Here is a 551,398-nt window from a genome sequence, read left to right on the forward strand (position 1 = left end):
AATGTCAGAAACATAATTTAAACAATACTTACTTTATGGACATAAAGCCAGTAAGCTGACTGTTGAAGACAGCCAAACTTGAGCAAATGGATTGGGGGCTTCCCATAGGAACTGCCCATGAAATTTGTACAGGTGATGAGCTAAGGTCAGGATCACCTGGGAATAATGCTGGAGATGTTCTTTGTTCTATACAGGTGTCATTTTTCCTCTATACAGCACAAAGCCACTTGGGTGTGTGGGGTGTACAAAACTGGTGAATTTAGTGCTTCTGATAGTTTTTAGAGCAACCTTGTGCCCAACGGTTCTTTTTCTATGCAATATCTGTTATGTCAGTTCAAAAGGCACTTTTAATCCTAGAGAGTGAAAAGTTTCCCAAAGAAGGTGAAAACTGAGGTGTACTCAAAGAACTGCATTTGCAGGACATTTGGGTATGTGCCCTGTTTTTTGTTGAGGGAAAAAGAGAAGTCCAAAAATACAAGCAATTTAGTTTTAAGCCAAAGGTGATTCAATCAAATCAAATGCTAAGATTTTAGCAGACTTCTGGGAGGAGAAGTGGTCTTTTATTATTGATCAATTTAACCTTGTGAATTTGAGTTGTAATATTGAAAATGAACAGAAATACTCAAGTATATTACTCTCAAATTTGATGTTCTTGGTTCTACGTGGTACTGAGATTGTACTTCTGCAACAAAGGAATTTCACTTGAGCATGAGTAAGGAATTGATTGAAAATACTCTGAACTGAGGGGATTTTCTTCCTAATTAGTGAAAAAATAACGTGGAAAAATTACCTTATAACCATCTACCAACTCCAAGGAGCCAAAAAATAAAAATAGTGCTGGTTTCTTTAAATGATTTACAACTACTATGTTTCATTGCCGTGGAACAGCATAAATAGACAGTCTAGTGGCAATCCTTTAACCCTGCTGATTTTAGAATAGCAGATATTATTAATGAAGTGTTTTTGTATTTGTGAAAATTTCTTCAGCCTTTCTGTAGTTCTTAATTAAATTTCAGCAACTCTGCCATGCAAATAAGTAACACCAAGTTTGGAACAGAAACCATGTCAAAAGTATTTCCTTCTCTGTTAAAAGCACGTGGGTAATGCCATTGAACTTGGCTTTGAGAATTGTATTCTAAATACACCTAATAGCTGGAGTTTTTGCTTTATAAAGTGCAATGTGAACCTTCAGGGTGTTTCAGCAAGATAAATAATTAGCAGTGGATTAAGGAGGCCACAATTAAAGGGAGCAAAATTAGGTAGTGAGTCTACAGGATTTCAATGAAACCGTATAAAAATGAGATTGAATAAGTACTTAGAAACTGATAAACAATTATCCATCATTTTGGAGAAATAAAATTCTCACTGAAATAAGAGTGGCTTAACAAGGTTACTCCTCCATTAAGTATCTTCTTGTTCTCCCTGGGGCTAAAGTTCAATTAATGTCAAACTTTCATTTGGTGACATAAACACATTGGATCCTCAATTTTTTGCAGCACATTCAGTATAATTCTCAGCTTTAAACACTATGGTGCTGATCTGTATGGCATGCACAGCTGATATATTTAGGTTATTTAGAAAAAAAATTTCATATGTCTCCTCTCAAAAAGGATGAACCAAAATATAAATAAATCAGGTCCAAAATTTGAATGTTGAAAAGTTCTATAGTGTAAAGTCTATAAACTTTATGAAAAGAAATAGCCTGGGTAATGAAAGCAAAATTACTAAATCAGCAAGCTGTCCCACTGGGGCTATATTCCGTGTTTTTCTGCACTGTGCCATGTAGACCTACATTCTGTGCCTGGGTTAATATCCAGTCCTGAAACTGCATTTAAGAAATGATTGCTGACATAACGTTAGTTCTGCGTCTATTACTCTTATCAGAACAAATATAGATGTTGATTGATTTAAATTTATGAAGTGTATTACTATTTATTCTTCCTAATAGCAAAATAGATATTTGCAATAAATAAGAGATGACATTTATTCCCTCTGCACTTCTGTGAAAGTAAAAGAAGTTTAGAAGGTGCTGGCGACTCCATAAGGACACAAAAAGCTGTGCTATTGAACCCAAAAGCATCCCCATAGTCTCTGCCACCTGTTCTTAAGTCTTGCAACCAAAAACTGACTAAGTCCAGGCAGTCCAACAGAACTTAATTGATCCCCCTGTGCTGGCATCGTGCTGTATCAGGGCCACCACAGAACAAGGATGTCTTTTCATAATATTTTAACACCTTCCAAATGTCAATATGAAGAAACTGCATTTTCTTGCCGAGTATATAATGTTTGAGTTGTAGTTCTTTTTGCAGAAACATTATTCACAGTAGTTGCTTATTAAGTTACGTGTGCATCCAGCCAGACCTGGCAGTTTATGCAGTATCAGGGCTTTATATGATGTCCATGTGTTCACACGTGATACGAATGAAAGACTGAGTCTCTGTGAAATCTTTATTTTCATTGATGTTTTATCACCAACTCATGTTCAATTTAATATAGTTTTGAAAAGAAGTGGTATTTACATATTGCAGTTCTGTAAATAATATTATAATCTTCCTTTAGTATTTAACAACTTCATTGTCAGAGCTGCAAAAATGGCACTGGTAAAATTGTGTTCCTTGCTCAAAAGGCAGGATATTTTCAGTTATGCCAAATGGGTCAAGGCTGGAAACTTTTATTTCTTTGTAATTTTAAAAATTTCTTTGTAATTTTGTTCAGTCAAGGTCCCTGATGTTCCAGAATATGAATGAAATCTATCATTATGTATGTGAGAGATTTCTTCATTCTCGTCTGTTTTCCAAAACCTGAATGCTTTCTCTGTACCACCACTATCAGTTCTTGCCCTCTGGCAACAAGATCAAAATGAAAGTGAAATAAAAGGGAATAGAATAAGAATAAAGAATGCAAAAGAAAGATGAACTGGGAGAAGAGTAGATGAAATGATTAAAGAAAGGGAAAATAAGAGAGATGACAGATGTAAAAGTGATGTGTAACAAGGTTATGCATATTCTCATACAAATTTAACGGAGACACCAAATGAGTTTATTTCAACTTACTTGAAATTCTGTGTGTATGTATTGATTCAGCATGATGAGAGTAGTCAAATGCTCATTATATGTCGATAAAGTTCACATTCACTGTGCAGGAAAGTCTTAGACTAGTTTCTCAAGGAAGAATGTACTAATCTACCACTGAAAACCTAGAGGCTTCAAGGAGCCTCTCTCTAACCATCTGACTACCTTGGAATACAAATATTGGAGATTAATGGGTTTCTGTGGAGAATGAGACAGCATGGAAAAGATATTAGAAGCAGTTTGCTGATATGAATTACTGCAGTGGCTGTGTTGCTGATGACCACTGCACCTTCCCCAGAGGCAGCAAAAAGGGAGGGTTCAGGCCAGGCCAGACCCAGGGAGATGACTCAGGTACCCTTGGAGATGCAGATGTGACCCAGCTGAGTGTCAGATTCACACTGCCTGCTTTGAGAGACAGGTGTTTCTCAAAGCCTGAGACCAGCAAAGAGCTGTCTAAAAGAGCTAAAAGAAATTAAAGCTGTGCAGCAGCTACTCCTGGTAGCTGGTATCCCTGTGTATTCAGAGCTTTCCTGTTTTACTAGGCTGCTTTCTTTGGGTGAGGTAGTTAATGGATTTTGTTCTATATATGTATATATAATGCTGGTGAGCTTACATAATGACAGTAGTCTGAAAGGAGGAATGGCACACAGTCCACAGGAGGGAGCAGGCACTCCTTTAAACGATGGCTGATCCAGCGTGCTGTAGAAAAACAAGGATCCTCTCTGGGGATTCAGTCTGAATGCAGAGTCTGCACTGTGAGAGACCTGTATTTAAGCCTTTTGCAAATTGATTTTCTGCATGGTTTTTCAAGGATCAGTCCTGGCCTAACCCTGTGGAGAGATATGAATTAATAGCTCCTGTCTTTTGAGGGATATCACTCAAGGAGTTTGTAGGAGATCTTATCAACTGTGCTTATATCCTTATTTTCCATGTGCTGCTGTTCAGCAAGTTCAACCTCCAAACAACCAATTCTGTTCTGCTGTTGAGAATTCTCACAGATAAATTTCTTTCACTAGAGAAGTGGTTCAGGTAAACCCAGGAGCAAACTTCAGAAGGATGAGTAGAACTACTAGCAACAGCAGAGATAAAGTGACATGGCTCACTTGATAATTTTTCATGTAAAATATAAATTTGAGCTTTAGATGGTCACTGTTGGCTTCATAATAGAAATGGGCATTGTAATGCTTTCTACTGCTAATTCTGGCTGACATTTTGTAAACATGTTTTTCTCATTGATAATTCCTTTGCTCAAGGATAGACAAGGGATTGAATAATTAGGGTGTTTGAAATCATGATGGGTACAGGGAGACCTGTGTGTTGAGACTTGAATTTCACTTGTGACCTGCAATCCTACAAAATAAGAAACACTTGGTTTTCCAGCCCTGTTTTAAAACTAAAACAAGAACAATTGTTTGTAATAGTATTACATCAGCACTGGAATATAAGATGTGAAGACAACATGACTTTTAAGTTTGCAGGAAACTTGATAATCCTGATGGATGGTAATCCTGCCTAGGAAAAGGAACCTAAGTCAGGCTTTTGAGGCTCATTTTAAACTGGTCTTGCAAATAAAACAAAAGAAGTGCAGATTTTGAAAGTCCATTAAGTGTACCTGTAAGGTTAGCATTTGATCATGCAGAAAACAATTAATTTGTGTTGATCTGTATGTATGTTTATCGAAAGTATGTGGTTTTAGATGTATGTGGCCACAGGGACTTCCTCTGGCAATTGCAATCAAATTTTGCAGTGGACACTATAATAATATTTTTTCTTTTTAAAGTGTTTAAAGTTTCCTAGAACAAAGGCTTTTTTTTTGCTTCCTTTTTTTTTTTCTTTCTATCTCTTCTGTAGTGTGCTGAGGAAAAACACGGATATAAACATCCTCTTACAGGGTATGCCCTGCATCTGCTGTGAATTGACAGCTCTTAATTGTTTGCTTGCCTATTTGGACTTTTAAATTCTGTTCAGCCTTTCTTTCTTAATTAAAAAGGGAAAAAGTCCTATGACTTTTAAGTAAAAGTTAAGTTGTACTATCAGAACCCACCAGTAACTTCACACATTGCAAGAACTTGTCATTTTCTCATCCTTCTCCACCACCACTGCCTTCTCTCTGCTCTAGACTACGGTTCCCTCTGCATCTGCAGCCATTTGTAGTGTTTTCTGGGAAGTAAATCCAGTCACACAGGCAGGAGCAAATCCAACAGTTTCATTGGCAGAGCCCCAGTAAGCCTGAACTACATTCTGCAACAGATGTTGCAGTATTACTGAAAATGCCGGGTCCTGAGCTGTATCTTCATGACTTTAAAACAGTACTGTATGCACTACCTGTCATTATCTTCTTGTGAAAAAAGCACATAAATACAGAATAGCAACTACAGAGAGATATTATAATTCTTTAGACCCAAAGTCCATCCACCTCTTCAGAGATAATGCACTATTTGAGGGGAAAGCAGCAGTTTTGTCCAACTCTTCCCTCTATCACCTTGAAAACAGGGAACTGATAATTGCAGTAAACTAAGGATGTTGGCCCTTCCTCTGTAATGATCACTGTCATCTGTGTTTGGATCACACTGATAAGGGATTTCTGTCTCTCTGCCAGGGAAAGTGGTTAAGGGCTCTGGATGTACCTTACTGATTTTTAGGAAGGCAGAAAAAGCTAGTTTCTCATTTTTTGATTTACTGTATTTCTAATGACACAATGTTGCATAGATTTTTGGCAGTTATATCCCCATAGATAACATGGCTAAATAATTACAGAAATAGTGACAAGAACACTGATATATGAATCCCCAAGGGAACTCAACACCTACATACATCACAAGTGTATGACTTCTGATATAGCAGGGAGAGTCTCTTGGGGTGTTTTGAAGCTTTATAACCATCTCTGCTTATTATAACCAATCTGGCTATTTTGTTCTGATGGCTACTAGTTTTTTCAGGAATGTGCAATGCTCACCAGTGTCACATTTTTCCAATGGCAGTGCAAATCGTGCTACTGTTTCTCTGAACTGACACAGCTCAAACATATCTAATGTTACTTTTGTATTTATTTTCCACGTGGCTGGGTAAATACACAGTCCATTTACTGACTGATCCTTCCTTTCCCACTCAAGATTTCTTTAGGTGAAAATAAATCAAGTAGTTTTGAGATCTTGCTCTTTGCAGCTTGAATTGTTTTTTCATTACATAATATGGGAACTTGAACTGCTGTGGCAAATGAAAGTTCATTCTTTTCTTTCTTGAAACACTTTTCTCCACAGAAGTAGCCCATATTATTTTTTTTTAGTCTATATGGCTTCAAAAGAAAACTGTCTAGGGTTTTGTCAAGATAGCTGGGAGAGATGTGTAGCCCACAGTTTCCTTTACATCTTTTGAGAGAGAGTTTTCAATACTTCTCCTTGGAATTCAGAAAGTTCTTCTTTTTTTTTTTTTCTTTTTTTTTTTTTTTCTTTTTCTCTAGTCTGGTTTTCTAGTTAGCAAATCAATGTGCAGAGCACAATAACCTCTCACCAGTTTTGTACACCCAGTCTATACACCAGGTCACATCTGTATCCAGCTTTTGTGTGACTTTCAGTCACATCATTAGGTAGAGAATTTGGTGGCCAGCACAGTGTCATTAACAGTGTATCCCAGGAAGGCAGTTTGATTTGTTATTTGCTACCAGTTTTACTGAGACCAGCAAAACCTGACTCTGTCACCTTAATACATTAATCTATTACTCATTGGCTAATAAGGACCTGAACCCAATTTCCAGAACTGCTGAACTTCTGCAACTTCGGTCGAGGTAATTGACATCTAAGGCACTTAGGGACTGTGAATAAATTAGTATTCAGGTTTTTAATGTTGTTTTGAGCAGGTGTTTAAGAGCTAGATTGGTTGGAGTTAAACAGTCAGACCAATGTCTTGGTGCAAGCACCAGAACCGCTTGCAGAAGCACACCTGGAGGTGAGATAATCGTTATGGCTGAGCCTTTCAAAGCACCATATGATTATTAGGAGGGAAATAAGATAGCCTGAAGTTGCTTGGTGTGAATAGTGCAAGTGGGCAACAGAGATGCTTAAGCAGCACAGAGCACAGCAGGTATAAAATATGAGGTAGCACTTACTGTAATTTAAACATATTTTACATAAGTCCTAGTATGGTATTTAGACTGCTCTTAGGAATATATATTGGTCTTAGGAGAGCTAAAAATACTGGAGTCACAGAAGAAACATGCTGAAACTCTAGTTAAAGGAAGATCATACTATTCTCCCGTGGACTCCATCTAAAGGTAAAACCTCTTCATTATATGGTTACCTTACTGGTATTCCAAACCTATTGCAATTTGTGGCAAACATTTTGTTGGTTCCTGATAGGATCAAGATCTCAACTCTGCATTAGTGGTAAAAACGAGTTCACATACAGAGGCATTGATCTGTTAACAGCATAACCCGGGAAGAACTCACATTAGTGTTTTAGCCAATTCATACAATGGGCTGGAGCTACTGCTGGTTTTAGTTGGCTTGTGGCTCGAGGAACACACTGACAGATGGGATACACTGGGCAGGATTTCTAGAACTGTCTATGTCTCATTGTAGCAGTGGTCATGAAGACACCTTTATGTTCAGGAGTGCTCTCAGGGCTGTTTGAGTTGGTGCATGACTGAGGTGTAGTTTCTTGACTGAAAAAAATGATGACAATAAGGTGTTTCAGCTAATGCTGAGTATTGCCCTGAAGTATTAATTACATGAAGTTAATGGAATAGTTCAATATCTTACTCTGTGATATCAGTATGATTACATAAACCCCTTGGTTTCCAATGTTATAAAATAAAAAAAAGTAACTCAGAGTCTTCTCAAGTGGAATGAATGTTCTTCCTATCTGTGCTCTAGGCAACAATATGACCTGCCTATGGGACAGCCTGTACTAGCAGAGAAAAATAGAAGTCATGCAGGGACCAAACCCAAAGCTGTACTTTCAGAAAAATGCTATAAGCACTGGCATGTTCTGAAGAGTTTCAACAAATGTTGAAAGAAGTCCAACAAACACAAACCCCACAAAAGCACAAACATGAAAAATCAGTTTGCCAACTGCAAAAATTCTGAATCCTTTCCTCTCACCTTATTCATTTACCCATAGCCTCAGTAAGTATTAATTGGCAGTTTTTCGGTAGGGCAGGTTCACACAAATTTGCAAGTAGTTCTATGACTTCCCAGAAGACCTCTATCAGAAATCAATAATTCCATTGAATGGGAAAACATAAGGTTATCAAGAAATAGCTGTACATGTTGGAGGAGAGTTGCTATAACCTATCCCCTTGTCAGAAGATCAAACACTGGTTTCAGTGCTGAAAACTAAAATAGATGTTTCCCATTTTCCTCTTCACCTCTTTGTGAGGTGCTGACTATGACAGGACTGTGGCAAAAGACAGTACTTTGGTAAATGTAGAGGACTTTGTGATACACTTAGGAATGAATAAAAAAGGTTTTTGACACTTCACTTCCTTTTCAGATTCTCTACCATCTGCTTGCAAATAAATATCCTAGCTTGGTTGGTTTGGGGAGTTTTTCCCTTCTCCTTTCTCTTGCTCTGCTTATTGCTCCTCTCTAACTTCTGTCTAGAGCCCAGTGACAGTCTCACTCAAGGCACCTCTTTACCTTCTGCGTTGTCTTCACAACATTTGTGTATTTGTCTTGTCGTACAGATGTGCTGATAGTACACTCAGAGTAAAGAGAAGGGCTGTGAAATCATACCAGATGTAAATGATGCAAGAAGTGAAAACAAGGTGTAATGACTTATTTGAATTATGCTCCATAGAAAGAGTGAACATTCTTTCATAAATATATTTTCCACTTATTCATAGCTTATACCTTTCCTTACTCCCTGGAGAGGTGATGTATTGAGCCTTGCTTTAAAAGTAAAACAGGAACTGAAGGTATTGAACTGCCTTTGTTCATATTAGTATTTCTAAATGCTGCTGTACTGAATCAAGTAGCTGTTGTCTAGAGAGCCATGATGTTTTATACTACCTTTCAGGCCTTTATCTTACACAGAAATAACAGCTCTTTTCTAAAATAATAAAATAATAATTCAGCAACTGCAATGTGCAGTTCAACAATATTAGAAATCGTGTGCTTGTCTTATATGACTGTGTTAAAGTTATAAACATTACAGAGAATGGCAAAGATTGATGATATAATTAATAATGTACTTAAAGTTAAAAGGTAAAATACTTTATTTGCTCAATGGAAAGGAAGAGCAAAGCTAATACTCAGAGAATACAAAACATGTTGTTTCTAATAAGGGATATATTTAAAAATAACAGCAACCTAAAGATCAAATCACAAAACATGGATCTATGCCCATTTATCTTCAAGTTTATTTTCATAAATAGATGCATTTGGACAGTAGTCACACCTTTCCTTTGGCTCATTTTTTTTTTTCTTCCTTTTTCTTTTTTTTCTTTTTTATGTCAAGGCATTTCTCCTGTCTTAACATAAACTTCACTGCTCTGAAAAAGACAGTCAGTACTATGGACAGACTCCACTGTGAGTAATTTGAAATAGGGAAAGATCCTAATTCCAAAAGGACACACAGTTGTGATTCTTCCTAGAGACATTTTAGTGTTTCCAAATGGATGATGTCATGTTTAAGTGTTGTAGCTGAAATGGGTTAGCCATGTCTCACATACCATTGTCATGAAAAGTTTTGTTGGACAAATAGATTCACCTGGTAACAGTTACTGTGTTCAGACTCAGCTGCAATGCTGGGTTGAAGAATAATTTCAACACAGGGTCCCTGTTGTGAAGTTTAGTGATTTTTTTTCTTTAATTATACTTTGAAATTTAATTTTAAATATTTTTTTATTCGACTAGTTGGCCATTCTTGTCTGCTACCTGCAGTTTAGAGAGCCTGAGACAGAAGGGAATAACCTAAATGGCCCTGGCAGCAAATGAAATTACAGCATACTGAAAAGGTCAAAGCAGTGGTGCTCGCAATGGTAATCTACAGAATACATGAGGCATTTCATTTCAAATATATCATTTTTCTGTCAGAAATTGCAAAAGAGCACAGCAAATGACAAGAAATGAATCCATAACTGTTGGAATGAAATTGGAAAGGAGTTTAGACTCACCATGTTCCAGATAAAAAAATAACCATATGTACATTATTCTCAACAGCTGCACTTGAATTACAGGGAGAGCTGGTCCCCCACAGTAGACCTGTATGCTGGTCTTCTCCTCAGTAACAGCCTTTCTCCTATTTTGTTGTGAATAATAAGGCAATCACACAGAATGTGTGTTCAGCAAGTGTTTTAAAAAGTGGAAATTGTTCCAGAAATGTAGATAGCATTCACAGTGGAACCTTTTTAATCAAGGGGAAAACGGTAGACTGTTTATTGTTACAAAGAAAAGAGAACAAACTGAGCTCTGCTGCCAGGGCTGAGGAACAGAAACAGATCTCAAAGAGCACATTGGATGCTGTCTGCTCCTGCCATTTCAGGGGGCTGTCTGGCCAATGGAACATTTGGTGTTCATGTTATTTCCCTTTGCAGCTCATATTTCCCTGACTGGTGAAAACATATGAGGTGTAAAATGTCATTTGCTTTTGGGGATACTTAGCTGCTACAAACAGGAAGCAAGCAGGTCAGGGAAATACCGTGAGCCAAATTGTTATAGGGAGAGAGACACAGAGCAATGCTGAGGGGTTCTGTCACAAGCCATTATGCTTTTATAGTAGGTAGAATCCTCTGAGACAGTGAACTGAGAGATGATGGCCAGCAGGGATTACTAAGTTTTCAAATATGTAGTGAGAACTCTGTGCATGGCAAACTCTCCCCTCAGTGCTGTGTAAGGCAGGAGGACAGAGTGCTTCAAGCAGTGGTAATTGGCAATCCCTTGTGCTTCAAATGAAATGGTGCCTTTGATGCCAGGCATGCTAAAGCATATCTTTGCATTTAATTCATCTCATCAGTCTTGACTGCAGTTGTCAAAATTTTGCTGTCCATGGGGATATGATTTTCAGTTTCCTCACTGGTGATGAAAAGAAGGCAATGATAGGTGATGTTTTATCATCCCTCTTGTCTTTTGGTAGCTCCTAATTTGGAAAGCACTTCCCTCTGTGGGGCTGCAGAAGCAGGACAGGTCTGTGCAAAGGTAGTTAATGTGTCCCAATATTGCTTATCCTTTCTCCACGATGGTGCAATGCTGGGCACGCTCAGCACCCAGAGACCTGACTTTCAGAGGCAGGCACCTGGAGGTCGACAGGTCGTGGTGGCTGCTAGGCCAGAATGTCTTCCTCAGGGAAACATTTCCAGGTTGTTTCTTTGCACAATAAAAACTTCCTATTTGTCTGTTCTGTATTAAAACTTAAAGACTGCTGGGAAGCCAAACCCTTTCTGCTAAGGCATTTCTAGGTTAATTCCCGTCTTTACACCACATGCGTGCATTTGTTAACTTGTGAGATAATTTTATATCCAAATGGTTTATGCCTGGGTCTGTTCTGTGGTTTACTGTTTAAGCTTGGCTTCCAAACAGTATTTCTGGGAGTTACAGCTAAATGGCATAACTTCCAAAGGTGCACTCTGTATGGCATTCTGCATTGGGTTTGTTTTGCTTTTCAGTGTTAGAAGTGGTTTACAGAGATGTAATTTTAGATGTGGGTTACTTCACCAAACTTGCATTGCTTTTGCTGCTGTGTGGAGTCTCCTTGTCCATTCTCCAATTACTCGACTGTGGCGAATGAAATGGCATGATATTTTTATTGGAATTATTAAACTGAGCACAAAAGGATCACAATCCAGATAGATTAAGTTGTTCCATACATCTTTTATTGCACTCAGTCTGTTTGACTTATTATTAAAAGTAATGACAATATGTATACAACACTATCATCTTACTGTTTAATTTTAAAAATGTATTTTACATAATAGACTTTACAGTTGGGGAATTGTAATGTTAAAGGTAATTCAGATGTTTATTTTACTTAAAAATAACTTCAGTTTATCACATTAAAAATAAAAAGAATAATAGATTTCCAATCAATATTTGGAGATTAAGTATGCTTATTAGCATTTAAAGTAACTTTTCCTAACTGAGAACAGGACAGCACATAATGCTGTTGCAACCTTTTCTAAAGGAGAGGAAAATGATATGGAGCTGTGGTCTCAGAGCCCTTGAAAGCAGGGGAATTCTCACGGTTAGATGTCCTAAAAAAAGGAATATACAGTGAAGTCAATGGAGTTTTTCATTACTGCCCCTATAGAAAAGACTCTTAAAAGACACATTCAACACTGCTTCTGGAGAAAGAAGATATTGATCCAGGAGATATTTCCATTATCTCTTCATTGTCATAAAAAATTACTAGGTGTGCATGGCCACTCTCTGCTTCAATTTGCTGTGTATGTAAATGCCCTCCTTGAAACAGCAGGATTGACCACAGCAGAGAGTGGCAGGTGATCTGGAGAGCTCACCTTGGTCTGCCTCTCTGCCTGTGGGCAGGACAACCTGTACCCAGCATATCCCCCTGACTGGCACTTGTCTAACTTACTACAAAAATCCACAGCAACAGAGATGTAGCAATCGAGTTCAGTGGTTTAGCTGGAAAGTTTTTCTAAGGCTTTTTCCTCCATAAAGTCATCCCATGTTGACCCTTCCCCTTTGGACAGGGGAGAACAATATCTTACCCATGTTCCTGCAGTAGCTTTCAAATAGGTATAACTAGTACCTCCCCTGAAAATATTCTTTTCTCAAGCCTGATAAACCTCAAGTTTGTGATATGGATAAAAGAAGCGTTGCTGTGTCTATTAGTAATTTCTTTAAAAAGTAAGGTAAAGAGGAATTAAACTATTGAAAGCTGGCAGGTCTAGAAAGACTAAGTAATTTATAGGAGATAATGAAACTTGTATTGGTAAATGGTAGGGTAACTGTTTAAATAAGCAGCCTTTTTAGTAAAAACCCATACATCATTTTTCCCTTATGTAGCTGGAATGCTTTTAAGGCTCAAGGTCTGAATTTGGATGGATAGAGATTGAGTGGCAAACAATTCGCTGATGCTATGAAACTACTTGAAATGCTGGGGGGAATAGTCCTGAACTGACAAGCTTGTTTTCCTCTGTTCTCTTTTTGTGACAAAGACTGAGACACATTTATAAGACAGAATTTTCAAGGAGGAGGAGTAATCCCATGATCACAACACTCCTGAGATCTGTGGGGCTCTGCCTGTAACAGCACATCAGATATGGCCAGGACATAGACTTCATTGTTGCTGTGCAATTTTCCTTACTGTTACTCTCCATGGTCCCAGGGCCAACTCAAATTTTCCTTCACAACCTCGAGCCATTGCAGGGAGGTTGAATGGAAGATGGGCTGTTCCCAGCACACAGTTTAGAGAATTCAGCCACGTGGATGTAAGCTTTCCCATCCTGGCTGGCCTTCATGCCAGAGGACTGGATCTAGCAGTAAAGATGCTGTGAATTGGGCTGTTGGTTAGAAAATGCTGGTCTTTTCTCACTAACCAGTGACTTTGGTCACTGCTGGACTGTAGGTTATTGTAAATGGCCTCTCTGTAAGTTGCCTTCCATTTACCTTTTTATATTCTTAGCTCCTGTTCATCAAAGACCTTTTCCAAGTTCAGCAAATTTGGTATGTTCTTGAGAAACAGTTTAGTTTGGGTTAATCAGTGCCTTCTGAAGAACAATTTTCACAGACTAGCAAGAAGGGCAAAATTTGTCTTCACTGATATTTCTCTGGATGTTGTGTGTTTCTAAAGGTAGATCATTAACTGTTTCTCTGATGAACTTGGAAAGCATGTCAGCAGATAAAATAAATGAGTTAACTTTGTCTGATAAGTTTTTCCCTAACAAGGTGAAGTTTATTTTTTGTTCAGTGGTGAATAGCAATATTCTGAAGTGAATGGAAGCTTATTTTAGAGCTCAGCAGGTGTTCAAAAACAATTACAGTTATTTCCCACATTGATTTGTTTACTCCATCTTTTTGGATAAAATTCAATCTCCCCAAGCCCTTTTTAAAGGAAGTTTCACTGTTGCCTGCATTGTTATTTCTAACCTCTACTGCTTCCACTGTACTCTTGCCTTCTTTCTGTCTCACTCTCACAGGCTCATCTGTGTTTGTTTCTCAGTGCTACCTCTCATGTCCAGAATGGCAGAGCTTTTCCTGTATTTCAGACATCTTTTTTTTCTTCATCAGAAACCACTTTTGTCTTGCTGGTGCTGATGTATTCGCACCACCACTTCTCTTCCCTTGCACTGTCACTTTCCTTATTGGGAAATGCTGGAACTAATTTTCTGTGTTTTAATTTATAGAAGAATTAACACAATAATCACTTCTAACATGAACCTTTTAAAATTTTCTTTTCTATGTAAAAATGTGCATGTGTGTTATTAATACTTGCCCATGCTTATTTTTCACAATAATTGTTGAGCCTTAGTATTAATTATTAAATAAAAATATATTTTCAATTTCACAAAAATAATTTAATTTTATAAAGGTGCAGTTTTCTCAAATGCCCAGAATTGTATAATAGGCAATATGTGGCACAGTGTTAAGAAGAGGCATTCTGACTCAGGAACTTGTCAGAGGTAGATATATTTCTACGTGAGGCTCCTTTGGTAAAGAGATTAATGTATGACACAATTCTCCAGTAAGCCCAGGCAGGGCACTACAGGCAGAGCTGCAGTTTGTGTCTGACAAATAGTCAGCTTTCCATCCTTCATTCATCCTCTCTAACGAGGGTGCACAGAAAGTCTTGGCTTGTTTAGGCTGGCAAATGCAAGTGAAAGTGAAGGTTACTGTCAGGAAAATCAACACTAAGCAAGAACAAGTGTTCAAACTAAGGAATAAATTTATATAAACTTTCCAACAGTATATTGAGGCTGGAAATCAGAACATGGTTTATAGTCATCATACAAATAAGGTTCTGGAACAGCCTTTTAGTAGGAAGGAAAAAGCCCAGCTGGTATTTAGGAGGAACTTGATCAATTTAAGAAAGAGATTGGGATTTAATTATTTGTGGTGGTAGAGAGAGCTAATAGTCAAGGCAGTCTCTTCCAAATCTTGTTTCATATGAAGTATCATGCTCAAAGTTTCCTTAACCAGTATGTCACTTGGAAAGATGGAGTGCTTTCTTTCATCGGTTTTATCCTGGTGTCTAAAATACAAACTTAAAAATTTAACAGTGAATAATTTTGTTGTTACTCCTCACTTGGCCAAAACTTTCACTTACATCAGAGGGAGTTGTGCTGACTGAGAGTATCTGGATGTGTTTCCACATAATAAGTTCACGCCCCACTAAGACTGAATCTTCACTGTACATGAAAATAAATTAGAAACTGGTTTTGAGTAGATGCAAAGAACGTCAGATGCAAGTGTTTCATTAATGTAAGCAGCAGTCACATTCTTAAAGTGTGTGGTGCTGGGAAATTTCCTCCAATGAAATGGGATTGCTGTTTTATTGGAAGGCCAAGATTTTCAATAGCACTGTTGACAGTGACGCACAAACCTGTTCCCAAGAAAACTTTAGCAATAAGCATTCTCCTAAATGCATTAGCATAATTAGTATTTTAGAGGCTGTTATTCTCAAGATATTAAATTATTATTTTATTCTATTTGTTTGGTTGGTTGGTTTTGGTTTTGAGGGGTTTTTTTGTTTGGTTGGTTGGTTTTTTGGTTTAGGAAAAGGAAAATTTAGATGGCTGCTGTCCTATGCATTGTAATTTAAATTTGTTGTTTGAATCAAGGATTGAAATAAAACTGAATATTTCTGGGTTTATGTCAATATTGAAATACTAAGGGATCCTTTGAAAGTAGGTCTACTCTGAAAGCTCGAAAACTTTCCCAGATAATTTGGATGGAAGTCATATTAAAACTCAAAACTGTTCTGAGAAAATGTTCAGAACCAAATCTCCTTCAAATTCCTTTCTGTGGGATTGGGTTTTAAATGCCATGACATGATAGGGGCAGATAAAAGTATTGTAACTTGAGCCTGTCAATAGGATAAAAGTAAAGTTTTTCTGCTTTTGTGAAGATTTAGGTTATGTTGGCAGCTTGTTCTAAGTATTCATCTGCATGTACAGCAGAACTTCTTCTACAGTCACCTGGGGGACCTATATTTTAAAATTTGCCCCAGTATGTCACCATGAGGAAGCATATGATGAACCTTTAAAATACTTCATATTGCAATAAATGTAATACTAAGCAGAGATCATTTATACATTATGTATGGTAATGCCTCAGGAATATCACTCTGGAAGAAAGTCAGAAAGGAGTGCAGTAGAATACTAAAAAATCTTTTCAGATTAAATTCAACTTTATCACTTATGGGAGACACATCCCACTGAGGTGAGCAATCTCTTCACATCATTACATTTCTATTTCTGCCATTCTTTAGGCAAAGTGCTCATGTGATTGGATTAGACCGTCTCCTCCTGCTCTATATTTATGTGTATAACCTTTGCTCATGTTTTTTGAGATGGGTGTGTGTGTGTGGGCAGCCCATTCTGTGAGATCTGAGACTATTTTCTTCTCTTTCTGTCTGTAGCCCTGCTAGTAGAACAGCATAGAGAGCTGTCACACACTTCACTTGAATTTAACTTTCTGCAGACTTCTGGAAGTTTTTCTCTTCTCCAATAGCTAACTCCTACCTTCAGGACTTGTCAATTCAGATATTTCTGAAAGGAAAAAAAGGACACAAAGGGGAATTGCTTGAATATTGTTAAGATTACTACTTATCAATCTTACCATCTGGCAAGCTATCATCTCTTCTACAGAACACAAGCACATAAAAGCAAGGAAAGCAAAGAACATTATATATTGTTTCTTGCCTATATAAACTAATGCTACTGGGATCCCTGTCTCCCTGTCCTCAGATGCTGTCTGAAATGGTCAGGCCACCTGTAATGGCAAAATAATTAAATTATATGAGGATACATTAGGAAAAGGGGGTGGTCGAGAACCTATACAAATCCATACCACAAAAGTGAATAAACCGTTTTTTTAATTAATTAATTAACTTGAGGATTTTTATTTAAAGGTGATCAGTACATTTTATTCATCTACATCTATGTTTTAGCAACTAATTTGTGTCTACATTTAAAGCCTACTTAAAGGAGTAGTCGTAGTGTCAATTAAAAAGCAGTAGTGAGGTGAAACACCCATTTATTGAAACTTATTTAGTGCTAAAAATTTATGTTATTAATACATTTGGTATTCTTAACTTTGCCCTACTTCAAGTTCAGATATGTGGGTTCATTCTAGAGTAGTTGAACACAATAGGAATTGTGATCAACCATTATTGATTTTCTCCTGTTTAATAAAAGGAAACCAGATTTACTTAAATGATTTCGTTAGAGGGAGACTCAATGTGAGTAATTCTGTGCTCCCCACTCAATCTTGCCATCTCTCCACTACACAGAGGGTGGGTTTCCTCATAACTCTCCCAGCATCTCTTCTGGTTAGAGAAGAGTTGATTCCTGGCAGATAATAAGCTGAGGGAGCTCAGACTGCAGCATCCAAGGAGGATGGGATGCTGAGAGAGTTCAGCTTCATCAAATAAAAAAAAGAAAAGTGAAATTCCTTTGTATGTTTTGCAGTCAAGGGAGAAACTCTACTTTTCCACCTTCCCCCTTACATAAGTAACTCTGGACCAACTTTTACTTCTCTCAGTGTTTCTATTTCTTGATGTTTCCAAAGTTGTGTCTGTCAGTCCATAAAGAATAGTGAAGTCATCTCTCTCATTTGTTTTGCCTCTTTTACCTGTCTGAATTTGAGAAACCCAGTGTGGAGGAACAGATTATTTTCATATTATTTTTAATTTCTAAGAGTCATAAAAAGATATTTCTCCAGTGCTGGTTCAGGTGAGGCAAATCTGACAAGCCTGCCATTTTTTCAGGTGAATTTTATGCAGTCAGTGCATTTCTATATGCAGTGAATCTTGCAAGCTAAAGGTATTTCTTTACCTAGGGAGGGTTACAAAATATAATTTCATAACTGAGGTACACAGCATTCCACAGTAATACAGGCTTTTTCCCTTTGAGGCAATATTAAGCTTTTTCTTTTAGTCCTTTCTGGCCCTCGTGACCCAGTGGCATGGCTCTTTTCTAATAAATTTTGTCTAAGCCTTCCACTCACACCCGTGACAAATCTTTGCTTAATTCCCATGGTGTAGGTAAGTAAGTGCAAGTAGTTTGAGGATGAAGAGGCAAGGGCAGCATCTCTTGGAGGAAACACAGTGGTTTAGGAAGCCCTCACAGCCTCAGTGGGTCTCTCTGGGGATATGGTAATGGCAGAGCACTCCAAGCTCCACAGTGGCCATTGCATTGTCCTATCTATAATGTGCATTTTAATATCCCCTAATTACACATCTACTCAATTCAGTGAGTATTTAATTAACTGTTAGCTAATTAATTAACTGTTTGCTTGAGAGATATCATAATGCTTCTTCAAATGGAGTAAATAGGTGATAAGGGAGCTTTTGAAAGTGTAACTTAGGGGCTTCATGTGTAAATATACATTATATGTATATACACACATGTATCAGGAATTAAGCAGGAAGGAGACTTGTATGCAGAATGCTTTGAGAAACATTTATGGTGCTGAACTCTGACTTGTGACTTATAAACTTCTGGAAGGAATGGCTGAGACTAAGGAGTTCCTGAGTAATTTTCCTTTAAATGCTAAGTAGGACACAACTGCCTTTTTCTTGATGCTTGGGTACAGCAGCAAATATTTGCATGAGGAAACAGATATTGGCTTTTGAAGTGGAAAATTATTTCAATCTGTTTTGAATAAAATATTTCACTATACCTTAGAAAAGTCTCCACTTTTTTTTTTTTCTAGCTTGTTTTGCAGAAATATTCTTCTTAATATTCAGTGAAAAGTCAATTATTTCAGCAGGGATTTTCATAGTCTTTGTTTTCAAAATATTACATCATGCTCTTGAAATTACTTGAATAGCACTGCTGTGGCTAAATTACTACATAGGATGCTCTGTAGAAAAAAAAAACCAAGCACTCAGAAACTGGAGCACGATCAAATTTATGTAACTAATGCAACAATTTTGTTTTGAACTTTCTTCTAATATCTTTAATCCCATATGGTAACTTTCTAATGTAGACAATATCACCTGGTGTAATGTTTTCACAAGATTGTGTTTAAGAAAAATCAATATGTTTTAATAGAAGCTATTGTTTGTTTGTCCTTCAGTCAACTAAATGACCAGTATGGAATCTGAAGCAGTTAGAAAAGACTTGGGTCTGCTTCAGTCTATTCATGAGCAATGGTTTATCGAAATTGTAAGAGAATAAAGAGATAAAAGGGAATGAACACAACAGTGTGAAGAAATAAACAGAAGAAGATAAAATAACTTATTAGTAATGTAAGTCGTACAGGATTGGGTTTTTCTTTGGCTCACTAATAAAGCTCTGAAGCAGCAGTAAAACAGGAGAGCAGCCGTGACCCTGCTGTGCTGGAACTGGTTTTGAGAGTAAAGTACCTTTCATCCTCCTGCCTGGGTGCACCGTGTCAGGTATTACTAAAAGCACTTCTTGTTTCTAATCACTGTGAGAAGTCCGTGCCCAGTTTCATTTCTGTGGTTTATTTCCTGCTTGTAATTCCCTCCTGCTGCTCTGTAGTCCAGGCCTAGAATATTCTTAAGCAGAGCTGATCTAGACTTTGCCAAAAAGATTGCACTGTTGTCAGAGCGTCGATCTGACAGTTGTCTTTTACCAGTCCAGCACTGCAATTTCTTTGAATTTTCTACTTCCATATTAATTTTAGGTATTCCTAAAATTCCTTCCATATTAATTAAGGTATTTTAGGCTGTTCCCAAAATCAAAATAGTCAATGTGTTGGAGGATAGCGTTTATGGAATCATAATTGTCAATGCGTTGTCTGGAAAAATGTTTGTCAAGGTGTATTAGGGAGAGTTCTAAAACATACTGAAATCTTGAAACCATGACACCGTTGCAATTGTGCTATTGTCCCATGTCCTCTCAGTTTTACCTTTTTGAGCCCTGGAGCCTCAAGCCTGTACTTTATCTTCCACCTGTTCTGTAGTGCCTATTGACTGCTAAACATTTTTGACTTTCCTATTCCTATTTAATTCCATTAAAAAAAAAAAAGATTAGAGGATGTGCTGTCACTTTGTTCCTTCTCTCAGTATAATTTACGATATTTACTACTTAAGTGACGTGGGTTGACTGATGCTTGCAATTGATGGATATAATCAATCAGTAGGTTAAGCTGTAGCAACTCATTAACCCACTGTGTCAACTGCTTGTGTATTTACTACTTCTCTGCCATCTTTAGTAATTATCATCTTAGTGCTGTTCAACAAATGACTCCTACTGGGTGGTGTAAATCTGCTTACTTTCTTAGAGCTTTTGGAGGTTCTAGGAAACAAAATAAGATTATATGTGTCCCATTTTTTCTCACTGTCATCTCTCGTGCATGTAAGTGCACAGTATCTGCTTAAACAGTTCCTTCATTTGGTAAAAACATTTGTGCATCCAAGAAGTCAGGGCTGGTTTTGTGCGTTGTCTCAGCTAATAGCATTGTGGTGTCTTTGTAGCCTATTTGCTAACTTGGTGTTGCATTTAATTTTAATTTTAAAAAGAACATTCTTTACCGAAATACCAAAGTTTTCACTGCAGTTGCTCCAATGAAAGGCATTTCAAGTGGGAGAGAAAATGGGAAACGAAGCAAGGTGATAGACTTTGGCATTTATCTTTAGTTCACTGTCAAAGAATCCTTTAATGTTGAGCTATGGTCATAAATGAGATGTGAAAGCTGCTTCACAACTCAAAGATACATAAATATTCATTTGAATTTGGATTATTAGTTTTTTAAACATTGATGCATGTTTTGCATTAGACTTAACACTGACTCTATTGTACAATTATTACATTACAGCTCTGATATCACATTAAAAATGTAGCAAATGTGGAATGAAAGAAAAAGCCTTTAATCATAGTTTCAAGTTCAAACAGTGGGTGATAACTTTTTAACTCACTCCGTAATATGAGAAATAGTAGGTTCTCTTCAAAATTGTTCCCCAAAAAAATCTTCAGTAAACAGGATGGATGTTTTGCAAACAGTTAGCAATTCTGACATAATTAACCAAAATGTTGCCACATCTTGAGATGTATTTTCTCAGTGCAGTGCCCTGCAGAGCATGTTCACAGCAGTGCAGTGCTGTGCAGGGCTATGTAGTGGCTCCTGGCAGTGGTGCTGCAGCCAAAGCTAAACTGCCTGGTGTATTTTTGCTGTTGATGTAATTTCCTCACAGCTACACGGGGAACCTCCTTTCTGTGTTCAAGGGAATATTGCAGGCAAGCCCTGGGGCAGAGAGTGAAGCTTTTCCCTGAGATTTCAGGGAGTCTAACACTACAGCAGAGCTCCTGGTGGATTTTCAAAAGAGCTGAAGTTATTTATGTAACCAATAAGGCTTTTCCACCAACACTCAACTTTAAATGTGGCTTAAGTGAAACAAAACCCTCTACCCCACATAGCAGCAATAGGGTAGAGAGGGTTTGTGCACTGTGGGAGCTTTCTGCAGGAATTGAGTTACAATTACAGTGAAGGAAACAACTGTGGGATAAATACATGAACTAGGTTATTGCCACAGCATCGTATATGACTACAAATATAAGGTTTCTTAAAGGCACCGGCCTTGAAGTCCCTGTGATACTGATATATACACTTTGGGATAGTCTGAGGTAAATGGATAAAAAAAGTAGAAGCTCCATGTGGAAGGTGCTTTGGGGTCTTTAGTGACTGAGGAAATAGAGGCCCTGGCCTCCCAGCCAGGCACATTTCTGTCGTTGCTCAAGGCAGACAGTGGGAATGGTGGAACTGCCCAGGCAGGGAAATGTGATTTTTAAATGTGAACCTGAGAGAAATATGTAATATGTGTTTATAATGACCCTCAACAACCAAATAAGCCAACTTCTGGAAGAAAATGGTAACAAATTCTTAGACAAGAGGAAATTACCTTATTAGATTTGTCTACCAAACCTCTTTACTTCTACCTTTGTGTGTGAACCATAGCAAAGATTTTTATTCTTTATCTCTTCACACTTCTGCTTGTTCTTAGTGGCCTACAGGTCAACAAAACCACCACCATGCATTCTACTGAGAATCTGCAGTAAAATTTCTCTCCCTAAAAGTCTCTTTTCAGGACCATCAAATTTGAGTCTTTGCCACAGTGCTTCAGATAGGGTGTGTTATTGCCAAAGACAATTCCAAAAATAAAATCAGACATATGGTACTTGGTAATAATGAATGAGCATCCAGGATTTCAATTTAGTTTTGGTAAATGCTCAGGAATCTGGGTGTTTGTCTAAAATAGAATTAAGCAGGCGAAAAACGAGCTGGAAATTTTCCCCAGATGAACTGTGTCAGAGACTTTTAATCTCTTCTGAGCTTGCTAGAAAGAGTCATCTTTTATTCTGCAGTTTAAGTAATTATCAGATAGCCTGTGTTTTGGTTTTGACTTCCTTCTATTGAACTTTAAGCAAGTTACTTCTTTATTCTCTGCGCTTCATCTATTTTTAAATAGGTAATATATCCTTTGCTTCATGGGGTCATTGTTAAAGACAAATCTTCTGAAATTTCTGAGCAGTAAAGCACTACAGTTATGTAGAAGAACTAGACATGTATCTCAGATTTGATCTGAATTCCTGTGGGAATTCTAGTTTTAGTATTACCCTTGGGTTTAAAATTTCAAAGAATTTGATGTTGTGTAGTGAAGGGAGAGAAATTAAAAGAAAATAAATGTACCAGCTTCTGTTTAAGCTAATGAGATCCTATGGTTTATTCATGACCACCTCTTATTTAATCTAAATTACCTCTTTTATCCCAAATATTTAGTGAGTAAAAATCTATTAATTTAAAAATCTGGTTTTTTACTTTCTTATACCATACCCTGTACTTGATATTGTTGTTTACTTCAACACCAACATGTTTGCCAAAACAGAATTTAGTATAGGGTCACAGATTGTCCCTTTATAATAATAAAAATTATACAATGTGTTACATTTGCATGTATGTGGACATATATATTGGGAGTGCAAGTAAAGGGAGAAAGAAAATATTAGGTCCACATCATTTTAGTCTTTTTCATTCTGTATGATGGCAATTGTTAATATATAATAAAACCAAAACATGTTGAAACGGTTTTACATACAGTAAACACATCAAAGAAACAAACTGAGTTGAAAGCAAAATAAAAATGATCAACAAAGTTGAAACTAGCAGCTTGTCCACTGCATATAGGAAAATATAGACTACAACTGATTTTCATTTTAGAGGTTTGTTGTGGTATTCTAGATCTAGTTTCAAATATCTTTCTTAATTGAATTATAGCAGGTTTTTAGTTTTGCCATGTCAGTGGTACACAGTCCCTAGTCCTCATATGCAAATAAGATTCTGCTCACTTTGAAGGTCACAAGACCATGTGAATAGTCATAAATGTTATATGTCATAAATGAAATAGTTACTGTCTATTTCTCTTATTACATTTGGGTTCTCATTCATGCAAGCTACTGATGGTATTTAATTGGAATAAATTAATTTAATATTTATCAGTCTTATTTAATAGTTCATGGGCTAATTTTGAAAATAATAATTAATTTTTCCTGTTGTATAAATTTACCTGTTGTATAAAGTCTCTTGTAGCTCTTGGGCATTCAAAAGACCAAATAACAGACACTTTTCCAACCTCTTTCATATTTAAAAATGTATTTTAATTTATTTGGTTAATGAGATTCCCTCACAAAACACTCAATTCCTTAAAGAGAGGTGAAATTAAGTCATCTTTTGGAATGTGGTTAAGTTCATTCTCACTGTTTTTCCTTGTTTTGTGCTAATTTGCAATGCAGAACAACTCCAAATTCTTTGGGGAAGAATGAAATCGGCACTCAGAACAACAGTGCAACTGTGGGGTTGGGCTGGCATAAAATACAGCAACACACAAATAGTGCATAGCATATATTTCTGCTATAGAGAGGGTTTATGTGCTCCCTAGTTAATTCCTTTACCCTCCCCTGTCAGCAGGTGTTCTCAGTAGTGTTCTTCTAACCCTTCTTGGGAAACAAGACTGGGGACTTGAATGCATTATATTAATCACTGGTCTTCTCTAAAACAGGGTTGTATTTACCTGCTGGCAGATGAGGTTCTGTTTCTCTGAATAAGTTTATCTTATGCCTTGGTAGAGGAAGGAATATATCGTGGTTGATAACGCCACCTTTTCTTTATACTTTACTTCTGATCCTAAACTAGTAGAGTTGAACAAAATCTATCACATCACAGCAATAAAAAGCAGGTGCAAATTTGCTCAGAATCAAGACCCTCTTTTTTTGGGAGTTGATCATTGAGTCAAAGTACCATTTTTTCCTCTGCAGCATCTGGCTCCCTGATTAAGTTCTTGGATGATGGGGTAAAAGTCTTAGATGCTGAGTCCACCACATCTGTTGGCAGGTCCTTGAGGCACAACAGGAAGACTTCTGTGCAACTACATTTGTTCTGAATGTGTTCTGAACAGTGCTGGTCCCACGGAGGGACATCTGGAAGGACAAAGGTCTATGTCACAGGGAGCTTTCTACAATCAGAACTCACTGCCAGCTATTAAGACCACAAAGCCAGTAGAGAGGGTTCTTGACTTTGGCAAAAAACTGGTGTGAGAAGGTTCAAAATCATAACATGTATTCTGCCTTAGATCAGCATTTGGAAAAACCTGCTGAAGGCTCAGAATGTTAATAATTTAAAAAAAAAAATAAAAAGGAGCTCTTACAGTAGTAAGTACTGATATGTGCATGGGTACAACTGCTAAACAGTAATGTAAGGGTTATTTTTCTGGAATAACAAGTGCAGAATTAGACACAGGAGGAGAGCACAGCTCCTTGCTCTGGAACTGTCCTGACAGAATCTTAGGGCAGTTGAGTAGACTATTTCCTGGATGAATTTTAGAACTGTGAACTAATAAATCTTGAGCACATATACCAGAGTGTTATGAAAGAGAAAGGAGTCCTAAGTTAAATGGATCCTCGATAGTAGTCCTATTCTGCAGTCTTTTTCTGATATGTGCTGTCTTGTCCATCTTCCAATCTACTTCAACTGACTTATAAACTGCAATTTTAATTTCAAAGAGTATTAAATAAAATTCATCTCTCTTGCTGTTATCAAGCTCTTATTTTAATAATTTTAATACTTTTCTTTAGCAAACTATCTAAATAATGTCATCAGGAACTCACACAGTGTAATCTGAGACAGTTTAGAAGATAATAGAGGGCTTTTTTTCTGTTTATTATTGGTCATGTCAAATTGTAAACACTGACAAAAAAAGGGAAAGGCTTCTCCAGGCAGGTCAAACGCTTACATCCCATTAGGCACTGCTTTTCTTTCTTTCTCTCTTTCTTTTTTTTTTTTTTTTGTGGTTGTTTTTTCTCTCAGTGTTAGTGAAAACATGCTCTGAAAAGATTCCAAAATGTTTCAAGACTAATGCTTTTGGGCTATGAGAGATGAGTGAAATATATGATACCTTCAGTGCTGACACTTCCAAATGCTTCTCTCTAAATAAATTGCATTGAAATTGACCTCTATAAATCCTTCTTTACATTAGTTGTTCTGGAAGAATCTGTCAGTTTACACGACTCTCTCTCTCTCCCTTTTTTAAAAAAATTTTTTTACAATAATTTTTTTTAGGGAGACGGGTTTTGTATATGTGGTGAACATGTCAGTGTGTTTGAAAGAATAATTATTGCACTTAGTACTTGACACTCTGAAAACAAGTAATGAAGTAAAAAACTCATGAAATATTTTTACTGCATTTTTATACCATACTTTGTGCTGGTTTTATTGTCTGAGCTGGATTTGTAATTTCCTCTTGAGAAAGGGTTGATGTATGATTTTTTTTTAACTGATTTTCTTATGCATACAGCCTTTGGGAATGAAGAAAGACTTTTTTTTTTTACACAATTTTGTGTAACCGTGCTTTTATTCTATCTCTTTAACAGGCCAAATAGCCTATTATCAATAAAACTCCAAATAGCTGTAAGAGAAACTGGCTTTTTAAGACACCCTTGTTAAGATAAAATGCCAAGGGATTTATTGGCATAGTTCAGGCAGATGTTTTTAGAATTGCAATCATAAGAAATTCCTGCAAAGTGATAAGCAATTATTAAGTTGGACAGTGACCAATGAATGTGACATATGCTATGTAAAGGCAAATTAATTAGAAATGAATTCACATCTCATTTCTCAGCAATGGGCCAATGCTATTAGCTTATATAACCAGATACACTACAACTCAGTGCTCTTTTAAGTACTGATTTGCTGTTTGAAAATGGAATAAGCTGCGTCTGACTAGAATGCAGGAGTCCAAGCTGGGAGAAATCTGCATGTCACTGCAGTCAGTGAATGCTTCATAATATGACCAAAACTTTGCTCTCTTTTTGGGGATGGCCTGGCCATCTGAGCATCCACTGGAAAGCAAACCATGCATGAAAACAGAGGATACCAAAGGTCTGTTACAAAAGTGAAATTCATACAGGAAAATAATTTTGGATCAATCATATCCACTAAGCTGGTGCTTTGTCCATTAAAACAGAGCCACAATCTCTTGGGAATGGAGAACGGGGCAGATATTTCAGCCTGGGATATTCACAGAACATAACAACATACAAGTCCCACATCTGCCCTCTGAGAAGTGACAGCATAATGCATTCAGTACACATTCTTTGCACTGACAGAGATTTTTAACTTTCAGTGCCCTACCAGAGAACAGGCAGAATCTGCAGTCATATGATTGTGACATTTTACTGCTTGTTTTATTTAAGAGTAGGGAAAGAATTTTAGCCTGTGTCTTATTTGTCAGAGATCACAGGATTCATGTTTTTTTAACCATAAGATTCAGTTCACTTTGTAAGATTAGCATGGCTTTTTCACTCTGAAGTTCATTTTCAATTATAGTAACTTAGGGCATTGGTCATCTCATTGTTTCTGCTGCTAATTTTTTTTGGCACATTATAATTCCAGTGCAGGCAAACTTCGTGGGTTGCACCTATGCCTGGTGTATAGAGGATACATCAACATTTCTGGTACTTGATTATTTTAAAAACAAACAAACAAACAAACAACCCTGGAGTGGAAAGGGAAAATTGGCAAATTTTGATGGGAGACAGGGAAATTGGAAAACCAAGGTGCAGGCTCCTGGGATGTGGGTGTAGTTCAAGCAGTGGAGGTGTTATTCAAACTACAGTATTTTGTTTACACTCCTATTGTACTCCATCAGTTAAAGGCTTAGGTTTAAGGGTTTTTATCAGTAGCCAGTAAGGTAAGATTCCAGGGCTGTACAAACATGCTGTTGTTGAGGAAATTACAGACACAGCCAACAGATTTGAATGATATCTTCCAAACTAACAGAGACAGTTGCACTCTCAGTTTCTGTGTGGAAGCAGATCTCCAATATCAGCCCTTGGCTAACAAACTTTATCACTGTCTTCTTTCAAATATATTGATCAAATATTTCCTTGGGAAGGTGTTTGTGGAGGAGAGCAGCAGCTGTCTATATTGTGAGCTAATGAGCAGCACTGCAGCACAGCTCACTGTGTAGATCTGCTGGCTATTTGCCATCAGGAAATCAGGAAGGGATATACCCATTGGACCTGCTGTAGGAAGAAACAAGCCAGGGGAATAAAGGAAAAGATTAGTGCGAGAAATGGTTTATTAAAGCTCATTTGAAACCTAATTTGTTCCAGCTCATCCACTGAGATCCACCTGGAGGTGATAGATTTTTGTTGTTGTACTGAAAGTACTGAACTTTAGAAGTCATTCTATGACTATGGGAAATGTAATCACTGGGTAGATAGCTAAGAATTTCCTGAGATACATTTCAACACTCATGACTGTCATTAGTAGTGTTTTCCTTTACTTATTTTTGTGAATTAGTATTTTAGCAAACAACAAAAGACTGCTGTTCAGGATTGTAAATAAACCCCCCATCTTTCAAGCAAATAGAGAATGGACTATGAGAAACTTGTTAAAAAAGTATGTAACAGGTTAACTGGTGTGTGTGAATGCATTGTGGAGTTTTATTCAGACTCCTACATGAGGAAGCTCTTCCAAATTCAGATATTCATCTCCATTTCCATCCATTATGGAATTTGCAAAGACTTCTGGGATCAGCAGAAAAAAATAATTCAGAAAAAAAAATGTTAATGTAAAGGTTAAAGCAAGGGAGAAAATCAAAATGTCACACTTCAAAGACAGCCATTGATTTGGGCAAGTATGAATATAAGACCCTGCTGATAAAGTATTGGTCTGGGGTTTTCTCTTCTCTGGTGTTTTTCTGTGTTTGGCTGCTCTGATGTCACATCAATGAATTGTGTAGTTGCTGCTGAAATCTGCATTGCTTCTTTCCAGTGTGGCCAACTACAGAAGTAATGCAGAAGTATCAGCTAGAGAGTTCAACTATCTGTAAGAAGTAGGAGCAGAATTTGCAAAGTGTAGCATTTATAAACTGTCAGCAACTTTTTATCTTGCAAAACATTTACCAGCTCATTATTTGCAAATCTCCTTATGATTACAGAAGTAATAAAAGAGCAGGTGTCACTACATGTAATATCTGCAAGAATCTGATATTCCCATTTCATATTCAGGTTTGTAAAATCCCTCAGCCATGTACTTTAAAATTTAGGAAATAACACTACTCAGATAAGTTTATGGAAAACAGATGTGGAACTTTTTGTCTGTGAAAAACATCACACTATCAAGTTCGTGTAAATTACCAATATTTAAGTACTCTTTGCTGATACTTCCCTAACTAATAGTTGCCAACTTCATTAGGCATAAGTTACCATTAGTTATCAGATCCTCTTTCATACTTATTGAAACTTTGGCACATGGGAATTCTGTTGAGAAACAGCTTTTTCCCAAATTCCAGTTACGTGATACTTGTCAAGACTGTACTTGTCACACAGAAAAGGTTGAATTCAAGCATATTGCCAAAGGATATGACCTTGTCACCTGGAACTGCTCCATGTCAAAGGAAAGGTTCCAGCCCTCCAGGGAGAGAAAGCCAGGCTGTCTGTATCATGGAAGGCAACGTGGTGATGCTTTGCTTAGGCAAGTAATAACTGTTGTAAATGGGAGAGATCATTCACCAGACATGTGATGTTGTGGGAAAAGGGAAAACCGATTAAGAATAGAAAGGAAAAATCAAATCACAACAATAAACCACTGACTCTATAGCTGAGCAACGCAAGCTTTTTCTAAAAAATAAACAAAAATATGTAATTATGTATAATATGAAACACAATATGCTCCAGTATAGACAATACAGAAACCATAAGTTAATAAAAAGTACAGGCAGAATCTCAAAGACAAATATAATGACAATTATCTAAAAGGCTGAGGCAGGCAAGATTATTCTGCTTTTTCTTAAAAATACCGTTTTCCCTTACTCAATGTCATACTAATTTCACTTTCATTTCTTGTATTCCAAATGCTCCTTCTTTCTATGTTCTGTATGCTGCTGAGAAGGATCTCCTGCTCCCTACACTACGTATAGCTGGGAGGAAATATGTTGACCAGGCAGTTACTGGATGGATTTAGTTAGTATAGTAATTCAGTTAATTACCAGGGGAATTTAGTTACTATATGAGCTTGGTCATTGTCACTAACATTCCCAGTCCCCTCCAAAACAGAGGAAAGATGTCTGCCCTGATATCTGGCTTCTGTTTCTTGCATTAAATGGATGCTAAAGCTGCAAGAGAGTGGTTCCTGTTGTCCTGCAAAGTTACCAAGCCATTTCCTTCTTATGAGCTGCTCTCCCTTTAGTTGCAAAGTAGATGTTTGTTTATCCTTAGTGTCCCAACACTTCTGCACTTCCAAATTCTTGTCATGTAGCTTTTTTCTAACAGCTTGAGGATGAACATCATAGGAAGGTAATCAGATACTACTGTTAAGGGTTGTGACTTTCTGCTGTGAAAGCCGTGAAATACACCTTGATTCTTTTTTTGAGAGGAGGGAAAAGTAAAAATTATGGGATATATTAATTCACGCAGCTTTAAAGACAGCTTTAAAATGAATTTGGCTGCACTTCTGCTTCCTTTTGGCCAACAACCATGTCACAGGGAACTATTGTTTTTCCTAAGGTCCTGCTTCCCTCCTGTCTCCCTCGCCACAGGGCAGTGTCCTGCCCTGTCCTCGATGCCTTTCCCAGGGGCAGCTCTGGGTCCCCTGAGGGCTGGGCTGTGTCCCACCATGGGGCCGTGCAGGAACCATCTGGAACCATCTGGAACCACTCAGGGCTGTGTCATGTCCTTGCCACCCACACCCAGTATGTGTGTTATTTGACAAGATGAATAATTTTTGGTATTTCAGAAATCTTTGGGGTGCCTTGGCACGTAGCTTAACCTTGCAGGGCCAGGCATGGTGTAGGTGAACATCAGCACCTGATAGCAGCAGGCACAGGCTCAGAACATCTGATCCCTGCAGACTTTGTCCCAGACCTGTGTGCTCACTGCCTCGGGATTTCTCAGAGTACAGTCTCTCCTACCTTTTCCTGGAAATCAAGCTAAAGATGACTAAGTAGAATGTTTGATATATTGGTATGTAGTGAAACTCAGTGTTTCTTATGTGTGTTTTATCTGGGAATTCAGAGCAGCACTGGACATGCCACAGTGAGGGCTGCGCCGCAGCAAAGAGCAGCAGGCAGCCTTTAGACACGTCTTTCTAACCACAGGGTGCCACCATCGCTCCAGCCCATGGAAATTGTGACAGCAACACAAAACGTGTCACCTGCAGATTTGTATGGACATGAACTACTTTGATCTAGTTTTCAAGTGTGATGTTTATGCACTGATATGTTATAATCACACAATAATATTTTTCTACCTTTGAGATGATTTAAAGGATGCGTAATCTATTCAAATTAGGGAAAAGACTCCCCAGATAATTTAGCAATTCTCAGAAAGTGATATTCATACTTTCCAGCATCATATTGGCCTGAGTTGCTGCCTCACTGTGCCCATGTCAACCACAGGAGCCACCAGACTGTTCATGCAAATAAACAAGCAATGAGATGCATATGTTCTGTTAAGTGACTGTGGTGAAGGAATAGCTGTATGTCTGCATCTGATAACATTTTCCATAGGCAATAACAGCTGCTGGAGTTAGTGAAACTAGTCTGGATGTTGTGTGGCAGCTCATCAGCATTTTGAGTTGCAAACCCAGAAGATTAAACATTGCTTTAGGAAAATCAGAGCTTTACTTTAGCCAGTGGCATTCTGAAGCAGTAACTGTTATTTTCAGGTATTTTCAGTGAGGGTTGAGCAGCTTGATTCCCTTTTTTTTTTTTTTTTTTTTTTGTTCAGTAATATTAGTTATGGGTGTCCACTGAAGCTAATGGATCTTTGAGAGATTAGCCTAAGGACAAAAATTTATTCCTCATATTATGAAATCCAATTAAAATTTGGAAAGTGCATGAAAATACTGTTGATAGCTATAAAGCTGAAAGAGTAATGGAGTGGAGAAAGTTTTTCTGGATTTCAAGGACTGCTTAAACGTTTTTCACTTCAAATTAATTGGATTGCATGCTAAGACAGCATAGGGAGCCAAAGTTTGAAGCCAGGACACTGACAATGAAGTTCTATTCTCACTGGAGTACAGAGTTATGCATTTTATAATTTTATTTTGGCCCTTCAGGCCTTTTACATCCTGGTCTGTCCTAATTTATAAATAATTTGCTGATAAAGATACCTCGGAATTCATTCCATAAACAACAAAACTGATACTTTTATTTCAGGGTAACATATCTGAGTGTTAGACAAGAAAGTTCTGGTAGGTTAGATGTTCAGATGGTGAAGGTAGTGACAATAGCCTGAGGTCTGTTTTGTTTTCTGTCTAATCCCTGACACTTACTTTGGGGGGGGGGGGGTAATTTCATAAGAAATATTCTATCTGTTTTAAATAGCTGGTTAATTTAAGTTCATGAGAAGCTATGTTTCTGTTCCTGTTCGTGTTTGTAGGCCATGTAAAAGAAGAAGCAACAGTGATTAGATCCAAAATGAAATGAATAGACTATTTCTAACAGATTGCAACTTAATGAATGAAATCTTAATGGCAAAGAGGCTTTCTAATCATTGCACAGCATCACAGCAATTTCAGGTCTGGGCTTCTATGATCTATTTAGCTTGTGGGGATTTGTAAAATGAAAGTATTTCACAGGTGTGAGACTGGCAAAGTTGACTGATGAAGCACAAAGGTGTGACAGACTGCTGATAAATTACTGCTGGAGAGAAAGCCTAGATGACTATTAAGCCAGAAATACTCTACTGCTCTGACCAACCAGATAGTCCCAGATAGCCTTTATATATGCAGTTCAGTCTTTATCATTTAGGTAGAATCCAGCCCTTTACATCCTTAATGTTACTACTGTCCTTCAAGAAGAATTATTAGTTTATTTTGCTAGAACCAAATTAATTCCTCTGTAAGAAGCAGCAACTACCTTGCAGGCAACCTAAAAAATGAAGTTTCATAGCATTCATTTACCTTACACTCAAGAAAGACAGTAGTGTTTGGAACTTTTTTTTATTTCTGTCTTGAAAAAAGGATGTCAAACTGCCTTTATTCCACATTTAAGACTATCTAACTTGTGGTCTAGTATATGGTGGGACAAATTATGTACAGAAAAATTGTATTCAGAAATTTTTGCGTTCTCTGCCTTGATTTTGTCCTAAAATAATTAGGTCTCAGGTAATAGAATACTGTCTGTGAGTCTGAAGGAGGAAATCTTCAGCTCTCCAGTTTCATCATGCAGATGGAGAGAGGGTTCTGTGTGTCTGGGAGAGAGGATCTGTTGGAGCATTTTGCATTGAATGGGAGTCTGTTTTTGGAATCCTTGCTTTTCTATCTACCCCACAAAACCAGCAGAAAAATTAAAGACAAAAAACAAACCACCACCTACCAAACCCACAACCAAAAATGCATAAAACATCATCCCAGTTTTTTAGTTAGGGTGGTTTTCTTTCAGGTTTGCTTCAAAATTTAGGCTGTTTCAGACAAAATAGTGTGTCCATGGCAGACTGTTGAGGATCACCCTGCTGGCATCTGTATCTCTGATATCCCAGAGGCAGGTCTGGGATTGTGCAAGTCTTTATAGGCCTGAAAGTTTTCAAAATTCAGGTCTTTTGTTTGCAAGAATAGTAGGTATGTTTTATAGCCACTTGAAACCTATACAGGCTTCTTAAAAACCTGCATTTTAAAATGTTTGATTGTGAAAATCACGTAGTGTGGTGGGCCCATGAGCTCCGTTTTCAGGCCAGAGTTATGTTTGCATAAATGTGTATGGAATTTACAGATAATCTGAGAATGAGTCTGGAAAAATGACACACCAACAATTTAATCAGTTGCCTACATACTGCAGCTGATTTTGTTACCAATTTCACTTGAGAAATGCATTATTTCTGTAATTTTTACTAAGCTTCTTAATGTCTGAACCAGATTTTAGACTCTCAGAGAGAACCGGTGTTTGAGCTAAGTCTCCATAGTAGAAATTCAGCCCAAAGGGGTTTTTCATGGCCAAATTATGAACTGCTGGAAAATAAATTTCATTTTGAAAATGTGGATTCAGCCTTCAGTGGCAGAGTACTTTGCTTTTCCTGCTAATAACGTAGTGACCTATATGTGCAAAGTTTCTTAAAGTATTTCTTGAGGCAAGTTTTTTCTGCTCTGGGTAGGATGGGATTTATTATTTTGTGTAACTTACTTGGCTCCAGTAAACTGTTTGATTAAAGACTTCTGGAACAGTAGCAGATGCTCAGAAGTAGAGTTGATAAAACCAGGGAGTTCTAGAAGTTGATGCAGTTTAGTCTTGGGCACACTTTTAATTTATGCAAGTATAAGTTTAAGACATTCTTTATGTATTTTTCCCAGAATGGCTCTAGAGAGAGTAATATTTTGTTTTCTTTATGAAAAAAAGTAATCTCCAAATCTATGTAAAATGTAAAGTTTTTTTTGAGACTTTCATTGAGGGTGGGAATCAGTCTGTGATGAGATACATCCTATGGGAGCAGGTCAGGCCTGAACAACCGTTTTCATACAGGCTATTGTATAAAAAGAAAAGTTAAATTAGTCACTGTCTTCCTCAAGTTATAAGGACCAGAGGAAGCTGTACAAAATCCGTACTACCATGCACTTAGTTATGTATTATAAAGCACCTTTTTTATGCAGCTTATTGAAATGAATAAGAATCTTACAGGGATCAACCTATTATGTTTAAAATAAATATGTTTTGATCTGATCCCTGTAAGACAAATATGGAAGAAAAGGATGCATGCTGTAAATAGAGGATAATACTGTGTAATGAGTCCTTGCAGCCAGAGGTTTTGGCCTGTTAAGTTAGTTATTTCATCCAGAAAAAAATGATAAATCATGTCAAGATGGAGAAGTACTTTCATTGCTTAAAAATGAAAAGAAAATCTGATTTTAAAATGTCAGGTTTAGGATTTATGAGCAGGATTCCCATAATCAGTCATTCAGAATGAATTGTATTATTTAAGATGTATTTGCAGGCAGGCAAGCTGAAAATATTTTTGTGTACAATGCCAAGTCAGTTTACACTATCTCTCACATCTAAATTGCTTTTCCACCCTATGCAGACAGAAACACACACAAACACACACAGTTTATTAGTGCCGAGTTCCCTTATGAATTAGTTATAAACCATGACAACAGTGCAAAACACCAGAAGGGGAGAGAATTTGAGTTTTTTTTCTGTGGTATCAACAGTGGCTGCAGACCACTGAAGATGATGGAAACAATAAAACCTGTTGTGGAGTCGCCGTAGATGATCTTTAGCAGTAATAATACTTAGGGGGTGACCAGCTATTGGGAATAGGCCCTAAAAAATCAGCCTATGCTGAGTCTCATCCTTCAGTTATTTAGGAATATGACAGTTTTGACATACTTCCATGAGACAGCAGGAAGGAAAAAAGCTGGCCCAAACAACCAGGCAGATGTATTTGTTCAGCTATGCCAGGGTAACTTTTGATGTTTAAGGAAGGGATTTTCCTTGGTTTTGTCTTTTGCATATAGCGTTCCATAGCCCACAGTACTACAGAATAACAACTAAAATGCATTTAGTGAGGCAAATATGTAAATAACAACTATGGTAACTGTAATAACTGTAAATAACACACTTGATCCTTTTTTGGGTCATAGTGTGTCAAGCTACTGGAGTGTCTATAACTTTATCATCTTTCAGGGCATTCTTATATTAATTTTTCCTTATCCTTTTATCATTTCTTTTGACTTTTTGACATGGGATTTTTTTCCTGAAGACCAGCTCTCTGCAGAGATCCAAAACACCAAGGTTTATGTTCTTTGGGAGGATAGGAATGACTATGAGCCAAGTCAGTGCAAGAAATGATATGACAGCACCACCTGTCTTCACAAAAAATCTGTTTCAAAAACTTCTTTCCAGTTTGCATATCTCACTGTAACTGATAATGCAGAGATTTAGAGATTAACATAATCCTATAAACATCCTTTGTGTAAAGTGATTCTTGTAATGGCACAGGGGTTATGATGGGTTTATGGTTTCAGAGAAGCATGTGTGGGGACACTTACACAAATTACTGGCTTGTGTAAATGGACAGTAAATATAAGTTCCAGATTATGTGAAAGATAAGCCCAGAAACACAGACATGCAAATTGGATCCTGATATAAGACAAAATATAAAGGACAAGAAGGGAGGAGGAGGACAGAGACCAGATTTTGGAACACAATATTCTCTTTTTAAATTTAAGGACACTTCTGTTCAAAGGACTTTACCCTCTTCATGCAAAGGAAGTCTCTAATGTTCTGATAATGTGGGCTCTGGCCTGTTGTCTCATGTTAAAGCTGTGATTCTTCTGTTGTTTATTTGACCACCCTCATTCCCGAGGCAGTACTTGATCCCTCCTCTCTTTCATCACTGAGTTATAATTTTACCTCGTGAAGGTTGAATTTGGCTTCTAGAAAATCTTCTAGATTTTTCTGAGCTCAAGGAGACTAAGAACATCATAATTGTTGCACTGTCTGTTAAGTCTTGCCAAAAAAAAAAGTGTTGAGTTCATACTGCCTCCTTCTATGAGAGGGATACATTGGACTAAAGTTGTTAAGAACGAAACAGAACAGCTGAAGTGGTCCTGCTTCTACCTCTGCTATCCTGTAAGATATCACAAACAGTGGGGAGTTGGGAAGACTAGTTCAGATGATGAAAACATGATGTAATTATTTACACAAGCAGTAATCTTGCTTTCAGACGGACACACAGAAGTTAATCTGAAAGCTGGTGAACCAATTCTTGCTGCAGGTTGGAGAACACTGTAAAACCAAAACCAAATAAAACTCAGTACAGCAAGGAAAAGTAGGAGGTGGAATTTTGGGGTGTCATGCCAGACCTCAAAGTGCTATCACTGCCTCCTCTTCATGGGGAGAGAAATGGGGAAAGAATCTGTCTCTGATGAAATGACTGAACCAATGTTTTAACAGCTGAGAATATGCCTCTTCTAAGCTACAGCCATGAGTTGAAATAGTGCCAGTTCTGAAGTGAAAAATTCCAGGGTAAAACTCACTACATTTTTAGTTCCTGAGATGGGATTCAGTACACAAGAAAGGTAAGTTACATGGCAGTAGGAAATCAGTTTATTTCCCTCCATATCTCTCCGTGCTGCTCTGTATCGCTATTTCCCTCTGTATCTCTCAGTGCTCTCTCTATCACTCTGGACATACACTATTTCTATACCTGCAGTTAGTGAGAGTGGACTGTACAGCAGATGAATTGGTTTGGCACACTCGGTTGCTCCATTTCTTCCTACTGTGTTTCTTCAAACAAAACCCCAGCTTGCTCTCCTTGCAATAAATGGGTGAGCCCTCGTTTCTAAAAGGAAGTCGGGCACTGCTAAGCTTTTTGGCACAGGCACACATCTCATGGTCAAAATTTAGAGTAGTCTTGCCTTCAAAAGTATGCTACTGATTAGATTAACTGAAATTTTAATTTATATACAGCCGTTGGGCTCAAATGAATGCCCAGGTTGCTTGAGAGAAGTCTGCTGAACACCTGCTGCTTAGTACACCTGCCTACTTCAAGGCTGCTTTGCACTTCTATTCTTCTACTGACTTTTAAAGTTCAGGCTTTTAACCAGGTACTCAAACTTTCACATTCATTTTGGACTACCATCCCTTTCAAATTTATCAACATGTTTTTATGGGTCTTATGTTACTGGGTTGGTAAAAAAACCTGAATGTTTCCACTGGGAAGTAGAATTGTTCTAACATTGCAGAGTATACCATCAAATTTGGGTTGTGTTTGAAGCCAACAGCCAGCAGCCACAGTCTTGTTGCTTGCTTTCTTTGTGAAGATCAACAAGCAACAGTCTCAGCATGAGTGATAGTATCTAAGGTAAACAGTATGTGAAGCTTTAGGGCATCCTCTAGTTGTTGCCAAGACACCGATGCTGGAAAACACAGGTGTCAAGTCAGATGCAGTTTATTTAGGAGTTTGGAAGCAGAAGCCCATGACAGCAGCAAGATGTAGAAGCTCAGTTTGGGTTCATTTGTACTAAGGGGCAAAAGGAAGAATAGCAGCACCTTGACAGAGCCTTCAGCTGTCTGGAGGAAAGAGGCAGCAATCAAGAATGAGATGGGGAGGGGGGAGGAATTGCTGGATTTTGAAAGCCTTTTAACCTCTGACTTGAGAGAAGAATGTGTGTCAAATTTAATGAAACAAGGAGACAGCTCTGGAAGGGCCTAATGGTGACACTTTTATAAGACAGCAGACAAAGAAGCTGTCTTTGCTGAATGGAAGCTGACAGTAATTTTTCTTTTCACAAAAATGGCAACTTAGTGTAGAAGAAAATAAAAATGGTAATGTGTAGTTATATGTACAACAAATCCCGCTGACTCCTACACCAGAACACTGGAAAATGGTATTGCTGGTGGCTTTCCATCATTTAATAAGTCTGTTCACACTCCTTATGTTTCCTTTTAAATTTGGTTTCCTGGTTTAGTGATCCCTTTCACAGCAGTACTTCTCTATCATGAGCCAGCGGGGGGAGAAGCTACTGTTACAGAATATACTGCCTATTTTAAACCAACTATACATTTTCTTAAAGCAGAGATGTGAGTAGGTGCTTCCACTTATAAATGATTGGACATTTTATCTATCCTTCATAAACTGGGCTTGATCTCCTTCTGTCTACAAGCAAATTTGAAACTAAATCTTACAGTAATTGTTTTTGCTGCTCAGTTGGTGTTGTATAGGTGTTGTTTATTTTTTACTGTGCTGCCAAAACGTAGTTGATATTGAACAAAAATTTGCATATGATTCAATCTATCACACATTGAAGTGTGAGAGTTGTTTCTCACATAGTTAGTCTGTTTTGTATTCTCCAAATTACTGTACAAACAGCATATTAGATTCTTACAAGTTTTGCAAAAATACTGGCTTTTAAAGGCTTAGGGCCTAACAAGTGACATGTTAGGTGGATTTGGAGAAGGCAGATTAAATCTAATGTCACAAATATGGAGAATATTCGGTCAGCGGGTTCTTGCATATTTTAGTTGCACAATGGGTATGTAATATGTTTAGAACAAATGCTTTCAGCTGGAATGGGTTGAAAAATTCTCAAAAAAAATTAATCATCAGAAAATTCTGTTTTGTAAAACCTGAAACATTTCAGTCTACATGTTTCTCAGTGACTTACTGTCCATAGATCCAAGGAAAGCTCTTAAGGGACTCTGCATTTGTAGCTTATTGATTTGTCTAGAAATTCTCTGCAGACAACAGAAACATCACGTTCTGAATAACCTTGTGTGTACCTCAGATTTATTTTTATTAATAAGCTGCATAATATCAAAGAATAGTAAGAAAATTCCCTATAAACTCAGATCTCTTGAGGATCAGTTGCTTTTACCTTTTCTGTTCCATGGACATGAGCTAAACAATCCCATGCAGAAATTAAGGGGGTGTGAATAATTTTAGTTCTGACTTCAAATTCTTTGAAGTCTTTTCTAGATAAAAAAAAGTGAGATGAAAAAATGAGTAAAGGGTATGGTCCTTCATGATACAAACAAAGCACTTCAAGTGTAGACATGCTTTAGCCAGATTTAGTTCAAGAAGAATATTAAAAGAACCTAAGATGACACTTAGGTTTTTAGAAGATAAAGTCCCATTCTCTGGGGATTATTTCATTTAACAGAAATAATAACTTGTCATACATGTGGCATTTGATAACTAAAGAATATGCTGACACAGGCCAGGCTTCCAGGGAGGGCTTTACACAGAGTTGGAATAATGTCTCCAGCTGCTTTATCAGAATAATGCAACTGTCTTAGAGTTTGAGGCCTTGGTATATACTTTCTGCTGCAGATACTCTGTAGAGACACCACGAGGTTTCTCCTCCTGAAAGTGTGTGACGCAACTGGAGAAGCTGCTTTTATTAAGAAATAGGAGGAATTAATATTAATTTGGATACTGTGACTGTCTCACTGCCTTGATTACAGTTTCTGAGTTGTATTAGAGGAAGTTTAACCAAGGCCAAACAAGAGGAGCCAAGTGTTATTGATACAGGAATGCAAGCAAATTATGAAGATGAAGCTGAGGTATCCACATTCTCACAAATTGGAGTAGAACCATAAGGCAATAAAGTGTGGCTCACACACAAGTCTTCTGGTAATAAACTTAATTGGCTTTTTTTTCCTTATAAGAGCAAGCTGCAGTATTATTAGGATTCATCAGATGCTGCTGATGTAGTCTGACAGAAATATTTTCCTGAATGCATATTTAGATCTTGGGGTAAATATTTCATTGTTGCTTATTATACATTTTTATTACTGCCAGTGTCTTTGCAAGAAAATATGCTCTGATTTAGAATCATATAATCTGGTTTGGAAGGTGCCACACAGGACTTTAATCTACCCTTGTGCTCAAGCAGATCTAATAAGATCAAGTTGTGCAGGTACTTCTCTTGAAACCTCTAAGAAAGAAAATCTCACAACCTGATCTAGAATTTGACCACTCTCATGATTCAAGTAAATAAAGCAACATTTTCTTGGGTCTAATTGCAGTTTTCTAGTTAGAATTTCTAGCTTGTGACTATTGCCCCTTGTCCTGTTGCTGTGCACCTCCAAGAAGACTCTGGCTCTCTTTTCCCTGTGCAATGCCACATAAACAGCCCCTTTCAGCAGGGCCCTGATAAACACAGGAAATACGAGTTGCTAAGAGAGATATTTCTGTCTTGCACATTAACAGTTGCTCCTTGGTTGCTTGGAAATTAGATGCTAGTGTTGCTGTCATCCAGCTTTTTGCTTCCTGACTTAATCCTGGCCCTAGCTGCTTTTCTTGATCCTCAGTTTCTGTTTTGATGCCTGTTACTGAACAGTTTGCCCTGGTTCATATGATGGCTCCAGGTCCTGGGTGATGCTGCTCTCCTCGTGTGTGTGTGGCAAGAAAATATAATATTAAAAAACAAACAAACAAACCACCACAAACTAAAAAAATTCAGAGTGAAATGTAATACTTACAATATTCAAGCCAGTCAAACCAGTAAGTACCACCATCAAGGTCTGATGAGTCCGAACACCCAAATTTCATCTTAATGCAATAGAGTTTTTGATTAATCTTGCTTCTGTAACAAAGAGTTCTCCAGCTAAATAAATACATGGTACTCTCACCATAAATGTATTTGTCTTAAAAAGTTTGAGATTTAGGAAAAACTCGTGGAGAGAGTCACTGCACAATTCTGATAATTATTTACTAGCTAGAAAACAAACACAATTTTTTTTAAGTGCTGGAAAAAGTTGTTAAGATAATTGAGAGGACAAGTTGTCCTCAAATCAGTGTACACCTGTAATTAACTCTCAGTTGATCTTTCTCTCCAAGAGTTTAATAAGATGTGCTAAAAGAATATACCCTTTAACTTATAAGCACCAGTAAGAAGAAAGGTATCAGGTATCCTGTCAGTCTCCAGATAGTTTGAAATACTGCATCTTTTGGTTCTCTGGAAGATAAGCTTTAACTTTTTCGTCTTTAATGTGACATCTTTTTTCCTGTAAGCGGAGTGGCACTGCAGATGGCAAAATTAGCTGATGACAGGATGGTAGAAGTGAAAGAGTCCTGACTACTTACTGATACAGGCACTGTTTTACCTTACAGTGGCACAGATCTGAGAGGGCTAGTTCTGAAATGAAATTCTCACAAAAAATATGAGACCATGAAGATATGGAATAATGATGAGATTATAAATAAAATCTGTATGTGTATGCATTTTCTATAGGCTATTTTTGCATTTCTGTAATAATTTGATTTCTTATGGGCAAGATTGGGTCATGTTAAAAGACAAACTAACCAAGAAGGCTGGCAATGGAAGTTAAGGAGTGCTATGTGTTGACAATTCAGGCTGTGGTGTCTTTCTCAGTTTCTTTAGAGTTAAGAACTGGTATGGTTTTGCCTGTGTAGAGTTCCAGTGCTGGATTATTTGAAAGAGAACGAGACTGGCATTGGGACTGAGGGCCTAAGAATGTCATTGTATGTAAATAAGAATCCATTCCCTGAATTTTCCCTGTTGTTATTTTTCTTTCTATGTCATTGTTTGCTACCATTTGGATCCACTGAAAGTTATAGAAAGCTACTCTTACAAGGTTTGTTATTGGCAAAAGTGTACCTGGAAAACCTATTTCTAACTTTTGACAGTCTTTCTTTGCAAAAGTATTCAAGCTTCAGAAAGGATTGTCCTTTAAGATAAAACAGTAACAATAAAAGCAAAACCAGAGACCTTGACCCACATAAGATAAACAAAGGAAAGAGAGCTTTTCAAGAACACCAGTCAGTTTGCTCCTAAATCTCTTTGTTACAGTGATTTGTGTTCCTAAATCCGAAGTTCTGAAAATCTCTAACTTCTATTACCTCTATCATTTGACATGTTGCTAACAGCAGAAGAAAATGAAAGGGAAAATCTTGTTATGGGAAATGTCTAGCTGCTGGGGCAGATAAAAGTAAGTGTGGATTTGGCTTTTACTGGATAATGTACCACCTGTTCCCAATTGAAGACTGAAATCTTGTTACACATACTAAACTATTCCTTCTAGTTCTTAATTACCTTTAATCATTTTGGTATAAATTAACTCTCTGGCCATTCTATCTTTATAAACGTTTGCTCCCACTTCTAATTGTAAAGGTTAGGAAATCTCCCCAGTGGTAAGTTATGCTTTCCACTAAAAGTTAATTGATCAAATGATTCACCATGACTTCTTTGTTCAATCAGTTCCTGATTTACAAACATAGAGAAGAAAGTTCTTGTCTGCCATAGCCTCTAATGCTGGGCCCTACCTGTTCACTTAAGCTGATGTTGTAGATGGCCAGTAGCAGTGAAAAAGACAGCTGGAATGATTTTTATTTCCCTGTGGGAACAAGGGTATTTTACTTTTCTGCAGCCAGTTTGTAACAGAAAAAAAGATAGTGAAAAATTAATTCTCTTTCCTAGCATTTTAGGCATTAGTATTGATGCCAGTTTGGGATTGAAAGAACCTAATTTTTCTGCAATTTTATGAACAATAGTTTAAACAAAAGGCAGTTATTATCACTCTTTGATGTTTCTTCATTGCCCTACTGCTGGTTAGTGGGGTGGATTTGACATGCTGTTTAAAATCTGCTATTGATTATTGCACTGACAGTAACATAGGGAAAACTGCTATTTAGGAAAAATAAAAATGTTTTTGAGTTTGAAAAAGAATCTCATAATCTTTGAATACTTTGTGAAGATATCTTCCTCTCACTCAAACAAGTTGTCTCAACACAGTTCTTAATTCTGTGTCTTGAAAGAGAGAAATATAGAAACACACATTCTAGCTGACCTCTACTGCACAATTTCTGAATTCAATACCCCAAGAAAGTTTCTTTTCAACAGTCTATCTCTTTAGCTAACTAGCTCATAGCAAAACTGAGCTATGAAAATAAGGACAAACTTAGAAACTAGAAAGAATAAAGTTGACCATAGCAATATTGTTACTCTTTTGGGCTGTGCAGGGTCTTCTCATTCAATCAGGCAGCATTCCAGTTAGGAACTCCACATTTTCTTATCTCAGAAGACCTCATTCTAGTACATCTTAGAAGATCCCTTTTATCTGCCCACTCTTATTCTCACTGCAATTTTCTTATCCATTACTTCTCCATTTGTCCTTTGAAAGAAGATTTCACAGAAGCAAGTAGTTTTGATTGACAGTTGGAAAACACTCCAAGAGTTTTTACTGATACTGGAGCTCGGTAAAAATATCCTTTCACACATTCACAACATGAGTTGCACCAGGGGAGGTTTAGATCGTATATTGTGGAAAATTTTGTCAGTTGAAAGAGCTGTCAAATATTGGAACAGGCTGCCCAGGGCAGTGGTGGAGTCATCACCATCTCTGGAGGGATTTAAAACCCATGTGGATGTGGCTCTTGGGGACATGGTTTAGTGGTGGGGTTGTCAGTGCTGGGTTAATTGTTTGACTAAATGATCTTAAAGGTCATTTACAACATAAATGATCCTATGATTCTGTGAGCACCAGATTCCAAATCTACTCTGGAAAGTACAAGGGAGGAAGCACACAGAGACTTCACTTGCTGGAAAGTCATTCTCTGGAGCTCCCCATTTGGCCTCTGTCAAAGGAGGATTTTAGGAAGACAGACCTTTGACAGATTCAGTTCGATCACCTTGTGGTTTTGTATTTTTAGGATCCAGGCAGTGCTCAAGAGATAGAAATTTATTTCTAATGATGAAATACTAATTAATTGGTTGAAATATCAGAAGCATATTCACCATTCAAACATATTTAATCACTGCAAGTGCTTGAGTTTTGAATTTAATAATGTAATAATTTGTTAGGTACTTCAAATACTCCTTTTTCATTGCTGCTTCTGGTGCCTTCAGTGGCCCAAACTACTTGCAATTCATCAGTGGTGTCTGAAAAAATGTTTTATCAGAATTCTGCCAGAACTTCCTAATTAGGTGTAATTAAAATGTTCCACAGTGATAGCTAAGTTAAAAATCTTCTTTTGTAAGCAACAGAACTAATGAAGATTACTTTTCTGAAGATTTCTTACATGCCTAAGGAAGCAGCTTCATGTCTTCATAAATCCCCCCATTAAATTCCTACATTGTCCACCTTGTTGCCTTTATGCTTCCCCATAATGTTCCCCAGAACATGTCCTGAAGCTTCTGTGGTACTCTGCTCCTTTTTGTGTCCCACATGGTTCTCTGGGCAGGAGGCAGCTGCCCTTGGCCAGGGCTGTGTGTGCACTCACAGGCCAGTCAGCAAATCAGACAGAACAGCTCATCTCATGCTGCACATTCCTTCCCGTTATCCATCTGGAGATTCTCATAAAACTCAAAAAAATCCCATCCCCAAACCAAAAATCCCATCCCCAACACCACCCCCTCGCCCCAAAAAACAGCCTCAAATCTCAAACCCACCGAAATCCTCTCTGCCTTTGAGAGCTCTTTCAAAGTTTGTGATTTGGCCAGTAAATTAAGAATGTGTGAAAGTGTGAAAGATGAACAGATGATGTGATTGTATAAGTCTACTTTCATTAAGAAAACAGGGCTTAAAATTCTGGTAGAGCCTTGCTGGTAGCTGACATTCTGTCTGGATCTGCTCTGGCACAGTCTGCTGTGGTTTAACAGACGATGTATCTTCCATGCCTCTGGCTCTGATGCAGCCTGTCAGAATCCTTTTGGGGACAACAAAGAAAAGTATTGATTCTGTTTGTTTGTTTTAAACAGTAGCACAACAATTTCCAAAATTGTGTCTGAAACCTCTATTCCCTGGCATATATTTCCTGGAATTTTGCTTTCTGTAAATATTCGTACGTTGTTCATAGGAAACAAAGAAGGAGGATACAAATGTAAGAGTGGCACAGTTTATAATTTTGAGAAAACAGTCATTAAAAAAAGACTGTGTTGGGTTTAAGGTTCTCTAAGTATTCTGAATAGTTTGTCTGAAATGTCAAAAGAACAATAACAAAATAATCACTTGAGGGGGCCAAGAACTTCTCGTAAAATTTTTTTTCTAAGTATGTCATAGTATGTAAATTGCATATATTTAAGAGGAAGTTATATATGCATCTGATTTTTTTTGTTTTAAAGATGTAAGTTTGCTTAGCAGCATTTTTTTCTAGGTTTTCTGTTGTTGCCTCACTTTTAGGGATTACACAGATTCAGTCTCCTTAAACTCAAGCAGTGATCCTTTTAATAAGTTGTCTTGGAATGACATCTGTGAGCCTTCATTTAACTACAGGGTTGGTTACCACCTTTACACTCCGTGTCTTTTAGGGTCTTCTCACTGCAGATACACCTATTTCATCTTTGTGGTGTGATTAAGAGAAACACCAATAGAATGCAGCATCTTTACTCCCTGCAGTCTTATTCAAATAACCATCAGGCTTCATACTTATATCTGAAAGTTCATAGCATCTAAAAGTACATAAAATAATGATTCATGCTTATTCTGTTGTTTATAATTGAAGAGGTGACTAGGACCTAATTATTATTATACACATAGGCACTGCTATCTAACCAGTAAGTACTTCATATGGGTCATCCTTACTCACCTTATCTCACCCTACAGGAGTTGTCTTAAGAAAAATAATCCTACATCAGATGTCTATGAATCATATCTTACATAATTTGTGATATGTATAGAGCCCCTCTGCCATTTCTTCTGTTGAAAATTCCGTATCTCAGCATCTTAATTTAAGGCAGGTTGCAAAGAGAGAGCACAGAAATCTTTCACACAGGTACAAAGCTTTTTATCTCCCCATAGCTTTATTTTTATTAGTTTTGTTTTTATCTTTTCTCCCCGTGTTTCCATATATCAGTGGTAGTGCTGAATACTAATGATAAATAATGTAGGCTCAGCCACCACTACATGTCAGGAATGTAGGCACTGAAGTCCTGAACTGTATTCTCTGTGTGCATGCACAGGAGACCAAGGTGCTTTTTCCTAATTATTTGCTGGTGTGTTGTTCTTCCCCTGGCTATAAAGGTTAAGTCAATTTTTTCTGATTCCTGGTAGCTGCTTTTCAGTCAGCTATGCTGGGTGAGGAAAAAAAAAAAGTAGAGGTTAAATTGCATGAGAGTGGAATTTCTGTGTTAACATGTTTAAATCATAGCTCCACTCTGATGATAATTTGAGTGTATCATATTAATAGAAGCAGAGTAAATTTAAAGGGAGTCCATTTAACACCACTGAAATTACCCTATTAACTTTCTAATACAAAAGATTTTTTTTCTTTCTTTTGCACTGTGACTTTTATTGCCTTCAAAAGTCTTTGTAGATGGTACCTGTGAATCACCAACAGATGATTCCCCACCAATGGACTACTTTTTCTCCTGAGAAAACTAATTTCAGCACACTAGGGAAAGGAAGAAATTCTCATGTCTTACCCCCACTGCTAATAATGGCATCTTCCATGTTTTTGCACAAGGAATTTTCTTTGCTTTTCCAAGGCACAAATGAATGAAATAATTAATTCACCGACCAGGTCATGAAATTGGGCTCAGTAGAGCAGATAATGCTAATAACTGCATTAAACCTTGCAACTGAAAGCCGAATTTAGCCTGGGGTTTGCAGAGCACTTAAAGGCATGCAGTGAACTGCATGTGTGTGCCTTCGATTATCTCTGAGTTATAGAGGCTGGGAGCGGTGCAGGAACATTACAATTGCTTCCCCTGGAGAGATTTGGATAATGCTTTCCATTTAGCCAGAACTGTGGGAAGTACTGAAAAATAGCTGAACAAGTGTTGGTAGCATTTGTATTTCCACATTGAGCTTCTGATTGTATTGATTAGGCTCTGATACAATAACACAGTTCCTCGGGACATGATTACATTTCATTCTGTCTCAGTACCCCCCACTGTCCCTGAGTTTTGTGGTGTATGTAGCAATAGATTTCTTGGATTGTAGAGGGGGGAAAATATCACGTAGTAGTTAAGCCATGTAAAGAGTGTGTGAATTCAACTGCTGGCTGCAGGTGGATGCAATGAAATGCCAGGATATTTTGGGAGCAGCACATCCCCAAACAGTAGGACCACCTCCCAAAGTATAAAGAAATAGTAGTGATGGTAGAAAAGTTTGGCACCAAAACACATTTAATGAAATAAAAAGGGAATTCCATATCAAGGTGAACGTGCATCTTTGGGATCAAAAAAATTTGAACTAAATGCCTATATATTTTTCGGGAATATTCTCTGAAGTTTACGTGTTTGTTAATTCTAAGTCTTAATTGAAGCAGCAAACCTGACCTAGCATTCTCAAACTCAGGTTGTAGGGATATTACAGATAAAATATAAGAAAATATGTCATTGCAACAAGCAGGGAGGAGTGTGTTTGAGATAGGACAAGAAGGAGAAGGCAGAGGTCTGTGGACATTTGAAATAAGAATGATACATTCAAAAGAGTTGATTGTTCACTCCTCTGCCACCCCTTTGGCTAGAAATTCAGTTTAAAATTCAGTATGCTCACTTTTGATGATGCTTGCCTTTGATGCTTAAATTAGGGATGGGTGGTATACATGACTCTGCCTTTAATTTGGATGAAGATTCATGCTTTTGAAGAGAATATCCTCATTATCTCTGGTGCTTTTGTTTCAGAGCATGCCAGCTGGTTTGTTCTCAGATAAAACTAAATTAGAAGATGTACTCACAGAGTTCACCTGAGGTGCCCCAATCATTAATGAGCACTTAGGCTATAAATATTCCAAAGTAAAATCCCTAAAACACATATAGTCTGGATACTGCATCCTCAGCACCAACATTTTACCTTCTGCAGTGATCTGCACTAATGCTCTCTAACTGGTGTTGGAGACCTGGCAAGGAATTTGGTGTTTGTGAGTGTGCCAGCGTGAGAGTGTGTGACATGAGGGAAATGGATCTCTTTTTCTCCCAGCAGAGTATTTCCTTTCAGAGGTTTTGAGTCCTTTTCAGACATGAAAAAGACATACATCCCCATGAAAGAAAAAACTGTGTTTTTATGGAAGTATTTGAAAAATAAAAAACCTTCATTTCTTGCCTTTTGATCAGTTAATATTTGTCTAAATTGTGCCACATGGCTTCTGTGTATTTTTTTGATTATGGAAACTTTTGTATTTCGGTGGAATTGCACTCAATTATCTCTTTCATCCAGGAATAAATGCAAAGGGTCAAGGTGATTGAGATTTTCTCTTATTTCCTGCTTATTAAACCTGTCTAAAAATGTCACTTTTTTGAAAAATTCTTGGAGCTTCTAATGGCAACTCTTATTCACCTTAGTTTCAAATGAGAGTCTTGGGGTCGTGTCTTAATAAGGTTGGCAATGAACTACAAGCAATTCTCAGAGTTAACACTTGCTAAAGAATTGAGGTAATTTTAAAGCATATCTGTCCTTAAACTTATCGTGTCTTTAGTAATAAAAATGAAAGAGATAGTTCAAGTTAAAGCTTTTTCACAAGATTTTCTCATGAAATTTGGCAAGACAAGTTTACCACCTTAAGTCTTAGAAACATTTCTACTAAATATATCATAAAATATATCATATTTATATATCATAAAAATAAAATAAAAAAGCAAGATGATTTTCTTTTCTGAACCTGGAAGAAAAGTCCCCAAGTCAGAACTGACTGGGTTTTTCAGCAAGGATTCTTGTAGGATGTGAGATGCTATCCAGACTAAAGGGAACAGTGTGATTCTTGCATACTTGAGTTCACAAGGGTTATATAGCTATACATTTTTTGCCTTTGAATGTTTTTGTTGAGGCAATGGAAATTCTGTTTTCTAGATTAACATGGAATATGGGAGATGTCAGATGTGACTGTTTAGGCTTTGGATATCTTTCCATGGTGGTACCATTATTTCCATTTTGCAGACTGGAAGAAGTCAGCACATGCAGAGTGAGCTCTTTAGAGATTGATGTTGTTCTCATAATGGCAATTTCTGAGTGTCCATGAAGCAAATCTGTGAGCAAATTAAGGCAACTTGATGCAAAAATAGATCTAAACCACTTTGAGATTTAGCCCAGCAATATTTACTCACATATGCATAGGTAGTGCCTGTTATTTTTTTATGCATCCCATCAACAGACAGTATTTACCAGAACAAGAGTCTGAATACAAAAAGTAGCCACACTATAATAACCAGATTATGGAGCTTTTTACCATGACCAACAAAATAATCACCTGGTCATTATTTCTGGTGATATATTACAGACATCAATGAAGTCCCTTATTCATCAGAAAGAAAACTCCTCTCTGTTTCTGAATAATTATCTTACTTTACCATAAATCTAGACTAATTTTGTGAACGATAGCAGAGAGACATCAATATTAATAGTGCAAAATAGACAGAAGTGGATCACCCTGGTAACTGTTTGAGACTAAAAATTTTTTTATGAAGGTCATAATAAGACCAATCAACTTCTTATTTTTATTTCTTATTTTCTTCAGCATCAAAGCTGGTCTGGCAAAAAAAAAATTAAATGTGTAGGGAAACAAAAGTGCCTTATAGATATTTTACCAACTGGTACCTCTCTGATAAATTAGGTAAATCTATTATATGATCTCTTTTCCACTCACTGTTGGAAACAAGCATAAGGCAGGCTGGCTGAAAGACTTCTGTGACCTATAAACAAAACACTGTGTGTTGGTAACAGGGATATTCTTGAGTGACTTGAAAATTGTGATAATGACTGGAAAGGTTAAGTGGTCACATTTACCTCTAAAGATTGAAGCAACCAGTCCCAGGCAACACAAGTACAATTCAGGCCCCTTGCCTGTATGATGTAGTGGTACCATAATTAGAACTACCCAGCTCGAGAGCTTTCCCTGGTCCAGGATGTCATAGATCACTTTCATGAGCAGCAGCAGGGCTGTACTAAGGCACAGGCTGCCTGGGCACCTCTGGGATATGTCTGTATTTTGTGACCTAGAGGCTCTGTGGGACAGCAGAACCTTCAGGCTGTGTGTGTAGGAATATACAGTTTTACAGGAATTGCAGACTTTTGTATTTAGCCTGCCTGCTGAACTACAAAGGGACAGATCAGCTGCCCATAAGCAGGATGACCCACTATTGTCTGAGGGCATGAAATTTTTGTGAAATATTTCTACCTCTTTGCAAGTTTCAGAAGGAGCTGTCATGTGCATGTTCTCCGTGTTTGTATAACCCCAGAAACATTTGACAGGATGCACTCCCTAAAATTAACAGGATAAAATAAATATATTTTTGCATTATTATTAAATATTTTATATAGTCATTAAAACCACAAGCGCTGCCAGATTCCAGGAACTTTACATATCCTAAAATTATGATCCAGTAAAAAGAAAACTACTGCAAGGTTTTCACACCAGAAAAATCTCCACAGGACCTAACCTTAAACTCCAAGGAAGCAAGCAAGGAGGTAGCTTATCCATCCTCTTTTGATCCTTCTTTCTTATTAGCTTTTTCCCTGTTGTCTTCTGTTGCAAATACTGAAATCCTTCCTTTCAAGTATTTGTTGCTTTTGTCACTGTAAGAAAAAATGTGAACCCAGTGCTGAGACAATCAAATAAATCCTTGAAAGTGTTAGAAATCAAGTTGCAGCTGTTTTTCCTGTTTATTAATGTGAGTGGCTGCTTGTTGTAATATTAGGCAAATATTTGTCACTAGTTGATCCATGCATTCGGTTGCTAACACCTGTCACTGTAGCATCCAACTTCTTATTAACTGATTTCTGTGCTATTTTCTTTATAATATTGTTTTTAGCTGCTGATATACTTTATGGATAGTTGTGCAAAACAGCAGTCTACTCCAAAACCAAACTTGAACAAAGGTTTTGCATCTCTAGTGAGGTGAAATGTACTGAAGGCTAAAATAAAATGATCAGACTCTGGATGTGCAGAAGAGAACAAGTACTGAATTAATTTACTGTCCTCAGCTCATACCAGCTTATTATAGCTGGGCAAATTCCTCAGCCATTTGCATAAAAGGACAAATTTTAGAAAGGTGTACAAAGCATAAGTAATCTGCTACACATCTATAAAAGAGCCAGAATTCAATGCCTCTCAATGAGAGTCTGATAAACAACTTTACAATTGCTTCCACTGCAGTGTAAATTAGATTATCTACCTGTTATCTGAAAAGTGCTGTGAGGGTACAATCTACCAGGGACACTGAAAAATATGTGCTACTTGTGAATCATTTAAGGAAGAACCTCTATAATTTGTGGCCTGGAAATCTGCACTAGTAAAAAGTTTTCATGAAGGAAACCTCAAAAGCTAAAGAATGTTATCATAACTGCTGCCCACAGGGGAAAGCACTCAGTAGGGTTTTTCACCTTAGTAATCCTGCTCTTCTTAGGTGTTCAGATACTGTCCTGCTGCCTCTTGTGCCTCTGATCATTTGTCTGCTTTCTCACTCTGAGTATTTACTATTTATTCCTCTTTCCCAATGCCATCCCTTCAACAGCACTGGCAAGAAAAATGCTCCTACACAGTGGACATCAGTGCCTTAGGAAATAGCCTTTCAATTAACCCATGTCACGTGGGTTGTGCTTATTCTAGGAATAGGTAATTTACTACTGAAGAAAGGCTTTTAAACTATAATTCACAGTAAGAGGTGGATGGGTGTGATGTTCTGCCCTCAAGCCACTATCATATAAATAAAAAAGGGAATGTTTGTACTAAAAGAAGTAGAGTGAGCTACTGGGGAAGACTTTTTCTTTTCTTCTGCAATACTTTTTGAGAGCTTTGAGCAGTCACATAACCAAGGAAAGGAGAGCTTACTCAGTGTGTAGCATGATTTTGCTCAAATACCATATCCTGTAAGCACTAGAGCTGTTTTGCTGGAATATGTCTGACTCTGGATTCCCATGCTTACCCAGAAGGATCCTCCCTGAGGCTACAGGAGCTTCTGGAGCTTAGGCAAAGTGGGTAGAGGTCAGGCATGTGTAGCCAAGGGTCTCCTGAAGATAGTGTGGAAATGAGGATAAGATGGAGGAGTATTGGGTGAACGATAGATTGTACAGGAAGGGTGGCAACAAGCAAGGTACAGTCCTGGGAAAAACTAGGGTATCAGGGTCCTGATGAGCACTGAAACAGATTAATTCCTTGGTTTTTATAAATCTCTGGGGCTGTCTGTGATTTTGGACTGGGGGAAGTCAGAATTCATTTCGTATGTTTTGTAAACTGTTTTAATGATGGTGTAGTTTTTGGGGGTCTGCAAATTCTCGTGAAGCTTTCTGAGTTTCTAACAAGAAACAGGTGTTAGTTTCTATTGCTGTGAAGAATATGTGCTCAATATCCCTTAAAATATCATGTGCATTGTTATTGCATATCGTTTACCTTAGTACTGATAATGCTGACATTTTTTTCTTAGTTCTATAAAAACAATTTTGGGTAATAAAACTATTTAAATAGAAGAAACCTGCCAGAAATGCTTCCTATCTGTACAATTCCCATAATAGCTATGATAAATGCTGGTGCCATCATTGGATTAGAGCAGGCACACTAGACAGACTGTGCTGTACCCTCTTACAGAAATTCTGACTAGAGTTTGATTTCAAACACACTAAAGCAGAAAACCTTTAGCTTTATGAAGCATGGTTCTCATTTCTTTACGGGCCATTTCCTTGCTTGTAACTGTTTTGCATCTCTTTCACTGCAGAGCTTTTTTAGATAATTCAACAGCTTAATATGCAGACTCTTTTAAAAAGAATGTTGGTAAATCCAGCTCTTCCTTCTTCACTCTTCCTTCTTCACTCTTCCTTATTCAGTCCCTGTGCTCTTACTCTCCCCAGCATTTATTGTCAGCATTTATTGCTTACATCTATTTCTGAAGATATTGTATCCACAACAGTTTCCCTGCTTTCTGTATTTCTGGTGTAAACAGAATTATAGTTGAATTGAAAACCATTCCCTATCAGTTTAGTGTAACTTCAGATCATGCTACAGCATTTTACAGGTTGTAGAGAATAATTGAATCGCACAGACTGTGCATTTAGAAATCAGTTCCTGTCTCTTGCCACACAAATGGTAGCACTGATTTGCATGTGAAAAGATCCAAAGAAAGGTTGTGAAGACATTTCTTTTTTTTAATATCAGCAAACTTGCAAAAATGAAATGCTTGCTCCCAGCTCTCTGCAGCATGTCGAGTCAGCAGTAGGCAGTGCACGTCTGCTGTTATAAAAAGAGTAGATGAGATTCCTGCCATTACTTTAGTTAAAAGATCAAATGTGTGTGAAACAAAGCTATTATTCTGCCATGTCTTTATGCAGAAAACATTACTTTTTGTATTGCATTTGACAGTGACTTTTCTTATATTTGTATGGTTGTAGAAGTTAATGTCTTAATATTGCTTAGTCATCAGTTGGAAAATGTAGCATTTAATTATTTGGAATTTCGAGTTTGCTAATATTTCAAAAGGAAGATAGCACCAGTATACTGTTCAAAGACTCCACAGTAAGGTTTTTATTACGTATCAATAACTCCAGCCACAGCTCAGAAAATATTGTGTGGGCTTTTCTAATATGAAATACATCTTTAAAGTGTTTTCTTAATATTCCTCTCTCATGCACATATTCTTATACAGGAATCATTTTTAAAAAGAAAGGAGAAGAAAGTTTGTAGAAGATATAAGATAGACTTGGTGGCAAAAGAGAGGCATAGAATCACAGAATGGGTCAGGTTGCAAGGGACTTGTGGTGTGTTCATCTAGTCCAACCTCCCTACTCAGGGAGGGTCTTTCTAGAGTACATTGCACAGGTTCACATCCAGAAAATATGAACTTTCTGCCTGATTGGTCACTTTACTTTTTTTTCCCTCCATTTCTGGAATGAGAAGGGAAAGTAAAACCTATGATGTAAATTCAGAATATGTTCTTTGTATTTTCTTGTGTCCTCTTCGTGTATAAGTCCAGTGTTCTTAAAAAAATACAGCAAACAATTCTCAAAGGATTTTCAGGTTTCCTGGTACAATTATCATTTTTGTGTTGTAACGTGAAGGGTTATTATCAGTTTTGCTCAACCCAGTCACGATGACATTTTGCTTCCTGAAGGCTGCACTGATGCTCAGAGCAGCTCTCTGAAGTATGGCAGTGTATCCTGATCAGTTCAGCATCTTGGCAGGTTTTCTGGCAGGAAGCAGAGGCAATCTTTAACTTTTTTTTTTTTTTGTAATTTAGGCAAGTATAGTGTGCTTGCTTTATGATCATGAGTGTGCTACTTTTGATATTTGAATTTCCAGAGCTACAATTACAGTACTGTTACCCACTGATTTTTTACAAGAATCAGTGCAGCCTATTCAGGGTGTTCGTGAAAAAAAAATAAAAACCAGAAGATGAAGTTTGTATCTACTACTATAAAGATCAAAAAAAATCAATGTTAAAAAAAAGCAAGTCATACTCTACTTTTTCTCTAAAAGAGCCATATGGTATCCAGAACCTTAAATTATGAGATTGTATATATATTTAACAAAAACCTATTCTCACTTCCAGGTTCCATAGAATCTGAAAAAATCTGATTTGCTGCACTAAAATGGCTTAAATGGGAAAAAAATAGCAATAAATAAGTTTTTATTTTAGATATTTAGTAATGAATTCACCCAATACAGTGAGAACTATGGCAGCATGGTAGGATTTGGCACCACTATATTATCCTTATGCTCTTGTAAGTTTATTCAAAAGAATTACTGAAAAGTGTTGGTTGCCGACAACTTTGTCCTTATTTATCCTACACAACAGGGAAAATAAATCTGCTTTTATCTTTTGTTTATGGACCTTAAAAAAAGGAAAGGTTAACACACAGTGGGGTTTTTGTTAACAAAATAACATGACTTTGCAGGGAGGAATTTCAGAGTGAACAGTTTGCCAAGTAAATGACAATTTTCAACAGTCACTATATAGGATACATGCTTTGTGATCTGCTTCATTTTTAGCCTGGGAAAACAAGCACAGGTGAAAAAGACACTGACTTTCTTTGCTCAGCAGATTTATCTCTATCTGATAATGATTCTGCCATAAATCCTGGCAGAATTCAATTTTAATTTAATTTTAATTCAATTCTTGGACAGCAGTCCAGTGTCTGTGCAACTGAAGAAACAAAGAAAGAGAACTCGTGTTCCTCAAAGTTTATCATAATATGTTATTTATAGGTCATGTGTTTGTTACCTATAAAGCTTTTTTAATGCACAGATGGAAGACCCTTCTATCCTGATACATTCAGGTAAAAAAACCACTGATTAGAAGGAATTCTGTAAAGAGAAGAAAAAGAAATGCATGAGGGGAAGAAGAGGTTAAGGGAGGGAGAATATTAAAAAAAAAAAAGTGCAAGCTTGTTAGTGTGGGCATTTCTTCCTGTTCTGTGACCTCAGCACCTCCTAGGGGTTTCCTTCTTATTGGAAAAGAATATTACAGTGAGTTTTCCAGCACTGCAGAATACCTGCTCAGCAGCCAGCTATCTGTGAACTCTCTTCTCTGACCATGCAGGCATTCCTCTTTCTTTTATTTTCTTTTGTTTGTTTCACATATCATTTAGTTCTTACTGCATAATGCTACAACGTGACTTTAATACTGATGACAGTGATAAACCACCCCAAGTTCTCAACATAATCTGATTCAAAGTTATTATATTATCTCTTCCACTTAGGTAAACAAAACAAAGCAAAACTCTTATTTTGTGGTATATACTCTTTTGGAAAAATCAGTCAAATTCAACAGAACTTGTATTGGACTGTGATGTACATCAATAGCTCTGTGAACTCAACAATGAAATTCAACAGGAGCATTATTTGTTGAGTTCCAAACTGGCTTTTTTTCCTAGCCATGGGTTATTTCATGGTACTGTACACCTTTTAGAAGAACAGGGAAAATTCCTCCATGTTCATTTTTTTATTATTATTTGAAGAATGATAAATTCAAAATCTCTCCTAAATATTTTTTATACCAAGACAAATCACTGTGGGTCACCTTCACCTGAATTTGCCCTGAATGATACACACAAAGTTCCTTATTCTTGCTTTTAATGAACTTTGTATATTTGAAGTGCATATATACAATATATATACAATATATACACAATATATACAATAAGAATAGTAACTTCTGGAACAGGAGATGTGTTATCCTTTTGCTTAGGTCGACAAGAATTGCTGTACTACTTCAGTGAAGAAAGGAAAAAGAGTTCTCAGTTTATTTTCTGATTTGTTTTAATCGTGAATTTTTCCTTTGTTTTGCATTTTTTCAGATGTTGACAATTTCAGATCACAGTTATGCCACTGAGTTTTCATACTTTGTGTCACAGAATAAGCAACTTCTCAACATTTTATTGGGTATCAAAGCCCTCCATAGGAAGCAGAACCCTTTCGTGCTGGTCACCAACAAACCTAAGCCAGAGCATTGTCTATCCTCTCTTTCCCACAATTATTCAGATAGAATTTGCCTAATAGCCACTATTCACATTGCCTTGATGAACTAGCACTACCTGTTTGTATGGCTTAAGTTACAATTAGTGGAACTTAGTTCTAAGGAGTTTTTGTAGGAAACAAGATCTCCTTCATTAAAAGGATATACATAAACACACAAATATAGCTAACCTGACTTTTGACTTTGCCTCTTTGTTCAGGGTGGTTTCCAGCCTCTCTCTTGTGAGGATTTTTTGGTTTTGTTTTCTTGTCTTGTCATTTCCACGCACACACATACCCCAGACAGACATACCCCACACATTCAAAACAGAATTTTACCATCTGGTCCAGGCCAGCAAATCTCCCTGTAGCACAGCATGCTGCCACTTGCAGGAACTTTGCTTGAGCCAAATTTAGTGGTGTCATGAGTGGTGTAAATTACATGCCAGTAAATCAGTGCAAGTCAGCATGAAGGCAATTTAGATACTAGAAAGTGTAGGTTATAATAGGAAAGAATCCAATTTAGGTATGAATTACAATGGAGTGTTGTGTAGCTGACCACTTTCATAAGTTATACTTTTAGGCTCTGAAATCATGGTGTGGAAAGCTGCATCTAATGGCATTCAACATAACACATCATTTTCTATACAAAACCCCCAAAAGCTCTATAGAAGCAAGAGAGGAAGAATATTTTTACTGATGACCACAATTACAAGCACAAAACAAGGGGAGGCAAAGGATGCTGAATCTGTGATGTATAAGAGTAGGAAAGCATTGTTACTTGTTAAGCAGATGTTTTGACCTTACTAATTTGCTGATGAATTCTGCCTTTCATTTCCATTTGAGAACTGTCTCAGGATACTGCTTTGTGATCTTAATTCTCCTAATTAAGGCCATTGCTTTCGTATCTACATTTAAACTAAAAAGTTATTAAAAAGAAAAATATTATTGAAGTGGCCAGATTAAGCACACAGCGTGTTAGGGTTCAAGCCAAAGATTTTAGATTCTGCAAAAGGTGGATGTATTTCACCAAACTTTAGGCCTCCATTCCTTTACACACCCTGTGGGAAATACCTGCCTCCTGAAGGTGATTTCTCCCTCCTTACTGCAGTTGTCCAAAGCAGGCCCTTCCTGTGTCTGAACCCAGGTTTCTCTTTCTGTTCACTTGAAAAGAAGCTCTGATGGCTACACCTGACTTGTTCATAGCGCCTTTCACATTTCCAGCCTGCAAAAGCCTATTTTAATCCAATTTATGGCATCTATGTCAGCCTGTTTTATGGTTCATCTCTACCAGCTTTACTGGTGGAAAACCATGTGTTAGGAAATTGTTAGGCTTGGGTTTACTTCACTGAGCCTGGGGGCAGGAGGATGATAGAGGGTGTACCTACATTAACCTGAAGGCATAATAAGAGCAGATCTGTGGAGTGAAGCTGTTGGTGCTGAGGATTCAGTGCCCTCATCAAATGACTTCTGTGAACCTCTCAGGTGAGAGCTGTGCAGGTGGTAAGACCAGGCTGACAAGTGGAAGGGATGCTGTGGTTTGGTTGGTTATACTCAAGATCAAGCAAGAATACTCATGAATGTTCTTCAGGCAAGAATGTTATGAATGTCCTCTTACATGATGGAGGCCTTGTACGTTCCTCTTGATGAGGAAAAAGATTTTTGAAATGTCCTTTTTTGAGTGGTTCACTCTTTGACAAGATGAATGTTTTACAGAACGGGATTCCTTACTTGTGCCTGCATTCAGCGCTGCAATTCTAAGCCTAGGTAACAGGCACTGCCTGCATTTTGTTGTATTTCCCTGCTTCTGATGATATTTGGAATGGTGATTTTTGGAAAACATTGCAACTTGTCTTCATATATATATGATTTAGCACTTCAAGATAAAAGCCTGCCCTTTTGAGCAACCAGCTGGGAAAGGATTATAATAGACTACACTTGGTGAACTACTAGCATATATAAACAGCTTTTTTTTTTTTTTTTTTTAAGTTCTCGTCTTCAATATTTAGCAACTTTTCCAGTCTTTCTTTTAAGTGGCACCTTCAGCAAATTGCCAGGCAGGTACTCCGTTTGTGACAAGATGATGGAAGAGGAACATGGTTAAAGCCAAATGACAGGAGGGGTCCACCTCAGGTGTCACTGTTGTAATGTCTGCCCAGGTGCCCAGTCAAAAAGACAGACTCATTTTTGGCATTTAGTTCCTTTCTGTGAAAGGTCTGTGTGAGCATTCGTGATAAATGAGGGTGAGGTTTAACAAATGTTCACCACGAGGGAAAATACGATTTTGTGAGTCAGAGCCCAGAAGCAGGTAAAGGTCAAGGAGAAAATGTGCTTTATTCTGAGAGCTTCTCATGGGCTGACTCAAAAGCTGCATGGTCTACAGTCGTTCAACTTTATGATGTCTCATGCAACTTTCCCTACTCTGTTGCCTTATTGTGGCTGAAAGCAATCTAATTCACAGAGAAAAATAGGATTGTTATACAGCTAAAATGTATAGCTGCTTAGGAAAAAAAACCAACAAAGACCTTATGAGAAAAGTGTAGTTTCTTTTGGTACCAACTGGTTTCCTGTGAGTCAAAATGAGATGAAAATTGAGGACAGCACTGGAGAGAAGCACAGGCAAGGTGCTGCTGCAGGGATTCTAATGCAGCCTCTAACCTCTTGGGCCATTATTGTACCTTTACAGATCTAGTTTCCTTCTTCAGTACACACGGGCCTGTTATCTATGAGTAACTGTATTCATTTCCTCAGTTTGACTGTTTCTTAGATAAAAACATCTGCTAATTTCTCACAAAGCCAAGCTTTTGGGTAACATGTTTGACTGTCTTAAATGTCTCTTACAAAATTGTAGTATTTTGTTCCATCATATATCAGTGTTTCATTTGCTTTTGGTACCTACTTGATACCATGTTTTCAATGTTTTTTCTTTAATTTGGGGTTGAAAATAATCAAGAAAACTGTTAGATTATACTCACTTTTTTGGTAATTAAAAATATACCTCGTCAGTTTATTAATATGTGAAATACCTAAAACTGACTTTCTAGTTGTAAGAGGAAAAGGCTGAAAATATGAAATATGAGCATTGATGGTGAATGAATGGATGTAGACAAATAGAATGCAACAATATATGTACTATGCTATCTATATCAGTGAGTGTTGATTTGGAAGGCTGGCAGCAAATTAATGTTGATCCAGCTGTATGCCATTGATCACTTCAATAGAAATGGAGTTTGGCTGGAAAAAGACTATAACTCTTAATGAAAGACTTGTTTTCAGTACAATCACAGGCAAAATAGATTTTGTTGTTTTTGTTGTTGTTGTTTTTGGTTTTTTGACAGCAAAATTAGCACTTCTTTCCCAAAATATTGAATTACAGAACAGAAACTTGGACCAGAGTTCTCCCTTGCTTACTAGATTGCCTAATATATTACATTTTCTGACTGTTTTAAATGTCTTTCTGTTCCAAATAAGTCTGTCAAAACTGGTAATACTTTCTTGAAATACTTGAAGTTCAGTATACAGGTATATTTTAATAAAGAAAACAAAAAGGTTCTTAAAATGAGCCATCTGTTGATGCAGCAGAGAAAGCAGGCCCAGGTTTGTCAGCAATAGACACATTTATGTTCACAGCCTGCATTTTTCCACGTTTTCATCTGCTGTTTCCTGATTGTTAAGGGGTCAGAGAGGGTTGAGTTGAATTTTACTTTATTCCATTTCTGATTTCACCAGGAAAGAGTTTCACTGATCTAAATAGATTGAAAGATTAGCTGAAGGTCTTATGCTGCTTCATAAAGTTTCTTTGAATTCCTTGTGATTGGTTCCTGGAATAATTTCAAATAAGTCTTTGTCTTCTTCCTTCTGCTGCGTCTGTTGAAGTGTTTAAAGTAATGAAGAATTTATCTGGGCTTTTTCTGAAGGAAGTCCTGCCTTCTGCTATTTAAGGTGCAATTTTTAGATTTACCAGTCATTATTTCAACTGCTGATCAACAATTGTAGGTATGACCTGAGCTGAACACATACATAGCTTGATATAGATTGCTTGACCACCTCAAGGAGAAATTTTATTTTTCAGCTGTGGGTCAGCTCCTGTTTATGTGACTTTCCAGTGAGGATTTCTGGGAAATGTTACTCTCTGTTTATGCAAGATTAAAAATGTGAATCCTCTTGCCAGTCTTCTGCCCATATAGTGAGATTGTGGGAAGCTACTGCTCTGATGTTGCGTGTTCACAGAGCTTTATTCCTGAGTGCTACATAAATGGGAATAATCTGCATTGTTTAAAGGGTCATGGGCCAGGGTTACAGTGCTGAACACAATCTATCTTGTCACCATTTAATTCATGTAGATTTAAATGATTTATTATTTTTGCCTTGTTGCACACTCTTTACTTATTTAGCATTTGCTTTTTTGCCTATTATTTATTTTTAACCACTATGGTGAAAGGCACTGTAGTTGGTCCACTCAAATGGTGCCAGTTATAGAAATGAAGGAACTGTGCAGGACTCAATAAACAAGCTGATTATGGTTAGCTTAGAATCAAAAGAATATTTTCCCTATGAGAGGCCTAAAAACTTGCTTGTTTGTTTGTTTTATATTTTTTGTTTGCTTCTCTGAACAAGATTACTTAAAAAAAAAAGTAGCAAGGAACATGAGGTTTCTCCAAGCACCAGTTAAACTGTCAGTTGGCAGTGACGTGGACTTGGTTAAGTCTTTGAAAATGGTGAAAAAGGTGACCTCTGACACCCTTCTTGGAAAACCACATACCTGTGTGGGTGAGGCATTAAACTGATGCTTTAATACTGTTAAAGGTAGTAGGTATTTCTGGAAAAAAAAAAGTTTATGATCCTGTTCTATTAAGAAATATGGAACTATAGCACACTTGGAAATTAGTGTAACATAATCTGCTGAGGGAATGAATCAGTTGCTGGACCTGCCACAAATTCTGACTGTGAGTGCAATCGACCCGTTCCATTTTTTGCTGGACAAGGTCAATCTCTACATCTTCTTATGAAATACAGTATATCAAATACTACTGCCCTACATATATCTAGTCTTATAAGTGGCCCTAGCAGGTCTAATATAAGCTGGACACCAAAAATTTCTAATAGATGTTTCTCCCAAACGTGCTGAGCACCAGGGCAGGGGAAAAAGGTCAGAGAGTTAGAGAAAAATGTAGTCACCATTCTCAGATTTATTTCTGCAATTGCAACACAGTGAAGAGGAAATAAGAGCTTGCACAGCTCTACACATTTCAAATTCATTTAGCCAGAATTCATATATTCTTCATTCGGTACTTTCCCTTGTGCAAGTAAGATTCAAGTTTTTTTGGCAAAGGGACAGAACTACACTGCTTTAATCAACTGCTTTAATGTGACTGCTGCTCACAGAACCAAATATGACTTTAGGTATTGTAATGTCAGTATTTATCCAGAAAGTGCACTGAGCTTGCTAGCTAACTGTATAGAAGAAACATACACAGTAGCAGCTGCTGCCTTTGATTTTCATCAAGCTCTTTATTGATACATACTGAAAACTCTTCTATTCCACAAAGACACTCAGCATTTTTATTGCCATAATTTGTGGGCAGTCTGAGGTATCTTGAAGTCTGATTATCTTTCAGTGTTTGGGATACTCAGCAGTTTCCAAATTCAGAGCTCTACAAGATCATTTGATGATTACTGAAACTGTTGGTTTGCAATCACGATTTTAATAGGGAACTGCTTAACCACACATAGAAGTCATTAAAAAACCCCAAAGACAACATGTCTTTCATGTGTTTGCTCTTTATCAGTGTTCCATATGTTTATTCTCTTGGTCTCTTGCCCTCAGGATATGCAGTTTAACCTCTGCTGGTATTTTAGCATCACTGACAACTGAGTTACTTTATGGTGCAGAGTAACTCCATTAATTAGTTTTCTATTTCCCAGGTTCTATTTGAACATGTCAATGCTGTATATTTGATGCTTCAGTGATGAATTCTTTTCCCTAGTAGGAATTTTAATAGTACCTATTACTGTGTCAGAAATGGACTAGTTCTGCTAAGGTCTACTATTGAGCATTTCAGTGATGTCAGATTTTGAGCTTTGACATCATGTTGACGTGAGCTAAGGCTAAGCAAAAGAATCTGGCTTGGCTTCTGACAAAGCAAAAACAATGTTGAAGTAATACCATTCTATTAACCAAATTTTTGAAGAATCTAAAATTAGAAAAGCTTTGGGATTCGCAGTGGCAACATGTCACAATGTGAAGCACTCCAGAGATGCAAGAAATTGTACATCTGGAAACAAGCATAATGTAATATTAAAATTTTCTGCTCTTTTGTTATTTTGGCTCCTTGGATCCCTTTGCCACAGGAGTTCTGACTTGTTAAAGAAGGAAGTAAGACAGCGTGCACTGCAACTTTTTGTCATAATTATTTTGTTCAAGAGCCTTAATAGTGTTCAGACTGTTATCCCTGGGGTTAAAATTGGCAACTGAAATGCACTGAACACTGGTACCTGAATAATAGCCCTTGCAGTTGACTATGTCACCTGCCAGATTCTCAGTGACACTGGTTTCAGTGAGGGAGAACAATACTGCATGCAGTAGAATTTTGCAGGTTTTCTGCAGAATAGATGAGAGCAGAGTTCAGTGACCTCAAATTCCAATTAGTGGTTGACATCCCTTGTTAGAAAGTTGTCAGTAACTTCTGTTTTGAAGTTGACTTCATTATCTGCAATATAACCTTTAAAACTGGGGACGTGATGGCCATTTGGCTAGGTCTTTGAGAAACTTTCTCTCTGAAGGTCTGTTTTGCAGACATCCTGGTTTTGCTGCCTGTTAGAAGAGCTCCTTTATCTTACTGAGTAGCAATCAAATTAGGAGGTGGAATACTGTATTGCTAAGGCCTAAGGAGGGCTTTTTGTGCAAGATCCAAAAGAATCAAAATGCTGCAAACAACCAGATTATACAGCTAAAATCACAAATGAACATATCCTCAAGTGCTGAAAGATTGCTGCTTCCTGGCTTCCCACTGAACAGTTTATTACCTACAAAAATTGCACTTTTACATCCCACTTTGATATGCTTCTCTTTTCATGTTTGCATAGTGTTTACTATTGCCTGTTTTCTCAGCTGTGCCTAACCTTGTCTGAAGTTTTTAATGCAGCAGTTCTCGCCTTTGTCAGGAAACACATCTCTTAGTTTTTTAACTGTTAATTCACACAAAGCCCTGGAAACTGTGCTCTCACCTCGGTTGTGTGAATTTTTCTGCTGTTACAAGTCAGTAACACTAACACTGCAATCTGTCTGAAGTTGCAAATGTACCTGAATCCTGTACGACTGAACACCAGGTCACTCTCAAGTCTCCCAGAAATCTGTGATAAATGGCTAGCTGTACATCTCCTGTCAGCTTTGATGTTGCAGCACAGAGAGCAGCTATATTCCTTGCTAATACCAACAGCAGTAGAAGTATTTGTTTAATTTTTTTTAGACCTAAAGGTCTAAAGCTGTGTATGTTCTACCATACAAAGCTACAGGCACAATTAACTGCTCACCAAAATCCTAGTTAGAATGGTTAGAACTTTCCTCCATCGTGTACTTTCTTAAAACTCTTGCACCTTAAGCCTTTTCTTACCAAGTGGAGGAGTATTGCATATCAATCTGAAAATATACTTTTGCCTCTTCACTTTGTATGTCAATCTTATATCAAAATATTCCTCAGGTCAATTTATACATCTGTGAATGCGGCAGGAGAAGGCCATGAATTACTTCTTCTGGATTATGCAGAAATAGATAATTTATAGTTCAATAACCTGGGCATTATAAACAGTTCCAGTTATATTAGATATAAGTTAGTTTGACAGGGTACTCCACATGGATCCATGATACACGGTTGACAAATATCTTTCCTAAATACCAAGAACAGTTCAGCTGAACATATCACTGGACTGTGCCGATCACAAATGAAGTCTCCTTCAAAGCCTTCAGTCAGCACCCCCTCAGCAAGTTCCTTTCAGTTTACACCCTGCAGCACTTGAAGAAAGTGTATATTTAGCCAGTGACAGAGCAGCAGTTTTGAATAGGCAACTTCATCTTGGTCACTTCCCTAAGGCGCCAGATTTGCCAATTTGTTAATGCCCTTTGCCTGGAGCAATTTCATACTTGGTTTGTCAAGCACATTTGTTATGTATGTTCAGGCAAAGACTGCAATGAAAAATACCTTATCCTGCAAGTGCTTCCATCTCTTCAGTTCCAAACTTAGAGCTCAAGCTTTTGCATACCAGCAGTAACTGATATTTAGCTCTTAGCATTTTTTTATCTAAAGTTATGGAAGACTTTCAAAAGAGGAAGGGAATGTCAGTAAGGAAGGAGAAGCAAAAGTATCTCAGGTTAAGTGGGACAAAAGTCACAGGAAAACGCAGTGTTAGAGACAAAAGTATATAACCAGAAGTGGTAAAAGCAGAGAGGAATGTATTCAAATTTGGAATAAAGGTCATAGAGGACATAAATGTCCCAATGTTAATGGCTATTCCTATGTTAATAGAAATTGTGTATATAATCATATGCATATAATGTACATATTAAGTATATATAAAATATATAGAAAATAAAAATATATTCAGATTGCAATTGCATTTTTAGATTGACAAAAAAATCTTAATTTTGTCCATCTGTGTGTTCAAAACAAAATGAATAAGACAGGCTTCCAATGGAGGAGCAGCAGGCTTTTTGGACAATGTAATAATTGCATGTAAAAATTGACTGGTTTTAATGTAATGATACAAAGATCATAAAATTAACTAAACCCTTATTGATTGCATAGAATAGGTAGGGAAGAAAACTAGAGGGTTGTGTTTGAAAAGGGGTAATTTTCTTTTTAGCAAAGGCTTGAGTCCAGCAAGAGTCAGCCTAATCCATTAGTTTGGGAAATTTAAGAAATGCATTAAAATGGGTTAATTCAGCATATGAGGATATTGAATTCTCTTAAATCTTGAGTCCAAAAATGGGAATCCTGTACTCAAGACCACATTTGTGGCTGTCCCTTGAATAGTGCAGAGAAACAGCTTTTTCCTAGAAGAGAAAATAGACCAGTGCTCTTTTCCAGGAGTTTTTCTCATAGGCTTGTTTGACTTTTTACCCAAACTTTACTTCTGGGTAAACTGTGAGCATGCTGACCTCAAAGGAAGTGAGGGACTATTGAGATCATTTGGGAAGAAGATTTTAAACTGGAGCCTGGAAACTAGCACTCCCCATCCTTGTCCTAGCTGTAGACAGCCATTCATAGACACATGTCCTGTTGTTTGTTTGGAAGGGGTTTAACTCTTGGAATAGTTTGTTTATATTGTGACAGAATTTTTCTAAAGAATTTTTCTATCTCGTCTGAACAGGTTTAACACAGACCATGGGTATTTCTGGAAGTATTTTGCCATCCTTTTGGGAAGTATGGATTTAGAGATAAGTTAAAATGAGTCAACTAAAGCAAAAAAAAAAAAAAAATCTATATTTAAACAGGAAAAATGTAATTAGACTCACTACTGTATAAATAGCCCGGGATGCAGAATAAGTAATTTCAGTTCCTCCAGCTCAGTTACTGCTTTTGTTTGTTCTTGTCTGTTCTACAACAATCTCGTGAGATTTTCACTATCCTATTAGGAGCTCTAGTTGCTCCCAGTATTCAGAGTAAATGTACATTTACCTTCCAAAAGCTGGTTTCTGTGGGTAAAAGCATGCTTTGAGAGCAGCTACTGTTACTGACTGATGTAAGTGGATTCAGACTGGCAATCCTGCTTTAAAAGACATGCTAATAGTACCTCGTCTGCAGAAAAGCAGTATCACCAACACTTTGAGAATCAATGAGATATCCTGATACACAGTTTATATTTTGGAGAAAAATAGCTACTTGAAAAGCTCTTGGGTCCAATTATCAGCTGGTTCAGCCCCATTCCATTGATCTTAATGTTTCAAAGGGAATGGAAGCTTTGAGACCCTGACAATACAAATCGTTGTGTGCAAAGAATACTCCAGATGTAGCAAATGTATAAAATAGGTAAATGAAATATCACATACATCTATCGTCTGTTTGAAAATTCCATTTTGTTTTGCACAATCACTTATTTAACATGCTCTCCTCCCATCCCCTCCTTTTCTTGATTGGCTTAACATCCTAAAATAAGTAATTTATGATTGCAGTCTTATGGATTCAGAACAACTACCTGGATCTGTGGTTATGGTCAAACTGCATGCAAATAAGAAAAGAAAATGAAAATGTTGGCAAGTGATTTTAATGGTTCACTTTTTGTAACTCCCATTTTACAGCTGATTCACTGGCTGCACTGCATCAGCTTAGAACAACCTCTGAGGGAGGGGAAAACAATTTCATGTGCTGAACTTTATTTCCTAGTACTAATCAATGGAGGAATATTAAAGCAGGCTAGAACTGATAATTTTATAACTACCTTTTGTGGGGTTTTGTTGGTACCATTTCAGTAGTCAGGAGACAAGGCAAGATCCTGCTCCTTACACTGTCCATGTGCTGACTTTGAGGGAGCACCATTTGCCAACAAAACAAAGGAGAAGTAACTGAGCAAATCAGATCTTCTGTTTTCTTACTTTACCACCTTACATTGAGAGTCAGTATTGAAAAAACCACACAACGTAATCCTAGGTTCACAAAAAGCAGAGTAAAGGTGTCTGACATTTCCACATGTGTTCACATGACACCCACACGTGGCTGCCTGGGCGTTCAGTGGCCTGATGAACTGCTGGTTTCCAAAATTTGGAAAGAGAAAAATAATTCAGCTTAACCGACCTTGTAAATATTCTTTTCTACAAAAATTACAGGAAAGGGTTAAAAAAAAGGACAGCCCAAGTGGTGTTTTCTAACGGAATATGGTATTAGTGATATTTTAGAGTAGGAAATAAATGTTGCATGGATCCATTGATTGTCCAGTCTGCAGTCTCATCATGTTTTGGTGTGATGAACTGTTTGTTTCATGGTATAAGACCTACATCAAGTGTGATTATCACTTAATCAATCTTGAGTGATATAAGGCATGTAATGGGCTACTGGATCAATTAGGAAGTTAGATCACTTCATCAATACAGCAGTGCAAGATTATTTTAAAAACTGATCTCCTTTCTTTTACATAGTGTGCTTTATATGTCCAAGGCAAAACTGAGGTCAGGCTTAAATTATACATGAAACTATTTTATTGTCAAAGCAGCAGTCCTAAAATTGAAATTAGGCTATTATTGAGTTATTCAAATAAAACTAAACATAATACAAACAAATGTTGGTACAGAGTGCCATTTTTATGAAGTATTTGAATCAAGCATTTGTTCTAATTCATAAAAAGTTTCTAAGCAATTGCCTAGTACCCAAATTCATCTTTCTTATCTTGAGTTTCACCCCTCTAATTTGAATAAATGCAGCTTATTAAAGAGTGCTAGAGCAGTCTGTTTTTGTGAAAAGAGAACACGGTTGTTGGTGAATTAATTAAAAGATGATATCTACAATTGCAAAACATATTATGAAAATTTTCAAGAGAACATCCTAACTCTGTAGGAAAAAGATAAATAACTGGAAAGGGAGATATTTTGAATTAATAGGATTCTTTGGTCTTTGAAATTACTACAAATGAAGTCTTTGAATAGCTTCTGGAATTAATGTTGGTATGGTATGGTGTGTTTTTATGTGATGTCTTAATTGTAGTAATTAATCTTATTTTTAAATCTTCTGATAATATTTCTGATGATTTTTCACTTCAAAGTAGCTGCAAAGACACTTTTTTAATTATATGAAATTTCAATATAAATATGTAGCATATATAACTGAACAGTTGCAAAGATAAACCTCCAGGAAAATGTTACAATTTTGACAGAAATTAGTAAAAGCAGTGGCAAAATATCAGTCAAGCCAGGAAAAGATGTTTTCTGAAGCAGTAACACTGAATGAAGTTGTCACAAAGGGGTCTTAGTACATAATGTGCTCTCCATTGGCTTGATAGAAAAGCTGTTTGTAAGACAATGGGAACCTTTCCATGGGCTTCCCAGCTGACTTTGAGTCAGATCCAGTAAGTTTTGACATGTTTGTCTTGAATCCAGATGTTCTCTTTTGTGCTAGCTTGTCTTAAGTTGAGCATTATTTTTAAAATAACCTAAATAGTATTTTTATCTAAATATTATTAGGCCTGTAGGTGTACTAACACATCTTTGCCATTGGAAAATCTCAGAAAACCAAAAATTTAAAAAAAAAATTTAGTATTATGATAGATAACCATACTCATTTGTTTTAATATCTGCAGGAATTCTAGCATAAATTTCATATATGACTTCTGTAGTCCTTTTGCTGTTTGAATATCTGTGGATTGTAAAATCTAACAAAATATTTGGGGTTTTTGCATATCTCACAATTTTATTCTTTGAGTATGTCAAGGCTATTGGTAATCATATATGAAAAAAAGGAAAGACTATATACGTAGGATTGCTTAATTTATCTTTTTTTTTTCTTTATATTAATATTTTTCAGTCAATATGGCAAACAGATACTGGATATCAAAATCGTCTCAAAAGCATTCTTTTGGCTGCAATTTCATTCAAAATCTTTTGGAAAAGCAATTACCTATTTGAGCCTGATGGTTTGCTCCACATTTTTAGCTTTTGTTCAGTTTGGAACTTAAATTGTGATCTGATCCCTTGAAAACTATCTTCCAAAAAGAGCTCCCATGAATATGCTTCTATAAAGTTTCCTCTCTTGACTGCTAGGTAGTAACACAGCTGTTGAGTTCTTCAGCAGGAGAGTTAAATGGCAAATTAATTTAGAGAGAATCTACAAGTTTAAATCTCTGCTTTTGCTTGTCTGAAGTGCAGATTTTTATCATGGGTTTTGCTACAGCATCACATCCATAGCAAAGCTTGGGAGCCATGGTAAGAAAAGCTGCCCTAGGGTGCTGTGTGTAAATATGACAGAGATGACCAATGTAAGAAATATATGAACAACTGGTATTTAATGAGCTTTTTGCTGTCAGGATGAACAGGACAAATAGGAAAAAACACTCTATAGACAAATGGAAACTCCTAGGAGAGTGCAAAGGTCTTTAATAGTTTCTGTGTCTCCTGAATGATCAGGTCTGAACTGATATTCTTTGTATATGAAGTTGTGGCATTCAGTGGTATTTGTAGCAATATATATGTAAAAGGTTTTAAAGAAGTAAAAATGACCAGGTGTCAGGGATAATTTGGAAGGTCACAAGTCTACCAACTCTGTTGGGTATTAGGTGATATCAAGGAATTCCTGACTGAGGTATATTTGAAGAAGGTAGGAAAGAGCACTGCTTCAGATGGAGATGAGAATGATATTCCTTATATTCCATAAAACCCTTTTTCAGTGTTATACCCAGAAGCCTAACTTTGAAGTTTGACAAGTAATTCTCGCATCTATTTTAGTACTAAACTTTTCTGCCACTGATCTGTTGTGATGGATCCGAGGAAACCAGCAAGTCTGTGCTGCTCACAGGTGTGAATTTGGCTTAGTGGTGTCCATTCCCACCCAGCGGGGACAGAGGTGTCTGGGGCAATTGCAGGGAAGCTGGAGGCTGACAGCAAGGGATGGCAAAGGCTGTGGTAAAGGATGGCTGGTCAGGCAATGCCTTTTCACTGGGAGAGCAATCAGCAAAAGCAGTAACGTGTTCTTTGTGCAAGGAATAAGAAGCAGAGGTACTTTTTTGTTCCTAGCAAGCCCTGGAGCACCACAGCTCCAAAAAAATGTTACTAATTATCAACAAAGGGAACTTTAGTGGCAAACATTGGCACATACACTGTCAGCCAGAATTACTGAATTATTTAACACGTAGAAAAGGCACCTTACTACAGCAAATATGACAGGAACCATGTGTCTATGGACTGTAATGCACCCAGCTCATACATGCTTTTCATGGGAGGTATATGTTAGAGAGTTTGGAAAGAAAAATGGCATGACCGTGTTGGCAAAGAAAACCTAAAGGAGTATATATGAATAGCAAATACTAATTTTCACATCCAGACAGAATTAATTTAGAATACTCTCATGTGTCTGTAATAGAGTTATCCAGCAACATAATGCTTCAGAAAGATCTGTGTCATTTCTAATCTGTGGAAAGGAGCCAGTTGGATACAAGCTTTAATTAATTATATATACTGATTGAAACTATTAGAAATAGCTAAAAAAATAAAGTTATGAAAATGCAAAGCCATTTACTGTTTAGATTGCAGTGAAATGAAAATGTGAACTGCCAATTAATTTGGAACGCTACTATAGGAGTAGAATTCTGAAAGTATTGGTATTTCAGAATAAAATATTTCTCTAAACATTCAAAATGGCAGTAGCTTCACTTTTGAATTATGTATTATCTCTGTCAATATAAATTTATTCATCTGTAGACTCGGCATTAACAGGAACATTTCAAACAAAGATAAATACTTGGAAGAAAAAGCTTGCTTCTTAAAATGAGAAACACTATGTATTACATTTAGTTTGTCAAGGAAATTATGATAAATAATTCCTAGCTCAAAGCAGAAAAGTGTGATTAAGTGATTTGAAGAACTAGTGGCAATATCCATCCTAATTACTTTCCCCGTGGTTGCATAAATATCTTCTGAAAGCGTGGCCTTGCTCACAGCGAAACACAAATGTGATAATCGACACTTTCAACCTGGGGCAGCAAAGACACCTCAACAAACAGCCTGGTTCTTAAAGGCTGCAGCACAGTTTTTGTGCATGTGTGTTCTTACTGCACATGGCAAGGAAACACAAGTTTCATTTTGTCCTTAGAGGAGTCAAGTTTGCTCCTAGAGGGAATGATTTTAGAAGAGAGTCCTACAATAGCAGGCAGCTTTGAAAAGACTTTGCTTTCTCTTCCCCCCTCACAGAACAGCAGAAAGGGGCAGTAAGGGGATTAATATCTTCATGTTTAAAATTAATATTTCAAGCCAAACCACAAAGGTAGAGAGAAGATCTTATTTTTTTCTATAAAAACTTGAGGTTTAAACACTGTGGAGGTTGGAAGAGCTATTGTAGATGATGAACAATGCTGACATAACAAAAAATGAGTACGCAGTGCCCCTGAATAAATTTATGGTGGAAATTAGGAAGAACTATGAATGGAATTAGGATCTGGAGTGGCCATTTACAGGAGCAGAGGGGACATGAGCACATTTGGGTGTTAGGATGGATTTTATTATGCTCAGAGTTATGTGATGTGGCTGTCTGCAGTAGCTGATTGGATGACTCTGTTATGTCTAATGTGCTTTACCCCATCGTTTCAGAGATTCATTCCACCCAAAGAAAGCAGCTACCTTGGGAGATGTAAGCCAGGAGACAGTGACAATGTTTTAGCCAGGTTGAATTTAATGATCACAACTGTAATGAGGCTTTGAGTTTAATCTAGTACATGATAGGTAAAGGATGACATGATTTAAGCATCAAAGCCATGCCTGCCTGTTGTGGCAATTATTTGTTGGCAGCTGTGCCAGTATATCTGTTGTGAGGAAGAAGATCCCTTTCATCTCCCTAGATAAAAAATAGATTTTGCAGCTGAGCACTGAAACCTTATCAAATTTGTAATCAGTAGTACATGTAATTAAATGCTGGAGATATTTACAATTTAAGGACGCCACTGAAATCTTATATAGAAAAACTGATGTCTAAGAAGGTGAAAACACATTTTGCAGACTATGTTACAGTGCTGATCAGATAAGACAGCTACAGTATGTAGCTCACTAGCTTCTATGAGCCTTTCATATTTTAGACTTTGTGAATATCTTTCTTGGCACTAAAAGAGGCGTCTGATTCGTTTCCTATTTCTAGAATTTTATCTAATATTAAGACAGAACCTTAACTCAAAGTTTTTGGACAGAAAGTCTGATAATAAGTGCATTTCTGACAAAGCATCTTTTTTCTTATTAAACAATAAGAAGACTAATTTAATTTATTAGTTGTACCTATTTTTAAATACCTATTTTGACTGATTTTGAACAGGAACTTTTAACTCAGTATTATGGCACTCTTGAACTGCAAGGTCTGCCTTGCTTATGCAAAGTAACTTGTTGTTTCCATATCTAATTAGACTGATGTTTAACATCATAGAGAAATCCCCTTTTGTGGTTGTAGAGTTATGACTCCTAATCTTTATGTTTACATAGTAATGTAGTTTCAGTATCCAAAAATTCCTTCACCTGACACTTGGGTCTCTCTTTTAGAAAAAAAATAAAACTTTTCTCATATTAACACTTGTCTCATACAGAGAAATTAGGAACAGATAAAATTTTAACGGGGTCTTGTTTCTTGTCTTATAGGAGAAGGCTCGTTCTTGAGAGGTGTATAAAAGACTATCTTTCCAGGTAGGAAAGGACAGCTATTGATCTGTTAGAAGAAGAGTTAAAATCAACTCTGTTCTAAACTGAGGTTTTAAGAAAATCCATAAGGCTGAAGGTAGAGGTTTGAATATGAATAAAACCTTAAGGAAGATTTAGGTACTCTAAATTAGGATCCTTTGCTCGTAGAAGCCAAGTTCCAGGATACAGGATTTTGAGCTGCACTACTCAGGGCCTAGGTGTCCTAATAGTTTAATAGCTGGTGACAGAAGAACGTAATAGTTATGAAATATAGGAAAGTATAAAATAAATAAACATAGGGTTTTCATTTTATTTTCCTTGCACTTGCCTCTAAATCTTTGGTAGCAGCATTGTCCATATCTGGCTGGTATCAGAACATTCTAGCTTCATTTTCATCCTAGAATTCATCTGCTGTTTCTGCCAGTCTTTTGGGATAGCACTTCACTCCAGCTCATGTGTTCCATCACGACAGTGGGGCAGTGCTCTCTTCTCACTACCTGGACACATATACACTCCTTAGGGGTACCAGTGAAAGCAGGAGTGTTCTCCCACTAAGGTTCATAAACAGTGCAGGAGTCTTTAATAGTGAGAGCTGGTATGAAAAAAGTATCTTCTGCTGATTAATGTTAAACTAGAGATTCCCTATTATACAGTGGGATAGAAAAAGAGGTTCTCAGTTCTTCATACCTATCCTTAAATTTACGGGATATTGGGGTCCAGATGTGCTGATCTAACATTTTTAGCTCAATGCTCTTCTTTCTTGTGCAAGTGAAATGTATTTTGGAACATCTTCACTGTCAGTGGCTACCTAATAGCAGATGGCAGTTCATCTCTTTTTCTAGGTGGAGAAGAGAAGAAAGCAGAATGAGCACGGGAACTCATTAGCACTTGTCAGGTTCTTGTTAGCTTCTCAGGACCCAAAATATTAGCTCAATTTCGTTCTGGACTTTGCCATATATGTTTAGGTACCCTTAAATGTCTGTTGACAAAAAAAGGCATTATATGGCTGACAAAATGTTGTGAGAGCTGTGTAATATTCACATAGGATTCACTAAGAATTAAGTCTTAACAGCATAGCTTAACAGAACTTGAAACATATTAAAAATCCTTGCTTGTGTTCCCATAACGTCGCATTTCATTGAAGTGTGCATAGAAAAAAAGTAGTGAAAGACCATGTTCTAATATTAATGTTACTGGAAGTTCATATATTTCGTTCCCAGGTGCCTAAAGTTTGGCATCTAATCTGCATTTAATATTAAGATGCATTTTCAAAATTAGTTTCTAATTTAGATGTCTAACAGTGAACATCCACCACGGAGTCAGGACTAATCAGAACTGCAGCTTTCACCTAAAAAAAAAACTTTTCAAGGAACTAGTCTAATTTAGAAGGTGAAGATAATTTGTGAATGGTGAAATACTCTGTGCCCACTACTTTTTTTCTCTGAGGGTGATAATGTTATTTTAAGTGGAAAATTCATTTGAAGTCCCTTACAAAAGATGATTTTTGTCAGCTGATAATAATGGGGGTTGGTAATAAAAATCAATTGCACGTGTTTCTACGAATTAATTTCCACTGCATGTTGTGAGGATGAAGAGATTGCTATTATTCATTGATCCATAAGGACATACATTTTCCTATCCTGTGACCTGTAGTCTTCTCAGGGGAAACTGAGCTCATGCCTGTGCTGCTGTAAATACACTTTAATGCATGTGGTGGGGAAGAGCTTCCAAGGGAGAGAGTTCTGCCCAACTCTCTGTTAGTACATTGTGCACCCAATGTTAAAACATGTGTGTTTTCCCAGGATGGTTTATTTGTTTGGTCAAGTTTGACCTGCTGTAGTTTTTATTTTATTTCACACTGTTTGTTTTCTTTTGTACCAGATCTTTAACTTTGCTCCAGGATTTTTTCTTTGTATGGTCCTTGGCTTTAACTTCAAGTTTCACAACATAAATCCTGTTTTTATCTCCCCGGTGCACTTTGAGATCTGCATAGTTAAATGGAATGAGGAAATTAAATGTCAGTGCGAAGAGCTATACTGACCTTTACACTTTCTTTTTTCCTTCTGAAAAACTTTCATCACGGTATCCATCCTCAGCACCTAGCACAGTAGATTCTCTGTGCTTGATTATTGACTTGTTGATGTTTCTGCAATGAAGTCTTCATGCTTGAAAGGCAGTGCAAAATTAATTAGTATCTGTGAAGGGAAGAAATAGAGCTATTAAGGAAATAATTTTTAAAACTCTTGGTGAATCTGTATTCTATATACTGGATAGAAAAAGCCTACAGAAAAATGTGATTCCAAGGACTGAGATGATGTGAAATAGAATTTGAAGGTACTAAGTCGATGCCTGTGATACCATTATGTAATAAGAAGTCTAGAGACAAGGACGTGTAGTGATAATGGCTTTAACCTGATGGAGGACAGGGTTAGACTGGATTTTAGGAAGAAATTCTTCCCTGTGAAGGTGGTGAGGCACTGAATAGATTGCCCAGAGAAGTTGTGCATGTCCCATCCCTGGAAGTGTTCAAGGCCAGGTTGGACGGGGCTCTGAGCAACCTGGGATAGTGGAAGGTGTCCCTGTGCATGGCAGGGGATTGGAAAGAGGTGATCTTTAGGGTCCCTTCCAACCCAAACCATTAATGGTCATCCGCATTCTCAGTAGCTGCAGGAGGAAGAAGAGAATTGAGCCACTGAACTCTTTGTCCCTTGCAATGGTGAGCAAGATTTGCTAGGGAAGTTGCAAGGGCATGGAAATTTCTGTTTCCTCTTGCTTGGTCGCCTTCCTCTGAGTGTTCCTTAAGCCACAAAATTATTTCGATTTTAATATAAAGATTTAAACTTGGTTTCAAATACATCATAATACATCATAACTCTCAGAATTACTTTCCTCCTTGAAGTTATGGTAATTTTCTTTTGAGAGAGGAATGGCATAATTTGAATTCCAGTGTGTGACACTCTGAAATAATGTTGCATGGTAGATTACTCCTATAGGCATTTAACAAAGTTGTCACATATCACACATCCTGGAAGAGAGGCTATAATGGGAAGGTTGCAGATGGTAGCCTATTAAAATATATTCTTTAGCAAGCTTGGCTGGCCAATGAAACTGAGCCAAGCAATGTGCTCTCAGAGAGATTTTCTAGCTGAAGTTATTTACCTTCAAATGTACAAGGTAATGAGAGAAAGTAGGTTATAACTGCCTCTTGAAAAGAAAGACAAGTACAGGACTTTTGTAAACTCATACCTGCCCTGGTTAATGCATACAGTCCCCAGGATAAGTGAAATTATAATAAATGGAACAACACATTTCACAGTACAGGGGTAGGTATTGCAACATCTGCTTTTAGGTGCCCTGTGCTGCTAGAACTCAGCCCAGAGCAGTGAGTTTATATTCTGCTGTGTAGCCTGTAGGCAGGAGGAACCTGAGGGAGAAGACCCCAATTAGGAGCCTGAGGAAGAGAGGACTGTATAAAGTAGCCGGAATAATATATATATATATATATTTGGTTTTATAAGTGTTTAATTAGGTTTTATGATAAAGAAAATAAAAGGTGGTTTGTCCACTCCTTTTTTTTTTTTTAAATGTAACATTGAACTTGTAGTGATTATTTGCTAGAAAAATATAATTAGTCTTCAATTACCATGAAATTGTCATCCATTCCCTTTCAACATCTCTGGCACTTTCAGTTCCTCTAATCAGTGTCGTGCTGACTAGTCTCACATTGGCAGGAGGTGAGAAAACACCCTTGAAATAAGAATCATTCTTCTCTGTTGAGTACCAGGGTTTGCATTTGAAATTGAGCTAATGATACAGCTAGCTAGGAGTTGCTTTTATTGGGCGATGAAATGAATATTATTTGATTTTAGTTCCATCCAGCCCTTTGTGCGAAGCTTAATTGAGGGTTTTTGATCAGATGAGTAGTGGTTAAGATTGCTCAAGGTCTATCCCGAAAATGTTTTTCACTGAAACACTGAGGAAATGTCCTCAGCTTTTCAGTTGCACTTCCATCTAACCAGGGAAGGAAATTGAAATAATGGAAATGTGATTATATATTGATTGTATTGTTATATAAAAGATGGGGTGGGGTGGCCCTGATGTATTAAATTAATTTACAAATAGGTCTGAATGAAACTTTGAATGTACAAGTTGTCTGGATTTGCCAGAGGTAATGTAGGTTTTCCAAGTTTTAAAAGCTCAGCTTAACTCTTGTCTTCATGCAGATGGTGACCAGGAATGACGCAGAAACCCTCTTACTGCTCTGTAACTGTCAGCACTACAGAGTTTAGCAATAGTTACCCCCTTCTGCAACTTTGAGATCGTGAATTGTGAGACTCTCTGCATGTGTGCAAGAAAAAAGGGTCATTATTCTGCCTTCCTTCCTGGTTGTTATGAAAAGGACACGGTAGCATTGCAGAGGTTCCAGCACCCTAAAGTCATACTCTTGTAGCAGAAGTTGTTTTTTTTTCCTTGTTTTTCTGCGCCCCCACCTCAGTCTGGGTCTGGGAAATAAGAATTGAGTAAACTTGCCATTGGCTGATTAGTTGAGCTCATATTTTCCCAGTATTTATGTGTTGGTTGTCTCCATCCTCCGGTAGGTCCCAGGAGACTTCACAGAGTTCTGGTCTGAGCAGACACAGCCAGACTATCACTTCCCATGTTAATAAAATGTAAATTATTTCATTAACATAATATCACACTGAATAGGCTGTTTAGAATATCCCATTGAATAGGCTGTTCTATCAGCTCACTTTCAGTGTTGTATTAATGGTGTGTCTCTGAGGATGGTGTGTCTCTAAGGCCCTAAATCCTGTGGTCCTTAGTGGTGCTTGGGACACAAAGGCCCTGTAATGTAATTCTCAAAAGACCATTTTCACGTGCTGTGTTAAGTACTGTGGATGCCTTTGTTGACAAATACATTTGCTGGTAGGGAAAGGGAAGCGATTTGGGTTTGAGAGAGAGCAAACATTCCTAACCTCTGGATTTGTATTACCTTGGACTTTTTAAATCACTCTCTCAGTCTCACTTCCTCACTCAGAAATAACTAATTTTTTTTACTTTGGGAGAAAATTTTGAGAAGAGGCTAAGAGTAACAACACTGTGAGCAGAATTTTCTGATAGACCATCTAGCGAAACTCCACCTGGAACACGAGGCAAAACATTTCTGTAGCCGAGCAGAATTCCTGATGGATTTGTGAAGGATAAACAGTAATCTAATCTGGAGCTTTCTGTAGCCCCTGAAGTTTCCTGAGGTGCACAGCACAGTTGGTCTGTTGTGTTTAATTAAGAATAAATTGGGCTGAGAGGGCTTTTTTATTGTTTTATTTTATTTTAGCTACTTTTAATGTGTTTAACTAATTCAAGTAGATGTTTGGCTGGATAAGCTTCTGATGATTTGATTTCTAGTTTTATAGCAAAAGTGGGACGCGAATGAGGGCTTGCTTGAAGTTTATTCCTCAGTGAATAATTCACTAGGTAAGTGGTTGATGAGAAAAGACCTGTACAAAATAATATCACCAGAATTTTTTACCAAATTGCTCCACAATGTGATGGCCTCATCTACTTCTAAATTCCTACCATAGGGTACCTTTAGGGTGGAGTAAGTTCGTGGAAATGCAGAAAATCCCAGTCTGCTTGACTGGGAGACACAACTCCATGATTTGTCCTCCAGATAGATTTCTATTTTATTTTTTCACCAGTGACAACAAGACTGATGAATATCATTCCCTAAAATGATATTCATTTTTAGAATTGTTAGAATTTAACAAGTAGAGGTAACTTGTACTGCAGAGTTTTTAAAAGAATTATCTAAAGCATTTTCTTGTCCACATATCTACTTCTGAATAAACCTTGGGGGAAATTAAGAAGGTATAACTGCCCAAAAGAAAGCTAGGCAAGTGTTAATATTAAAAAGAATATCACTCAGGCATATGTAAACATATATGAACACAGGTGAATTAGGGAAAAACTTAACTCTTTTAATGAATATTACCTTTCAAATTTCCAGATATCACTCCTGATAAGTTATAAAAAAGATTCACCAAGATTCACTTGGCATTTCTGTTAGAAAGTCCCTTTACAGATGTCTTATTTCAGTTCCATATGAGTTACTTGTTGGGAATATATTTTTGCATCATTATAGACATTTATAGAGAAGTTAAGCAATGTTAGATGCTTTGTCTGGTAGGAAGAAATTTTAAACATCAGGCCAGTATTATGAACTTCTAAACTCAGGTTTGATTTTGCTGCTGAAGGGGGTGAAAGTCCTTGCCATAGTGGTATCTAACACAGGCAAAATGTTGTCAGGGTCTCTAAATGGCAGGACACAAATTCAAAGAAAAAAATTCTTGTGAGCTCTTGGACATCAAGAAGCTCCCTGTGGTTGGCAAAACCCTTAAGCCATGCCTTATGAAAGCTTGGAAACTATCACCATTCCTGTACTCTTCTCTTTGCTGCTGATCCCTGGTCAAGACATTGGGTAGCACAGTAGGCAGAGCTTTTGTAACCTGCCCGTCCTTACAGAGATCACTTTGTGAGCTGCAATACAAAAGCACTCAGCCCACCTGTTGTGCACTGAGTCCAGAGTGCTTAGAATTCATGACCGAAAGCCACTGGTTCTTTAGTTAAAGAGGAGTTCTTGGAGCATCGAGTTCTGCATCGTTAGTCTGTATTGTCTCATGATGGTCAGAAATTGCTTTGAAAAATTGGTTTCTGGATGGTTAGGTTTTCTTATGACCCCATTTTGACTTCTCACCTTCAGGTAAACAGTGCTGGGAGAACAAGGGTTTGCCCATTCAGAGCTGGCTGTGTAAATCAGGTATATATTCATTAAGATTAAAATGAAGAAATAGTGCTTTCTGTGAGGACTTTCTGATGAAAAGCTGAACGTTTCAAAGGGTAAAATTGCCAGCAAATACAATGTCATTTCTGCTCAGAGTGCTTTCTGGGGAAAAAAAAGGTAATCCTAGAGAAGTCACTGATATGTCTAAATGATTTTGGGAATGCATGCTTTGAGACTCTTAAAAAAAAAAAAAAAAAAGAAAAAAAAGAAACCTTTTCCCCTTCAGCTTATGAGTTTGAGTCTTGTGATATATTCTTACTGCATTTGAGTTACAGTAGAATTAATGACTTGATCTTAGATTTACTATTATTTATTTCCTGCCATGAGCTGCTAAAAGCAAGTAATGCAAAAATCTCATGGTAACTAACACATTCATAAATGCAAGGGCACGTCGTGGAGATTTTTATTTGCAGACCAAAATCCCAGAATTTATAGAGTCTGTCTTAGTTACTATTGTGAAGAAGGGGAAAAAACCCCCAGTGAACTCTATTAAAAAGATTGATGTATGGCTGCAAGAGCTCTTGACAATTGAAATTTCTCTCTGAATTGTTGTTTAACATATGTATGGCAAAAGAAATGCAGGGGAAGGAACCAAATTTTCTTATGACTTTTTGAAGCACTTTGAATCTAGCAAAGTAATAAATGGTTGAAACACAAATTCTATGCAGCTGAGAAAGCAAAACATTTTACAAAGCAAGAATTCATGCCAGGAAACAAAATCAAAATGATTTCCCAGGTATTTGAGCTATAGGTTTGCTATATGGCCATGGTAGTGGGGTCTGGTCATGCTGCTCTGATCTCTTGTTGAGCTGTTAATGGGACAAGACTTTTCTGTTTTGAGCTTTCAGTCTGACAGATTACCTTCCTGTGGCATGTATATTCCAGGAAATGTCCTTTTAAAGTTCTCCTTCTCTTCCTTAAGCTGAAATATTCCTCACTGGATAGACTGGCAATCCTGTGGACACCCTCTAATGCTGGGAATCATTGGAAACAGTTTTGTCCCTGAAAAAAATTTGCAATACATAACATATTCACTGTTGATTTAAATTTTGTATAACACCAGCTGCTTAGGTCAAAGCAGTACTTTCTGAACACCGTGGTGTCATGATGCTACCTGGTAAGTTATTTCTTTTCCTCTCAGATGTTTACACCTTTCAGGCAGGCTGTTACTTTTTCTTGCTTTGCTGTCACTTAGATGGATATTGAGTACTCTGTTCTCCTACACACATTAACATTCCTGGTAATGTTAGTGGAAGCTTGAGGTCCTCAGTAGCACAACAGGCAAGTTAATGTTCAATCTTTCAGTGTAAATGAATCCTCTCTGATCTCCAGTAGTTTCAGTTGTCTTTTACTGTACACAGCTTAACCGCTGAATTTCAGAGCCTGAATTTTCTTCCAGTTACGCATCACTTCTGAATCTGTTTTCTATGCCAGGAGCAAGTAGCCAAAATCTTTACATGGACATGTGTTTTCCCGATATTGTAATTTTTATTTGCTAATATCTAGTCTGTCTTTTCTCAAATGTATTTATATATACAGAGAGAGTTCTGCTTCTATTTAAAAACTCTGTATTATCTGGATGGTTTTAGCTTAAGAAGCATTTTGAGAGACTAAAAGTTGTGAGTTTGCATTTATTAAAAAAAGAGACTTTATTCAAAACATTTTGTTAATTCTTTTTTTAAAACTGTGTCCTCTTCTAATTGTGATTGTAGAACCTCCTAGCTTTTAGAACATATTTCTCAGCAGCACTAGATCATAACATTATAGTCCAAAACAGAGCAGTGTTAACAGGCTGTGTTTATAATTGTTTACATATTTATCGCTCTGCTTTATTTTCTTAAAATGTTGTGAAATGTGTTAAAATAATACCTGGATTTGGGTGCTTCAGAATTTCAGTTCATCTGTCAAGTCACTTTTACACATTGTACAGAGGTGCAATGTGAGTCTCTTCCCATTCCAAACACTAACTATGTTATAAAATTGGGAATATTTTCAGTCAGAATTGTCAAAACATTCATGACCCCAAAGACCACTACCTCTTCTTGTGTAAAAATAATATCTTACTGATGGACCAATGTTCTCCAAAGTTCTGTAATGGTCTTGAAGAAGACACTGCAGACCCTTGAATAATATTGATATTAATTACTCCCTGATGGGTTATGCAGTAAGTGGGTGATAAAGCATTGTCATACCTTGACTTAGTAGTTGATGCCCCTCTGTCTCTGGGGTTGGCTGTGCAGGTGGGCCAGTTGCTTGCTTTGTGTCCATACAGGTTAGCCATCTGCACCTCTCACCCACCTCCCACCTGCTGGATAATTTATCATCTATGCAGGGAGTCAGAGATGTCACTGACCAGCTCTTTGCGTGCTGGGCTGATGTTGGTCTTGATTTCATCACCTAACAAAGAGAGTATTTCCTTTCAAATTGTTGTTATTTGCTTCAGCCCAACTGTTTGCTTGGCTTTGGAGGAGGTGGTTTGACAGCCACCTTCATCCTGTAACGTTTTATTCAGCAGGGTTGGTTACAGATACTCCAAGAGATAAATGGTGGTGAAATTAAATGACGGCTCATCTAATATTCAATTACATATGTCTTTCGTTTGTTCACCTTGGCCACCTGCCCAACACAAAGAGATGCTTATTGTTCCCTAAATAAATTACTCTGGTTCTAAACTGCTTTGCAATTTGATATAAGAGTTCTGTGTTTGTTTGTTGGCACAGGCTGCTCTAAAGATATTCAACCGTCTGTGGTTTGGCTTCTGTTATACTCATTACCTTGAAAAGTAATTATGCAAATATCACATTGCATTAAATACAGGCAGGTTTTTACTTATTTATAAACATCTCAAAATTACAATTTCAGAGCATGCAGCTGAAAAATGTCTACACAGATTGAGAGATGGTGCTGCCTCCCCACCCATTGCTGAAACAGGGCAGCAAGCAGTAGATAAGCAAAATTGTTCCATTCTTTGCCTTGGCTGCTTATTGAAAGGAGGAGTGAAGTAAATTGGGCTGTGGACATCCAGTCACCATGGGATTTGGCTATGCTCACAGTTCAGTGCCTGCCTATTGCATGTAAGGAATTTAACACATTTTTTTTTTCTCCCATGAAAATAAAGAGGCAACCCAGAAGAAAAAAAACAAAGAGAGCTGAGATAGAGACGTTTGAAAGATAATTTGTTTGAAAAGAAACATAGGCTTCCATCAGCCCCACAATAATTAATAAAAACCTTAAAGCTTGTGGATTTAGACAGGCTCTGATCTCTCAGTGATATTGATAAAATGTTGCCCTACTCAAGTGATCTGAGTCAGTGTTTACCTGAAATGGGAACTGGGAGCTTTACTCGGCTGTTGCACAGCACTGTGCACTGCAAATGGCATCTCTTAAGAACTGCTGGGTACAGAAGGCTGCTATCACCATGGATAGCCAGGGGATGCACAGGGATTTTATACAGTTGATCCAAATTTCAGTCTTATCCGTCTGCAGAGAAATATCCTAAAAGGAATACCAGATGGGCGAGTACCTGGGGAACTACAGGCCATCAGCAAAAACTCACACATCCTTGAAAAATGTGTGTAATGCTGCTGTCTGGGGAAGGGGTTTAGAAAGTCAGGAGTATTAAAGGAAAAATTGGGCTTTAATATATGGGGAGCTGACATTTAGGTTTCAGCAAAAATCTGGCAAAAGTTTTAGACTGCAGGTGCTTTTAAGGTGTGATGATGAGGCCCCTTTTATGTTTAAAAATAGGCTTCTAAAATCAGACAATGCTGTAATCGTTTGAAAGGTTTGAAAAGACAACCTTCTTTTAAACAGTCTTTACTCCTATCTAGGGACTTTGTTGAAAGAAAAGCATGCTGTCGAGGAAAGAGTGCAAGATCTTGGCAAGAACATACACATTAACTGAAGCATCACTAATAACTCACTGGTTAGCACAAGACAGAACTAGGTGCACCCAGTGTTCAGATTTTAGCTTTCTTGCCTTTTTGTTTGGATTGTTCTTTTACCACATTAGCCACCCATCCAGTGAGTAAAATACTACCTTGCAGCAACTATGCAAAGCTAAAGCAGAGCTTCAGAACTGAGAGGTGCAATGGAAAAATGATATATTATTAATAAATATGCCTAAGTTTTATTGTTTCCCCTAAGGAAAGTAATAGGAGGTCCAAGATTTCATGGGCAGTATTCACATTATTTTCCATAAACAGATTTGTTCTGTGCTAAAGATAAGACACAGATATACAAATGCAAAGCAGTTTAAAAGAGGTAGTAGTGGCCCTGATCTTATATCCATTGCTGTGTAAATGCCCTAGGTGATAGGACTGGGACAAAGGGAAAAGAGGGAATCTACTCTCTAAGAGTTATGTGCCACTGACATCTGAGACAGCTTATTCTCTTACCTGAAACCTCAAAGGACAGCGATACCTATATGTACATATTCAAGGATTCTGACTTTTAATTCTGTTTTCTGTGCTGTAACTAAACCTTTCCAAAATTCAGCAGTTCAGCTTGTGTTAGTGGGCTAATGTATAATTGGGAGTTACTGAGACAGGTCTTGGTATAGTTTATTGCAACAGCTCCTTTGAGCCTATTCACTCAAAGTCTGTTCTTGGTAGAGAATTTTTAATTCGCTCTTGCAAAGCCCCGCAGACCTTAATGGCTGTGTCGTTATGTGTAACCATTTACATGATGGGCCGTAATAGGTTCTTTGGAATGGCTGTAACCTATTGTGTCAATTGGATTTTCATGCATAAGTACTAAATTTGTGTGTTGAATGTCTTTCCGTAGCATAACCTGAAACTTTAACCGATGTTATTTATTCCCTTTGTCTTTCCAATTTAGTCATAATGCTTTTTTACTGTGCATATTTAATTTTGGGGTATAGAAAGGCTTATGAATTTGACCAGTAGAAATAATCTATCTCGTGATGCTTGTCTGAATTTCTTTTGCAAAGCATTCATGAATACATCTGGAGTTTTTGGGGGAGAGAAAGGTGGGAGAATAAGAAACAAAACAAAAAATATGTTTTGTGTGCCATGTGCTGATACCTGGACAGTCTTTTCCACTTTGGCATAATACTGAGGTTGATAGCAACTTGTGCATATATCATCCTCAGTAATATATTTATGTTTCTTGCGTTCTGTGTGAATTTTGGTTTTTTATGAGTCTTGGATGATTTTGTTTTCTGCCTCGTATGGTTCCCATGACTAAGGAAGTAGAAGGATTTACAGTATTCCTTTTTTCTCGTTTTCATGAGCCTTGTTGTTCCTTCTTTTAACTCTTTGCCTGCAGTGAAATGGCTACCCTTGTCTTATTTTTCAAGAAGCAGAAATATTGTGATAGCTGCTACTGAAAAAAAGGCAGAGTTGATACACAAATCTCCACAATTGCTCTCCACCTCTTCTGAGCAGGAATTTTGCAATGGCTTAGATGCTAGGGAGGCACACTGGAAGCAGTAGCCAGACCAGAGCTGGGAAGGTGGTTTGCTATCAAGATTAGCATCTGGTAAGCAAAGGAGCAACCAGTGCTTGGTAGACTTAAGGCTTGTTCATTGCTCTAAAGCTGTGTAAGAAGTATATCACACTGAGCTCCTTAAGCCTTTACCCACAGATAAAGAAATGGAGGATAAATGATGATAAATTTTCTTCTACCACTTTTTGCTTATAGATAGGAGTGTAATCTGATTTATTTATACAGTCACTCCATTGACCATGTAATATGGATGTACATTTTATAGTCATTCAAACTCTCTGGCTTAAGAAGTATTTCTAAATACTACACACTACAAAAATTACAACTGTTATGATTGATTGGGAATGAGAAGTATTGTATTTGAGGAATATATTATTTGAGGTAGAGGGAAAACTAAGAGCTGACAATGCCAAAGGAAAGGACTCTGATATAATTTTGTGTATTTCTTCATCAAAAAACTCAACGAAGATCACATAGTAGAAAAATTAGCACTAGACAAGAGCTGTCTAGAATAAAAAAGAAAAAACTTAATGAACCCATCACTTAAATGAACCCAATATTTTCAAAGTTTCAGGCCTAATAAAATTCACCCAAGGAATACAGACAAATGTCTGAAATATTCATAGTGGTTTTAGGAGTTCTTTTTTGAGAACACATGAAAAATGTTGGAAAAGTTACTGGACCAGATGAAATTTAAGATTACACAGTTTAGAAGAAAACCTAAAAAATCTCATTTTGGTTGAGACACATTTCGCACAGAAAAAAAGGCTTTCTAGTGCTTGCTAGAGAAATCACAGCACTTCATGCCCCTTTACACAAATCTCAAAGGTGTTAAGTGAATCACTACAAGATGCTTTAGAGGGTCTATTTGTCACAGATATTAAGGAATTACAGCAGCACTGTCACTATGGTCTGCTTGCATGGTCTTTTACAACCTTCTTCTTATTCCTTCTCTATGAAGCCTTGTTGTCTTATGTCATTCTTTGGAACCAATAAAAGTTTGGCATTTTACAGAATGACTGGAAATAGCAGCTATGGATTATCTGCCAGTGATTTCCCTGCAGCCCTCCTGTGCTTTGTCCTCATCCTGGTGGCTGCACTCATTTCTCCACCTGATGGGTTTTTGTTGCTGGGTTGGCTGACTCTTGGTTCCCCTGGCACTCCCTGTCAGGTGCTTTTTCCTTGGGCTCTGACTTTTTGAATGTGATTATTCCCAGAGTAAGAGTCTTCATCTCCTTAATGTGAGGTATGTCTGTGCTGCTATTGAGACTGTAGAGAAGGAACAAGTGTTTGAGTTTGAGCACTTCAGTGTCAGAACAAGTGCAACAGCTGCAAACCAATATATTTAAAATTTAGGACCATGCTGCATTAAAAGATGCTGTACTGCATGTTAATCAGCTGTCTGTGCTTACAAACCAGCCAAACTTCGAGTTTGTTTAAAAAATATTTTTCTATAACAAAATTGGACATGAAAAGAACTGTGCTTGTTAATGCCAAATCTTTGTCCTAGTCTACAGTGACTTGGTGGGGTGGTGAATAGGAACTTGCCCAACTCTACACTGTTCCATTGGTGTATCTGCTTTCCTGACCATATTATTGAGCTTCAGCCTCACTTTTTAGTCTGTTTTTTATTTTTGTGTCAGTTCTCTGCTGGACATCCTGACTCCTCTCCTAATTAGCCTGGCTCTAAGCAGTAACTAGCTTATTAGGAGGTCCAACTGAGAAGTGAAATATGTGTTAATAACTTGGCTCTGCTTAAAAGAAAAAAAATATTAAAAAATACTCTATCACTTATACTGCCTAGGGGAAGTGGTGAAAATACAAATGAAGTGGATGGAGAGGAGAGTAAAGGCTTTATGGAATAAGCAGTGGTGAGCACAGGGAATTAAAGCTCTGGTAAGCAGAAGCTCCCTGCAATCAGGGAAGGAGCAAAGTTTCGCCTTCACCCCAGAAGTTCCTCCTTCTCACCAGGTTAGAGGGTTTATAATATACTTAAGAGAAAAATAGAATAAGTGGTTTTTAGAAGCACTCATGAAGAGGAGGGAAAAAAAGGGCTCCCAGCAAAGAAAACAACAAGTGTAAACACTTCATCTTTAATTGAAATTTGAAGACAATTCTTGCTACTCTCCTGCAGAGGGGAGGGAGAATATGCTGCCTGCATGCACTTCAGAGGTGAAAAATTTCTTGAGCAAAGTTGCTTGCTGTGTTTCTAAGCTTGCACTTGAACTGGAGCTGGAACTATTGTGTCACAGACTGTTAACTCTCAGTTTTGCAGCTCTGGCGTTTTTTTCTTTCTTTATGTCCCTGTGCTTGTTGTATGCTTATCTCTTGTGGTGGGTTCACCAAGGTGCCCACCAAGCCACTTCAGATGAACAGAGGGAGAGAAAATGTAAAAAAGACTCATGGGTTGAGATAAGGACAGGGAGAGATCACTCATCAGTTACTGTCAATGTGCAAAACAGACTCAACTTGGGGAAATTAATTTAATTTATTACCAGCCAAATCAGAGTAGGGTAATAAAAAATAAAACCAAACCTTAAAAGACCTCCCACTCACTCCTCCTTCTTCCTGGGCTCAGCTTCACTCCCAATTTCTTTTCGCTTTCAATTTCTTCCCCTGAGCAGTGCAGGGGGACAGGGAAGGGGGGTGCAGTCAGTTCATCACACGTCTCTACCACTCCTTCCTCCTGATGCTCTTCTCCTGCCCCAGTGTGAGTTTCTCTCTTCACATATCCACTGGTCTTGCCTGGAACCTGCTTCAGTGCAGACTTCCTGTGGAGGTCTGAGCCTCCTCTGGGCATAGAATCATAGAACGGTTTGGGTTGGAAGGGACCTTAAAGACCATCTTGTTCCAACCCCCTGCCAGTAGACCAGGTTGCTCAGAGCTCCTTCCAGCCTGGCCTTGAACTCCTCCAGGGATGGAGCATCCACCTGCTCTGGCAATGGGTCCTCCACATACTACAGGTGGATCTCTGCTCCTCCCTGGTCTGCACCAAAGGCTGCAGGGGAATCTCTGCTCTGGCTCCTGCAGCAGCCTTTCGCCCTTCTTCCTTACTGATCTTGGTGTTTCTCTCACATATGTCACTCCTCTCTCCAGCTGCTGTTCTGCAGGAGTTTTTTTTCTCCCTCCTCCTTCTTGAATATGTTGTCCCAGAGGCTTTACCACCATCTCTTGGCCTTGGACAGCAGCAGGTCCCCCTTGGAGCTGGATGGCGTTGCCTCTGTTGAACATGGGGTTTCTCACAGAAGAGAAACATAGCAGTTTCTCACAGAAGCCACCTGTATCTCCCCCCACTACCTTGCCACACAACCCCAATACACCTCTTGTATAAGAATATTAGAGAAATATTTGTGAAGTTGCATGAGGCTCATCTTTACCAGTTTTCTCATCAGTAGTAAGAATGCACAAGTCTGACGAATAGTATTTCTCACTGAAAATTCCACCTTTTACACCATAGCAGACTGTCCCTGTTTAGGGACAGGCTGTTTTTTCTGTTCCCTGTTTAAGTTTTGCATATTTCTCTGTCCATTGTTTTGGAAATGCCTATGGCTCTCTTAAATGCCCCCTGTCCTACTTTACATATCAAAACAAGAGTCAACAAAGTTTTCCATTGTTGACAGTTTTTCATTCAATATTCATTCGATTACTTACCAGGGATTTAGAGAGTGAATGCTTCTGCCTAAAGGCTTACATTGTTATACCAACTATTTCAATTATTTTTCTCTCAAAGTATTTTCATTACTGTATTACAGTAGGGGACCAAAATGTATCAATGCAGTTGTAAATTTAAAAATAATTAAATCATTTGGCTTACAGTTAGAGGTGATGATAATAGTGATTATAATTAACTGAATTTGCTTTTCATAGTTGATTGCAGAAAATACCATGTAATTGCTAGCTAATGTGCTCTGTGTCTACCTCAATACTTGATCCACAGACATTGTGGACCTTATTAATGTACCCATAATACTTGGTGCAAATAATGGTAGTATGCTTTCTATTTAAGAAACTTTATAGAATGAATCCTGTTTTCTTCAAATTAATTAATATGAGCTTGTATTGCAAACTTCAGTGTGTACTGTACCTGCAAGCAGTCCATTTGTAGCAGGCACTACTTGCTGGGAGAACATAATGAGTCACTCTAAGTCAAAGTTTTCCCCCCGCTTGATTCTCTGTCTGAATGATAAAAGTTTCCAAGTAGGAAAATGAATTTGCAATTTTGTAATTAAAACTAAAGCGATCAGTAGCTTCCAGCCTGGCTTCCACAGGGGGCTGTTCTGACGCAGAAGGAGGTGTTTCTAGAACAGCAGGTAAACCACAAACACTGTACTGAGTGATAATAACAGGATGTAGAAGAAAGTTGCATTTGGCTCTGCATTTGGTTCTTGGATTTGAAGACACATCGTCACAGTTTGCACCACCTTCTCACTGAAACAGCAGTGCTAAAAGATATGGCTTCTTAGATGTATTAGTTTATTAAGATTACAACAATGGGATGAGTTTGGGATTCATTTGACCTCAGTACAGTCATTTTACTATGAGAGCAGTCTGCTCCAAAGCATGGTTATGACACTGAGATGGAAGAACTGACAGTGGAAAACAGGACAGGATAAAATGTATTTTAGGATAAAAATAACTGTATTGAACAGTGAGAGAGATTAAGCTGTTAAAAAGCTTTGTGAGTAGAAATAACAGTGTGTAGCTGAGGCATGCAAAGCTAACTTACTGTAATAACAGCTGGATTATAAATGAACAAAGTGTTAATGGTCAATAATTCCTCTATCCTCTTATGGCTGCTAAGCAAAGGAAAAACAAACTGCAGTTTGATCTATGGCCCTTAACAAGTAACTTAACCTTGCAGTGCTACAGATTTGCTGCATAACTGTTTTTAGGATACTGGTTACAAGCCTTAATTTTTAATATTTTAACCTCTTTGAGATTCCTAGGCCTGAGAACATTACGTATATGCATACGGCTATTTTAATAAATTAATTAATGAGATTGCCTTATGTTGAATCCTACATTTTTTTCCCCTTTAAACAGTGAATACCAGAAGCTGTTCCATCTAATTAAGATGTTAGACACTGATCTCACCCCCTGAGATGCACTTGCTGTTTTCCTGGGGATCCCCACAGGAGGTAGTGATGCTTTTGATGGCACTGCAGCAACCTGCAATAGAACACTGACAGTGCAATGTAGGATGCTCTGCTTGAAGTAGTAGACTGAAACTCTAAGATGTCACAAATCTAGGTCTTTCTATATTGATCGTATGTATTAGATATTGCTTTGATACCTTGATGTCTTCCTTTTTTTAATTAGCTGCACCTGATTATTTTGTTATTAATAATGGAAATGTGGCTCAATATGATATTGCAGTGTTTCATATACTTTTTGCCCTTGAAGTGTCATACAAACCATGTGGCTTCACAAGTTTTTTTTCTCTGTAATCTTTCAATTTTTTTACATAATCCCATCATTAAATAAGGAAAAAACCCCTACATAAGCCAAATCTACATGAGTTAAGGAGTTAAATTTAATTCAGTGGTATGTTTCATGTATCTCACTTCCTCTCCATGACCAATATCTGATCTTTTCTTTCCAGCAGTGATGGTTCTCCCTTTTTTTTTCACTTGTCTTCATTCAGCTGACTTTTCTTTCTACACAATTTTTATCTTGTTGTTATACAATTCTAATAAAGAATTTGGCTTACGACTGGAATCTCAAAGGAGCAAAGTATGAAAACTGGTATAAATAATTTTGTTTCAACTAAAAAAAAAAAAGGCTCATTAGTCCCTGTTGCTTGTGAAACTCCTATGTTCTTACATAAAGTAGTGGTGGTGAACTTTTTCACATCCCCTGGCTGCTTTGAGGAATTCTATCAACCAGTAATGAGTGAGTGGTGTTCAAGAAGATGGGGATTAACAGCACAAAGTTTCTGTATGCTGCAGAGTACAATAGGCAAGGAAAATATCTCAATTTTCCTGCTACAGGATGATGAATGACAATGATTAGCATGAATCTGAAACTGTTTCCCACAGCATTCTCCTGGACAAACTGGCTGCCCGTTTCTTGGACAGGTGTATTCTTCACTAGGTGAAAAACAGTCTGGATGGCCTGGCCCAGAGAGTGGTGGGGAATGGAAATGAAACCAGTGGTCAGGACTGGGGCCAGTTTTGGGGACAACCTGGATGAGGATATCAGTGCACCCTTGGTTGGTTCACAGACAACGCCAAGTTGGGCAGGAATGTTGATCTGCTGGAGGGCAGAAGAGCCCTGCAGAGGGATCTGGACAGGCTGGATTGTTGTGACAAGGTCAATTGTATGATGTTCAATGAGGCAAAGTGCCACATTTTGCCCAGAGGGCCAATGGAACCCTGGCCTATATCAGTAATGGTGTGGCCAGCAGGACCAGGGCTGTGATTGCCCCTCTGTACTGGCACACCTCAAATCTTGTGTGCAGTTCTGGGCCCCTCACTACAAGAAAGACATTGAGGTGCTGGAGCAAGTCCAGGGAAGGGCAACAGAGCTGGGGAAGGGTCTGGAGCACAAGCCTGATGAGGAGCAGCTGAGGGAGATGGGGGTGTCTAGCCTGGAGAAAAGGAGGCTCAGGGAAGACCTTATTGCTCTCTACAGCCAACTGAAAGGAGTTTTTAGCCAGGTGGGGGTCAGTCTCTTCTTCCAAGTTACAAGTGACAGGATAAGAGGAAACAGCCTTGTGTTGTGCCAGGGGAGGTTTAGATTGGATATCAGGAAAAAAACATTCACCTGTCAAGCCCAGGAATGGGCTGCCTAAGGAAGCGGTAGTCACTGTCCCTGGAGCTATTTAAAGGATATGTAGATGGGGTGTTTGGGGATATGGCTTAGTGGTAGACTTGGCAGTGCTGGCTTTTAATGGTTGGACTTGATGATCTTAAAGGTCTTTTCCAACCTAAACTATCCCATGAACTGAAAAATTGAAACACTTTGTATGCAGACCTGATAAAAAACTGGATATTTAGATCTTTGAGTAAGATACAAATAGTAGGGCATGTTTTCATAGTTTTGTTTCTAGCACACTTAGTCCTAGTCAGTAGAAGATATTCTTTCTTCCTTATTTTCAGCTGCATTCTTCCCTTCCTGGTCTGTGAGCACTATAGGACTGTACAATGGAGAGTAAGTACACTTACTACATAAAGTTTACTCCAGTTTATTGCAGCCAGTTCTATTTTATTGAAATCCTCCCTATCTTTCTTTGTATAACTTTACTTTTATTAGGTACAAAGCTTTTGCTTTGGGGTGGGATAAAATTTGTTGTACCTGGTGGAAGTAAACTCCTTAGTTGCTATAAAGGAGTTCCAGCAAACTCCCCAGAGAGTGGGAGGAACACCAAAGATATTCTTAGTGTTCAAAGGGATAAGAATAGTTTTGCCATTAAAGCTGGTACATTTGTGAGGCCTTTTTGTGCAGAGTGTATGCCTGGATACTGTCAAGAAGACATTTCTTTCTGTGGTAAGGGAGTGCTTGATTTGCTATTCACAAATGATAGTGAGAAAATGTGGTGTTGAACAAGGCAAGTTGCTGCCCCAGAGTTGCAATTTGTGTGGTATTAGAGCTTGACTAATTAGCAGATGCCAGATCAGGGGTTTGTCTTCATTCTCATTTATTACTCTGTATTTATCCCTAGAAAGGAATTAACATAATTCTTCCTTTGTCCTAAACAGACTTTTTTTTAAAGTGTCTTGAGTTTTGTGAACAAAAATGTTGCCTTTCCACATAAAAATGTGAATAGTAAGAGTCTTCTTTACAAGGAGGAACAGAAAGGAGTATTCCTTCAGCTAAATAGCAGCAGATGAAAAATCAGACCAATGTCAGTCACATGAACCTGTCTTCATTTCCTTGTAACTACTTTTTTCTTGTACTTTCATTTTCTTCTATGGTTTCTGTTGAGAATTTGAAAGCAAAGTTTGTCTTACCATACTCGGAAAATCAATCAGGTCTGCCCAAAGAAATGACTCAGACACTAGCTAGTGTTTACAATCATCTTTTTTTCCTTGACAAATCTGTTGGAGACTTCAGACTATAATTGTAATGGAATTTACAAATGGCTAAATGGGATGATTTTAATTTTTTTTTTTTTAATGTGCCTTGATTAAAACTGGTAAGTGAACGCCAGCACTACTTCTGTTCTGCAGATCTGCTGCTTGGGTAACTTTGAACAGAAATTATGTGTCTCTTGTTTATGCTAAAGTGTTTCCCTTAAGCTTAAATGGCAAAAAAAGCATTGTTTAGAGCAACAAATCTTGCCTGCAACAAAGCTTGCTATGCTCTGCAAGTATATGTAAAAATGTGAGGAGGAATTACTGCATCCTAACCAAACATCTGTGGGCCTCTATCATTTTCCTGTTGGGGAATGAAGACTCTGGTCTCTGAATTCCCAGTGAAGATACAAGTTCCAATGAACCTGTGCTGGAGCAGCACAGCTGCTGTGCTGCATTTGGTGTTCCAGCCCATTATCTATTCCAAAACACAACTGCCATTGTAAATCAAGGTATCAAAATGCCTGAACCACTCAAACTGCAGTAGTTTGGAGTACATTCTACAGTTCAGTGCTTTTTTGGGGGGGTAAAATGTCTGACCGTGCAGTGGATTGAAAAGTGTGTTTCAGAAGAAGTAGAGAAGCAGCAGAGAAATTGTAAAGCAGCAGTCAGAAACAGTGCTTTTAAAGACTAGAATTATGTAGGCAATCATGTATTGTTTTTCTCACTGTATAATTTCCCTTGAAGGAAAAAAACCCAGACAAAACTCCAAACCCCAGCCAAGCTCATACAACAGTGTTTAAGATAGATATGATTTCTTAAAAGCAATTTTTTTCAGATTCTGAGACTAGAACATGCAGCATTGAATAGCACAAGCCAAAACCCATCAAGATAGCTGGGCAGCCACTAGCAAGTTAATTTTCTATTGTATTAGTGCAATGTGAGAAATATGAAATAATCCTAGTGCTATTTTATTGTCTTAAACAGAATATCCAGAGATTTAACTGCAAGTCTTATACAGAAATGTACATATTACTCAAAAAAGGCAGACTTTTTCTTTTCCTTGGTATAGTAGATAGATGTGCTGCTGATTTCTGTGGTGTTAGAATTTAAGGATATAGGCTTATTTTATGTTCTATTTCAGAAGTGTGTATGTGCTACCATTCTATGTCAAGCCTTTGATGAAGTTTAACATTTGTTTTTCAACCTTCTAATGGAGAAGAATTAAAAAAAAAGTGAAATTAGGGGGCAAGCTTACCTACTACTTGTAAAAAGGTAGTTAACACATTGAAAAGCTAATATTTTATTAACTGAAAAATAGGTCTTTTTCTAGTCTGTCTAAAAAATAGTTGCCCTTAAGCTATTGATAAAGCAGCATTTAAAATAAGTTCCCGACATTCTCAAGATATGTTTCTTTCATTTGATGTCTGTTTAAACTTGCATAACAAAAAAGCAAAATTAATTTTTGAAGCCTGAAGTATCTTTATGGAAACCTATGTTATGGAATAAGGGAAAATTCATTAATTCATTCAGAACTGTAATGTTTATATTAATACAGCTCTTTAGTCTTGAAATGGGTTTTACTTTTGACCCATTTTTGCAAGGAGATTTCAACACATTTTGTTCATTAGAAGCATTTTGTCACTATAATACAAGATCATATGGCAGAGAGAAGTGAAGGTGAATCAAAACATATGGTTTCCTTTTTCTTTTGCATAAGAATCCTGGTGGGCATAAAAGCTGTGTGCCAGAGGCATCAGTGAATTGTGATTTGATGAAAGCCAATCTGTTTGACAGGAGCTAATTTGCACAAAAAAATTTTCATAAAGTTGCTATGATCAGACCTCCACTCAGAATAAAAATATGATCTTTATAGGGCTTTGTATCTCAAATTCTTGTCAGGAACATTTGCTTTAGTAGTTGACACTGTTGATGAGACAGTTAAATCTGTTCACTGTAAAAGTAAACAAAGGAACTGTGCTTGTCTTGGTAGTGTTTCGATTATTTAGAAATTGTATTTATCCCTGTAATTATTTCATCTTCAGACTGGGGTAGCAGTGGTTTGTTATTCATGGTACATAGCTGACAAAACTATTGCTACATGCAAAGAGAAACTTGCAGTGTTTTTCCCACCATTCTCAATGTATTGTATCAGTATTTTAATCTCTCATGACTATAGTAGAGACTAATATGTAAAATGTTGGATTATGGGCCAGTCTTATCAGCATCTAAAGCAAGAATGTAAATGCATGTTGTTTTATTTAGCAAATGAATTAAAAAAGTATTTCAGGTCTCCAGTGGCTTTTGTGTAGTGAGTTGTTTAGTTTGGAGCATGTGCTTGAAGTGTCCTCCCAGATCAGTGTAAGTGCTCATGTGTGAGCTGTGCTGACATTGCCAGGCTTCTGTTTTAGGAAGTGTTGTGATTGAAACTTGGGCCTTGACTATTTGCACCCACTCTGGGATGCCTCCAAAATGGACTCTTTAGCCTAACTGAGGTGATTTCTCCATCGTATTTAAAACTTACTTCTTGAATCTTAGTTGTGCTTTTAGCTCATATAAAGCTGAGGCAGTCTATTTTGGGACACAAACTTTAACATAGTTACTATGGAGTAAGGTAGCCTCCCTAATTGTCTTCCAACCAGGCTGACTATACCTTCATTGTCCCGAAGTATATGTACAAATACAAATGTTTGGAGAATGACCCAAAATTGAATAGAGAAAGAGGAAAGCAAATACGAATAGAGAATTCATTCACTTCTCAACAGAACAAAGGCAACAGACCATACTGCTGTCCTAAACTGCTGTCAGAAGGTTATGAGGAGATTGAAGGGTATTCCTAACGACAGATTTAAAATTTGTCAGTATTTCCAGTTCCATAAAGAAGTATTAGTTTGTCTGAATTCTCAACTTCAGCATATAGTATCCTTTCACCTACCTGTTTTCTCATTTTGTAACTTTAAAACAATGAACCATTACATTCAGCAAATGACTTTTGTGTCACAGTGTTTAACTTAATGCATTATTACAAAATCTGATATTACTTTATTCCAAGTAAGAGCAAAAAGGCGACCTTTCCTCTAGAGACACCAAGCACTGCTTGTGTCAGACAGCTCAGCACTGTCTCCCTTTACAGTAGGATGTGTCCTCTAAGGCAGTGAAGGCAACTGTGAAGCACAAAGCAATTTGTTTTACATAACTAGCTGTACTGCAAGAGAGTCTGGGGAGCCCAGGCACAGATCAGGACATTGTAGGAACCTGAAGCTAATTCACTGACAGCAAGTGAATTTGGCTTGACTATGAACTAATAAACCAAAGTTCTGAAGATCTAGTGAATAGAGTGGGTGGGAGTGCACTTCAGCATGCTTGGGGTCGTATTTTGTATTTATTTTTGATGAATCACTGCAACCTCTTCATTCTGAGTTTCTGAAATTCAGAGATAGATCATGTGATTGATAAACACCTGCTGGTGTCACACCAAAAATAACTTCCCCCAAAATGCTATTCACATGCTTCTAATATTACCGTGCAAAAAAAATGAGATTAGAAGAAAAATTTATCTTGTTTTCAAGAATATTTCAATTTCTTATTTTGGCCAAAACTTGTTTTTCCTAGGAAGACACAGAGAAAATGATAGTGAAGGCTTTTCATGCCAAGAAGCAAACTTAACCGTCTCTTTACATTAGTCTAGGCTAGACAAATTTTGCCAGTTTTGCTTCTAAGAGGAAGGTAGTAGTTTTTTCCAAAGAATTTATAGTATAAGTGGGACTGAATAAACACTGTAGGTGGTAGGCAAAGGCAGTGAACCTTGAGAAAGCTATTTCTTTCCTTCAGTGACGAAACAACTTCATATTTCTGACACTTCTGATTCTTTGGCTCCTAAATATGATATAGAGAGGTGTGTGAACTGCAGTTTATAATGGTTTATAAAATGCAGGCATAGACCTATGTTCCATAATGCCTAAACTGGCTTCTTCATCTTGACTGCATTTAAGCAGTCACTAGACAGTAAGTTTTCTTTACAGACATGTTTCAACATGATCAAGAAATTTTAAGTGAAGAGTGAGGCCTAAATATCTGGAAAGAGCAGTCTCAATGTGTGGCAAATTGAAAAATGTTTTTTTATGTAAAGATAGACACTGAATCTTGGAGTATTTACTAATTTCAGGATCGTTAACTCCTTTCCTTGCATACTGGCTGTAGCTGTATTTCTAGTAAAATGTGAGTAACTGTACAATGGAATGCATACCTGGGGCAGTGGGAAAAAGAGGTACAGTGGTCTGTGTGATGCAGTCTGGGTGTTGCTGTATTACCCAAAGTCTAGCTTGAAATCTCTTGCAAAGAAACAGCTGCATAAGTAAAGTTGTCACTTGCAGGTTTAAGGTCTGCATAGTTACTGCAGTCTCTGCCATGAGCAGGGATTTAACTCCCCTGCTGGCAGTGACACTGTCAGCTCTGCTCGTGACTACACTATTAGCTTTATCCAAAACCCTTCCTTGCAAAGTTCCTCCTTTGTGAACATGCTTTCTTCTAATCAATTAATATTTTGTGAGTGTGTTTTGTATACCTTTATTCTTATGAACATCAATAACCACACATTGAACTCCAGGTTCAAGATGTAAGGTTTCCATCTTGTCACTTCCCGGCTTGAACAGCTGCTACCCAACCAGCAGAGGGTAGAGCTGTCTCTTACTGACCCGGGTCATGTACCAGCACTTTCCTCATCCCTCTTTTATACTGTTTCAAATCACTTTTAACACTGAACAATGAGTCTGGGTAAGATCATCTCACCACTGTGCCAACATGACATGTCTAGAGTGCCTTTCAGTAAAGTAAAGTAAATGAAGGATCTTTTTTCCTGTTGGTAGGCACCATTCTGAAATATGAGGTTATAACACACCTCTCTTGTTCTGGCTGCAAAACTGATAATTTCCAGATTTACTCTTTTGTTATCCTTAATATCTGACTTCTAAAGATCATACTGTGGTTTGTAGAGAATACACAATCCTTACACCCACAATGAATGTTAGCCATCAAACTGGAGCAAAATCAGAACAATTCTGTTCAGAAATAGGAACCTGACAGTGAAATATCTCCAGAGCCAATCTCTTGCTCCCTCATTCAGAGAATCACCTGAAAGACTTGTAGTAAGCTGCAGTCAAAGGAAAAAAAATATTGTATCATGTTTCTTTTCTCTGCAACCTTTAAGATAACAAGCCTGAAAATTTATTTTTTAAAGAAAAAAAAAAGTGAAAGTGTTTATAGCCTTGAAATTAATTATTTTTTAATGCATACATATACTGACAAATATATGTATAATGAAAATAAACTTCTAAAAGTCTAATTTGTTTCCAGTTACATCATGGGGTGGGAGTGAAGAAAAAGAAGACGTGGGTAGAAGATTTTAGTCTTCAAAATTCTTAGTGTGACAAACTTCATAAAGACATCAGAAATACATAACAAAACTTATAAAGTACTTATGGAGTTCAGTAACTGTGAAAATTGTAACTGCTGGTATTTCGGGTAGTATAAGAGTTGTAACTTATTACAAAAAATGACATTTTTATTGCAGTTGCTGTCTGTAACTGCTATTTTGTACACAAAAGGAAGAAGCATGCCTGTAAGAAAAGTAAAAGGCTTTAATAGTGTCTTGAATGGAGATGATGTGAGACATTATTTTTTCTCTTACATACTCTACATGTCAGTAAGTTATAAAATAAAGGTTATTTTTAATTTGATTCGTTTTAAAGCCAAAGTGTGAAATGTTCACATAATCCTGTCTTTGTCCATAACCCATGACATATGTCTGGAGTCATAAGAACTCATAATGTAGAGTTAGAGCACGCTGTAAACATTTCCTTCTGTGGGTTATTGCTTATCTGTATGACAACAAAGTTAATACAGCATAAAGTGCATGAAGAAATTATGTCACTATGTGAGTTAGAGAAGTTAGAGCATACCATTAATTTGAAAAGCTTTCCACATTTGTTTCCTTCCATGCCATTGCTGTAACAAGCAGATTTCCTGTGAATCCTTCCATCCATGTAGAAAAAGTTTCAGAAGGAGTCAAGATCCAGCTATCAGATCCCTTTCCCTAGCTCATGTGAGAATGATTGTGTACAATTTGTCAGAGTGATGCTGCTGAATGTGGAATATGTAAAACAGCCTAACCAGAAGAATATATTTTGTTTTGAATAAACCATTGCTGATGTGAGTGTAAAGTTCTCAGTTTCTCAGCAAAATGCCTTATCCTAATAGCTAAATAATCACCATCTCCTTTAGGGGTATGGATAATGAACAGAAAAATCTAGAGAAGGAACTGTTTTTATAATTTCTAGGGCAGAAAAATTGTAAATATAGTTAAGACATTGGTGATCCAGTTTCAGTATTCCATAGTAGACCCCTGAATCTTTTCCAACACGTTCTCTCTTTTCCCTCACTTCTCAGCTCACCTCCTCTCTTTGCTCTGTAAGGTTTCCAGTCTTGTCATTAATTCTGTTTTTGCACAATGCCTGGTACCATAAATCCCTCACCCTGGCTGAGATCACAGTGTACCACTTAATTTTGTTTTGGCACAGAGTAAATACTGTGCTTTTATGCTGAACAATGCCGGTGTGTGCCAGACAAATAGGAATAGAGGGTTAGGAAGATATGCTCCGTTAAAACCAATGGAATTGCCAAGTGCTCTTTTTCAGGCTTAACAAGAACAGTCAATTCCTCTTCTCTCATTAAAAAACTACCACAGACAGTGAAGGTGTTGGCAAAGGCAGAGATGTATAGCCTGGAGACAGTAAAGGCAAATAGATTACCTAGAGTTGCAGTACATGGTGTGAGATATTACTTGAAGATTCTGTGGACTTCACAGTTAAAAAAAGTGTTTAATATTTGTTTGGGGAAATAAACCTTTAATTTGTCTATGAAAAGTAGCAAGAATAAGATAGAAATATTGACTCCTCTGGACAGCCATTGTGCAGGCTGTGGCTGCCCACAGTGCATTCTGCCTAGCTCACAGCTTTCTTCTCTCAGCAGCAAATTCCCTACAGTATTTGTATAGCACAGTAAAGAGAAGTGTTTTGATTGGGTTTTTTCCCCCCTCTTGACCTTAGAATTAATAAATAGTAACAAAAAATTTTAACCACAGAAGCGATAAAAATTGTTGTTGATCCCTTTCAACCCTCTGTAATCTATAACTGCAGCCAAAGCTTGAGCTGAAAACTGGGTTGTCTGCTTCCTAACCCAGATTTTGCCTCAGTTGTTTTAGAAAGATTTCTACTGTTTTGAGGTGTCTTTGGTAGCCAGTCTTTCAGTGGGAGAATTGTGGACAGAAGGAAGCATAACATAGACCTACCTGGGGCATATTCACAATGACAAGAAAGCACAGAGGTCAGCACTGTGGTGACAGCAGTGGGGACTGATAGTTCACACAGAGATGCATCTTTTATTCTCTGAGAAAATTGTGTCCCTTTATCTCTAGCCATGTATTTCTAACATTTCTGCTCTTCTCTGCTGCCTTGTTGCCCTACTTGTTTCCTGTAGTGGCAGCACAACAATAAGGATTTCATTAACAATAATGTACATCTACAGAGTTTTATGAATTGAAAGGCACTCTAGATCTGGTAATCTGTTTTCTTGCCTTGCAAGGTGAAGGGCTGCAAGATTTAAATGTAAGTTTTGCAGAAGAAACGCAAACTGGAGGTGACATAAAACACGAGGCATGGAAAAATACACTCAGATACAACCAATCACACTAGAATATCAAATGCAAAATGCTTGTAATTCAGCACTAACATCATAGTATTCTTGATGTAGGGTTCCATGCATTCTGTAATTTCTTTGGGGGGAAGAGTATGTAGAGCAAAATGCAAAGGAAGAAATCAGAATGATTTCTAACATGCTTTTTGATGACTAGTTTGAGCTAAGATGCACAAACATAACACCTTGGAGATATACTTTTTAAAAAAATCAATCATGTCCATTGATAAATTCTCCAAGTCTTTCACTATAATTTGATTTATAACAATGTAGCATAACTTGAATTTTTGCCTGTGTAAAAACAAGATCAATGTAAAGTCACTATTACAAAGATTTATTCACGAGTACACAATAGATTCTGTCTGCCTAATTAAGTCTATTGTATCCGAACCAATTCAGTTGGGTTAAAGTTTGTGCACAGACAAAAAAGCCTGGCAAGTGCTGCATCTGCAGTACCATTTAGTTATGGCAATTTGTCAGTGGCAGTCCTAAATGATGAGATGTTAGAAACACAGGCATTTCCTTAACACTGACAATGTCATTTCAGATGTCCTTAATGACATTATAATCTTTTATTGTTGTTGTTTGCTATCTCCTTCCTTCCCAGAAATGCCTCCGAGGCTTTTCAAAATAACACAAAACTCAGAAAGTAAAAGTCACACATAATTCTTTGCCTGCTTCCTCACAGCTTTGTCTATAGAAAAAAACTTTGCAAAGGAATAGGGTTTGCCTAAAGAAAATTAAAAGGTATGTGAAGTTGCTTATCTAAACTCCTAGTTCAATGACACAAAGATGAAAGCTCTCCATTTCAAGGACATCTATTCAATTTATGAAGATAATTACTATGATTACATCTGTGTGTCTACATTGTGAGTAATATTCTGGGTAAGAGGAAACAGTTGGTGTCAGAGCTCACTAAAAAAAAGAAAAAAAAAAGAAATTAAAACCTGCCAAACTTTTATTCTCTCTGTATTCCTGTGGTATCCGTGTTCAACTGAGATTAAAGAACTTTACAGCTTTGTGCAGAGTTCAATCATTTTCTTGGAGGGAAGGAAATGTAGCTGGCAGCTGTTTAAGGTTATCTGTTGAGTGATTTTGTAGCATTAAGGTGACACAGATGACCCAGCTAAGATACCATGTAGCTTTTTAGGTTGCTTCTGGTTTGTGGTTTTTTCCCTCCCACAACTTTTTTTTTATTAGTTATTTTTATTTTTTCAACTCTCCTTTACTTTCCTTGTGTCTAGCATACAGTGTGAATTCATGGTGGCTAGAGACCAGCATGTCTGGCAGGGAGACAGTGAAGTTCTTGGTAGCTCCCAACTTAGACCTGTATTAGTTTGATTTCTGGAGATTATTTTATCTTGCTGCTCCAATAACATATTGTTGCACTTCTACCTTGAGATTGGCTATTTTTCATTCTAGAATTTAATCTACTGAATCAGTTTGATGTTGGTTTCTTTCTGGCATGCTGTCCCAGTAGAATGGAATATTTCCCTTACACCTACTATATCGCATTGAAGAAAAGACAGCTCACAAGCACTTGAGTTGGGAGGGGCACTGAGAATCTATGGTTTATGTGCCCAGATATTGTGGAAGTTGGGATGGTAGAGACCTGTAGGCATTTAGAAGCATTAAGAGGACAAGATAAAGAGAATTCTTAGTGAGAGCAAAAGAGAACCTAGAAACCTAGTCAAAAGTAGCTAGAGCTGATAGTTTGGTTTTTGAATCCATAACATCCAAATACATCAAGAGAAAGAGAAGATGAAACCCAATTGGAAAATAGGGTCTTTGGATGAAGTGGGGTAGGATACTTCAGGAGCAAAATGCCATTCAATTAGCTTTTTACTGATGTGGTAAAAAATATAGACTAAAAGAGTAAAAAAAGTTAGTAGTAGATGAGACTTGGAAGTCAATTGCAAGAACTGTATTTCCAGGAAAAGCAGAAAAGCTATTTTTTCATATATTTAATTTGTTTGTGGATACTAAATCGTGTACTTTAAAAAGCACATGTGTCACACAGGACTGAGGCTCACTGAGTGAAGGTGCTTCAAAGCCCTATATCTGTCCACTTTTACCCAAAGCTTCTGGAAATACTACTGTGGTCAATATTACTATTCTTCAAAAGGATCAATGACCATTTTCATTTATTTGATCAATGATGTAGAAGTGAAAATACAGGTGTATTTCATTTTTAGCAAAATATGATGCTGCTGCACCTGAAGCATAAGAAAGGTATCCTTTGTGGTGTGTGCAGTATGTACCATTATGTTTGTGTGTCAAAAATCTTAATATCCCGTATGTGTGTGTTTTATGCATATTTCCTAGGGATTTTGCAATTCCATTTCCATTTCTTTCTCTGTTGGAAAACAGAACTGTAATACAAAAGTAACATATTTTGTTTATCTTTGTGTGTCTTTGTTTACATCTTCTGTCTGAAACAACAAATTAGTACATTGTTTTGTCCCATACAAATGTTTTGGTATCCAGGTATCCCACTTGCTCATTAGAAGTTGGAAGATCCCTGCAATTAGACCCCAACTACATTTTATTCCAATTTTTTATTCCAGTAGATAGACTAGAGCAATTCAATTGGAAGGGATCTGTACCATCATCTAGTCCTACTGCCTCAGCATTCCCCTTTCATTCTCAAAGTCAATAATGACAACTTCTGCAGCTACTGTGCCCAAAAGGAGCCATAAGAAATTGATTTTAAAAATTGCATTTAACAGAATGTAGATACATGACTATTTAGACTCTTTAGAATGGTCTTGCTGTGTGTGGTTGCTGCTCCCAAAGTTATGAGAGGAAAATTCCACATAAACTAAACACTGAATAAATGTGCAACCTGGGCCAGTTCTGAGGAGTTCATAATCGAAGCAAGAAGTGGAGATATGTTTCTTATTCAATTAAAATAAATGGAAAAGCAATATTTAAGAGCTGTCCTAACTCCCAGGACTATTATGTAGAGGTAATACATGGTTTACCCAATATGTTGAAAGACAGCAGCTGTTGTGGTGTTTTATTCCTATGTCAGTGGCTTCTGGATCCATTTTTATCTATGTTACAAATGTCTCTCAGAATGGTAGTATTGACTAAAAGAGAGCTTACTTATTCTTTGAACTTTTATTCTGTAAAAATGAAAATAAAACCTCTAATTGATTTTTGCATAGAGCGTGGAAAAGCAAAGCCCTGCCAAAATCATCCCTTGTTAGGCATCAGTTCCAGTTCCAGCTATTAGAATGAAACCTTTCAGATGAGACATTTGCAAGACTTTGTTGTTGTTGTTTTGGTAAGCTCTAGATTGTTTTAGACAGTTAAAAACAAGTCCCAGACATAGTGTTTTATAAACCAGACATCTTCCTATGTCAAGGATGCTTTGGTGTAATTGCAGTGAACGCTGGGATAAAATTACCATCTTACAGCAGGCATTTGGCAGATAAATAAATGCTGGTTACAGGTGAGAGCAGCATAGTACAGTGGAGCATCCCTTGCTTTTCCAGCTAAGCTATGTTGTATCTATAGCTCGACTGCTCCCATCTCCTTGCTCACCCCCACACTGTCCTTTCCTTCGTGTGTGAAGCAGGGATATATTTCTAGAGCTGGAGGAAGCACAGCCATGCATGAGTGAAACTGAGCCTGGGGTGATCTGCAGGGGAGTGATTGTACAGAGCAGGATACAAGATAGTGATTTGTGTCCTGCTGGGAGCAGGAGCTGCAGTGTTGCAGCACAGTACTGAGCGAGCTCACCTGTGAGCAGCTACACGGAAACAGGGAATTGTTACTGGACACTGGGCTTGAAGTGAGACTGGGCTCACTTGTATGTTCATCCCTGTTCTCAAACAGCAATATTTTTTAATTTAAGAGACACACAGCCCCACTTAAAATCATCCAGTACAACTGGAGCTTTTTAACATGAAAAGAATTATTAAATCTTGATAAATGTGCAACTTTTCAGGGCAGGTCGAGGGCGGGAGGTGTTTTTTAGCGGGAAGAAATTGGCAGTAGGATTAAAATGAATTTTTTATTTGTGTAAAGTCTTACTTGTGACTGCTCCTTTCTGGCCTGTGTCGCTTGGGAGCAGGGGAACTGCCATAGTGCATCAGAGCAGTTATTTGTCAGTGGCAGCATGGCCCTGCCAGCAGTGACCGACATCAAATCCTTGGGAAGAAGGCAGGGGAAACCTGCCAGGAGGCCAGAGAGGGAAACACTGATCATGAGGAAAGGGTTTTTTTTTTTTCCTCCCTCCTGCTTTTGTTTTGGTTTTATCTGGCTGAAATGGATTGAAACAGCTCCAAAGCTTCACCTGTTTGAAATTGCATCAACAACTAAAGGAGCTACTTAAATAAGAATGAAAGGGAAAAAAAAGTGTCCAGCTGCATTAAAATGTGGATCTAATGCAGTGTAGGAAAAAATACTTTTCTTGTTTACCCTACTAAGAAAATTATTATAAGGAAAACATTACATGTGCTGCATCTCCCTCCTGCCTTCCAACCTTCACCCTCTTTGACTGCCTTTCTCCACAGCTGATAAATGTGTGTGTGCTTCAATGTTCTTTAAAGATAAGCTTAGATTCTGCTTCCCCTATGTTTCCAAAGGGAGATATTTCAAGGAATGCTTTATAATTTGCCCAAATCCAGGGAAAATCTAGGGACTGTATGTAACCATAAATACTAAACACATCTTGTGATGCAGAGCAGTAGAGTAATCCAGAAGTTTTCCACCAAAAGTGCTGTACTATGTATTGGAAGGTGATGATGACAAAACACTTAGAATTGAAGAAAAATATATTTCTCTTAGAGATTTTTTTTTCTTCCCTCTGCTCTGAGCCTCTGTTTTCATATTTTCAAGAATTGTTATAATGCCAGGCAAACTGTTGACAGAAGGTAGTTAAGATCTCTACATTGAGCCTAAATGCCAAAATAGGAAGAAATACCTTATTTTTCAAGGAGAAAAAAGTCTCATAAGACTGATTTGTATATGTGGAAGACAGTAAAAAAAGTGTTTAATAAATTCCTCTGCAAAGGAATGGAGTCTTTGTGGGCTTGGTGACTACCATGGATTTCTTTTCAAATTGAAGGATAGTATAACTAATAGTGGATATATTGGTTCTGGTGCTAACACGTATCCATCACTGGATTAAGGTACAGAGATAGTTCCAACTGTTATGGTGAGAACTAACCAAGTCTCCTTCTTTTCAAACGAGGATCCTTAGAAATTGGGTTATGAGCTACTTCTACTCTGTATCTTGCCCATTACATCTTGAACAAGCTTTTTGTATTAGGCACAGAAATGCAGCTTCAATAACAACAATCTTCAGTCTGCTGGAATATTTTAAATGAAAGCCAGTTGTTTAAGGTGACACCACTCCCTGGGTGGAGACTGTTTGTAGGTAGAATCCTCTTTCCATACATGTTGTGCTGACATGTTTTACTCTTCTTTGCAGTAACCAATCTGTGTATTTCATGTGTTGGAAAATACCAAAGGGTTTTCTCTTGTAGACCATTGCAAGTTGTCCTTAGTACTGTCAGGTTAAATGACCATGAAACACAGTGGATTTTTAAGTAGGTAATGAGCAGTGAAGAGATTGATTGATTGAAAAGTTTGCAGGGTAAACAGGCAGAGAAGAGGGATATGACATAAAGAAGAGATCACATGTGCAAACAGTTGGCAAAGAAAAAAGTAGAGAATATAATAGGGCTAAAACACCATAATACAGAGGAATGCAGTACTGGTAATGATTTGCATTCCTGCAGCATCTTTCATCCTGAATCGTCTTCAAACACCGCAGAGATCTCATCACTCATCCCTCCAAAGCAGTCACCTTTCAGGTGAAGGTGAGAAAAACAGATCAGAAATATATGGAGAAGAAAGATTGCTAAAATCTAGAGAAGGAGAAGGAGAATAGGCAAACCTATTTTTCAAGAATGTTTTGCTAGGCATCCTACTCATAAACAAGTCATGGTCCTGCACTGGAGGCATGTATATTACCTCATAATTTATATTGTGTATGGGACCTCATCTAGGGAAAAATGGTTGTCTCATCTACAATGAAACTTGAAGACACAACCCCCTGTGTACTGGATTTTGGGGCTGGTCCTGCCACCCACAGTCATCATCTACTGAGCATGTCCTAGTTTCCCCAGGGGATGGCCACGAGGGAACTGTGATCTCCAGCCAGTCTCTGGTTTGGACTGTGGATATAACACATTAGAGAAGAAATCCACAAGTCACTTCAGACAAAAATATCATTTCAGTTATAACTGATACCTTAAAACACTGTGTTCAGCTTTTTTAAAACAGGAAAAATATTAAGGCAATACCAATTTTGCCTATTGTTTCCAAGAAATATGACAGGCTTGTGAGTTGGAAGGATTAGAGTTGTTCATGTTGTGGGTGCAGGGTCTTTCATCTCCTGTGCACCCACAGGCTGCAATCATTCCATATGCCATGGGATACCCTATAACAGACCTGCAGATATAGGTTATCTTCTTGGAAAGAGAAGTGTTATCATATAATTGTACATACATTCATGCCCCCAATTCCCAAACACAGGCAGGAGGACTCTTTTTTCCCCCTCCTCATTACATATTTCACATTCCTAAAGAACAGACTTTCATTTTGCAACCAAATAGCCAAAGCCATCTTAGACTGTCAGAAAGAGAGGCTATTTCAGCTCAGGAAACAGCACTTCAGCCTGACACTTAGTTCAGTAATTCAATTAAGAGCACAGGCAGTTTAGGACACATTCAACTGCATGGTGTTGCATGGAGCTGTGCTCTGCCACACGGTGGCACAAGAAGGGCCAAACATTAGATCTTCAGTTCTGCTGATTTTTGTATTCAGCACATGCAGTGTGCTGGGTGTGCGTGGGCTGCTGGAGAAAATTCTCTCCAAGTTGCTGCGTAGCCGAGTCTGGACGCTGACTGATTACACCTGTCACATTTCATTTTTAGACAGGTTCATATTAACCTTCCTTTCTGCAAAGTGTAGTCCCCTCTCTCATTGCCTCAGACTGAATTTCTGAGGAGACACCTTGTGTTTCCCCTTTGAAAAAAGGGCAGGAGGGTGTATGCTGTTTAAAAAAGTGATGCCAGAGGACCTGAATCTTCTCCACGTCTCCTTGCCCTGTCCCTTACTGCCATTCTTCCAGCATCAAGATATTCTGGTGTGTAATTCAATTTTAAATAGTAGAAGCTGCACAGTTCTTATACATCCTGGTCAACTGGTGCATGAAATAAAGATACATGCACAGCCCTGGAGACAGATGCATGTCCTTTGCACCTGAGAAAAGCAAGTGACTGTTACCTATTTATTTAAAAATCCCCACTCTGTCTTCCAAATTTCATTTCACTCCATTCAGATTGAAATGCTCCCTTCTTGTTGCTTCTATTTGTATAACTTAATACTTGACTTCACAGTAAGTCTGCTGCAATTTTTTGGGTTGAGGAACAGGGAACACTTTCTGTTCCCACTTTGTCTTCTGGTTCTGAGATTTATTCCCACTATCTCTGTATTTTTATTTGATAATTGATACTTTACCTCATCTGACCTGACATTCTCTCTCTTTACTTTGTACCCATTTTACTGATATTACTTTATCACCTATGTGTTTAAGTGCTTAACTAATAATTTCTGTAATAAATTAAGCTATAAGAAAAAACTATTTTCATTGTGAATAAACCCAAAATGTACAATCCAGAATTGCATGTCTAAGGGGTTTGTTACACAATTTTGTTGTTGTCTGGTGAAGAATTAGCTTTTAAAGATTTTTAAACCTTTTGAAAATGTCTATACAAGGTGATGGTGTGTCACTGACAAGGCTTCAAGGATTATTAAGAGCGATTCTGCTTAAATTTTTGCAGCCTATATGTGTGCTAGAATGCCTCTTATGGGTTCTGAAGGGATCCCAGTACAATCTGTAAACTCTGAGAGACTCTAGTGAACCAGTGAATACTATTCAGTAACATCCATGAAGATGAACATGACTGAACACTGTGTTTGGGCAAAAGTAACATGTCTGACGTGTTTTCTGAAGGATGAGGGTTCTTAGACGGGAAATCTGGAATTCAGTTTATTCACTCAGGGAAATCTGTAAGACCAAGCTGAAACAGTTATTCCTTGATTGGGCTAGTCTTGTGATGCTTCTATAAAACAGAACAATTCAGATTTTTTTCTGTGACTTGCACCAAATCTCTCACTCTTTGACTCAGACTTTGTATATTTTTGTCAGCGAGGCCATACTAACTTATTCTGACTGAAAAATTCCCCTGCTATTTAACTTTTACCCAAAAGTGTTTTCTCTACCATGGAGTTCTTAAATGCAGCTGTTACTTGAGATGTAAACTCACTCTATGATGTAGCAGAGACAAGTTTTCAGTCTTTACTCAACAACTTTGCATAGGATACTGAGAGATTTCCTATTCATCTAGCAGAGGAATTTGTTACCATCCTTGAATATTCTTCAATCGTTACAGCTGTAATAGTTCTTAGAACATCATAGCCTTTTCTCTCTCTCCTCCTCTCTTTCTTTTAAGTTTTGATATTCTGAAATGTGTGTCTGTCCCTTAAAACAGTAAAACTTCTTATTGTTTTCTTGCAAACAATTCGGTTTATTCAAAAGCTCAAAAGAGACATTTGTAACAAGGCCAAGGACATGATTTGATGAGTTCTCCAGATGTCAGTGAAATGACAATGCTGCTGTTGCAGGAAAAGAAATGATCCCTGTTTCTTTAGAAATCACTGCTGACACATTGAATAAACACCAAAGTTATGTGGTGTGCTTCTGGGTGCAAAGTTGCTTCTGTGTGAAGCAATCTTTTATTATTCTTTGCAAACAGGATAACTGCATTTCTAAAAGGCCTCTGTTATCTGTAAGCAAATTATTACTATACAGAATAAAGCTCCAGTGTTAAGCCCCATGGGATGTGGTTTATAATAGACTCAGGACAGCACATATCATGGTGGCATCAGTCTCCTCTAACTCAGAACTATCTAAACTTTGAAAGAGGTAAGGTTAGTTTATTTATTAGATAAAATATTACCAGAGGGCAATAAGCCTTTTGTTTAATTTTTGACCCGTTTTTAATTTTATTAGTACATTTCAGAGAGTTTAGAAGACAAAAATTTTGAAATAGTGAACTGCTGGATCACAAGGTGACAATCAGCATCAAGTTGCCAGCTTCATCAATGGGCAGGATCTGTTGAAGACAAGTAATCAGCCTTTATCAGGGTAGATGGAAGGAGAAAGCGAATATGGTGACACTGGCAATAATAAGCATCAAAAAGAGAGATTTCTTCCTAGTATACTACAGAATATCAGTGATATAATGTCATCTTACAATGCTTAAGAAAATAATTTTATGAAAGGAGAATGACTAAGGAAAAGGGGGGTTTTGTCATGTTATAGTCCTCAGTCTGTTGCTCAGTGAATGTGAGTTGAGAAGACTGATAATTTGAATTTACAGGAAGCATGTTCTAAACAGCACACAAATCTGCACAATGCTCGAGATTCAACAAATTGCCCTGGGTCAAGAAATAAAGTTGCATGTGAAGAGTGATTTGTTTCACTTCCTGAAAATCAGGCTGGTTTGTTACAGTATTTCTAGAAAGATACACAGCCATTTCCACCAAGGATTTCTATCCCTGTCCTATCAAATATACACATTATCAAATATTCACCCTAGCCTATCTTGTATACACCTATTATGGTGCTCTTTTCTTGTCATAGCTGTTATAATTAATTCCTTACAAGTCTGATAAGGCAGCAGAACTGGAAAGCTGGAATTTTTAGCCATGCTTATCTGTAGATGCACTGCTTTGGGCAGTGTAGAGTGGGGAAAAAAAGTAACCAAATTTGAAACAGCACTGCATTTTACCAGAGCCGATCACAGAGGAAAACAGCTCACTTCACAAAGTTTTAATCAAATCAGGATCAAAGTAGTTAATTGATTTATTAATGACAATCATTAACCAGCAGTCAATGAAGTGCATATTCAGGATCATTATCAGCAATACAGCATAATAAGCCATAATGATAGATGTTTACAGAAGGTTTATAAATACAGATTTCCTCACACCCTCCTGTGACTAATCCAAACAATTTACAAAATGCCAGCAGAGCAACTACTGGTGTTTTCAGGCCTGGTTTTAATGCTGCTCTCTTCCTTTGCCTCTTTCCCACTGCTGCATATTTCCCTGTGAATTTGCTCCCCATGTGCTGTCAGAGAGGTGACAGCACCCTGGAATCAGGTTCAGTTCTACCTTCTGGCTCCAGAACAGGAAAGGCACCTTGAGCAGAGCTAAGCAACCAGACTGGAGCTGGTACTATTTTTATTTATCTCTTTGTTTATCAGGAGCCTTTTTTTCCCCCACTAAACACATTTTTACTGCCTTGTCTCTAATTTATTCTATGTCAGAGACTAAGTACTAGATATTTTTTTTTTATTTGTGATGTGAGCCTTAAAAATTATAGATGATTCTATTTCCTGGGTAGATGTTATTGAAGAGTAACCAAGCTCAAACTCATCACTAGTCTCTAAATGTTCTTGGGGATATGGATGGGAATGATTATTCTTTGTGGATGACCTATAAAATTTCTCAAAATGTGGAATTGGAGATTTATATTCTTTTGCTGTACATATTCTCTAATTTACTTTTGCTAGTAATACTCTCTGGACATATGGACAAACAGAAACACAACTAAAAGCTTTTACTTCTAAATCAGTCTTTTAACTCTTTCCTTGTTTACAAAAATAATTTAACCACATTCTCAGCATCATTGAATTATTAGAATTTCTACAAATATGTGTATTGCTCATTATGCCGAAAAGTAAGTCTTCTTTGTGGTCTATTTAATTATTAATTACTGGTGCAATATTTATCCATTTCTTATCCATGTATCCTGTGTTTGTAATAAGCTCTGGTCTATCATTATGTGTTTTATAATATGGAGGATTTGGAGATTTTCTGTGTTAGATACCACACAAGCCTGAATTTTCAAATTTCTTAATTTCAGGTGCCATCCTTAAGCATCTAGTAAATGTCTGATCTCCCAGGAGTACTGAACAGTTAGTTGTAAGAATCAAATGCTTTTACAGTGACTGTTGTATGTAATCTTTTTGGTTTGTTTGTTTCCCCCCCTACTTCATGTATTTCATATTAAGGAATTAGGAAATTAAACACTGGATAATTTTTTTTAGTCTTTCTCACATTTTTCTTTCTTTTTCTTTTTTTCTTTTCTTATCATCAAAATGAAATACTGTCCATATTAAACTTTCAAATTTGGAAATTAAAATGAAATGAAAAACCAAAATGAAACAGAATTCTCTCTGAAATTACATCATGACTTATTCTTACATTGATCAAGGTTTTTGCTCTCTAAGCTGCAACTCTGTGTTCTGAAATGTTAACAAGATAAAGTTAAATCCTCTTTCCATTACTTTTAAAAAAGACTGGCATTTGTGCATCCAGATTTTCAATATTGTGTATAAACAATTAAAAATGCAAATATGCCCCTGCAGTTGTGGGTAATTTATAGCTGCAGTTAACATAACTATGGAAAAGATAAAAATGATGCTGCACTTACCAACTGTACCCAAAATTACCCAAAATCTGTGCAGGTTTTTTTTTTTTAATTGGGCATACACAAGTTTTTTCTCATGTTGTAGTCAGACATATCATACATTAGTGTCCACTGTTATGTCTCCCTTTATTAGCTGGACTCCAGATTTTAAGGAAACTTTTACAGAAAAATTTGTTTGCAATCCTGCTCCAATTATTCTAGGTGCGCCATCATGTTTATGGTAAACTTTCCAATAATTTTTTTTCTAATGTATAAGTAAAACACAACTACTTTGGTTTCAGAAAGTACTATACCCAAGTTTTAGTGAATTGCTCATGAGTAATGGTTTTCTTTTTTCCTCTGTCCTCCTTTATTTTTACCTTTTTTCTTTTTAACTTCCTTTTATCATTCAATTACCTGAAGGAAAACTGTTCCAAAAGCTCTTTCCTAGCATGATGGTCAGAAGATAACCTTTCAGCATAAAAATGGGATAAGCTTTTTCTAACTATATTTACATGTGGGGCTTTTTTCTGCTTTGGTAGTCAGAGAGCCGTGTACAGGTCTAAAATCCCCTGGGCAGCAAATTCAGAGGAGGTCAAAAGACATAAAAACCCTTAGAGCTGTAATCAAAAATTATTGTCACCTTCTGTTGGCTTTGATCAGCAGGACAGTCTAGAGACCAAGGTGAAAAAATTCGTGTGTTCTGTGGTGACAGTTAAATGCAGGGAAGTAAACAGACATTTTGTGTCTTCCCTGAGCTGCTGTTCAGTGTTGGAAGCACCTGGAATCTATAGATAGTTCTCCTGCACCATGTGGTTTGAGATAAAGCAGAGTGTGATAACCCATAAACCTCAAAAAATTACTGTTTCAAATCAAAGACTGGTATAGGAGCTACATAAAGAATGGGAAGATGAAAAACATAAACAAAACCAAAAATTGGTATGTACGGTTCAAGGTGAATTAGAAGGTTTGTGAGATACTGTAGAAAAGTGTCTATAGAATATAATCAGAGTGACATCCACTGCAGTGAGGAGGAGTAGCATCGTGGGCATGGAGCATGCAGGTGGAATATTCTAATTGGTAGAAATCAGTCACTGCTGTCTGGTGAAGGTAAACACATCCTTGGCGAGTCATTGCTAAACTGGGTGATTCTAAAACACGAGAGAGCTGAGGAAACACTGCTCTGCCAGGACTGTGTATGTGTTTGTTAGGCCTTTGTGAGTAATGCTGCAAAGGGGCTGAGTTGTGACCTGGTCCTGAAGAATGTGGTCAAAGCTGAGGAAAGCTCCAAAGGCAACAGGGTTGCTACTTGCTGAAGAAATTATTCCTAAATAGAGCATTTGAAAGATACAGGACTGAAACCTGGTCAGTTCTTTTTCTGTAAAGTCCTTCAGTGAGGTAAGACAGTTATTAAAAAAGGAAATGCTTTTTCCGAGTCACAAAAGCTGTGTCCGACTTTTTGTCCTTGCACAATGGTGCACATGGAAGACGTTATTGTCTGTTACCTCTGGGATTAAAAATGCAGGCAGAACTACAAGTCCTAAACACACCAATTATTAAAGTAAAACTTTAAAAGAAAAGAATCAAAGCTATTGGTGATCCCTTCTCCTGAATATAAAAGACTTTCTGTAAAGTGACTGATCTTGCCTTTCATTTTCAGCAGCTGTTTATCAGTGTTTGACAGCACCATTTTCATTATCAAGTTCCAGCAGACAGTAGCTTTGGCTCATCACCATGTCTCCTGGGTATTTCTTGGCCATGTGATCAAACAAGGCATATTTCTCAACTTAGCTCCTTTGATATCACATAAGGTATCATTCTTTGGAGTCATGTTCTGGGTTGCAAGTTGACGAGAAAAAGGATTCAGCAGATGCAAAGCAGCATGGGTACCTTGCCTTTGACTTCAAGGATAAGGTATTGCCTTGGAACCAATAAAAAATTAGGCAGTGCCATCCCTGTGGCTATCACTCTTCTGTGTGCAGTTTCTGAATAGAATATCTTTTAGCTGAGGGGTTATTCTGTAAGGGGAAGTTTAGAAAAAACCTGAGACTTAGCTCAGTATGTACAAAGATACTAATGAAAATCTACCTCAAGGTTATTTTGCTCATCATAAATTCTCTTCCCATTACATTTGCTTTCTAAAGTTTTATTTGTTGTCCTGGTTCAGTAAAGTACATACACATTCAAAGCACTGGAGTAGCTCTATATAGAAAAAAAATATCACAAAGCTGTTGAGCTATTTTAGCTTTGTATCCACATGCATTCCAATTTACAACCCAAACGGGACTAGGAAGTGAAAATTAAAGAATAAACTTGATGGTTAAACTAAATGTTATATAAGAGTTCTCAGTCTATCCATCCAAGTTGTTAAAAGTGTTCCACCTCTTATTTTGGCAAAGTTTGTGTGCTAATGTGCTTCTGCTGTGTTCTTATCCATGCTGGAAAAATTTGTAGCCCAAGGCATGCTAGATGTTGTAGAAACATGAGTTAAAGTAATTTGCTCTTTTATTTCTCTGTAGTGACTTATTCTAACTAGCCAGAACAGAGTTCCTTGTTTTTTTCATACAAGACTATCATAAGAGTAATGCCAAATAAAAATAATCAGAACTTTACCATGATAAACCTCCTTGTAGAGTTTTCATTCCGTGCATAGTACACATAGTGTAGGAACCCTAAGTAATATTTGCTTCACATAGGCTTTCAGCAGTGTAACTTCAAAGGTAAGGAAAAAAAAAACAAGAAAAGAGAAGGAAAGATGAGATCTAGTTCTTTCTGCTGGGATTAGATATAATTTGTCTTAAAAGATCTTTCCATGAATAATATTCCACTCATGTTTTGCAGTGAAGAATTGCATAATGTGTTTGTTTGCAGTTCCTTGTTGTCTAAGAGGTAATTACTTCATAGCATTTTGTTGTTGGGGATGACTTGTACGTTACTGGAAGAAAAAGAAAATGTCAGGATTGGTCTTTGGCTTTAATTAAAAACTAGCACACAGAATATTACATGTTTCTCACTTCATAGGGGGAGTGTCATACAGTGCAAATTATTTCAAATTTTTCTTGCATTTTGTACAAGTAATTGCTGTTTGAATATGTTCTTTTGCAAACTATTCTAGAAAGGAATAGTTGCTTGTATTACCCTGGAACCACCAAACAGATGTTAAGGCTGCTTACCTATTTAGGCTGTTACAGTCAGAATTTTGTTCAGACAGAAATGAATAAAAGCTACATAGTTGAAGGAATATAATTAATTTGTTGGACTGTGTAGTGACTCCAAAGGAGTATAACCCTCAATGGCAACTTTTTAAGTGCACCTTTAAATTAGCTGGAAGATCCGAAGTCAAAAACAGGCTGCAGTGGCTATTTTGAGGAGTGCTGTGTATTTTGCTTGTCTGAATGAACCTAGGAAATATGCTGTTTGCCTGGCAAGGAATCATCAGAAGTGTCTCTGTGAATGACTTAGTTGCTACTCAGGTACACCCAGAACATTCTTTGTCTCAGGAATTCTGAGATGGAGACGTTAGAACAGTGGCAGGGTGACTGAACAAAGGAATAACTAGATGATGGGATAAATTTGGGTCAGAAGTTCTTTCCTCCCCATTGTATTCAGATCTTTGTGTAAGTGTCATATGCAGACATGGCTTTTCTGCTCCCTCCTGTGGAAATACATCCTGTGGAGATGTACAAGGTGTGTTTGCTGTGATCCTACATTTTTCTTGTTTAAGAGAAGGAAGGTCTATGTTCTTATCCCACTTTGGTGTCCTGTTGTCAGCCTCTGTCCATCAGGTTCTCAGTCTGCAAAAAGAAAATGGTTTCATTTAGCTTAAATCTTGACATGTAGCCTAAAATTTCCTAAATAGCCCTGGCTGTGTTGCCATCTGGTATCTCCAGTCTCAATTTTTGTTCTGTAGTAGAAAACAATCCTCAGAGATATGAAGGATTTCATTTTTTACATTTTTTCTGCATGTATCAAGAGGGTGGGCTCTTATTTAAACAGAATCAGTATATATATACACACCAATCTCATTAACTTTGACAAGTATTATAAACTGTAAATTACAGAGGACACAGACCTCTTCAAAATATAACCCTATGTCAGCTTTTTTTGTTAAAAGAAATTTCAATAAATCCTGCATTGTGTGGGAAAATTTCTGAATATAAACCAAAGAAAATACTTGCTTATGCCCTTGAGAATCAATACTTTCAGATTTTATGCAGCTCCAATTAAATCATAGCACACAACGGATACTCAGGCTCAAAAAACTCAAAGTTTTTTATGTAGTACAGTGTTCATCCTTCACTGCTGGCTTATTCATGAATAATGGATATTTTATTTGTTATTTAGATAAACAATTCTGTGCCTGCTCCACAATGTTCTGCTGTTTGTTGAAGTTGTCAGAAGTTGCCCATAATACATGAAGTTAAATAATAGTTAACAATAACAAGGTCTTTTGGTATCTCCAGAAATGAATGGGAAAGCTAATGAGGACAGAGCTTCTGAAGTATGTCTGCTTCCAGTTGCTGGGGTTAGCAGCAATTTTGGTATCACATAAGTGGACTTAAGAATTTCTCCTCTAGAATCCAAAATTTAAATGCAGTTGCAGAGATAACATCTCCATCTGCTTTCTCTTTGGTGGGGAAAGAAATTTTGTCAACCGTCTTCTGTCCATCTCTTGTTAAGCTTACATATACACTTTTTGCTTGCATGCCATAAAGTCAGAAGAAGCATATCAAACTGGATCTTCAAAATAAGTTTTGTCTCCTTTGCTCATTGAACTGTCCATAAAAATGTTAGTGAAGCTGTGTGTGCTGTTATTAAATCACTTATATATCGGTCTAGCCTACGAATTTGGGATAATAAAGCAAGATTACTTTTTCAGAAACTCGTTAAACTTTACTGAGTTGTATTACACATGTAATAATTCTAAGCTTTCTACTGCAGAAGTAGAGATGAGCAGTTTGTTCCTCTCTGGTTTAACCGTTTCTTTATTTCGATGTATCTGGTTTTGCAACTGAGAAAGGAAGATACATGTGGTTCCTCTACAGGCTTCTGAAAACCTGGAGCTTGCAGAAGGTATGACTGCAGAGTGAGGTGAGGGCATGCCTGGATGATGAAACTGAGCCAGAATGGGCACAGGATCAGAATAGATGTAAGGACAGGAATTATTCTGGTGTGTGTCAGCAGTTATGCTGAAAGCCCTGCACTGCTCAGGCTGGGGCTGCCAATTCCTTCTGTCTGTTGCTGCATTTTCATTGTTGCCTCCTCACACACAGACAGGAGCAGCACACACAGCCATGATCCATCTTTGGTTTGCTGTGGAGACATGGTTCCTATTGAAAAATTAGCAACTCTAAATTTAGAGCTGCTTTGTGAGTGCAGAACTTCTCAAAGTTTGGCCCTACAATCCTTTGGGCTCTAATTCTGTAAAACAGGGTTAATCACAATAGTTTTTTAACTACATTTTGAATTTTGAAGTCTTAGTGGCAGAGACTGCCTTTAATAGAGTTCCACTGTCAGAGAAAATATTGAGATGCCTCTTGATTAGATGTAATGAGTAACAATCATACACACAATGCAAATATATCTTAAACATTTCTAATTTCTCTTCCCTTCAGCAAAGGGAAGCATTCTCTCCCATGTTTATTTTATCTTTTGGGCTTTTTCTATTATGGTTTGTTGGCAGGTGAAATGCTATTTTTTTTTTTGCCAGATAAGTTTTACACTTCTGTAAATCAGGACGTTATAGCTTCACGAAAAGATTTTCTTTCTATTACTATTTTGTTCACATTAGTATATTCCAAGCATTTTTAATAGTTTCTTTCCTGCAGAGGAAAACCAAATCAAATCTACATGTAGTCACTCAGAGCAAATTGACTGGAAAATACCAGTTTCTGCTGTAGTTAAAAGTAATACTATGTTGTTATAGCAGGAAAGGGTAAAAAAATCTGCAGAGTAACTGAAAAGTGTGTCTCATAAAGAGCTGCATGAAGTTATTTTTGCAAATATTCAAAAAATGAGCCTGTACCCTTTCTTCAAATATATACCTGATTTTTCAAAACTCATTTATTATTGAAATGGTAGCAAATAACTAATGCCACTTATTAAAAAGTGACTTGTTTTCATAAGAATTTGGAAATTATTTTTGTTTTTGGTCTGATGCAAACAAGGTTATTCTAACTTTATGTGTCTGTTATATGGAGCAGAATTTAACTGTATGAGAAACAAACATCTTGTATTCTAATTGAATTGAACAAATGTATACAAGAGATTCATTTCTTTATTATTGCATTTTTCAAGAATAGTTGTCATATGCAGACACAACTCTTATTTCTTTTTCTCTCTGACAATTTCAGCTTCGCATCTCTGGGGAAATAAATCAGCAGAACCTTGTCTGTGCTTTTTAGAAGCTGGAGTCTGTGAGAAAAGAAGGAAATGCAGTATTGCTTCTGCTGGTTTAGCCAGCCAAATTTATTTCTTTCACCAATATTTTTTCTGATTCTTTAAAGATCTCTGTTGACCTGCTGTTCCTTTGGTTTGCTGGCATGGAACAGACACAGAACACAGCATTGCAGCCCAGAGGGGCCTTTGCTCCAGGAGCCCTGTTCCTTTCCGTGAGGAGCATTAGCTTTCTGGTTTGAAGGGTGCACAAGCAGTTAAGTTGGCTGGTGATGGCTGCAGCTCACCCTGCTGGGCACATTACCCCTGAATTTCCCCTTGATACAGGATCATTTCAGCTTTGCCCCGTGTTCTGTCTTATCTGTTTCACCTGACAGCTGCTGCTCTGTTGATATTCAACACTTCCTACCTATGTAAGGTCTCATCCTCTTTCTTCAGATACCAGCAGTGGAAAACTCTGGCATTAAGGACCATACTGGTGATCTCTTCAGCACTCTGGCAAGGCGTGGCTGTGTAGTCGGTTCAGATGATCCAGCTCTGCCTGTGCTCTAAGTTAGAGGGGTATGAGCCAGGTCTTTGCTCAAAGGAACATCTAAGGTCACAAACAGGCATCCCTCATTCTTTTTCAGTGGTTAGATTAATGAGACTAACAGATAACAATTCTAACAGCTTTGAAATAGGTTTGTGTCCCTGGCTGGAGCACACCTCTTTCCCAGTTCCCAGGCAGAGAGAAGTGTGAGTTAGAATGCTACTTTGTAGACAACAACTTTTCTGTTTCTGTTCCTGTCTAGTCCGGGTACTCTGCAGAGTCTTGTCTCGTTCTACAGAAGGTTTACAATTTTCTCCTCATGGAGACAGGTAATATCAACATTTTCTGTTTTTTTTTAAGATGGATCTTGTTCAGCCACCCATTGCAATACAGCTTTTGCTAAACTTCCTTGTGTTCATGCAGTAATTTTTTGGGTGAGAAATACTGATTATACTTAATTTGTGTTGAATTTTTGTTCTTGAGTGAATACAAAAATTAAGACTGTGATGCCTGGAGATGGACTCATTGGTAAGCTAACTTGCTTTGACAGACTTTTTTTAATACACTTACGTAGAACTAATTGTATGGGGGTTTCTTGTTCTCTGGTACAAGTTTGCCTTCACTCATGACAGCTGACAGCATGATGTAAAATGTCAAGAGTAATTAGTTAATACTTGCTAAAATCTTCCTGAGAGGTCATTGGTCATCCAAAGCAGCCATGCAAGAAAACACATAAGCACATTTTCACTAACCTTTAGGGAATAAAGTGCTGAAGTAATCTGCAAAGATACATAGTCTATTTTACTATACATAGGGGATACCTTTCAGTAGCCTCAATTCCCTTGAATCTGCTTCACGATTTTCTTAAAACACTTTTAGTCTCATGGGCTTAGAGTTCTGCCTTCTCTTTTACCATTGACTTGTAAGCAATCTTGACGCTAAAGCTTTTTTTTCTCTTGTGTTTTTTTTTTTGAGAATGCATCCGGCACTTTTGCTGGATAAAGATGAAAGAATTCCCAGGGCAAATCTAGGCATGTGCAAGCTTAAACTTTGGGTTCTGTGATCATTCATACCACTGACATTTCATTCTGTTCAATTTCAGGGAAATCCTATTTCAAATACAAAAGCAGGGTGAGAAAAGACCAGAGGAGAACTCATCTAAAAGCTGAGATGAATGGCCTTATACCCACTTGTAATTGTACATCACCAGCTTTAGGTAATAGGGTGTTATATTTTTGCATTTATAAAAGGATAATTGGCTATTCTATTTCTATCAAATATATTTTGAATACTGAGTTCCACTTGACAGTTATGAATTTACAGCTGTATGAGTCCACCTGTTCCTATTTTTTTTCCTGACAACAGCAAAAATTGGACTAGAAAGGTTCTCAAAAACTAAATATTTGCCAGATCTTTGAACTCAAGCTTTTTCCACTGCTGCAATATTTTAAAGGGAAGATAAAAATTAGCTGTATGTTCTCCTTATATTGTCCTCCATCTTCTACTTTTCTAGTCCTTGCAAAGGATTTTGAAGCCTTTAGATGCTGCTACTGTCTCTGTTAAGACATTCTCCTGGCCAGGTTTTTCTGGGAGAGTCAAGTGATGTTCTGGGCTAAAAGAAATGTCCATGTGCTTCCTGAAACCAGCCACCCAAAAGGCTGTTCTGCTGGACAGAACTGAAGCAAAGGAGATTTTGTTAGGACTGTTTGATTGCATCCAGTTTAGAGATTGTAGTGATAAAACAGTTTGTCAAGAACAGTTTGTTATAGTGGCAGCACCGCAGAACAATCCAGATACTACCTATAAACTGCAACAAAAGGATGCAGTGGGAAAGATTTTCAATACAAGCAACTTAAATCCTAAATTAATTTCTAAAATAAAATATGATAAATAGCCTGCCTTAGTGCATCATACATTCATATTGATAGTAAAAATAATCCTAAAAGCTATGTTATTGAACAATTAGATTCCAAAGTTCCTGATTTTAGAACAGTTAAGTAGCTGAAAGTCAAGGAATACAAAATTACTGGGGAGTTTCCTTTCAGCCAGGATGAAATTAAGCAGGTTACTCTGAGAGCTGGTTGAAACCATAAGTTTAATTAATTAACGGTTCAGGGCACAAGACTTCTGATAAAGCAGACTCTTTGTGGAAAAGAAAAAACAAGAATAAAATGAATTTTTATGCTCCCAATAAAATTAATTAAGTACTGATTGCTTTTAATAGGTTTTACCCCTGCTGCCTTGCCCACCTTAACCTGATTTGCTAATTAGACTACATGTCATCAAGAGATGATCGAGTCTCCTTGTAAAAGGAGTCCCTGCAGAGACTGTCTGACTGCCTTAGGCTAGAAGTTTTCAAAACAGAAAGAGTGCAGCAAAAAAAAAAAAAGATTGCAGCTCAAGAGAAAGCAAAATGAGTGAGTACAAAAGGAACATGGATTTTTGAAGCAGTTAAGTTACTAAGATGCGGCTATAATTGTACTATTTTATTAACCTTCTAACTATACGGTGAATTTTCTTTCTTCATCATCTTTATAGATACCACTCTGTGTTCATTAAAGTCAATGGATGAGCTTTTATGGGCCAAATTTGTAAGGTTGTTTCGACAGATAGATTCCTATCAGAATTAGGCTCCTCAATGCTATTTAAAGTCTCACTAGGTGCTAATCTACATCCCTAAGCAGCTTTAAAAGTCATCACATAATCATTTTCATTAGGTCTGTGATCAGGTCTTCATCATCCAGGCTAAAGGAAAGAAAGGTTTGGGTGATCTGAATAAAGCACAGAACATACGTAATTTAGACAGCAGGAAAATACAGTGAGAGTTCATGAGTTCAGCTGTGGGGTTTACTTAGTTCATATTACTGAGACTCTTCGGAGACTCCTTTCATTTTTAAAATTGTTCAAGTTTGTTTGGCTACAGTAGAGAAAAAGTTGTTTAAAACTAACTTGATTCATAGAAAACCAGCAGCACCTGTGGATGCCAGGTAGGCTTCAGTCTGCAGCAGGAATCTGGGGGCAAAGCAGTGGATGGGGGACAAAGGAAGGCTGAATTCTCTCCAGCAACCTTTTTTTCTTCCTGAGCTAAATCCTTAATGTTACTATTGAAAAGTGGGTATTCAAATAAGCACTTGTAAGTTCAGAAAGAATTGTCAGGTGTGGTCAATGCGTGGTCAGTCTTGTCTCAGACATCAGCACTGTAGCCCAAGGTAAGAATATTGGAACAATGCAAAGATATCGTTTCGTCTTCTGATGCAACCCTTTCACTCCACAGAAATGTGCAAACCTAGGAATTCTTGAACTGGAGACAATATTTTCCTACTTAATGACTCTTGAGCAAATCATAAATAGAAAAAAGCCTCCATCAGCTTCTTTTTGAACCCTTTGAGTTTTCCTCTGTCTTTGGAAACCTAACCCATGGAACCACACCTGGCACTAGCTTTTCCTCTGGTGACAGGAGAAAGAAATGTGATGCTACAGCCACCAGCAGAGTGACCAGGGAAAGTAGAAAGCAGCTACATCACCTGCTTCACATAGGGCATTCATGTTCTATGACCTCTTAGCAGCCTTGTGCTGGCCACAGATTTGTCCTGTTTCTGTCCTTCGGTGTCTGTTTGTCCCATGGGGTAGTCAGGCAGGTCAGGGAATCTCTGTCAGGTTGAATTTTGGGATAGTTGCTGAAAACAAAGATTCTACAGAAGTGCTGGACTTGATCACCTCCTAGACCAATGAAATTAAAGCATTATGGAAGCTCCTTGGACAGGAAGATTAAACTTTTTCTATTAAATTGAACTCCTTGGTCAAAGAAGTGGAAGATTCAAAGCAGACAACGTATCAGTGGTTAGAGAAGGTAATTATCCTTGAGGTAGTAAGAGAAAAAATCATGGCAATTTAAAGCTTTTACCCAAGAGAACAAAACTTTTCCTATTAGAAAATCTTCTAGTAGTGCCTTAGAGATTTGAAAAAATCAAGTTCAAATACAGAATAAAGATGATCATGTACTTCTCTACACTTTATACTGTGTGATCCTGTAATACATTAACCCAACCCTTCTTTTTTTTTTTTCCTAGTCATGCATTTAACAATGTGGTAAGCTGCAAGTAGGGTGGTTTTTTTCTTAGGTTCTTTCTCATGGATTAAGAAACAATTTTTTTTTTTTTGTGATGTTAGGAAGAGGGAGTCATGCACACATAAGGTGTGCAATTTTAGTATTCCATGTGAGAATTGATCACATTTAGATATGATTTGGATAGTCTGGTCCTGATTCTCTGCCCTTTGTACTGATTTTGTATGGTAGCTAAAGTGATGCTCTCACACTGTTGGGGTCCCTTCAGGTAAATGTGCTTGAACCCCTACTATCCTCACATTCCTAAGGAGGATCTTTTGCTTTAGTGAATACTATTTAAGTTTTTTTGCTCTGCTGATGACATCATCATGTCAAGTAGTGTCCTTTGAATTGAAAGGCTACTCCTGATCAAGCTAGTTTGTCAGTTGGTTTCAGTTGTTCCACATTGCATTTCCATTACTGATAAGTTTGTGGATGGAATGATTGCCAGCTCTCCATAAGAACATCTGGTTAGGGATGTTATTGGCTTTTTCATTTTGTTCTGAACAGCAATTCTATCATCATGGCTTAAAAATTATCATGTGTTTATTAAGGCATATTATCATGTCCATGTTCATGTTTTTAGCACTATCATTCTGATTATTTTATTCTGCAGAGGGTGAATGTCAATTTACTGTTTGTTCTGTCACTTTGGATCACTGGCTTAACCCTAAGAAATTTATGAAGGTTTAAGAGGTATGAAGAAAACAGGAAGAATTGGGTGCCTTTGGAATTTATGTTGCACATTTGTCTAGATCTTCGCCAACAAACTGTGTTATTAACCTGTATTATTGAAAGGTAGCTTCATATCTCTGTTTCTCCCTTAATGTGCTTCTGTACCAGGGCTTACAAGAAAATATTACAGCTGGTAACTGGCCTCTCTGGATATTTTGTTTGGAACCCTAGAACTTTAGAATCCTTTTAGGCAAGTCCTGCCCTTTTATGGACACGTACCAAGCTTCAGGGATCTGCTGACTGTGAGAGTGTCTGCCATGTAAATTAAACAATGTGGATTAGCTGCAGTGTCTTCAGATAACTGCTGGCCAATCTTAATGTTTGGTTGTCACGAGAAAATGGAAAAAAACCCCCACAATTATTTCATTTTCAGACCAGAGATAAGTAGGAAAGAAAAATATGATCCTGGTACTTAGTAATACAGTGAAGGTGTCTGCAAGGTGCAATTTTCCCTCTCAAAATAAGTAGCTTCAAGTAATGCATAATAAATATCAGTGTGAGCTGTGAAAGTGATGAGAGCACTGTTGAATTAATAAGGATGCTTTTTCCCTGTAAATTTGTTTCTTTCATTATTTCATTCTTTCACTTATAAATCACAGGATGTTTGTTAAATATTCTCTTATTCAAGCACAAGTATAGCTTATCAAATACCATACCTAACATGTCTTGTGGTCTTTTCTGCATCTGAGGTTTAGCATAAGAAATGTCAGAAGAATAAATGCTTTATGTTAGACTTGGGGCTAGAAATATAACAGGCTTTCAGTAATGATATATGATCAGAATTATGCAAAGATGATGAAAAGATCTCAGTGGAATTTTGTTCAAAAATGTTTCCCTTATGGGAGCATCCTATGAAACCAATTAAGAATAAACCCAAGAGGATTCTGTTGAATTTGTTCCAAAGAGATACTGTATGTAATAAAGAGCAATTGCTCTTTTTGTAGGTTTTTTTTTTTAATTATCCTTCAGAAGATCATGAATAATTATACCTCTGCTAGCAAATCTCAGAGGCTGGTTTTAAAAATCTGCCAGAATTTCCCGGAGGAATTAATTTCTGTAGGTTTGTTTTGTTCAGTATGATCATATTCTTTTGGACAATTACTCATTTCTTTTGTGATACTTTTGAGAATTGAGTATTTTCACATAGGCTTGAGGTAGAAGAGCCATGTTACTTTCAAAATTTTGGTTCCTTCAGAAATTCACTTCACGTTTATACTTGAAAAACCCCCTCTACTACAATATACACAAAATATTGGCTGGTTAATAGCCAAGATGGTGATCAGCTACAATTTTTCTTAAATTGCTAAGAATGTCTGTGTATCCCAAATGTTGTTTGTGGTTTTCTCACTTAGTTGTCTCATATAATCCCTGTTCTCTGTCTGTTCTTTTATCAGGATTTTGCTCAGTACAGTTCAAATCTGTGCACCAGTAACAGAGATGTGTTACTTAGCCCTGTGATGAAAGTATTGTATGATTAAGCTGGTTTGTCCAGGCTTGTTCCTGTAGCTCAGCACAGTCCCCTGTGCTGTGCCATGTAAACATAGCCAGGGAGCTGAGCCCTGGATTGACTTCCATGGGCCATGACATGTGGGCAGCACACTGGCACTGAAGAACTTGACTGGTAGCTGATGGCAGCAACTTGTCCTAAAATGTCCCTGTGCTATGTTTGTGAGTCTCTGCTCTTCCAGATGCAAAAGCTTTTATAGGGCAAAAGGATTAGATGTTTTTCTGGTGGTTAATAGTTCTTATCTGGAAATTCAGTAGTTGGAAGGAGTAGTTTAAGTACTGGTAGCTCCTTGGGGAGGAGAAAGGAGACTTTACTAAGGCAAGCTTTCCTGAAGGGTTAGGGTCTCTCCTACCATCATTTCCTGCACTTTTCCCAAATGATTCTATTACTTTATATTCTATAGAACTTTTACTGTAAAGGATAGTTGCTATGTTTCTTGTAAAATCTGTTCTTCATGTATTCTGATTTGCATAAAATACACTATTAGGGGACCTGTGTAAAGCTTTGCTGCAGAGTAACTGGAACCTTGAGCAACCCTTACTGTCTTCTGAATGTATGAAATGTTCTGTTTCAGGTTACTTATTTGGAAAGCTTGGGTAACTGTGGATTTAACACTGGAGGTCCTTAGAAAGGACAAGCTGAATGCCACACTTAATAGAATTAGGAACTTATGGAATGTGTAAAATACTATCATTACAAGACTCAAACAGTTGAGATTTGAAATATTTCTGGACTACCTGCCTCTGCTGTACAATGGCCAAAATAGGCTACCTCTTCCTAAAGTATTTATGTAGCCAAGGAGCATGACTAGAGATGCAAGTGACATTAACTCAAAGAGAAATGAAGAGTTTAAGCAGTCATGATAACCCCAAATATATGATAGAAGGAAGAAAAAATTAGTCTCAGGTGCTAGGACTTGGTGCAAAACAATGGAGCTATTTAGAAGCAAAGTACTTACACAGTAAGTCAGGAGATACTGGGTTTTGAGCCATTAAGGGTCAACAATTCCTCTACAGAAACAATAAAGTAGGAATGCTGTAAGTATTCCAATAAAGTAGAAAATGAACCTTTCCTTGGCTTGCCAAAAGAAGCAAACTGGATGTAACACACAGACTCACTGTTTTCTCACATTTGTGAAAGCTGAGTAACTGGAAGAAGACTTGGCAATTGAGTAGCCTCTGCATGTAACTCCTTAAAAGTCAATCACAACCCTTGTAAACTGGAGCTGGACAAAATGAATGCACTTAAACAATTGTTGCTGCCTGCCAACCCTAATCAGGCAGCATTGATCAGTCTTACACTGCACAGCACTAATTGCTATAGTTAGTCACCCAGTCCTCGTGCCACTTCCCTCACAGACTCTGCCTTCATATTGTCCTTTTAACCAAATTCTCCCACCTCCTTTTCACTCAGATCTCTGTTGTTCTGTAAACTGCCACCTTTTCATACTAATATCTCTTTCTTTGTGTGCTCTTATGGATCCATGGTAATGTTGAGGGGGACTGTTCCCCTCATTCTACTGGACACCTGAGCTCAGAAATAAATTAACCCAAGGTAACGAGCCATTCTGTGGTAACTTCCAAAGAGTGGAACCACCTGGTGCTCCTAGCCTTACAGAGACAGAGGTCTGACCCCATTTGGAACATGCTTTGGAATAAGAGGAGATAACGTGAAGCTAAAACCAAGGCTCATGCTTTGTACTGGCTCTTCCTGTGAACCTTATAGCTGTGATGAACACACTGCTCCTTTCAGTTACAGCTCCACTTTCTCTTTGCTGTAGAAAAGCAATCACTCTTAAGGCCCTGATGAACTAGGGCTGCCTCTCTGTCTGTAACTTAATTGCATGTGCATTTGTAGCCTTTGCTCTGAGCACATATGTTAGAGAATGAGGCACCTGCAGTGCTCATGAAAGAACAGACCAGGCCAATGTACGCCCTGCTCACTGAGCCATGGCTGTGACCCACATGGCCAGAGAATGTCACAAGACAGCTGCTTCCAGGGTTGGGCTGGCTGTGCAGTACACACACATCTCCTCTGGGATGCCTGCCTGACATCAGTGTGACTGCAGGAGGGTATGGTGTGTTTGAGAATGGTTAAGGCAGACCCATTGTAGTGAAAGTACCTCAGTTACACCTGGCAGTGCAAGGCAAGTTGGAAGGACTTTCTCTTTTAACTAGCAGGTTTTATGCTAGAGATTTGTAAAAAAAAATTGATTCTGAGAATAAGTGTTTCTTTCAGTGCAGTATTTACTGGCCTTTTGTCTAAGCCTGAAACAAGATAAGTTTTATGTAAAGGGAAAAAAAATTATATCTGTGGGGGAATTATCATTCTAAAAGAGGCACTTGGTTCTGAGGTGGATATACAGTGGAAAAAAATGTTCTCTGTCTTGCTGACACTTCTAGGAATAAAAACAGTTGTTCTCTTTGTCCTCCAGAACTTTATTGAACCAGAGCTTCAGAACCTGGTTCACTTCAAAGTCATGCTTAATGAAGCATAACTTGTATTAAGAGCAGCTAGATAGCATGATAGAAATTTCAGCTGGACCACAGAATCTGACAATGGCTCAAGTAGCAAATACTGGCAAAGCCCAGTTTGTGATGCAGTCCAGAGATTTCAATTCACTTCCTAATGACACTGCCCATGAATCACTGCCCACATAAACAGAAGCCTGTTTCTGGGTATCAAGCCCCCTTTACAAGAACCAAAGGATGTTTTAACAACAGTATCAGTGAGGCACAATGCACAAATATTTTCAGAGAATCATGTTACAGAATATGGAAGAAAAAAGTCTGGCAAGTATTAAAAACCAGCCTGAGAGTTTTTAAAAGCTAGGGGAATATTTTTAATAGTCAGCTCTTCATTTTTGAAGATATTAGAGGGGCTTTTGATGTCTTGGATACTCTCGGGGCTTTTGTAGACAGCACTGAGTCTGAGCTAATAAGCTGTGTAAAATACAAGGTGACTGTAGGGAGTATTGTACAGAGATACCCAGCCTGACTTTATACCTAAAGCAGCTCAGGCACAGCAGCCTTGACTAGACCCAGTTCTGTGCTCTGCAAACACAGCTGCTCAGCTTCTTGGCAGACCATGGAGTTAGTGCACCTGCATTTATTTGACAGCACACCTGAGGTGTTAAGCCCTCTCCAATCCATCTGCCTTTGCATCAAGCCATCTTGGGAGCTGCTTCACCTGTTGTACTGTTTATTCACAGATAAACTGCTGAAGGATTAATCTGAGTTGATTGTACTTGTCAAATCAGAGAGGCTAATGAGTGGCTTATATTCCCATCTCATCCTCTGTACCAAAAGATCCAAAATACCTTACAGAGTTAACTAATCAATATATAAAGTGCATTACACAACCAACATGTGTTTTGTTTCATCTAGTTATTGATCTTTGCTTGTTGACTGAATAAGAGTCTTAGTTTAACACTAGATGTTTACTGAGAACTACAGGGGAAGAAGGGAAGAATAGTATATGAAGAGACATAAATTCCACTGAGGTAGAAAAACAGAATCTGATAACTGCATCTGATACAATGCCTAGTTTGGATTCTTCAGTTTCTAAAAGTCCACAAGTCCAGTATTTTGCTTACACAAGCTGTTAAAAAAACCAACAACCAAAACAGAAGCAAGTGTATTAATAGATGAAATCTAGATACTAGGGAAAGAGTATGAGTTCTGTCATTCAAGAGGTTCACAAGGGATCTCATCAAAATATGTAAATATCTCAAGGGAAGTTATAAAGAAGAGGGGTCCTGGGTCCTTCCAATAGTGCCCAATAACAGGACAGAAAGCAATAGGCACAAAGTGAAACACAGGAGGTTCCCTCTGAACATCAGGAGACACTTTTTTACTGTCAGGGTCGCTGAATGCTGGCAAAGGCTACCCAGAGAGCCTGTGGAGTCTGTTTTCTTGGGGGTATCAAAAACTATCTGAATGTGGTCCTGGGCAGCCTGTTTGAGGTGTGGGGGATCCTGCTTGAGCAGGAGTGTTGGTCAAACTGACCTCCAGTGGTCCCTTCCAGACTGAACCATGCTGTGGTTCTGTGATATGTGATTACCTTCGGAGAACCAGGGCAATAGTAAAATGGTTTAGCTTTTAAACTGTGGTGTCTTACCTGACATAGTAGGTAGTAATAATTTTGGGGTCTTGGGGAATCTGTGTATCTCATACAAATTTCTAGCTATGCCATGAATCTCCTGGTGTAGTCTGGTCAAAAACTTTTAAGCTTCCTTGGATTATAAACTATGTTAAACACTCATCAAGATTATTCCCAATCTTCACTAATGCCAATACCACAAATCTCATTAAAGTTTTTGCAGTTCAAATGTCACCTTTTAGAAATCTCAAAATGTTTTTCCTAAAGAAAAACCGATATTTAGTTTTTAAAAACAAAAAAATCAGTGGTGTAAAAAAAAAAAAAGTCTGTAAAAACCACAATGCTTTTCTGTGTATAAATGTCGTATAAATGCAGAGTGGTCTCAATTTTCACACATATTGTTGCATTAACATGTACCAACCACCTCTCTTGCTCCGTATATGGATTTGCTGAACACACAATTGCTTTCCTTGACTGTGCATATGAGCAAAAACTCTTTGCATGAATTGGGTCTGAATGCTCAATAATTGTATTTTAAATTGGAGAACATTATTTGTTATTGTAACCTGATCTGCACAAAAATAAGTACAAAAGAATGCATCAATCCCTTTATTTAAGACCCGTATTTTTTTCTGCGATTACACAAGGGCCTGAGAATTGGACAATTTCCCAATTCAGAGGCCAACTAGCAAACCTACATTTTAACCTTTATTGGTTTTAAAAACTGTATTAATAGTCATGTCCAGTGTCCAAAGCAAGGCTGAATCTTTTTTGTCAGCACTCCAGCAAATCACTCCTACTCTTTCACCCTCCAGACTCTGATTTATTGTTTGTTTCTTCCTTTAGTGCTCCGTCATCCATCTCCACATTTACAGTCAAGCATTTACTCCTGTTGCCTGTGATGGTCCTGAACCTTCTCCCACAGCTCCAGCTGCTGCAAGTGGTAGGATGACAATGTTTTTTCCTTCTTTTCACCTCCAATATTAGCAGACTTTCCAAGGAAGAACAGGTTCCCTGTCAGTTCATGGGCCTGAGTGTGTGTCTGTCCTGTGGGTATTGATTTTCATCACATAGAGTTTCTGAAGCAGTTGCTGAACAAAGATGATGTTTCTGGATGAGACAGTCCAATGATGGCCAAAATGGTTTTCAGAAGGCGATTGTTCAATGCCTTGTGAAAGCCAACCTACACGAAAGTGCCCTAAAATTCAACCAGAATACAGAGCAGACATGTCTCAAAATCCTAGCTAATTTCTTGCTCTGTCACCCTCAAATAAAGGTAGTAGTTAGGTTTCATTTCCCCTGTGATAATTATTCCACTTAGAATGGATGTATTTACAAAATAGTATAATAAATACCTGTCTTCACTGAAAATCAGCAAGCGAAATAACTTGTGTGTACTCTAGACTTTTGAGACAGCATAAATAAAATTGATGCTTCCTGCCTTAATAGGCTTTTTACCTCAACAATTATTTTGACTAAGTGCCTCAGCTTTGCCTTGGCATTTACTTAAGCAGCAGAGGGCACATGTTCTGCAACAATACTCCAGTCTCTGAATGAGCTCCCTCAGTTATCCTAAATGGGACTGAAACCAACTGTTTAGGACAAATGACATTTATTTATTGTGAAAAGAAACCTAAAAAAGACAATGCTGCCATTAAACCAAAGAAATATATGGGATACAGACTTTGAACTCAAACTTCTCTGCACTCCTTTCCCAGTTTCAAGTGTCTCATCAGCTCTGTGGTTGTTGTTCTCCTCTAAACATGTAGGATGGTAATACAATGCTGGTAGCTGACAGCTTTATCCTTGGATGTAAGCTCTAGTTCTTACCTTTTACTGGTCTCAGAAGTATTTTAGGTTTAAAAAAATAAAAAAAAAAGTCACAATATAGTAATCCCTGGAGTGAGGCCTTGTCTCATCTTTGGATTGTCCTTGTAGGAGGACACACACCTTGTCAGAGTGAAAGTAGGCATCAGCATTTAGATTTTGCTTTTTAAAACAAAGCTTCTCTTTGCTAGGAGAAGCTATGATAACTGTGCATTTCAGAACTACTCTTGCTGTTCTGTCTGCACCTCTCTGCTTCTTACTGTGTTTGATTTTGTCCTATCAGGAGACATCTCCCACTAGTATTATATATCTTCAATTCTTGTTTGTGTAAATCTGTGGCTTCCAGTATGTATTGAGGAATTTAGGACTGTAAGAGTAATTGCATAGGTAATATGGTAGAAAGTATTTCTTAAATATTTTTGGAAATTCATAGTGCTTCTTTACCTGAAAAAAGACATTTCGTTGTATGAAATACTTTAATAATACTCAGCTTAATATTCAGAGAGTTCAGAGTAGTTTAATGAATTTCTACAGATCTCCTAGACCACTGTAGGTCTGGTCCTAGTGTTTATGAAAACACAGATTTTTATAGTCTTAGATAAACAATATTTTTTTTACATTAGGCTTACCCTAATATGTAGAGACTGCCATATCTTTTTGTCATGTATTTAAGGAGAAAACTATATTCAGTTTAAATAAAGAATTTCATTAGGACTTGATTGTGACTACTGCAATTATCTGCTTTCTCTGAACAGAGGTGTTCACTGTTAGGCAACTGGATGTCACAGTCTGATTCAGTTTGCAAATGAGCTGTGTGAGAACAAGAATTGCTTGTAATGGCAATATTTATGATCTGCAGTAATCGTATTCAGTTAGTCATCTTGCTATATAAGCTGTTATGTTGCACTGACCACAGGCAGGGTGCACACACCATGCAGTAGAAAAGATAACTAGAAAAGTTTTTTTAGATCCATTTCATAGGTGTAAAAAGTGAAGAACAAGGGCGGATGAAGAATCTTATGAAGATGAGAGGCAAAAAGGTCTAGGTTGGCATATTTGAGGCTCATCTCTATCTGCTCTGCCATGTCACATTCCAGGTAGCATTCCAAGTGTCCTCTGTGCTATAGTCTATAAAACATGCAGTAGTAAAGATTAGCCCCAAAATCTTACAAAGAAGGTATTAAACAGGCCTCAACAAACAGCTAAAGATCAGACAGGCAGTGGAAAACAGTGAGGTAAAGCCAAGCAGCCTGATAAAGAGCAATCCCTTCTTGAAACTTTTATTCCCTACAGAATGGCTGTTTCTATCTTGAATAATATTATCACTCATGAGTGACACAGAAGAAAAGTTCAGAAATGGGAGGGGTTCTTTTACTTGAAGAAAGGCAGACTGTGGATGACTACTGCAGGTTCTTCCAAGCATTTAATCTCCAGAGAGATTAATTGAGTATTTGGTTCTTGCTGGATTTGTTAACAGTATAGCTAATTGAAATGGTGATTCCTGTTGTCATAAATATAGAAAGAAAGAGACAGAAAGGTGCTGCAGTTTAAATGCAGAAAGCTCTCAGATACCACAGTAAGGGGGAGACACAAGAATTTGTGTAAAATGAAGCAGTACAACCAATCCTCTCCATAAACTGAGCCAATCATCTCTTCAACAAAAAAATACTTTTCTTGTTCTAAAGATGTAACTGAGCTTGAGACATCACTGAAACTCTGTCTGAAATTCTAGCATCTCATTCCTGCCTATTTTATGTGAAGACATAAACTTCACAAACAAGATCCATAGTTTTTGTCCTCTTCATTGACCACCATATTGAAAGACAGCAAGAGCAGATGGAATCCTTCCTTTTCCTTTCCTTTCCTTTTCCTTTGAAAAAGCAGCTAGCAGAGCTAGAAAGGGTTAAAAATAAAGCCCTGCTTATAGATTTTTAGTAATCTCAGAAACACTGCTGCACTCTTTCACTAAATGGTAAATTTCTAAAGGTTTTGCTTACATTTCTGCATGAACTCTGTTTTTAGGATGATGTTTGCAACAATGTGCCTAAATATCTTCTTCCTTCTTTTATCCGTGATTACGTTCAGGGAAGTTATAGTTCTTTCTTTATTTTTTAAGGTCATACTAGAAAGACATTTTGAACCCTCTAATTTAAAACACAGGAAAAAAAACCCTGTTTTTCCTCACTCTAAGGTCTGTAGTAATTTTTGTGTCTAACACACATCTCAGTCAATGTCTCTTTGTAATGCCATTAATTTTACAGCACATAACATTTTACAAAGTCTTGGGAAATTTGGAGATAGCTGTGTGTTAATTTTGTTTTACAAGAATCTTTTACACAGATTAATTTTTCTTTCTGAACTCGTGCAGCAATTTTTATCACTCATATATATTTGTAAATCCCTTTTTGGTGGTGCTTTCATTTGAGGAGACATTTCTGACTGAGAAGTTAGTAGGATTCACACAAGTCCCACTGAAAAAGTTGCTGTCTCTAGGAGCTTCCCTGCTGGAAGGCACTCTTTGATTCCCTTGGTAAGCTTTCCCCTAAGTCCTTTCATGCAGAAGCAGCCAGGGAACTTTAAAAACTGCCTGTGGTCTTATTTACTACTCTGTCTCATTTTTGTTGAGAAGCATCAGAATGTAACTTCTTTCTTGGGGAGAGTGACAGAAGAGGCAGGAGGACTGTGAGCATTGCTGACCTGGGCAGGGAGCAGTGTGGAAGCTGGGAGAAAATGTTTCACAGAATCACAGAATATGCTGAGTTGGTTGGAAGGGACCCACAAGGATCATCAAGTGCAAAGTAGGGCTACTGTGTGATTCAGTTTTCTTTCTTCCCTCTTTTATTTTATCAACTAATGACACACAAGAAGTATAAACCTAAATTGCACTGAAGGATGAGGGGAGAGGGAAGGCAGTCAGGCATTGCTCTCTAAGGAGGGAAGGATAATTAGATTTAAAAACTCTTTTTTCTATTAAGAAAATAGAACCTTGGAGCCACGCAGGCCGATGGTGGGCCCAGCCTTGCTGGTGGCACACTCAGCACAGCTACTCCTAAGTAACATTTCAGACCCTCAGGAAGTTTTAATATTAAAGAGTGAAAATGACCAGATTTAATCACATGTTAAGCTAAAGGGGATAACTTTTCAGGACTGCAGGAAGTATTATTTAAATATGTCTTCTTGGCCCTCCTTAGGTAAAGAGGAAATGGATTTTTATACAAAAGTCATGTTTATATGAATTTGGAGTATGAGGGATTTATGAAGACCTGGCTACTGTAAAATTCATTCCTCTTGTAGGCTGTTAGCAGTGACAATTAAATCATAGACCAGTAGATATCAAGAACTATGAGGCAAATCCCTTAAGCTGATGTGCCCAATGCTATTAGCTTAACTTCTGTAATAATACAGCTGTGTTATTCTTCTAAACTCAAAAATTGTACACAAATAGACAAGGTGGTGATTGGACAGAGGTTGGACTTGATGATCTTTTGAGGTCTTTTCCAACTTAAATGATTCTGTGATTCTGTGAAGAAAAAAATGTAAGTTATTTTATAGGGTATTTTATAGGTTATTTTATAGGTTATTTTATAGACTAATTCAAAAAATTACTTAGGTACATAGTTCTCCTCTCATATATAAAATGGATTTTGTTATGCAGTCCAAATAACAACAGGTCAATAAGATGTTAAAAATCAATATCTGTCATCTGTTTATACACATTTAATTTGCTCTCAGTCATTACATACTTTGACTTGCAAGAAAGTTGTGTTTCGTAAGACTTTTTTAGGCTATTGCATATTTATAGAGAAGTATGATAATGCTTTATGACGTTTTGCATATACTTGACCCTAGTACGTGCAGATTTTTGACTGCATAGGCAAAGTTATTTTCAAAGTATATGCTTTATCCACTGTGTATGCTATATTTAAATAGCAGTTAGAAGAGTATTTCTGTGTTCTTTGAACTGGGGAGAGTTTGAAGTTTCCAAAACTCCAGCCAGCCATGGGATGCTCTGCCAAATCAGTAGTGCAAAGTCTACTGCTGCTTTCAGCGTTTGTTGTGTTCAGCCCAGCCCAGCAAGGGTTGGAGGAGACAATGATTTGGATGTTCATGTTAAGCTTTTGCTTGTCACTGAGACTTCTGAAGTGGGAGGCGATCCCTTATGAAAATTCCAAAGAGCTGAATTGCATCTCAGCTGAATTTGGGAACTGAACTATACGTGTGGCTAATGAAGTGTCTATGTTGAGCTTTTACTGTGTTCTGGCTTGTAGATCATACCTCATGAAATCAGTGTAACATGCTGTTAAAGGACCTAAGGAGCCAACAAGGAGGGGAGCTTTAGACAGAGCAGAAGGGAAGAAGCAGTCAGGTGTATTCCTGTATGTGATAAGATCCCATATATCACTTACATGTGCTAATGCAATTCATAGGCAGGGGACTCAAAATTATATTTTTTCCCTTTGTACTATTTCACATTTTATGTGTGTAATACATGGCATATTCATCCTTCTCTTTAATATTTTATCATCTTTGATCACACCAAAATGAAGTGTAAAAATAGATGGTTATTAAATGCAAATACCAACAGCTCTTCAAAAAGTTCCCTTTCCCTTGATTCCCTATTTTCAGCAGCAGGATGAAAAGTTATGTAGATGTTCTAAAACTGGACTGAGTTTTTTGACATATGGCATATTCCTCCTTAGGAATTAGCAAAAGAGCTGACAGATATGGACCAGATATTTAACCTTTACCACCAGAGGCGTGTTAATGTTCAAGGGTTATTGTTCAGGAAATGAGAACATCCCGATAATGGGTGAAATAAAGATTACAGAACATTACCTTTTATGTGAAATTCTAAAATTATATTTATTGGCCAATTCACAGAAAGTGCCATAGTGACCACGAAAATGAATCTGGCTTTATACATGTACAGGACGAATTTTAAAATAACAGATTTATTTCGATTATGCATTGAATCAGTCATGTGGAAAACATATGGATATTAACAATGTTGAATTCATAAATGACTGTGCAAATTGACATGGCTTTTTGAAAGACACCACTATGCCATGGAAGGGGTTTTGTACAACTTCTTCCCGCTATATGTAAAGTTAGGTTTCATGTATTATGTGTCAAAATTTACTGTACATTTTCATATAGAAAGGATTGGTTTTTTTTTTTTTTACACAGCAGATTTGTATCTGTTCAAAAATAATTTCATATTCACCTTTGATATTGCATATAGTCATTTAATTCATCATACTGCATAAATGGTATAGATTCATGCTTTCAGAAATGCAATTAGCATCTGCAACAAGACATTTCAAGATGTGGTTTATGGTTGTTTCACATAAACATTAAAATATTTCATATAAGAGCATCTCTCCTGAACTGAAGAGTCTGTTGGTTTGAGACATATTTAAGGAGTCACAACCATACAGCATATCTTTATTTGAATCCCTTCTCTGGTATATTTTTATTATCAATAGAAGTGGCCACAACTACACAGAAATTGGACTGCTAGGAAGCAATCCCAAGCTACAAAATACATGCTACCAACTGCAGTTACTGCTCCTCAACAAGAACTAATACACCAACATGGAAGTAATCTGGGAAATGATAAACTGTTCTACATTTTTGCAGGCAGATGAAGTATCACTTTTACTGTCAAGCTATGATGAAATATGGAATAGAATTGTCCCAACCAACTAGAGCACAGCTGTTACATTCAGCATGATGAGAATTTCTCACTCTTCAAAATCCTACACTCTCAGTAACATATAAAAGTTTTAATAACTATATGGTTAATTTTAATTAGAACAATCCCTTTCACCAAACTGCAGCAATACTCAGGGTGAATTTCTGATTCCTTCTCTGCTGCTCATCACATTTTAAGTCATGTTTTACAGTTCCTTGCTCAGGAATTACTCTTCTTTTTCCTCTCCCTTTGTGTTGCAGCCTCCTCACCTTGCAAGGCTCATTCATCTTCCCACTTAGTCTATTAGACTTTGGTTACTCTTGGAGCAATGGCTCGTTTTGGAAAGGTGAGCAGAGAAGTGGCAAGTGACCTAAACCTTCTGATGGCAATTTATCTCTTCCTACAATATAGTTTGCACAATGCTGATTGCCGCCTGCTGGGGACAGAGATGTGCTGAGGGAAGTGTAGAGTTCCCTAAAGTCACCACTGGAAGCCTTTGTGTTCCTGCTCTCCCTTTCACACCAGTCTTGTAGACAGAGCAAATGAGGATGAGGGTTTTACTTCCCTCGGATCTTAGTGATGCAGTGGGCCTTTGAGCACAAGGATTTCAGTTCTGGGTTGGCTTCCAGGTGCACAAGGCAGGAGCAGAAGGAGGAAACAGATCAATTAAAAGACCCAAGCTGACTGTGTACATCCTTCCTGCTTGCCTGAGTGATCAGGGTTCTGAGCCAGAGAACAGAGGTTTGCTTGAGGCGTGCTTGCAAATGAACCATCTAGTCATCATGCCAGTCAGAGACCGTAAATGCATCACAAAATTGCAAAATAATGCTTGGCAGTAATCAGAAGAGCTGGCACAATTCTATTTCTTTGCAGCAGTTTAGCACATGGCTGGAAATCTTGAGTACTTGTTTTAGAAAGCAGGTGCATTCTACCAATGAGATTTGAGGAGAAGCAACACAATCTGTCTTAAATGAACATATTCATAATAGTTACTGTTTAGTGTAGGGAGACTTAAAAGCATGGGCACTTGAATGACACTGTCTGTTTTTACATTAATGATAGCAATCTCATTTTTAACAAATTACAACTTTGTATTATTGTCTGATTGGCTCCAGCATTTATTGGTTGGCTTTGTTAAATCATACTGACATAAAAGACACTGCCAAATTCATATAATGAGAACTCATCCATAGATTACAGAAAAGATTTTTTAAAAAAAATCAAGTTTCAGTTTATTGTTTAACCTTTGACAACCAGTGACACACACCAACACAGAGCACTTAACAGAGTGAACTGACCGTGACTAATTTAAGGAAATTCCAGGGGCTTAGTTTTTGCATTAATGATGTTTCATGAAAAGCTAAGAAATACGAGACTGAAGGAATGAACTGGGACAAGGAGGGATTCACAGCATCTCTAATAAATGAGCAAAGGCAACGAACTTGATAACTATCTAAAAATATTCAAAGGATATAAATCATGGTTAGAGGAATTAGTTAGAGTGGTGCAAAAGGGTATAACTGGGACTAATGAGATAAAAATTACAAAAAGGATTATTTAAATTCATTTTCAGGAAAAGCTTTCTAGTGGTGAAGACTCTAGAACAATCTCCTAAGGGAAGCAGTAGAAGCCTCAGGCTTAAAAACATTTAAGTAGGTTGAAGCACCCCCACCCCTAACACTAGAAAATATATTCTAGGAACAATTCTGCACTGTTAGCATAATACTCTACCTGCACTACTTTTTCTGTCTACTAATTCCTATTTCTAGGATTTTATGAGTCTAGAAGCAACTTCTAAACACACTGAAATTCAGATGAAACAGTTCTTAGGAAGCCTAGCCATACTGTGTATTACTCTGCAAAGCAATAACCCACCGTGGTAGATCTTTCCATCCCTGTTGTGATGACCCTTTGTTCAGAACTGCCTGTTAACCACAGTCAGGAATTTACTCAAGATTCTGGTGGTGCACTATTTGTAACAGAATATTTAAAACTCTCATCTCTTTTCAGATGCACCTCACATTTTGAGATCAGTTTGTGGAGAAGCCAATAAAGGTGCCAACAGCTGATTCTGAGAATGAAGGTAATAACTTCAGATCTCGAATTTGTTTGCGGACGATCGTTACCCCTGAAACCTTTTTGTATTATGTATATTTTCAAAAATAAGGAGTCTTAACTATGTGGTCACTTAGGAGATTGTATCAGCACAAAAAGTTTATTTAAGGGCCTTCACAATATGTAGTATAGTCTGTCTTGGGTGTCTCCAGTTCTCTATCAGCCTACAGAGTATGCTGGTTGTAGAAAATCTCTAAAACTAATCAACACAGTTGTCTATGTCCAAAAGCTCCACTTCCTGTCTCAAATTAAAATGTGTGGTACCTGTACCCTTGAATTTGAGTCACAGCAGACAGAATGTTTTGCCCCAAACTCCCCCAGGCCTTTCTTGGCCCTAAAATTTCCTACTTTAATCTCTGCACAGTGTAGCAACATCTCTCCCAGTCTTGCTCCCTCCCCAGCTCTGCTGGAGGTAATGTAACTGTAACTAAGGAAGCAGCCAGACACAATATCAACCATGCTAAATACCTGGAGGTTCTAGTTTGTTACCACAACCACCACCTCCATGGTGTGATTAAGTAGGTGATTTTTTTTTTAAACATATATATATATATGTGTACACACACATGTGCATGTGTGCATACACGTGGATGTCATCTCAGAACCCTTTAACATCCCATATTCATTCTCTTTCTTGTTCATTCTGATAGCTGTAGTTCTGGACATGAAAACAGCATGTTTTCATTTTCTTACCATTTGATACTCAGACTTTTAATGTCTCTTTTTTTCTACAAGATTAAATTCCAACTTTTTTCACATCAGCTGTAAACTTTAACTCTTTCTGTTATTCATGCAGTATTCTCTTCTATCTTCTTGTTCACTCCTACCTAAATAATAACTCGATTTTATAAAAGAACTGATTTTTCCAAAGAAAATCACATTCCAAAGAACCTGCCCAAAAAACACATTCCAAAGAACCTGCCCAGCTAAAACAACCATCCACCAACATCTATACGTGTGCACATTAAGCAGACTGTGGACAAGAATTTACTGCCAATTTCAGTACTGGTTTGGAATGTCATGGTAGTCACAGACTTGGCCAGGATTGTCTGATCAAATCTTTTGTATCTCTTTATATATTTAGGGGAGGCAGCAGTAGAAACTAAAAAAAAACCTGTAATTTTAATTTTTTTTTTCCTTTAGGATATCCTGAAATCTTCAGCCAAAAATAGATTTATGGCTTAATACACCTAAAGACACTTGAAAGAACTTTATATCCAATCGGGAAGTTACACGCCTCTGAAAACCCAAAACTATACCCAGATTTATACAAAAAGAACAAGTAGGGCTGCAGAAAACCTTTTTTCTCCCATGAAATTTTCTGGGTTTCTTAAGTACGAGGATAGAACATGGTTGTAAAACCTTTGTTCCCTATTTGGAGACAGCTTCTCTCTGCGTCTGGCAGGCTTTATGCACCTTGCCTAAGGAAAGCTGAACTCTTTTATTGCACAATGTACTTAGCTGGGAAAAAAAATCCTCCTGCTTTGTTCTCAGAATAGATATAAATAGTGACAGTACTCGGCCATGTAGCTTCAACACCTGATGAATGCACAATTTCCCCACAAGTTAGTGCTGAAAATAGGCATGAGGGCTTTTCCTGAACACTGTTTTAATGATTGTAGTGCTTCACACTATTGAGAGTGTTTCTTTACAGGCAATAACTAATGAAGCCTCAACCCAAAGTTCTTGACTGTAACCATTGTGTCTTTCCTTTGGCAGTTGCTCCACAATGAGGGATATAAGCAGAGCTGCAAGAGAATTATTGAACCATAACACCACCAAGCTCTTTGATGATGCTTTTCATCTACAGGGCTCAAAGTGCTTTGTGAAGGATGTCAGGCTCACTATTCCTATTTGCCAGCAGAGACATGGAAACTGTAAATACCGAACCACTGTTGATACCTACTCAAAAGGCAGCAAAATGCCTCTAGGGAAAAAGGTTACCTGATCTGGTATCTGCCTTTTCATCAGCAGGAATGAAGTTATGAACATACAAAACCTTCTGGATTAATTTGATTCTGCTAAGCTTCAATAATGTGGACTAGAATTGTTTATTGTTTTAAACCCCTTTGTTAGACAGAGGTTTATGAAATTAACAATTATGTCTTCTTTAGGGAAAAACAAACTATACCAGGCTTGAACCTTGCTACTCCTACAAAGGTAATGAAGTATAATTACTTCCTGAGATACCACTGGAGTAATTTTCCTTATATATTTAGCAGAAATATTTATTGAGATTCAGTGTGTCGAGAGTATGAGTTTCGCTCTGCTGTAACTTTAGTGGTCATCTTTATTCTTTGTGTCTTTATTCTTCATACTAACAAAAAACCAGCTGGATTCTAGGAGAGACTAGAGCTGAAGCAAAGTCTGATCACTGGATACACAGTCTTTCATTGGTTCATCTAAGACTGACATCTTCTCCACTGGAAATCTGAAACGTGCAGCATTAGGGAACCTGATACATTCCAGTTTGCACCACTCCCCAAATTGCTTGTTATGTCTTTCTCAGTTTTTTAAAAAACATTTGGCCCAAATGTACAAGACTCTTACAGGATCACTATTTGCTCCTGAGTGCTGTCAAAAGTATTTATTTTCTATTACAAAGTGTTGCATGGTTTGGACATAAGCACGGGAGTGCTGGTTTCTGTGGGAACCCCGCGATCTCTGAGGGACAGGGCAGCTGTCACTCTTACACTGTTTGCAGTGGCACTTCTACACTGGGAGCTTTGCAGACTGTGGGCAATGAGGTTGTGGCATGAACAAAGCCTGTCATTCTCTGTGCCTGAGGAGGGAAAAACCTAATGTTATTGTGTGTTTGGTGATACTGGCTGAAGCTTGAGGAAGATTATATAGCACAGCATCATGCATAATTAATAGGAATAAGTTTAGTGATTTAAAAGGTGGTTTTAGTTCTGCTGTCTTTGACAATCTTTTTGATCTTTGTTTTTTGTTGTTTGTTTGGCTTTTTTCTCCTATCTCCCTTAGATCTGCCCAACTGCTGAAGGAGAACTTTTTTAAGTTCAGCAAAGGTGAGCAGCTACAGGGATCACCTAGAGGTGCATTACCCCAAGACTTGTGGTCAAAAGTAAGTGAAACATCTAGATGAGTCTACTGCACATTCAGGTTCCCTCAAATATTCTCCCTGTTTTTATTCACTTATTTTATCAGGGCAGAACTTGGTGATCCAGGATATCCCCAGTCTCAGGGGGGATATCAGGTTTTAAGCTATTCATTCTTTCACTTAGTCAGCATGTGTGAATTAAGGAAAGAGGAAGCCCTGGAGATGTACTCAGTTTTATTTCCTCTCCCTCTCTAAGGGGATGTTTTTGCAAACATCCTTAAGTTTGTATCCCAGTCTGTATTCCAGGATGCCAGGAGCAACTCAGTCCCACCAGACCTTTACCTGCTGTCACCCCAGTACAGTCTTCCATTCCCCTGTTCTGCTAAGCCTGGAGGGTTGGAGTGGGAGTGCTGTATGTGCTGGCACCAAAACTTTCAGAGTGTTGTGTCCAAAGTGCTGGGATCCCTACCGGGTAAAAGATTAAAGCTGCCTCTGAGGTTACAGGTCAGGGAAAGAGACAGCTGAGACACAAAACAGGTGCAGGGCTCAAAAGGCTTTGCCAAAGAGAACTAAGGGCTGCTACTGCATTACCCTCTGACTGGTCCTTCACCTGGGGCTAATGATCTCCAATGCCATTATTTTCAGTTTAAGGTCAGGCTGGGACAGCTCCTGCAATGGAGACAGTGGATTTCATCCCCACAGGAGGAAATTTATAAGCCTCTGATCCTTTCTAAATCTTATTTTCTTCCAGAATGAAGTAAGGATGGTGCACAGATGCTCAGCAAGCTCAGCACCACAACATACCAGAAATGGAAACTAACTGCTCCTTCCCATTAGCCCTTGGCAAGGAAGATCACCACCAGGTAAAAAGCAGTCATGCCACCACTGCAGAATATTATTACCTGTTTGAATGAACAAATAGCAACAGTTTATTTTAATTATTTTAATTAGTACATGGCAAGAACCCTATATGTCTATTTCTGGTTTGAACTGGTGTCAGCCAACGTAGTAAATACTAAGATTAACCTCGACAACTGTGCATTTTAAGGTTTACTTGCAAAGATAAAACACCTGTAGAGGGAGCAGAAGTGAAAAAAAAGAAATGAGAGTTATTAATCAAGAATGGCCATTTAGGCAGTTATATTAATTCAGATAACATCGTATATCACCATCTGGAATTTGCATTTGTAGGTTTTGCAGCTTTTCCTAGCCTTAGATTAGAATTTTAAAGATGTAAAGGCATCATTGATGTGATGTCATTTTAGACCTGTGCTGTCATGGATTCCCGTATTATGGGTACCTCTTCAGAAATGTTTTCTTTGGATACACTTGTTTATTGCTACTGTAAAAATATGTACCTCATGACATTGAGGTGCTGGAGTGAGCCCAGAGAAGGGAATGGAGCTGGGGAAGGGTCTGGAGCACAAGTCTGATGAAGAGCAGCTGAGGGAGCTGGGGATGTTTAGCCTGGAGAAAAGGAGAGGCTCAGGGAGGACCTTCTTGGTCTCTATAACCACCTGACTGGAGTTTAAAGCCAGGTGAGGGTCGGTCTCTTCTCCCAGGTAACAAGTCACAGGACAAGAGGAAAAAAGCCTCAAGTTGTGCCAGGGAGGTTTAGATTGGATATTAGGGAAAATTTCCTCATTGAAAGCGTTGTCAGACATTGGAATGGGCCGTTCAGGGCAGTGGTGGAGTCACCACCCCTGGGGGGCTTTAGAAGATGTGTAAATGTGGCACTTGGGGACATGAGTTAGTGGTGGGCTTGGCAGTGTCAGGTTAATTGTTGGCCTCAATGATCTCAGAGGTCTTTTCCAACCTCAGTCATTCACTTCTTCCAGAGAGGAAGGGAGAGACTCTTGGCTTTTGATTAGGGGAAAAAATCCCACGTGTGTGTGTATGTGTGCACACATATGTGTATGTGCTCTGTTTTTTTTGTTGTTGTTTTTGTTTTTTTTTTAGCAAGTAGTTTACAAAAAAAATAATTCATGGAGAGGAGGAAATACTGTTAAAATTGTTTTAGAAAAAGTGATATTTTTCTGATTTTCTATAAGTAGGCTTTTGCTCAGGAGTCCACTGCTGTCAGTGCTATACAAATATTCTAGGGGGTATTTTGTGAACAAGTATCTCATTCCCACTAACATTTTGTGAAAAGGATTTTTCTGTTTATTTGAATGAAAAAGCTGCATAATGCACTCCAATGAGTAATCTAAAATAAGTACAGTGAAACATTTTAGTTTGCTGACTATCTTATAGCAAACCAAATTTTAGTGATAACACACATGCCTATATTACTTTGCTTAGGTTTAAAAATGTAGGTTTATTTACAGTAGAGAAAATACTTTGTTTGCTTCTTATGTAATGTATGAGTACATCCTGAAAAGATTTGCTTCCAGTAACAAAAAGATAAAAATCTATTAGATGGAGAAACACACTGATGAATTCACAAACATAAAAGAATTAAAGGCTGTCAATAAGGTTGTAAATTGCTGTTTTCAAGTTGCCCTAAGGTTTGCTATGTTAAAAAAAAAATAATAATAATCAGGAATAACAGAAACTTAAAAATAATTTAAATCCAGTTTTAAATCTGAAATTGACTTTAAAATATCTACTTTTAAATATTTTTTTTCTGAGCAGAAAGATTTGCTGATATGCACTGATAACAAGCACCACAAAGAGCCTGCTTCATGTCACTAACAAAAATTACACTAGGAAATGATTTAGGGTAGTAGGGTGCTAGGAAATGATCTAACATAAAATTTTAGTTCAGGATATTTAGAAATATTAATATTAATTTTTTACTAAACAGAAATTTTGGACATTTTTAGAATAGTCATTTCTGCAGATAAATTGTGTTTGTGGGCTTGATTCTGCAAATATTCTTCTAAGTTTAATACATGTGAGAGAATAAAAATGAAACAGGACTGCTAACATAAGAAAACTCCTGTATTTCCAGTCTTAACAGTCATGTGACAACATGACTGTTGGCACAATAAATAAAAGCATTGAAGATCTCGAATTTTAAACTTAATATAGAGTTTTTTCATTTACTTTCTAGTTCTTAAACTACAAGGCCTAGTTGCTGTCAGTATTTCCCTTCAACTATCAGATGCAGAAACTGGAATTTAAAGAACTCCCAAACCCACAATATTTTCTCTATATTCCAAGATATTCAGGAGCTGCTGATAATTTGGTATTGAGGGGGATGGATACCCCAAAGATTGCTCCATTTACTCTTTGCAACACCAACTCAGGGGTGCTCGGGAAGGTCCTGTTGTGGTAAGACTGCTTGTTTCTCTGGGGGAGAGGAGCATAGGAAGCAGCTCATTCTAAACAGCAAATTACAAAAGCAGAAGTCAGTGATGAAATTGTAAATGAAGTATTTAGGGGAAAAAAAAACCCAAAACAACAGACAAGCCACTAAGCAGCATTCTCTTCCATGCCATTTTGTTTTTATGCATTAGAGCAGCTTTCCTAGCAAGTGCTGCAGCATTTGGGATGCAGAGCAGTTGAAGATGCAAAGGTACTTATGGAAAGGGGACAAAAACCACACCACACAGATTTATCAACACATTGTACGTAGCTTTGCCTTTTTTTTTTTTTTTTTAAACTTTTTAAACAGTGTTTAAGAAAAATATGCTGTGTTACCATAACAAACTAAAATACTCTCTCAACCTCTTAAGAGTTTAGTTTTTGTTTTCAATTATTTTGGTTCCAGGTAGGTTTTATTTCTCTTTGTTCTACTTTATAAAACCTTTTCTCAACATAAATGGCTTCAGGAAGAAGAAATAAGGGAGAATTATGAGCACAAAAGAGAGCTGACAGTTGTGTATGTTGTTCCTTTCTTTTGTGCCACTATAGGTGGGCAGGGGTACAGAAGAAAATAGGGCATAATGTTTTGTAGTCAGACAGGAATTCCAGCTGGCATTCACTAAACAAAAGGGAACATTTTCCTCATCTAAAATAATTGTTTAAATCCCAGCCATACATAGCTATGGAATAATGGGGTCACTTATTTTCCACTACTTCAGTGTGATGCTGCAGCAAGCTAATGATTTCACAGGACAGACAGTTTAAAGCATCGATTTGCTGCAAATTGCTCAATCCATAACTAATGAGCAGCTCTACGGATTTTCAGTGAATCAATCCCATTAGAATTTACAGTTTGCATAAGATCATATTACTGCATCTGTGGACACAGAACAAGTTGGGTGGTTTTTTGTGGGTTTTTTTTGTAACCTTCAGCAGCCCCTTGTTGCTGGTTTTTATTAAACTCTCTTAAATTTCTGTCGGTAGGTTGGACAAAAATCCCTCTCTCGAGGGTCTGACAGCATGCCTGAAAAAATACACTGTCCACTTCTACATAGGCACACACACATTCCATGTGAGGTCCTAGATATTCCCTTGTAAGGAACAGTTAAATCCAAGAAGGCAGGACGAGACGACAAATGGAATTCAGTCTCTGTCCCCTGTAGCACTAAAACCCTGTCCCAATTTAGAGGTGGATTATTTTTTACACCTGTAGGAGTGTGAAGTCAATTGGAAACTGTTATTTAGACCCATACAAGTAATTCTTCATAATAAGCTGAAATCTCTCTTGTGTGGAAAAAAAAACCAAACCAAAGGCAAAAACCTGTATGGGTCGAGTGACAGGACTTTTGTCACATATCTGTAGTATAGAAATAGGAAATGAGAACTATGCTTGCTAACAGGTCAGATTCTAGTTACTTTATTATTCCTGGATAGGCCAGTAGGTTTGTACCATGTTTTCTCCAGGCTTTGTAAGAAAAGGGTCTGTTCTATCATTACCAATTACTACAACAAGATCACTTCAGGCAAAACAGGCAAGCAGAAGTTCAAATCCTGTCAATGAATTCATAGACTCTGAAAAACCATTGTATTGGTTGTTACGAAAGTGTGATATGGCTGCAGGGCTGTTAGTATGGGAGTGTTGAATCATCCCACTCCAGCTGCGCTTGCCTGGTGGCATTCTGTTTGTCTCCCTTTTGGACAATCACTTCCTCTTCCTCCTCTTCTTCCTCCTCCTCTTCGCTTTCATCTGATTCAGCACTGGTTGTGTCTTCCTCTTCATCTTCTATGTCTTCTTCCTCACTCTCCTCTTCTGTCTGGTGAGGCTTTTCATATTTCTACAGTACATTTAAAGAAATGAAAGAGAGACAGTAGGAGAAAGGTGCTTTCTTGCTAATCAGTGGCTGTGAGAATATGAGCATGTAGTCCACATTTAGAAATGCTAAAATCCTGGGAAAATCTGATTTCCACCATTATGTGACTATGAGGCATCAAATCTGTTATGATTGGGTAGCAAATATTCAAAAGCTAATGTAAGTAGAATAGAATGTCAACAACCAACATCTTTGTTAGTCATGCTGCCAAAATTTAAGCCATCAATATCAGTTTCTTTAAACTCTGATCATTTCCCCTCCTTTTAGTGTATTAGTGCTTACATTCAAAGGTTAAACCAAAGAAACTATATAATCTTGGGTACTTAGGGTACAAACATGGATGAAGTGTTGTTGTACCCAAGAATTCTTCACCATCCTAATTAGTGATTATATATTACAACAAATATTAAGTTCCCAATTATATATTATCATGGTTTGCAGAGCTGAAAACTGAGATGGGGTCCTGAGTGCATATACAACTGTTCTGCCAAGCCTGGACAACTGTTCTCTGAAAGAGGCTTAAAACTCACTGCTGAGTGAGCTACCAGCCCAGGCAGTGACTGCTGGCAGTGCCATGATCTAACATTGTGCCTCGGGTATGTACCTCCATGGGGTTGACGGTGATGGTCAGAGCAGAATCATCCCAATCCATCTCATTCTCTTTGCTTCCCTCGTGGTCTGCAGAGCCGTGCTGGTGAGCTGTGCGGATCCGGTACACGCCCAAGGTTATGACAAAAACGAGGATGCTCACACAGATTATGATCACAATGGTGGCCACACTTGGAACAACTGCAACAAAAGGTGGAAAAACTTACATTTGTGGAACAAATCGCCTAAACCCCACTAAATACGCTGTGAATTTTTAACCCACAGCATCTCTTCCCTTGGACTGAGAATCAGGACAGCCATCTGCCATGTGCCTGGGGCTTCTGAAAGTGTTGACAAGTGCCCACCTACTAAGGCAAAGCATACAGGAATGGTGCTTACAGATACCTTATAATGAGCATTATAAATCATAACTAAAAAGTGAGCATGCCTACCATTTGTTCTTCGAGCCACTTTACTACAGAAGACAAGTATTTAATCAGTGCAGAACACATTAGTTTCAGAACAAGTGCTTTTGCAATAAGGTTCCCTTCTCTTACTCATATGTTGACCCCGTCTGATCACAGCTGAGGCGTCAACCTCGCGTGGGAGAAAAAGTGCATCTCAAAGCTTACAGAGGTTTCAAACACTTATACTGTGATTTGAATCTCATTCTCCAAGAAATAAAATAATGCATTGCCACTACACTTGCTTGTGTTACAGCCTTTCTGGGAGACTCCTGAGGATTCAAGACATTGTTCCTCACTGTTTGGTTGCACTCTGGGAAGCCTCTGCCTCCACCTAGCCACAGGAAGAAATTGCTCTGAACTACCATATATCAGCTCCATAAATAGGTTAGTGCAGAAGTGCTGCCACTTTCTGTGTACCCTTGTTCCTGAGGTACTGCAGTTCCAGGAGCTATAGTAGTTCTATAATGCATTTTATCATCTAGCCCTGCCCATAAGAATGGAAGTCTGAAATCAGAACAATGTTAAAGAAGAAAGAACTAGTTTGCAACAGTTCACTTGCTAAAAATTCTGTTTCATTTTAGGGAACTGTCTGTACAAGTGTAAAGAAAAATACAGTAATCGTTTAAGCATATTTGTATATAATTACTTATAACCACCTACACTTTACATCAGCTTTACTTCTTTACATATGTATCATTCAGCTAAAAAGATTTCAGAATCAAACCTTTAAAGAGGTATCTCTGCCCTGGGTTTGACTTTATTGAAAAGGTTTCAGATTTCATATATATTTTAAAAATATATTTTAAATTCTGTATTTAATATATGTTAATGGCCACTGCACATGGCTAGGTGAACCTGTCTTCTCTCCAGAGAGCTGCAGACTGAGGCCTTGACAGCAGCTAACAGAGCCATCAAGGCAATTATATATTTAAAAAATAATACAAACATTTCTTCCTTTTGTTTAGAAAAGAGCAGGCAGAAATTAATATGCCATAGAAATACAGATGAACAAAGACAATATGACCATAAATATTACCCTTCATACCATTTAATACTAGAAAAAAGACATTTTCCTAACTGTGTGGGTCAGAGTACAAAACCATTAATGAAGACCTTAAAAAAGGATACCAGCTTTTAATGAGAGAATAGAATTAAATGTTACCTTCTTTTACACTTGTGCAACAGTCTCTGTGAGGCTTTACAAGCTGTAACTCTGGACCTCCGGGCTTTTGCTTGTTGCCCAGGCTGGCTCACAAGGGAAACACTGACATACCTGAATCATTATGAGCAGCCTCTGTAAAGGTGTCACATACCTGAGTTGTGAACAGCACTTACACTCCCCTCAGGGTGCTGAACAGATTGGAGAAATTGTGGTTGTACTATCATATGATTTACATGGTCCATGAAGTTGGAGTTGGAGCTGTGTAGAATATTAACCTGGTACAAGAGAAAAATAAGGGATTAGATACTAAAAAGTTTTTTATATTCCAAGCCTGCTGGCTCCGTATATTAAGTTACATGAGCAGATAGGAAGAGTATTACATAGATCTTAAAGGCCAAATTAACTCTTTTTATGCCAGTAAAAAAATACACAGCTTGATATATTTCTAAGTTCTATGATGAGCAATGCATTCTAACATTTCTAGCTGTTCACTATGAAGTGGCACAGAACAGGATTTTATTGACTTACCTGTCTGAATAAGGAATTATTTTTTCTTTTCTCTATACTAATTAGCTTTTAGGCGTTATCTAAATATAACATGTAAAAACTTTATTTTATTAACAATTATTAAGTTAATAACTGCTTATAAAAACAATTAACAAGTTTTGACCCTATTGCTAAGAAGGCCCTGCCCGTTCCTGTGGTAACTTGGTATCTGGGCTCTAGGCTGGATAAGAGAGTTCCTCATAACAGGTCCACCAGTCCTGCTGAGGTGAACCAGCAGTAATCTCAGTCCCTGAGCCACTGTTCTGCATTGGCCTTAGAACCAGCACACGTGGACTCCACAGAGGTATCTGAATATTCTTGTGGTTACTGACCAGTCTGAGTGGATCCAAAGCATTCTGTGTAACAGGAGTAATTCTCTGTGTTAGTGGAGTTTGAGAGAGAAGGGTCGTCTCCTCAATTCACAGCAGAATAGAGACCCACACTGAGGAATGCCCACAGAAGTCGACTTCCTATTTGAATGGAACTTAGCATCTTTTTCTCTTTTTCGTTACACTTACCCGAGCGTGTCAATCACTTTACATATTTTAAAGAAAACACCATGCTGCTGAAGCTAGGCCAGTGCTCAGCCTCAGTGCTAGATAAGAAAGCTTGACTGCATAACTGCTTACCTCCAGGTTGAATTCGTTGCTCGTGTAACGCCCGTTTAGCTCGGAGCACTTGACCCTGAACTTCCTGTCGAAGGTGGCAGCGGTGTCCCAGTTCCGGTACCGGATCTGCCGCAGAACCTGCTCGTAGTTGAACATGCTGTCCACACCTGCAGGGGGGGCAGAGCAGGGACAGGCTCATGTAACATTGAGCAGGGGAGGCCATGTAACATTGCTCTGTGGAATACATGAGAGGCTAAATGCTCACAGCAAATGTGAAAGTTGGCAGAACGGTCCGAAAATGAGAGAGCGTCAGACACTCCCTGATAGAGCCTCTGGCTGATCCTAGACTATGTGAGCAGAGTCTTTGGAAGTGAATGTAGATCCATAATGGAGAGAGACAAATACAACAGCAGAGATACAAAATAAATTACTTAATAAAAAGAAAAAATTGGCCAGTGAGTTACCAGCGCTGTACAGGAGGAATCTCCTCCTACCCACATGTCTCCCAGGCAACCAGCAGTAGGGCAAGAGGGCACAGTCTTCAGCTGCAGCAGGGGAGGTTTAGGTTAGACATTAGAAAGAAATTCTTTACAGATAGAGTGGTCAGGCATTGGAATGGGCTGCCCAAGGGAGGTGCTGGAGTCACCGTCCCTGGAGCTGTTTAAGAAGAGACTGAATGTGGCACTGATAGACATGGTCTGATAGACAAGGTGGTGCTGGGTCAAAGGTTGGACTCGATGATCTCAGAGGTCTTTTCCAACCTAGTTAATTTTGTGATTCTGTGTGATTCTGTGTGATTCTGTGATGGTCCACAAGAACCCCACATTAAAGAAAGCAGTGATGCCGTTTTCCTTATTTGGGGAGTAGCAGGAGGGATGCTGAGATTCCAAAGGATAAATACAGCACACCCAGAGATCAAGAAGTGACTGTGCTTTTTGAGATGCAGTCCCTCTTGGAATATTTTTATGGCTAGTAAACCACAGATTTCTGCATAATTTCTTACATATTAATGCTTTCATTCCAATAACATAATTGGTGTGACAAAATAAGGGAAAGCAAATTCAACTAACATACCGTAGATTGAATATCCTGCTGTGGAATTTGTGGCATCTAGATGTTTTCCTTGGAGCTCCACATGATCTAGTTCTAAACACTCTTGTTCAGGATCTAGTTCTGCGCCCATGACCAAAACATCACAGAAATCCAAGTTGTGGAGCATTTCCTCTACTATCACTGGCTTATCAGCTGTGAACCCACGGCACATATCATGAAAAAAAGAGGGAAAAGAAGATAAAGGATTACAGAACAGCTCAGTCATTTTATGTGCTTTGCATCAGGGCTTTCAATTTTTGCAAAGATATCCAAACTGTTTTGTGCTGATATTAAATACAGGATACTTGAAACAAATCAAGAGAAATGTCTTGTCTGTTCAGGTGCCATGATGATGGAGGCCTACAAATACCTAGTGAGATAGACAGAAAATATATTGCTCTGTAATGAAAGGCATCCAAGAACATCACTGGAAGTAGAAAACTGAAATTTGATCTTGGAAATAAATCCATGTAAAAAATTCTGGTTTTCAATACTGTATCAATACCAGGTTGATGCCACACATTCATTTTTTTTCTCAAGGAGAACCAAACAGGAAAAATACACATCAAATATATCTATGCTTGGATGATTCTCTCAGACACTCTGCTGCCCATAAAGAATTTGCATTACAAAGACATGACCATCTATCCAAGAGCAGGGTATTATCATAAATGGCAAGATCCTGTGTTGTGTGACCTAAAGAAATGAAGTTATAAACTGACTATCCTTCAGTATGTACGAGTTAAAAAAAAATAATTCTGTCACGGGAAAAAGAGAAATGTATCAAGTTATCATTTAAATTCTCTGATCAACTTAGCACAGAGCGTGTGGCAGGACTGCTTAAGTAGCTCCCTGAGGACACTGCAGACACAGACACTGCAATCTTGGAACTTACTGCCCATTTTGTGCATCTCATTTTAGAGATGCCTTTCCTTCCTTTGTACTTACTCCTAGTACAGTAAATTTGGGTATCCGATCTCTAGGTGCAGCTCTAATCTGCACAAAAATGCAGACCCAATCCAAATTTTCAGGCTTCAGGGAATCCATGCCCCTAAACTTGTAAATCATCACCAATTTTATCTTCCCCAGATCTGTACATCTAGTTACTGCTTAGTCTAATGCAACAAATACTTTTTAGAATGATTCCTCAGATTACTAGACCTTTCATTTACCTTGCACACAAACATTCAAAACAAAGATTCCTTTCTAGACAATTATTTTAAACCTAATAACAGTCACCCAGCCTTGAATAATAATACACACATTGCTCAGCATTAGAATAAATTGTCATCATTGAAAAACATCTTTTAAAATTATTATATTTACATTTTACAGTTGGGAAACTGAGGCATGAGATTACCTTCTCAAGTATCATCCACAAGTCAATATCAGGGCTCGACACATAAGAACAGACTAAAAATTCAACTATCAGTCAGTTACTGCTTTTCACTTTATCAGTACAATTAACAAAATTCTGTTACAAATAGAGAGATTCTAATGAAAATAAGTTATTCAAGAGAATATGAAAAGAAGATTTTGAACTAGGGAAGACACTAAATATAAAATCTGGTTTTTTGAATCACATTTTGATTTGTCACTATTTAACACATTTTTCAGTGTATTTAATTGAATTTCTTCAGTACATCATTACTGTGGCCTAACATTGCTCAAATTAATCTGGGTGAATTGACTTCCTCTGCATGACTTGTTTGCACTATCCCTTAAAAAATAAGAGGGCTCATGTTACAGAATAAATAATAACATTTAAAAGAAAGACACAAACCTCTGTCATGTTCTTTTAAGTCCAGTGGATGCTCCATTTTAGTGACTGTGCTGACAATCCTGATGTCAGGTAACAAAATAACACCTCTTTCACTTTCAAACTGTGCAGCTGGTCTAGCAAAGTGATCCATCCCAGTTATTGTAATCTTGGGCTCATTGGCCTGAAACACCATTACATAGGCATCTATATCTGGGATATTAATGCAGACATCTTCACCAAAACATCTGAAAAAATATATTATTCGTTAACTGCTTGTAAAACATTGTACATCAGAGGTGTGTGGCACTTGCACTGCCCAAACCCCACCTGGTGGCTCTCAGGTCAGTCTATCCCACACTGTGACACTGCCACAATCAAGGACCTGTACCACCATGTCCACAGGCCAGCAGGGAGAGGAACAGCTCTGTTCCCCTCATCCCCTCCCACTCTGACAGCTACTGAAATTATGTAGAGACAAGCTCAGTCTTTCATAAGGGCACTCACTTATTATGAGAATAATATTTTGATGTTTAACTGACATTTAACGACAGTAGTGAATAACCATTCATCAGAAATAATTAGATGATAATATAGTAAACCTAACATTAAATTCTGAAAGTGATATCTAATGAATATAATATGGTTATCTTGTCACATGTGAATAAAAGGGCCTAATTATCCATTTAAATTGGTCCCCTGTCAAATACTGGCACCCTCCAGTATTTACAAGGCAGAAAAGGTTCCTGTACCAGCATTTTCATCTGAATCAGCACTGTGCTTTGGAAGTGAATCTCCTGACAAACTCTACCTTATTTCATCCTGGCACAGGGCTTGGGCCAGCCTTGGAGTGTGCAAACTGGACTGATTCCAGTGAAACTGCATCAGAAAATGCTCTATAAACTGTTTGGTCAGCCCACAGCACTGGACTAAACCTGGTACTTAGTGAGAACTGTGCACACAGCAGGTGAGAGTCCACAGAACAGGTGTTTATTTTCACTCTAGACCTGCTCTCCCTGCACTGCACAACTTTCTGTACCAGAGGCATGCCCCAAGGGAGCCCAGGAGTGGCTCTCTGGCTATGTAGAACTGTAAACATTATTGAGCAGGTTCTGGCACAAAAATGGAAGGACACAGATTCCTGTTTAACACCCATCACCAGTATTTCAGTGACAGCAGGCATATGAGGATACAGACAGACAGACTATTCCAAGTAAAGCTACAAATCCTGTCCTGTTAGATGTAATAGGCCTGCTTTAAAAAGTCAGGGCTCTACATATCTCAGAAGGAACTATAAACATTTAAAATGAAAAGTAAATATGAATGCCATAAATTCAAGTACTGTTCAGTCCAGACTACATGTTCCAAACTATAAACAGAATGCAAGTACATTACATTAACAAGAAAGGTTCCTTAAAAGGATAATATCAAAAGAAAACCACCATGTGCATTGGCATAAAAGTAAATTAAATTAATCCTTTATGCTCAATAACAAAACAGTATGATTTATCAATTTAATTTAGCCAAAATTCTTCCTTTTACATGTCCAAAGAAAAAAGTAATTCATTAAAAATGTTCCTAATCTAATCAATTCAGCTGAAGTATAACTTACTGGACTTTAGATGAGACTTTGAGACGCCGTACGCCTGCAGTAGGGAACTGTCTGGAGTTGATGTATGAGACCTTTCGGAGAGCTTGATTTATATTCTCAATGTCATCTCCTTCCATGACAAGGACTGACTGGGAAGGGTTGAAGTGATACTAGGAGAAATACACATAATTAGTATTTAAGGTATCAGGTACAGAGTACAAAATAAGACATTTTTAAGGAACATTGCACAGACACAAGTTTAAAATCTAATGATTTAAGAAAAAAAAATCATAGTAGTTATTGTTGGCTGAACCCACATGTTGTTCCCTAAAACATGTACTTGTGTCAGTCTCATATCTGAAGGACTACTGTTATAATTAATTTTGGAGTAAATGTCCTGGTTTTTGCCCAGCCTTATCAACTTTGCTGGTACTATTTCTGCAGCAATTTCTGATACTGTATATTTTTGAACCCTGTAGAGTTCAAAACCTTAACTTACCACTGTGATTATTATTACTATATAAGCTTTTTAGGTTAAACACGCCCTCCATATAAAAACATTGGCTTGAACCAGACTAGCATGTGGAAGCATATTTTAGCTGCTTTCTCTGTGGCTTTATCCTGGGCTACCTTTCTGAGATATATTTCAACGTGAATGAACAAAACAATTATAACATTTGCCTCCTACATCTTCATTAATGTCAGACACAATAAAGGGGATTCTCAGTTCTGTCTCATGATCAATAAGGGTGTCATGATTTAAGATGGAGCTGCTGCTTGCACAAAGCCAGCTGTTCATTTGAGCCAACAAACCCTGCAAAGTCGATGGCTGCTCTTGTAGCCCTGAACCTTCTCTAGTCTATCGCACTGAACACAAAACAGCCTTGCTGACCAAGAAACTTTGCTGCTGTTGTGACATAGCAAATGATTGATTTTTCTCTTCATCATAATTTATCCTGATTCCATTTTTTGTCTCTTAATTGGTTCAGCAAATCATCTGCATTGCAGAGAAAACCAGCTTAACCCCCTTGATTTTGTACCCTACTCCTGTCAGCACAAACCACAAAGAAATGCACCCTGTTACCACGTGTAGTCCCTTCCTGAAGCTGGATATTGATTATATGAACATGTTCTATTATATACGTCTGCCTACACTTCCTTACAACAAGAAAGGTTAAAAAGCAAAAGATCAAACAGACTGTGAAGAACAGAATGAAGCTCAGGGCTCTCTGTCAAACAGAACATGGAGGACTGGGTTTAAAGCTGTGCAAGAAGGTCATAACACACTGAAGGGTATTTTTAACAAAGAGAAGAACTAACATGAGTCACAGCCTGCATCCACTTCTTTTTCCTTTCTGTAAGCTAGCAGTAGTAGGGAATAAAATTAGCAAAAGGAGACTCTAGCTGCCAGAACAGCTGGAATGCTGCCAAAAGGACTGGAGAAAGCCCTAATCTGAGCCATTTTTGTCTTTCTCATTAAAAAAGGCTAAAAATAGCAACAGTTTAGACAGTGTTTTTGGGAGCTGTTACAGATATCTGAAAATTAGGCTGCAGACCAAAAATGTCCAAGACTATCGTGTCAGAAACTGTGTGACAGCTGCATTGCTCTTTCTCAGGTGATTAAAGGGTGAATCTTCACGAGTCCCAAGTGCCCAGCAGAAACACCTTCCAACATCAGTTATGCCAACACTGAATCTGCAAAGCATCATGTAAATAGCCCCACAGAACCCATCACCTGTGCAGCTGTCACACGTGCCTGTCTGAGATCAGGTACGTTTATTTCTGACACCAGAACACCCTTCTCTCTAATTTTCTGTTCAAGGTCAGGCAAACTGCTCTGCTTTTATCTGAGCTTCTTTCTGTCAGCCCCCAAAAGAAACCCTACCACATTCTATCTCTGACTGCTCCTTTCATGTTTGCCTCCTGCTGTTGAGCTTGCTGAGGCAGTAAAAGCAAATCTGTAACTTTAAAAAACCCACTGTGCCTCATCTCTATTTCAGAAAATGAAAATGTTTTGAAGGTTCGCAAAAGGAAGAAAAGGCAGAAAACAAGCCCTCGTCTTCCTTTTCCCCACACCACTGCTGTACTGTAAGGAAGCCAATCCCCAATGCTGCAGCAGCAGTGGGTGATAGAACAGGGATTTTTCCAAGCCCATGAAACTAGAAGACTCAAATATTGTCAAGCTGCAGAATACAATAGTGGAGGACTTACTATGCTTTCAAGCACCAAGGATCAAGTGTACACTGCTTTAATTCATGTAAAAAAACCCAGCAAAGAACTTACTGTTGAGCATATACTCTTGGGTTCCAGGAGTCCCTACCTGCTCCTTGTATGCACTGCCTTTTAAAAACAGGTTTTACCTATCCCTGTGTCGTGTTGCTGTGAGAAGTAGCAATGTGAAATTCTTAATGATGTCCTCGGTAGGATGATAAAACAGCAATTCTTTGGGGTGTTTTGCTCATATATAAAAGTTAGAGCCAGCAAAACTCCTCCTTCTCTTAGCACTTCCAATTTGCATTTTTACCCTTCTTTTCAGAAAACATATCAGCTGTACTACACACTGCAACCCATCACCCAGACAGACACTAGAGTGTATTTCAGGTCAGCCTGCTATCTCATACAATGAGAGGTTTAGCTAATAAAATGTAGTACATGGCACTCCCACTGCATCCTCTGCATTAAGTGTTACAGCACCATCTTCCTCCCAGCTGAGAAACACCACACTGAAACCACACTGTGCACTTTCACAGGATGCAGAGCCTGCAGCCAAAGTAACTTCCCAGTTTGGAATTCGAAGCTCAGCTCCTTTGGAAGGTGGTATCTGTGTGCTAGGAAATAGCTTTACAGTGCATTTACACAAAAAGCACAAGAACACTGGTCACCTAATAATGGCACCAGTAAAATGCAGCTCATGTGAGCATTACAGAAGTTACAGCCAAGATCCTACATATGTATCCAGAGAACAGAGTTTGTCTGAATGAATGTAAAGTAATCTGGCCACTATGTCAATTGAAACAGGATTTCCCTCCATTTGTTGTTCTCCAACCTCAGAAAAAGTGCCACATTACCAGTAAAGATATTCATATGCATAGTGAAGGTGGATAATGATTTATATGCAAATCTCTAAATTTAATTTCTTGACTTCAGGGTTTTCTATTGTCCAATTTTCACATACCATAATATCTTCCTCTTTGAACACACTGAATTTTTCAATGCTATTGCATTAGGACTTATGTTTTCCTCTGTTTTAAAACTACTTGAGATCAAAATTCAATAAATTTTGTCTATTTCTGTAGAACTACCAAAATAAGCATGAGAACACAGCCTAGTAATTCACAGGGACTCTGAAATATCAGCAGTGCCTCACTTTCTGAGCATCTAGCTTAGCAATAATGGAAACATTTTTCTTTGCAGTGTCACAGCTCTTCTACTGTTCTGCTTTTTCTTTGCATGATTTTATGGGAAATTACATTGCTTCTGGGAGTACATTTGTACTGTGTGTACTCTACCTTGGGCTCTGCACTTCATAAATCAGACCTAAATTTTTATCAAAGATGATGTCAGTTCATCCCTCACCTTTATTCCTTGGCCAAGACTCTCAAGAGAATTAATATCCAGACCTTCCTTGCAGGCCTGCAAACAGGAAATCACTTTCTGACTCTCAATTTTCCCTGGCCTGATAGTAAGACTGGCCAGGCTGCCATGGAAATACTGAGCAAATCTGGGCTTGGTGACTTCACCTCCTGCAAGAAAGCAAACACAAAATGATTATTGATACCAATACACAAACCACACACCTAACAATTCACTTTATGTTTTAACACATTTAGAGAATTTATATTCATTTTTGCCAAGTGTCTTTGAGATCTCATTTACTGTGGTAAGTGGAATGCCTTTGTGGGTTGTTGGGTGGGTACCTGGTAGCAGCCTGTCTTTAAGATTCTTGTTTTTTCAGGACTGTGTTCAGGTGTTTATAAAGCTGAACCATAGCTTCCCAAATGTGCACAAGGAAGTACATAATTTTTAAAAATAAATCGATTAATTTATTTAAGTAATCAAACACCAGTTTAAGAAATGCTTAAGGTCCAGAGTTTATTTATACAGAAAGTGTATTTGCAAGTGTTCCATTACAGGATTACTTACTGTGTTTTTTGGAGAAGAAAGGCAGAGGTATCTGAAGTTCTCAGTCATGGCTCTGTGTAAGCAAACTGCTACAGTCCTTATAACGAGCTGTCTCTCAGGATATGGTGTAAATTCCAGCAGTGACTGTGGGCCAATGCACAGCACTGCACTCAAAGGCTGACAGTGCTGCCCCTGGCCCAGAATGGTTCATTTGGTGCCAGATTTTGGTCTTGTCACTGTATCTTGTGTTAGACCCTCCAGCCTTCACTCCAGGCAGCTTCAAAGGAACACTGATCTTTAGGAGCTGTCAATAAAAGGTGATTACAGACTGCCTGCACCAGTGATCGTAGCATCTAAATTACTCTTGGGACATTTAGTGATTTACTCATCCTCCTTTAGGAGAGTTTTTAGAGCTTGTCTTTCCTGCAGGTGTTAGATCTCACAGTGCATGTGAATTACTGCCTACCTTGAGCCTAGGAGGACTGAGGGAGCCACACAGCAGTGAGACATGCAGACTAATTGGATTAGCAGTTGCTAAGCTGTTGATAAGCTGTTGTAATTGTAGATAACTCATGTCTACCGTGTTTGTAGCTTCAGAGTCAAACAACCTGTTTTTGCCAGGCAAGTTACCTCAGGCTTGAACTTTAACTTGGAAATTTGTGTGTGGAATGGGGTTAGGATAGGGATGAAGTGGCAAATTTTCTTTAGGCTGATGTTCCTGCCTGAACATCACTTCTGGTCTCTGCAGGATAAGCATTATGAAGAAGGCTTGAGTTATTTTATAGAGAGAAGAAAGTATACACTGGTGTACTGAGAGGAAAGAGGTGTCCTACAGGCTTTTTCTTCACAGAAGTAGATGGGTTTTGTTCTTTTTTCTTAACATTGCAGCATAAACCGCCTTTCTTTTTTTTACCCCAAAGGAAAGTCCCCAGGAGATTATTCTTCTGCACTCTCTCATTCATCTGTCCATTACACAGAAAATTTTCTCTGGGCAGAGTTTTGTTGAACTTTATTGTATGCAGCAGCTAAAGTTCAGCCTTTCTGATACTTACCAAGACAATTATTTGGTACATAGGTAGTGCATTATGGGGACGTTGGCCTTTCAGCATAAATGTTGTTATATTAATCTGTTTACACTGTCTTTAAAAGAACATGCTGCCACTAATACAGCAGCAATGTATCTGGACAGAAAAAGGTAAGCCAAATTAAAAAAAAACAAAACCCAAACCTCTCCCTAAAAAGAAGACAAGGAGAAAAAAAACCAGTCAAGAATGTTCAGAAGAAAAAGGAATTTGTGTTTTGAAGCTTCACATTCTCATATCACTAACAGAATTGTGAAAACAGCAAGTTCCAAGGCTGAAACTCCAGTGATAATGGCCTTGAGGTAATCCAAGTGTCCTAAAATTTATTCTACTTCTCTTTGTCAGGCTGCAGTGAAAGACACAGTGACTTGTAACATAGCATCTCCAGTTTCTATCCAGAGGTCAGGCCATGCAGTTAACCTAGACTGTCTCAGCAAGTTTCATAGGACTTTTTTGTTGTCAGGGTCTTTACACTTCCTTGTGAGATACTGCTCAGATACAGCTCACCTCCACAGAGATGCTACCAAGATCTGAGAGAATAAGAAAACATACTCCTCAACTATGTTACGTGTTGTGTTTCACTCAGCTCTATGTTTATTGATTACAATGGATTAATATGCTGTGAGTGCTAATTCTTGGGGGACAGTTAAGTGGTTAAGACTTTGATGAATGATATGGCCAAGAGAGGAAAACAGAACCTTCTCTACTGTCAGGAAATTAAGTTAATGTCTGTAACACAAAATAGACTGAAACCAGACTATAGAACAACATCACTGATTCTCATAACAGTTCCTTGCATGACAAATTTTTGAAGCTGCTGGGTTTTTTCCATTCCTTAAATGTAAATGTTGTGGTCATCATCACAGTTGTGAGGCAGTACAGGCCATGGTATTATGCAGACCTTGATGATAAAACTGTGCATTGCTTTTCCCACCTGACCCAGCACGCACCTCCACTCCCAAAGTCTGGCACACACAGGAGGATGGATGTTGGCTTTTTGGTATTAAATCAACCCTCATAAAGGGAAGATGGTGTCAACAGACTGTGGGAGGCATCCAGAGGAACCATCAACATACATAATTATTCACTATAATGCTGTTCACTGCTTAGGCATTGTCAAAGTAGTATGCATCACAGTTTTCACTTGCTAAAATAATAACTCTTTTCCGGACTGAAATTCTTCTATGCTGGTTCTGATCTCTTTTGCTGCCGGAATTATTTAGGTAACTAGAATTATGTGATAAAATTTCAAACACAGCAGATCAAACATAGAAGCAACCTATTTAATCCTAGATAAGTAGGTTGCAGATGACCATGTTACCTGGGGAGAGCTCAGTTGGGATGACTCCCTTACACACCTGGACGAAAATAAATGCTTCTAGTATACATGTCACCTTGTTACAAACAGGTAGAGTCTCCCAGATGGATGACAATTTAGAAGGGTTAAGAACTACTGCCTGACAAATACCTAATCCCAGACAGGAAGAGATTCTGTTAGATATAACATTGGAGAGTCCAGGGGAAATGGAAGAGTCTCAGAGTTCAGACTTCATGGGGTTAAGGTGCATTAAGTAATGAAGCTGAGCCTGCTTCCATGACACTTTTGTTTTTCATTTTGCATTGAGTTGATATGAGGTGTGACAGAATTTGATTACTACCAAATTTTAGAGTTGTTGGTTTGGCTCCAGAGATGTAAAGTGGTCTTTGCATTCACTTACCAGTCTCCAAAGAACAATCAGGCATGTCAAAACAAGTGACTTTATTGAGCTTACAGATTTTGTAGGCCTTTTGCCCTACCCTAATAATGAGCAAGTAATTATCAGGGCAGTCTAAGTCCAATGGGAAATGATGAATCAAGAGAACTTCCAACTGCGATGTGATTCTTAAGATATTATAGACTCTGGTTACTATACCGAGCCAGATAATTAAAGAACAATCGATTATTCAGGGTCCCAACATAAAGATTGAAATGAATCTGGGAGCAGCTGCAAGACATTCTGGCTCTGAAGTCCTCAGTTCCCAGCCTCCAAATTTATGCCATCTTTTTGTTATGGCAGTTTAGGGAGCTGGGTTTAATTCCCAGACAAGTAGATCGGCTGTTAAACAGGATGAAACCTAACACAGATTTCAGAAGTCCCAATTAGTGACTTGGGTTTTTATACTCCCAGAGCTTCTCAGCACAAAAAAGTTTTAGTGGGTTTTTTTGTGTGTGTGTGTGTGGGTTTTTTTGTTTTCTTTTTTTTTTTAATATTACTTAGATAAAAATTACTCAGAAATTGCTCATCAAACATGGCACTATTTAAGTCTGCCCCTGCTCTGGGAAGATATCATAACCTGACAACCTCACACAGGCTGCTTTAGGCTTTAAAGCATTATCTGAAATACGACAACTACAGAGAACACAAAGGGCTACCTGCTCTAAAGTATGCATATGCTGACCTATCCCTGTGCAATAGGTCCTTAAATCAAAAGCAGGTATAACTTACAGTATTGAAGACAATTTTTCTCAGGATAAGAAAAAAACTCCATAATCTCTCGAAATTAAGCCAATACATTTTTGTTATTTCCAGGGGAACTGTTGGAAATTCTGGCAATCATAGAAAAATGTTACAATCATATATCTCAGAGTAGATTGCAGTCCAAGCAACATTAGTGTTGCCCAAAAAGCTATATTCCTGTTCTCCAAAAAACATTCTCATGCTGGTGTATAGTGTTCCCTGCAGAAATTCTATTAGATAAGGGGCATATATCTGGGCTGAATTGGTGACAGATTTGAATGCAAATTCAGCTCTCCAAGAAAACACACTCCTAAACTAAACCATTCACATCTGTTTGTATTTCTACTGCAGCTAAAATTCAGCAAAGATCTGTGAAGTGCACAGAAATCTGCTCCATCTTTGTTTTGAGGAAGACAATACAGCCAGAACACTGCTGTACTTAGGGAAGCCTCAGTACAGAGATGTTCAGCATCATGTTATGTCGAAATCCACCTAGGTGCTCTTGCATTAATTTCTTTGCTTGTATCACTCCTGAGAGGTCTCAGGTTTGTGCAATCTATGTCAGCCTCCAAGGCAGGATCCAATGATGTCAGATGTACAGTAGAGGTTATCTTTATCTGTTGAATATCCTAATTTCTGGGGAAAGTCCAAGGTTGAGTGATACATGCTGCTGCTACACTGCCCAGTTTATTTGTCTTTCCTTGATCTGATCCCTCTTTAACTTTTATGGTTCTTCTTGCCTTGAATAGTCAGTCAGTTCTCTGACTGTACTTTGTGGTTTCTATGCCAGCAGAGGGCTGGCATACAAGGTTAATAAGGTTACTTCACAGAAGGACATTGTAAGAAACCTGGTTTCCAGTTTAGGTTAAAGAAAGAGGAAAGTGACAGGACAATACAAAAGAAAAATAGAATAGAAACCAGAAATTACTTAGAAAACAGGAACTACAATAGCCTTCTGTTGTAACCATGATAACAGAGTTTGCCCATTGACAGGCTTCTCCTAAAGCCCTTCCCTGCACAGAGTCCAGCATAATTACACTGTGAGGCTCCAGCACTCTCGAATGAGTGGCATTATTAGAAACAGTGACTTACAGCCATGGTAAGCTACAGCATAACCTTGTGACAACTCATTAACTTGAGCCACTACTTTCCTGACAGTGCTTTAGGAATGATACATAAACTCCTTCCCTCCCCAAATGCGTTGTATGAACTCAAGACCTTATCTTTCCAGAGAAGCCGTGAGGAAGCCTGTTTTCAGCCTGTGCTACAAAAAATTATTAGACTACCAAATCACGTAACTTGTTCTCTTCTCTTGTCTGCTTTTGCCACTGAATGTATAGCAATAAAGGGATCAGAGTGGGAATCTATAAACCTTGGTTTAATGGAAGAAATTTCTCACTCCGTAAAAGGGTCCATTTGCTATGTCCTCAGATAAACCAAATCAAAAACAATGAACTCGGAGGAGAACTTACTAGGGTGAGCTCTTGTAGAGCACGCTCCAGGATAAGCTAATGATTTGCTTGTATTGCTTAGGAGAAGGAAAAAGGATTGCAAAAGCTAAGATGGAGAATAAGAGCAATTTTGTAGTAGATCAGGAAGCCTGATTCTATTTTTGCTGTGACGCAGATTTTTTTAAGTGAGCCAAGGAAGTGTTGTCTACCCTCTTGATACTGCACTTTATCCTCACAGAGACAGGGTAACTATTTCCTGCTGCAGAACTGTGTTACCTCCTTACTGTTTGAAAAGGGCTTGACCATCTTGAGCTAGAAGGGCAAAGCTAAAATATCCTTATTGCTAAAGAAGAGAGTAATGAGAACCAAAGCTGAGCCTGGGACAGTCCTCTCCTATCCCAATGGACCATGTCTGCTTCCAGCATCCATTCAGGGAGGTAGGGGCTCAGAGACAGTGCCAGGTCACACTTCCCACATGTTCTCTTTGGTGGTTCTTTTGTTCTGGGAAGCACACATGCATCAAGTCAATTTTGTCATTTAGATACCAAGAGAAGGAGTGATTTTGCAAAAAGTTTCTTTCACTGTTAGAGACAGAACAGCAGTTTGGCTTTAAATAACTTGACCTACATCAAAATCATACCCTTGACAATCATCTGTGAGACCACTGATGTGACCAAAATTTTAAAGATGCTAAATTTAAGTTATATACTTAACCCTGAGTACCTGCAGAGAAAGCTGTCAAACTTTACCAGGGTACAGAAAGGTCTAATTTCAGGAACAGCTGCACTAACACTTCAAACTGTTCATTTTTGCCCTCAGTTAGCTCAGTAAGAGTCCAGTTTGCTTAGCTCTGTGGTCAGTATTAACCTTTTCCAAGCCTTGTGTCACTGAAATCACAGCTAAAAGTCAGTTAGGATTTGCTAAGTATGAAGGCTGGCACTCTGTTGGAGATGGGCTGCAACAGGTCCAGAAGTTTCTGTTTCTAGCTCTCACTGCTCCTGGGTCACATGTAACTGAACCAACACAAAGTTTAGCCTAAAGATAATGCTTTAACTCCCACCCTCAAATAAACTACCCCCATTAATTTGTAGCAGTATTAAACATGACCTACCCAAAACAAAAAACCAATTCACTCTATGCTAACCATTGTGAAGGACCCTAAATCAATGAGGTAGCTCTGCTTAGATCTTCCCTTTAATGAGGTACCTGAAGAAAGAACCAAGGTTTTTAAGTTAAAAAGGAAGATTACACCACAGTAACATCCAGAATACCTAATTTTAATTAGATAAAATGGATATTGATGATGCTAGAACAAACTGTACAACATTCTTCATGCCCAATGTGTCATTAGATTTGGGAACTATTCCCCAGGCTTGGTTTCAGGTAATTAGGTGACTTCCTGGGCTGCAGTAAACTTTACCCAGTGCCTGACACACCCTAGCAATGTTCTCTTCTATCACCTTCAAAGCCTGACTTTCTGCTTGTTCAGCCATCTTCACACTCTGCTTGTCTCCAAGACTCTGCTCTTCAGGAAAAGGCTAATTTTTCCTCCTTTTAGGAGAGTCTTAGCACTCAACTCACATTATTTAAAGAAATTTTGCATAAAATCGGGAACAAACATATCAGGCACACTTTTTACACTGCTGAGACAAGGGTAAAGATGTAGGAGAGATTTGCATATTCCACCTTGAATGCTGACACAAAAATCCCACCCAAACCAAGGTATAGTGAGCACATCATAAGCTAAAGTTTAAATATATCACATAAGCCTGAGAGATTGCACATTTGGTTTGTTTTCATGTTATGGTCAGGAGAGCAGCACCGAACTTAAACTGCTTTTATATTTCACTTGAACAGCTGAAGGTAGAGATAAAAACTAACCTAACTTTTCGTAATGGATGCTATAAACAAGGCTATAAAAGTCAGAAAACAGTTACTCAGGCATTGAAATATTAATAATAGGAAATAATAATCTCAAAGAAAAGCATTCTCTTTCCATGTCTAAGATTCCTGCATGATATAACTGAGAAAGACAAGGAGGTGGTGCAAGTAGAATACTCACTATGTAACCTCAGGATGAGTACCAGTGTAAGTGATGAAAAGACCAGGGCTGAAAGAGTTACGAGAGTTACTCAGAGGATACTCAGTCTCCTAAAGAAATAATTCCCAGTTTCCAGACCAGAACTAAAAATTTTCATATTTGAAAGGGTAAACCCCTCATAGCAGTAGCAGATTTTCCTATTAGTGCTAACAGAGTAAATGATAATTCTTTTTCCCCTTGATTTTTCATTGTTCTCTAAATACACTCTTCCTGCTCCCTGCCAGTTCTTAAGCTGCCCCACAGTCACAATGACTTACATTTTGCTGTGAGCAAATCAGAACTGGTGTGTTAAAAAAAAAAAGGAACATTCCTCATTCTGCTTTATTTAGTTGTGCCAGTGCTTTGATGAAAAGGCAAGGAGGCAACCTTGGCAAAACAGAGCTAGAAACTTCTCATATCCTCTTAACAAGGAGCCCCTTGAATGGCTTATGACACCAAAATCACTGCATGTTTTACTAAAATAAATCACAGATTGTTGTTAGGCAATTTTATAATGTTTGAAGTTGTAATTGTTTAGACTATTCTTACTGGATAAAATGTATTATCCTAAGTAGACCTAGTTAACAGTTTCACAGAAAGTATTTACAATCAAATTACTTATTTGACAGAGCCACTTTCTCCTGAAATACACGGATTTTGAAAATTATCATTTTGAATGGAATAGATTAGTTTTGTATGTTGAATAATTACTCTTTCACAGACTAAAATAAAGTGCTGAATCTTATTAACAAAGTGACTTTCCACACCACTCATTTAAAATCGTTTGAAGTGATCAAAACAAACTCATTAAAAGATAAGCTTTGTCAAAAGCAGTATCTTGAAATCTTGTTTCACATGAGCATTAAAAGTTCATCTTTTCGCCTGACACATGACAGTTTATCAGAATCTTTAGCACACTATCTTAGCTAAATCTTGACATTTTCATGAGGTGGAAAATCTGTTTCTACTTTTCATGAGTTCCAATTCTCTCACTATTAGAAGAGCAATAACACAGTCTTGCAGTAAATATTAACAACAGCAATAGGTGCATTTTCAGTAGTTTAAATAATGTGTTTCACCAAAGAGGGAGAAGAATCTTATCCTGAACGGTTATTCACTAAGCCATCAAATTATTCAAGGCAAAGATAAAAATGTTTGAAAACAATTGCAACTTTCTATTCATTTAACAGCTTACATACTAAATATAGCCTGTGCTCTAAACATATTGTAAGCTTAGATGAGAAGTTTTGCCTTAATTTCTTCTCTTGACAATTTGTGATAAGAGACAGAAGTGCAAAGGGAACAAGATTATCATTGTTGTATTCAGTGCAGCACTGTGGCAAAGGAGTGGATTCCCACCAATACTGACACTTCTGGGAAAAAATCACCCAAAACACTAAGGACTGCTATTAGAGAGTGATAAAAACACAATGCGTGCGTGAAAGAAGATAAGGGACAGAAGTAATACAAATAATGCACAAAAATATTTAGGTAGACCTATGCAGAAGAACCTGGTATAAATATGAAGTAAGGGATTAAAGTAAAATTTTTTTAGCACACTTCCTGAGAAATGCTGATTTTTCAGAAGGCAACACTCAATCATTATTCACAGCCTCTATGGCATTTGCTCATGTCTGGAAGGAACTGAATTTACAAATGACATTTGCATTTGGTAACTCTGGAACTTTGATTTTAAAGTACTGCACAAATACTACCTAGAGAAAAAAATCAAACAGGTCCAACTAAAAGAAAATTCATGCAAGTCAAATTTATATCTGTCAGCTATTCATCCCAGTAAACTACTGGCCAAACCAAAGTTCTGGTTTCTGAAAAGTTTGATAGATACTTCACGTTTTATATAATCAACCTTTTAGCAATTTATTTACTATGCAATCAGCAAGAAAAATAAGATTATTTTTTGTTCTGAATTGCTAATTCCTAATTATCTGTTATTTGCTGTCACATTACCTTGCCAACAAGCCCCGACCGTGAGCTGCATGGCAATGTGGGAGGGGTGGATGGGCCAGTCATTGGTCACCAGGTAAGGTTCATATGTGGTTCCATCCATGTACAGTGTAACAACGGGAAACTCCACATTGACAATGTAGTAATGCCACTCTTTATCACATATCTGAAAGACAGAATGCAAGAAAAATATTATTTAGCACTTAAGGTGACTAATTGTTATATCCCATATGTTTTTTTAATTGCATTGTTTCAAAATTTCACTCATGGAAAAGAAATAACATTATTGTAATTTATATATCTCTAACATTAATAAACCTAAAACAAACAAACAAAAAAATACTCGTGGTATACTTGAAGAATATATAGAGGCATCTTAAAATACACTCTTTGAAAACAAGACATGGATAAAATAGAAAAATCAGACAATTCGGTATTTGCTCAGTATTTTCAATATCAGATTCCTAATGTCTATATCCACTTTTAAGAATATAAAATTTGTGTAAGAGACGCTTACTTAGGATGTATCAGCATAGTTACTGAAGATCTCTATGAGCTCCAAATTAAGTACGAAAATATATAGCACTTAGTCACTGGATTGGTGAGTTCTTATCAATGATTGCCATTATGAACTTATCACATTAGTACTTAGAACGTCCTGTGCAGCACACCAGGACTGCTGCAGTGCTACAAGGACCTCAGCCGTGCTGTGTACACACAGACAGCCCAGCAGTCCCTGTGTCCAACTGATCTGGGCAGGACACTCACATCTTCTCCCCGCTTCATCTTTTGCCCTCAAGCTTCTTGACAGATACTTGGGAAAATTAGGATATATATGGTTTCACTGATACACATCAGCTTTGAAAAGCAGTGGTCATATTTACAGCATGCTTTCAACAGGACAATATTAGTGTCAAATCTCGTATGAATTTCTGAGCTGGACAACCAGGGATTACTGCAAGATGGCCAAATTCAGTTTTAGTTCAGAAATATACACCTAGATGAACCCAAGCCTCTAAAGAGGAGCCTGGTGTGTAAATATCAATGTCTGCCCAATTATTTTTTTCCTTTGTTATATCTTGCAGATTGAAAAATTCAAAGGAATAAATCACATCAAATTGGTAGGATAAATGAGCTGTTTTTAAACCAAAGCAATAGTTACAACAATGCTATTTTCAATTCTGGAGAGATACTTGTTTTGATGTATTAAGAAATGAAAGTGCTTGAATGCAGATATCCTTGCTGTTTCACAGAAGCAAACAGAAAAGTGATGTTTAAACATAACACTTTGTCCTTGGTCAGGTTAAGTGCTATCTGCTGCAATATCTGCCCTTTGAAAGCAAAAGCTAATGTTTTGTTCCAGAAGACATTTCAACAAGCACTTAATCACTTCTATTTCAAATGGATACATTTATTACTGCAGACATCATAGCTCCACAGCAAGAGATAAATGCAGCAAGGGGCTGCTACAGCCTTCCTTTTGTAAGCAGCAGACAGCACAAATGTTTTCTGAAGGTTAAATGAACTGAAACCAAAATTGAAAGTAAATAAATTGGAAGACTGAAAACTTTACTGAACAAACAGCAATCACGTATAGTATTCTGCAGACCTCCTTTTCAAGGAAAAACAGCTTGCCAAGTCTCCTGACCCGACCATTAGCATGTGATGCATCACAGCCTCATGTGTCAGACATTTTATATAAAACAACTTATACACCTGATTTTGAGAGACCTTGTATGGAAAAAACTACAGGTATTAATATTTGACACTTTTCTGAGAACTGTTTCACGCTATTTCTGTTTTGCAACCCTAAAATGCATCACTTGGGATGCCCCAAGTGCACCCCAGCGAGTGAGCAATCCTCCTCATATTTAATGAAAGCAAGAGCATGTTAATATAGCAAACCCAAACATTTTTGGTCAGCTTGGGCAATACAGATCATTCGCCTCTTTGGCTATATACACAAAGACAACCTGTGCTTCCAGAAGTGTTCCAGCGTCTCAGTGAGGAGCCATGTACACCCATCACCTTCTGATGAGCTTCCTGAAAGCCCCTGAAGTAATTTCAGCAGCCCCTGAGTCTGCCCACGCCAACAGCTCTGTATGTCCTGCCAGCGCTGCCCAGTGTGCAGAGTCCATCCCTCTAGAACTGGGAAAGCAGGCATTGCTTCCATCTGCTGCTTTGTGTGACTGCTGAGGAAGTGTTCTCAGAATACACTCAAACATCCACAACAGAAGCAGCAAGGAGAAAAGCAGAGCAAAGGAAGCTCTCTGCTTACTGTAAATAGCACTACTTACTGCAGGTACGAGACACAAACTCCTTTCTGCCTGAGTGGTCTGAACCACTTGTTTGAAGAAAGCATCTTCATCTAATTCCAAAGAACAGAGCATGTCATTCTATTCACTTGTTTATGCCTTTTGTAGCCTCTTAACACACTCTGAACCTCTCATCTCTATCCTTAGTCATCATTTATAAGACAACTGGGCCTAGTTTAGGCCCCTTTATACAAGTAATACTCATATAAACTGGAGTGAATTCAGAGGAGAACCAAAAAAATAGTCAGCTCTTGCCATGTGAGGAGAGGGTGAAGGAAATGGGCTTGTTCAGCCTGGAGTGGGGCAGCATCAGGGGACCGGTCACAGCAGCCTTGTAGTGCCAAGGGAGGAGTTACTGGACAGGCTTTTCCAGGTGTGCTGTGACAAGGGAACCACATGGACATTCACTGAAAACACAGCAGGTTCCACCTGGATATAAATTGAAATTCAACAGGTTCAGGATGTAAAGCAAGCCTTGTGGACATTCAGACAGTAGAGCAGGCTGCCCAGAGAGGTTGTGCCTCCATCCTTGGAGATTTTTCAAGGGCTGGTCCAAGCTCACAGCTGCCCCAGAGACCTCCTGTGATGTCTCTTCCCAGCTAAATTACAATTCTAATTCCACAAACACCATTGTGCTGAAGATTATAGAAGGGCAACACTGTCACTCTGATGTGACTTTTTTTTTTTCAAAATGGGAGATATTCAAAGCCTCTTAGCTACAGGAATAAGGTTCAAATTCATAAAATTCAGGCTTGCTGTCTTGCAGGTGACTCTTGTAACCTCCAGGCCATGAGGTACAGCAGCAACACTACCACATTCCATATTCCTCTGGCCATAGTTTGAAAAAGAAAAACCAACCCCTCAAAAGTTTTTGACAGGTGCATATAGATGTCTCCGTGTCTGATGAGTGATGATTTTCTTACATAGACAACTCCTCTCATGACATATTTTGAGGAGGTTATGTGGGCATTATTTCTACACGTACATTCCACTATGTTTTAAAAAACTGGATGTCATTTGTCATTGATGTTGACAACATGGACATTTATGAATCAGATCCTCTTATAAGGATAACAAATGTTTAAGACTTTATTTGAATTTTGCACTCGTTTCACATAAAGATTAAAAGATATTGTGTCTTTATACCAGCTTTGATAAGAAGTAAGAGTCTAGAGAGTAAGGAATAAAATTTGTACATTCCTTTTGGCTACTCTGGTGGACTGCACAAAGGGCACATATTAAGAGGTGTTTGTAACTGCATAAAATGAAGGAAAATCCTCTTCCAAATTAGCTTCATGCTTTTGGAAAACCTGTGCCTGGGTGGAGGCAAAACAAATTCTGGCTAAGCAAGGCCTCTGAAAACTTGCTGTCCTACCCCACAGATGTTGTCACTTCCTTTGTTCCACTCTTGCTTTGCCAGCTTTAAAGTACTTCTCTTCTGCTGATGGCTCACTGTTAATGTGAACTAGGAGACTCATGAGAATAAGAACTGAACTGTTTTGCAAAACAGATTTTTAAAATTGCATTTTAGAAATAAACCATCCCACATACTAAATTCTCTATGGAAAAAAAAGATCCCAAATTACTGGTTTACATCAATCACAATATTTCCACTGTAAACTTACTTCAGAAATAAAAGAGAAAATAAAATAAAAAACCCCCGCAAGCAAAAAGGCGAAAGTACAAACAATTTCATTTAAAAATACTAAAATGCCTTCACTCCTAACTGGAGCGCTCTTTTCCAACTTTCATCATGGTTTGGCTAGTATCAGCAGAGTGGGAAACACTTCAAGTTATGCTAAGTTTTCTTTTCTGAAAGCATTTTCCATTTCAAGTATTGGCAAACAGCCCCTCAAACCCATTGCACGCACCTGTTCAAAATATGTACGGCCTTTATACCAAAACCTTCAACAGTGGAACAGTGTCCTTATTTGCCAGCATTTCTCCTTAGAGCTGGGGCAGGTCATCATTTGTAAATACACAGAGAGAAGTCAGGCTCTGCATTTTTATCTCACTTCACTAAACAAGACAACAAATGCAGGGACTCTCCCTTTGATCTAATCGTTAATGGCATTAGCAGTACCCACCCAGCCACAATCCCCAGGTCAACCCCCTGCCTTGTTCTGAAAGCAGCCACATGCTTTGAAAATTTGCTTCAAAGCCTGGCACCCATAACCCTGGTTCAGAGCACAGAGCAGATGGTATTTGGATGGGGAGAGGGATATTATTCTGAGTTTAAAAAAAATACCATGTTATTCTCTTCATCTCCAAAATAATCCTTCTGAAAGAGCTTTGTGAACCTTTACAGAACTTGGCATTGCTCTCCTTCTGTTAGTTCCACTAATTTTGGTACGGTTTTTATATACTTTGAGATAACAAAATATTATTATTATATAATTTTGGACATATTTTTATAGCACTGAGAGAAAGCACTGCACTGTTTGCAAACAGAGCTCAAAGGAACAGACCTAAAGGTTCTGAAAGACTGTTTCACTACACCTTGAATTGGGACTAAGGAATAGTGTCACTGTAAGCAAAGAAGCCTAAAGAAGACACTCATTTGGAAACAACTGGCAGTGAATTTCAAATAAAAGTGAAAAAGTTACATATATTTGCAAATTTTTTTTTTTTAAAAAAGTTGTATATTTACATATGCAAATTCAAAAAAAATTAAGCATTTTTGGCAGTCGAGTCACTGTGCACAAGATTGGTGAGTTTGGCATGAAGGCAACCCACAGGTGAGCACAGAAAGGACTCTGCTCTCCCACTCTGGGGTTTCTAAGGATTGTCTCTAAAACAGGATCTTTAAAGACATTGAATGAGCTTTTATCTGTTCTTTTAGGAACTCATTTATTACCTTAATTGTTTTCCTAATGTCAGTTGTCACCCACAGACTTCTACAATTAAGCCATGTTAGTGTAAAAAAAGGAAAGAATGTACCTTGGGGCATTGCTTTTGCTCTAACTGCTGCTTTCTGTTGATTTCTTCTGATAAATCTTTGCCTTACATTTCAGTAGCTGAGCTACCTGCAAAAGCTGATTAAGTGATATAGGGAAATAAGTTACACAGTTGAGGTTTTTTAGTTCTTTTTCTCATTGTCTATAAACTTCTGTGATTTCTTTTTTTTTTTTTTTAATTATCCCAACACCACCAAGAAAAAAAGATTCACTGCTAAAAATGTCCTAGACTTGTAGACTTCAAGTATGTAATTCAGATATTCAGAATTAAGGATGGGCTTGCTTCACTGTTAAGCTGGGTTACCTAGTGCATTTCTGTTTTCTGATATAATGAACAAAAAATTATTTCTGCAGGGAATATGTAGTCTTCAAAGTAAAAGTTTGCTTTTGGGAGAATCAACAAATATATACTTGAAGTTGGCTTTGTGCTACAGTATAGTCTGCCAGCATATTCATTTTGGGGAAGAGCTTTTGAAAATAAACAAAAGCAAAGTGCAAACACTGACTAATCAAATCCATCCAGGAATATAAATTGCTATATCTTGTAGCATTATTTATTCCACCCCAGTAGTAGGCTCTGTGCATTAGGACAGAGATTTGCCACATGTTTGGGCTTTACTCAATCTAAGCATTGCTAAACTGAAAAGGACTAAAACATCTGCAGGAAAGGGTCTGGATATTCTTGACCACTAAGTGGAGCTGTGCAGATTGCAAATATGTCTCCAATATCTGCACAACCTCTTCAGACAACTTTAAATAAAGCTTGAAAATATCCATATTATGTACTGGGTTGTTTGTTTTCTTTTTCTTTTTTTTTTTAATAGTCTCTTTGGGTTTCCTGTTCTACATTTATCCTTTAGAAGCTCCTTCACATGACACTTCTTTTTCCCCTTGTCTGTAAAATCAATATACAATGTCTCTGAAGTGACAACAGATACAGTATGTAGGTAGTTAATTAAGGGAGGATGGAAGAAAAATATACTGTATATGGGAAAAGAAGGCATCAATATACTCCCACCAGTTACCAGGTGATACATCAAAAAGCACCATCGGAATCTACCAGTTCAGTGTTTTGTCCACAAGAATATTGCTGCATACTTAATCTCCACATAAAACCTTCAGTTTGAACCCTAGTCCTGCTCAAATGTTGATCACAGAGTCTCTCTCAGCAAGTTGCTGAATTCTGACAGCTGGTGGCAGTGAAGTAAAAAAACCCCAACCAACCAGACTGCTTTGCTGTGGACCAGTGATTTTATGCTTATGAGACTGGAGCATCTACTACTACTATAAGCACTAGTACTCAATTGTTAGCAGTAATGATTATAGGGTGGAGTAATTTGTACTCCTTTGTGAGGAAGCTTTTCCATAGCTATTGGAGCTGTACTGGAGGTTGGATGTCCCCAGTACACATGCTGATGTGATGGTAGCTTCATATACAGGGAGTTAACCTGGAAAATTAAATAAACATTCTTCTACATCTGCATTTGTAAAGGACCATGTATGATCAGTCCTAGAACAAAGCAGATTGAACATTGTGCAAATTAGTTCCTTATTTCTAGGACCTCAACTAAGAATCAGAAGAACATTAACCAGAGAAGGGAGCAAAAGAGACTGCCCTGCTCCTTATGCAACTCTGAAGCAAGCTGATGCTTCCTCATAGACTTTGGGGAGGAATCTAGAAACTCAGCTTGTGTTTCCTACCTCTGGCTGCCCAGATAAAAGGAAGAGAAACCTGTTGGGATTATACTGAGGTGGGTGAAAGCCACAGAAATGTCATTCTCGAGGCTCCACTGACCATGGCACATGTGCGAGCTCCCAAATGAGGTACCAGTTACACGCCCATAGACAATATGAAACCCTGACAACAATGGCCATAGCTCTCTTTAGATGTCACTATACTGACACCTTAGTTAGGAAGCAAAGCAAAGCAGAAAGATTTTCCACAACAGTGCATTTTGAAAAAAAGGAAATGGAGTTGAAGTATTGGGAAGCACTTCTTTGCCCTTACAATCTCAATAATTGAAAAGATAATGCAGCTTAATGATGATTGATTTAAAATAATAGTTCATATACCTTATAAAAGAAGCATTTCTTCAATATAAACTACTGAGTTTGATAGTTTAGAAAACTATCCATTAGAAAAACACACCATATTTTCTCATGTACTTTGCTCAAGTAAATGTTCTATGCAAATAAGTACAAATTTAATCCCAACTGATATTTTCAACTGTTTACTCACTGCCTAGTCTATATTTTTTCTTCTGCTTAATGTTTATACAACTTAAACATTTACTTTCACTTAAAAAAGAAAGTTTACACAGACTGTTTAGGAAACAGCCGTAAGATTTGTTTGGTATTTTAAAGAAAATATGGATAAAATATTTGATTAGAATACCTTGAGTTCTGCAATTTGGTATGCAGTATGATTTATTTAATATGTCAAACAGTAGTGCAGGTGTCCATTAAATCAGAAAACTTGGTGAGGGAAGTATCATCTTTTACCAATTTTTTTCCCTTGAGAAATACCCCAAGAATACCTATTTATCCAAACTAATTCCTGGAATACATTTATATACATGTTTACCAAGTATATTTCTTTATAGCTAGTGATGTTCCCGCAGGAAATGCCTTGTTGTATTTAATCAGAAATTCTTATTTACCTTGTAGTGACAAATAAAAGTAATTATTTTTCTCTCTCCTCAGCTCTTTCCCCTCCACGTACATTCAAATGAATGCAGAAGGAGAAGAAGGACCTAAAAGAGGTGAGTCTGTATTTAGCACCAGACTTACAGATGTAAGACATGTTCTGATCTTTGATTTTCCTGAGAGAAAACTGAATCTTGCAGAACTCTGCAGTGTATTTTATTTGGAGGTTGACAGACACAGCAAATGTCTTTCATCTCAAAAAGAGGGTGAACACAGACACTACAAGTCCCCCTGTGGCAAGTGGGGTAAATTTTTCATTACTGTGAGTTGGTTTTAATGTGATTTGTGTATGTCATCAGTTTAAAAGAGCTCTGACTCTGAATTTTCCAAGATGTATTATCTGGTTTTTTCTGAACTACCTGCCCCATGTGCTAGAGGAGGATGTTAATTGTAGTGCTGACCTCTCTGTTAGGCAGGTTCTCTTGTCATGCTGCTGGCATTCTGCCAGGCAGGGAGATCTCTGCCTTTCATCTTGGCATCCTGTGCCCCCTTTTGTAATCACAGTCTCCACTCTATTATTCCATCGCTTAATGAAGCCAACTTAATTCCAACCACAGATGACATTTGAGTCATCTGCAAATGAACCTTCAGTGTGTGAAAACAGAAAGGATTTTAAAAAATCTCACGGTAAACTTCTACTCATTAATAGCAGAAAAAGAAAGGACAGGGAATGAAATAACAATCAAAGACATCTCTCAGCTTTTTATTTTCCAGTCCCCTGATGAGATCCTGCATGGCAACACTGCTGGTCTTTTTCCATCAGAAACCATTCTAATATGAAATATATCTGGCCATTTGCCTGGATAGATTCTTCTCCTGTCTTACTCTTAAAAGACACTTATCAACTCTGGACTGAACCTGAAGACTTTTACCTTACTGTAAGACTGAGAGATGGTGGGTGGGGAAGGGTATATTAAAAACAATTCAATGGTGCCATCCTTTGCAGCTTTTAGTGGTACATATATATGTATGAATGTATGATATATAAAAATATGCATATGCATACATACAAACAGGGGGGAGTTTAGAAATACATAAATATTCTGCAACCTTGTTTTTTAATCTGTTTCATTTTAGGTTATAATAAAGTTTTAAAATAAAAAGGAAACACTGTTTTCAAAAAGTCCACATGGTATAATCACTGAAATGAATAAACTCCAAAGAGCTTGTATCAATGTATTTTCTCAGACTAATGTGTAGTATTCTACCAGCTGTAAATCTACTACTCTAACTGTAAAGACTTCAGGGTACTTTCACAGCTTGTAGCTGAACAAATTGATTTAAAAACTGTTAAAAAAAAAAAAGAGAAACTATAAGAGCATACAAAATAAATGTTTTCAGAAACTAAGTATTTAATAACTGGGCTGAAATTGAGGCTAAACTACTGAAGTGATACATAGCCAATGAAAACTGATAGTTCTTAACTATACTATTAAATAAAGTTACTACTGATATTTCTTGAGCTACCTAATAACAAAGTCTTGATAGATAATATAAAGTAAAATAATTTGTAGAAATTATTATAATGATCCCATAAAGAAATAATCATGAAATTAGGAAGTAACATGCTGACTATTCTTCACCACTAAGGCAATTTTCCTGGCCATTAATATCTCTCTTCCTCTCTCTACCTCTGGCAAATAAGCCCAGTTAACACTATCTGAACATGGTGATCTGGATTGGGCAATCCCTCTTTCCAGGCTCTCTCAAAGGAATATTAGGTAACTTTGGGGTTTAGCCGTCCTCTTAAGGAAGAAGTATTTACTAGGTATCAGAAAATGTTCATTTTACACAAAAAAGCCCACATTCATTGGACTTTCTTAGCATTTTTTAAAAATTCCTTTAACAGTGGCTAAAAATTTAAACATCTTCATTAGAACAAATATAACACTTTAATAAATGCATGCATTTCCATGAGCATTCTACTCAGAAGTTCCCAAACCAAAATAAAACACAGCATGGTAGAAAATTAAAAGAAAAGAACCCAGAGTAAAATGAAGTTTTTATGCCTGATATTCCTCATATGACAGAACTTCCACAGATCTCAAAAGTGCCACTCCAAATTTGTAAAGAGATCATGAGCTCATTGAATCTCTTCAAATCCTGAATCCTTGTTAAACCAAAACATTTTTCTTTAAGAAAATGCAAATTATTACTTTTGACTTGCACATTCATTCATCAACAGAGTAGCATGAAATGAAAAGGTGAGTAAACTATTTATATAGCAGTGTTTAGCAGTAGATAAACTCTATGCTGCCCACACCTACAGCAGGCAATTTCTGCTCAGCTTTTCATACTCAACTAACCATAACCAGCTGTGACCAATTCTGTGCTCTCTGATCTCTTTGACTGAGAGATGCTATTTTTGAGCCATATGCTTTATAGCTCCTTCTCTCTTGTCTTTATAGATTTTAAAAATAAGTATACAGGCCACAAGCCACCTGGGGCTAGAAGAAGAGGCAATAACTTCTCTAATTTAGGTGTGAAAGTTGGCTGTGCATTTTAAGTGTGTCTCCTCTTCATAAAATAGGTAGCTAAATCCCCTATAAAGTCAATGAAAAAAAACCCATTACTTTGAAGAGTTTCAAAGAGACTGACAGTCTCTTTAGCTTTCATCAGCAGAAAATCTTCAAAAGCCCATTCAGTGACAAGAAAATGAAGGTCCAAATTTAGTGTCTTCAGCCAGGCTACATATAATATCCCAGTTCTATTAATGTGGGAACTTAAACTATGCTCTTTGTCAATTTTATTCAAAAGATCATCCCACCCATTCATATATTTTTAGCAGCCAAACCAAAAGCAGCATTTTATTGGACACACCCACTGCTTCCAAATATCTTCCCTTTTAAATGGGGAAGTTACACTGATGGTCCTTGTGAGTGGCTCTCAGTTAATGTAATGGTTACTGCCATTTATTTGCAGCCCATACCAATATCCAAAAAATGAGTTACCTCCACACAGAAAAGAATAAATAAAACTGTTAAGGATAGTTAATGCAAAGGACTTTGCTTTGGAAATGCAGCTTGGCCATTGTCAGCATGGATTTGCCCTGGGAAATCCATTGCTGAGGAGAGCAAAAAAAGAAAGAGATGAAAGAAGCATTATACCTCCCACCATGAATGCTGCAGCTTGTCAGGCTCAATAAAATACTTCCTTGGTCCTATCAGGGTGGAAAACTGCTTCTTTCTAAATGGAAAGAATGATCAATATTCTGAGATGAATGCACTTTCTACCTAATAATGAAACATGGGAACATTTTTTCAGATCAACCATTACCTACCTGAATCTGAGGAATGAAAAGAACAACCAAAATCTTAGCCAGAATAAACATTACAAGCTTAATTTCCTGCCCCCTAATTTAAAGGGCTTCTATGATTATTTTATTTATATGCCAGATATTGATCTACACTATGGTTTGTCAGTATAAATTTTCTGTTAAATATCTCTTTACATTACAGAAACTACTATAAATGTGATATATCCAAATCTATATATATGATCAGAGATTAAAAAATGCAAAGGCTTCAGGAGATAGCCCTTGAGAATTATACACAAACAGAACACATTTACCACTTAACAAATAAGAATAACATTAAGGGAAAAATATGAAAACCACCAGATCCTTTGACCCCCTACCTAACTGAAAGAGCCCAAAGACATCATTTGTTTCACAGCCTGAGGCCTGATATCAGATTGACATTATTTTATTGAAGTTTTCAATCAATTTTTTGAATTTTGGCTATTAATGCTTTTACAAGGAGTGAAACTGTTTTATTTCCAAACACTACACGTTATGTTCATGAGCACATCAACGGGAAGTTACCAAAGAGATTAGGGGTAACATTGAAGCCCAAATTGTGTTAGTCTTACATTTTTGCATTATTAATGTCCTTTCCAAAACTGAGAAAAAGGAGGTTGTCACTGTTCAAAATAGGATGATATATCCTTCCCTTGCTGCTGGTGTCTGAACAAGTACAGTGCTTGGTTCAGTCAGTTCTTTGGACATTATGAAGGTACAGAGGGTGTGATTAGTGCCAAGTAGACTCCAGAGACAAAGAAAACAGGCTGGTTGGGGTTTGTTTGCTTTTGAGAGCAAACACTTGTGCTCAACTCTAAAAACACATTCTGAAGAGACCTTCTGTCTCCTCCCTCTCACACATTCCCACCTGCACACATCACTCACTTTGTTAGACTCCCTTTATCAATTCAAATCCCAGAGGAAGCATTATGTGCTGGGTTTAATTCATTAAATAAATATCCAGACTTGATACCTCTGTTCTCACCTACCATCTGGAAAATGCCAGGATTCCCAGGTTATTCTGCACACAGAAGAAAGCCCTCCTGAGAGCTCTCCTTTAGGCAAGGGTACTGCTGGCTCTTTGAAGGCTTTCCATCGCCTGGCAAATCCCTCTTCAAAGGTTTCCTAGCTCGGAAGGAAGTGTTGAGACCACTTGCAAGGGTTGCTTTAAACCTACTCAGCAAAGGAAGACAGAGCTGACACAGGCACTGAACACCTTTCACAATTTCCACGTTTTGAGAAAGGTGATTTGCTTGAAAGATATTTGCTGTGTTGAAGGTGCACAGTGCAAATCAGAGATGAAAGAATTTCTGCTCTTACACAACTCTCACATTTAATTGAGCGGATACCTCCAGAGAAGCACTTGGTGTGAATCCCATGGAACCTACCCCTTAAACAGTTTTGAATATTGCTGCAGCCTGAGATGGAGGGACCCATAGCAGCAGAAAGACACATCAGAAATAGATGCTCCTTCTCCGTTCAGATTAGTGTTGGATTCACTTCAGTTCCAGCAGGCAATTAGGACATAATGCAGAGAAAAGCAAAGGATATTTTGTTTTTAATGCAACTAAAAGGTTGCAATGAGTCATATTTGGCTACCTTAATAATTTCTGCGAAGAATGGTTGTGTATCCACACTTCTGTATTTATACTCAGGGATAAGTCAGGAAATTATACAACCCAAATATTATACACAGTCTCTTTACTGAAATGGGGACTTTAATTACATAGCTGGCATTTTGCAGAGAGGCTGATTATATGTTATATACCATACTGAGGTAATTAGTTATCAGCTATATTTGTGACTTTGCCTGAGAATGTTGTTATTTCGTCAATATATAGCTTGCTTTCAGTACTAATCATGATCATGTTCTTAGTGTTTTTATGGGAGGAAACAAGTCAGCATTGAAGGTCTGCATCCCAGAATAGTTATGGGTTGACGTTAGGGACATGAAACAAATAGACTGTGGGAAGAAATTTTCAATATCAGTGTTGCACAAACCCTTAAAGTTTTATGGATCTCATTAAAGTAATTATTTCAAGGTTCAAACGTATTCAGAGTTGAACTGGCTGAAATTTTCCCTGTGAAGCACTGTTTTGCTGATGGAAAATGACTACTGGATTGCAGACATATTCTTAAAATGAAATTACTATTGCTAGAAATGGGACAAGAGGTTCTTCAGGAAAAAAAAACACAAACACTGAAAAATATGCCTTGCAGTTTTTTCAAATAGTTCATTCAGGTGTTAATTTTCAAAACTGTAAATAACTTTTCTTAAAGAAAAAAAAAAAGAAGAAAAAAAATCTGAGTATTGAGGACAAAACGTTCAATATGCTCCCCTAAAGTATTTTATAATAAATTCAAACCAATTAATATAGAAGTCTTACATGACATGAAATCACTGTAACTGCTGAAATACTTAAAGATAAGTCCAGAGGTGAATTGTATGCCAACTCAGGGCTGTGTATTTCTGAAATCAAAACACAATTAGTCCACTTGAACTAGAAAGTGATGGTGAAAGAAAGGAAGAAGAGTCCTGCAAAGTCTGACAGTCACCAAGCTCCCTTACAGCAGACATCTGAAGGAAACTGGACTTTCCTGTCACCTCTGCATACAAAGTACAATGGTCTTCCACTGCATACACACTAGAGTCAGATTAATAACAGAATTTTCTGTTTGAATTGTAATACACTGAACTGTGATCCCAGTTCTCCTGTTGACTTTAGCTGAGCGCTGGCTGATAAGTTACTGCAAGGATCTTCATTAAATCAGCCACATTTGGTTAAATATTCAGCATATGGAAAATGAAGACTGAATTTGAAATCAGGGTCTGTGTGCTGGCCATGGAGCATGACAGCAAACCCTTACTCAGGAGCGCAGCCAAATCCAGGAATGTCAGCAGAGACGCCTGAGTGAGAGCGTGAGGCCACTTATGGAAGAATAAAAAATGCCATGCAGGCTATGCATCCAATTACAACAACAACAGTAAATTACTCTGAACAAATCTGAGTCCACAGGTTAATTGGAATAAAAAAACTGAAAGGGAAAGACTGAGCTGGTAATAAAAGAGCCATTGTAAGATTGGAAAATAACTTAGCAAGACCCTGGACTCTGATTAACTGCTCGAAAAAACGCAGTAAAACTCTCGAGTGTCTTGAATCCATTAACTGTCCATTTGGAAGAACACTAGCACAGGTCTAGGAAGATCTGTGCAGTATCAGTCTGCAGCTTTTTCTCTATTTTTAAGCAGGCTTGAGTAAATGAGGAACTTAACTAGCTGCTGTGAGGGTATTTTAAAATTGGAAGATATGTTATAATACACTACTAGAACTCTGTGCAACATCTGTGGCATAGGGATGTTTCTTTTGGGAAATTTACTTGCTGATGGAGGATTGTTATGACTTTAATATGCAAAATACTTAAAACCCCCTAAAACTAAAAACCATCCCAGCTATTAATAATAATACCAAAGAATGTCAGGAACTTTCACAAAATTATGATTCAATAAAGTCACAGTTTCTAACGTTAAAGTTGCACTTACACTTCCATTTGAAAACAACTTCTGCCAATGAAAAATTCAAGTGAGGATCCTACTTTTGCCTGCCTAGGAAGCTTCTGTAGGGTTAATTTCCTGCTTACAAAGAATCTGTGACTCTAAAAGTAAAAAATGCTTTTAAGACACAAAATTATTCATAAGGATTTCCATTTTCTAGCCAGCACTAATACTACTACAAAACTATAAATGGATTGATAATTATTTGTAACCTAATCGGGGCTGAGATGATGGCTAATGCTAAATTTTGAAGTAATCCTGGCTTTGTCATGCTCTGGCAAAGCTGATGGCTCCAAGTGCAACCTGAAGACTGCATTTTTAAATGGTGGCATTGAACTAAAAACCTTCACAGTTACCCTGATCTTATTTAAAAGCTGCTGATGTTCCCTTTGTTCTTAGAGAGTGAATATTCATTTGGTAAGAAAGCAAAGGTTTAGATTCTCAGCCAGTGCAGGAGCAGCTGCACTGAGAACTGCACAGATTCACACCAGTGGAAGCACTGGCTTATAATTTCTGCAGGTGCTTAATGCAGCCCTCAGGAATGTTTTATTTTCTGCAGCAAATAAACACACTAATATCATAAAAGTTCAATATGGCAAATAGATATCAATTCTTCTGAAAGCCTGGTGAACGCAAAAAGTGTTTTTTAAATCTATGTTTTAAGACAGTCCATATTTTTTAAAAAGTAGAGCTCTTTATGAAAAGTGAAATTGATCTTTCTTCAAAATCATGTAAATCAAACATTTGGTTTACCCACCACAGTCATTCCTAATGCATCCCAGGAGTTCTGCAAATAAGAATATTGATTTCAATGATCTATGGAGGTGGTGTAGTGAGAACTGACAAATCCATACTACAGCTAAATGACTCCTACAGTCTTGGGTGTGGAGTTATTTATATGGTTACTCTCACATGACAAATTACTGATATAAGTTTTATTAAACCATTAACAACCATAATAATATACTTTTAGAATATTAGGCATTACATAAAGGATCATATATAAGGCTGGAAGGAATTTTAAGATGATATAAAAGTCCATCTCTTTCTTTGCCAAGGTTGCACCATGTACAACCAGGACAAATTGAATAATAAATATAAGAAAATAAAATTTGGTGAGTAAAGTATTGAAGGGTAAAGTTCTACTTCAGATTAGTAGATCAAGTTCTACTTCCTTTTTAATGGACATTTCAGTAGAAAAGGATTTGATTTCTGTAAGCTTCAGTTTTCTAGTCTAATAACAAGATGGATTTATGGACAACAATGCAAATGGAAGATTTCCATTCTGTTTTCTCAGCGCGGCAGACTGAGCTCACTGGAATCTGACCATAACGTGATCTACCCTTTTATTGCATTTGTCAGAATTTCCCATTATTAATATCATGCTCTTCTCAACCCAGCACCTGCTCTTGAGCTGTGCAAATGATTCCCTCTTGCCGTTGATTCTGCTTTGGATATTGGTCAGGAAAGTTTTCCCTGTAAGACCATATTATTTCCTGCTGTCTACCAACCTCTATTCCGTAAGAAGCAACTCCATTGCCCTCAGAAAAACACATGCCCTGGGGTATCTTCTGCACAGCACCAGCTGGGCAGAACAACCTGCTGCATTCTCTGTGGCCTAATGAGCTGAAATAATCAGTGATGAGCTTCATCAGACTCTCATTCCCGGAATCCAGCATTCCTGGAATGAGGATTCCTATTTCTTGCCTTGGTGGGTGCAAGTAAATAACTGCATTAGGAAAAAAAAAACTAGAGCTTTCAAATAAGAACCTTTCTATGTAACATACATTCACTGTTGCATTGTGACAACACTGTAAGAGTTTGCAAACTAATTTGCATGCAGGCTGTGAGCTGCTTTTGTAGCCTTGAAACTCGTAATGTGTAATACGGATGTTCACAATGGGTTTCAAAAATATGGATGGCTTAATTACAACTTTAAATAATGAAATTGCTTAATCATACTGACAGATAAAAGCACCTGAAAACCCTGATTATGTACTGTATTTGCAGCATGTCTTTGTGCTGTCATGCTGTAACTTCCATGTGTCTTAGTAAATTAGATCCGTGGTTCATTCATGATGAAATAATTCTATTATAATCCACCTTGCTTGTCACTAAATTGCATCAAGCAAACATGTCAGTTCAGTAACACTTGATGACTACACCCTGTGTTTATTTTTTAATTGTATAACTAGAAAAGCTGCTCATTTTTTCGTTTTTACATAATTTTTCATCATGTGCTTAAACATACGCCTTTCTAGCCTTTGACATTGCCAAAAGACTACCCAGATGTGGAAAGCAAATTAATGGAAAATCAACACCATCCTTTCTTCCTGAACTATAGACATCCAGAAATCTCTAAGACTGGAATAAACAGCTCGTGCACATACACAAATGAATTTATATTTATTTATGGCACAGCCTCTTTTTCTCCTAACCTGCATTTGGGAGGACAAAGGTGTCAGTTCTACCTTAGTGAAATGCTGCAACCACCACCTGAATGCTCCAAAGCCAACCTGCTTTTCTTGAAAGATAAACAGAGGTGCCTCAGAAAATTGCCCAAGTAACAGCTCTGGCTCTTCAGCAACATTTTCAAACCAGTTTGTGCACGTTTTGTAGAAACTCTGGTGGCACAAGTGATAAATCAGGGACAGTGTAAAATAAAAATATTAGCAATAGCTGAAAAATAAGAAAGCAAATGTGACTGTTCACTTTCACATTATAGTTTGATAGGGAATTTCAGTCCTAGGCTTTGTATTTCTAGAGTTCCCAGAGTACTGTTGGAACAGAGCAAACTAACAGACACTTTAATCCAGCTTGTTTAGGCATATCAATAACTCCCTATCAAGATATTCTCTAAGAATTTTTGGGGCCTTTCCAGAGTGTGCTGAAAGAGCATTATACTTGTTATTATCTCATTATACTACAGCCAGTTTTAAATTCCTTTTTATTCTGTGCAGAATTTCCTTCCTTTTTTTTTTTTTTTGGTCTGATTTGATCAAAAAAAGTAGGTGTCTTAGGGTCTAAAGGGCTTAGTGGTTGCAGTAGTTCTAACTTCCCTTGATAACAACCATAACTACATATCTGAAGAATACTTTCCCATGTAAGAGTCAAAAGACAACACATAACAGGTATCATTTTCATGAGAGCTGTCCTCACTCATCTTAAGTCTTTGGGAACAGTAGGACAGCACAAACAGGTCTGAAAATCCCAAACCGTTGTAATAAAGCTGCCACGGTCAAAAAATTGAGACAATTGCAAAATACAGAACATAAAACCAGAAACATATCCAAGTAATTTCTAGCAAATGAAAATATAGAAATGATAAAATACTCAGCTTGGTTGTTCCTTAAGGGTTGCAGAAGTTTTACAGAAGCACAGAGCAGTCAGTGCCTTTCACACTGGGCTGGACTGCAGAAATCAGAAATGCACATCACCAGATCAATCTGTAGGCAGTACTTCAGAGCTGGCCCAAAGGAAATTTGTATGTCATAAAGCAAGTCCTGGACAGCCACTGGGAGCAGTTTGTAATGATTTTGTTATTAGCAGTGATGTAGCAGTTCCATTAAAAACATATATTAAAGGAGCTTCTTTCAGTTGGGATCTCAAAGAAAATTTTCAGGAATTTATCAGCACTGGTGACTCATCCTTGTGCTACCAAAAACTGTTTTGAAGCAAGATGCTGAATAAAAATTTGGCAAAGACTTTTTAAGTTCTGGAATTATTTCATCTCTGTTGCAGGATTAGTGTGATTCGTTTATCATTTCTCTCTTACTGGTTCTATAGGAAAAAATCTTGATTTCTCTCCGTAGTTTTATTAAAGGTGTATGCATAAAGCAGTGCATGTTGGAAAGCGTGGGACTGGCAAGCCTGAGGTCTCTTATCTAAGAGGGGAAATTTCATGCACAGAGATGATGGAAACTTGCACCATCCTGTCTCCTTGGTGAACCCTTAACCCTCTAGGACTGAGAATACCGTGTTCTGTCCCTCAGTATTCACTCATTTTCTCTCTCTCTGAGAGGGAGGCCACTTACAGTTTTCCTGATGTGTATGGTGTTCTCAAAACCAGATGCACACAACTAATCAGTTTCTAAAAATCCAGCATATAAGAACAACTTTCACTCAGAAAAATGCTGCTGTTTAAAAAAAAAAAAGTCCAGATACCAAATCAATGTCACTTTACTCTCTTAGCATGCAATATCGATTTCTTCAGAAGTCAGTTCCTTGTCTATAATGTCCTTGCACAGCAGCTGGGGATGAAGGGCTTGACTGGACATGGCTCTTTCTGTGGGTAAAGACCCTACTTGTGTGTGTGTGCTCGGTGAAGTGATCAAATGCAAATGGAGGCTTTGCCTTGATCCTTCAGCATCCACGTGCTCACACAGACACAGATTGCAGCATATTCAGATTTATCTAAACCTCTTTCTCTACTTCCTGTTTTACAAGTGAGTGTTTGGGGCTTTTGCACAATTAAAAGCACTGCAGGTTTATTTTGGATTATTCAAAGCAATTTATTTCATCTTAGAAAAGAAACAGTAACTTTCTGCATGTTTATCAATTTTTTGCTGACTTAGAATGACTCCAGATCATGCAGCACATTCCCTGTTTTTTAATGGGATCAATACCAATTTTGCCTGTGGGCTGGAAGACTATTTTCAGAGTGATAACATCCTGAAAATAATTTTCCATTGTGAATAAAAATAAGTACGTGAAAAAATTGTTAATTTCTGGCTCAGATGCCTTCTTCCACTAAAAAAAAGTGTTCCTATTTTATTGATTTGGGGGAAGGAAAAACGCCTTTTGGCTTGACTATCCTCATATTTGTATGAAAAATGTAATATCCGTGATGAACAGAGTGTGAAATACATTGTGCACTGTCCTATTTAATGGTATGTTTTCCACTGTCACCAAATGCTTGAATGCCTTGGTTCATTATCCAAACTATTATTTTGATTTGGTTCACAGTTTTCCAAGAATTTCAAAGAAACAGTTTTTATATTTTATATATTATTATTAGATGGTCCAAATGTATAGTTGTCTGCCCAAATAATTCACTTAAAATTGCATCTATCTTTCTATCCATTTGAGACAGTGATTTAGGTGCCTTTTACTGACTTTGGTAACAAAACTTTTTGTAATAAGGTCTCGGGTTTAAAAAGTGTCTAATAGTTAAATATGAGAAAAGAAATCACAAAAAAAACCCAGATCATGATACTCAATTTAAACCTTTGCATGGGAAACTCAGGAATAAGGTCATGATTCTGAAACAAAGGTAACACCTGCATTTCCAAGGAAACTGGAATAAGTAAAGGGAAGGAACCACTTCTGCCTGAGCATCTGTTGCAGTTGTTGGGGAAAACTACAGTTTCTATTACCCAGCATTACAGACTTGAACTGGTTTTCTTTAACATGGTTCTTTCTGTACCTTTTCCCAGATTACTGGTAATGGATTCTCCCGTAACTAAGATAGTTAATTTCAAAAAGGATGAAACTGGACAATCTAATTTTTTTTCCCCCTCGTGTTTCTTATAAGTAATAAGGATGCCTTCAGTGTAAAGTCTGTTACCTCTGATTAGCAGCACCTTCTGCAGATTCTCATCTCCTGTGTTAACCTGTCACCCTAAAGGCACACAAGCCCTGGGTTATGGCACTATCAGGTTGTGCATCCTCAGCACAGGAAGCGAAAAATTCACCTTGCAAAGGCCATTCAGTCTAATGTGACAAATAGGGCTAAATACACCAAAAGCCACACTGCAAATAAGTCCTTAGGTTTATGAACTAACTTAAAGACACAATCTTCCTGGAGATAACTTGGCAGCCACTACTGTGTAAAGGTTTCAGGCACTTTTATGCAAGACTGTTATGGTCATGTGGTAACATGAGGCTTCAGATGCACTGCTCGGGTGTAACTACATAAAATGTTACATGGATCCTCGTACTCAGCCAAGAATGGAGTCTGCTACTAAGCTGTGTGCCATACACATCCACCACAGAAATGAGAGCTAGAAAATTAAATTAAACTTGGAATGACAATAAGCTCACCTTCTTGGTCAGTGCCTTGAAACAATGAGTAGTCTTGTGGAGTAGATAGAGCCCAAAGCAGCTGGTATCATAAATTTTACTGTTCCACAGTAAGAATGATAAATGATTTCACTAGTTCATGCTTCACCCTATTCCAAGGTCACCAGATTCCCCTCAGCAAAAACAAGCTATGGATTGTTGTCAGGCTCATAAAGTGAGCTCAGCAATAAAGCGCTCTTTTACTGTGCTATGTCTGTGCTTCCTACCAGCTGTGGCATTGTCTTCCACATCTAGAACACTTAAATCTGCTTTTTTAAGTTTAGCCTAGCTTCTTTTCATATTGAATGGGATCATAACTTGTTTTTTGATGAGCTTTTAAAATATCCTGTGCTTTCTAAGGTAGATCATTCTGGGTATATAATTAGTAGCTTGCATAATTTTACTACTTGGAAGTGAAAGCTTCTGACTGCCTTGTCTTCAAAACCATGCAAGTTCCTTACATATGTTTTATTTTCAGTTTCTTTTAATTTACTCCACCGTATTGGGCAGATGGAGCATGAAGAAGAAGTAAAGAAGCAACCATTATGAGGTCCCTTCATGACAAAACTTACAGCAGTATCACCAAGACAGTATAAATTTATCTTCATGGAAGTCTGGTCACACAACCCATAAAAAACTTTATTTATACTTTAATCTTACTTTCTTTTTCAGCTAGAAAGAACAGCTGAAAATATACAGTGGAAATCAACTGACAGTAGCCAAATGAAAGGAAATCAATCATGTGACCTAAAAAATCTTTTCTATCTGTAGTTTCTATCATGTAGGAGTTTTCGGTAGAAGTTAGGGAGGCTCATGACCAAGTTACAAGAGTTACACACAAATTTCAGTTGTTGAGAGGACATTCTCACTGTAATGTTATTAGAGTTGACTGCACTGACTGATAACACAAACTTTGTATTATCATTAATTTAGATGCTTAGCAAAGAGTTTAAAAATAGAAATCCATCTTCAGTGCTCAGAACAGCATTATCTGAGGTGACATCAGTTACTCCTGACTTGCAATCTTCAACATGACTTATTATAAATTTGCTTTGAGGCACTGTAAGAATTCATATCAAGTACAGCAAAAACTGATTCCAGACTGGTCAGTGTAAATGCAAAGCAAGTACTATGGTCATCACATGCTTTCTTACCACACTCATCTGATAATCACAATGAAGATCAAATTTTGATATATATATATTTAGAAGCTGAATTAGAAAAGTAAACATTCCTATATATCTACATCTTCAATAGCATAGTTTGGACTCAGAAACATGAAAAAACTTGCTTTGAGAAAATGCTGCTTTGCTGAAGTCTGTCTCCTTTTATCTAAATGATCTTTATCCTGCTTAAGATTAATAAAACTATGAAAGGCAACTCTTATCTCTTTGATAATAATTTTCTTGTGATGTACTCTTAATAATAAGGACACATTATATACAGCACAGCAGATGAAAGAAGAAGTCTGCAGATTGGCTTTACACTACATTACAAATGCCTGTGTGTCAGCATAGTCTTTACTGAAAAGCTTTCCATCACTTCCATTGTGCTGATAAATCAGATTTTAAAAAATTATAAATGGAAAACTTTTAGGGAACTATATGCAATGTCATGTCTCTATCCACTGCCAAAGGATATAAACCTCTACTTACCATTTAAAATTATTCAATTAAAAACCCTCATGTATAAAATGACTCAACCAAGTTAACCCACTTAGATCTTTTTATGTGGATCCCAACTGGAGTCGTAACAGTTACAAATTGCAGCGTAACTGCAACAGACTCCAGATTTCCCAGGGCAGCTATGGTGGGATTGGAGTTGTTCTCTATGGTTTGGAGAGGGGGATACAGATAAGAGAGGAGCAGGGTACCTGATCCAGTTTCCAGTGGAATTCGGCAGGCCGGAAGGTGTCGGCCTGGTCGAAGTCCTTGCGCAGCAGGAACACGAGTCTGCAGTTGTGGACGTACAGGGCGTAGTGGTGCCTGTTCATCTCTGAAAGGAGGGACCGACACCATCAGTGACCTGAACCATCACCAACACTTTGGGTTAGGGGAATGTGTTTGAAAGCATTATACACATAAAAGACAAATCCCAACCAAATTAAAAAAAAACCAAACAAACCACCAAAAGAACTAATTTATATTCCTATAAAATATTAAGCTATTAGAGCGTCCAAAGCAGGGCAATGAAGATGGTGAAGGGCCTTGGGGGGAAGCTTTATGAGGGATGGCTGAGGGGACTTGGTCTGTTTAGCCTGGAGAAGAGGAGACTGAGGGGAGACCTCATTGCAGTTACAACTTCCTCGTGAGGCAAAGAGGAGGGGCAGACACTGATCTCTTGTCTGTGGTGACCAGCGACAGGACCCGAGGGAATGGCCTGAAATTGTGTCAGAGGAAGTTTAGGTTGGATATTAGAAAATGGTTTTTCCCCCAGAGGGTGGTTGGGCACTGCACAGGCTCCCCAGGGCAGTGGGCACAGCACCAAACCTGACAGAGTTCAAGGAGCGTTTGAACAGCACTCTCGGGCACATGGTGCGACTTGGGAATGGTCCTGTGCAGGGCCAGGAGTTGGACTCAATGACCCTTGTGGGTCCCTTCCAACTCAGCATATTCTGTGATTCTCTGAAAATCTACAGCTGTGTTACCCAAGAGGAGAACCAGTGTTTGATATTTAGGCAGTCATCAGTCTCCCCAGTAAGCTCTTAAGTCAGTGATGCTTAGGGTGGCACCAACCCAGCTTTTTTCTCAGACCAAATTAAATGAGGAGAAATGGTAACAATCTACTAATGTTGATATTCCCTTTGCATAACATTTTTTCAACACATAGACTCACCTGTCTTGTCAGAGTTGCAGAGAATAGTCTCTTTCTCAGCTCTTAATCCAGGACTAGGTCCATGTTTCATCCACAAAGTGATGGTGAATTGATCAGTTAAATTTTTCGGGACTATTCCATCTGGGATTTTCGCTCCTTGCTTTCCATCAAATTTAAAAATTATGTCATTGCTATCCATGACAAGCCCAGCTGTCCAGTTAGTTGTTGTACTGGGAGATGGTAACAGGTCAATGGCACCGGAGGAAGCTCCTGCAAATTACATATAATGAGTAACAGGATGAGAAACTAATGAAAAAGCTGTGAAGATTAATGTAATATAGGCCAAGGTTCTGATTCCCACTCTTTAGATTATTTTTAATACCCAAATGGTCCTATTAGCTTTGATGCCAAACCACATAAACATTCTAAAATATCAAGCATTGTAAAGCAGCAAGATTTTTCTAGATTAAAGGTATTGCACAGAAAACTAGAGAAAATATTTTAAAGTTATCTTTCTTGGAAATTTTCATTATTTTCTATAATGCACTAATGACATTTCTTCAGTTATTTCAAGAACTTCTAAGACTAAACCCAAATTTTCTTCATTAATCTTTCTTCCCTGACAGTATGAAGATACATGTTATGTGGGGATGATGTGCTGTAAAATGCAGGTGAGAAGTCACGTAATGTCCAGTAGACAGCCACAGATATTCACAATAAAATTGTTATGAATGTCAGTACATATGTAGCATTCACTCTAAAACAGATAATATCACTTTAAGGCTGGTTTATGGCACATACTTGATGGTTGTAACTCCATGTGTTCTTATCTAATGATGGACTGAGATGGAAAACACGGTGGTGCCAAGCCCTGATAAAATAGCACATTTCTTTACAGCTTGTGTTTGCTTACAGCTTAACAACTGTCAGGCACTATTAAAAACATGTAAGGAGCTACCCAGAGCATCTATCTCGCTGGGGAAAGACAGCATTTAGCAGAAAATGTGATTCCAAGAGTAAAAAGCACAAACAATCTTTGTATTCTTGTTGATGCTTTGTCGAGTAAGAATATGGTGAACAAACCGCGACTGCATAAAAAATCCCCTGCTAAGACACCTAAGATACTCTTCCCTCCTTCAGCATCCAAGGAGAGAAAAAAGATCCCAGCTCTCTGCAGGAGTGCAAAATTTTAAGCCAAGAGTGTGTGGAAATGTATCATATGGATTTTAAAAAGGTATTATAGTAATGATATGAAAACATTCACATCACTCAGTAACTGAATGCCTTGACAATTCTCCAAAATTTATTACTGTAAAATGAGGCTATTTTGAAGTGATAGCGATATCAAACCTAACACCTACATGCTTAGAGTTTGAGCACAAAGTGTATTTCTTTTATAAATTCTAATTCTGGATAATACACCACACTGCATTGCTTAAATACCCCGATGTTACCAACAGGAATACATCAAACTCAGTTTATCCAGATGGCACAATTTGTGACAAACTATGTTTTGTTTTCTTTCACTCAAGTCACTAAAAAATAAAATTATTTGCACAGAGCACAAGAAACATCATCATTTTCACACTCAATAGTCTTTTGTGCTAATTTTTATGTTCATTTTTTTAAACTTACAGAAGGACCAGAAATTCCTTGCACCATGGTGTATTATCGAAGGAAATATGTTTTTAAATGAGCATATCCTTATATTAGGTAAATTATGGGTGTAAATAAGCTTCATCTCTCACTCTATCTACTCTGGCCATGAAAATTTGGAAAGATCTATTTTTTCCAACAGAATGAATCTGAGGGGAAACTCCAAAATGGAATTCTCTCATATTCACAGAACCATAGAATAGTTTGGGTTGGACCAGTCCTTAAAGATCATCTTGTTCCAATCCCCCTGCCATGGCAGGGACACCTCCCACTAGCCCCACCCAACCTGGCCTGAACACTCCCATACAGCTTGTTAAACTCTGATTTGTCAAGCTGCCCAGGTAAACTACTTTATTTTCCCAACTTAAGGACAGGTTTGTGTAAGAGCATTTGGGTAATCAGTACAGAGCTCAACAGGTTCTACTTTATCTGCCCATATTTTTATGGAGATTTACGGGTTAGTTTGGAATCTCATCCTGTTAGTGTGTGTTAATCCTGCCCTGCGAAAAACCACTGGATTATGTGCTTGGGAGATTTAGCTGGAATAAATATGCTTTTTCTATCTTCATAAATCCAGCCGGAGTCCCAGGCTGCTCGGCCATGTACACAGACAGACCTGGAGCAGTGCAAGCAGGATGTATCTGGAGGCGTTCCCAGAACAGTCTTGTCATGCCATGGATCAGTGCACTCCAAAAATGTAGTGACTGATGTCCTTCTCTTCTACAATGCTTCCAGAATAATGCAGGAGCCACTGATGAAGCACAGTTTTGGACTGACACCCTCGAGGTAACCCTGGCATATTAAAGTGCTTGTTTTCACAAGCAATTTATGCAGTTGGCCCCACCTCCTCTCCCAGTCCAGCATATTTGGGCTCCAAACTTTGTGCCAGGATAAGCACAGAGTGATGCTGCCTGCTGCCAGCCTCCTGGCTGAGCTCGAAGCTAATCAGCCAACAACACCAAGCCTAAATTATACTTTTTGATCAGATCGATTTTCTTTGAGCTTCTTGCAAAGCTACACAACCCAGGATAAAAGAGAGAGGGCGGAATCCTACCCGGAGCACGGACTTGAATCAGTGTTTCCATGTTTCAGTTTCCCAATTGCCATAGTTGAAAATTAGCAATCCCATTATTTTCTATTTTATCTACATTTAGAAGGAAAGAAGATAGCACCATAGCCATCTTTCCACTAGATTCCAGGCTCTTTAACCAATTCTTGGTTTTAATGTGATTTATTCTCGATGTTTTTGCAATCCAAATTGTGCCTTTTAGACAGTCTTTACTTTTTATTATTGTCAGATGACAAAGTGAAAAAATGCCTACTAAAATGCTTTGAGGCACAACAATAATAACTCCTTGACTTTAAAAATGACTCAAGTGTAATTCAATCATTTAAGCTGCCCACCCTGACCATCAAAGTGAGTGCAAATCACGGAGTTATGGAAAAGCAGACTTAAACCATACACTATACAACAATGAATTTTAATGTACTGTCCTCAGCATCTGTATTCTCCAGATTTCCAACAGATAAATGAAGAAATGAGCACAGGATTTATAAACTGGGTCTTTAACTATACAGAGAGAGCCCTGCATTTTCTACAGCGCAGATCTGTGTGTGATCACTCAGTTCTGCACTCTCTGCAACTGCACAGTGATTTTTTTGCTGGTAGAAAAAAATTCAGGCTTTTCTTCTTTTTCAAAGAACTTTAGCACCCAGGCATTAGTTACAATAAGGTAATTTCTGGGAGAAAAATGACTTCTAGAAATAATGTAACGTGCTCTTGCAGGAGTTCTCTCTACCTTAAGGCTGGTAAAAAATATTAAATACCAAAGTGCAAGTCAGTCTAAGTGCAATTCTGATGTAAAGCACATTGTCACTTACAACCTTTTTATCCAAGTCCTATTACAAGTTTCTAGCATGTCTGCTCTCTATGAAGATATAGAAAACTTGAACAAAAAAAAAATATTCTTTCAGCAGTGAGATTTTTTCCCCCCATTTACATATACTTTTACACTATCTATCTTCTCAAGTGCTTTCTATTCTGTTCCTTCATGGATGTGCTGAGCAAAAGCTGGAAGTTCATCAGTAACTTCTGTCCTGCCTGCAACTACTACAATGGCACTGACAGACCTACTGAAATGGTTTTGATCATTCTACTTTTCACCAGCTTAGGCCTACACATGGTGCAGACTATGAATTATAGTTGGACTAGTATTGGGAAACACCCGGTTTATTCAGGAGAAAAGAGAAAGACTTGCAATTCTCTTATCTATTGCTGACATGTCAGCAGGTAAGGCAGTGAAGCCACACTGCCAACTGAACCCCTCAGGCTTTGCACAACCTTCCTCAATTAAGGAATTTTACAGCAGCTGAAGGTACCTACTTTCAGCCCTACACTTACAATGATAATATGGTTGGATATAGTGTTTTATGTCAAGGTAATGATTTGGTGCTTTAGGTCCTGTTCATAGTGATCTGCTCTGAACGACTGTGCCATTTGCAGTTCAGGTCTGTAACAGGATAAAGCAATGCTCCTTTTTCTGCCAATACAGGTTCTTAGAGGAGGCAAAAGTACTTCACTTTAGCTACAACATATTTATTTTTATTTAAATATTAGTATTTTATGAAATCAAGTCTTGCTCAGCCTCTCAGATTTAATCTTATTAACAGGATGAAGATGCATACCGTTGGCAGATAGGTTGTCATCTGCTTTTCTAGGATCCCAGTCAGATGGAAAAAGATACAGGATTATAATTGTGATCGTTTCTGTAATCTTAACTAAGCAATTTTCAGGTTTAAAACATTCAGCTTTTATGACAATGCTATTATTCCTATTAACCTTTACTTACTTCCCCCATCTCCACTAGTAATTTGTAATCATAACCACAAAATATTTTTCCCTGGGACTTGATCTCCATTTTTTATAATTTAGTAACGCTGACTGATAATTTTTATTTACAAAATTATTTCATTAAGTTTAGTGTATTGACCTTAACATATATGTGTGGTCATCAAAGCAGATGTAAGCCACACACCAGAGCACCTCAGGCCAAAATCCAAGCATTTAAATGGAAAAAAATTGTACAATTGCTACTGTAGCTCAGACAGGAAACAGGGAAAGACACATTGTGGAGAAGATGAGAACTAATGTTCCACACCATCAGGGCTTCAGATGAGGACTCTAAGAAAACAGAATTTTAGAGGAGAAGGAGAAACAGCAGATCTCAAAAGCCAAAAGGCTTAATATGTAGCCATTGCTTTGCCATGTACAGAATCTTGAAGTCTGAAAACATACAGCAGTATCTTCAAGTACTGAATCTATCTTTCAAATATAATATGTATGTTTTACACCAAGTTATTAAAAAGCACGAAAAGGGAAGAAAATAATTAGGAAACATTTCTCCACTGGCCAACTCTTAGCTGAAATTCATGTTTCTTAGATATTTTTGCTAAAATGATTGCCCAAAATATTCTTTTACTTTTTGTTTGTTTGTACTCTGGCACAGCACCTAGCAGAACAGAAAGCTGAGTCAGGAAGACTCAAACAAAACATAGAGATTCAATTCCCTTCAAATCCCACAGTCTTCCTATGATGGCAAATCTACACCTGAAATCTCACTACACTGTAAACACCAGTATTTGTAGCAGAAGGAAGAAAGAAGGAGAAAGAGGTAGAATGAGGAAGGAGAAAAATAGAAAAGGGAATAGGAGCAGGAGAGAAAAAAATCAGCAGGGAGAAATTATGAAAAAGACTTGAAAACATGGAAAAGAAGAACAGAGCACCCGTCAAATATCACCACTCTCTATATTTTCATTGCTACAATCTGAAATGAACCAGCTGAGCTAAACCCAAGTACTGCATGCTTACAGGTCATAAGGAATTGGTGCTTTATCTGGAAAAAATATTATTACTCAACTGAAAAACATATTCATACCACATAATTTCTGCAGAGACTTTTCTGAGTACGTTTCACGATCACAGCCCTTTCCAATGTAGTTGGTCTGCAATTCAATGGTGGTGTGTATTGAGGAAACTGGTCCATCACATGTTTCCAGATGAATGCTGGGAAACAAGGGGATGCTTCCCGAGCCAGGTTTGTATTCAATCCGTTTGTCCCAGTCTGAAAAAAACCAACAACAAAAAACACCAACAAGATTCAATCATGATTAAAAAAGTGAAGGGAGTTATGTAATTTTAAATGACACATTGTTCTCAAAGGTCACTGTCTAAGGCCAAAAAACATTCTGAACTTGGCATCAAGAAGTTACTGTATGAAAAAAACTTGGATTTTGGCCCTCTTTTTATAAGAGTGCCAGGATCAATTAAGTAACACTAGTGCTGCTAGAGTCCCACAAGCATGAGGTACATACATACCCTGACAAGAAGTGCTAATTGGTGTCAGTCTGGATCTCCAGTGTCCATGTCCCTGTGACAGACTACAGGCTGACTCTACAGGGATGTCTGCTGCACTGAGTTTGGTCACATTTCATTGTTTTGTGATACAGAACAAGTATCTCTAAGGACCAGGCTATATACATCAGTCTAATATAACACATCTGTAGTGCCACTTTTTGTCTTCAAGCATCTCACTAATTTTGTGAAGTATTAATGACAGGAAGTTACAGCTGAGTACTGCTCATGCTTTCAGCCAGATCTGACTAATCTGTGGTTTTTCTTATGCAGATGTCTCACAGCCCACAATATTTAAACAATCCCTTGCCTTAGGCAGCCACCTGTTTATGCCATACATACCACTATGCTGCTCAACTGGAGCATTTAATTTTTTAAATCCAATTAATTATGGTGTTTGCAACCTGCTTCAGAGAAAACCCAAACAAGCAGCAATAATTAAAAACATGTATTTCAGCTATCTTTGCAGTTCATATTTTCACCGAATCATAGAATGGTTAGAGTTGGAAGGGATCTTCAAAGATCATTTAGTCCATCCCCCCTGCCATGGGCAGGGACACCTTCCACTAAACTAGGTTGCTCAAAGTCCCATCCAACCTGATCCTGAACAATTCCAGGGATAGGGCATACACAGCATTCCTGGGCAACCTGTGCCAGTGCTTCACCATCCTTATAGGAACAAATTTCTTTCTTATATCCAATTTAAATCTACTCTCTTCCAGTTTAAAGCTGTTCCCTCTTGTTCTTTTGCCACAGACCTTGGTAAAATGTTTCCATGTGCCTTTCTGACAGGACCCCTTAAGCACTGAAAGGTAAGATCTTCCTGGAGCCTTCTCTAGACTGAACAATCCCAACTCTCTCAGTCTGTCTCCACAGGAGAGATGCTCCTGCCCTTTGGCCATTTTCAAGGCCTTCCTCCTCGTTGCTCTAACAGGTTCATGTCTTTCTCATTTGGTCAAGTCCAGCCAAGTTACCACACAAAGTAAGAATGTCATATTAATATGGAGATGCAAATAGTTAATTATTCTGAAGTCACAAAACTGTTCAGCTCTGCTGTCTAATGGGCACATCTGTGTGTCTGTGGAGCTTGCCACAAGAAGTGGCATCATGGCATACTCTCACATACAGAGCTGAAGTTTCTCTCACTTTTTTTGTCCCCTGTAAAAGAGAACTCCATAAATGGAAAAATTCTAAGTACTGGCAGTCAATGAAATCTCTGAAAGCAAATGGTCAGAGACATTCTTTCTAAATACCAGTGGAAAAAGAGTAATAGTCTATACATAAGTATATATATGCATTAAGTAGGTGGAGGAATTCGGTCTTTTTCTACAGATTGTATTTCAGAAAGCTTGAAAAATAGTGCTCTCTCCCACTGCCTTAAACTGTATTAAACATTTCAGAGAAAATCCAAACATCCGTGTGAACATTTTGAAATGTAGGGCAATCATTAGTCCATAGTCCAGACAAAGAAAGGATGATACAAGTCACTGGTTTGTATTTCAGAATTCCCAGATCTTCTTCATGAATTTTAATCCAAATGGTACTGATGCAGCATTTTGTTATGAAGAGGAAGCTCAGGCTTCATGGAACATTCTGAAAACATGTTTAGTATCTATTTGCACTAAAATCTTTAGGACTTGTACATCACTAAGACAACTATGACTACTTTATTGCCTGTGCACACATCAGTTGAGTTGCTATTTCAGTTGTAATATTCAGGTAATTCAGCCCATTTGTTCCCTATTAAGTTAGATTTGATCTACAGTATTGCATAATTTCTTGGCAATTGTCAACTAAGACAGTTCCATTACAATTTCAAGTATCGTTGCAGCAATAGATTTCTCTTCCCTATTCATCACAGAAACTTGAGGTTAACATTTTTCCAATTGAACAAGAGCAGCAAATTCCTTCAGATACTTCAGGTAAAAATAAAATAACTTGCTAATTTGCTGTTTTGTATACAAACTGGTAATATATGAATTATTGATCTTTATAGTCTCTTATTCATCAGTTAAGACATTATATTCCTCTGCCCAAAAGAGAAAATAAAGAAAGTCATATATATATATGAAACATTTCTGACTATTTCAGTAGCTTTCAGCCCATTTTAATTTCTCAGCTATATCAAATTAACCGGCACTCATGCAAAATATTCATAAGTGAATGTGAGATGTGACTGAATTTTTAACTGTAATATATCTGCAACTGCACACTTACCCCCAGTTATATGAAGAAATTCTTATAAAACCCACGCCATACAAAATGCCACTGCTCACAAGGAAGAATAATGGAAGCCCTCTGTTTCTGCCACATGGATTGGAAGAGGTGTTTTGTTCCATGGTATTACATTTCAGCTTGGCAGAAGTGGTAATTTGTACCCAGAGATCATAAACCCTGCACGTTCTAAATCACTCACATTTATCTCAGCTCTAAATTGTTAAACATCAACTAGACTTGAACAAGTGTCTTTGTAACTGGGCCCACTGCATTGTCATAGGCCAGTGCTCATCCTAAACCCCACCAGCACTACTTTCACTGACTTACTGCAGATTTAGGAGTCTGCCAGGAAGTTCCTCTCCATGTTGAAGGCATTCCCAGGCAGGCATGAGGCAGTATTGGAGTATGATACAACCCTGTGATAGCAGGACAGCTCTCAAAGGCAGCAACAGCTGCCTCTGGATCTCACCACCAGTAGTTAGGAATGTTGGAAAGCACTTAAATTAGAACAAGCAATATGGTGGCAATATGAAGAGCTTATTTTGAGAATAACCCAAGTGTTTAATTTCATTTTGAATGGGGTGAAAACTGTTATTTTTCTTTCTTCCAGAATAATATCCTACCTTGGATTTACTAAAAAGATCAGCACCTTCCCTTCAGGAATGCAGTGGCACTTTTTCCATTCCTCTAGAACTGACTCAGAGGAAATGTCTCATGTAACCCGAGTCTGCAAAAGCCTCTGAATTCGGATATTTAAAAGATGTATCTTAAAATGTGTCTATTATGCAAACAGTCAAAAGATATACAATCCCACCTGAACTGGTAGGCTGCACGTAGATTAGCTAAACCCAACCAACAGGGCTCTTCCTTTGACACAAACCTGCTACACCACCACGTTACAGTACAAGTTTAGGAAGGTAAGTACTGTCTCCCCAGTCAGGGGAGAAAACTAATCCCATGGGGGAAATCTGAATAAAACTAGCACTGTTTAGTCCTGAAGCCTTTGTTTGGATTTTTAAATTCAGCAGGCTTTTGCTTGTCACTTGTGGCACAAAGCTGCTCCGGACAATATAAGAGAGTCCCAGCTGGATTAGACCTACAACACAATATTAGAGTGTAAACATCACCATGTCAAGTTTGTGGCTCAGATTTCATCAGTTATAAGCAAACTGTGTACACTTGGATCTTCATCTCTGAAATATTCAAACGATTCCAAGATCAAAATGGATCAAACTTCAGTGAGAGTTTGAGCCTTTAAAATAAGTCCCAATGCACTAAATAAATATCCCTTTTAACAGAAAGATAATGTAGAGACTTACCTTGATCTCTACACTTAACATTTTCTATACATGACTGTCTTTCTTTGTGATCCATGTTTTAAATTCTGATTAATTTCTAATGCTAGTTGACACTAAGAAGCATTTAATCTGATTTTTTTCCTTGAAGGAGGATGGCACTGGTGCAGAGGAGTGATCTGATTCATGTCTCCTACATGTGTGTGGCTATAAACTTTGATTCCACCTCATGACATTAAAAACAATGGCAATGTAATTAAAGACAATTGTAACTCAGTGAAATGCAAAACTTCTCTCATGCTGGACTGATGATGTGCATCTTGGTGACTAAATGAAAGATAAAATTTATGTGGTGCTGTTAGTGAGTCTCTGCAGCATCTCTGTGTAATAGCTGGAACATAAGGTTCCCAGAGCAACGTAATTGGTATCTCTTCTGTTTCCTCTGCAGCATCTTCACATCTGTGCTATCCATGTAGTCTGGAGACTTGGCTAGAGGTTACTCTGCTGCCTTTTTTATGGTTTGGGGTTTTTTGTATTGTTGTTTTTCTGGGGTTTTTTGTTAATATATACACTTCACAGCTTTGCTGAAGTGTGGGTTTTTTAATTAAACATTTTTCTCTCTATTAATTTGAAAATCTGAAACAATTCAGAATAAATAAAAATTAAACAAAACAACACAAAACCACTTCGCAAACAAAATCAGAATGTCTTCATAATTTTGCCAAAAGTACACTTGCTGTCATGATCTCTGAAACTCTCTGTATCTTAAAAGCAGTAGCCAGGCAGCTGTAGATGGTGTACAATGACATTTGGAAGAGCAGTGCACTGTCCTCACAAAACTACAATTTTCTTTCAATGTCATGAATTTACCAGAAAGTGCATCTTGCCAGAATATCACGTGCTGCAGCCCCTCAATAAACTGCTGTACAGTCAGGCATTCTCCATGTGGGAAAGATCAATGGCCATAAGACATTTCCAAAATGGAAGCACTTTGGTACTTGAATTTCTACTTTGAGCTCAGATAAGGGACTTTTTCGCAAAACAGACCCTGGGTAACAGTTCCTGCATATTTTCTCTTGGGCAGCATTTTCTCTATATTTAAGGACTTACAAACTGTGCCAATCTCAAAAAATTAATTTCAAAGGATTTTAATTTCCATATGGAAAAACTCCCCAAAACTCAAAGACACACAAAGCAATCACATTAACTGTTCAGTTCCTTTGTTTCCTGATTAATCCTCCTCAAAATTCTGAAAAAGGAACATCTGTACTGGCAAAAAAGGAAATCTTAGCCTTGCAACAGATTTATCAAGAAATTCTGAATTCTGTTTCTTGACACAGTTTAAAAGGGGACAAAACTGAGCTAACATTATTATTTTAATTTTAAATTATATCATGAATGTTAAAATGGATCATCTGTTATGCTGTGTCATCTCAGAAGGAAAGTCAGCAAAAAGACTGGAAGTGCCTGCATGCCTGGCCCTTTCTTAGATCCCTTTGTTTCTGTGAAGATCCTGAACGGCTTAAAAAATCCAGACCAGTCAGGTTGTCTAAGCATTTTCACGTTCATGAAATGGAATATTTCACAAGGGAGTGGATTTGGTCAGGTGTCCCCTGGTTAACTGGCCACAAATCACAGTGTGACCATCAGCAGGATCAATGGCTCAGTGTGATGCCTGGAATATAATACAATTGCTAGGTTTTAAAGGGTCAAGCAGCCACCACTAACAGAAAAAAAAAATTCTCTTTAATTAAACACACACATCTATTTCCCACATTTTAAATTAACATATGCATGTATATAATGTACTTATATCCATACATATATGAATACACATACACGTATACACACATGTACATATACATAAAATATTAATGTTTTTAGCCAACGCTGCAAAGTAATCATTAAAGTTCAGATAATTTTTAAGAGGAGAAAATATCAGTTTCACATCCAGCACCACCAGTCATAAAATAAGTAAAAGAAGGCTAATAAACATTTTTAGGTTTGACAGCCAATCTACAAGCCAGTAACATACAAGTGACAGGACTACTAAAGTATGTGAAATGAGTGATTTATTAAGGAAATGATAATCAGAAGGTCTGACTCAGTTCAAGGTCCTCCACAGCAAAGAGAAGACTCAAGTGAATGTCCAGAGCTCTAAGGCACCATGCTTTGCTAAGAGATTTGAATGCATATCTCAAAGCATAAACAAACATTCATATACACCTCTTCTGTCTGCAGCATGTTGGTAGTTTAAAAAAAACCCCACAAAACAAAAAAAGAGACAGAAATTTGTACTAGTACAGGATGGTAGCAAAGTCTGCTGTTGGAGGAGTTAGTGAACCATAATGGCATAGCTGTTGTGCTTGACCTAGTGACACTGAATTCTCCATGAAGTCATAAAGTCCCAAGCCCTAATGTGCCTAATTATGCAAAATAAGCACATAACCATCTAAAAATATGAAACAACAGCCTAGGTTAAGCTGTTATTTGCTGTGAGATTGCACTTGAACAATAACAGATATTTCCTGCAGAGTCAGAGCCCCATGGGCACTAATAAGCCCTAATGAACCTCCACAAGCCTCACCAGGGGCCTCCCTCTGCACCAGTGGGCCAAGAGCCCTGTTTTAGCTCAGCCCCATCAGGCTTGGCCTGACTCATGGTACACAGGGGTTCTGGTCTCCAGCTCAGCCCCAGCGCTGGCCAAGGGGTCTCTTTATCCAAAAGTCAAGCCTGGACTTGGTGTTCTGGCTTGACAGCCCAACCTCATCCCTATCGACCTGCCTCCCGACCTGATCCCAACTCTGTGGATACACTTCCCGAGACCTGCCTCCTCCTCTGAGGACTGGGGCTGAACCTGGCTCCCCTCAGTGGGGTGAGGGGCTGCCCTTGGTGAGGAAGGGTCTGCCAGCTCCGTTATTACAAATGGCTCCTTTTCTTTAGGAATTAACCTTGCTCTTGCTGCTCCTTTATACCAGCTTTAGAGGTGGCCAGGGAATTCTAAGGGCTCTACTGAAGAATGTGCAAAATGCTTCTCAGATTCTGAGACAGACTCTGAAAAAACTGCATGGACTAGTGACTGAAATCAATGAACTGAGTATGTCAAAACTTGTGTGGAAAGTCTTCAATTCTTAAGGCTGTGGTCTATCTAAGAATATGTGGAACCTTATACATGCAGAGAAAAAAAAAAAATCATAGCGAAAAGCTTCGAAGCTAACTGGATATCCCTTAGTGCTTTAGGTTCTGGGAAGAGGAAAAGTTAATGGAACCACCAGCTGCCAGCTACACCTTGGAGATAAGAAATTTCTCAATGAAATTTCTCAATGAAAAAAATTTCTTCAACGAAGCTCATGGAGATCTTGCAGTTAAAATTAAAGAAAGGAAAAGACTTTTTTTGTGGTTGTAAATATAGAAATGGGAACAAAGTCATCTTCCACAGAGGTACATGGAAATTAGAATCTAGTTAAATAGCTCTAAAACAAATGGTTACTTGTATCAGTTAAGATAGGAAAGGCAGGCTTTAGTATTTTAGCTGTCACAGATATACAGAACTGCCTACAGAGAGGGCAATAATGGGTTACTGTGAAAATGCAAAATTCATGGTACACAGGGAAGTAACTGGTAACAATCTGGGTGAGTCTGCCTTGGGAGTGTTATTTGATATTTCCATTTGCTGTCTTGGCTCAAAACCAGGACTGTGTTAGTTACTTCTGCTAGGGAAAAGAACAGAAGGCAATGCTACATTAGAAGTCAATACAGAAAGAGGATATCCCAAACACAGAATAAGATGACCTTGAGAACTGGTGTTACAGAAATAGTGCTTAGCAGTAATGATACAAAGTGCCAGCTCATGCTCAGGAACTTCAGCAAACTGGTGAGACATCACTGAAAAATGACAAGTAGAAAAGGAGCTGATCCTATTAAGACAAGAACAGCATTTCCATGACCCACCAGACTGATACAGCCAGGCAAAAGAAAGGTAGTCTTGGAATATATAAAGCACTGTATCTTCAGTAAGAAACACATGAAATCTCCTGGAGTGCTCAGGGAAGATGTATTTAGCTGTAATGCATACACAGAACTTACTGAGGGAAGGAGAGCAAATCTTAGACTGAAACAGGTACGACTGCTTTCTCTAAATACATCTGGTAGTCAAAAAAAACCAATACTGTTGATACAAATACATAAACAAGTATGAACATATGTAAATTTTAAGTTTAGAAATCAATAGTACTCAGAAGTCCAGTTAATTTTCAAATGCCTGGAGTGATTATTTAGAATGGGTTTTCTACTAAAATGGTGCCATTCAAGTTAATAGCCAAATGTAAGTATTTCATTATGATTACCTTGTTTGAAGAATGTATGGCTAATGCATGCACAGCAGTGCCAAGCCTAGATTGGCATAAAGACTCCCTGCTTTGCAATAAATTTAATTTTTAAAAATATTGGTAAATATCTTAGAGCTAAGACAACCCAGGCATTGTATTTCAAACTGCTAGGTATGTGCACAAGAATAATAGAAATTAATTTATATTTATTGCAGAAAATACTTAGCCCTTTAAAATAGTTCCTGAAGACTAGGAATATTGTTCTCATAAGCGAGGTTTCTGCACTTGACCACCCTCCTAAAGCCAATTGCTTTAGTAATCATATTCCTCCTTGTTAAAAGCGCTGGCAGCACAAAAGCCAATACAGTTTTGGTTTTTCTCAGTAATTGCACCTTACTAAAAGCCCACATGAACACTCTCCTGAAATCACTCAGCATCTACTGCAAATAGCACCTGTGATGTATGTTGACTCAGTGATCTAAGATCACTCTGCTACTAAAATAAAAGGTCCTGCCCTTCTCTGTACAAAAAAAAGATTTTATTTCAGGAGGAAATACAAGCTGACCTGACCTGTACACGGGCTCTGAATGACTATTCAACATTAAAGAGGTGGTAGGAATGTGCCTTTTGGTGGTGGCAAAGCCCTAGGTCACCCAGGTCAGTTTGTTTCTAAAGTAGCCTCTTAGTAGAGAGGAGGCTTTTTTGCTGAAAATGTCTGTGCGGGAATGCTTGTTGATTGTATATTAATGTCTGTCATCAGAGAGTAAGGAGCAGCTCCTGGATTTAATGAAGACTCCAGTGCTATTACCCGAGGGAATATTGACTAAAGAACAGCACCTTGGCTTGTTGAGTCTTATTTGCTCTGCTATACATGTCAGTCACATGGAGCAGGCCTCGAGAAACAGCAATAATTTTGTACATTGTTTTATATAAAGCCTATTCTCCCCTGTCCTAGCCCTGCACAATGGAGGTTATTTGAAGGGCATCTACACTGAAACCTGTTGCACTGAAATTTTTAACACTGAATCTGCATTAGACTACTACAATCTCTATTCATGACAGTTGCATAAAAAAGTGCACAGTATTTCAAATTACAAAAGCCATTAACTTTTAAGAACTAGGTGCCAATGCTATAAATTGAAATTCAAAGTATTTATTTGTTCAAGCTAACACTGAAGAACAAGAGAAAAAAATCACATGTAGTATTTTAGCAACTTCTATATTATAACCAAAGACTCAGAATATTTATCTTTTCTGTCAAAAAACCTCCCATTATTTTACCTCCCTTAGTCATCCAATCTTTACAAACATAGCATTATTTCATAGAAGATGGAGCATACCTGCTGGCTGCCCCTTCGTGGGGAGGTCACAGAGTGACAAACACATGGAAGAAAGGACAATATAAATATCCTCCATTCCTAGTCTCTTTAAGTACTGGAAATAATCTTAGTAAGTTTTGCTTATTTGATTTTTTTTTTCCTAGCAACACTTAATTTTTACAGATATTGGATCAAAGTGGAAAACAACATCACATCTATGAATTTCTTCATCTTTAAAAATAAATAGGCATAAAAAAATCTCCTCGAGGGAAATGTATAAATTTCTGGGAGTATTATGTTGCAGCTCATTTTCAAGTTAAAATTAATGACTTAGTAATTAAGAACTAAAGCCCTACCTACCCAGTTGTTTATCTAAAGACCTTATACTCGGAGTAGGAAACATATTCCCTTGCACTTGCTGCTCTTTGACCTGGGGACGTGCCAGGGAGGTGTCACCTGTTTGACAGATGGTAAATTATAATCCCATATGGATGACATGGAATAAGATGGAGCAGAGCATATTGAGCTATTTCATATTCTTACTTTACCTATGAGAAAGGCCTATCATAAAGCTTCATCAGACCACAAGGGAGAATGACTATTCATGCCAAATTTCCACAGAAATAAACAAAAATGAGTGCTATCAAGGCATATCCTTTACTATCTGAGATGCTTTAGACAAGCTGCTTTAAATTCTCACATACTGGATTCTTTTTTGTTGATTTGTTGCTTTGTGTATATGCTATTTATTTGCTCACCATTACAGGAAAAAACAACAACCTGCCAGCCTCTCATATTGAGTACTTAGTGTTAACCCAAACACGAGCCACACACAGATCTGACTTGTAGAAGAGAAGAAAATAAACTTTACATGCATAAAAGAACAATGGCTGAATTCCAGCTTCTCATTAAAATCTTAAATACCTTATAAACACTATATATAAACAAGCATCAAAAAAAACCCCCAAGCCAACCAAACCTGATTTGAGGTTGTTTCTACCTGGTATCTATCAGCACCCCATGGGACCAGTAACAACCATCTGTCCTATAATGATATTTGAACTATGAAATAAGTATGACAATACTGGGCAATACAAACATCATTAAACACCATTTAAACACCATTAATAGGCATTTTTGCAAAAATTATTCAATCAGTAAAATATCTAATATGGAAGTAATATGGAAATTTTAAAAAATAATCATCAACTGCACCCATTTTAATAAAAATTCCAAGCTAATCTGAGAGTATTTCATTTATTTGAGATAACTCCATGAAATGGAGACAGAACATTTCTACAGTGTAAAGAGCCCATATTGGTTTTATGGAATAAATCAGGGGGTTTTGAACAATAAGATCAGTTAGAAAATGTGGAAATAGTTCATAGGTATAATATTTTTTTCAACAAAAATGTTCTTCAAAGTACTTGGGTAGGTGGGGAACTAGTACATGCCTGAAGAATTAAAATGTAGTTCTGCTCTCAGTGAGGCCTGGGAAAATGGAATCAATGCAAACATGTCATTACAAGGTCCTCTAGACCAGGGCTTCTCCTTTTACAAAGAAAACCTTTTTTTCCTTCTAAATGTCAATCTGCCAATTTACCTTTAAGCACAACAGCCAAACTGATTTTTTCCTTCTCAATCATTCTGGTTAAAAATTACAGTTATGAAGGTCAAGTTAGTCCTGAACGGTATCTGCATAATATGGTTACATCCAATTGGTTTGTCCCTAATCCAGCCCTCATTTTCATCTTAATTCCTTGTAATTAGTGGCATATCTATCTTCCTAGCACATTGCCAGCTGGGGTTTTCTCCATTTCAGACAGAGTGTGGATCCTTATAACCTTTTTAGAAAATCAGTTCCTCCTGAAATGTCTCAATATGAAGACAGTAATCAGCATAGAAAATGCCTTTCACTCCCACTGCCAGGTGAGTGTGTCCTGACTCATAAATGCTCCTGAAAGCCAATTTTGTACCTGGAACAAAGATAATCTGAACAACTCTGGCTCACGTGGGAAAAGTACCTTCTCATGGTGGCTTCAAGAGTTTTATTTAAAGGAATAGTAAGATAAAGGCAAATCGTCAGCATTTTTTTCACTTTCCAGTATGTTCAGACTGAATTATAAGGTAGCATATTAGAATAGAAATTTGTCTTACTCCCTTTTTCTAGTCTGTTCTTTGTTCTGACTAGAGAAGAAATATAAAAAATGTAAACAACCATAGGATTATTATCCACTTTGTTGGAATGGAGCATAAGAAATAGCAAGTTTTACATACAACTGTAATCAGCACCCCACTTTCCTTCCTGTGAGGGGGAGGAAAAAAAAACCAAAGAAAAGAAATTTGAACAACAAAAAAATTAAAATAGATAAGCTATTAAATCTTACCTTGCCAGCCTGGCTTGCACACTGGTTTGACATTAACTCGTACTAAGACATCTTCTGTTGCATGTTTTTGCCCACAGTCAAAAGCTGTTACCATTATCTCGTACTGGTGCTGTTTATCATAGCTGAGTTTCTCGGTGTTCCTGATGTTACCTACAGATTTAATGCAAGAAAACATTCAGAGATTCATTCTTGGCTAAGCATACACAGACTGCAACATTTGGGTCATGGTTAATCAAGTCCTTTGTGACTTCAAACTCTCTGAAGCACATGGGACATCCACAGGCAGGACAGTTAAGAGGAATAGGAAGTATTTTCTTTCAATCAGTCAGAAAAATAAAGAAGTTCTTATGTAAATATAAGGTGCTGGGGATATAATGTGGGCATGAATATATTAGAAAACATGTGCTCAATAACACTTTCTAAAGTAAGACAGTAAGACTAATTAGCAGTCACATCTTGAAATGTAAAGTATGAGTAAGTGCACCCTCCTCTTCCACATTGTCACAGAATACATTGCTTTAACATGTCAGCCACATTCCTGAGATCCACTGCTGAGCATCTGCCCAGCCTAAGGATCTTCCTGTTTTTCCAAAATATATTACCCTTCGGATAAGAGACATTTTTAGCCCTTTAACTCCTTTCCCTGGGTTTTAAAAATAGAAAGAGCCCCAGAATCACCGTCTGCATTAGAGTGTTAGCAGTATTTGATACAAGAGCACAGTTATCACATGAAAATAAAACTCAGACACAACAGAGATTATCTGCTGAACCTGACACACATATAAAGGTGACAAATTACCTGTTTCAGGAATAAAGACATTGGAACTTTCAGAAAGCAAGGGAAAGATCTTAGAGTAGTTCCTGCAGCACTGGAAGAGTACTGTGCAGAGTGTATGTTTTTGCTGTTAACAAGTTCAGCATTTTAATTCTGTCCATTTGCACTGAAATTTACTTCTTATACAAGCTGAAACTTCAGCCTGTTTAATATGTTTCACACTTTTGCTCAGGGTTGTTTGTTACATCACCTCTTTGAGGATTTTTGTTCTAGAATTCAAGAAATGAACTTACACTGGATCAATGCTACACGTAATAACTGCTTACAAGCAAGGATCAGCAAAATCAAGTTGTTTGGGCAAAATTTGAAATGGGAGCCCTCAAATCCTGGAATTTAGTCAAATACAGTGAACTGATTCCCACAGGTGCTGGTCAAAGTATCTGTTGTTAGGCATGAGACGTTAGGCATTGTTTGCAGGTTTGGGGTTTATTTTCTTTTTTTTTTTCTTTTCATTCAAATGAATGAAAGACAGGAGAAAGCAAATAAATGCAACTGCTTTAAAAAAGTCTTTCACTAGACCTCCATTAGTTTGACAAGACTATTAGCAGGTGTCTCTGTCACTGATGCACACTCCTTGTCAGAGCCCACCACTTTTCTTTCTACTACTACTACATTAAAGCCAACTTTATTAGTTTAATTGAAACTGTCATGCCAGGCCTGAAGAAAGGCTTCTTTTGCGTTTATCATCATATTCAGGTTCAAAATCTGTAGTCTAAACAAACCCTTAGTTACAGCTGCAGTTAAAATCAGGCCCAATATCCCATTTGCTGTTGGCTTTGAGTCTCCCTCCCTTTCAGAGCAAGCACAGAAGATGACAAGCCCTCTTATTACTTTTATGTCTCAAGTGGAGAAACAGAAGACCTGCTGAAGGCTAATATGGAAACAGTTCTGTGTCCTACAGCTTCTGTGGTTCTGTCTCTGGGGTACACTTCATCTCACCAGGCATGTTTAGTTCTGCCATGTAGACTCCTCTTCCCTCCACAAAAGCAACTGCAATAACAATACCAACCACCTCATTGTTCTTGAATTAGCAATTGGCAAAACAATTTAATCTGCCTGTTTTACGATCTTGAGTTGCTTGATTAGTAGCTGCCTAAGAGCATTTAATGAAAAGCTGCCACTATGTATACTTAATTACTGATTTGATATCTGCTCAGTTGCTCTTTCCTTTCTGCATTATATTATTTCTTACATGAATCTTTATATTTCTCTATTTGCTTCTCTTTGGTATTATTTTAGTCCATAATCAGCAAAGACAATTCTCAATAAACCCAAATTGCTTGAACCTACATAAGCAGACTGCTAGAACTTATGTGGCACATTAACTGTCCTATAAGATTTATAAATTGTTACAACATATTTACATTTCACTAAATCTCTCCTCCAAGATTTGTATTCCATTGTGGTCTTTTAAGATTTGGACTACAAAGATCTTCCCTATTATGTGTTATTCTGGAAGGTCATTTGGATGTCTTGCAGATGTTACCCAATAGTTTATTGATTTCCTAATAATTTTTTTGTTACCTCTGATCTTTTATGATTGTTTGGTTTTTAACAATTTAATCAGTATGACTAAAAAGTAGACACAGAAGGGAAGCACTATAAATACAGACTAATTAAGGTTTTAGAGCCGATAGTCTGAAAGTTTCTATTTACATGTCACCCAGAGACAAACAGGGAATTTAATGTTAAAAAGAGAAAAATGTAATGGGAGAAGTAAGTATATTTCTACACAGTTCAAAATTAGGCCATAAAATATTCTTTTTTTCCACTCTTCCTAAATATCTGCCTTTTCCTGGAAATACCCAGAGGTATAACAGATTAAAAATCCAAAAACCAGATAAATGACTACAAGAATAAAACAAATCCTGCCTGAGGATACAGACATTTACAGCTGTTTCTTCAAGGCCAGTTTTGGGGATAGGTTGATACAGACATCCCTCTTTTATGGCTGTCTTTCACCTTACTTTGGAGCAGTCACAAGAATGGGGAAAGATTTGGCTCATTTACTATGGCAGTTCCCCCTTAAATTCCACACTTACTTCCTGTGTGCATAAAAAGTATAAAACTGAATCTCCTGACTCACAAGAGCTGAGGGATAGTGTTACATGAGTGGTCTGACTCGAGCCTGCTCACAGGATTGGCAGGTCAACATCTCCACGGGCCAAGAGCCACCAGGAGCTCTATTTGACCATAAATCCACTGAAGGATTAGAATTTCCTCTTGTCAAAGAGGTTAATTTTTCAACAAAATTGGAAAGAGTCTGTGGTTTAATAGAAAAATTAATAGCAGATGCTTAGCTTTAAAGTTTCGCTACTTTTCTGACCACATGAAGTTTACACAGCTCCTACCACAGGTCTCAGTGCTGTAAAGGATGACCTTGTGAGGTCCAGTTCACCTCTGTTCTCTAAGATATGTAACCTGATAGAACCTGTACTGACTGGACAGATAAGCCAGTATCTCATCCTCACACTGAACAGTCTGAACACATATTTGAGAAGTGCTTCCCAGTGGTGGGTGGCAAATAATAGTTATCCCCATTTTAAAGATGAGAGTAGGTCAGAGCTGTGGCAGAATTTGTATCTATACCTGAGTTCTCTGATCATCTGACCATGATCCCTGATAAAAAAATGCACAAGATGCATAGAAATGTTGTTACCTGGCATTACAACAGATCTGAATTGTGGTTTAATTTTTCTGTCACCTGAAAAAAGTCTACACAAAATTGAGAGAATAACTGACATGATGATTGGGACTCTCTGCCAGGAAGAAAACTACACCAATCTGCATGCAATAGTACTTTAAAACATATTATAACTTATACCTTTAGGCCCAGTTCTTTGCATAGCAAAGCATAAATTTGTCCTCTGCCTTTACATGATTGTATTTTATGCCTAAGAGTTCATTACCCTCCAAGTTAGGCTCATCATATACAAGAGTCAATTTTATTAGTGCTATGGTTTCATAACACAATGTAATTTTATTCACAAGGAAATCACATACCAAGGGCCAGAGTTGCCAAATGCAAATGGGAAGCTTTATATTACATGCCTTTCGATGCCTAACTTACAAAGGCTTAGGATGTGTAATATAAATTTTCAAGACAATGAAATGCTCCATGTGTGGAAGTAGATACAAAAAATAAGTTCTGTCTAAAAAGACAATGATCTGCCAAAATAAAAAGAGCTGATGGAATAGCATGTTCATCTTTCTCCAGACCTGTGTTTTTGGTTCATTTCATATGTTGGTGGTGAAAAAATCCACCATTTGGGACAGACAATGGCATGTTTTCCTCACCACCACCCACCACACCCACCTCACCCCTTCTTTTTGAGCCCCCTGCAATATTTAGGTTTGATTGTAGGCATCTGGTTATACTCTGGCTGGGCAATGAAATTCCACACTTACATTACTAAAAAGCAGAAAAAATTATAACCTGCAGAAGACACAAGAACCCAGATTTGTAGTTCACAATGGGTAAAAAAACCTATTAACAAGAATCCTAATTAGAACAGTATTAGCAGGCAGTCCCAGGCATTTCATACACCTATTTTAGCAATCCTGTAGGGGAAAAAAATGGGCACATTGCCAAAGAATTTGCACCAGAGAAAGTTTATATCAGCTGCCATAGAGAGACATTCTCAGCAGTGAAATGTGTTGGAACTCAGCAATATATTTCTGTCACAAAATAAAAGTGTAATCATCTATTCTAACTCTGTCTCTAATCCCAGTAGGTTTAAGCAATTACCATTATCTTAAAAATTTGCAAATTAGACTGCAATTACTGTTGGTTGTGGCAGCACTGTTCTTTTAGTGAACAAATAGATCAAAAAATATTAATTGAATTCATGGCCAAGAAACTGCAAGTATTACAATCTTACACCAATTATTCACTGTAGGCTTTAAAGTCATGTTTAAATCAATGATTTTCTCATTGCCTTTGCTGAAAAGCAGGTCCCAGGCATGAGGACAAAGATGTAACCAAGGATTCCTGACATTTCACATGCTTTTGATCATGCCTCTGACTGTAAAAAACCCATGATCACGCCTGAGGCAGCTGCACTGTGTGATAGGAGCTGAAAAAGCACAAGCAGTAGAAATACCTACTCTGTATCCTGCTAATTTTAGTGTATTATTTATCCATGATATCTGTCACAAACCTGGTATGAAATTATGAAACTTGTGTAAGTACCCAGGCCCACAGGAGGCAAATCCCACAGAGCTCTGGAAAAATAATAGTTTCAAACAGAAACATGGAGAACTTCCTTATATGACAAAATGGGAAATCTCACAGGTAGAAAAAAGTCCACAGAGAGGAAAAGCTTCTAGGGAATTGCTCATTTCCAAATGCCCCCTTCCTGTAAAAAATCCTTTGTGCAATTCTCTGGCAAAAGATTACTGTGCCAGATGACCTCATTTACTCAAACACAAACATACTCATCATGATTATACCTCCTATATCGTATACTTGCCTCCCAGTGTATAATAACATTTTCCCCAATGTCATTACAATTTATTGATGCCAACAGGTTATTACCTTGTGATGCTCAGCTGCTCATTGTGCAAGAACTGCACAAATAGAGATGAATAATTTTTGAACAGGGTAGAGAGCTTTTATAAAAAATCCCAACATTAAAATGTCTGCTCAGAGAAAACAGGAGCTCCATGCATGCTTTCAATTTCCAATTTGGCCAAAAATCAGATTTAACTTCCAAGCAGTGCTCTTTTCTTACATATAACATGGATTAAATGCTTCTGCTAGGGAAGATAAATCAGAGCACTGGTAGGTATGCACACAGGGTGCTTGTTCCCAGGAAACTATTTTGTGTTGTCTGAAGCAAGTGGAGAATGGGAGGGAAGATGTTCCACACACTTTTTATGGAACCCAGCCACCACTCCCAAACACAGTGTCATGTTCTGTGCTGCTCCCTGGTGAGAAGTTGGCTGGGGAAAGGAGGAAGCTGACACAGAGGGCCATCAAGCTCAAAAACTGCTGCATGTGGAAAACTTTATATGGTTTATTATTTTCTATATAATACTACATATATTAGAAAAACAACTAAAACCAAAACCCACGAAAAATGGTACTAATTCTGCAAAGCACATTTTCTTCCATACTGCAGAATAATGGACCTGCTTCAGGAAGCCCCACAAATGGGCACATCTGTGGACCCACAACCCTAAAATTTTAACGATCAATAAATGCATCTTGAATATTGTCAATTCTATATTCAGGGTCTGCTCCAGAAAGCTCAGAGGAATGGGGCTAGCTAGAATCCAGTGAGTAAACCCTGTCAGGTAGGACTACATGCTGCATTAGGAAATGCCATCACTTGGATGAGAAACTAGATCTGAGACAATTAAGAGGATGGACTGAGTGACAGAGGAACGTGCTGCTCGTCTAAAACAGGTGGTTTAATTTCCACAGTAAATTTCTGTGCTGTTTTCTGCCCAAACCTTACCTAAAAGGGCTGGAATTTCCCAGCGTAACAATTCCTTCATTCTCAGTGATGAGCAGAGGATTACTCTCCTGAGTTAACACTCAAGCCAGGTTCCCAGGTAGTATAAACAAGCAATTATACCATCTACAGAAATTGTTGCTCTCTGTCCCAGAACTAAGGACTGTTCACTCTCCACACTCACCATTCCTGTCGATGGCAAAGGGAACATCTGTTGTGACAATCTCATAGTTGCAGATCTGGCTGTACTGGGGAGAACAGTCCTCATCTATGGCCTCCACCTGCAGGATGCTGTCATAGATCTTCCCCTCTGTCACAGTGGCCTTGTACACGCTCTCCTTGAATGCTGGTGAAAACTCATTGACATCCTTTACCTGGATGTGGACTACTGCCCTAGAATAAGTAAATAAGACATCAAAGAGAAAAATTAATTTATCGTGGCACCTCACTAACAGTTTCTTCTGAAAACACTTGAAAAGACTAACAAAACATATCTAGAAAACTCTGTAAGTACCTATTAAAATGAGATATTACTGAATTTCTATGTTTAATTTACCCAATTTGGTATCTTAATGTGGCACTAAGTAAAAGTCTATTGCCACTGCTTGTAGGGAGAGGACTTCATGGTGCTCTCTATTAAAATCACTCTGTCTCTTAAAATGAAGTAAATGATACCATTACAGTGTAAAATGAGCAAAGAGAGAGGAAGAAAATTACAGTAGTCTTGCATATTCACTGCCTAAAAATGGTCAGTTTATGAACATTTTTCCTATTAAATAAGGCTTCTTCTGCTGATTATAATTATCTAATCCTTTAATTAGTTACAACACTGTACATGTAACCCATTGAGGTCTTTAGTATTTAATGAGTAAACTCTAAAGGCCTTGCTTTGAAAAAATTTGCTCTCTAGTTTGATAGGCAGAGTAACAGAGGGATAGAGAAATGAAAGGACTTTTGAGATCAGTGGCAGAGCCATTAGTGTAGCTAATGTGGGGTGTAGCTTAGTGTGGGGTTTACTGTAAAAAACATTACAAGAAAGGGTAACAAAGTCTGGTGTTGATGGGCCACATTTCACTTAGTTGAGATTAGACCCAAATTTTCCACAAGTGGAATGTATCAGCTTGTTACTGACATGAGAGAGGGAAACATGATAAAACTTAACACTATGAAGCAAAACCTGTTTCTGTGATTTGGTAGTTATTTGATATTGCAGGCTTCCTTCTAAATGCGTATTCTTTTTAAATATCCTGAAAAACTTCAGCATCCATTATAGACCTAATTAAATTTTTAATTATCATGTGTCCTGGATCAGGAAAAGGAAGAATGATTACTATAAATCATTTACTTAAATGGCTCTCAGCAAAATGAACAATTTGTACAGCACTTATACATCTACATGTAAGTTAAACTCATCTTTAATGACAAATGGTCTGGAGATTAGTTCCATGAATGAAAAGGGAAAAAGAAGGCCCTGTACCACTTAAGCTTATGCAGAGAACTGGCTCCAGAACAAAAAGTACCACCTACTGACCTTCAATACACCTCTCTTTCAGAGGATTTTAGTTCCTCTGAGACTTGCTGTCCAAAAGCTGAGGTCAGAAACACACTGTCCAAATGCAAACCCTGCTGCAGCTCAGAGACATACATATACTAAAAGAAGAGGGTCATTTATCTGTTTTTACCTTTTGAAGTGAGATGAACAGAGAGAAAACCTATTCAAAATTTGTAATTATCAGTTAAAAGCCAGCTTCTTGTCCTGGATGATCTGTTTAGTCAATGTATTTAACATGAAAGCAAGAATGGAAAAAAACCTGAGATGCATTTCTCCACTTGAACAGGAATTCTATTAAAAGCTTTAACTGGAACCATTGTAGAATGGGTCAAACTGCAGCAAGCAAAAAAGAAAAACATTTTCTAAAAGGAACAAGGAATGAAAAAAAATGGATGGACATTGCAACAATGTTTCATCTTTGTTATATTTGCTTTCTACCTGACAACAATATGAAAAGGAGCCCTTCAATATACTACAGAGCAAACGTATGCCTAAGCAAAAAAAAAAATTTCTCCTCATTTTCACCCACTTGTGAGATTTCTTCCAGTTGGTTCCACTCGGTCCTGATCCACAGTCATAGGCCTGGATGATGAATGTGTATTCCTTCTGCAGCTCACAGTCAATAGGACTCTTTGCTCGAAGACGACCTTCTCCAGACGTCTTGTTCAGCACAACAGCTTCAAAGGGCATTTCTTGTCCATGGATCTTAAAAGCACATATTTCACCTGGGAGGAACAGCATAAAACAATCATAACTGGGGGGGCCTAAGTCTTATGCACTGGGGTGACACTTGAGAAGTTCAGCTGTATTTCACATGCTGCTATAGATGGGGAAAATACAGACTCAGACATTGGTTTATAATACATCCAAAGGGTTCATTAACCATGTGCTTGTACAGTGTGATGTGGAGAGTGCAGCTCTGGCACTCCCCTCTTCCTCTGTCATTACTAAATGGTTTCCTAAAGTCCTAGAGACCATTCCACATGGTACTAACAGCAATCCCGAGCTACATTATTTTTGAGCTAAATTAAGAGACTGTATTTACTTAAATAAAACAGGAAAAGAAAATAAGATAATGTTTTAGAGGTAGCCTTTTTTTAACTGTTGGCACGCCTTCTTTGAGCCACTCGAGCTGGCAGGTGGTAGCAGATGTTCAGATTCTTGCAGTTTAGTTTCCCAACAGTGAAAAAACTAATGGTGCAGAACATGGGCACATTCAAAATATATCTCGCTCTATTTACAGATATACATCATCTTTGGAACAGAAGTAGCTGAAGGAACACAGACGAGTGTCCCTTTTGGACATCTCAGGCACCCACCCACATTCACATGCTCATACATGAATGCCTTCTTGGCAGCAACTCACTCTGCCTCCAAACTGCCTCCTAATATAATGGATCCATAGCTTCTCTCAGAGGAATACTATATAACAAAACAGATGATACTGCAAAGAGTAAAAAAAATTGATTTGGACGCAAAAGACAACATAAAGAATCTTGTGAGAATATGAGTCTGGAAGGGGAAAAAAGACCCAGTTTCTGGTGATCCTTTTTTTATCCTTCATTACGATAGGAAGGATATGCACACCTAGTTCATTTTTAACCACTCCAGAATTCAACTTTAAAAATGAAATATTTATACAAAGACCAATGTGACTTAAATATTTTTATGACACATTAAACACATGCTCTTTTATGAGCAAGTCAGGCTCGGGATATGCATTATAGATTCAAAGCTGTCTCCCACTCACATAATCCTTTTCCATTTATTTCCAATTTACAGTTGCAGCCTTCTAGAAATCTCCTTGCCAATCATATCTAAGTCAACTGCCAAATTCTAAATTAACTCCGAATCTATGACCTCTAATTCAGGCCTGGCTCCTCTTTCTCTATTTCTATTATAATATATTGTTTATTTTTGTAGAAGAGAGTAGACAGTGACTTTATAATAAGGTGCTGGAGTTCATAATTCCTATTATGTGTGATAAAGAAAAATGGCAAAGGTGTGTGTGGAGGGAGCGTGGGGATTAGGTACATTTAGAGTATAAACACAGGCTTTTTAGGATATTCCCTCAACTGCCATCACATAGGGTTCCCTTTATTATAACAGGAGTTGAAGCTTTGCTCAGTCATACACTGACATTTCGGCAGACGAATCCCATGCTTTCCAGTTGCAATCAATCCTGTGAATGTCTTTACAGGACCAGAACACAGTTGTTTTAGCAATTATGAGGTAAAGTACATTAAGTATTTTCTTGGATATTTGCTTGTTCCAACCCCTCACTCAAGGGGCATAAAAGAGCCACGTGGTTTCCCAGGACAGACAAAGATGTGCTCTTTTCCAGGCTCTCTCTTGTTTACCCTCAATGAGCCCAAATATTTGGGCCACAGAAGGAGGAATGGATCTTACCCTGAGAATCAGACTGTGAAAAAGACTAATACTTTGCTTATCCATAAAAGCAGGTTCCAAAATGTTTACGAACTGTGCACAGGAAACAAAGCATATGATTAAGAGAGGGCTGAAGTGAAGCAATTTGTTCAGCTTTAATTGTGGGCACTGATCACGGAGTTTAAATCTCAGTGCTGTCACGCACATCTTAGAAAAAATTATCCAAGTTTCTTTGTAACTTCAAAATGAAACATCCATCTAAAATGATGTTGGGGATTTCAGTTTTATTTTAATTGAATAAAAAAAATACCAGTGTAAATGCAGGAAGGCTAATGGAAAATACTATTTTTTATGTTCTATAAAACTGGCCTTTGTAGTTTCTTAATAAACTTTTCCTCAGATGCACAATTCACCAAGAGAAATCCTAACTTCAGTGTTTTGTGTTTATTATTTTATCGATTCACTGTTTGATTGCAAACAATACAGCATTTGCAGACATCCAAGCTACTGTTCTTAAAAAACAGAAATAGCTCAGGGCAGAAAAAAGTTCTCTCAGCCCTAATCTGAACATTTATCACTTTTTCCTCTCCAAATACAGAGGCCTGATGCAAAGCAATCATAGAAGCAGCACACGTTCCAATTAGTTCTCAGCAAATATTTTAGAAGTCTTTATATCCTGCTCCTATTCTAGACACTCCAGCTTTATATAAAACTCTAATCTTATCTTTATATCCCCACTTGCCAAATATAAAATAACGACAGCTGCCTGGATATGGTGAGATATTTGTAAACACACTATGAAAAGCCCACATACACTTCCAGAATGTGGCTACAGCAACCTATTAATATGAAAACAATTGTAAACGTTTTTAAAAACTAGGTAATTTTTTTTTTCAAAAGAAGGATTCTGCTGCTGTTTCCAAAGAAATGAGTTAACTGTTGAAAAATGAAAATGTATAGATTCATAATGCCTTTTAAAAGGTGTCTTAATGACTATATTGCAAATGGAAATGATAACAGAGTTTTAACAAAGCAGAAAATTAAATGAGGTCCACCTTTATACTGCAAGACACACACATTGACAGATATATAGAACTACTGCTACTACTAGGCATTACAAATAGTGTCTTTAAAATATAACAGGTACTATTTCTCATTGTTAATGGCTTTATTTCAACCCAGCTGAGCTAACCCCAGACCTATACAATGCCAATGGGAATTGTGCCAAGCTTATCTTATTTAATGGGTTCTCGGGTAAGTGTGGTTGTATAACTCACTGGAGGAAAAGGACACAGGGTTTCTCATTCAGACTCACCACTTAAGTTCCAGTACAACTACAGTCAGGACTTTGGCACCACCTTCCTTTCTTCTCCTTTGCAAGGCTGGAATAATTAGAGTGCAAACTGGGACACTGTTTTTCTCGCAACAGACAACACAGCAAAATAATGCACTTTAGTCTTCATTTCACTTGAATGGGTTTGGGAACAGGTCGATATAGAATTTTGTGATCATAAAAACAGTGGTGGCAGTGAGTTGCTAAAAAAAGGGTAAGTTGATGATACCACATAAAGGTAGAAGCACATAAAGGTAGAAGCACATTCATGAAGTCCTACAGCAACTGTGTCCAGGGTACAAGGACTCCTTTCTCCCATGGACAGGATGTATATCCTGTGGGTTTCCAGTTGCTTCCCATAAAATCTTCTGGGTGCAAGGTTGAACTCTGCTGAGAGTTGTTTCATTTTAATATGTTTTAACTAAATTCTGGACATGTTTTTTCTTCAAATCATTCAGACTAAAATTAGCCATAAGAATCTATTAATATTGAAGTCTACATTGTTTTAGGTTGGAAGCCTTGGTAGAGATCCACATGTTATTACTGCAGGGACAATAATTATAACATTTCCTCTGTATAAATTATAATAGCCTGAAAAAACCTACTGACAGTTCATAACTTCTGAAACACAACTAACAAATTTATCCACTGTTTGGAAATTGATAAAGACAGTGCTTCCCATTGAGTTACATTTACATCCAAGATTTAGTGATTATAAGCCTTAATCAATAAAATTGCATTAAAAATTACTGCCTTTTATACAAAACACATGGAAACTCATGATTCTTTCACTAGAAATAAAAATTTCCCATGTTACTCCTTTAGGAACTACACAGACTCATTCACTGAAATCAGTTTCAGCAGTTATTAAAAAGCACTGCATGCTTTTTGGGCCTTTCACAGCTACTTTTGCTTTTCCTTCAGCCTTCATTACACCACAAATACTGAAGACTTCAGGTGAAAAGCTGCAATCTCTGCCATTTCATCATTTGCATCAATAGTTAATAAAAGGCAGCAGCTGTATGTGAATCAGCAATCACCAAGTGCTGGTTCAGTCGGTTGTATGAGGTTCAACAAGATGAAGTGCTGGGTCAACACCACCCCTGCAGCTCTACAGGCTTGAGGCAGAATGGCTGGAAAACAGCCCTGGGGTGCAGGTTGACAGCAACTGAACATGTGCCAGTGTGTGCCCATATGGGTAAGAAGGCCAATGGCACCTGGGCTGTGTCACCAGTAGTGTGGCCAGTGGGACCAGGGCAGTCATTGTCCCCCTGTACTGGGCACTGGTGAGGCCCCCAGAGCTGGGGAAGGGGCGGGAGCACAAGTTTGATGAGGAGCAGCTGAGGGAGCTGGGGGTGTTTAGCCTGGAGAAAAGGAGGCTCAGGGGAGACCTTATTGCCCTCTATAACCACCTGAAAGGGGGCTGTAGCCAGGTAGGGGTCGGTCTCTTTTCCCAAGTACCAAGTACCAGGATGAGCAGAAATGGCCTCAAGTTTCACCAAGGGAGGTTTAGATTGGATATTAGGAAAAAATTTTTCACCAAAAGGGTGGGTGAGGCACTGGAAGAGGCTGCCCAGGGCAGTGGTGGAGTCACCATCCCTGGAGCTATTTAAAAGACATGTAGATGTGGCACTTGGTGACATGAGTTAGTGGTGGGCTTGGCAGTGCTGGGTTAATGGTTGGGCTCAATGATCTTAAAAGTCTTTCCAACCTTAATAATTCTTAATTAGATGCTTAGACAATCATATGACTGCTCATGGAACAGAGTTCACACTGTTGTGTTCAGGTCTATGTGAATGTACACACATGTATTTGTTCCTGAAACCATTTGTTAGTTCCAGCTACATTTCAAACAGATGAGCTGTTTCCCTCAAATGCTATGAAATTATGCAGCTCCACAATACAGAGATGCTACAGAATCTGTGTAAGGGTCACATCTCACTAAACAGCAAGCAGAGCACAGAAAAACATTCTAAAAGCTCGATAAGAGAAAAAGCTTCAGTTCTATCTTGTACCTTTTAGGTACCAGTAAATCAACAATGAAGCTCAAACCTGCAGGAAACCTAAACTTCATTAGTTCACTGCTGACAAAATTACTAATTTACATTCAAATCCTGTTCTGATTTTGTTACTCTCTAGCCTTTTATTGTATTTCCATGTGTGTTTTTCTCAGATACACAAATCAACATAGATGATCATTTATTTAGAACAAAAGTTGCAGCCTTATACTTCCTGAGGTAAGCACAGAGTCCCCAAAAGATCCCAAAGTGCCTAAGAATCAAAGCCATAAAACCACACACAAATCCACTCAAACCCTGGAAGAGACAAATGCTCTGTTCAGGACAGATGCACATCAAGTTTCAATTCCAGAAAGGACAGCAATGCCATGACCAAGGTGTTACTGTGACCTCTAAAGTTGTGCATATGAGTGACAGTAACACTGCTTTTTCTTATGTGTGTCCTTCAAGAATTTAATTCAGATGTGGGGATCCATCATGTCATAACAGAGGCATTTGACAATCATCACTAATGAATCTTATTCATATACTACATGCCACCATTAGGCTTCCAAGAATTTTATACATGGTATAAACTTGCTTGTGGTCTGACTTTCCTTTTGCTATAACTGAAAGTTTGTCAATGAAACTGAAGTACTCTGAGTACGAATCAAACTTCAATCTTTAATGCTTTACATCTCCCTCCACATATAGATGGACATCCAAACACAGGCACACCGTTCTTTGAAAATCTGCCATTAAAGATCTCTCTTGGCAGTTGGATGGAAGCCTGCAAACAAGCAATGCACTCAGGGCACTATTCAAATTGATGTCTGTTTTCTCAGAAATGCAGCAGGGACCCACTGCGTTCAGTCAATGTCAGGTTTCCCAATAACTTTGTTTAGGGGTTGCTGTTTCTCTGGTTTTTGAATCCACCCTTCCAGGATAACAGCTGAACACCAGTTTTTCTGCTGGAATCCTGCAAGTATCTCCTGCAGTGCAGAGCAGACGACCTTTTGAGTGTCTCTGTGCCACTGGGAAGCTTAACTGCTCTGACAAGTTTTTCTATCACAAGTTCTAGCTTCTGTTTAAATAATTACAGAACACAGGTTACCTTTTGAAGGAGGAAAGGGCAGTTCTTTGGGAAAAGGAGGCAAAATAATGATTAGAGGCGTAAAATATCTTTAAGGATAGGAAAAAAAATTAAGTGGGGTAGTAACTACTGTATATGCTTTTCCAGCTCATTGAAGTCCATGCTATTAAACTCATGCTGAAATACTAAAATCCAGCAAGCAATACTGAAATCATAAACAGAGGGAGGCATTCATACCTTAATATAATACCAAAAATTATTGTTTCCTCATATCTAATTTTATGGGCAACATGCTCTGCAAAGCAAGAGCATAAATCCACTGCTACCCTTCCTGTTCTCTGGATTTGAAACTGGAAAAAGGGGGAGACTGCACTTGCACTTCAAGTGATTCATTGTCGCCATAAGCTCACACCAAATGAACCAGACTTCATTCTTATGCTGAAGCAGGGACTCATTTCTCAGGATAAAAAAGTAGTTCTGTGAGTAGCAGTGTTATCTGGGTTTCCTCCTGGCTCCACAATAAGTTTCCCAAGGAAATCACTTTAGGTCATGAAGACACTCAGCAGCAAAGCACCTAAAAAACCTACTTTACAATTTTGTTCACATACTTCTTGTTTAAGAAGTGTAATTTTTATGGACACACTTTGATTATAGTGATGACATTGCTCTGTTGGAATACCCCCCCACTTAGATGTATAACACATCACACTCAGATCTGCACATCACACTAGAGATCCTGGCACTCCAGCTTAAATGATGGAGAACTGATATATGTTTATTTGAAAACTGCAAAAAACATAGAGCTGGATTAGAAAAATATGTAACAAGGAGAGAAAGGGTTGTGCACATAAAGATGTGCTTAATTAACTAATGGCTACACATTTCTCAAACACCCTCTATTCTAGAAGCATAGAAATATAAAGTATTGTCATTCATTCCTCCAATCAATCAAACACTTGAATTTAAGCAAATTCAACATTAATCAAATTAACATTCTATTGCAAATAATTCCAAACATTTCTTAATCTTTTCTTTTTTCTGAAATCTGCAAGATTCGAGAGAGGAAAAAATAAAAAGCAAGGAAGCATGATTTTAGGAACAGTACCAGAAAGGTATACTTTCATAATCAATGTGTGCTTTTATAATCATTACTCCATGCCCACCTGCAGCAATGGAAGGCTTGTGTCAACCTCATGTTTCATGTTTGCAAGCATCCCATGGATTAAGGAGTGCTTCCCAGTATCACAGACACACTCAGCACACACAACCACTGCTGCATTCAGTAAGAATGCTGAAAGGCACAGCACAGTCTCTTTAACAGTTTCACAGGCACTACTGAGAAATATTTGTCTTGGCATTTTGTAGAATACCACATTATAATGAACTGCTGGAAAAATTAATCCTGCAACCGTGCAGTTAAGTCTGTAAAAAAAGCACATTACTAAAAGGAACTTCATCCTCCAGGAGCTAAATGGAGCATAATTACACAGTTCCCAACGGGCCATTTTCTGGTCTGCTTTTTCACAGGTGTCAGTAACAGTCATAAACACACACACACAGGTCATTGCCTTCACACACACTACCTGCATTATTTGAGTGCTGTTCACTTGAGGCTGCAACATCTGCAGTCAGTGATTGCAGCAGATGAAACATTGCTTTGCTTCAGACAGTCATCTTCCAGGAAACACAGAAGTCCAGATGCTACCACTGTCCTAATTCCATGTTTGTGTCTGAAAGATGGATCATGAAGCTATTTCACCTCTAGATTACTGAGGTCTATACTGAGAAAAATAGGAGATAACTTGCCTAGTGAGGCTCTGACCCAATTTACTGTGTATATCCTTTGAAAAAAAGTGGACCTATTTTTACAAGAGTATCCTAAAGGCCTCTGCATGTAAGATTAAAAAGGTTATTACAATGCTTGCAATAATTTCTAGCCACTACGTATTACTGAGTTGTTAAAATGCTAAAAAATACATGAAAGTACCTAATGATGTATAATGTGACTTGATTTTCAAACAAAACAAAGACCTAGAGTTAGGAATGTTGGATAGCAAATATCTACTGCTTACAGAATTCCAACAGTCCTATAGGAAAACCTAACACAAATATTTCCTGCAGCAGAATAGGTGCACCTACACGACCTGTTAGATTTGTCTCCCTTGTGAGATATACAGAGATAAATAAGAAAATGAACAGCACCATGTCACACTCAGAGCAGAAAATCAGCAGCTGTTTAGTCTAGAGAGGACTCATCAGACTGACAGAAAACCTTACTTTTTTAATTAAACTACTTTACCCAGGGCCCTATATCAAGGCAGACAATTTCTGAGATAAAGAATCTTGGAAATATTGCATTTATTAAAATTATTATTCCTCTGAATAATTTTAAAGGTATTGTTTTGGGGGCAGAGTTGGCTAATTCAAAGCACACAGTGAATGATCAATTAGTTTTTCCTGTTTCTTTTGATTAAAAGGCTTGATTTAGATCTAACTTAAGAACTATAGCAGCAACTTGGGACTGGCTAGCACATAATTTAAACAGCAGAATCAACCAAGCAAATCAAAGGAGAAGCAAGTAGGACTAAGGCTGTCCTGCAATATTAACAGCCATAATATAATTCCAAATATGTAGACCAAACCAGAAATTATTGTTTGGGCCTTGCAAAAAGTGAGCCAGAAAGAAAGGATTGACCATTGGTTGTTATCAATACAGCTGTGTCCCTCTTCCAGCATGCCATTATTTTGAGATAGTTATTCCCTCTTTTTTTTTCCCCTCAGATTTATAATTTTAAAGATCAGGTTGATGGTAACAGAATGCCATTGACAAGTGTGACAGAATCACCTGAGAGCAATGGTTGTCCCCTGAGGCTGGGGGCAAATGGGGCTCAGCAGCCAGTCCAGCAGCTCTGAGCCAGAGCCAGGCTGTCACATTCACATGGTGCTTGTTTATTTTTTTTCTTTTCTTAATGAAGTGAGGACCAAGAAAGTGAATTTTTATGAGAATCTTCTCCGAAGTGTGTATGCAGACGTGTCAGGTTTGCAAAAATAAGAATTAGAGGTGCAATGCAAAGTACCCTTGAATAATTGTGGAACTTTCAAGGCATTGGCAGCCTATGAAGTGAGTTAAAAGGGAAAGTATGGAGTTTGGATCTTTTCACTGGCTTCTTGTTAACATGCACAGTAAAATATGTCAGAGATGCACTAGGTGTCTCAGGACTGTTTTACCTTATGCCCATGAAAACACATGAGAGAGAACACTGTAAATGAGAGGTTAGGAAAGGGATAAAGTCCTTACACATCCCCAAGTTTTCACTCATCTATTTACTCAGTTGTGGCCTCTTCTTACAGAAGCAGATTAAATAAAAGATTTAGGAACATTAATTTAATCTTGGCATGGAGCCTGGGCACAAGGGTTTAATCTGTGCATCCTGCAGACATGCAGCAAAGTAGAGCACTGAGTTTAATTGTTACAAGAGTACCATATGGTTCGTCCTGATCACAGCTTTTTTTCATTTATTTTTACTTCCACTTGTCTGCCTTTAAACAATCTGAAATATCCAGCTCCTAATGTAAGTTCATAATTTGGACTGGATCTCTAGACATGATGAGTTACTTTGGACACAAATGCTTCTACTACAAAGCACCATCACAAATGAAAAGTAACACAGCCAAAATTACAGCACCTGGCTTTTAATCAGAATGGAAATCACATAATGAAGATAATAAATTCATCAAAAGAAAAAGTAAATGCACATCTCACTAGAAGATCATTTGCACTCTAGTTTATGTGGACAGAGAATTGCTATTGCTACATCGAAAAAAATATATTTGGTTGATCTTATTCCTCTGAGCCTCATGATCTCTTCCCCTTTTGTTCTGTATAGTTTATTTCTTACCACGCCTCTATAAAGAGAAGTGTCAGTGCCTTTTGATACTGGGCTGGCCTTGAGCAAAAGGTTGCTCCCCACCAGCACCAATAAGCCCTCAGTGAGCTTCAGCCACTGACTCACAGACAGTTCATGAGAAAGTTTGTTTTTCAGACACAGAAATCCACTGCCCAGCACAGCTTTGTGTAGGACTGCCTTCTCCTCTTCATGCTCAATATTTGACACATTAGAGGTGTGAGAACCTGAGCTGTGTGAGCTGACTACCTCAGCACTTCCAGAGCTGCCCTTGAGCAACTGCTACTTGACATTTTGTTCCTTATTTCCAGCTTTTCATTCTGTTAATAACAGCACAAACACCGGAGCAGTACAAGATCTCGGATTTTTCTGAGACAGTAACTTATACCTACTCAGAATTTAGTAACATCCTTGATGTTTAAGGCAGGACTGCCAGCAATAACAGGTGCTGACATATTCTGTGATGCAGATGGGACTCCAGACACCAAAACAATTTTGGAGGCACAGACCTGTGGCACAGTATTTATAATGGTAGGGGATATTGTGCTCCAGTAAATCTCAGGCTGATTGCAAACATGACTCTTTCATGTAATGGTATGATTAGTGGTACTATAAAATAACTTTTCCTATATAGAAACTTAGATTAAGTTTTTATACTCTCAGACACAAAACCAGCTCTAATGGATACACAAACCACAGCTGATCTGAGCCTAAAAACAGAGAACAACCATTAAGAACTCCATTGTAAAATCAGGGGCTCTGTCTTCTAAGATTTTACAGTTGGATATCTTATTCACATTAATTATTCAACAATGCAAGGAGATTTGCTATTTATACAGTAAATTCAAAGGCACAATGAGTCCAACATGCTAGGGCTAGGGTTTGTGCCTTTTATCATCTAACCCACTGAAAACCCCTACCTATTTGCTCTGTCTCTTAGATGTTACCCTATTTGTTGCCCTCGTGCTTTCTCTTGAGCAAGAGCTATACAGGTGTTGTTCAGCAGCTTTGAAGATGATGTTAGCTTTTTTTTCCAACGTGAAATAAAAACTATTTGAAACTTTCCATGAAACTGAGCTGTGTCAAAATTGCTGTTTTCAGAGAAAGGTCAGTTTTTCAATTCAGTCCTCTCAAAAACCCCATCAGCACTGCAGAATGGCAGAAGTATCAAAACATCCACAAAACACTTCTACTTCAGTAAGGTTATATTTTTGATAAACCATATTTTTACCAGCTCTATTATAAATATTTCATGACTTTGTTCTTTCTCTTTGATTTCTGCTCCCTTTGCTGCCCACTTCTGGCTATATTAGTCTGAGAGGTGCTTGTGACACCATATCCACCTGCACTTTGTGCCTTTATTTTTTAAAATATCTTAGAAAAATTACTCTTCCTTGCTTCTTTATACATGTAAGAGTATAAAGGGGAATGGCAGTCCTGAAAACATGTAGCAGTTGTCATAGATTATGACGGGTCTGGGATTTCATCCTTGGATTTAATTCATATTTTATATGAATTTGGACCTTATAGGAATTTCTAATCACTAGACTTATTACCCTCAAAATATACATGATCTTGTAAACATCTCAGTACCTGGGGATGTAGCAGGGTCCTCCCCCCCCCCTTCTGCCTCCAATCAGCCTCTAAGTCACTTGCTGCTCATGGAGAACTGGAGTCCTGGAGTCACACAGGAATGACAAAACCCCTAAAATTGGACTAAATTCAATGGAACTGAATTCAGTATGGAGCAAATCTGCCATGGACATATATTTCAGTTTCATCTCTGCATGGAAATATTTGTGGATTTACGACCTATTCCTTTAAATTACTTAAAAACGTTGTTTCTTTTGGCATGTTTTGCATCTCTAAGAGTTAAGACTTCTGTGGGAGTTTCGAGAGGTCTGAATTTAATTATAGACATAAGTCTTTGCATAGCAAACCCTTTTAATGTTTTATAATGTGAACTCCCAAGGACCATTCTGTATATGGTTTATGAGATATTATATTTAAAAAAAAAAACAACTAAAAAAAAGACTAACTGAAAATATAGTTGAAGTTAAAAGTACAACCGAGATCTTACTGATTATTTACAAATTTTGCATTGATGTCAAAGGCAAAAGGCAATGCCTTGCTGAGTACTGGTAAAATCCATGATTGCTAAAGGCTAAATTAACCTTGGTTAACTGAAGTGCAGTAAAACTAAACCTTGTAGTAGAGAAATGAACCCAGATCTCACAGTTACCAGCAGCTGTTATGGATAATAATGCAGTTCTTACTGAGAAATTATCTTTCTCCTTAGTTTGTATTCCATCCCCACTTTCTTTCTAGAAAGTGAAGACCAAAGCTTATTTTTTATGCTGTAAGAGCTATGACTGAACTTTCATTGCAACTTAATGTTTAATTTGAAATTAATGAAATGAAGGATGCAACTATTAAAACCCAACATGTGCAATACAGAGCAATAAAAATGTAACACTATGAAAATTCCACAATAATAAATCATTTCAGCAATTCAAAAAGTGCAAATAAATATCTATATAGTTTCTATGTAACTGCTCCTCGACAGTGTAAAGAAATAAGTTATATTTGCAGTTTCTGAAGTAAATTATTTTGAATATATCTAGTAGGAAACACAAAGTATTTTATCAAGATGTGCAGTTAATTCAAAGCCAGTTCTCTGGTTACCACTCAACACTATTTAGGGGTATTTGCATTTACACCTTCACAACTGGCCAAGCAGAATTTGGCTGTGGCAGTACTACTTCGCAAATGCTCAGCACTGGGAAGCAAGCTCTGTGTCGACATAGTTTTTAGAACAGACATTTACAGACCTGAATTTTTAGGTCACAAATGTGTTTTTGGAAGGAGGAATTAAGTAACTCCTTGTCAAGGCGTTTGTTGAAAGCAGCTCCACTGTTAGCTTTGCCCTGAAAATGCCCATATATTTTGGAACACTCTGACTTAATTTAAAAGTGCTATTTTCTCTCTTTGAATATGATGCAAAGTTGTCTTTAGAAATTACTAATAATAGCAGTATTTTCTGTACTAGTTTGTTTTCTTTACTCAAAAGTCATACCCACTTTCTTTCATGACACAAATAGCCACTTAGAGTTTTTCTCCCATTACCCTGCAGCACATAACACTGAGTGAACTGGATCACGCTTCTGCTTGCACATAATTAGCAAACTTGTTTACTGAAAAACTCATTTCCAGATATATTGAGTAAATGCTGATCCTCGGGACTTCACTGGAAACTGCAGGTGGTGACAAAGCCTAAAGACCAGGCCATCTGTCATAATCATATTTGAGCTACATAACATAATTTTACAAGTATTTTTAGGGGCATATTTTGAACAGAGAGGATCGAATAGTTGTCAGTGAGAGCCCAAGGAAATCTTTAATCACAGTAAATACTTAGATAAAATGTTTTGTCTCTGTAAGACTGGGCTGAGTTTATAGATGTAACAGTTAAAAAAAGCCTGTGATTTGTTTGCAAACTGAACACAAAGGAAAATAACAAAACAGCGACAAACAACATATGGCTTTTAGAACTCAACTACTCTTCCTTTAGTACATAGAGATGTTTGCAACTTAGGCATTTTTTGCAAAATACACACTCGAAACAGTTTTACATGGACTAAAACTGCCCTTCCTGTGGGTAATCTGTCCCTGGGCTCACTCACTCAGTGACCTCTGTCCCTCAGGAGCCTCTCCAAGTTCCTTCTATCACCATGAACAGACAGGGAGACCAGGGTAAGAAAACCATTAGGACAGCACCTGATACCCCACAGCAAAGGAAGGCAAATGAAAATAATACAGGAAAATGAAATAATGAAATAATACAGGGAAGCAGCCATGCTCATGCCAAGGCTGTTGTCTGCAGGACAGAGTTGCACTCAATGAGATGATGGGGGCCACCTCACAAAACCTTGCAGCAAATGGGAACAACTTGGATTCAGGACTGAAAATTGCCCACTTGCTTACCCACTGGTTTTCCTTGGCTGCTCCATGGGTCTCTGGGCAGGGCACTCCTCTCCGCACCAGAAGGAACCCAGAGAAAAAAGGTGGTCTCTAGCAGGTAATTCTCACCAGAGTGAAGTTCTTCAAATAGTTCGAAAATGCATTAACATTGCTTTTGTGGTTAATGAAAAATAAGCAGCCTCAACTGGCAAAAAAACCAGCAACGACCCTTGTCATCCTCCCAGTATTGTTCCATAATTAGCACATTATGACTGTCAAAATTACTTATCCAGATACAACGACAGCTCACTTAGCAGATTATAACTACTTAACCAGGCGTAATTGTACAGAGATATGCAGTCAAGTAACCATTGAAGAATTTTGAATATTATAGGTCTGATAAATTAGATGATAATGAAAGGAAAGTTATTAAAGCACTTCTCATTTTTCACAAGTTGTGATTTTCAAATTATCAAGTATGCCAACTTTTACATCTACAAACCACATTCTGTAAATGGGGGGGAAAAAGCTTCCCAGCTGTGGCACTAGTACAAGTTTGTGTGATGGTATCTGAAAGGAATCCATTTGGCACATCTCAGGTGATATAGCAGCTCCTTCTCCTCTTCACTGGAATTCTGGGAATTCTCAGAAGAGTGTGTGTGTGCACACGTGTGTACTGCAGAGAGCAGCTGGAAAAACAACAGCAATTAAAAACCAAGCATTCAAAAAATTTCTGCCTCAAAAGGAGGTGAATCCTTGGTATCTGCTCCTGAACATCAGGGAAGTCAGTGAGACTGAGGAATAACTAGAACTTTGATTAATTGTGGGCCAGGCTTTGTAGGTCTTTTGAAATGGTTTCTTTTGGTTTACTTTCCACGGCGGAACAAATGTGTAAACATTCAAGCATTGACACACGAGCTGCTTCCATGGCCACCCTCTGCCCTAGGCCATAATGTCAGGGATTTTTTTGGTGGGATAGAGCTGTAAATGGTAAGAGGGCAAGAAGAAAACATCAGTGTTTCTTTTTTCACAGCTTTATATTCTGGGCAGTAAGGCAAGTAGATAATGACTTTTTTTGGTTTTAATGATGAACTGAGTGATGTACTAGATCTCTCTCACATCAGTTCATTCATAGCATTGTTCCACTGACCTCAGAAAACTGTTCTCTGTTTTTACAGCTGTAAGGGAACAAAATAAGCACAATAATCCCCAGTGACAGCTGCAAATGAGACCTTTTGAGTGGAAATTTCAGAACATTAATGCATTTTTTGAATGTGAACAACACACCAACATTTATTGTTTCAATAGTGTATATACACTGTAAGTGTGAAAAACTGTGCAAGTCTCACTGTGTAAATTCACTGGAGATCTCAAAAGCATAACTTAAATGTTATTTTTACCAGTACCAGTCACTACTACTCTGACCTATAAATCAAAATTACATGAATACAACCACACCCAAAAAGTGATTCTGTTGTCCACGACAGAGGGATATAAAGGTGTTTTTACACAATATCCACAGTGTCTGATCCTGAATTATATTCTCTCAGCCTGAAAACAGAAATAAAATACAGATGTGGAAAAGATTATAAGACACAACCACAGCACGACTTTGACAGGAGCTTTGAAAGATCTTTGAAAGATTGTGCTATCAAGGAATGAGAGATCACTTTGCTTTGATCATAAGGCAAAAAAACCCAATAAAAGAATCAGAAATTCTTTAGGTAATACTGGATTTAAAACAGAGAAAGCACTAATTCACAATCACAAGAACCAACTTAACACAAAACTGATGACAGAATATATATTGCACATATACCAGTAGAGTGAGAAAACCCAATAATATTCTTTATTACATTGATTCTTTGCTCTCCAAAGAAGCTCCATGAAGCAGCCACCAGGCAGCCAATGTTTTGTTAGAGTATTGAAAATATTTAGTCACAATCATCCTCACATGTTTGATTTCTGCTACTGAGTAGCACTGTTTGTAGAATAACAAACCAGGCAACAATTATTCTGAGATACTCCATGTGTTCTCAACTCCATTCTGACATATCTTCTCTCTTCTCTGAGTGAGAGGACAATCACAGTGACTTGGCAACCTCACTCCCTGTTACTAAGTGAAGTTTTAATAAGGAGCATCTTTTCTTCCTTAAAAACAAAATGAAACCAACCAAACAAAACCTCTTCAGATGAGAAAAAGAATTGAAAAAATAGTTTAAAAATACAGGGGGAGGAAAAGACTAACCATTCCCACAAGATCCATTCAGTCTCAGACTCTCTGTACGACAGATTAAGCAGTCACACGTTGATTTTGTTGGGAGTTCAGTAGTTTGTTTGATAAGGTGTTTGATTTGTCAGATCATTCCACTCTGCTCCAGATACTTAGTTTTCTGTACCTGTCATTCCTTTGTCTGATGTCAGGCAAAGGATCAAAAGACTGACAACAAGGAAAAGAGCTGGAGTGTCTGATCATACGTAGTGCATGGCATCCAATTATTTCATGCAGCTCGCTTAAATTATTCAAGTCCCTCTTCTGTTGTTTATCACCTTGTGAAGCTTTCTTTCCACAGTTTTTATGGTAGCTGATTTAAAAGCCATAAATACAAATAATGGGGCGATGTAGATTAATTGTGGAGTTAGCTGACTCTTCAAAGCTGACTCGTTACAGCATTTCATACTCAAATCACAGAGTTCTGCCTGAATTGAATAGAAACATCTCTCATACCAGAAGGCTGAATCAGATTGCAGAGGAATTTAGTTGCCTACTCCCAAATGATTTTGTTCTCTGTCAGGATTAACTTAACAGCTGGACCTCACCATTACTTTTCAATCTGCTCTAGCTGACAGCAGTGAAAGGTGCTAATAAAGAAGCAAAATGGGTGAAAAAACACACGGGATATAAAGCAGTCATTGCTCAAAGACCTGGGTTACTAATTTTCTCCCTCAACAATCTATCCTGCTCAGAATAAGAATTCAAGCACATTATGGCTCTGAAAATGAAAGAGTCAGTTATTTTTTCTCTCTTAAAAAAAAACCTGAAAGACGAATGTAGAATGAAAAAAAAATTAAAGCATGCAGAACATTCATAGGCAAAACATACTATGGAGATAAGAAGTTTCCAATTATCCTAAACGATATGACACTTTCTTTTAGAGAAGGCTTTTTTGTGCTGTTCCCTTTCTCCCTTTTTAATTTTTTAATACTTGCTATGAATTTGCATTATGTCCAACAGCCTGCTACTGAATTCACAGCATAGGTGGACATCAATATATCTGCTTTGAACCAACTTCCCATCTCCTGGCATTATAGATCTGCAGACCAGAGAAATGCTTGATTTTCAAAGGATTATTGTGAGAATACATTTTAATGACTCATGAAAATTGCTTCACAGGAAACTCTGCCAGCCGAGCTTTCTATCTCTAAACAGCCACCAATCAGGTCCTAAAGAAGGAATGTCATTAAAAAGCCCATTTTTCTGTGTATTGCACATAAATTCTTGACTATATGCAGGTGTAGATCTCCCAGGAAAAAAGCCCACATCACATCTCTAGGAAAGAACATCCCTCTTAAGGTTTCTTTTTAACCAACTTTCAGCTTTCAATCAGTATGGATTTAATGTTCTCTTCAATATTACCCAAGACAGTATGAAATATATTGAGTGTTTTTCTTCAGATAGAACAGAATCATCTTCTTCAAAGAATGATTCAATTCTTTGCTATAGTCAAAGTAGCAGTAAATGCATCCTATCAGTCCAGCTACTCTGGATTCATTTTTTCAAAATAGATTTCTGCTTATAGTGGTATTTATTTTCTGGTTCTCTGTAAGTTTTCCTAGTGAACAGTTTGCAGTTTTGAATCCATTTATCCATACCAATTCTCCATAAAAGACTGTAAGCAATATTTTGCAGAATAGGAAATACAGCATCAATGACTTAAAATTAAATGAAGCCACTAGAGAAACAGTGAATTTTACCCAAACCACTGTCATCAGAACTGCATTTTAAAGCTGTTGGATATTTGCTATTTCAGAACAAATGCTTTTTATTTTTTTTTTCTCCCTAAACCTTGGTCTCACCTGCTGTGCTATGGAAATCTCTAGTCATAGAAAGCATCTGAGGAAAATAAAATATTTCCTAACCCCCAGGCTTCCTTAGACCCCTTATGGGATGTTGATTGGAAAGACAGAAACTTGGTCTAGTGGGAGGTGTCCCTGCCCATGGCAAGGGGTTGGAACTAGATGATCTTTAAAGTCCCTTCTCACACAAACCCTCCTATGAATATGTTTCTGACAAAAAGATCCTTGAACCAAAAAAGTCTGCAGTCTATTAATATGGAACATGGACTTTTGAGACTTCATCTAACAGACAGTTAAGTAAGAACAGGAGCTCAAAAATGAAGTCAAAATTAAAAAATTTAAAAAAAAAAAAGGAACAAAACTAAAATAACAACAAATATCCCAATCCCAACTCAAAATCAATAACAAAATCCCATAGAAATTTAAGACATTTGAGCAAAACAAAAATATAAAAATGTAAATTGGGCATAAACATTTATCAGGAATGCTTTGATACCTCTAGGACCATTTGCATACGTAAGAAAAGGAGCAATTAAGCCTGGAGCAAACTTAACCACAGACAGTGTCACAGACTGTGCTGCTCAACAAACATGAGAAAGTATGAGCATTTCTACAACCCAGAGAAGTCTTGCAGCTTATGGTCACACAGCACATGTAATTTATGCCTGTGGGTGCTGGGTGCTCTTCAAATGGATGAAATGAATGTCACGGTCACCTCTCCCACTTTAATATCACAGGAAGGACTGAATAGGTAGAGATGACACCTAAAGGACACTTGAGTGCTCTTCCCTCCAAAAACCTATGGGTGAGGACAGGAAGCAAAGACTGTAGAAGATTAAAGAAATGAGCAAACCATAGCTTAATTGAAGGATTGTGACCTTCTGAGTGCGGCTTTGCATTTACAGGAGCTGGACCTGCCAGGATGAGGCCCTAGATTGCATCTCCAGTCCCTAAAACACAGCAAGGAAGATTTGGCCCAGCCTTCAGAACTGGGCTTGAGGCAATGTTTCAGTTTCAAACTAAAATAATGCTTAAACTGGACCAGGACCATGTCCCACTGACCAGCTGGCACTTGGGAGCACAGCACATCCTTGATTTGATCAACTGGTCTTGACTGCAACTTGTTCAGCCTAAGGACATAGTTGGATGCATGGAAATAAATATCTTCAGCAGAACTGAGCACTTCTCCCAGTGACAGCTGGATTTGCCTGAACACATAATTCCTTAGAGGTTTAACTGTTAAATGTTTCTAGTTGTTTGAGATATATTTACAAAACTGGGAAATAGGGATGGGAAATAATTCTTTGTCAAACAGAATGTTTGAGGAATTTTTTTTTTTTTTTCAAATTAGGAGTTGTTTTCTTTTATTGAAACTTAAAATGCATTCTAATCTCTTTTCTCAATTGTCCAGTTCATTAACTGAGGGAAAAAGGTATTTATAGGTTTAATACATTACACAAAATTTCTGTAATATGTTGGTGGCACCTTTGATATATATGGACTATATATGACACATTTAAGAGTGCTGCTTAAATGAAATTATTTTAAAAAGGAAGCAAAATTTCCAGAGAAGAAGTTATGAAAATAAGAAGTATGAAGGAAAAAGATATATCAGGTAATGAGATGTATTTCAAAATAATCATGGATTTTAATTTACCATTTAATTAGATACTTTACAACGGGGAAAAAACGTGATGAAACATGCAGTGCATTAAGGGAAAACTATGCACAGTTTCAAAACTACAATATGAAAAAATTAGATTTTCTCCATTTCTATGCAGTTCACTCTGCACAGTAATACATATTTTAATATTCAACTTCAAAGGAGTGTCCTTAATGGCAGTGTTTCAGTTTTTTCAGGAAAGACAGATGAGAACTAGATGAAATGGAAACACAATGGGAATTCTGCTATGCCAAAATATATATAATTCAATTAGCACACATGGCTGAAACCTCAAATGAAACTAATGAATTGCAATGTCCAATATGCCTTTAAAACAAGATTTAAACTAAGTCATTATTAATGGAATAATTAATGTTCCTAGTAATTGACAGGCTCTGCTGTAGTTGCCATTAATTTATTCAGTTACATGACAGGTTGTTCTTTAGTATACAGAGACTGACTTTGATATGTGTTTTCCATTAGGCAGGAAAAGGTTAAGCAGCAGATGTAAATGGATATTTAAACCAAATTATGTTGCAGAAAATCAGTCAATATTTGCAAACTACTGCTTTTGTTAATAACTCTCTCTACTCCTCGGTTCTGTGATAATTGTGGATGTGTCTTGGTGGATGGCACCTGGGAATAATTCACCGCATTTTACTAACTTGGCAAAATCTTTTCAGTACTTTTTATATAGGACACTCCATAAGAGTTCACTGCCCAGTAACTCACTGGATTTCAGAGTCACTTTGTGGGCAGAGTCTGTAAAGGCACAGTTCAAACACATTTTGCCAGCCAACTCTCACCTATGAAACAGGAAATGCAAAAACAAATGCAGAGATTTCATTCTATTAAATATAGGACCAACATTTATTTCTCCAACCCATGAACCAGACACCTGGAATGACAGCTCTGGGAACAGGGACTCATCAAAAACTGCACAGTTCACACAGAATCTGTGAACACACACAAAACATTGCAGTCTGTCCCAGACCTTGGAGACCTGGCCAGCTAAAAAAAGGAGGAAGGTCAGTCACAATTTCCAGCAGCAATGTCATTTGCTAGAGGGTCCAGTTGACTCCAAGTAAAAAGAAACAGCAGAAGAGAAAACCCAACGTGATGCAACTTCCCCAACCACTATGTCAATGCTTTTGTTTCCATGGAGAAGAGAAGTATAATATGGCCCCATTTAAAGAGCTTCTTTTCCATGTGAGAACATTAACTTCAAATGCTAGAAACAAAGATATTTCATTTGTGAATTAAGTATTCATAAATGGAATATTCATTTATTAATATAATCCATTTCTAACTGTTGTATTACTGAAAAAGTAGTTTGAAAGTATAGAAATCATCCATGAATTTTAATTATAGTCTATCAGAGTCTGGGATTCACTCTTCACTTTTTGTAAAGTGACTATTTCACAGACTAAGTCACTGCTCCCACAAAAAATGTGTTATAATTCCCTGATTTGGACTCTCAGAGACCAGAAAAAATCCCCAAACCAACCAGTCTGTTGCCTTTGTTCATGGACAGTTCTACTGCAGTGATTTGATGTGCTCATGCACAGGTTAAGAATTCCAGCATGACCTTTGAGCAGGTCCTGAGCAGGAAGTTTATTTGTTCCATGTGCAATGCCATGGGCTCTGTTTGGCTCAGGGTGCAGTTCCCTGCAGCACAAGAGTAGCTCTAAACAAAAATTAACTGAGGTGGTAGCAAGACCTCGTCCACACACTTTGTTCCTGGTGGAAGGAAATTCAAACCAGCTTCTGTTTGCCTGGACCTCTTTAGTTCATTGATGTGATTCAAGGCCCAAATCACAAACAGCTGTTTGACTAAGACACAGACAGGTCCACAAAACTTTCACCAAAATTCCCCAGGGATGGAAATACATAAGACCAAAGTTGCCACCTTTTTTCAACTGCCATTACAAACAAGTTGGTCACTGAGAGCAGTAGGAGCTGATCTTACAAATCAGCTCTATACTTTCACCTGAATAAAAGAGTATGTGCATATGCTAATCTTACTGGCAATGTTCCTGTAGAATGACAGAAAACATGTACCTGCTAATAATGGTAAAACTATTTTCTTTCTAGAAGGTTTACGTAATGAATCATATTGAAATATTATTTGTTTTTAAACCATGACAGATCTGTTATGGTCATTTGTCTTGAATAAAGCCACATGGGAAGTGAAGATTATTTTAATACTGTTGGGTTCTCGTAAAATCAGTAAACAAAAAGAGAGTTCCCAATGCCCAGAAATGAAAACTACATAATTTTTGGAAAGGAAATGTCAAGATACAACCTCACATTATGGGGAAATATTTTTCATCTGGAATTCATTAGCTCCTGACACACACTACTAGTGTAATAATTTACATCTCTCTCCAGTTACTAAAAGTAAAATCTGCAGAAATAAACTATGAATACTTTAATTGGCTTTTGTGTTGCTGGCTGAGATTGAACATGAAAAGAAAATAGGAAAAATTATTTAATGCCAGTAAGTTGATCATTTTGGATCAGCAGTGATTGTCTGCAAATACCTTTTAAAATGCAGAAATAGAACTTGAAATAATTCTTTGACATTTATGATACATGGATTTCACAAAAACCTCTTGAAATATTTATTTGTTTACTACTAAAAAACATATAGTACACAGGCAACTTGCAATTTACTAGCATAGTAATATTATGCTTTTGGTTAGATATCAAAAAATCATAAAAAATATTCTGAGATGGAGTTCATATTTTAGTTCCTATTTTCTGATTGACCAAAAGGGACAGAAAAGACCATAAGCAAAAACCAGAATTAGTAGCAATCTTCCCTTTCCCATAAAGGTCTTCCATGATTTTATTACAGCAGAGAACCAAAGCAGGTGTTCTTTTACTTAATCAAAAGAGGGAATGAGAGAAATCTTTTGAACCAGTCTAAAAGACCTGTAAAACAGTCTCACAAAACACTACGGCAAAACAACCCACAGACAAATGTAAACTTATCAACAATATTGTTTATTTACCTATCAAATGTGTTCCATGTATACAGGATTATCTGACTGAATGGCCTTTACCGGTTTTTAGCCTGTACAGATTTTCTTTCCTTCTCCTGCATCTAAATCAATATGCAAATATATTGGCATTTCTTTAACGGGACTGTATTTCTTGTTCCTGCACATATGACCGGATTTGAAAGCACAATGAAGTCCAGTGAAGCCAACCCTCTCATTTCACCATCTTATTTGTCACAAATCAACTTTCAAGAGCCAGAATTTATCTCCCAAGGGCTCTGGTGAGGCAGGAAGCCCCTCAGATGACACCTACTTACTGAGCTTGCCAAGTGACACCAACACACAGCCTTGGCCCCTACTCTCACTCTCACTCCATGCTACAACAGGGCTCTTCCTCAGTTGTTCATAGAAAAATACTCACAGGAATATGGTGTGAAACAGATTGTGGATTGAGCCAGGTTAAAAATAACTCTTAAAAACAACGCCAAGTCTTCACATTTTGACACAACCCTCAGGGGCTTGGAAAAGCCTTTTTAATGCTGTTTTCACATCCATAACCAACCCACCCATGCAAAAGCAAATACACTAGTTGGGCTTTGAATTTAATTCTCATGCTCATTTGTGCTTCGGCTTCACAGACAAAGAACTATAATTTAGGTTTGTAATCTCACTGAAGACTTTGAGATTAAATTTAAGTATAACTAAAGGCAGGAAATCATTAGTGGCATGTCTCAGGAGCTAACATAGATTGACTTTCAGTTCCCAGGATTACAAAAAAAAGTTTAAGTTTTTTTTGTGGGGGGGGTTTTTTGTTTGTTTTGGCGGGTTTTTTTGTGTTTGGTTTTTTTGTTTGTTTGTTTGGTTTGGTTTGTTTGGTTGGTTTTTTTTATTTGCAAGGCAGATTTTCTTCATTTTTTTGCTAAGAACTGAGATTTGGTGTTGGTGCCAGTGGAACACGGCTCCTTTTTTCAGATAAAATCATGCTATTTCCCATAAGAGAAAAACTGGATACTTCAGCTGAATGATCACATCATTTTATGAGCCAGAATATGTACCTTCTCCCTTTCCTTTCTCCCTCGTGTTGAAGGAACAATGAGATTTTTTCCCTCTACTTTTCCTATAACTATATACATATATATAGTTATAGTGGTCTAAAGGCAAAGGGAGAGGACCTACAGATGTCAGCCTTTCTTTAGGGAAAGGAGTCAGGTGAGGAGAGCAAGAAGCTGTACAGTCCATTTCAGTGAGAAAGACTATGCTGAAATATAATAAATACAAAGGAAAAGTACCACTTACAGCAGGCAGTTAGTATAGTTCAAGATGATTTAGATTCATCAACATGAAATTAGATGAAAGGTAACTCAGAAAATATTGTTATTTTCAAACCACATTCATTATTCTTGGCTGCATCTTAACCAACAAACAGAAGGTGAAATCGTTTTAAAAGCTTTGAATGTGGCATGGTGTAATGAAACACTATCTATGATGGAAAATCCCCATAAATAAATTCCAACGGGGTTGAATAAAATAACAATTGTGGGAAAAAAACACAAAAATTCACCCAGCTAAACCTTCTAAAATCTTTCAGCAGGGTTGTTTTACAAACAGTTGAAACAGAAAGTCAAGTACTTAGGTATTACCCAAAGAGAAGGCAAGTACATAAGCAGGTGGCACTGCCATACCAAGATGACAAACTCACAGGTCTCGAGTCCCTGTTTTCAAGTGCAAAATGCAATGTTCATAAAATGCTTACAAAATTTAAGAGCACTTGAGAATGGATCCTCATTAATCACAGAATCATTACAGTCGGAAAAGACCTCCAAGACCAGTGAGTCCAACCTTTGACCAAACACCACCTTGTCAGCTAGACCATAGATCTAAGTTCTTGAACACTTCCAGGGACACTGATTTCACCTGCCTGGGCAGCCCATTCCAATGCCTGACCACCATTTCAGCAAAGAATTTCTTCCTGGTGTCCAATCTAAACCTGCCCTGGTCCAGCTTAAGGCCATTTCCCCTTGCCCTGTCTCCAGTTGCCTGGGAGAAAAGGCAGATCCCTGGCTGGCTGGCTGGCTACACCCTCCTTTCAGGATGTTGTAGAGAGCAATTAAGTTCTCTTGAGCCTCCTTTTCTCCAGGTTAAACACTCCCAGCTCCCTCAGCTGCTCCTCATAAGACTTACAATAATGCATCTTCTAATACAGAAGTTGTACTGCTACGTAGGAATTTGTTCTGTTGTTCATGTGCAGAACACTAAAAACATTCAAAGAAATATTGAATCATTAAAAATGAAACAAAGCATGAAATAGGAACAGCACAGACATGATGCTTCAGCACTTTGAGTTCTTTGTTGCTATTTTCTAGCTACCACAAATTCGAATTCAAGAATGATTTCATCAAGAACAATTGGGGTTGGGTAAAGAGGAAGAGAATAATGCTACAAGGAGCCTTGTGTGCATTGCTAAAGAGAGCTGGTGTTAAGTCCAATGGATGCTTGCTCCTTCTCAGCTATGTGGCTTGGGAGTCCTGTGTAATGTCACGTTATGTACCTGTGTCAGCTGTGCAGTGCTCCACTTTCCCCTAGCTTTGCAAACTCCAAGTAAACCCAAAACACTGTTTCCATTATTTCCCTTTTTCATTCTCTATTTTTTTTAACATATCTGTAGAGACACAGAGTATTTAAAAGAGTAATGGACTCCAGAGAGAAATAATGGCAAGTAGATGCAAGAATATACATGTGTGCATATGTGTCTGTCTCTCATAGGTAAAAGCAACAATCATAGTGATTCTGCAACCAAAATTAGAGCTTGTCCAAGGGCCAAAGGCTTATTTGTTTTACAAAGAAACCAAGCATGATTTCTTAGAAGTATTAAAAAGCTTAATTGGGTTGCAATGATGGAATAAGCCCTTTCAACAACTTGTATAACAGCAGCTCCTAGCAACCAGAGTTATTCCAACCTCACACTCCTACCTGACAAAGTCCAGATAGGGGACTTAATCTATGATAAAGTTCGTAATATCCAAGCAGGAAATTGCAAAATTATGGGCAATTCACTTCCTCTGTACAAATAGCCCTATTTCCACCACTGGTAATTTTGAACTGCAGAACAATAACACGCCAAGTTTGTGTCAATCACGGGTAATTCTGAGATTAAATACGTAACAGGGACCCTAAAGGCAAGCATACTCTAAAAGCTTAACATAGTTTTGATTTTAAATGTTGTCATCCAACATTTCTTTAGTGAAAAACCTCAATAGTATTTTGAAGTAGAGACAGCATGCTCTTTACAAAAATATTTTTTCCTGTTGTGTCTTCCTAATGGAAATAATATTTGAATTATTTTGTTTTGCATTGTCTTTCTAACCTTTAATACTTAGAACCCAGTATTAAGATATTTGCTGTCTAATATGTGATAAAGAGAATCAAAACAGGTCCTCTCAATTCAACAACCAAAATGGACATGCACTGCTCTATTTAAAAAAGTGGTTTGTGCCATTCTAATTTTTCACACCAGTTAATTCTGCAATTGCCTCAATTCTATGAATCACCTCTGACACCCTGACAACACCTAACAACATTTTCCCTTCCATCTCACAAATTAGCAGGAGAATCTCACAGGCTTTTTGCCCTGCTATTCTTCTGTCCTCGTCCCCTTTCATCACAGATCACAAAGCAGAGACATGCTACTTACCTACTCCTTTTACCAGCCTCAGTAACACATCCCATCCTGTCCTTTGCAGAAAATTGCTTGCCCAGCCTGAGGAGTGCCCATCTTTCCAGAGTAAGGGCATATCATTTTTCCTTGCCTCATAAAAAAACTCAACCAAACAAAACCAATCCCCATCCTTTCCATCACTTGCCTATCCATACCTTTCCCTGGCTACCTGGGGGCCCTGATGATTCAACGTGCTGTTTCTCAAAGCTGAAAGTCTTTTAAAAAATTCCACCCCATCCACATCCAGCATTTCCTGTGATCTCCTGAAGCCGGGACATGAGTGTCCATTTAAAATGGGCAAGTGTTTGGCCTGCAAGTCCTCATGCAATGCACATTTGAGATTCTCCAAGCTGTCAAAGATAAGGACCTTTCCAGAATTTGTACTACAACACACACTCGTGTTTCATAAACTTGTAACGTTTCCTGGGTTTGAGACATTACTCCACTACTATCTTTTTTTACAGCTGGCTAAAAAACTTCAGATAAGCATCTAACGTGGCATTAAACAATGCTAAATATGATCTAAAATGTTCTCCATTTTTTTCTTTTCATAATGCATTAAGCAACATTTAATTAGTCATCAATAACCTCAACTATATTTTACACAATGCTGAATATATGGATTCTGTATTTGTACACCTAAAAGTTAAATACAAACTGAACATGTGCTTTTTGGTCTCAGCACAGTTTAAGGTATACATTTCATAACATTATGCTGTTTGCTCCATGAGAGTAAGACTAAAACATTAGAAAGAGAACATTGCTGAAAGAGACTGTTCAGCTTGTTTTAGCAGGGCCTGGGATGTGATTAAGAGACAATATTTGCAAAGTGCCACTAAAATTCCTTTCAGTTTTGGTTACTTTCTTATGAAACTTATTTTCCTTAACGTTGTAAAAGCATGCAGGTGGCATTATTTAATTTTTATATTATGCCTGAAGGCTGAAAAATCAGCTGAAAATGAAACTCTACTTTTTTTGAGGCAAGTACCATGAAAATTATGGAGGGACTCAATAGTCATACAACTGAAGTGGTTGTATATTAAAAGGGCTTGTCACACAAGCCCTTTTAATTGGTTGTATATTAAAAGGGCTTGTCACGCACAGTTAAAGACAGCCTTCCAGCTCCAGTGCTTCCAGCAAACTTTTCATACCTGTACATTGTTTCTTCCCCTTTGGTTACCACCATTGCACTTATAAATTTAAGTAGAGCTTTTTCAGGAGAAAGCAAGACAATTCAATTGTTAGCCTACTTTGGAGCCAGCCTGTGAACAGGTAAGACTACCTATGTCTATAAATTTACCTCTTGCTCTCGTGTAAAGAGGCAGCACTGTGTTAATCACACACCTGCTGCTTCCCTGCTCCTGCTGCTTCCCTGACGGCCACCTCCAGTGCTGCCAGTGGCACAGCAGGGACCAGCAGGAGAGCTGCTGATGGTGTGCAGGTTCAGGATCTAAAACTGCCTCAGTTTCAGCCATCTTCCTCCAGAAAACAGATGTGCAGTTTGTAGACCAGAAAAGGCAGCAACGGTAACCTCAGCAAGATACAAAATGTAATGCCAGGATGTACTGTAACTGTGGAGCAGGAAACTTGCTTCCTACTGATCATGTAGGATGCAAGTGTTCAGGGTCAAATGGAACAGAAAAAGACTGCTGCAATCACACTGCACTAATGTGTAACTGAAAAGATACAGATGGAGAGACAAAGAAAAAGCTCAGAGAAGTGCAGACACAAGTATGGTACATAAGTGTGCTTTTACAGTACAGAAAGCAGCCATCTGACTTTCATCTGACCTTTCATCCCTACTACTACATAGAACTGTACTTCAATTATGAACTGAATGTGGTCCTCTTAACCCCTTTTTTCAATTTTTCTTAAAAATGCCTCAACGTTTGTACACAGACTGTACACACAGTGGCTACACTGAAAAAATATTTAGGGCTGGCTTAAGCCAGACTTTTAAGCAACAGTCCTCAGTTTAAAATATCAACATTGCATGGGAAAATGAACCAGTTTCAATAAACAAATGCCACCACCACCATTCATTAGGCAGATGAAATTCATTCCATGAAGAAAGGAATGACTGATGAATATTTCCAATCGATAGTCAAGATTTGAGGTATTTCCCAGGTCACAGAAGGCACTTGATATTTCTCTGCAAGGTAACCTCTCTCCTACAGCCCATTTCCTAAATGCAGGCAAGGGGAGAGCAACACACATTGTTCTTCTTGACTTCAGGAAGGTTTTCCACACTGTCTTCCATAACATGCTCATTGACAAAGTGACAAAGTTCAGGCTAGATAAGTAGACAGTGAGGTGAATAAAGGTCAAGATTGGAGCTCCTAACATACAAATACATGCTCACTTTAAACCTGGGATTCATCTTGCATGAACATTTGGATGACATTTTACATCACTGAGAGGAAACATCTAAGCTTAGAAGAGGAATATTAAGGCACTTTAGAGTCAGTGAGAAGTGGGAGAAGAGAAACAATTTTTCAGGTATGCTGACAAGACTTGCTTCACTGTCAGGATAGAAATACAAAAATTTACAGGAAACTGGGAGAGAATTAAGCAGAGCTGAGCAAAGGATTCAGAGAAAATAAATACTGCAGAGCTCTGCAGCAATGTGTGATGTGTGCATGTTCATTATTTAACAGTGTAATTTCTTGGAAAGGCATTTTAGTAGGAAATAAGCAATGTGCCTTCTTGGACTTGAAATATGACCAGGCTGTATTGAAATTTAATATCCTATGCAAGATACGTAGAAGTAGACATCCTGAAACTGAGCAAAAAGTGCGACTATGTCGTGATTCAACATCTCTTAAAACATGAAAATATTTACTGTCTCAAAGGATGTGTGAGAAGACATGTTATGGGGTTTTATATATTTAAATTGGTACATTACCAGCAGAACAGTTGCTTTCTATTAGAATTAGACCAAAATCTGTTCATTCCAAATGAAGATTTGATTTTGCCATTTCTGTGTTTTTGATATAAAAATAAGAAGGTAATTTTTTTCAAATCTTATGGAAAAGTGGTTATCTGAGGGAAGGTAAAATTGCATGAAATAGCAAACAGTTTTGTGGGGAAAAAGGCTTCAAAGAAACATTTTCAGCAACTTCACATAGCTCTGATGAATACCATAATGAAAGAAAATGAAGGCAGACACTACAGAATTGAGTTATCAAAAATCCAGATGAAAGCATGTAGTGTCTTTTTGTTAGTGCTCTCTGAGGAAGTAGAACATTCATTTACTAGAAGGAGGGGTATTACAGATCCTGCTTTGGGGAGTTAGAAGTCATTTAGAATGACAGTGAAAAAGCACGTGTAAACCAAGATATCAGACTGAGAAACTACAGAAGCACCTGTATAATGACATATTTCCAAGCAGTTTGTTCAGTAGTGGTGAACAACTGTATATATGGAACAAGATATTGTCTATAGCAAATGTGCAATTGCCTCTCCCGGATCTCTGCAGAGAGGCTAAAATGTGGGTTTATGTGTTTTTTCAAGAATGCTTTAGGAAAAACATGGGGCCTAATTTTTTTCTATCAAAAATGTTCTTAGAATACATTTTCAAAGAGTACATTTTGAAAAGATTGCTGCATAACATTAAGAAAGCATAGCCTATATGTTAACACTACAGTTACAGTCTTGTTAAAAAAAGCTTATTAGATTTGAAATTGATTGAAATGTAAAGCTACTTCATCTATACCACTGCTGCTCTATATGTAGAGTGTGTACTTTAATATACTTTTTTTTTAAAAAAAATGTCTGTTCCTCCTTTTCTTGTCTTTGGCATCTCTTTATTCAAGTATTTCTGTTGGACAGGGTACTCATTCTGCTAAATTATTAAGATATAGAATGAAAACTATGAAAAGATTACACAGGTTTCTACTCTAGTGTTGTGTACATTTTAATAATTTCTTCACCATCTTGGTTAGTTATGTCACTTCATATATTATTTGACAGTATGCAAATATTGTAGAGTGCAGGAAAATCAACTGGCTGCTGGAAGCTTTCAGTTTTACTCTCTAAAACCTTTTATTGTCTACTATCTACAGTAAAACAATGATGCTGATGCGTTTTTCATCTAAGCCACAAGGCACAGAGGCAGCAAAGAGCACTTTTTATGCTGTGTGTGTACACATGGTATTACTCTTCTCCTCTTCAGTAAGCTTGAATATGCAGTATGGTCTTCATGCTTCCAGCAGCCAAAGAGGTGAGTCTTGTTTCTGTCTGCTTTGAAACATGAATATGTTTGTTAGGCTGTAAGTTTGCACACTTAAATACTGTTTTTTTCATGGGCAATCAGTATGTTTGGGGTATTGAACACTCTGCAAATGTAATCCAACAGTTTATCGTATGTGAAATGATTAAGGTATCTCAAAGAGATGCAGCTTCTTTACACATGGGAGAGCCTTCTATGCTGTGCTTCTCCTCAGTCTATATACTCATGAGCCACAGAGCTGGAAAGGCCTAGACCACTTCCAAAAATGTCACTGGCAAATGGTGAGGCAGCAGCAAAAAGGTAGCTTTGCCTCATGCTCATAAATAGCTTGATAAATGTTCTTCAGCCTCTTCCAGAATTTTTTTTTCTTGTTCCTCTTGAACAGAAACAGAAGTAAATAACTCTGAAGAGTCCTGGTCTGCTTTCTGGGTTAGAAACCCTGCAACGTGGTGGGCCAAGCTATGCCCTTATCACTCGTATCTCCTTTTCAGTGCAGCATGAATATAAGATGTATCTGACATTTTGTGCACAAAAAAGTCTCTCCCTTGCTTTAAGTGGTACTTTAAGCACCAGTCAGCTGACCTGCCATGGATCATGGATCAAGTGCTATTCAGATTAAACTAAGCATTGTCAAGAAGAGTTGTCTTCTAATATCTGCTGCCAGCAAAACATCTTGTGTTGCATATCCTGCCATCCTGTTATTCAAGTATCATTTTATAAGAAATTACAGTCTTCAACCAAGTAAGGCTAATTCAGCAAGAGTTATTTTGAGTAAATATTGCAGAGAAGACCATCCTGTAGTAAATAATCACACAGAGGAAAACTGTTCTCCAGTCAACAGGATTAAAGTCACAAATAACTGCTAATGAGACTCTATAACTCAGGATCTCTCCCCCTCTTCTCTGTTCCAACACATTCTCACACGTACATGGCATTTGGATCTTGGTCCAGAACATAAATATCTCAAGTACATCTCTGCTTACTATCACCTGCAGTCAATCACTGCATTCTACATGTTCATCCATTATTTAATTTCAATTACCTTTTTAATGGCCGCTCTATGCAGAAAGAGAAAATTACACTGTATCAAAGGAAAAACAAAAGCCTACTTGAACATAAATAACTACTTAATGAAGAAAAAAAGCATAACCAGCAGCAAGCAAAGCAGTTCTAGACACTTTTGTTTGGTAGATGCAGGAGAAAATAAACTAGATTTTGTGAAAACTTTCACTTCATTTGGCACTGGAGAACCATCCACAATAAATGACAGCAATAAAAACTGAGAAGGGAATAAGCCAGTTTACCACTGAGTAAATAAAGCAAACTCCCTGATTTAATTTTCTAAAAAACAAAGGGAGCCATAAATTCTGTATCTGAAACACTGAGTTGAAGCAGGATGTAATCTCTTGCTCCTGGGACTCCTATCAGCAGTAGAGAGTTTAAAGTCAAGTCCCTTTTCCATAATGTTTAATGTGATCACATTCCAATTCCTCATCCCACTCATAATGGCATGGAGGTAAGATGTTGTTAGCCTTGCAAGCCCTACACAGCATGAAAGAGGGAGCAATAACTTTCTCCCATCAATGTCCAACAGTTACATCTTGCATTTTCAGGTCTAAGAACTGATCTATTCTTTACTTAAATGCTTGGATCCATCTTACTACAAATGCCCAATGTCAAATAAACACTTCTGTATGCCTTTATTTAACCATCATAAAAATCTGTCAGCTATCTGAATTAACGGACTTACAGAATTTTTTTCTTAAATAAGAATTAAAAGTATATCTGAAAAGTGATGAGTGTACAATCTTTCTGAATGGGAAGCATAAAATGGACAGAGTGCAGCAATGGATTCAGAGATTCAAGAGCATCTTGCTTTGACACACTTGAACAGATCCTGCTCAAAACTAAAGTGGGAAGATAACAGCAGGACAGAAGGATGTTACAGGACAGATGAGAGGATGAAAGGGCAGGATAAGGCATGTACTGATATCTGGGCTCAGGTGCCATAAGCGCAGGAGGGTAATGCAGAAAAACTATGTTAGCAAAACAGTGGAGAGTCTGAAGGGGTAAAACAAAATGAATCCAGCTGTGGTGCCACCAACATGCTGTGGTTATTTTCTGAACAGCCTAACTATCATTAAAGTGCTCCTCATGGACTTAGAATAGAAGTATAAAGGGACTCTTCCTTTTTTTTCTTTTTCTCCTCACAGCAGTGGCAGATAAGCTAAAGGATGAACTGCTTATAAACACAGCTTTCATATCCACCATGGCTCTGGTTATTTCCCAATTTTAGACATGTTTCTCCCTTGTGCAATACTTTCCCCTAAATGCAGTAGGCTGTCCTCAGTGCACATGGGTCCTTGACCTTACTATTGGTCAGGGGTGGTGAAGGTACAGCCTGAGCACAGATTAAGCTCTGGGGTAACAATACACACATCAAACTATGCTATTTCTCCACACTCACTTTATTTTGGGTGTCTTTCATTGACATTTTAAAGTGAATGGTTCTGTTGGGACAGAGTCCTCCTGCCAGTAAAATAAAGGGCGGGGACATGAGGCCAGAAAAAGAGAGGAAAGAATGGAAGCAAGAGAAGAGAAATTACAAGCTCCTGCTTTACCACTGTGTGGTGTGTTTAACCACTTTAGACTCTTGCAGGTGAAAGCACCAGACAAACACCCCTTTATAGTAAATTACATCATCAGCTGAGTGGGGGAGGCAGCATTTGTGGCTCTTGGTTAAAAACAGAAGGGAAAGACTTTAGATTTGTGCTTTGAAAGCTAAAACGCAGAAGACAGACATTGCACATGAAATATAGTCTAAAGTAGACAAATTACACAGACAAGCATATCAAAAGCTATTGGAATAAACACACACGAGCATCATTCTGGTATTCCAAGAGTTTTAAAGACCCAGAAAACTCCAGTAAAGAGCAAGCCTCCTGCACACAACTGCAGCACAACATTTATTCCTAAATGTGAGGATGTGAGCTACATTCAGGGTTACTCAGCAGGTGACAAATTTAGAGTAGAAAGATAATAAAAGTAATTCTTCATATTGAAGTGGCAGTACCAGTGATATTTAAGCCCAGGAAGACTGAAATAAATACAATCCTGGAGAATGGTTTTGTTGCAAATACTGACTGCTGGGGAGACAAACTTACAAAGCTTAGTACCTATTATGTTGCAAAATTTATCTTGCAAGGGATTCTTACATAAAAGCTACATATTTAGACTCTGATCAAGAAAAGTGTTTTACACAAGTTTTAGCTCATGTGTAAGTAAACCTGTAGTTGCCATTTATTTATAATGAGAATGCAAAGAGTACTAGATTTTCTTTTCTTATAAATATGTTCTATTCAACCTCTAAATGAAACATAGTTTCATCCTATTTCTCTACACAAAGTAGCACTGGCATAATTTCCAAGCATATATAAATATTTCCAGCTATTTCTCATGTCTTATTCCAAGTCAAACCCCTAATCCCCTTAGTACAACGGAAAAACTTATTTTAAGAAGTTAAGTTTTGAAATCTTAGACATTGTACCTCATAGAATGCTAGAACTAGGTCTAAAAATAAGGCAAGTTTCCAGCATCAATGAGAAGAATCAATACTTAAAGATAAATGCATCAGACATGTAAATTCCCTGAAATAAGCAGAAAATTCAAATGAGCAGGAAATTATTACACTGATTAGGGCACTTAGTTAGTGAATTAAGCTGTGGGTTTTTATTTATATTCTCTAATTAATGCTAAAATAGTAACTTGCCTTCTTTGAATTTCTAATGGCATAATTACTAGGAAACAATAATTGAATCTTTGAGAAAACTGAAAAGCAGAATCTTTGAGAAAAGCTGTAAAACAGCGATTCTTTACTCATACATATACAGAATGAAAGTCCCTTTCTATGAACTATCCTGCGACTACTTCTGAATCTTTCTTCTTCTTAAATGTCTAAGAAATACAGAGTGATCTACTCCAGAAGGATATATCCTTACCAAAACTATGTATTATGTCCAAGATGATGAAGACATAACTCAGTGTTGTTACATTCACGTTACAATTCTGTTCATCAGCAATTCAGGTGCCCAAATGCTTCCATCAGTGTTAAAGGACCAAATAAACCAACTTTAGACAGTTTAACTGACCCCCCTCACACCCTCCAATGAAAGAGGACACATCCAAATGTCTGTGCCAGTAGTTAAGAAGCTGAGTCCCCAACACCTGTGATGCCTTTGTGCTAAAGGAATACACAGCCGAGGGTTCCAGGAAGGCATTAATTACTTTGTATTAACTTTTGAAGATAAACTTACGGTAAATCTATATATACACAGTATGTGGGGAGGTGAATGAAAACACACTCGGTGTGGTACAACAATCAATAGCATCCAATCCTCTCTCTGATGGTGGCTTGTTAGGGCACAAGACCATTCTGCATATACACAACAGAGCAAACACCACAGCCTACACCTCCCAGCTTCAAATTAGGCAAGTTCTGCATTGACAGGGAGGCTTTATGCAAGAACCCTATTGCTATCATATATTTGCAGAGAACAGCAACTACAGGTAAATATTTACTTCTCAGGCAGCACAAACACATACAAATTGTCCACACAGATACTTGTGTCTGAGGTGAGAAATGGATGACAGCAAAGACTCTAAACCTGATGTGCACAACTTAGGACAAATGAAGATTATCAGCAGCAAAACTAGGGATCATGCAAGTTTAGAAGTGATGAATACAATCCTACACATAAATGCACTAACTCTTTCATTGCACGCTGGTAACAGCATTTCATAAAACCACTCTGAAAGTACTTTTCTTTCTTACTAGATGTTTGTATGGGCAGAACAGGACAGAACTGGGCTGTATTATTCCATGCCTTCATAACTGTTTTTACACATCCTCACTGTAACTACTCTTACAAGACAATGGATTTTTACAGACCAATTCACAGACACACTGAAACTCTTCAATTATTTACACTACCAGAGGAGTGGCCTTAAGCTGTACTCCCACAGTGAAACATTTAGGTATTTTATAAAGCCGATGGATGTGTACCCAACAAAGTGTGTCCGATAACTGAAAAACAAATTGATAAAAGGAACAAGATGAAGAAAGAAAATACAAAACTAGCTGATTTTAATAACGTTACACTTTAGGTTGAAATCTTCAGTGTAAGGAAACTCATGGGAAAAGTTGACAGTGCTCCTTCAGATTATGGCATTAAATAAGCTCTCTGCTTTTCATTTTTATTTTTTATAGGCTTTTTTTCACTTTTGGTGTAGACAAGATAAACCTCACATTAGATTCTCTTTTCTTTCCTGATGCTTCAGGTCACAGTTGGAGTTATTAAACTTCTGATGTATTATTCTACCCACTGCCAAAAGTTACCAAAGATGTGGAGCTCTTGGGTAGTGTGGAATTCATAAACATGGCCTGGAAAGAGAATCTGAGCAAACTCAGGTTATTGTTCTAATAAGTCTTATCAGAGCACAGCATTTTCCACAAAATCCTACTAAAAAAAATCTCCATAGCAGCATTAAACACAACATGCCATGCTGCTGGTAATGCTCTTCCAGCTTATTGAATGTACAGGCTATAAACTTCGTGGAGCCTTGGAACAAAATTTCCCCTTCATTTTTTTTATGTGGATACCAGAAAATGAGCAGGATGACTGACTAGTTAGGACTGTGAATTAATTTTATGACTATTTTGCCCTGCAGCTGTTTCTCTTTAAGATTCTGCTCTAATAAATAGCAACCTCACAGACACCTCACACACTGGAAAAGTTCTAAAGGAGCTCAATAGATTGGGATCAGGCGTGCAGAGAGCTGGGCAGGCTCAGAGCTCCCATTCCAGGAAATCTGGTATCACCCTCTTGTGCACCTTTGAAAGTGTCCAGTAATGGAACTGCACAGCTTTCCTGGAGCCAAAGAGCCAGCCCAGAACAATCCATGATGTTTCAGTGTGCAGGCTATCCCAGACCCAAACTTTCTCCTGCAGCTCTTGCTTTGTCTGCAGAAATTAGTTTCAAAAGACAAATATTTAGGCTCTGTGCAGGCAGCAGTGATGCTGTAGATAATATGTATTTACACAAACTGCTTTATCATCAAGCTTTTAATTCCTACATATTGGAAAAAAGCAGGACATACCACTGCTACAACTCTAATAAAAACGGAGTTAGCCAGATTTTTAAGTAGTTTGCTGAAAACTGAGCCCAAGGTGCCATATGATAACAATCTGCACAATTTATTTGTTCTACCTGCTGCCCTGATAGGAATGGGTAGAATTTATTCTGCTTTCTAGCATGAACTGGCCAGGGCAAGACTGACCAGAAGAGCAATTGTAGTCATTTGTTATAATTAGTAACTTGAGGCAAGAAAACTAAGGCTAGAGGTTTGGTTCAGGCTGAAATACAATACTTACTTCTCTTGCCTAAAGGGAGAGAGAAAATTGTCAGGGAAAGACAAAAATAAAGAGATGACAACACGGTGTTTTGAAAAGCACTGACAATAAAGCAAGTTAGAGTCACACAGGGAGCTGTGCACCCAAAACCAAGGGAAGATCCATGGCTATGTGCCCTGGCTTTGCCCCGGGGTCAGTAAGAGAACACATTTCATCTTCTGTTTGCCTGCCTGAGACTCCTATAAGCTTCTGAATGAAGATGAATTAGAGAGGGGTCCTGAGTCTATGAGCTTATGTTCCACCAATTTCAATTCCTCTGTTCTTTCCTGTTCCAATCAAAGCTCACCAATTCTGTTCCTTCACCAAATCCTGTGACCTTCCTGCACACATTTGTGTGTTTACACACATCATCCACGGGGCACCAAAAGCAGCAATCTACCACTTAATTTAAATCTAGTCCCAGTATGTGACATAAGCCACCAAACCTTCACATGCAGCTGTATTAATCAACCCCTGGGAGGTAAACCTGACATGTTTATACAGATCAGTCAGAGACTGGACAAGACTTTTGCTCACTTGCATTGAAACATGAGAAATGAAAGGAAAAGTTATCACAAGTATGTTTCCCTCACTCATAGCCTTGGGGACATTTATTTGCAGTTTTTCATCATGCATCTGAAAAGCTGGTGTTTGATAGGCAGGGTTGCAGGTGCCCAAGAGGAAAAACTGGCAGTAGGTGGTGGTTTGGGTTTGTTTTGTTGTTTTGGTTTTGGGGTTTTTTTTTACTAACGATGAAAACTGTTACATTACATTTAAACTGCTGTGAAGATTAATACCCATAGAGCTTGTGTAATAATAGCTTACCTAGCAAGAACTTCTGCTTAATTTATGCGTGCAGTGATGTTTCTTTCAAAAACTTAACTGTTTTGCACAGTATCACTATAATACATAGTTTTGTATCTAGAAATCAAACTCGCAGAGATCACAATTATTTAAAAGATCATTTTGAATGATTATAACCCTGCTTAAATATATCCATTAAAACAGTTTTACTATCAATTACAGGAATCAAGAATACATAATTTTATTTGACTTGTGACTTCAGGCACACAAGCACACTGCTTTTTGAAGGAATTCATTAAACACACAGGAACTGCTCTTGCAATACATACAAAGCTGTGACACTTGTACCTGCATTACCAATATGTGTTATGTAAGCAAAGCATCATATTCTTTACCCCTCTGAAGCAAATTCAGATATTTCGATTTTACATGATAGAAAAGTACTTTCAGAACTAGTTTTTGCTTTATTTTCTTCACTTCTACAAAGCATCTTCTGAGATTTACTTCTGGTTTGTCATTGGTTCCTACCACAGGGACCTTACCATAACCTAAATGAATCCTTCCTAAGGAGGACCATCCGAAAGAACCTCTCTGAACATGATCAAATAAAATGCTAAATTTGACACAAAGTAAAGAAAAGCTATTTTAATACAAAGAGGAATCTAGAGAAACACAGTACAATCAGGTAGCCTGCAACATAAATGATGGAGCTGCACGATAATGTTTCTTTTCATATAAGGCAGAGAGCTTTATTTCTCCAGGCAGATGTGATTAAGAAGGAAGAAAAAAAATGAAAGAAAGCAAGTTCAGACTGCATGAGACTGGACTGAAACGGCTTTAAGGTGCAGAATGAGAGGAGGTTGGAACAAAGCTCAAAACAGTAAAGGAAAAACATCCAGTGCAAGACAATAAAATAAATAAATAAATGATAAAACATGTTATTATCAGCATCAAAAAGGTCCTCACAACATCCATCCATATTCCCTCAAAGGGAGAACTTTAGATGTCACCCATTCTTCCCTGGGTACCAAGGACAAAATCTTCGATATTTTATCTTTCATTAAATTTTGGCATATTTTTTCCATTGAATTCAGACTACAGGTGTATGCTTTGGAAGAAAGCTATCAAAATGCAACTCCTTAATTCTTTTGCAGAAAGAAAAGCCAACCTCACCATCTGAAATTTCCACTTGCTAAAAGGTTCTTCCATTCTAATCCAGTCAAGTTGGATGGATGGAATTCAAATGGAGAGAACTAAGGTCATATTTGGGCAGGCGTTCATTTAGATTTTTGTTTTTCAGTAATGTCCTTAAAGAGTGAGGGATTTTCTGTCCGATTTCTTACTCTGAGAGCCTTAACACCCCCCACCCCCAAAAACACAAAAGAGAAGGTGGCAGCACTTCAGGGAAGAGAAAGCTGAGGATGGTAACAAAGAATTTGGAGACTTAAGAGGTGTCCAGTTCCTTTGACTCTAAGAGTATTTATAGAACAGATTGCAACAGAGTCACACTCAGCTAGAGCTTCCTAGTCATCTTCTGACCACGTGGAAATTCTGGAAACAGTGTGAAAATAACAGATGACCTTTTATTCCCAAGGAGATTTTCTTTTAGTCATTAAAATCACGCAATGTAGAAGAACTGGTCTGATGAAAAGCTCCTTGGAATAAAAACCATCTCTTCCTTCACATTTTAGTATGATTGAAGCCTGGTTTAATCCAGGGCCATTTTAGAAAGGATATTTTCTTTACTACCACAACAAAACAAACAAAAAAGCTATGAGTGACATGGCAAAAAGGGAGGCTACGCAAATTATTAGTTTTATAGGCATAGAGAAAAGTAATAGAATTTTTATCTTGCATTAAGGGGAAGAAAAAAGCATCAGCAATAGAGGAAATGCAAAGGCATATTTTACAGCCTGAATAAACTTACTGTAGATCACAATCACAGGAACTTATTTCTTTAAACTCTTGAACAAGATGAGAGTTTCTCAGTGAAAAAGGAATTTTACTGTATTAGCCACTCTGTATTGACTGAACAAAGACTGAAGTATTTTTTTTTTTAAATAACATTAAAAGAATCCCAACCCCTCCAAGCTTTGGGGCACAGTAGAGGTCATATAGACCCACTTAACGTAGTGTGAAAATTACTATTTACAAGGGCACATTTGCAATGTGTCCATGAGAAAAACAAATCATAACAAGAAATGCAGTAAGAGGTTTGCAGACAGCAAGATAATAGTTCTATTCCTTCAGGCATAGGAATTCAGTGTATTGAAATATTCACAGGCTATATCTGGGTGCAATAGCTACAGAAGGATAGGACCAAGTTTCGTATACAAATTTTCTATATTTGGGGTTCTGTTTATCAGTAATTCAAGGAATGTATCTCGATTACAAATACAGTTCGGTCACATTTTTGGTATCTGGACAAGACTATGGTTACTACAGAATAAAGCATTTAATGAGCTGCAAGAAAGACAAAACATCTTTCAGAAGATGCTCTACAATGTCAACAGAGGGATTTTCCAGAGCAGAGACATCAGCTGCATGGAATACAGAGACATGAAGGGGTTCAAAAATGGATGGATGCAGCCCTTTGTATTAGAGGTTTTTCCTGTCCTCCCTTGCACATGAACACTAAGCAGTTTACCAAAGAGCAGATGAAATACATACCAGATAATACAAATGCAAACTAGTAGAAACCTGAACATTCCAGTATGTATTTAACTCTCTTTAAGAAAGACAAGGTGCTTTCTGCTCCTTATAAAATTCAAGAAAATTTTGCTCCTGGATTTTATGAACCTAAACTATTCTTGGGTTAATTTTATTTGCTATTACGGATACTTGAGATACTGATATAGTCACAAATGCTAACAATTTGCTATCACATTATAGCTGAAAAACTGACAAATTCACTAGTTTATTCCAGCCCACAAAAATTCTAATAGCTATTGTATCTAAAAATGAAAAGAGAGTCTGGAGGGAAATTTCCCCTCCTCTCCAATCAGATACAGCCTGAACAGCAAAATGTAGCAGACAGTACTCTGTATCACAAAGAAAGTGTTTTCCAGAAGTGTCCACTGTCAGGAAACAAAGGGCACACTCTCTCTTTAGGGATCAAGTCTGTCATTTATTGCCTACTTATCAGTGCCATTTATCTGGAGATACTAATGCAACCCAGGAACAGACAGAGCCCCTCTATCAACCTCTGCCATCTGGTGATATTCCTAAGTTTAATGATTCACATTACAAATTAAAGAATATAAGTACCGTGACAACAATACTTCCAATTCTGCTCTCAGGACATCCCACACACATCCCTGCCTCATTTATCTGGGCTTTCTGTGAGGAAGGATCGCAGAGCAGAAGTGACTCTTGTACCTGACTGAGCCCAGAACAACGAGCTGAGCCTCCCTGCTGTTCACCCCAGACTGCTCACCTCTGCAGCACACAGCATGCTAAGGCCAGGGCAGGAAAAAAAGAAGTTAGGCTTCAGATATTTTGCAGATGTACTTGGATAGGAAAAAAAAAAAAAGCTAAGAGAGCTGGAACAGAGGCAAGATATTCCAAACAGAATCCTTCGGGGAATTTTACTCTCCCAACCGCTTTCTTGTCTGTTGTTCATGCATCCTGCCATGAATACTGCACAACTGAAGGCCCTACATACTCTTTCTGTCAGCCAAGCTCCCAGATATACCACCAAGTTCTAAAATTAAAAGGTGAACACCTTATCTAGGTTATCCAGATCCCATAAATTTGTAGAGGTATAAAGAATGCTTAACATGTAATCCTCATTTGTTCTAACAGATCTCAAACACTAAAGGCTCTGTAGCATGCACAGTGCCCTCTTACTGTTTGAAACATTTAATTTTTCTCTCATAGAAATCAATCAGCAGTTTTCCAGTCATTGTCAGTGTAGCAAGGGCAGACTTCCACTTGTTTGCCTTAAGGAAATCTATTCTGTATATTTATATATCATGGTGTTAAATCTTAGATGCCACATCTCTCATACGCTTCAAACTCCAGTAAGTATATGGGCACTAGCAGCAGGCTGCACCCTAAATGAGTTATGGGGGAATTAAACTGTAACTGTAAACAACCAAGGTCACTAATGAGCTGAGACAGAGCACAGAATTGCTGGCTGCCTTTCAAGTTTATGGGAATATTCAAATGGATATGTTAGACTTGAGACCAGAGAACCAGATCAGTGTAATAATTAATTCATTGTTTATTTGGAAGTTGTTAGAAATTTCAAGGGTAATATCCAGAATGCAGGAAATTGGAAGCTGTGTCCATTCTGTGATCCAGTATTTGTCACAGCAGGAGATTCAGAAGCTGTCACTGAGGTCACAATTAGACATACAAATGTGAAGAGACAACCATCGCAACACAAAGAGCCACCACACATTAAAATCTCTTGCAAATGCATCAGAAACACAATGTCATGTTAATCCATGTGTAAGAAAATGGCTTTGATGCCCAGAAGTTGTCTTTGCCACCAAGGGGAATTGCAAATGGTGTCCTGATGACATTTGTTTCTGTAAAAAGAAAAATCAAGAGGGGACCAAGGCACATGCTCTCTACTGGGACAAGTTCAGAAGGGGAAAAAAAAAGGCAATTATATAAGCAGAAATGTTTTGACAGATTAGTACCATTTCTCTATACCCTGGAGCAGTAATCTGGAAAAAGAACTCTGCATTATTTTTGCCAGATCTACTGGTGAGTAGAAGGCTATGGAAACATGTATGCATGACCTTCAGCTTCAGATTTCAGGCTGTCACCAGACTATGAGCAGACAGACATGATGAGTTAGGGAGCTGCTCCGTGGCCAAGTAACCCTTAAGGCCCTAACAAGTCTACAGGAAATAAAGACATTTTTGCTCCTCTCCATTTTTAAGTATGAGCCTGCTCAAAAAGATAAGTGATTAGAGACATCTACTGAGATCAGAACTTTATCATCTCACTATGTCAGTGCATCCAATTTGCCTTTCCAAAGGGAAATGTATGACACTGACTTCCAGGGAAAGGGTTCTCAAAGAAAGCAAAAGAAAGATTTGTCCCAATTACCTTCCGCTCAGATGGGCAAACATGAATGAACTTTTAATTTGCTCTGTGAATCAAAAGACTGAGTCATCTGGTTTGGTCAACCATATCACAAAAACCACTTTATATTTAATATGATACTTTCCTACACACAGTACAGACCTGTCCTCCCATCCTTTGCACCACAGGATCTGTTTGAAGCCAGACTGTTATTCATGAAGTCCAATATATAACATAAGTAGCATTGTGGCCATTGCTATCAGCAACACACTTGTTCACAGTGCAGATATAATTTTGAAGTTCTATCAGTGTTTATGGAACACATAAGCCTTTGTCATTTTTTATTTAGTCCTATTAAAATAAATACCTTAATAAGTAGACAACTAACAGGTAAAGCAGGGTTTACTGTAGTAAAATAAATTAAAGAGTGTGAAGGAATCTATTCCTTAATATTAGTGCTTGTTAATCTCTTTTAGTTGTTCTCCCCTACCATAAAGGCAAAAGCTACGGATTCAGAACACATTAGCATTTGACCTGTATTCCAAATGGACTCATCAGGAATTTAAACTACCAATAGTAAGGTGATCCTAAAATTGTTACATTACTATAGAAAGAGCATTATGTATTTCATTAGACTAGTAGTTCCAAACAATGCTCACTTTGAAATAACCTTAATGTGTCCAAAAACCTTGTGCTAGTGTGTGTTTCATGCTAAGGCTAATATTATACCTTTGGAGTCCAAATCAAACATATGCATTTGAACTGAAAAACGATGCATGCTTTCTTAAAAAAAAGAAAACCCAAACACCAGAGAAAACAGGTGTGTGTTTTTTCCCCATTTTTAAAAATAAATGCTCTGATTTGTTGTTTCATTATTTCAAATTCATTTTAGCCAAGCCATTTCTTCCTGGTCAAGAAATAACACATAAAAATTCATTCAATATTTACATATTAACAACAGCATTATCGCTTCACCAAAATTAAAATAGAATCATGTAAGAAAAGGAGTGTTTTGAAACCCTTCAGTACAACACTGGCAACACACTCAGGTACACCCATGTGCAGACACGCAGAGCACAGAACACTCACAGCACAAGAATGTTCCCCAGCACACAGTTCTCATCACAGCTGGCACACTGTAATCGTGGAGATGATCCACACCTTGGGACCAGTCTGAAACTTTGACTGAAAACTGGGTAGGCAGCCCCCTGGGCTTGACTTCCCCAGCAGAGAAGTATGTGCTGCACAGATGAGCTCCAGTAAAAAAGATGATGGTTGAAGCTGAGGAACTTGATCTCACACCCTTGAAACTGCTGCTGCCAGTTAACACAGCTGAGGAGGGGATGGGGAATACTCGGGGATGAAGACACAATAAACAGATTCCTGGGGAAAACTCCTAATTTTACTCAAGTCAAAGCCAAAAAACTTTGAATGTAAGTCTGTCCACATAATTTAAAGTTTATATAGAAGATGTGATATCCGTCATCCAGGTCAAAAAATATCTGAGGTGCATGCCCTTATGCCTGTAGGGTTTTATAAAACTTGACATTTAAAAGTTAGTAATAAAGTGTATAAAACTATTTGCCCCTTAACTAAAGATTATTTATTCACATTTAGGCAAAGTTAAATTCTTACAAAGTTGTATAATTCACATTAGTTGCAAAATCTGATCCTGAGAATCAGTTCTTTCTTAAAGTATGAAGTATGTTTTCTCAGATGTAGTTCTTGGTTGACTTACAATCCCTACGAAATCAAGGCTAGAGGCAATGAGACAGCTCAAAATAAAACGAAACCTCAAAAAATGCTTGCTTCCCTGATTATCCTTATATTTTCCTGAACACGGTATGTTAAATACTCAATGTTCAAGCTGCAAATTTCAAAGCTGATACAACACATAGTTCCAAATCCTTGAAAACAGAAGTTTACAAAAGAAACTTCAACAGACCTTGAACAACAGCACCTCACAATTCCTTCATAATGCAACCTGACTGCTATTGATTTAAGGCTGCTCTGTATTCTGCTTAGCTCTGCCTCTTCATTTGAGTTTCTTGTATTATCCTCATTAATTAAACTGGTTTTGTGTTAGTGCAATGACAGCTGAGCAGTACCTTTTGAATACCCAACTACTGTGCCCTCTTTAGCAGGGAGTTTCCATGACTGCTAATGACCAGTTTGTGTCCTAGTGGGTACTTTTGCATCACTGCAGGTTTTGTGTGGTGGCTTTCACTGTGCCCATGTCAGGCCTTCAACTGCCAGAGCAATACACTCAGGTGCTTATGTGAATTTTATCCTCAACAGGATTCACGTTACAAAGGTATTTTTGTTGTTTTGACATTCAAAAACATTTTAAATGCTCACTATGGGTTCTATTTACCAGTCTTATAAATACAAAGATTGCTTACAACTCCAAGGCACAGTCATAGGAGACAGAGGTTACAATCTGCTGTGTTCACTGACAGGAAACATTATCTACCTACAGCAGAGCACAGATCACAAACCAAGTAAATGACTGGGGTTCATTTAAGTGCAACTTACTCTATTCAACTGATTCTGGTTTGTCTTAATTGTAAAAAGATGGCTTCAACACTTCCCAACTTGGGCAGTTTGAAGACTTGCCATTTGAAACAAAAATTTAGAATTAAGTGTGTTAACACTGATGCTCGTGCTTGAACGTGGCTTCAAGATTTACTGATAAACACTTATTTCCAAACTCTTTTTCCTAGTGATATATCTACAGAGAGAATTCACATTTTAAGGTCCAAGTACAGAAGTGTAGTAGTTTTGTGTAAGCAACATAGCAGAGAATGTACACCAAGTGGTCTGCATGGATTCAAGTAGATATTCAGTCAGAGGACTCAAACAGCTACGCAGGGAATCTGCAGTTGTGCCAAATGCAGGAGGTGACAGTCAGCAGCTCAGTACTCAAAATAAATCAGTTACTTTCATTTGATAGCAGAGAAAACATCAGCACTCAGTAGAGCACTTTTTTTTTCCTTTTCTGATGAGAATATTAAGAATCAGAAAATAAAATATAGTTTTTAATTCAGACCAGAAAAGAGAAATGAGGAAAAATACTGTTGTACAGTTTTGCATAACATAAGACTTGGATCAATACCTTTACAGCAAAGTAGAAACCCCACTGAAATCTTATATTTATAAAGATATGTCAGCATTCGGATTGCTTATTATATCATTGTATCTTCCAACTCAAAAAGTGTTTCAAACTAAAATGTCAAATAGTAGTGTTTTGATGGTCAGTTCAAATGTTATCCAACTTCTCAGGTTTAAGACCTGTGGAGCTGGGCATCTGAACTGGGAAAGGTGCAGTGCAATATCTGAGTCCACCCTTCTCAAAAGAATAAAGCACTTCACAGAAGTCTCAAACATTGTTATCAGCACTTCATGTGTTTCCTAGAGAACCAACAAGCCAGACACCACATTTAACCTTCCTGTTTTCTTGATGTGCAGACCTCTCTTCTCATTTAAAATGTGGAAGTCGCCTGAAGCTTCTGCCATTATGAATCCCTCTACAGTTCTTACTACTAGCTACTGCTGTGATAATCCAGAATTCTTCCCAAAATATCAGTGCTACTTTCCATAGGGTTTTGTTGTCGAGTTTTGGGTTTTTTTTTGGTTCTGGGCTCATTCTAGATTTCCAAATAGCAAGTAAAGTAGAGTGCTTTTTGTGATAATTAAATATTTTCTTTTACTGACACATGCAAAAGTTTACCTGATACTAGATGACAGCATAAGGTGTACAGAAAATTTTATCCTAAAATCACTTGGGAAATGAAGTTAACTTAGGTTACAGCTTCATATAATTGAACTGTGCTTCTTAACCAGAACCTACAATACACCTTCCTAAAGGAGAAAAAGCTTTTGCTTAGTCATGAGCTCTAAAGAGCATACTTTCATTTCTCTTTCAGGATCACCTATGACTGGCTCAAGTTCAACAACATTTTTAAGCAAAGGGTCAGGTTCAGTTCCAGTTCAGGAGGAAAATAAAACAACTAGTTTGAACCAGTTCTCAATTCAAGGTTGTGCTCAAGGGAGCTCAAGTTATGGGTCTACATTATAGTTCAGCTGAAAAAAATAATAGTAAGGAAACTAACTTTTAGCTCGGTTCAGTTCACCTCTGTGACCTAGGTATTAAACAATTTGAAGCTCAAGAGGCTTCCATTTCCCATCCAATCAACATCCCCAGTGCAATTGCAGTCACTTAAGTGATTGCCTTTCAGGTTGCCAGGGAAGAGATGAGAAGTTCTCAATGAGTGGTGCTCATCCCTCAAAATGTGGTATGGTTTGGGTTTTATTTTCATTTGTGTGGGGTAAAAAGCAGGGACAAATGATGGTTGTTGAAAACAGCTACCATAACCACTGATCACTGTAGCTCACACCTCCTGAAAGGTGAAAATAAACAGCCAGAAAGGTTTAACCACTTTAACCTCGTGCTTTTCAATGAAGACTCCGAGTGTAACACACCAGCAAAAAGAAGTCAGCATCTCAAATGGATCACAAGCTGTGGTTGGTTGTATTGGGTTTCCTCTGCTACTATACCATTTTACACATGGAATAAACAATGTGTACTCATATACTTAAAATGTATGTGTTTCTCCCCAGTCTGGTGAAGCTACATTCTCAGCTCTTTGAAAGATTAGGAACTTTAAATAGAAGTGACCTTTCTAATGACTTATTCACTAGGCAGCTTTTGCATAAAAATGCTGTAACACTTCTAATTAGACACATAGTACTTTTAGTATAAATTGAAATGTCTGTAACAGAGATCTTCCTACATGGAGGAGGATAACACTTCGCAACCCAGCTTTATGAAGGAAAGTAACAAATCTTGATTGTGGACTCTCTGCTAGAGGTTTCCTGGAGAAGAACTGAGTCACACGGTCCCCCTTCGGCAGGAGGAGAGAGTGACCAAGTTTCCTCTCTGTGTGCCAAGGCAAAAAGACCTTCATTTCGAAACTCCTGCAGTTTATATGGGCTCGGGGAAGGGATGTGATTGAACCAAGGTCCAGTTCCTTTGTAGCCAGTGCTCTGCTTCTAATGTGTCTGAGTGCAAAAGGTGACAAAGTCCACAAAATTCTGTGTCACTGGATGCTCATCTTTATGCTGCAAAGTTTTCAGGTAACTCTTTCTCAGGTTTTAGGGGGATATGGAATATCACTGCCCAAGCAGTGCTCCTAGAATGCCTTTGCTCAGAGCAAATTCATTCCTCCCAGCAGTTAGCCTTTTAAGCAATGAACTACACCAATCAGCTTACATCCATCATCCTGGAATTTCACACCTAAAACCTCCCCATTATATTCTAAAATCTTGCCAGGCAAGAGTCAATGCAAACTGTACAACCTCCCTGTAACTTCCCTGCACAAGGCTTTATCTATTTCTATGTATGGTACATTGCACACTTATTACATTTAACAGCAGGCCCCTGTCAAGTTTTGCCACACTTTAAAGACAGGTAATTTTGAGTCCTAATGAGTAGTGTTTAAAATGGTTTAAACACTATTTATTAATAGGAATGGAATTCATTCCATGACTGTCTTTGCTGCACCGTGGTGATAAAATTTTAAGTTCTGTGGCTTTTCTTTCCCTCAGCAATGTGGAAGAATAACAGGGGCAGCAAAAGAGTACTTAAGCAATAAACATTCTGCAGAGTCATTGATCCCATAAAATATTACAACTGCTAAAGAATGTAATTCACACTGTATTTTATCAATTTTCTTCAGTGCAATGAATGATCCGATTTTAGCATTTTTACAATACTTAATTCTCCTTCCATATAACACTTTGCTGGTATTAAAAAGATTTTCTTCTGCAAAGTTTTGAGTGAATTCCTTTTCTTTGAAGTTTAAAAGAAAAAGATGCAGATGTCAAACACTGTATGTAGCATCTCTAGGACAATAAAACAGCTTGTTTTTAATCACTTTTTTTTCATAGCATACTAGAGGAAAAAAGATGAGGTTTGTTTTTAACTATTTACCTGCCTGTTTTCAACTCCCATGAAACTAGCAGGGAATGAGGATAAATCTTGGCTTTTAGCAAGATTTAATGTCAATCAATCTATTATGTCTGAGAATTTTACTACGTGGAAATGTACCCTAAGAGAGACAAAAATGCCAAAACAAAATTCCATAATATATTTCCTGGAACATTTCAGGACGTGAAATGTTTTTTATGCTACAGGAATTATTTTTAAAAAATGTACGATTTAGCTTCCTGTTAATATTTCATGTCAGACCAGGAGCCTGTGCCACACAGGAATTTACCAGTGGCCCCCATCTTGCTTTGCTTCAGTTCACATCACACAGTGGCTTCAAACTCACTGTCAAAAACAAGTTTTGTGCCATTCTGCCAGTTACAATCCCTCAAAATCACTTTGTCATTTCTTCTCTGTCTCGTCTCACCTTAATTCTTTCACAGTTTGGTTCCTTCACCAGCAACTAAAGAACTGCAGCAATGGAGACACAGGACATGCCCTACAAATACACACAGCGGGAGGTCCAGAACAACTTCTAATTCCAGAAAGCTACACAACAGTAATAGCTCAGGTGACCCATTTTTCACTAACATAATCTCAAAGGATACAAAACTAAACTGCCATTTCAAGAAGAATGATCTTCATTTTAAAGCCATTTTTTTTTTCATCACAACCTATTTTTTCTAATTCATTAATTTATTTTAATGAAGGAAGACCAGGGGGAAAAAGAAAGAACAAAATCACTAAAATTACTGGTCTACTACTAAAACTTGGTGGGTTTTAAAGACATATTATTTCAAAAGAAAAGCTGTTTTTTATCTAAACACTTGTCCTTTAATCCTAAACATATAGTTTGGTGAGGAAGACTTAGCAATTTGTAGGCAGTTCCATGCTGATGATCTCATCCTACACAGCACATGCTAGGAATGGTGTGTGCTGGCTCATAATTTGAACACAAAATCCGTATCACAGAAAATGATCCATTCTCTGCCCATCTGTAGCTGCTGTGGTCCCTTGTGGGCTAGAGGAGAAGAAAAAGAGTGCTTAAAGCACAGAGGCAGCAATAAAATTTGCCCTTCTTTGCTTTGTTTAGCCCCAAAGAGCAAATGAAAGATGATGATGTGACCATAATACAGCAAAAAAAGCAAGGCAGGTGGCAAGATTTAGGGTTAAGAGGAAGGCTTGAAGGGGATGGATAAGAGATAATAGGAAATCATTTATCCTTGAGTAAGGCAACATTTTTATTTTTTTCAGAAAGGTTCTGATTCAGGAAAACATTTAATCCTGCTATGCTGAACCAGGGGTTCTATCTCTGCAGTGGGGCAGATATCCTTCAATCTCAGTGTGAGGGTGAAGAGACAAGGAAGTAACGTCGTGCAATGCCTTTGTAATGGAAAAACTGCTAAAACCAGTAATGGTTTTACAAGCCCAATGATTTCACAGCATTAAAATCTCTTATACACCTATGAGATGCTCAGCCTTTCGACTATCAACCTGAAGAAGGTTTTTCCCATATTCCAAAAGAATAATACCATCAGAACCAATGCACTTCTATAATATAGGGAAGAGATTGTCCTTATAGGACTTGCTGCCAGGCACCTGCTTTGGTGTTTTCTGAACCCCTCTAACCAGGTCATTTCAGCCAATTGCAATCCATTCTGTTTAAGGCCATCCTATGATGTGAGGAGAGCATGCCAAAAGCAAAATGATACCACTGTGGGAGAAGAAAAAAGATCCAGCAGGGATCTGTTTGGAGAGTAATACTGCTCAAAACAGCAAAGGCACTTCAAGCGAGTTCACCACAGCCAGCAGCCAGTCCCAAGGAGACAATGGCTGGAAGCTCCTGAAGCAGAAAGGGGGACCCTAATGAGAATCTGTTTTGTGTGAAAAGGTGGTGCTGAAGGATTCTTCCCTATCTCCACCAAGAAAGAGTCTCCCCTCCTTTCTCCTAGGCACGTAGAGCCTATGTAGCAGTTCAAATTCCTCAAAGGCACAGGTACCTGTAGTCACTGCACAAACAAGTTAAAAAATCCAAACACCTCCATAACTGGAGTACAACTCATCAAATCCTTAAATTCATGTTATGACCCTCTGTGGTACACATGCCACATCAGGTCTCAAGGTGTGGCTCTGATGGAGGCAGTGCCCAGCTGCAGTGAGCAGCACAGCATTCCAGAGGGAGGAAGGGCACACTCCCAGTGCTCACAGATCCCAGCTCACCCCAAAAGGCACAGACTGCAACACCAGGTACTGCTGCACACAAAATGAGTGCCCCAGCCTTGATTAAATAATCAGAGAACAGATTGCAGACTGTGCTGCCTGTGCTGTTCCCTTAAATCACCCTCACATTAAAAAGAACAAGTGGGAAGGAAAATCTGCACTGAAATCCGTGAAAAGATTTCCTGCAATTTGGTCATTTGTGCAAAAGGGAGAGTTGAGCTCCAGATTTGTGTGTTAGATATTTTTCTTTCATAAAGCTGATCTTTAATTAGTATTGCAGACTAGCCACAGCGAGGGATGCTGGAATGACTAGTAAAATGTCCCTATCCAAAATATGCTCATACCAAAGAGCAGATGGCTTAATAAAGAAACTATTACGCAGCACAAGGATTTTCTACAATAACATAATGATTCTCTTTACTACTGGAATTATTAATTTCCTGGGATGTTTGTGATAAAATCTAGTTAAAGACTTGGCTGGGCTAAGCATTCATTTCCAACCAAAATGTTGCTTCGTTTTTCTCAGTTCAAAGCCAACTGCAAGAATAAAGGGTGGCAATGTTGTTCTAGAATACTCTTCCAATTTAGGATCATAACTTTGATATCACAGTAGAAAAAGGGAGGTGGTTTTATCCATCAGTAACAGATGGAGATCACAGTCCTACAGTAAATTCCTTGTGGATGATCTCTTCAAGGGATTCTTTGAGAACAGAGAAAATGGTTATTTCTAGATGTTGTGCATTCTGGTTTGACAGAAGCCTCATTCCTGAGAAAATTATATTTGGTTCACCAGTGAGACCTCTGTTCAATTTTTTCGGGTCTTTATTACCACTTTTGCCATTAAAGTTCCCCAGGTTTTCGCGACTTGAAATGAAAACTTCCTTTTTCCAAAGAGACCAGAAAAAAAGTAATAAAAATAACTACTTGCTTTCTTTTAGCATTTCATCTGGAAAATATGCCTAGAACTATCTGCTGTATTATTGTGTGCTGCCAAAAAACAATCTGTGACTGAGTACTATAGGAGGAAGTAGTCTTGGACGTTCCTTATCTTATTAAGGAATGAAATGGGGACCAAAAAGATGCTTTGGGGGGGAAAAAAAGATGGGAGACGAAGAAAAGAGCCATTATATTAATTGCAGACGTAAATAATTCAATCTTAAGTTTCATCTCTGATTCAGATGAGAACTCTGTCTCCTGCACTCCAAGTGAAATCTCTCTAATTTTCTTTTTCTTATAAATTCTTCTGCTAAAGATGGTTTTATCTGGTTAATTCTGAGCAGAAAGATAGACACTCTCGACAGTCCACTGGTGAGGGCACTTGCTTGGGATAAAGGAAGATTCAATTTCCTGTTCCAATGAATATTTCACTGTTTCTTCAAAATACAGCAAGGGAAGAAAGTGCTAAAAACCACCTTATTGGTTAGTGTACTTGTTTTGGACACTGAAGACCTCACCTGAGTGCTCTGTACCAAGGAAGCCTCCTGCCTGCCCACACCACCTACTCATCCCAGCACCATCCTTCATGTTCAGACTCTCTTTGCCCTCTTGTGACCAGGAAGGACAATTCAAGATTGATGAAACTGTTCAATTTAAAGTAGAGAATTTCCATTACAAACAGAATGAATCTACATAAAATAATCTAGGGCTACTGAATAATTAGATACAGATGGATTAGACTTTGAACTCATCCCATAGTCTGGAAAACTCTGTAGACTTCAATAAACTTTATTGATTTGCTTCTACATCAACTATATCAATCTAAATCTGATTGATAAGGGAGATATAGGCTATTTGTCCCCTCTTATACCACAGAATTCATCTGTTCTCACAGGTACTGAAAAAATATTCTATTTCTACCCATTTTGTTGTTAAGTTTCTCATGTGTAAAAATTCTAAATGCATGTACATCTTCATCTATTCTCAATTTACATGTAAGTACTGAATTACAATATCCAGCCCTATACTTGGATTGTTTGTTGTAAATTGTTTCTAGAGGAAAAGCAGAACAGGATAATTTAAAGAAATTGAAGTTACTTAATGCATTAAGCATTTTTAACATTTTAAACATTAAGCATTTGGTAAACAACTGGTAAAATGCCTTGAAAACATAAATTACCTAAATCAAAGAAAACTAAGAATACATAATAAAAATTAGAATAGTCAGACCTGTCAGGAAGAGTTCTGAATAGGAAAAAGGCAAAAAGTGAAGATTAAGGATAATTACAGCAGAACTTTCCCACAGAAAAGTTACTTGCACTGAGTCTGCTTTCCAGACATCTCTCAAAAGAGAAGATAACAATTCAACTCCTGCTTTTTGATTTACTTTCCTTTATTTTGCCAGTTTCTAAATCCTCTTTTATATACTTCCAGATCACATCTATGTTGCACTTCCTTTCAAAACACAACAGATTAGGGAGAAAATAGCAAGTATCAAATAAAACACAGAAAAACACTTAAGCCTATTAAATCAAGAAAATAAGATAATATATAGATATATAAGAGAATATATGGCTATATATATTTATTTTCATTTAACAGTCGGGTCTATATATTCATTTTTCTAAGGAAGATGAGAAAATTCTGTATCAACAACAAAGGTTTGGACTACCATTAGTCTCTCTATCACTTACTTTAAACAAGATCACAAAAGAAAACCATGCAAACCCAGGAACAATCTCCCTACAAAAGACAGACCTTTTTCTGTATCAAATCAGTGGTCTATAAACTCATGAGAAAAGAAATGTTTTTCAAGTGAGTTAAAAGTGTAAATGTTGGCAACTAAAAATAGTGTAAAGGAAACCAAATTCTGAGACACCAAGTGGGGGTATTTTTCTATTTTTTTTTCCTTTTTCTTCCCAATTTTATAGATAAACAGATGTCTCAAGAAAAGATGAGAAACCTCAGCTTTAGAACTCTCATCAGACCCTGTAAATATTCTCATCTAATCTGTTTTTAAGACACTACCCTGGGAAACAGCAGGATACAAAAAAAGGATGAGCTGTTAATAACATTTTCGTAGGAGAAACTGAACAAAAATAGAAATAAACAACAGAATGACTGAGGTCAAAATGAAACTTGCAGTTCAATGAATGCAATTTTACAGCCCCAGCTGCATTGATAAGTCACAGTATCATGCTGAAGACTATGTGGATTTTTCCACTGGTGGGGTTGTATGGGGGTTAGTTGGATTATATCCCAACTAAAAATGAAAGCCATAAAGAGTCATTTGGAAGATGGTGGTTGCAGAGCATTCACTTCAACTATCCTGCATCAATTCCTACAAAATGTAATTGGGTGCAGAAGCATTAAAAGCCTTGAATTACCCAACAAGGTATCAGCTACAGACTGGCTGGTATCCAACAGAACAGAAACATCTCTAACACAGCATTTAAGACTATGCAAGTTCATAGGCTTTGGGAGACACGTGTGAAATTACTGCCCTATATCAACGTATGCTTTTTCATAGAAAATACATAAAGGAGAACTTCCTTCTACAGTAACTGAATAGTTTTTGAAATGCTGGTTGGGTGTTTTTCTTTACTATTTTTTAATTTATTTTGCCCCAGGCATTGTATAACAGTACTGCAGATATTTACTGCAAGTATTTCAGCAAATGCCTTAATTTTACATGAAAACGTCTGTGAACTTTATTAATAAATGATGTCATTCATAAAGGTAGGTTACTATCTAAATATTGATGCTCAAATCAGTTTGGTAAAACTGCATTTCTTGTGGTAACCATAGACATTACAACTCCTGAACTACATTTGATAACACAGTGTTTACTCATCTTTAAGCACAGAGCAAATAACACCTGAAACTTGTCCATTTCAAAGCACAACTCAGATAGAATCTGACCCCATTGGTCAACCCAACCCATCTCTGGTTAACTTCGTTGGAGTCACTTTTGAAATGCCAATTGAATTATTTACATCTGAATTGACCTTTTTTTAAAATTCATGAAATTCAACTCAGATACCTTCCCATCCAGACTGTTTCCCGGAGATTTTATTCTCAAACTGTACAGTGGTGTCTTTCTCTTCAAATGCCTTTAATTTTCAAGCCACACTCACCAAGTGATATGTACCACTAGGTGTTAAACTCTACTTCCTTTGAAAGCAGCAAGGAAAGTCCTTAAAGATTTCTGCAGAAGCACTGATGTTCATCTTCCAGCACTCTGATGTGACCCTGCTCTGTCCTTAGAATTATGACAAGTCTGGTAGTCTGTACATGTCTCACAAAATGTTTCTTATAGCCAGGGATGGCAGAACACAAACAACTAGAAATGTAACCTCTGTCACCAAGGCTCAGACACTCCCCAGGAGCAAGTGAAAATGAAACTCCACACCGCACTCCCACACCGCCACCAGTACAGCAGCGTGGCAGATGTCTTGCTAAATGAAATCAATGCTCCTACAAATAACATCAATCAGAAATACAAAAAAGAACAGAACCAAAAGATGACACTCTAAGGGCTCTTATTGCTGAAAGTGCATTAACACAAAAGAAAGCGGCAGCTAAATGGGCGCAGTACCGGATATGTCAATTAAAGAGAATGGTCTTCAAAATTCTCCCTAGGCTTCCATGTTTAACTGAAGATAAAACAGAATCTCGACAACATTCTTACTTAACCTACTAGAAAAGTAAAAATTGCTAATCAACTATAACAGGATTTTGAAGCAGAATTATAGTCTTAGCAAATGAGAGCCCCAAAGAGAAAAAAGTTTATGTGTCCAGATTGATAAGATTAGCAAAAAATAAAAATAAGAGAGGTGTTAGTACAGTAGAACAAAACTCTATTATGCACCATAATTAGATGTCAGCACATATTCTGCAAGCTTACATGCTAATTTTAATTTCTAGGGCAAACTGGTTTACATGTTTGGACATTTAAATTGATGCTATACAGTGTAGTCATGAGTATCAGATCTGAAAATTAACCTCTTTTGACAGGCTATTATTTAGGAGTGTGATTCTGCAACCACAAGTGAACCAGGTTTGGATATTGCAATAGTTTGGATGGAGAGCGCATTTATCAGCTTGTCTGGCATATGAATAGAGGTTTGTAGAGCTTAGGACAAGCAATCAAACATCCCTGCAAAGTTTCAGTCATGGTCTTCAAATTAGTAGAGTTCAGCCAAGAGTCAAACGACTACAACTATTTGTGTCCTTGTAGGATCGAACTCCATGAGTGCAAGAGGCTCAAGTCAGGATAACTGGGGGTTGCTGCTGGTCACAGTGTACGACTGAAGAAAGAAACATCCATACAAATATCCCAAAATACTATAGTCATCCCTAGTAATTAAGTAAGCACATCAACTGAAAAAATATTACTGACATCCATCTATTTCACAGAAGATCACGTCTGAACTGCACCAACACCTTTTCTATGGAATGCTTAGAGAATTCATTCTTATTTGTAGAGAACATAAAAGATCTGTCCCATAACAGGCAATGATTTTATGCCTTCTATGCCCTTTGAGTGTGAGGGTAATATCCAAGGATTCAATTACTCTTTAACTTCTATTTAGAGGAGAAAAATTTTTCCACTCCCCCTCCCTGTCACTCCCCGTTAACTTGATTCTGTTTCAGTTGAGTATTTCTACCCAATGTCTCTGTATTACATAAAAATTAACTGCCTCCAGATAAGTATGGTTCAGTTTGCCTGATATTATAAAACACTGACGATGCTGATTTATAGCATCACTCAATCAAAAGGTTCTCAGAGGATGGTTGAGTGGCATTTTAATTTCATACAACAAAGAAAATTCTAGGGTGCCACTAGAGGAAATTTAAATAGAAGAAAATTATTACCAAGCATGGAAAAATGGTACAGTGTCATATTCATTCATAACCCAACAGAGACATAAGCCTACCAAAAGCTTGGGTTCAGTTTTATGCAAGTACTCAAACTGATTTTAAAACAGTTTTGAATTTATGAACAATCAAAAAAGATATAATTATGGGCATTTTAAAAAGCAGAAATCAAAAAGCTGTTTAATGCTGAGGTTCCTACACAATGTGTAAGAGAATTTTGCAAAGGCATTGGAGTGAGAAACTAGTTTATTCTGGCTAATGAAAAACATATTTGATAAGCTATTGATAAAATGCTTTCATTAAAATTGTATTAAGTGTATTATTTCAATAAAGTAGTATTTTATTTATTTTATAGTTAATAAATAATTTATTTAATAAAATTAGTCTTTTATTTAAAAAAAAAACAACAAACTGTTGTGACAGGATAAATTCCATGAAAATTCAGGGCCTCTTTCGGTGCTCACTAAAAGTGATTTTAAGCCACAAGCCTTGACGAATTGTCCAAATACTCCCATCATAAACCCTTGATAAGAAGGATATTACTCAAATGACTTCAGAGGGTAAATCTAACTATAGACCCCACAAAGCAATAATCCTGGGCTACTCAGCTTATTGTGCTGCCCAAGAGCCAGCACAGTGAAAGGTTTGGAAAAAGCCCCTCCTCCAGGAGCAGTCTGTGAGCTAAAGCTGGGTCTCTCCCAGCAACACAACATTAGGCTGCCATTTTGGCTGACAACGGCTGTATTTTCCAGTCAGCAGCACCACGTGTTCCCAACCTTACTGTAACCACCATGACCCTAGGATTTCCCACTCCACCTTCTCAGCAATTTGTGAAAAATCAGGAAACAGAGCAATACAACAAAATCCACGCACAAACTCCTCTCTGATGATGCAGAGACAAAACAACTTCTCCAGGCTGTGATGCCACAGCCAGTTGATAAGTTAGTAGGAGATTCTGAGCCCTTCAAACAGCCCTGGGGCAAGTGGTGGCAGCAGGGAGGGAGGACACAGCTTCCACAGATTTTGGGAGGACTCACTGTCTCAACTCAGTGTTTCGAGATCCGTTTGCACAAACAGCAAAAATGCATCTTTACTATTTATTGCAATTGCTCTGAACCAGGACTATTATGGAAATGTGAGCTAGATTCCATCTCCAAATAACCAGGAGATGCCAGCTAAGTTTCAGTTCCAAAAACAATTTATTGGCAATGGTGCATGAACCAGAATGAACACAGCTTGATTTACATCTCAAGCTGAGCCTGTAGCACTGACAAAACAACAATAACAAGAAATCCTGAAGTGCTTTACTTGTAAATTAAACAAGTGTATCCCAGAAGCACTTCTCTGCAACAAACATCAAATGCTACATTGCTGCACACTCAGTTTCAGGTTATTTTATCTTTCATCTTAAAAAACAAAATGCATTTCCCATATGGAAAATGCAGAACTCAAAAGCAGACAACTGGTCTACAGTGATGGCCTCTGTATTCTATTTCTGCCCATGTAAGAAAACAGCTCAAGTCAAGAGTTAATCATCCCTTAACACATAAAAATAATCTTCATTATATGACACCATACCATATCTCACAAAGAGGTAATTTGTAGTAGATGGTAAAAATTGATGATGGCACATGCCCCAGGATGTTGTTTTGCTTCTGAACCTCACTGGAAGCCAGAGCAGTAGAAAAACAAATCCAAACAAGTATATATTTTAAGGAAGAGCTAGAACAGATGACAATAAAGCAGATTATGTGAACTGAAAAGTTAAAATCTAGATTAGTTTCTGACTTACTATGGAACCTAAACTTGTTCAAATTTGTATTTTATTGAACTGATACATGTACAGATATAATTTTCCAAGTGTCCTTTCCAGGTCACCATCACTGAAGTATATTAGACCATAGTCTTTGACATGCAGTTACTTTTAAATAAAAACAGTTTCAAAAGAAACAAAAAAGACCACTGGTCTGTGCAGGAGTCTCAGAATATCCAAACAAACTATTCCATCAATTCAGTTGTGGAAACAATAATCCAGGTTGGAAGAGCAATGAACATCTCAACAGGAATAATATTTTACACCAATGTCTGTGTAAAGAAACAGGAATTATATTTCATCGAAATGCTGCAATGTCCAGGGATTTGATCTGATTTAACAGGATTAAGCTACTTTTCCTCTCTCCATTCTGAGCAATGAGAATGAGAAGTCCTCCATTTACCCCTACAGAGAAGGCCAATATTTCTTGTATCTCACTGAGTTTTCCAAGGCACAGCAGCTTCAGCTGTTCAGGAGGGCTCCAAGCTCTGGAGAGATTTCTCATCTCCTGTATCTTCTGGCTAAAGCATTTACTTTCATCTCCTGCTGTATCTGCTCTTTTCAAATTAACCGTGATACTGCAGTACAGGTAGTAGAATATGTTTTCAAAAAGCTATAGCACAAATTGTCTCTGCATATAACAACATGGAGGGAAAACTACTTTCATCACTTCAGGGCACTTTCTTGGATATCATTATGAGAATTATCTTATTATGTTAATGCTTTGCACTGAAGCTCTAATTAGTCCAGGATCTCTAGAGTGATACTGAAAGGAACAAACAATTAAGTACCAGCTAGAAATATTTAGGCATAAGGAAAGAAATGAGAAGTTCTGGGAGACCACCATGGCCAGTCTTTGCGAACGAAGATTTGGGAAAGGTCTCTACCCACATTTGTTACAAGGGCTTTGCAAATGCAGGTAAGGCCTTTGAGCCTGGCAATGGATTTTTTAGGTGAGACACAGTGTGGGCTGAACTGAGCCCAGGGTTCGGAGTTGTCCTTCTCTCCTGTGTGTTCCGGGGCTCCCCTCTCATCTCCCACGATGGCACTGTCCGTACAGGCAAAGCTCCCATTCTCTCGCTCCTTTCCACGGCCGGGGTCGGTCGGGCCTGTGCTGCCACAAAGCACACATTCCGGGCTCTGAGAGACCAGCCTCAAAAAAATTAACAAATCCCTTTATATTGATTGCAATGGCAGAAACGAGAGGTTTCTCTCTGGTTTCCCATAAAATAGAACTTGCCCCATTTAGAAGCATGTCACTGGAAAGAGGGGAAAAACACCTTTGAGGATTAAATATTAGTGTTTCTGCTCTGCGTTTTATAAATTATCTTACCATTTCAGCACTGATTAGACCAGTAAAGACACCACAGCAGCAATAAAGCTCTGACTGAAACAGTGGCACAGTTAGTAATTAAGGATTTGGGGGATTAGGAGATTTTATTCTCCATCAAGCTCCTCAAATAAAAAACCAGGGAAAAATATTTTAAGATTATTTCCTAGCAGCCTAATCGAGAACTGGAATTGAGTTCAACAAAAAATAGAAACATTCGTGCTTTAAAGATTTTCACCACAGCATTTCAAAGACTTGGGTAGGAGAAAAACTCTGAAGAACAACTTGCAGTCTGTTGTTTAGGCTTAAAAAACAGTACTAGAACACTTGCCATGATTAGCATAATAGACAGTTGAAACTACTGTATGCAATGTATAAGAAAACTACTTAGTTTTGATACCAGCTGTTTTGAACTCCACTGAAATAGTGGGTACATGACTGAGTCATTTAATTGAATAAAGACTAGTTTATAGTAGCAAAAGAAATGGCAAATAATTACATTCAATTAATTCACTTGGGATTCAGCTTGTTTTCTGCTTCCTTGATATTAATGAAAAGAAATCTAATTTGTTCTACATGGCAAGAGATGTAATTTAGATGCTTATTAATGCACAGTTCTGGTAGTAGCTCTCTGAGAAATGTAGTCTTTAAAATGTTTGTTTGGTAACTCCAGGAAGCTATAAGTGTAACAAAACATGTTTTGCATCCAAGTATAATAAAATGGGGAAAAAACTGTTTCTCACTGCAAGCAGCAGATCTGTAGACTTTATCTGAACTTGGAAAGAGATCTTTTGTAATGGTATGACTTTTAAAACAGATACATCAATACAGTATTTTTTGAACTTTACTGTAAATCACACTTAAAATTAAGCAACATGACAAAAAACTCTTACAATTTGTAACATTTCAGAACTACACACTCTGGGCACAACCACAACCTCCTTGAAAAAATATTACTAATTGGTTTTGTCCTAATTATTTAACAGCTATCTAATCTGTTTTTACTAGCATAACCCTTTCTGGCACTGCCTGCATTCTTGCCACCCAAAGAATACTTCTGTTGCTTCTAAATTTTTCTGCTGCACATGTAGGAGTGTTGCAAACATTGTACATGTTGGCTGCAGCACAGGTTTAAATACAGGGGGAAAACAAAACATCATCAAATACTGCCTTGAAATTAAGCAAATGACAAACAAATATCAGCTTGTGATCTACAAAGTAAAACACAGAGAAAAGAACAGCACGACATCAGAGTTCCTATGATCACAGCTTCTAGTCTGATGGTAACTAAGTCTGAAGAATCAAAAGAAATAGATTTCTTACGCAATGCTTATTTCTCAACTTAATTTTTCACTACTAACAGTACAAAGAAAAGGAAGATGCACTGTGGAATAAGGGAGGAGACATAAAAAAGAAAAGCTTATTCCTTTAGATACACTCAAATATTACATTACCATCACCCAGTAGACACATGTGAGAAAAATCAGTGTGATATTAAGTAATTAGTGTTATTTTCTAGGCAGTGGTAGGTATGACAAGCAACTTCATTTCTGCTATAATCACTGATATCTGTACAAAATAAATGTACAACACGACTGCTATTTAATACAGAATTCTGACTGGGGAGAGAGTTACCCAAATGGAAACATGAAGTGCAAGTCAGTGAAGAACTAAGTAATTTTGCCGTAATTTCCATTTAAGTTGAACCCAAGGAATCGATCTGGTTACAGCAAAAACTAAGAGAAAGTCCCCAATGTGATCTGATGTGGCTCCATGACCTCCCTAGCAGAACCATACCTCCCAGGAGAGACACTGGCCTGTCTCTGAGGCAGCACCACAAACACTCCCAGAGTGTGGCCCACAGGAGGCACAACGATGCAAATGTTACCCTGATACAGAGATGAACACCGACTTAAATCCCCACAGACCACTTCATTTGGAATCACTTGAAGAAAACACAGTGGAAAACACTACTAACCACTTTAACTTCTGTTCTGAGGGATGAAAAGAAATGACAAAATTTCCTGAAGAAAGAAACACTTTCCATCAGTTCATTTCATGAGAAAATTAGTTTTCTTCATCCTCCTCAATTAACTTCTGTAGATGGCATGCACACATAGTGAGACTTTCAGGAAGAAGAGAGTTCTGGAGCTCTGTACACTGCCAGTGAGAGGAACATTCACAGTATTATTATAGTCATTTGTATGCTATCTATTCCAAGAACCTTTCTGCTCTCAACAAGTGGGCATGGAGGCATCCAGATCAGGTCCCACACAATCTTTGTGCTGGACAGTCATTGCCTTCCTTCTAGTTTTAATTTTAACGTATTTGCAAATCATATGTACACCATAAGCATTACTTGAAGTCGGTATATTTTTAGCTTTAGGGTGAAAAACAGAGTAACTATGTCAATGAGGTTATATTTGAGTAATGTGCATCACAAGATTAGTCTGTTTTTCTCCCCAGGAGTTTTTGTTTTCAAAGCTGATAGGAAAGAATAAAGATTACTATGAAATTTCTCTTTTCTTTACACTCTCGGAAGTCTGTGTTTGCCTCTTATAAACTTTTTCTTTTTGTGCTGACTATTTCCAGTTTTCATACTATACCAGAACTTTTTTAAATGAGCATTAGTTCATGCAAGTAAAAGCTTATTTTCACAGAGTGTAATTATTATTTCTTATTATTTTTTGGCTGTTCCTACAGATATTTTGATGGAAGAGCTTCATTGCACAGATCAGGAAGAGTTTACATTTATTTACATTTTCTGCCCACTTATTTTTCTGGTGCCATATGGGGTATGGATGCCATTAACTGCATTCACTTTAACAGCAGATTTTGTAAAACAGGAGCATGTTATGGATTTTACCAGGTTTTGATTTACACTGTTTGTTGCCTTTTAAAGGCTGTGTACTCAGGCCATTTGTGCACTGCATTTCATGGAGTTTTCATACACGGGGTGGGTTGTACAATACTTGCAGTAGAGTGGAAATTTCTTACCTCAGCCTCCAACTAAATTCATTCTACTATCTGTCTGAATGCAGTCTGCATCCAACAAATGTCCCCAGGGGTCACTTACTCTGGAAGTCATGCCAGGCTTCCAATACTGACCTCCTTAGCTTTTAGCTTGGGAAGGACAGGTTTATATTCCAGTAGGGGTCTTTTGAAGCAGAGAGGGTCTCTCAACATGTGCTGGATCAGGGCCAACCTGGCCCAGGTGTTCTCCTGTAGAACTTGTATTTCTCCTGTTTGATCCCACACTGGTAGGTGTGGCTAGTTTGCTCAGTCCAGGAAGTTCCAAATTAGTCCAGGAAAGTTTCTTGCAATACTAATTCAAGCCCACCAGCTTATATGAATATGATCAAAACCAGATCTACACTTCCCCTGGGCTCCTGCACAACAGACAACTCTCATGCTTCGAGGGCAGCCTTGAAGATCAACCAGCTATCCTCAGTCCCTTTATGCTTCAGGGCAGCCTCCCATGCTCTGCACGTTACCTGCCATCAATATTCCCTGAATTTTAGAATGAGAAAAACCTCTATCTATTGCTCTGAATCCCTAAGCTTTTAAATTCCCTGATTCAGGAGTTTAATTTCCAATTAAAGCTGTAGTCACTAGGGGAAACAGAAAGGAGGGACAGGAAATAATCCCAAAATTTAAAAAAAAAAAAAAAAAAAGGAAAGAAAAAAACCCACAAAAAAAACCATTTGCCATTTAAAGTGTCTCTTTAAATTGGCATATGTACACATATACACTTCCATATATAAATGAAAAAGACTTACAGCTATATGGATAGAACTCTCCCATCATGCTGACAATTAAGCTGGTGTATTTCTAGAAACTGAAACTTGCTTTTAATGAGTGCTACAAACTTTTATTTTTTTTTTCAAACTCCATTGTATTCCAACTAATTGTCTAGTCCCTAGCTGCTAATTAGCTGCAAGTCAATAACTGAAGTTTCTGTCAACAGTATTTGAATTTCAGCTATAAAGCAATGAAAATTCTTTTCCACCAGCACACCTTAGAAATTCTTCCAATTAGCTGCCTTTTGTCCTGATTTATTCCTGTGGGATGAATATAGTCCTGAACTTTATTTGTTTCTGTACATATATAACCAAGATTATTTTCCAAAAGCCTATTTATGTTTTCCTTTTATAAATCACCTCTAATTTATTTCCACTAAGCTGGTTGCCCCTATAATGTTAAGTAATTATTATCTTGAACACCATTTTGTAATAAAACCTAATTTGCAATAATTAGAATGTAACAAAAAATAAATAGGTATCACTAACAACCTAAAGACATTTTGCTTGGATGGTAAAATAATAATCTATAAAAGTTTTCCTCTTCAAAGTAAAGATCCAACATACACTCTTCAAAATAATATTTTAATTATATAAAATATATAAAATATCTATTATTCATAATATTATATATATATAATTCATAATATATAATATATTATACATAATAAATAATATGTATATTATAATATAATTATAAATTTAAAATATATTTTAAAATTGAAATATGATTAAACTTAAGACACAGTCCAAAACTGCAAACAGAAAAAAAGCAGTGTCACTTTTCCTCAAGGCAAATATTCAAAATTCTGAAGGCAAAATTGAAAAGCCAGTAAAAAAAAAAAGTCACTTTTTGGTTTTAGGTTTGTCAGATTTTTTTTTCCCCACTCAGATCTTGCAACAACACAAGACATACAAAACAATTTGTGAAATATTTTTGGCTGTAGATATAAACCTACTGGAGCTGTTTCCTCCTTCTATTTGCTGGCTTTAGCCATGTGTCCTCCTGAGGAGAAGACATCTTTTATGGAAGGGTATTAAAGAAGACAGAATTCACTGAAGGGAGTTTTATAGGCAAGCATATCAAAGCATTGTTTTGCAGCAGAAAAAAAATATAAAGGAATGGAAGAAAAAAAGACAGGAGAAGCATTTTCTAGGCTATTTTATCAGATATTAGTTTTGCTCTGGGATCACTGTATCAGATGGGTGGCATTGCAACACCATGTTAAATATTGCCTTGGAGCACACACAGCAGAACTAGATTCCAAGAAATTTACCTGTGTATGTATTTGGATTGATAGAAAATTGTAGCAGAACCCATATTTGATCAAGAAAAAGGAAGAGATGCGCTTCAGGAGCAAAATTATACATAGTCCAGGTTTTGCTATTCTATTTGTACACGGAGCTCAGAGGGGGCAGCAGAAGCATTCACAAACTTGTAGAAGAAAAAAGGGCTATAATGAACTTGGGTTCAAAGAAATTACAAATCAGTAAAAGGTCCTCTTAGCAAATAATTGCTTCTCTCCTTAACAAGGATCAACATAACCCAAAAAGGATTTCACCTTCTTTATCAGAGAATAAAGATTCTCTGCACAGAAATACAAAAACATTCTTCTAAAAAGAAGACTTTAGACTTTTGCTTGTCAAAATACAGGATATGATGGCCCTCTACTAAAGAGAGAAAAAATATCAAGAAGGAACTGAAAATAAAAACTGATTGGAAAGCAGAGGTAGAAAAGTATTACCTAAACAGCAAGGTGCCTAAATATTACCTAAATGGCAAAATACCTTTGACAGCACATCTAAATTCCTAGAACACAGAAGAATCCCTTAAGTCTGAAATATTACAAATGTAGGCATAAAGTCTGCTAAAGTCTGCAGTGGGAGTTTTGAATGAGAAATGAAGACAGTACTCTGGATGGCTAATCCAGGAAAGGTTGATCCAAAAAAGGTTGTCTGTTGCACACTCTTAAAATATAAAGTACAAGAAGTGTTATCTACTATTCTTCAGCACATCCCACTTTATGATCCGAACAAGCTCTGTTAATATGAAATATCTACACTGCATGATGCCCACACATGTTCGGAAATAAAGGCTGTATTTCCCCTCTAGCTGCTATAGCCAGCTCTAGACTAAGGACTGGGGGGGACCCAGACACCTGCTCTGAACAAACTGAAGCAGCACACCAGGATACTGCACCCTAGTGACCAAAAAAGCTTAGTATTTATTTCTTAATTCAGTAGAACTCTGTCTTTAGCACAGTTCCTAATACCATTATGGATCAGAATTGGACCACTGGATCAGAATCATCTGACTTTCAAGGACAACTATTCTTCCCTGAGAGATTGTTTGTGTACAAGAAATAAAGCTCCACTTTGTGGAAAGCGGTGATCAAGAAACTAAAAGGAGAACAAACTTTTGATTTAAAATGTTTCTCATTTCTTGGATTTCAGCTAAAGCTTATGAAACCATTGGTAGGACCGACCAGTGCAGCGATTCGGGGTGTGAGGGAATGAGGTGTGCTGTTAGAAGTACTATCCATGCCTGATAATACACTAAAGCTCCAAAATGTCAACACTCAGGAAGAAAACCACTTTTCCCCCCACACTGCTTTCGACATTAGGAAATTCCTCCTTCTCATTAATTGCATCACCAATTTATTTCCAGTGATATCTTGATCTTGCTCAAAGCTATTTCACCCCTTTTTGGAGCACCCCCAAAATACTGGTCCACATCCTAGTCTTGTCATTGAGCCTCAGAAGATGGCACTGCTCATTCTGAGCAGAAGCCAATTCAGGTTAAGGACTGCAGATACACTTTTCCACAAGATCAGCCACCAACACAAGTTTAATATCCCATGTTTCTTAAGGTACAGAGAAGTGAGGGGTGTGGAAGATAAGCAGATAAAAAAATTCGTTTGGTTTAGGCTAATCTGAAACCTTACATTTGTCTTCATGCACCATCTCCACCTGTCTTGGAAGAATTCAACAATAGCTTCAGTATTTTTACACTCATTCTTCTACCACTGAGCAACAAGTTATTATAGCAAGCCAATTTCCAGCTAAACCCACAAAATGTGATGGACTGTGCTTCTAAAATGAAAAGTGCATGAAGTGGTTGAGATCAAAGCCACAAAGGAATTTTTATTTTTCTTTAACTAGTTTCTTCACTTTAAAGGCCTGTTTTGAGATTCCATCCAACTTCAAATACACCACACAGTATAGAAATACAAGTGGGAATGTTCCTAAACAATTTTTAAGCACTTGGGCCATCTACCTTGCTGATAATGCCTTTAAAATATAAATCATACGACAACAAACATTAGTTCCTCCAGGGTTCTCTTCAAGGCGTTATCTCACACAACTCAGCGAGGTTTAATTTATCTCAGTCATCTTTTTAGGTTAAATCAGGAGTTTGTAAAATATGCCTTCCGATCAGTGCCTTGGATTACTCATATTATTAGAGTTAGAGCCGGAAATAAGATTCTTGGCATTCCAGTTATGACTTGTTTAGGAAATTGATATTGGCGTTTTCTGCATCATTTGCTTTTTCTCCACTGAATTACTTTCCTGTGTTTGATTCTCCTAAAGAAATTTCAACCTTATGGGAGAATAAAACTAATTAAAAAACCTGGCAAATTTAACTTCAGGCAGAGTCTGAGCTTCCTCTTAGAATTAATGTACCTATTGATCTGTTAAAATAATAAACTAAAAGTTGCAGTCTATCACAGAAAATAGTAAGGTATTTGAGGTCAAACACTAATTTATCCTTTAAAGGAGAGCATCATGTTTCTTATACCATATCTGGGTTAACCTGACAGTTTTTCAAGACAGGATGATAAGAATAAACAGGAATTAGGTCCCAGGAAATACATAGGGAAAAAATTAGTCATGTGAAAAACAGGTGTTTTTTTTCTTTACACAGACAGAACACCTGTAATAGTATAGAGAAATGCAAAGCATTTATTCCTTTCAAGGACATATTTTAAACAGTCTAGTGAAGAGTTTTTTGGGGTTTTTTTTGACCACATTAGTTAACAGAGTTTATTTTAATAAAGTAGTCTTAATTCTGCAATGTACCTGTGAACTTTTGTCCTCTTCCCAAATCTTTCCTGAATACAGTTGCTGCTATTACACAAGTTAGGAAGAAAAGGTCTGGTTTAGAATTTCAATATCAAAGACAAAACAAATCAATTCTAATTTTTCAAGAGATGAAACTGCTGATGCAGAAGGTCATTAAATACTGTCTGCTTTTCAGTGGCACTGGAGCCCAGAATAAAGGATCTTACAAAACAACAATCACCAAGTCTAACATGAAGAGAAAGGAGGAGTTTCTGCTGGGGAGGGGGAGTTTTATATATTCACAAAAGCTACATCCTCTTTACTATTCACATGTTACCAAATATATCCCAGAGATGCAAGTTCTTCAACAATTTATGACTAAAAACTCCAAAGCAAAATTAATCTTTGCTGCCAGCTGTCCTCCACTATCACCATTATGGACCTTAATTTTAAATTAAGGAAAAAAAAAAGCCAAACATTTTCATTTCAACCAATTCAGACATCTGTTTCCTTCTGCTACCTTATCCTATGGAATCTTTATCACAATACTTACAACAGAAACACATTCAAAATTATCAAAATTCACATAAGTTATATTAAATGGAAGCAATAAAAGTACTGCATGGACAAAACCACAGGCACAGTGTTAAACAGAAGAGCAGGGAATCTGAAATTGCTTCTATGGTTTAGGTCCAACACTGGACCACAATCTGCAAAGATGGCAACTTACACATTAATTCTTTTTGGAATAATTTGGAAAGCCTTATCGCATAGTTACCAGTACCCTAGTTTTGTTGGATTCTTCATAACACCCTTGAATTTGTATTTTCCTGACTAAAACAGCCTGGGTGAATATATTAGATATTTGTCACGATTTTAAGTCAGAGAGAACTAAAAACATCATTTTGGTTTACCTTCCCTATTTTGTTCATTTTCTTTTCCTACCTATTCTCTCTCCTTTTATCCTTTAGTTGCCTTTTGTTTAACAAGAACCAGGTTTATCCAGACCAGACCATTTTTCACAGCACTGCTCTGAGCCTGTGACCAATGAGGCAGTCAAGAGCATTGAACTAAACAGTTCGATGTTAATTCAAGTTTGTCAGGTCACAAAATTTCTGATAAGACTTTGAGCTGAGCGGCTGTTTCTGCAGCAGTAGTATTGTACTAAAAATGAAAAACAAACAAATAGGATTTTTTTTTTCACTTTTATTATTGGTTTCTTCTCCTCTTGCCTGTGTTTGTCTTGTTTTCATATAAAAGAAATAGGCTTGACTTCAGTAATAGCTCCAATCCTTCCCAAATAACTGTCTCTATTAACCCTCCCTCAGCCAACCATCTCTACAAGGAGCACTTTTTACTGTCTCAAAATATATTGTGCCAGTTGTTGCTACAAACTGCAATTCCTTCTTTCCTTGTGTCTTTAGAACTCATTGAAACCATCTGCAATTATGCACTACCCTTGGGATTAAACTGGCCAAAAGCCTGTAACTGCCAACCATGCTTAGCTGGCCAGTGTCATGGGCAGGCTACTTGCAACTCTTTTCATCTATAATTATGATTGTATTCAGTGTTGCTCCCTTTAAAACAACGTTGTTTCTCTAATGCAGCACTGTATAAATTAATTTTCAATATCTAAACAATTAAACCAGGTAAACCAGTTTCCTTTTCTAAACTTAATATATTCCACAGACTGAAACTGGAAACTCCAATATCAACAGTTCTCTTACATAAATACTTTGGCAGGCTCATTAGTCAATATACACATTCACTTCCAAACAAGTGCACAGAAATTAGTGTGTAAATGCCTTGTAAGTGAATGAACCAATTCTCAGACATGGAACTAATAATAAAAGAGTATTACCCACAATACAGTTGTTAACACTGCTATAATTAGGATTTTAACAATTGGAGTTACTATCTAAATTTTGATAGTCGTCTTTTTATAGTCACATTAATTAGGAGAACATTATAGGGTAAGCTGTACCAAATGCTTTCAGTCAAAAATTATTTTTTGAAGTTATTACACTATGTTGAAAAGTAGCCTTTCTAAAGCAACTTGCATACTATCAAACTTGTGTAATATTTTCAGCCTTTAAAAATGTAAAGAAGAGCACCCAGTGACCTGCCCCAGATGACTGCTCTGGTGTTAAAGAGGAGGATCCCAGGTGGGGCACTGACACTGCTCCACTGGTCAGTGTTCCAAGCCTGGCCATACCCACTGATCTGTCCACTCCTCCAGACTGCAGCCACGGACCTGGATACAAGTGTGTTGTGAGAAAGGGTGTCAAACACCCAGCCTGAGTCGAGCTAAATGCCATCCACTGCTCTCTCCTTGTCCACAAATCAAGTTATATTACCATGGAAATTGGTGAGGCACAATTTACTCTTGATAAACCCACACTGATTATTCACAATCACCTCTTCTCCTTTAAGTGCCCAGATATGACGTTCCAAGAGGACTCAACTTATGATTTGACTTGGGACAGAACCTGTGGTGAGTGACCTTCTATTACCTTCAGACATCAGTGACACAAGCACTTAGACCACACTTTGACTAGGAGATCATTTAATTCTATATAGCTGAACATGGACTGTCCAGCTCTGAAATTGGATTCAGAACTCCCACAGGCTGCAGTGCAACCCTGCCTTTGCTATAATTTTTCCATTTTTGAGCGAGTGTTCAAGCCATTCATGAGCAACTGAAAGCTGCCACTGTACTATATGACAGGATATCTTTATTACATACTCCAATTATATTGAATATTTTTGTTAGCTATTACATAACAAAGCTTTGATATTGTAACTACACGTCAACCCGTGTGACAAACATAAAAAAATTTAAATTTACTGTATTATGATAAAATCATTTCAAGTGCCTTAAAGCAAAATGCAAATCTGTCATCCAAGACAATTAGGAAACAACATTTCTCTTATTCTAACTACCTATGCTTTTTGCATAAAAGTCACATCAAGATCAACTGTCATTCTACAATATCAACATCCATCAAATGACAACATCTCCCATCATCAACTGTTTGTTATAATGGAAACAGAGTCCCCAGAATACAATACTCTAGCAGGATAAATGACTCCTGTTTTGGAAATAAATGTCTCTGCTTCACCTCAATATTTATTTCCTACGAGTGCCAAGGGGATGCAAAGACATTCATCCAGCAGGGGGAGGACATTATCCCATTGCAATGTTCTATTCTGATATTCTCTCTTAAATAATCCAAACTCCATTATCAATATCCCTGATCTATAAAGCTTCATTTTTCAATGTAGGCACTGTAGGCATGGGATGAATCCTAGAAGATACTCATGTGATGGAGCCTTAGAGAACATGTCACCTGGAAAGAGGTTTTACCATTTCATGGCCTTCTGTCCTTAGCAAATATCAAGTGTGCAAGGAAAAATGGGTCACACTTAACGTTTTTAATGTTTGATTCAAGTAAGGGCCAATGTCAATTTTTTTATCAGTTTGGTGAATTTGCTTTTAGAAGGCTTGTGTGAATATATTCTAAGAAGGATTGTGCTTACTTTAAGGTCATCAACATAAAAAAGAAAGCCCTATGTATTTATTTTAGTGCTGCAGAGTTATTTCAACTCAGAAAAGCATTCTGTGAACTCATAATGGTGCTCCAATCTGCAGAGATATGAGCAAAAATGCAAGTCTTTTGTAGGATGAAGCACTCAGCTGAATGCTTTCCTCTGATATAAAATGCAACTAAAGCCCAAAATACTGAAAGTATGCTCAGAGTGTACAAAAACATCACCATTTCAGCTTCAAAAAAGGCCTCTGACCTTCCCTTTCATACCTGTCACTGTCAGATTCTGAGAAGTTGGCCTAAGCATTCTTCTAACCTCCCCTTATTCAGACTGTCTCCAGGCTCAGGGTCACTTTGATACAATTGATGGGAAAAAGAAAACCTTTATTCCACCAGTGACTGAAAGAAAAATACGATCTATCTCCTTATAGGAAGTGTGTTGATTGTGTTATAGAGTTTATTATAAAATAGTAATAGAAATAATTAAAAGTGAATGTTCTTTGTCACACAGAGGAGATGGCAACATGCGTGCACTGCCTTTTTATATATTTCTTCTCACAGAAGACATGCAGGTTGATTTATTCAATAAGAATTTGAAATAGTAAACACAAATTAGGATCACAGCTAAGAGAATAGGAAAATGAACACATAACAGTCTACATCTATTTGGAAGCAGAGAACACTAAGAATATCATCTTAATGTTTTGAACTTCAGAGCATTTTCCCTGTTCTTTTGTGCATTATAAATCCTACTTTTCCATGTCCAGTATAATGAAGGTGTAGAACAGGTGACTCCTCTCTTTAGGCTTAGCTGGAAACAACTTCTCAAATCCCTTTGAGCCATTTTTTATGTTTGGTCCTGCTTTGGGGTCGAAGCTTTCTTAAGTTAAAAAATGTGGTTGTTAAAGCATTCCACAATAGAACTACATCCCCAGTGAGGATATTATCTTTAAGGTTTAATTAACATTCACTGTCAGTTCCTACATAACTAGAGCTTCAGCTTCCAGATGCTTAAAATCATTTCATTTCACAAATTTGCAATACAGCCAACCTGGAATTAATTTCCAATTAAAAATAAAATAATAACGTGAATTTCATATTCATGTAAGACAAGGGGAAAAAAAACACAACAAGAAAAACAGAATCAAACCAGGAAGCATACTGCCACTGAAAACAATATCAAGATTTTTACCTGACCTAAAAATATTTTAAGCACAAGCATTCTATTTGACGTGTGTGTGGAAATATATTCAGCTCTATAAAATGTCTTTAAAGTTGGTATAAAACTTGGAACCATTTCTAGGTATCCGGTGCATATACAGGAAAATGTTTACATCCCCCTTTCTACATTTGGCAGGGGGAGGGGAGTCCTCAAAAACTATAGCTTGACAAACATAAGAAAACTTCATGCAAAGCACTGATGTTGTCAAAAAGGAGAAGGGCCCAAACCAAAAAAACAGGCTGATGCATAAAACACCAACATCAAACTGATTTTCCAAGTGCTACATGACAAGCAAGCTGGACAGAAGAGGCCACATCTTTTGCTCCATGAACTGAAACATGCAGCATCCATGTCATTAGAAAATTTTTTAGAGATACTGACATTTCAAAAACTGCTCTTCTGCATAAACATCCTTTATAAGATTTTATAACACACTTAGGAACTACTGCTTAAGATTTCTATGGTCCTTAAGATTTCTATGGTGTCTAAACTCAATGGAGTACTAATTGTCATTTCAATACTGTTTACCAATATTGACCCACAAGTAAGTCTATACTTGAAGAGATCTAAAATAAATACTACAAAGAATTTTAAAAACATCCCCACTGATACTTTATATTTGTAGGCATCTCTCCATCCCCAAAGACAGACAATATTCAGTTATTTTGTATTTTAGAAGTCAGATATGTCCATAATACTTGCCTATTTTACCCAGCATATTAACTGTATATGCCACAACTACTGTAAATTCATCACATGAAGTGCAAGCAGTAAAGCACATTTGAAGGAAATAGTAAGACACTTTCGAAAGGAATATAAAAATTCGAGCTTATATGCTATTTTCTTTTTATTTGCAACTAAGTTTTAGAATTTAAAGCAGTAAAACTAAGATGCAGGAGGACACAATAAGTAGATACTACCTGGGACAATTAGATGCTTTAACCTGAGGCATCTTTCACATCATCTTAAACAAGTTAGACTATGCAGCAAAGTACTTCTAAGAGATCATTAAGGACTGCATCAGCATTATGCTACATTTCACTGAAATGCAGCCACCTCTTGGAAAAACACAAACATCTATTTAGCAGTACATACTCTCCAAATTAGCTAAAAGTTCCCAAAACTGCTACAACAGGGCAGGCAAACAGAGCTTAAATTGACCTACCATCCACATCCTTGAAAAACTCAGCTCTGTTTAAGTGCCGCAGAAGCCTGAATTTTATTTGTGCTCATAGGGCAGATTCCTGTGACAGCAGAAACTAATAAAGTAATGAGGTTTTACTGTGGTTTCATCATAAAATGCATGGACACAAACATTTCTGAAACCAGAAAGGATTGAAACCCACTGACTACATACAACTGTCAGCATGTTCCAATTCAATTGCACCCAATAAGGGGATATTACCAGTCAATGTACAACTTGCCTCATCAAATTTTGTCCCAGGATTTCAGAACAGAATGAATCTATAAATGTCTGTATCAGACACCTGGAGCATGTACAGGGCACACATAACTGCAGAGGTATGTGCAGAAATTCTAGGGCTGGAAATAGATAGTTCATGATCCCCAATATTACCTGAAAAATCAAGCAGAGGCCCCAAAGGTGGCACATGTAACCACATTCCCCTCTGAAACACTGGGCAGCCACTAGTGCCCAGCTCATGGCACACCACCTTGTCACGTATTTACATAAAATTTCATTAGCAATTCAATGAATGCAAATTGCAAGATGATTTGTAAATGTTCCCCCCTAATTTTAAAACACTGCATAGCAGTACTATGAATTATATGGGTAAATCTGTACTATAGCTCAAGGAGAATAGAGAATATGTTTATATAAATCTGTTCAGATCAATAAGGCTTGAGTAACAACTAGACCCATAAAGACACAAAGAGACTTCAGGGAACTTACTTTTACTATCAAGGAACTACCTTCGCACCTAATTTAAGCATACAATAAACTTTTACATTACTAGGATTCTTGTTAATTGTCTTGTTATATATTTAACATTTGTAACAGCTCTCACAAGTAAAAAATTAATAATTGATTATCCATTATTTGGAAAATAACCTAAAGTGTCTAATATATATAATTCGCACATACAGAGGAATCTTCTTTTTAATGAAGTATTTTCTGAAGTCCTACAGGAGCACCTTAATCTAAATGTCCAACATTTAGCCTCTGTGAGATTAATAATAAAGTATTAAAATCATTAAGATGAAAAAAGGTATAGCTAAATAATACTCACTCCCTCCTGATATTTAGCACTTTACTTTTAGCAGAAAAGTATATTACAAGGGGTAGGTTACAAATAAAATAATTAAAATAAATCATCTTAATTGTTCACTTATATATTCCATTAGGACTCCATAAAGCACACTTCCATACAACTGAATAAAACCTAAAACTCCATTCTGTGTTAGCCTTCACATTTTTCAAGGAGAGTTTTTCTTAAAACAGTGCTGGGGCTAATTTACAGAACTGGATTAAAAGAAATATATTCACCCCCTAAAATAACCCACAGGTTGATGCCAACAACAAAACAACAGGTTGCTGCCACATTTGTTGTGCTCAAATTCTCCACAACCCCAGAGACCACTATCATAATCACTATTTTTGCGCATTATAAAAATTAAAAATTGTCACTAAATATGTTCTAAAACCTTGTCAACTTGATATACTTTGTTGCTTTTCTTCTTCTCTTCCTAAAGATTCCACTTCTATTCTTCCCCAGCTCAAATTATGTATTTGCTTATTATGGCAATCTAAGCATGTCTTTCTTTCACTTCCATTTGTTGAGTTTTACCTCACACTCCACGCAGTCACTTCTTCAGTATAGGAAGTTTGCTATATTTTTTTGCTGCATCTGTACAGTTCCTCCTGTTCCTCTCTCTTTTGGATGTTCTGTCCACACAGACACCCAGCTAATGGCAGAGGAGCAGAGTAGATCCCCTGCTACCCACAGCAAAGCACCTGTAGATTTTTTGGCAATTAATCTCTTCATAAGCCACATTCTGTGCTGTTTGCACATAATGGGGTTTCTTGGAGGAAACCTTTGGGCTTCCTTTTAAATATGCAGCTCTCTAAGTACTGCTAAAGCTTGCTAAATATCCCTAATTAACTGACAAAATGCAAATATTTTCTTCCCATTTTCCTGCAGCAAACTTACTGCTGCTGCGACTGGGGGAGAAGGAATCCTGCAACTGGTGTTTGGATTCTCTTCCAAGTCCTCCTCTAGCACGTCTCACAAATTCCAACACAGGTGGGATGTTGCCAGGGAAGAGCAGAGTGAACCCAAGGTGATTTCTGCCAGGTTTACTCATGTTTAAAAAAGTTCCTTACACCACATGCAAATCAAAGCCTTATGTAGCAGAGCTTGCTTGGCTCACACAAGAGTTCACGGGCCTCAGGTTCCCAGTTGTAAGAGGAGTGAGTCTGAGTAAGGAGCTGGTGAGTGTTTGGGGATACAGCACCCCAGGCCACAGACACTGAGCACCCTTTCCTCCACAGTGACACAACATGCCAAACTCCCCCATGTTCCTGTTCCTGACACTTGGCTCCTTCTATTTTATTGGATAAGGAAACTCATCAGAAAGGCTGCAAAATTCAGTTCTGTGAAATGTTTAAAGGATCCTGGGATGGCTCTAACTCCAGCCATGCTACATCTTGGAAAACAAACAAACAATGAGCTACTGTGCTACTGTTCTTTTAAAGGGAAACATTGCACCGGAGACACTCAATTTACCATGTAAATTTTTCTGTTCAACACCATGGACTACAAAATTCCTAGTGTTCAAAAATCCTATGAGCAGTTGTCAGATTATTCAGAGTATGCAGCAAAGCATGTCTTTTATATTTATCCTCCATAAACCTCCACACACATAGCAGGCCATCACATTTCAGCAAAAATATCTCAGTACAAACAAGACTGAAACAAATAGTCAAAAGGAACATCCAAGTGCAAAGCAGCAAAGAGCTTGCTCTTCTAAAGTTATCAGTTTTCATTACTGAAGTACAGAGATGAGAGACACAAGAGAAAATGCCAGATGAAGTCATGCAAACCAAGAACTGCAAGCTGGGAATGTAAGATGGCCAACTACAACCAACACTGCACTCAGAAATAAAGACTGCAAAGTTTAATATTAAATTTCTGTGTACTTCCCTCATTTTAATAAACATAAACTGCTGGTATTTACTCCTGCTTATCACTCGTGGATGAAGGTATTCTGAAGAAAAAAACCAAACCAACAACCACCAACACACATTTGAGGGCTCAGACTGTACAATGTATTTCCCTGAACTTCAGTTAAGTGTTGATCAAAATATGCTGAAACTTACTGTTTTATATACATGCACTTACCAGCTTTGAATTTAGTTGGTGAAGAAAAACACAAACAAGGTCATGGTCTAACAAAGTTGCCAATTAAGTCATTCACAAACAATTGCAGCATCCCAGGAAGCCAAGACATACATTCCCTATATGCACAAGAATTATCTCAAAGCACTCCAGGGTACCTTCTCATTTAGTGCAGTATAACTATTTCTACATTAATTTTGTTACACATTATTAGTATCACAAGAGCATCAGAACTAAGGTGACATGAAACTACAAAGAGCATTTCTCCTGGTAGGTGTAAAAGTGAAATCTTCCAGCATTCATAACAGGCCTCTGGTTCAACATCCCATGTGGAAACTCCAGTCACTTAGCACCCCTACACAGCTGAATCTGTGCTTCTATTTTTGCCTAAATCAACGAACTAAATAGTCTGAAAATTACATTCAATATTTTATGACCATTTTAAACAGTTCTCCCTCCTCCTACCATTAAAGATGAAAGCATTTAAAACCCACCACACAGCTCTTCTCCTTAAAGTATATTCATCCATAACCTAAGGTTGGGAAGATGAACAAAAGCTTGCAGAAAGTGCAAAGTTATGACACATTTCCCTGTGAAGCAATTTGAAGGTTCAGATATAGCACTCCATTCATTTTAATAACAGCTTCAGGAAATTGAAGGAAAAGTAAGTAAAAAAAAAACAAACCTGTGCAACTTTTAAAATTAAACTCTCTCATAACCTGCAAGACATTACTATGATACAGCTGTGCTGCTTTTTCCAAGAACCACTCCCTTCGTCCCTTTCCAACAATCTAAATAAAGACAAAAATAAGGATATAAAAGAAAATAAAAAAACTGACACACATTGAATTTCCCTCACTTTCACCATTTCATTCCCTTTGTACTTAACAGATTACTAGTGACTACATTCTCATTCAAGGAGAAAAGCCTTCTCTTGTCCTTAAAATGACCACATAATAATTATGCTAAATTAAAGCTCCCTGAAACGCAATGGTAGTTTTTCTTATACATTCTTAGAGCTGCTAAAATAATGGAGCAGGTTTGATTTTCTCCTGAATTTTAATGGGGAAACAATCTAGTAAGAGAGCAAATGAAAAGAAAAGTTTAGGGGAAATGACGAGGAAAAAGATCCACCTGAAGTTTTACCTTCACACAAAGCTAATGCAGTCTGAGGGCTCCAGCTAAAAGTTCCCCCCATGGAGGCACAGCTGACCTGCCCTTGCCCCCAGCCCCATCTTCCCAGTGTTCTCTCAGCCTGGCTGAAGAGGAGACTCTGCTGGCACAGACATGAACCATGAAATGCTCAGCTCTTGGCACCGATGGAGCCAGTGAGCCCCTGGGGTGCTGTGGTGTCACCAGCACTAACCCCACGCTCTGTCTTGGGGCTCCTCAACCCCACTGCCTACTCTCCTCTTACACACACCCCACCACCTCCCCAAGGAAGAAAAGTGTGGGAAAGAAACACAAGGACTTACCTGTGCTCAACGTGCTGCAGAGAAGTCCAGATTCACGAAGGCACAGCCACATATTGTGAGGACAAGAAGACTCCCTGAACTGCCCCATGCCCCAGCCAGCACACCTGAAATCCTCAGGGCCCCCCACCAAAAGGGAGGAGCCCTGTCTGTCCATAATTGCCATCAGCTGGCACTGCCCAATTGCCATCAGCAGGCACTGCCTCATTCCCATCTGTACCTCTGCCTGCAAACCTCCAGAACTAACAGCTTCTGTGGCACGTTTGTTCGTGCTGCAAACACATATAAATATCAGAACACTTAATAACAGTCAATCCCAGATGATAAGTGAGATGAAATATTAAGAAACCCTCACTTTACAGTCAATTTAATTAGCATAAACATTCTTTTTGCTTCATTTGCTACATAAATGCTTTACAGCAAAGCTAACAGTGATGGTTCTTCAGACAGCAGAGATGAACCTTGTCATTTCCAAGTAGGCAGGCTGAAGTTCTCCAATTCTTAAGTCAGAAAGAGTTTATATATTGCTACAAATACTTAAAGCTACCTGAAAGGATCAAACTAATTTCTTACTACTCGAATATCCATGTGTCACATACCTCTGAAAAGAGCCAAGTATACTTTACAGTGTGCAGAAGGTACATATGCTGGGATATCTATTCCATTTTTAGAACAGCAGTGAACAAATATGAATGACTTCAGGCTTCTTGGAAAAGAAACCTGAATAATCTAAACAGCCTTCGAGTTTTTAATATTTTCAGCTTTTTACTCCTCAGTGAAATTTGTTGTGTGAGAGGGATAACACAGCTGGAATGAATTTTACATTTTTTCTAAATGCAGCTGAAACACATAAGCAGTTGATCACTTTTAAGGGGGGTCAGCTGGCTGGCTGGGCAGGGCAGTGCTATTGCTGTATAAATGATGATAAAGGCAGAGATGTAATTCTTTCTTTTTTTTTCATTTAATCTTCCAGAGTGCTTTCCCTTTTGCACACAGACTAAGTGGTATTTTGTTACTGATGTTTGGACACAGAACACATTCTGCAGTGCTTCCATAACAAATTCCTCACAGCATTCACCAGTGTCAATACAGTTATAAATCACTGCTGCAAGCAGGCTGAAGGGAATCCCAAATATGTATGGAAGCTTATCTGTAGGCAACAAAGGTGTGTTTGTAGGAAAGACTCTTTAGTGGTTAAAACAATACCTTCAGGTTTGTTCACACCGCTTTCTTATTCCCTGAATACAGCCAGGGGAAAATCAAGAAAGACAATTCTCTTAACATTTTTTTAACCACATCCCTAAAAAATACTGACTCTTGCTTTACAAATCTGTGGTTTCATACAGAGAGCAATTTTGTACAGATACAACGTTTACTTCTTCCCACAGCTCTACCTTTAATGATGTTTAAAGAAAGGTAGATAAATTCTTGCCTTTGCACTCATTGTGTACAGTGGCTAAATGAATTTAGCTGGAATACAAAATGAAAAAGGGACCTCTAAAATATAGATGGTGTCCTTCAGATGACAAGTAAAGCAGTATAGAAAGGCAACAATTTTCAATGAAGTGCCTATAAAGCAGACAGTTCTGGTACATATGAAGGAACATACCTCTGTCCCTGATGGAGCTTAATTTGCTTTTGCTTACTGCTAACTCAATTTCACAGGAATGATTTCTCTGACACTCAGAAGTGTTCTACTGAGGAAAAAAACATGCCTTTTGGATGTACACTAAGACATGTGACAACACCTGGACACCTCTTACATGTAGATATTCCTTCCTCACAATTCCTTATGCAAAGACAGCTCTTTTCTATCTAGTGAGAAAAAGGCAGGTGCCTTTTCACAAGACAGAGAAGCTTCTCACTTTTGCACCTACTTAAATTCAGGCTTGGAGTCACAGAATCAGAGAACAGCTGATAATACTGTTAACAGTCTCTTTAAAATATTACTATTACATCAGTGATGGGAGTTGTTAAGTGCTCAGGGTTAGGGCAAGATGAGAAGCTTTCCTCCCACACCGGTAACTCTTTGCCACATGTTTTCAAATACAAGAGTGCTCAAAACAGAACTTGAATGCTGGAGTTTAACCTGGCCATCTAACACTAAAAGTTAGGCAATTCTTTGTTGACAATCTTTATTTCCATATGTTGTGGAACATAAGCAATGCTCCAGTTCTTAGCTGAACTAAACAATTGCTCCTGCTCTCTGTATTTCTGTGGCCTCTTGGCAGCATTACATTAGCTGTGTATCACCACACTCTGTGCTCTCTTTTGCATGGAAGGCCCTGAGCTTTGCTTCCCAGAGGCCCATTTGCATTCAGAGGATAAACCACAGTGTGGCTGTGGTAGAGTTCTGACAGAACTTCCCAACTAGGAAATCACCAGTATGATTTGAAAGCAATTAATCCATCTTGAGCTATTAATGCAGTACTCTCAGTCCAACTCTGAATCAGGTTTGTTTCCCTACCTTGGTCTAACAAATATCAGCTTACACGCACTCCCAATGAAAGTGGAAAAGCTGACAGGAGAAAATATTGATTTTATTTTAACCCTTGCTCCAACTCATTTAGTGAGGAATAATGCTGTGCTGAACACATGCCCCAGACTTTGCCTTTCTAGGTTCTACCTCTCTAAATTAACATCCTGGACACTGTGGCAGCTACACAGTAGAGATCAGATCACACAAATACACTTCACTTGCTTGGGATTTTTCACAGCACTTTGCATGTCTTGTAGAGGAAAGAAAACACAGGTACCATGGGGTACTATGTGAAATAGGATTCTGCTGTATCCAGATAAAAATTCTTGCATTTACAACTCAAAATAAACATTGTCATTATTCTAGTTTAATCAACCAAACTCATACCTTTTAACTGCAAAGGAGATTAGAAAAAACCCCCATTCTTCAAGTCTGTTTCCAAAAGAGATGATAGAGATGCTACAAGGTCACTTCCAAAGGTCTAGCTCATCTTTCTTACCATTAGTTAAAATTGGATTCATTCTTATGACTTCATAAGGGAACTTCTCAGTTTGAAGCCTTTTAATGTGGCATTGGTAGAAACATCACTGTAAAGACAAAGGCTCAAATTTCCAAAGTCATACAGGAACCAGGACTGAATGTGTCTGAGGGACTTCCTGTCCCTCAGAATCAAAATTCTTTCAGGAAGCCAACAGGAGTTTTAATGCACTTGGATGCCTCTGGCTATGTACTCCTTCAAATTAAAATGGTGACATTTCATTTACATCCATTGGACTGTGATTTTTGGCCTAAGGTATGACTAAGATGGTCATACTAACAATGACATGATTTTTCTGTGGTCAGTCTACAAATCATGAAAAGAAACATAACCTAAGATTGCACAACCACTGAAAACCTTTTGTAGTCCTATCTATATTTAGCAGGTTAATTGACCTTTTTATTATTCATTAATGCAAAACATACTTGATATTATTATTTCTATTAAAAGGTTTCAGTAAATGACAGCGGATATCAGCATGTTTAATGACAATAATGTGTGTTTCAGTTCTGCCTGTCACTGCACAATTAATTCAAAAGAGTCTACTAGCAGATACAAACAATAATCAAAACAGAAAAAGTGGTACCTTAAACACAGGCAAGTTAACAATAATTTGGTTAATTTGGACTGACTATTTGGAGAGCAAACTTGTCTCTTTCTAGACCTTTACCTTTACAAAAGCAAATATAAAACTGCCAGAGATAACTCTGTAGAGAAAGTACAGAATGAGGGGGTAAAGATGCTTGGAAATTAATCTCTTCAGGAGTTATAAGAAAATTCTGCAGGAACCAGGAGAAGATGTTTGACAGACCTGGATATGTAGAAATCTGTTTTATCACCTGTTGATTCTGCTTGGTATATACTTTTGCATCAATTATGCTTTATTTTGAAAAAGACGGTGTTTAAGGTGATTTGACTGTTTGTCACAGGCTCCAGGGAGAGCTTAGTGACTGATGTGATTTCCTATGTTGTCACCAGGGAAACAGTGATGCAGCCTAGAAATGATGATTTATTCCTGTGGTTTGTCTTAGAAGTCATACAGCCAAAATTTGAGAGAATATGTCTAAGTCTTCTAAACCTACTCTTCTTAAAATACATTGCTTTTTGTCAATAAGGGAGACGTAGAATCATGTGGACAGTGTTCTCTAGTCCAGGTATCTTTATGATATTATGTTAAAAGACTTTTTACATTTGAAATAGGGGAAAAGGGAACAATTGGTCTTATCAGATTTTCTAAAACCCTTTATCATGCCATCTCCTTGTTATTCTATTCAAGGACTTTTTTAAAATTACTATTATTTTGGGTGTGTGAGGTATTTCAGCCACTTTAATAGAGTTTATTTCAAGCACGTTCACTGGGATGTGGGACTGGTTAGAAAACACTGAATAGCTTATCCTAAAAATCTATTCCAACTGAAAGTTTAAGCTAGTACTAGTGCCAGTTTAAAGCTGCCTCACAAAAACTCCACCTTCTCCACTAGTACAGTGAAATCTGCTGCTGCATAAAAACTAAAGGAATTTAGATTCCATATAATTCCTAATTCATGGTCTACTTGAAGATATCCTAGCAGCTTAAAAACTTGTCAGAGTATTAATACCTCTTAAATGACCTCACTGCCAGAGTTCCTACAACGTTTTCTGTTATTCTTCTTTGCTCTTAATTAATGTCCTCTTGTAAATGTCAGCCTGAACAAGAGTGCAGTAGTGTAATACTCAATGAGATCTATCTCAATAAAAACAAAACAAAAAAAATCTTCAAAAAAAGAGGAAGATGGTGCTTTTCAAAACTCTAATTAGAATGGTATCAGTGTTTTCTCTCTATAATTTTCATTTCACCATTTTATTGCACCTTTCTCTTTTCCGCTTGATTTTTCCTCCTAATTAAATTTATTTTCCATTTTATTTTTCAGTTTCATCTATAATTTACAATATTTCATTCCAGGAGCACAATTTCTTCCCCTTTCTCTATTCTCTTCTGGCAGGTTTAGTATTAGAAATCATAAGGAAAAGAGTATAAGGACAACATCAGGCAGATGATTTATCATAAAGATTACAGGTTAATAGGCCAAATCAAAACCTGTAAGAAAATGTATGAGACACTCTCTATGTTTTAGTGAGCTCCAAATGTTACATCTGAAAAATTATGATAGGTGATAATTGAAATATTAATATGGTGATAAAGCCAACTGGATATAGGATGACAATATCCCTAAAGGTTACAAACCAAAAACTCGGATTCACACAGAAAATAACCTGAGCTACTTCAGACATTGAATTCAACATGACAGAAACCACTTCAAGCTTCACTAAAAAGCAGAGGATCCCACATCTGGCAACTGGGTAAGTGAAGACCTACAGACCCTCCAACACATGCTTGAGGGAAAGGAAGGGGCATGCTCGGATGAGGTAATGGGGTCAGCTATTTTTCCCTTGAATCCTAACAATGCTCATCAGTGCAGGTAGGCTCTACTATCCTTGAAGAATGCATGTTCTCCACACTCCTACCTGCAGTGTCTACAGACAGTGACTTTTCAATACAGTCATTGCCTTTGAACAAGCATTTCATTCACTCACAAACAGAAATCACTCCAAGCTGCTGAACTGCCAATGGGGAACAAGTTACAATCCTTCAGCCAGAAGGACTATGTAGACTGAGTCTCCCAAAAATACAACTGCTCTTTGTCAGTATTTTAAGCTCAAGATTTCTTTATTGTTATTACTTTTTTAACTCTATCCTCTTTATTCAATGCAAAATAGGAAAATCATACACATTAGACTTAAGTGTGAAGCCTCTTACTCTGTCAAATGATACAGAGAACTGCTCACAGAAGCCTTTCTGAAAGATATTCCTGAGAGGGAAGAACTCTTGTTATGCTTCAAATAAAGCTGAACCAGCCAATATCTCCAAGCCTCCTGGAATGGACTTTAAATGGGATACAGAAAACTTTTATCCCTGAATATCGTATTGCAGGTGCTTGGCCTTCATCCCTTGATTTTTCTGGTAATTCCTAATAAAGGATTATCCATTTTTTAAACCTAGCTAAACAAACACTGAACGTGTGAGCAGCTGCAGAGTTTTTCAGTACCTATACTTTATAAAGATAATTCTGTCTCCACAAAAAGGAGGACTAGGGTATCCAGGCAGAGTTATTGCCATCTACATGAAAGATGCCGTGTTCTGCTTCTTCATTTCTCTGAAGCACACATTAACAGCTCTACCAAAGAAGCTAGACTGTATAGAGGAACATCTTATGGGCTCAAAAGCACCAGGTTAATAACTCCAGCTCACCTCTCTAACACCAGACTACTACCAGCTTCAGAGCTTTACCCACTGTGAGATTTATCAGAGCCCTGGGAAAAGAACTGAGGAAGTGTTTATCTCCCTCCTTCTGCAGCATAGAACAATATTTTGCTAAGGTCACAGAGAAATCTGTCACCTAAACAACAAGACACCAGTGCAGAAGCCCTACAAGCTGTTAGCACTCCAATGCCATTTTTTCATGGCATAAAAGTACAATGGCTTTCAAATTATAGCAATGTTAAATTAATACCATCATCCTCAACACAGGTACATAAATGATCTAATAGAACCTCTGACTTCATTTTGTTCCTTGAAGCCATGAAAACCAGACTGGTGCTGGGCCTTCAACCAGAAGGGCGAGGCTGCAAAATCAAGGGCTGAGTGGAGCAGAGGCCATTGGCAGCTGTGCTCACGGTCAGCCCCTGGTCTGCAGAGACAAATGGCCTGAGCCACCCTTGGCATTACTGCTTCAGGGGGAAAATGAGTGTGAAATCCTCCCTCCCTCTATTTATTGGACAGTTGGCTGTCCGGTGTAGACCCACATGACATCCCAAGCTGCAAACAGCATGTTCATGGCCAGACTTCAACTTTGGTCTCTAGATCGTGACACAGAGGGACTCCTGAGCTCATGAAAATGGTACCTGTCTGAAGTATTGCCAATGCAATACTCTTTCAGAAAAAAGGAAACAAACCTTTAGTTAATGGTGGTGTGAAAACCAAACATATGGGGGTAGTTATGCAATAATTTTCAGCTACCTTAAAACTAATTAACATAAATGTGAATATCATATAACCCAGAAACATAAGCGATGCAACTTATTTCTGGGACTCTAAAATGTCTCTGTTCAACAAAGAAAGGCTCGTATGCCTCATTTTCCTAAAGCACACTAGTTCATCCTTTTTGCTGCTTTAATTTGAAGTATTGTTATTTTGTCATTCAGTGTTCACTACCCCGCTTAATGTAAAGTCATAAAGTCTAGAAATATGGCAGAACCCATCAATCTTCTTGCTTTTATTTTTATTATTTTTTTAATTAAAATTAATACTCATATTAATGTAATGATCTCATAAAAGGGAATTTAATTTTTTTTTCCAAATTAATTAAGTTCTACTGAAGTCATCTGCTGCCCCATCAGCAAGGCTTCAAAAATTGATAAAAGCATATGATGACAGTCCTTGTAAACAATAGCTGGTCCTCATAAGACCACATTAAGCTCTCTATTCCAGTGAATTAAGAAGCATGAAATAATTTTAATGATAAAAGTTAATATTTAAACAGAATTATCATGCCAGCATTTTCTCTACCAGTGGTCTCTCTCACTTAACTTCTGTTCTTACAGTCTGTCTAGCAAATTAAGGAGAATCCTGACATTCAAGAGATGTGATATCAAAACGTGTGGCTTAGCAGAAATGAAGAATGTAGTAAAAAATTCGGTGTCAACCCTAAAAAAGAGATTACAGGGAATTAGGTCTTAATAGTCGTTACAATATGGCATTCTAATGATAAAGTGAATTATAGATAAACAGAATATATACCAATCACAATCTCTGCTATTTATTGTTTTAAAAGATATTTTTAAACTGTGTTTTCTTTGAATAAACAGCTTTGATGAAAAAGGAACAGCTAAATCAAGCAGTACAGCTGGCTGCATAGCATCCAATATTACATTTGCTAACATTGTAAAATATGCCTATATGAAGATGTTTTTATTAATGTACCCACCCTCTGCAGAAAGATAATTAGGAGAAAGAAAACTCTGAGAGAATAGTGATACTTTTGTGATGTGTGGGTTGCTTGTGTATCTGCTGTAACATTTCCCAAGGCTAAACCACTATCTTGCCATTATCCCACTGCATCCATACAGGAACCCTATGACTTATTTTTTAATCAGTGATGAGAAGAACACAAATAAACAAGCCATCCTTATTCTTGTAAGTCTAAAAACTGCAAAACTACAAACAAAACAAACTACGCTTTATTTATTGGAATAAAAAAAAAATCTACGAAGAAACGATTAGTGCAGTTTTTAAATACTCAGGGCTCTCTACACCCTTCACATGTTACGAATCTTACAGCACTCAGTGCTGTTGAAGCACTTCTCATCAGGGAGCTGGTAGTCATCAGAATCTCATTATTCAACCAGTCAGCATCCTGATTGCTATCATCCAACAATTTACTAAATCAGATATGAACATTCAGTGAACCACTATCATAGAAATGGGAGCCCCTCAGGGAAAATACCTTTGCTATTGACTATATACAGACAAAGTGCTGTTCTTTCCCCTCCCCATATAAAATATATAACAGTTTCTGAGCCAGGGATTTATAGTGCCTTATAATTTATAAGCAACTGGGTTGGCTAGCAGCTGCCAGAAAGATTAGACAGTTGTATAATCATAAGGAAAATCTATTCAACTCTCCAACTAGTATCAATTCATTTTAGCAAGAGCTAAAAAAAATTGTAAAGGTGAGCCAAAAAAATATATTTAAAGGAAAGGACAATGTAAAAGAGTAGAAAAAAAACCATAAAGAATGGTATTATTTATGTCTATTCATAAGAAATTAGTTACAGTTAAGAGGTAATTATATGTTTGAATAAAGCACCTCTATGAAAGTCATGCTAATAAAAGCTTTACACCATGGTATTTAGCTATAGCTGATGAAAAGGTCAGAAAATAGCCACAGTAGCCTGAGTGGATTTTGAATCTGGACCTCATTTTGGTGTGGATGTGAAAGTTTGTGCCCCAGGGAGTGGATTAGAGGGAAGGGCTTTCTCACTGCACCAAGGAATTCACTGCTGTCCTTTCCAGGCATGCCTTACATTTAGCACTATTTTCAAAACGACTCAGATTTTCCCCATACTGCATTAGATCTTTAACTGCTCAGTAACTGTTTTCCTTTCAAAAACAGCTTAATGCAACATCGAGCCAGCCCTTAGTCATCCCTCCACCTGTGTGAGTCTCCTCCTCTGTCAGCCACCACCACGTACACATGCTCTGGCTCTTAGGGCAACACATACCTAAAGTAAATGCACAGCATAATTCAAAAGCTTTTCTAATCAAATGCAGTTATGCAAACACCATTCTCTGAAGTTCAAATAAATATAAGAGTTTCAAGAATTGCCATCTACGTACAACATCCCTGTTAAAAGCCCATAGTCTATTGTCTTATTACTCCCCATCTTAAAACATGTGCAATACTTGTGATTCAGGGAGGATCTGTTTGAACCTTTCTCTCTTCCTCATCAAGTCTCAGGACACAGGCAGAAGAAATCAGCCTCTTCTACTTGCAGTGCAGAGGTTTTCAAAAACACACAGACATTTAGTCTGTGCCTTGAAATAAATCACAGCCCTCAGTAACTACCAGTTTTCAAAACAGCTGATTGAAATGCAAACTGATGCTGTGAGAAAGATCAAAATCACCATGTACTAGAAATGGGGCTGGACATGTCCTGCATCTCCCTGTCCACGGACTTATTTCCTGAAAATTCTGCTTCTCACAGCATAAGTTGCAAATGCAATCCATTTTGTCATCAAATAGACACTTTGGTGACCAGGACAGGAGATACCTATACTCCATCCCCTGATCAAATTAAGAGAGAAAATACAGGAGTAAATCAGAATTCAGGTTAGACAAATAAATGCCCTGATATCAGGCTGACTTCTTTGACACTGGTATTGGCAGAAATTCTTGCATTTACATGGAGCATCATTCTTAATTGCCTAAAAAGGGAAGAAAAAAAAAAATCTACTGATGTTTTCTATGCTTTATTTACAATCACACTTTGCAGAATTAGTGCCAGGCATGAATTGCCTTGTCAACCTGAAGTTGCATTCAATGCTATAAACCAGTGCCCCTTTTGGTAAAGAACTATATTATTCTACCCCTCAGAAAAAACACATCCTAAACAACATGTGGAGACCAAGTGGACCTGTAGCAAACACATCTCCTTTCAAATAGGATACTAAGCTGTTCTCACAGCTGAAAGGTCTAAAAATAAAGTCATTTAAAGATTCTGAGCCCAGTGAAGTTGATGTGCTCAGTTACACAGAGCACTAAGAGCATGCCACACCAAAGCTTTCTATTGCCAGAAGTCTCTCTCTGAATACTGAAAAATTCAAGAGATTTGTCATCTTTAAAGACCTCAGCAGATTTAACTGACCATACCTGAGAATGATCCAAGGCTACCAAAACTATATCTCAGTCAACAGTCAAGAATTCAGGGGTATACTTGGGGTTTCCCCTTGCACACAGAACACGTAACAGCCACAGTTCAAATATCAGGGAATTAATAGTAAGATATCTGTAAGTACAATATTTGCTTTTGGAAAACCTAGACAAGACAATGTTCAAGGTATGTACTGTGTTACTGACTATCCTTATGCTGGATAAGAAAAGAGATTTTAACTTTTAAATTGCAGAGAAAAAGACTGATAGGGCTTTTATTTTCTATTTACATTTCTATTTGATTAAAGTATTCCAGGCAGTTTGCCTTCAAGACATGGGCTCTTCAAAAAGACAGGCCAACAGTTTATCTTGCAGAGTGACAAAACAGGACAAACAGAGCAAACAAAACAAAAGATAGTTATATTAAAACTAGATTACAGTTATGAGGAAGTGATTCTCTACAAACCACACCAAAGAAAAACAGTGTAGACTGAGACATGTATGACATTTTATAAACAGATATTTTATGAAGTAAATTACGTAAGAATGTCTTTTTAACTCATCTGAAAACTTGTTAAAGCAGAAGAATATTATCTACCTTAAGGACAACCAGTTAAAATACCCAAACAGCCTTTTCTTAGCACCTTACAATTTTTGCTGTGTGGCATCTGGGAAATTGAAAACAAAACTGAGAGAAGTGCACAGTATTTAGATTTATTTTTTTTTCATTTCTTTTAATGTACTGATAAGAGTTTTCCATGGAAAAATACTTGTTAAAAGAGTGAGACTTCAAGTAGTTTTTGTTATTCTTCTATTGCAATGCTTGACACCAAACTGGAGACTCCACGACATACACTTTTAACCCTTTAAAAAGATGGATTTCAAATCCTTCATAAAATAATCAGCAGCAGGCTGGAAAGTGCCTTAGAGACAGTTTGCTCCAGCTTTCTCTCTAAGAATATTAGAGATATTTCTAACCCAAACCTTTTTCAACATTCACTTTAAAACTTCCAATAACAGAAATGCCACAATTCCCTGGCCTATCTAGTCTAATAGTTAATCATCTTTAGTACATCAGAGGATTTTATAAAATAAAAATTGTAAAAGATCAGAAGTTCTCTTGCTGCAATTTCAAAGTACTACCCTTTGTTCACGTCCTGGTAGACAGAGAAGCGTATTCCAGCCTTCCTCTTATCAACTCATATATCTGAAAACTCCTTTGTTCCATCATTCCTCTCTTCAAGAGACCAAATAACCCACATTCCTCCTAGGGTCAGACTTCTTCAGGGCTCTGTGCCCATGCTTCTTGCACTATAGCATCACAGTGTGTGTGTACACAGAAAACCACTGCTCAGAACTAATGGGCATATCAAGAAGTCATATCAACACTCCCTTGTTTACACATACAAGGAAAGGTATAATAGATGTAAAATCCAGCTATTAAAGTAGCCTTTTCGTGTTTTATCTTCTTTGTGAAAACTACTTGAAGAAAGTCAAAAGTGAGATTTGATCCTACGAGACAAACCACATTTAAGTCATTTAAAGACCCTTTGAACAGCAGTAAAGGGAGGTTTTTTTGGCCTGAGATCATCTAGTAACAGGCAAGCATGAGAGCAAGGAAGGTTCAGCCAGAGGAATCACTGGTTTACAGGAGGAACAACATAGGCAATTGATAATTTATGATCTTGAAACTGGAGTTTATTTTCAGTGACATATAAGTTAGACGAGAGTTGTGTGGTAAGAATGAGCCATGTTATCCCTGAGTCCAAAGGGAATTTCAACAGAATGCTTGCACCTTCAGGTCATGCTCTCTACATGCCTCTCAATGAGATTCCTGGTAATTAAACAATATTGATGGAATCAAGAATGCTTGATTGGTCATATTAGTTTGTCTTTAAAAAGAGAAGAGATTTCCCTAATTACAAATAAGAGCCTGATCTAATTTGTTTTCTCAGGACATGTTGGTATTTCAGGCCAGTGCTCCAAAAAAGGTGCAGGACTATGTAGAACCTTTGCCATTTCTAGTGAGCATTTTATTCTGTGAACAACTAATTACACTAAAGAACTATTTGTGTGAAGATGTGTTCATCAATAACACCTTGCAATGAAAGCAATCATCTCAGCTGCTTTTGACTTCCTTACTTTTCCACTGCCGTGAATTCATTTCAGAGACAAGTTTAAAGGAGGATTTTTATACACTGATGTTTGCTCATAACTTAAGCAGCTGAGCAATTCCTAATTGATGTAGTTGTTGGAACAACATTCAGTCTGAAAGAATTGGACAGAAATGGGAATTGGATTTTTTTTCCAATAATAGTAATGTACAATTTTTACAGATTGGTGTAACTGATTATTTTATAACCTGTTCATTTGTGACCACCTATGCAATCCTTTGCAATCAGCATATTTTTGACTGAACTACAATCCTAAAACCTATTTTAATTCAAATGTTTTAGACATTTACACAACAAAACAATCACAAAAGCAAACCTTTATTTAATATGAAAGGGGAAAATTATTTTTGTATAAGAATAGAAAAGTTCCTTGACTAAAACTATTTTTATTAGGTATAATATAAATTCACCAATGGTATGTCAAAATCTGCAGGTTTCTAACTAAACTCAGCAACCAAAAAATTAATTCTGCATTGCTAAACATGTCCAAAGTGTATTAATACTACAGTTATCATTTCTTAAAAGGCCAAACAGTTATATGCCTTTATTTTTTATTGAGGCACTTAATCCTCTGAGAACTGACAAAATGGATTTATAATCCTTATTACTTTTTGACATATCTCATCCATACGGTTTACGTACAAATACTCAATGATATTGATTACTTAATGAAAGCATTTATGTGAACATTCAGAAATATCCTAGTTAAGGACCTCAGCTATATTTCATTTCATGAGGATGAATGTGTTTAGTTGTAAATCCATCTGCATTGCTTTGCACATACAATAAACAAAGCTAAAATTATGAACCAATAAAGTTAATAAAATTTGCTACAGCAAATTTGCAGCAAGAATGGATACACGTTTAATAGTTTCTGCAAGCATTTTAAGCAAACAGGTACATGGAGAGCCAATGCTGAGAGAGCTTAGAGAATCAACTTCAAAGAAGTGGAATTCATTTAATTCTCTGTATGCTTGAGAGGGTTAAGATAAGGCCATATAAAGGTACAAAGTTTATTGGCTGTGTGAATATGTCACTTAAAAAAATAAAAAAATCCTAAACCACAGAAATATGCAACCAGTGCCACCTATGTTTAAAGAATTCTTCTCTTCAGTACATTTCAAATATAAGTAGCCTCACCTTGCCAAACCCCTGAAAGGTCTCCAAGTAAGGAACTATGAAGATGTATGTATAAAACAAAGAAATAAGGATCTTAAACTTTGATATTTTTTAATTCCAGCGAACTGATTCTAATCTGTTCTGAACATTGATATATATACCTACATCAATATTTAAAAAACCCAAAAACCCCAGAGAGACCAGCCTACAACAAAGCTGAGATATGTCTGGAGTTTCAACTCCGATACCAAAAGAAAAAAAATGGTAGAGCAAAACTCTGGATGTTTAAAGCTTCTACTCTATTTTAAAGCTTTTATTATCATACATTATTCATTTCTTTCTAGCAGCATTGAATATCTTGAGGATATTCATATCCTACTCCTTACTTAAACTAAGAGTGCTAATCATACTGATCTTTGATTAAGGCTTTACTCTTCTGATTGTTATTTTCCTATGTTGGCAGCTTGATAGATATTACCATGTACATTTAAGTAAAATAATTAACTGAACTGGTTTTTCTCCCCTCTGGAAGTATTGTTTATGCTTGCTTCCCCTAATTCCTAGCTTTAAATGGAAGCATTCCATTTATAAAAAAAATTGGCCACTATGAATTGTAAAATTAAATATTTAGGCATCTTAGTAGAATGGATTAAATGTCAACTGTGTCATCTAATACAAGGAAATATCTATTAAAAATACATTTGATAGTAGATATTTTCTCATAACACTAGAAAGCTGGGAAACAAAAAATTCTCAGTGTATTGCCAAATTGAAAACCATGCATAATTCAGCACTCAAATTGAATTTTAATCTTTTCATAATGCTTCGGGAAATATTTTATACTTATGAAAAGTAAGGGAGATAAAGAACATTACAAACCAAATAATTGGTTTTATGTTCAGGCAGAAATTATGAAATAGCTAATAGAAATAGGTTATTTAAATCAGAGATAGGAACAGGAGGCACACTGGACATTACAGATTCACAGCCAAGTTTACACGATTGTTGAAGGAAATTAAAAAATATGGTTATGAGGAATTCAGGAAACTTTTCATCATAAAAGGGAATAGTGAACCCCTTTAAGATTTGAAACAGGACAAGCTGAAAGAAGCAGCTGCCCCTCAGTAGACACTGCTACACTTTCTTACAATGGTCTTTCAGAGCACCACCTTGTAACTAAATCCCTCCCTGCACACTGGCTATTGCTGCCTCCCCGAGCGCCCCTTTGCACAAATCACCAGTCTCTAGTAAAAAAATATTTCTTTCAAACCCAAGGACAAAGGGGATTCTCAGTCTGAGACCTATAGGGAACAATACTTCCAAAATTACTGCCTCTGGATTGGTAGAAGGGTCACTGCCAGTAACAAAAAAGCAAACAAAAACCATTGCAGTTGGTGTCAACACCAAGAAAGTTTCCAGCAGAAAGAACCAGTACTGGCATTTCATTCACACTGTGAAAGAACAGTGTTTCTTTAGAGACGTAATACAGATGCCCTTCTTAAATTTATTCTGATTCCATAGCATTAGTCAAACTACCAAAGGATATCTATCCTAAGGACAGATATAAAGGAATATTTGATTCATGAGCAATCCCACACCCCACACAGTTTGGCTCAATAGGCCTACAAGAAGATATTTATAAAAAAACCAAACCAGTTGTTTCACTACCTCATCCACTTCAAACTACTTTGAAAACACCTGCTCGACAGGACACATTTATCATACCTTTCAGGCAGATTCTCCCATTCCTCCTCAGTTATCATGACTTGGAATAATTATTTGTTCTTATTTCCTCTTGTAGTTTTGTACTGTAGTCTTGAACTTCCACGCAAAGCAATTCCTCAAACTACAAGATAAGTCTTTGGCAGCAGGAAAGGATATCTACCCCTTCTTCAACTTTGTGGCCCACATATTTTTGAGGTCTCTGATGTGCAAACCAACTTTTTCTACATGTTGTGCCTTGGGGAAGAGCTGAGATCTGGGTCCCTGTTTCATCCAGACCATCCTGCAGATGAGAGTGCCAAGGTAAACACTTAACTGTAGGTTTGTAGGGACTTCAAAACCAGGACACCTATTTGAATTAACAGTGTCCAAGATTTCCACATCCTGACACAAATCCCAACCGTGCTTGGATATTACTGCTGGTTTCAGCAGATGGCTGCACATTCAGAATTAGTCATGGTGCTAACAGAGTTGGCAAAAAAAAAAAAAAAAAGTTTATTTCTCTTTTACTACTACTTCTGCTCATTTTCAGCCACAATGAAGATCCTGGTCTCATACCAGTGATAAAGATTAGCTGGTTTGCTGCAGCAGTTGATTCATTTTGCTTCATAGGTAATTGCATTTTGTTTGATAGTCAATTTTGCAATTCTTCAAGGGCTTGAAATTAGGAAGATAAGGCCCATCAGGAAAGTTAGCCCCTACTTGCTGAGCACAGGAAGAAGGTTATGCAGTAGAAATATACCATTTTTACAGATGAGACTGGGAAAAAAGCCAAGGAACTGCTGTCAGCATTTCAGTAGAAGAAATGAAAACTAGATCCAGGACTTGAGTCATCATTAATAGAGTAGAGGGTTCAAATAGGTCTTTAATATTTAATTCTATATGTATAATTTTAAATCCATTACACTTTTGATATTTGCAGATCTAACAGTCATTTATTTGCTGCACTAACATGGCCACAATCATGAAATAGAAGATGAAGTGCTATTCCAGAAAAACTGGAGAGGGAGGGAAGGTGGTTGGGAATTTTGGCTCAGATCAAATATTTAGCTGTTTCTATTTCTCGAGAGCAGTTGGGATGGTCAGTTTTCCCAGAACAGCACTATTTTGTGTCACATACTTTAGACAGACCAAAAATGAACATTGTCATATATTACTATTATTTGTTTTTACTCATTAGTGTTCTAAAACACTGAAGCTGCTTTATGTATCAATGAAACAATTACTTCCCCTTGGAAACCAAGGGGCACATTATTTAATTTAGCCACAGAACTGAGCTTTTGGAGCTGTCCAGTCTTTTGAGCAATCAGATCTATTAACAAAAATAAATAAACCCCCCCATTTCCTCCTCTTATGTCTGAAAAGAAAAGATTCACTGAAGTCACAGCATGTGGCCTATTATTCTTATCAGTTGTATAGTAAATATGAGACCTCTAAATAAATCAATTAGAAATACCTGCAAAAGAGCTTTTTGAAGCAAAGCTATTTTCCTGAACAGAAGGGAGAGTAAACTAGAAAAAAATTATTGGCCAGACCCATGTGTGTCTTACTGGACCAGATCCAAACTGCATTCACTTTTCTCAGTAGAGCAGCAAAAACTCATGCCAGATGAAACTCTGACTTGTTATCATTTCAAACACATCTTGTCCATTTTCTTAACAAACTCAAGTTAATCCATTAAATGCACAAATGGCCTCTAGACTCTTCCAATGCAAAGAATTAATAGTGTCTTCATGAAAGGGTCTCATTTTTCTTTTCTGAAATGCATTCCTGAAGCAAGGAACAGAAAGCATTCCTGTAACTGTCAACAGGTGCAACACTGACAGAGTGATGCTCTGCAGATGTGTGTCAGTGCACGTCAAAGGGGGGTACTGGCACGAGGTTCTAGTGTTAGTGATGAGATCACTTAGATCAGAATTCCTATGACAACTACAGTGCTGTGTGACAAGGAAAAAAAAAAAGGACAGGAAAACAGACCATAAATACACCCACATATTTATTTGTGGTGTAACGGAAAAGGCAGCTTCCATTTAACTTTAAAAGCCTACCAAATTAAATTAAAACTACACTGTCATCACCTATGGTTACAACCACTATACCTAGAAACAGGAAAAAATAAAAAAACCCTTTTTGTATAACCTCTTGGTGCACAAAGAATGAACAGCTGAGATTACTCTGTCCCCTACATGAAGGGCTCAGCACCCAGCACATGCCATTCCATGGAGCACTGCAGCTCACAATGGACAGTTCTAATGGACTGATTACAACCAGAATAATTTGATAGACAACAGAGCATGAGAATTGTGTCTTTAAGTTCTATTTCAAGTGCAGACTGTGATAAATAAAATGGCAAGAAATCTAAAATTAAATGCTTATCAAGTGGAGACAATTGAAAAATTTGCAATAAGCCATGAGAGGCAAACATCTACATTTCAGGATCGTTCTACCTCTTACAAGTGTCTACAGGAAATAAAATGAAAGTTTTAAAATGCTAAGAATTTTTTGCTTAAGGAAATAAATATACACAGACATATTCTTTATATATATACTTATAGGAAGCTGATGTACATGCCTGTACTTTTGACCAGTTTGGACAGGGCCCTGAAACTGAAGCAAGTGTGGTTTTGAAAATCGTAGAAGGCATCTTGCAAAACAAAAAAAGGAACATTCAAGACAGAAAATATTCCAATTAATGTTGGAATATGAAAGAGTAAGGATTGCATATATAACAGTCCTCAGGTTCAGCAGCAATTATATTAATAACATTCATTTATTTCAAGAGATTCTTACATGTGGATAGTCACCAAATAATGAGTGGTGATCAACACAGGCATCTAAGTGACTCCCCAAAATCTGTGTCAGATGAGAGAATTAAATTTTGATTTCTGAAGTCCTGTGGGCTCCAATTCCTTTAAGGAACAGTTACACATACAAGCCTTTGGTCAAAGAAGAAATTATAAGAATTTATAATTCTTAGAAAAGAACAACAAAATGAGCGTATGAGAAAACTGGCTGACAGGTGAGGTGGAAACACAAGCTGGCAGATCACAGCCTTTCTCAGTCAATTCAAGAATGTGTTGACAACCAATGGAAGAGAGGGAAGACTCTTTCACTCCTAAGTTGTTTCCATTGTCATCAGCAAAACAGCACGTAATGGCTTAAGTGCAGAATACTGAAATATTAATTCCTGTGCCCTAGTTTTATGCTCTGTGCACTCTCCTGAAGTGTGATAAGTTACTTATTTTGGTTGCCTGATAAAAAATTTATCAATTCTGGCCAGTGGAAACCTCTTAAAAAGTCTGGTTTTACTCAAGTGTAAACTCAAAAACCAGCACCGCAAAGCAGCTTTGGTGCATTCAAAAAGCAGAAAAGCACAGTGCAATATCACACATGAGATACAGTTTTCAATAAATTATACTGAATTATAGTAATTCTCTCAATGCAAAAGATTATTAAGTCTGAAAATTTTACACAGATGAAGACAAACTCAGAATAAATATTATAACATTATAACAAAACTACCTGAAGCGTTCAGCACGTCTTTCCTTCTGTGTATTCAGGCTACTGTTTCCCAGAGTTTACCTACTGATTTATCAATCTCAAAAATTAATTATAAGCCAAGATCAGTACAGCTTATTTCCCATTAGGTCTAGGAATAACAATGACTCAGTTTTCTCTTTTTTTATTCAAAGCTGAATGCCCACTTTTAAATCTGCTTTCACTTACCTGCTGATGTTTGGATTTTTCCATGTTTATTATAGGAACAGAGTTCAAAATCTCATATTTTCATAATAAAAGTGTCCCAGAATGACTTAATAAAAAGTTGGTATTATTTATGTATGGTTTGGACTTGCAATTTAAAGTCAGTATCTTCTCTGATTAAGAGTCATTCTCAAGGGTGAGCATAAGAACTACCTTCATCTGCAGTAGAGCAATTTCAAAAACTGGCCTAGGAAGCTGCATGCTATTTTAAACAAAGTAGTTGTACTTCAGTCTCTTACTGAGGATTACAGACTAATTCACACAGAAATTGCACTGTGGGCAATAATTCCCATTCAGCTAAATTACAATGAAAACTTTACTGCCTTGGCTTCCTCATGGCAGTGTTGTCCTCCTAGAAGGTGATCATTAAAAATCCCAAAATGTAAACAGCCTATGGCTCCAGATACTTCACCCAGTCATCCAATGCCTTTGACCCAGTGTTATTTCAAACCTTAGCAAACCTTCTTATGGTGAATCAGTTTAAAATCTGTGAAAACAATTAAAACACCACCATATTTTAAGATGGTCTATAGCTTTCTAGCTTTTAAAGAGTTTATTTGCAACCTTTAAATATGCTTTCAGAGTTATTATTAGTTTTCTTATTCTAAAAATTCTCTTGCTGTTCTGAGAAGTTGTTCTTTTTTTGTTTTTCAACTCTTAGGAAGTTGGGCCACCACCTCTACACCTGCCTAGTTACAGCATTAGGACAGACACACATGGAAGTGTTCATCCCTGAGCAGTTTATTCCTTCTCTTCTATGAATATAACATGATATTGAAATAAAAACTAAAAAATAAATCAGCATGGGGGGGGGGTATTTCTGTATCTAATTCTGCCCAAAGCCACAGTCATTGGCAAGAAAAGTTCTAACCAAGTTTACTTTTACCTGTAAAACCACAACAACAAACAGATTACACAGGGACTCAGAGAAAGCTGTCATTTTTCTGCTGTGCTATCACATGCACATATAAAAGCACACTTTCCAGTGATCAGTAGGCAGTGCCTTCTACTTAAATCTTGCAGATTAAAGCATAAGACTATTTTGTTTTCAGTGCATCAGCTGTGTTTTCAGCCCCATACCCAGCAGCCTTTGGCTTCTCCAGTGACACTGATAATCTGCCATATGTGGCACATCCTATAGCAGCACAGCCCTAGAGAGATTGGACTGAGATCAACAACACTGTTTGTTGTAAAGGGCATTGAGAATCTGACAGATGGCAACAGCTGGGTCAAATTCGATTCAAGGGGGGACTTTTTAATCAAAAATTTTATACAAAGCGTATGGGGCTTTTCATCGCATATGATTTCTCCCTCATTGCACACGATTTCCACTGCCTTTCATGATGCTGTTACGAGCAGGCAGTTCCCACAGAACAGCCAATTTCCACAAATAAGAACAGCGCTGAATGAGCATAAATGGATAAACATTCATTCAAGTCAACAGAGCTGCATAATTTTGCCCTTTGGCCTACCTATAGTTTTAGTGAAACGCTGCAGAGGTGAAGCCCTGGGAGAAGAGGCCACACAGAAACACAGCTCTCAGCTCCAATGGAGTTGCCAGTTGGGATGCAGAAGCTTTGGTGTCCTAAATACCGTGTTCTAGTCCAAAACCACCTAGAAGCTGATGCTAAATTACTGTCATCCTTTCAGTTCTGGCATGCCTATTCATTACAGTGTTACAGAGCATTTGATTTCTGTGCTCTGGACTCCACATCAAACACCACGTTAGCTCTTCCTGCCTTCATCCATGGCTTTTTTCATTAGCACACCTGGAAGCTCTCCAAGGCAAGCATCAGTGAGGAGCTGAAGTCTCATCAGAAATATCCATCAAATCTGTCACATGTACTAACAAATCAATCAAGTACCAATGCACCTTTCAAAAAACTTTTTGAGCAGCTGGTTAAAAAGTGACCCACCTGACTCAAACTTTCCAACAAAACACTCTGGGCCTGACACACTGTGGTTATTATATCCACTGCTGCAGAATAACACTTACTTAAATTTCTTCGTCATATAGCAGAAATAAGTTAATTTTAAATGCCTGAATTAAATTTAAATTTAATTAATAATTCCAAATTAATGAGTTAAATTTAAATATAGTTTTCTTATGAAGATTAATTTCTATAATAGGTTGGTAATTGCTCTCATTTGTGAATCCAAACTATTTTCCTCTTGTTTTAAAACTAATCTAAAAAGCAAGTAAGTTATAGTCCGTTATGATTTTTAAAAATTAAGGAACAAATCAGAAATTTAAAAATTCAACTCACATTTTCAAAGGTAATGTAAGTCTGTTTTGCCATAGTTATCTTACCTTGCTAATTGGCACACCAATAAACTGGAGTCACTTTCAAACAAGTAACTAATAGTTATCACTTAGAAGAGCTAGTTCTTTTTCTCTCAATCTTTGTATTATTTTCTAATCTTCACAGAAGAGACAATGCTATAAGTGAGGGAATTGTTCTGTGATGTAAATGAGTTTATTACAGAAGTAGTGTAATACAAGTGTGTGTGTGTGTATACAACAGGCATGTGCTGGTTAATTGTGTCCAAAAGATGCTATTACAGCACAGAAATTTTAAAATCATGTGCATCCTAAATGCCTATAACATACCTACCTATATTTTACCTATTCGTGCCTTCATGAGTTTTCACTAAGAACAGAATGTCTCAAATTCAGGGTCATGGAAGGGCACGACAAACAAATCAATTTACAATCCATCAGACAGAAACAAAATATTGGGAGTGTGGTGGGACCCAGAGGGGCTGGAAAGAAAGCAAGAATCCGAGTGAGACCATGTAGTTATCCAAAGAAAAGGATCAGGGCATCAGGAAGATGACTGAAGCTGTTTAGAGAGTATTGGTTGGTGATTTCACATCATTTAAACACACCACTGTGTCCTCCTAAATTAAACATGCCTGAGCCAATTAGCTGGGCAACTCTAATTTGCCATCATGGCAGGAGCAGATGATAATGAGGGCTCTGTAGAGCTTGTGAGGTGGCAGATCTTGAAATAGTGCAAAAGACTCAGCAAATGATATATTCAGTTTTCTAAAAAACTTCTGAACTCTTTTTTTTTCTGATTGTCATCCCCCTCGTAATGAAGGAGGCAACAAAGCAAAAACATCTTAAATTGTCTCCACTGTCCTCTCTGCACTGCCTTTCAGTCTGAGAAACAGGAGTCATCCTGACATCAGAGAACATGTAAAATAAGACAAAGACTTGGTCCATTTAATACAAAAGCATCAGGCTTCTCTTTTAAATGAAAAGGTTGTTTCTGAATCACTGAACAAAATTCCTATGCACTAGTCCAGTGTCACTGGCAAAGAACACAATCAGTGTTGGTCCTAAGAGATTCTCCAGATAGCTGGAATAAGGTTAGGTATTTCTAATTGCGCCATTCTTTTTGCTTGGGACTGTGTTTTCAATTATAAATGTATTAGATTTGATACTCCTAGCCAGCATGCAGATTCATATCCTTTGGAACTATTATAGTGTAATTTTTTTAACCAGTAATCCAGAGCAACAGGCACTTGGATGACATCTGGGTGTCGCTGCGGCAGGACACCTTTCAAAAGAAAGTTTTATACTATTTAACACGGGACAAAAAAAATGCCAAACTGGCCAAAGGGATATTCCATACTGTATGTGTATAAACCAGGGGGAAAGATGGCCAGGGGCTGCAGCTCATGAACTAACATTGGTTATCACTTAGATATTCTAATTCTGTTATTATTTTCTTTCCTTTTCTGTTCCTTTAAACTGTCTTTAGCTCAACCCATGAATTCTCCATGTTTTCCCTGATTCTCTCCCCAGTCCCACTGGGGTGGGAGAGTGCAGGAAAAGCTGTGTGGTGTTTAGCTGCCTGCCAGGTGAAACCACAACAAGATCAATAGAACATAAAAGGTCAGAAGGGAGATTATGTGCAGTAAAAAGTCCATTATATCTTGTAATAAAATCTTTCCTGTAAAAAGCGATTTAAAATTAAGAGTAAATTAATATATTGCATTTAACATGAAACAAAGACAGATGTCCAACAGCATGACAAGTTTGAATCCCTACCAATCTCTTGCATAACCAAAATTTTCACACAATGACAGTTAACCAGAAAATTAAGTCCCACTGAGAGACAAATTTCCCAAATGATTCAATTCCGGATAATATAGGTTCTTCTTAAAGTAGTATTCAACTATTTATTTAAAGATTGCATTGAAAATATCTTAGCATGTTTAACCATTAATTTCATATCTCATAAGCTGCCATATTACTGAGAGGTCTGATGTTAGTGTCTACTCATTTTTAATACACTCTAAAAAACACTGGGACAATGACAACTAAACGAGTGCTTATATGCTGTCAAGGTTCACAAGAGACATGTGGCCTCTGATGACTGTTATGTGATTACAGTCAATCCAGAACTGCTGTACAAGATAATTCACTCTGGGTGTGAATCCCTGCCAGGGTGTTCACTCAATACCATGTGGTCATTTTGCCCTAAGAGTGAACTGTACGAGTCACTCTGCTGTCAACTGTCTTCAATGTACTTTCTTCTGATTTTTATACGGGCACAAAACACATAAAGAACATTCATGGCTTAGCAGTCACGTAAAGTTAAACCACTGGTATTAAGGATTTTTATTCATAACTAACATTTTATAAGTCTCCATTTTTTTAGTGTATTGTACATAGCTGTACTAGTTGAGAGTGAAGAGAATAGGGCGAGTGGAAGATGTCCCTGCCCATGGCAGGGGATGGAATGAGATTACCTTTAAGGTCCCTTCCAACCCAAAGCATTCTGTAATTCTGTGATTCTCATACCCAGTGCAGCAAGAGTATATGTGACTGTGTAATAGCTAAAATAAGGATCCTGACAACCGAATATACCAGATACACTTGACTGTGTCTGGTATTTCCACATGATGTAGCTATACCAAAGCCATCCAGCCTCTCTGGATTTGCAGATATCTTAAAATGTAGGCAATTAATTTTTTTAAGTCCCTTGAAGCCTGCTTTAACAAAATTGCATGGAATGAAAGCCAAACAAAACCTAGATATTTTATTAGCCCTGTTGTTCTTAATATGTCTCCTCAGAAAACCCAGTCAATTTTTACAGCATTTCTCTCAGTTCTCCTTGCTGCCTCACTGTATCTCAGTGGGATCAGTACCATTCACAACAGCCCTGTGACATTTCCCTACACATATAACATGATTAAGAAAATACTTGGTTCTTTACATCATCTGTTATTATCATAAACAATTGGGTATTTTATTTCTTGATATTAAATCCATAATGGCCAAGAACAAACACTAGATCTATTCAACAATAAGTATATCTAATTTGTTCCACATTTTTTGTACAAAACAGGACATATTTAATTTCTTCTTTGCAAAACAGAACCCCAAGACTAAACCCTCAAGAAATTATTTTTTAATTTTGAGAACCAACAACTTAAAACATTTCTCCACAATGCACCCTATCTCAGCAGTCTTCAGCGTTTTTGTAAGAATACACTTCCCCACTGCACTGTTTGCCAAGAGTTTCTCTTCCTGTCTCTGCTGTGCCTCAGTAATGCATCTGCCTGAGCAGCTGGGAGCTGTGACAGCCAGAGCCAGAGCTGTGTAACCACATTGATGGGCATCTCTGGCACTACTGCTCACTCGGGTTCAACACCCACACTAATCCAATTGTTACACCTACTAAAAACATACTACACACCTATCTCACAAAAGATTATGGAACAGAAGACAGCAACAGCTGAGAGTAGCAAATCCTCCTTGTGCTTGGTGCTGCACTCAGAGACTGTTCAGGGCTCTGTGATCATTGAGATAAAAGCACTTACAAGATTTTTTTTTTATACAATCCAAACATACAAGAAACAGGACAGTGGAGGAAACCACAGATCAGGAAAACAAATTGGTTTGACCCATTTCACACACCCAGAAACAGGACAATTGAGTAGAAAATCAATGACCTAAACCACCTGTCCAGAGTTTGAATTCTTTATATTCTCCTTCCCAGTTTTCCTTCATGAAAGTAGCATCACATACATTTTTAAGGCTGCCCTAGCAAGCAAAGGGATCAACAGCACTTTGAGGCTATTGAGAGTATCTGTTCTAATCCAGAAAAATAACTTTTTTTCAGTTGGGAGTGAAAAACAGCAGGTTTAAAGGAAAGGGGAGTTTCTTAACTATTATTTCCACAAGAGAATCATTGGCCAATAAGCACAAGAAACTCTAAAAATTAAATAGTTATCTATTTAGGCTGTTCTTTTAAAATGTTTTTATTATTTAGAAACCATTACAGACAAGTGACATGTCCCTGCTCCTTACACTGACTCAAGAAGGTCCATTCTGAGGAATACATTTCAAAGCCTTTTGATTTTATTTTAAAAGCAAACTGGAATCCTGTGGTGCCAATTTTATTGCAGTAAACTTTTAAGTGGTGAAAATTTCAAGTTCATTTGTTACGTTACTAACACTTTATGGTATTATAATCTATTTTTTAACACTTCATAGTATTGTAAATTATTTTTCTAAGTCTGTATAAATAATGCTTCATGCCTTTACAAGCAATCTATTATAATATTCATCATCATTCACCTAAGAACATGACAACACAGGAACACACACATAAAAGGAAATATTTATGTAAAGAGATAGACATCATTGAATTAATGGAGAGACCATGGAAGGGATGAAAGTGTGAAGACAGATATTAGAGGGGAATTTGCATCATTTGACTCAGTTGTTTATTCCTTCCTTGAGCCCTCTCACTACTTCTTTCAGCCCTCCCTCTGAGAGACCTTTATGTTACTGTAGTACTGGAAGTAAAGATGGGCACGGCTAAGGAATTCTCAGGTTGACATACTTTCGAAAGCAAAAATGAACAGGTCAAGTTTACTGCTTCTTGGATATCCAATAATGAAGAGACTCAAACTACGCAAAATGAAAAATTGTACCAGGGGTATCATTCTTGCTTGTTTCAACCTATTCCCTGTCCATCTTCATGCCTTGCAGTTATTCTCGCTGGCATGATTTTTAACATAGTTTCATTTATACCAATAAATGTTTGAAAATGTTTATTCCACCTGAAATTGTAAAAACTGAGGCAGTTATGATATCCACTGCAAGTTTAATGATGAGGTCTAACTACAGAAGCTTTACATTTTTCACCTGCTCACACCTATTTGGTGAGCACTTATTTTAACATATGAGCCTGTTCAAACCTAAGGCAGCCCTCAATGTATCACTCAACCCAGAGTAAGAGAACTATTCCTCATCCTTTTTATCTCCAAACAGATATACTTCCTTTGCCGTCCTTCCTCTAACGTTCAGAATTTAAAGTCATTAAGGACACTTCTCTGATTTTAGAGAACAGCTGAGAAGAGTAGATTCCTCGCTTAACTACATAGCAAAAAATAACATCTCAAAGCAAGTTACAGACTTAATTCACTCCAAAACATTCCATGGCAGAGAAAAAAAAATTGTTAAAATAGTGTCTCCACAAAATAAATTATTTTCTGCAGCTTTTAAAATGTTTTCCTGAAAATAAACAGGTAACAGAGGTAGTTCATTGAAATAAATGACTTCAAATTTCCACTGCAGATTCAAGCACATTGTTCACAGTGTACTTTTTAACTAAAAGCATTGGTACTCAGACAGAAAGGCTTCATTATTTTCAAAGAAAGAGTGTGAGACAAAATCTACATCCATAGTCAGAGGAAAATAGCAGCTACCAATTTTTGGACCTATAGGCTTAGCAATTCCAGTACTTCCCACTTAGGTTTATCTCTAGTATTCTGAACAGCCCAGAAGTTTATTAACTCACACTATTTTCCTGGTAACATCAGTTATAACTTGTTTTAACAAAACAGTGTTTTACTTAAATGCTTATTTAGTACAGTTCGTGCCAGATTCTGTCCCTGTCCTATTGTGCAAGTTTGCATATCCACAGTAAAATCCTGCCCTATTTTTCAAAAGATCACATCTTATTTATAAAAAAAATTACTCAAAACCAGTTCCAATTTATTTCAAATCAGTATTTTCCATAAATAGTCTTAAAGTCCAAGTGATTATCAGACTGGAATTAGGTGATTATGCTACTTCTTTCTTTCTAGCTTCAAGTAATTTAACATATTTAAGTGTAATAAAGTTTATTTCAATGTTCCCATTCATTATTCATTTAACCTGCCAAAAGCAACTTCCATTCACTCTCCATGCATTCAGGTCTCATTTTCTTCCTAACCAATTACTCCTGCAATGACAGACCACTTAGCAGCTCCTAAAAGCTCCATTAGAACAGCCTGAATCCTCAAACCTTTAGTCTCCTTTGGAGACATTGATGTTGCCTACTATTATTTCACTACTGTAAAAGCGACTAAGAAAAATAATCAAACTTACATGAAACTTCAAGAACAAAAAATAACCAAACCCCAAATCCCTCATCTCTGCACTTCAGGGACAAACCAACAGAGGTCACTGTCAAAGTGATTGATTTTTTGGTGCATTCTAAATCTGAAACTTGAGCGTGTATCACTCTACCTTTACTGGACGAGGAGCAGCACCCCCTAGCCCAAAACCAGCATCTCTGGACCTGATTGTGATATTGCCAATCTTTTATTTTTCCTTAGGTTACTATGAAGAGATTCTTTTTTGCCTTTGAAGGCTACATCCTTAACTAATTAAGCTACATTAATAAATGTAAACTTCAAAAATAGAAGTCAAAAAATTATTAAAAAAATTTTTAGAAAAAACTGCAATACTCCATGGCTTCACTTGAAGTTCAGATTTTTTGATCATGCATAGTTTTCACAGAGAAATATTTAACACCAATTAATTCTGGGCATCATAAACTGACAGCATGTTTTAAGTCTGGCTGACAGTGAGTTTGAAATTATAATATTCAGAATCACAATTTTAAAATAATTTCTGTATCAAAATTATGTGCCAAATAGATAGCTTCTGTTATTAATGCCACTGCTTATCAATGCAAATAAACAAACGGGAAGGCCAGACAGCTTCACAGTTTGAAAGAGAGAAATGGGATTTTGTTTTCAGCCCCTGGGTGTAAGTGGACTGACAACTACTGGATTTGCCGTGGTGCAGCTGGGAATACACAGTCCTCTGAACTGCTAAAATAACAAAGATGATCTGAGAGAGCTTGTGGTTGCAGCTTGTGGTTTAGTGAATATTCTGACATCCTCCTTGGCTAGGTTTCATTGTTTCCTTATTCTTTATAGTGGTTTCAAGAGAGCCAAAATACAGCCAGAGACTGGGACTCCATCTGCAACTGCTTCTGAGACACAGATGATTTGTCTCTGTGGAGGCAGGAACATCTGACCTCGCTTAAAAAGACTATCTACAAATTTATCAAGAGCATAAAAGTAGCTTAAGACGTAGTGGGCCCAACTCACTGGTTGAATTATCCAGCTTAACCTTAACACATTGCACTCAAGTGCAAGTCTGAAAATGCTGACACAGAGATGAGTTCAAGGTAAGAAAGAGCATCCATCACTTCATTGTTCTGAAAGTTTCCCCTTATTTCTGTGCTTCAGGTCTGTATCAGACAGCAGAACATCCCCCCCCCCCCCCCCCCCCGTGCTGCTTAAGATGCTCACAGTGCTTTTAGAGAGAAATATAAAAAACTGCTTAGAGAAAAAAAAAAAATGGGAATACTCTGCTCCTCTGCTCTGCCTAGCTATTGTGGATAGGACTAAAACTAATGGGCAAAAACTGCAGTACAGAAAGTTTGGACTAAACATCCTGAAAATCAGTGAGCATGGTGAAGTGTGGAACAGATCGCCCAGGGAAGCTGTTGCATCTCTGTCACTACAGATCTTTAAGATTAGTACAGAAAACTATTCATCAGGAATGACACAGGAATAAAGGGTCCTGCCTTGGGCAGGAGGATGGACTGGAAGCATCCTGAAGTTTCTTTCAGATCTATTTTTGCACAACATTGCTGAGGAAATGTTGTTGCTCTTATTGAAATGCAGATAGCTGTCCTTTCCAAAAGCCTTCCGTAATCTTGCAGCATTTTGTGAGGGCTCTTGCTATCACAGAAACAGAATGCTGTCAAATTGATTTAGTGGATCTCACCTTGTTTCCAGCCAAACCACCCCTAAGCCTGAAAGTCAAATCCTTGAAGTGATTACCAGCCTCTTCACCAGAATGTGAGCTGACTGTTGTATGGCTGAGCCTGCAGGTTGGTGTAAGATTAATTGAAGTCACATTCCTTCTTTTGGGTGCATTTTATTATATGTTTTTCAAGAGAGATTCCTCTGATGGATTTCCCTAACTGAGATAATAAGCCCATACTGCACCTACACAATGCCTGCAATTTCTTCATGTTTTTTTGTGGAATTTTCTTTAGGTTTTGGGGGGGAAGGGGGGGGTGTTTACCAAGGAGGTTGGGAGGGGATGGGGAAATGCCTGTGATACCCTGCAAAAGGCTCCAGGCTACTGAGGTGAGTCTAATTATTTTAAAGATCAGTTGTATGTCAACACCAGTGTGTGAAAATCCTTTCCAGGTCAGTACTTGAAAAATTGAAATATGGAAAAACTGTTATTCCTTCTCACACTTACAAGCTTACAATGGTACTTTTTCAAGCTTTCCTTCAAAACCAGACAACTGAAAAATATACTTGCATGGAAAAGAGAAAGTGGGTACGTTTATACCATGCTGATTTTTACATATACTTCAATTATTCACAATAAATTCATAAGATAAAGAGACACCAAAAACCATTTATTGCAATCTTGCGAAAGACTTCATGCTCCAGTTATGAAATAGCCCTTAAGAAATGATCACATTTGACAGCCAGCATTTTCACAGGCACATTTAGTCCTGTTAGTCTCTCCTTAGTCCTTCCTGGAAACACAGCCCTTTTGAGAAGGTAACTGCATAGAAGATTCCTTTTTCTCCTGTCATCAGCCTTGATGTTAAAAATTATACAGAGGTGGGGAAAAAAAGTGCAGATTATAATAATTTTCTCTTGTGACCACTCGGGTTTGATGTGCACCATAATGTGTATCCTGCTAGAAGGGGTTGACAGACTTACTTCAGTAGCCATGGTGATGAAAAAAGCACAGGTACAGGGAAAAACATTAAAGTTTCCATAAGAGAAAAAGAAAATACTGTTTACAGTTTAGAGAAGGTCTATGCCACAAGTAACATTTAAATTAAAAAAATAGGAATAGGAAAATGGGTATGGAAAACAACTGAAAGCACTAAGGGCAGATAAGAAACACTGAATAAAAAATGTGTCTTAATAGCTCAATTCTGCTGTAGTGCTTAATAACAAAGGGGTTATTTGGTGAATGATTAATTGCTCAGGTGAAAAATATGAAATGCATAAACTACTTGTGCACCAGGGCAATCAACAGGGGCAAGGTGCTCTGTGCAGTGCTCAAAGCATCCCTGATAATACACAGCTTGGAGCTGGAAAACTAACCCCACTTCCAGGCTGAACTTAGAGCCCGTCCTGGTTCCTGTAAGCCAGAGTTGTACAGCAGAGCTGTGCTTTCCTGCCTGGAAAGGACAGTGCAATCCCACTATCTGCTAGTACCTGCTGTGGGTAGTGCACATCTTGTCTCCAGCCCTGGGGAGCACAGTGCCAGGCCATCTGCAGATATCCCTCACTGTGGTTCCCAAAGCACAATGCAGATTATTTGGAGACAAAGCCTCAGTGAGACTCAAAGTCTCCAATGAGGCCCCTGAGCACTCATTTTGACATGCCAGGCTTTCTGGCTTGAGATTACTGCTCCTCCCTGCTGGAGATCTCCTGCCTTGGCCACAAACATAAGGACTCCCTACCCTTCCTTCCACAAGTTAAGCATGGATCCGAAAGGACTACAAACTCACTAGCAAGATAAAATTATGGAATAAATAACTACAAATAATAGTAAATGTACAATCTAAATATACATTTCACCTACCATGACCTGTCATATCTTTCAATGATAAACGCTGTAAATTTCCCAAATGGAAGAGGAGCACTTAAAAGGGAGTAAACTAAGAAAAGCAGAGAGATCCACATAACATCTGTCCACATAACATCCAGGTATATATTCAGGATGGTTCCTGGGTATCCCCCAGGAACATCAACCTCGTGGTTATCTTGATGTGCTTCCTGTTAGTTCCATTTTGTTTCTATAGAACTTAAGCACATGTGCAAAGTGAAAGGATATACAGCAGCTGGGTTGGGGTTTGGTTGGTTGGTTTGGGATTTGGGTTTTGTTTTGGTTTGTTGGAGGGACTCATTTGTTCAAGGAGATCTAAGTAGATATCTCAGCAGAAACCAAAACCTGCCCTGATATATTGTTGAATCTGGGCCTATTAAAAAAAAACCAAAACAACAAAAATGCAAAATGTTTCTAAATATTATATCTCTTTTCTTCTGCAATATTTGGACAAAATACTGAAAATATTAACAGAGTGATGACAAAGGAACTGCTGGAGCTCTGATTCTGTTACGATGGAAGACTGATATATTATACTGTACAAAAAGTTTTTCAACAGTTAAACAAAATATGGCCATAGAAGATATACCATGTTACCTCACTATTAAATGTACAACTACTGAATATTGTTAATGTTGTAGCTGTATCTATTTCAGCTTTCTCCTACTAAATACATTACAGAAATTGAATTTTCCATAAAAACCTACAATAAATTAATGATATTATGAAACCAAATAAAACTACATGATACTAAAGCAGAAATTAAAAGAGAAATAACAAATTCCTCCAACAATTTAAAAAGGTAAGAGTGTTTAAAAAGAAGCACATGTTTTTCCAAACATGTAGGGAATCCAGGTGCTTCAAGGGAATTAAGGGTTCAATCAGTACTTTATTATTGCAGATCACTAGGCCAAATGTACAATATTATCTGGAAATGAATCATTAATATCAGGGAATACACAGAAAGTATTTTCCCACCTAGACACTTCTTATATTATAAATAATTAAAATCAATAAACAAAGATAAATTAAAATACTGCCTAATGTAATCACGTAAGCCAGTCTAAGTTCAGTACTTCAAAGGAAGATTTTCTACATGAAAAGTAAATCACTGCTTAATGAAAAACGTGTTGATTCTCCCAATGTAAAAACTGAAGAAAATAATTAGGCTACCAAATTCCCAGTCAGCACAGTTTGCAGTGTCAGTGAAAACAGCATGATTATCGTTCCTTTAAGGATCCCAGGGGAATGCAAGCAAAAGAAGCAAAAGAACATCCTTAGTAATAGAAAAATTTAAAAAAATAAAATTAAAAGGGCATCTTTTCACTAGGAATCAATCTTCATTCCTAAATAGCTGTACCTGAAGATTTCACAGATAGGTTTAGTTTAGCAAGGGTTTCATCTAAGTTTACATTATTGTTCAACACAAACATTTGGAAGAATGAATTGCACACGCATGTGAAGTTACCAATATAACACAAAAGTGGTCTCAAATACAATACAGAATACTGTTTATCATTCAAAAATAACTTGGAAACAAGCATTTTTCCTCAGCTACAAAAAGTAATAACTAATTTAGGACACCTCATCCTGCACATCTTTGTATGAAGTGACCCTGCTTTGATTTTAATTAGCACCTCCCAGTTCAGGGCTGGCTGTTTGTGTTTGAATGGACACTGATTATGCCTCTATTAGCAAATAACTCTGTGCCATGGGAAGGGATCAGCAGACAAAAGGGTTTCATACCAAGGTTGCTATACCAATATGCACAAGCTGTTTGAGGCTTTTACCTCTGACTAAATAGAGCTCCCTCCACTGAACATCCCCAGTGGATGAGAAAGAAAAGGGTTCTGTGCAACAAAGAACCATGGGGCACTATGAGTCACAAACAAATGTTGATATTAAATTGCAGTTCAATAAATAAAAAACATTTGTGAATCCCTCTTTGGCAGGGTATGGATTGATGCCAGTAGGTGCTTTTTGGGGAAAATGTCTAATAACAGTTCTTTCATGATGCTGTAAAATGCTGTTTGGGCCAAGCACTTGGACTTGCTGCTTACTGAGCATGACTGTACTCCATAAGAACAAGGATCCTTATCTTACTAGTCCCTTTCCTTATATGAGGGACACTCTCAGGCAATAGCATGTTTTTGACAACTGCATCTTTTGAGGATCTTCAAAACAGCTGTCAAGCCTCACTGTTCTCCTTCTTCTTCAAAAAGAAGAAAATGGAACAGGGAATTTAAAAGAAAACTTACTTCACATGCAAAAGTACTCTATTCTGCTTAAGGAACTCATATGACAGAATAAGTGTCAGGAAAAATAGACTTAACACAGATGAAAACTTCCATACGACACACATCTATCATGCAGCAACCTGAGCAAAAATCTTCAAAAACACCATTAAAATTTCTGTCCAAGCCTTGACAGTTATAAAGTACTCACACAGTAACACATGATTTGAGCAACTTTAAATATTTGTCACACAGTTTTTCCACAGCCAGGGAGAAGAATAAGAAGAGAGAAAGCAGGGGTTGTTGTTTCTGAACAAAATTAACTAACGTATTGTTACTTTAAGCAAATATAATGACTCATTTCTATAATGGGAAATTCAAATTTAATTACAGAAATATTGTGTTTTATTAAAAAATGCATTGATAGTGGAAGCCTGCTGTATTATGCTGTTAATAATCTCTTTTGTCTTGAAACAAATGAGCAGACACATCCATTGTAAGAGACACCTCAATTCAAGGTCTGTGGGCCAATGGTCAGGTCCTGAGTACTCAGACACAGCCTTTACACGACCTTCACACGTCCTTCAAATTACATCATCTCTGCACTGCAAATCCCATCCTTAAAATGCTAATAAATTCATACTACAATCCATAAGCTCAAGTGCTGCTGCCAGTGTATATTCCTACCTGCAAAGGGAACAGGTGCATCTTTGTCCAAAGCAACAAGGGGAGGATCCAAAATTACAGTGTCATTGTTCTCAGTTATGATTCCGTGGTAAGATGTCTCAATCCAGGGTTTGTGTTTGTTCACTGGAAGAGAAAAAACACACCTAATTAATTTGGTTTGTGTTTTACATGCATTTAGCTCATTTTATTTTTAAAGAGAAATTATTTAACATATGCCCAATATCAATGTTATCACTCAAAAGCCACTAAAAAAAGCCCAAAGTACTTCATAAACATTCAAATATCAAAACAAAGTGACGTGTATTGTACCGTAATTCACTGACAAGAAAAACACTGACAGACATCCCTCCAATTAAGACACCAAAAGCAAAACACAATTTTCAAAGTATTTTTAATGTGTTCTCAATTGTCAGACATAATTAGGGGCAGACACTTTTGAAGGAATTGCTTTCAGTTGCAAAGCTCTGATGCAAGAGAAAGGACAACCAGAGAAACACAACTCAACAAGTCACAAAGCCAAGAGAAGGGCAAGTGGGAACATTTCACTCTTGATCAACTGCTCACTTTATTTTTGGAAAAATATCTAAAATAACTTTTGTGTTCTGCACATCATAGACAAAAAATAAACTTCTACATTTAAATCACTTTTATCAAAGCCTCCACCTTTTTCATTTATGAAAACCAGCTTTACTTATGCTTAAATGGGATCTCAAGTTTTTCTAGAAAAATCTGTCCTTCAAATTCAGCTCTTGAACATATGGATAAATCTGGTCTTGACATACACAGGAAGATCACACAAAAAGACACTTTAAGGAGAGGATACCCCACTTATCATCATATTGTCTTATTCCTGAACCTCTTCCATGTTCATCCCTCTCACCATCCATCTAATATTTTTGGGGAAGTATAAAGATACAAAATAAAAAGGAAGGGGAAAATGTAAGAGGCTTAGCTTTGCTATGCTTATAAAGAGCATTTTCTTCTTGCAGCCACAATCTGAACATTCTCTTTGGAGCTCCTACATAAGTAACACAACGGTGATAGCTAAACAAATAGCAATTTGAAGGATGTTCTCCCCCAGGCAGGAGGGAGCACTGCACTAAGGAATATCTACCACATTGATATCAAACTCAGCTGTAAAGCAATTTTTGTACCTATTATTTAGTTGTGTGTACCAAATGCGGAAGAAAACATCTGGTGAGTTAACAGAATTCACCTCAAAGACAGAGTTGACACTTCAAGAGAAAAAATTGAATCAGAAGGGATTATTTAAAATAACCCCGTTACGAAACCAAACAAAATCCACACACACAACCCTAAACTCCTTCCTGCCCTGTCTTCTGTAAAACCCCAGATATCAATGAGTTTCAAGGTTTTTTCCACAGTTTTTTCCTTGTGAAGAAAGTAGCAAAATCCACTATGATAACAGAGGGGGCTCTGGCCTCAGGCACAGAGCTGGGCAATTAACAAATTATTATGTACCCTGGATATCTGGCAAAAGCCAACAAAGACATTTATGGCAAACTGAAGTTCATTCTCTTTCTTTCTTTCTTGCTGCTTTGTTTAATCCTTAGGACATGGTGGACATTATTTTATATTCTAGCATTTATATGGCAACTTTGAGTTCATTTTTATGTTGCAATGTATCTTCTTTCAGAAGAAAGCACACTTAGCTTCACAGTGGTTGGTTTTGCCCATTTTTGCAATAACTAAGCAACAGGAAGATTAAACTGGGGATGTGTCAGGGAAAGGTGAAATGGAAAATAGGGGTCTCAAATCTCTTCATCTTGTAATGACTGTACAGCCAGAGGAGAGATTGGCGAGTTTATGTAATAGATGAAGGCCAAAAGTCTTGATGGTGTTGAAATATGAGAAGTGATGGATGCAATTTCAGAGCTTTGTATGGCATTTGGGATTCCAGTTTGCAGGGCAGTTGAAATATTCTGCATTTGTTATTTGAATACGTGAATTGCCTGAATATCCAGACACAGAAATGTGCTGCACTGATGCTCTGCTGTGGCTCGAAGGCTTAGATTGACATGTACTGGACAGAGCTAGAGGGGATGTCTTGATTGAAGACAGACACAATTTAATAATGATGAAATAGTAAATAGGGATTGGCAAGAAAATGGAGCCCCTACTGGAAATAAAAGTTCAAGTACTTTAATGCTTTTCATTCCTCCTGATTCTGCTAATTGTCTGAGCTCTCACCAAAAAAAACCCAAACAAAACAAACACCAAAAAAACTCCCAAAAAAGCCAAACAAACAAACAAAACCAACCACAGCCACAAAACAAAACAAAAAATCAAAACCCAACCAACCAAAAAATAATCCTCCTCTGGATTCTACAGAATTGTTTTAACAGCATTTTGGCTTGAGAAACAGTCTCAGGACACAGTGACTGCAATTCTACTGGCCTTATGTTTTTTCAGTTAGTGTCCAATGAGCAATAATGAGTCAAATGAGTGACAGCAACACAATTTCTTAAATCATGTTGGGGTAGGAAGAAAAGAAAGTACATTACAAACATATTCTACAACTTAGACCTAGACCTTAGAGGATGGTATTAAGAAGAAAAGAACAATAAAACATAAGCAAAATACAATAAAATGTCAAACTATTTGCAAGCTTTACCAAATACGTCTCCAAAAGAAAAAATTATGACTATACAAGTTTCAAGTAATCTGTGATGTGGAAATTTTACAAATAATGGAAATCATCCACAGTCTTTGGGAGAGCAAAACAATTCTTTTGCATCAGATGATCTATAAATCTGAAATACTTTCACATCACTAAAATTACTGATCCTTTACACTGTTTTGGGTACTTGTTTTAAAATAAGAAATCTATAATACTGAGATTGCTTGCTGGTGTTCTGGTTCAGGGGGTTGTTCATAGTTTCTCTGCTAAAGGTTGGTAAAATGTTAACAGAGAAACTGCATAAACCACTGTATAGACTCCCATTAGATATTACATTGTAAAAGAAAAACTTTCAAACATGACATGATCAATGAATACTTTAAGTTTCTTACTCCAAGACAAAAGGGCAACTCCAAAACATTAGACTGGTTTAAATCAGTGTTTATCCACAGGTTAACACACCTCTCAAAGCTCTGATATTTTCCTGTCCCTATTCAGCAGCTTCAAAAGAAACAGAACTTTAAATATTCAGTCAGAAGTGTTTTGTCCTGTCTCTTTTGAGCTACTGATTGTACTTCAAGATATTTGAGTCAGATTTTAGGTCAGGTTTCCAAAGCCACAGTAATGCCACACTGCATTTACTTGAAAACCAGAACAAAAAAGTTTTCCCATGCTATTTATTTCAGGCTGTATGAAACTGTATGTTGAAATAAAAAAGAAAAATAAATTTCACATCATTGAAGAAGTTATCTAATTCCAGTTATATCCAGCATTTATTAGAGTCTCTTAAAGATTACCATGTACCTTTTTGAATTTTTTGTAAACTTTTCAATAAGATGGGAACTCTGTTTTATCTTTAAAATGGAAAAGGCATGAATGGTTAAAAATATTTTAATTCTTCTCAATAATGCTTACAACAACATTCTATAAAATAAATGTTGATAAAGATGATGGAAGAAATCTATATACAGATTTATGTGAAGTTTTGGGTACCAAGAAAGCAGAGCACTACACAGCAAGCTAAGCTCAAAAGAAAAATAAACTGCATAATCAGCAGATAAGACCTATACAAAAAAGTTCTTTTCCCTCTTAAGGTATATTAAGTTGTAGCACACTTATATTAACTCCAAAACTAAAAAAAAAATGAAAAAATTATATATATATAGTTTTGTCTTTTTTACCAAAGATCTTTTCTGAAAGCATTTATTTTTTACCTTTTCCTTGCATTCTTCTAGCTCAGTGAAAGCTGAAAACACTACAAGGCTTTCATGAATTCAAACACATATTTAGTTAAGACATACAGATGAAATATACCCATGCTGTAAGTTGTTTTTCTTTTTTAAACTTGCCTCCCTTCGTGTAATTTATTAGTCATTCATATAAAACCATAATATAAATAATTTATAGCGTCTAGGATAAGGTAATTAATCTTCTTCCTTTATTACAGTTAGAGGTCAATTCATTAAAATTCATATGCACCATTTACACTGTATTTTCCTACTCTGTCCCACCAAAGCTTGTGGTTACAAGCCTTTGGATGTAATTAAACCATAGTGCTAGAAAACTGCCTCTCTGTGTTCCATCTGCAAATGCACTTGGCACATAAAACAACAGAGTAGAAAATGGCAAAAGAAAAACCAACTCATTTTGTAGAGTCTGCAGGAAATCTCATGCTCTCAGGAATATTGTCTTGGAAGTCAGTTTAAGGACAGGCTCAAAAATTAAGCAAAATGATTACAGAGAAAGGCCAGATGTTTAGAACCCCAAAAATACGCTGAACTCCTACATCCTACTCTGGTGCATTTTCTCCATCCTCTGCACAGTGCCCTGGGTTTTACCCCTTTCCTGTGTCAAGCTCAAAACCCATCCTGTGACTTGAAAAACATCCAACTCCTGACACCAAACTCTCCCCGAGCTGTGATTGCACCGAGCATCTCACGTGCCCCGAGCGGCCCATGGGAAGCTCTGCAGCAGAAACGGAACAAAATCACACACTAGACACTGAAACATCAGCAGCAGGAAAAAAAATCATCAGCCCCCTCCCATCCTAAGCCCTTTGGCAATTCACCAACAAGGCCTTTACCCAGAGCATGGCTCTGGGTGCACGAACTCTGTGCTGCAATGCCTGTGCCCTGCCTTCTGAGCCTGCAAGACATGCACAGAGCTTTCTGAAGGCAATCATACTCTGTACATTAAATCTTCCAAGTCTCAATGCCTGTGAACAACAAAGCTGCAATTCGTCAGTGCACAAGCATTATTATAACAGGATTACAATATAGACAAAATGTATGAGGACATCATCTCATGAGGACAGACATCATCTTTTCTCTAACCCAAGACAGACACTTGTTTGGGGCAGGGAAGGGGGGAGTGGGTGGAAAGCAGCACGTGTGCAAAGGATACAGTACAATGGTATTTGCAAATTTCAGATGCTTTCTGACTGAAATTGCTCAGAAAATGTCACTGATCCAAAAATAACCCATTAAAGAATTATGAAAGGAAAAAAAAAAGTGTATTAGAAGCTTTAACTCCAGACACTAGGGCAGATTCAATATGGTCCAGTTGATTTAACTGCTGATTTCTAAACTACAGGGAGTTAAAACCCGAGGTAGCAAATTATGAGGGTTAAGAATTGCTTTATGAATGCAAATGTTTTCTTTCCTTTTTTTCCCAGCATAGCACTTTCCTTAGCACACACTTCAGCTCCGAGTCTTTTCATCTGCTAACTTCAGTGATCTTCAGCTCAGCCTGCTGGAATCCTGTCTAAGTGTCAAAGGCCTTCCCCTCAAAAAAACAGCCAAATTGAGGATACTCAGGAAGCCTTTTAAACATGTGCAGGAAATCCCATTAACTTCAGTAAAATACAAAAGTCTGAACTTCATGCCTTGTGCAGTCTGCACTACAAGCAGCAAGACCTTATCTTGTACAGCAAAGAAAGGGAGTTATTCTAGTGCCCTACTAGGAGGGTACTGCATAACAAATATCCCAGTGATGCAGATGACATCCTGACAGCTGCAGTGCAGTCCACTCCTCCTTTGGGGTGATACTTTGCTGGGTAAACGCCACAGTAAGACTTGTGGGGTCAGCAACAGCCAGAGTTCTAGTTCATTTTTCAGGTATTTCATAGAAAATGGCTACTAAAAATAGAATTTGTCCATTGTTAAAATCCTATGACCTGTTCTCTGGATAGTTTTAACAGCCCTGAGCTTTGGATCAAGAAGGAGAAACTTTAAAGGGAAGAGGGTGAGGTCAGAAGATGATTTTTCATCACCAATGTGGCCTGTGTCATGTTCATTTTTAGACATCCAAGCCAGAAGTTTTGGACACTCATACCCTTAACAGAAATTTCCTGGAGTCTCCAGTGACTCTTGTTTATGAAAACTGAAATACTTCAAAGATTATGTTTTCACTAAGCAAGTCCTCTTCACATAGTTCATAAACGTGACTGTATAGTGCACATGCAACTTCATAACATAATAGACCTGAATTCCTCCAAGACATGTCTTGAGACAGAAACATGGATTTCCTGAATTACCAGCTCCAGAATGGGCCAGGGATAGAAACTAAAGATAGCAGTCAAATCTAAAATCTCATAAAGTAGAAGCTAAAAACAAAAATGTTCAGAAGATAGGCAGATTTGGGGGCTTAGATCACTAAAGAAATGAGGATTAGGAGCTTGATAAAGAATATAAGACTTCCTCTGGAAGGTAGAAAAAACAAGGACACGGATAAATGCATTTTTTGAGGAAAAAGAAACCAAGAAGTGGAAACTGAAAATGGTTGAGAAGTAGAAGTACATAAATATTTGCATTTTATAGGATAAATCTTTCTCAGCTTTAGGGAAAAAGGCAACATTGGGTAGCTCTATCAGCAGAACACAGAATACTATGTTTCCCTATATACAAAAGAAAATGAAAACTTGCCAGGAACTTTCACATATAAAACACATTTTACATGCTTTGGCAAAGAAAAATTGTAAAGAAGAAATTTATTCTTCTGTAGCTTAATGCTTATTTCTCCATATGATGTCATTGCTTGAAATTACTGAATTACCAGTAGTTATGTTCTGGCTTTATTTTTAGGTAGATAACTTTAAGTCATAACGCTTTATGTGCTTTTACATAAAATAATAATGTGAAATTCCTGTCCCAATTAAGGCAATGTGCATTTTGACACTAAGTTCAGTTAAAGCCGAATTTATATGATTTATGAAATGTGATTATGAGATGTGAACTCTTTGGAGAACATTCTAACTAAGGAATACATTATGAGCAGTGCATCTCAGCAACATCAAATTACTCAGTGGAGATCCTACAGATAACTTGGCATTGATTTGAACAAGCTGCACAACAAAACCTGTTTTGCATGAAATATACTGCACAAAACAGTCTTCTGGCATAAGCACATATTTTGGCCCCCAAGAGAAGGTCTTTCAATAATGACAATCCCATGAAAATCTGCTCTTACATTAAAAAAAAAAAAAAAAAATGGGGAAAATCTGAAGTGGAAGACTCCTTTGTTAGTAGGTCATTCTTATTACAAGCTAATTTGACCAAAAGCATCAAGTGCCTTGTCTAATGGACTTGATAATATTAGTAATTAGTCACCTGTTGGCTATTTCTAAGTAATATGACACACATTGCATGTATTCTGATATGTTTAGATGTTCATGTATCTATAAATATGTTTGATTCTCTTGCAAATTTTTTTTGTTGTTTTTAGTTCTGAGTTTTGAGTGGATTAATATTAAATTAATATTTATTAATAACCAAATTAATATTAAACATTCAACAAGAACTTAGTAAATGCTTTGGTCAATCCAAACCTGTGTTCTTCAGAAAAAACAGTCTAGCTATGAATTTTGTAAAACTCCACTCCCAATATCGATATGTAAACCTTCTGACCCTTTCTGATAAGCACATTTTGAATTTTCATATGCATACAAGAATTAGCCTCATCATCACCTTTTAGGTAGTGGACCACATAGCTGTGGGTCTTCATGCTTTGAACTGCCTTTAAGCTTACAAGTTATTTTTATTAATACAAAAGAGATTTCAACTCCTTCATCAAATTTATCTATTGATAGTTGTCATAACAAATAGACTACAGAGAATGTAAACCTGAATTCTGAACTACCAGTCTTAATACTGAGTCTCTATGCCTCAATATTAAGACCAAGAATATCTTGTTTACTATATCTAAGGAACAAAACTGGAATTAGATGATGAGTCTGTCCCACAATTATGGGAATTTCAATAGCACTTTCCTGATTATGTCCTGATAGATGAAAGTCTATCTTTGGGAAAGTATTTGATGGTGTAAAAATGCTTTCATTCATATCATAAGGGCAGAAAATGTTCATAAACAAGTTATGTTTTCCAATATATTTAGTTGTGCTCAAAATCCATTTCATTTATCTTGCTTACTAATGCTGACCTTTAATTCAACAGAGATTTCTTATGTGCAGCCTCATTTCATTTAAAAATACATAAAAGCTTGAGATCCCCAATTTTTAACCCCTCTATAATTTCATTTAACTTTCTTCCATATTTAATAACTCCATGCTCACTATATGAAGCTGCCCCATTCTTACACACTTTAACTCTTGTTTGGACTGAAAGATCTACAGAACATGTATTTATTTTCCATTATGAGAGTTTACAGCATGCATGTAAAATAAACCTGACCCTAGTCCTTATTCCTTAAATAAACAAGAATGGAGTGTCCTCTGAAGAGTTTTGTCAGATGATATCTCAACAGGGCTTCCAGCACAGTGGTTTCATGGACTGGCCACCAGTATCTTGCAAATAATCCAGATATTTCAAGCAATGCTGAGGAACATACAGATCACTAGCAAACATTTTTACCAAGACAGTGTGTTTTCATAGGGAGGGGAGAAAGAAAAAAAATTCACTGATTATGCAGAAAAGCAAGAACATCCCCCAATAGCACCAAAGACAGACCTCACCAAGGAGTTACAGATCTGCAGGATGCCCTGTTTAACTAAAGAACCAATTTGCATGAATAATACCTCTCTTATTGCCTGAAATACTAAAACTAGGGAATTCCAATTGCTGCTGTTTCTTCCTATGAATGGTGTCAATTATGACATCTCTAAAATGAACATTGCAGCTACTACAGAACATTTGCTGAGCACATTTTCAAAGGTACTAATTTTTCAGCACCTTAGGTTAGCAGGTTTTTTCTTTGTAAATAGTATCTTAAGTTGAAGTTTCAAAAAACAATATTAAAGTAACTTAGGTTTTATACAATTATGTCTCAAGAACTTCAGCCGTACTCTGTTGGTGTGAATGGCATTTTGCAAAATTCAAAGTTAAAATCCCTATTAGATTATGAGCCTAAAATAAATGAACAAAAACCTTAAGAAATTGTAACCTTTATAAAATTTCATGCCACACTATTTTGATAGCACAGTCTCTTGTGTGCTATCACAAATTTAATCTCACTGAAACCCCAAGCTCCTACAGAAAAGCCTACACATTTGGAAATCTTGGGAAATGAGATAAATCCTAATGCCATGGATTTTAAAGGAGTAAGTAATTTGGGTTTATTTTAAATAGAAGAAAGTACTGATGTTCATCTTTTCATTATTTGTTCAAAACTACAGCTTTCCATACAGCAGGGGCTTAAGGATATTCCTGTAGAGAGAACCTGACCATATAAAGGACAGGTATTGCTTCAAATTACCTGTCCTTTACTTAATCATGAGAAATGGAGTCCCAGTACATCCATTTGCAAGTGCTTCCCTCTTCTGTATTCAGATATCTCTTAAATCGAAATGTACCTCAAAATAATATAGTAACTGATTGTCCATCCTCACCCCAAACCTCTCAGAATATGCCTTTAAATATTGGCATGTATTACATGACCCCATCCATCGACAAAATAACAGCTACATAACTATTAGTACCACCAAAGTACAATGCACATACCAATTGATGGTGTTTTCTGTCTGTCACAGCAGAAAGCAGGAATGCAGGAAATAACCAACAGGGAGGATAAAGATAACACTGCAGTGCCTTCTGCTTTGGTGGAGTTGGATCCATGACCATCATTTGTTAGAGACTCTCTATTTTCTCCTTAAGAAGAGATTTCTGGTGCAGAGTCCAACTTCTTTTCACTTTTATACAATGCCTCTTATTATTTTGTGTCCTGACTGAAGCTTTTACACACTCCAATACAAATAATAATCTGTCTACCCCAAAAAATCAATAGGAGAGTGGGTGTTCCAGAAATTCTAATAGTCAAGACCTATGTGTTTCAGGCTCTCCATGACAGAAGAATGCACATAATTACATGGGCTATATAATCCATATGGAGAGCATATTGACATCCTGATTTTCATAACAATACTGCAGTTTTCAACCATATTCTAGCTACACTTTAATTTTTTCTAGTTCATTTATTTTCTTTTAAGAGCTTACTACAGACATAGGAATTGCCTGAAATAAATATTTTTTTTAGGCTCTGATGATGTTTCGGATTATAAGCAGCTCTGACTTTATAACACGATGTTTAATTTAATTGTCTTTTATGGTCCTTCTCATTTTCAATGCAGTCTTTATTTTTTCCAAGGCAACCTTCTTTTTTTCTCTCATATATTTCCTACAGATTTAAACCTAAAGTTATGATTCATCCTACTTGAATGGTTTATTTTTTTCTTCAAAACTCTCTCACCTCTCTTTTGCACTTCAACCTGAAAATGCCTCTTATTTTCCTTGCTCCCCTCAACACTCCCAAGTGTCTCCTAATTTCTAGATGTTTTGAAACATATCAGTCTATTTACATGGAAATTAAGATTGCCAACAGTCTAGTTTTAAAATGCAAATTCATACATTAGCAAATACTCCGTCCTCATATCAACATCTATGTATTTAAAAAAATATTGAGTACAGGTGGTGCTCAGAGTGAAAGTGTGGCAGAGTTTACTTGTATTAGGAGTCAGAATCACCAAGCACTAAGCCCTGTTCCAGTCAGAGCATTGAACCAATAACATATTCATGTCACCACATGGCTCCAACGACAGCACCAAGATGCTTTTTAGATTTCAGCCTTTTTAGGAATGACAGCAAACTATCAAATTCCACAACAATGTAAGACAGCTTTCCAACAGCATTCCAAGCAACCTGCCTGTACAGCTCTCCCTCTCTTTTTAGCCTGATCATATAAACAAGAAAGGAAGGAGATATCCAGGTACAGGAAAGTGAACCTAGTGATCATTTGAATGTAGGGGTCACCTTTAGCCCTCCCTCTGATATTAAGCACAACTGAGGCCATCATTCTGGGCTCTGCATAGCCTTCCATAAGCTGCCAGCATAAATATTACTCTAAGGTTTCTTTTGGGATCTTTCCTTGTTCCAAAAGTTTTTAGTTCCTGTCTTTTAAGGCATTTGTGCCCTGTTCAAGCAATGCCAAAACGCTTTTAGACTCGTGGCACGTTGAACAGGGGACCTCACAGTAAACAAAAAACTATGGCAAGGCTGACCAATCTTCCTGGGTGCATAAAACTACGTGGTAAAATCTCCTCCTCATTAAAAACCACAGCAGGGCTGCAACTGGCTCGCACGTGGGAGATGATGGTCCCTCTTCTCTGCTGTGGGATGGGATATTTCACTCACTTGCACGGCAACCAAGTGACATCTGCTACAGTGATTCCTACTCTGCAGATCTTCCCAACAGCAGGCACTGAGATCAGCCACCTCCTCCTCCCCCAGCACAGCCCTGCTGCTTGTCAGGTGATCACACACTCTGGGAACGGGGGGCTCATGAACTCCAGGAGAGTCACGTGTGGCTCATGACTTATGGGCAGCCCCTGGGTCTGCTGACAGGACTACAGCAAATGAAGGGAAATAAAATGATGATGGAAAACTGCTGTTTTGAATCTTGATGTAAAACATCATATGGTGTTACAGGCTACCAAGCAGACGAAAAAGAGTAAAATAATCAATGGTTGTCCAGACAGGACATCCAGCCCTCGGGCACCACGATCTCTCTGTACACTCTTCAGAAGTTGACAACTTACCTATGTTTTTCCTCCAAAAATGAAAATACACATCTTAGAGAAAACACCTAATTCTGAGAAACTCTGAAAGATTGGATGAAATCAATACTTTTTTCCTCCAAAACAGAATAATTAATTGCTCACAAGAGCTTGACACAAGTACTTGCATAAGATAAAGTCTTGATGCCTATGAATTCATTGAGCAACAATTTCTGTCTAATCTTAAAAACAGCTAAGCTTCCATTCATTACTTATTAGTATTCCTGGATAATTACACAGATAATTTCTTAATTACTGCTGTCTGCTGTAAAAAGAGTTTTCAGGGCTTCAGCCAGTGCAGAAAAACTTGTTTGTCAAACAAAAGATGGACTGATGAAAGAAAAATTCTACACATTTGGGGAGTTCTTTAGTTAATTGGTTATGTCTCATAACTCAGTACCAAGCACTACTTTTTCCAGCTTATCACTTTGTCCCTAATTATCAACTACTTCTATGAATTGTTAATAGGAATGAGTTTGACCCGTGATACATCAGCTCTTGTCCTACAATGTTGCAGATGGGACATATTTTATTGCAAATTTCATTTCATGCTTTTTATTGTGAAAAGTATGGAACACTGAATAATAATTATATATTTTACAGTTCATTCATTTCAAACTGATCATTTGATATTCATTACTTCAGTGACAGACACGTCCTGTCAGCTTTATCCCTCATTATGCACAGAATATCTGCATTTGAGCAAGCAACAGAATTTTGAAAGGAGATTGCAACCAAGTTTCCATTAAATAAAAACATCAAAACCCCAAAAAGTCCCTGCCAGCTTACCTTGTTACATTAACTTTAGGGGCTGCTGTCAAAGGAACAGCTGACTAAAATCACATTTCTGATACTTTTTTTACAACCTGGTTGAAAAACTAGGTTTGGGCATGAAAATATACAACTATATAAATCATTCCTATGAAATCTGAAGAAAAGGTTAAAGCTCCGGGACATATTTTCAAGAAATAAACTTGAACTTCAATTTTTCCCAATATTTCACATGTTACAAAGAAATCATTATTTTTGGTATTTCAAAAGGTCGCCCTGGTGATAGTCAATGATTACTTGAAAATGTGGGTAACAAAGGAGAACTTTTTTTCTGAGCTTCCTAAAGCAACTATTCCACAGTTTCTATGCACCAATTTCAAGTAAGAGCTCTCTGGATACTCTTCTTTTGAGACTCCTTTCCTCAAAAATAATTGCTGATAATCAGAATCTTTTCATCCACTGATTGCATGTTCAATGGTGTATTCAAAGGACACTCTGCCCTCACAAAATTTGAGTAGAAAATAGAAAATTGGTCTGGTCTTGCTTTTAGCATGCCCAAGAACAGGTTCTGGCTCCAAAAACAGAGGTTATAAGAAATATGATATGTTAAGTAGAGAATATATGGTTCAGTTCAAAGGCAAGCACACATAAAAAGCCAGACCAGAAAATACACTTCAATACAAGCGAATAGATGGTAAAATTAAGTTTTTTTGATAACCACAGCTGAACAGTATCAATGACTGAGCTGGGGAACACGAAACGGGAGAGAGTTAAGGGAACCTATTCACTCCTCAGCCTTGTGAGAACCTTCTCAAACAGTTTATGCAGAGCAGTCAGGCCATGGCAAAACCAAAACCAGATCACTCAGATTTTCCTGACAGGAGCCAAGAACTCTACAGAACAAATCAGCAAAATGCAGAAGAAACTGCCTGGAGCTACTTAAATACAGAAATGACACCATATCATAAATACTAAGGCATAAAAATACGCATTTTTCAGGGCTCAACACTGATGGTTGTTCATTACCTGATTTGCAGAGGCCATTGCTTGAAAGGAGAATGAAGAAAATCACAGTTATAAGTTCAATTTATTTATTTCTTTGCAAAATGCAAATAAAAGTCCTAAAGACCTCACCCTACATCTACATGGACCCCCTGTGCAATGGCAGGAAGGTCTGAATATTTCATGTCCTCAGCTGAACTGTACATTTACAAGTTTTATCTGAACTAAAAGCACACTTGTAACTGTTCAGAGTTTCCTATGGATTAATAAAACAAAAAAAGGCAATGAAAACCAATCAAAAAGCCAACTCAACTCCAAGGTTTTTTGATGATATTGAAACTTCATCCATTCAAGATCCACACACAGTAACTTGCCAGTGAGACTTAAAAGCACTTAAATTGTTATACATTAAAATATAACAAGAAAGAGCAGAGTTACGTCAATGTTTGTATCATGCTTGGGAGCCCAGGAAAGTGCCTGCAGCCACATAAAGGCAGAAATGATACCCCATAATCATGTAAACACGACTTTAACAAGGCTGATGCAGGGATTTGGCAATTGGCTCTGTTTATATCAGCACATCTTCAACACTGCTCATCAACCTTTACTGTTATAGCAGAGATTAAAAAAAAAGCAGGAAAAACCCCACCACCTAAAGTTCCAGACTAACTTGCCTTCAGAAAACAATTATATTTTATGTTATTTGTGTCAGTAATAGAATCTATGAGCTCAATTCACTTCATGTTTAAAGCAACTGAAGCCACCTGCCTGGCAAGGGTCTGAGGACTGCTCAGGTTCAGCAAGAAAGGGCAAAAGGAGACCACTTGTGTTTGACTGTTCTCATATATTGGTAGTCCCCAAATACAAAGGAGAAAAAAAACTGCTGTCAAAAGGGACATGTAATCAAGCTGGGCTTGGCAACCCTTCAAAAGTACCCTCGTTTTCAAAGCAATACTTTGAGTGCCTTTACATCAAGGATGCCAACGTGAACCTACCAAGAGCAGCAGCAGTTCACTGCTCCCCAGTCCCTCCCGGGTTTGATCCGAGCTGGATCGCAGCACACCCGGATCACAGAGGGCAAACAGCAGGGCCCACATATGGGAGATCTTACAGAGACAATGCTTTGGGAGCCACTGCCTCTCACAGATGCACATCAGACAAGATTATTCAAATGTATTTAATGTGTTCATGCATTTTAACAAGATGCAGAGGACAGAGGGAAACGATGACAAGCAAGCTGCCCTAACAAATGCTGCACATATTTTCATCAGCCTTACCACTGATACTACACTGCACATTTGCATAACAAAGTGGTAAAAACACACAGGCCTCGTGCTTGTATCCTTGTGAGGAGGAACACAGAAAAAAAGTCCCTGAATTTGCTAAGTATGGCCCTTGTTAGTTAAGCACTACCACAAATAAGAGTCCTGCTAACAAAATAATTTATCTGCTCTCTCACCAGCAATAATTCTTCTTTTCACAGCTCTTTGCCAAAATTCAAACTGAATAAAAAAGAAAATGTTAAGATAATTGTGCAGATCACATTCTCACTGGTGTAACAATAAGTCAAATCCCAAGAGTTTAAGCAACTGATTTAAAGGTGACAACAAATCTATAGTCACTAAGAGCCATAGGTTTGCCATGCTGGCAGTGCTAGATTAGAATTGCATGGTTGAAAGCCCTCGTGCCCTGCCTTTAGCCCCATGTTTTTGACAGATTAATTCTGCTCCCCCAAGGCTGGGACTTGGTGTCCCATTATGATTCAGCAGTTCCTGAACTACTTCAGACTTCCAGCTCAGTGCCTCACATTAAACAAGATGTCCCTACAAAGAAGCATCTCAGCTGCTTTCCACATTCCTCCCCTTGACCACAACCCATCACTAGTATTTAGAGTCCACCAACATTTTGCATTCTAGGACTGGGATGAAGGAGGGGGTAGGTGTTGAGGTTTTTTCCCCCCTCTCCATGGAACAAAGCTGCTGTGGTTGGTTTTGTTTGATGGTTGGTTAAGCACTGTTCTCAGGAACAGAGCCTGCTCAGGGACCCTAACAGAGCAGTTCACAAGCAGAAGCACTTTGAGCAGTCTCCAGTCTTTCAGTCATGCCTGGCACACCTCACTGCCACAGGAAAGCTGTCTTCTTTTGTAACATTATGATGTGATGCCAGCATATATATAGTGCAGGTGGCACAGTGCAAAGGAACTGCCTTTTGGGTGGAGAGATCAGCCAGTTACCTGCAAATCTGAGAACTAACAAAGGAAAGGCAGGTCATCTCCTCTGCACTGATAGCTTCTAGTCTTTGCTGCCACTGAATGAAGGAGACTGTCAAAAAAATGAGTTCAAAGAAAGAAAATTAATGTCACATCAAATAAATCATATAGTCATTGGGTTTAAAGAGGGGGGGAAGTATTTGTCTGTAAAAATTACTCATGGCAGTTTATTTTTAAACAGTTATATTCTATAGAGAAATGCTGTTGCCAGGTTCGTTACTAAACCTTTTTTAACAGAAGCAGGAAGACTAAACCTGTGCAAGTCATAATTTGATGGGCACTTGAAAGCAATGTAAGTCAGTGCTAATGCCAACAGTTTCAATGGCTGCTTCTGTAACTATTATCTCACACCAGCATCATCCTCAGACAAAGATAATCAAAGCAAAGTACAAGAAAGTGAAATCCTCCCACACCCCCTGACCCTCCCCTTGCAATGATGTCTGTTAGGAAGCTGATTTCATTTGGAGGATGTAACAAATATCTGGAGAATTCTGCAGATTCAGAAAGTTTCTGTGCAACAGCGTCAAAAAAGTCCACATGTCAACTATAGCAGAGCAATCTGAAACAGGATCACAGACTTCAATGAAATTATTCCAGCTTTAGGCCAATATACCTGCCCTGGTCATATTTCCACACAAGTAGGAGATAGGATTGAAGATTTGGTGAATTAATCCCAGCAAGACTCAAAGCTTATGTATAAATTAACTTTTCAATATGTGTTCTTCCAGCTTCTGATACTACTTCTGGTTTTATCCTATGATCATCTTGCCCTGCTTGCAATAGAAAGAGCATTATGAAAAATAAAAATTCCAATTGTCAAGTTCAAATGCAGTGGCTTGAAACTCTCCCCTGTGACAGCCTCAGTACTGGACTAACCAAAATGAGTAACAGGGTTTTTTTTCTAATCATACAAGGTTAAAGTAGAAGTCCTTTTTACACAGGAGATTATGACTGATGGCACATGGCTGACACTGTTCAGCTCAAAAGAACATCAAAGGGATTCACAATGTCATCCCCAGCAGAGCACTTTGCCAGCACAGAGACCAGGGCACAAAAAAGTATTACTAGGACAATGAGTCCCACAGGACTGATCGTGTGGTGCAGACCATGATCAGCTTTGTTACTCGTCAGTGTTTATACAAAGCAATTCCACAGCAAGTTAAAAGTCTAGTCAGATTCAGGGCTTGGGGCTTTTTTTTGCTTGCTTGGGTATTTTTTTTGTGTTGACTTTAACTTTTTGATGGTAAAGACAGTGGATTTTATTCCTGTACATCTGACAGTGTTTATATTTATTTATCCTCATCTCTTTCTGGTATTGATCACACTATATTTACTTTTTTTCTCTTACATCAATATTCTCAGTTATTGGGGGTTTTATATCAGTTTTGGCATCATTTTATATAATGGCCACAATATATCAATACAAATTTCTCCTTCCAAAGGAATGGTGCACATTTAAGATGGATCAGGCTGAAGAATATTCAGGGCTACCTTGAAAAAGGACAGGCAATGGTTACAAGCACACTTTTAAGCTCTTAAAATGTCTTTTGTCAGTTTTCATCTGAAGGATGCAGATAGAATATACCTTTTTCAAGGTCTTTCCCTCATAACTTCCTTCTGGACATTTCTCAGAACACAGGGATATAACTGTAATTGTATTGCACCAAACTTGCAGTGAAGATCGAACACTCTAAGCCTCATGGCAATGGTGAAGTGAACAAAATGATCTTGATTTTATGAATAAATATGCTCTTAGATTATGAATAATTAAGAGTATATTGCAATCTTCAGACTACAATACGAAATTCTCAAGATTTTAAAGAAATCACCTGAGCTGTAATTGCATTTGTGAATGCTCCAAATCTATTCCAGTGCAAAGCCAAAGCTCTACGAAATCACAAGCACTCATGGGCTCGCTCATGTCCCAGCAGGAATGCAGCAATCAGAAGTGAAAGACAGAAGTCTCTGAACCACATCCCAACTTTCACAGACCCAGTTCTGGCAGCTGACACTACTGGTACAGACGCAAAAGCTGCAGAACAAGGTGATATGCTCTAAACTCGGCAGAAACAAGCACCAGACTAAATGCTTCCTGAAACAGGAACATAATTCTTAATGTGGCCTCAGACTTCAGCTACTTCTGTGTTTTCAAACAGAGGAAATTTGAACAAGAAAAAAAAAAAATCTACAAGAAAAGCAAAGCTGAGGTGCCTCGGGGCCCTGAGCCCAGGGCAGCCCAAGGCGGCTGTCACAACCCACACGGGTACCCCGCCGCCTGCTCTGGGTTTGCTTTTGTTTTCAAAGATATTTAATTGTTTACAGGTCCTCTCAAAGCCCTTAACTACACCTCTCCAAATTCCAAAGCAGCATGAAAAATTGATGAATTACATTTAAGTGGCACGATACAAATATTTTGGGTGAAAAGTGACAGGAGCTTAAAGTGGAATTTACACTTACAACACAAACACAAAGAACCAGCCCCACTCCTCCTGACCTCTTTGCTTGCCCCACTTTTAAGTCTCCAGCTGATATTTAACCTCTAAAGAAATATCTCCCACAGCAACACTTTAATGTATAAGAAGAAAAAATTAAATTAAAATTAATCTATCACAATTCATTACTACATCATTTTATGATCATTCATTTTATGCCCTGTATTCTAGTCTCAGAACAGACTGGCTCCAAAGGGGCTTCTTCCTTGCGAGTTTTAATGCTTCCAAAACTTTTGGTAGGATTAAGTACCATGAAATCTGTATCTAAAAGCAGCAATAAAGTAAGTTCCAGGTAGGTGTTCCTTTTATGTTCAGGGGAAATATATAAAAAAGATCTCAGAAATACAGCATAACACGTGATACTGGTTTTTAGGTTTTAGTGGAAACGCCCAGCCTGTGTCTACCCCAGGTCTGAAACAGTCACACAGTCACACTATGTGATCGTTTGTACAAAGAACAGGGGGAGAAAACTAAGTACATAGTAACAGTTCTGGTTTAGGGTTTTTTAAAACAGTTTTAAATAAGCAAATTGAGAATATAAACCCACTTTTTATTATACTTTCTCTGTGTAACCACCCTACTTCAATGCAAACATATTGTCCTTGTTCTTTTGTTTGAAGAACAACACAAATAGCTTTGTGGCTGTTTGTAGTTCCTGCCATTCTCCTCAGTACTTTCCACATCTCCTCAAATCTCTATATTTAAATATTACTCTTTGAACCTTTCATAATAATGAAAACAGAATTCTGAACAACGTTGCTAGGTGTGCACTCAGCAGCCCTCAAATACTCCTCTAAAATTATTTTATTCAGACAGCATATTTCTTACAGCTTTTATTTGTAGCCATAATTCAGTTCCTTTAGGTAGTATATCATCCTTGATTTCCATGCAGGTGTTAACAAATGAAGTTTTTAAAAACTAGGAACACAATGCCAGTAAGGTCCATAAAACCTGTAAGCCTTAATTCTATGTAAATATATGGTGGTTTTAAATTATTTTTTACTGACTTTTTTAGTATGTTAAGCAGTAGGAAAAACTTATTCTATTACTATTTGCTCTAACAGTGGATTTTCTTTTTCTTGAGGTGTGCAAGATTAAGAGATTACTTGTCCATTTGTATTTTTTTTGCCAATATGCAAGAGTAGAGCTATTTCACTTGTAAGGAAAATACCTATTAAGTTGTCAGTTATGATATCATTTACCTTAATAACGTGCAGCAACTGCAAGCTCAAAAAGTGACAGATAACACAAAGACATGTCACAGAAGTGAAATAAAGAATAGCAATTAGCATGGCATGAGGGAACACTGAGATGGAAACAAGGAGAGGGATAAAATCCCATATGTATACAAATAGATACTATATGTGCACAGTACACAAAACTGGAAAAGATCATGGATCATTTCATAACCATTCCTTTGCCAGGAGGTAAAGAACCTGCCTGCTTCTATTTTGCTATGGACAAACCTTGGGGTTTCTCTGGCCACACTACATATGATGTAATTCTCATTCCCCCTGTAGCAGGTGAGCACAGAGGAACTAGACAGACAACAGAAATTTGCTTCTGGAGAAGTCCAGACATTCCCCATGGAGGAAAGAAAATGTTTGTAGATAGAACCACATGTATGTGTAGACTTATCTATAATCATTTCTGGCTGAGAGTACAAGTCCTTTCCTTCCACCTGACTTTGAGGTGGAGGAAATAAACTGGTTTTCACATGCAAAGTGACAGTCACGTGAATGTATCCACAGTAAGAGTCTCTCCTTCCCAAACTAACTTGAGGATTATGCAACACACAAGTGTAGAAATACTATTATCTCTATTAACCTCATTACAATAATATTCTTGAAGTGTGTGAATGACAGAAATAAAAGCAATAACTTGCCTTTGCAGGAACTTTTTAATCAAAGTTAAGAAGCAAGGATACCAGTCTGTCAGTGTTAGGTTTCATCAGCCTCTAAGCTACATCTTTCTTTAGAAAACACAACTGAAGCAGAATGAAATGTTGAACTGACAAAAAGATCTGACATCCCTTTTGTAAGAGAGGAAACAATTCAGCTGGAGGAAAAGATGACCACGGCATCTACTATATACTGAAACTAATGTAACAGTCCCAAGCAATCTAAAATTATGAACACAAATGACATTTTAATTATTTAAGGTTTTTTTTAGCTTACAACTAATACTTTGAAAATTAGCTCCATGCTAAGTGGAATAATAGTAAGACAACAGGAGGAGTCCCACCTCTGGTGCACATTCCCAATTGAACTGACAAAACTGTAATACTCAGGGGTAAAATAAAGAGAATATAGAACCTTACCCAGATTTTATATGACATGCATTAGATACAGTTAATAAAAAGGAATGCATGTTTAAACAGTGTTGGCCAAAGAGTGTAGAACACACTCAGCAGTGAATGTTCCAGTTTGAAGTCCTTAATATGAGTTAATTGACTTATGGGTATACACCTGTATATTTTCAGCATATTAAGACAGATGAATTTGCAGGATCAGTATCTGCATAGATTATCTGCCATGTCAAGTGCCAACCTGCCAAATGCAGAAGATAAGCCTGTCAGAAGCAGCTCTTCTTGCATCAAGAGTAGCTACAGAAATTTCATTTGTAATGAGTCCTTCATTACTGGGTACCCTTTTTGATAGACTGTTTTCAGTTTGTTTTTATCCCAAGTCTGCCCAGAGTACACTGGGACAACTGTTCAAATGGAGAAGAGACGGGCATATAAAACCAGAAGCAGTGAGTATGCATTTAAGTTGCAGGCAGTATCCTGTAAAAATCAAAATAATTTAAAAATTCTTCTTTATCATCTAAGTTATAGAGAAGCACGTTACACACGTGCAGCTGGTCAGACAGCATATAAAAAAAAAAAAAAAAACCAGAAAAAAAATGCCAGAAATTGATACTCACTATGCAATCTAAGCATTGCTTACTTCAGTTATCTCCACTGCATTAATTGCTCTGATCTGGACATACTAGATGGGATTTTAGTGATGTACCAATACAAATGGTGACCACACCAACATTAAAATCTACTTCCACGTACTAGGATGGTAATGGGATTATCTGAGCAGATTTACAGAAAATACTTAATTTTAAGAAGGATGCTATTTTCACTAACAAGCTACCACTCTCATAGCAATCACCTTTAGAAATTAAATTAATTACCCATTCAATTATTCAGTTAGTCACAGTCACACTTTATTATTTTTCCTCAAGCAGGGGGGTGTTAACTTTGGCTGAATTTACCCCACACTCACACATATTTTTCCACGGTGACAGAATGAGGTACATATGGCACTCACTGTTTGCTCACCCCTGCAGGGAACCATCATTACATCATGCTACGAGGTCACACAGTAATATGACGATTTAAATATCCTCAGGTTCAAAATAATTCTTCTTAAAAGGAAAAAAAAAACAAAAACAAACAGATGGAAGACTGGAAGAAAAAGTGCTATTTCTTACCCACAATATTTTGGAATCACATGGAGAACACAACTGTATGTGGGGGATTTGTAAAATACAGACCAGAGAATTCAAGAAAAATGGATATAAGCTTAAACAAAGATGGACAGAAAATATTCAAACCTAGTCTTTGTTACAATAACCCCCTTAGCTTTGTTACAATAACCCCCTTTGTTACATACACCCCTTGAATTACTTTGAGGTAATAATAAACTCAATCAGTTACAATTTCCTAACCAGCTTAATGCCAGTGGTGTTTTTACTCAAAGAAGCCAGAGGCAGAGACACAACTCTGTAATAGCAGACTCCCACACCCCACAGACACCTTGTACATACACCTATCTACAAGAACTACCTCTAGTGAAAATGCCTCTCCCTCTCAAATCCCCACTCCTTTATTGTAGTGAATAATTGTCTATAAAATAGCAACTACGACGCTGAGACTGACTGAGATCTAATTTGCCCTCTCTGTTCCTGTGTTCATACTGCTATGACAATGTCCACGTGCCAAAGCCACAAACATCTCCTGCTCTGAGATTACCTGTATCTGAGAGCAGCCCTTCAAAATAATGGATGATGTACATCATCCCGACAGAAGTTCCATAAGGAACTGTCACCCAGAAAAGCACTTAATCTGAGGGGATAGAGATTTACTCTCCTCATGTTTGAGGTACTGTTTACCATGTGTGCCATGTTTACCACGGACTAGTTTGCCTCCTTGTTTTATTGTTTCTTGTCTTGACATGAGAGTGTAAGTCCCCTTCCCTTTTGTGGCAGAAGGACAATCCAAGCAGCCCTGAGCCCTGACCAGGGAAGAGAAGTCCTTATTCCCCTCCCCAGTTGTAGAAGGACAAACAAAACAGGCATTGCAGGAACAGCATATGATATTAGAGCCATATAAAGATGGAAAAGAAACAGGTTCCTGACTTTGGAAAACATTCAAAAGTATCTTCTATTCTATAACACAGGAAAACCAAAGCATTTAAAGATTTATTTGTTAAAAAAAATAATAATTAAAAAAGTAAACAGAAAGCAAGACAACTGAGCAGTTGACATCAGTAAGACATTTTTAGCATGAAGACAGCTCTAAAATAATCAGTTGAGATATGAACAACACACATGAGACTCCAGATCCCACATATGAGGTTAGTATATATTAATCTCCAGGCTGTGGGTTTGATGAGGATTTCTCTTTAAAGTTATCACTTTCATCCAAGACCTGAGGAAATACTCTTGACAAAAGGCTCATCAAGGCAGGCATATTTCCCTGTACATTTTCAGAGTCAATAAATCAGTGTTTCTGATAAAGCACACCATGCTGAAAAAATTATAATCTGCTCTTACACACAATTTTTGTGCTTCCTTCTAAAACCAGGATAATTTTTTTTCTACAGAAATGGGCTTCCTCTATGAGGGTGAGTAGTTTTAATAAAACTTCCTTTCCACCAGTGCTGGAAGGTTCTAAAAAGTTCTGTGGTATTATGCCTATCACTGGCATATCACAAAAACAGCTGAAGTATTGTGAGCTCAAAAAACAAAGCTTTCAAAACATTGAATATTCAGATTCAAAATGCATACGGAATTATTTGGGCATGTGAAAGACAGAGACAATATGGTTTTTCAGGCCCACAACAAAGTGTAAATGAACTTGACATCTCCCCCACTGTAAACACTACACTCCAGCTGATGGATCTTGTGATGACTGCGCTTGACATCATCCCCACCTTTCCCTGAGCCCACAATCCACAACTGCCACCACAAATGCACTTGCTGCTAAAAGTCCCACAGCAGTAAAATGGCCCTGAGTTATTGCTCACCTGCCCGCATTCTTGATTAATAGCACAACCACAGCTGTTAAAAACTGACAAGAGAAAGAGTTACGTGAAAATTGCAAGTGATAGTAAAAATGTTTCTAGAGAAAGGAGGCTGTGTTTGCAAACAGGTAATTTAATTTCCTTGCACTGCTTTGTAAACTGAAGTTTGTCAAATTAAAGTGAGATTTGTTTTCATGCTAAAATCCACTGGGAGGCTGATTATGCTGAAACACACTTCACCAAGTGTTGAAGGAACAAAGAGAAATGCAAAGAATGTTTCAATATATGGAAACTGCATATTAAGCAACTCCTTGATTTTCCTAAAAGAATACACTAAAATGAAAAAAAAATCTTATAGAGCCAAATGAAGATTTACCATAGAGTAATGAGTAACTGCAAGCAAAATTATAGCTCTTTAGCCAGTTCACTTTATGTTAATTACCTTGCTAAATACTTTGAGGAGAATTTCTTATGCAAGAATTGTGTTGTTCTCCTTCAATAAGGCAGGTGCAGGTAAACTCATGCTGTGGATCATGCACGAGTCCCAAATAAATTCTTATCTTCATTCCCACAGTGATCTGACATTCTCTTCACAGCCCAGTCACTCATTTGCCACCAGTTTCATTCACATATACTTATAAACTATCAAAATAGTAGGCAAACAAGAACAAGAAAGTTTATTTGACTCAAAGACTGTTCACAAACACAGTAAGAAACAAGTTGTAGGCATCAATCATCTGGGATCAAAACTGTGATTTTGCTTGAACCTAGATAAAGATATATCAATATTTAAGTGACTAAGTTCTGAAAATTTCTTTCCATTTCAACTTCAAGCAAAACCAAGAAAGGGACATAGAAGAAGCAGCAGCAACTACCACCTTAGCATCCATCCTCAGAATATTCCATGGGGTAGTTTGCACTAAATCAGGTGGTCTGAAAAATCTAAATGAAGACACGAGAGCAGTATAGTCTCTAAAAGTGAGATGTCTAATTATTGGCATGGAAAGGTTCTTTGCCTTTTTAATCTGTATGGTTGCAATAGCTTTCCTTTAGAGAATGGGTGTTCCTTGCCACCCCAAGTCAGTTCACTAGACTGTCACCAGGCTGTTGTCTGTTCAAGCACTGGCAATCCAGCTCACTGCATGAGTCTGAAAGGAGCCAACCCAGCCATGAAGCCTCAGCCCTCCCTGCCAGAGGCAGAAGATTGTAACACTGCTTGTGTTACAGCATTGCAAGCAACAGAAAGCTTCACAAGTTTCTGCTTCCTCCACTTACTCATGATTTGCTCAAGATAAGCAACATTGCCCAGCAGCCTCTAACAGCTGGCAGAGCTGACAGTGGTAAACCCCCAAAGACAGTTCCAGTGCAGCATGAGAAGAAAAGAGATCAGCTCTGAAATCGGCATCATGCCACGTCACTCTGTGTTGGGGACCTCATTAGGAAATATCAAAGGAGTTCCAGAGCCTAAGTACTACAGGAGTAAAACCTCACAGGATTGTTTGCTAATCAGACTCAGGAGAATATTCCCATGCTGACCACAAAACAATAATATTATACTTTCATTCTGAGTGAGAAAATATACCGTGTAAGCACCTAGAACACTTTAATAACAGTGCAGGAGTGCATCCTCACCTATAGCCTGTGTGGAGCAATCGTCAGCTTTCACAACCATGATGGGAATCCTTTTCCCATCCCTCCCTCCTTCCCTCTCTTAACTGTAGAGAAAGCAGGAAAAAAAAACAATCTCTGATGATCTCTTAAACATATATCAAAATCACATCCAAATCAAGGTGCATACACAATAATCCCAAATGATATCAAAGGTATTCATGAATGAAAATTTCAACAAATACATTTTGTTAATTTCTATAAATGTGAAGGTTTGGGTTTAGTTTCAATACAGTACACTTTGGAATACTTCTCTTGGAAAATGGGAAAAAGTCCTCTCAAGAAACGTTTCTGGGTGGTTCAGTTAACAAAACAACAAGGATTTCTCATCCTCACAGAGTTGCAAGAGTTTCAGCTGAGGGAATTTCCTTTCAGAAGTTTTCTAATTCTTAAATGAATTAACAGGAAAATGGTACAAGCATTAACCCACTGGAATTCTACACTGCTTGGGTGCTTCCAACAAGCCTTCAGAGGCTGCCCTTAGGAATCTTACCATAGCAGATGGATTTCATTCAAATGGCCCCATCTGTCATTTCTCATTCGTGTGGCTGCAGCTTGAACTCAAAGAACACCTAGGGCACATTTTTCATCAAAATGCCTGGCTAAGCAATCCAAGAGATGAAAGAGATAAAGAAGATAATGCTCCAAATCTTACACTGGGCAGAGAATCTGACCCAATCAGAATGAAAATCTGGCAGATTCGTTCAAGTTAAGAGATGGGAATAAAAAATTGCTCTCTACTCCCGCTCCCTTTACCCAATGAGCTCCAGAGGTATTTGGCAGAGAGAATTTTTTTCCTTTCTGTCATTCTATTTTCCAGGGCTTGGCCATCTGTCCACTATTAGGTCCCTTTGAATGACAAACCAGTTTAGAAGCACAGAGTCTTTTTCACAACTGTTCTCTTGCCGGGCAGATAAGGATAGAAAGGGATGATTAAAGCTTTTGCTGGCTAACAATAAAATAAAGCAGGAGGGGAAAAAAAGAGCTGATCTGAGTCTTATGAGACAGAAGATGGTTTCAAACTACTGCACATAATTAGTCTGTCCTGGGGAATGGAATCCACCCTACACTTGGCAGCACAGCAGTTCCATTTTAAATTTAAAGTACCTGGGTCTGTTAAAATGTCGTCATTTCAAGCACAGCCAGTCAGGTGCAGACGTTCAATTTCCAGTCAAAGAAGGTGAATAATACAGATGGTGCACAGAGCTACAGAGGACAGACCTCCACTTTTTCATAAAGGGGCACTTGGTGCTCATATCTCCTGCAGTGTTCTCCTCTTTCACGTGCAATTCAATAAGCTTGTTTCTAATATAAAGATATTTTTTCCTTTTTCTTTATTTTCTTTTCTCTCCTGAGAGTTTCATCAATATCAGTAAAGACATTTATCAAATGCGGTAATAGGGAAGGATCATAAAAGTTTTTTGATAAGGCAGTAGTCCTATTGCCTACACCAGGATGGTCTCTGGATCACAATTGTATTGTACTAGTGTAATGAAAAAAGTAGATTTCATTTGTCTAGAATAAAGAGCTGTGTTTTCAAAAACATACTAAAAAAATGAAACACAAAAACCTGTTCAAAAAGTAGTGCCTTTCAGAAACATGTAATTAATTTAGGAATAAAATCTGTGAGTTGCCAGACCAAATCACTTACCTGACCAGTCTATCCTGATGAATTTAAGTAAACATCTGTTGTCTGGTAAGTGGCACAGCAATTTTGCAAGGTATGTAAACATATCAGCTGTTAGGAACTCCAGCAACTCACTTATGAAGGGAGTGAGCCCTAAAGGAGCCCTGATCCCATCCCAGGCAACACAGAAGGGCATGCAAAGAATGAGGTGAGGACTGCACTGCTGAGTGCTCAGACCACAGGAGAGAGCCTTCTCCTACTGATCAGGGACTGGTTGGACACAGCACATCACAGTTTACTGTTCCTTTCATGGGTCAACAAATTCCAAACAACACTCATGTCTCCCAAGTCATGCCAAAGCCTCTTTTTTTTCCTCAGGATGCAAAATATACATTTTGATGCCAGTCTCTGACACTCTTTTTCCTTGACCCCTTCAGACTGGCATCCTAATCACCCCCTCGGATTTGAAGCTACAGATCAGAAAATGCATATTTCTTAATATCAGTGGGATGATGCAAACATAAGTTCAGCATTTGTACCCTACTGAAACTCTAAGGCCATAAGAAAGCTACACCCCGAAGAGAACACAATGGAAAGAAATGAGTCAGAACTCTCATAGAAAGCAATTCCAAATGCTCTGTATTAATGCAGAGAATTGCTACCAATAATGACATTTCTGTTGGCATTTTAAAGCTGTCTTAAATGTAGAACATTTTATACAGACAGACAGTAGAGCATAATCAAGGCAATGCCAGCAATACTTTAGGGTGGCAAGATCAGTCACAGGAACCAAGCTCAGGTAATCATTGTGTAAGTCCAAAGAACTGGAAGACTTGCTGGCCATGCCTTTCTTCGACTTTTTATCACTAAGCCACAGCATGATGCAAAGCATCTTGTAATGCACAGTGAGAATCACTTTTATAAATATGAGAGAAATGCAATGAAAAATAGGCAGAGCAAGAAATTATGTAGGTAAGATCACCAAGCACTGGGGGAACTACACAGAGGAGCTTGCACAGCATTCCTTTGCAGTAGGCCTAATCCCAGCCAGTAGTACCTTAGTTTATGAATAGTAAATTCCCCTCACACTTGAAGAGAAATATTTATATTAGTCAATTAAAAATGTAAGTCTATATAATGTCTCTGTACATACACAGATATTACATATGCATCAAAAGAGACTACAGGTGACAGAGCAACACAAGACTCACAACAGTGAGGTGAATCGCTTTACAAAATACACTTCTGAAAGCTCACGAGGGAATACCTAGAGTGGTGGGTAATTGCTTGTTCCCTCAATAGTGCTGAATTTAGAACTGAACAGCAGTAATAATATCCATAATGAAAATCCCTTAACTGTTTAGAGACCACGAGTCTCAGCATACTATACTCTGACTACTGCGTTAGTGATTTTTCATAGGACAGGGAATTTCAGCATAATTTTTGTTAGAAATGCTACAGCATCTAATAATTTAATGCTATTTTCATGTCTTCTAAGAAGTCAAATCAGTCTGAGATAAAAAGACCATACAGAAAACTTACAGTAATTACACCATCAAGTTGTTTCACCATCAGTTTTGGCATCACACTGTCATACCTGGAGTACCTCTCAAGACATCAGTAGGAAAAGACAAATTGAACAGCTGAGAAGTCTGGGCCGCTGCCAAAGTCAATGGGCAGATTTAAAGTAACATTAATACTGAGATAAGGAGAAATTTCAACCAAATTTACAGATTTTTCTATGAATTCTTAATTATATGGGGAGGGGCAGGGAGCCACAGAGATAAGATGGGATTCTTTGACTTCAGTCTAGGCAACTAGTTTCTTCCTGTTCCACATTCCTACAAAGGAATGCCAGGTGAACTTACCCACTGTAGAAAGACTTGGCTGCTAATCTTGAACTTTCTTCATAATTTGAAAATAATTGGCAAAACCCTATTTTTCACGTAGTCAAAACCTTATTTCAAAAAGGTAGCTGGGAAATGTTTTGAAATGTTTGGCCTTTTTTGGTCTGATTTAAAGCAGTCAAAATTAGCTTGTCTTGTGACTTCAACAAAACACAGGTTAGGCCTTCTGCCTTGCTCCCTTCTGGACAACATGAAGACTTTAACTTTGAGGTATAGCCAAAAATCCCCCAGCACAGCACCTTGCAGAGGAAAGAAGGAGGGGACAGGAAAAGGAGAACAAAGCTATTTAGATCAACAAATCAACTATACTTTGTCTCCTTGTTTATACAAAACAGACATGGCATCAAACAGTTCTTTTGTAAGGCTAAGGGGAAAAAAAAAAATCACTTTAAATTTGCATTGATTGTCATTCCAAATGAGGCACCTCACCATCCACTGATTTCAGACATTGCTACAGACACATTTCCTGCAGCCCAGGAAACCATTTAACAGCTCTCTGTCCATCCAGATCCTCCTCAGCAACAGCAGCTTTCTGCCATCCCGCCTGAAAAGCCTGTATTTCTTCCAGCTTAACGTTCCTTGTCTTTTCCTCACCAAAGCCACATCTTGCCTTTCAGAATTTTGAAGCACAGCTTAGAGTATGAGGGTCACACCACTCTACCCCGGTAGGAACAACAGATCATATCACAGCACGAGAAAGGCTGGCACAAAGACAGACATGAGCCTCTCAAACAGTCCATTTACTCAGTTGATACAGGATACAGCACTGGGATTTTCAATGGATTTGCCAGTCCAGATTCAGGCAAGATGCTGTCATGCCAACCAAGAACTTAGACAAAGTCATAATTTTAATACCAAGGTTAGCATGGGCAGCAAATACTCAGCTCCAACTGCACTTTCCAATAAAGATGCACATAGTCATTTCATTCTCCCACCTTTTTGTGTTTAAGCATCCCTTTTTCTATATGTTAAAGTCAGCATAGTTAGGAGGACATTTATCATTCAGAAGAATAAAAAATACAACTTAACAATAAGTAACTTACGTTTCTCAGAATCAGCTGCACAAGAATTTCACCACCAAGTATGAAAACTACTTAGTGAATTGTAATTTTGCAAATACAAAATGAGAACTCCCTGAAAAATGCTGTGAATGGTATCCTAAAACATTATTTTGACAGACAACAGAATCTCAGTGTGTCATAGAGGTGCAGTAGAGGGTTGCCCAGTAATCAGGTCATTGTTGAGCCATATACAGGAAAGATGATAAAAACTGAATTCTACTGTACAGTCCTGCTATTGCTCACTGAAAAAGCCATTTTTGCACAGAATCACAGTAATGATAATGAGGTCAGACCCTTTAATCTTCCAATTATATTAAAAAAATTTAGTAAGCTTTATTGTGCTGTTTTAACCATGGAAAGAATGTGAAAAATGTACCCATTAAAGGTCAACACTGTTAATTAGAGATTCAAGAGCCACGTGAATTAGGACTGGACTCTGGTGACACAGATTAGTTCTAGTGCACCTGACTATTAGAGTTGGGGTGTGAGGACTCTGCTGGGGATGAGGTTTAGGGCTTCCCTGGTTTTCAGTGCAGCCCTTCATGTCCAAGATGACAGGCAAAGACAAACAGGTCCAGGCAAGCAGCAGATTAACATAGTAGGTTTTGAGATATTGCATCTGTTCCAGTGTGACTTTGTGATCCAGCCTTATTTCAAATTTTCTTTTCTCACTTTTCATGGTCTTTGAAGCCTAAACAGAAGTTACAGATAAGCCAAGGTATCATGTGTGCACACTGGGAAGAAGTTTGCAGCCTGACTCAACAGGACACAAAATCTATCATTCAGGACTAGCTGTACACAGTGATATATTGCTATTTCTTTTATCATACTTTGAAAACCACCATTTCAGTCCCTCATGTAAATGTATTTTGATCCTCATTTATCAAACAGCAGCAATGTCCTCCTCTGCTAAACTAAACTGCCTAATGTGCAGTGGGTATCAGCTTTCCCCACAGCATACTGAACAACTAAGTGAGCATACCCTGAAAGAGCTGATCTCAACAAGGATAAAGGGTTTACCTCTGACATTATCAAGATAAGGCTGGTTTACATTACAATATCTTTACCACTTCAAGGCATAGTAAATGGATAATTTTGCTTATACAGTTTGTTTTCCCATTTTTAAGGACAAGATCCAGAACAAAGGAGATTAACTGGAAAAGAAATGATAGGATTCTGATTAACAAAACAAAATTTATCTAATTTTAAAGCAGATGTAATTTCTAAGATTTCAGGATACAGGCCTAAGTCTTATGTCAGTTTTTCTGCGTAAATAAAAGTAATACTGTGATTTCAATAGTCAATATAAAACATACTGAAATCATTTTCATTAGCACAGGACTAAGCAGCTATCAATGCATTTTTTCAATAAACATCTCTTTCATGTTCAGCCTTTCCATCTTAGAGGCATTGAGATAATTTTCTTCAATAAAACAATTTCATTTAAAGGATTTTATCCACATTTCACAGTCTGCTCATGACCTACTTCTTTGTATTTGAACTAAAACTAATCATATTTCCCATGCATTTTACAGAATAATAAGATCAGGGACAGCATATTGGAGAGAATGGAAAAATCCCACAGAAGATGCTTCCACACTGCTTCAAACAACCATGAAACAGCTCCGTCCACAAGTCTGAAGCACTAAGTTTCTGCTTTGTTGGCACTGATAGCTTGAGTTTTGCAAATCTGCATAGGTTAATTAACACAAAACCATGCCTGAGCAAAGCCCAGCAGCCATCAGAGAGTGGAAAATGCTTTATAAATATCATTCCTTATAATCACAATGAAGGCAGCAGAGCCTTGTCAGCCTGCACCACGTTACCAGCTCTCCTCCCACTCCTGGCTCTTCATCCCTGGCTCTGTCAATCCCCAGCAGCACCAGCCCCAACTCTGCCCTCACTTCACCAATATATGCCCAAGGAGTTTATCATGATATCATCTAGGTAATTTTCTGTGAGACCTAGGCCAGATTTTTAATCAAACTTGAAAACAATGATATCGATGTATTTTGGAAAGTCTCAGTGGTCAATTCCTAATGAATTCTAAAGGTCTAAAAAAAAAAAAAAAAACCTGCTGATTTTAACATTCTTCCATTTTTCAAAGGGCTCGGTGGTTAGGAAAACTAGCCCTGGGGTTGCAGTCTATTAAACAAATACACAATTTGAAACTAAAATCTTACAACATATGAAACAGCATTTTTCTGCAGGGTATGCTGGAACGGCAGTTCCACTGTGAAAATTTAAGTAAAATAAATTACACAAGTTTGCCAGAAAAAGTAGAAAATGTATGAGAAATTTAGTTCACAACATGGGTTTTTTTCCAAAATGATTCCAGTGAGCAAGTCCAACTGAGCACCTTAGTTTCAGCAGTATCATTATACAGCACAGAGGTATAAATGCCACTGAAGATCTGTCACACTTAGAACTTTCTAGTATCTCCTTATTATCTGATAAATAAAATAAAATAGTGGGGGTTTTTTAAGCATGCCTTTGTTTCTTTCAAGGAGACACAGTAATAGTCATGACATTTTACGTACAGCCTTTGTCAAGGTGATCAGACAAAACATCCACTTTGCTGGTGATCAGGATCATACCTGGTTTTCACTGATGATCTGAAAGGCTGATGATTTGTATGTGCTAAACCCCTACTAAAAGACTCTTCAAACTTCATTGCTTTTACTATTTAAAATGAACTATCAGACATTTAATCACCATTGCTTACATTTTCAAGACCGAAATGCAAGGATTGTAGTTCTCTAAAACTTTTTGCCCGTGACAAGTCAGACCACTAGCCTTTTATAGCCCTGTGGTGATACAAACTGCTGTGCATTACCACAGTGGACCAAATGATTTATTCATACCCCAGGCTCTCTCTTTCTGCCCTGTATCCAGCCACAACAGAATTTATATTTGATTGCAAATCATAGTGGCCTATGACCAAAACCCAAGGGCAAACCTGCCACTTTTATAGATACATAAATGATTAATAACTGGAAAAGGAAAGAAATGCATGTATTATTCGCTATATTAAATCATCTTTCTAAAGTGTGTTGTATTTCAGGTTGCAACAAGTGAAAACACAGAGGAATAAAAAAATCTTAGCCCGTTATTTCTGCAAATGCAATAGAGAATGAGAGCCTACAGATCAGCAAATTCCACATCAGCACTCGTGTTCCCATTTTCACTATGGCAAAAGAACAAATCCTTCACTCTCCTTCATATAAATCTTCTCCTTAGACTTCTCCAAAGAAAAATTTTAACAGCAAAATAACAATTGGTTTAACAAGAATCAAGCATTTAATGAGGTAAAACAATGATTGTCTTGAATTGGATAAGTCACTTTTTGGCAATGGAAAAAAAATACAATATTCCCCATCTCAGTATCATTTTAACCAGCATATAAGCCTGAATTTGCCCGGAAAAGTAAACTGATATACTGTATCTAAGGCACAAGGAGCAGCATTTGCCATTTCAAAATAGTACAGATGAGTCAACTACACTGCTGGAAGGACTTATACCAAGAGAAAGTGTTCATCATCTCACTGCACATCATTTCTTAGTAGATTGTACTATACCAGTAAAAAATAGCATATTCAAATAATTTTAAAAATTTATAGTGTTCACAATTATTTGTAAATTATTTCCTTGTTTGTTACAGTTAATACATGCAGAAAGTTCAAACACAACAACACAGAGCTCCACTAATAGGTTTTTACACCATGGTGTGATACAAGGATGCCTACAAAGCCATATGACACTTTATACTCAAAGCTCGAGCTTTTGATCCAAACTGGCAAGTTTAAATGTTTCAAAACCACATAGTTTCCATGAAAACATGATTGCTCTGAAAATGGGAACAGCTTTGATTTTTAATCAGTTCTGTTTGGATGATAACTTACAACAGTCTTTGCCACCCCTGCAGCTGATAACACGGCACTTGCTGAGCCACCTCATTACAGTTTTCTCCCAACTCAGCACAGGCTTCCTTTGGCAGTAGATTGCACAGCTCACACCCTCCTGCTCCCAGGCAGGGATGGGAGGAGCAGGATTCACACAGAACAGAAGATGCATGAGCTGTCACTCCACTGCTCAGTGCAGGAACATCGTATTAATCAAAATATCAGCAACAGGGCAAAACATCAGATGGTTAACTGCAAAGTTTCCAGCAAGTGTTACCTGTGTACAGCGTGGTACTGCAGTGTTATTTGAGCACACAACTCAGAGAAGATGGGTATACATTTCTATGCCAAAATAGGTTAAAAAAAGAAGTAGAAGGATAGACATGCAGAATAATGGATTTGTACTTGCCAGTCTTCTTCTTTCTTTTACAGCACCCCCAGCCATTCTACTCTGGGAAAAAAGGAATTGATTTGATCATACTGTGTGCCCTCACCAATCGAGTACTGAGACATTAAGGCTGTCAAATACCTTTGTTTTCTGAAAGAGCATCGCCACCTCTCCATATAAATTAACCTCATTCCCAACTGTAATCCCAAACCAGTAAATGCAGCAAAATTTGCATAATGTGGCACAGGAGGAAACAGGTAGAACAAGTGCAGATCTACAGCACTAACAACCTATTCTCAATCACCTCTAACTTTTTAGATCATCAGTGAAAGGAAGATGGTAAGAAGGCAAAACAAGGGGGGTGGGATTCCTCCCCAGGCACGTGACTTCAGGAGCCTTTTTCCCCAAGACAGCTCTGTGGATGGGATGTATCCCACTCCTCATCAAATGATGCCTCCCTGGCAAACAGCAGTAGGACAAGAGAGCACAGTCTCAAACTGTGCCAGGGGAGATTTAAGTTGGACATTAGGAAGAAATTCTTTAACAGAGAGAGTGATCAGACATTGGAATGGGCTGCCCAGGGAGGTGGTGGATTCACCATCCCCGGAGGTATTTAAGAGACTCAGTGTGGCACTTAGTGCTGTGCTCTAGTAGGCAAAGGGGTGATAGGTCAAAGACTGGACTTGATGATCTCAGAGGTCTTTTCCAAGTCTCAATTACTCAAGTGTTTTCTCTTGTTCTCTTTTTGTGTTTCTAACTCCTGAGGAATCTAAATACATGCTTTCAAATCTCTAATACTTTGTATTTCAAATGATGTAGAGTGTGCCACTCTGATATAAAAATCAGTCTGTGATTTGCAAAGAAGGCTTGGCTCAGAAATTAAAAAAGAAAAAAAAGAGGCACATGTACAATGATTACTTCATTCAAAGATGGGGTGTGAAGAAATGAAAGTTACCACAAGATCAGAGAACCGTTTATATTGATTAGAGTTTAAAAGGATAACAAGAATAAAGAATCCTGTGAAGAGTTATTAGTACAGGGTAATCACCTCTAATGAGTTATCTTTAGAATATGCATTATAACATCTTGAGGGATCTCAAGGATATAATTCCAGGAACAGAAGGAAGGAGGTAGGATTTATGGAATATGGGTATTGACAGAAAGGGGAAAGTTCACCCATTTCAATACCAGATTCCTGTTTATGGCATAATTAGCTCATTTCCGTTTCTTTTTTTTATCTCCAATCTTACCTTGCTGAAACTGCTTCAGGGCAGTTATTCTCACGAATATCCAGTGAACAGAAACGTGTGCCTTTACAAGTTCTATCATTAATTACCTTTCACGTGGGCATTACGATTTCAGCACATCAAGCAATTGCTGCTGACTGTGCAAATCAGATCAATGTTGCCTTAAGGTAAAAACAACTGATCAGCTCCGAAATCTGCACTGAGGTGCAATGCAAAGCAAGCAGCTTTTATGCCGTGTCCTTTTGAGTTTGTGATGCCCTGGGAGGCTCGTATGTCAAAACACTCTTGGCTTAATTAAAACCAAGGTCAAATTAACAGTGCTTCTAGTTTATTTTATAAGTAGGTATTACATCCCATTTCCTAATATCAGCAAATTTGGTATCCAAATTTGAGCTGCAAAATTAGTTCTAAACTTCAGTTAATTTAATAAGGGCCATGGAGAGGTTAATATCTATTTAAAGGAATAAGAAAGTAATAGTGGGGTCTATACTTTCTCCTGAACCTCTTATACTGTGTCTGAGGTTCCTTGGTTTCCTTTGTAGCAAGAATTGCAGATAATTAACAGGAAAAACCCATTTATAGAAGACAGTGCAATGTACACAGACCAGAAGTAAAATATTTACAGGTTTTCTTCTTTTATCAGTATTGCAATAATTACAAGTAGGAAGAAAGGAGGGAGTGCTCCAAAAGTATAATGCAATGTAATGATTAGTTTCTTTTCCTTCCCAGGAATGCTTCAGAGTCTGGTGTAAACCTGGCTTTTATTTCTTATTGTGAGAATAAGAACCTGCAACATAATGGAAGGTGTGCAAAGCTCTTAAATGGTCAGATTGCTGTGGGCATTCTGGCAGCTCTGTTATGTAGGAGACAATCACACTCGTTTAGAAATACTGTTGAATATACCAGAGAACTAATGACCTTCAGAATTTGGGGAAAAGATCTGTTTCTGGACAGGTTTTACTTAATTTAGGGTACCATCCACACTCCACAGACACATCAATTTACATCTCAGGTTTGCCACGGATATGTCCCAAATCAGACTTATAGCTCTGAAGGCACTTGATGGGATTAGGTACAATTTTGAAAGCTTGATCCAGGCAGTATTTGCACAGGACATTCAATACTTCTCTTACATTAGTCATCTCCAGTCAAAATCTCAGGAGTGGCTGCAATGACATACATTTCAGTGAAACAAGCTTGAAGTTTTCTGAGGCCTCTGAATATAGAAGAAAATTACTTGCTTTCAAATTACAGGCTCAATTAGGGAAAGAAAAGGATGATGGCCTCTGCTGCTTTTATAACTGAGGGTTGGTTTATCAGCATTAATGAATGACACTTAACCCAGGTATCCACAGAAAGATAAAACCAGTATATTTTTCTCAGAAACGATTCCCTTTAGTGACCTGTGTTGGAAAGAGCTTCTGATCTTGAACTTAAAATCTGTAATTATAAAAATAACAATCCTGCAAGGTCTAAAAACCTGACCAATTCATTACATTTGTCTTAAGGAAATGCTCATAATACACTAAAGACTTGCAGGGCAAAACAACCCTCTAGAGCTGCATTCCTACAACTCATGGCAGGTCACAGTGCTCATGTTTTCCTAAAATACTAAACAAAACAAGCATAAAAAAAACCCCACAAAAAAAACCAACAAAAAACCAAAACCAACAAACCCAACACCAAACCACCATCATTTGCTCTCCACCAATCACATCAACTCTTCTGTGCCTAAGTTCTCCCTCCCACCCCAAATGTGATGTCTTGGCTCTAAGGTGCTATTCTTGTTTTCATGTTCTTTACAAAAGCATGTGGTTTTGTCATCATTCAGTACAGTTTAACTCCCCTAAATTCACGGTCCATGGCAGACATGTCATATGAATGTTCTGTCAATTTGTTTTTCAGTTTGAAATTCATCATTCCCAAACGCGAACCCCTCACTTAATTAAAGCCTCTTCACTCACTTCAATTACACCAGCACTGATCCTGTTTCTTCCCACACAATTCTACCATAATCTGGTTACTTCACACTGCAGCCATCATGTTTCTCTTTTAAATACTTAACCCCACAGAAAACTTTGAACATTTATAACATGCAGACTGAGTAGTTATCCAAGTGTTGAAAAAGGAATGGAAAAAAGCACAGTATGCCTGTTGTTCTGAGCAGATGCAGAAAAGCTCAGGACCTTATTGTCACTTTGAAGGGTTGCCTTTGGTTTGCACAGATATTGGACACTGCCATGTTGAGCACTCTGTTCTTCCAAAGGATAAAAACAGTGGATCACTTCAGTGGCCATCCTACACTTCCATCTTACAAGCATGGAAATGACTACCCCAGTAACACATCCATGTACATACAGCACCTGGGACAGGTTGTTCTTCCTCAGGCAAGTCCTTAAAATAAACCAGTTTGGTCCCCCCTTGCCTTTCTCCCTCTTCCCACTCTGTCTCCATGACATCCCATATCACAGCATGAAATTCAAGGTCCCGACTACATTTACTACCCTCTCAGTAACAAAAATTCTTTTCTTAACAGCATATTTCCAGTGCTTTCCCAATTTAAGTTTCAATGCTTCAGGTGATAACACTTCCACCTGAGAAACTCCTCAGCAGCACTAAAAGCATCTATTTACAACATTTTTTTTTCCTTGGTGTTTTTCTTAATGATACTTCTTGACTGCCTGCCTCACTGCTGAACATGTAACAAAATTGAGTTCTTTATCTGGGCTTACATACAACTAATTTGTTGACAAATAGATTAATGATATTATGTATGTTCTGCTTTCCATAGTTCCTATTTAATCTTTGAGTCTTCAAAATTTATTCCTTTTTCTTCTCAGTTTTCTGTAAATATTTATTTCATTTTTCCATGAATCTGAAACAATGTAGCATTCCCTGTGTGCAATCAGAACTGTCTATAATCTTGCCCCTAAACTAAACTTGTGGTGTATTGCACCTCCTCGTTCCTCCAATATTTCTCTTAGAAATCCCCACCTTTTCCTTTCTTCTGTTTTACCTAGTCACACATGTATCCTTTAAGTTGTTCTTATCCAGTGATCACCCTCCCCCCCCAAATATTCCATAGATCTATTTGGTATCATCTTTTTCCAGGTGGCCAGTACTTTTGATTTCTACTTCTACAACACAGATAAAGCTTCTGGTTTACATTCACGGAAAGATTTGTACTGTGACACAGATTCCCTCTTCCAAATGCCTAATAAAGTGAGAAATTACCTCATTTAACACATCACAAAACCTCATGAAACCCCACTGAACTAACTCAATCTGTCTGTGATCTTTCATCTGGTTTTCTGGAACTGAAGCTGCCAAGTATAAGGGCAAAAGCATTAGAGCCTCTAGAGACCCAAAGACCAAAGGAAGCAAAAAGATTATTTTTGAGACTAGGAGTAGAGAATCAAACATAGAAGCAAACACTGAGAGGTTCATCAAAAAAAGTATAGAGATTTTTTATGAATTTCCAAATGTGGAAAAGAACAATGCAATAGAAAAAAAAAAGATTTCAAAGTTACTTTTACTTACGGTGCAACAACAATTAGGTTTTCCTGCTCTTTTATCCTTCATACAAAGAAGGTTTTTAACTAGACTTAACAGCTTAAAATTGATACTCCTTCTTTACATGGATTTATTTTACATGTTTACAAGCTGCTGGAAACCCATACTGTCCTCCAGCAGAAGTAGGGAGAACCTGTTAATAAAACAGAAGCCTCATTCTCAATTAGTGCAGCAATTAGAGCAATTATAAACAACTGTCACTCTCTAAAGAGTAAGTGATCACAGCGTAAAAGCTGTCAAGGTACACGGTGGCCTATTACATCCCATGTGACTTGGGAGAACTGCAGATGTGACCTTCATAGATGGGCAGAGTGTTGTGATGGATTACATTTATCTTTGCTTTAGTTAGAAAAATCACAGAACAAGCACAAGCACTAGCACTGATGGGTGGCTGTTCCTGCACACCCTCATAAAGCAAGACAGGAGCAGCTGACAGCAGGGGGCGAGAGCAGGTATCACACCTGTGAGGCTGCTTCACGTCTGACCTCAATCCCCTGCTTGGAACTCGCTGCTCTGTTCAGCAACAGTGTTCAGCAACATACCCATTAGGCCAGGAAACAGATATAAGCTAAAAATGATTTAGCATTAATTAATAAAAATATGTCGTAAAGCAGCCCTCAGAAGTCCTGCAAAAGCATCTACTGGCAAATTAAACTGATTGAGGTCACCGGGCACATTAAAGCCACAAACCCTCAGTACTGCAGTGAGGAATCACAAGGCCACGTGTTTCATGAGCACCCACAAACCCCTCAGGGGCAGAGTCACAGAACATTCATGCTCCTGGGCCACAGCAAACACAAGGAAATCTCAGTGAACAGACCAAACTCCAAGTATTCCACATTTGCTACTGACACATGAACATTCACTAGTGACTGGGACGGTATTTGCAGATTTACATCCACTGCCCTCTAGGATACAGTGAAGTGGAACCCCAGAGTGGGATATTCTGACCTGGGCAGGGCTCTGAAACCTGCTCTTGTATTCTCTGTTGAAGGAAAAGGACCTGTAGAACCAGTAAATGAGTAACAAATACACTGCTCCCAGTCATCTATTTAAGTGAAATCACTTCTGCAAGATTTGCTAGCAGATGTTTGAGCCACTGCCATGAAGGTCTTGTTCTTCAGTTCATCAGGATCTAACTGAAATTACAGAATGCACTAAGCAAACCGTGCTTCAAAACAACAGAAACGGGTTTCTTAGCCAATTTGACCCATTTCTATTTTTAAAGCCTCCAATTTAACCTGTAAAGATGTACACCTTTTCAGTGTAGGTGAATAGCGTCACTGATTTGAAGCACAAAGCTAATAATGCAATTAACCCATTACGGAATCAAAAAGTCAATTCCAAATTTAGGTTTTTAATTTAAAAACTGAATTACTCTGCAACACAACAGAGATGAAGGGCATTTAAACAAGTTCAGCATTTACGTTAATGTCAAACTAGATATTGCATCTTCAAAGCTTTGCTTTTCCTCTTTGTGGTATGATCTTATATTTCTGCAGTTGCATAATTGAATTTATTGAGCTAAATTATTAGAATGTAAAATAGGAAGTTGTCTGCAATTGTAACATTCTTTGAAAAAAAAAAAAGGTGTTGTAATTAAACTGGTAATAAAATGTGTTTGTACTGTGAAAATTTCAATTAAAAAAATATTCCAAAACAATAAACGTCTACTTCCTCAGCACACAAGAGCTACCAAGAGTGACAAGGTATCATCTGGAAGATGTATTGATAATGGTAAAATAGTATTTTATGGAAAGTAAAACCACAAATTTTAAGAAAATAAAAACATTAAAATGGAAATTCTGCTATTATTCTGTACTTACATGAAACAGTCATATTTTCCCTCCATGCACCTCTCTTGGGACAGGCAAGAAACACTGCCCCTTCCCAGGTGTTCCTAACTAAAAATTTAAATATACACTTAATCAACAAGGCAAATATACAGGATCACTTGAAATTTTGAATATTATCAGAGAAATGCTGCTCATTTTCACACTCACAGTCCCACAGGCAAACTCACAGGCATTCCACCTGCTCAGGCAGCCTTAAAAGGAACCCTTCTATCAGTTCATTGCACACAATCCCAAACACCATGTTTATGGTACCAATGGACCTCCTACAGTCCAGTCCCTTGTCCAGCAGCACCTTTTACCTGCACAGGACGACAGTGCTTACTAGTTAGAAATAATGTGATATGCACGTATTGTTTGAGCACTGCTAAACTTTCTGAAAAGGGAAGTCCACTTGTGTATGAGAATGAGCATTCAGAGCTGACCCAAAACCTGCATTCCTTTTAAAAGAAACTGGACTCTCAGATAACAGAAGGGTCTCTCCAGCTCCGGTCCCATCAGCTGCCTCAGGCTACTTTCCTTAAGTAAAACATGCCATGCAACCTAATGTGGCTCTGCTTCTGAATATTATCTTTTTGGAATGACCAGTCTTTGGGGTTCCTAAAGTCAGCCAAGTGCATTTTGCAGCCACATACCCTTTGCTGCTGTCAGCAATTTGAAACAGCCCAAGTAACAGGGGCAGAGGGGGGAAAGGATTCCAGTTCCCAGGGGCATCCTGGGCTACACAGGAAAAGCGCAGAGGTGTGAAAGTTTCATTTCCTTTAAGGGGTAACATGTAACATACCTCCAGGATATTAAGATGAAAGCCATGTCACTGACAGGCTGGTTTATTGTAGTTCTCCCACAATCTCAGGGAGATTAAGAGGTTGTCAGAAAGATATCATGGAGTTGTTTTCTTTGATAAAGATTTGACTGCTCGGATCAGTTCAAAAAGAAGACAATTTTGTTCAATATCAATTTAGTCTCAGTTTGGCAATCTCTTTAGTCTCTAAGCACCAAGGTAAGCTGCTTAGTTCATTTTTGCAAGGAGTCAAGCAAATAGTCTTTGATAATACACTAATTACAAAGTTTTTAGCACAATAAAGAATCTGTAAGGTTATGCAGCCAAAAGTTGGCTATTTTCCCACAGTAAGTAGATAATGATTACATTTGTGCCGAGTTCAACCAAAAAAAAAAAAAAAGCAACCCCCCCAAATCAGTTAGAAACTATGCAAATTATTTCAATTTTTACAGAATAATTAATGCATATGAAATTTTCCAACATTTATCATCACTTCAACGTACAGCCAGATGACCAGATAACAAATGCACTGTCTGAAAGGAGGAAAGTTCCTATAAATCATCTGTGAAGTTAGATCTAGGCACAAACTGAGAAGTTTGTGTAATAGATTTATCTAAGAATAAAATCTGATGTCTTTAATACAACTTCTCTTCTATCAAAAACCATATTTAAAATATCAATTTGGGTAAAAATAATTATGTGCTTTTAGTAATTCTGCCTCTTCTAATGTTTGGAAGGGGTTTTCTGTTGCTCATCGGGCTGCATTCATCTTTTACTGACACATTATAACAACAAATTTCAGGACGGGGAAACTGGAAGGATATGGCAGAGGAAGTGATCAGCCTACTGTCATGGTTTTTTCTTTAATTTTTTTTCCCCAAAGCACACTCCCACACTGACAGCAGAAGAGAAGGGACAGGTCTTTGGAGTGGCCCTGTGTGTTCTGATTCCAGAAGAGAGCAGGAAGTTTCCTCTGAGGAATGAGACTCAGCTCAGTATTTTGTGAACAGGGAAGCACAGCCTGTGGTCCTTCACAGGGACTCCTGAGCTACAGGTTTGAAGTGCCAGAAACTTCAAGAGAGAAAAAAGGAAAACCATTCAGCCTAAAGCTATGAAGGTGAACTTCAGCTCTAAGAAATGCACAGGAGGATCGTCTTCTTCCTCAGATTAACTGTTTGAGAACACAGCTATGAAAGGATAAGGAGCCTTTATAAGCAAATTCGCTGCACAAACACCTGATAAAACTGTTATAAAGCCAAGTGGGAGCCACTTTTGTCAAAGGTATACACTATACTAGCTGTTCCTAACTTTTAGGTTCTTGCATGCAAATTATTATCAAGAACCTTCATTACTTTATTCAAGCCCCTTCAATTAGAAATACATGTTAGACAAAAAAAAGCAGCCAAATTAAGCAGTAGTTTATAGGAAGAGCTGTCCTGCTGCTAATCCATACAGCATAAATTATCAAGAATAAAATTTGGCCCTGTGGAAACTTGCAGACTGCTGAAGCCAGGAAACTTGTTTGATTATCTGAACTTTGTCTGTGTCAAGCAAGTGGTTCACAAGCTACTGCCTACAACCACCTTTGTGGAGAACAAAACCAAAATAGAAAGCAATTCTTTCAGCAAGATAGAAATAACATTGTAGTCATTTAATTCTTCTGGAATCTTTCTTTTATTAAATTTAGTTTTAATTTCACGTCAGGAATTGCTCTTTGTTTTTTCAGTACCCACTGCTGCAAAAGGCAAACACTAAAGGTACTTAAGCCGTGAGTGACAGATAAATAGCTGGGAAGTGTTCTATTCTCAAACTTCACATCCATACACAGAAAATGCAAAACTATTTCTCAGTTCTAGCTGTCCTACTGCTTGCCCATTTGTCCACCATACACTGGACAGTCCAAGAAAATGCAAGTTTTTTATGCCAAGATGACTTTTTAATTTCTTATTTTGATTTGTATGGCTTTGATATCTAAATAACATTGTTAAGTGGTGTAAGATTCCTAATTTTCTATTAGTTCTTAAACAAGTGCTAGGAAAATAAGTGAGGTTTTTTGGCATATATTGCACTTGCTAAATGTAGTCTCAGGTATGAAACACAGTAACCTATTCAACAGCTTTCATCTCATATGGAATGAGGTGTTGATGAAAACCAGTTTAGAAGCTCGGATAGCAGGAAACACAAAAAAGCTGTTTATTCTGACTCATGTTACGTAAATGGCAACAAGAGATGGGCAGACTTTTCAGCCTAGGAGCTGGGACAGGAAAGTTCTATTTGGAAAGTCATTAACGAGTTCACAAATTCTAAAACCCAGAAATGAGACACTACCAGTATAAATTGCCTGGGGTTTTGCTGGGGTTTTCTTAGGGGTTTTTTTGCTGCTGCTGTTAAAACAGCTAGAGGCAGAGAGCACCCCAAAAGGGGAAGAGAGCATTCAGAGGGAATTTCAACATTTTATAACACTGAAGATGGTTTACAAAATGGCTAATCATAAAATACACATTTTGCTTTCAGATCTTACAGAGCAGGTGCCTGTGCTGAACTAAACCCTACACTAACTCCAAATCAGCATTATGAACTCAAAGTCTTCACATAAACTACTTGCTTCCTGCACAGATTTACATGACTAAGGAAAGTGTACTAATGTGTCCCAAGGCAGGTATGTTTGACAAAATTGAGGTTAAAAGTACATTTAAATCTACGCACACAAAATGCTTCAGTTCTTCATGTACTAACCACCCCACATAAGAAACCTTCACTTTTGAACATGATTTATGAAAAATCCCATGTCCAACACAACACAGCCCAGCTGTTTGTTAGCCAACAGCAAAGTGTGCTTGCAAACACAGTACCTTAGCACTTACCATTGGTAACTTTATGCTGAAATACAGATGGTCACTTAGAAACTGATCCACCAGACAGTGGGAAGGGGTTTTCTGAAGGGATTCTTCGACCTTTTGCAAGAAATGAGCACTTAACTCAGTGACCTTTCGCAATATTTTCTTAGCCAGCTGCAGAATTACTATTTTCTTTTGTCTTCTTCTAACATACCCTTTTATCTTATGACTTCTGATCTACTGAAACAATGAACTGTGTAAGAAGAAATAGAGAATTTACTACTCCCTCTAAATTTCACTGTGCTTCTTTTCATGTTAAAGAACCATCATTTTCACAATCACCATCCTGGAACAATCACAGATACAACTGAAATATCCTTTTTAGAAGGAGTACACAAAGCTCCAAGTTCCATAAAATGAAAAGTTAAGCTTGAACTGTTTTAGACTGAACAGAAATCTGCACTTGCTTTAAGCATTTCATTTTCACAGTTTCAAATTGAAAGTAGAGAGAAACCTAAAATCCCTGAGTTCCCAGCTCTGCTAGCCAGGGAGGAATCCCATTAGGTTTCCAGAAAATGTTTATATGAATATACCCTGGTAGAATGCTGGGTTGGCATCTCCCTCTGAAAAGCATTAAAGTAGAAAAAGTCTACTTAATTCTCTTAACTGGCTCTAATATGCCCTCATTTCAATTTCTAATTCTACTTCAAATTGTAATAACTGAATCTCATTGCTGCTTCTGGGTTTTTTGGTAGATTAGAGAGCTGTCATGAATCTCTCCAACTCTCCCCTGTACTGGCAGTTACATAATCAACTGACCCTCAGCTTTCCATACAATAGAATGCCTGGACAGATGGAGGTAATCATAAGTCTCAATGCAAAGGATTTTCCCTACACCTTCCTCTTAATTGAAAGGACTAATATCTGTATATTCTGCTTTACATGAGAGCTGTTTATTTGGATAGGTCAGCTGAGCTAATTCTTTTATTCAGCTATTTGGAACATATCACTGTTCCTCTTCCCTGCCTTACCTCCATTTTCCCTTTTTAGATAAACTATTAAAAGAAAAGGCAGAACACAGTTGGTTTTTAGCTTAAAAATGTCCCTTATCCCAGCAAACAGAGCTCTCAGTCAAGCACAAGATACGAGGTGCTCACATGCAGACCCCCCTCCTGGGTTCTGGAATGCCCCTACATTCAGCCTGCACTGTCCCTGCAGTCCCCTCGGGGGATGTCACCACCAGCTTGAAAGCAGAAAGTCACAGACTCACATCAGGTATCTGTGACAAACCTCTATAAAGCTTGAACTCCTGCAAAGTTGTCTGTAACAAAGCAGAACAGAAGTTCGAACAAACCATCCATCCTGCAGCACTCCTCACCTTGTAACTCAATCTGCTCTTAACCCTCCAGAAAATAATCCTGATGGATTTTTCTACCTTTAGTAACTGCACTGCAGGATGGGAAAAAGGCTGGATTAGTCACCTGAGTGACACTTTTCCTTTGAAGTGTCTCGAGGGAAAGGACTGTTCGTGAATCAAGAACACATTAGCTTATCCCAGAGGTGCCTGAGACGGGGACTTCAGACTGCAGCTCACTCACAGATAAATTATCTCGATGGTTCTCACAGTTCTGAGCCTTTGCCATGTTCAATTCCATAATCTCCCAGCATGGCACAACAAAGCATGGATGCACATCAGGAAGAACATAGATTATTTTCTTGTTGGGTCATATCAAAATTAATTAAATCCCTTTTCCTTCCTTCCTTCCTTCCCTACCCCCACCAAAAAAAAAAAAAATAAATCACAACATCAAAGTGCACGCTTGGGAACAATTCACTTTAACTTCACTAAACCTGTGCAACCATCAGAGTGTACCATGGCAGGCATGGATGTGCTGGGCCATATCCAAAGCAAGTTTTTATTTACATAATAAATTGATTTACTATATATTAAACAAACAGCTGCAAGTACATGGAATTAGATGAAACTTTTATCATGAATCTTGAAAAGAAACACAGCAACAAATTTCCTCACGGAGCAGATGCTGGCCAAACCAGGCTCCTGGTAAGGATTTGTTTACTCTTTTCTAAAGATCAACAAGCATTATTGTCAAAAGTTTTTTAATATGATTTTTTTGTTGTTGTTTATTGGCAGTTTTTTTCTGTAGAGCAATTAAGACAAAGCTTGATTGCGAGGAAAGCTTAATTTGCAAAGAGAAATACATATTTCATGAAAGCTGATAAAGTGTTTCTAATTGTGGAAATTGCATTACCTCCAAAAAATGCTGTAATCTCTTCTTTTGGGGAGGAGAGACAGATTTTTCTGTACACTAAATATCCACTCCTATTGAACTAATCAGCTGGTGATGCATGAAATTAGACTTCACCTGTCAGGGTGACCTTGGGAAGGTCTTTGTGCAACCTGTTATTTATCATATGCTCCATGATAATTCATCAGGAAGGCCACAGAACTGGACACAGACATAACACCTAACGAAAAAACACATCTCTTTTTTTTTTTTTTTGTAGCTACATATTGTTTTAGTAACAAGTCACAACCACCTGTTGAATCTTAACTTCTCTTATAGTTTTTAAGAGATGAAAAAGCTCTTTAAATATAAAAGCCTTACAAAAATTCTCTTTTTTTTTTTAATTTGGTATGCTTATATTATTATCCAATATTCCACATCTAGATTGGTCAAATTACCAGTTGCTATAATGAAATCCACGTGGGTACAAACAAGTCACATTACAGCATCTTGTAGTACTGAGCCTCCATGAGGACAAGGAGCCTCCATGCAGCTCCTGTTTCTCCTGAAACATGAAAAAAGTTAGGAAAAACCCCTTGTGAATGCAACTACAATATTCAGAGAGTGAAGGAATCCAGGTCATATGTCAGTGATCCAAGACTTCACCTGGTTGTCTGAAAATCCTACATTTGGTAACGTAGCAGACAGAGAGTGGGAAAACAAAATTAACAGTACTTTCTGTTTAAATGAGAAGTCCTTGGGCTTTCAGTAGGAAAAATGGCTGTAATTTTATTTGTAGAAAATAAAAAGCAAGTGGCCACTATAAATTTGATTGCAAACAACAAAATAGAATAGCTCAGACACCTGATAGGACAGATAAATTATCAGCTAATGAACAGGGCCCTGGATCATAGTCATTTTTTGCTGGTAGGCACAGGACACATGATCTTGACAAAACAGTACACAGCCTTTGGTTGCAACACACCGTTACTTTTTCAGTATGTTTTCTCCCTTTTCTGTGGTTCTGCATAATCTGACACAAACCCTGTACAATTATTTCTATGTACTTTAAAAAGCTGAGTGTCTCCTACAACTTCAGAGGACATTTAAATGCCAAGGGAACAATCCAACACAGAAGGAATATATCCATATCTGTATCTATATATATATGATCTCCACTTGTCCTTAATAAAAAATTAAGAACTCTACAAAAGCAAACACAACCATGTTAGATCATCCACTTTCCTCATAAAGCAACTTATTGAGTTAAAGACATAGTAAATTGATTTATAAACTGATCAAAGGATAGGCAAGGAAGAGAGAAGATAAGCTCTGACACGGCTTTATTTATTTTTTTAACCAGGCAGTCCCTGTTTGTCTGCAGTGTCTCATCCATCCAAGCACATGTGCTGCAGGCTGCTTGACTGGGAGGATGAACTTCAGTATCCATGACTGAACATGCAGCCTAATCACCAAACAATCTTACATTAATTCTTGCTGTGATCTTGTGTGTAAGCTGGAGCTTTTTGATCTGATGTGATACAGGAATAACAGGTGATTATCCATCAGATTTCGTGAGCCCCATTAAACATTAGCACATGTACACAATTACCACAGCATTGTGCTTCAATTACAGGCGGTTCTTAAGTGAAGCATTTTCTGGGAGACTTGTGTGATAACCAAGTGTAAGCATTGACTTGCCAAGTGAACCAGAACACATCTCTTAGGACAAGGAGCTAAGTTAACTCAGCTTTCTGCATTACTAGATTTATGCCTGGGGACTAACAGGATCAAAGAGTCAAGTCTAGAGACACTCTCCTCCTCTTAGCTGGTCTGTCAGACATCTCTTTCTTCCCCCAGGAGAATGGCTCAGAAGGAATATTGCAAGCTGAGGCTCTGGCTGTGCCACAGGGTCTTTTTTGATGAAAGATTTCAGCTCACTGTGCAGAGACCCATTAACAGAGTCCAGTCAGAGTGGACTGCAGGAACTTACTTTCCTAGTGTACTGTCATGGCTTAAATTTTAGCAAAGCAGTACTTATTTTAAGAGAAAACTGAAGAAACTGGAGTGGGGTTTTGAGCTGGCTGGGTTTCAGTTCAGCCCAGACAGAATTCTGGACAGAAACAACAGAATTCTTTTGTGATGAAAAACATTTGGAAACACTGATAGACATTTTCATCAACAGATCTTACTGCTTTCACCTAGCTCCAGATGTACTAAAACATCCTGTTAACTAAAATGTGGACTTGAGCAAAAATCAGTTTAAAAATGAAAAATATTTAGATCAATTTCTTGTAATCTTTAAAAACCAAAACTTTTCATGTGTTGAGAAAAGTTGAATGCCTTTATTTGACTCAAGGCTTATAATATACACAAGGCTAAAAAAACCTGATGAAATTTCAGAACCTAGCAGTGTAACAGAATCCCTATAATTCCTATAAATACTCATTTTTATTGACTCTTGCAGCAGTATCTTCTAAGTACAGGCCCAGAAAGGTGCACAGAAAGCTGAGTTTCCTTAAACTGTTCAGCTAGAACTGAGATTTTTCTAAACTTACTATATTTACCCACAGGGGCTACCAGAAGCATCAAGGCAATTTACTGTTATTAGGGATGCCCCCACCTTCCCTTCTCTCTCAGGCAGACAAACACAAAGGCTAGCAGAACAGTAGGCAGAGTAGAATCAAGACTAAATTATAATAGCAGAGAAGTTTTCAGTTCAGTGTTTTCTTCACATTAATCACATTGCAGACTTTTCTGTGAAAAGGAATGATGCTACACCACCTTCCTCTTAAAAGCCATTCTCGTGCAATTTATGCTCCAAGGTAAAAGCAAACAAAACCAAAAACAACCACCACCACAAGAAAATGAAAAAGGCTCCAAGGAAAAAAATAATCAGCCATGTCATGCCCCCTCACAAAGAATAATTCATTACATTTCAGTAAATTATGGCCTTGAGTCCACTAAAGTCATAATGAAATTACAAGGCTATATTTATTCTATCCATTTATGAAACGGAGGAAATGCTGAAGCACAGAAAGGCTTTTCTGTTGAAGGTTTTTCTACATTATTAACAAATAAATGCTAGGTTTGTATTTGGAATTTGATAAAGATTACCAGTGTAATTTCACAGGTTTCTAGTGACACGTTCAAGAAAACTGTTTAACTGAGAACTCAGCTGACATTTGGCTTGCAAAGCCTTTGAACTAGCAAGTGCATTAATTCCACTGCAAACATCCTAAGCCCACAAAGGCTTATGCTATTGTTCCTGAATTATCCACAAGCTTTGAATTAGCACACGAGAGACCTCCCAGAGGGTCACAGATCATTGATTCTGCCTAGACCAGTCTCGAGCATGCTGATCAATAAGAGACATAATTGGAAGGTCTCAAATAATTGGAAATTTCAAAGGACTGCTGCAACCTCTACAACACACAACTGGTCTAGAAGCATATAAAAATATCAGAGTCAGAAGGGAGTTTAAAACAATGCTCTAGCTTCAGTTTTTAAAGACTTTTCCCCTTCAGAAACATTTTTCTTCATCATTGGTGGCCGGCAATTTCCCCTACAGTTTTCGGAACAAAATTACTTCAGGATACGAATATTCAAGATTTGAAAATTCTTTTCTTATTTATACTGGAATAGGTCTGTCGATTTCTGTGACAGAAAACAGAAATAGCAAATATGCTTTAAGGATTTTTTTTTTTTATGGAACTGGCAAACTTTAAAGTGAAACCAAATCCATACAAATGAGATTACATATTTCATACAAGGTTCATGGTACATCCTGGTCTTGCTGAACAATAAGAATTCTAAGAGTAATAAATTTGCCCTGTCCCTGCTCTCCTGACATTAGAAGTTTATCTAAGCTTTGAGCTCAGATGACATAAGGGACATGCTGGTGGTGCCAAAGAAAGCACAGGACCTGAATACCCCATCATCATATGCCAGTACCAAAGTACAAGAACAGTAACACCACGGTGGTTTTGATGGGGAAAAAATGAGCTGCTGCTGAGGTGTTACCTAATTTTCAGGACAAACTTCAAAGGCTCCACCAATAGCCTAGAAAGAGGTACCGTTGAATCTTGTTACATCTCTACAGTGTTTCAACATAAGGAAATAAAAAAGCAAAGGGTTTGACTGTTCTTTTTTTGTACCTTTTACTGCCTGTACTTTTGATGGCAATATCACCTCCTGGCAGCCTCACTTTTAAAATGCTGCTCTTCAGCATATTTTTATTGTTGTTAAAGCCTCAATTCTTCCCCAAGCAGGTCAGACTGCTGTTCATCATTTCCCTGAATGCAGATCTTTATGTGAAATAGGGATTAACTGCCAATGAAAAGATGCACTTTAAGATGGCTCATTTCTTGTTGAAGTAGGCTGACAAGAGAAAGGAAAAACTTCCAGCAGAGTGCTAAGCAGAAGTCAGATCAGCCACAGGATAACAAGACTCTAGTGCAGATCTTATGATTTGTCACACCGAGGAATGAATATTTCATTCTGCCTGGGGATGCCATCAGGAGCCCGAGTGCTAAAAACTATACAAAATACTTCTGTCCTAAAACTTCCTGTCCAGGATGATGATCTCTTTCAACTGGAGATCCAGGCTGGCAGAAAAAGGCATGTGGTTACACCTGCCAGGCAGTGCCGGGTGAGCTCCCTGCCCAGGCTCTGTGTGTAATTCCTGAAGGAAACACACTTTGCTCCCCGCACTGGGAGACAGAGGGGCTGGGGCAGGAAGGGGACAGAGGAAGTTTGCAGGGATCTGTGTTTGTTCCCTTCTTTAATTTCTACCTGAATGAGCCATGGGAAGGCTCTGCTGCAGATGTAAGCCCTGTGCAGAATGTGCAGCCGGACTCCACCCAAAATATCCTTCCTGGCTCCCATCAAAAGTGACCACAAAGCTCGGATTCGTGCTTTGGAATAAGAATGCTTTTACATAAGAATCAAGAAAGGATATTCAGCCCTACAGACAAGCAAGAGCACAGGACTGAAATGCTGTGCACCACAGAGCAGTGGCCCAAGGCCCTCGATAAATAAAGCTTTCTGCAGGAGTCAGTGGAGGGCAAACTGTGCTCACAGCTACAAGACAGACAAAGGCCGTGTCCTAACTTCACATCCACCACGGACTTGAGACTTTCTTCTATTACTCATACTGGAAAATTAATTGCAGCCACAAAATATATAATATAACAATGTAATTCTGGAGAGCAGTAATCTACTTTGCAGTAAATATACATCTTTTTTGATAAAACACATGAGAGATTAGACCAGTTAAATATTATATCCCACCCTGTTCTAGCAATAGGGCTCCAATGGAAAAGCAGCCCCAAAACAGACAAGCACTTCCAACACCCTCAGAAAGAGGAAAAACAATTCATCTTCTGGAAAGTTCTTAAATATTATGCTCAATTGCATTTTTTGTTGAACTATCCCCTCTGGAAGTGGCATTTCAAAGAACTGAGAGGATAACTAAAACAAACAGCTTAAAACACAAATTCTTGAAACTCAGCATTTCTCCATGTTTAACCATCCTAAATCCATCCTAAAATATGAATCAGTCAATAATGCAAAGCAAGTCAGTCTGCAACAGGAAGGAAAAGAGAATTGGAAACAAGGCCCAGAAAAGTCAAAGGAAATACTACATTTCAATAGGAGTGGGATGAATTTTCAAATATTGAAAGAGGTAAAAAAATCGTATCCCAGTTGTAATTAATTGTCTTTGAAACTATAAACATTCTACACTTCTACACATTTCCTAACAAACCTTTTATTTAGCCATTGATGGCATTTTACAGCTTCTCTCTCTGATAACTTTTAATGCCAAGTATTTCACTGTGACAGCTGGCGAGAAATCAGCTTTGAGTTTTCTCGTTAAAAGTAAAGCTATGTTAGTAGCCAAATACTTGCAAATGTGAAATGTTAAAATTTAACAATGGGGAAAAGACTTGTTCTGACTTAAGAAAAAAGCCAGAACTTGAAGTTTGTCAGAACCAGTGGTTTGTTACTATTTAAAAGGAAAAAGTTGTAGGTGTTAAAAGGTTTATCAGGAGTTTAATAAATTGCCAAGAAGCTGAGGGCAGAAGGTGAAAAAGAACAAAGAAACAACTACACAATCACCATTTGCAGGACAGGTCTAAGTTGTGGAAAATCCCCTGCATCCTCTCTTAAAATACTTTCTTCTAGCCAGTGTCTTTTTCCCACTATCCTCTTACGCTACAACTTCGAATTTATTGTTCATATTTTGCTTACGTTTTAGACATACAGACATGTTTTCTTTGGGCCATCTCACTCTTGGGTCTCCTAGTGAGAAAGAAGCTATAAAAGCACACAGTGCATCCACCACCACCCTCCAGGACAATTCTATTTATGCCAGCGACTGAAAGAACAACCTTCATTTCAGCCTTAACAGAACCAGGGCTTTTGGCTCAGGGGCACAGCAGAACAAGAGACAACACCGAGACACAGAGGAGGTTCCAACCAGCTTTTCTTTCCCTGTCACAACTCAAGAAGCAAATGTAAATTTGGGAGCAATGATGGGGTTGAAGATTCAAGTGGAAGTTCTTGGGAAGGATCTGACCTTCCTGAGGTCACCTCAGTGCATAAGAAATGTCATCTGAGAGGACAGTTCAACCTGCTGGTTGGTGACCCTCACCAGCCCTCAGGGTAATGGAGCCACAGTTTCCCATTCAACCTTCATATCTACATTTCCAGATCCAAAAATGTAATGAATTCTCCATTATAACAGCTCCATTTTTTCTCTGATTGATAAATTTCTTTTACCATTTTCAGTTTTTGCCAGTGATATATTCAATTCCTTTCATGGACTTAGTACTAACATTCTAGAGAACCAATTAAGTTAGACAAACAAAAACTTAATTATTTCACTTTAAATCTGCTGTGAAATATTTTAATCTCCTGGAAACATTCTAGGATAAGTTTAGTTTTATACAAATTAACCTTTTCTTTTTTCTCCTGAATACAGCAAGAATTTTAGTTTGCTTTTTTTTTAAAGTGTTTTTACCTATCAAAGAGCACATTTGCAAAAGATTTTTTAAATTCTTACAAGAATAATTTAAAAATTATATTAATTTGCCCTCATCTGCTCAGAACACAAGGTGAATGGCTAAAAAAGAAGGCAGGGGAAGTGGGAGAGATTTAGAAATATAAAAACATACTCATAACATAACCATGTGGAAATATTATGACAAATTTGTGGGAAAAAAAGAAAGTTGTGACAGAACATTGAGTCTTTTTAAAGAGAAGTCCCCAGCTGTAGTAGCTGGGCAAGCAAAGTCCAAGTGACTATTGTAGCCACAGTATATGACAGTATCCAAAATGTGGCACCTTAAACCCACCAGTTCAGTGTCTCAGGGCTCCTCCAGCAACAGCTGCAGCCCTGGTCTGTGCCACTCAGTAGTGTAATTACTTAACAAATCAAATCATCTCTTCCCCATCAAGGTCAATAGGTGGGACCACAATACAGAAATCCGAGGTAATGTGAGGATGAAGAAGAGGGATCACCTGGGCTGCAATTCTCAGACACCATTTAGTCACTTAAACTGGGGGGAAAATGTAACCTAGATAGCAATTCTCCATGAAATTAAAAGTTATAATAAGTGAAACGAGCACCTACAGGAGGAAGGTAAGGAAAAAACACCCAAAAAACTGAAGCTGATACTCTCATAAAACACAACGTTCCTGTTAGCCACCACCTCCTTCTCCATTTCTAAAAATCTTTCATAAAACATAAAAAGGAATAAGCAGCATTTGGATTCTGCTATTTATTTTTAAAAATACACTGCCTTTTAGGCAGCTTTAAAGTCTGATAAAACATCCTCTAAACCATCTTATATTCTGAGTAGACAGAGGGGTGAGGTCAACAAGGATCAAGATTAGAAAAGCAAGATTCTGAAAAAAATGTCATAAGAGACATACTGGAGTTTGTATGGGTATAAAAATACAAAAGATCTTCAAGGATTTGCTCTGTAAAAACCTTGTGAGTGCAAGTGCTGCTGGAAGTACCTATTACCAGAAGATATCCCATTCTAATGGACATTCACTAAATCTTTCATTCTTAATGGAAAACATTGCCTTTGGGGGACATGCTTTTACAACAACACTATTTCTTCAGAAATAAAACTCACCTCATTCTTACACTAACAAAGCGATTTTACTTGTGCCTGGTTTTTTTCAGAGGAAAAAGAATACAAGGCTACTAAAATATCCCAATCATAACAACACCATGGTGCAATAAGTGCTAATTAGACATATCCCAAGCCATGCAACATTCCACCTCTACCCAACACAAATGGGATCACACTGTACTATCACAATTAAATATTCACACAGGTTATACATTTGTTTAAGTTTTATGCAGCCCAAAATGAAGTTTTATGAAAATAATTTACAACTTTATGTTGCTTCTGGCTCTTGCATCCAATACCATGAAAGTGAGCACTAAGGGGAAGGAGGATACAGTTCAGAGACATTAATTCAGGTGACAGAATCAATAGACAATATTTACTGGTCAGCAGAGTATCAGCCTCAGCTTTACGACCGAAATCAAAATTATTGACAACAGCAATTCAAATAACTCACCCCTCCCAGTGTTACTGGAACTTGCTCTCCTTTGGCATTAATTTCTTTTATGGGAGCTTTGAGAATTCTCAAATCCAGACAGCTTATTTAGGTGTTTAATTTTAGGCACCTGTACTCGCTGTGATGCAAGATCCGAGAGAGATTTGTGCATGTTTGCCCCAGTTCACTGAACCTCCTCAGAGCAGCAAGCAGGACACCTGGCAAGCTTCAATACAGATATTGTTATTTAATTATGATGTCTAGCTGAGCACATTCTGCCCCACACAAGATTTTATAGCTCTCGGTTTCAGAGCCCACGTCCTGGCGTGGTTTTACCACCAATTAGCCCTAGATTCCCTCGGCCATCACAGTCACTTAAAGCACATGATTTCAGCCAATCCATCACCGATACAAAAGTCATCTGTAATTTGCCAGTGTCCCTTAGTACATCTACTGTTTCACCTCTATGCCTGAAATAAGATGACCACTGCTTCTGCTTTTTTTATTTTTCTCAGCACTTACCTACTCACATGCTCTCCTGTTCAGAAAGAGGTATCCCTGTGTGTATTCCAGATAACAGAGCACTCATTTAGAATCATTCTACAGATGCAAACTCAGTGGCACAAACCAGAAGCTTAAGTCTCTACAATATTTCCTGAAAGGCACATGGTTTATTCCAATAGAATAAGGTTTATTTCTCAATCTAAGCTTTATTGCATTAGTCTGTGTGGTGCCACTCCACAAAAAAACAAAGGCAGTATTTAAGGTGTATCCAAAATACATTTTTCCTGTATCCAGAAACGAGTTTTCTAAAATAGTGCTTATTTTCAGTTAGAACAGCATTTTCTTATTGTGTCTGTGAAATAGTCTGCAGATATGGAAATCCACTCATAGCACCTACAGGTAGGTTTTAAACAAAACTCTACCATCAACCACATGGTCTCTACTCAGAGGGATCATCCCATCTCATCCCATCACCACATCACCTCAAACCCAGGCTGCTGCAGGAGGCACAGCTCAGAAGGAACACAACTTGTTCAGACTTAGTCACCAAGATTGGTCAGGTACAGTGCTTTGCTCACATTAACTCAGATTATTACTTTTTTTAATCCACATGCAAATTCATGATTTTTTTCTGTCTGGATAACGCAAAGTATTCAAGGAATTGTGTTCCCTTGGTTTTATTAACAGGGTATTTTATACTCCAGCTCAACACCTCAACAGGTTACTGTAGATAAGCTGATCCCTAGCAAATTAATTTACCAACTTCCTAACTTGCAACAAATGTAAGGTAAATTGTCTCATCAAGAAAATACAATGCCCTTGCTGTGAAGGTTGATACAAGTCTTGAAAAGGGAAATATTTGTCTTGAAGAATTCATCTCATCCTTCAGATACTCTACACCATTCTTTCCCTCATAGCACACCCCTCTTCCAAGTATTTTCAGGTGACAATGTCCTGCCCGCACTTCTCACCATTACCAAGTCAGAGGTAATGGTGAGCCATGTAAATATACACATATTTAACCAGCTGGCTTTTGCCAAGTAGTTTTTTGTCCTAAGATTTCCATCTGCTTCAAGTTGTGAATGAATGCTAACTACAGACTTCACAAGATATTATCCCCATTAAAATCCTACTCAATGTATCAAGATATCCATGGTTCATTAACTTCACTGTTATCTGTGTTCAAATGTTCACAAAACACAACACTTCCTAGAGGAAGAGACAGAATATAACCTGAATTTTATATCCTTTACTATTTAACAACATAACTTCAAACTAAGTATCATTTGGACCAACAAAACCTGTTTTGTGCTATGAAAGAACAATTTACCCTTCCAAAAGGGAGCCCAGCTCTGTCTAAAATCTGCCAGACTACTCCCTGCAAAGGGTACCACCAAAATCAAAGCAACTAAACTGTTTCTATTTTTTTATAAGAAATATCTATTCCTCTGCCTTCAGAGATCCATATCCTCACTGCCATCTTGCCTTTCCTTAGGCAATTCAAACCAGCAGTTTGGGGTTGGGGCAAACTCCACTACTGCTGCTGAGGTTTGTATTTCTACAGAGAGATTGTACACTGAGGTGCACAGGGATAGGGTGAAAAATAAAGTAGGATATAACTGTTCTTCCAAGGAGGATACGTGGCTCAGACTGGGAACTCTGGGTCGTGGACTTTGGTCCCCATCCCGTGTCTGTGACTTGAACTGGCCAATAATCAGGCAAATGCAGGAAGAACAACTGAGATTTACAAGAAGTGAAACAAAGTACCAGGAGTGTTACTTGGCACAAAATTACAAATAATAAGCGTTACTTGTACCAGAGTAACAAAGTCTAAGCTCAAACACTCATCTCATCACCAGCTCAGCCTTCAGAGCTCTCAAAAGATGCTTTGGATGCTCAGCCAGCCTAGAAAACAACCTGGTTTAAAGCAGGACACACATTTCTGCTGGGGGAAGTAACAGAACCCGAATTCCTGATCTCAATTTTTAACCATGAAAAAGAGACTTAGGCCTCAGGACACAGTACCACAATTGCTGCTGCTTCTGCTCATGATTTGCAAGCATTTTCTTATTGTTAAATTACCACTATTTGCAGCGTGCCAAATGTGCACACATGGCACTGTGGAACCTCCAGCAGCTCTGAACAGTCTGCACAATAATGAGATGAAGTGCTGATTATGTTTTACTGCAGTTGCTCTTTCTAGCAAATGCCTCAGAAACTGCAGTGGTGCAACTGCAATATGTTGATGATCAAGTCTTTCACACCATCCTGACACTTTAGGAAGTTACCCGGATTTTTATTTATTCTGTAAGGAAAAATATGAACAATATAATTATTTGGCCTCCTTTTGTCACTTCAATATCAAATCAACTTTAAAAGAAAATTTGCCTTTCTGTTTTCCCACTCTTCAAATTCTGTCAGCCCAGACTGAAGCAAGCAATGGGAGTTGCCAAAAGTGTTCTCTCTTTCAAAATAATCAATCCAACTCACTCAATATAACTTTTATACTGGTTTCCACTAAATAGTGTTACAAATTTGATCTTGTCAGTTTTCAATTTAAATGGCAAGGTGCTACTGATGAGACATTTTATACTCAAGTCAGTTTGAAAATAAAATACAATTGCAACCGGCGTTATTTTTATTCATAAGATTGTACAGGCATAGAACAAATTAAGTCATAAAGAACCCTTTAAGGCCACCTGCTGCAACCACCAAACTAAAGCCAAATCTGAAGCTAAATACACTGGCTCAGGGCCTTATTGCACCCTGTTTTGAATATCTCCAAGGACAGAGATTCCGCATTCTCTCTTCTCTCTCTTTATGTCTCTTGTGCATCCCTTGGGCTTTCCTTTCCAATTTTACATTTGATTTAGGCAGATACAACAAATACATTTTTATACACTTATTTGGCCTAGAACCACAGAATTAAAACTCATTAAATGTATGAAACCACTTCAAAATTCTATTTGCATAAGCAGTTTATATTCAGCTTTAGAAACTGCTGAGCCAACGTACTAAGATGACTGGAAAGCAAGTATAGGTACAATTCTGCTCCCAACTTTACTGTGCCTTAGTCATCTTCCAGCCATGAAAACACTGGGTTGCAATCCCAGAAGGACAAGATTGAGTTTCTCTCTAGAAGGCTCTGGGATCTTGTCACCCCTCAGTTCCATGAAGTGAAAAATTTCTTCCCAGTAATGGATGTGTGGAGGGAAGCTATCTGCAGGGTGATTCTCCCAGATCTGAAGGGATTTAAAACCCTGAAACAGAATTTAAAAGCCCACTAAAAATCCAGACACATTCTTATATTTTTATGTTATTCATTCGGGAAACTTGAGAACAGAATCTTGAAAATTAAAAAAGCACCTACTGTGATTAAGATAAGCCTGTGTCAGGCAGCAATCCTTCTTTGTTTCTTCTGCATCCCACAACTTAATCTTATGGCATCTGAAAATTCAATTGCATTAAAATTTGTTTAAAATAAAATCTCTAAAAAACAGTTATTTACAGATGACATTGCAGTTTGAGATGCAGAAATTGCACCTTTTTCTGAAGGATGCTGAAGTAAAAAAATTGCAAACAAATAATAAGAGATTTACATTGGTTTCCACTTTCTTCTTTCTCTTCAAAAAGGTTTTCCAGGCATGCAGCCCCCCTTCTGCCCCATCTAGACTTCACAGCCAATTCTTTTATCAGATCTGTGAGGAAATCTGGTTTGTACTCTCTGCTGCATTACAAACACCTCATATCCTTGAGGGTATGATATAGGAGATACATCCTTCATGGCAAACCTCCAAGTAACCATCTGACTCCTCCATGTCCCTTAACATCATCTTATTGAGAGCTCTGTTTTTTCCAATGTCCTGCCTCTTCTTGCTGCCATATGATGTCACAAAACCTGAATCATGTGGATGAGGTCAGTCTATGCTGCTCCACATTTTGAATTTACAATTTCACTCGGTCCTTTCACTGATTCGGAGGTGAAGGACAAGATAATTGGATCAGGTTTGGTCAGACTGAGGGAGGTTGGAACTGAGTTCTAATTTAATTTTATGTCTATTAGTATGTCAACAAATACTAAAATGAGACGCCAATTCAAATGCTTATTTTTAAAGAACAGATGGCAAACCAATTAAAATCTTTGAGATTTTTAATTCTGAGCTTAACATTGTCCTTTTTCACTTTTCAAAATAATCTAGATCAGCTCAAACAAAATTAAAAGTTTATATGCACCATTTTACATATTGACTGATCACAGTTAAAGTTTTATATTCAACCATAAACACGCCAAAATTTTTTTTAACCTCTTCTCCCCGTGTACAATTCCAGGATCTGCATCACAATTTCACCTCAATGAAACTTGTAGTAATTATATGAAAAGCCAGCAGGTTCCTTCACCTCTGTATGCAATAAATCCTAAAAGATATGATAAGTATTTCTCAGTAAAACAGTAACAGCACCTAAAACTAATTTGTAAAGCCATCATTCCATCCAAATATATGAAACATAATTACTTGAATTCTTCACATGCATCATTTTAGATTTAAAAAGGCAGTAGTCATTTCTTTCTGCCTTGTCACCACCTGAAGCAGGATGAATGTTTTCAGACAGATGTTAATGGAGAGTTACATTAGAAAGGTTATTTTCTTTTTCCACAAAGTTATTTTTAAAAATCCAAGTAATACAGAAAAAAAATGTCCAAACTTTAAAAATACTTAAATCCTCTTCCAGTTGAATATTTAGATGTAGACTGGTATAATAATAAATCACTAAAATTTATCTCAGCTGATGCAATTTCTAGTTTGAAAAAACCTTGAAACATAAGTGAATCACCTTCATTATGCAGTTGTACCAGGATTTTATATATTTGGAGCTCATTTATTGCAAAGAATGAGGTTCTTCAAAGTCAGTATTCCACAAGTCACCATTTCTATACATTATATACTTCCTCAGGAACAACCATCCATGACATATTTATCTGAATTACTTGGAGCCATTATGAGAACAATTTCCATTACACCTGCTTAGAAATACTTTTCCAGGCCATATGCTCTCAAAATAGCCTCTTCTGTGTCAAGACAAGTACAGCACAATGATTCAACAGAAAGGTGAATCAAAGTCTACTTGAGATTTGTTGTGCAAATGTCCTCAGATCATCAGGATCTCATTATGTTTGGATACATTAATTTATGTAAGTTTTGTTTTTAGGGCAACAGTGGTCAGAGGAACCTCTTTTGATAAAAGTTGTTTGAAATTTAGAAAATCTGATATTTAAGAGAAATTTAAGGAAACTGATAGCAACGCTTTCCTTCGTGTAATTTCATACACAAAGTACACATTATTCCTGTTCATATGTCCACAAGAAACAATGCAAGTCTCATCATTCATGACTCCCAAATCCCAAAGACTGAGATTTGTTTGGCTAAGGAAATACAATATAGAACATTTTCTTCAAATATTTCATTTAGGCAGCACATGAAGAGAGACAAAAAAAGAAAAACAAAAAGCTAATAACAAATAACACACAACTTCAACAAAAGGCTCTATGAAGATGTTGATGATAAGGCTTTGTTACAACATCGTTCCTCCAGCCTTTGAAAACCAACAAAATTAAAATTAACACAATGCTTCAAGTGAGAAGGGTGATGTCTAATGTAGATAATTTTCCCTTTTGTTTAAATGGGTGCTGAAATCATTTGGTGCTGGAAGCAGGCAGATAAAATATGCAGCACTGATTCAAACTTTCTAAAAACTCAAATACCAGGCATTCATTGGATTATTTGTTGGAGTTTTTTTCATCATTACAGCAGTGATGTTTCCTTGGCAAAAGTCAAGATTTAGAAGAACAAGTCCTATTCATTTGTCAACTCAGTCAGAAATGCTGGATTAAAACTTACAGGGTTGGTTTATTTACCTCTGAACTTTCATTTTAAAAGACAAACCAGAGAACACTGATTACTACTTATTAAAATTCATTTCTTCTATGTAATAAATGCAGTTTATTTGCCCTTGCAAACAGCAAATTATCTGAGGGTGTTTGCAACACACATAGAGGGTGGCAACATTTGCAGCCTTATCTTTGCAACTGCTGAGCACAAGGCAGATGTTGGAGAGCAGAAGTCTGAGGTAGCACAGACTCTTAACAGCCAACATGAAATCAGGGGATTCCTGAAACACAGGGAGCAGAGAAGTATTTCCATGACTATCTGCTCCTCTCTATCCCACAGTGACCCAAGTGATCCCACACCTGGGTTTGGGCTGGCACAATGATCTGCCACAGAAGTGAAATCATCAGGATTTTTCCCTCTCTTAGGTGTGAGAAATCACATAATATGAAAGCATAAATTGACAAAACATACAGCTGGGTTTTTTTTCTTAGCACTCCTGTAACTTTAGGTTACCACTTCTTATTTATCTAGTACTCTTATGTTAGAGACATCACTGAAAACACTTCCAGGGATTCTGTGGAGGGAGAGATTGGTCTACCACATTGCCACCCACTTCAACCTTCTCAAGGCAAACAATTACTTTTGCAGTGTAAAGGAAAAGCATGAGATTAAGGGTGAAAGAAGCAAAGGTTCAGAACTTTAAAAGATGCAAGGTCTGAAAGACCTCTATAGGGAAACAAAAAATTTAACTTAGCAGAACTAAAAGTATTGGCTTCTGTATGAGGAGGTGTAAAGCAACTTAAAATGATGGTAACTATTTTATTGTTTAAAAATACGCGTTGCTGAATTATCTATAAGCAGAGCACTTGTATGCAGATGCAATTACTGACAGTCTCCAGCTCTAGGAGGCATTAAAGCTGCCCAAGCAGTCAGGTAACTGCTGCATTATATCCCCTTTATGCCCTTATTTATTGTATCTGCCCAACACCTACAGTTTTACTGCTCTAGAGGGTGAACCCAGTTCTGAAGAGCTCTGGCATGCTTTGGAGTAACAGGTCCATAATCTTCAGGCTTGATGGCAATATTAGCATCAGAGCCTGGTATATTAGCACGTTATCACCCTGGTCTGGCAGGGATGGAGATAATTGCCATCCTTGCTGGTGGGCCCTGGTGCTGTGGTTTTGGATTTGTGGCTAAAACACCCTGACAACACAGCCTATTGCTGAGCAGAACGTGCAAATCATCAAGGCTTTCCCTTTTTCCCCTCTCTGTCCCCACAGCAAGCAATAAACAACCTCCCAGAATTCCTCCAAAGACAGACATTTATAATCAGGATTTGGTTAAGCTGGCAGTGCAGTATTAGTAAGCGTTTGCAGGTTTTCCCAGTGAAAACAAGAGGAAGCTTCATCCCTGATAGGACTATTTTAAACAACATTCACAGGCATGTAGAGACCTCGCTGGCCACAGATGAGCTAAATTCCCATAGGAAATGACTGTATGTATGTGCAGTATGTGCTGTGGCATCTGCACAGGACCTGAGCTGTGTCAGACAATAGAAAGAGGTCTGAGGCTCTATGACATCACACTGACCTGACTATCCTGCCACAAAACTATCTAATTAAGCTCTATTTGGTGCACCTATGCCTTGCACAAGACAAACTGTTCCTATTAAACCCACTGCTTCCCACCTGTGTTACACTCTCAGCAGGTAGGGATGGGCAGGCTGAGTTCCACATTCACAGCCACGCACAGACTGCTGCTGGTGTCTTGGAAAAGGGAGAGTTGCTGAAGATGAGCAGTTTCTGGGGGGCTGCCTGTTACAAAATGATGACACAGTTACCACAGCAGTGACAAAAGGCATGAAAGTAAAAACAGGAGTTGCAAGGTGATTCTCAACACTGGTACAGTCACTTTTCTAGAAAGGTTTAAAAGGAAAAAAGGGAAGAAAGTCCAGGAAGACAGCTTGCTGTTACCCTGTATTTTCTTAAAGACAGGGGCAGGAAGAAAGATTTTCTCCCCAACAACCCACAAGTACAGCATCTTTATCACATGTATTTTCTGTCCCTTTTTCTGTGGTACAGGTGAAGTCCTTGTTCCCAGTAGTTTTAGGAGCAAAAGAAAATGGAAATTAGTAGCTCCACTGAACTGCCTCACTCCTCCCCTCCACCAAACGACCAGTAATTCACTCCTAACACAGATGCTGTTCTCTTTCTTAGGAAAGCCAAAAGCCAAAACCTCTCTTCAAATCAAGGATCCAAACTGGTCTTGACAACAGCAGAAGTAATTTTCAGGTTCATGTTGACTTTAACACAAAGTTGTATCTTTACATTACACTAACTGCCATGAATATTTGGTATTTTATACTACAGGAGGATGATCTCTGCTACCACTGATCTTTTGCATTAACTTTCCCACTGTAATAAAACTATTAGTTTGAATTTGTAAAAAGTAAATTTGTACTCATAGTTGAAAAATGCCTCTTCATTTTGATATAGAATTTCTTTCTCAGATAGAACATTCTACAAAAAAGCATTACTGAAAAGATTGCTATTTGAAAAATCCAAAAGACAGAGCACAGATTACAGTAACTGTTGAATATTTTTTGTAATGACTTACAACATTCTTAGGCATAGAACTTAAGGTCAAAATGAGGAGACATATAAACTCCAAGGAAAAAAGCCATTACAAATTACAGGAAGAACTAAAAAAAAAACCCACACAGATTAAGAATGTAATTCCAAATCTGCAAAGTACTTCAAACACTTTTCCCACCACTAGGGCTTTCATGGTACATTTACATAATTCTTTATCCTAAAGAAATACTTAAATATTAGTTTTAGGAAGTTCAGTGCAGCAAAATTTATTCCAAATCCACTAATTTTGCCTGTCTGTGTGTCCTGTTGGTGAGGCCACTGCCTGTCCCTGTGCTTGGCTCCCAGTTCCTTTTCCCACAGGGAGCTGCTCCCCTTCCCTGCTGCTGGACACAGAGCAACCAGGGAGTAGACTCTTCTTTCTCTGGAGATCCAGCCTATGGACACCAGATTCACAGCACAGTAAAGCATGATATAACTTCCAAAAACACCTGACCCTGGAGCCAGGGCAGTTCCTCTGAAGCTTTGGAGGCTCTGATACTACTGATGTTTAAGACCAATTCACTATAAGACATTACCTATTTAATTTGTGCATTACAACTTGACAAGGCCATTAAACCAGGAGGAGTTTTTTAACTTATTTTGCAGCAGCTCAGAAAGCATTTAACTTCTGAACCCCAGAATATTTTTTTTTGCATTATAACCAACATATCAAAGTTATATGAACATACGTTTCTTCCCCTTCATCTTGGAGTTGGAGGTCAGCCATTGGTATCAACCCATTCTTATGTCAAAGAGTACTTATGAAGCTGTGATTTGTTTACATACCTTACAAAGCGAAGAAGGAAAAGGCTCACCTTAGATGGCCAGAATATGATCAGGTTTGTTTACTTTCCACATTTCACAGACTAATTGCTTGAAGGAGAAGACAAGAAACAGAGGAGAGGAATAAAAACTTTAATGCAGAATCCTTTCTACATGGAAATGATACCTTTGAGGTGTCAAAAGAAAATGGCAAGGAAGGGAAGGACAGACTCAAGACACATTAATGAGGGAGAACGAATGGAACTTTAATACACTGCAAAATAATTCTTAATTATCTGCAGGAATCTGGAGCCTGGTGTCCAGATTAGACTAATACTCACGGATGGTACCTAAAAAAATCCCCCAGATTCCCAGTGCACAGTAAAGCCAGAAGAACAGTAAAACAAGAATACAGGTTGCCTCTTAGAGTACCAAGCCAGGTTACTTTTAGAAGACATTCCGGTTAAACATGATAAATGATTTAAGAATCCAGTTTGATCACAATAATTATATGGGAGGTATATTTTGTATTTGAGAATTAGTTTGCAACTGCAATGATAATTAGACTCTTCATTATCCTTGTACAGATTACTTTTAGGAAGGCAAGGTCTTCTGAACACGTTCTGACCAAGGCTGTGCTTGTTAATAAGTTGTTGAAGATGAAAACTATAATACAGGAGAACTACCAAATAAATTTTCCTCCAAATGTCCAATTAAAAAAGAAATGTAAATATGAGTAATGTGGCCATTAAAACTGGTGAAAATACTATGCAGTTATCTCTGAACTGTGCAACCTGAACACAGGGATCTCTCACCTGTGAGCTTGGATGTGAAAGGCAACATCATCATTTACAGACCTCTGCAGCCCAAACAGAAGATTTGTTGCCCTTTCCATTAAGTAAAAGCATCTCATTCTCATTCATCTTTTTCCAAATGATCTGTCACCTCAAGACAAATCTGTATATTTCCAAAACAGCTGATAGATACACTGAGACTTCAACCAGAGAAAGGGGCAGGTATACAAATCCCAAGTGCATTTTTCTTCCTTTTCAGAGAAACAAACATCCCTTTTTCAATTCCTCTTGGAGATTTAAAAATCAAACGGTCTACGAATGACAGCAATAAGCCAGTAGTCTCTTGAATTAATACCAATTTTCTTTTTTCAGTTATTAAATTTTGATTTGTGTGTGTGGGAAAAGATATTCTTAATTCACATGGCATTTAGTTGTCTGCATAGCTATTGCTGCACAAGAAAGCTTCTCCCTTACAGAGGGAACACTAATGTTGTTTTTACACTCCACATGAAATTTGTTACAAATACTAAAGTTCTTTAAACAGTGCCTTCAAAATAATTTTGATTAAATTTCTCTTGAGACCAGAACAGGATTACAGACTACTTCACAACTCATTTATCTGTCATTTAAACAGATCTACACTGAAATAGGTTCTGACACAATACAAATAGACAAAAACACATAATTTGGACAGCATTTCTGGCAAAACATTTATTTAGTGTTTGTCCTGTTCCTTCAGGTGCCTTTTATTGATTAGATGAACTATTTTAAGTGCTACGGCTGAAGCAGGTGGATGAAGGGTGAAGATGGGAAATATGCCACATGAATAAAGTACTGGGTTGGACAGAGCACACCAGCTCCAACACCAGCTGCTAAAATACAGATGCTCAACATTGCTGCTATAAAACCATGAAATTATATGACACATATCCCAGAGACATGGCAGGAGGAGGAAGAAAGAGGAGATACTGCAAGACATTTTCATCTTATGATAATACAACTAGGAAATCAGTTCAAACCTGGTTTTGTGGATTTTTTTTTAATATGCTATTTAATGCTTCTCTTTTGAAAATAGGTTTATGTACAGTACAGAACATCATTCTGAGTAGTTTCCTGCCTTTGAGCAGATCTGCCATACGTTCAAGCAAAAGAATCCTTCTGGGGGAACAGGCACACAAAGACAAAGTAGAAAAGCAGACAAGCACGTGTGCCCTTCCCTAGTGAAGGCGGCTGCACATTGCACACCACAACACAGAGCATGAGCTTCAAAGTGGAGGAAGGTGACTTCCTGGCAATTATTCAAAAGAACTACATCCTATCCAGGGATTTAATTACTTCCCTAAATATTACTGGAACCTCCTTCACCTTACACATTAGCCACAAGTGCAGAAATTCATTTGATATCTTGATACAATAAAGGGTTTGAAGAGAAGGCAAACAGGCTGAGAGATTCAGCCTTGAAAAAGTTCCAAGTGTGTGTATATATTACAGAAGAACAGGGAGCAATTAGACCAAAATATCAATTCCAAGGGTGTTAATAATATTGGATAAGTAGTCTGAACACAACGGTGACAAAACCTAAATCTCCTTTATGCACGTGAGGCCACACAGAGCTTTTTGAAGAACAGAGAAAAGAAGCTGTTGCCAAATTGGAGCAGCCCTTCCAAGCATTCTCCAGGCTGCCAGTTCTGGCTCTGCTCCTCAGCACTAACCCCTCACCACAGGCCAGCTGAGGTATCTTCACATACTCCCAAAAAGAAATTTTAGAGGAAAAATTTCATGCAACACAATATTTTTCTACAGTAAGATCCTAATGAGCAAGTTCTTATTGCAGCTTTAGCCCAGAAACCAAAACTATATACAGACCCGTCATTTTAAAACATGCTTTAGCAGCTGGTAATTTGTTTCACTACCTGCTTGCTTTACTGAACTGTCATCATGGAGAGGGACATGCAAAAGCTGCCCCGTGGAGGAAATACCCATCAAAACAGGAAGCTGGAATTTCACAGAAAAATCTCTAAGTAGTATTGGACTTGGTCACTGACTTTGCAGAAAAGTGCCCCTGGCAGAGTTGTTCACCAAGCCTTCAAAGCAACACATTTTGTCAAAGTATTGCAACATGTGCTACAGCACATTCGATAGGGCAGGATGGATGTATTTGTGCTGAGCAAAGAGAAGTAACAGATTAAATCAATTAGATTTCAATTGACTTGGGATCCCACAAAGCCTCATCTTAACCACAGTTCTTAACAAACACCTACTTACTAGAAATGGCTAGGAACCAAGGCTTTAGAAATCTTCCAAATTCTGAGATTCTAGTCAAAGCAAATCATGAAAAAAATCACACAAAAAAAATTCTAAAAAACCCCCCAAAACCTAAGAACTGAAATCTGCTACTTTTAACATCCTCCTGTTCTCTCTGTTGTTGCAGAGCTGCTTGTCCCACTTGCCTCCAGAAGCTAATGCAGAGACTGCACATTTCTCCTGCACACACCAAGGAAAGCTTTTCAAATGCTCACCACGTACTACCAAGGACCACCTGACCACACATACATCAAATCCTCATATTTATCATCTCATATCCTTCAACAAAATCTAATTTACTTGAGAATTAGCTCATTTCAGTTAAATGAGGTGTTGATGGTTTGGTAAATCCAACAATAATTTTAAGAGTAAGAACAAAAACCAGACCTAAGTCTAATACTGAAACACAGTTATAGGCAGTTTGATTAAAGACATAGCATTTTTGTTCCTCTAACAAAGAGAGACTGCAGGTAATAAAACCAAGCAGATGTTTTCATTAGCTGATATTCTACTTTGAATTGTATTATATATATATATTATTCTTGTTAAACATGTCAAGTATTTAAGCTGTTTTACTAGGAACTATTCACTGTTACTTTTGGTGCAATTGCTGTGATGTTTCTGTACCACAGCAGAGGTGAAAACAGTATTTGAGATCTGTCACAAGGAGCTCACTGAGGCAGAAGGAGTCAATAGATTTGCTCAGTGTTGAACATCTTATGGGCTTCTGTGAACTAATGGGACTAATTGCATAATAAGAGTTTGGATAATGAGACCTTTGAAGTTCCCGGTTTATCCTGATGAGGAAAAGGAGAAGATGAGTTCTGTGAGCAGGAGCTGAGCAAATTCCTCTAGTGTTTGAGCCAGAGCTCAGCACAATTAGCAACACTTCTTCCAATTCACTTCAATAGATTATGGATCAAATCTACTCTATAATCACTCACAAGACTGACTTTCTTTGAAGGATTAATTGGACCCTAAATTATTTTGGTTTACCAAGAGCTTCACAAATCCAGATGTGCTACATTCCACAGTACTGGAGCTGGCAGATGAACATTTGCAAAAAGGTGCTCCAAAAAAACCTGTGTAGCAGGTTGATTTTTTCAGCTGTATTTCACAGATCTCTCAGAAGTAGTTCTGCAAAGCACCAGCAACACCACAGATGATTAGAATGTCAGCTGAAAGCAGCAGTACTGGCTACTTTTGAGCGAGAAAAAAGCTAAATAATGTTAGCAATACTATTTATTGCTTATAATTTAGATTTCAATTATTTATTTACGCCACTACATTCCACTGGTACTTGAACATTCCCTTAATTTCCAACTCATATTTAAAGCAATGCATCTTTATTACCAGCTTTCATCCACAGGCAGAAATAATTGGCTGTCTCATGCCAGTGGAATAGTAATGACATTTCCTTTGCATTACAGGAAAGGATATGTCCTTTACACAGGACATGGGCTCCAACCATCACAAGAATTCAATCACAGCAGGATCAAACCTCAAGTGCTCTTCAGCTCTTCTGCTCTCTCTGTGCCTGCCCATCAAAGCCAAGCCAGGAAGGTTTGTTACAAAACAAAAGGTCAAGAGGGCTGTTCAGGATTAGGCCTTCTGTTATACCCGTTATGTACAGGAGGAGCAACACGTAAGATGAGGATTTGCATGGCAGTTTTAGTCTTCATGTAGTTTTGCAGATAGGCTTTGCTTGTTCCTAACCAAAAAGAGGACTCTGAGAAATAAAATGATAGAGCTAAATATGCTGTGTCAGCAGACAAATTTAACTCGATTTGATAAATGCACTTTGAAGGAGAAATACTTCAGATTTCTTATTGCATAGGATTTAAGTGTTATTTGTATGAATCCATGAAGAATTTGAAAGAAGTCTGCTGTTATATTCTTAAAAAGATACACATTGCTATGAATCAGAAGGGACTGAATGCATAAAAAATGTCTTTTTAAATATATTTTAATGGTAAAAAAGAATGCAGAAATAGTTAACCTAACGGTAAGAGTGGAGGAATTTGAAAAAAAACCTGAACAGGTGCCTGGAAACATTTGTACAAAGATGGTGTGATAAGACAAGGTCAGAATAACACAGAGCATAGGATCTCCTTCACTTAATTCCTGTCTGATTTAAGTATGCCCTTGCATCAGATGAGTGGAATGGAGGATTCAGTGTTCATCATTTCCACTTTCTTGTATCTATCTTACAGTCCTGCCTGAATTTTGATGGCTGTTGCTGGGGGTTTTTTTATAAGATTTTATACAGCTACTTCTCCCTAGACTGAAGATTCCCCTTCCTTGGAGGGATCCTTTCATGAATAATATGGAATAACAACATCAAGAGGAAGCCTTTAATCCATCTAGAATTAGAATTTGAATACTTAGCTCCACATGCATATTGGGTGGCTAAAATTATACTTCTCACTGTGCTAATTACAGATGCAGGTTCCAGAGGGTAATTTTGAGAATATGATGAAGAATTTCATGGAAAAACAGTTATTTTAAATGAGCAAAGTTTCCTTCATGCTTGCATATCTAGTCCAAGACTAGAGTGTGTCACATTTGGGTTCTCTGTGTTGCATTTATATATTCCTTTCAGTAAGAGCTACATTTATGACCATGCAATGCTCATGCCCTGTCTTATGGCATTTAAGTGCAACTTCAACAGACACCAGCAGCCAGTTCAGACCAGCCCTTTGCACTGTTAGAATGTGCACTACAGGTACAGCCAGTGCCACAGGGGTGTTCATACTGCACTACAGCTACAGCCTGTAACACCAGGGCTCTCCAGTGTATGCACAACCTACAGACAACCATACTTCTTGCTGAACTACACAAAAAGCAGCCAGAAGAATTCAAAGTACTTCCTTTTTTTTTTTTTTTTTAAGAAAAGTATATACAAGTGCATTTCAGTTGTTACATTACTATTGCTGCAACTACAGCAATAACACCACAGACTCTCTATCTTACTCCAACTCCAGCTCCAGCTCAACTTAAAAATAAGCATGATACACTCTAAGTCCTCAGTAGATCTGCAAACTAGCAGCACCAATTAGGAAACTTCCTCCTTACAAGCACTATCATTCTTCTGTGATTTCACTATCTTAGCCATGTTCAGATCCTAACAGACCTGATTCAAAATATAAAGTAAATGCAACTCCTTGCATCCAGCTTTGTGCACTGTGGAAAGATCCCCTCATGGGCATTTAAGTTTTCATTTCAAGAAGTGCTGGTGGACTCATTCAGACTAACAGAACAGGAAGTTTACAGAAAGTGAGGTAAAGATTTAAGACAGGTCTCAAGGCTAGATGGAGATGTCAAATCATTTAGGGTGTATAAAGAGATAACACATTTTCATTATTTAATGATATTAAAGGTGCAGATCTAGAACTTACAAATACATCATCACTAGAAGACATTATTTATCACCAACCTTTCTGTAAGCCATGGAAAGGTTGTACATTTATGTAACATCTTTTCCATGTTTTTGTCATGGTTTAAAAACAGAGTGATAAAAATATAGACAATCAAATGCCACTGTCCCCTTAAAATTAAAGCACTGAGACACACCTGCCTGACTATAAGGATAGAGAACCCAAAGGGCTTTCTGTCCAAGGTGTGAGCTTGTATCAGTGCAGAACAACCACAGCCACATGAGCATGACTCTTGCCTTAAATGGAATAAATCTTGCCATAATCTTACCAAAACCAAAGCATTCATGTTATACAAAAGTCTGAAATAACAATGGCAGCACGGACTTACAGAAGCTTGCATTGAATTTCTCACAGGCAGAATAAGAGAAAAAAAAAAAATCTTTAAGCCAGAGATGGATCAAGATTGTTGCATCTGTGAGGGAAAAGCAAAAGTGACAAAGCAGAGAAAGAGGTCTATGGAATTGACAGCAACTAATCCATAAAAACAAGATGGGACATCAGAAAACCAATTGGAAACAGCATTATAGGCACAATAGTTTGGAGATTTTATTTCCTAACTACATATTTCATTCATGATACACATGACTGAATTGGCAGCAGGTTCATTTCATACTGCAGCAAAGATTGAAGATTGTTAAGGAAGACATTACATGAACCATGTCCCAGAGCAGCAGGACAACAGCAGATGAGAGGGATTCTCTTAAAAATAGCTGGCCTGCTGGATAGATTTAGGGAAGTAACATAATGAAGTACTGGAGGTTCTTTCCTGAGCAAGAGGACAGCAGGACTGTACTTCTGGCTGATCTGGAATAAAAGACAGATCTGTTCCCTACTGCCCCTTCCATGAAATATTTGCAAGGATAAGAGATTAAAAAAAAATGTGAGTTATAATCACCTGACAAGTCACTGAGTCATCACCACCTTCTCACATATCACTAAGACTTCTCTTTTGGATTTTAAGATGTGGGCTCTTCCTCCTGTCTCAGCTGATTCCATGGAGGATATTAAATGATTCCAGCACCAATTTTGACAATAAGTAAAAGGAGTTAACTCTTGCCTAGGAGTTCATCTACCTTAAAATTCCATAACCAGGTACTGATTCTTCAAATAGTTTAATTTATCAGCAAGTAATTCCTCAGGCAACTCCAAAAATTGATTTAGCTCTTCATAATTTTTAAAATTTTTAATAACCATCTGTAACAATGCCAAGGATCCTACTTTACACTGTATCATTTTTCCTAAGGGACCCCAGGATGGAATCAACCATTTTGTCAGCTGAAAAGTAAAAATAGAATGCCCCTTTAAGATCATTTTAGACACCTCCTTTGATCTTACTGAGGAAACAGTGGAAAACAGTCTGTTCTCAGGGCAACTTGGCCTGGATATGTCAGAGATGTGAAATAGGAGGATCTAGCTAGTTCATCAATTTTACCATTCACAGAGTCAACAGCCAGACCAGCAGGTGAGGGGAGTGAACCATTCAGTCAAAAAGGACAAACAAATTGGCATCAGCCAGGCCCGTCATGAGGAGTTACAGACAAGAATAAAACCCAGGAAGTAAGTAATTTGACATTTCCTGTGGATGTAGTCAACATAAAAGGCTGAAAAACATATTTTAGAAGAGGCTGGAAAAACAGAAAATCTAACTTGCAATCAAGAACACAAACCCAGAAGATCTAGATCCACGTGTCTTGAAGTGCATCTCATATTGTTTCCTACATGTCTTAACTACATATAAACTATGCAAGAAAGACACAGACAAGGACATTCACTGTGATTGCAGCTCTCAAAACTTTAGTTTTGTACAAATCCAAATTAACCTTGCATAGGTGTTCTGATTATATTTTCCACTAATATAAAGCTCCAGAATCCATCAGTGTAACAAAGAGGTGATTGTCCATAGCTCAAAGGGTAGGAGGCAGAAGATAAACACAGTTCCAAGGTGGGAAAAAGGATAAAAAGAAAGAAAAATCACCCATGACATCAAAATAAGCAAGCCCCTTCTCGCAGTCCAGTTTATACTTTTTTCATCTTCAGTGATATTTCAGTGATGGAATTTTGTTTAGATGTAACAGATTTCACTGACAAGAAAGATAAAGACAGCTGAGGTATGTGAGATACTACAACTGCTTCCAAGAAAGTGTGATACCAGGATGTGCCAGTGATTCCAATCTGAAATACATTGATCCTCCACAACAACATCAACATGTGCTTTTAAGCATTAATTATCATAAGGAAAACAAGGTCATACAACACAATTTCTTATTTCCACACTTGGCACTGTGGCTCAAGTCGGGCAAAAACATTTCTCAAAAGCAGTGAATTCACTAGAGAGAAACCAATCTTTCAAGCACTTGGAGCTACTTAGATGTTACAAGATTAATTTTTTGTATAGCTGGACTATTGATATTGATGGCACACTATCAGAAAAGTCAAAACACAGTGGTTTCAAGTTTCCTGAGATTAGTGCTAAAGGAATTCAAAATAAAATACAGTAACAAATTACTAAATTTACAGAACTGGAAGTCCATTTTGCTCAACCTGTATATAAGAGAGTCAACATGCAAGACACATTCAGCTTTCCCTCACAGGTTCCACATCTGCTCCAAAAATTCAAATCTACACATGGTATGAAGTACCACGACCACTGTGCAGTGAAGTGTCCTGGGACATCCTGTTCTTCCACCTTCTGTGGAATCTGCTCATACTTTTAGCAGTCATTAAACACTCAGCGAGACAATAAGAAATATTTTAATGCTGTCAGAAGTTAAATGACAACACTACAGTTTGCACTGAACTGAGCTTAAAATAAATGCAACACTCTGGAAGCCACAGACCACTTAAATACTTTCCTCCTCCTCCTAACACCACAGAAAAAAATACCCACAGGCCTTCTGCCTCCAAAAGAGGTCTCTAAATGAACCTTCATAGAAATCACACCACCTGGGATGTTGAATAATGAAAGGCCACCAAAAAAAATATATATAACAACTTTAGAAATTAAGACTTAAATGTTAAGTATTAAAATATTAAATTATTAAAAACACTAACTTTTTTCTCAAAGTAGGATATTCAAAACTGGAAGCATAGCTTGAAAATGTTCAATTAAGGTGTTTTAGAAATACACGAGCTGAAAACAGCAGTTGGAATAAGAATAATCCTACATTGTTGCTACAACAGAAAGCCTTGCATCATATTTCCCCTAATAGGCACTTCCCAGAGCAACCTTGTCATGGGTTACCTGGGCATATTCCAGTTATAAGTGTAACTGAACGTGATTATCAAAAAGAATAACAGGCTTGATCCAGACCTGAGCATGGACTGTGTCCCTGGAGCTCTGTAATCCCAGTCCTGGACAACTATTAGGGTGTAGTTAAAAATTCCAGTGGTGGTGTCTGGTTTGACAGGGTCATGGTCAAGGAATACTCCAAAGCAGGGTGTATAATTAACACCAGGAGCCAAATGGTATTTTTTAAATCTCCATGGCTCACCACAGAGTGCTTATGCTAGGAGAAGGCTTGCTTGTGCCTACAAGAAAAAATAATTTATTAGTACAACCTCTGACCAGAGCCCTGTATCAGCACACACATAGATCCTATAAACAGCTTTATTTTCACTGCAGTGATTGCAAACCATTTGTTTTCTGTTAATATACTCCAGTGTTTTAAACAGATTTTTGAAGGCTCATTTATTTAAATGCACTCATGTTACTATGTAAATACTCATGGTCCATGATTCCTAAGATTTTGTTCTTAGCCACTTCCTCTTTTTTTTTTTTTGAAGATTAATCATGACAGCTTTGCTTCTTCTTCCAGCACTGGAAAATACACTAGAGAAATTAGAAGTGTGCACTCCATTTATGTCAAAGAAATATGGTGTGTAGTTACTGAGAACTTACAAGACCCTATGGAAGCGCTGCACAAACAGCTGTCCCTCAAATTTGCAGAACAAACAGACTTAAGCAAATACAAGCTGTACAAGCCTCCACACAGCTCCTGCCTTGCCTGAAGTTATCACATCTATTCCCTGATGTCTGCGATCCAGGGATTGTGCGTGACAAAGCCTTTTCTTCATCGCATTCTTTGGAACAAAACCAGGCTTAGTTATTATTTCTATCTTATTCTGATCTGACAAACCCTAAGCCAAGGTTTGTGTGCCTACACAGTTACAGAAGTCCTCAAAGACCATTGTGTACCCACTTATGCAGCTCCATTTCTAAATTTAAGCCTTCCAACTTATTCCTAGCAATGCATTCCAGGCTTTCAAAACTCACTTCATCTCTCGTGTAGCTTCTTGTAGTATTGATAATCATTGCTGTTAAGTCTTCACGACAGTTTTGCTCCCCACTACCTGGCACAGCTCTCAGGAGGCCACTCCATGGCCTGAATACTGGAATTACACACTGCCACCACAGTCCTGCTTCAGCATGTTGGGTGGATATGGAATGGAGGTCTTGCTCTCCAACCACGTAAAATCAATGAAGCATTTCAAAAAGGTATCATGAAAGATTTATTATCCAATTTTCAGGGCTCTTATATTGCTTCTTAACAATAGTTTAATAGTGGGGTATAAAATTCAGGTTTTGGAAATAATTTGTCGTATTCTGAAAGGCATTTGGTTTGCACTCCAGACTAAAATCTCAAGCTTGACTCCATATTGAAGTCTGAACACCCCTCCTCTGCTCTGAAATGTGGTGTTTCCCATTTTTAGGCCTTTCCTTGCACACTAACTCCCACCAGCTCAATGAGCACTTTCAGCAAGCAGCTCACAGAAAGCTGTCACCAGCAACGTGGTTGACAAACCACTGGGACCAACAGCATCCACAAAGAACTGACAGCCCAGATCCTACTTGTGCTAATAGCTGCTGATGCCTCTCAACAAGGGTTTCTCACAGCCAATATGATCTGTTTCTGTTGAGACAGGCTCTCCATCCAAATAAGCAGCTCCTCCTGATCTTTTGCATTAAAAGGGCAGCAGCTGTTATTTTCCTATGACTGCCTGAATTGAAAGCAACACAACATGCCAACACAGAATTGGTAGCAATCATCCCATTTACAGCCCCAAAGCACTCTAATGATCTATCCATCATTCAAAAATCAATTCAAGAGATGTGCCTGCTTTTAAATGAGGTACAAAAGCCACACGTATGAGCTGCATTAAAGTTTTAAGTAAAGAGCTGAAAGCACTGGGTTCTACAAAGCACATTCTTTTTTTTTTTCCATTTCCATACTTTTTTTCTTTTTAAATCGCAGATTAATTTAACCTCAATTACAAACATATCACCTTTAAAAATCACAAACCTCTAGGATGGCCCTTAGTTTCAAACTCAAACATAAAACACTGTGTCTTTTCACAGCCTTGAAGGTTTCCTGGGCTTCTCCCCAGTCTCCTGTGCTGCGTGCAATGGGCATTATTCCCTTCCTATCGCAAGAGAAACAGAATTGAGGAAGTAAAAATCCACCCAGGTCAAAGCACTAGAGTACAATGAAATAAAAAATTCACAGATCTATCCTCTCAATAAGTATTTGGGGACAGTGAACATACAGAGAATAAAATAAAGACTGAACCACTGTATAACCTATGTGCTTTCTCCTTTTAAGTGAACTTCAGGGACTGCAGCCCAAACAGGAATGAACCAAAGGTAACACTGGAAACCAGACTTCAAATACACATCTACACTTTCAAAATATGATAGCATTTAATTTCTCTGATAATGCTATATTTTTTTCTCCCTGAATTTTCTTTTAGGTATCAGTTATTATTGTTATGAAAAGATGCTGCAATTAGGATCAGTTTACCTCACTGTTTTTCAGGCACACAAAATTCAACGTGCTGGGCCTAAAAATGTATTATCACATTTTTCTGTATGTTTTTACTGTTAACCAGAAGGCTATAATTTCTATCTGGAAAAAGACCTTTGTTATGGTGTATTCAGCACTGCTATCCAAAAAAGCTCTTCCCTATACATCTGTATTCCAGTATGTTTCCAGAGGAAAAACTTCATTACAATACTTCACACAACCAATATTTTATGGCAATATAGTCTCATGTCAAAAATATGGTAGATGTACAGCTTGAGCTCATCAAATAGAATCCATCAATACAGCATCTAGGTTAAAAATCTCATTTATTTTCTGCATCTACTGAACAGAGATGGAAGAAGAGTTCAGCTGTGTGAATAAGCTATTTATTTTGTTTTCCATAAGAAAACAGAGTAATACTTACACATAATCAAAAACTACATATTCATTTGCTTTAACACTGAATGAACTTTTTGTCTACTGATAAGAGAACTGCAGATTCACCCCAGTTCTGCTTCCTCTGAGTGCCTATGAAGGTATATGCTGTCACAGCTACAGGATGCACAGATTGGTTGATAAAATATGTCCCACATTTTCATATGCAGTGATAGATTAACAGTTGGACTGGATGACCTTAAAGGTCTTTTCCAACCTAAATGAGTCTGGGATTCATAGATCTTAATCTAATGAGAATCACTGTTTTCAGGGGAAAAAATATAGACTAGTGTTGTACATTACGAAAACAGGCCCTGTAACTTGGAACCCTACCAACTGCTGGGCACTGCCTAGAAAGGGGTGACTCCATTTGACCTGACTCTTCAGGGCACCTCTCCCAGCCACACTGCCTGGCTGTGCTGTCCTGGACTCACACGCTTCTGGCAGTCTGCATCTCCTGTCAGTGTAAAGGGGAAGCTGAGTTTCCAGGGTGTTATTGCTTGTTTGTTTCTGTTGGATTACTTCTGTTTTCTTTGTGATGTTTGAATACAACAACACACACCAAAGCCACTGCAGGGCACCCCAGTTCACCTCACCTCACAGTCTGATTTGGCAGCAGCTTCTCCCCCTCAAAGCTGAGCCCAGGTCACCAATGCATTTCAGTGACAGCACAAGTTACAGAAAGAAAACTGGAAGTTCTAGGACAAATCCCCAAATGCCCAGACAATATGGTCAACAGCCATAGCAGGCAAATACTGTAAAAACAACAATAAAGCCATCTGCTACTTTCAGAAAACTCTATGATGAAGCAAGCAATATTCTGGGGAATATCCCACTTGGGAAATAGCAGAGTAATCACTCGCTCATCTGAGACAGTCTCTCTACTTAAGTAAACACAGTTGAGTGTTAATCAGGCTCTCCTCAGCCTGGGGTTTTGGCAGCTAGAAAAGTGCTCTTGTATTTCTACTTTATCTTGTTAAGTGGCACCTCAAACCAGATAGAACCATAGAATTAATAGTTATTTTACTTATCTACCTGAGGGCAATGTGCCCAATAGAAATGTTCTCAATAACAGGAAAAAGAGCAGCATATTTCAAGGCAGCCTGGCTTTGAGGCGGAGTAGCCAAGATGTCCAGGAAATTTCCATCTCAGCTAAGATGTAAATAAATGCCAAAGATTTTATTCCCCAGTGATTATTTTGAATCTATCAACTCCATGCAGCAGATATGATTTCATTACCCCAAAAAGCCCCCATAATTTCTAGAACCCCCTAAAAGAACACTTTGGTACAAAGGATTTTCATAATTTGTCAATTTCATAATTTTTCAGAAATATTTTTATATAAATTAAATCTTAAAAATTCAGAATTCAGATCAAAGACTCAGGAAGAAAGCTTTCTTCAGGGAAGAGTATTGTACATCACACATAAGTTATGTGTCATCTTGTCCCTGTATCCTACACTTGCTCTGAATCCAGGTCATATAAGAAATTACTGTAATCTGTCTTCCTTTTCAACTGGACGATCACTGTATGAGCCAATTTGATAGTTTTAATTATCTCTGGGGACTGGTTTACCAGAGCTTTATACTGCAGTAACCTTTAAAGGCACCTATCAAGCTGCGGGGACAAATTTCCCCAGAGCTCAAACGCAACTTTTTGGGAGAAACAAAACCAAGTAAAAAGTTGAAAGTGGCAAAGGGAAAGCTTATCCCAGATAGCACACTGATCCCAGGGTGTGGGAATGTTAAAGAAGCCACTGAGGCAAGATTCGTTCACTGAGCTAATTCAGAAATGCATCATCTGTTGGAGATGATCAACAATTGCAACATTTGCTGCCAAAAATTCCACAGTTTTACTCCCATCATTTAAGTTGTTCACATATTCTTTCCTTCTAACAGCTAACAAGTACCTAGTTCTCGTGATATCCAACACTAATGACAGGAGTTTCTTTATTCCCCAGTTAGAGCCCTGAAATGTGCACGATTTATCTTGCTGGCTTCATAAAACAAGGGCAGTTATTATACTTGCTCTCCAATTTTCCATCTTCTCCAGACTAGTGCCTTCCCCCAAAAACCCAACCTGTTGCTTATTCTGTTGTAGTTAATGAAACTTCATCTCTAAAGAAGCCAGGCACAGTTTCCAAGGCAGCTATAATCCTCATTACAAATTACAACCCTACACGTTGATTCTCACAGTATTATGAGCAGATTAGCAACAAAATTGACTTTTGTTAGCAACATGATAAATTTGGCAGTAACGAAGCTATACACTATGTACATCAACACATCCTCTGTGCAGTGATATCAATTATATTTCCTTGATTTAAACATAGTTCTTGTTCTCATGATCTCAAAAAATGTCTTTCTACTCAGTTACAGTGGAAGAATTTCCCCAGTTATTATTTTCCCTGCAGCAGCTCCACTAAGATGAAAAAAATCACTTCTAAACACAAACCAAGTAACAAAACTTGTACAGAAGACCTCGGCACTCTCCCCATCCCTCCCTCAGTCAGGGACTGGCAATGCAAGACAGCAGCATGGTTAGAGCTCCAGGACTGGCTGACAGCACTGAGATCAGGGCCCTAACAGGTATTTTGTGATTTCACAAATATATATTTTACCTTTTCCCAGGGGCTACTACCCATGCACACAGAGCAACAACTTATTTATGCCTCCTTCAGTGTCCATATGCTGTGAAATTTAGAACGAAATAACTGTTTCCTTTTATTTTACAAGTGCTTCTTAAAAGACACGCAACGTCCCCAAATATCAATCCATTCAATTATAAATTACTTGCTTTTTTTCATTTAGACTTTAACTTTCCAATTTGCTTTGGAGCACACTTTTCCAAATTTATAGGACGCACCAGCGACAAATCAGTGATAGACCAAAATTCCCTTTGCCTTACTCTGAAATTTACTGCTCTGTCCCCAGGAAATCTTGAAACGTTGCATGACAAATGGTCCATGACTTAATGGCATTTTCACATACCACAAGGGTTGAAGCTGAAAGTTTTAAGCATTGCTGAGTCAGCAATGGTGGTTGCATTAAGGATTTAGCAATTCAGAGCTGTAAACTACAGTTTATCCATTTTTGTGTCAAAAGTGAAGTACCAATGCTTCAGCTCTGCAGTAAAACACTAATACTAATAATTTTCATTTTATAGTCCGAGTTGTTTATCTGTTGTAAAATCGCAATCAAATGTAAAATTCCAATCAAATCCACTTCAGAAAGGTCAAAGAAATGGAACAAGACAGGGCTGAGAATTCTATATTTTAAGCTGAGTTTGAAAAATCAGCATGTTTTCGGGGGAAGCTGAAATCATTTCAACCACTCAAAAGGAGTGCATTTTGCTTTGCTTCAAGATCATTCATCTTCCATTTGAGCAAACCTCAAAATATAGAGAAATTTAACTAGAATAAGCATTCATGGTACTGTGATCCTGGCAGCTATGAATTACTTTGTAGAAACAGAAAATATTGTCTGGTAGCCACACACACACACACACACTGTGCTATTCACTTATTGCAAGTGGTTAAAAAAACTAACACTTTGCAAAGCTCCCTCCTGAACTTTTGGGTGGATTTTAAAAGCATTAAGGCATTACTAGAGAAGCAGGTCTTATGGTGATGAGTTTAGAGAAGTACTACAAGTCAAATACATGGATATTTACCACAGTTAACACACTGAAGTTCTGGAAAGAAATTACAGGCACAGAGTAATCTCCCATCTTCCATTGTTCTCTGATTAAGATCTGACAGATGTTACAGAGAAACAAGGTAGTCAAAGATTTGTGCATTATTTTGCTTTATATCTATCTTGACAATCTTCTGTGATTCATAAGGCTGAGGAGAGTCACGAGGTTTTCCAGTAGGATGCTAAACAAGTAGGAAGTAAATTAATGCAAATCCTTGTGGATATAATAAATCTAAAAAAGTCAAAGCTTTACTGACTTCAAAATGATCAAACAGAATCAAATTACAATCTAATTCATGTAAGAGACACAAGACTCCTAAAATTCCCACTATGAAAATTATTTGTAAGAGACTTACATTTAACATTCAGTTCCACAGAATGAAATTCTGCATTCCGAGCACGAAGATCAAGGATTTACTCTCAAAATATTCCTTTTAAAGGAAATCTATACTGACTGACTTTACAAATACAAAATAATTATGAATTTCATCACCGATATGCTATGAGACCAACTGAAACATGCACACCCATTAAAAATATAAAACCAGAATGTGCCTTCCAGCACCAGAGCAGCAACGACAACATTAATTCCCTTGCAATTATGCTACTAAAGCAAACAAGCAAAATTTTCTGTAAATCCATAACTATTAACCCAAAACACGCAACATGACAGATAAGCAAGTCTTTCTGTATGTCACATAGGTGCTTATATATTGAGACAAAGCACACTGAGGTGAATGAAGAGGCTCCCACCAATTCCACACTTCAACAGAGCATGCATGAAATAGAAGCACACCACAATTCAGGAAAGCTGGGCAAGTCATCATTAAACATTGGCACATATCACAAAGATTAACTGCCTTTTGGATGTGCAATAAACATTCCAAATTTAATTACTGATAGTCAGCTGTGACATTATTTTGTCCTACCAGCATCATCAGAAAGATGACAATAAAGCAGGACAAAAATCTGCTTTAAATTTTAAAAATCCCTTGTTGATTAAACTTCAGTTTCCAAGTGTGGATAAAAACCAAAACCCATATGCCTGAACTATCCAATTACTTTCTTATACACAGGAATACAAACTTATATGAAACTGTAAGATTTGCACACACAGAAAAAGTCTAGTCTTGTACATTTGCATGGTAAACATTTGTAGTAATTGAAAATGAAATGGTTATTTCATAGATTCAGAGAGTTCAAACTTCATATGTATCAGTTCAGCAGTAAGTCATAAAATGTGCAACATGCTAATGTAGGAGAGCATATACTACTGGATATCCAGGAAAAGGACACAGGAGTAAAATAAGGAGATAAATCTACATCTGAATTTGTTGTGGTACCTGCATTGATATGATGTTTAAACATCATACTGTTTCAAATCTTGTCTGTAGAATAACTGCAGGAGTGTCATAACTGGCACAATAGAAGTTATAGGCACATGTGAGACTTTGGAAACTAGAAAATCAACTTGTACACGAGGGGAAAATTTTGTTAGAATATTACCTTTAACCTTCACGAAAGGCATTAATGATATCAACTTTATAACATTTATCATCTGAAAGAAGTTTTATTTTCAAAGACATGTGGAAAAACACACTCCAACATGAATCAGCTCACAAGCCAGGGCTTGTCCACAAAAATATACCAGAAATATCCATAATAAAAATGGAGACAAGCCCAGAAGCTGCTCAGAACTAACCAAGGACAGCAGAAACAACTGCCCGTTATTACAAGTCAGCAACAAGAAGTATAAAATCATCAGGTGTACCCTGTGACAAAACAAGCTCAACCTGTAGCAGGGATCAAACATGCAGAACTCCATATTGAAATCAATATATATATATATATATATATATATATATATATAAACAAACACACAAGAAGATCAGCATATGTTGAAACTTTGCTGAATCTGCCAGGGAGGATGGCACCATCCAAACACTGGAGGAAAGACATGGAGGGGGAAAAACCCAAAAACATACAAAAGTTTGTGAATTAAGGCTGTAGAATTCAAATTTTTAGTCTTTTACAGGCAAACTAGTGTTTAATAACAATAAAGAGTCCTAAGTTGTTAGGAAAAGGTTAACCTGAGTAGCTGGACAATTCTGAAAATCCTCCTGGGTGGCTGCATTTTCAGTTGCCTTGATACTTTTAAAATGCTGTTGTATTCATAGGGTTTTTTTTTTAATTTGTTATAGCAAAAAAAGAAAAAAAAAACAACCTAAAAACCTTTCTCAGTCTGGAGAGGTTTATCAATGTATAGACAGAAGAGCAGTCTGACCTCAACTCGGTGAAAGGGTTGTTATCTACAAAGGTATGTCTTAATTTCCACTCTTGCTCCAGGGGTTCTTGTTGGTCACTGCAAAGTAACAGAGTGGCTGAAGCAGAGGCTGCAGAGGCTTCTCATCCCCAGGGAACAAAGGGCAGCTATGGCAGTTCTGGGGGGACAAAAACTCTCATATTGTAATGCTGAGAGAATCTGTAGTGAAGAAATCAGTCTGGGATCATAGGGTACAAAGGCAGCTATAAATTTAGTTGTGCCTGAAAACAAGAAATATAGGACAGACAGATACAAGAGAGAAAAACAGGCCTGAATACTAATGAAACTGAGGTAATGGAACGAGACCAGACAGAAGGGTTACTAAAAATAGCTCTCAGTGTTACATTCTGAAGATCGTTTCAAATTGAACCACTAAAATCACTGAATAAAAATTCAAATGCTTTTATGACTGGAAAACAAAGACATCATAACAGCAACACTGATGAACAACACAATTACTATTAACTCAGGACTGAAGAATCAGAGTTCTGAGGATCATCATACACCTTTGCAAAATTTCTGCCACCAACAGTCTCTAATTTGTTCACTTATGGCAGCTGCTGTAAGAAGAGGAAGAGATGTAATAAAGCATTATAAAATTCAAGGAACTCTTAGTAGGAGCTCATTTTGCATTATCTGGATCATAACATGCTGGGAAAGCAGACCATTAATACTCTGCAAATAGGACTGGGTGCTGTTTTATGGCAGGCTGGTGTTCTAATCGTCCTTGCTGCTAGAGCAATCATTCATACTGGAAAGCACTTAGCCCCAGACTAAAAAAAAGGCAGTTGCTCTACTAAAAGCTGTGAAAGGCTTCTTTAATACATTTCTTTTAAACAAAGTACTTGGAGGAGCTAATGTGAAGCAGATGTTTTTGAATTACCCCAGAGAATACAAAAAGACCTATTTCATCATTACATGGAATAAGATATTACCCAAAGCAAATGCTAGTAATAAAATTTTCCCACAGGATTCCTGTTGATATTAGGGATATTATCTTACCCTAAATATAACAAGAACTTAATTTTCATAAGTGAAGCAAGTACACAAATTTGCTGGAAGGCAACACCAAAGACATTAAAGCACCTTTGAAGAACTAACAGGTTTCCTACACAGTTTGCAAGTTGCAATGGTTTCCATAACTTCTTTGAACAACTTCCCCAACTCTAAGGATTCCATAACTCAATAAGATATTTTATTTTTCAATGCTTAAGAAATAGGGGCTGCTGTGATCCTATTCATTCCAAAGGAAGTCCCATAAGTGTCACATCCTATCCTATGCATTATTCAAGTCTCCTAACTTCACTGTGTTGTGATTAAACATAATCAAATAGCCAAAAAAAATTTTGTGCTTGTTTTAAAGTAAACTGATCGGGATAATCTCCCGATTCTAGGGAGATTATAAGTCAGAGTAACCATTTACTAAAAAAAAAAAAAAATTAGATGCAACAATACAGAGAAAAACTGGTTTTAACCCACAAAAACAGATGTATAACCCAGCCCCCTGGGACAAGAACAGAGCAATGCTCGTTGGCCCCTGTCCTGAGCACCACATGCCCCACTTTTGTGCAAAGTAAAAGGAAAGGAAAACCTGGTGGTGCAGATGATGGTGGCAGTTCTTGTGGAGAGTGGCAGGGGCAGTCCTGTTGGAGTTCTGATCCTCCTCTCGGTCCGAGGAGTGGTGCCAGTGGTACCAAAACCCCAAGATTACATGCTCAGGTTCAGGTGGGGATGTCCAGCACCTCCCCCAGGACAGGGAATTTAACTCTGGAGTGATTTAACTCTGTGGTCCCCAGATATTTTTGGAGTCTCTGATGGTCTGGCAGCTGCCTATTATGCCAGCCCAGTATGGCCAGTTAGCAGGGATAGCCCCTCAGGCCGGGTGTGAAGGTGTTAATGCTGCAGGAGGGGAGTTAGCACAGCTGGGTCATCAGCTCTGCCCTGGGCAGCTGCTGCAAATGAGCCCTTATTAACAGTTCATCAGAAACGGGTGAGGGTGTAGAATACACAGTTCTGATTATACCCACACAGCAATAAACTGGTCTTGGCCCCTGTAACTAAGACACCTTTAGATAGGGACAAGACATAGCAATCAATGACTTCATATCATCTATATAAATCAGCTGGAACCGGTGTTATTTTACATTTAGGAATTTGTAAACAAGTGACAGTCACGTTTTGCAATGTCAGAGGGCACTGCTGTTCATGAAGCTGGGATTCTGCACTTGTTTAGCAGGTCCAACATCGGGAGTAGCTTTGGACCAGAGGTCTCTAGTACATGCTCATTTTAACTTAAATTGTGGCTTAGAAAGAAAGAGAGCGATTTCTAAGTGTATCAGTGAACCACAGAGTATAATACCCATCTAACACATCCCCAGTAAAGGAGACAAAAATAGTGCTGATTCTCCTGGGCATCACCCCCTGACCTGCCTTCACACCTCACTTATGAGTTTACTTTTCCAGATATTCGCAAACATAACTTGATAATATAAACTGTTGATTATGATCCTTAAAAACCACTGATATCAGCTGAAGCCTTTTGAGTTCACAAAACATTTCCTGAGATCTCTAAAACACAGAAAACCTCTATGGAAGCACTAGAAAAGAAAATCCTGTCCCTCCATTTTAAACAAGTAGAGAAAAAGTTACTGTTAATATGGCTTAAATACTTAAATATTCTGTCTGTAAGAACTGAAAAGCATCACCCAGGATATGGTAATGTGAGTATGGAAGAAAAATACACTATTGCCAGGTAATTATTTATGATGCAATGTTCCATTACACCATTTGAGGGATATTAATGCAAACAGAAGAAAGATTGCTGCTATATTGCCCCAGGAAAGTTTGTATGATGATCACAGCTTTCACAGCTTTGGTTTTATTGCTCTCTGCTTATTTGAAACAAACAAAAAAAAATTCCTCTTTTTTCTTTTAGACATGCTTTTCAGCTGGAAACATAACCAAAATGACACTTCCATTCTGAGATTAATGGCTGCATGTTTTTGAACAAACAATTCTGAATTTTAATCTGAATAATCCAATGCCTTACTTACATTTACCCAATCACTTGAAAAATCCTCCCTCCATCCTATCCTACCTTTTTCCTAAAGCCAAGGAAAGCAATATTTCAGAAAATTACTTTGTACTTCTAATAAAGAGGTATTTCCATATTAAAAACCCAGGGAACAACTACAATCATAACAGAACACATTGTTTCAAGAAAGTATTTATTATATTATAGGAACAAAGATAATGAATAAGTTGGCCTTCAAGCTAAATAAGCTAAAAGTTTTCTTTTAAGGATGAGACTGCAGTTTATTACAACACAGTCTACAGCCATTTCCCTTGCATACATTATATTGCTGAAGATCCATAATTGAGAAGCACTGATTGAATGGGTAAAAATTATTTATATTTTTAAAAATCATCTAACTATTGCACACTTCATAAAATACCTGCATTTTTACTTCCCTCAGACCTATTTCTTGGAAATGCTCTGATCCTTTTAATCATTATTGCCGTCACATATAAAGCCTTTAAAAGTAAGAACGTGCAGACACCAACACACTTTTTGTCCTTCCTTTTGAGCCCTTAGCAAAAACCATCATCTCCATGGAATAAAGGATTTCTTGTTACACCAAGTCAGTCACGGGCTGATTTAAGCAGGGATCATTAGGAGATATAAATAGAAGTATTTATGTCTGTATTTCCCCCGAATAAAGCTGGACACGTAGCTTCCACTGTCTGGCAGAAAAGTAGAAACATTCATAGATATAGTCACTCTGAACTTTGATTTTAGTGTTTCATTTTCAAAGTACTCCAAAAAAAGCATATGCATTGTGATTACCTGGGGACCTGCTGTGCTACCTCACAAACAGATGCTAAATTAAGAGAGCACTAATTACAAAATAAGTGGCCACTAAATCAGATTTGATGCTATAGCACAGTTGCTACTGACATTCCTGTTAGATTAAAAGAGAAAAGTGAATTCCTAGCAGGCAAATCGTATTTTGTACATCACTTTCTGTCTCTACATGGTTCAACTCCACACCTTACAACCGTTCACAGGAATAAAATCAAGCAGTGGCACCACTCATTCCTCCCTCTGTTGGTTTATAACCAGTTTCAGTCGGGTTCCCATGGATGATGGTGCCGCCCAAAGAGGGCATCAGGAAAGGCTACTTTCAAACAGTGATCCAGCTGAGTAACAGCTCTCACTCAGGATGGTGACATCTCCCTCAAGCTCATTTTAAGAACCAGGAAAACATGATCTCAAATGTCAGTGAGAATGAGGAAGGAAGGATAAAGAAAGGCAACTGCTTGAAATTGTTCAGTAAGAAAAAAAAAAACCACGAGTCACAAAGGCAGAGATTCTCAGAACCCTGTTTCAGGAAAACCTTTCCCATGGTCTACATACATTCACATTATTTTTCCATTTTTTCTACTATAAACGATGCCATTTTCAGAACCACTAATCCCACATACACTAGACCACAATTTCTTCTTCTATAAATTCAGCCTGAGGATTTCCCACAACTGCTGGTCAGACAGTAGCTGACAACATTTAATTAGGCAATGTGTATTGCAAATGGCCAACACAGATTTATAGGAAAGAAAATCAGCTCCTAAATATTAGGCAAGAAGCCATACTCATTTCAACAGCAGCCAAAATCATATTTCTGTCTTTCCACTAAGCTATTTTCTGGAAAGCAACATCTTGAGAAGTACAGTTACACTGCAATAATCCAACATACACAGGAAAAACAATGATTAGGACAGATCACACCTTTCCATCCCACAGATTCCTAAGCTGCTTTATTAAAAAAAAAAAAACAAAACCAAACAGACACACCACTTGAATGAAATGTATTTTTCTATCTAGAAACTGCACAGTGCAGAACAACAGAGGAGCAAAAGGAAGCTCTGGCAGAGGACACATGGGGCTTGTGTTTACACACAGCAGGACTGTTTGGACTAAGAGCTTTGTAGTAAAAAACATAGAAAAAAAGGTCATTCTTCCTCAATTTCTCCATACAGCCTTTCTTTATCACCGATAAACTAACTTTTCTTGTGCAAACTTACTACTAAAGAAGGACTTCTAGAACTTTTTTGCAACGACTGTTTTGCCAGGACACCTTTGGCTGCTGTCCTTGGTTATACCGGATCTCTCCCCATTTTTCCATCAGGATCCAGATGGCCAGAGGGAGCATTTGTTAGGATTCAGTGACATTCTTAATCAGCACAGCCCCCTGCAATCAGTCTCTGTGCCCTTGCAGCAGTCCTCTTCCTGGGCTGAACCTGTCAGTGCTGACACCAGGGATCTTACCAGACATCTGTTTAAATTAAGAGACCCAAATTCCTGCTGATTAATTACTGTTTTCTGTGAATAAACAGGAGTATCATGAGTTAATTAAGGTACATGTTCCATTAATCTGATGGGTGTCAGGTGCACTACTCCATATCAGATGCAAGGAAAGAGAAATGCATCACCACTTCAGGACACAGACACACATCCAAACACACCACGGGTTTATCCAGGCAGCCTCTCAGGCCAACACTGGGCAGCAGCTCTGCACACACTCTTACAAACCACAGAGTTAAACAGTGCACTAAAAACTAAATTTATCCTATAACATATTCCAAAACTTCTCTTCAAATGAACTTGATTCAGTCTTAAAGCCTTGTATTAACAAGCAGAAAGAATCAGATAGACATGAGAATTCTAGCTGGCTTCCTGCTTAACATTCCTAATGATTTTTACTTTTTTTTAAAATGCACAACTTGAAAACTGAAGCTAGTGACTTCAGTGTATTAGCTTGGAAGAATTAATGTGTAATGACAAAAAAGCTGTTATCTTCTATGAATATTCATGACCTGAACTATACAGGAGTTATTTTCAGTCTATTCAGGTCTTCAGCACACCCTGAGGAAGCTCCTGCCAACACCTGAGTGTGGTGTAGCTGACTGGTGGCAGGAATCTCCCAGGCAAGCTCTGATTACACATATGGAGTGAGTCATGCAAGACAACTTCAGTGCTCTGAGTTCTCCTGCAGCTCCACTGGCAGAGCTCATTTGCTGCTCAGGCTTCCCTTCCCACAGCACCTTCAGTATTAATACTGATAAATGATACAAATTCCACCCCAAAAATCATTCTTGACTATATTCATCCTGTCCTATTCTGTACTGAAGAACATCATAACCACTGGGTCAAGATCATTCATTCTGAGCAATAAGAACAGGTTACTAATGGCATTAAATGTAGAGCATCTTTCCAGAAAGCTAATAATTTGAAAATATTTTCAGAGACTGTCATGAGGCATATCAGAAAATATAGAAGTATATGAACTGAGTGTCCAAGGACCCATGGCAGTCCCATTTAAGTAAAATTATACTATTTTTTTTAAAGCTGGTCTATTATTTTTGTACAAGACTTAATTCGGGGCTGGAAGTTGATGCTGTTGTTTACAGCCAGAAGAGCTATGAATGTCAAAACAGACAAGTCAGTTTGCCAAAAATTTTAAGAACTAGAACAGGAGAGCTTATAAAGTTTATAAGCAAGTTTCAGAAGAGAGCACTGTACATTGTCTCAGGATCATTAGCTTCAACTACTGCAGGAGTGCAGGTCATTATTTCTACAAGCCTGAAAGACATCACTGCCATGACTACTGTCAGAAAGACTAGCAGAAACAATAACTCAATATTAACAGAAAGAAAACGTGATAAATCAGTTCCAGAAAGGGCACAAACCAGAACTTCACTCTGGAATGCCATAAATTTCACACCCTATAGTCAAAAAGGTTTTCAGAGTGGAACAGAGTTTTTAGTATGATCTTGCATGTGATCCTTAATGCAGAGGTTGCCACTGCAATGCTTTGGATGGTGTTTCTTGGCTACTTTTTTTCCTCATACTTATGATCATTAAATAATGGCTCAAAGAAGCCATGTTTCCAGAAAGTTCACATGTATTTATTTCAACACATTTTGGACAAGTCACAGTAGCTTATGATAAAATTTATTCACATTGTAATTTGCTGTCTACTAAACAAGAAACTAAAGCATTTCACAGCATTGTTATCTACCCCACTGCTTGTATCAAGTTTTGAACCATCCTTGGGCAAACTAAATAGTATCAATATAAAGATGCTCAAAAGAATATTATGTTTCCCTAGTTAATCAGCATCAAAAAAAAAAATTGTTCTTATAATGACACAGAGCCTGCTTTAAGTGCCAATACTAGATATAAAATCTTGTAAAATAGCTGCTAAAGCCAGTTCAAGTCAGTCAGTTACTCCTATTGATCTTGGCATCTTCCAAATGACTAGTTCTAGGTTTACCTTTCCAATCATATTTTTTCTGTGCAATTTTAATTGTGACTTCATGTCATGCACCTGCAAGACTCCAAGGACATTTACTGCCTCATCATAAAAAGGAATTGCGTCCTTCATTCTTTAGTCTTCCCACTTTGTAAGGCAGATCCCTACCTCTTCCATTAATCCTTTTTCTTTCCACATTACTCCAGCTACACAGCCCTCCTCCTGCCTCCCTCCTGTTAGCTCCCCATTGCTGCTACACCTCCAGTCCTTCCAATTACACAGCTATCAGCCTCCTCTCTCCCAGAAACAGAGAAACTTTCCTCCTGCCATCCTGAATCTCTCCTTACTTCCAGTAACCCTAAATCCTCCTCCTCGAAAAAAGCTGGTATCCTCAAGTGAGGTCCTGCCCTCAGCTTTTATAGATATTTGTCCTTGATTTCAGCAAACCAAAGGACCTGACAATCACTTGAGCAGGAAATGGCAGAGGCACAAGAGTGTATGTGCTTTGAGGTCCCTTTTCTATCAGATCTGTTATCCCCTTATCTCTTATAGAGTCTGGAAGGAACAAGTCTCAGCACAATTTCAAATGGTAACTCACAAAAGGGTCAAAGCAAAAACGTTCCTGGTCCATTAATGATCAGTGTCCAGGCTCAGTGTGCCCACACTGCAGAAGGGAAGGCACTCACTGCACCCAAAGGGAGGGAACGAAGGACTGCAGGAATCACTGCAGTGACCCACAAAGTTTTAACCTCCAACAGGCAATAAAAAGGAGCAAAAAAAGGCCAGGTTACATCTCCAGTTTGCAGGAGAAAAGCACTTTCTTCCCCAGCTATTATACCCCAGGAAGCTCCCAATTTTTCTCATATAACCACATTACACAACTTTCTCCCATTCTTATCTTCTTTCTTTTGATGAAATCCCAGACGAATTTGCCTTCATACCCAACCACCCAAAGAGATCCTGACTTCTGAGTTCCTAGAAAACCTACTGAACAGCATATTGGACAATACTACACACTGTACTGGAGGCACATGGAAACAAGTTCTCTCCATGGAGTAGAGTCATCTGGACTGCCCAGTTACCACAGTAAAATAAGTAAATAAGTAAATAATTTTAAAACAGTAAAATAAGATATTCACTAAGTTATGTTCACATTTACCAGATGAACATTATTACATGAACTGAAACTCAAATGAACTGAATTCAGGTAACAACAGTTTTTATAAGGAGTAAATTCCCATATCCTCGATTGCAAAAGTCAGGATTGCCCTCAATAATTTCACACTGAGCAAACACTGCCTTAACATGTCAGATGTCTTTTCAACAGTAGGGAGAATTAGACCCCGATTGGCTGAAGGCTGAATTATGAAGAAAAAAAAATCCCAAATCTTAATCTTTAAAGAGTATTATTGCTTCCTAAATCCTAGTCTGGGCTAATAAATCCTTTTAACATTTCAAATGTAATTTATGTAAATACCTTACGAAAAGATATTTGAAAATATAAGAACATGCTTTTTATAGTTGTGCAAAATAATTCAAAGTATCTGTTTATTCACTTAATCCTGTAAACTTCTAGCAAAAGAGAAGGAAACTATGTCCATCTGTAAAGAAAATACTTCATAACAGGACCCTCATATTTTCCTCCTTTCAGTGATGAAACAGTTTATTTGTATTTTTTTAAGATCGTCTTGATCAAGGATCAATTTAATTTGAGAGGAAGGAAAAAAAAGTAGGTTTTGTTCTGCCCCAGGTACCATCATCATACACATTAATCATGTTCCTGTTGCACGAGTAAATTAAATTTTTGTTTACTCTGTTGGATTTTCACAAATGCAATTAAAGGCAGGATATCTGAGCACAAAAAATGATGATGGATTTCATAACAACATCTTTTGGAAAAATACATATTTACGCCTTTTTATTTCCACATGAAGAAACTTCATTTTGGAATCCATGCAGGCTCAAGAAATTAATTTTAAAATAGGTCTCCAAAGAGTTTTATACTGATGGTGGTGTTGGAAATCACTCAGTCTCCCTATATTGTCAGATAATTCCAAAGAGTGATAAAACCACCAATCAGATACATAAGTGAATAACAGTAAGAAGTAAATATTATCCTGAATTGTGAAAAATTTCAGGAGAAAAGATCACCAAGATGTTAACAGAGCTCTGGAGACTCTTGATTGACACAGGAACATGAGTTCCCTCAGGAGGAAGGTGGAGTTCATGGTGGACCACAGGAGAAATCCCAGAAATCTAGTCTATACAAGCCTTTGCTCTTCCCCAGGGCCAAGCTGGGAAGCTTTTCATAACAGGCTTTGATGAAATACACAATTATTGACAATTCACACAAAACCCATTTATTCTGACTGTAAAAGATGCTTTCAAGTTTCACTTCCTCTTCCCCTCTCTGAGAGGAGAAGAGAGAGATACATTTACCTAATGAAGGGATCTATAGATTTCTTCTTTAGCTGAGAAGATATGACACGTTTTTCCCATGCAACCAGGCTATACAGGCCCAATATCCTTGAATAAAGAAACAAAGAAGATATTTTGGAATGCGTCTCTTAAATATATTGGGGCAGCTGAGAACTAAAATTGAATTTGAGGACATAGGAATTTATGCTACATCTTCGTTAACATGGTGAGCTTCCTTAGCTGCCTGGACAAGTTTAATGTCTGAGTGGGAGGCTGCAAAATCCAGCACTTCTCATAACAACTGTCCCCCAGGGAATTTAAATCATTCAGGCAGATTCTCAGGCCTGTTCAGAGAAATTCATCTCAGCTCCTTCAAGTGTGCGAGAAGGCATTCAAACACTTCAAGAGCAAATTATATTCTTTCTTCCTTCAAAATTAATGTGAAAAATTACAAAATGCTTCCAAAATGGCTGTCAGCCCCAAGCCTCTAAGTCCAGTAACAGGATATAGACAAAAAGGAGGAAAGAGTAGGCACAGCAAAAGCACAAAGAGCAGCAAAATCCAAAGGAGTGCTCCATTTTTATTCTAAACATACAGGTCAGACTCAAGCAGCTCAAACAAAAGCAAGATGTAAGCTCTATAGTCCATAGCACAGGGAAATAACAATGGAGATAACAATGTAAGCAAGCCCCCAAGGAATTAACAGTCAGTAATCTGACTGTTAAATAAAAATGCCAACATAAAAATACAAGTATCAAGCGTAGCAGATGAAAGAACACTTAACCCCCAGCACGTGGCTGCACACAGGTCACAGCAGTGCTCCAGCACAAACTACACATACAAGCCACTCCAATTCTTACTATATTACCCCCAAATTGCTCCTCACTATGAGGAGAGAGAAGAATTTAAGAAATACTCAAGTTGCCTACAGAGCATGGTAATCTTAGTCTAGCTGACAGAAAGATAACAGATTAATTAGCCTTTAACAGGTTTGTGGAGGATGTTTCTGTTCCTGTTTAAGGGCACTCATGATGTCTGGGAGTAGGCCAGGTTAGGGAGTATTTAGGACAAGCTAACCAATAAATACAAGGGTTTACTTGGAAGTCACTACACTCATTTTATCTGTTCTTTAAGATGAAGATGAATAAAAATTGAAGCTAAGTCTGGAAATTTACTAAAACCCTTGGAAATCAGAGGCAAATAGTAATACAAAAGACTAGTTATGCTAATAGAAGAACCAGTGATCTATGCTCAATACTATCACTGCCAATAAAAATAGGTTCTCAACAGAGTACCAGGTAGGAAAGACTCCTCAACAATAACAGTTACCGAATCCTTGGTTTACAAAATTTTAAATAAAATAGAAGAATAACATACTTACCAAAAGAGATAATGCAATTACAGTTCAGGTGATAAAAGTGTGAATATAAGGCCTTAAATGCAATTAGCAACATAATATTCTATTATTCTTCAGCAAAAAGAGTTACTTCAAGTGGGTTAAGACTTGTTTCTAGCATTCTTTTCTTTCTTAAAGTATAATAAAAAAAAAAATCCATATTGGATACTTTCCCCTTCTCCATCTCCTCCACACAAGACTTCAGATTGAAAGAGGCACTTTTGTGTTTTACAATGAAAACATGGTAAGAAAAATCCTTCTTCTACATGCTCATAAACAAAGCAGATGAAGCTATTTAAAAATCTCTTCTAGATCAGGTAAATGAATAAGAATTCTAATTTGGAGTGAAAACTTCTCAGATTTGACTGAAATAACACTCAGGACACAAGACATGAACTGATTGAGTTGCCATCCCTCCCCAAGAGACTCCTCTGATCTACACCTACTCTGAGCACACAAGAACACAGAGGCAGGGCTAAGAATAAACATATTGCCAGACTTCACCCTCTTCTCACACTGCCCACCAAAACATCACAAACAGACCATTTGTTCTTGAAAGTGTATTTTGGAATTCCTAGAACAACACCTCAGGGAAAAAAAAAAAAAGCCCAAAACCTTAGGATAAGAACCTTAACTACTTTCAGTTTAATAAAGCTAACATTAAAAATTGAGTGCTCTGGTTACACACAGATGGCAATACAGATCATACACACAGTAGAACTTGCAATTGAAAAAGAAGAGGCAAGTGAGAGAAAAATTAAAATAATCTATCTTGAAAAGACAATGTGTGGGCAAGTGAGTCAAAGAAAATCACCCAATGGGAAAGCTTGCACAGTTTAAACAGAAGACAGAAGTTCAATTTCTTATAATTTTGCAGCGTGATCATTTAAAAATACCTAAAGCGAGAACATTATGAGAAAGGACAAAATGGACAAATGGAAACTTGTGTTTCCTGCAAGATGAAATCATGCCCCATAACAAATAACGGGCATAAAACTCATGCAGCCAAAGAAACAAGTACTGTATACCCCTAATACTATTATGATTGATTCCCATTCAGCTATCCAAGCATTCCAGAATTCCAAAAAGCACAGTGGATCCTTTCAGCATAGCCCAGCATTACCCTAACTTTATTTTCACTGGAGTTACCAATCACTGATTTGAGCAGCAAGACAGCAATGACCAAATTCTGAAAATCCCCTGGCTGGGGAGAAAGCAAAGGGACATAATCTATACCAATGTTCTTACTGAGTTCTCTCCACCCTTGAAACCCATCAAACTGTCCCCTCCACAAGGTGCAGCTATTTACATATTGGAAAGAGATGTGGAAATACCTGCAGCAGCCTGACAGGGGACAGCTGGGTGTATGACTTGAAAAAAACATTTCAACCACAGATCCACAGAGGTATTTCTGAAGCTTTATTCATGAGGGTTTGAAAGCCAGTTGACACATGGCTGCTTTTCCCATCAAATAACTAACCAAATTAAACCACAATCAAAAGACTGGCAAATGTTTGGTCAGTAATCAATATAAGAATTGACATTTCCAATGAAATAACTGATAAATAAAATAACATTTGGTTTACTTTATGAAGGAAAAGGAGTACAAAACAGCAGAAGAACGCTAAGGGATTATCCATCAAGCTTAAAGGAAGGCTTGTTTTTAGCAACAGATGTATAGAAAAAGTTCCATTGAGTAGAATGAAACAAATAATACTGAAGTGTACATAACCACCCCAAATGGATAAAATCACTTCCACATAAGGAAAAAACACATTAAGTTTTTTTTAGAGGGCAGAAGGGTGTAGAAACATGGCAGATAATTTGTGAAGACACTAGCTACTGTTTATACTCCATTCAGAAAGAGGGCTTTCAATAGCCTTGCTTTTCAAATCCAGCATTTTTTTTTGTTCAAGCTGCATCAAAGATGTGCAGTCCTCTCTTTCTTCTTCCAGAGAAGAAAATATATTTTAATTGAGAACTGCAAACAAAACATTAATCCTTAAAAATATTTGTGAAGTACTGGATAGTCGTATGTCCTTTAAAAACCATCAACATAATACTTTAAATCACTTTTTGTTTTTCTGGTTTGAAAAGAGATTTAAAACAATAATATATAGCACCTTGGAAGATAGTCTGGAATATGAATCTTCCATGTGCTGTGTATTAGTTATTCAGATAGATCCTACAGAAATGTGTGCTAGGAAAACATGCCCTTAAATAGCACTAAAACTAAAATAAGAGATGCACCTGAACCATCCTCTCTGCAGTGTAACCCCCAGGAGCAGTGGGTAATCTCAGCTGTGTGCAGCCGGTGTCACAGCAAGGACTTCTGCTCAAGTGGAAATTCCCAACCTCACTTTGGAACAGTCACCTGCAGCTTGATGGAACAACCTGCCAGCAGGCACCCAGCGCTGCCTGAGCTGCCCTGCAGCATCCAAGATGCCTGCACAGAGCTGCAAGCAGGGTAATGACTCTAAGGGATAATGTCAAATGACAAAGTCCTGTCCCTAAAAACACCCAAATCAGCTTTAAAATACTACACAGAGTTCAAAAACTGAGGGGTCGCGTGAGCTGCAAAGATCGATGCAAGAGTTCAAGGCCATGTTCAGGCAGTGACCCCTGCTGAGTTCAGAGCTGTCACAGCTTCACCCCAAACACTTTACAGACCCCTCAGACATTGTGCACAACCTGCAGGAACAACAGTGACAGCAACAAGAGCACAGAGACCCCCCCAGAGGCAGCACAGCTGCATGTGCACCAAACCAGATGGGGCTGCAGGAAAGAGCATCTTCCCCAACTCACAACAGCTGCTCCTGGGCCTCTCACCCCACACTGCAAAGGGCAGCTGGCTTGTCCAGCTTGTGGTCTGCTCAAGAAATGCCAAAGAGCCACAAGAAAAATGAGGTAAACCTTCTTAACGTAATTTTTCTCTTGGCATCTGTTCATTTATATTCCACCAGAAACAGATTTAGTTTCAGATGCTTCTTTCTCATCTATTTTACAACTTAAAAACTTGTTTTCTTAAGCATTACGAAAAATGAGGTAAATGAAGTACTTCAGGTCCCTCTGCACTGACAGAGCACAATAACATACATTTCCTCTGGATCCCCAGATAAATATTAAAGTTAAGATCCTCTGAATTAAGGGAGCACCAGTTTATAGTCTTTAATATTAATAAAGTTAATTAGGCAGAAAAAAGACTAACTTAGAGCACATTAAGGAAAAAAAAGGGCCTTGCTGGTATATTTTCTCCAAAAATCCAAGTTAACATTTCTCTTTCTGTGTGAAAAGCTTCTTTTCCTGTGTCTGTTCAGGGACTTTAGTAGAGGAATTTTGCAAATGTGGTAAAGATGGTGATAAATTTGCAAGGACAAACCAAGAGCAATCTAATTGTGTTGTTTCAGCTAAAGCCAGCTCAATGACTAAGCTCTCTAAAGACATGGAATATAAAACCTTTTTTTATTTAACAACTGCAATTCAATTTCTGCCACTGTTGGTCACCTAAGGAAATCCCAAACGATGTAAGTTTTCCCATTGTGGAGATAACGGATAATGGAATTTAAGTCTCACCTCACTTGAGCAAGAATTGCAATAGTACTGAATGAAGATTTTTCAAAATTTGGCTAAGGAAATAAGAGGGTTTTTTATTTCTATTTGTTTGGTTTCAGATTTCTGTGGTTCAATAGCAGCCATTGCAGCCATAGCCCTGTATCCAAACACGGCAGGTGAAAAGGTACTAAATCTGACCCAGGATCTAATGCTCAAGAGATGTTTTTTTCCCCATCTTCCACAGGAATCACCTTGACCATACATGTTTTTATTGTCTAAGAGGACTAAAAGTCTCTATTGCATATAGTCTTTATTACTTGATGTATTTTCACACTAAAAAGATGAAGTCATCCCATCATGAAGCAATCTCAGCTGCTAACTAACCATTCATTTGAATCAGGATGCAAATTCAATAACACATTACACAGGGGGTTTTTGGGTTATTTTCAAACCTTTAAATGTTCACAGCTCAAAACACCATTAATTAGCAGGTACATTATATTATTTAAATAGGTTTAGGGAATGTGAAAAGTGATTTTTTTTCCTTAATACATTCTCCCAGTTTTTTTGCCTTAAGAAATCTATTAAGTGTTAATTGCTGAATTTTGTGTATACAAGACTGCTCAGGAACACAGAACAGGCTCTGAGAAGGTACAGCAGTTTATGCAATTCTCTTTAGTCCTTTATAACTCTGCAAACATATTTTTCAACTTTTCCTATGAATTCTACAATGCAATGAATTATGAAGTGACACACAACACATGCACAAATTATTACTCTTACACAGTAATTTAAAAAACTGCACCTTTACTTTTCTCCCCTCATAAATGAGAGTTCTTCCTTTTTTATATCTCCTCTCCACATCATTCCTGTTTTGTCCCTGCTGTAAAACTGATTTCTTCAAAGGACATGTTTTGTAACCTCAGTAATATTCAAGAAAAAAAAAAAAGTACCAAGCCAATTTTTCTAGTGTAGAGGATCTCCCATCTACAACGAAAATTATGTTACATCTCAGATTTCATTACAAAATACCTTTGTTTCCAGGAGACCAAAGAGCTTTTCAGAACCTCTTATGGACTAAGCCAGAAAGGGTATTTCCCAAAACAGAAGGAATTCAACCACCTGACCTTAATTTGTACATAACAAGTTTGCAGCTGTGACAGTGGACTTCAAGTCTCATAAATAACCTAATTTGTTAAAATACTAGTTTCAGTATTTCATCTAAAACATTTTTCAGTATTATATGTGCACGCAGAGCACACACAATGAGTTACTATTGTTTGTTCCTACAACTCAAGCTCCAGTCTTCCATCCAAACACCTGGCACCCACATACTATTTATTTTTCATGCCTAGTCCAGAGTAATATTGATTCTAAAATAATGCATTTCATTTATGTTTACTCTTAATTCTACAACAGAGCAAAGAGAAGTAAAGCCCATATCTTACAAAGCTTTGTTCACCACCAGTTATTGATATTTGGAAATGATTATAGCATGTCAATGACAGCTAAACAGTGTTAAATGAGTTTATTTCAAGGCAAACAAGCCCAAGCTCTGACGCTTTGTTAACTGTACCAGGTCAGACAAATGGACAAAAGCCATGGTTTTCCCCTGGTTTGGGGGCAAGGTAAGTACAAATTGGCTGGTGTTGTTGGCTTGGACACCTTACCTCAACAGCTTTTTATATTCCTGGGAATTACTCCCTCTTCCATAATTCCTACATCAATAGGTAAGCTGCCCTGCTGGATGTGGAAAACGAGGGTCAACAGTTGTGCTTCTAGATTGCTCTCTGACAGAACACAAAGTGAGGCTGGTCCTAAATTTCCCACGCAAACCAGGAGGACCACACAATATCAGTCCCTCCTCACTTATGCTGGAATGAAAAATTAGCCCAAAAAATTCAACTAAGAAAGTCCTAAAATTTAGCATCTTCTAGCACACAAAAATTATTTTATTAACCTAAGTGGCCTAAGTTTTGATATGCTGAACAAAATTCTAGCAATGCTTTTTTCCTGTCCTCTTGAGAAGGGTTTTAACATCAGCCTAGCCTTGCAAAAATCTTAGTTGTTATTAAGTATTACTTCTTAGTACAAGAAAAGAGTCCTAGCCAGTGTTGTCACTAGGTCATGTCCCTGTTGTCACTGTGTTTGCTCACAGCACTGTCCATTGCCCAACACGAATGTGGAAGGGGGACCACTGAGAACAGAGGGGACCACAACTGCTGGGACACTGCTGGCAGTATGAAACACCCCCAGTTATCTGAGACTGGGATAAACTGGTTGGCCTTTAAGTGGTACCTGTCTGTCACCAAGTGCCAGGAGTTCATTCCTGGGCTGACTAGTTCACTGCCTCTGCACAGAGCTGTACTTGAGATGTCTGCCACCAAATGATTCTCCTCAGTGACCTCACATCATCACGAAGTGCAGATGGGATCTATTTCCCATCCTGAACTATTCCCCTGCATGCAACTATGGCTCTGAGCAAAACACAGCAAAGTAACTATTTCATACCCTGACTTAAACCAGCTCCACTCCTTCCCTCCCCATTACAAGGAGCTAAGTAGTCCCTGGATGCATGATTATATCACAACATATCCCCTAAAAGCATTATTAATCTTTTTTTTTAGCAAAGTAATAGAACACTAACATTGAAGGTGCAGAAGGAGACATGAATTTAATTCTCTAATGCAGTTCAATCCCAAAATTATAGACAATCACAAATGCACTTAGTGAAGCTACACCATTAAAGTATGACACAAACATCCAGCCAAATGCTGCAGCATCCATTAGGAGCTCAAGATATAAATCTTGCAGATTTCGTTATCTTTCATGCTGTGTCATCAGGGGATGGTTCCACGTGCATATGTGGACACTCAGTTGAAACCCATATCATCCATGTTACCTGCAATTTATTTCTTTACTGATTCTTTTGCTGCTGGTGCAGGTTTGGGACTGTGACTGAAAACCAGTGGAAAACAGCAGATAACTTTGTGTCTTGGCAACAGAGTTACAGAACCCACTTTGTTATTCAGCAGTTCTCTATTTGATTCTCAGATTGGTGAAACATCTTTGGATCAATCACAGTTTCAGGTTGTTACTAATTCAATCACAGTGCACCTAAGCTACTAGGAAAAATGATGCAGGAGCTAACAGGCACTAAAAAAATTCTCAGATTTGGTTTTGAGAGATACTAGATGAAGTTCTCAGCAAGAGATTGCAGAAATCACAGCTGTAACAGAACAGCATCATTACATTGTGATCACAAGTAAAACAAGGAATATCAAATGCATACAATAGGTTCTTAAATCATATAATTGCAAAATAAATTAACTAGTCAAAAACTACTTAAGAAACAGCACTTAAAAGCATCTGTCCCCTCCTTTCTCAGTCATTTTCTAATCTGCTAAAAGCCGAGAGCAATGAAATCTATTTTCAGGGAGCCTTTACAATACCAAATATAACCCCTCATTCAATTTCAGATAGGGGAACTCTCAATATATTGCATTTCTGAACCACCCTATCTGATAACATAAATCCCTTATTACAGTGCAGACAGGCTGAAGCAGCTCCCTTGTCACTAAAGCAGGAAACAGTCAGTACACACAGCAAACTGGATCCAAACCAGGTGTGAAGAGCAAGGCAGCAGCCACATGAGGCTGGAAATTTTTCTACAGAAAACTCAATGACCAGGTTGGCATTCAAATCTCGGTCTGACAAAAGACAATGAATCTCTCAGCTATAGAAAAGTAAATAAAAATTTTAAAAAAAACCCAACAGTTTGCTAAACATCCCAAGCCACAAGACATCTCAAAAAGCTGTAAAGTAACTGGTTGGACTGATAAGGATGTACAAGTTGACTGACATCAATTCCACCTCTTCAAAAACTGAATTGGAGGAATCTTCACAAAGGACAAATTATCATATAAGAATGGGAAACACATCACATTATTTTTTTTTACAACTGAAAGAATGATTATTTCATATTTCACATCATGAAACAATAAGAAATTAATAAGCACAAAAGAAGTCAAACTACTGTGGGCACCTGTCATCATTCCTACAGCCAGGCAGCACTTGCAATGCTCACGGTCACTGGAAAGGGACAAAATGTGGTAAAAAAAATAATTATATGACTATATAAGAGTAGAAAAAGAATAATTGGCAAAAGTGAATACACCAAACAGCATCACTACGGTAATCAGTAACCTTCCTCATGAAGAGGAACTCACATCCCTGGTGTTGGTATTTCCCCCCAGGGGGAAAACAAAAGAAGCTGAGTTCTTTGTATCCTAGGTTGCTATTCCAAGATGTGCTTCAAGAGAATGTTTCTCTCCAGCCACATTCAGAGCTCCACAGAGCACTTAGAGCTCACACCAAGGGCTTCCTGAAAGGAACCTGTCTCTGTTCCCTTCTGTAGCAACCTGAATGAATGAGGTGCTTCCTTTGCATCTGTGGATGTTGTGAGGAATTTGAACAAATCTGATTACTGCAACATAATTGGATTGCAGCAGTTGGCATAATAATAAAAACCTGCTAATTACATGATCAAACTGTTTCACAGGCAAAGAAATGCCTGCCCATTAAAGCTTTGCCAACTTCCCAACTTAGTCATTTCACGTGTCCCACTCATGCTCCTTTTTCATTCTGTTGACTGTTAAAGCAAATGCTCACTTTGATTACAAATCTTTCCATCAGTTTTAGTTATCTGATGGTACTCTCCTGGATTACAGTCCAGAGGGATATTAAAAAATAACAAGATAGCACCAGAAAAAAACTTCTTTAACGGCTCACCTAACAAATTTGAGATATGTTGTTCTTGAAGGAAGTTTAACTTGATTGAACAGCACCAAAATAAAATCCAGCCAAATTGAATCTCGTATTACTCTTAAAAAGACTCAAAGCTGTACTTCAGAAGAAGCAGATATCTGTATGAACGTAATTTAAATTCATTTTGCAAATGCAAGAACACCATTTCAAAAAGTGTGAACTAACTGTGTTCCTTTTATTAGTCTCTCTAACCTCACTAACCATTTAGGTCTCTTGCTATAGCTAAATTAGAATTTAAGTGTAGAACATTCACTTTTCATTAATGTCTGATGTTCCCTTAGCAGAAAAAGAAAGCTAAAGTAATAGCATGTTAAGACTATACCTTTCTAGAAGAACAAAAAATTAACTACTAATAAAAACCTTAGCAGATATTTCAAAATATGGTAAATTTGACTGATAGCAAATTCTACCAATAACTGAATTCACTTTACTCAAAGATTTCACTCCACAACTTTTTCCTCAACTTCTTTTTCTTTATTCTCATTGTAGAGATTCCTCATGGCCTATTGTCATTTTGGAAAGGAAAGCAGCCTTGAGGACACCAACTTCATGACATCAGGGGATGGTGGCAGCCCACACATTAAGACAATAAAAATAAATTCCAGAATTCCACTACATGTTTGCAGGAAACACTCAACCCCAACTCAGCAAATTAAATGTGATGCTTTGCAGAGGGGTTGGCTTAACTAATTAAAGTAGGTAATTCTCAACGCTCAAACGAAGTGGGAACTCTCCTTTTCAAAGTATATTATTTAGGGACACACTGTCACATTGTATTTATGTCTTAGATTCTGTTATTGCACCTGTAAGTTACACATCTGTAAGTAATTTTGCTGTAGGATATTATTCAGTAAACTCAAATTTAAACTACCTGTTTTAGGCTCTTCTTACTCCCAAGTTATTGGGAAGGTGGATATAAATCATAAAAACCAGTCTTCATTCAACAATCTGAATTCCTTCTTTCTTTGTTTCTTAATTGTTTCTTGCTCCTAGGGAGGGATTATTCATTAATTACTGAGGTTGAAGAGATCCAATCCATGCTGCTGGAATTGCCAGGGACTGACATCACACAGGAGTTTCCAGCTGATCCTGGCAAGCCTCGGTTGGGTCTGTCCAAAGTATAACTGGGCAGCCAAAAAATCCCTAGCAAATACTGATCCTCTCATACCTGGGACCATAAGGCCAGGACAGAGCTCTGTGTGCCAGCAAGATTCCTGGTATTCACTGACTCCACAGCATTCTTTTTTATTTTTCTTATTTTTATACAGTGTATTTCCCCCCAGCTTGTCAATAATTTTTCCAAAGACAGGGAGACACCTCCGGTATTAAAATAACGAAGAAAGTCTGAAATCTGCACCAGTAAAATTACTTTTCCAAAGAATTCAGGGAGCCATTTGTGAACGGGGGTTTCAGTGTCTAACAGCTAACACATCTATAATGGTAAATTATAAGAAATCCTTTATACTTTTTTCACAGCTCTTGCAGGAATAGCAAATAAGTATAGTTAATATGCAGTCTTATGATGAATTTCCAAAGAATTCCTAATGAGCAGAAATTCAACATTAATTGAACTCCTTAGGCAGTGATAACAGTATGAAAAGAATTTTTTTTGACACCATGTAATAAATAATAAAGCTTGGGGCAAACCTTTATCTTTCACATCTGTTACATCTTTCATCGTGTAAAAGGCAGTAACACCTAGATCTTGCACTGAAGCAAAAAACAAAGAACACTTACAAAATATTTTTCAGAAAAACAGGGACTGATTTGTCAAAATCCATCAAATTAAAAAAAATATTCATTAGAAACAGAAAATTTTTCATTTTGGAGGAAAATGAGGGTCTTGAACTGAATATTGGCTGATCATTTTAAACAAAGCATATTTTTCCCTTAGAAATACAAGAAGCTGATCTTGTATTCAGAATTAATAAACATGTAAGCCACATGCTTTCTTATAGACCAAAAAGTGAGACAGGATTTATCACTTTAACTGGCTATATGCTCCAAAAGCATCCAATGCAAGGTTTGTATAGACAGGATTTATTTCCAACCTTCTTTTCCCTCCTCTCCCCCATCATCCCTCCACTGTAAGATATGAGATGGACTGATCATTTCACAGGATGAAGCACACAGCTGGCTTCAGCTATTTGAGCAGAAGGAAGAGCTCATTTCTGCTTTAGGAAGTGAAACAGAAGGTTCATCATCATTCCAATACTATATATAAAGGGGGAACAAATTCTAATTCAATTTAACTTAATCAGTTTTGACCTAGTCTCCCACCCTAAGTTGACCAAATTAAAATAAAGATGAGAACCTCTCCAGATTAGTAAAACAACTCAGGACAGTGTTACCTAACAATCTCTTCCTCATCTAGGCAAGTTCTCCATGCAGTCCATTGTCTATCACAACAGACCTGACTCTGAGGTACCACAACTCCACAGCTGCCACCACACTTTCAGCTGGGCATTGTCTGTTCTAGTTTTTAAAAGAATTAGCATTATCACATAGTGACTGCAACTTATGAAAGACTAACACAATAACCCTGCTTCCTTATAAGGCCAATCATATCCTACAGACAACCTAACTAAATCTGACAGCCTAATAAAGAATAACACAATTGCTTACTTTCATGCTAGGCAGAGCTATAATGTAGAATGCTATTACTTAGAAGGAAGCTGTAACAAATGTATGTCCCAATTTCTACTCCTGTAATAAAATTACAATATGTTTTCTTCAAAGGCATACATCACCAGTGCTGAGAGACAGTTTTAGGCACCAGATGTCAACTAATGCTGAAATCAAAACACAATGAAAGCAAGTTCTTCAGATCACTGCAGATTCAAGTCTCAATTCCCAAATAGCTGTAATTAAAATCCAAACACCATCTAGGCATATTTAGAAGTGAAACACCTTGTGCAAATTCAAAAGAACAGTCACTGGTACCAGTGCTGCTTCCCACTGCTCAGTTCTTTGGATTCTCTTTGTCTTCAGGCTGTTGAACATGTTCTTCCACTGATTTGTTTCAGAAGAACACTATGTCAAGAGGTATTGAATTGTTATTTCTAAGTTCTTGGGGACACAACTTTTCATTAAAAGAAATTTAACTTCAACAACTTCATGGTAACAATTCCAACTGAAAGGAATATTCTTTTTATAAAAAACACTCAGTAAAAAGATTAAGAGTGGCTTCCTTATTTGGCAAGGCAACTGTTCATGAAACAGTTGGGGCACTCAGTGCATATCTTAACAGCCAACCCTTCATAAATTACCATCTTGCAGAAAATGAGCTGAAGAGTCAGTTCTGCTAATATCCTTTCCATCTTAATGATGATCATGAAAAACTGAAGAAGACCGAATTCAGAAGACTGAATTCAATTTTATACAACTCATCCTGGTAATGTTAAGACACTAAACAGTTGTGCTTATTTCCTTAAATCAAGAATGCTCTTGGAGTTTTTCCTACTGCATCATTCAGTAAAAACTACAGAAGGTACTGGATAAAACAGTAGTTGTGGCATAACTTCCAGTGATGCAGCAACAAGTATCAGAACTAAAAATTTCATCCTAGCATGGGGTTTTAATGATGACATAGTGGACACATAGGACTAGTCCAGCAATCTCCTACAAACCTCATTTCCCCTCCTGCAACTTCCAAGTATTTATGCTCCTTCCTTAGGGAATCACAAAACCAGAGAAGAAAGTTGTAGGACACCTGTGCCATCTTCACAAAAATTGACTATATCTACTCTGAAACAAAAGCTTGCAGAGTGATACTCATCATTTGTTTGCCATCATCTTGTTACAGCCCCTTCATGACTCGCAGTGGTATGACAGGAAATAACAGGTCAGGCATATTCCATACTAACAGCACTGACATATCATGTTCTCAGCCTCTTATAGAAAAGATAATCAGATTCTTAGGAATGTTCTTAAGTTACAAGAATGAGTTTTAAAAGAATTTAAATTTTAAAATTTTAATTGAAGATACAGAAAAAATTTCCACTGGCACCTTCTCAGCAAGAGACCGCAGCCCTGCCTTCCTGACTGAATGCTGGCACGAAAGCCACAAGCACTCCAAAGGCTTATTTCAGTCTCCCATTAAGCTGAGTAACTATAACAGTTAAGATTTGTAAATCATACTATTATTGACAGTTAAAACTGTTGATAGAATACAGAAAGTCCAAGCAGCCCACATCCCCTGTTTTAAATAGACTATGGGGTGCAGGGAGGTCAGAACAGTGATCCTGCCCACAAGCTCTTCTCCTGCTGGAGTCATCTCTAACACACACTCCAGCCTTTGAATGAGTTCCTTCTGCCCTTTCTTTGCAGGGAACCCTTCAGTCTCTCATATCTAACATTATTTATTCAGCTCAGCTATCAAAGCTGCACTCACAGATTTTTCATGTGGTTCTAAAGGTCAAAACCATGTCTCTTCAGCTCAGGTCACTCTTGCGGCTCTTACATTGCAAATCAAGGGCAAGAAACTTTAGTTTCTTCTCATGAAAGAATGAGAAATGGGTAATTTCACAACTGGCAGCAATATCAGATGTAGGACAAATAGCAAACAGGGTCAGTTTAGCAAATTTGGCATTTACTTCTCTTCCCAAAAATCATTTCAGGTGGTAAAGAAATATTCTGTATCAAGTTACCTTCTTATGCCACATAAACTGAAACTTTTCTTGTTTAAAGAAAATATTTATCAACATTATATGAAAATATTTCCACATTCTAATTCAAGTGTTTTCTCACGCAATCTTTTACCTAGAGCACTTCAATTTGTTTGCCCTTGATTATAAATTATAAACAAGCAGTGCATGTGAACTAAGTTCTCCTTCCCTCTCAGAGAAAATCAATCTGAATAATTAATTACCAAAAACCTACCCAGTTGTTTCTGCAGCAGTAGCACACCAGGCAAGTTCAAAGTTTTTCAAACTCACTATTTCATAATCTAAACTTAAGCCAGGATCCAACTCCACTTACTTTAGCCGTCAAAAAGAATAATTTCTCCCATCTTCTCTAGACAAGCCATCCTGTCTTTATAAATATTGATTAGAGAAATATCTTAGAGACAATTTCTACACAGATAAAGTTCATAAAACAGGTTCCTGCTGCACAGTGTGCTGCCTAGGACTGCATCCCATTTGCAGTTTTGGATGATAAAAGCTCAGTAGGCCAGGCAATAAAAGCAGGATCTGCATTAAAATCCAGTCACATAAAGACAAAAGAGCAACACTGAAGTTCTCAGCTGGACAGACCTGCACACTCCAGAAATCGTGGATTTCATGGGCAAACTCAGTAATTCCCCAAGCACCCAGCCAAGCAAGCAGGAACTATTTCAGCCCCCTGAGACAGGACCAGAGACCAGTCAAACATTTGGGACATCAGCAGGTTCACCCCTGCACTGCCATCCTGGCACCTTGGGCTCAAACCCAAAGAATTAAACCTTTCCAATTGGATTATCAGACACTCAGCTCTACACTGGGAAAAGAGGAATTTGAATTATCATTGACCTCTTTCCAGGACACTGCTTTGTCATGGAGAAAGTTAACTGCTGAGAAAACCACCCAATTGATCCTGCAGCATTATTTGTACAGAAATATGCCAGATTTAGGAAAGGAAAGCAAGTAATAGATTTTACACACAGACTGGGAGCTACGGGTCACAGATACACTTTTCTTCTCTTATAGCTACTGTTCACTGCAACAGCTTGTTTCTACCTCTCATAACATTAGTTACTTCCACTGATGAATTGGTTAAAAAGCTTTCTATCCTATTTCAATTTATTTATTCATTATACGCTAGACCAATAAAGAATAATGCTTCAGCAAGGAAAACACTCTGAATATTTATTCAATACTTGGCACACAGACAGGTGTGTATGATCACATATGACATTACATACATGTGAGATGCAGGAGAGAGCGTGCATGACTGTTCAGAGCAGGGGATTCATCTCCACAGCTTGGACCACTGTGATGTGCAAAGCACACTGCCAAGCAAACCATGCTTGTTAATGACACAAAGCATCTCAGAGTGTCCACTACACCCCACGCTTCCAAGGTGGCAGTTCTGCCACCTCCAATCCAAAGCTGCCTCCTACCAGGAAGTCATTGAATGCATTCTCAGTGGGAGATGACTGCTGTAACCACGCAGGAGAGATTTGGGGTGCATATTTCCATAGCATCTTACAGCTTATTTTGTGTGGAATTCAACTAGATTAACTAAAAGTATGATATTAAATGAAAGAGTGCTAAACCTTTCTGTAAAGACTCATGCAGAAAGAAACCCACATCTGCACATTGTAGCATAACCCCCTGGAGACCGTGGGCAGATTAAGGGTGATCTTCTCCATCCTTCTATTTACAGAGCACATTACCCACAGTGATGCTCCTCCTTAATCTGGTTAAGAAGCCAGCAATGCCTTTGGTTGTTTGCACTACTCATTTTCACACTCAGCACCTCTGGCAGAGATGGCAGGAGGTCCCAAGAGCTGAGCCACAAGTCTCTAAATGGAGACTCATCCAACAAAAATCACTGCACAGGAGAAATGTGATTTTGTCATTCAAGAAGGGAAAGGCTTCAGTGCAAGTTTGCCAGCAAAATTTAGGATGCCTGGGCATCCCAAGATGCCACATCCTCTCCCCTGCCCAGTGCAATGTTCCCTACCATGTACCAGATCACTGGATCCTGCCAGGCCAACAAACCCTCTGTGGTACATGGGCTGTGAGAGGAGGGGAAATGAGGCACCACGGCACTTGCACAGCAGGCAGGATATCTAGAATGACAGGAAAGCCTAAAAACAGATTTAAATGAGTAACACTCACACACACAGTACATCAGAACTAACAGACCTGCTTTTCAGTTTCCTTATTAATGTACTCGAAAAAAATCACAATTTTTGCTGATTTTCCATCCATTTTCCCAGATGTGAACCACAAAGACAAAGCCTCAATGTCTTAAAGCCTTCTCCTCATTGGAATTCAACAGGATTTGTCCTGAGGCTATGGGTATCAATCACCAGACATAGCATGGGACTGGATAGAACACTTCTCCACTTTTTTCAGCATTTCAGCTTCGGGGATCGTATAGGCAGCTGCAAGGACACAGCAGATGATGAAAGGTGACTGTCAGCAACACAAGACAGCAAAGATGGTTCACAAACTGGGTGTGAGCCACCCCAGCAGTCTGCAATAGCCTCTCCATCGACTCCTTTCAAAATAGAAGTGTTGATGGTGTGCACACATGTACACAAGTGTACTATAAAAGTAGATGGTATTGGATTATTTCTTAAAGTGGACAAAAAAATGTATGTAATAGAACTGCTAAGCTATTTCTATTCCCCTCCACCCCAAGAAGACATCACAAAATTAAAATAAAATAAACTTCTTGTGCAAAAACTTCCAAAACCTTAGATTGATCTGAGAAGACAAGACAACCATTCTTCACTGGAATAAAACCCTACCTTCATGTTTTCAGGAAAAAAGGTTTACTCTGTTCAACAACATTACAATACTTGGTAGAGTTTTTAATTACTTCAATTCTTATGTTATTCTATTTCTTTTGATCATGTTATAATAAAGTCATTTCAGACCAATACATTGCCCAAAAGGTCCAAAAACCTCCAATCAGTGAGTTATTTGGATCTACCATGTACTATTATCCTCAGAAAGAACTACTGTTCTACTCATAAAGCAGAGATATAACAGGAATACCTAGATCAAAATTGAAAGAAATCACTTAGTCCTTAAATTTAATTGCTTCTCAGTGCTTTCTGGGAGCTTTTCTTCCTGCAGCTGACCACAGATGGCCTCCATTATTTCACATGATTAAAAACAGTATTTAATTTCATGAACATTTTATTTGGCAGTGATTAAATTTTAAGTCTTTTGTGGTTACTCTTCTGTTTTAGGAAGGTTTTAAGAATAATGTTCACCCTTGCCAATAACTATCTGACCAGGGAAGGGAAAGAGAAGTTCATGCCAGTTCATGAACAAGAAAAGGAGAACAATGAGACAGAAGGAGAAATCCTGAAATAACCAAACTGGAGTTTAAGCCTTTATAAACTTCTTTATGTCTACAAAGAACATCAAATACAGTCACAGCTGTTACCTAAGCTTCTAAAAAGTTCCATAATACTAAATAAAGTTTAACATTATGAAAAACTACAAGTCTGCAAAGCACCTCAATGTCCTTAATATTTCTGCAGAGATCTATTTATGTTATGACTTAAAAGCTGAAGTGTATATATAGCTTTTCAGTAGCAAATTGGAAATCTGCAGACACTGTTTCAGTACCCAAATTAAATTTTGATTCCTTGATGCCCCCAAAACAGGTTGACACTATGTTTTAAGAAATAAATTATTTGCTACAAAAAAATAGCTGGTTTGCATTAGTAAAACTGGACTATCAAAAATCTCAGATAGCAACACAGAGTTTTAATCTGAGTCTTCCAGACTGTCAGAAGACAGAAAGCTGTTTTTCCTTTGCTTGTGTATCCATATAAAACAGCATTCCTGCTTTCAGAACCCACACCAAAATTCTAAAGCTGGAATTACTCATATCCACATAGTAGAAATTTTGAATTCGCTGGAAGACTTCCTTACTGATTCAGTCACTGATCTTTACATGGTTATCAAGATTTTCACTTTCTTCCAGTAAATACTCTCTTCTACTTATCTCCCCTGCTAATTCATGATCCTGAACTTCTGAATTCTGTTTTTAAAGGCAACAGCATCCAGAGCACAACTGTATCAACACTATTTGGCAGTACCGGTTCACAGCTGCAGAAAATGAGTAACAGGATAATTGTTCATTTAATGTAACCACCAGAAAAATGTATTTTGGAAGAATGAAGACTCAGCTGTGTTGGGTGCTGCACAAGGCCTAGCCAATAGCATAAATAATCCCACAAAAACCATGAGTTAATTTACAGCTTCTGGAACTGAGACAGGCATATCCAGAAGGCCTGAACCCCAGGAAACAGGCATAAAACCACAGAAACCACATACAAGCACTAAGCCTCTGCTTTGGGATGGCTCCTACATTGTCTATCTACTCAAACAACTTAAAGTCAAGTGTAAGCCACAGGGGCTACCTACAGAGTGAAAATACACACGGTGTAGAGAGCAAATTCTTTTCCTTCCTACTATGAAACCACACTCCTACTGCCACACAGCTTCCCCAAGAAGTTATAAATCTCACTTTTCTTTTTTATTACCTTTAGTACCTTTCCAGCTGTGCATGCTTTGTATTTACATCTCAGCACCTCTTCCACACGGAGGGACACCGATATTCTGTAACTATTTTACAGCAGCGCCCGAACTGCTGCCGTGAAATTGAGGAGCATTTCTGATACAGAGGTTTCCCCTTCTGATCAGCGACAAACTCCCTTCCTGAAATTAAACTCTCGCTTCTGAAACGGCAAGTTTTGCTTGAATGAGGGCTACAAGTAATCCTCTGCTACATCAGATTATGTAATATAGGGCATGCAGTGCCTCTAATTGCAGGGCAGGATACAACCGAAGATTAACCTTTTTCACTTTGACATGAAGCAAACAACAGCTGCAGGTTTAAATTGTATCATCGAATTCACCAAGACGGTAAAAGCTTAACAGTATCAACACCAATTTTCAATTTCTAAGTGAAATAGTATCTATTCACTAAGGCACTAAGAGCTTTTAACAACTCAGGGAGAGACGAACCTAATATCTTGTGCTTTGCTCTTACTGCTAAAGCTTCTACTCATCAAAATTCAATTACAATGGCCTTTGCCTAGGCCTCCTCAAAATCCTGTTATACTGCAAGAAATGGTTCACTGGCTGTAGTTTGTTAACCAAAAGAACACCTAAAGTACATGGATTCCTACTGGGAAAGCAGCTAAACAATTACACGGGGATATTGATTACCAAAGACATTTACTTTTATTAAAAACATTATTCAGATTTGAACGTTGACTGAACATTTCACACTGCGTTCAGTCAACTGCAATGTTTCACCTCCCAGCGGGCTCCAAGCAAAGCTGTAGCCTCATGGCACAGTGTGTGACACAAGAATCCAGCCACGGAATTATCCCATTTATCATCCTAATTATGCCTCGGAAGCTGCTGCATTAACATCAATATCTGCATCAAACTCCAGGTGTCACTACAAATTCTCAGGCAATGAGCAATGTCAGCATGTGAAAGACAGAGCTGCCCAGGCAGAAATCAATGGAATATTACTTCCCTCCTCCTGCCCTTCAGGGTCCTGATCAGACGAAGTATCTGTGTTTGATCCTTACACTTAAGGAGGGCCCCAGCTACCATCATGTGGAAGTCCACAGAGCTGCTTACAGAACCCTGACAACCCAGATCAACAATTCATGCTTCCTCATCAAGTGCAGAAAGAGTTCCATGCAATACTTTTAACAGACATGTGAAAGGAGAAAAGGAAGATCAGTTACATAGCAAGTATATTTAGACTGCTAAAAGAATAAACAGGAAAGATATTCTGTGAAATGTGTTAAGGGAACACACTAGTGCTGTAGGAACACTATGATATGGCCAGTTGTGACAAAGGAAGCTTTCACAACAAGGTCACAGCACTCACAGACTGTCCCCACAAGACTGAAACCACCTCGTGCCATGATAAAAATAGGACAATGGCAAGAGAAGGTTCATAGGAATCCCATCCCCTAAAACCCATCTAAAAGTAACCCCAAATGCAGTGTGTGTATGATTTTGTGTTAATAGTGTTGGAACACTGACACCAGCAAAGAAAAACATTTAAAATAAACCTATCCAGCATCTTTTTGAGGAGTAGCCATAGGGACTGCAAGAGAACAAGCATTGAACCAAATTCCACACTGACAAACAAACTGGTTTTTCATCTAGCGTGGACAATACCAAAGTGAAACCCCCCAGCTTCTTGTTCAAGGCTACAGACACCCAAAGCAGCAAAAATGGGGAACTAGAACCTTTGCAAAGTAGTTTTTCTACAGAGGAAAAAGTATCTTTCCCACAGATCAATACAATCTTAAATGTGAAAGGACTCCTAGATCTCAGCCTAAGAGCCCCAGACCTCTCATAGCCTTTATATTAATACTCTCAGATGGGGAGCTTTGTTGATTAAACATTCAATTGCTGTTGAGTATCACCACAGCCTTATTCTCTCAGGGAGGTGTCTGGGAATGAATCAATTCTAGCCCATCACTAATGCCTGTAAATTTTTTCCTCGACTGAATTTGCTTTTTCATACTTGTGCAAATGACTAATTCACTCAGCAGTAACACTCCTTTGCTGAGTGCAATAAAAAACCCACCACACCACAGCCAGTTTAATCAAAACTAGCTTATCTTACAGGTCCTAAAATGAATGGGCAAACAACTGGGAAGAGAAACAGTAGCTTTCACTTTTTATTTATATACTGTGTTCAAGTTGGTTTACTTTGGATTTTTTCATTACAATTTGTGCCTTTACTTGAATAGTTATTTGAACTGTGATGCCATTTACTTGATAGAGAAGTGTCAGGAATACAGTAGGGATTTACCAGAACCTCTCAAATAATTTTAAAACAGTCATCTAAAAGAAGGTCCACGTCAATATGGTACCACCCCATTGATTAAACCACTACAAGTCTTGATTGTATTTATAATATCATAAGGTACTTAAAAATTACCTTGATTTTTTTGGTTAATACTACTTATTCTCAGTTAATGAAAGATAAATTCAGCACTAGCATTCTGACTGCAGAACAATTGTCTAAATTCAACCAAGAAATAGCACTGTGCTGATAATAAAGCATGCAGGATGGAAGAGATCCCCTATATGAGCCTGAAAAGAACCACAGGCTTTTCTGTTGTCCTCTCTAACCATGTACTCTGTACATGAAACAGCAAAGAAGAACCTACAAGGAAAGCAATCAGTGATATGAGCTGTAATTTAAGGTAAAACCCAGCTGCTCACAGACTTAAACCAAAACACAGAAGAAAGCATCTCCTTGCAGTACATTCTCCTGCAAGCTAAGAAAGCATCACACTAGAAAAGATTTATTTTCAAATGAAATTTATAACACATTTTGAAAACAAGAAACAGCCATGATTGGGAACAACTTCTAAATTATTAAAAATATGAATTGACTTAATTTTTATGAAGACTAAAATAAAGCTTTGTCTTCATTTTCTTCTGAGACCTCTTCTCAAATAAGAAGGAATCCTTGCTGTTGCACTCGTGGCTTTATTATTCCCCCTTGCATTTTATGAAGCTAAAAAATATAAGAAATTATTTTAAAAATGGCTCACACATCATCTTAGATCCCCCTTTTCACCTCTCATGAAATGTTACACACCAAATTCGATTTCACAAAAGCACATAAAGAAAGGCAAAAAAGAGACATTATTCTCATTCTTTTTTTTGTTCATCAATGCAAACAGATTATACTTCATGTTTTATCTGCCAGCTACTCCTAATATAGTAAAAATGCACTTCAATCTGAGCAGTAGTTTCCATCACTTATTGCTTTTGCTATATTAATATTTCATGATATTTAAGGGAAAAAAAAACAAACCAAAACAAAAACAAAACCACGAGAACAAAGTCAGCAGTAAAATAAAATAAGAGAGACCAATGAGTCACCTCAGGCCTCATTCTCTATTCATGGTGTATAGTTTAACAAATAACGTGTCTGTGTTTGATTTCATTATGTTACTGTGTGACCTTCAGACTCTCAGGAGACTGGCTAAGAAGAGAGATGACCATTATTTCATTAGTGAGAAAAATCAATAATAGTAGTTACACACTTCATGCAGTGTTTTGCACTCCCATTTTTATAAAACCTTAATTCACACTGAATTTTTAAGGAGAATGCAAAAAAAAAAAATAATTCCCAGCTTTCCCTAGCCAGTAAAAGAAAGCTGAGTTCCATTCAGAATCAAAGCCAAGAGCCTTGTTGTTCTGCATAAATACATCAAATGCAAATGTAAATAGCATCTGTATTAGAATACAGTGTTGCTGTTGGGGTTTGGTGGGTGGTTTTTTCCCCTCTTTCAAACAATTCTTATCTATAATTTCATACCTATTAGAAGTAACATCCACATTTTACAGTAGCTAGAAATGCTAAACTCGGAGAACCTACACAAATGGAAAGTAGAGATAACCAGAGCCAAAGGTTCTGCCTGGAAAAAAAAAAAAAAAAAGGTAAAAAAAATGGCCTGCAAGCTCCTCTCACATTTCTGTTTTCTGATGCTCCTTTAGTTCTTTTGCTAGAAGAGAAACTTAATCATAAACAGGAAAGCCAGCAACATCCTACGACTAAAAATATTTTTAAAGCCCTGAACACCCATTTCCAGCCACAGGATAATCATTGCATGGAAACCTGCACATTTGTACATCAGTAATGACGAGATGTCCTGGCCACCAACTGGGACCCTGCTGTGTGACATAAAGGCTCACATATCTTAATGACATTGTGAGGGGATAACATGCAAACATAAAAGAATGCAAGCTTGGTGTACACTGCAAGAACAACTCACAAATCAATAAATTACCAGCAGTATTTACCATATCTTTCAATTAATCCTGAAATGCACAATCATTTCATAATTCGGTTTAAGGAGCAAAGTGCAACTGCTTGTATCAGAGCCTAAACAACAAAACATTTCTCAGATGACGTGGGAATGCTTAGAATAATGAATAATCACCTTAAAAAAAACCTGCAGACCAGAAAGATGTGTAAGCTTGGAGAAAACACCACCAGGCCAAAGGTACCACCGGTAGAGGCTGGGAAATCACTCATACATAGGACTGCCCTGTTTATTGCCCTCATTACCACTGTTTCCCACCTGGTTCTGTTCACAGAGGGGACATGACCTGCTTCACTATCCATGGTTGCCATGACACCCTAAGAAAGCTGACAGAGACCTTTTGCTTTGCTGGGCACAGACCAAGACCATTCTCACTCCTGCAACGGAGCACCTGCAAAAGGTGCACTCTCGGAGGAGTTCTGGTCCTTTGGACCATCTGGAGAACAAGCCAGAGTGTGCTTAAATCCTTTAACAGAGGCAGTACACCTTTCAGCCCCAGCTTTGTCAGAGTTCAAAGAGAAACTGGCTCTAGAGACCTTGGCAGGAAGGCTGCAATTGGTACCATGAACCAACCAGATAATGCAGAGCCAGTATATTCTCTGGGCCACTACAGGGAGGCAAGTTACATGTACTCTCTTCTGGAGGAGAGCAAAATAAATAAATCAGCTTTATCATGTCTACCAGTTACAATAAAATAAAATACAAGAGGAAAATAATTTTTTTAAAGCTATCAAAATCACCAAAGTTAAAAAACAAAACAAAACAAAACAAAACAAAAAAAAAAAAAAAAAAAGACACCACAACGTAAACCAAACAAAAAAAAAATAAAAAAATCCCAAACTGTTTCTCAGGAATAGTACAAAACACTCAGGGAAAGGATAGGAAGAATGTAGGCTGGGACTGAAAAACCCACGGTGCCAGTATTGCTGATACAGTCTCTATATCCCTGTGTAAAAATGCCACTGACTTACTGCAGTTAAATGAGAATTAAGTGTGTGCCATTAAGGACAGCTCAAGACAGCAAGAGGAAAGAAAGTTGAAATCAAGCAAAAAACTGGACAGTCTGAGTACCTCCAAGCCAACTAAATCTTTTGGGATAGGACATTTGTGCTGGAGAAGGCATTTTCTGCATAAGTTTTAGTGGGAAATAAGTTTTTCCATCACACTACTCAGAATCAAGGTACTTGTTTCACATTTGCTTTAACAGCAGAACTGAGAATGAACGACAATGTATTTGTTCTACCAGCACTCCCCAGCTGGATTATTACAGAACTGAGATCATTTTGCCCATTGTCAAGAACAAAAGGAGCCAGATAAAGCCCATGTTCTGGCTCCATACAAGGAAACATTGCTTGCCTTCCTTGCACTCCACCTTGCTCCTCACTCCACAGCTACACAAAGAGGAAAGATCTGAGGAAATGGGCTGGCAGCAGAGAACAGATGACAGGCTGATAGTCACAGAATATGGCTCATCTCCCAGCAAATCACAGAATTTAAAACAGAAGATGCATCACCTCTTTTACAAAGAATAAGCAGCACAGGAAACAAGCTCAAGGCAAATTCTGCCTGTGGAATCTCAAAGAACCAAGAAGAAAGCACAAAGAGCAGCAAATCTGTGGTCTCTCATGGGTGATGTCTTAGCCCTGCACTCAGAGACTTCTTTCTTTCCAGTGCCATGTTCTGAGGCAAATCCTAATGCAAAGTCAGCTTATTGAGAAATATGGGTTTATAAGCTCCTTTTAAAAAACAGAGCATTTAGTTTTGTGCTGCCTTGGACCCTAATCTTGTTCTGCAGAATATGCACTGTTATGATTTTACAACTGAAAGACCAGTTTTGATCTCTTTACTTTCAACTTCATTCACAAGCCCCCCTGCTGACTTCAATGAGACAAAAAAATAAGAAAAGACATTAGCCATCATAATTAAAGGGATTAGAATCTGATGCATAGCAATCCCAAATGTCATGTGATTACAGAACAAACCTCAAGTATTGTATAAGAGAAAGACAGACATTACTAATGTTAAAAAGCTTGTCTTTTCACCAAGCCATTAAAAAACGCATCAGACATATTTGGATTATCTGCACTTCAGCTATTTACAGGTCTTGTCTGTAAAAATTCGGATTAGATATTAACAAGTTACCAACTCCACCATTCTCATTTACAGAAATGGTGGCCAAAAGCTAATCAATCCATTGCTCTATGAATCCATAAAATCCACTCCTAAAAAGGAAGTGGAACAGCATGGTTGAACTCCATATACAATAGTGTATTATATTCAGAATATGCAGGGTATGCATATACAGGTAATATGGGGTACATAGTAATGATACACTATTTTTAAAGTATTTGTTGCTTGAGAGCTCAAGTCATATTACAATGTTCTTCAAGAAGTCAACTTAAAATGGCAAACATTTTCAGGAGTCATTCTTCCAAACACATTTAAAAAGAGCTAGCAGCAGGAACAATTCATTTATAGGGTAGAATTTTTATAAATAGCTTAACAAATAAATTCTAATCAGTAATAGAGACACCTAAACTAAGTCTAAGCCTTGGACAGAGTAATTTCCCTCAGTTGCTGGTGCAACATTTTGTACGAGAAGTTTGAGTTACAACACAAGAAACTTCACAAAACACTCAATGATTTTTTTCCTGTTATCAGCTGCTTTCAGATGGATTACAAAAAGTTTCATCACCAGATCACCTTCTCTTCAGCAGTACTATGCTGAGAAACAACCTTGCCCATCAATTAGTACACATCTTAAGCTCACAGTGTTGAGTGCATCAACTGCCTCCTTAGTCTTTTAAGAACAACATTTCTTGTGCAAAAACTCCTTTAATAAATTTCACTTAATTTCAGTATCCTTGCCAATGGCTTCATGATATTAAACATTTCTCTTAGGATGCAATCAAAAGTTCCCTGGGATGAGTTAGGAGTGACAAAACCGGTACCCTGTGCAAAATGCTTCCTTGCTGAGTTTCTCCAAACTCCACAGATTCCAGGACGGTATCACTGACTGAAAGGACCTGGCAGTCAAGTGGATAACCTGCACAGGTTGTCAGCACTGTAAGAACAAGAAAGTGTCAAAAGGCCTGGGTGGGCTAAACAGTCTTTTCCAGAAACACAGGGAAAATCTGAGCCTGAGACCAACATAAAGTAATAGTTCCCAGTACATGCTCCCAGCCTCACACAATATTCATCTCAAACACTTCTTTAACCAGGGACAATATTATTTTTGTCATCTCCTCCTGCACATTACAAAATATTTGCTAAACTAAAGGGCAGCTAAAACTAATGCAAAAAGACATTTTCCAGCACGTCAATAGCAACAGCATTACTTGGCCAGGTAGTCATTTGCTCAGTGCAAGATTTGAAAACAGATTTACAATCTTGACTCATGTAAAGATAATTTTTTTTAATAAAATCGACCTTTTTGTTCTTTTCTAGTTCTTTAAAATTTTAAAATTGTACTCTCTAATCCTAAGAAGGCGTGAAATCTGCAAACACTCTCTGTTTACACTTAACCGAGTTAAAAAGAGGATATAAAGAAGCCCCAGGAGACTTCAGCCCACTTACCCACACTTTGCCTCTGAACAATTCAAAAGAGTCTGCAAAGTTCTCTTGACTGTGCCCGAAGGCAAGTTATGTTTAAAAACTGAAGACAATAACCAACTTCAATTTGACAGGAAAGAGAAACATTAACTGGAGAAAGAGGAATAAAGTCAATTATAATTTTTAATTAGCTTTCCAAGCTATTCAGTAAATGTTGGTACTCTTGAATAGCAATTAATACTGCATTCTAGTAATTTGTTATGCAAATGAAGCACTTTAGCAGTATTATCCCATCCAAAAGTTAATACCCTTAAGAAAACCGAAAAAAAAATTAAAATCTATTTGCCCTTATTATAAAAGAGAAGGAAAGAAAGAACATAGAGAGGTTTCCTGGAATTTGAACTAGTTCTACAAAGGTAACTGCTTATATTCAGGAACAATTCCCACAGTTTTAAGGAGAATATTTTTATACCTAGATGCTTTTGAAACACCAAGCCCAAATTCAAGAAAGACAGTTTGTTCAAGAAGTACAGCAGAAAAAAATGAGTCATTAGAATATGTAAAGTGAGTTCATAAACTCATTATAGTAAGAACAAAGTCATTTCTATTCAAAGTCTCCACTTTGAACAGGAAAAAAAAAAGAAATAAAAAAGAAAATGCGAATTATTGGTACTTATCACATTGAGGTCCAGTCTGAATACAGAGGAAGAATGGACAAACCTCATGGAATTCCTGCTATAAAAGCTGGGGAGACAAGATGGGCCATGAGTTCTGAGCTGTTCCATGTTTGTTGCATAAGCAGGGAATGGCAGCTGCTCAGGCTGCTGGCTCCCACCTTCACAGACACACACACAGCAGGGCTTCAAAACAGGCACATGGAAGTGAAAAGTCAAATTTCATCTTTGAATGTTATTTTCACTGATCATCAGAACTAACAGATACACAACTGCATGATAAACATTCTATAGACAGCAATTTATAAGTAACATCAAGTTAACACTAAGATATTGCAGTCAGGAGCTGGTGAAAGCTTATTTTAAGGTCAAAAACTTTCTTTATTTCTCTCCTGTCCAGCTGAAGTCTTTAGTGCTACTAGAACATACTCATCTCCAGCAGCAGCCAGGTGTTCTACTGGTCCCAGAGAAGTCTCACTTTAGCACACACATACCCAGACATAAAGCATTGCAAATATCACTGATAAACCTTCTCCATCATTTCTGCAAGCACAAAGGAGCATGATCCCACATGGTTTGTTGGGTTTTCAAACATACTACCTCCTGTATTTCTACTTTAGGTCACAAAAAGTGTGGAACATTGCTTTCTACAAAGGCTATGAAACATGGTCAACAGTTTCCAGTAGACATTCTGAACTTCTGTGTGCAAATTTGCAGATTATCAAGGGGCTGCACACATGGACTGATTCAACTTTCCTATAGTTAGCAGAAAGGTCCATTGCCTTCCATGAGATCTGATGTACCACTGAAAACACGCCTACTTCACAGTAATAATTTCCCTTCCAGAAATACAAGCACACCCCTTTTCTCCAACTGTTATAAATACTGCTTTTGGGCAATTTGACCAGTCAATTTTTTATGAGGACTACAGGGGAACTCATTACCCTCCCAAGGCAGGTCCAACTGTTGTTCTGAGATATGTGTCTTGGAAAGTGTATGAAGAGCCTTTCATTTGAAGGACAGAAATAATTCTCAAAGTTTTGCTACATGCACTCCAAAATTCAGACCAGAGCACGTTACCCATCTAATGGGTCATACAAAGCTGGTGGCAGTTAGTTCCACTTAATAATGGGAAAATCAAATGTAAGAGGATTTATGACTATGGAAATAAAGTTGTTCTACTACACTTCTCAGATCAAATTTCTGCAATAACAAGCACTAAGTCAGCAGCAAAGCCCTACCTTACAAGATATTAATTTCAATATGTCTAAGAATATGAAAGAATACAGCTCCTATTTCATTGTCCTCCTGCTTCCCAGACCTCACAGAGATCACAGGGTGCTGAGTTTTGATAGACTCACTACACAGCGATATGAATCAGGAAAACATTGCTGAATCTTACTAAATGTTACATTTAGATCTGAGACTTGAAATTTAACGTGGAATAACAAACATGAAACCAGCCAAGGTATTACAGGCCACGCAGGAAAAACTCTGTTTTTCTGTAACCACAAAGTCCTTCCGTTCAAAGTTACACAACCTTTGGAGACTTAGAAGGTACTAGAACATTCCTTAGGATGCAGAGAAGAAACCAAGTGCAGCTTATGATGTCCCACATGTTCCCTTTTCTCCCCACGTGAGGAGTGACTAACACAGCTATTAGTGCTACCCAGGAAAAATGCAAAATAATTCAAAAGAAGCATCCCACTGGTGGTGGTTTTTTGAGTTCCTACTAAGCATTTCCTTGCTTGCCTCCCCTCTCCATCATCAAATTTCTCCTACTGTGCATGCACCAACAGCTGAGGAAGATAGCTGCACATTATACACTGGGAAAGATTTACACAGATTAGAGCCAGAGTTCTCCAGGTCCCAGGTGAATCAACTCCCCTGCATATCTGGCCTTCAGTTCCCTCCTTTGTTCAACACAGCCCTTGTACTCATTGCAGCAGAAAAGTTAAAAGGTCAAAAGGTACTCTGGGGTGATCATAATTTACATCAGAGTAATTGCTAATGTGGAATACTAGTTAAATCTCTAACGTGCAGTCAGCTTTAAAGAACTGGGTTAGACATGATCTGCCAAAAGGAAACGTTTTTCAAAGATAAACTCAAAAATCTCAGAAATCCTTTACAATTATGCTCCAGTCAGCACTTCATGGAAAGTATTTTAGAATAGAGAGAGGTGAACCTAAATACAGACTTAAATTAATTTTCCTTCTATGTCCCAGTTTACCCTTCAGCTATTCTCAAGGTTTCACTAAATCCACTAATCTGCCAATATTGGCAAGTCTTGCAAAAATATATTGGGTTTTATTAGCTTCCAAAGAAACAGAACTGGTCTATAATTAAATTTTGTAACACACCTTATTCCCTTGTCCTAATTTATTTTTAGAATTTGTGGCCTCAATGAGAAGTGCTTCATGAAATCCAGTCAAGGCCAGATACCCCAAAAGTTTACAGAATATCAAAGTCTTCCCATCAATCTGAAATTTTTGGAGACTCATGAACACCAAGGCTCCTGGCTCACAGCTCCTCTCTATCTGTTGGGCTTTGCAGTGCTGAAAGCACTGAAGCCTTAGAAACCCCAGAACATGAATTGCCAACCACTTTACTTATTAAAATACCAAGCTCTTTTTCCTCCTCTGTTGATCTTGCTGTAACTAAACACTCTCTGTTGTACAGAATAATATGTATTTGGAATGGCTATTATGAAAGATTCCTCATACACACCCTAATTCTGTACAGAAAGTATTTATACTGTACAGTTTCAAATGTTTCCAAAGAAGGTTAAGCTGAACCATGCATGGATTTAGCTCTTCATGTTCAAGCGGAGAGGTCAAGAAATCATTACAACATTCCAAGATTTATCCCCCAGTAAATTCCACTACACGTTAAAGAACATATACTTCTTGAGACTAGAAAACAAGAGAGACAAGTTCTCATTTTGTAGTATCTAATTTGGCCCTGGGGGAAAAAAATAAAAAAGTAAATATTCCCCTGAGGGAACTACTTTTTACAGGATATCTCCTAAATAAAGGCACCTCTGGCTGCACAGTCATTTCGCTTCTCAAAGTGAATTATCCTTGATTACCCCCTGCTTATCCTCATACTTGGCACTAAACATTTATGTCCATACTGCACATATATTTTACCACCCCCAGGAGCCAGGGCAGTGTTGTGCAGACACCAGAGCAGGCTGCAGCCACGCCAACACCAGGTTCTCCTGCTGCCCGTTGAGCCAGCAGGCATTCCATGTGCCAAGGGCTGCTCCCTTGTGGAAAGGAAAAGTGCACATCACAACACAGCCGCAGGATTTCTGTTTGAGGGGAAGCTTTCTTTAAAAGAAACAAAACATGGAGAGGCAGCTGGAGGTCACAGAGAGTGACCACAGAAGGTTTGGTTGCCACCTGGGTCCTCGTTCACCTCAAATGCCACTTCCCAACCACACGCACCCGAGCAATGCAATTGCTGCACTCAGGGCAGACCTGCCTCCTGCAGAGCCCACCACCAGCAGATGCCCACACTGATTTAAGAGGTAATCAAAGTAATCAAACTTCAAAAATATTTATAAACACTCAGAAGCCTGCAGAGAACAATTTGAGTTTGCAACTTACAAACTGGTTTGAAGGGACTGTTATTTATTTACCAAGACTGACGTTCTGAAACCTGTGAGAATTTTTATTTTATATACAAACCTACATAGATTAAATTTAAGTTGTAAAAAAAAAAAAAAAAAAAAAAAAAAAAAGAGAGATTCATATTGGACAAAATACCTTTTATTATTAGAAACAGTTGCATATGTAACTAACAGACTGACATTTTTTGAGGTCATGTTGTTTCCACCAAAAATATTCTCTCACAGATATTTTTGCTAATCTTCACAAGTAACTCCAATAGTTTCGGATTTGTGGATCACTACAAATTTAGAGCTGGACAGCTGAATGTTAATACAAGCCTATTGAAAATAGACTTGTTTTGCTTGATTATTTTTTGCAATCACTGGAAGAGGGCCACAGATCCCTCAACACCAAAGACCACTCTTAAAGGAGGCATGCAGAGGAAAGAAAAAAGAACAGCAGTTTCCCAAAATAAGCCTTGAAATATTACCCTTCAAATTATTACATCTCAAGGTCTGTCTTATCTTGTGCCTTTCGCTTCAGCAAAATGCTGAAAAAATTACACTTTGATCTTTCCTGATTTTACACTGTTTTCGAGGAAGAAAAAGATGGAAGTCAACTACAGGTGCCTTCAGTATCCAAAGCTTTTCCACCCACGACACCAAAGCAACAGTTTGAGTCTGCCTTAGCTGGATTTAAAGGCCCCTTCATAATGTAGACTTTTTAAGGCTGCTCAATCACACTGGTTTAAACCTTTCTGGATTTCATTTTTCAATACAAATTTAAAATTCTGTTAACTAAGATCTTAAAAGTTCATTCTTTTCTCCCTAAGCCTGGCAACAATCGCAAATACCATCCGTTCAGCTGCAGCTCAGCAATTTTTAAAGTAGCTCTCAAAAGAAGAAGGGGAAATCATTCCTCAAACACAATTGCCACACAGTTTCTTCAGAAATACCTCAAATATTATTGCCAATGCATTCTGTCATATATTGACCTCTGCTAGTAGCCTTTCTGAAACTAACTCCAAAACAAATATCAGAAACCAACATCATTTATCACACAGAAAACCGAGAGAGCCCACAGAATATTTTAACTTTGTTTCACCAACCCGTATTTCGCAAGCTCTACTTACAACCAAAAATTCAACCCAACTACTGCAAGTTTGCCACACAGTTCAGACAAGGGGAGTAATATTTTCCAGATACAGTCAGACTTCTATTGCACTTCAAACAACCAGGTGTAAGACAAAAACAACCCACAAAGTTACACGGGAAATAATCATTACCTCATTTGTGTTTGTAAGTTTTTGTGATACACCTGCATTACCTTTCCTGTTCTCCTTCACATGAGAGGGAGGGTTTATTATCTTTCAGGGGATATAAGAGTACATTTTCTTAGTCCTTTGGCTTCAGAAGCTGGGAGTTTAAGGGAGAAACAAACAAAAAAACCCAATAAAAACCAAATTTCTTTATAAAGTCCTTGTAAACTGATAAAGGTCAGAGACTTACAGCACATATATAAACACATACACACACATAATATTTATAAGCATGTGCATATAAATATGAGAGAGCATGTGAGAGGAGAATCTAGACAAGTCAGAAGGAATGAAAAAAAAAAACCCAGTCCCAAAATAAGTAGAGTCCAATATTTCTCCTCTATTCTACTTACTCTAATCTTCTACCAATTGATAGATGAATGCTCAGAAAGCAGAATCTTAACATTTACATTGGATTGCAATTTTCAGCAAATGACATAAAGGTGTCCCACTCCATTTTAATTGTCTTAAGATATGTATAGTAAAATAGTAGTAAGGTAAATAAAGTGTAATTGTAATTAGAAAAGCAGACAAATAGTATCCATATTTGAGATATGCAGCTTCAAGTGATCAGTCTGAATTAAAACAGCAACAAAAACCAGCTCCATAAAATAAGTACAACTGAAACGTTGGGAAACCACAGCATTGCTTGTCTTTACTGCACTCCCAGTATTTAACTAGTTACAGACAGGAATCGTGAGGGTGGGATGGAAGACAGACAATGAGAACAGACTGCTTCAATACAGGTACTTTGAAAGCCAACACAGTGAAAAATTGCCACACTTAAACCTGCAGGATACCCATCTTGGCCAACACTTCAATTAATAGTTTTAAGTTGAATGAAAAGCACTTTGAAAAGAACCAAATAAAACCCCCCCAAAAAACCCCCAAGAATTGTTCTATTGACTCAATGAAAGCAGTTATACCATAGGAAGCCTAAGGTGAGAGAGATTAAATCAAACATTCCTCCTGTTTGGATAAAGGCAACTATTAGCAGAAGAACTTTAAAAGCTTTGAAAGAACTGTTTACATTTATAGGAAAACACACAAAGGATGAAACCCCGATTCCACCGAGATACACTGCAAATCTCACACTGATTAAACGAGGGTCAAGATTTCCCATACAGAGACCAAACATCTAAATAACAGCATTAACTGCTGGGAAACTGCAATTCCACACAGAGCCATCTCTAAAATCAATACAGAGAGAAGTCACATTCAAATGAATTGTAATTCAGCACATACACTTCAATTCAAAAAAAACCCACTTTTAGATAACAGGCAAAATCCTCTTTCACAGCCCAATACTCTTAAGTGATCTCTTGGTCAGCTGAATGATCTTGAGGACACTCATTCCTATAAGGGTCCCTCCCAAAAAGGAACCACTTTTGCAGTCTTTTTAATTGGTGCCAAGCTTGAAAATCTTGTAGGGATCCCCCCCCCCATACCAAAACCAACAGCAGCAGGCACATTTCACCACCAAGCAGCAGAACATAAAAGACTTACCAAAAACCCCAGCGATTCCTTAAAAGACATATTTTAAGAATCATCCATCTCCCACAGTAAGGAAAATTTTGGGGCAGGGAGGGCAAATGCCATTTAGATTCAATGTGCCTTAAACACTGAACTTTTTAATTATTTTTTTTTTAATATCAGTTATTGGGAAAGACAACTGTCAGAACTAACTGATGTAGTTACACATGCACATGTACATTTTTCTGACTGAAGTATTTAGGTTGATTTTATAATGAAGTCGCTTGATTTTGATGCTGTATTATAATGCATATTGTTTTACCAACTTACTCTTGAGAACTCACTGCCTTACTCTACATCTGTAAGCAGTCATCACATTAATTTTTATTGGAATGCACACAGCAAAGATAGGAAGTCATTTAGAGTGAACTCTCCTAAAGTGCACTTTAGAAATCTACACTTTAACATTTTTAAACAGTTGCATTCCCCTCATTAATCTACTCTATATATTAAATTTGCAGTTCAGAAAAGGAAAGAAAACACCAGAGCATTACAGGTGTCCTGTAGATGTTTGCTGAACCATTAGGATGCTTAAACACCTCAATTAATAGAAAAATAAAACCAGAAGCTCTCACTCTGCGGTTTTGCAGTCATTCAAAAAAAAGCCAAATTACATGAACAGAGTTCATGAATATGTAAACAAGATGGAAATGAAGGCTCAGGTTCTTTCTTTCTGTTGAAAACTCTACTGTTGTAGGGTTTACTCAGAGGAAATAATTGCATCATGCCCCATTCCAGGATCCTGGCACACACCAATCTTACACTGCAGCCTCACGAAACGTGGGATGCAAAAGGAATTGTGAAGTTTTCTTTGGAGTTTGTACCACTTCCTATACCATACACTTAAGTATGTAGGCACATATGTATGGATACAGAATTAACTTTGTTTAAGGCAAACACAGAGCACACATATATACATGCTTTGCTAGACACATTTTCTGCACACTACGTGAATCACACACAGACATCCTGCTCTGCCTTTCTGCAGGAACCAACCTGGAGGACAGGGAGGTGTATGATGCTGCAGAAAGTACTTTATATATTTCAACATGAAGTGACAGACAAGTAACCCTCTGCCCCTATGTACAGAGGCAGATGTAACAGCTCCTCGAGTCACGCCACAAGCATCTCTTGCAAAGCTCCTTCTAACTTATTTTCACAAATACCACTTCTGAATGACAACTTCTCCACTTTTAAATAATCACAACTAAACTCATAGATAAAAGTCTGACCAACTTTAATCAGAGAATATTTTCTTTCTAAAATAATAAATCCTTCTCAAGTTTGACACCGGGCTCCTTTTCCCACTTCTTCAAACTGTTTTCTCATTTTACACTTATTACTTCAGCTCATGCTCTTCAGACTAGTTTCACCTGCTCTGTGATTCTCAAGTTTAACAGACTCAGATTCCAAGTCACTCCCCTTTCTACCTCTGCTGCAATTATCAAAGGTACCAACACAGGATTTATTATGGGCTTGCCAGTGTACTACTTAAAACCCACTTTTGTGGAAATTAAAAGAAGCATGCTAAGTCTCAACTAAATCAGGATGGTCTTTAAAATCCACAAAAAACCCATTACAAAACACTACAATTTTTGTTCTGCAATTAAATAAATTTCCTAGGTCTCAACCACAGGAAAGCTGCAGGAGAACTAGGGACACCTGAAGTTGGTATCCTTGCCTTGGACAATGACCAACTGCAAGCACCTATGGAAAAGAAAAGCACAGTGGGTAGTTTGAAACTCAGGTTTTGGGATGATGTTCTTGTATCCTTTCTCATCCCTACCCAAAAGGTCTGGTCCGCTATACATGCTGATATTGTTCCAAACTGTTCCTACAGCTCTCCAGGTAAATGTACTAAAAGATCAGGACAGAAGCTTTTCCTAAAGTTTACCCTGAATGTTTCCTAGTGCTGTTTATTTTCTGTCCTGCCCACAAGAGTATGGAGAACACAATTTTATCCACTGCTTTGCAGGAGCTTTTTATATACCTGAAAACCATTTGCACGTTCCTCAATTCCTTTCCATTCAGCCAACAACTCTTTCAGCATGTCAGGTCACTTATCGCTGACTTATCAATCTCTCTGTTCTCTGTTGGAACCAGCTCTAGCTGGTCCAAGTTCTACTTGAAGTGCAATATCCAAACCCAGGGATTTTTCTCCAGCTCAGTCTGGAATAAGGAATGTATCTTCCAACTCTGCTGCCGTGTTCTAAGTTATCCAGCTAAAATTAATTGCAACTGGTTTGAAATCTTTTTTTTTTTCCTGCTAATTTCTGCTTAATAAATCAAAATGGATAAGATATTTGAGAGACTGATAAATCACCATTTGAGCAGAATCACGAGGAAAGCCCGAGGTAGGTCAAAGACCCCATGTGGTACATATCACCTACCTGTTATTTTCACACTCTTCTTTTTTAAGGACACCAGAGGGGGGGAGAGAAAGCTCTCCAAGAACACTTAGTTCATGGTCCTCTCCATAGACAAAAGAAATGTAAATTTAAACCAGGGCAAATCTCACTGCTATTGGGCGTGTCCTTTAAAATTACATTTACACGTTAAGTAACATGAAACATATTTTGGATGTTTGGACTTGATTATTTGCCATATTTGCTAAAACAGGCTATAGACAACAGGGGAGTCCCCTTGACACCAGCAAGTAGCTTGCTATAGAATCGATGCATTTTATCTTCCATTTTCCCATTGTTCATTTCAAAGCAGGGAACTGTCTATGCTAAATGAACGCTTAGCTAGACCACTCAGACACTCTAGAGGAGCCAGGCAAGCGATTTGCTGCCTTCTAATATAACCTTCTTGGAAACAAAAGAAACAAACAAACCACTTTGAGGCAACTAAGTCAAAATAAGGACCAAGAGGAGGCCAGGGGTAAGTGTACAAAGGAAGGAAGTGCATTTGAAGCCAGATTTAACCTCTGAAATGACTTTCCAGAAACATCCTGTCAATCTGACAGAGAAAATCTGATACACAGAAAGTGTAGGAGAAAATGTACCCTCTAACGTTTTTATCAGATATTACATAACATTGCTGTGGAACTATATTTTCAGGAATCCTAGGAATAATATGTTTTTGATAACATAACCAAGCTATAACTGTATGCAAGTAGTAATTTGCACTCTGCTTTTTTAATGCCCGCTGGATGCACAGGAGTACCAGATCACCAATAATTTTTTCCAGGTAAACAGTAAATAATGAAAACAAAGGGACAGCACCTCTAAGAGCTTCCAATCGCCTTTCACACAAGTCTCCAAATCATTAAGCTGACAAAAGAAAACTGAGGACACTTAACCGGGCAATTTGGCCGTGAGAAGGTGCATCCAGGTACTGATACAACCCTCAAAGGTCTAAAGTGGTCACTTCACGGGGGGAAAAAAAAAAAAAAACAAACAAGTGATGAAACTCTTACCGCAAATTGCTCTCATGCCATTTAATGTTTGGTGACAGAAGACACACCTTACAGGGTGTTCTTTACGTGGCACACACTCTGCTTACAATTAAAACAGACTTGGGAACCTCTGAAGCTCTTAAGTTTCTGGTTTTGGTAGCCTTCCAAATAATGCAATTAAAATAGGTAAACAATTATGGCTGGTAAACATTCTGCAGTTTCATAGTGACAACTTAAATATAGTTGTCAGTCTTCTATGCTGAAATACCTGAACACTAAAGCTGTTATCAAACACTCTGACTTCTGTCTTTTGAGACCTCTGAATCATTTCATTATCTTGACACCCAGACTTCATAATCAGACAAATCTTTTATCCTATGAGACAGAAGAGTCTCACGAGCTGCTTTTCAATCAAAACACTCTAAAAAAAAGATTATTCCTAGCTCAATTTATTAATAATAATAAGAAGAAAGGGAACATGAAACCTTTTACATGTCTTTACTGGGGTTTATTGGTGAGCTACAGGAAGCACCTGCAACAGAAAGCGAGGTTGCTTCATCTCCCAAGTTTTGAGCTAAGCATTCCTTCTCCTGTATTTTGGATGAGGTTGAAAAGAAGGTTCTTATTTTTCTGTCTGAACTGATAATGAAAAATATTTCATTATTATATACTATGAAAAGGAAATAAAAAAACCCAAAACACGGTGTGATGCAGAAAAATTCAGACACTAGGATCTGTTTAGTGTGTTCTCAAAGATTTTCCTTCAATTCCTTCCCCCCAGGCTTTGAGCTTTCTTTTATGCTGAATATGCTGGCTCTGTCTCCCTGGGTTAGTTGTTTTTCTACTGCTGATAGTCATATCTGATATATTCACATAATAGACTTGCCAAGTGGGACTGAATGTTCCAATGATTTGGAAATGTCCGCAGTGACTAAGACATCAAGTTTTGCCCATGTAATTAGTTTAATTGGAATCAAATATTCTTAGTTATTCAGTAATTGAGAGGCTTTCAGCTGTACTTACAAATTAAGATTAAAATGCTGTTTATGGTAACAAAGTTAAAATACAGTGAAACTTAAAAGGTTGATTTATTTGGTCTCACAAGAATTTTGGATATGGCAACCCTTTTAGGACTTCACTGAGTAGTCTAATTGTACATACTAGAATAAGAGAGTAAATTATTTAAGAGATCAACCTTACGCAGAGATCTGTGGAGAGACAGAAAGAAAAAGTGAAGTGCTGCAGGTAGTATTTCTCTCTTCCTGTGACCACATGGACCTATGAATTTTGAACGTGCTGGGGAAAAAAAATCCAAAACCTTCTCTTTCAGCATATTCTATTTTCCATAACTGAAGACCATGAGAGACAGTTCAGACAGTTTCCAGACATCACTAATGCAATTCCAATAATGCAGAAAGGGTGCCTCTCCGCCTTATTGAGCAAAGCTGTCTGAAAATACTTTAAAGAAATAATTTTTCTGTCAAAAACAGTGATTTTACTAGAACCTATGATAAAGATCTCAGTGTCAGCAACCTGGTAGAAAGCTAACAAAGCCACAAACTGCATATGAATGTTTAATACACAGATGAAGTTCTGTAACTGATCAACTACTAAACATTCTGACCTTACCTCTTATATTTCTTTTTCCATGGAAAACTTTAGAGAGTCTTTGTGGTATTTTTCCCCTTTCTATCAAGAGTAAACAATTTTGCGCAGCCTAAAAATATTTTGTGAAAGACATTTTTATTTTCTACTGAGTGAAAAGTGAGAACCGGGTACAGTTCCTGTAATGCTTCTCCCCATCCTCAAAAAACATGTGAGGAAGGAGGGGCGGAGGGTGGTCGGTTTTGTTTTTAAAATGAGGAGCAGTAGAGCACTGCAAAGTAGATGAGATAGGATGAGAACCGAAATCATTATCTCTGATTGTCTTTGCTCCTCTCTACAGCAGGATGCTTAAGGCACCGGAGGAGCTTTGTACATCCCACATCCTGCCTGCACCTCCAACCAGAACGCACCCACCTTCAAGCTGGAAGTCTAGACTATGGTTACAGTATCTAGCTTTGCAATTGTGTATATGAAATACCCACTGAATGCGTTTTTATTTAACGTCTGCTTACTATAGAAAAACAGAGCAAGGAGAAAGTCGCACCAGATTCTTACAGAAATAAACCCTGTTTTTCTTTCCTCTACTGATCGTGTGGGAAAGAAAAAAAAAAAAAGGAAGAGACCACAGAGATAAGTGTATCAGATGTCAACTGCATACAGAGCCAAGATATGATACTTAATTTATTAGTGCTGTATATTAGCCTTTGATGACATCCGATTTTAAGAAACAGGGTATTTAAAGGAATAAGTGAAAACTTAAAGCGCTTGAATATCGGTATAAATAACCGAAAAATGCCTATTTTAAAACACTAAATACTGGCAGATTGTACCTACTCTTATCCAAAAATGCTCTTTGCAGCCCTCCAGTGGTCAAAGACACAGCAAAACACACCAAGAAAACGACTCCGATTTGCTTGATGAACTACCGGCAGCGTTTAAAAGACATCTCCCACGAAATAAAAGCTCACATCTTTGTCTAAAGAAAAAAATCCATATAGAGGAGATAACGACCTTAAATTACATTAGAAAGTAAACAGCAGGAAAATAATTCTCCTGTATCGAAAAATGTTGCATGCTTTTTTTTTAATCTGCCCAGAAAACCGTGTATCCCACCAGGACATCAAGGTATGTTGGGTTCTTAACAGAAGTAGCAATTCTTTTCCTGTAGTCATCTTCTGCTATTCATACAGGTAAATATAAAGAAAGTTAAGCATTGATTTCCTGGAAAGAATAACTTTCCTCACAAAGTTCGGACTCGAGCGGTTTGGCTTTTTTAAGAAAACAAACAAACACACCCCAAACACTAAAGTTTTCTGTTCTCTCTCTCATATGTTCATAAGAGAAATAAACGATAAAGCCTCATATAAAAGTAAAAAGAACCGAAACGTTTTAAAATAATATAAAACAAACCGAGACAGAGTTCCCAAAACTAAGTTTCTAAAACTTGGGGCTAGACAGTCAGACACCACAACTGCAAGGAAACAATGGCAAGGGAAAACAAAACAACCAGAAGCAAGAAGCCCCCGACACCAGTGAGCGCGGAGCCTTTGACCGGGGCAAGGCTGGCTGTCTCCGGGAGGACCGGGCGGATCGGGGGAGCGCTGCGGAACAGCGACAGCTCCGCCACCCCTGCGGCAACCTGCGCGTCCCTCCCGCGGCGGGACCTGCCCGCGGGGTCACCGCGTGTCACGGCCTCGCGGAGAACTTCACAGCCACCGCCTTCTCCTCTCGCTCCCCTCCTTCCAGCCCTTCCAGCCGGACCCGCAGACTCTCAACCCGGGCGCGATCCGCCGGGCTCCGGAGCGGCCCCGCAGCATCACCCGCAGCGGGAGCGGCTCCTCCCGCCCAGCCCGGCCGCTTCCAGCATCCTCGGCGGGCAAAAGTAGCGGGCGGCGAGTTGTCCGCCCCCGCTGCCGACCCGCGGAGTCCCCCGCCCTCCCAAACTTTCTGCCCGTCCCCGCGGGAGCGGCGGTGCGGCGGCCCCCGTTCGGCCCGGCGAGGAGCCGCCGCGCTCCCCCGGCCGGCCCCGGCGCTCGGTCGCTGCCCGCGGGCAGCCGCGCCCCGGCCCGCCCGCGGTACCCACCTTTGGCGGCGAGGAGGCTGCCCAGCCCCAGCGGCAGCAGCAGCAGCGCCGCCGGCCCCCAGCAGCCGCAGCAGCGGCGCCTCCGCATCCCCGCCGCGGCGCCGGCCCTGCGCGACTGCTGCCGGCCGCGGCTCTGAGCGGGGCGAGGCGGCGGGCGGGGGCTGCTGCCGCCGCGCCGTCATTCGCCCTCCCTGCCAGCGCCGGGGCGGCTCCGGCCCCCGCCCCGGGACCGCGGCCACGTCACGGCGAGGGGAGGCCCCGAATATTCATGAGCGGGGGCTCCGCCGGGAGGGCCCGCCCCGCGCACCTGCCCGGCAGGTACCGCTCCCCCTCCCCGAGCTGGGGACGCAGAACGGGGACAGGAGAGCAAGGACGTGGATAGCGGTGGGCAGTGAGGGAGACGGGACGGAGAGAGTGAAAACAGGGCTTTGCTGAGGGATGCAAAGGGCACCGGGACAGGAGGACACAGAGGCGATGGTGGAGGAAAGGGACAGAGCAGAGAAGATAAAGTAACAGTTCAGTAAACTCGGAGGGAAACAGGAGACCTCGGAAAACCAAGGTGGGGAGAGGACATGAAATGCTGTTATCGGAGGAAAAGGAGAAATCGCAAAGGTTTTGGTAAAGGGGAGAAATGAACAAGGAGTAGGCAAGACTTCAAACCTTAGAGACAAAGGCTGCGCTGGAGCAGTGCAGAAGGACCATGGGATTGGGCTGTGAAGGCAAGGAAAGCCATGTGTGGGGGCTCAGAAATTCTGTCCAGGTGCAACTCATAATCAGGAGTGCAGACAGCTGAGATGGTGTGGAAGGAAAGCGCCGGAAAACATGAGGACACTCACCTGAAGATAATACACTAGATTAGCTGTAAGATTTTAGCTACATACAAGCTGTGAGAGCACAAGGGATTATTGCAGGGTACCTTACGCCCTGCAGGGTCGCCTCATTTGTGCTATATCCCATAAATTGCTCATCAAAGCCACCTATCTCTGGAAAGCGAGTACTCCCAACGGAATCACCACTCCAAAGGATGCTCGTTAATCCCTTGACTCTGGGAGACTTGTCAGTGTGACAGAGCGAGCTCAGGCTACTCTCATGAAATGGAAGGAGTGTTACCTGAATACCACCTGCCAAAGAGCAAGAGCAGGGCTGTCCCACATAACACCATGTAGCACTTCACCAAAGACATCACAGTCAGTGAATAAAATCAGCTAGCTTTGGGTCTCTGTCATTATTCTTTTCCATTTCTTTCTCTATATGTACTGCTGGAAGCATGATTCGTTGAGCAAATTGCTTTGAGTAGATGGAATGTAAGATTCCCTCCTCCTCCTTCTGTCCACACAGAGAAAAAGTGGGATGGGACACAGAGACAAGAACCCAAGCTCTTTTTCAAACCTAAGATGTAATGCTTCATCTGCTAAGGAAGGAGGCTGGAAATACACATTTACTGGCAAAAAAAAATGATTCACATTATGTTGGGTTAGGACAAACTTCTAAAGCTCTTTTTGGTTGCTCATCTAATTAGTTAGGGATTCTGCTTTCCCGTAATCTCTGTTGTGAGCTGGAATGGAACAGTGTATAGAAAAAACAGAGAAAATCTGCAGTAATCTTGGCAATAACAGAAAACTATATAGAAAAAAACCCCAAATTTTGCCAGCATTCACTTGAGAAGGGATTTTTTTACAAGGAATTCAGCTATTATAAGCCATTCTCTGTTGATCAGGAGGCAAGTCCTCCAGCCCCAAAAGTGTTAAACGCTGCCAAGCAGTGCTGGCTGCGTGTGCACAGTGAGGGTTTCCTGCTAAGAGCTCATGAGCTCCTTCCGTAAGATCCACATCCTGACTGTGCTTCCCGATCCCCAGCTGGGAGCACACCGTGACCTGGCTTGTGAAACCAGCCATGGACATTGCAGCTGAGTTTGTCAAAGGTGCACTGCTGTGCTGAGTGCCCGAGCATCTGTCACCTGGAGGCACATATTAAATATGGTGCAGAGAGGTTTAGCTATCAACACGAATGGCAACGACATCAAACCCATGCGGTCCTGGCCAAAACCGTCCACATTTACAGCAGTGAGACAGACAAAGATTGCAAAGGCATAGACAGAACTTTAAAATCTATAGATTATGTGCTTCCCATTTTTGGTATTATGGAAACGTGTCCTAAAATAAAATAATAAAGAACTGTGAACCTTAGACCCTGATCCAATAACAAATGCTACTGTGGGGTTTGCTACAGGATCTGAATTATGTGTATTTACATACTGAATTCTTGTTTATGGATGACAAACTGACTTTTATAATGTTGAAAAAGATTCTTCTTTCATGATTTCCTTTATTTTTGATGCTTAAATTTTTTTTTAACTAATGGAGTCGAGTAACACCACTTTGTACCTGAACAGTACTGCTAAATTCTCTCTTCTTTGTTACTTAGAAACACTAATATTCACCGTTACATTAAAAACTTTTATTCAGAGAACATGATCATAACAATAGTTAAAAATCTCAGCTAAATATCCTGACCATGACCATGACCTTGGAACTCTCCAAATTTCTTCAGCAAACTGCCTGTCAGGGTTAAATCCTGGCCTGCAGCAGTATCTTGAATTGACACTAGGGAAATTATGATAAAAATAATCTTTACATCTCTAGACTCAAATGGATCTTTCTGATTGACTGTCTCTTGTGCCAGGCCCATGTCAATAATTCGCAGCGAATGCATGGCTGTGACCTTTTCCCCCTTGTTTTAGAATTTCTATTTCACAAGACCAATAAAACACGTCTAAGAAAGTGGCGGTTCTAGACATGTTAATGGATGGATCTCAGGCCAGGTGTAATCCTTCAGCACGTTCCTGCTTGGGACTAAAGAATACATCTCCCTGCTGCAATGGTTCTGTCAAAAATGTATGCAAGCAAAAGTTGAAAGATGCACTCCTTCAGCTACCCAATGATTAGAGAGAAAGAATAAAATGAGTAAAGGATTTTCAACTGGCTTTCTTAAACCCCAGCGAAGGCTGTAGAAATTAATGGACACACTGGGCTGCAAAGCAGCTCACAACAGAAGACTTTATGGCAATTATTTGTTTTGAATTTCTGCATAGTGCCACATCATCATTACTGTTTGTAAACATTTCTATCCATCTACATCCATCTCCTGTATAACACACCAGCAGAAGGCTGTAGAACACCTAGGCTGTCATTCAACAAACAAATACAACCAGGTAAAAGGAAGAAGAGTTTTTGATTCTGACACCAAATACCTATTGGTGAAGCCTCTTCATCTTTTGTACTTCAGCTTCCTGCCTGTGGAATGGGGTAACACTTGTTCCTTTTGATTTCTGTTATCTGGCTTATTTATTTAAACTGTCAAGTTAGCTGAGGAGATGCATCTTCCTGTACATCATCTACCTTGCAAACATGCTTTCTACATACCCCCCCAAACCAGTTGTATTATGGATTGTTAATAATAGGCTCATACTAAAAAGCAATATTTTTCAATTTTAGCTTCCTCAAATACTTGCTAGTTCTCTGTATGAAAACACCCTCATCTGAATTATGTTCCTGTGTTTATATGTACATTATTTCAGAGTGTTAGTCCATAGGTTGTATTTCAAACTTTTCACAAAGTGGGATGTTATGTTATCAACTTCTGATGCTGCTTGCCACATTTATTTATTTACTTTTAAATTAGCAAACTAAAATCTATAGATTTTAAAGTTCCGTCTATGCCTTTGCAGTCTTTGTGCCTATTGCCATGGTTCATACAGTGTTAATGTATAGTTAGCAATAACCAACTAACTAAGCCATGGGAATCTACATTTGATTACATTTAGAAGACATTTATGTATTACCAAAGAAAATGCCAGTATGTTTTCAAGTTGGGGAAACTAAAGGGAAAGGGGCACAAATGCCTTTTTGAAGAAACAAATAGATTTAAAATAGAGCATTATAAAGTCTGCATTTTCATATGATACATAGAATCTTGCTATTGCAATCACAGGGTAGAAAAAATACATATCCCTTTTCCAATAGAATAGAAGTATGTTTTGGGTTTGCTGGTGAATATAAAGAAATGGGTTTTCCATGTGCAGCAGCAATGCCACTGGTGTAATTGATGTTTCCAACAAGCATGAAGCAGGCCTAGGGTCATCCTGATTATTTGTTCTCGCTCCATGGGTTTAAACTTGCCTTGGATGTTATAGGACATGAAGAGAATGATGCAGCATTTTGCTACTGCTACCACAGGGGCCATTGCCTCTCTAGAAATTTGCAAGCAGTTCTCCAGACTTCCTCAGGTCAGGAGCTTTTAATAAATAAGTAGGGTGGCCATAAAGTAGAGCAGAACAAGCAGCCTGAGAAATGAGCATAAATACAAACATTACTTTCCATATATGCTGCAACTGCTAATGTGTTAATTAAACAGAAGAAAATGTACTTAAATTATTTATTCTTAATAAATGAACCACCTGAATAATAAATACATGAGTTTTGCAATCATCAGGAAGTTTTTTAAACAAAAGGCTCTTTTGCGCAGGAAAAAATCACATAAAAGGTGGGGAGAGAACTGTATTTGTTTAAATAACATTAAGAACCCAACCAAAGCCAAATAGCTCTAATGGTGGAAATTAATATTGCTGACAGGCTATTGCATTGTCTCCTACAGTTTGTGTATAATGCTGTAATTCCTGTTTAAGAATACAGATTAGAGCTCTGAAAGGATATTTAACCCTACACTGTCTAATCAGTATTGTGGAAAAGGTGCACCCAGTTCCTCAGCTCTGATATTTGAATCCTTAACACTGAACCTCCAAACTCTGCTTTTGTCATGCTCTTCAATTGCTGGAGACATCCCATCCCTCCACAGGAAGCACACGGTTTTAATTGTAACTTCAAAAGCAATATTCATTCTAAATGTATTATGAACCTTGCTTGGTTTCTATAGTGAGAGGTCACTAAATAAAATCATGTTACATGTTAAGTTAATCTTACTTAATCACATCAAAATAGCCCTTTGATGGACATCTGTGTAAAAGATTCGTGTCTGGCAGAAAATGAAGATGGTAATTGGGTAGGAGACATGACCAGATCTGAGCTATTACCATCATGCTCCTGGATGGGCTTTGGAATGACATTTAACAAGTCTTGACAGCACCTTCTCTTTGACAATCCTGCAGTACTTTTTGCAAGACTGGGGATCTTCTACCCCAGTTCCTTCCTGGCTGATCAGATACCCCCTACCTAACTTCCCCATGAAGTTTTAGTTGGAGATTGTACTCTTCCATGTTCACAGACACCATGATTATAGGCACAACAGTGTATTGAATCTCTAAAAAGACAAAGGAAGGAACACTATTCAGGTAATCACTGATGGAATCCACAGTAGAATGCTTAACTTTGTATTACTCTTTTTATTGTTTTCCTTTTAACGAAAATCAGATTCTCACTCTATTTTAATATTAATCAATGAGGTAACACCTACTAGGTGTTTGCCTTTTCAGTGGTAAGATGAATTACAGAGTACTGTTATCCTTCTTTTGGGTTATCTAGTTTGGATCTTTCATTAAAGACATTATTTTGTGTAAATTAATTAGAATTTGGAAGCAGAGACAATGTGTTTACTTATAGGATAAGGAGACTGTCAACAGAGTAAAAGGAAATTAGCAAATCTATGCCAAATTTTAATGAAGGTAACACAGGCTTTCAACCTTAACATTGAATCTAAATTGGGAAAGATACAGTTAAAATTAAAAATTGTAAATTAATAAGTATTTTGCCTATAGTCAAGATGTAATTTTAAGAAACTTAAACAAGGAACACAGTGAATCAATATTTTTTTAATTCTGTGAAGTCTGCCTTAGAATTAGTTTATCCAAAGGTATCAAACCCAGCAGGTGTAGGACACAACTGAGGAGACATTAATGCCTCCTGCACAACTACAGCTGGAGCTTCCCACATCCACTCATCATAAATTACTTCCTCTTCTAAAAGTGTGGGCAACACAACCTTACCTTTACAGCTAAACTGCTGGCTGTTGTTATCAGGTAAGCTGCTATGATTTTCCTTTGGCTTTTTATTTTTCCCTTACTTTTTTTTTATACTTTTGAGAACGATTTCAATGGAAAAGTAATGAATGATAAAAACATGATTTCAAAATACTTCAAAATCTCCCTTATTTCTTTTGTGAGAGTGTCATCCCTGCTATTAAAAGCCAGTAACCCTTCTCATCTCTCCTATTCTGCATTAGCAATTGAGTCTCAGAACCAATAAAATAGTTTTTATTTGGTTACTGGTAAGATACTGGATGACCAGAGCTGCCACAGGACCTAAATGAGTTGTGAGAAAGGGAACAGATCAGCACCTGCCCTGTGGCTTGATTCAAACAGAAAAGGAAAAATTAATGTAGGGTGCCTGGCACAAATGTACAATGCTCTCCTCAGACTATTAGATCATGAAATTGGTGCTGCTGTACAGCCTGCTGAACCAGGGCCTTTCTGTGGAAACCATTTTTTCTACACTCAAAGAGCCAAAAATGTAGCCTTGTGGAACACTATGTCAGCTCCTCGTGGCATGGACTTCATGCTTGCTGAACTTGGATGGCAGCACTTCAGGGAGCTTAAAATATCCAGAGGAAATGAGAACATCAACATGCCACCAAAACTACAGTGCTCTTAAGTTCTTGGAAGCAAATGCCATCACCTGAAGAAACAGTAAGCAAATTCTTGAGCTCTTCAAAGCATTTATTCCTCCTTTCTCATATTACCTGCCTCCAAACTAACTCCCCTCCTGCACAGTTCACAGAACAGACAGACTGTAAATAGCACAGCAAAGTTAGAGGTGTAAATTGGGGCCCCATTGCAAGGTTTATAGCCCACGTTAATTCATTATCTTCTCCTTTCTGCTTTGTACAGACTTTAGGGAAGATGTGGATCCACCTGGGGACATGAGTGTAGTTATTTTAATGTGTGGAGAGGGAAGAACAGTGAATACTCAAGGTGACCTTTGAAGCCCAACTGAAATGCAATTTGACAATTTTTTAACGGTACTGAAGAGAAAAATTAGAGAATTTCTATCACCCCTGAGGGACCTGTATGGCTCCCATCAGACTGGATAGCAAATTTCTGTAGGATGTTTTTCATGCACTGTGCCTTCTTCAGAACTCTTTCAGCTCTCATACCTTTTCCTTTGTTCTAGAGCTTTTAAATGAACATTTAGTTTACCTTATTCACTCTCAATATTTTGCATATTAACTTTTCAGTTAATCAGTACTTGCTGTTTCTACTTTCTTCTAGTTTCTGTCTGTTTTCTTAATACTTTCTGAAGCTCTAGAACAAAGTGTCAGACTCTAAATTAGTGCCAACTGGCATAAAATCTATGGAGTTTTCACATTACAACAAACATGAGTCATTCTAAACTAACACTTAGACAGCTTCTATTTGTATGGCTTCCCCTTACCAAATCATAGACTTTAAAATGAAAAAAACACACCTTTGCAGGAAAAAACCCATTCTAATACAAAAGTGTAGCCAAGGCTTGGAATCTCTAAGTGGCTATTAACATTCTGCAAGTGCTGCCTTTCCTGGAGTTTAATTGACAGGTTATTACACCAGACTAATATCAAAAAATGTTGATGCAGATAAAGATTTTCCACTCACTATAAAATTTTCTCCTCAAGCTAAATTTGAACCAGTTACTTTCAATCACTGCTCTTCATTTTTTTTTTTGATTGATGATAATTCTTTATAACTTCCTACCTTTTTCCCCATCTCTGATTCCTCTTGATTATTATCATAACATAATTTTGTACTATATTTTGTTTTCTTTCAAGGCATACTTCTTGATAGGAACCATTTTAGATTTAATGCTGCTTGATTTGAGCTGCCAAGAGCTGTTGCATGTTGGCTGATCACTGATCCTGACATTTACAGGAGCTAATCCTTTCCTTACAGCAACATAGGTAAAGAGTGCCATCCAGAGACACACAGAGCTCTAGGCAAAGAGAGAAGAACTTGCTGTGAGCCACAGCTCTTGTGGGCTTCCCCCCTCATTATGGGGGATATAATGCAATCTGGATTATGTTTTTTCTGTAAAGACCAACACAGATAATATGTCTGCACCACAGGAAATCAAAGTACCTGGATACTCAGCAGTACCTCACGTTGGGCAGGACTTCTACAGTTCTAACTGTGCTCGTTTGCTTTGCAACAGCTGAGCTCTTGTCTGTAGAAGAGAAACTGTGGTGATTTTCATGGCTTTAAAGCACCATGACCATATTACACAGAGATAAATGAACACATGGTTTGGAAACTAGTCAGAAAAGCTGTTACTGAAAGATGATGTTTCCAAAGATGATAAATAATGGGGAAATTACATCAGAGAAATTCAGTGTTGAAATGCATCCACATAGCTATCCATGAACCTCTGAATTTCAACAAAATTCAGCTGAAACCAAACCAAGGAATTGCAGTCAAACCCTTCTAAAAAATGAGTTTGAGAAGCCCAGAATGACTGCAGAGAGGAATCACACACACAGGGCAAAGATAGCAGATTCATCATTCCAGAAGTGGAGATGAATTCTTAAGAATATAACCTTATTCACTGGGTTTCTGAACTAAAGGAAATAAAAACACCAGAGTTCACATCCTAGAACCATTCCAAATGCAGTGCTATCTCTACAGCATAGATTTAGACAAAACAGCAATTTTCTTACAGGAAACTCTATTACACCCAAGGACAAATAAGCTGCTGATTTAGTCAGAGGAGAGATCTTCAAATCCAATGTTCATACTGTTGCCTGATAACTGAAAGAGTAGCTAGAGCAATATTCCACTTACTTATGTCTTGGCTCACTATAAAGGCTTAGAGTTTCCAGAATCACTAATCCTTTAACTGCGAAAGTGATAAATATTGCAATTATTCTCAATTTTCCCCAATGATACATTTTAATATATAAATAAAACTTGAGCAAGGAACCTTTTCCCACACCTGAAGTGGTTCCGGGCTAAACGTCACAAAGGAGGCAGAAAGGATTCTCCTAAATGCATTCTGTGGGTGAAATCTGGAGTGCACCCCAAAACTACCCTGCCTTGTTGAACAACACTAGGTGACACATTAAGTGGCCATTACCAACAGTAACTGGGAGAAATAATTCATTGCAACACAATGCATCCTGTCCCACTCTATCATGCTCTTCAGTGCTAGAAAAAGACTTTGACCTGCTGCTTGAATGAGGTTACATGACTTATTATGCCCTTTTCATCCACTTACTTTCTGGCACCACAACACAGGACTCTAGATTAAGTATATATATATTTTTTTCTATAGAATATCATTAGTGGAAATGCTCTGGTTTGGAAAATTACATTTTGCTACACTTCCACGGAGAGTGCTGGTCTTCCAAGTAATTGAGAATTGACTATTTTGAGGATTGTAAACTTCAGCAAAGCTTGTGGTAGGCAATGGATTTAAAATGAACTTATTAGCCCACTAAGTGATTCAAATTCTACAATAAATGGACTAACAAAATAAAAAGGAAAAGAAGCAGAGCTTTTTTCGCAGAGAGCTGCATTTTCTTACTATCTCATTAGAGTCTTGCTGCAGAGACTGCAAATTTCCCAGTGAAATTTCTCATCACCAATACACAGTAGGCAAGTATTGTTTAGCAGTAGCCCAACAAATGATTGGCATTTACATTTCAGCTGTCACTGGTAATGACAAAGTAGCTTCTATGTTTCAGTATCTTAACAGTTTGACAAGGCTGCAATTTAGATGTGATAATCTGAAAAGTTGTTATTGTAATACAAAAAAAATTATTACTCTCTAAAAGGTCCTAGAATTTGATAGCTACCAATTCACAGATAAAGCAAAAGATATGATTAAAATATAAAATAATTAAGCAGTATGATATTGTTTCAGCTGCCCATGGATCAATAAAGACAGGCCTGTACCCTGAGCAGGTTAACACTGTCCCTTAATCAGTAGGAATGTTTACTTTTCCTAAAATGTTTTTTAATAAGCATATAATTATTGCTTTGATTGAAGGTTTGCAATGTCAATAAAGTTCCATATGGACTCACTTGTACCACAACATCTCAGGCCAAACACCCCTCAAAAGCTTGTCATTTAGTTCAAGTAAATCACATTGTGCCAAACAAATTGATTGATTGATTGTTCAGAACATTCAAAACAAGCTTTCCATTTCTCAGCTCTTCCTACCTTACCACATCCATCAAAAGAAGTGTGATTATATTGTATATTAAGCACATCAAATGTTTGCCATAAGGTTTCCTTCTTCTTCCTTTTTTTTTTCCTAAGGATCAGGAGCAAACGGGGTGATCAAATCATTAAAGTATTACAAAAGACTTTGATAAAAGAGAGCTAAGAATGAACATGTTGCCACTTTGGCTCACTTTGCAAACAAAAAAAACTGTCCCAACCCATGATGCTTTTGTTCCCGCTGTGGAGCAGAATATATGACCTGGATTCCTGTGAAGGGCCATAAAAACAGTGGATCTGGTCCATGCCCACATTTGGTGCCCTCCAGCTCTTACCTGTGGCTCAACCCACAGGACCAGACCAGGGTAAAACTGAAGACTGAAGTTAAATTTATGAAATATGTGTAGTGTGGGCAAAGTGTTCTCAGCATCATGGCTCCAGTTGTTCCATTTCCTCCCAGTGCACAGCTCGCCTCAGTAGTGCACGCTAAGCTTAAGTGGAATTTAATGGCAGGTACTTGATTTCACATATTTCTCTCCAGAAACAAATGCCAATCTGACAAAGATTTTGGGTATTTTTCTTGCAATCAAACATTTAAAAAATCTGGAAGTGGACAAACAGGAAATCTAGGTATTTTCACTATTCTATAATCATTCTTGTTACAGTCTATAGGCCTTTCTCCCCTATTTTCCTTGCCTGATAAATCATTTCTAGGGGTATCACACAGAAGGACCTCCTTTGTGGTTGTAGGGTTTGCACTTATATTTCTCTCTTTACATGCACCCTAAGTAACAATTGTGTGTGTTTGTAGGATGGTCTGGGTTGGAAGGAACCCTGATGATCATCTGGTTCCAACCATGGCAGGGACACCTTCCACTAGACCAGGTTGCTCAGAGCCCCATCCAACCTGGCCTTGAACACCTCCAGGGATGGGACACCCATCATTTTTCTGAGAAACCTGTTCCAGTGCCTTGCCACGCTCACAGGGAAGGATTTCTTCCTAATATCTTATCTAAACCTACAGTCTTTCAGTTTGAAGTCATTCCCCCTTGTCCTGTCATCACTCAGGATGTACAAAGTGCTGTCAAGTATTGATCCAATCCATTTAATTGGGTTTGTATCTTTGCTCTGGCACAGCAATTTAGTAATCCCATGCTGACAAGTATTTCTGCATTCTATATAACTTAAATATCATCCAAGCACCCGAACATTTAAAATGTGTCTATTTGAAGTTCAGATTCTGCAAACCTTTAGGTGATTAAAACATAATTTCCAAATGTTTGCAGGAGTTAAACAAATACAGCTTGAACTACATTTTCCATCCAAATGAATAATAGTAGAAGTATTTTTATGGTGGTTATCCAGCTTTGCCCACCCATTTTGCCTAAGCAAACATTGACAGTGTAACAAGTAGGCAAGAAGTCTGCTAAAATTTATTGTATATATTTGCATGTCCTGAGTAAATGTAAAAGGATTTTGCATGGGTCTCAGTTCATTTTCAGAAAAATTAATCTATTTAGAAAAACAAACAAAAAAAGACCCTCAAACTGCATTAATTATGAACAAAAGATTCTCATGGTAAAAAGCAGCAGAGGCTGCAGTGAGCTAAGAAGTGCCATGGTCTTTGTTTAAGAAATTCTATTCAAGTCACAGCCTTGTTTCTATCTGTATCTTGTCATACAAATTACTCTTTGACAGAGAGCTGATATCTCATCAAAAACTATTATAAAAACATAATTACTACTTCTGGATCATTTATCTGAAATAGCAATACATTTCTGCATAAATGGAAGTGAGTTAGGCAGTTCTGCCAGCCTATGGTCCCTCAGATGTGCTATAAAACTGTTAATTAACAGAACAGAGACCTATATAAGGTCTATGTAGTTTTGTCATCTCCATGAAAAAAGCAAGACTTGGGGCTGGGTTGTAATTCTGGCCATGTTGTCATTTCCCTGGAGATTTCCCAGAGCACAAGATATCCTTCAGCACTTTTCTGTGGCTGGTGCATGGATCTATTCCCTGATCAGCTGTCCTTTCCTTTCCTTCCCACCGTGAGGTGGGAACCTGGGAAAGGCCTTCCCTGCTCACTGCACTGCCTTGTTCTCCAAGGTTGGGTTGCTCCATTTCCCAGGAATGTGTTTGTGTCTGAAGGCTTGCCAAGGAAGATTAAGCACAATTTTCTCCCCTATTCTTTGATGTGGGTTTTTTTTATTATTATTTTTCTTTTCTTTTTTTTCATCTTGCTCTCCTCCAGTATCTCCATACCATGCCATGACAAGAAGTGACATACAAAACCTGGATGTAATTAGTCTTGAACAGGAGTTAATTACTGACTAAATGCAGCACCTGCCATAATATTTCATATTTGTGCTGTTATAGATTAGCTTAAAAAAGCATCTGATGAAGCAGCACATGATGAGGCAGCTCTTGGTAATTACAAAGTAGAAAGGAATGAGACAAAAAATTAGGAAATCTGTAGCCAAGGAGATCAGAGGTGAAGATATTTTGCAACTGTTATTCATCTTTCCAGATCAAAGAAAGCTTTACATGTGAAAGAACTACAAAATTTGACCCTGAAGAGAGGAACAATACATTAGGTTTAGAAAATAAATGGAAGATGTATTGTTGAGTGCTATCACAGTCTTCAAATAAAGGAGTTTTTTTCACTCTCTGGAGAAGTTGCTGTTCTGTGCTTCCTATTGAATTGTCTACAAACAGCTCCACTGTAAATTTTCTCATATGATATATAAGGAAAAGTACCAGAAGATGCTCAGACTTTAGATATGAGAGCTCTAAAACTATGAAAATAAGGGCAATTCTGCAGAAGTCCCCTGAACTAATCTCAGAATTATTGGGAGAGATTATTTAGAAGTGATGCTGATTTCACTGAGGCCAGGTTCCAAATAGTGTAGAATATAGGATATTTCAACTCAGATGTGAAGAGGAAGTGTGATTAACTTGTTGGGCTATCCCACAAGAAACAAAATGAGGCTGGTTAGATTACACAAACAAGTTACAGCTTTCAAATTATAAATCATGTTTCATATAATCAGGTATTGATTACTTAAGACTTCTGAGGCAAACCAGTTAATTTGTTTTTCCTATGAAAAAATATAACAATGTTTTAGACTTTAATTCCCCTAGTGCCATATAACAACAGGAACAGCAGGACAGAAAAATGAATGGTGTAATCCTACCCCCCACCAGTTAAAATCCTGGGTTTGCTCTCAATTCCGAGCATAAAAACTCTAATATTTCATCTGAGATTGTTCCTTACTGTTCTGATAAAATAAGAGCCCTATTTTAACACAAATATTGAGTCTGTAGAAGTCATTTATTACAGTGCTATGAGTAGTCATAAAAAAGCACAAGGGGAAGGCTCATTTCAGACCCATAGACTCCATGGGATCAACTAGCACTGATTTCACTGAGTTTTGCCTTAAAAGTTAATATCCAAAGGCTCGAAGTAAAACTTCCACTGAGTTCAATGAGGCCAAGAAATCACATCTCTAATCCAGTTTGAACTAAATCACATACGTAAAAAATAGAAGTCAATCCAAAACTGATTTTTCAAAATCACTTTCTGCATTTTGTTTGGCTTTGGTTGGGGGGTTTTTTGGTTGGTTGGTTGGTTGGTTGGTTTTAATTCAACTCATTCTGAAAGTTAAGAGTAAGACTCGGAGTGCTGCTGGACAGAAGTGGGGAACTGGGGCTTTGTCATAAGTCATGGATCCAGTTACTTGGTGATGCAAAGGCTGAGCAGCACTCGGCAGTCCAGGGACACGCTGAGCAGGGGATCCCAGTGCTCTCATCTCTGCTCCTAATTAAAACAGACCCAGGAAATGAGCCCAGGCACTGGCCAGCTGGGCAGACATTTGCCCAACAGTTTGCTTGCTCCTCAGCCCCTTCCTGCCTCGTGCCAAGTCACAGTTTCCCAAACTGCAAGGGCACAATCCAAAGAACAGCTGTGCCAGAGACCATTCCCAACAGGCAGTGGGGAGAACAGAGCAGATGCAAAACAACAGCTCTGTGAAAGCCACACATATATTTCAGAAATAATTCTGTCCCATTTTGTCCTAGAGATACCTTATCTGCTTGCTTTTCTATATCAAAAGACGGTATTACATCCTGTTCTTTTCTGGTATGTCCCATCCGGGAAGGTTTGGGGGTTATTTTTCTGTATTTCATTTAGTTGCTAGTTTTTCTGAGTTTAAAGAAAGCTTTAATAGTTTGCTAAGTGTTTACAGCTCTTACTGCAGCTACCAAATATCTTGGTTCTGTTTTCCTTTTGTCTGTTGCTTGTAAAGGTTCTTTTCCTCCTACAACTGCTGCACTGTGAACAGTACATTCTCTTAAAACTACTACAGTTCACTGAATATGGATGTTTTACAAAGCTTATTAGTGTATATATAACAAGTTAATTATTTAAAGGCATAGAAAATGGATAATTCACAAAAGACCAAGAATTAGAAAACTAATATATGAAAAATATATGTAAATGCTACCCCATTATGAGGCAAAAATATGGATATGTATGTCAGCACATAGACTGCCAAAAAAGAGATTATAACACTGAAATGCATTCTAAAAAGTCAATTGTCTACATTCTGAGTCATGTCTGTCAGAAAAAAAGAATATAAGAAAGCAAGATCAAAACAAGAACAAAAATTAATTTGAAGAAGGAGGAAACTCTAAATTGTCTTCACAAAAATCTAACAAGGAATCAGCAAACAGTCTGAAAAATCTGTGATCAGACTCCAGCCAAAGTACAAGGCAGACAGACTGGAGAGAGTGTCAGCAGGGCCTACTCATACACTTGTCATGAGGAACCTGTTGCAGATAATTGTCAAAAGTAAAATAAGAGATGCACTCAAAGACAGAGATATTTTACAAGAAAATCCTCATCCATTTCTTGCCCTTCTACCTGTTTCCACAGATTCTCTAAAGATGCAGGAGAATATGAACCATACTCTTCATTAATTATACAAAGGCATCTTCTTTTGAAGGATTTCAAAGCATCTTGTCAATCATTTAATTACATCTCACTGCCAGTCTCACTTCAAAAAGGTGTTGGTACCTTTTTACACAAGTAAAAAGGTTCTAGTAACAAAAGGTTCTAGTGCTCTAAGACTGCACAGAAAAAGCATTGTGAAGCTGAACAACTGTTCTCAGAAGGCTCCAAAGACCTCTACAAATCTGCCCTAAACCATTCTGAGTACTTTCCTTCAACTTCACTTTGAGGTGGAAAAAGGCTCTTGTCCATAGTCCAGCTCCTCTGTGGGAGGAAAGAACTCAGCCCAGCCACTGAACTTCCATGCTGATATTTCTCTGTCTTAATTCATTGTTTTGTAAGGAAAATATCTTCTCCACCTCTCTTTTACTGTGAGAAGAGCCAGAGGAGATCCCTGCAAGGTCTACTGAAGGAGGAGGCAAGAGGGATACATGGACAATCCCTGTACTCTGCACTCACTGCATTTCTTCTGGCCTGACTGAATGAAGCACAGCAGGAGGATGGGAAGCTTCATGTGGCTACTAAAATATCTAATAAAAAAGACAATGATGTTATCTGAAAATAATGAAACTGGTACTGCTGGGATATATTGCATAATGTGGTCTGACAGCTTTCATTCACAGTGTTTTATACTTGTAAAATGCCCATTGCCAGTTGGCTCCTGGGCTGCAGACTGCCCAAGAAGACTTTTGTTCCAAAATGATATCTTGGGACTCCTCCATGACAAGAACTTTTTGGTCATATGATCAGTGAAAAAAAAAAAAAAAAAAGGATAACAAAGGAGCTCATTCTACACAGAAGAACAAATTAAAATTAAATAAATGCAGCAAAGACTAACTCTAGCCTTGAACAGAATACTTGGATTCCTTGTATTCCCAGACCTTATTTTTACATGAAAGAACATTAGTCTTAAACAAATAAAGGGGAAAAATACTTTAAAAACATTGCTGCAAAATGCAACAGCAGAGTTGTGCAGCAGGAAAATGATGGTCACATCAGTCTTTGCAACAGTGCTGGGACTTTACACTCTGCTCTTTATATTACATCCTCAGGCAGTGTTTTTTTGCAATAGACACTGGAAGACCTGAATATTTTTCCTTGGGTGACAAAGATGAGAATTTAATTTCTTAGTCTTTTCCTCAGCCTTTCCAAACAACAACAACAAAAAAATAGCACTTTCCTTTCTATGGTCAGTTCAGGAGCATCTTTGAGCTTCCATTAGATTTGGAGATTGCAAAACAAAACTGTAATCTGCCTCCATAATCTGTTGGCACCAAGTATAGGTTGGGTGCCACAAAGTGATAATAATTCTCTAGCAGTATGTTTTATGGCTTCTCTTTTCCACCAGGAAAAAGTCTACTACTAACCCACTTTTAGGCAGAGCCAAACTTTATGTCTACCTTGAGAAATTATGAGCAAGTTCACAAAACCAGGCATAAACTAATTTCATAATATGAAAAGAGGGAATTACTAAGCACTGGAAAAGTATCCTTCTTACCTTGATGGATTTATCAGCCCAGGCCAGAGCACACCTGATCTTTACACAAGTACACAGCAGAAGTTCCTAAGAAAAACCTCCGAAAATAAGAGTTCCTCACCTCAGGGGGAGCCCAAGATGTGATTCCTGTTTTCCTGGGAACTCAGACGAAGACAAATCCAGAGTTCCCACCCCATATGCCTGCATGTTGGCTCACCATATGGATGAGCACATCCTCATGTAGCAGCCTCTGTGCTACACCCCCTCCAGGGCGAGTCAGGAGCATCTGCTCCCATGGAACAAAACTTACCCTGGATCTGGAGAGGAAAGTGCCACATTCTGGACACCAGACTAATGGAAGGCACCACTAGAATGCAATAATTAGGGAGCATTACATGAATGTCACAACTGCTTCTGTGAATACTTGCAGGTTTAATGTTTAGATTTTTGCAGTACCTTCTGATGACTGGTTTGGGTATCTGGTTCATTTTAAAGGTTTTTTTCCTCCCAGGACACTTCACATCAAAACTCCTACCAACCAACAGAGATCTCTTATGCCACTGCCCAATGGAAACCCACTCAGCCCCATGACTGGACTGATTTAGAGAGAGACTTCAACCAATGTGGGCAGAACTCCCTGAAACCAGTGGGGAGTTCTGTTTGCAAAAAGGAAAAGGGATCACATCTTGCTTGAGACTTCAGCAGATATCATCTTCCCTTTTCCCAATGTTGGGCCGTTGACTGACAATGCAGGATTCCTCATCTTCCCTAAAAATATCCTACAGACTGAAAGAGTAAATTTCCTGAATTTCCCTTTTTAAGTTGTAGTCTCCAGTCTAACCTCATTGACCCTCATTAAAACTCCAATAAAGACAATCACTCCTGTAGTCATTATCAGAAATCATTATTTGTATTCAAGCCTTTTAAGAATCTCTAGATTTTGCTTTGTGTCATGAAACCACTCCTGGAGACAAGAGTTGGACATATTGAAAAATAAAAATCATCAGTGGAATTTTTCCCTTTTCACAGTAACCAGTGCTAACCTGTTTCAGAAGTTTTGGAAAAGGTAACCTGCTTTCTGAATATGTGAAAGGAAAGATACTTGAAAGAGATTAAAATCTTTTTGATATCAGAGACAAAAATGACTAACATGCGTTTTGTTTTCCAGCTGAGATTTAAAATTGATGCACAGTTCCTTATGAACCCAGGTATTCACACTAATTTAAAATTCATCTCTCTGTGAGCACCAGAATCCATTACCCTGAGTGTGCAGAGTAGAGGAAGCAGGCATCTAACCAATTTGTCAAAATCATTTTGAAGTTTAATTTTTTCATGGTTTATAATAATAACATCCATATCAAGCAGTGTGATAAATCTGCAGATGTGTAAATCTCGGATTCCAAAGAGATAGGTTGCAAATACTAAGCTTCAGGAAAAGCATTTACACAGAAATGCAAACCTTCCTTTCTAAATAAAAGTAGTGATTCCTATAGTTAAGAAAACTTTAAAATATTTTCATAGCTGTATTTTTAAAAGTCTCTAGAACATGTCTGTTTTGGAGTATCTGACAAGGGTCTGGAGATTAAGATCTGTGCACTTTGACAAGCTTTATCACAGCATGCAAAAGATTCTGCCTTCTTTTTCCAGTGTGAGGACTGCTGTGATTGGTACACAGGACATGAGAACAGGGACCCATCACTCCTGTGCTCCCCAATCTCCTGCCTCCACTCATAGGAAGAAAAAGAAGAATCCTGATGTTCTGGGGAGCTGGCTAGGAGCAGAGGTTAAAAGGCAGTTGTGATGCAAAGAAACACTCCAGTGGCTGCTAATGGCATGTTAGCTATGCTGTAATACATAATGAAACTAAATTAAGTATGGGCAAACTTAATTCCAGCATGTATGAGCTTATAAATATTTGACTTGGAAAGTGTAGGAGCATGATGAGTACATGTGGGAGCAAAAGGAACAGAAAGAGCAGAACAGAAAGGAAGGGTATAATTATTATTTAGTAATTCTTAGATCAGCTTGAAAGTTGCTAAGCACTGTAAAAACACAGTGTAAGTGACAATTCCTGTACAAGCATTTAAAGAATCTCAAAATGTATCACAAGAAAAGATGTAAGAGGCAAAACACTTAGTTCAAAGCCCTCCCTTCTATGTCAGTGGCAAAGGAGTACTTTGATTTGCTTTATGGCCAATAAATAACAAAACCCTAGAAGATGCAGCAGCACTGACAAGACTGTGCAATCCTCACTGGGCAGCACAGACAGCTAATGAAACACACTGGCTCGTTGCCTCCTGAGCTCCTCGGCCTTGCAATGTTCTCCTACACCTGAGTATTCTTGGTTGAAAAAGGAAAGGATGAAATTATAAATCATAGCTAGAAATAAAATGAGTTTGGCACATCCTAGATATGAATTCATGCAAAGTGTTCACAGAACTACTTGAATACCTAAAGAAATGAGCAAGCAGCATCTGCGAATTAATATTTCTTTTGCTGCAGAACATAAAGTGTTGCTTTCCAAAGGCAGTGAGTCCAGAAGGGGCATAATGCATGAAGAACATCGAGTCTCCTACTACCTCAAATGAAATGGCCTCTGAGTGCAGGTCACCATTACCCACAACAGCAACTAGAAGTCAAATCCAAAGGTAACATTTGATGCTGATGATCCTATCTCCACAGAAGAGAGGATTTTTGCTACCAAGTCTGAAGGGTTCAGAACTGCACCTCCCTCTCCTGCTCTTCACTCTATTACCGTAGGTGTTCCTGACAAAGCATCAAAGGTGAGTCTCCTATGATCTTGTAAGGTAAAGATACCTCCCTGTGTACTACAGCAGATTAAGTACCATCACATTTTAGTAGAGTTAACAGAAAAACTGCAGGTCCACATACCTCGCTGAGAATGTGTTTTACATTGCAATGTAATATTCAGTGATGTTTGTTATGTTACCAAACACTGAGCAACCTGACAGATACATCTGTTAGAAGTATAATTACACAGGATAACTTGTATTGGTGTCCCTCTCCGTTAAACAAAACAATGGATTTTCATTCAGAGGGGCACCTTGGAAGATTAATGGTGGTAATGAAGCATGAAATATTTCCTTCCTAGCGTGGTTAATCTGAAACAGAGGAAACAATCATTTCACCCTGGAGGGATAATCCTTTGAGGAGAATTTTCAGTGAAATAATGTATTGTGGTTTCTCATCCACATATGTCAACAAAGAAACTATCAGTGTTGTGCTTATTGGAATAGAGGCCAACGAGAACAAAAAAAGGAAATGCAATCAGCAGAGCCTAAAAACAGATATGCTGTGGTATCAGCAGGAGGGAGCAGGGAAGGCAGGAAAACAGTGGCAAGAAGCAACAGTGTAAAGAGCAAAGAAGGACAGAGACCAGAAACTGAGCAGTAGGGAGTGAAGATGGAGGAAATTGTTTAAATAAAAGCAATGAGCAGAAAGATATTTTGGGGCAGTTTTTAAGTTAGCCACATGAAGTGTCTGTCAGAGCAAAGCGGCCCCGGGGGCAGGAGCAGGACGGCAGCAGAGCCACCGACACTGCTGCGTCCGGGCAGCAGCAAAGCAGGACAACTGGGCACACACTGGAATTCCAAAACTGGCTCCTCTCGCCCCTTGGACAGGCAGCACTTTGGCAATGCTGCCCTCGAGTCCTGCCCAGCCCCGTGACAGCTCCTGCTGGCACAGCAGTTTGGCAGGGGCTGCCCCCGCGGCTGGGCCAAGACAGCGCTGACTTCAGAGCTGGGCAGCAACAGCATTTCTTAGACAATCTATACCTCGAATGGGCTCTGCCAACTAACACACAAGGGCAAGTAGGTACAGATGTGTGGATATACAAGAAAAACAACACTTCAAGTTTGTTTGTTTTTTTTTTAGTAAAGCCTTTTCAAGCAAACACTGATGTCCATACCAAAAACATCCCTTGATAACAACTTAATAGAATCATCCCCTCAGATTCTTACTAATGCTCTATCTTCAAAGAACACTCTCAAGACTTTCATTTTTGGCAGATAAGCCATTTAATCAATATTTTCAACACTAATCAAGGCCAAGAGCAATTTCATTTCTACCCTTTCCCTAAATTGAGCTGGAATCTAAGCAAGTGCATCACTTGCTTACTTTGCTCATGGTAAGCAGATTCAGCTGAAGGAGATAGAAGCTTTCAGTGGTAACTAATGCTGTTCACCTGATAATACTTTATCTCACATAAACATCAGTACAGCAGGAAATGCTAAATTTTCCCTAGGAAAAAAAAAAAGCCCCATTAAATAACCATACTTCTAGATTCTTTTTTTCATACCTAAGTGCCTTTTTATTACTTGAACTGATGACTGCTGTTGTCCTGATAATTTTTTATTCTGCAAGATGTTTTATGCTCACAATATTCTCAGCATGAAGCACTAATTAGAATCAGAAAACCGGTCTATTCTCATAACCTTTTTCCTACCCACACTTATTGCAGGAAATGTCTTTCCTTTAGAAAGCTGGGTGAGCATCAGGACTGTCACATCACACTGTTCAGTGCTACCAAGAGCAAGTTACTTTCCGCAGCGCAGAGAGCAGGCTGTCTCTCCTGAGCCACAAATGTGATGTTTTGTTTGCTCAAATCATACAGCACTCACGATCACTACTGTGTAGCTTGAAGGCCCAGCACAGCCCAAGCTTTGAGGAAGCAGCATAGCTGCAGTCACCAGCTCTTCCTTGGCAGGAAGTTTGATGTATCTCTAATTGGACGGCTTCTCTAGCAAGAATAACTCAGTTTACCCACTAGGTTTGTCTTAGGTCTTACTTAAAACCTTGTCTCAATGCAGCTGTGGACAAAAACACATCTTCAGTGGGATGTTCTGTCTAGCACACTCTCCTATTTTTGTGTCACACAGCAGTCAGTACTTTGTTGCTGCCAGGAAAAGAATAAGGGATGAAGTGCAGAGAATACCACAGTGACTACAAAAATGCACTGCCATACTTCACTTCACTGGAAGAAAATGAAGTTTGACTGTTGTGAGCTCTGTAGCAATCCCAAAGACTTGCCTTTGGCTTTGAGAAGGCCATTTTGCCTTTATCCCTCTGCAGCAGACACTTTAAAACATCTCACAATCTGGTTTAGGTGTGGTTTTTTACCTTTTGTTTTTTCCCTTGATACTACAACATAAAACACACAAAAGAAGTAGTTCCCTTTCCCAAACATCTCCAGAGCTAAGAGGAGCTTACCAAATGCTGTCTGCTGTGCAAACACAAATTTAAGGCAATTTTATAGAGCCTGTTATTTACCCTGTTATAACTGCTGCTTTGTTAGAGGATGGCACCGTAATTATCTGCTTTTATCATTAATAGCTTGAGTCAGCGGTTAATGCAGAGGTGACAAATCACTGAAATGCCTGACAGTTTATGGCTTTTAGCACTAAGGAATGTCTTTTTTATTTCCTATCCCTTGTGTGCATCATATTTCCTTTGGATGTCTTCTGTTCTCTTACATACCCATGCCCATTTATAATTAAATATAGCTGATCATAATTTATTCACACACAACCAATTATCAAGTCTCTGTTGTTTAGTGTTAGTACATATGTGGAAAGTGGTGGAACAAGAGGAAAATTTCTAACAGGCAGTAACAAAGTAGTATCTTCAGTCCTTTTTGTCTACTCTGAAGCATCAGCCAGCAAATAAAGAGAAAGTACACATCTTAATTTTGCCAGCCATCAGAAGGGGAGGGGGGGAGAACTGCCAGTACCCTCAACTACACTCTGAAAAATGGAATCAGAAATGTTTCAGGCCAAAAGCTGGAAAATGTTCTGCTTTGCCTACAAACTCAAGTACCCATGTTTCACTTGGATCACGTTACAGATGTACAGGCCCACGGACCAAAGATCTCAGTCCCAAACCAGTGCTACCCCAACCAGAGTACTGCAGAGAACAAGCCCTGTCCTGGGAGGGGCTGGGCTGTAAACATCAGGATCAGAATAAGGAATATACTGTCAGCATTAGGCTGCCCTTCATCAGGAAATACAGCCAGCTTGGGGCACCATTATGTACACACAGAGCATGTCACAACATTGTAGAAGATTCACCCTATGCATAAGCACAATTTTCCCTATACAATTAGGTTTAGTTCCTCACCCTCCTCACAAAAACACACACACACGGTTTGAAATGAAATGTAACCCCTGGTGTTGTTAAGAAGTTGGTCACTTTTGGAAGCCATGAGTAGCAACTTTTCAAACAAAACAAACTCCACTTCAAATCCTCTGTGAAGCAAAGGAGCAAAAAAAGAAAGAAGCAGAAATTACCTTATCCATAACTATAGCCATAAGGCTAGTTAGGATTCCTTCTGAGTAAAAAATAGAGAAGAACAACTGGCAAATGTCAGCCTCATTATCCTGAACTCCTTTTAGTAGTGAAACAAAAATTAGACCTTAGATCTTTTTTCAACAGCTTAGACCATTCTCTGTGTTAGAAAGGTTTCCATTTCTTTTGAATAACTATTAAGTTATGGGTACATCTTTTCTCTTTAGTACTAAAAGCACATGTTTCAGCCTTAATGGCCATATGTACATTGTATTTGTCTTTCCACAAATGCGTGATGTTAAAATAGTTGGGGCATAATGTTGTGAAATACAGTAAGCAGGAAATAAAAAGGGGGTGAAGCTGAGCAAAAAGAACATTGAGTTCAAAGGTAATTGCTTCTCTATGATTCATACAGCTTTTCATATTTTCCTTTAGAAAAACTAAAATATGGAACATTCCAGCTCGGTAAAAGAAATCCTGAAACAATTGCATATAATACTCATGCTACTGTTCAAAGCCAAGATAACGTTCTTCAATCTTGAGTCTATAACATCTATAGGGAATACAGTCCTCCTTAACCTGACAGATCTCAATAGGAATTTTCCACAGTAATAACTTGGTAAGAAATCAGATCGTAACCTGCTGCAAATTACTGCAGCCCCAGTAAAGTTAACAGAATTGTGCCATTTCAGGCTGTGGCACAATGCAATTTAATCTGGACATGAACTGTCTTTCCAGCTGGCAGTTCAACACTAATGCATGTTTTTACAAGTCACTTGATTGAAACACAGGGCAGTTTCTTATCTTGGCTTTTTTGTCTCTTGCACAGTTTTGGTCATTTATTCCTTGCCATTCTCCAGTAATGCATCTCTCAAGTGTACACCCATCTCCTCCTGAAGACCAGGGCTGTCCCTCCCAGATACAACTCAGCTTTCTGGGTTACTGCTTTCTGGGACAGTGATGGAGCACAGCTAATTTTCCCTATTCATGACATCATAACACTATTTATGGGAAGAGACATTGTTCATGTATTCACATCATCTATAGGTAATGCTCAGAAAAAAAAAAAAGACCAGTTGTTGGTTTTTGTAAGTGTGTTGTTGGGGGGAGGTTCCCCACTTATGTCCTTGTCCTGTAAAGAAACCTCTGACTGTTCTCAGGTCAGGATTAGTTGTGCAAATACTTCCCCACCTCCATTTGTCCAGCTTCCTGAACTGAAACACAGCTGCATGGGTCTTAATCATGTTTACCTGCCCGGCATTACTGAGCCAGGAGTCCAAAGGCATTTGTCCCTCACAGCTCATGTTTCTCCTTTCCCTGGGATCTCTAGAAACAAATGTGAAGCTGAGTGTTTCAGGTTGCTATGCCCTCAAGATCTCACATCCAGAGTTTCCCTCTGGAACCACACAGAGATGTATCAACTTTATGTGTCTTGTGAGCCTTGGTACAAATACATTTAGGTTTACCCATCTGTAAAGGCCCCCCTTCAGCTGGTTCACCGACCTCCATGGGCACTGTGGGCTGTGGAACTCAACTCCACATAGATGGGGAAAGTGAGATTGGAACTAACATAGAGATTTCTGACAGCTGACCAGGGAGTAACAGAGGAGAGAAGGCATTCTGCCTCAAGCCTCACTCAGAAAAGATCCCTCAGAGTCAATTCCAGGCAGCCAAGGCCATCTCCCATTTTGTGTGATGCCCATGGCCCCACGGAGAGCAGCACGAACAACAAGCATCACCTGAGAATTTTACCATGTGATGCACTCAAGGATTCCACTCAGCCACAAGTTTAAGATCAGAATATGAAGGCTAAACAGAACATTCCATAAGACACACTAAGAGGTCAAACGTCATATTTGAAAAAATGGGAGTGATACTTACTTGCTCCAGAGGGATGTTATGAAGCTCAGTAAAGTTCTGTGTGATTCTCTGATGTACCCTATCAATGCCAAGTGTTATTACCTCTAAAGAAAACAATCCCCCAGTGTCTCTTGCCAAAGTATGATTTATAGAACTTGCCACAGAGCAAACCAAGGAGACAACTCTGATAGATGCAGAAACAACAGTCTGTAAAAGAAAGGGTGCTGCTGGTATGGAGCTAACAGCCTGTAGAAATGGCTTCCTGCAGAAAGCAGGACTGTGTCACTGAACAGCTGTCCTGACTTTAGGAGGGTGCTAATAAATCTTCCAACACTTTTCCTATTATGCTCTATGAATATCTATCCTACACCTTGAATGCTTGCTGGAAATCACTGCTTTACACAACAAGATGCTTTTCCCTTGGACTTGCAGATACATCGATTATGGTGTCTCCTCTCTCCTGACAGAAACCAAGAAAGTCACAGCTGAAATTTTCCAGGTTTCTCTTCTCATGCCTTTAGTTCAAGGCAGCAATAGATCACTCAGGTTACCTCCCTAAAGTTTCTTTTAAGATATTATTACAAGCATAGAGGACAACATTTTTTTTCCCCTATGAATCCAGGAAATTCAAATGCAAAGTCTGTTGAAGAATATACCTACCTACCCTCCTAGACAGTCCATTCCTTAAATATGATGCTCATCACTATTTCAAGTTACTTATAGCACATATTCCATCAGAAAACAGACAGATTCAGGGTACATCAAATATACTTCATGTTATAAGATCAGAGAAAGATTCACAATGATGAAACAGCATTTATAACAAGTGCTAGAAATGAAATAATCCACAGTAGCCCAACTCATGATGAAAGTCAGTAATAACTCAAATTCAGTGCAAGGCAGAGACACTATTAACTTGTGACCCAGTAAGCCAGCAGCTGTGAAATAATGTGTTCACTTAAAAAAAGGCAAGCAAAACCAAAACCCTACAAATCCCACTAGAAAAAAAATAAGACCGAACATGTTGCTTATAAAATGTTTACACCCAGTTTACCAATTTGTGCAGTAATGATACTTAAAGTTTGTTTCTCCTGAATGGCTTTGAGATGTTAAATGCAAAACAAGAATTAGAGGACTTGAAAATGGAGAGCACATAATTGCCACCAAAAAAGAGATGGTATCAGCATATCACACTTACCCAATGAAATCCATATGGCCATGGCTATTTTCAGCCATCTCCATAAATTCCATTTTGTCCTCTCTTTTGAGCTTAAACATTCGTGTTTTCAATTACATTTCCTGTAACTGTTTGTGTTTCGTGGCACAAAACCTGGCCATGCTGAGCTCAGAAATAAAGTAAATCAGCTGAGAGCATTACTGTCATCTGAATGAGGTAAAGCACAGAAATACCCTGGGAAGGTTGGGAAGGAGGGAGTGGGAAATTATGGTTGAGGCTGGAAAGCTTAAGAGCGTGAGGGGAACACAATGTCACTGCTTTGTGGGATGAAGCAAAACAGAAAGGTATCCTCCAAATCTTCCTTATCCAATGTTTCCCAGATTCCAAAAGGAACAGAGAAGAGGCCTGGACTCAGTGGGGTTACCTGAGTATATATCTGAATTCCTGGGCTTCTCAGTGTATTTAAAGAGTCATTATATGTCGTGATTCTTTTGACATTTATTTTTATGACTGTGCCAGACTCCTGCTCTGCAAACCTTACTTCCCCAAACTTGCTGTTAAAGCTCTTAAAAAAAAATGGCTTGCTAGTTTATGAGCTAAACTGAGCAGTTTTGCCAAAGACTTTAAATGGAAAAATTTGATTTCCTTATGAAATACCCAAACAAACAAACATTTGTTTTTCACTGATTTTTTTAGTTTTTCTAATGGACAAAATTAACCAGAAAGTATTTTCAAATATTTTAAAGTACAGAAAACATACACAAAAAGCCTTGTGAACACCATATGATTGGAGAGCAGGAATCTCCACAGTGCTTAAGTAATCTTTTCTGACCTCTCTAAGGCTCTGCATCCCAGCTACACAGAAAGGTGTGCACAGGTACACAAAAATACATGCATACAAAAATGTCAAAATGAAAAAAGGATTAGAAATTTCTAAGACAGAAAATACTCAGAACAGAGACAGCAGAAACCCCCCCAGCAAAAGCTTGCAAACAATGATGTTAGGAAGAGCTTTACCTGCTTCACTGACAGGGCTGAGTACAACTATTATTTGGCTGGGAGGTTTGTGCACCCACTCTCTGCTGTAAAACAGGGAGCATTTACCATTCCAAGAAAACCTAGTGGAGAAACACTAAAATAGGATATTGCCTCTTTTTTCCCCCAGAAATCTGACTCTTGCTGTACGACCAACTACGACAAACTCTGTAAAGAAAAGGAGCTGAGGTGAAATCTTCCCAGGGTGTCCTGATGGAGTTGCATGGAAACTCCTGCTGATGTCTGATGAGAAATGTATGTCCTCATGTAAACACATGCCACATGGAAGAGATGCTGCCACGGAGGAAGATGTGCTACTCTGAAGCCAAATAATACCAGCAAATATAAGAACAAGTTGTCCCGAGAGCAAGACTTATTAAGCAAAATGCAAATTTCCAGCAGGACCTGAACTTTCTCAGATGAAAGAGGACTGAGAACTGGTGTTTGACTTGCTCATTATCTTTTCCTGAGTTCATAGTACCCACAGCTAATGAGAGGCTCAATCTGAAATTTCCTACGAGGCAATTTTTTGAAGTCAAAAGCACAAACAGATTACAGGTAAGGAGACTGGTACAGCTAAAGAGGATGTGAAATTTGAAGTTTTGAAATATTAACCAAAGACTTATGTTCAATTTACATGACTGTGAAAACCCTTTATCTGATGGGCATTGGTGACAGAGTAGAAATCTCGAGACAGGAGAAACTCATCTCTCTCTCCCTCCTTGTGTCTTTCCTGAAGAAGTTTCCAGCCCTACATGGCTTCTCAGCTTCAAAACCCTCTATGGCTACAAAGAAAACTCTGAAAATTTGACACTTTAACACTAGAACCCAACTGCACGTTGTTTGGCCCTCGATCCCTGATTTTAAATACATTTAAGTATCTTAAAACATGTACATTGCCAGCTAGAACATCCAGTGTTGCCTACATAAGGAATTCTATTAGGACACCGAGTTTAACTGAATAGCTCAGTGCTCCCAGAAGATGTAAAGCTTTCGAGGGCAATTTGTAGCAAATGGCCACGTGCCAAACAAGCTGCTGTGCAACAAGTGATTGATGTCTTTGCTGACATCCCCCATTTCTCTGCCAGCTTCCTGCAGCAAACCCTGCACTCCAGTGGAGGAGGCTGAGGTAATTGATACCTGCTGGGAATCCACCTCCTCTCAGCCATGTATTTCTTTGGGCAGCCACTCACAACTAAAATCTACTCTTGGAGAACTAAGGCAGCACTGTTTCACACATAAATACAGCCACTTAAATTTGTCTTCCTGTCCTCCAAATTACAGGGATACTTAAAACCAGAATTTTTTCAAGCCACGGAAATAACACTTATTTAGAGCAGTTAGGCACTTAGACCCCCCCAAAAAACTAGAGAACTCCTTATCTGAGAGTCAACAGCCTGTAGTAGGACATGGGAAAAAATAAAACTAAAAAACCTGAAAATAATCAAACAATGCATTCCTCACTATGGGGACTGAAGGACTATTGCTTCTTGGAATGACACCTTGAGATGCCAATATGAGGAATTCGTTAAGACACAGCCTGAGAGACAAGCCTGGATAGAAGCAGTTGGCTGGTGACAGATTCTGTATCTGCATTCACACAGCAAAGCTGAACACAAGGCACACAGGATGCACAGGCCAGCAGGCACTGCCCTGCAACCAGAGTGTCCTCTGGGCAAATGCTGAGGTTCACTTGCTGGATGAAATGGAAAAACTTTTATCTTTTGGCCACTGAATGGGATGTATTTTAATAACACATTAAACATAATGCAGCTAAAAATGCTTCAGAATCAATTGTGATAAATAGAAAACAGTGATTAATATAAAAGTTTCCATCTCACTTCGTCAAGCACAGGTACCATATTCCCCAAATTATCCTTTAAATGAGCTAACTTCTAAAGAGGAATCATTGATGCTATTACATTTATAGCACGTAGAGTATATTGCAAGTACATAATATGTGAAATGCTTGGAAGGAGAGCTCAGGAGAAACAGAGTTCAAACCATAAAATATGGTAAAAGTATCACTTATAAGTAGATGTAAAAATATTTTTCCTAGTTTCCAGATGTAAAACGTTCCATAGGTGGGATTCAGAGAGGTCAGACCCAGCTTTGGAAAACTTCTTTATACAAGAGTTCATTTTAAAAAATTAGCAATAGCATGAAATTATATCACAGAGATTGCATTAGTTACAGATATAGTTCTCAGTAGATCTGCAGAGCCCAGTGCCAAGGACAGCCACTTTACTTAGTAAACATAAATAAAGATGCACCATAAAGGTAGACCCACTGCAGTTTAGTAGATTTGCTGTTAAAAAGTGAAACCTGTTTGGTTTCCAAGCACCTGGCTGGTGCAGCTTTATGAATGAAATGAGTGAGATAACAGTATTTACTAATGAGCCCTCACCACTTTTTGATATTTATTAACATGATTACCTCTGAATGGAGAGAAGAGAAATATTTATTTTTTTATCTAAATATTTCACATGGGTTGTGCCAAGTCTAACAGTTGCCAGTTGTAAAACAGCAGAATATTCACAGCAGGCTCTAACAGCAGCCACAGCTGCTGGAGACTGCCCTGGCAAGCTCTTCAAGTTTCTCCTTGAACAGGTCTTAGCAAAACTGTAATACGTAAAACATAACTTCAGCACAGAGTAATTTGGGTTTTTCCTCTTGTCTATTAGACTTTGTTTTATTTAAATGCAGCATTTCAAGTCCCTCTACAGATTTTTTACAAAAACCTGAGAGAAACAAAACATCAATCTGAAAGATAAAGAAAACACACTCTGTCTGTTTCTATGGTTATTTTAAATCAGTTTTATGCAGGCTGTGACAGGGGTTTATTAAATCAAAAGCCAAAGATTGAAGTGGCAGTTCCAGTAGAATTGAATGAAAGTTAAATAACTGCAGTCAAAGAAAGGGTCAAAGCCTGTGTATTGCTTTAATAGCACCTCTCTTTTATTTGTAACAGTGATTTTTGAGGTGCTAAAAGTTGTGAGTACAGAAAGATGCAAATGAAAGGCACTGGGCTGAGGCCCAATCCAACAGAAACTCTCAGTGCCCCCAGACCCACTGTAACAATCACAGAACCTCTCCATGGGTTTGGTTTTCCACAAGTGATTTTGGTGGGAGGGTGACCTCCATCTCTGAGGTCTCTCATGCCCTCCCTCTCAGAACTCCACACTTTGGTACACTAAAAGAGCACAAGTCAAAACACCAGAATGGCCACAGCACATCAGACACAGTCCCCTCAGCCAAAAGGCCTATTTGCTGTAAGAGATGATTCAGGAAAGAATAGAAAACCAAGAAAATGTATTCTCACGGGTTCCAGCCTTAAACAAGAGCAGCTTTTTTGAGATAAAATTCAGATGGACACAATGGTGTTAAGAAAAACTATTGATTCACCGTGACTTTGTGAAAGACACTTTGTTTTTATAAGAATGTTGTCTGATAACTCAGTGGAAAATCCTCAAGGCTTTTCTTGAGAAACACTGATGTTTTCTCTGTATATATATTTCTACTTATTTTTCTTCTTCTTCTTCATGCCATTATTGATCTTAAAGACCTCATATCCTCTCCCACTGTGAGAATTTAAACAAGCATGTGCAAGATTCTCAGTGATATTCTGAGCTGTGAACGTGTCTCCATTTCATGTGAGTTCTATTTCCAACTCCTTTAATGACACCTAGACCTGCATTACAAAATGCTACAATATAACAAAGACCTCAGCATTGCAAGAGCACATGTTTTCAGAGGAGAAAAAGGTCAAAATCACTCAAATAAATTTTGCCACTTTCAAAGAAGCAACTCTGTCAAAGTGATGTTAGAATTGATGGGTTTACAATACTTACCAGCAGCATCTACAAGTACCTGATGATCTCCTGGTAAACCTCACAGGAGACCTTTCTTAAGATCCATGAGGAAAGGAAACCAAGTGTAGAGAGTCTGTTGTGTTTACAAAAACAGTGTTGTGTTTGTTTACAGCATCTGGTTTATTTTTCCAATTCCATGAAATACGTGATAAGAAATAAAATTTCACAAAATTCATGGTGGCACCTGTCACCATGAATTAAAGACTTTCTTCAACAGATTGTTGCACAGCACACAACTGGTCAAATGAATCTATTGACCACCTTGACTTTTCTTCCAAGCTTCAGCCATTTTCCTCTTGCCTAGAAACCAAGTAACCTGGTTATCAGACAGATGAAAATATCTTTACACTGCCAGTTGAGGGTCCAAATTCTCCAACCAGAGCTCTCAGCATGTGTGAGAAAGAAAAGTATCTCAGAGAAACCATGAGGTAGATCTTTAGCTGATGCTTTCACACACTCTCTGTCAGGCCAGAGCAGCAGGGATGTTTTCAAAACATCTCCTTAGGAACAGCTTATCTCCTTCATGATCCCAGAGAACAAAGGGAATGCATAAACCAAAACAACTCAACAAATATAAAAGCAAGAAAGCAAAAATACATCTCAAGCCAAAAGGTGTTATTCAGAGATTACACTGGAGCAGAGATAGTAAGGAAGAATAAGTGTGCAACAAAACAAGGGTATTGCTGAGTAATTTCTTCGGAGTTTTTAAATGGTCAGCAAAACAGTGGAGTTACAAAACAGGAATGAGTTACAGCCAGTGACAGAGACAAGCATATTGCACCCTTAGGATTAGGGGAACCTTTCCTGGGAAACGAAAAGATTTTTCTATTTTCTTACATAAAGCATTTGTTTCTTAATTTTCCAGGCATTCCAGCCAAGCTGCTTAATCCAGCTGTAGTGGTTTTATGATATTCTAATACCCCACCCTCAGTACTGAGGCTGTTAGGAAATATCTTCCCCTTCCTTACAAAAAAAAAAAAAAAGAAAAAACAAACAAACAAACAAGAGGGTAAGACTCTGTGAGTGTGTAAGAAAACGTCTCTTGAAATTTTCCATTTCAAAGAGCAGCTAAATGATAACAGCAGCTGTAAGTGGGTACCACCATGCTCAGCAGCTCCCCTCATTTCCTCCAGGATGACCCAGAGAAGATTAGCAGTGGCCAGAGAAGTGTTCTCAGATGGAAGGGTCTGCAAAACCACAAATGCAGTATATTTCCAAGCATCCCAGGCCTCTCCAGTTTTTCCAACACAAATTTATGCACAAACACGTCACACACTCACTGTCACTTGTCATAGGGCACAACAGCACATGGTGAGTACAGAATTTACTTTCCAGAACTCTCAGTTATGGCAAGGACAGAGCCTAAATAAATGTACAGGGATATTCAAATACACCATGTTCAGCCATACATAGGCTATAACCCCTGAAGCAACGTTACCATTTTTGTTATTATACTTCAGTAGGATTTTTCCTTAACTGAAAACAAGTATTTTTATTGCTTACTTTGAACATTTCTGCACTTTCCCTTTAAAGAGTTGTTTGGGAATGCACACAATAATTACTGCCAGTGTGTGCTATTAAGGCTGGTAGATTTTTAGACTCACATGCAATCAGAGCTTGGCAGCAATCTGCTCCAATGTAAGACATTCCCTTTATGAAGGCAGCACCACCAGGGCACTGCAGGCTGGAGACAGGAGTTTCCTATTCTCCTTTCCCCAGGAGGGAAGAGTGAAGCATAAACCTCCACTGGATTTGAGGCTTTCATGAAGTCATGAAGTCCTTTAAGTCTGACAGTGTTGTTGTGGCTAATTGGTCAAACGGGAGATGAGAGACAGAGAGAAGGGAATAGAGAGACCAGCCTGGAAAATGGGAGAAGTAAAATTCGTGTTTCAATCTTTCCACCATCTCCTTTACTCCTGCCTTAAAAAGTTAAATATTTTTGTAAGAATCTCCAAGGGAATATCTGAAAGTCACAAGTTAGTGTCCTGTCTTTGTTCCCTGGGTCCACAAATAAACGGTACCCAGTTCTCAGAGAAGTTTTCGTACAAACGTCTCAATAGAACTGATTTACCCGGGTGCTGTGACATTATACGTGTGTGTTTCACAGAAACCGACTTTTCCTTATGTTTGTTTGAAATTCAAAACAAACTGGGACATTGTTTTAGGATCACTGTTTCAGAAACTTACTTGGACAAACAAAGAGCACAAGGTACCTCCAGGATTTGATGATTACAAGCCGAGACGATGATTTTTCTGGAAATAGGCTATAAAATCCCAGTGAGCATCCCATCAGATACAAGAATGTTTGCAGGAAGTGAACACAGAAAAACGAACAACAGAAGGAAAGTGAATTCATCTAGAGATGGAGCTGCAAATTCAGAATACCTTTGGTGAGCTCTGGCACAAGCACTGCATCCTGGAGCCAGCAGGGACTCCTGATACCCTCCTTTGACAGTTCACCCTGTGTGAGGAAAGGGCTCGTGCAGACAGCAACCATGTTCTTGCCCTGATTTTGCTCCACCTGACCATCCCCCTCACACAGAAAACTGTTTAAAAGACAACAGAGAAAGAAAGAATAAATGTTTAGTGTTGAAGACATATGAGATGTTTAAAAATATACTTTTTGTATGTTTGTGAAGTGGACCAATTATTTAAGCTATGCATTACTGAACTTCAGGTGTGTCTAAACCTGCTCAGCCCTGATGACAGTGCCCTATGTTACTTACACATGAAGTCCAGAAATAGATAAAAGAGTAAAAACTAATACTTCCTCAAAATTTCATCTTAATATAGTGCTTCTGTATCATTAAAAGTCATACACATCATCCCAACTTTCTGAAAATGACCTTTGAGAGACCTTGCTACCTACTACACAAGCTTCAAAATGTTTTAGATACAGCAGCTCTAGAAATCTACATTAATATCCAAAACTTATGCTTTTAAGGCAGACAAAAATTAATAGTTTTTTACCTTCCATGAATCATTCTCTGATTGAGTTTCAGTTAGTTTTCAATCAAAAACTTGATCATGTTCATCCTTAAATAGTACAAGTGTTAAAAATTAGTGGCTGTTTTCTTTCAGTTGTACCACAGCAGCTTTTTTATTCCCTTGTGGGTTCAACAATATATTTATGTGCATCCTCCCACTGCTTCAGACTCCTGATGTACAGAGAGGTAGATTTGTGCAGGTTCTCTTCTTTCTCCAATTTCATGTTAGATCTGACAGGAGGAAAAACTGTACACTTGTCATCCTTTTTCAGACACTTAGTATTTTTATTCAAGGCCCAGATGTTTTTCATTACATTTTGCTTCTCCTACAGCTTGGATCTCCCTTTACAAAAGGTAGAATCCTCCACTGTACAGGAATGTGAAAAAATTCCTCGCAGAGAGCCTCTAAAATATTGTATCTTCCTTCCCTATTTTTATTTTTTTATCTGCCATTCTTTCTGTATGTTGCCATAGCGTTCCTCATAAAACATCTGGACAAAAAAAGTAAACATTTTCATATCAATTTCTCCCATGGAAAAGTCCTTCTTCCTCAGATAACCCCAGGACACAAATAGGTTCTTTTTATATATTCCTGCTTGTCTTCCCTTCCAGCCATTATATCTCTAGACCAAGGGTTCTAGGACTCAGCTTGCACAATTTTATCATGCTGTTTTCCCAATTTAAATGCTTGTCTTCACTCCACAGAGTCTAATACTTCATCTGTTCATTGCAAGTCTCCTTAATTCACCAAGTTAATTAAACATTTAAAAAATATATAAATTAAATATTCATGAGAACCAGTTGTGTGTGCCCCTGCCCTGATTCTAGCCCTGAAGAAATATCAACAGTCAGTATGGTTGATTAGTGCAATCATAAAGGCATATTCCTCTCTTCTTTTACCTGCATCAGAATAATTTTCTCTAACTTTTCACTGGGTCACATCAAAGTATTTGTTCACTTCTGCACTGTTCTCATTCTTTGCTGTGGTGTCTTCCTCAGTCACCAGAAGCTGAGTCACTGTTCTTACCTCAGCCAGCCACACTGCTGGAAAACTAAATACTGGCAACAGTAAAACAACTTTTTCTCCCTTTTGGAAAACTCAGGTGTAGATCAGGGCTACTGATGGAAGGGCAGTGTAACAAAACAATTATTGTCAGCTGATATGCCTCCTTCCCGAGCACCAGCTAGCAGGAGTTATTCAAAAGGGATGGAGATTCAGAGAGAGAAACACAACTATTGACCAAGGCTGAGAACTGCCTGGGCAAACAGCACAGACACAGAAGGGACACATTAAAGCACGGGACAGCTCCATGGACACCATGTTCTCCCACTCCAGGTGTGGAGGGGCAGTTGGCTCCATGAGCAGGGAGAAGGGAGCACAGTCATCCCTTAACTGCTCCAGAGGGGCATCCCTGCCCAAAACTGGTATTTGCCATCCCTTAAAATCTACTGTCTCAAGAGCCATCCTGTCACGCAAGCACTGTGTGCACACCCTGGCTTTGGCTTCAGGCAGACTTTCAATTGATTACAAACCACTGCCTTATTCACTGAATATGAAGAAGAGATGAGAGAGCTGAGGAAAGACAGGCAACACCAAGGGTTATTCAGACCCAGCAACTCCCACTGTTTATCATCCAATTTCAGCACTTTTACATTCAAGAAAATTTCAGCAAAATCGGGGAGCTAAATTGAACTCAGTCACACGGCTGAAAGCTGCAATCTGAGGAGTGTTTCTGAAAATGGATCTGGATGGGCTGACCTGTTCTCTGACATAACTGAGTGCACCATCACGTCATAAGCATGAAATACAGCTCCAACAGAAGTCAAGGGGAGTTTTGTTCCCAATGAAAGCATATTTCCTCCTCAAGCCTTCAGCAGTGCTTTGTAAATCATGAAACATCTGAGCAGCTGTTCAGTTGCTACAGCTCTGGTCATCAAATAGATAATGAAACAGGGGGCAGTTTTATGCTATTATGCTTTTATTTCAGAGGTCTATAGTTCTGGGGTTTGGGTTGGAACAAAACACAAAATTACAAGACACATAACCTCCCTCTTGGGAAGCATCCTCATTCCTAGGCAGCGGGGTAAGCAAGCAGCAGAGAAGAGCAGCATTCCTGAAAATTTCCAAGGTCCTGCAGGAAACACCAGTCCTGCCTTCAATATTTTTCTTATCCAGGACTGACTCCTGCAGCCCAGACAGGTAATTTTGATTTCCTCCCACATATTATACTTGCAGAAAGAAAAAGGGACTGAAAAATACTTCGACTTAAGACAGAAAACTTTAAATCATTATATCAGTTTTCACCTCAGTGTTTTTTTCTTAATGGAAAGATTTATTTCCAGCAGAAACACAGATTAAAAATACATTCTCTCACATTTTAGTATTTTTTTCCTTTTTTTTTTTTTTAAGAGATAATGACTTCCGTTTAGGGAACTGGATAGAAAAGAATATTCTTTCTACTGAAATTTCTTTTATTGTGGCTTTGAATGCCCAGGTCAAGATGTCAAAGTTGCTCTTTACAGCCAGTACCAGTCTCAAATAGCCACTTTGCAGGATTTGCAGTAACGTGCTCCCTCACCCTGCTGCTACAATTATTCTGACATATGCACTGCTCAGGACCACTGCATGCTACAGAACTTTACACTAATGGTAAAATTAGTCAGTCTCCAACAAGGTCCAAGCCACTACTACTGAATACTGATGTCATGTTTAAATAAGTCCTATATTAAAGCAGCAAGTGGCTTTTGACTATTTCCAGTCTTTGAGGTATTTTCATACTGCAACTATAGCTGCACTATGAACATATAATTAGTATTTCTCTTCTAATGCCACCTTCTCTCCTTTCTCCCCAGCCCTTCCTGTTGCTTTAATTCCTTCCCAGCTGCTATCCCACCCAGCTCCCTCTGATTTGGAACCACCACCTGACAGGGACAAGCTTTAAAAGTGGAGGTTGTCTTTATTTTCATCAAGAGCAATCACAGCTGCAAGTTTCAGTACCCACAGAGGCTTTTAACTGTGACTTTTTATTAGAAGTGCTAAATTGGGAGTAATAAAAACTCCCAATTTAATAGTTTAATAAAAAAAGGAAGCTAAAAGCCAGCATGGCTGTGGAGGAGCAGCAGTGAGACCAGAGGTGCCAAATATTTGGGTTTTAAATGGCTAGGCTTTCTCCTGTATTTTATGATTATGAAGAAAGGCTCTCCAGTGAGCTGCTCTGGGCATAGACAGATTTCTGCTTATGAGCTGGAGAATATCACTGTGTACTTACCCCTACCCAGACAAACACTGAGGCTCCTCCTTGGATGCACTGTGACTACATATGGGTGCCTTTTGCACAGCAGTGAGGAGCAAAATGTACTTTACCTGGGATTCTCTTATGCATTCTGCAGCCAGACCTGAGGCCAAGCTCTTTGAAAGAGAAAAAGATTTGTCTACAAAGAAGATTTTCTGGGATTTTGAAACTGGCTCTGCATATCGTACATGTTTAAAATCTGGTCCTTATTTCTTGTAAGAAATTTGAGGTCATTTTTCAGAAACAAGGTAGGGTTCCAAGGCTGGTTTTGAACAGCAAGGGGCAACCACGAATTCAGCCAAAATGCAACTGGAAGCTTGCATCCAAGTAGCCAAAAGCAATCCATATGTCATCACTGTCACATAAAAAGGACAGACTTCCAGATCCAAGTATTGCCAGATCTCCCCACTGTCCTGCCTGGTAGCACATTGTGCTTTCATTATTCTGCACTGCCATAAATATTACAGGGGTTTAGTTTTATTTTCGGATGCCAGAACTCAAACTGGACTTGAACTAGTAATCCCAGCATTAAAAAAAAAAAAAAAAAGAACCAAAATCAGATGAAGATAGAAAATCAGGACTATCCCCATGCATATTCATGCATACCTGTCACTTAGCACATATTCAAGCACAGCTATCAGCTACTCTGGCCAAAGGATGCTGCATGGTTATATCCCTCCCCCTCAGTGAGAGGGATCCTCTCAAAAACAGACTCCCTGGGCTGAGGTGCTGCTCCTGACTCCTTTTCCCCTTCTCATTCTCCCCACACAAAGTCAGCTGCCCCCTCCCACTGTCCCAATTTCTTCAATAATAAGAAAGATTTACCAAAGCGGAGTCGTCCCATTTACCTTCCCTGACACGTTTCCTCTCCCTTCACCTCATCAGCTCCACCCTTACAGTAAAGAGCCCAAAGGAACACGTGACAATTCCAAATCACAAAGGACAGATGCATCTCAACAGCTTGTGGAAAGGCTGAGAACTGGGAAAAGTGATTACAGTAGAAGGGTTTATAAGCAGATTTGTGTGCAAAATACAACTCCTAAACTCGTTCTGTATTTGGCCTGAAACTGCTGGATAGTTTAATTTTTAAAAAAATAGGAAAATGTTTAAAATATCAAAAATCTGAAATAAAACCTTACACTCCTTCCTTTTCTTTTTTTTTTTTTTTTATATAAGGCCAGGAGTCAGCTTTGTGGTCCATAAAAGCCCTAATATTGTATGAGTTAAACAAGAATGAAGAGATAATTTTTGAAAAGATCTGGTTTGGTCAGAAGTCGTGCATGTGCACAGCTACACATGCTAACTACAGAAGAATCAGCAAAGGACTAAGAAAAACAACCTGTAGGGAAGGATAATTTTTTTATTTAAAATGAACTAACAATTTTGCAACATTTATCTTAATAAGGACAACTCATTTCTTATTCTTGGGAATAAAGAAAGGATAGACTTCAGCTAGATTGCGTCAGCTGTCCTTGTCAATACTAGATAGTGCTCTCAGTACACGACCTCTGCTTAAAATAAAAGATATTTTAAACGTTACTTTTGTTTTAATTATTTCCATATGCTAAAGCAAGGCTTTCTAGACTTCAGACAGCTGTTTTTACCATCCTGTAAATTCTAACTAGAGTTTTTAACCTTTTGAAGGTCTAGATCAAGCCATCCTAAAATGTTATACAAGGAATTTTACAGGTATATTAAATGACTCCATTAAAAAGTGCTTATTACTGTGGGAGTACACAAAAGCTAACAGGCAGAAATTATTCAGAGCTCTGTCTCATGCAGCACAAAGCACCATCACCACATCAAAACAACAGTCACTGCTGGATGCCACCACAAACTCAAAAGAAACTGTCAGGGGATAAGGAAATTTTGAGGGAGACTAAACAAACCGTGTGTGCCTTGCATCAGTTCCCTGCCCCGGAGATCTGAGGGGCAGAGGGAAGGGAAGGATGCAAACCCTGTGCTCAGGCAGCTCTGGTGCCACTGTTGGCAAATTCCCCTGCAGGGAATGAGCAACTCGGATGGGGTTCCTGCTTCCAGTCACACTTTCTGCTTTAACTGACAAAATCCTACAAGACTCTGTTCCCAGCACTCTCTCTGAAGATGAGTGTGTGTGTGTGTGTATATATGTGTGTGTATATATATATATATATATATATGTATATTTCTGTCACTTGATTCTTCCACACAAGAACATTCCCATCCAACCCTGCTCTGAAAGCATTTGTTTCGCCCATTTTAGTATTTGTCACTTGAGAAGTTTCTATTCCCTGCCATTCCAGCATCTGCTTGTCAGGAACCTATGTTAGTCCCTAACCTTTGTAATTCCCTCTTCAATGACATCTCACTGGGCAGGAAAGGCAGGCTCTATTTCAAAACATGCCATATGCATTAGCAATTCCTATGAAAACAGAACAGTATCAACTGCTGCAATGAAGGAGGGAGCCCAGATAGTGCCTCACTGGAAATTTGGGGCTTTTAGTAATTGAAACAAGAAAATAAATCCAATAACATTTCTTGCACCTGTTCCATTCAGTTCCTGTCAAATCCAGGTAAAAGATCATTACCCTGTTGCTTCTGATTTTTATAAAACCTAATTTCAGAAAAGACTACAGTTAAAAATATTTTACATAAGTTGCCTTTATAAAGACTGTCACAGATATTTAATGTATTTTCAAGAACTTCTGGCATCTCTCTTTTGATGACTTTTGTTGTTCTTTGCTTGGTTCTGGGAAATCTTTGCATAAACACTTTGGGTTAGAGGATGGAGTTTTTTGATAGCACAAAGGATAAAAGTTCCATTTGAGTAGCAGATGAATAAAAATGGTTAGGGATTATAAAAAGAAATATTTCTTTGTTGAAACAGATACTTTCTTACTAAAGTTTCATGAAAATTTTATCAGGAAAGGCTTCTGAGGTTCACGATGAAATTCAAACCCACAGTATAAGAAGCTGTGTTGTGGTTCCTGAATGACCAACTCAAACTTGGTCATTCTTATACATCCTTATACAGGGTGAAAAAGGTCCTAAGGAAAAGGAAATCCATAGTTTCTGGGTGAAGACACTCATCATGACACTAGACTCGGGTTTTGGCCCATGCTCTCACTTACACAACATGAGCCTCCCAGATTCCAAGTGCTCTGTGCTTAAAACCAGAATGACAGCACTGCCTTCAGTGCTTTGGAGCCTCTCCCCTGCACCAGGTAATATAAAATATTTTCAAGTTTCAAAATAATTTCAAACACAAGTGAAGAATTTTTTTCAATCTAAAATATTTTCTGAAGCCCTTTGGTGATTTCCAGGGCTGGTCAGTTGAAATTCTTCTACCACACTTGTCCATAAATATACATACTACATAACGAGGTTCCTTTTCCTCAATTATCCTCATTTCCTCAGTATGACTTTCCAGCTCTCAGTTTCTCACACAGGCTGGCCCAGTTCCCAAAAGGGTGTTGTTTCTTACTGTATCACATTTTACAGAGCTTTTTCCACAGCCTGCAGCAAATGACAACTGCTGGATTTCGATCTGTAAAATTCTGCAACCCTGGCAAGACCATTTAATTGATCCGTGGTCATGGATGAGATGCCACGTGGGTCTATCTAGAGGAGAAAAGATTTCACGGTGCTGCAGAAGTGTAAAAGTTGGAAACACCAGGGACTGGTAATTCCACGTCAATAAATTTCAAGGTCATCTAGAAGAGACAGTATATAATTAAAGGGCATAATTGTACCACTGGCAACCTGATCTCAGTTAAGCATTCTATCTTAAAATTGCTTAAATTAAAAAGTGAGTGAAGACAACTGCTTTTTAAAAATCATACTTTCAATGAATTTTTAAGGTCTAGTCACAGGTTACCCAGAAAGCCTGACTTTCCACCTCTGATGGCTTTGGTAATTTTGTTTATACACAACTACAACTCTCCCTACTCCTTCCACTCAGAAGAGTTCCTAGTATTTAAAACATGCATTAAAGAGCTGCTGAGACGATGCTAAATCTATTTCTGCCCTTGTAAATACTGCTTTGCTCAGGGGAGTTGAAGCATTTTGGAATCCAACTTTATTTGGCATTCCTATTTTGGAACAAGAAGAGTCAAATGCCAGGCATAACATCTAAGCAGAGCAGGAGTTCCCTCCCAAAACACACCGCTAATATCACTCTGAGGAGAATTATCTCTGCACAGAACCCTTCAAAAATACTCAACTACTGTTACTGTTCATGAATATCAGCAAGTTAGTGAATGAAAAGCAGCACACTGTGCTTCTGCAGAAAGCCATGCCCCTCACTCCTCTCATAGCGCTCCCAAGGATTCACACGGGAAGGAAGTTTCAGACCAACGACTCAGTAATAAGGATGGATATCTTTTATGGAAATTTTATAGCATTCCGTTGCACCAAGAGCAAGTAAACTGCTATTTTTTTATCACTCTTTTATTTTTGTGCCTTTTGGCACCTGCCAAAGAGCAAGTGAGCTCTGAGCTGGCTCCCCAGGTTTCTTGGCTTTTACAGTTACCTAGACATTTTCTCCAGGCTCCTCCCTATGGGAGATTATCAGATTCAAAGCTTCTACTGGCTCACTCTTTCCCTCAGAGTTTTCCAAACTGTTTTTTCCATCTGCTCCTACATATTTTTCTGAACATTCCCATTTGTACTAAATATTGCCAGACACAAGGAACTATTTTAAATGAAACAGCACGTGCAAATACAGGCACATACATTGTTAGCAGTCTGCTCCTGTTCTTCTGTAAATAACAAAGCAACCCAAAATTTAGGAAGAAAATTCAAATGCTGTTAATTAATAGAAACAGGGAACGTGATAACACAAAAAGTTGTGAGTGCTTGGGGAATATTATTGGAATAACCAATGACCTTGAGAAATGGGATAAAAGGTCTGAAATATACAGGTGCAACTCAGCCAGGATAAATGCAAAGCACTGCAGTGAGGAAAAATCCACAACAAAACCAACAGACAACAACATCAACAACAAAAAACCTGACAGCATCAAAAACACAACACCCCCCCTCCCAAAAAACAAGACAGGGGAACAATGCAAGAAGGCCCAGTTTTGCAGAAGGATGCCAGAGTTTGGCAGATCACAAATTGAAATCAGCATTATCATATCACTGCTCAAAAGCAAACAAACATAAAGTGTCATAGGTAAGATACATGATGTAGTTCCTGTCTGGAATATATCATCTGAGCACTGCTTTGAAGATTCATATCAACCACAGACTGTCTGTAGGAAAGCAATAAGAATGACCAAAGACCCAACATGATGTCACATAAACATAAATCTATTGAAATGTCTAAGAAAAAAGACTGAAAGAAGTAGGACTGTATTCTTTGAAAGAGCACTCTTCTATATTTCTGATTCTAATCTCTATACACACAGTACAAAGGGGAAGAGAAGGAGTTAATGAATTGTTTATCCTCTTGGGCAAAAGAAGACATAATGGGCTCAGCATTCAGCAAGAGAGATTTGGGCGAGGCACTAAGAAAACTTGTGCAGAGAGGACAGTGGAGAACTGTGATACATTGGTTTAGCACTGAAGGATTCTGCAGAACATATTACAGGAACATTTATCAGGAAAAGCTAGGCAGAAGTTATCTTGCCCTGTGAAAAGGTATAAACTAGATGGTGTCTCGGGGTTTTTTCGAGCCAAACCTTCCCATATTTTACTATGATGTTTTCCAAAGCTGTGCATTTGTCTGCAAATTCCAACATTTACTCCCATTGGAGTTAGTCAGATTCATTGGTATTTTCTTCTTCACCTAAATCTTCTCTCAAAGCCCTGTGCCATGGTCACCCATCTTTATTGCTGAGCAGAAAGCTGACTGGACACAGTAAATATTTGCCCTTCTCCCTGACAGAGCCCAGAACCCTCACAGGAATCCCAGTCTCTGTAGCATAAGGACTAAGAAGTTGTGACTGGAAAACCAATCAGACAGAAACCTTCCACTGAGACTGGATGCTGCTCTTATTTCCTTGGAGTGTTACCACAATCATAATTCACAGCTCTGTTCACTGGAGCTGTGTAAAGCTTCTCAACTGCTCTCAGGGTCTCATTACAGAACTGCAACCACACAAAATTAATCAAATGTTTCAGCAGACCAGAATGTTTTGGTATTAGGACTCTCTAATTAAATCTGGAGGGCGGAAAAAAATGGAAAAAGGAAAAGATAATTTTAGGTAGGAATTAACCAAAATGTGACCTGATCTGTAAACACTTCTACTGCTAGAACCTCTGTGTTTTATCTGCAAAATACCTTAGAAATAGGCTTGAACTGGAAACTGGAATACAGATATCCAATATGAAAGGAGCAGTATTTTCAGTTTACAAATGAAGCCTCTTTGCAGTATGTCAAACTATGGGCATCTATGGATTTTGCCAGTTTCCCTACTTATAACAGAGCCCAAATAAATAAATAAATAAACAAATAAATAAATAAATAAATAAACAAACAAACAAATAAATAAATAAATAAAATATTTTAAATAATAATTTTCAAGTTCCTCTTTCTTGTCTCTCACCTCTATTTCTTCCACATTATTTGTTTCCCTCTAAATTTCCTGGACAGCTTCCACTGCAGTGGAACAGATCTCAGTCCTAACATTTTCATTTGGATTTTCCCAGTCAATACAGACCCTCTCTAACAAGCCACACATTCAAAATAGCAACTTGGCTATTCGTTTATTGAGTGAACTGGAGAAATTTAACCTCTCTGTTCACCTTTCTAACACGCCCAGCTGGCTCTGAATACAAATCTCCTGAGATTTCCAGGCTTCACTGCAATACAAATAACTCATGACAGTCCAAATCCACCAATCATGCACTCCTGCAGGAGGAAGTTTGAATCATAAATCCTCTCCACTTGTGCTTGGAAAGTTTGTTTGGTTTTACTCCGTCTCATACATCACTTGCTGTCGGCTGAATTCAAGGGCATTTTCCAGGTGGACATTTTTATGTGGCCAAGAGACTCTTGGACAACATGATAAAGTGAAAATAATCAGCTGGACAGTAACATTCAAACAAAAGGTAAGAAGAGAGAGTGAGGCTTTGGTGTGTTCTTAAAATTAATATAAGGAAGCATATTTACAACAAATAAAGGTATAAATACTATCCCAGCTTCCAAACCTGGGGTTGGTTTTAATCTGGAGGATAAGCAGAATAACAGTACATGGATTTTGAAATGAACTGACAGAGGGAAGTTGATGGATCACCTGCTATAAAGTGCATTTGATCCACACATATAACTTCTGTTATGAAAAGTTGGAGATATGGAGATATATCAAATGAGGCTGTACCCTGGTGTCATGGTGTTAGGACACAACAGGATATAGACTCATGAGTTACTTTGCAATAATTAAACCATGCAATGAATTAGATTGGACACGCTGGATTTGTGTAAAACTGTAGGATATTTTCAGACTCTGCACTTTTCTATCTATGGAGTTATCTGACAATAAATCCAAGTGACCTCCCTAACTTCACCCCAGCTCAGTTCTCAGTGTATAGAAAACCTTGGCCAATCTGTAAAACAAGGCTATGGCTTCCCCACATCAGACTCCCTGGCAAGGATTCCCTTGGGAATTCTGTCAAACAGCTTTGAAGTCTTGGGCAAACCCTGCTGTCTGGAGGAAGGAGTTACTTTCCTGGCAGGAGACACCACAAGCTATACATGTGTGGTACCTTTTTGGGGTGGGGGCTAGAGCTGGCATTTTGGAAACAAAACCAAAAGCTATTAATTTTTTACATGGGATGTTTGATGGTCTTTGAAAACAAATTTCAGTGAAACTTATTTAAATTTAATTTCATTATTTGTATTAAAAAAGTCCTGGTCCTCAGTATCAAAACAGTCATAACTGTATATTTTCCAATAACTGATTGTGACTGACTTTTTTTTTTTGGGGGGGGGGGGTAAAAAAAAGTTAATTTAAAAATAATCCAAACCATAATGTTTACATAATTCTCAGATTCCAGTAGGAAAAAGCATTCAGAGTAAGCAGAGGGAAACTGAAGTCAGCTTGAAAAGGGTTCACAACCAACAGAACTAGCATATGTTGTGGGAAATTGGATTAACTGATTCTCTCTCAAATAAAGACATCAAATCTACCTCTTGGCATTTCTGTTGCAATCATCTAATTCCACTCTCATATTAAATATCTAATCAGATTTAAAATGGTTATGCACAAATTCTAATGATGCAGAGCACATCAAGTATTTTAGTTATTTTATATATTCATAATAAATTAAAACAGTTTAAATAACAGCTTTACCCCAGACTCTAGCTCTATATTAGTCATCATTAAAAATCAGAATATCACACATTAACCATTCCCTTAGAGAAAAAGAAACCAATCAGGAATTGAGACAACACAGATCTTGATAATAAATGATGCATATTCCTCATTCTGTCATCATTATATTCCTCATTCTGTTGTCATTTCACTTCGAAATGGAACGATGAAAATACACTGTTTTATCCTTGATACTGTAGTTAGATTTAATTAGGACAATTGAACTGTATCAGAGCTCTAACTCTGAGCTACTCTAGGAAATAACCCTTTGATGATCAGAAAGGAAAATAAATAAAAATAAACCCAAGCATGGGCTCTGCCCCACCCCGTGCCCAAAGCCCACCTTGCCCAGCCCAGCAGGGGATAGTGGTGCTCAGGAGGCAGCTGCTCCTTTTGCAGTTGATGTGCCGGCTAAAAAGGCCCCAATTGTCTTTCCACCTCACTTGCTCTGTAGGAAAGCACCCAGAGTACTCCTCAGCAATGGAGAAAGGCAGAGGTTCAGGAGATACCTTAAAATCTGTGACAGTCATGCTTTCTCTGCTCTTGGGGCTACATTTTTAAGCCCCTACTTAACCAAAACCACCTCTGCTTATTCCTCTCACACTAAAAAGAATTCCTGCCATATGACCACTGACCAATAACCCCTCAAACACCTGAATTAAATACCAATTGTCAGCTCTAAAGAATTACTAATAGCAGCAAAAAATCAGTTATGCACTTATAAATAATGAGGAATTATAACTTTTTTTCCCCCTAACGTTTTGTGAGTAGAGAAGTAAGCCAAACTCACAGTCTGCACTGATGAAAAGCAAAGATGCAGCAAATTTTACTGTCTATCAGCTTTTCTTAATGTATTCTCTCTACCTTAACGATGACACAGATAAATCTCAAGTGCCCCTCTTTGCATGCAGAGTGTTTGGGCAAGGTATAAGGAAAATCAAATTGACTAAATTAAACTTTTTACCCCTAAGCACACTCAGAGCTCAGTTTGATGTTTTAGCCCAGTACAGCAAACCCAACGAAGAGGAAAAAGCACCACAGCTGGTTTACTAAGACACCAGAAGGGCATTTTGAGTTTCCCAAAAAGGGGAAAAAAGACCAGTTACAGTATTCACATTTTAAGAGCCTGTTATATAATCTGTACCAAAAACCTCTATTAAAACTCAGCTGGTCAAGCATGTCTGTTTATTGCACTTCTTGTCAAAACAATTATTCTTTGAAGAAAAGGGTTTGATGCACCGAAGTGTTCTATATTCAACAGTACAGTCAACTGAAAATTCTTTATCAAAAAGTATTAATATAAGTTTTTACCTAACTGGAGTTAGGAAAAAAAAAAAGTTAATATAAAAATAATCTATTTTGGTTTGTGTAAAATTAGAAACAATTTAAGACCTCGTTCCAATCAAGCACTGAGGAATTTTTTAACCGTTGATTTTCTTTCTTGAAACCTCATCCCATCCAACCCCAAATTAAGCTGCTCTTGCAGCTTCCCATGCCATAATTGCTGAGCTGCTCAGGTTGATTTACCTATTCTCAGAATACTAAGGCAGAGTAAGGGAGTGCTGTAATGCTCATCCTGTAATTAATCACTGCCAGTGGGCTTCAGTGGCTGTACCTCTCACATTGTAAAGGTCATTAACAGCCTTCAATGGCTCTGAACAGCCTCACCCAGGACCCTCCATGTGCCCTCCATCTGTGGGCCCAGCAGCCCCACATAAGCTCCAGCCTGAGCTTAAGCCACGTTGTGGGTTTCTTGTTTTCCTTTTCTGCCCATTTGGTGTTTGAATCTGACATCAGTCCTGACTTGTTGCTTTGCTTTTGCTTGATGCCACTGACAGGAACAGCTTCTGGTGCCACCACTGTGCTGTCCTTGCTTGGCTCCAGTGCTGTGGGACTGTGCCCGGCCAGAGAGCTCTGCCTATCCTTGGCTCCCTGATTGACTTCCCTTAGGAAATAACTGTGTTCTTAATGTTCTCTTACTTTGCTTGCTCCCCACGGACATCTGAGGTATTCCAGGATACCTGAATCTTACCCTATAATCTTTTCCTTTTCTGTCTTCCTTTTGTTTAGAAAAGCAGAAATACAAGTATCCTACTCATGTAACCTAAGAGCTACCTGGGTCCAAAGGTACTCTCTTGACACCTCTGCTCAGTTGCTGTCCAATTCTGGAGATAGCTCAGCTTTCTGACTGACTCCATTTCTGTTACTGAAGCTCCCAGGCCTTCAAGTAGGCTCAGAAGTCAGGCTGCAGTGACTCAGTAACTAACCCTGATAGTTCTGCAGCCCCACCAGCATTGGCTGTATTCCCACTTAAGAGCATTTGGGGCATCCAACTTCCCAGGAGCTGCGTAGAGCCTACATGCTTACCCCTGGCTAGGGGGAGCAGTGTCTTGCAAATCCCAGCTGGTTTTGCAGTCCCTAAATTACCTCCCATCCATGGTTATGCTGAAAGTTATGGTGTAGAAAAATTAAGTCCTCTCCCTTGACTGGCAGGTTGTGCTGCTCGCTGAACCACACTTCTGCTTAGCTCCCCTGGCAGAGAGTAAGTTTTGCTTTTCATTTACTGTCAGTCTGAAAAAAAAAAAAAGGCTAAAATCTAGATAAGGGAATTGTAATTCTGCTTTACCAGACCACAGGATTTTCAGCATGGAAATTCTGGCTGATTTTTTTTTTGTGTTATACTTGAGCTTACACTGCAGAAGAACAGGAGGCTCTGGGGACTGGATAAAGGGTCTGTTAGCACAGGGTCACTGCTGTGAATCCAGCTCAGGTCAATGATAATGGCAGTTTAGTTGCCTGTGTTAACTTTGCTGATTGCCTCAGTTCAGGTCTGTAGAGGATCAATAGCTACAAATAGCCCATCAGCACAACTGCCATTATTCAAATAAGTTCATCAATATATTAAATACCAAACAAAAGGTGCAAGAAACTTTATTCTCACTAATAGCCTTCTTCTAAGACAAGATTTAAGCCTATGAGTAGTGTTCCTGTAGTGAGGAAGAATATTTATTTGCCCTTTCTCAGGTATATCTACAGCAGATAAGCAGTCACAATTCCAACACTTCAGCTTGGATATACCTTTGCTTAAATCAAAGTTTTATCTTATATAAACCAATAGGAATTTATTTTCTAAAGTTATCTTTGAATAAGGAAGGATTTTCATGTGAGGTTTAGTCTGAGTTTATTAAAGGCTGTACTGCTAAATTCAAGAGCTCTCAAGATTTCTTTGGTCTCAGTGTAAGGTAAGAAGTGCACAGCCAGACAACAGAAACTGTGTCATTTAACAACACCACAAGCAGGAAAAATGAATAGATAGACATAATTTCTATTTTAAGAGCCAGTTTCAGACCATTTAGCACTACAAATACTAAACCTCCCTCATCAGAATCAGAGCTCTCGCACGATGTCATGACAGCACACACTCAGCTGCATTAAGTGCTTTAGCTACAGATTTTTTTTTCTGAATTGTTTGACTACCTTTTTAATATAGCCTGAACTCTGAATATATTTAATGTGCAACACTTGTTTGGGATATCTAGAAAAGCCTTTGTCATGTCCAGTCTTCAAGACATATTTATTACCAGCTTCCTTTGCCTGGGAAAGCAGCTGGAGTTCCACGGTCCAGGTGACTGACAGCAGTGCCCTCCTGCCATGCCCAAGCATGGGAAAGCACTGACACCCAAGGGGGCAGGAAGGTGAGGCTGAACATTTCAGGCCTTTAATAAAAAGCCAATGTGCCAGAGTGAGAAGGATGCATTATCTCTGAACTTTAACTCCCCAAGCACCACGACTGAACACCGGGAAGGCAGCATTAGCTGTTCCAAGGGGAAAGAGAGCTTTGCACTTCTGCTACAGTGATCCCATCTGGCCTAATTAAATGATCTGCATTGACAGACTTCTGGGGAAAGTCTCATTGTGTTCTCCCAGCTGGAGGATGAAAATGCAGTTGAGGCCTGCTTGAGGGAAATAATATGGAAGTGTCTCCCTGGGAGCTGGGATGTGTCTGATGGTTTTAAAAATGCAGGAGCAGCAGGTGAAGATAAAATCTAAGGAAACATCATCCCCAGTTTTATGAAAAGCCAGTGACCCACTTTCTGCTTAAGATAAAGGTATCACCTGCGGGTCCAGGGCCTCCTCAGTGCACAGGGCCAGTGAAGAACCAGAAAGGAAGATTTCCTGCAGGATAAATGGTACTGAAACAGAGTATGAAGCACTGAATGCAAATGAAGTTATGGCCAGTAAGATAATGAGTAGCTGAGAAGAGCAGCAAAATGAGCAAATGATAGTTTAATTATGTCTGAATACGAAGAACTGCCAGCATCAGCCACTCAGATACTGTAAGTCCACTGAGTGTGGAGCCTTTTCATCTGCTCTTGTCTTTTGCTGGGCTCTTGCAACAATTTTGCACTTTTGCTCTAACTCATGGTAAAAACTGCTTTTCCCTCATGAGCACTGACTGTTGCTTTTTAAGATACTGACCTGTGGTCCCCAAAAGGATTGTTCAGGCAGGGATGTTTAGCCTGGCAAAGTGGTGCACAGCACTTCTTCTCTTGCTTCCCCGAAGGTGTTGAATGCTAGAAAGTCCACAGATTTTTCTTTACACAGACGGGGAAGCTTTTGTGTTAGCTTTTTAATATGACCCAATATAGTTAGAGGACTGATATATTTAGATCATGCAGCTTTTCATGTGACATCCCCCCCTGCTTAGCAGTAACAACATTCAAGTAAGTCTGTCAATGAATTCAGGCAAGAAAAAGTGTTCCTTGTCTTTTGTACTAATGCCTTGTTCTCATCACTTAACTCTGTCAATTGGATTTTTTTAGACAACGTTTTGCAAAATACCAAGAATAGCACAATCCCTTTAGACTGAGATGCACAACATCTGCCTGTGAAGTGTTGAAGAAGGCAAACTCTTTCCTGCTCTGTATGCACACACTAAATAAGGTTAAAATGTTCTATTTGAGAGACTTGAACTGGAACAATGATGATTTTTTTGGGCACTTCAACAAGGAGAGTGAAAGTTATTAAACTAATTCTGGTGACTCACATTCAGCTTAAAGATCCTGACTCTAAATCTAGAAGCACAGAGCTCTAATAACTTATTTTAATCCACCAGTACTGTAGCACATCATGTGAATAATGCAAAATCACACAGCACACTCTGTGAAAGATACACATCTTTCCATCTATACGAGATTTTCAAAATTTTTATTACTTAGCATTTTGAACTCATTGTGATGTAACTCTGTGAAACAGATTTATATTAAAACAGATGATCATAGACCTGGCTCAATCTATAATTCATGTGCAAACTGAGGTTTTCTGTGAATTTTAAATGAAGAGCATGATGTTACATTCGGTAGCAATCTTTTTCTTGTGTTAATATCAGCCTGAAAAAGAAGCTCCTTCAAGAGATCACAGTTTCATCAACCATCATAAATTTGAAGGTAACCCCCTCAGTACCTATGCAGATTGGACACGCCTAATGTCGTTTCTTTTTAACTGTATTCTCAAGTGAAGCTCTAAATCTGATTACATATCTAAATCTACATAGTGCAATCCAGATGATAGGCACATGCAACCCTAGGCATCAGGTTATAAGTTCATTTAAAAGAAATCAGTGTGCATGAACCTCAAGTGATGAATACACACCACTGTTCTTCAAAGAAAAAGCCTCAGGATAAAAGATTTTGCATATGTATATGATGCTTCACCTTAGGACTGCATGCTGAATGCACACAGAACTGCAGGAGGCACACCTGTATTATTTTTAAGGTCTTTTTCTATTTACTTGATTGTTCAGTTTATCATAGTTCTCTTTTTAACCTTTCTTAAAATCCCCCCCCCCTTTTTTCCCCAGAAAAGATGCAAGTTCCCAAAACTGTAAGGATTATGCCACCAGTGGAAAAGACATGAATATGATTAATGAGATGACTTGATCAGAACTCTCAGTTGTGTTTCTGTATTGCTGCACAATCTATGGTAAAGCAAATTATCTTGCATCTCTTCCTTTTTAGTCTCTCTCTTCTGTTTGGATATCCATTTTAAAGGCTTCTACTACTGCCTGTATGAAGAGAACTGAGGACTACAGCACCCACAGCATCTTACAAAATGACAGCCACAAAATACAAAGCTATTGCTATCACCACTGCTGTTTTCTCTTTTTTTTTAGGCAATATTGTCCACAAAGGCAAAGGAAGCAAACTGAAAGACTCCCTCTAGTCCTCCAGGTTTTGGTTCAGATGAAATTCAGGACCAAAATGCCATTACACCTTTTTATTGTTCTAAACCACAGCAAGGATCAGAGCCAAGAGCTTTCTTTCAATGCTTCCTAGAGTTCAGACTCCCAAATTTTTATAGTAAATCTCTGCTTGATCACACCAGTTCCAGGCCTGTTTAACAGCTTTAATACTTTCCCCAGCTACCTCAGTGATTCAGAACTGAGGCTTCCCCTGCTCACATGCTCTGGCTGTTGAGGTTCCTCCCCTGGCATTACAGGAACTGTGCTGGTGGCACAGCTTCTGTGCTGGGAAGTTTCCCTCAGCAGTCGTGGTGGGTTAGGAGTAAACTAAAAACAAAGTGTCTAAACTGGGAAAAGTGAGACTAAGGTCAACAGCAAGTAACTGAGAGGGAGATGCAATCTTATGTAGGTGCTCTTCTATTTACTACTGTTATACCTAAGGGTATAAAACTTATACATAAATAGAATTATAAATTTAATAGTCACCAGAAAAGACCACCTGACTTTTCACAGTGCTTACGCTCTTTAATTACTAGCAAAACATCCAAAACTATGCAGAAATCCACACCTAGGGTGATGTAATATTCTATTTTTTTTTATAATGGCAACAACTTCTCTCAGATCAGACAATCCCTATCATTTAATGACCATCAAGGTTAAGTACCTCAGGCAATGCCAAGAGCATCAGCTCCTCCATCCAGTCACCAATTGCCAGGAAATACCTGTTCCTGAAAGCAATTATCTTTAAATACCAAGTATTATACACAACTTTAGGAAGAGAGAAGATGTTGCTACACCCGTTTACAAAACTCCACCTTCAAATTTCTTACTTACTAATTTTTAAAATTAGCGTTACACATTCTATATGGGCACAGATATCATAAAAACACTCCTTAAAGTTAGCAGAGAGTGTACATAATTTTTTATTATTATATGCATGTGACTTACAGTTAAGGCAAGACTAAGGTCCCTGTCTTAGAACTGAGACTGCCATCAAAAGTATATTACATTAGTGATTTGACCCACTTGTCAGATTGTGTGGGTACAGAGTTTTTAGTGCTGGTTTTAAGCTAAGAAATACTCCTTTTCTTTCAAATACTGTAGTTCTGATGCACAGAAGTAATTCATCTGGATGCTCTTTTCATTATATGAACAGGATGTAATGATAATATTCTCCTGAAAGATTTTTGACCCAGACCTGTTCCACCCTCACTCATGGGTTGCATGAAATAACCTAATTACACTAATGCTTAGACTGTACTATAATGTCCCCAGGCATCATAACTCTGCCCTGTTGAGGAAGATGCAATTTGAGGTGATCATTGGTGGGAGAATCACAGCTAAGCCTCACCTGTGTGTGAACAACACAGCTACATATGTTAATTCTTATTATACACTAGTGGATTTAAAGATCTCCATGTATTGAACACTTACTGTAATTACACAAACTCCAAAGAAACTATTTTATTTATCATAAACTACAATGTTGCATTAGGAGCATACATTTGTATGTAATTAATGAAACACAGGAGTTTGCTTCCAGTTTAAGAACATGAAATCTTAATATATTTTATTGTTTTTCAACAAACACTACTTCTGCCAGGAATGAGAACGTTTCATTGAGATATTTACAACAACTTTCCCCAAGAAGCACAGCTGCCAGGTAGCACCTAATTACATGCACTCACAGCTAGAAAGCAGATCCAGCAGTATATATGGCACTACTGTTACATAAAAATGAAAATAACTGCTAGTTTAGAGGTTCAACACAGGACACAACACCAGCTATAACAAGAGGGCCTTGAATGGATCCTTGTTGGCTCGGCAGCATTCCAAAGGGGTGGCCTAATCTGCAGGCACCTAAAGCACAGCTGAATTTCCAGGACTCTGCACTGCCATCTGTTCAGCATTCTAAACTGCCAGCCTCATCTTCTTCCAGCCCAAAACCACATTTTTTATGGCACAAACTTATTTTTCTATTAGCAATTAAGGCAGCTTTAGGAGATGGATTATTACAAGATGCACTTAAGTCACTGAAATGTTAATTGGATATTCTGGACCAGCCAGAAGAAAACAGGTCCATTTTCCAAAGTTTAACTGATTTAGAAGGCCTGGTAAAAACAGCCCAATCTACTGTCCTCAACAAAACAAATCAAATCATGCTCTCCTGGTTCCACAAGAGTGCACTTTATCACAGTTATATAGAATATGCATGCAGATTATAAAATTACTGGAGTGTAGTAGCACCAGTACAGAAAGTCATTTAGCATGCTTCATGGAGAATTTCCCATGGATATTGGCTGCTCTGTCCATGGAATGCTTTGGGAAGGAAGGGATCTTAAAGACCATCCATTTGCAACTCCAATTCTACGGGCAGGGACATCTTCCACTAGACCAGGTAGACAGAGCCCCATCCAACCCAGCCTCAATTATTTCCAGGAATGGGGAATATATCTTGGGAACAAAGAGGAAAGGGGGGAAAGAAGCAGGTTAATATGATCTGTGATGATAACATCAGATTAACAATAGAATTTCTCCTTACATAGGGTAATTTCTTGGTGCTACAAGCACTAAGTGCCCCGGTAAAAAAAAAAAAAAAAAAAAAAGAATTTATCTTTCGTGAAGCCTGATTTTACACAGCAGACATCTGCTGTAGTAAAGCATGGCATAAATGCAGCAAGTTTCTCGGTATTTTTGAGAACTGGTATGGAGCAGCAGCACCTCCTGCCGGCTGCCCAGAAGTGAGGAGTGACCGGCTCTGGAATCGTTTACGTGGCAAGACACTCAGCTCACAGAAGCTCTGCCTCCCGAGTAACCTCCCGGCTAATGTGGGAAAAGACCAACCAGGTTTCCAGTGGAAATCTGTCAGTGACTTGAAAAAGGTTTATCAAACCCCTGCATTTAAAGAACAGGCACGTATTTCTCAGTTAGACCATCCTTCTCAGGAACATTACCAGCTGTGTCCTTTCATTCCCTCACCTTTCTTTCCCCCTAGGGCCTTATTGGGCATGTCATTTCCCCTTTGGTTCCACAAGGAAAATTCCAGATTTTTTATATCCAACATGCAGCTAACACACCACCTTTTGTAAGCCATGATATTAAGCACAGTTCACGATTTTGCTTTGGGAGCTACATCTCTGTTTCCCCCTATCTTTGATTGTGCTAACACAAGACATAAATCCTCTCCTCCCTCCTCCTTCCTAGCGGATGTTGGACTTGGGATCCAGCCAGTCAGAGTTTGCACGAATTGCAGAAGTGATCTTTGATTAGTGCTGTTTTTCTCAGAGTATAACATTGTATAATTGCCATGCTGGAAATCCAGCCTGGAGCAATTGGGTGATAATTGGCTCCAAAGTTTTATTTTTTTAATTTGGAAGTCAAAATTAATACATCAGTTCCCCCTCTCCCCTCCCAAGTAATACCCATTTCACCCCTTTGAATATATTATGGCTTCATTTTCATTTTTAAATCGCTCTTTGTCAGTTCTTGGCTATCAGTCCTCACTTCAAATATTCAGAGATATTAATCACTTTCTTTCATCATCTACACAGTGTTTGTTCTAGAAGCCATTACAGTTACAGTTTACAAACCTACTTCTAAAGGGGTTTTTATTTTTTTTTCTTTACTTTTAGCAAAAGATGGCTTCATCAAGTTTGAGATTACTAAAGGAAAGAGAGTGAATAAAGCAGTGTAAAGAGGAATAAAAGCATATAGCACAGCAGCAAATTCAGAACAAACATAAGGGGTTATTACAGGAGTCTGTTAAGTGGAACATTCATTCTCTCCCAATACTGTAATTACAGAAACATCCTACTCTTTATAAAATCCATTTTTAAAACCAAGATACAGACTATCCTTATACAATAGGTAGTTAATATCAAGCCTAAACAGTGAAAGTCAAGTCTAGTGGGCTTTTATCTACAATTTGCTTTCATTTTTCCATGCTTCTGTCCTCTCCTTTAACAACAGTTGTACTGGCTGAAAGAAACTATGGCACACTGTTAGTACCTGTCATTAGAAAACCACCAAAATCCACAAAAAAACAACCAATCCAAGAAGAATGAAAACAAATATTTAGCTGTAGCAGTCCCACTGAGAAGAAATCTACATTATAAATAACCCTTTTCTAATACCAGATGTCTAAAACGAGATATAAAAGTGTCCATCCTTCATAATATCCTTCTTCAAAGGGCTACAAAACAATTGGTACTATTAATATGCTGACTGAATACTCAACACCAGCAAAACACAACTCAAGGGACCCTTGAAGACAAGCAGCCAACAACAGAATCTCCAGACTTCTTTCTACATCTTAGACTCTTTTGTCTTAACACAGACAGTCACTCATCTGAGAAACCAACTGTCCACAGGATTACATAAATAATATCAGGCTTCAATTTTGTAAAATATACAAAAGAGGTGATAAAATTACTGAAATGTCTCATTTCAGAATACTGTGAGGGGCAAGCCAACACCTCCTGAAGTACAGACTGGTGTCACCTATGAAGGAATCTCCAGAGTATTTGTTCCCTTGTATATTAAGATAAACTGTGAACACCAATAAGCTCAGTTACATGATGTAAAGGACACCTTAAAACCCAAGAGCTGATTAGTGTGCATTTTCCAACACCTTGTGTTGTGAGCACTCACGTCTGTGCTGCAAAAAATTCCATCAGGGCAGCAGGAAGAAGGAAGTGAAAAATAATGGGCTTCCCATCCCCATCTTCCTCTCAATGCACAACCAGATAAGATTTTTCAATGCACTCAGTAGAACTTTTAATTAGACCTGTAGTGATACATTTATTCTCCTGAGTTTCTTCAACCTCTGTTGAGGTTCACTCTAAAAATACAGCTATCAGAGCCAGGAAGAGAGCAGCCACATAGTTCTACTAAAGTATTCAGATTTCAAATTCTTCCTTCCCCTGGCAGAGTTCCTGGGTAAGCAGGAGCATCAGGTCTTAAGAATACCTGAAGACAACCACTAAAGTCTCTATCCTGAAATTCTGCCAGAGTGTCCAACAAACATAGTCATTACCAGGACAAGTTGGTGAAATATGCTGGGATTGCAGGTTTGCTGCTTTCATTTGGCCAGCTTTCCAAGTGCCTGTAGGCTTCTCCTAATGCAGATCAGCCTGCCCACCACTAATTTACCAAGACTTAACTTAATTTTAATTTTTTTTTTTTTTTTAACAAACTCACTTATTTCCACAAATGCCTTTATGTTTGCTTTTAGGATTTCAAGCAATGGGTTTAAGACAACCTGAGGAGCCGCTCTACCAAGCTAAGGCTGATTCTGGATGGGAAGTGTTTCCACAACAGTAGTTATTTGGTTTGACTTCTGCATATTAACTTCACTATTTGCACAGATGTTGTTGTAGTGTGAACATGAGATATTGGGGTACAAAACTGAGGGATCCTATCACGTGCAAACCTGAAGTCTAGCATTTCCACAGAGCTGTCAGATTCTTGCTGCCTGTGAAAAGAATTCTACATATCTCCTGAGGAAAACAGTTACACTGCACATTACCTAGGGGAATGAAAACTTTCTAAATTGCAAAATAGAGCAATGATCAAAGAAATGGCAGAGAAAAGGGAGAGCAAAAAAGATTCCCATGTAGAATAGCAGATTGAGAGCCATCTGAGACCGTGAAAGAAAAATAGAAACACTGATCTTTATATAGTAAATTAGTACCAAAAATTGTAAAGAATCTACATGCAGCGTAAGACTGACATTAATTAACATTAGTAAAGAGAAATTCACATTTGAAATGCCTACTGATATTTACATTAATTAGCACTACTGATCATATCTTGCCCACAAACGCCTCAGGTATCTCACAAGGCACATGAGATTTCTGGACCCTTTATTCAAGAACTCAAAGCTGAGATGGCAGACTGCTGAACTTAAAATGCTGCACTATCTTACTAGCAAGACTTTCCTGCCTCTGTAAAATCATAGGCTGTTTGGCAAGCAAAATTATTTCACTGTAACATTTTAATTAGTTTACCGCCTCTAAAGCTTTCTGACAGATGTGGATTCCAGAGAGGAATATGAATAAGAATAAAATATCTGGCAAGTAGATACTGCACCTAATGAGCCTGGAATCTAATGCACATTGGTTCACAACCCTGTAAAGAGTTTTGGGCTTGTGTCTACTTCCTATAAAATACCTCCACTGAAGCTCCTGGTCAGCTCAAGACTTCTGCAGCCATCCAGAGACTGAATCCAACATGATGCCTCTTGGGTTTACTTACACAGACCAGGTCCTGAAAGGCAAACAAGAACATGAACAATGATTATATCAGAAACAAAAGAGAAGCAAAAGAAGTTTCAGTCCATGAGTAAGGCAAACTTGGAGTTTGGATTTATACTTGGAACCTATTTTTGCAGAAATAGCTATAAATATAGGTAAATGCTGCAAACTCCTTTCCCAAACACTTGAAAGTATTGCCAGCATTTATTTCCTTCAAATTGTGAGCTGGATGCTGTGACAAATTTCCTTTGCTATGTCTTCTATGCACACCTCCTATATTTTTTAATCCTTTTCTCCTCCTTCTCCCACTCCCTACAGACTCGTGAAGATATAACAGGAATCCAGAATAAAACTGGCATCAAGTTCTGGTCTTTGAAACCTCAGGGGTGAGTGGGTTTGAAATCTCCAGTCAGCTTTACAAGAGCTGAATGCACAGTGATACACAGTTGTGCGTGGTGAAGACCAGCTCTGCTCTCTCCACCAAGGAACATGAGGAATTCTTGGAGTATTAAAAAACCTATTTATCCTTAACTTTCCCCTTCTATATTGTTGTAGAGGCAGGCATATTAATATTTTTTCTCAATTAAACAGCTTAAAGCCACTTCTCATTTCTCAAATCCACGAGCTGGGGGGTGTTCTTAACAAAATGAGCTGTTTCAGCTGTCACTGAGTAGCTGGATGTGAACCTGACAACCCAACTGCCCCGTCCCTGCTGCTGTCGCCACAGGAACAGTCGTCAGGCTGCAAAAGCAAAGAGATTTAAAACAATAATTGTTTCCTAACCCTCATTTACTCCATTTTCAGCAGACTGACACCTGTTGTCATGGCAACAGTCAGAGAGCAGAGCAGCAGGGATACACTCTGACCCAGAGGTTCCAGGATTCTTACAGCTCCCATCACACTGACAACAGCTTTTAAGAAGTGCCCCCTGTATTTACTGCGCTTTTAATAAGAGTCAGAAACACGTTACTTACTCAGGCAGGAAAGATGAGCTAAGGTATCTGCTTCTAATTTTTATGCTGGACTTCCAGTCCCAATGTGCTTTAAGTAATTCCAAGGTATATGATAATTTAAGTCAACATCTTCAGTACAGCCACCACCTTCTCACAGGATTGGAAGGGTGTCTGCCCCAGCTGGGGATTCTCCCTTGCACACTTCATTCTACTGTACTTGAAACTCCACATGCAATCAACTGCTTCTTCTCACGAGGCCCGTTTTGTATCAATAAGATCTGAAAAGACAGAAAATGAATTGAGCAAACAGAACCAAGAAGTTTTCAGGACAGCTAAAGAGAGGAGAGCTGTCATGCTCAGCAGGGAAGGAGACAGATGCACTTATCCAGAGTGCAGCTTACAGTCTGGAGTCAGACCTGAAATTCAGACACCAACCCTAGAACAGCTTCTGCTAAGCATCACCACTTCAAGATAAAATGTATTAATATATTTAAATATTCATTAAGTAAATCTTAAATATTTTAAATGCTATACAACAGCAATTATTCTGGTCTTTTGATCATGAACTTTTATATTTGTCACTGCATTTTCATAAAGCCTCAAGACATTTGTACCTACACTTTTGGTGCTCAGTTACCACAGTGTTGATTTTGAACAGCGACACCAAAGGCAAAGGGATGAGGGTTATTTTCCTTAATGGCTGTTATATGGTGAACCAACAGCAGGACACAATTGCATTGCAAGCATACTGCATGCAATTAAAAATCCAGTGCAATGTCCAGTAGATTTAAAATTATACTTGGGGCACCAGCTGCAACTCGAACAACAGATTTTCTGTATAACATCAGCATCACACTTTCATTCTGCACTGATAACAACTCTGGAGAAGACACCAAGAGGGGAGATATTTTCAGTACTCAGATTATTCCCATTCTGATTTAGTCAATGAGAGTGCATTAGGCCTACACTAAGTACCCAGAAAAGTTCATCCCAAGTTTATTTTTGGGATGTTCAGCAGAGAAGTGGGCACATTTTTTCCTCAGGTATTTTTTCCTCTCGATATTCAAGATTTCAAAAGGTATCTATAAAACTTCCTTGAGTTTTCAACCCAGATTACATTGTGCACTTCAGAGACTTTTGCTGTGACACTTTCCTGCAGCTTTTGCCAAATGCTTTAAAAGGTCTCTGAGTTGGTGAACTCAGGTTCAACTAATTAAAGTGAATGGAGAATTCTGAATTCAGGAAAACCATAGGACATCAATAAAACATAAAGCCTAGTAGGTCAGTCCAGAAGTCAGCAAGTCCATTTGCCAGGCACTGAATAATGACAAGGATGAGGAATGCCAAATAGCAAAGGGAGCTTGTGGCAGGAAAGGTCCACTCACCCCCACATTCATTGCAGCACAGAGAGAGGTATCCAGCTTGTCCTTTGTCACTGAATCACTAAAGACCAAGACTGTCCCTTGAATGGGCATTTCTGATGTGCCATCTCGTTTTCTGTGCCATTCTGCACTCACCAACTACAAGTTTGGCCCAGTAAACAGAGCACTGGGATGGTAGGAGTGCTATCCCAGACTGGAGTACTATTCTTTCCTAAGTCCTTTAACTCAGTAACACTGGAAAAGCCAGTCTTTTCCCAAGACCCTGCAAAACTATATTTATATTTGCAGAGCAAGATTAAATGATGGAAACAAACAAACAAATAAAAACAACCTAGGTGTTATTTTCTTAGCATGCAACAAAATAAATTAATCATCTCAATGATGGGAAAAATTATCCTCTCACAGATTGTTGTGGTGGCTGTCCCCACTTCTAAGCTATAGGCGGGAACTTTCCTGCAGCTCACAATCTGAACACAATAAATAACAATTAGAAACCAAACAGGCTATATTAGCACCTACTTCTAATTGCCTACAATTAATCTATGAACGAAAAGAAAAGGAGATGAAGAGAAAGAGATACAGCAACATAAGAAAAATGTTAATTCCTTAAAGTTATCTGGATAAGATTTTAATAAAAATCATAACCTAATTGGCTATTACCAGATTCAAAATAGGCCATGATTTTTAAGCAAATACCGTGTTGTTAATTTGTAAGTTTGACTGTATTGAGCAGCCTGTGAGACCGTTTGCTTCTGTGAGGTTATGAGGTGAAGGATAATCAGGAGGGATTACCAGCTGTTAGGAAAAGATGGTAGATTATCAGAAGGGAGAAGTGAAAGGTAATCTACATACACATCACATTTCTTAAGAATATATCTTCTTGGGGCCAAGACCACGTCTGTGCACTTCAGCTTGCATCCATAACAACAGCATTTTATGCACTGCCATAACATGTCACATTTATTTATTGTAAGAAATTCAGTAGAAATGGATCATTAAAAGAACACATGCGAGGAAGTCCAGAGATATCAAAGTTTGCATGGAGAGCTGACAGAAAACAACACACAGAAAATTATGTGAGGAGCCAGCAAATGAGCAAGAGCTCTGATGGAGCAGAGGGAGGCTGTTCTGTTTAGCTGCACTTCTGTGCTTTGCATTGACTTTTCACCAAAGTAAAAAATGGCTTGAATCAGGTCCTTGGTGTCTATGCTTGGCTCTACCTGCCTTTCTATCGATGGTGAGAAAGTCATTTCACCTTGTTGGGAAATCAAAGTGCCAAGGGTGGAAATGGCAAGATGTGCATCTTGAAACCAGAATTATGGGGACTCTTGGCCAGTGGAGTCAAAGTCTGTCTCAGTTCCCCCCTTTGAAACGATGAACCTCTTTGCCTGCTTGTGTGAAGGAACACCTCTCCAAAATACTCTTGCTCTCAGTGAGCTGGGGACTTTTCCCACACCATCAGTTGCTAAAAAATGTAATTCTGTTTTGTTGCTTTCCAATGAAAACAAAGCAACACAATGCCAGATACAGGAGAGCCAGATGACACAGGAGAATGGATAACCTCTAACTGTGGCATCCAGCCAGGCTGCTTGAAGCACTCACAGCCAGTCTGGCAGCTTGAAGTATCCATCCTGGATTAGGCCATTATTTGGGCAAGTCTGAATGTTTGCCCTTAGCAGCCAGAAGCACCAAATACTTCAGAAGGAGGTAAATCCTTCCTCCTTGAAACAGCTCTCCTTCTTTAGGTTAAAAACCCCACTCCTGACTCCAGCTCAAAATCACTGGGGCTTGATGTTTGTATTTAGGCCTGAGTAATTGTACAAAGCATTCTTAAATCCTTCAAAATCCTATAACATTTGTTTGAAAGTGAAAAATTCCACACTGAACACCCATCTCATTCTGGCAACAAAAAAAATTACCCCTAGCTTGGTAGGCAGAAGAAAAAGTATTTCCAGTTATTCCTTTAATATTGTTCCTTTAACACTGATCATCCCTCAGGTTTCAGGGGCTTAGTGACCATGGAATACAGGTTTGCAGTAGTTTTGTATGGCAGACACAGAATGCACACAGTCATCTCACCTACCCTGTAATTCAGTGTATGGGGGGTGTCCTTGGAGAAGGATGGGATGGACACCAGTTTTCTCTTTTAGAGTGCTCCAGGGTTTCCTCATATCCATGGAGCTACATGGATAAACAGTTAAACAGTCTGGGTGCAGAGCAGGCAAAAACTTGTGCATAGAGTTGGACTTACACTTAAAAGACACTCATTAGATCCGAGTGCAACCTGAACCTAAACCTCGCTGGCAGGAAGACCAACAGAATATCGATTGTGTGGAGTTGTCCAATGGCCAAGATTTAGGGCTACTTTGGAAGAGAGGCAATTACTAAAAAAGAATGAGATCAGAGTTCATGAAGAGCACCAAATTAGCTGGCAGTGGAAACTCCAGGATGTTTAGATTTATCCCTGTGTTATACACTCTGAATCTGTACACAATCATTTCGGTTCCAGGAAGATTCATCACTGAGACAGCTGATAAATTCCTAAGGCTACTAGAAATGGCCCTTTATTAGCCCCTTCACCCTGTCCTTTTCAAGCCACAGGGAAATGGAATCCAGTTTCTCCATATGGCTTCTGGCTTTTTGTTTTTTGGTGTTTTTTTTTAATTAAAGAAAGTCCGGAGCTGTGAGGTGTTTTGTATTTGGCTTTTGTTGTTGTTTTTTCCGTATACATGAGTTTCAAATCACTCAAGGCCGAAGAATTTCTTTGTCAAATTTCAGCACGGACAAAACTACTTCATGTCCAACTTATCAAACCCCAAAAATTCAAACCTATACTGACAGGAGACAGTATAATAATGGAAATGCAAAATGTTAGCACTGTAATAAAATAACAGTAGCTATCTTTTCACCTCATCAATGGGCACCAAATGAAATAAAATATGAAAGCTTTAAATATAACCTTTTACTAGATTTATCAATACATAATAAAGACATGAATTTTCAGTGTTCACACTATAATTTTGCCCAGAGGATGTAGCTCCCTAACAAGCTAAAATGAACCAACAGAATGGGAAATCTATGCATTTACTATACAAAACAAACTCAAGAGATCCAGGTACACTGCTCTATTTACTGACAAGGGGTAACAGTGCAATATATTTACTGCCTTAGCTGGCCTTTTTGTTACAAACATTTGGTTCCTCCTGCTGGTCAATTTGCCCATTTCATTTCACTGTCTGGCATAAAAAGGCTTTTCCTAATAGCTGCTCCTATTTTACAGATCATAACAAATGTCTTTTCCATTCATTTAATTTTCAAGAACAGACTCAAAAAGAGGAAATCCAGATAATCCCTCCCTCCCTCCCCTTAAACCTTTGAGCCTTGAATTTCCTATAGGCAAGACATCCCTGGAGAGCCAGAACCAGAGCGGGGAACAGCCATCCATAGGGACTTGGGGGGAATTTACACTGAGAGGAACCTGAGCTCAGATCAGCAAAGTCCTGGTGATTAGGACAGGATAGCCTCAGTCCCTGTTCAGTATTGATCAGTGCAGCCAGGCTCGGGGAGAACCCCAGCCTAAAGGGAAAGCTGAGCACAAGGGTGGCTGTGACCTCACCATGCAATTCAAGAACCCACCCCGTGCAGACCAGTGCCAAAGGGAGGGTACCCGTGCTTTGGATTTGGGTCAAGACATGCCTTAGCTAAACTTCTTAGTGAAATGGTTTTGCCCTCTGGGCTTTGCCCCAATCTGTTCATTTCCTTCTTCCATGATTTGTCAGTGTTCCTTATGCTGCCTTTCTCAGGAAAGCAGACTTCAGCTGTACAGGCCATGAGGTAGACATAAACTAGTTTGCATCGTTTATCAAGTGATTTGAGGCAGATTTTTCCAGGCAGGTATCTACAGACACCAGAGAAGGACTAATATGTAATCAATGTGCCCAAACACACGTGGCATACCTTAGTAGCAGGAACACCCCATTTCCCATTACAGCAACTCAAATATATGTCTTTTAAAAGACCAGTAAAGCCTCATGCTAACTATTAAACAAGATGAGAAGAAATAGCCTATGAGTATAAGCTGGGAGATTTAATGTTACAGGCAATAGCACTTTGGAAGTTGCTTACTCATTTTAAATGCAGGAGTTTGGGAAATAAAGCAGGTCATCTCAGGGGTTTTTTGAATTCTCCATCTTAGGTTCACCTCACCTGGAATGTCACCATCAATAAAATTTATATGTCAGAAAAAATGCTTCCTTTCAATTTCTCTTTAGTCACTTTAGTTACACTTTTGAAGTGGAGGTGAAATATTGTTGAAAAAAACTACACCAGCACCACCTCTCAAACTGACTGCAATGTATGTAGCATACCTGTGGCTGCAGCTTTGCAAAATTTTGATAAATGAGAGAGAAAACAGACCAACGACTGTACAATATTCCAAAGATCATTTTAAATAAGAAAACATACTTGTGACTGTATTTAAAAGGAAAAAGCTCACAGCAAACGCAGAGAGGAACTGAACCTAGTGCTGTCCCATCTCTAACAGTGCTCAGCCTTACATGTCATTTAAAAGGCATATTCTTGCCGGTTTAGGGGTTATTCTTTTTCTACCTGAGCCTCTCCTGACTACCACAAAGCCAGCATTTCAATGTGAAGGCAGCAGTATCCCCTGCAGAGGCTGCAGCTGTCACTGCCGAAACAGCATTTCCTTGGAAATCAGTAAACAGCCTCACCTTTAACAATCTGTCAGAGATCGTATTCCCAGGGTGCCATCTATCCTGGTTTATGTGTGATCATTGCCCAATTTGTTCTCATTATGTTATTAGTGCTGAAAGATGTTTTCCATTAGATGGTGCAAGCTTTCAAGTTCTTGCTGGCTAAAAGATGAAGTTAAAGGCTTTCAGCTCTTAAGGGAGAGACGTATTTGCAAATGTTTAGTTTTTATGGAGCAGATCTGTTTGGCACAATAGCTTTACTGTTTGGATTTGCAGGTGTCATACATGAAAGGAAGCTCCCAGTCTACCCAGGATCTTTTTACAACAGCCTTAATAACACCTTAATACTTCACAAGAAAAAGAAGTCTGATCAATGTATTTGAAATCATAGTTTAAAAAAGCATCATAATATAGTATTCAGTAACAGGCATAGAAAAAACATGATGCACAGGAGTGGCTGGTTTCAATAAAATATTGTTTCCCAACCCAAAGGGGATCTGGGTGTGTGATCAACAGCTGCTCTTGGTTGCTATGCAATAGTAAGTGTGAGCAGAGTTTGGGCAAACCACAGTCCAAACCAGACCGGTGTCCCTGTCACACGTACTGGTCACAACCACACCTGTGATCTCCAGGCACATTCACAGAGTCAGGCACTTCATAGCCAGGAAACAATAGCCATGGAAACAAAGCCTTTTGGATTTTACTGCAGCTCTTCTGTGTTGAGATAAAAGAAACTAACTGGGTGCTGTGTGCTCCCTCTGATACCCCTCCCAGAACTGCAGCAGCCCTCAGCCTCTGAGCTTAGTCTGGCATTTATTGCATGGTGCAAATTAGCAAAACAGAGTTAAAATGTATGTTCTTAACCTGCTGAAGAATTCCTTTTTCATACATTGAGCTGTTGTTTTATTTTATTTAATAAGAAAACAAACCCTATATCACTATGTTAATTTGTCCATAAAAAGGCTTGCACTTTTAAAGCACGTACATCTCCAAGTCCTTCACAAACATGGATAATCATTCTTATTCTACAAATGACAGTCAAAGTGAGGTGACTGCTCAGTCCCATGCTGAGTCTAGAGAAGGCATAGAACTAGAGCCCAGAACTGCTGAATTCTTTTTTTTTCCTGCTACATTCACAGGTAGCCAATTTGGGAGCATTTTTGTAGGAAGACATCTCCCACCAACTGTTAGTATAAATAATTGCAAAACATAAATCTTTCACAGGCCAAATACTTGTGCAATTCTATGCCTATATTGAGATATACTTTTGTGAAACCAAACAGTAAAGTTTTTCCATTTCCAGTGAAAAAATTAATTCCCTTTTTAACATTAGGACCTTCACTCTCTCAGAAAATTGAGACCAGTAACACTGAACTTGAGCAAAACGTGCACAGATGTGGAAACTCCACTACACATGCCCTGCTGTTTGTAGGAGGGATGTAGGTTCTGTTACCCCAATCAAGAAGTGACAACTATGTCAGCTTCTAAGTGACAAACACAAATGTCACCTGATTTCAAGTTATGCCAAAGCAATTCTAAATGTGAAGCCATCCAATTATGAACTGCTATTTCCGAAGTACAAGGCTGCTCCTGTATCCATTAGAGCCCTTCCTCAACCCCTCCTGAAAAATATGCTCAATAGGAAGGAGCTGTGACAGCAGTAAAGGAACAAGCTCATCTAACTAGTTCTCATGCACATGTGCTCATACAGAGAAATTGGATTTTTTTTAATATATTTTTATATATTGTTCCAGGGAAACCTCTTTTTCTTTCTCTGGTTCATACAGCACATTTTCCCCCAGTGCTTGTACAAAAGGATTTTGGTGGATCAAAGTTAGACAGTATAAAGCTTTAATTTTGGATTAATAACTAGGGGGTAGAATGTCAGAGAAATTTATTTTATACAAAGTTTAGAAGTTGCCAATCACGTGATTTTGACAGGTCTCAGGTAATGGGCATCATCCTTAGTACAAAGTTCCAGAGGAATAAATACAAGCCTTATTACATGTAAGAGACATATAAGATAAAGTAACTGGAGAACATAAATACAACTGTTTTCCCCCCTAAGTTTACTGAAAAAGTTTTTAGGTTTTCCAGGCTTCATGAAACAAACTATTTCTTATTACTGCACAGAAGTTTTGGAACTACCTATACTACTACTAAAATATTCTGTCAGAGCTACACAATTAAACAAGGACACCCTTCTCAGGACTGCGATGCAGAAATACAGAACATTATTTTAAAGTCGTCTTGCAAGTATACAATACAACGTGAATGTGCAAGCCCATGATGTTTCTAGCAAATATTTCAAGATGTTTGAGTTGTAAGTCAACATTATCAACTGAAGGGGAGAAGGACTTCAAAAAGTAATGCTTTGTTTGTAAGGTGAAGCCCTAAATAGGCTCCAAAATGGTCTGTTTAAAACAAATAAATAGCTCGACTGGGTTAAAACAATCAATGTATAATCATGCAAAATTGTATTTTTAACTTTAAAAGCCTAAACAAGTCACAGTCCACCAATCCCAGTCCTGTCTTATAAAACAACAGCTGCTGCCAAAACTTGGGGTATTTGGTGCCCCTTCCTACCACACCATTATTTGGCTCTGATAATTAGATTGGATGTTTCTCCTCTACTTCAACACGTGTGATTAACGAGCTTGATTAACCCCAGTTATGATGTCTAATTAAAATTAGACAGCTCCTAAGACTGTCCAGGCGACAAATCCATAAAACTTGTCCCTGTTGTGAGATGCTGTGGGAATAAAACTCTGCCACAAACACATCAGTCAAACACAGTCTCATCCCACCTCAGCTGGGGTCAGTTGAGATGAGGCTCCTCTTGCCTTCCATGCCCATTCTACCAGGTCCAAGTGTTATGGGGGCTGTTGAGATGGGTGTTATCATCTCTTGACAGCCCTGTAATCAGTCATATCCCAAACCTGCTGCTTGGTAAGACAGTAACATAGCTACTGCTTCCTCACTGCTGCCTAGAATGGCCAAGGTGTGAATTACAGTGACAGCACTAAATTTATCTGCTCAACTATAGTCTTTTTCCATAAAATACATTAATATAGAAGCAAAGAGATCAACATGCTGTTCTTTCTTAAAGGAACTAGTAACTACCAACCCTTTTGGAACCAGGTAATATATTTTTCCTTGGCTATCTCTCCTTTCCCTAAGAAGGAAAAGCTATATAAATATTCAAAGAACAGTATTACTTAAGCATTTGGAAATTTAGAGGACACTTAAACAATGCCCAATAGTCTGTGTTCCACCTGAAATAAGTTTGAAAATGCCATTTAAGTCACAGTCCAGTAAGACAGCAGAACCTAATCTTAATTTCCATCAAAGGCTCTTACATTTTTTAAGTCTGAAACCACCGGATTGGTCCCTCTGGGTAAGGAGATGGGAACTGTGAAAATCCAAATGAATCACTGCAGTGATGCTAACCAGAAGGCCACTGTAAATCAAGGAGTTAGTGATCCACTTAGCAGTTCAGCCCAAGGAGGCACAGGCTGTGCTGTGCTGCAGGTACAGCTTCACCTTCAGGTTTGTGTTGTGCTGCACATAAAGCTCAGCTGTAACCACGGGGGCCGTGGGCAGCTCCCACTCAGCACCACACACTGCACTGCCTGCGGGCCCTGGCCTGCACTGCAAGTGCCACAACAAGTTCTTCTGGGAACATCAGTTTTGTTTGACAATCCTGAAAGGTCTCACAAAAAGCCAAACACAGGTCGGATCTGCCTGGTGTGCCACAGCCTGGTTGGAAACCTGTCTGATCTCAATTGGAGGTTCCCAGTTTCTGAAGAGATATAAGTTTTTACACACTACTTCACAGAGTCCAAGTGTTGTTTTACTGGGACCATAATGAACCATCACCTCCTTGTGCAAAACAGCAACATGGAAAAAAATAAATCCTTCAAGGTTTTCCCCTGCAATTTCCAGTTCAAAGCCTTCACTTTGGCTCTGGGCCTGGCTAGGTAAAGTGTAATGACTACTGACTGCTTGAGCACTGAAAACAATGTCCACATCTGCTAGTCATCTTTACAGAAAAGCATGTTTAAATGCTTTACATCTTATATATGTAAAAAATTAGTTAACTATTTCATTGCTGAGACTCAGATCTGAAATATTCGGTCAGGATTTTGAATTTAGGTTTGGTAAATTAATTATATTTTCATATTCAGGACTGGAACAAAGATTCCCTTCCAACAGTTGTTACTGCTTTTTCTAATATGCTCCAGCTTTAGGAATACTTACATAAGAGAAGTCCTTGGGACTGTAGGCTCTTCAAACTCTGCCTGGTTTCAAAACCCTTGAACTCGAGAGAGGAGGCACTGCCTGCAAAGAGCCTGCAAGGAGGGCTGTGTGGTCAATCAACTCAGACTGCAGGAGTTCAGCACCAAGAGCAGCCTAAATTTCATAAAAAAATCAGGCTGACATGGTCAGTGACTAAGGAGCACAAGGTAGGAGGTATTTACTTGAAGAAAAATTTTAATGACACAAATTGTTAACGCCAAGAATTTAATTTGGCAATATCTGTGATTGTCTCAAAAACCAGACAGCTATCTCAGTAGACCACACACCTATCTTCATATTCTAAATAAAGAGCCTTGTTCCTATAGAAGAGCTTTTTCACCTTAGTAGCATATTAGATTGTATTAGCCATGCTCAGAAGTTAAGTAGGTTGAATCTATTTTAGCTCCAAACTCTGACCAGATCTCTGTATTTTTATTATTTATTATTTAATTCCTTTTGGATCATAAGAGTCAGAAAAAAAAATTATTATATGTTCTTAAATGTTTCCCTATTATGATACATTACTCCAATAACACAGTAATTTTGTTTTTATCTCCTAGAGAGATATAGAGAGTATAGGAATAGAATACAGAAACGAAGATATAATGGAACACAGAGTTGTAAGTTAGGAAACAAAAAATACAGTAATAGAGCTTTCAGACACAAACTATAAGTGGTTTTAATGCACGAAACACAACTGGAAATTAAAATCCAACTGCTTTCTCTTGGGTGTGGACATTGTGACACTTAAAATTTTAAGTCCTGTACTCTAAACAGATTCAGTACTTAGAGACAGATGGATACTGGGAAAAGACCCACAAATTTCCCTTGCCAGGCACAAAATAGGATGAGAAGTTCTGGTTCTTCTGCTTCTGTCTCTTGAAAGTGGATGGTGGAAAAAAAAATGTTTTAGCACTTGCACAGAGAGTTTGAGAATCCCCAAAGCTCGAGAATCCCCAGCCTGCAGCAGGGAGCAGGAACTCTGACAGAGCAGCAGGAGCTTGCTCCTAGTGCCAAATTTCCTCTGGGGCAGCCTTACCTTCAGAAATCAGTTCCCTTGCTGGCTGGAATATCCCTGGATACATTATAGTGCATTTTGTCCTGTTATTTAAGAGCCAGGTTTCAGCTCCTCAAACCCTCAGAAATTCCCTGGCTGTTGTCTAAAGCCACCGTTTCCAGAAGGTATCAATGCAAACTCCTTTCGCTGTTCTTCTGAAGAAAATTCCAAAACGTACTTCACTTCTGCATAATTCCAGTTACACTATTAAAATTTGCATTTCCCATCTTAATTAACTACCCCAGAAATATCAAAACCCTTGTAATTTATGAGCTATTTTGTGATCACATTATTAACCCCCATCAGTCGTTTCTCATTGAAACAGCTCTGTTCAGGTCAGTGGAATAGCTTGTGTGAATGATTTACCAGACCATAATCTGACTAAATATCTCAAAAGACTCTGAGAAACCTTACATTTGTTAATACTGTGTATGAAGATATGATGGATAAAAATTTATGATGTAGAAATGCAATATACCCTATTGAATATCTAATCCTTAATATGTACATTCAGATAATAGTCCAATTTAGAACCTTATAAAAATCTTTATATAACCAGTTAGCACTTACAGTAGTGCCCAGAACAATGCTTCCAGCAGTGGTAATGGCCTGTATTGTACCATTAGAGATGTCTGAGATAACTTTGTCAGAGATGACTCAGTGATTTTCATTATGATATTCTGATTTCCAGTGTGCTCTGAAAGGTTAAGCGTGCAGAGGGAAGTTTTCCATAGCTGAAATTCTCTTTTGGGGAGTTTTTCCTTCAAAGGTCAAATAAAACATGATCTTGCCATTTCTGTGAACATGTTCTGGAAGCTTTGAAGGTTTGGTTTTTGTTGTGGGTTTTTTGTTGTTGTTTTTTTTTTTTGCTTGTACCAACTCTTTTAGGAGATCCTGAGCAGTTCCATTATTTGGGGCACAGAACAAAAGTCAGTAAGACAAGATTTCTGGTATCAAGTTCTGCACCTGTTCACATGAAAAACCATGTAAACCTGCCTAAATTTTTACACTAGAAAAACCTCAGTTTATGTATGCTTAGACTTTACTTAGGTGTGGCATTTTCTAATTACTCAGTGTTCCATTTTCTGGCTTTATCAGAGGTCTCGGCCATTAATTTTCAATGTTTGGCAGTAAACTTAGAATTCAACAAGAATTTTGTGAGGATTATATAGACAATGGTTCCCTTCCATATACTGTGTGCTGTCAAAATAATTCAATAATATACACTGGTGCTTGTTGGGTAGACCATTTCCTGGCAAACTTCAATGCAATTTGACTTTTTCTAGGCTCACTCCTTTCCAGAACTCACATTGGTCAGTGGCTGTCTGTGCCTTACTGAAAGCACAAAAACTTCACAACACCAAATACAGAAAAAAAAACATCAGCACAGAATTTGTAAAAAGATGTAAATAACTGGCTTTTAGATACCTATGAAAATACAGCAGACAGACAAGAAACCACCACAGCAATGGCAGTTCTTAAACTATTCTAAGCAGTATTATGAATATTATGACCTGAGAATCAACAAATTAGTGATTGATTCATTGTTTGCTTCATTTTAAAAACTCATTCCCCATCATTTCAAGTGCTCCCAAATCAATAGATTTCACACCTTCAATAAACTGTCAGACTTAGATTAAGTGCAAGAGATTACAGAACCATTAAGGTTAGAAAAGACTGCCAAGATTGAGCCAGCACTGCCAAGCCTATCACTAAGTCATGTCCCTGAGTGCCACATCTTTTAAATCCCTCCAGGGATGGTGACTCCACCACTGCCCTGAACAGCCTGTTCCATGCCTGACCCACCCTTTCAGGGCAGTTTTTCCTAGGATTCAATCTAAACCAACTCGAGGTAGTTTCCTCTGGTCCTATTGCTTGTTACCTGGGAGAAGAGATTAACCCCCACCTGACTCCAACCTCTTTTGAGGGAGTTGTAGAGAGCAATAAGGTCCACCCTGAGCCTCCTTTTCTCCAGGCTAAGCACCCCCAGCTCCCCCAGCTGCTCCTCATCAGACTTGTGCTCCAGACCCATTCCCAGCTCTGTTGCCCTTCCCTGGACACACTGCAGAACTTCAGTGTCTTCCTTGTAGTGAAGGCCCCAAAATGGATGTGTAGATCATAAATGACCCCAGCACTGTCAGCCTTGGAAGGGGAAGCTGAAATAATTTATGATGTTACAGTCATTATGAGTCTGAGTTCCAGCATAATTGAGCTTCAGCTTCTTTGTGCTTCCTAATTAGAATACTCAGAACAAAGTACTCTTTGAACTAACCATCTCCAGCTACAGCCCAGCTAAAGACAAGTTAGATGTAGCCATGGTCCATCACAGAACAGACTTTTAATCCCTCACCTATATTGGTGTAAAGGATTAGACAGAAGTCAGTTCAATTCTAGACCCCCAGCACAGCACACGTAACCAGACCTTCAGTCTCATCATCTCTCCCCAGCACATCACAACCTATGAAATAGCCAAATCTAAATGATAAGGTTCCATCTCCTAGCAAAAGTTATCGTAATTAGTCTCTATGTGTTTGACTTTGTACAATTAAACTTCATTCCCCTTCCATTAGTCAAGTCTACAAGGCCATATAAAATTTGTGGATGACAAAATGAGAAAATATTGCTGGTATTAGAGGAAGACTGGATCATAATTCAGAAAGAATTATTCCCCTAAGTCTACCTAAGCCTTCCTAAATTATGATCCATTCCTCCTCCAAAACTGGTAATACTTTCTGACTTTGTGTTAGACACAAATTTTATAATTGCAACCCACTTTGTTCTTGTAACAAGGTCACTAATTGAAATATTAGACAGGATTGCTCTCCAGACCAAACCTTGAGAAACAGAACTGGTAACTTTTCTTCAGTCTGGGAACTTTCCTTTCAATATAATTCACCAAAGCTTCTACTTTAGCAAGCTTTTTACCCACCTCACAGTTTTTTAATTAATCCCCAATTTCTCATTCCTTAATAATAATTTCCCTTGAGGAACTATGTCAAATACTTTGCTTAAATTTAGACAGATTAGTTTCATTGCATTACCCTTGTTTAAAAGTCAGCTATCTTATCAAGATATTAAATTAGTCTGATAAAAGCTTGATGAAACAATATCACATGGCATCATCAACCTGGAGATTTTGCATATCATTGAGTTCAAACTCATGAGTTTATGCATTGCTTAGTTAACTTTTACTTTTATGAGCATATCATGTTTGTTATTCTCCACATTATAATATCAGTGTGTTCAGTGGGCCACCACAGCAGACAGTGTAACAAGGAGAAAGTGATTTCAGGCACAATCAAGGCAGAGATTCAAACAGTCCTTGGATCACAGAGACCTGCACGTTACCAAGTGACTGCTCCATGACCCAAGCACACACTGTGACATTAGGATGTGCTGCCTGTGGCTGAACACCACCCCTGAGCACTGGTGGTTGGAACTTGTTTCTGTGGAGATGTGTAAGAGGCCGATGCTCTCCCTGAACCTCGGTGAACCAGCCAGTGCAGTGTTGTAAAGGGAAAAGCTTGTCAGCTGCATTCATTGGGAAGAATTGTCTGAAGCTGTGAAGAGCAGTGAGGCTGGTGAAGCTCTCCACAGACAGGCCCTGGGCAGCACATCCTGGGCAGTGGGGAGGGTCTCACACAGCTCTGCACGCCAGGGTTTCCAGGGTCACAAGGGACATGCACATGCAACCACCTTTTCCACTGTTTTTATTGCTTAGTCAGTGATCAGTTAGGCATCCATGAATGATCGTGCTTGTCTTACCCAGGTGCCAAAAGAACCACAACTACCCCAGTACAGAACTGTTCCCTGTACTTTGAAAACAGGAGTGCAACAGCAGCACACACCTGGAGTAACTGCATAGACACACACAAAAATCATGCTGCTGCTGCCTGCAGACTTTCTGGAAACTGCAAAAACACCACGGAAATATTTGTAAGATTTATTTTGATACAATCATAACCTTATTTATAAGTTTAATTTTATTGTCCAAAGTCTTTTCTGATGAACGACAGGGCCCAACTTACTCTGAGTTTTCAAATACCATGAAATTTTTTCCTTCAGTAGTTTTTTTTCCTTCCAGCATATTTAACTGACACTACACACAGCCAGACATAAGTTTCATCAGCAGTGGAAAAATGACTTTGCTGTAGGAAGTGCTCCATGTTAAAGTGACTTGAAAGGAACAACCACCACCTCTTCCTCTGCAAACTTAAAATGCAATCACTTTCTGTAGGCACTATAATATCCAGAGCTACGTGGGGAAATCTAACCACTACAAAACATATAACTGAGTGGTTGCTATCTGGGAAAAATTCTCCATGCTCAGGGCAGAGATTCTTTACGAACTACGGACTGTAAAGAACAAGTCACCAAGAATAAAACGGATTTTGTCATCGCCTGCGTGAGCTCAAGAGCTCCACAGGTTATTGGTATTGATTTGGCAATCAAAAGAACACTACTCTAATTCTTTCAAGAGCCTAACTCAGCAAGAAACATGGTAGCACCATTTAAGTCAGGGTTGGAACTGTATAATAATGGCAGAGTTTGAGATATTTCAATTCCTGTCATTGTCGGCTTGAAGCATTAAGCTCACAGACAGGAGAGTGAGGAAAAAGAGAGGTTTTTTTGAAAGATAGGATGACTTGAGACACTTCTTGACTTCAGCCTTTTCATTATTGATTGGTCTTTGATGCACTTAAAAGGTAAAATTGAACCGGTGACCAATTGAAAACCAATGTCTGTTTATACCCTGGCTGAGAAAATATTAGAAGACACAAAGTGTACCCAAGAGAATGAATTAATCCCAATGATGACATGCTTAATTCATCTGTATTCCCACATGTGGTAAGGGTAATCAGAGATACCATACACATCAAAGATACCTTAGTAAGGCCAGGCTCCCTTCCTATCTACATTTTCCTTTAGGTTTTCACCACTTCTATTTCTTAAAGCAGGCATCAGAGTTGCCCTAACAAAACAAAAAAAAAAAGCTTTCTGCAAAGTTGTTCAGAGTGCCTTGCCTCAGTTATCTACATGCTGGTTATAATTTATGAATATAAAGTGTCCACAAGATAAGCAACAGCCCTTGACAACAGTGAGAAATTTTTTTTTTCTCCTTTGTCCTTAAATAGAGGTTGTGAAATACTGTACAAAACCAGGAATAACACAGAACTCCTCCTCTTCCCTAATGCTTGACAAGGGCATGCAGCAAACAAGATGCATGCAACAGACTGGAGAAGACAAAAAAACATTTTCATTTCAAAGGAAACCTTAACTTTAAATTATTGTATATCATGCAAATAACAAGGGAACATTCTTTAAGAATGGAATTCCCTCACTGTCAGAAAGACCAGAAAGACATCAAAGTACTTGGGCCAGAGTGGTGATATATGCCATAATGAAGGAATGTATGACAGGAACTGGCTCATATTTCCCTCTTTCTTGAGCCTAAAAGCAGTGTAATTGAGCCATGAAGGCCAAAGACACTTCACAGCAACCAGTGTGCATCAGTTAAAGAAATCAGCACGGAATCTGTTCACTGCAGGACAGCCACAACTACAGCCCCTGCCACAGACATGTACAAGTGAGCAGGAATCAATTACTATTTAAGTCTCACCCCAAAACATCCATTTTTTTTCCCATTCAGGCAAAAATATCTCCTTTGTCTCCTTGAGGCGCTTTGCAACACCACATCACCCTCAGTGCTGCCCACTCCTCCCCATCTATCCAAATGTAACCTCTGCCTGAACACTTCCAGAGTGACATGATTTGTGTTTGCTGTACTGTGTGACTCAAGCCAAAGATGCACAGAGAAAACAATCACTGAGACATTGCCAAGAGCAATGTCATAAATATGCTTTGAGTATCTGAACTTTAGAGTACTTTGATCCACAAAATAGGGTGATAAAATCCTCCCTCAGTAATCTAGTGACATGATTTTATCTCCTTGCACAGATATGCATGAGAGACCCACAAAGATATTAATTTCTTTGTGCCTTGTATATCCTTGTCCCTGTATTTCTACCTGAATTTACTCCAAAAAGAAGGAAGGGAGGAGGCATATGCATGAGAGAAACCACAATTCTATGCTTTCTTAACCTCAGGTTCCTCAATACTCTTGAGAACTCCTGAGATTTAAACCACAAATGTTTGTGCTCTAAATGTAGAAACCAGACAATTGCAGCTGCTTGGTGTAACTGGAAGGGTCTCAGTCATCTAGGTAGAGCAAACACAGGACCTACAGACTGGTTATCACTTCCTCCATTCAAGTCTTTTCTCCTAGAAATCATCTTTTCTCCTACTGCTCTGTAAATGAATTCTCCAAAAAAGAAAACAAAACAAAACAAACAAACAAAAAAATCAGTGTCCCTGTATTTTCTGCATCTCTCTTCTCCATTTTTTCTACTTTATTTGAATTCAGAGTGAAAGAACCAAAAATCCTACATCATTTCCTTTGATACTTCCTCCACTAAAGGCACAACTTCATGTTGTGGGCCCATTGCCCAAACAGCTGTCTATTCCCATCCCACAGGCCTCGATGCACATATTCCAGCTGCACCTTCCCGCTTCTTTCCCTGCCCTGGTCTCATAAAAAGGCAGTCAGGGTTCAGTGAATCCTGTAATTCCATTGATCTGATGGAAAACAGGGGTATTTTTCCTCTCCTACATTATTTTCCCTTAAGAGCAACTAAGTGCTCAACCCCACCAAGTGATCCCACAATCACCAGACCTGAACCTTCTCATTTTCAATTGCCCATATTAATAACCAATGCTTATTGATCTGACTCCAAAGAAATTACATTCCTTTGTTGTCTCTGCATGCAAAACTTCACCTGGATGCTGGAAGATTTAGCAAACATTGACACGAGACTCTCCTGTCTCTTTAACATACATACAGCAACACAAAACACAGCTACACAACACAGTTATAAGGCACAGGGTAGTAGTTTCTTTTAACCAAACTTTCATGTAAAGTGTACATACATCATTTCCTCAAGAAACTCATGTTAAATCTGCTCCAGCATTTGAAGGATTTAACAGCACTTCTATTTCCACCATCACTCCCATGCCTTTTTCAAGTGCCTAAATCACAGGACAATGTATAACAATGATCTATTCAGGTTCTTGATATTACAACAAAAAGCTTCCCCTATAGCTGTGTGTGAACCCAACCAAAACTGGGGGTTCTCATAGGCTCAAAGGCAAGCAACTTTAAAGCAAGGCTTTTAGAGACTTAATTTGTGGTGCAGGTTCCTGTCACTTTTTATTTATTTTCCTTCTCTGAAAGTTGTAACTTAAGTTTACCAGCCATTTGAGAGGGTGTATTGTGAGCATAATGGCCTTTATGCTGATGTTTCATATAAACCCCCCAACTTCCACTAAATTAAATAAGTGGAAATATTAGAAAGCTTTTAAGTGTTTTGCATTTTCCATATGGGTTTGGATAAGTTGTTCTATACTGACTTGGCAAATATACACAGCCAAATTTGAAATCTGAGAGCACTTCCAGATTAAAACTGAACTGGTTGCACCTCAGACTGGGGTGGGTGGGAGCGGAGGGGAGGAGTGAGTGTTCCCACGAGAAGCACACTTACAGCCAGGAGCTGCAAGGACTGCTCCAGAAGCACCTGAAAGAATCCAACCTTTCCAGTAAAATAATGAGGAGTTTTGAACAGTTATCTGCTCTCTAATGAGAACATTTTGACCTTTATGAACACACCAGTCACAGATCCCCTTTAGTCCTGCCTGAGATATTGCCAGTTAGAAAAATCACACCATATGTACCCTCTGGAACTAGTGACTTGATCAAAACAAAGAGAGATGATTGTGCCAGGGGAAGCCACAAACCCACACAGACAGCACCCTTTTCTTGTAAAGCCTCAGCATCCAAACAACTTGTCTTTGTAATAACCACTGTCTCGGGTCACTAACAAACACTTTCTGCTCAGCTCACTAACATAAACTCATACAGAACATAAAACCCAAACATTTTGCTACCTGTTTCATGCCACAAACGTACTGAAAGAGATAGAATCAAGAATTTTTATCTCTGTGAGGTGTTGAGAGTCAGGTTAACTTCGGCTCTCCTTGCTGGGCTCCCTCTCCTGGTGGACACAAGGTAGTTCAACCCTTCAGCAATACAAGGAGGGGTTTGCCTGACCTGACCCTCAAGCTTTATTTCTGATACTCTTTCATTCACTCCCTCCCATGAAATACAATTTCCCTCATTATGAAACTCTCTTCTATAAAAACTAGACAAATTCTGGCAATAAGTCATGCAATAAATCCTCTTCTAATAACACACAAAAGGCAATGCTTGCAAGAGACTTTCTTCTAGACCTGTTTATTGTCACAGATGATTCCTGTGTCCAGTCCTGGAGCTCTCAGCACAGGAACCACGGACTTCTTGGAGTAGGCCACAAAAATACAAGAGGGCTGGAGCAACTCTCCTGTGAAGAAAGGCTGAGTGTTGGGTAGTTCAGCCTGGAGAAGAGAAGGCTCTGGGGAGACCTCAGAGCATTGTCCTGTACCCTAAAGAGGACCTGTAAGAAACTTTTTAGCAGGGCCTGTTGCAACAGGACACGGGATAGTTAAAAACTAAAAGAGGGTAGGTTTAAACTAGATATCAGGAAGACATTTTTTTACAATGAACCTGGTGAAACACTGGTACAGGTTGCCCAAAAAAGTGATGGATGCCCCATCTCTGAAAAAATTCAAGGTTAGGTTGGATGGGGCTCTGAGCAACCTGGTCGAGTTGAAGATGCCTCTGTTCACTGCAGGGGGGTGGACTAGATACCCTTAAAGGTCCCTTTCAACCCAAACTATTCTCTGATTCTATGTCTGGCTGCCCTTTACTTGTGCTTTTTTTTTTTAGATTTCTTCAAATGTGAAACAAGTGGGGATTTTCTTGAGGTGAGGGGAAAAGAAGATTAAATCCTGTACATTTTTGAGAGAATGCCAAGTTAGACTAGCATGAGAAGTTGAACTATACACTGTTGGACAGTGGAAGAGCCCCTTGAGGATATTTAGAGCCATCAAGATTTGGGGCCAGACTCATCCTGCTGTAGCCCACACCGGGGGAATAGAGCAGACAACAGTACTCAGAACAGTGATTCAAAGTCTCTCTTACTCACCCTTATTAGCTACAGGAAATTCTGTGATCTGTCAGCTTTTCATGTCACTTTCCTCCACTTCCATATTAAAAAAAAATAAACACAAACATAAAAAAAAACAGAGTGCAAATGGATTAATTAAAACCTATCCAGCAAAGATATGTATTGGGAAATTACTGTTTTTCACTTGACACAAACCACCTATTTATGGACTATCACTTTTTAGCTCCTGTTGCTGAATTATACTGTGTGATTTGAAGGATGGCATTCATCAGTCCCATCTGGTCTTCAACTTTTTTCTGTCAGAGGAATCAGGAGTTACAGAAATCCTCAACAATTATCAAAAGGAACATGAGGCATGAGTTACTTAGTGATATAAAAATAAAGGCATCTATTTCTGGGTTTGTTACAGCTCCAGAGACTATTTCCCATGGCTAAGAATCTTCATTTCCATTTCTAACTCAAGTGCATTTTCTGTGTCAAACTTCACTTGCATCATGTCAGAGTAGAAGAATTTTTCTGTCCCAGTTCCCAAAGAAAGGAAATTTCCATTGTATTTTGTAGGTGTTTGGACTCTGGTAGGACAGGCAACAGATATCCACTTCCTTGCCTTAAGGAATGAGAATTTCATAGTCAAGCCCGATGCAGTCTCTCAGATCTGGTGAGGACCAGGACCTTTGCAGATGACTTCAGGCTCTTGAGGCAGCACAATCCGAGCTCTTCACTCCACCATCCCACCCAGCCCAGGAGCAGGTGGTAGAGCTCAGCATTCCTGTCTCACTAGTAATACATTTCTTCTCTCATCATTAAGTAAAATGATTAAATAATCAATAACGTAAATAAAAATCAAGTTTTAATGTTATAATTAAAGAAAAACATAGTAGTGAAAGACCAGTTTGCAAAATGATTTAAAGGACAGAGCCACCCAGGCTTTTGTAATGTGAGTGAAAGAAGAGATGCAAAGATAACTCCTAACATAACCTAACAGCAGATCTGAATCTGAGACACCCATCATCCACCACAACAAAATAAATGTTCTTCTATCCCACCTGCCAGACCTTGTACAGCTCATATTTCTGCTTGTAGCCTACTCCTCTTCCTGAAGTGTTCAGCTAACCAAGCTAACCAGAAAGCCTTGGGAAACATTCTACTCCTAAGGACCTGCTTCGTTCAAAGTATTTGGACACAATACAGTGAAAAGCAGCAAACGAATGCCTGATCTTACATGAAGTGGAACTCTGTTCTCCACTACCAGCTGTTCAGAGAGGAAAAACTCTTCCTGGCATAGCACAGGTGGCACATGCTGAGTGCAAATTAAAGCCAGGGCTTCTACACAGCAAGGGTGGCAGTCCCAGCAGCACAGCATGCCTGCCAGTGACCTGTGCCTCTGACCTGTGCACAGGAGAGATGAGATGGGATGGAAGGATGGGGACAGGGCCACAGAGCAAGCCAGGTGTGCTGAAGCAGCTGTGGAGGCTGTGAACAGCACCCAGGCTCTACTCTGGAAGCCTCTAAGCACATAACCTGCTTGAGTGAAATTCATTTAACCTTTTAAAATCTAAATGCTGCAGTCTTTGATTTAGCAGTATTTCAGTATCTGTAAGAGACGTGTACATTAAACTATATGCTTGTTGTTACTATTTATTGTTCCCCTGAACCAGCAGAAGCTGCACAGACAGCTCCATACACTCCATACTAATGACAACCAATCAATATGCAAACAGGGAACAGCTTCTGACTCTGGTTGTACCAGGACAACCTCACACAGGTGAGATTATTCTAAATCCCTTCTGACATCAGGAACGTGCACGATGGGATTTGCCAACACACTCCAATGGCCCTACCACTGTGGCAATAAAATCACCCACAAAGCTGGATACCCTGGGAATAGCAAGGATCTGGCTCTCCTGGATCAAAGAGGAGCAAAGCTGCAGCAATTTACTGGTGCCACTGAGATAACACGAACTTCCTCAACCGTACTAAGGGACTAAAAACAATGCACACCAAATGTGATACCTGCCACATTTTTTGTGTTTCAATTCTGGCATATAGCTGGAACATTCCTTTTGTTTTCCACTGTGGGCTGTGCCCTTCTGCAGGCCACCTCCTCGTGTATGTGTGAGACTGCCTGGTTTGCTTCTTCTTCCTCTCTTCTGTATCAGCAGGAATTTAGTCTCAACACAGCTCTCAGGGGGACAGGGGCAGGCATACTGATTCATGAGTAGAGAAAAATACATATTTTCAAAAAATGAGAATGGAAAATATCTTAAAGGTCCCAAAAGCCAAGCTGAAAAAAAGTCTTATTTTCTGAAGACAAAATACTTTACAGAGGCAAAGTCCTTCCTCCTTATGTGCAATAATATTAGTTCTCATGGATCAGAATGGTTTGACTTTCTCCTCCAAAAATGGTTCTAACAATACTGCCAAAAGAATTGGAATGGAGAAATGCAACTAAGCAGAGGAATTTTCTCAGAATTAAAACAGGCAATTTTTACATAAATCTTTTTAGGAATCTATTTATATATTCCTAGTATTTTAATTTCTTTAATAAAGAGTACAGGTCAGCATATGACAACCTTCCTTATATTTTGGGTCATTCCTCAGGATATTCTGAATATTTTCAGTGAGAAATAACTTGAACAACACATCATGTTGTGAAGAAATGGGTTAAACAACTTCCCCAAGTAATACAGCTTGTTAAGCTAGTTTGGATAATACCTGGACTTGCAAATGTCAGTGAGAATCTGGGTGAATAAAGCAGGAAAATGAGCATATTGCAGTTTTCCCAATTCAGAGAGTAAAGTCATATTAAATAGCTCAAAAAGGAAGAGACAAATATACCTATATCTCTTATGACAGGGCTGTGTCAAGTATGACAACTCTTTTGGTATTGGAACAAGGACTTTACGTGTCAACTGTCTATGAAATTGTTAACAGAATGGTCACACATTTATCAGGAGCACAACATATTTGCCTGTTCAGACTTATACAGGGAGAAGTACATTTGTGCAAGCAAATGGTTGGCAACAACAGATTTGGAGAGAAATGGTGAAAGACCACACACTGGGCAAAAACCAAAGTATCCCCAAGTTTGCTGGTATCTTAGGAACTGTCTCTGAGCAGATTAACCTTGTCCTCTCTCTTTACCATCCTCTTCATACATTATCACTGTGTATTCAACAAGACCAGCTCTGGCTCTCACCCTGAACTGCAGGAGTAGCTGTGAAATGCAAATCTATGACAAAATAAAGTGATCAGTATTTTTTGTCCTGCTCACTTGGGCAAGAGTAGTTTTAGTTCACTTTAATACCATGTACTTCCAATGCAAACAGTAGAACTAGATTAGGGAACAGCACCTAAGGGGCCCACCTGGGACTTCATTTTGAAATACCAGAGCACATCCCTAATGGGCAAAGCCCCACAGACACTAAACACAGAAACCTGGAGCAGGAATGCCAGCTGTGTGTTTTCTATTTTGTGTTGAACTGGAGGCTAAACATCAGATCCAACAGTCACCTCCTTACAAAGGAGATGCATTTTTTCAGCTCTACATTTCTCATTTATTTAGCCTTCTCAGAAGCAGTTCATTATTGCTCTGTTCTCCGGTGCGTGAAATCCAGCTTTTCCCCGCTTCATATTTTCTTTAGTTATGGCCTTTTTGGAACAATTGTATGGATTTCCTATTAGCAGTGCCAATGTTTCATTTAAATTACCACTAAAGACAATTCTATTCTAAATGTGTCCAAAAAATCAAGCTATACAGTGCTTTCCATGCTAATCCAGTCAGTGTATCTGAGGAGCAAGTGATCCCTCACTGGGCTTGCAGTAGAGGGTACACTGCTGGCACCATTTCAGTGCTAACAAGGATTTTACTGATGTATACTGACATATATTCCAGTACAGACTCTACACAGAAGCATTCATAATATTTGAATTTTTTTGGTGGGTTTTCTTTCATTCTCCCTTATGAGAATGAACAGAATTCCATTTTTAGGCAATTCAGCCTGGTAGCATATGAAGTTACAGAGAGATATATATGTAGAAAGTATCTACCAAAGAGCTTCATCCCACAAATCTTTGGCACCATTTCCTACTAATTTTTATAACAGTTGCTTTAACTTTTCAGAGCTCATCTCCTTTTTCAGTATTGATTTTAGGCATGGTGCAGTGCACAGCTTTGGGATGAGTATTGAATGATAGAGATCAAGATTTCATTGACTTGTTCCTGCTGAAAGGAATGACTTGGTTATTCTTTATTGTGTTATGTACTTCTGTATCTGCTGGTCAAACCTATTTTAACTCTCTCTTTGGCAAGGCAGGGGCAGCTACGTTTTACAGTAGCTGCATTATATTTTATTAGATTCCTTCTTGCTTCTAAGCCCATCCTGACACAGCCTCTTTTACAGAAGGAATTCTAAAAATCATTCCTCACAATTACTGTAAGAAATTCTAGGTCTCCTTTTTCTCCTCTCCAGAACACAGACAGTATATCCTTACCCCATACAACTGATAAGGTAATACTTGTTTTAAAGACCATCAGTTCCTCTGTAATGAGTGCCAGTGATGGATAAGAGGAAAAGTTACCCAGGTTTTCTTGAAATATTAATTCTTTTGAAGAATTCTTAATTCTAGCTTAAGGGAAAATTCATTTTTTAATAAAGTGGTGCCAAGGTCATTAACCTCCCTGAACTGCAAGTCTTGGCAAAAAACAAAACAACCTTTCCTACTATTTCTTTGAATCTAATTATTGATGATTAAAGAAAGCCAAATTAGTAGGAAATGTGAATTCAGTTCCATAAAGTAATTTCAGAGATATGAGCACCTGCATCCTTGCTGCAGAAAACTTTAAAAGAGAACCCTTTACTGCCTGCTCACAATTCAGAGTTAGTATGTATGGGCTCAGGAACAAAGAATTAATTATGTTTCTTTTAACCTAACCCTTCTTTAACATACCTGTTTCTAGCAATACCATATCCACAGACAGTTGAACCATTCTTGAGTTAAGAAGCTTCATTTTAGATATGGAATTATTTAAGTCAGGCATTGAATTTCCCAGTTATTAATTCTTTCTTATTTTTTTCTGGGTATTTTGTTGGACTTTTCTTAAGACTTTTCTTATGGGAAGTCCATTATCTTTTTAAGATTATCAGGCATACTTTTCCTTCTTCAATCCTATTCACCCCATTGTGCCACTTCCTGCAAATTGCAAAGAACTTGAGTCATTCCAAACACAGCACTACTGAACTCAATCCCTGCATTTAAGCATCCACATACATTAAAGTTGTCAGGCTTATTTCCCCTCCTCTTTTCTACTGTTTTACTGTCTGGTTTCCCTTCCTTTCTGAAGGCCAGCCCTTTCTGTAATTGTTTGGTTTTATATCTTGTATACATGAACAAAAACTAGAGGTTAAAGACACAAATGTTTTAACCTCTCTGCATATGCAAGCAATATTTCCTCCACAGAGACCCTGCTCCTCTCATGCATTTTTAACTAGCTCTTGATTCAAATGCCAGGCTTTACCTTGAAGGTTCATAACTTTTATCTGGCAAAGAAATCAGTCATTGTTTCCACGAGGTTTACAGTATGAGGTTCCAAAAGACTAATAGTCCTGCACTGGCACTCAAGTTGTTCACTTATGCAACTCTAAGGGCTCTGTGCTGGGTATTTGCTGGCTCTGCTACCAACAGGTACCACTACTGGGAGGAACACAGAGAGGCTGAAAACAGCAAGGAATGAAATACCAACTGTACATGGCGGATACAGACTTACTGGAGCTAAAACACCAAAAATCTGTTTATGATGAGTCTCAAACATCTGCAGAAAAGTCTGGGTAAGACAGAAGAAAGATGAAGAGTTGTTGTAGTACATTCTTCCCTTCACTTTTTCTATCAGATTAGCAGCACAAAGAAATGACACTG

The 551,398-nt window shown here is 38.1% G+C and overlaps 1 protein-coding gene across 1 annotated transcript; it reads right to left on the reverse strand.

The window, feature by feature from the left end:
• Positions 1-147,253: 147,253 nt before the first annotated feature.
• Positions 147,254-466,080, reverse strand: CLSTN2 (calsyntenin 2). Its single transcript, XM_064666566.1, has 17 exons — positions 465,952-466,080; positions 331,330-331,452; positions 218,426-218,621; positions 216,529-216,737; positions 210,051-210,200; positions 198,029-198,214; positions 192,459-192,707; positions 191,497-191,618; positions 168,738-168,900; positions 159,113-159,279; positions 155,558-155,706; positions 153,970-154,193; positions 152,169-152,339; positions 151,116-151,261; positions 150,092-150,215; positions 148,328-148,512; positions 147,254-147,687 (listed from the first exon to the last, which is right to left on the reverse strand). Exons 1-17 carry the CDS (start codon positions 466,037-466,039, stop codon positions 147,478-147,480), a joined length of 2,862 nt encoding a protein of 953 aa, XP_064522636.1. The 5' UTR covers positions 466,040-466,080; the 3' UTR covers positions 147,254-147,477.
• Positions 466,081-551,398: the final 85,318 nt, after the last annotated feature.

The sequence above is a fragment of the Pseudopipra pipra genome, chromosome 10 (assembly GCF_036250125.1).
Source record: "Pseudopipra pipra isolate bDixPip1 chromosome 10, bDixPip1.hap1, whole genome shotgun sequence".
Taxonomy (NCBI): Eukaryota; Metazoa; Chordata; class Aves; order Passeriformes; family Pipridae; genus Pseudopipra; species Pseudopipra pipra.

Excerpts from the sequence above, each read along its gene's own strand:
- CLSTN2 (XM_064666566.1), bottom strand. The coding sequence starts at position 466,039 with ATGCGGAGGCGCCGCTGCTGCGGCTGCTGGGGGCCGGCGGCGCTGCTG. Across the intron at positions 216,738-218,425 it reads AACTGGAAGAAATCTCACAA|GGCAGTAGTCCACATCCAGG; the intron begins GTGGGTGAAAAT and ends TACTTATTCTAG. Across the intron at positions 192,708-198,028 it reads GTCTCTGCAGAAATTATGTG|GAGCTTCCTCCGGTGCCATT; the intron begins GTATGAATATGT and ends TGTAATTTGCAG.